We start from the raw sequence: 576716 nt of genomic DNA on the forward strand, positions 1-576716 counted from the left end.
GATTGACAATGAGATGCAGAAAGTGCCATTCCGGAAGTTGAAGTTGAAGTAGGCTCCACATGGATGTTATGTTTCTTCATTGCGGCTTCCAAGGCTTCCATCTTCTTAAAGCATTTAGATTCTAAGTGGCCATCTCGATTACAAAAGTTACAATGTCTATCAGTCTTCTTCCATTTGTTTTTATTGGTCTTATCATTTTGCTGAAATGATCTTTCATTTTGAGGCTGAAATGGTTTAGGACCATTCTTTTGAGGATATGACTTCTTAGGATTCTTTGAATTTGGTTGCTGCTGGGCGGCTAACGCTTTCGTGGAAGAGTTTCCAAGATTAAGAAGACCAAGGTGTAAGAGTTTTTCTTGTTCTCTTATTAAGGAATCACAAAAGGAGTCAAAGGAAGGGGGCTTGTAGTCTTGTCCTTGACAAATGAAAGCTTCTCTTGTAGAATGGAAAGTGGAAACAAATACAGAGTAGGCTGGTCCCAACTTAGTAAGGATGGAATAAATAAGGTTACCATCGTCTTTCTTAACTTTAACACCTTCCAGGAGATATCTAAGGTTCTTGAATTTGGACAAGAAATCTTCAATGCAAGAAAAATTATTAGGATCCAAAGTAAGCAGCTCATTTTCAAGTTGATGGGCTCTAATTTCATTTTTAATCCCAAAAACTTTAGCAAGTTTTTCTAATGCTTCATGAGGAGTCTCAAGTTCCGCAATGTGGAATCTAAGATCAGGAGAAATAGACATCCCTATCAAACCACGTGCTTGATCTTGTCTATTTTCCCATTTTGCCGCCTTGTATTCATCTTTTGGTTTCTTCTCTTGGTCTGTGGCTATTCTGAAGAGACCTTTACTTCTAAGTAAATCTTCGATGTAGGCTACCCATTGGAAGTAGTTAGTGCTGTCAAGAATGACTTGGCATGGGCTTTCCATTTTAAAAAAAAAACTGAAGCTGAAGATGCTGAAAGTAGGTGTTCCAATGGATAGATCTCGAAAAAATAGGCGGTTTTAAAAAAAACGGCTCTGAAAAAGGCTTCCGGATGAAGAAGTTATGGCTTTTTGAAAAATAATTGTTGAAGTAGCCGGCAAAGTGCGCGAATGTGCGGGAATGAAAAAATCCGCCCCCACAAAATGGAGACTTGAACCCAAGACCTCTACTCTCTTAAAATAGCTTTGAACCAATTGATCTATACAAAAAATTTGAGAGAGAGAGAGAGAGAGAGAGAGAGGGGGGGGCCTCGGTTTGCGTGCTTGCCTTGAGAAAGCTCTTTTTCCCTACAAAACACAAAACACAAAACCCACACGAATATGCAAAGAAAAACAAACCTTGCGGCTCGAAGTTAGCTTTAGCCAAAAAACTAGAAATTTAAAAAAAAAAATCTCAAAGTTAGCTTTAGCCGAAAAACTAAATATTTTTCTCAATGTTTCTGATTTTCCGAGATCACACTAAGGTGCAGGGAAAAGAGCATACGCATGAGAAAAATCCTTCCTTTCTGTTTCTGATTTGCCCAGATCGCACAGAGTCGCAGGGCAAAGAGCATATGCAGAAATGAAAGGTATAGATCCGGTTAAAAAAAAAGGCTAAATAAACTGAGACCGAAATAAGCAGAGAGAAAATAACAGTAAACTGCAAAAAAAAACACTGTATACCTCCCGATCTGAAAAATGACGCAGCTAGGGCTACCGGAAACCTTTTCGCGTGAAACGAAAGGGGTTCCTCACTGGAACAGATGCTCCGAACGCAACAGAGCAGTCCTCTCGGCCCGAAAGCAGTCAGAAACAGCAGATCTAGGAAACGACAGTCGCATGCAGTTCTACCGGCTTCAGATTTGGATCACCAACGGACGCGGCCCTCAAATAGCTCTGATACCATGTAGGAATTTACAGGGTAAGTTCCACAGAAAGAATACCAAAAGGACACCGCTCACAACCAGATCTCAAATCAATACACCAGTATTTTTGACGTGGTTAAAACCCTCAGAGTGCAAGGAGGGAAACAGTCCACGGCCTGTCCCAATGTGGGTACTACAGGCAATTTATTAATCAAAGAATGAAAATTTACATAAGCTTCTCTCATGCACGGATTACCCGAACAATGACCCTCCATGCGCTTTAAATAGAACTCATGGACCAATCGGGTGTCAAGCCACGGATCAAGTGTCGGTAATACCGAGGTGAGAGTGAACCGTCGGATCACTACATATCGTGACCGTCGGATTGTAAGTTACAAAATGTACAACGGTAAAGAAACACACTTTACCTAACTCTAACCTAACTCTATACTAGACCAAGTTGAACTTAACTATATCCTATGTGTCGGAATATCCTAACAGAAATGGGGATTGTTCCTCCACCTGATAATAAGGTCATGAATATTTCCAACTTCAGCTTTGATGAGTTGAAGAATAAGATTGTACAGGAAAGACAAAGGCACTTCATAAATTATCTTTACCATCTTTTTTCCATAAACATAGAAAATATGATTGTGTCGAACACCAAAAAAATCCTAGAGTAGTCGCTTCAGCTAATGCAGCTTTTATAGTGGCCACAAAAAAGAACAAAAAATTCCTATTGAAAAAGAATGAATAGTTAGAGAAGGAAGTGGCTACTGAAAAGAAACATATTGATCATCTCATTGCTGAGAATTAGAGAATTTCTTCCATCGGTATTAGCAGAGAGGGATTACAGGCATCCATACTTAAATAACTCAAGTCGTTGGAAGACACAATGAAGTAGTTGTTTGAGGAGATGATCACTCTACATAAGTGATCAGGTGATCATGTCCTAAGTGAAAAAAATTCTCAAATTTTGAATTGCTCAGAATTGGTTGAAACTAGAACAACTAGATAGGCCTCGTTGAAACGATCCTGTAGCCATGAACAACACTCAAATCCAACACCGTATGGAGGAGTTATCGCATTTTGAAAAATGCCCAATAAACTGCAAAATTTGAAAAAAAAAAATTTAAAAAGAATATTCCAAGGAATAGTCCCCAAAATATTCATGGGAATATGTTGTTTAGAGGACCAATTGGAATCTGAAACATGGCCAGCCTGGAGGCCGCCACATAGCCCCAAGTCCGCAGGTTTGTGGTATGGCAAAATTATATGCACTTCGCAGGATTCGACCCCGGGTCGGGTGGCGCCAGCCCACGGGCCCGACCGGCCCGCCTATACATTGGTTTTTAACCAACTATGGGCATAATACATATTTAAAGTTTATTAAAGGTTGGGTTGGGCGCAAAAAGGGGCCAACCCCTAACCATATGACCTGGGCGTGAAAACCACAGGCTAATCCGGCGGATAACGTTAACCCTGACAGTTAAGGGTTAGTACATTGTCACATGTGCGTGGTTACCACCGGTAGTTATGGTCATATGGCGGTCAGTTTGGCAGAGTCCACCAATTCAGGCGTTGTTTCCAAAAATAGCTGCCTAAATGCAGTCTAGCCAAGTTTAGTGGAGTTTTTGTAGGCCAAACTAGAGAAAACCTCTAGAGGTCATAACTTTGCTAGGGAGATCCTTTTGAAACGATTTTTTTTTTTTTTTGGCTATTCTGAGAATTCCAGACCAATGGTATAGGTTTCAGAGCCAACAGAGCTCATCTTCAGGTGTTTTTTCAATGAAGAAGCTTGGAAAGCCATCAGGGCCTAGGGAGTGTTGGAGTTGTATTGGGCTATGGTTAGCCATTGGAGGTGAAACAAAAGTCATTCTTGACTTTTTTCTATGTTCTGAACTCATTTTCACAGCTTATTTTGCTTGTTTAGGCTTTCTTATCACTGTATAACCATTTTGAGCATCTAATAAGAGCAAGGACATGCCCATTTGGGGGCCTTGGACCCGGCAGATGTAGCCCAGGAGGGGTGAACTTCCCTATCAGCTGCTTTGTTATATTATGTGAATTTATCTTGCTGTGTTTTTTAGATTTGATATCCTAAACAGTAAAATGAAATAACACTCCTACACACATAAGACTCGGAAATTTACCAAAAACACTTTGTTTCAATTGCAAGACATCAGTAATAGTTTGCACATATAATTTAATGGAAATGAATACCTTGAACAGCAAAAACATGTAGTTTCATTTTCAAATCAGATGGTATCAGAGCTTAGTTTTGAGTATTAGTTTTGTGCAAAGATATTTTTTACTGTTTTGCAAGTTTTAATGCTTACCAGGCTTAAACGTCAAAGAGGGAAAGGACAATTGGTTAGAGCAGAAGATAATCCTCAACCAAGGAGGGCCAGGGTGTCATTATCTCCACCTTCTAATTCACCCTCAATAGCCTTGGAAGAAGCTTCAAGTATGTATGAAAGGGAAGGAGAAGTTCTTGAAGGCATGGATCCAAGAGAAGAAGAATGGGTATTCAAAAAAGATTTTTTGGACATGACTGAGATGGTAAGAATATTATACCAAGAAAGGAATGATAGGTTGGTTGGAGAAGTGTCTAAACATCAGAAAGAAGGAGAGGGATCTTCAGGAGGAAATAAAGGTGATGATAATTCAAAGAAAGGACATGGAGGAAATGTTGATCCACCATCTCCATCGTCATCCTCTTCCTCTACATCGTCATCCTCTACCTCTGTAAATCAACCTCATAAGCCTAAATCTTCTGGAAAAAGTCCATTTTTAAAGCTAGACATTCAATTTGAATTACCCATGTTTAACGGTGAAGTTAATGCAAAAAAACTTGACAACTGGATAAGACTGTTGGAAGTTTATTTAAGGATTCAGAACTTAGATGATGACGAAACCAAGGTTCAGTTAACCTCATTAAGGATGGAAGGAGCAACATTGGTATGGTGGGAAGCCAAGACCAAGGATGAAATTTGAAAACATGGTAAGCTTACTTTATCATGGGCTGAATTTATTTCCGCAATTAAGAAGAAATTTTATCCTCTTGCTCATTTACAAAAGGCTATAATGAATTGGAAAATTTTTAGACAACTTAAAGGACAAAGTGTTCAAGAATACACTCAAGATTTTAGGAGAAGAGCACTCTTATTAGGGGTAGACTTTCAAATTCAAGACACCTTGCTAAAATATATAGGTGGTTTGCACAACTATCTTAGACATACTATCCTTATGTTCAATCCTACTAGTCTAGACGAACTTTGTGTACAAGCTACGCATTTAGAGGCTAAAGGGAAAAACACTTTTGATGGAAAAGAGGATAGTGATTTTAAAGGTAAAGGAAGAAAAAGAATTGCAAACTCTAGAAAGGAAAATGGGAAATTATTTTGCAAGAACTAGTCAAAAACAAGCCATGATGAAGACCACTATTGGAAGCTTCATCCGAAGCTAAAACCAGAGAAATATAAAACCAAAGACAAAACCAAAGAAAAGGGAAAAACTGAAGCAACTGTTGAATAGGACTTAGGGTTTGAATCAGGTGGTGAGACAAAAAGTATCGCCATGGTATTAAAGAACATAAAGGGGAAAGAGGTTGTACAAGAAAAAAATCCCAGTTCTAGCACATTAAATTGTCACAAACAAACTCAAAATGAAAAGAGGAGGATAGAGATATTTCATGTGAGGATAATCTCAAACCACACAAAGATAGACACACTTTTTGATAGTGGGTCTCAAGCTAATCTCATCTCAGAAGACTTGGTCAAATAGCTGAAACTTGAGACAATTCCACATCCAAAGCCTTATCCACTTGGGTGGATATGCAAGGATGCAAACTTACAAGTCTCAAAGAAGTGCATCTTGCGCTTCACCATAAAAACTCATTATGTTGATTGGGTTGAACTGGATGTAGTACTACTTGACATTACAGGTGTTGTGTTGGGTAGTCCATATTTATTTGACAGAAAGGCAATCTTCCATCGCCATGAGAATAAGTATCACTTGTTTAAGGATGGAAAGAGTACATTGTCAAAGCACATAAGAAGAAGCTAGAATCTTCTATAGTCCATGCAAGGCAATTGAAAAGGCTAGTTAATGCAAGTCAAAATCTGAGTTTTTTGATGGTTAAACAACAAGGTTTTGTACAATTTCCTTTTCATATTATTGCTGATATAAATGATGATATGTTTCAGTCTGATAACAGTTCGCCTTTGAAAGAAGCTGACAAAAGGTTGCACAAGATACCTTTGGTGTCGATCGGTGCAGAGAATGAAGTGTCGGTGCAAAGCGGTGCAAGATTCCATGAGAAGGAAAGGAATGCAAGCAAAGAGGGCACACAGTTCAGCATGGGTCAATGTTGGTTCCAGAATGGCAGATTGGTATGGTGAGAAAACTTGGTCAAGATTCGGCACAAGTACAGGGCTCATTCAGCAAAAAAACGCCATGTGAACAGTTGGCAAGGTGAACTTTATTTTAAGTCTTCTTTGAAGTTTGACCATAGTAGAAACAATATGCTTTCTGCAAAATATAGTTGTTGTTCTCCGAATTTCAGGAATTTGCATCATGACTCAGTCAATCTTAGCAATGTTCGGTCAGTGAATTCAAGGGAAAATTTATCTTTTGATGAGAAGCTCAATTTGATGAATTCGAGAAGATTTCAATTATTCAAGGTTGGAAGAGTGGAGAATCAATCTCCTCGTCTCCATTTTCAGTAATCAGAGAGATTTTTGGGTCCAAAAGCTTCCCATTTTGGAGGTGTGATCAAGTGATCATGTCCTAAGTGAAAAAAATGCCCAAATTTTGAATTGCTCAGAATTGGTTGAAACCAGAACGACCAGATAGGCCTCATTGAAATGATCCTATAGCCATGAACGGAACTCAAATCCGACACCATATGGAGGAGTTATCGCATTTTGAATAATGCCCAATAAACTGCAAAATTTGAATTTAAAAAAATAAATAAATAAATAAAAATATTCCATAGAATATTCACGAGAATATGTTATTTGGAGGACCAATTAGAAACTGACACGTGGCCAGACCGGAGACTTCCACGTGGCCCCAAGTCCACAAGTCTATGGTATGAAAAAATTATATGCACTTCACAAGATTTGATCCTGGGTCGGGTGGCCGCTAGCCCACAGGCCCGACCAGCCCGCCTATTTGTTGGTTGGGTGCAAAAAGGGGCCAAACCCTAACCATATGACCTGGGAGTGAAAACCATAGGCTAAACCTGCAGATAACGTTAACCCGGAGAGTTAAGGGCCAGTACATGGTCACATGCGTGTGGTTACTGCCTATAGTTATGGTCAAATGGTGGTCAGTTTGGTAGAGTCTACCAATTTATGTTGAGATTGAAACAAGATGATGGAGCTTAGTGAAAAGAGTCACCTTCACTAAGTGGGACCACAGGAAAATTATGGCGCAAGTTCTATTTTTGGATCCCAGCATGGATGATCACTGTAGGAGTGACCACAACAGGGATGATCACAGCAGGAGTGACCACAGCAGGGATGATCACAACAAGAGTGACCACAGAAGGGATGATCATAGTAGGAGTGACCACAGCAGGAGTGATCACAGCAGGAGTGATCAAAGTCTATTTTTAGACTGTCTGTCCAAAATAAAAAAAAGTCAAATATTATTGTCTCATAATAATATTTGGACTATAAACTTGATCTTATTCTCTTGGAGCACTTCAGTTTGAGCTACAGATGTGGCCCATGCAGCTGTCAGAAGGAAGTACGCTTTTCCTATGAGTCAGTTGAGTTGTTGCATGCATGACTTCAGTTAGAACTCAATCAGTTGAGTTTGGTGGAGTTGATTGTAGAGTTGATGGAGTTGTGTTCAGTTTGACTTGGTTAAACTAGTTGTAATTAGTCTAACTACAAATAGACTAATGATGAGTTGTTAAACTAACTATTAACTCATAATGCAACAATAGAATACATCAGTTAACTCAGTTGCATGTCAATGCATGTTCAGTTCAACAGGGACAGGTGTTAGAGGATCAGATTGCTATCAGTTGTGACTATAGTTGTGCATGAGGATTTGCACAATCAAGGGATTGAGTATGCCAATGAGTTTGCTCATGTATTTGCCCGGTATTATAGCCTCTGCTCACGTCTAACACAGTGTGAGTGATTCTTTGGAGGTGAAATACGAGTTTGGTAAACCATTCTCATTGATTCTTAAGCAGGTATTGAGCAGTGGAGGCAGGCAAGCAGTGGAATAGATTTGGAGATCAGATCTTAGCTGTATTGTGTGTAACAGGTGGAGCTAGTACTGGATTGCTTGTGATAAGTATTGTACTTTGTAATGTTACATGGTCTCAATCATTAATATACAGATAGTTGGGGATTTTAGCGAGATGCTTTCCCCGGGTTACATACTGTGTTAATGTGTGAATGCTCTTGATGTTTTATTGTTATTGATGCTACTATATTGATGATCAACATAGAGGAGCTTATGTATTGTGTATGTATTCTGCAATAGTACGTGATCAAGATAATCTCTGTTGAATATGTGTTAAATTATTCAAAATTTCTACATGGTATCAGAGCTGTTGATCATCAGATCCACTATTCAAGAAGTGTTTACATTCTATTTCTTCAGGCAAAGTCTGTAATCGAGCCAGGTATCCTCTGGATTCATCCTTCCTTTGGAAGGTGAGGTATCCGGTGAATGCCCATACATTCAATCTCTGTACGAGAAATATTGTGTTTTCACGAATCTTAGATCCGAGGCGGTTGAGTTGGTTGCTGGTGGAATTCGAATTTGTAGCGGTGTTTTTCTTGGTGGCAACGCAACAATGTCTTTCAATGGATTGCGATTGGAGTATGCTCTTGAGGGCAGCTCAATCTATATTGCATGGAAGGACAAGATGGAGGTAGTATTGGATGATAACGGGCTGAAGGAGTTCATAGACACGGATGTCCCAAAGCCTACTGATGCTACTCAAGCTGATGCTTGGCAAAAGAAGACCGCAAAATGTCGAAGGATTCTGTTGGATAGCGTGAAGGATCACATTGTGTCCAGCCTCCATGGAAAGGCTACTCCATATTTGATGTGGAAATCATTAACAGAATTATTCCAAAGCAAGAGCGATCATAGGAAGCTGGCGCTCAAAGATAAACTCAGAAACATCAAATGCGATAAGGGTGACAGTATGCCCAAGTATCTCACGAAGTTCACTCAGTGTCGAGATGAGCTGGGAAGTGTGGGGGTTACTGTCGATGATGAGGACTTGGTGAGCTTGGCTCTCCTTGGTCTTCCGAAGAGTTGGAATTCCTATCAGGACTCTGTCAATGGTCGGGAGAAATTGCCAGGATGGGAAAGACTATGGTCAGATCTTGTGCAGGAGGAGATCAGGCGGAGTACCAGGGACGCATCTTCGTCAAAGGGAGCTGATGAAGAGAATTTCACTTTCACTGCCAAAGAAAAAAAAGGGAAGAGCAAGAAATCTTCTCAATCTGGTGCGAAAGGCAAGAAGCAGGATATGTCCAAGGTGAAGTGTTTTCATTGTCACTAGCACAGACACTATGCCACTAATTTTCCGCAGAAGAAGAAGAACAAGCAGGCTGCTGGATCTTCAGTAGGAGAGGCTCTAGCCTCACAGTTTGACCTTGATTTTTCATCGATCACATGCTTGGTTTCAAGTGTGATGGGATCAGTGTGGTTCTTGGACAGTGGTGCGTCTTTTCACATGATGGGAGATAGAGATTTGTTCTCTGATCTGGAGGACAGAGATCTTGGAGTGCACATCGAGATGGGTGATGATGGTAGATACAGTGCGACCGGTATCGGTACCATTTCCTTTGAGAAGGAGTCTGGTAAACCCTTCGTATTGAAGGAAGTCATGCATGTTCCAGGATTGAAGAAGAATCTTATCTCAGTGGCGATGTTAGAAGACAAGGGGTATGATGTTGTTTTCAGTGAGGGAAAGGCTTTCCTGCGCAGCAAGACAACAGGTGAGACCCAGAAGATAGGGGTTCAAGTGAGGAACCTTTATGAGTTGCATGTAGATGGATGCGTAGCAATGGCAGGCAAGGCAAAAGGATTGGTGAGCCGGGATGATGGCGAGTTGTGGCACAGGAGATTGGGTCACCTTCACCATGGAGCCTTGAAGATACTGCAGCAGATCACTACAGGGCTTCCTAAAGGCACTCTTGCGTAGTCAAATCAGTGCAAGGGGTGTACTTTGGGGAAGTTTGTGAAAGCCACCTTTCACGAGAAGGATAGTCACGCCACGACGATCCTTGAGAGAATTCACACAGACGTGTGTGGACCTTTCTCAGTTGCTTCGACAAAAAACACATGTATTATGTGATTTTTGTTGATGATTTCTCTCGTAAGTGTTGGATCTTCTTCATGCAGAAGAAGAGCGAGACATATTCAAAGTTCTGTGAATTCAAAGCATTGGTCGAGAAGGAGTCGGGGAAGAAGGTGAAGGCTCTTATGAGCGATAATGGTGGTGAATACATCTCGGACGAGTTTAAGGATTTCTTCAAGGCAGAAGGGATTCGTAGAGGACTTGGGCCTCCTTCACTATTTCCTAGGATTGGAAATATGGTAGTGCAGTGGTGGACTGTTTGTTTCTCAGGGCAAGTATGCTCGGGAGATACTGGAGAAGTTCAACATGCATGGCTACAAGCCTATTGATACTCCTCTTCCTAGAGGTTGGAGGAAGGAGGATGCCACTTCAGGAGAAGAAGTGGATGCCACTGTTTATCGACAGTTGGTGGGGTCGCTGATGTATTTGGTTAATATACGACCCGATATATGCTATGCAGTTAACCAGCTTTCACAAGCTATGGTTAAGCCTACCAAGCTCTTCTGGAAGGCGGGCAAGCATGTATTGCACTACTTGAGAGGCACAATGGGATATGGATCTTGGTACAGACAGGAGGATGCAGATTGGGCAGGGAGCTCAAGAGGCCGAGTATATGGCAGCAAGGACATCAGGTACCATCATATCAGAGATTGTGTGTAGCGGAGGATCATGTTGCTTTCATACATTCCAACGGAGGATCAGGATGCTGATATTGTGACGAAGGCTCTCACCAGGAGAAAATTCGAGTACCACCGAGGTAGGATAGGGGTTGTTGATAATCCATATCTTGTTGAGAGGGAGTGTTGAGATTGCAACAAGATGATGGAGCTTAGTGAAAAGAGTCGCCTTCACTAAGTGGGCCCGCAGGCAAATTATGGCGCAAGTTCTATTTTTGGATCCCAGCAGGGATGATCACAGCAGGAGTGACCACAGCAGGCATTATCACAGCAGGAGTGACCACAGCAGGAGTGATCACAGTAGGAGTGACCACAGCAGGAGTGATCATAGCAGGAGTGATCAAAGTCTATTTTTAGACTGGCTATCCAAATTAGAAAAGTCAAATATTATTGTCTCATAATAATATTTGGACTATAAACTTGACCTTATTCTCTTGGAGCACTTCAGTTTGAGCTACAGATGTGGCCCATGCAACTGTCAGAAGGAAGTACGCTTTTCCTATGAGTCAGTTGAGTTGTTGCATGCATGACTTCAGTTAGAACTCAATCAGTTGAGTTTGGTGGAGTTGATTGTAGAGTTGATGGAGTTGTGTTCAGTTTGACTTGGTTAAACTAGTTGTAATTAGTCTAACTACAAATAGACTAATGATGAGTTGTTAAACTAATTATTAACTCATAATGCAACTATAGAATACATCAGTTAACTCAGTTGCATGTCAGTGCATGTTCAGTTCAACAGGGACAGGTGTTAGAGGACCAAATTGCTATCAGTTGTGACTATAGTTGTGCATGAGGATTTGCACAATCAAGGGATTGAGTATGCCAATGAGTTTGTTCATGTATTTGCCCAGTATTATAGCCTCTTCTCACGTCTAACACAGTGTGAGTGATTCTTTGGAGGTGAAATACGAGTTTGGTAAACCATTCTCATTGATTCTTGAGCAGGTATTGAGCAGTGGAGGCAGGCAAGCAGTGGAATAGATTTGGAGATCAGATCTTAGTTGTATTGTGTGTAACAGGTCGAGCTGGTACTGGATTGCTTGTGATAAGCATTATACTTTGTAATGTTACATGGTCTCAATCATTAATATACAGATAGTTGGAGTTTTTAGCGAGATGCTTTCCCCGGGTTACATACTGTGTTAATGTGTGAATGCTCTTGATGTTTTATTGTTATTGATGTTGCTATATTGATGATCAACATAGAGGAGCTTATGTATTGTGTATGTATTCCACAATAGTACATGATCAGGATAATATCTGTTGAATATGTGTTAAATTATTCAAAATTTCTACAATTTAGGCGCAGTTTCCAAAAATATTGGGCCTAAATGTAGTCTAGCCAAGTTTAGTGGAGTTTTTGTTGGCCAAACTGGAGAAAACTTCTAGAGGTCATAACTTTGGCTAGGGAGATCCTTTTGAAACGAATTTTTTATTTTATTTTGGCTATTCTAAGCATTCCAGAGCCAATGGTATAGGTTTCAGAGCCAACAGAGCTCATCTTCAGGTGTTTTTTCAGCAAAGAAGCTTGGAGAGCCATTAGGGCCTGGGGAGTGTTGGAGCTGTATTGGGCTATGGTTAGCCATTGGAGGTGAAAAAAAAGTCATTCTTCACTGTTTTCTATGTTCTAAACTCATTTTCACAGCTTTTTTTTCCTATTTAGACTTTATTATCACTGTATAACCATTTTTAGCATCTAATAAGAGCAAGGACATGCCCATTTGGAGGCCTTGGACCCAGCAGATGTGGCCCAAGAGGGGTGAACTGCCTTATCAGCTATTGTGTTATATTATGTGAATTTATCTTGCTGTGTTTTTTATATTTGATATGCTAAACAGTAAAATTAAATAACACTCCTTCACACATAAGACTCATAAATTTACCAAAAACACTTTGTTTCTTACTTGGTTTCATTATCATTTTTACTTTGAAAACTATTTTTCAGTTCAACTAAGGATTCTTTCTATGCTTTTTATGCACCTAGATCACAAAATAGAAGAAAAGATAGATCAATGACTTAGAAATTAGCCTCTTCGAGGGGGAAGCCTCCTTTACATTACATAAATGAACAATTATTGGATGATACAAATGATAAGACCTCCTTGGTATATATAGGATTCTAAGGGGTCACAATATAATCAGAGCCTACATAACAATAATAATGTAAGGGCACAATAATAAAAATAGTGGGCTTCTATGGTGAACAACAATAACAACATGGGGATACATGGGCACAACAATAACAATAGGGGGCTACATTAACAATAACAATAAGGGGAATACACTAGTATTATAGGGACCTAACATGCCCCTCTCTTTCAAAAAAGGGTTTTCCTCAACGCTTAAGTAGTTATGGATGCTTCTGTATAAAATTTTCATCCTACCATGTGGAATATTCAGAAGATATGTTCTTCCACTTAATGAGATACTCTGAAATTAATCGATTTTGTAGTTGTCAGGTTCTTATTTCTGTGACTACTTCAGGATAAAATATGTTTTTTTCCCTCTTCATCAAGTTCTAGCAACACTGTTTGAACTAGGAGATTGTCACCAATAACCTTGTTTAATCATGAAACATGGAAAATTAGGTGTACTCAGGAAGATACAATAAACTCCAATTTGTATTCCATAGTACCAATGTTTTACAACAAATCTTAAGGACACTATTACTTGGGTGATAATTTATTATCCTTATTAGCTTTCTTGAGGGAAATTTGTTTGTGTGGTTGTAGCCGTAAAAATACCCAGTTGCCTACATCAAAACTTATTTCACTGCGATGTTGATATGCCTGTTGTTTCATTCGATTTTGTGCTAGAGTGAGGTTATCCTTTAAGACTTGGAGAACTTGTTGTTGATGCTCGAGGTGATCTTCCACTACTTGAACCTTAGAATTTTCTCTTAAATGTGATGTGATCGATGGTGGATTATATCCATAAAGTTCCATAAATGGGGTTATTTTTGCTACAATATGGAAGGAAGTGTTATACCACCATTTAGCTAGAGGTAACCACTTGACCCATTGTGTTTTTTTATCAGATACAAAGCAATGAAGATATCCTTCCAAACATTTTTTCACTATCTCAATGTTCCTGTCAGATTGAGGATGATAAGATGAGCTATGATCTAATTGAGTGCTAAAACAAGAAAATAATTTTGTCCAAAAATTTCCACTGAAAATGGGATCTCTGTCACTTAAAATAATCTTTGGGTTTCCATATAGCTTTTGAATTGTTTCCATAAATGCAGTAGCAACTGTATTGGATTTAAAAGGATGAGATAATTCACAAAAGTGTGCATACTTGGTAAGTCTATCAACAACCACCTTGATGGCACTCTTTCCTTCAGACTTCAGTAAACCTATGATAAAATCTATTGAGACCTCCTCCCAACACTGAATTGGAATGGCTAAAGGTTGTAATAGACATGGGGTCTTAATTGTCTCAACTTTATTTTGTTCTCAAACCAAGCATTATGCCACAAACTTCTGAATATCAGATTTAAGGCCATCCCAAAAAAAAATCCTTCTTGAACCTATGGTAAGTTCTTAAAAATCCTAAGTGCCCTCCTAAGTGGGAGGTGTGAAATTCCAAAAGAATCTTTTCCTTGAGTTTGGAATTCTTACAAAGGTATAATCGATCTTTGTACCATAATGAATCGTACCTCTAGCTAAATGTATAAGATGTATTGAGGTCTTGCTACAAATTTTGAATGAGTGTCCATACCTCTTCATCATTCTTCCATTAATCCCTTACTTTTGTTATCCAATCAGGTTGGATAATAGAAATGGCACAAAGCAATGCTTTCACATCCTCATCCTTCTTCAGAGTGCATCTGAAACAACATTTTTCCTCCCTTTTTTGTAGATGATTTCAATGTCATAACCCAACATCTTTGTGACCCATTTTTTATGCTCTTCTGAAGATAATCTTTGTTCCAAAAATTATTTAAGACTATCATGATCTATTTTTACCACAAAATGTATTCCCACTAGGTAAGGTCTCTATTTCTTTAGTATTACCAACATTTCCTTCTCATAAATAGGTTTGTGTAAATACTTTACTTTTATTGGACGACTTTCAAAAGAAATGGGTCTTCCTTCTTGCATTAAAACAACACCAATTCCATTTCCTAAGGCATCACATTCCACAATAATGGTTTTTGTGAAGTTTGGCGTAGCTAAGACAGGTGCTTGGCACATTGCCTCTTTAAGATATTCAAAGGGCTTAGTTTCTTCTGGAGTCAAAGAAAATGCATCTTTCTTCAGTAATGTTGTTAGAGGTGCTGCTATTCTCCCATAATCCTTAACAAACTTGTGATAATACCCTATCAACCCAAGAAATTATCTAATATTCTTTATGGTTGTGGGAATTCTCCATTCCTTAATGGCTTTAATTTTGTTACGGTCTACCTTAACACCCTCATGAGATAAAATATGACCCAAATATTCCACCTCCTATACTTCAAAGAAACATTTGGAGGTTTTTGCATATAATTGTTTCCCCTCCAATAGTTTGAGCACCATGTCAACATATTGAACATGATCCTTCCAAGACTACTTGTAGATTAGAATATCATCAAAAAAGACTAACACAATTTTCTAAGGGTTTGAAAATGGAATTCATCAAACCTTGAAATGTGGAAGGTGAATTAGTAAGTCCAAAAGGCATGACCAAAAATTCATAGTGACCCTCATGGGTTCTTAATGTTGTTTTCGAAATGTCTTCAATCTTCATTCTAATTTGATGATATCCTCAATGAAGATCTAGCTTGGTGAAGTAAATTGCTCCATGTAATTCATCCAACAATTCATCAATGACAGGAATGGGAAATTTATCTTTAATAATGATATTTTTGAGTTCCCTATAATCCAGACACATTTTTCATGATCCATCCTTCTTGTGCAACAATACTACTCGAGCAGAGAAAGAACTTTGAATAGGTTGAATTATACTAGCTTCTAGCATTTCTACAACCATACGTTCAATTTCACTCTTTTGGGAATAGGGATATACGCAAGTTCTGATGTTTGGAGGAACACTTCTTGGAATCAAATGAATAGCATGATCATGATCATGAATAAGTGGATGTCCTTTGGTACTCTCAAGTACCTCGGAATGATTGTCCAAGTCTTTTTGGAGATCTGGAGAAATAGATGATTTCGATGTTTGAACCTCTAGTGAGCATAATTGTGTAATCACTCCTCATTGTTCTTTATTTAGAAGATTTTTAATACCATTAGAGCTTATTATCTTTCTTGGCTTCCCTATGATGCCCCTTAATTCAACTTCCTTTCCTTTCCAAAAAAATTTCAAGAAAATTTATTGAAAATTAAAAGATATTGTCCCCAAATATTGTAACCATTGTAATTCTAGTACAACATCAGCACCACCCACTAGAATGGAAATAATTGGATTATTCAATACATATTCCACCATGGTTAGCTTGATATTAAGGCACTTTCCAGAGAAATTTATAGTTCCTCCATTTGCAACCATCACTTGAAACTCTAGTGCTGGATATAGGATGCAATTCAATTCCTTGGCTATTTTACAATGAATAAAATTATGGTTACTACCCGAATAAATTAGCACTATTACCTTTTTCTTCTTGATATATCCTTCTATATTGAGAGTTTGAGGAGTGGTAATTCCTACCAATGCATTACAATATATGGTCGGATTCATTTCTTATTTCTCTAGGTTTGGTTCTTGGTCTATATCCTCCTCTTTTAATGTTTCTTGTTCCTTTTCTTCCTCCTCTTCACAATCTATGTAGGATAATGTCTTCTCATCGCACTAATGACCTTTAGTGTATTTTTTATCACAATTGTAACAAAGAACTTTTTCTCTTTTTCCTCCAATTGGTGTGGTTTCAACCTTGTAGGTTGTGGAAGGCTAGGAGCAGCAACACTTCCATCTTTATAGTTGTGAGTGGTACACTTCCTTGTTTCCATAATTTTTCTTTCAACTTTTCTTGCCACCCTAAATGCCTTCTCCAATGAATCAAGTTCCCAAAGAAAAACATCATGTTGGATTTTATCCTTTAAATTCAGTATGAATACATCAATCCTATGCTCCTCTGGAATATAGTTACCTTGATATTCATTTTTTGGAAGTCCTCAATGTGCTCCGCCATTGAACCCTTTTGTTTGAGATTTATCAATTGGCTAAAGAAGGTGTTTCTCTTTATATATTCATAATGTGTTATCATTTCCTTTGTAAAAATTGATCAAGTGACAAGTGGTTTCAAAGAAAAAATCCATTAACACCATACAAACTGATTGGGTTCTAAATATAACGATGCAATGTGTACCTTTTGTGTGTGTTGCATGTCATGGAGATCAAAATATTACTCCATATGTAGTATCCATGTTACCAGATCCTTGCCATCAAATTTCCTTATATCGATATTTGCAATGTGGTGGTTCTTAAACCCAACATTGGATTCTTCAAAATCATAATTCATATTCCTTTCATCCTCATCATGATTCTCATGGATTACCTTGTCACCACTTTGAATCCTTTCTTCTAACAACTTTTCCAAACCTTCATTCAACCCTTCTATCTTGACATTCATCATTGTTTCCATGTCTGCTTTTAAACCATCATTCAAAACTCCCATGTCCCTTTTTATAAAGTCTATCTTAATATTCATCATGGCTTCCAATTCATTTTTTGTTAGTTTTTGCAAGAGTGAAATTTTTTGCACTTGGTCTCTTAATTTTGATATATAATGTTGCATTTCTTCCTCTTCTTCATGTGTCATGGAAGATATTTTTGGTTTCTTACTAGGTTTCTCTTTTTTTGTTTTTTTTCGAGGCATCTTGGAGTCAAACAATGATATCTATGCTTCACTATTCCCTTTGAATCACTTCAAATTGATTTTTCAAACAAAAGTTATACAAAATTTTTAAAAAGTACACACATTTTTCTTTATTTTAAGGAGCTCAATATTGAAACTATTATACCTTTGTATTTTTGGATCTCCAAGGTCTTAAATTCCATATCGTGATATCACTTTCAGCCTTATTTCCAACCCCCAACTGATACCGATATTGGATTCTTCAAGAAAGAGTTATGCCCAATCTCCCATGATGACCTGATTATAGACTGGTTCAATAGAGAGAATTTGTACTGAGTGCCACATGTCAATGTTTTGACATTCAGCCTTTGAAAATTAAACATGAAAAACTAAATTCAATGCACTTTCAGTCACTCTTTACAAAATTCAAATTTGATGCTCGGAGAGAAGGTTATGACGATTTTCCCTACGTCACTTGTTTGAGATGGAATTCTGGAGCTTGTAAAAACACTAACTTCCTCGAATCATATCTCTAAAAATATAGTGAACCAAGATCTGAAATTTGTACACAAATTTCATCAATATTTTGACTCCATGTGGTCTCAATTTAAGATTTTGGTGAATTTTATAAAAAAAAAATATTGCGAAAATTACAATATGACCTGTTTGAAGAAGTGAAACCCTAGAACCCAAAGCTCTGACACCAAATGTTATGCAGCCAACTCACAAAATATATGAAAAGATAGATCGAAGACTTATAAATTAGCCTCTTCAAGGGGGAAACCTCCTCTACATTACGTAAATGAAAAATACTTGGATGATACAAATGATAAGACCTCCTTGGTATATAAAGGAGTCTAAGGGGTCACAATATAATCAAAGCCTACATAACAATAATAATGTAAGGGAACAACAATAACAATAGTGGGGTTCTATGGAGAAAAAAAATAACAACATTGTGGATACATGGGCACAACAATAAAAATAGGGGGCTACATTAACACTAATAATAAGGAGAATACACTAGTATTATAGGGACCTAACAATGCTTGTGTGTGTATTTATTAGGATAGTACAATTACTTTTCTTCTAAAGGATCACTCTTTCTTTTTCCATTCGTGAAAGTACTTTATATACATTTCAATTGACGTTTAAAGCTAACTTACTTTCTTATCTCAAAGTTGTGTGCATGCTCTCTTGTATTGTTGATTGCAGCAAATGCTAATATTTAATATCATTCTAATGGTGGTCAAACCAAATTCCTGAATGGAGTTCCTATCCCAAATCATAATCCCAAGGTGTTTTTATAAAAGTTGCAATATTTTTATGGTGTTGGACCCACCAACATTCATGGAATCTCCATGATATGAAGTCCCAACTATACCTCACACTGTTTGGAGTAAGAGTCCCAACTGTGGGTGGTAATGTTATTCCTTGACTACGGAAATGTACAGAGGGAAGTATGATAATTTTGGGTGAGAGAAAGTGTGTGACCCTGCAGAGAGTCAAGTGCAATGCATGAAGGTTCCAACACATGAAGGGAAAAGGAAGTGTGCCCCTTGGAAGCCTGTAATAGTATGCAGCTTGAAAGGAACACATGAGAGAAATGACATCACAAGCTAAGATGCGGAATAGTACACAAGTTAAAGTGATGAATTAATACGACAACACACATTCAACAAGATTCATAGAAATGTAAAAAAATAGTTCATAAGCATAAGCGTAAGTTAAATAACATTCATTGAAAATAAAACAAGAATAGTCCTACTATATTCACAACATATGCATGAAAGCATGTTGGCTCTGATTTTATTATTATAAGTGAAAGTTCCATTCATACATACACCATTGATGACCACTAGCCCCAATAGTGGAACATTACAGTCAAGAACACCTACTCCTCCAAAGAAGTATACTCACTCTACGCTATGGAGAATCCAAGGCTCTTCACAATACTCCCAAGCTCTTCCTAAGCCTAAGCCTAGCCAAAAGCTTGGCTCCCAAAAGCCTCTTACATGAGTTATGAGGTTATATTTATAACAAGATGGGGGTGGCTCTTTAACTCCCCTTTGTGACCTTTGGACTACCCTCATGACTCTTCAAATTCTTTACAAAATGACATATTACATCACATGATGAATCTTCATCTTCCAATATTGGGACTTGGAATTTCACTTACAACATAATTACAAATAATATTGCATTTTACACTTGTACCCATATAAGATAAAATATGGTAGAGACAACTTGACAGCCTAACAAGACATAACGCTATGATGTTGGAGTTTGGGAGAATTCTAGCTCAACAACCTCCACTTGCTACTTCTCAGACACATATTGGTTCCAAGCTTGATACTGTGTGGTGATGTCCCCAAACTGCGTAACGATGTCTTGCTAGAAGTGGAATATAGCCTCCATGCTATACAAGTACACTGTCTTGGAACCTGTGTCCAGTTTTTTCTCAAGCATGAGCAACATTGTTCTGACTTTGACAGGACCAGCGATGAAATTATACATGTTCTTTCTATTCAACTCCAAGTCCTCTTCAACCTCCTGTATACTTGGTTCTTGGATTTGGCTTTGGTGAGGGAACCGAATGATGGGATATGGTGTGTTCTCACCAAGACATCCAGATTACTGAACAATCGTACATATGAGGCTTGAATGCTGCCAATGAATGAGGCAAGTTGCTTGTTGTTTTAAATCAACATTCAAACCTTCTCTTTCTCCATCTCTGCCTGTGGCTTCATTTTCTTCACTAAGTCAAGTGGTCCCCCTTTGTACCGCATTGTCCAATCTTGCACATAGGCAATTGCAGCTTGTATGCTTTTTAGAGTTTTAACAAACTCTTTTCTCTATTGTTGTAAGCCATGCAAACAGACTATTGCTTTATGTACGATGACAAACTCATCATAGAGCTTCCACATGATTTCTCCAAGTTTTGATACTTCAACAAGTATGGATGGTCTCATCTCCTCCAAGTTAACCTGTGCGGAAACTACATTTTTCATTGCTTCTTAGAGTTGTTCTACCTCTTGCATGAAAGCCTGCAAGTTCTGTGCTAGTTTCTCATTCTCGGACATCAAATACTGGACATTTGTGTAACACCATCCTCCCACATCTACCCAATTAATTGACCAACCGGGGTAAACATGTGACGAGAAGTTACTATGATATTATTACACTCTCTATGTGTCTGCCAAGGAAGTGGAATCGATGGAAACACATCATACATACCTTCCACATCAGCAACAGAACTCCCAAGAGCCATCCCAACCACTCAAGTAACTAGCCCTCGACTTTTTAGACCATTAAACCCCAAACTCTCCCGTGATATGGAAAAGCATGCATCCAAGAGGCTCCAGACGCTCCCACAACATGGGTATGCATGCGTCTGGGGACTTTTCTCCTCAAACTTGTGCCTATGACTCTGCAATTTGTGCCAATTTTTTAGGCCCAAAGCCTAGGTCACTATCCAAAACTCAATGGTACCTTCAGAGATGAATTTACACAACAGAACCATGATACATTTTCAAAAACATTGACAAGGACTAGACTGGACCCCTAATAGCCATGATGGTAATTTCGTCAAACATGTGATAAATATGTAATCTATAAGTTTAAACAAAATATATGAGCATAAGGGTCTCATACTTATCTTAGAATCGCTAAGAAGCATTGATGCCTCAACACATTAGCTACAATTTCATATATTACGCCATAGATACTTTGTTCATTCATTTACAAGTAAAAACATGATGAGAGGCATACATAGCCACTGTCATAATACATGTTCATAACAAGCATAATAACAAAAGAAATACCAAGGAAACAACAACCATATCATTCACCTATAAACCAGTATAATACACATGAATTAACAAGGAGAAATAACCTCATATTAATGATGTAAAGGCCAACCAAGTTTGGGATTTCCATGAACCACCTGACCATAGACATGGATAAGCCAAAACTCTCTTCAGCCAATCATCCTTGTGCCATATTCTAAGCATGAATATGGGAGCTCATAAAACACATCAATCAAAACCATCCAAGACTTCCAAAGGCAAAACCACCTCAACCCATCAAATAATGATTCGACGTCACGCTCAAACAACACAAACCATCACCAGATTGGTCTCTACCCAAAACTTCTAGGGCTCCAAAGAGTTTGTTCCAACCGAGGCTCCACGACTAGTACCTCAACCCACAAATGTCTCTGGACTCTAGAGCGTATGTCAAACCAAGGCTCTAGGACTAGTAACTCAATCCACCAAGGACTCCAAAGCATTCATGTTGCACCCTCATCCCACATCTACCCAAGTAACCAACCAATTAGGGTAAATATGTGACAAGAGGCCACTACAATGGGATTCAACGTCCTAGGTGACCTTAAGGTAGTGGAATCGATGGAAACACACCATACAGACCTTCCACATTAGTAACAACACTCCCAGGATCCAAACCAATCACTCAGTAACCAGCCCTTGAGACCAACTAAAGTTTTAGACCATTAAACCCCCATATGCTCCATTGATATGGACAAGCATGCGTCCAATAGGTTCCATACACTCCCACAACATGGGTATGCATGCATTTGAGGACTTTTCCAAGAGGCCACTATAATGGGATTCAACCTCCTAGGTGACCTTAAGGAAGTGGAATCGATGGAAACACACCATACAGACCTTCCACATCAGTAACAGAACTCCCAAGATCCAAACCAATCACTCAGGTAACCAACCCCTGAGACCAACTAAATATTTAGACCATTAAACCCCCATATGCTCCATTGATATGGACAAGCATGCATCCAAGAGGTTCCATACACTCCCACAACATGGGTATGCATGCATCTAAGGACTTTTCTCCTCAAACCTGTGCCTACAACTCCGGTATTTGTGCAGGCCCAGAGCCCAGGTCACTGCCCATATCTCATTAATGCTTTTGGAAATGAATTTACACAACATAACAATGATGCATTTATAAAAACATTGATAAGGTCTAGACTAGACCCCTACCATCCATGATAGGCATTTCGTCAAACATGTGACTAATATGAAATCTAGAGGTTTAAACAACATATCTGAGAATAGGCATATCACACTTATCAAAGAATCACTAAGAAGCATTGTTCCCTTATATCATTAGCTATATTATCATCTATTAGGTCATAGACACATTGTTCATTCATTTACAAATCAAAACATGAGGAGATCCATACATCATAATTGTCATAATACATGCTTATAACCAGCATAATAACAACATAAATACCAAGGATACATCAACCATAAAATCCACATATAAATCAATACATTTACACATAAGATGTCAATGAAAGAACCTCTTATTAATGAATGCATAGGCCAACCTAGGATGGGACTACCACGTTCCACACAACCATAGAATGGCTGAGCTAGTTCTCTCTTCAGTGATTCACCCCCGTGCCATATTCCAAGCATGACTATGGGACTCAAACCAAAAGAACCAACCAGGGCATCCCGAGGATAAACCAACTTACCCTCATTAATATAAACTAGGCTTTACTGTAATCCATCATGGATCACTAGGCTAAAAAATGAACATGTAATAACAAGTTGTACCATGATCTCCACCAAATCACTTGGCAAAATAAAAACATGGATTCCACCATATTTATCCACCTACACCATGAGGAATTTCCCTGTCTCCTAGTCTCTCTGGCTTTATCGCAATCCACATTTGATCACTAGGATCTAAACTGAGATCCACTCTCTATGGTTTACCACATATCCCATCCCAAGATTACTAGGCATGATGGCGAGCACCCACCTCGAGTATTTACCGTATATACCGCCATTCACTAGTCAAGGATTCCTAGGCCCACCGAGGCAACACAAAATCTGGCTTTACTGCAATCCACAATACAGTTCAAGGGTTACTAGGCCATGTTTTCTATTATTCAGAGATCCACCTCACTCAGCTTTGAATCCATCCAACAATCCAACTCAACCAAAACATGAGAACCCCATCACACCATGGCTATCCGAAAATGGTAAGACTAGGCTAAAAACACTGTCACACCTGGAAAAACCCATGCTGTAGCAGCAAAGAACCACATGTTACCATGCATGCCAAATATAGCAAGGAAAACACTCATGAAAATCAGTACTGCCAAGAATCATGTTGTAGCTACTTGATCCTGCTCTTCCTTACTTGCTCTTTCCTTCCTCTTACCTTCTTTGCCTTTCTTGATCCAATGCCAAAGTGCTCCAAGAAAAATCTAAGTGTCCAAGAGTGAGAGAGAGAGAGAATAATGAGAGAGCTCCAAAACTGAACTGACAAAAGGTACCAACTGATCCTCAAAATCCTTTTTATCAATTAGGCCTCTATTTTATTCATTTTCCATTATTTTCCTTCATTTTTCTCCTCACATGCAACCTGTGACCTTTCACCTTCCTTTTCTCCTAATTTCCATTATTTTCGTAAATAAATGTGCCAAAAATGCCATTTTTCCTTTCCAAAGCCTTTGTCATTGCCTTTGTCAATTTCCTTAGCCATAATAAACCAATGAACACCCAAACTAGGATGTTTTTCCCAACATTCATCTTGGAATAAGTGTCCCATCAGCCGCGGTTATTATTTTTTACTTTATTAACTTTTATTAAATGGAATTTTCACCAGGTCATTACAGTTTGTCCAACCAAGGCTCCAGGACTAGTAACTAAACCCTAGTTGTTATAGGGCTCCAGAGCGTTTGTCCAACCAAGGCTCCAAGAAATAGTAACTCAACCCAAGCTAAAGGAAACATGAGAACCAACCAGAAAAATAAATAAATGAACCCACAACACCATGGCTATCCAGGAAAGGGAAAGGCTAGGAAAATCCACTGTCAATCCAGAAAATCCTCCATGCCAATGATAGATCATGACCAATAAACCATATGCATATTCCATGCATGCCGAAACTAGTGAGGAAAACATACATGCAACTCAATACTTGCAAATGAAACTCGCTGTAGTTGTTGATCCCAATGTCCTCTTGTGTTTTCCTGCTCTTCCTTTGCCTTCTTGCTTGAAAAATTAAAGTATGCCACACTTCTCCAAGAGTGCTCCAAGAAAACTCTAATTTTTCAAGAGTATGAGAGAGAGAATAGAGAGATAGCTCCAAAACTAAACTAACAAAAGTCTCTAAACTGGTCCTCATAAGCCTTTTTATTAATGAGGTCTCTATTTTCTTCGTTTTCCATTATTTTCATTCATTTTCCTCCTCACATGCAACCTTTGACCTTTCACCTCCCTTTTCTCCTAATTTCCATTATTTTCATAAATAAATGTGCTAAAAATGCCATTTTTCCTTTCCAAATCCTTTTCCATTTCCTTTGCCAATTTCCTTAGCCATTAATTAATCACCATTCATCCCCATCACTATGCTTTTGCCAAACATTCATCTTGGAATAAGTGTCCCATCAACTGTGGTTATTATTTATCTTTTATTAACTTTTATTACATGGAATTTTCATCAGGTTTGTTATAGAACCCCCCCCTGGGGGAACATCATACTCGATTTTCAACAACACCTACAACCAACAAGGTTGTTGTAAGAAAAACATATGCCCATGGAGTTTTATAACTTAGCTCATTGCAGTATTTACAATGATCATCCTGCTAAGAAGAAAACCAACATGACAACATAACAAGTATAACATCATAATGACATGACACCCATACCATTTATTGGAGCTTTATAACATAGCTCATGGTGGTATTTACATCCATATACATACGTAGATATACCAAACATCACCAAAACATGTACCAAAAAAATATACCATAACATTTGTTCAACCAGTGAATAAGGAAGGATACATAGCCTACATTTGATCTGCCATCTCCCATGCAGCTTCATCAGGCCCAAAGTTCTTCCATTTCACTTTAACCTGCTCAATTTCTCAGTTCCATAGCATGAGCATATTTCTCTGCAAAATACACTATGGTTCCAGCGGGAATTCTCCTTTTGCATCCACCTTCAATATAGACTAGTCAATCACATGATCAACATATTTAACATACTTCTTAAGTAATGACACATGCAAAACATCATGGAATTTCACTGTCGAAGGTAGTGTAAGTGGATAGGATGCTGGACCAATCCTCTTAATAATTTTGAAAGGTCCACAAAACCAGGGTGCCAGCTTGGCACATGATCCAATCTGCAAGGATCTCTTCTTCGATTCGATTCACAAGTACACATGTTCCCCAACCTGGAACTCCATGAACAACCTATTCTAATTTGCATAGCTCTTCTACCTATCTTGTGCTACTTTCAAAGTCTTCTTGATTACTTGCATTTCCCGCTCCATGTTTGCCAGCATGTACAGTCCAATCAACACCCTGTTAACTGGATCACTCCAACTGATGGGAGTACTACAACTCTGCCCATACAATGCCTCAAATGGACTCATCCTCAAGGATTCCTAATACCCATTCTTGTAATTGAACTATACTAGTGGAAGATACGCTTCCCACTTCCATTGTTGATGCATTTCATACATCCTTAACATGTCCTCCAATATCTTGTTGACCCTATCTGTTTGTAGATGATAAGTTTTACTAGAGGCCAACTTTTTGCCCAAACCTACAAATAACTTCTTCCAAAACTTGGAAGTGAACTTTGCATCCCTATTTGACACAATCTTCTTCACTCCATGCAATTTGACCACATCCAGGATGAAGACCTATGCTACATCACTCGCTAAGAATGTAGAATTTACTAGAATGAAGTGTGCTACCTTTGTCAACGTGTCCACTACTACCATGATGGAATAATTTTGTCTCACTATCCTCGGAAAACCTATGATAAATTCCATGGAAATGACCTCCCATTTCCACTCTAGAATCAAAATTGGCTATAGCAGTCCACCTGGATTCTTACACTTTTCCTTCACCTACTGATAATCGAAGTACCTAGCCACAAACTTTGCTACATCTCTCTTGAAATTCGGCTAATAATAGAATTTCTTCACTACTATTAGCGTCTTCTAATATCCTAGGTGACCTAAATATGGTCTCGCACGAAAATCCCTCAAGATCACCTTCTTGAGTTCACTGTTGTCTGGCACATATATCCTGTCTCTAAACCTGACCAATCCATCTACCATGAGATGATAGTCCACATCCTGTGCACCTAAATTTTTACCTATACCTGTACCTATACTTGTACCACTACCTAAACTCTGTTGTAATGTGTGCACAATCTCCATATACTTGACATCCTGTTGACTTGCCTGCAAGATCCTTTCCTGTAAATATGTACCATAGGAGCTCGTAGTTGCTATGTGATTTACATGTATTCGCCTGCTAAGAGCATATGCCATCCTGTTCTCTTTACCTTTGATATACCTAATCTTAAAGTCAAACTCACTGATCGTGGCCAACCATTGAGCCCACCTGCCATTCATATTCAGTTAGTCAAATAGATACTGCAACCCATTTTGATCACTCGTCAATACAAACCTCCTACCCAAAAGATAGTGCCTCCACATATTCAATGTTGCCATGTATAATCGTTGCTAGCTCAAGATCATGTGTTGGATATTTCTTCTCATGCCCATTCATTTTTCATGACTCATAGCACACTACCTATCCTTCCTGCATAAGTACTCCTCTAAGTCCACTCTTGGAAGCATCTATACATACTACAAATTCTTTGTATGGATCTGCGATATTTAACATTGGTTCATGTGTCAACAACTACTTGAGCTACTCAAAATTGGTCGCACACTCCTCATTCCATTCAAAAATATTACCTTTCTTCTGCAATGATGTGATAGGATAAGCAATCTATGAGAAGTTCCTAATGAACCTCTTGTAATAACCTACTAACCCCATGAAATATCTCACCTCATCCACATTCCTTGGACCTTCCCACTCCATGATAGATCTTAGCTTTTCTAGGTCCACTACCATGCCATCCTTGGAAACCACATGTCCCAAGTAGTGTACCTCAGTTTGAAAGAATCTGCACTTGTTGAGATTAGCATAAACTGATGCTCTCTCAACAATCGCAACACTATTTCTAAATGCTCAACATGCTCTCTTTTTTTTAATATACAAATATATCATCAATGAACACAATAACAAACTTGTCCAAATATGGATGCAACACACTATTCATCAAGCACATAAAGGTAGTTGCAGTATTATTTAAAGTAAATGGAACTACAACAAACTCATAATGCCCATACCTAGTCCAGAAAGTTTTCTTGTAGATATCCTCTTCTTTAATGCATACCTAATGATATCCGGATCTCAGATCAATCTTCAAGAACACTGCTTCTCCCTTCAACTGATCAAAAAAATTCATCAATCCTTAGTAATGGGTACCTTTTCTTGATGATCACTTTGTTCAACTTCCTGTAGTCAATGCACAACCTCAGTGTACCATCCTTCTTTTTCATAAACAGTACCGGTGCGCCCCATGGTGATACACTTGGCCTAATGTATCCCTTATCCAAAATTTCCTTTAACTTCAACTTCAACTCTACCAACTTAGGAGTTCTCATCTTGTAAGGTTCCTTTGATGCCGAAGCTTCCCCTGGCACAAACTCAATAGAAAATTCTACTTCCCTGTGAGGTGGAAACTATGAAATATCTGCAGGAAATACATCCTGAAACTACTGTAGAAATGGGTACCTTCTCAAAACATTTTCATCCTCAACTTCCTTACCTTTTACACTAGAAATGTGCACTGCAAATAACACACACCCTTTCTTGCGACTACGCTTGGCCTGCATAGTTTTCACCATTTTCACTGATGTTTCTTTCTTCTTACCCTGCAAGACTCTCTATTCTCCATTGTTATCCAAGCACTCAATAGCATTGTCATAACAATCCACCTTGGTTCTATGAATGTTCAACCAATTCATGCCCAATAACATATTGTATGATCCCAACCATAATACACTCAAATATGTTGAGGTAGGCATACCATTCAAATAAAATGTACAAGTTCTTACCCAATGATGAACTCGCTTCTTTGTACTTGTAGCTAACTGCACTAACCAAGAATTTGCATGTATTTCTTTATTCAAACCACACTTATCCACCAGGTCAGGATTAATATAACTATAATTAGATCTAGGGTCAATCAAAATAGAAACAACTTGATCAAAAATATTACCATCCATCTTAATTATAGATGCCTAATGGCCTACCTATCTATTATCTAGCACTGCATATATCCTGGGAATACTCTACCCAACATCTCCCACTGTTTGTGCCTCCTGAGCACTATAGATTTGTGGTCTACCACCCTATTGTTATGGAAAATCTCTGTTATGATGCTCTCCTCCACAGGTACAACACCCCACAGGCTGTTTTTTTTTCTCCTCGGATCGAATTCCCTATCCTCTGTCAGATGCATTGAACTTCTTAGATGGTGTTGCGTTCTCTTTATTACCTGTACCCTGAGATCTTGCTCGCTTCTTGTCTCATTTTCCTTTTTTCTTTGCATTACCTTTCCAATATATCTTAGTCTCAAATCTGTGCTTTGATTGTTCATAGAAATTATTTAGCTTTCGGATGAACTCCTCCAATGATATAGGCTCATCGAACTCAATCTTGTCTTTGAATGCAATCGATAATCAACTAGTGAATCTTTGAATCTTGGCCTTCTCCTCCTTGAGGTAAGGTACATACCTCAGTAGCTCCAAGAACCTACTAGTGTACTCCTCATCTGTCATCGATCCCATATTTAGCTCATAGAATTCTTTTTCCCTGTCATCAAAGTATCTCTCTGATAGGTACTTCTTCTTGAATAGTCTCTCAAACTCATTCCAAGTCAATTCATCCTCATGAATACCTTTGAAATTCTTCACATCTTCCTACCAAATATTTTCTTTACCTCTGACACTAAATGTAACTATTATGGCTTTCATGTTCTCTGAGTAATCACGCAACCTAAATAGCTTCCTCATACCAAGAAACTATGCCTTTGCATCCTGTGATTTCTTCATCTCTCCATCAAATGTAGGTGACTTTTCTTTCTTAAACTCACCCAACAAATATCCCCTATCACTCCTCCTATAAGGATGATAATGATGCTAATCATAATTCCTGTCAAAACCAAAACTAGAATAGTACCTGTTTCCATCACCTATCCTATAGGGAGTATCCAAGGACCTTCCATCTCTAATCATATCATCTCTATCTGACATATACCCACAAGGAGACCCATTTCCATATGCCCCATTAGTTTTTTCCTCCTACTCATGGATGATCGAAAGGGGTCCTTGTCGCTACAATTCTAACAAATTCTAAAGTATCGTTGCATTTACCTCTGCTTGTTTCTCTTATGCTTGTATGATTATGTCATTGTCTACCTTGAACTCCTTATTTCTACATTTAAGCTTCTCAGTGTGTCTTCCAAATCAGAAGAGTTCCCAACACCACATTGCTCATCTGATCCATAGGGAGAGTCTCAGGAATTGTAGTATACCATCATGCTAAACATCTTTAATATTATTCCTACAAGCTATATCATGTCATATAAACCAAATCACAATAAAAAACGTACGTTAGCATAATTTGGGGAGGATACCTCGTCTGCAAGATCAACAAATCAGAAAAATACATGTATCACATAATCATGACAACATATAGAAATATAACACATAAGCATGTAACCATATAACTAGCATTCTAGCTAGAGTCCAGTCATCACTACATGACCATATATACTACACATACCATGACCTCATGCATGAAAGAAACCACCACATCATTGTACACTTGACCACATGTGAATACTAACGTGCATAAACAATGCATAATCAACCATAATCTCATGATGACACACTCCAAAACAACACCGTCAACTTCCCATGGTGACCTCCCTGCAACCATAACACATACCATACAAATGCAACGAGCACACGGTTTTACAACACAAGAAACACATATGAAACTGACATGAATGCATGACCAACACACATCCCATCCATTCTGATGGGTGAACCATGCTCTGATACCACTTTGTAACACCCTCCTCCTACATCTAACCAAGTAACCAACCAACCTGGGTAAACATGTGACGAGAAGTTACTATGATATGATTTGACTCCCTATGTGTCATCTAAGGAAGTGGAGTTGACAGAAACACACCATACAAACCTTCCACATCAGCAACATAACTCCCAGGAGCCATCCCAACTACTTAGATAACCAATCCTAGGTCCCACTAAGTTTTTAGACCATTAAACCCCTAAATTCTCCCTTGATATGGACAAGCATGCGTCCAGGAGACTCTAGACACTCCCACAACATGGGTATGCATGTGTCTCGGAACTTTTCTCCTCAGACCTATGCCTGTGACTCTAGGATTTGTGCCACTTTTTCAAGCCCATAGCCTAGGTCACTGCCCAAAACTCAATGATACCTTCAACGATGAATTTACATAACATAACCATGATACATTTGCAAAAACATTGACAAGGACTAGACTAGACCCCTATTAGCCATAACTGGCATTTTTTCAAACATGTCACAAATATGTAATCTACAGGTCTAAACAACATACCTGAGCATAGGGGTCTCATACTTAGATTAGAATCACTAAGAACCATTGATGCCTAAACACATTAGCTGCAATTTCATATATTAGGCCATAGATACATTGTTCATTCATTTACAAGTAAAAACATGATGAGAGCCATACATAGCCACTTTCATAATACATGTTCATAACTAGCATAATAACAACAAAATTACCAAGGAAACAATAGCCATATCATCCAAATATAAAAAAGTATAATACTCATGAATTAACAAGGATAAATAACCTCATATTAATGATGTAAAGGCCAACCAGGTTTGGGACATCCACGAACCACCCAACCATAGACATGGTTGAGCCATAGCTCTCTTCAGCTAGTCACCCCTGTGCCATATTCCAAGCATGAATGTGGGATCTCATAAAACACATCAATTAAAACCATCTAGGGCTTCTAGAGGCCAAACCACCTCAACCCATGAAATAGTGATTCCACCTCACGGTCAGACATCAAAAACCATCACCATATTGGTCTCTACCCAAGCCTTCTAGGGCTACAACGGGTTTTTCCAACCAAGGCTCCAGGACTAGTAACTCAACCCACAATTATCTCTGGGATCTAGAATGTTTATTTAACCAAGGCTCCAAGACTAGTAATGCAACCCACCAAGGGCTCTAGATCGTTTTTCCAACCAAGGTGGATCCAGGACTAGTAACTAAACCCCGTCTGTTATAGAGCACTAAAGCATTTGTGATCCGAATTGGATCCATAAAGAACTGTCAAAGAACCATGACTGTATCAGGTTGGGACAAATATCAAAGAATTCAAAACAACAATCAAAAACACCCTGAACCAATGGGAATGGCAGCCAGCATGGAACGACGAGGACCTCGGTCAAAGCACGCTAACCGAGGCCCATGGAGACTACACAGGTGGCCGAATTAGCCCTTGGGAGGCTCGGATCGGGAGACGAAGGTGGACTTTGATGCACGCTTAGTGTTTATCGTGCATCGCTGGGTGAAAAGGCTTAAAATGGGGAAGCCCTGAGCACTCGGTCATGGGGAGAGCCGGAGAACCATAGGGCGAAAAGCGAAAAAGCACTAAAGGACAAGGCGGGACCCGCGCTCCGAAAAACCAGTGGTATTAATCGAGGCGCCCTCAAACGGTAAGCGGTTTTGGATGGAAGCGGAGTGATCCCACTCAGCGATCGATGCATGGCAAGTGGAGGAGAGAGAAAATCACCGCTCATCGCACGCTAACGGTCGAGCAAGTCAACCGCACAAAATGAGCGAACGACATTGGATCTAGGGGATCCAGATCGGACGATTGACATCGCGCCTGATGGAGAAGCGGAATTGATGAGGGAATAAGCCATGATTTAAGCGGATTTGAAGTTCATTTGACCGCCACGGTGGAGGAAGACTCATTCCATGAATGTAACTAAAGAAATGAACCGACGAAGCAAGATGGCACTTTACAGGAGGACATGTGGCCACTCCCTCTGAGCCTGATGATGACGCTGAACAGGGAACTCTAAGCACAACTTCAGAAGGAGATTTGACAGAGGAACTGAATAGACATGGGAACGAATGGGTTTAAAGCCATGAACAGAGACAGAACACATATGGAGACAGAGGGACAGAGAGACTAGAACCCCGAGAGGAGGACGGAACACAGAGAAGAAGACAGTGAAGCAAAAGCAGTAAGAAGACGGAGGGCCAAACTGACCAAAGGCAACATCGAGAACAAGAGAGCTTGAGCGATTCAAGCCATCCCCGAGAGGATCTGTCAGACCAGAGAGGTCAAAGAGCTGGTAGGCAAATGAGTCTGTGCACTCCAGTGACTTTGGAAATCCAAGAACCACCCTGCCAAGCAAATCTGTTTCAGGTGACTCATATTGAGCTCCTGCATTGTAATTCTCTGCTTAAGACACAATAAAATAAGGCCACCACTGAAAGCTGGACCGAAGATGTAGCCCTGGAGAATAGGGTGAACTCCTTATTAATTCCTTGTGTTCTTGTATTTGCTTACTGTATTTCTATGTTGTCTTTCCATTTAAGTGTCTTTGTATTTGCAATCTGATCGATCCGTTGCTTAAATATCATAGACACACATACAAGCACATGAGTCTGTAATACCTTTATTCAATAAATCTTTAACTGAGGTCACTCATAGGGTGATTATCAGATCAAGTGGTATCAGAACTCTAGGCTGTAAGGTTGGACAAGCTTGTGTTGGTTTAGCTGTTGAATGCTCACTAGATCAAAGCTCAAATTAGGAGAAGGAGAGTTGGTGGAAACTAATCCTGAAATTGGGAGAGTCTATCCTCGGAAGATAATGTCAGAAGAAGGTTCTGTAGGGCCAGACCCTTAATTCCTAGAAAGTTTCCTAGCTATAAAGTTTATGGTAGAAGAAATGTATCAAGACTTTAGAAAGCATAAGGATGAAGACTCCTCAGGTTCTAAACAAGATAAAGAAGAAGATGAGTCTCATTTCCATGACCACTCCAAAGGAAAAGGGAAAGAGGAAAGCTTTCTCACACCCCCTAATAGCCATGTGCATAATAAGAAAGCATTTTTTATCAAGCTAGATGTTAAATTTGATTTTCCTATATATGATGGAGAGCTAAATGCTCAAAAGTTGGACAATTGGATTAGACAAATTGATGTGTATTGCAGGGTACAAAACATAGACTCATACAAGAGTAAGATTCAGCTAGAAAGCCTACGCCTAGGAGGCATTGCCTTGGTTTGGTGGGAAGGTAGAACCCAAGCTGATATGAAAAGACATGGTAAGACTATCTCTGTCTGGAGTGAATTTGTTTCTGCAATAAAAAAGCAATTCTATCCATTGGCCTACATGCAACAAGCCATGATGAGTTGGCAAACTCTTCGACAGTTGAAAGGGCAAAGTGTGCAAGGGTATACTCAAGAATTTAGAAAGAGAGCATTGATGTTGGGTATATCATTAGACTCACCAGAGACTCTTTTGAAGTACATTGGTGGTCTACATAGCTACATGAGGCATACCATCCTCATGTTTAATCCCACTAGTATAGATGAGGTATCTGTACAAGCTAATCATCTAGAAGCTAGAGGAAAGAATGGAAATCCAGAAGTTGGGGGACCATCCCAACCCACTACAAGCAAGAGCAAGGAGAAGAGAAAGTAGAAGTGGAAAGCAATGAAGGCTAACACTACACAGAAAAGCAAAGCTTCATGCACTCACTGTAAAAAGGATGGGCATGATGATGAACATTGTTGGATTCTGCATCCAGAGCTGAGACCTAAGAAGTCTAAGGGCAAGAAGAAGAAGACTGCTGCAGCTATTCAGAAAGATTTGGGGTCAGACTCAGGAGATGAAACAACTATTGCAGCCACAGGTATAAAAGGTAAGAATTCTGAAGCATCTACTAGTAATTTTGCTCAATCTATTATTGATGAAGAAAATGAGAGAAAAATGCCATTCCATTTAAGTGTTTGTGTATTTGCGATTTGATCGATCTGTTGCTTAAATAACATAGACACACACACCAACACATGAGTCTGTAATACCTTTATTCAATAAATATTCAACTGAGGTCACTCATAGGGTGATTATCAGATCAATTTGTCCAACCAAGGCTCTAGGAACTAGTAACTCAACCCAAGCTAAAGGAAACATGAGAACGAACCAAAAAAATAAATAAATGAACCCACAACATCATGGTTATCCAGGAAATGGAAAATCTATGCAAATCCATTGTCAATCCAAGAAATCCTCCATGCCAATGACAGATCATGACCAATAAACCACATGCATATGCCATGCATGCCAAAACTAGTGAGGAAAACATACATGAAACTCAGTACCTACACGAAAAACCCGTTGTAATTTCTTATCTCAATGTCCTCTTGTGATTTCCTACTCTTCATTTGCCTTCTTGCTCCAAAACTTGAAGTATGCTACAGTCCTCCAAGAGTGCTCCAAGAAAACTCTAAGTTTCCAATATTATGAGAGAGAGAATAGATAGAGTGCTCCAAAACTGAACTGACAAAAGTCTGTGAACTAATCTTCATAAGACTTTTTATTAATGAGGCCTTTATTTTCTTCATCTTCCATTATTTTCCTTCATTTTCATCTTCACATGAAACCTGTGGCCTTTCACCTCCATTTTCTCCTAATTTCCATTATTTTCATAAATAAATGTGCCAAAAATGCCATTTTTCCTTTCCAAAAACTTTTCCATTTCCTTTGCCAATTTCCTTAGCCATTAATTAATAACCAGTGATCCCCATCACTATAGTTTTTCCCAACATTCATCTTTGAATAAGTGTCCCTACAACCATGGTTATTATTTTTCCTTTATTAACCTTTATTACATGGAATTTTCATCAAGGTTGTTATAATTTGATCGTGTTGCTCCTACATAGGTCAAGTTGGCTTCGACAATGGAATTTGGATGCTTCCTAGTGTCCAAAACTATCACCCTTTCTCTAATGAATGTAGGTGATGTGTGATCATCCGGAAAGTGATTCCTCTGTTCCTGTACAATCCTCCTTTCAAAATCATCGAATGATAAATCATAGACATCCATTACCGGATCATCATCAAGGAGAACAGTATCCCCTTGCTTGCTCGAGGTTGGATCTCTTGTTAGAGGTGGTGGAGACTATAGGATGGCATGTGGTTCTCTTCGCATCAGATGAACATCTTCATTTTGTAGCTCCTTTTCCATCTCCATGTCAGTCACTTTAATCAATTTCTCAAGAGTAAGCTCCTGATCCTGCATATGTTCACCTTCCTACTCAGCTACTGGTTGTTCATGTCCCTACTCTTCAAATTGTATCAGCATTGTTTCCTCTTTCATTATTCCTTTCCTTTGTTCCTATTCGTTCTTCTGATTCTCTTCTCGTTCTTTCCTCCTCAACTCCTATCATTCCTTCAGCTTCTTCTTTATCTCCTGCAACTTCAGTTATGCTTCCTACAACCTCTATTTTTCTCTCTTCCTCTACTATCTCTTTGATCCTTTGATTCCTTGTTTCTCCTGATGCCAATTATTATTTCATAAGAATAGGATATGCTTTTATTTTGTAGCTTTGTTCTCCCTCTAGACTGTCAACAATCTTTTTCTTCCCCTTGTCTTGTATGATATTGTCACCTTCTGTTGTTGTTTCTTCTGGAGTTGTTGTCATCGATGGAGCAGCCTGTGAAGTCCCTACTAAACTGACTGGCTCATTGAGTCTGGAGGCATTGTAGTAGTACCTCCAAGGATCCTCTTTTGGCCAATGAAATTCCCTGCCAATCCACGAAATGTAAAATCTCATATAGTGTTCCTTGCAAATATTGCGGGTGTTATGTCCCAATACTACTAGTGTAACCCCTATTGTTATCAGTGCAACCCCCTTATTATATGTTTGTGCCCATGTAGTCTCCATATGGTTATTATTGTGCCCCATAGAAGCCCACTACTGTTATTGTTGTGCCCTTATATTATTATTGTTATGTTGGCTCTAATTATATTATGACCCCCTTAGAGGGATGGAAAGGGTTCACACACACAACCTGCCTAGCGAAAGGTTAGGTTAATTCGACGATACTTTGCAGCTAACCAAACCCTTAACCTTCCGACATTTTTCGCCTTCCGTCTCCCTGAATCACGGTCAACTGTTCCTAGTGCTCTCAGTGTCGGTTCCCTACCTTAACATGGAGGATAGCATGGAATTCGATGAGGTTGATTATTCCCTGGACCCATTTTCCAGTCAGTCCATCTTTCAAAGCCCTAACCCTAATCCATATAACTCTGTTTCGCCCCAACATTCCATTTCGTTTCCCTCTTGCTCTACTCCGGTAGTCACCCTTCCTAGCCATACCGCTTCCTCTTTACAATTCAGCTCGCTCTCCATTGGTTCCCCTAGCCTTGACTATCCTCCACTCTCACCCGGGACCCTGAACTTGCTCACTACCATCACCCCTCCATCGCCTTCTTTCAATCCATGCCCTTTGGGCATCCAATCGTACTCATCTTGCCCACTGCAGACATCGGTTCAGGCATTTGGAGACCCTCATAGTACCAATCTTCCAAAACCTAGCACACTACCTTCTGGATGCTTTGAAACCCCCATGATTAGGGTTAAATTAGTGCCTCAGCAGCAACAGGAGGTTGGAACATCCACGGATCCATTGCAGGGACATCCATCAGCTCCGCGGACCGGGAAACAAAAGGTAAAGTGTGTGAAAGCCACCTCAAAGGAACTCACAATATCTTTTGGAGAGGACATCCCGATGGGAGAGGTTGTGAACAAGGCCAACACGGTTCTGGTTGGACATGTCCGGGGAAGGGCTTACACTGTGGAGAGATTAACCCTCTGGGTCAAGGAAATTTGGGGCAGTACCCTCAAAGAATTGCCAGAGGTCTAGAATCTACCAAGGGGATGGTTTGTGCTGCATTTTTCCAAAGAGGATTACACAGACCTAGTTCTAGCGAAATACTGGCATATTGAGATGGCGTCGGTCCTCCTTAAACGATGGAGTCCATTGTTCGACCCGAAAAGGGAGAAAATAGGAGCTGGACCCATCTGGGTTCGATTACTAGGTCTCCCTCTTTAGTATTGGTCTAAAGCAGTTTTTGTTAGGATCGGGAATGCGCTTGGCACCTACCTTGACTACGATAAGACCTATGTTCAGACCAAGAATCGAACCTTGGCTCATATCCTGGTGTATTTGGATATGCAAGAGGGCCTGGAGGAGAAAATTACATTAAAGTGGAGGCATTACACTCGAATACAGATTTTGGACTATGAAGGTGTCCCTTTTCGCTGCAGAAGATGCCACAAGGTAGGGCACATCTACAAGGAATGTCCATTGATCATGAAAACATTTGATCCTCCGAGCACACCTTCTATCCATAAAGGCAAAGCAGTAGCTAACCAGGCCAGTACTCTAGTTTCGGCTCACAGAGCACCTGATCAGGTTGGAACCTCCAAGGCTGCGGAAGAAGCACACATGACTCCATCGCCTCGGATGACTCGTGCCCGAGCTACTACTGCCGAGGCCGCAAGAAAAGTAGGTACTCCTCCTTACTCTCTTCCTATCTAATCTGTATAATCTATATCACTTACTTGTTGTGCATTATTAGATACAACATCTCCTATGTTCATTTCTCCCTCCATTCCCTGTGCAATTAAATCATCTCCTCCCACCATTTCCACCACCTCTCCATCTGTTCCTTCCCCCCCATCCTTCCCCCTCCCATCAGCCATGGATTGAGTGGCTTTGTCTCATCCATACAACCTTCGATCTCGATTCATTTTGGAGAACCTTAATCCCACAGGACTAGGTCTCACTTTCCCTAGCCCAGTTATTCAATCATCTCGTGGCCGAAAGTCTAACCTTTCGAAAGCCATCCAGAAGGTCGGGGCAGAAGTAGTCACTGGCAAACAATCCACTCTTGAAGGGGTTCTTAGAGCTATGAACACCCCTGGGAGGGTTCCACCATGAAATGGCTATCTTTCAATTGCAGAGGCATGGCTAGTGCCTCCAAAAAACTAGCCCTGCGTAGGTTATTTGAAGTCGAACCTGTGGATATCATCATGCTGCAAGAAACCCTGGGGAATGTCGATCTCATCAATCGAACCCTAGTATCATTAAAACCCAGTTGGCTATTTTACTCTCTTGATGCTGCGGGTAGATCGGGGGGATTAGCCATTGGATATGACCCGCACACTATAAAAGTTTCAGCATCCTGGGGAGGATTAGGGTTCATTGGTATGGATATATTCTCTGTTGACCTGGGTATGAATATCCGAGTTAAATGTATATGGACCTTGTAAGCGTAGAGAAGAATTCTGGTAGTGTTTCCTTAAACTTGAAATCACTTCATTCAATCATCTGGTCTTTGGGGGTGATCTTAACTTCTCCATAGGATTTGGGGAATCTTGGGGATCCCAAGCACAAGTAGACCCCCTATTTGAATACTTTAGGGATTCACTGGAGCTGCACAACCTCACGGATATCCCTATGATCAAGCCCCAGCCCACTTGGAGAAATCGAAGAATAGGGGATGCAGCACTGGCTAGAAGGCTTGATCGATTTTTGATAAAGGTGCCCATGCTGCAGCAACTCAATAGATATAGGCAATGGGTAGGCACTGGGGGCATATCAGACCACTCCCTATATACTTGGAGATCCTTGGACCTGAATCCAAACCTAAGGCCCCATACAAATTCAATCATGTATGGCTACAAGATCCAGGATACATCAAGATGGTCACAGACTACTGGAAATCTCATCCCATCTCGAGCCACAGATCATTGGCTGAAGGATTCTGCCACAATCTGTCTCAGCTTAAACACCTATCCATCACCTGGGCCAAGGAGAAAAAATTGAGGGATGACCAGACCCTATCTGAGATTGAATCTGAATTGATTGGGCTTATGGATGACAGCAACAAGGGATTTTCATCTGCAAATGAGAAATCACATCTCATTGAGCTTGAGAAAAAGAAGGACAAGATACTGAAGGAAAGAGAAGAATCCTGGAGACTTAAGAGTAGGGAAATATGGCTACAAGTTGGAGATGATAACACAAAGTTTTTTCAGAACTTTGCAAAGGGAAGAAAGGTAGCTAACACAATCTGGAAAATGCCTCTTCCGGATGGAGGTATGGCTGACACCTTCAAAAAGCTATCTCTTTTGGGTACCACACACTTCCAAAATCTATACAAATCTCCTCGAGAGACCAATCTAGCGGATATTATTCAAGTGGCTAGCTATTTCCCTAGATTTGTAGATGATGAGGAGGCAGAAGAACTCAATTCACCAGTATCAACTACTGAACTTGAGGGGACCCTGAAGTGGTTCAAAAAAGATAAAAGCCCTGGACCAGATGGGTGGACTATTGAGTTTTATCTGGCATTCTATGATCTCTTGGGTCAAGACCTGCTCAATGTTGTGGAGGAGTGTAGGACTACAGGCAAATTGTATGATGCCATAAATTCCACTTTCATTGCCCTCATACCCAAGACAGATTCCCCATCATCCTTCAATGACTTCCGCCCCATCTCTCTCTACAATTGTCTCTACAAAATCATCTCTAAGATCATTTCCAATCGAATGAGACCCATACTATCTCATCATATTTCACCTGAACAATTTGCCTTTCTTGAAGACCGACAGATCCATGAAGCCATTGGCACTGCACAAGAGGCTATTCACTCTATTAGATCCAGAAAGCTAAAAGGCATCATTCTAAAGATTGACCTGGAAAAAGCTTTTGACCGTGTTAGCTGGCTATACATCAAAATGCTTCTTATACATCTGGGATTCCCACATCTTTTCACCACCTGGATCATGTCTTGCATTTCATCAGCTTCCTTCAGTGTCCTCATAAATGGCTCTGCTTCACATTTCTTCCATGCTGAAAGGGGACTCAGACAAGGATGTCCACTATCCCCCCTCCTCTTCCTCATTGTCATGGAAGGACTCAGTCGGTTAATAGCACATGAAAAGCGAAGTGGCAGACTTTTCGGTCTGAAAATAAATGATCAATGCTATCTCACACACCTCCTTTTTGTCGATGATGTCCTGATATTTCTGGATGGTAGCATTCGAGACTTGATAGCCTTTGATAAGCTTCTATCCACCTTCTCTAGGGCCACTGGTATGCTGGAAAATCATGGGAAATCTACCATTACACTGGCTCATACATCTATCCAGGAATCCCAATTTGCACAACAGCATTTCCCCTATTGTATTCACCCGCTTGACTATGGATTCAAATATTTGGGCTTCTGGATCAAACCCCTGAGCCAAAAAATTGCAGATTGGATATGGTTGGTCATTAAATTAGAGAAAAGGCTTACAAATTGGTGCCACCACTTCTTGTCCAGAGCTGGAAGACTAGTGCTTATAAAATCAGTCTTGGAGGCTACCCCTGTATTCTGGATGGCTTTAGCATGGATACCCAGAAGTATACTTGCTCACCTCCAACAGATTTGCAGCAGATATCTTTGGAATGGTAATCAGGACAAGAGAACATTTGCCTGGGTTAGTTGGAATAAGATCGCCTTGCCCAAAAAATGGGGAGGATGGGGACTCAAAGATTTAACCCTCTTTGCTCAAGCCCTGGTAGCAAAGATGGGTTGGACTCTCCTCAACAAACAGAATCTCTGGACTTCTGTTACATATCATAAATATATATGGCCTCTCCAAATCATGGATTGGGTAAGGCTGCCACAATGGACAAGGATTGGTATTTCATCGGTCTGGAAAGCACTACTCCACTCTCTCCCACACATCTGCAATCATCTAGCATGGAGGATAAATGATGGCACAAAAGTGCGCATTGGTTTGGACCCCTGGACAGGGGGAGGTGGGCGTTTCCAACTTCCAAGAGAGCTTATCCTCCACTTAAATCAGAGAGACATCAATGTGATTTCTCATATAGCAAATCAGGGAAATACCTCCATTTTCACACAAGCCTGGAAATCTACAATTCAGTTAAATATTCCACCTCACTGGCACCAATTATGGAACAATTACACTACTGCATTGATCGAGTCACATATCCGAATAAAGGAGGGTTCGGATGAAATCATGTGGTGCCTAGCAGAAAACGGATCCTACACACCAAAGGCTGGTTATCTGGGACTGCTACAGAACAAAAAACCAGAGCACATGCATGACTGGTGGCAGGCCATCTGGAAACTCAAATCCCCTCCCCGAACCAAGCTCTTCTTTTGGTGTATCCTCAGCAACAAAGTACCCACTGGGGAATCCCTTACACACAGAGCCATCCACAAACCACACTAGTGTGTTCTATGTAAGCAAGCCTCCGAATCGACTGAGCACCTTTTTCTAAAATGCGAAATGACGATCAATCTTTGGAGATCCGTTGCAGCAGAGATTCATTTTTCTGGAAGTTGGGAAGGGGATAACATCATACAAGCCTAACATTCCTGGCATAGCTCGCACTCAGGATCCAATTTTCTCTGCCTTCCTATGATTATTTTTTGGTCAATATGGTTGGCACGGAACAGATAGATCTTTGATGACTGTGTAATCATATGGTAGTTTATCACTACAAAAATTGTTTCTTCATATCACGAGCTCCCCGGATATATAAAGCCACGTCCTCGTAGACAACTAGCTCCCAAACTCATTGACCATTCCATCCCATGGGCTTTCTTCGATGAAGTTGCACAGCAACATGGGTGTGGGGGTGGCTTTCTACTTTACCTCTCAAAACATCATTATTACAGGGTCAAGCTGGGACTGGGCGAAGGAACAAACAACTTTGCAGAACTTATCACCCTTCGCCATTTATTACATTTCTCTCTTAGCCATGATTGCAGAAACATACATATTTTCGAAGACTCCAAAATTATTATTAATTGGTTCAATAATATCACAATCTGCCATGCACACACACTTAGAAACATTTTGGATGAAGTGAATATTTCAAATCACAATTTAATTCCATCATATGTCATCATATTTATAGGGAGCATAATGATAGCACTGACAGCCTTTCCAAGGAGACCACGCTACTTCCCAAAAGACAGTGGATGATACATGAGCAGAGGGGTACTGCACAATACCAATATTATCATAGGCCATACATAGATCAGGCATATCATCGCGTTGATGGAACCTAAATTTTTGCTGGAAGTTTCTCAGTTATATATTATACTATATATATCATAGTTTATTTATGAGGTCACCCTGCATGGTGTACATATTCTAGATCTCACAATTTTTTAATATACATATTAGACACACTCTGGCTATCACCCTGCGTGGTGATAATGTTTCTTTTTTCAGCCATTGCAGGAATGGTTTTTAATGGTTATTTTGACATAATTGATAGAGACAATTGATGCATATGCTGTCAAGCATCTACTATATGTAATTTTTCAAATCTAATGAAAGATTACGATTTTTCCTTGGGAAAAAAAATATTATGACCCCTTAGACTCCTATATATATAAAGGAGGTCTTGTCATTTGTATCATCCAAGAATTGTTCATTTGTGAAATTTAAAGGAGGTTAACCCCTCGAAGAGGCTGAATTCTAAGGCATTGATCTCTCTTTTCTATCTTTTGTGAGCTGGCTTCATAACATTTGGTATCAGAGCTTTGGATTCTAGGGTTTCGCTGCTCCAAACAGGTCATCGTGGAATTTTCGCTATAACGTTTTCGCTATGCAGTTTCAGAAGCTAAAACAAAAACCCATTTGAGAAGAAATCGGTCTAAACCTTCAATCTGAATTTCAGATCTTGTCTCGCTATATTTTCGGAGATATGATCTGAGGAATTTAGAGTTTTTGCAAGCTCCGAAATTTCATCTCAAACAAGTCATCGTGGAATTTTCGCTATAATTTTTTTCTATGAAGGTTCCATCTCTAAAATTAAAACCCATTTGAGCTTAAATCGTTCCAACACTCAGGTCCAAATTTTAGATCTTTTGTCTCTATATTTTCGGAGATATAATCTGAGGAAGTTAGGGTTTTTGCAAAATCCTGAATTACATTCTAAATAGGTGACCTTGGGAAAATCATCATGACTTTCTCTCTAAGCATCAGATTGAAATTTCATAAGAAGTTACAGAAAGAAGATGGACTTTAGTTTTTTGTGTATATTTTTTAGATCTGAAGGTCAAAACAGTGACATGTGGCACGTCGTACAAGTTCGCTCTACTGAAACATTATATAATCAAGTCATCTTATGAGATTGGGAATAAATCTTTCTTGGAGAATACAATTTTGATCAAATTGGTGACATTGGAAAGAGGACTCAGAGAACTACCACAGGAAGAAATTTCATATCTTGGAGAGCTGCAATTACAAAGATACAACAGATTCAATATCGAGCTCTTACAAAATGAAAAAAGAGGAAGAAATGCAACATGATATATCAAAATTATGAGACCAAGTGCAACAAAATTCACTCTCACAAAAAGTAACAGAAGCTAAGATGGATGGTTTAAAGAAAGGCGTGGAAGATAAAATGGAGGGTTTAGAGAAAGACATGGAAGCTAAGATGAATGTCGTGGAAGCTAAGATGGATGGTTTGGAAGCTAAAATGGAAGGAAAAATGGATGATTTGAAGACAGATTTGACAAAGTTGCTACAAGAAATGTTTACGAATGGAAAAAAGGTAGTATAGGAAACTCATGATGAGAACAAAATAAATGTTAATCATGATTTCATAGACTCTAACGTTGGATTGAAGACCCACCATGTTCTAGAGACCGATATGAGGAAGTTTGATGGCAAGGATCCCAAAACATGGATACTACAAATGGAGCAATTTTTCAACTTCCATAATGTGCAAAACACACAAAAGGTACGTATTGCAACTATATATTTGGAACCAAATCAGTTTGTATGGTATCGATGGATTTGTTCTCATAAAAAAATTTTCACTTGGGAAATTTTTACGGAAGAAATGATAGCACATTATGAGGATACAAAAGGCAACACTTTTTTAGCCAATTGATAAATCTCAAACAAAAGGGTTCAATGATGGATCACATTGAGGACTTCCAAAAATTGAACATAAGGGTAAAAGATATTCCAGAGGAGCATAGGATTGATGTGTTCATAGGGACTTTAAAGGATAACATCCAGCATGAGGTTCGCCTTTGGGAACTTGATTCATTGGAGAAGGCATTCAGTTTGGCAAGAAAAATGGAAAGCAAAATTATGGCAACAAGGAACCCTACCACTCACAACTATGGAAGTGTTGTTTCCCCTAGCCTTCCATAACCTACAAGGTTGAGACCACAACAATTGGAAGAAAAAAGAGAAAAATGGATTTGTTACAGTTGTGATAGAAAATACACTAATGGTCATAAGTGTTCTGAGAAGAAAGTAATTTACATAGATGGTGAAGAGGAGGAAGAAAAGGAACAAGAAACATCAAAAGAAGAGGATATACACCAAGAACAAACCCTAGAGAAAAAGGAAATGAACCTGACCATATCTTGTAATGCATTGGCCGTAATTACCACTCCTCAAACTATCAAGATAGATGGACATATCAAGAAGAAAAATCGAATAGTGTTGATTGATTCGGGCAGTACCCATAATTTTATTCATTGTAAGATAGCCAAGGAATTGAATTGCTTCCTATATCTAGCACCAAAGTGTCAAGTGATGGTTGTAAGTGGAGGAACCATAAATTTCTCTGGAAAGTGCGAGAATACCAAGCTATCCATGGCAAAATATGTATTGAATATCCCAATTCTTTCCATTCCAATGGGTGGTGCTGATGTTGTACTAGGAGTCCAATGGCTACAACCCTTGGGTACAATAGCTTTTAATTTTCAATAACTTTTCATGAAAGTTTCTTCGAAAGGAAAGGAAGTTGAATTAAGGGGTATCACAAGGAAACCAAGAGAGGTAATTGGCTCTAATGGAATCACAAATCTTCTAAAGAAAGAACAAAGAGTCTTAATTACACAATTATGTTCGCTAGAGGTTCCCATATTGAAATCATCTATTTCTCCAGATCTCCAAAAAGTCTTGGACAATCATTCCAAGGTATTTGAGACTCCCAAAGGCCTCCCACCTATTCATGATCATGATCATGCTATTCATTTGATACCAGGAAGAATTCCTCCAAAAATCAGGCCTTACAGGTATCCACATGCCTAAAGGAGTGAAATTGAACGTATGGTTGCAGAAATGCAAGAGGTTGGTATAATTATCCAACCAAATTCAATAAATGAAGCAAGGGATGAATGGAAGAATGACCAAGCAGGGTGGGAACTCATTCAAAAGTTGTAGAAGATCCCAGTTCAAACAATATTTCCAGAACTTGACAAGGAAGGAAAAACCATATTGGAACCTGAAGCAGTCACAGAACCGAGAAATCAAAAGCTACGAAATCAATCAATTTCAGAGTATTTCATCAAGTGGAAGAACTTACCCGCTGAAGATTTCACATGGATGGATGATAACATTATACAGAAGAATATTAAACTACTGAAGCATTGAGGACAACACTTTTTGAGGGAGAGGGGCATGTTATGTCCCTATACTACTAGTGTAATGCCTATTGTTAATAGTGCAACCCCCTTATTATATTATTGTGCCAATGTAGTCTCCATATGTTATTATTGTGCCCCATAGAAGCCCACTATTGTTATTGTTGTGCCCTTATATTATTATTGTTATGTCGGATCTGATTATATTATGGCCCCTTAGACTCCTATATATAGAAAGGAGGGCTTGTCATTTGTATCATCCAATAATTGTTCATGTGTGTAAAGTAAAGGAGGTTGCCCCCCTCAAAGAGGATGAATTCTAAGGCATTGATCTCTCTTTTCTATCTTTTGTGAGATGGTTTCATAACAATGGGGATCATATGAATTAAATTCCTTATTGTCGAATTCAAATTTCACTATCTCCTTAGCCTTGGCATCTGGAACTTTCAAGTTCTTTATCTCATATAATCTAATCTACAAAGAAAGAGTGGGCCATGGTTCTTTCTTCTTCCTGTGCAGCGTTGTTGAAAACCATGTGGCGAGATGGTATGATACCTCTTGCATGATCAGTTTGTTAGTGGCATACCTTGGTAAGACATGTGGAGGCTTCTCTCCACCAAACACTAATGAAGGTGCCACCTGGTGAGGCATACCAATCTGTGATGTCTATTATCGCCTCCATTGATTCTCGTGACATGCAAGGTGGATCTTCTTCAAAGATAATATTGTAATTTGGGATGATGAAGTGGTGAGTTAGTCATGCCATTACTCCCCAATAACTAATTTCTGAAAGAAACTTACAATAGATATGCATGGAATTTTCTTGTGGTGTCCATGTTCAACTCATGCCAAAGAACTTCTATTGCGCACAAATTGCATCCAGTAAGTATGTAAACATATAGAACCTTTCTCGCTTACCCTTGGGAGGATTCTAAGCTTATACTACATGGACCTTCAATTGTTGAGCCAATAGATATGACCAGTTGAATAGCCTCCCATCGTTCACCAATTGGTCCAATAAGACTTCCCACCCTTCAGGAAATATTTTCGTGCTCTCTTGACCATGGATTTTGCAAGCAAAGATAACCAAGAGCTGGTAAGCCTTCTTAAGGGACTTTTTCTTGTACACATGGGTGGGTGTCTGTCAAAACTTTGATGGCTCTTTCACCCAACATTTGACAATGTCTCTTGTGTTCACATAGTTGTGGGTGGCATAAAAGAGTGAGTCCATGCACTCTAATGGCTCGAGAAAGTGATACATTTGATGAAAGTTTTCTAAGCGAAATATGACAAGCTTCTTCTTGTTGGCACTGCTCAATGTCATGGTCTTCTTATCAATGTGTGAGACAATCTAGTTGATGATATCTACACACGAGAAGGTGGGATACCTGCATGAAACCTTTTATAGCCCTGACTACCAGACGCTAATATAAACTTGTCTGTCCTCTAAGTCTCCCTCAAAGTCCTTTTCAAAAGCACCTTTAATATGTTGCCATGTCAGTGATGATCCCTTCTCTATAAACAACTGAGTATCTTCATACACTGAAAAATCAACTAATGTTTTCTCAACTGCTTCCCCAGTACTTCTCTCAGTGATTTCCTTTGAAGCATCTCTCTTAGATGCCATGGTAAAAATGACTACTGGAGAGGTTTTCAACAACTGTTGTGCCTATGGGATAGAAAGGATACTCATGGAAAGAAAATGTTAGTTTTAAGAAAATAAACTTACAAGGAAAGTTCAAGTAGAAAATTGGGCATCAGATGGGGAGGATTTCACAATTTTCTCTAGAAAGAGGTATTGGCTACCTGTGGGAATTGCACACTACGCAGTCCCAGCAACCAAGTTGGAAGCTTAGGGCTTGAAATTGCACAATGCGTAGTTTAGCCTGGTTACAGGCCTGGAAGAGATTGTGCATTATGTAATCTCAGTGGCCAAGAAGACAGACTATCTCCTAGAACTACATAGTGTGCAATTAGATCTAGCTTGGACTATACACTTTGCAATTCTAGAGGACAAGCTTGTGGCTTGAGCCTTAGGATTGCGCAATGCTAGCTAGGAAAAGTGAAACTCAGCTAAGGGAAATCCAGATCTGCCCAAGGGAAGTGTGGAAAATAAGAAAATTTGAGTGTGAATATGAGTGCATATATGACTAAGTAAAAGTGAATCCATGTGAATCAAGTGCAACAATTAATCAAAAGGAAGGAAAATGAAGTAAGTGAGGAGAGTTGTCGCAATGACAACCATTGGTGGAAAAAAAAAATGGAAACTAATGCGACACTTGGGAAAGGAAATCTAAAACTTACAACAACACTTCTACAAGTTAAAACAAGTCAAAACATCAACAACCATGAAGAGAAACAAGTGAAACAATGCTCACAGAATACAAACAACAAAAAGCGACAAAAAAAGTGGCAAAAGACGACAAAAGAAAAACTCACCCGAAAAAGCGATGACGATCACACCGAAGGTTCCTTGATCTCCTCAAGAATGCTAGAGCTCCAATATTGAGTGTGAAAATGAGCTCTAGAATAATTGATTAAATAGATTTGGATAATTTAGGGTTTATGACATGCATGCCTAAAATCAAGGAAAAAGCGACACTTGGCAGAGGATTCTAAAAATAACGCAAGTTCCTCCTTCAGGATACTAAAAATAGATCCTATTTTCTTGGGACGATTTTTTTACTTTTTAATTTTTTTTTGCCTTTCAGGGAAACTTACCATGCACACTACTAGGGTGAAATTATGAAGAACTAAGCAATTTTTTAGCTCAGTGCACTACACAGTTTCTGAGCTCAATGAGGGTTGTGAAATTTCTCAGCTCAGTGTTGGGTTGCCTCCCATGACTATGCAATTTCTGAGCTCAAGGCTCACTAGAAATTAGGACTATGAAATTCCCATCATCAAGGTTGCTTTCCCTTAGGAATTGCATAGTTTTTGGAGGCAAGCCCATAACTGATGTGAGACCAAGGTTAGAGATCATCTTGTGACTTGGAAGAATCATCTAAGTGAACAAACACAAGAAAAAATGAAAATATAAGTCTCAATCGAAGCACGAATACTTGGATCAATGTGAGATGAGCTACAGTGGATAAGAAGGGAGGCTCCAAAATCGAAGCGTAGGAAAAAAATTGGAGGGTCGTTGTAGTCGTTACAACATTGGTGACACATTGGTAGAACTCCAGCTCTCTGTATGGATCTTGTCTCATGCAAAATAGGTCTAACTCTTCTGGAAGTATTGTTCATTTCTTTGATTATCATATTTTCTTCACTTAGCTTGATTTAAATATATAGTCCCTACCATTCTCTTCATTAGAATCACACATACCAAGCCAAGTCAAACTAAGTTGCTTCAATTGGGGATGAGGAGTATATAGATGCATAAGTAATATAGATTGTCATAGTTTTAGTTTCATCTTTGGTGTTGCTCCCCTACCAGTAGGCCTAGACAATAGCTCAATAGAGGCACTTCAAGAACACAAGAATTGTTTTGCTTCCAGAAAGCCTGGAAAGTAACCCAATGGAGCTACTTGCTTCACCTCTCGACGAAAGAAGCCTTTCTCTTCTTTTTCCCTTTATTTAATTTTTTCAATTTTTCAGTTTTTATTTGTTCAAAGTATTGTGCATAGGAACTTATTTATTTCATGGGGTGGAAGAAGTATCCCAACTTATTGAGAGCAGAAGAGGATGTTCCTTTAGAGAAGGATATGTATATATACATCTGACATACTTGTTAAGGTTTTCCCCCTCTCCTTACTCTACTTGACTTAGTTGAAAAATTTTAACTGAAAATGGAAGACCGATTAGAGTAGATGGTACTAGTTAAAAGTGCAAGCATCAAGATTTCACCATGACTCTCTCTGAAAGGAACATATTTCCATCAGGGTATCATCGACTAGCAGAAATGAAATATTCACATAAATAGAGGGAATAGACAGATAACCAAGCGTTGATAGAAGCACAACTTCCTCTTGGAATTGACCTAGCTTGCCTAAAATCCAAACGTGATTTCATGCGGAAACTAACCTACAGCTAATAAGAAAAAAAACAAAGGAAAGAAGCGTGGTAAAGGCAAAACAAAGTAAAGAAAATCAAAGAAACAACAAAATAAAAGAAACACTACTTCTACTCTTAACATAAATGGAGCATAGTCCATTTACGTAAAGTGATACTTTCGATGTAGCCACTGACACACTGGCTAGCCCATGTAGGTGAGGGAAGGGACGTCAAGAAATATATACAAGCATACCAAAAAACAAGAAAGATAAGCCAATACAAACCAAAATGTTCGAAGTTTGAATGAACCTGCAAAAAAAGTAAAAATGAAAAGCACATGAAAGGCACTATGCGCATGTACCATGGTGTTCAAACACGTTGTGATTCAAAGACATACATGCATTTTAAGTCCCTGCTAAACTAAGTGGCTCATTGGTTCTGGAGGAATTGTAGTAGTACCTTCAAGGATCCTCTTCTGACCAATGAAATGCCCTGTCGATCCATGGAAAGTGAACTCTCGTACAGTGGTCCTTGAAAATACTACAGGGATCAAATGGATTAAAGTCCTTAGTATCGAATTCAAATTTCACTATCTCCTTAGCTTCAACAACTGTTACTTTCAAGTTCTTTATCTCATAGAATCCAATCTGCAAAGGAAGAGTGGGTCATGGTGCTTTCTTCTTCCTGTGCAACACTGCTGACAACCCTGTGTTGAGATGGTATGATACTTCTTGCATGGTTAATGTTTTAGTGGCATACCTTGGTAAGACATGTGGAGGCTTCTCTCCACCAAACACTCTAATGAATGTGCTACCTGGTGAGGCATACCAATCTACGATGTCTGTTATTGCCTCCATTTCTTCTTGTGACATGCAAGGTGGATCTTCTTCAAAGATAAGCTTGTAAAGTGGCATGATGAAGTGGTAAGTCAGTTGTGCCATTACTCCCCAATAACTACATTCCGAAAGAAACTTGCAATATATTTTCATGACATTTTCTGGTGGTATCCATGTCCAGTTCATGCCAGGGAACTGTTGTTGTGCACAGACTGCATCCAGTAAATAAGCAAACATATATAACCTTTCTTGCTCACCCTTAGGTGGATTTCAAGCCTATGCTACATGGGCCTTAAAATATAAAGCCAACAAATCTGACCAGTTGAATAACCTCCCATCATTCACTAATTGGTCCAATAAGACTTCCTAGCCTTCACAATGTGCAGTTCAATCTAGTAAGTGGCCTGGGAGAGACTGTGCATTGCGCATTCTCAATGGCCAAGAAGACGTACTAGCTCCTAGAACTGTGCAGTGTGTAGTTGGAGCTATCTTGGACTTTTCACTACGTAATTCTAGAGGCCAAGCTTGTGGCTTGAGCCTTACGATTGCGCAGTGCTAGCTGGGCAAAGTGAAACTCAACCAAGGGAAATCCATATCTACTCAAGGGAAGTGTGGAAAATGAGAAAACTTGAGAGATAGTGTGAAACTGAGTTTATATTTGACTAATTTAAAGTAAATTCATGTGAATCAATTGCAGTAATTAATCAAAAGGAAGGAAAATGAAGTAAGTGAGGAGAGTTGCCGCAACGGTGAACATTGGTATAAAAAATAGGAAAACTAATGCGACACTTGGGAAAGGCAATCTAAAACTTTAAAAAAAAACACTTATACAAGTTAAAACAAGTCAAAACTCCAGCAACCATGAAGAGAAACAAGTGAAACAACACTCAGATAAGCCAAACGACAAAAAGCGATAGAAAAAATAGCAAAAAACTACAAAAGCAAAAATCGCCCGCAAAAGCGACGATGACTGTGGCGAAGGTTCCTTGATCTCCTCAGGAATGCTAGAGCTCCAAGATCAAGCATGAAAATGAGCTCTAGAAGCATCACTTAAATAGATTTGGATAATTTATGGTTTATGATGTGCATGCCTAAAATTAAGGAAAAAGCGACACTTCGTGGAAGTTTCTAAAAATAACGCAAGTGCCTCCTTTGGGATACTAAAAATAGATCCATATTTACTAGGGATGCTTTTTTTTCTTTTTCAAGGAAACTTTCCGTGCACACTATCAGGAAAGATTGCGCAGTTCTAGGGAACTGTGCAACTTTCTGACACAGTGCATTGCGCAGTTTCTGAGCTCAATGAGGGTGGTGCAATTTCTAGGCTTAGTGTTGGGTTGCCTCCCATGATTGTGAGGTTTCTAAGCTCAAGGGTCAGTGGTAATCATGAATATGAAATTCCCATCATCAAGGTTGATTTCCCTCAAGGATTGTGCAGTTTCTAGAGGCAAGCCCAGAACTGTTATGAGACCAAGTTGGGAGATCAGCTTGTAACTTGGAAGAATGAGCTAAGTGAAAAAACACAAGCAAAAAATGAAAAAATAAGTCTCAATCGAAGCATGAATACCTGGATTAGTGTGAGATGAGATGTAGTGGATAAGAAGGGAGGCTCCAAAATCAAAGCATAGGAAAAATTTCAGAGGGTGGTTGTAACCTCTACAACACAATCTTACAATAACCACATAAATCATTCATAACTTTTCTTAATTGATTTTCGATGGTGAAGGTGGAACATCCATTCTTGAGCATACACTTCATTTTCTTAAATATTGGGATTCTTATGAAGTGAATTGTGAAGATGTTTCTTACAGATTATACCCTCACACTTGAAGGTCATGTTAAGCAATGGTGTCACACCTTTCTTGTTGATTATGTTCATTTGTTTTTTTATCTCTTAGAGAAAACCCTGGTTATGGGGAAAAACTCTAAGGTAACCTCTAACCAATCTTTTAATTGAAATCTAACCCATTCAATTCGAAGGGGGGTCCCTTCTATAACTCATTCAAATGTGACTCGTTATGTACCTAAAAAATGAATAGGTATGTTGTAACAAGACTTCAAAATTTTGGTAGGGTTTAATATAATTTCATTGGGCATGGAGACAAATATTTGGCTTAACAAGAAAAGAAACCAAAAATCTCACAGAGGTAGGGTAGTTGAGATACTTTGAGATTTTAATTGATGAGATGGAATGTAGAAGATGAAGGCAATAATATATTTATAAGAGAATTGTAGGGATGAATTCTATAAAACTAAGCCGAAAGATATAGTTGAATGAAAATATAAACAAAGCACAATACTTATGAATTTTGTTCATTCACTCTTATTAGTCATAGAAGATCATACATATGAAAACGTAGAAAAGAAAATAGAAACAAGAGAACACATATCCAAAGTTTCTCAACACAATAATCTATGTTACAAAATCAGAGTTTCTTCACTAAACTTTCAGAAATATACAATGCACAATAAGTCTTCTAATACAAAACCAACCCTTCTTCATTATAAAGACTTTGTCTTTATAGAAAAATTACAAATTGTTCAAGATCCAAAAATAATGGATCTCAAACATTTTCATCTATCCATATCTTAATAAATAAAATAATAAAGGAGATAATATATGGCCCCAAGTCGAATTGATGAGGTGGCTCTCCAACTGATTAGGTGTTTTTTTCTAAAAATAGAACAAATTAATTTTGGCAAATTCCTAAAAACTAGGCTTCAAAGTTACATTTGAAACTCTCAAACTGTGATAGTTGTGAAACCTCTAAAATATTTGTTTGTTAATGGGCCAGTTCCCAACAAAAACCTCTTTGGGTTTTAAAACATTCAACCCTAGTTGTTAGGAAACTTATTTTTAAAACAAGAAAAAACTGAATTGCAAAATCTTGAAAAATAGGTTTCAATGATCCTTTCGAATCTCTCACCATTACACGTGTAAAAACTGAAAGAAGTTTTTGTTAATGGGTCCATTTTCGAAACAATGCTCTTTCATATTTTAAAAATTGGTTTCCATATTTTCAGAAATCGCACCAGAAGTTATTTCCTTTTATAGGAAAAACATAGTAAAAAAGAGTTTTTGGTTGACATCTGCTTAGTCAGTGCTCGTTTGATAGATTATCATTCCTTTGTTGACGTGTGCTCCATCATCACTTTTCTCTAGACATAAAAAAATTGAATTTTTAGATTTAGCACTAATACTCCAGCTATTAGAGTTTAATTGACCATTTTTAAAAATATGAAATGCTACTTTGGTTGTCAATGCATTTTTATTTTCAAAATTTACAATAATGTTGATATTCTATTTGTCAATGCTTTAACATTGTTTTTTACAAATCGACGTTGACGCTGAAACTGTCAATGCTTTAAAACTATTGACTAAAATTATGATAACATGTTTAAACAACTTTTCGACAATCTTCATCAAACCTTTGACAAGTACAACTATCAAAATGTGTATAAACGAATTAATCAACATAGAATGAAGTCTGATGAATCGTTAGAGGATATTGTTGAAGGATTTATTCATAATTATTATGATTTTTCTGAAGAAGATGTGGATTGAGATTTTATGAATGAAAAGTTCCAGCATTTGGTTAAGATCTCTTTGTAACAATTAGAATATGATCCATCTTCAAATCTCATCCCAAATCTAGTTTCCCAAACTCATCTTAGTCATGAGGCATCTTAAATCTCGGAAGAGGAATCTGTATCTTTTGTTCCTTCACTACTTACTTTTACTTTATAGAATAGAGAGATCTCGTGTACTGATGTTGAAGTTAGGAAACCTGAAAATCATATTCTTCATCTCCTCCTCATGATCAAGATCTCAATGAGCACAAGTTAAATCTTGAATCTAATTTGATTGATGATATTGTTGTTGCAAGGGATACCTTTGATCCTCTATCATTTAAACCTTATGACCCTTTGTGTCTTGATTCTCTTTATCAATTTGCTTCACCATCAATTCTATAGAACTATCTTGATTCTTAATTTACTGATTCTAACAGAAGTCAAGTATAGGATGGTTACATTCCATAGATAGAGAGAAAAAGGGTGAAGATACTTTCTATGATGATCAATTATTTTTGCAAAGTGATATCATTGTGTAACATTTTGATTTTGAATCAGAATCAATTGCAATTGAAGACTCCCCATCTAAGTATTTCACTTTTTCTCCACCCTTAACACATTATTCATTATACATGATGTGTTTGATGAATCTATTATATCATCTATTTCTTTGAATTCTTTAGATATTTATCTATATGGTATTGATCACATTTAGGTATGGGATGGTGTTGTTTCATGATTAGAATATGAGACGATGGAATATGATGTTCACAATTTGTTTTATTTCTCATCCTCAATAGATGAGGAGGAAGGAGTGGAAACTTTGAATGTTCAAGGAAGTCCTCAGTTTAATTCATCAAGATATTTTATTCATGAGGAGTTCCATGAGCTAAATGTTGGATCTGATCAACTTGTTGGTGTTTTTTATGTATTCATTGATACATCTAATGATAGTTGCACATATCTACCTATCGATTTTTCTAAGCCACCCAAATTCAATGATCCATCATTAGATAGTTTAGAAACTTCTCAAGGATTCAAGTCGTTTTAGCCTTTGTTGATGGTTATGTTAAGTTCTCATGATCTTAAAAAGGTTTTTGAATGAGATCAGATCAAATTTCTCTTGCAAAATTCTCTTTATAATTTGATGGCACTGATTGAAAATTATTTTCCTTTAGAATTTCAATAATTTTCAATTAACTATCATGATCTAATCATTGAATGGCTTTAATAATCCTAGTTGGCAAGCCTCATTACTAATTATAAGTTTCAACTTTTCTTTATCTTGCTTTCAAGGATTGTATGATTATCAACAAGGTAGGATTGCAGACTGGTTAAAGGAGGAATTTCTCACATATTTTTCTTCCCATATGTCAAACCTTCAATTTCATGTGCATATAGTTCAAGTAAACCTTTTCATTCTTTCACATTCTCTCACGATGGTATTAATTGATCCTACCCTCGTGCTTACAGGCCAGGATCAACTTTTGTGGTTGCACTGGAAATATGACTTTACATATTCTTGACCTTCTATATGTTAGTTTAGGTGTAGCTTTAGTTTTGTTTTCCTTTTTTTCTGTTGTATTTTCTTGCAATTTTATAGCCTTGCATTTTCTTTTATTTTCATTTGAGTTTCCATTTCACAATCTCTTTTCGGGTTTGTACATAAATAATTTTTGTGTGAAAGTCATATCATTTGGCTATGAAGTAATGTGCAAAAATATATAAGAGAGAATTTTGACAACTGATAATGCTTGGTTAGCTTTTACTCCCCTTCTTTGTTTGAGCCTAAATCTCTTTAAGATTCCATGATTCTTAGATGGAAAATGTGACTCATCCCAAACAAAATCCTTAGAAAATATACTATGCTCATACGCATAATGAGATCATCTTTCCTTGAATCGAACTTTCATATTTATTGGTTTTTTACGTGTCAATTCAATCAAGTAGAGAAGGGAAAGGACGAAACTTAAGTGAGCAAATCAATTTCATATCTATATATATATATATATATATATATATATATAGATAGATATATAGAGAGAGAGAGAAGAGAGAGAGAGAGAGAGAGATAAGAGTCCCTGAAAAACAAGGAACAACTTCTCTCGCTTGAAAATAAGTTAAGATCCCTCTTTTGTTCGTGACAATATAAATGCCGATAAAATTCCAATGAAGAATAAAGTAATAAAATACATAAACGATGAAAGAAGAGAAAGGCTTCATGTGCAGAAAGGTGATGCAAGAAACTTCATTAGGGTACTGAAAACGTCTATCGATAGTGGGGCAACATTAGAGATGACACCTAAAACTTTGAACATCTTTAACTCAATTTGAAAACAATTTAAGAATAAGTCACATTGGTGGATTTAGGCTGACGCATTTCGAACCAACCAGTGTGGTTCATCATCAGGACAAGATGAAAAATCAGATCATAGCAGAAAGCTAAATAGGGACTCAAGACATACTAACAGCTAAGGGAAAAAATGGTTAGATAATGGCTATATTTCACTAGATGGGAAAAATGTCGAAATACTAATTTATTTAAAATTACTAATTAATTTATTATTATTAATATTATTTATTTATATATTCAAGTATTTATTTATTCCAAATTATTTTTATAATTGGATCATTATGGGATAATATCTAACTAACCTAACCCCTAAGATAGAAATAATTATAATTTATCTATTTATAACTAAATAAATAATATTAATATCTAACTAACCTAATATTATAATATTATCTAACTAACCTAACCCTAAAAATATAAATAATTATTTATTATTAGTATTAGTATTTATTATATATATATATATATATATATATATATATATATATATATATATATATATATATATATATATATATATATATATATATATATATGAATATTGAGCTTAAATGAAATATGAATGAAATAATTAGTAATAGAAAGGACAGAAATAATTAAATTGGTTGTAATGTGAATAATAAAACATAATTTTAATTTTACTTGATTATTATTATTATTATTATTATGTTTTTTTAGTTTCTATTTATTCAAAAAAAAAAAAAACAAGCAAACAAACCTAAGGGGTGAATTAAGAAAAATAAAAACCGAAGGGAGGAGAAGGAGAAACGAAGGGAAGAAAGCTAAGAGGAAAGTGTCAGAATCCAACAACTACTAATTTTCCACCCGTCCCTATTGAGATTATTAGGTCGCCTTTCAATTTCTATGGCTTCCCTGAATTTACGGTGATGAAAGTGAGGAATTTTTGCAATGACCTTCGCCTCCTCAATGCAAATATGATGATTGGTCTTCTCAACATGCTTTGCTAAGGCCAAAGAACAAGTCCTACCATGCTTGATATCAGCAGCATGCTCCTTAATCCTCTGATTAATGGATCGGCATGTTTCACCAATGTACGATGTTCCACAGGAGCATGGGATGACATAAACTCCTTTCAAATCCTTAGGGTCCACAGGGTCTTTAGCTGATTTTAAGGAACTTCTTAAGGTGTTAAGGGGTCAAAAGGTTGAGGGAACGTTGTGTTTCCTGAGGATTCTAGCAATCCTATCAGTTGTCCCTTGGATGAAGGGGAGGTGAACTCCAGAACTACGATCAATAGGGTCCTTTTTGGCCTTATGACTCTTGCCAGCTTTGAGGAAGGATTTAAGGCCTTGTTTCTTACTGTAACCATTATTGAAAAAAACCTCCAAGAGATGGGATTTCTCTTTAGAATAATGGTTGACATCAGAAACCCTCATAGCACGGGTAGCTAGAGTGCAAGGGAACCCCAATTTTTGAGCATGGAAATGATGGGACTTAGCATAAAGATATTGCTCAGTATGGGTTTTCTTTCAAAATACCTGATGGGAAAATGAGCCATCCTCTTTCATAGAAATGAGGACATATAGGAAAGTAAGGAAATCATTAACTTCTTTCTCCATGGTAAACTTGATGGATTTAGATTGATTATTAAGATGTAGAAAGAAGAGATCTAACTTATCTAGACCATGCTGCCAAATAGAGGAAGTATCGTCTACGAATATTTTCCAAAGCTTAGGTTTAAGAATCGCTGAGGCTAAAGCTTTGGATTCAAAATATTCCATAAAAATATTAGCAACAATAGGGGACAGGGGTGAGCCCATAGCCACACCACATGTCTGTTCATAGAACTCACCTTCGAAACAGAAGAAAGTGGAAGTCAGGAAAATCTCGACTAATCTAGCTGTGTCGGGATCAGTAAGGTGAAAGATGACATCCAAGGCTTCTTTGATGGGGATATTAGTGTACAAGGAGACAACATCAAAGCTTACCAGAATGTCTCCAGGATCAAAATTCATATCCCTTAACTCATTGACAAAAGATGAGGAGTCTTTAACAAATGACTCTATGAGAACAACGAGTGGCTTAAGCTTGGCAGCTAAATATTTCGTTAAAAGGTAGGTTGGCCCACCTATGGTGTTGACGATGGGTCTAAGGGGGACTCCTTCCTTGTGTATTTTCAAAAGTCCATAGATCCTGGGAGTGATGGGGCTACTCTCGATAAGCTTGTGGCTAAAGGAGCTAACCGAGCTACTGGATTTTATAGCTAGAGCCACCGATTTAGAGATATTTTTCAAAGGATTCTTATCGAGTTTTCTGTAGCTACAATTGTTCTCTAGGTGATCCAACATTTTCTTCTGATAATATGCCTTATCAAGGATAATAGCGGCCCCACCCTTGTCAACCTTCAAGACCACAATGTCTTGGTTCTTGTTCAAAGATTTTAGGGCCTCAAATTCCTCCTTGTTGATGTTATGCTTTGGAGGTTTAGCTTTCCTAAGAATAACCGCACAGTCTTTCCTGATAACATCTTTAGTATTATCAGGTAAGCCTTTAATCCCAAATTCAATATCACACATAATGTCATTGACTAGAATTTTCCTAGGGGCAAGGGCAAAGTTTAAACCTCTCTCCAAAAGCTTAAAAACAGGAGGAGGAAAAGAAAAGCTTGAAAGATTAACCTTTTTATGGAAGATTTTGAATCCAAAGCTTTAGCCTCATTGATTCTTAAACCTAATCTTTGGAAAACATTCATAGACAATACTTGCTCTATTTCGCAGCATGGTCTAGATAAGTTAGATCTCTTCTTTCAGCATGTTAATAATCAATCTAACTCCATTAAGTTTACCATGGAGAAAGAAGTTAATGATTGCCTTCATTTCCTAGATGTCCTCATTTCTAAGAAAGAGGATGGCTCATTTTCCCATCAAGTATTTCGGAAGAAAACCCATACCGAGTAGTATCTTCATGTTAGGTCCCATCATTTCCCTGCTCAAAAATTGGGGGTCCTTTGCACTCTAGCTACCCATGCTATGAGGGTTTCTGATGTCAAGCATTATTATAGAGAGAAATCCCATATCTTAGAGGTTTTTTCCAATAATGGTTATAGTAAGAAACAAGGCCTTAAAGCCTTCCTCAAAGCTAGCAAGAGTCATAAGGCCAAGAAAGACCCTATTGATCGTAGTTCTGGAGTTCACCTCCCCTTCATCCAAGGGACAACTAATAGGATTGCTAGAATCCTCAGGAAACACAATGTTCCCTCAACCTTTCGACCCCTTAACACCTTAAGAAGTTCCTTAAAATCAGCTAAAGACCCTGTGGACCCTAAGGATTTGAAAGGAGTTTATGTCATCCCATGCTCCTGTGGAACATCGTACATTGGTGAAACAGGCTGATCCATTAATCAGAGGATTAAGGAACATGTTGTCGATATCAAGCATGGTAGGACCCATTCTTTGGCCTTAGCAGAGCATGCTGAGAAGACCAATCATCATATTTGCATTGAGGAGGCGAAGGTCATTGCGAAAATTCCTCACTTTCATCACCATAAATTCAGGGAAGCCATAGAAATTGAAAGGCGGCCTAATAATCTCAATAGGGACGATGGGTGGAAAATTAGTAGTTGTTGGATTCTGACGCTTTCCTCTTAGCTTTCTTCCCTTCGTTTCTCCTTCTCCTCCCTTTGGTTTTTATTTTTCTTAATTCACCCCTGAGGTTTGTTTGTTTTTTTTATTTTTTTTTATTTTTTATTTTTTTATTTTTTTTAATAAATAGAAACTAAAATAACATAATAATAATAAACAAGTAAAATTAAAATTATATTTGATTATTCACATTACAACCAATTTAATTATTTATGTCCTTTCTATTACTAATTATTTCATTCATATTTCATTTAAGCTCAATATTCATTCATTTTTATTTTTTTATTTTTTATTTTTTATCTTTTTAAATAAATACTAATACTAATAATAATTAATAATTATTTATATTTTTAGGGTTAGGTTAGTTAGATAATATTATAATATTAGGTTATTTAGATATTAATATTATTTATTTAGTTATAAATAGATAAATAGTAATTATTTTTATCTTAGGGGTTAGGTTAGTTAGATATTATCACATAATGATCCAATTATAAAAATAAATTGAAATAAATAAATATATAAATAAATATTAATAATAATAATAAATAAATTAGTATTTCAGCTTTTTTCCCATCCAGTCAAATATAGTCGTTATCTAGCCGTTTTTTCCCTTAGCTGTTAGTAGGTCTTGACTCCCTATTTAACTTTCTGCTATGATCTGATTTTTCATCTTGTCCTGATGATGAACCACACTGGTTGGTTCGAAACGCATCGGCCTAAATCTACCAATGTGATTTCTTCTTAAATTGTTTCCAAATTAAATTATGGATCACAGAAGCTTGAATTCGATTATCTTTAACTCACATAATTTACACACTCCCACTCCCTAATCAAAACCATTGAGGTATGACTACATTTATGAAGGTGTTAAGCCGACAAGAGGAACAAAAGAGACTATATCTATAATCGGGCTAAGTAGGGAATCTATGGTAATCTATGGGATGGGATAATAATTCCCAAAAGCTAAACCGTGTGTGTAAAGTTAGACCCGAGCAGAGAAGTTAGGGTTCTTCTAGTGAATTGCCAAATGTTGTAGCTACTACAACACCCTCCAAATTTTTTCCTATATCTAAATTTTGGAGCCCCTTAATATCATGTGAATTTTTGTTCTAAGTCATTGAGGTCATCCTTGGTATTATATTTCTAAGTGTTCAAGTATTCTTCTAGAAATTTGAAGTGTTGCAACTACTTGCTTTCACATGCCTAGCTCTTGATGCCTTGATAATTGCACCTCTTCCAAGCAGTAATTGCTCACTTCTTTCCACTAAGTAGAGCGCACTCCCTATTGATAGCCAATGTGCACTCTTGGAACACAAGACAACACACCTCTTGTTGATAGTCATTTCATAGTTCTTAGAGACAATGATTGTGCAGTTCTCAGAGACAGTGATTGTGCACTCCTTGCTGGCAGTGACTACACACTCCTTGTTGCTAGTCAATGTGCACCTCTTGTTGATAGTGAAAGTGCACTTTCCTAAGTTAGTGTTATCACAAGTGGCAATTAGCTTATCCTTATCTCCAATTTTTCCTCCATGTGTTGAGCATCCTCACAAACCCTAACCCTAATTTCATTTGTGCTCTTCTTATATAAGGAGTTCAACCTAGAGCTCATTCTCACATTCATCATTTTCTTTGGATATTTGTGCATTCCTTGAGCACTAGGAGCATTCTTGGTTGCAAGTGTGCAACTTTCCCGGTAAGTTTCTCAATTGTCAATTTTTTTTCTTTTTCTTTAGCATGTGTCACTTTTTCTTTCGCATGTGTCATTTTTGCCTGATTTTTCCATTGAAAAATTTGCTTTTTCTTATTTTATCTTCCGCAGATGTCACTTTTCTTTTTCATGTGTCATTTTTAGTGTCTCTTTCCATTACATGACCTTTCACATTCCAGTTAAGATCACTATTGTATATATGAATGCATGCATGGTTTTGTTTGCCTGTTATTTTCTAACACTTAGTCATTTTCAATAATATTTGTGCCTTCATCCCTTCCCCAATGCATTTCTCTCCTCCAAGTAGTAAATTTTCAAACCCTACCTACTACTGATGTGACATGTGCACATCAAAGGACCTATCTCCCTTCATTTTGACATTATGCTCTCCTAGTCAGCAGTTTTGATCTCCTTTCTCGCTATGTTTTCTCACTGCACTAACCTAGCCTTCTATTGCACATTTTGCACTTCTATTCAGCAACATGAAACCCACTTCCAACTGCTAATGCAACCTACGCAAAGGAGAAGCCTCTCTCCCAACAATCGCACATTGGCAGCCTCAAGACCTAAAATTATAACCTTTATCTCTTGATGATCTAACATGCACTCAAACTCAGTCTATCTTCCTTTCCATTACACAAATTTCACTTCCAGTGGCCAGTAAGGTCACCTTGCCTCAAACTTGCATGCTTGTGCTTAGAGCTAGTGCAATATTCTCTCGTAGTAACTGCCTTTTGAATTGATAGAAAATGTGGTATTTTGTTGAACTAATTTTTCTTTTTCCATGAGTGAATTTCCACTTCGAGGTGCTACAAATAAAAATCTTATTAGTTTTTCATCTTCCACCAACATGATGCCCCTAGTCACACGTTAAGGACCAACAAGGGAGGCCAATGAAAGCAGTTTCGAAGGTGTAATGGAGAGTTCTGGACTAAGAGTACCTATTATGTCAAACACAAAGTGCTTCATTGACAATTCCACCACCATCACATGGAAAATCATAAACAATGATTTTATCAAGAAAGAGTTCCCAAAAAAATTGGAGGGTAGATAAGTATACATTAATATCAAGAGGTACAAGTTCCATAGGGTTGCTAGCAGATATCTAGTTTTACCATGTGCAAAAGTTATAGGATGGATATTGCGGCATCTAAACTCCAAGAATATGATTCTCAGCAGTGAAAGTGGGCAAGAGCTCATGGCGTTTTAACCCCATGATATTTACTCTTATTACAAGTTTTCGATTCCTAAGGAGTACTTTAACTCAAGGTTCTACGTAGCTTGGTCTCATTTAAGTACAAATAATTTTCTTAAGACATGGTGACAAGAACCAAGAAATTTCACCAGAAGCCTGAGGGAATCCACAAGACAATATCACTAAGGAAAGTATATCAATACCTCATGGCTATGTGATGAATATTGTATGGGCGTGAGAGAACTGAATTATCTGAAGAAGGATGGATTTATATGCTCAACTTGGTTGTTTCAGAAGGAAAGATATTTAACTAGTCAGATATACTAGCTCAACAACCATAGATAAATGTATCAAAGGAAAAAAGGGTTACACAAAATGAGCACCTAAGTTCTATATGTATGCATACTTTCTTAATGGGAAATGCACCCGACATGAGTTTTCAGGTCTAGAGTAGAAATGGACCTGAAAACAACCTTCTGTCAACATCCATTTCAAGCTACTATCAGAAGTAAGTTATAGAGAAGTATATGACAAGATAGTCAAGTACTTCATTGATGTGCTTTATTAGAAAATCTTTAAAGTTGAGGCACCCTGCATGACTGACAAGGTCAAAGAAGTTGTTACCGAAGTTGCAAATTGGTTTTCTTCTTCTCAAGGCACATATACCAGAATATTCTGATCCTATAAACCTCCACATCTTATGTTGAAGTATGTGAAAGGAAAGGTAGTCATGCAAGATATTGGCTACCAGCTATGCTCAGGATTGTCGTAATTGTTGCAAAAGAAGAAGAAGTCACCTTGGCCCCTTTTCCCTCTACAATTAGGGTCATATGAGCTAAAGAAATTGAAGGCAGTAGAAACAAAGATTTTCGAACTCAACCACCTAATATTAAGAGAGATAAGATTTCATTGATATGACCTTCGAGGTGTATGCAAGGGACGTTGTGCAAAGTTGCATTTCACCTAGCCCTATGTTTCTGACTCTTGGGAAGATGAGGAGAATATTAAGAATTGGTATAACGCTTCTACAGTAGTTAGACCTGGTGATGAGGTAGGACCTTCTCATACAACACATGTACTAGATATTGATTAATAAGGGACCCAAAAGGAAGTGTTCTTTCAGGTTAATGTTGGCCCAAAGAGGAAGTTGAGACATTATCCAGAAAAGGATAGGAGTAGGAAATTCAAAGTTGATCCACATACCAAGAGCACAATTGAAGAAGAAAAGAAAAGGAAGGAATGGGAATAATAAAGGAAAAAGCAGCAGGAAGAAGAGTGCAAGCAGGAGAGGAATGTAAACATAAAGAAGAATAGGAAAACAAGAAGTGGGAAGACATGGAGAAGAATAAGAAATAAGAATTGAAGAAGAGAAAAGAAGCAAAATCTTAGAAGAATATTTGAAGAAGCAAAGGGAAGAAGAGGAGTAGAATAAGTTATTATCAGAGGAAAAAACAAGAGGAAGAGTTTGCAATAAAAATTGAGGAAGACTTGCAGGACCAGAATATAGATGAAGAACAAGAGAGGATGACCAATTGGTAGATATTGAGTTGATCACTTGAAAACCAAGTATCTATCCCACACCTCCTCTAACTGGTGGTCATCCCTTTTAGTGAAATGGGGATTCTTCCTCCACGTGATGATAGGGTCATGGATATTTCCAACTTCACCTTCAATGAGTTGAAGAATAAGATTTTATAGAAAATATGAAGGTACTTTTTGAATGATTCTAACCATCATGTTTCCATCAACATAGAAAAGGTGATTGTGTCAAACACTGGGAAAAATCCTAGAGCAGTCACTTCAGCCAATACAACTTTTGTAGTGGCCAAAAAAAGGAATACAAATTTCCTGATGAAAAGGAATGAACAGTTAGAGAAGGAATTCGCTATAGCAAAGAAACATATTTATCATCTCATTATAGAGAATTAGATAACTCCTTCCACTAGTGATAGCAAAGAGAGATTAAAAAGAACCATACTTAAACAACTCAAGTTGTTGGAAGACACGATGAAGAAATTGTATGAGGAGATGATCTCTATACATAAGGCATTGGTTCCCTTGCATGAAGTACATAAAGGACCGCATGAGAATGTGAAAGTCTTGAAGAAAACCTATGAAGCTATAGATTCCATCAAGGAGTGGGGGGGAAAGTATTTGAATGTACCTACAGTTTTGGTTAGAAAAGGAAGGTGGGATGTTGAAATGGACAAAGCAGAGATAAGGATGTTTATACAAGTCTATGAGAAACTCAGTAATTTTGTGACCAATACTATGTCAGCATATGCATGACTAAACCATGGATTGGATGCTTGGTGAGAATGCAAAAAATACCTTATGTTGATGCATTTGTGGAAGTGAAAAGTACGGACACTATAAGGAAGGAGGTATAAGAGTTCTTGAATAGTATCAAATAGGAGACCACTCAGGATGAGTTAGAGGTGACAAAGGACTTTGTTCTGAAATACGTAGTTGAGCCATCCAAGCTACATATGAAGTTAGTCATGTTGTGGAACAACATTCAAAAAAACTCCAAGACGATATACCAAGATGCAGTAGAGGGAAATCTCAAATCTCAGATATAATCCTAATTTATCGCAAAAGGTTAGATACATAGTAGCAAAATATAAAGCTTGGTACCAACATCTTACTACAAAGCTACATGTCATAGTATCTGAGTTGTAGTTTCCTTAAGCTTGAATTAGATGTGTTTATTTGATGTATGGATATGGTCACATTTTTTTCAAATGTAATTTTGTATTTTGAAAATAATAAGAAAATGTAAAATGTGTGAGTGGAAATCCAAGAGTCACATGAGGAATGTGAAGAGTTATTAGGTAATCCAAAGGTCATAGAGAAGTTCAAGAGTCATTGATCCAAATGGAAAATGGCATCAACCCATGGTATTCATCCACCCATGTTATTCATCCACCCATGGAATTTACCCATAATATTTTAAGTGGCATCCACTCATGGTATTTATCCACCCATGGTACTGTAATTGACATCCACCCATGGTATTCGTTAACCCATGGTATTTTCCCATGGTATTGTGACATCCACCCATGGTATTCATTCACCCATGGAATTGACCCGTGGTATTGTGACATCCACCCATGGTATTCATTCACCCATGGAATTGACCCGTGGTGTTATAACTGAAAAATATTATAAGTAACAAGTCACATTTTGTAAAAGGACAGTTGGTCCGCCACAATGTAGCCTTTATAGTTATTATCGGTTTTAATAAAAAATTTCTTTGTGGTTTTATTTACTACATGATCTAGAATTGATCTAAGACAAACAATAAGGTATTACAGACTCATGTGCATGGATGTGCCTATGTTATTTTATGCAACGGATCGATAAGATTGCGAAATACACAGGTAATGAAGCAGTTAAGGAAAACATAATAGGAAACATATATAAACACAACAAGTTTAATAAGGAGTTCACCCAATACTCCTGGGCTACGTCTCCTGGTCCAGCCTTCAGCGATGGCCTCTCTATTATGTTTTCAAGTAGAATTTTTACAACAGTGAGCTCAATTTGAGTCTCACGCAATGGATATAGATCAGCAAGACTGTACATGGATCCCCCAAGTCTCTGGAGTACATAGAATCTCCTTACTAATTCTCGACCTCTATTGGTCACAGCAGTATGAGCCCAATCTGAGACTCATACATGACAGGCATTACAGAGGAGTGCGCTTGAACCTCTCAAGCCTTCTCTGGAGTGCGTAGACTCTCTGACTCTCTTTGTCTCTATCTTAATCCTGGCCCGATGCTGCCTTTGCTTCTATAGGTCAACTCGGCTTCTTCTCTCTGCTTTCGGCTTACTGCCTACTGCTCTTCGCTTGCCTCTCTCTCTATCAGTTTGTGGCTTTTAAGCCAATTTGCTTCCTAATTGATCATTTCCGCTTCCTGGCTTTCCGCTTCCCCTGCCTCTGTCTATTTGAATCCCTCTGTCCTGCGTAATCATTCACTGTATAACACCTCATAGGGAGGTGGCCACCTATTTCACAACGGATGAGTGTCAGTTCTCTTGGAAATATTTGAAACGACCATTTTTCCGTTAACTCCAAGAATGTCTGCGAAACACGACCTTCTGCCAACGCATCGTCCATATCAAACTTCAAATCCTATGTGACCACGCTTCATAACCTTATCAAATCCAGTCATCCATCGAAACGCATCTCCATCGTTTATCTGGGGGCCCTAGATCCAATGGTCATTGTTCATATCGGGCAACTAAGTAACATGATGTTTATCTGTCTGATGTGAGAGGTTCTCTCTCTCTCTTCCTCGGGACGCGTGGCACTCATTGTATGGCATCGGGCGGAACTCAGTTGAAACCACTTACCGCTCGAAACCCCTCCGATATCCTACCGGTTTTGTGGAATCCCGCTCCGACGGAACCGAAACAAAACCTTCCGCATTTTATAATTATTTAGGGTTTGGGTGCTCAGGGCTTCTCTTCACTGAGCGGTTTTCCCTGCGATATGAATTGCATATCGGAAACTACCTCCGTTGCTTCAATTTGTCCCTACATTTTCTGGTTGGTGTCAATGCACGTTACCATGGTCCGCCGCTCTGCGCACTGGATCGACGGCCCTCGTTGATCCGCACTGATCGCCATTACAACTGTCTGAGGATTCCCTCCGATAGCTTGATATTTATAAGACTTTGAATCTTTGGCATGATTTTTAAAGAGTTCATGAAAACTTAGAGAGTGTTTTAGGATCCATTTGGATCACTACGTATTCTGTCATTTTCTTTCTAGCATTGCAATTCTTCAAATATTGGGGGCCTCTCCCACAAGATCCATTTCAATCTTTTAGACCTTGGGGACCTCCCTCCAAGATCTGGATCAGTGGTATCAAAGCAAGTTACGATTCCATGGGAATGAGGGTTTCATGCATATTTCAATTTCAAATTTTTGCAGCAATATTCAACAAACTTCAGGCATGCGCTACGACCTCCACAGAGCACTTTCTTGGGCCAAGGAGGAAGAATTTTTCTTTTTTAATTTTTTTGCAGGATTTTTTTTTGGCGGTGATTTTTCATATCAAATATGAAACATTTGGTACAATATTTACAAAAACAAATAATAGATCTGGATTCCTTACGAAAAAATACCAAAATTCAAAAAAAAAATCAGCCAAATCGGAGTCTGGATGAGGGAGATATCACTGATTTAAAATTAGCTATGTTGTAGAATTTTTTTTCTGACGACAACTGGTGGACGACGACTCTCCTATCATTTTTTGAAGTTTTTGTGCAGAATTTCAGAAAATGGATCATATATCTGAGCTCCTCTTGAAAAATCACCCAATTTCAAAAACAAAATGGGTCGAATCGGAGTTCAGATGTGGGAGATATCGCTCATTTAAAATCAACTATTTTTTCACAATTTTTATGATGGTGGAAAACAATTGCAGCATGAATCGGAGATTCTAGGGTGTCCAAATAAGGATTTCCAACACATGGGAAGATGAAAAATGGTCCTTCTACTTCCAAAAACATGTTATAATAAATATTCTGAGCTATATTGACTGAGTTATGTCCATTTTAATTATGGAGCAACATTCAGAGTGGGTTCCCGTTGGAGACGTGCCCTCCCACCCCACTTTAGTAGGCACTTGGTTCATATTCATTAGTTCTAGCATAGCAACATTCGACTTGGGTTATTTGGAGACATGCCCTCCCACCCCAGGCTATGTAGGCACTTACTACTTCATCAACGACCAAAATCATGGTTATGGGTCAACTGCACAAAATCCTTGTCATCGAAGTCCATTTGCTAGGCCGCACACTGCTAGTATCACAATTGGTCACAAGCATTACAGGGTATCTCTATCCTCGAACCTTTGTTTGTCATGGTTATGGGTCATCCACAAACCCACACTTCATCGAAGTCCATTTGCTAGGTCGCACACTATCAATATCACAGTTGGTCACAAGCATTACAGGGTATCTCTATCCTTGGATCTTCGTTCATCATGGTTATGGGTCATCCACAAACCCACACTTCATCGAAGTCCATTTGCTAAGCCACACACTGTCATTATCACAGTTGGTCACAAGCATTAGATGGTATCTCTATCCTCGGATCTTAATTCATCATGGTTATGGGTTAACCACATAAAACCCTTCTCTTCGGTGGCTCTTCATATTCAACAAAGGCTTTGCAAGAGGGAACTTCGCAATGGGGACCATTGCTTCTTAAGGAGGGAGGAATGATCCGAATGGAAAATGGCATCAACCCATGGTATTCATCCACCCATGTTATTCATCCACCCATGGAATTTACCTATGGTATTTTAAGTGGCATCCACTCATGGTATTTATCCACCCATGGTATTGTAAGTGACATCCACCCATGGTATTCATTCACCCATGGTATTTTCCCATGGTATTGTGATATCCACCCATGTTATTAATTCACCCATGGAATTGACCCGTGGTATTGTGACATCCATCCACGATATTCATTCGCCCATGGAATTGACCCGTGGTATTGTAACTGAAAAATACTATAAGTAACAAGTCGCATTTTGTAAAAGGACAGTTGGTCTGCCACAATGTAGCCTTTATAGTTATTATCGGTTTTAATAAAAAAATTCTTTGTGGTTTTATTTACTACGTGTTCTGTCATTTTCTTTCTAGCATTGCAATTCTTCAAACCTTGGGGGCCTCCCCCACAAGATCCATTTCAATCTTTTAGATCTTGGGGGGAAGCCCCCAAGATCTAAAAGATTGAAATGGATCTTGTGGGGGATGCCCCCAAGGTCTGAAGAATTGCAATTCTAGAAAGAAAATGACAAAACACGCAGTAAATAAAACCAGAAATAAACTTTAAATAAAACTGATAATAACTATAAAGGCTACATTGTGGCGGACCATCTCTCCTTTTACAAAATGTGACTTGTTACTTATAGTATTTTTCAGTAACAATACCACGGGTCAATTCCATGGGTGAATGAATATCGTGGGTGGATGTCACAATACCATGGGTCAATTCCATGGGTGAATAAATACCATGGGTGGATGTTGTTATTCCCCTATACCAATAGGTGTCATATATCATGATTGACTGTAATATGTTCATACCTTTACTGTTGCAAAGGTTTTCCATATTTGAAAAAAATCAAAAAATTTAAAAAATGTAAAGGAGGTATACCCTAAAAGAAAAATCAAAGGGTGAAAAGAATAAAAAGATGGTCAAAAAATTGAAAGAAAATGAACCCCACCAAAAAGAAAGACCAAGGAAAGTGTGCAAGTCTAAATGCCACTACTTTTTCACTTTGTATAATAAAATATTGTGTGCAACTTGTTACCTAGGCCACAATCCATGGTTACCAAATAGCTTAATCTTGGTTATTCCATGTTTTCAATTTCATGTTTTAGATATAGAGAATAAAGATCTGACCAAACAGTTTAATCTTGACAGATAAGTAGATAGGTAGAGTGAAAAAAGGAGCTCAACATTTTAATCTGAGCCCTTGGATGTAATAAGTGTAGACTTAGATAGGCATTACCATGTAAAAGAAAAAAAGATTTTGATAAGGGTTTGCCAGTCTAAGTTCACCCAAATAAAGAAGTAAAAATGCTAGGTTAAAGTAGGTAGGGTAAGTAGATGATGGATGCAGAATGATATGTGGTGAATGATAACTCTAAATGTGTTAATCTTTTACTTTCATCACAAGGCAAAGGCATGTATTACATTGAAGGCATCTCAAGCCAAAGCAAAGTCAAAATAATTAACCCCCCTACTCATTTCCCTAAAGTTTCACTAATTTCCCCTAAGTGCCAAGGTATTTATCAAATTAGAGGGGCTTAGAGAATTTCTTTGACTTCTGGAGGGACCGGACCCTCGGCCCAATAATTTATGATGCCTAAGTACTTAAAATCAATATTCACCCATTCATAAATCATTCATTCCCTTGATAAGTTTTCCTAAGTAAAATCCTATTTTGCTTAGGAAAATCACAATATTTTCCATAAAAACCCTTTTTTTCACTTTAGCCTAAGTTTAAATACACACACCAAATGTTTTATACTTAGCGCTTTTCCATTTCAAATGTCATATTAACCATTAACTTATTAATATATAAATCCCCTATGTAAATATACACATTCCCGTATTATTTAACTATGTAAAAACCCCGAAACATTATATATCCCACCCCTTTGGTTAAAATATAACCATAATACGTTTTAAATAAGGATTAATTAGTTAATCAGTAGCTAATTAACAGCCCTAACCCCGCGCCACATTAAAAGGGGATTAATCAACCCTCAAGGTTAATTAATAACTTGCCTAACCAATCCTGCCACCCCCGATACAATTAAATAATCGTTAATTATATCGGGCCTGCCTCCATTAAAACCCCATCACTTCACATCCCCGATAACCATCCGATCACCACCTCCCAAATCCAACGACTGTCTTGCATGTTGCACGACCCTTTGCGACCACACGTTAGTGTGTGATCGCAAAGTGTTTTTATGTACAGTGCCTCCCCACGCATCAATCATTCTATGGTATTGCACGGATAAGCCCCAATACTGCCCTCTCACCATAAGTGGTGTGATAGAAACCGCTTACCGCCTCCCACTAAATGACAAAACGTCAATTCCTCCTGCTCACATCATCCATCCAAATCCCGAAACCCACCAAATTCATGACTTTGTATAAGAAAAAAACAAATCATTTTGTCGTTCTATTTCACGAACCTGTACATCCATGCAAATATAACGACGAGGTTGACCAACTCCTCCCAGCCGCCAACCTGCTTCAAAATTTGCAGTCAACACCGCTCAGAGACTCCTTTCGTACCCACTGTACCTGTATACCATTTCCCGTCCCGAAAGCAGGTATTTACCGATTCCATCAAGAAAACCCTGCAAATACTTATCTTCGCCTGCAAATACTTGTTTTTCCCTACAAATTGATTAAAAAGCCAAAATTCACCATAATTCTGTTACTACTTTTGTAATTCAAATCCCCCAGGCCCTTGGTTTCACCAATTTTACAACGAAAACCTCAGTTTCCTTTCTGAAACCACAAGAACTAGAATGGAAACCCCAGTAGCCCTAAACGTTGCTCCCATTATCACCCCTCATCGTGATTTAGACTATCTACCTCTGGCAGACAAGGATTTTCAAATAAAAGACCTAATCACTGATAAAAACCACCTCAAAGTTTTCTTCCAATGCCGAGATAATCACCTGAATGGAAATGATGCCATAGGACTATGGGAATCCAATCTCCCAATGTACTTTCTCCCCTCTATACATGTTTTCCCAGAAATAATCCATCTGTGCCATGCAAGTTATGACCCCAACCGCAGAGCCATAATGTCTCCTAACCAAACAGTCCTATTCACAATAATTGTTGAATCAATCAATGAGATGCTGCAATTTCATCCTAATCAAGCCCTCACCCCCATTTCCCTTGGAAATTTGCTTGAGAAATCAACCAAATTATCCCAAGCTGAGCTCACTCGCCTCTGCCAAACTTTCATAGTAAAAGACCATCAACCTAAAGATCCCCCTCCTTATATGTCAGTTTTCTTCACAGATACAGGCAAAATCATAGTTGATATGATATCTGCAGTCATGGGATTCAACACTAGTCAATATGTAGATGAATTGACCCTAGTATTGATGTCTATTTTTACCCCAAGACAACCTCCTACTATCAAGTATGATTATGCTTCATTTATAGCTGACAAGATCCATGAACAATTCATGAGATTGGAGAATGAGAAGGTTTTCAAGTATTCCACCTTCATATATCACCTCATCCTCTGCCATCAGTCTGATAAATTCCCTTTTTCTGTCAAGAAGCTTGATACAAAGGGTAATCCTAGATCTGTCATCTTTTGGTCTTCCATTTTCCATGAATCTTTTGCTTGCCCTTATTCATATAATGGGTTCAATGACCAGTTTGTCCACCCAGTAACTACCTTGCTGATAGGAAGTCCTCCCCCAAGGATTAATGATGAAATCAAAAGGATCTTACAGCTATCCAAACAGTACAAAGTGGGTGATTGGTATTTATACCAAAATCACACGGAAATCAAGGTATATGGGTGTGAGCTTTCCCCATTCAAGCTACCTAAATATGTTCCAATGAGATTGTTTGCTTTGGAATATTATAGAAAAATGATACATTCAGATTTGATACATTTTACTAAGGCCAAGAAGAAAGCAAAACTCAGAATCAAGGATCATCTAGGCCCATTTGTTTGCAACAATAGGGAAGCATGGAGAGCAGCAGAACAAATCTTAGAAGACTACATGAAATTAAACAAAATTTTTAGTTGGACTCCATATGATCCCCACAATTTCATCTGTGATAGAAGGATGGAAAATAGACTGTCACCATACTTGCATCACAGAATTCCAGAGATTGAACAATTTGCTAATATGGATGAATGGAGGGAAGGAACCCTAGTAGAAATATATAGTGAGCAAGTCAACATAGAAAATGTAATGAAAGATCTTGAAAAAACACTTGACCTAGATTTTTTTGGACAGGTACATTTTGAGACTTCTAAAAAGTCAACATCAGGGATTAGTGCCTCAACAGCCGATACCTCTCAAAGGCACTCACAGTAGACTACTACACCACTTGTAGAAACATCACAATGATAAGAAAAAGAGACCAGCACTCAGGCAACAGAAAAATCAACCATGTCAAAGCAGCCTAAAACTTCTCAGAAGCAGGCTCAAACACAGACCCACCCAACTAAAATCAACATTGGAGAGACCCCAATTTTACAAACTCCACTAAATGAGGAAAGGAACAAAAAGAGAGACAGGGAAGTAGCTACCCCTGCCAGTGGCCCATCAAAATAGCCTGGTGCTAAGAGGCACAGGCTAAATCCTCATTCAGAGGAGGATTTTTTTGAAGAAACTACAGAGAGTTAAAGAAAAGAAGGTGCAGATAGCCAACGTACTTTCCCAGCGGGTGGGACACCTTCTAGCTCACAGAGACATGAACTGGAAAGGCAACAAAGTGTTGAAGTGTCATCCTTCAGGCCTTTAGTAAATGAGAACCTAGATATTAAAAAGAAATTCAAAGAATAAAGGCTAAAAATGAACCATTAAGGGCCCAAGTCTACGATTAGTATTTGAAAATCGCCCCTACAAATCAAACCAGGTTGATGTCAGCCTATGACATCAAAGAAGGCAAGATGCAGATGAGCTTCTTCAAGCCCAAAGTACAGCAGCCTCAGTCAATAGCAGACTACCTCAAAACTGATTTTGAGGTCATGGCCAAGGACATTCACCCCTTAGATCAGATTGAACTACACAAGTAGACAGGGGAAATGGTATATTCAACATTGACTGGTAAAGCTATGATGGCCCAAAGATTAGAAAATTATTTGAATAATACAACTGCTCAATTATAGCTAGAAAGAGCCTCCTCACAGGCTAAAGATAATATAATTAAATCATTGGAGGAGTTGGTTATTGGATTGGGTCATAACCCAAAGGATGTAAAGGCAGCAGAGGCCTTAATAAAGAAGAAAGATGAAGACATAGCTGCCTTGAGAAAGCAGTTAAAGTTGCCACCATCAAGACATCCACAAACTGTAGAAGTTGTTCAAAAGAAATCTGAAGAAGAGCTTATGGACTTAGTCCTCAAGCTTAATGAACAGTTGAAGGAGACTGAGCAAGAATTAGAAAAATCATTGAAAAGCAGGCAGGGAGAGTCGACCTCTCAGCCTCAAAATGTGATACCAATAGTCTCCATTGCAGTCCCTTCAACACTTGGAACAGCTCTGGCACCAAATGTCCCCTTGGTCACAGCAGAGACAGTTACAGGAACAACACCAGCAGGAACTTCAGGTTTGAGTACAGAGGAGTTAATCAGGTCAATGGAGGAGATGAAACTTCAAGTTTCTGAACTCCAAAAGGTAAAAGAAAAATTTGTCACTTTAGAACAGAAATATGATGTTTCCAAGATTAATTTTGCTGAAGAGGTAAGGAAGAATAAAGGCTTGGCACAGCAAGTGAAAACATTAGAGAAAGACCTCACCTTTGAGAAGCCTTAACAAACATTAGGAAGATTCTCTGGACCAACATCACTCAGTCAATAAATGATGTTTGGTCATCCATACAAATTATTTTTGAACAAATTAACATGGTAAAATTGGCTCTTGAAGAAATTGCCAAGACCAAGGTTGAACTAGGAGGCAAGCCTGAGGAAGATGTCAGGCTGATAAATTTTTTAAACAGCAGGACCATGCACTAGCTTGAAGAGCTGAATATTCAGGATAGAACTGGAACTATCCTAGAGATTAAGAAGGTCTTGACCAAAAGAGGTCTAATGCAGAACCTAGAAAGAAAATGCCAAAACATGCAAGAGGACATTGATGATTTTATGAAAACGTTTGGCATTTTACAGAGCAAAGGACTTCCCAGTACTTTAGTTATTAATGATAAATTAATGATGCATGAAGATTATAGTGACAAATTGGTTAAATATGCAAATAACCAGGCCAGTTCATCTACACCCAAGGCACTACCCACAGGTCGAGTTCTCTATGACAGTCTAGAGAACCTTTTCTATGTTGAACATGAATTAAAACATTTGTTTCCAGTTCAGCCTAATTTTTTAAAATATATAGAGGCTGATGAAATATTCAGGAAGCTCCAAAGGACTAGAATACCGAAGGATGATTGGTGGGCTGATATGACAGAAATTTTGTAATTTACCTTGGTAAAAAAGTAAATTTTTTAGTATTTACCATTGTCAATTTTGGTAAAGAAGGTGAATAAGGATCAAACAGGTAAAGAGTATCAGAATAGGTCAAAGAGTATTAGTAAGGAGATGAAAAGCAGAACAACCAGTACAGAATTACAAAGAAGACATGAAGATGCTCAATTATAGGGCCTGCCTCTAGCTCGTTCACAAAAACAGGGACAACAAGCCACGAGTTCACTTTTATCTTCTATCTTCAAGACCATTTGTCTCTACTTTTATGTAACATATAGTTAGCTTTCCTAGATTATATCTCTCTCTGTTATGAGATATTTTATTGTAAATTTTGTATAAATACTCCCTCATTCGGAGTAATGTAGGTGGATTCTTAGAAATTTCTATAGACTTATTATTTTGGAAAAGAAAAGTTGTTGATCAACTCTTGTATGGCTGGTTGGATGAAGAAATAAAGCAAGGGAATTTTTTACAGGATTCATGTGTCAAACATCAGACAAATAAGTATTCTATATCTCATGTGTTATTGTTTTCTGGTTTACTATTTCACTTGTGTTCATATCTGAATATTAAAACGAAAAAGTATATTTCAGAAAGTGCTTAATTGCAATCTATCTTTAAAATCGTTTTTATTCTAAATGTTTTCCTCTAAACTATCATAGGCAAGGAATTCTTAACTGCTCTTTGCTTCTTAGTTTATCATTATGATCATTTAATAAGAAATTCTTAATTTCTTTTTATTAGTGATCATTCATTTTCCCTCCTTTTGAAACTTGTTGAAGGATTCTTAATTGCCCTTCATCCCTTTCAAAGCCATTCCATTCTTTCAAGTTACCATTTGATCCTTGTTTAGCTATCTTGCCCTGTGAAGCCCTCCTTTGTGGAATTATCCAAATCCAGTTTAGCCATCTTCAGTTGACTCCATAGCCCAATGGCCTGAAATACTCTGTTCTACCCATTTGTTCCTAAATTCCACCACCAATCAAAATCAAAACCCCCAAGCTTTCATACCTAGCCTAATACCTTACTAAAAAAAGCTAAATCTTAAAGAGAGAGCCCTCTCTAAGTATAGATTGGCTAGATTCTGTACTTAAAAGTTGGTTTGTGGTTACCTTAGATCCTTTCCTTCTTCCAATAACTTCAGAGGAAAATCTGAGTGATAACAGATGTCACAATACCATGGGTTAATTCCATGGGTAAATGAATAGCATGGGTGGATGTCACAATACCATGGGAAAATACCATGGGTGAATGAATACCATGGGTGGATAATACCATGGGTGGATAAATACCATGAGTGGATGCCACTTACAATACCATGGGTAAATTCCATGGGTGGATGAATACCATGGGTTGCTGCCATTTTCCATTCAGATCAGTGGTATCAGAGAAAGTTATGATTCCATGGGAACGAGGGTTTGATGCATATTTCAGTTTCAAATTTTGCAACAATATTCAACAAACTTCAAGCATGTGCTACGTCCTCCACAGAGCATTTTCTTGGGCCAAGCAGAAGAATTTTTCTTTTTTTCATTTTTTTGCAGGAATGTTTTTGGGCGACGACTTCGCAGATCAGATCTAAAACATTTGGTACAAAATTTACAAAAACAAATACCAAATCTAGATTCCTTGCGAAAAAATACCAAAATTCGAAAAAAAATCAGCCAAATCAGAGTTCAAATGAGGGAGATATCGCTGATTTAAAATCAGCAATGTTGTAGATTTTTTTTTCTGATGACAACTGTTGGACAACGACTCTCCTATAATTTTTTGTAATTTTTATGCAGAATTTCAAAACAATGACTACATATCTGAGTTCCTCTCGAAAAATCACCCAATTTCAAAAAATAAAATGGGTCGAATCGAAGTCCGGATGTGGGAGATATCGTTGATATAAAATCAGCTATTTTTTCATAACTTTTGTGACAGCAGAACAGTTGCAACACGAATCTAAGATTTCAAAGTGTCCGGATAAGGATTTCCAACACATGGGAAGATGCAAAATGATCCTTCTGTTTCCAAAAACATATTATAATAAATATTTTGAGTTATATTGACCGAGTTATGTCCATTTTAATTCTAGCGTGGCATTCGGAGTGGGTTCCCTTTGGAGACATGCCCTCCCACCTCGCTTTAGTAGTCACCTAGTTCACATTCATTAGTTTCATCATAGCAGCATTCGGCTTGGGTTATTTGGAGACATTCCCTCCCACCTCAAGCTATGTAGGCACCTACTACTTCATCAATAACCAACATCACAGTTATGGGTCAACTGCACAAAATCCTTGTCATCGAAATCCATTTGCTAGGCCGCACACTGGTAGCATCATAGCTGGTCACAAGCATTACAGGGTATCTCTATCCTCGGACCTTCGTTTTCATGGTTATGGGTCATCCACAAACCCACACTTCAGCGAATTCCATTTGCTAGGCCGCACACTGTCAGTATCACAGTTGATCACAAGCATTACAGGGTATCTCTATCCTCAGATCTTCGTTCATCATGGTTATGGGTCATCCACAAACCCGCAGTTCATTGAAGTCTATTTGCTAGGCCGCACACTGTCAGTATCATAGTTGGCCATAAGCATTATAGGGTATCTCTATCCTCGGATCTTTATTCATCATGGTTATGGGTTAACCACAATAAACCCTTCTCTTCAGTGGCTCTTCATATTCAACAAAGGCTTCGCAGGAGGGAACTTCACGCAATGGGGACCATTGCTTCTTAAGGAGGGAGGAATGATCTAAATAGAAAATGGCATCCACCCATGCTATTCATCCACCCATGGTATTGTAAGTGACATCCACCCATGGTATTCATTCACCCATGTTATTTTCCCATGGTATTGTGACATCCACCCATGGTATTAATTCACCCATGGAATTGACCCGTGGTATTGTGACATCCACCCATGGTTTAATTCACCCATGGAATTGACCCGTGGTATTGTGACATCCACCCATGGTATTAATTTACCCATGGAATTGACCCATGGTATTGTAACTAAAAAATACTATAAGTAACAAGTCGCATTTTGTAAGAGGACAAGTTTGTCCACCACAATGTAGTCCTTACAGTTATTATCTATTTTAATAAAAAGTTTCTTTGTGGGTTGGTTTATTGGATCAGTCATATGGGAGCTCAAGAGTCATGCAGAAGCTCAAGAGTCATATGGGGCGGTGAAGGGTCACATCACTTTTTATAAATAAAACCTCTTTCCTCAAGCAAAGGGCTTAGACTTTTAAATTCTTAGTCTTGGATTTTCTAGCTTATCATAGGAGAGAAGATCATTCTTTGGAGGAGAAAGTGGTAGCTTCATGTTCCATTATTAGGGCTAGCGTTACATCATTATAATTGTGTATCTTGGAACTTTTTGTTAATATATTGAAGCTCTCAAAGCTGACGCATTTTCATGCATGTATTGTGAATGTTGTAAGACTATTCTTTTAATGTTTACGATGTATGTTTGTATTCATATTCTTACTTGCTTTGATGACCGTTGTTACTTTGCAAACTATTTTGCAAGTTAATTAACTATTCTTTCTATTATCGTGTGAGTCTTTACTAGGATAGTACTATTATTTTTTATTCTAAAGGCTCACTGTTTCTTTTCCCATTCATGAAAGTACTTTATATACATTGAAATTCATTTCACAAAGCTAACTTAGTTACTTATCTCAAAGTTATGTGCATGCTCTCTTGTGTTGTTGATTGTAGCTAAGGCTAATCTTTAAGATCGTTTTAATGCCTGTTGGGTTGAATTCATGGATGGGGATCTTATCTCAAATGGTGTGAGATCTAGTTGGGACTTCATATCAGGAGACCCCTTATTTGTTGACATCTTCCACTGCCATCAACACAACTATTTTCAAAGGTTTAACTGATCATAAAGCTCCAAATGTATCAGCGACATGACAGTCTTGGGTGACACCATGTCATCATTGTTGATGTCATATGTTAATGCATCATGTTGATTGTGTTGTCTACTCCATTTCCTATAGCCTATCACATTGCTCCATGTGTCAATGAATAAGTGGACACATGTTATCCACATCATCTTATCTATCCAATCACAAACTCCCACAAGTCAGTCTTTTATTGGTTATTGATATTTGACTAACTAGTGCACAAGTTTGTTTATCTATATTATTTGATCTATCAGAGATGCACAGTCTTTAACAGTGTTAAAGATCATTCAAGTTCTTCAATCATTTGTTTTCAACATGATTAGTGTACCATGGATGTGCCAAAAGGTGTGCACTTTTAACGTATTGGTATATTGGGTGTCTGCCCCATAGTTTGGGCCTCCAACTAATGTTGAAATTCAAATGGAAATAACTTCTCATATGGGAGGCATTTTTCAAAGCAAGGTATATCATTGGAAAGGTATCAATGATACCTATGAAACCATACAATTTATAAGAACATTTGGACATATAACAACAACAACAAAACATCAAATAACCTCAAGCACCTTTGATAAGATCCTATAAGAATCCTAGTTGTTAAAACTACATCATGGAGAGTCATGTTTCTTCCTTAGGCATCATGAACGATACTACTATTATCTCAAACATTCCCTTTGAAATCAATGAAATCATGTTGTCATCAATGACAACACAATGTGCAACAAGATCAATGAAAGTGAGCATCATATGGGGTTGTGGAAGAATATGTAACCCTCAAACATCCAATCACCTTGACTCTTTTTAAAGAATCCAAGTAGCAGTAGGAGGTAGGCATTGTGGAAAATCAAGAGAAAGTGACCCATTTTATTGAGGATAGAAAAGAAAATTTTAAACATGATCAATGGAAATTGGTAAAGCAAAAGGTTAAGGCAAGTAGGAACCTTTATCCTTGACATAGTTAAGCATTCCCGAAGGTGAATTTCAATTGACCTTGCTAATTACATTGTTTTAACGCCTCCAAGATGTTCATTTTGTTTTATTTTTGCACAACTAGAAATATGAAGAAAAGGCTCTCTCAAATAAGAGCCTACTAAATTTCATTTTAGTTTGTAATCAAGTTGGAAAACATCATAAAATCCATGTACTCTGAATGAGAGACATTCATAAGATTGTTTGCATTTCCATGAGACTATGGAATAGTATTATGTTCCATTCCAATTTTTGTTGTTATTCCTTGTTGAAGTTATGATGGTATAGAATTTTATGATAATGATGATCATAGGCATCTATTGGAAATATTGAATTGCATTTGCTCTGATTTAGAAGATTTCAGGGCCCCGCATTATGGTGTCACTTGACCACTCAAGCACCCATAACAATTAATATAATAAAAAATAATGAATACATACATGACCTATTGCTTCAACAAGTGACGGGTTTGACTCATGAAATGACTGTGAATCTATATTAGTAATCAAATATCCTCATGGGTGAACTGCCAAAATGTTCATAACACCATATCTCATCATCGCATTCCATCAAAATCCTATCTGCAAAGAACATTAGATAAATTTTGAGGTCTAAAATGGGCCTCCTAAGGAATATTATAAATAATAGTGGAAATAATAAAATAATATTAGATTACATCATCAAATTTTAGAGAGAAAGAAGAAAAAACTATTTTTTCAACTTGTATTTTCAACTTATCTCCCTACAATTTTACTCAAATTTTGAGAGAGAGAGAGCACTTGTTGGATCCATAATTTAATTCCTCATCCAAAGAGTACCCATGTTGCATACTTTTGATGGACCCTTCTACATGAAAAGTGAGAAATACATGGAAAAATGTGATTGCAATAACATTTTTCATGTATTTCTCATTTTCCATGTAGCAAGGTCCATTGAAAGTATGCAACTTGGATGAGGAATTAAATTATGCATCCAATGAATTCTCCTACACGAAATTTGAGTAAAATTGTAAGGATATAAGTTGAAAATACGAGTTGAAAAAAAAATACTCTTTTTACTTTTTTACTCCAAAAATGATGAACCATCCCCCATGGTTGACATCATCATCCTAAATCCTATTGGTTCTTATAAAGTTGATTTTGGTTGTAAATTTTTGTTTTGAGGCCCATTTTTTACTTCAGAATTTCTCTAATGTTTGCATCGGAACTGTTAGCTTGATAACAGAGATCAAACTTTATCGATTCCCTTGTACATTTGCTTTTATTAGTACCTCTACTATGTGTTTTGGTTAGGAAATTCATTTATTAGAAATGAAGATAGTTCATTCAGAAATTTTTGGGCCTTTTGGTCACTAAACCTTTTTGATTTCCTTAGAACCATTGTGTGCTTTGGTTGGAAACTATTTTATCTAGCATTGGAAGCTATCCATCTTTTACTTGTTGAATTTGCACTGTAAATGGATGTATTTTTCATTGAAGTTGACACGATTTATTTGTTCTCCTTGAGAATATTCCCAGTATTGATGGATTATTAAAGTTATTTGACACTATAATACACTCTATGTTCATGATACAATCAAAACCAAAAAAATCATTCTCATCGATTTTTGAACCTATTTACAAAATGCACGACACAAGATTGAGTTTTTGTAGCTCAAATTTCGACTCCAACAAGATGAAATACAACAAAATAGTCACCATTTTGAATTGGTCCTTGTTCAAAACAATTCTCCTTATGAGTTTGAGACAATCTATTATAAGAAGCCAAGACTTGATCAAATCAATGAAGCCATTTTAGGAGCAGATTTACATGAAGATACAAAAGTTCAACCTGCACTTCCCAAACCAATCATCGGATCTTGGGAAGAAGTTATTAACAACAAGAACATAACCAATCTTAGATATGAAAAGGATGTGACCTTTCACATTTCAAAATATTCTAAAAGCATCTAGGTTCAAAGTCTTAAGTTCCCTCAAGATTGTTCATCTTCACTTGCTCCACATCCTCTTCCACAACAACTTCAAATTGCCAAATTCGAACATTGTGATAAAGTTGTCCATGTGAAAGATCAATGTTTTGATATTTACCCTTGTCATCATTGTAGAAAACATACTCATCATTGAGACAAATGTTCCAAACACAGGACTCTTGTAAGAGAGAAGATTCACCTTGGATGGATTACTTCTTGGCAATGGTCTTCAACAGCCAAGAAAGATATATTGATCTGTCACAGAGTTCATTCTCAAGTATTTACACATCTCACAATAGATATATCTTTACCTTCTCACCTTGTATCTAATAGGGGGGAATTGATGGTCAGCTACAAGCTCAAAAGATATATCAACAGAGCTTGAGCCATAGCCTAAATTGGAGCTTAGAGTCAAAGTTAGAGTTGTAGCAAGAGACAGATTCATATTCCATGAGGATAATTTAATTGGTGTCCTACCTTAAATCACCACCTATAGAAGAATTTAGCTTCTTCTATGTATCTCATTTGTTTGTGATCATATTCAAACCATCACCAGGGAGCACTTCCACTTCACATAAAACTTTAACTTCTAGACATATTTGAAATTGTTCCATGAACTTCTTCGATCCAAGTTCCAGGGTTTGTGGTCATCCTTTAAGCAACACTAGTAGAAGAATTTTCCTTCAACTACCTCATTTTGTTTATGGTCTTCCTTAAACTACCATTTCACAGAGCACATCTAATCATTGGCTTCCATGCACTTTTATATTTCAGCTCTCTTCTTGGACTCATATACACCCCTTCGGATTAAGATGGGGAATGTTCGAAGCATAATCCTCTTTGGTTATGCAAACTTTGCTTATTCACTTGATAGGAAGGCGAAAAGCCTAAATTGAATGCCAACAGTTATGGGAAGTCCAAGAGACCTCCTGGTAGATAAAAACCAAGGGTCACTAAGAATTGTATTTGTGTATGATGTGTTTAATTGAAATAATCACACAAGTCATCTAAATCTGGTATATTATCCTTTTTTGTGAGTTCAACAAGGGGAAATAGTTTTGGAGGGGAAACAATAAATAAATAAATAAATCTAATCATGTTTTTTAATTATCTCATTACAAGTATCTTCAAAATTCAAGCATAGGCACCCTTTCCTAATTTCTATATCTAATGAATAACCACACTGCATACTTTTAATAGGCCCACAATGCAATAATATATTGAAAACACGTGGAGAAAAGTGTTTTAAAAGAAACACTTTTTTCCATATATTTTCAATATATCTCATTGTGGTCTTTTAAAATCATGAAGTGTAGGTACTCATTTGATGCGGAAACTTGAATTTGAGTAAACATATTAGAAGATAAGTTTAAAATATGATAAAAAAATAGTTTTCTTTTCTTTTCTTTTTCTTTGAAAAATCACAATTTGTAATTTATTATCTTAGCTTAACTATTTATTTTATAACTTTCCTTAAGAAGCCCATTTTAAACCTCAAAACTTCTCTAATGTCTAAGGCCACAACCATACAAGTAGATGCCCATCAAGCACAAAAGGATAATAAATTAACACACAAGTATTATGGTCCTATTAGGTGTTGTAAAGAATTGAAAGCATAGCATACAAATTGAAGTTGCCTCCATTTATACATGTGCATATAATATACCATGTTTCTCGCCTTAAAACGATAATTGATTACAAGATCTTAAGAAAGTGTGGATTTTCACAATTGTTCATTTTATGGATAATTTTTTAATAAAATAGTTTATAAGATTTTTAGTCCATCCAACGTTTCGAGTGGACACTCCACCCATCATCAGGGACCAAAAAGTTGAATGATAACAAATGAATGATAATGAGCCTTTAACGGAAAATAATACCAATTAGAAACTATGGATTTAATAATAAATTAATGAAGGTAGCCATTAAAAAGAGAAGGTCAAGCTCATTAATTTACTTTTCTTTCACACTCCTGCCTTTTTCCAATTTAGTCCATTATATATATATATATATATATATATATATATATATATATATATATATATATATATATATATATCTCTTTTTAATTTATTAATTTTACATTGGTCCATCCTATAATGTCACTATCTTGGTCATTGAACTTCCCCATTTTCTTTATCATTTTAACCTGAGTTTTTCTTATTGATTTCATTTCTTTTAATTAATTAATTTTTATGCTAAATTTCTTATTTTATTGATTATTCATTCTCAATTTAATCATTTGAATTGACCTTCTCTTTTTAGCGACTACCTTCATTAATTTATTATTAAATTCCTAATGGATAATTAATATTCTTCTCTATTAAGGTTTATTAGCACTTGTTTATAATCATTTTGCTTTCTAATCCTTGATGATGGGTGGAGTATCTACCCAAAATGTCAGACAAATTAAAATTCTTCTACTCAATTTCATCCAAAAATTCTCTACAAGATCCTAGTTTAAATTGTTATGCTAGAGATTAATAAGAAGAAAAAAACATACTACAAATTAAAACAATCCTTGAATAATGGATCAAGTAGTCGTGAAATTAAGAAATTATTGAGTACCTCACCAAGTGGAAGAACCTACGAGTAGAAAAAACAATATTGGAAAATGAGTTTTCCATATATAGATATCCAAAACTAATCAAATATTGAGTCTAACACTTGTTTTAAAGAGAGGGGGATGTTAAGCCTTAAATATTCATTTATTAAATTTGTATTGTTATAGTAGAGTTGTCCTTATTGATTGGATAAGCACTTTAATGATCAACTAGACTCTTTAATTGTAAATATACTCATTATCTCCTATATATAGCAAGGACACAGAGTTTTAGAAATCATTTAATCATGTGCACTTGTTATATTATAAAATGAGGTAAACGTGGAGTTACTTCTCTTTCTATTTTTTTGCTATTGTGATTAGGGTGTTTCATGCATAGCACAATGTTTCCTTAAAACAAGACAAAAAAAAAAACTTTATGAATTTATAAGAGATACATCATGCTTCCACTGACATTTAAATATGATTTTACTTTATTATTAGCTATTTCATTCTTTATGGTTTATTAATAACCAACTCGATGACAACTCTCTATAATTCTCATTTTTTTAACATTGTATTTAGTGATTGTTTATACCCACCTTAAAAAAATGCCACCACCGACACATTTTTATGAGGTTTAAATAACAAAAATATGCAACTATGATTTATAGTGTTACAAATAAAAACCTTAGAATTGACCCCAAAATAAAAAGAATTACTATCCATCAAAATTCTTTTTCCAATATTAAAATTATAACTCATTTAAAACCATAACCTTGACCACCAATATTCTTGTTAAATAATACCTCAAAATTGATTGTCAAATCAAAAATTATTAGTACCACCAACTTTATTATTTCAAAATAATGTTATTGTTTAATACATTGACGTACACAACCAATTTCATTACAATCCAAAACCTAATTAACACTTCAATTAAAACATGGTGTTGTCTACACTTTTATTTTATTTTCGTTTTAATTTAAAATTAAAAAATCAAACAAATTTTTTTAATTATATATATATATATTCAAAAATAATATTTTAATTATATATATATTAAAAAATAATATATATATATGGAAGACTAAACATTAGCCTTGGCCAAAAAAAATTAATTATTTTTGTTTGATTTTGTTTCTGATTTATTCTTTTTAATTAATATTATTTATTTTTTTAATGATTTTAATATTTGTTTTTTTAAATAAATGTGTTATTTTTTAAGTCAATTTTTTATTAAGTACCGTTTCTTGCTTCTTCTTTTTTTTAATTTTTGTTTTAATTTATTTATTTTAAATCAATATTGTTTGGTTGAATATTTAACTTCTTTAGGTTTTAAAGGAAATATTTAAAAACCTATTATTATTTTTTTAATTTAAATATATTAAAAAGAAATATTTAAAAACCTATTATTATATTTTTAATTTAAATATATTTCAAAAGTATAGTTTATTTATTATTTTGAATGATTTTTTTTGGGTAATAATTTAAATATTTTATACTATTCCCTAGAAAAATGTTGTAACTTTATACCCAATAAAAGCAAGTGTATTATGACTAACATTTTTTTGTATTTGAGAGTTGATTATTCCATCATTTAAAAATTTGTTATAATATTATATATGATAAAAGAAAGGGTGTTATGAATAGTACATTTTTTTATTCGAGCATTAATTTTAGGATTTTGGTTTTACGAGTATTAAGCATCAATGGCATGAGTCTAAAAGAATATGTAACTTTGATTCAACAAAAATGGTGTGATGCCAATGAGAGCATTAATTTTCGATTCTAGGGTTGATTTTAAGTTTTTTTGTTGCAATAGTACAAATTGTTAATGTCATTCTTTCAAAGGAGTTGTAATTTTTGACCTTGGAAATAAAAATAGTGGTGTTAATCTCACTTTTCGATTTAATGGTTGATTTTGTTTTTGTTAGCAATATTACAAGGTTGTCAAGGTCATGGTTGCAAAAGGTGCTAATTTTAAGCGAGAAAAATAAGTAGTACTAGTAGCACAATTTTTCGATTTTAAGATTGGTTTTGATGTTAATAATACCAAAATATAGAATTGTTGGACACCTAATCCTCTAAGGGTTGGTGTGGAAGCTGAACAGCCAAAAGGAGTCCAAGAGACCACTTGTAATATGAATCCAAGGGTCACACCATGTACTATAAATGTATATCATTTGTTAATAATAAGTGAACTCTCCTATTTATCTTTCCTATTTGTGTTTGCCATGTGTGTGTTTAACATAGTATCAGAGCAAGCAATCTCTTGCCCTGCTCAAGTATGAGCCACTTGTCTATGTGAGCCACTTGTTACATGCCAGTCCTGTACCTCTGCCCATTGTCCTAATATAGAAAAACTAGCATTTTTTCCCTCATACGCAAGGTCTTATATATCTGCTTTGTAACTTCTCTACATTCATATAACTGTTAGTTCTGCAATTTTGGATGTAACGTACATTCGAGCAATCTAAAAATAGAGGCCTGGGTATTTTAAGAGTATGTCAACTCTGCAGAACCTACCTGCCATTCTCAACCTAACGCTCAGCCTATCGCTCTCCCATACAATCAATCCACTGTGGTATACTTTGCCCTTTCCATATGTTATACTTGCACCACACTACGTTTTACATTGGCCACACTCTGCAAACACATTGACTCTAGTTTGGTGAACCCACTATTGTCGGTTCCTCTCCCTTGAGCCTCTCACATCAGTTTACATTGTTTTTGATACGTTGTGGGCATCCCTCTATATCAAGCCTATTTTTTACTAGATTCCAAATTTGGAAGGTGCATGAATGTTGAAATCTTGCCATGATTGTTGTCTATAAATTTTCAGCGAAATCTATGAGAATGTTTCTGCAGAGAATCTAGCAGATTTTGCAGGTTACAAAAAGAATTGAATTGAGTGTTATGGGTTTTGGCATCGGAGCGTTGCGTTGAAGACCATGAAATTGTCGTGGTGTCGCTTTTTGAAGATATTTCAAAATAATTGATATCGTTTGTATCATATTCTGTGTTGAAGAATGAACTCGGAGAGAAGGTGTAGTCGGTTCTCCAGCTCTGTGTCATATGCGATGTGACGGCCTGGCCAGAGTTGGCCTTCAGTTTATGAATGTCCCCGCTGGATATAGTCTGAACGATGATCTTCTCCACAAGTTGTTCAAATCCTGGCGAAATGTTGTGTCCTCAACAAACGAGCATCAAGCCTTGAGTCTCCATATAGAAATATGTAATTAGGTTCTCCAGAGGAAGAATGGGAAGAATTCACTCCATTGCTGCTATTACTATTGACCATTGACATTGGGATAGCGATCCCCAATTTTCTCAAGCAGCCTGAGCCACGGTAGCTTCCATTGTCATTGAGACAGCGATCCTAATTTTCTCAAGCAGCAAACCCAAATATCGGCCTTCCAGCTGATTTGATCCTGTGACCAATATGCTACTTCAGTGAGAAAAAAGAAATTTTGTTCACGTGAGGTATAGTAATTGAAGGCCGACTATGGAGTGACATGAGAAAGGTGATGGCATGATATGCATACACAGCTCCTCGGAGCATACGCTTCTCCCATACGCCCATGGTATGATAGCCCATAGTCCTATCGAAGCTCCCATACGACTACTCTTCGATACTTTGTCCATACTTTAACCAGTAAACCACCAGGAAGCACGAGCTTTGAAACAGAACCCCAATACATAATCCTTTTAACTGCACCATCAATATGAAGTCCAATTGCATCTAAAGTCCCTTTATCATTGACAAGTCTAAACTATCTCTGTATTTTGGATTCCAATATATCATCTGCCAGGAAGTTGATATTGGTAAATCCATCCTGAACAGCAAGATTTCTAACCAATTCCACAGCCGCTTCACTGTAATCCATTCCAGTCAAGTCTGAATATCCTTTCTTTGCAAGTTCATGAAGGAATAGTCCATTCCCAGTTCCAATATCAAGGACACGTTGTATAACGTTGTCTCTACTTCAAACTAGTGGCCTATGTTGGATGTCTGCTTTGATTGAGGGGCTGCCATATGCATTTTCACTTCAGTGCCTAGCGCATGTGCCATTCACATTTCATCCTCAATAAACCAACTAGAGTTTACAAACGTTGGATTGATGGTCTGCGCAGAGATTGTTAGTTTCAATGACAGGAGGAGTATCGGTTTGACAAAATTGGTACATTGGTATGCAAATCAATGTATATGTCGTTCACTGGACCCATGGAACGTGCAGTACTGTAAACTTCTTGCGGTGCAATATATGGTGAAGGTCAAGCTATTGGCTCGGACGCCTGCATGTTTCATTTGGTGAAGCAATGACGATGCCTCCTCAGGAAAGCCATGCCTTGCATAGGTTGCCATCATAAGAGTCCACGAGCACTCATCTCGTTGAAGCATTCGGTTGAAAACTCTACGAGCATCTGCCAGCTTTTCGCACTTAACATACATTTTAACAAGTGCATTATGTAAAAGATTGTCTGCTTTAATTCCGATCTGATTAATGTGAGCGTGTACTATTTTGGCTTTTGGTAAAGCTTTGTCCTGAATGCAAGCCTCCAACAGAGAAAGGTATGTAGAAGAATCCACAGAGTTGTTAGTAACAAGTAAACAGTTCAGGGTTTCATTCAAGCAACCCTGTTTACACAATATTTTGACATCGATCAAAGGCAAACTATTGCCATTAGCATTGTATTAGAGTTTGGAGTGTGTTGAGGTCTTCATTGTTTTACTATTTTTTGAGGTTAAACAAAAAAAAAAATTGGCTCCAATTGGTGCAATATTAGAGTTACTGGACAATCTAATACTCTCTACTATGGATAATATAATCAAAATCAGCAAGGATTTTCTCACCGATATTCATAGTTGTTTACAAGATGTACATGACAAGATTGATTTTTTGCAGCTTGAATCTCAACTGCAGCAGGAAGAATTACAGAGGTATAGTCATCATTCTGAACCTGTTTCTATTCAGAACAAGGAAACAGGCTCCCATAAGCAGCAAGTCAATATTGTTGACATTGATCCAGTTCCCAATAAAGCAGCAAAGTTAGTATGCATATGCAGAAGTTCAGTTTGCACTTCCCAAGCCCATCATCATACCTTGGGAAGAGCTTGTCCACAACACGCACAGACTAGTCTTGGATATGACAAGGACGTGTCCTTTCATATTCCAGATTACTCAAAGCCCATCCAGTTTCAGAGTGCTGGATTACTTCATGACAGTTCACCTTCAATTGTTCCAGATTCTGCCCCTCTTCCACGGTAACAGATTGTTAAATTCCAACACTGTGACCAAGTTGGCCATCTGAAAGATCACTATTTTGATCTTCACCCATGTAAGCACTGTCATAAAACTAGTCATTCTTCAAACAAGTGCTTAAAAAACAAACCTCCTACAAGAACAAAGATTCATCTTGGATGGATCACTTCTTGGCAATGGGCATCAACAACCAAGAAGATTTTCCAGTCACATGTTAAAACTTGTTCTAGAGTATTGAACAATCTTGCAGTTGATTTTTCTCCATCATCTCACCTTGTATCTGACAGGGGGGGAAATGATGGTCATCTACAAGCTTCAAAGCCACATCAAGCGAGCCTAAGCCACAATCTGCCATAACAGATTCAAAGTTGTAGCCAGTGACAAAGATGCCCCTGAGAATGCCTTCAGTTTGTGACACCTCTTCAAAGAATTGGGGACACTTCCTCTAGCAGAATACTTCAGCTTCTTGCTACTTTTGGAAGAGTTCCAGGAATTGCATTAAGCATTCCAGAGTTGTTGGTCATCCTTAAACCATCACAGGTTGAGACTTCCCTTTTCAGGTTGAAGTTCTCCCTTTTATGTGGAGTGAGACCTCCCTTTCATGGTTGAAGGTTTCCCTCTTCAAAACATCAGAAGCACTTCCTCTAGCAGAAGAATTGAGCTTCATGCCAGACTTGGAAGAGTTCTGGGAACTACACTAAGCGTTCCAGTGTTTGTGGTCATCCTTAAGCCACCACCCTTTATACCAACATTTCAAAGAGCACATTCAGCCTAGTACTTCCATGAATTTTTTTCACATTTTGTATTACAGCTCTCTTCTTGGACTCATACATAACCCTTCAGATTAGGGGGTAATGTTGGACACCTAATCCTCTAAGGGTTGGTGTGGAATCTAAATATCCAAAAGGAGTCCAAGAGACCACTTGGAATATGAATCCAAGGGTCACACCATGTACTATAAATGTCTATCATTTGTTAATAATAAGTGAACTCCCCTGTTTATCTTTCCTATTTGTGTTTGCCATGTGTGTGTTTAACAAGAATGACATAACTAAATTTTTCATTTTGAGGTTATGATTGTAAATTTGTATTAAAGGTAGATAGGCATTAACTTTCACAATTATTTAGGAATGATATTTTACTTTATTATTACCTATTTCATTTTCTTTGTAACTTATTGGTAAATTAGTCACTATTTTCAACTAATTTTCTTATATTTTGTGGAAATCAAAGAAACCTTGTGACTATTTTGTAAGTGAAAAGTGTAAATTAAGGAGTTTGAAACACCAAACTTTGTGTTTAATTTGATTGTCCAGTTGTGTGGTGTTTCCTATTCCTTTTATCCATTCCAATAAGCATCCATTTACTAGCATTGTTAAGGATCTATAAACCCATCTATCTAAATGAATATGTCTAGATTTACTCTATATTTCTTATCTTACTTAACATCAAAGGAAAGTCAATTAATGGATATTTTTATTAACTAATTTTCCATTTTGTACTTTCATAAGAAAAAATACAAAATCTCAATTTCATGTTTTGTGTACTTCATCTCCTTATTCTAGTTTGATTTTAGACTAGGTTATGGCTCAAAAAATGCAAATGAACAATTTAGTTTACGACTTAAAAAATGCAAATGAACAATAGACTATTTTATGACTTAAAAAATGTAAATGAACAATATTTATTCTTTCTTCATGATTTTTCTATTCTATAGAACAATTACATGCATATTTTCTATATGTTCCTCTCTTGTTTGGTTTTTTGGTTTATTATGAAAACCAAGTGGAGATTCCACATCCCTAACTTTTTAAGCCTAGTCTTTTAGCTTAAATTCCCTATATTACTAGATTTTTGGCTATAGCCATAGTTATGTTTCTCGTAATCCCTCTAGTTGTCTTCATAGATTTATTTGGTCATTTAAATACCTTTTAGTGTCCATTCCTTACACCTAGATTAAGAATTGCATTACTCATCTATATCACTTTAACCTCTACACCATTAATTTTTGCATTAACACCAACCCTAAGTTTTAAACCTTGATCATTAATCTTAGTAGACACTAATACCTAAAACCAATGCATAGCCCTACCCTACAAATTAAACCTTAGAATAAACCCGCAACACCAAACCTTCACTTTAACCCTTAAACCTTCACACCAAAACTTTCAAGTTAGCCCTTTACCCTAACCCTTAATTTTAGAGGCCTAAACCCATACACCATAAACATTAAGCCTAAATATTTAACCTTTAAATGCATAATAACCACATGATCAAAAATGGAATCTTCTTATAAAAGGGGTTTTTTCACTCTACAAGCTTTATATGAAAGATCTCAAAATAGCATACATTAATGGATTAGAAAGCAACAACTTAATGATATCTAAGTATATTCTTACGCAATGATTGTCGAAAGATAAACAAAGAATGCAAACATTCAATATGTTGTGATACAAATACATAAAAATAACAAAAGTACACATAATGTACAATAATATGAGCATGGGAAAAACTCCAAAAGATAATAGTGGTGAATTACACAATAACTCCTTAAGAAATATGAGACCATACCCCAAATACCCAATTACATTCATAGATCCAAATCATGTGTCTTTAATAAAGACTATATGATCTCTACATACCTATTCACACATTGCACATATGGCTCATTAATTATTGTATTGACCCTATTACATATATATTTAACCCCATAAGTAATCCCCTCAGGGTTATAACACTATATGTAATCAAGAATTATTATTAAAAAATATTGTGATTATGTGGATTGAACTAATGAAAATTTGTTTGTGTTAAATCCATTGTTATGCATATCTTCTAATGGGTTTAGCACACTACTTACCCAAAAAAAAGTGAAGAAATTCTATATGCCCTCCTTGGAGTCATAATATGATATGTAATCAAGTCTATTGATAAATAAATATAGGGAATTTAAGCTATCTTTCTTTCTTCCTTTCTTTCTTTCTTTCTAAGCCTATATATGCTAGCATTAATCCTTAACAATATGTACCCATAAACCCTTGCACCCTAACTCTAAATTATTAAAAATAGTCAGATTGTGAGCCTAAATCCTTAACATTTGTTTTTTATTTTGAAGCCTTAAAATCAATCTTTAGGGTTTAAACCTGCATTCTTAACACATTATTTTAAGCCTTATACCCTTAAACTCAATCCTTAGGTTTTAACCTAAAAATCTAAACCTTCGTCCTTAACACATTATTTTAAGCCTTTATATCCTAAATTTTAACCCAAAACACTTAATTAAAGCTCCAACTTATGAATTTTAGGTCCTTAACCTTAATCCTAAATCTTTAACCTTAACCCTAAATCTTTAACCTTAACTTCAAATTCATAATCAATATCCCTCAACTATTAAACCCAAATATTGAAACTTAACACTAAATAGTTAACCTTGATTATAAATCATTATTCCTTATCCCTCAGCCCTTAGTATTCAACACACAATCATAACCCTCCATCCTCCTCCTCATTCCTTTACCCCTAACCCTTAACTAACCTCAACATTTACCCTGTAACCCCAAATTCTTCATTAATGTTGATCCTAAACTAAAAACCCTAAAGATTCAAGATTGGCTCTTAATTCCAAAACTTGGATCTTAATCCTTCATCTATAAGGTATATAATGCTCCTAAATCACAAATTGAACAATTAGCCCCTACACCTTTTTCTTTTCCTTTTTGATTTGTAGGGATTGATCATGTCCCTTTATTTGAACCAACAACTTGTCCATCTAACCTATTTCACACATTGCTTAACAAAGTGTTATAAGTGAAAATTCCTTGATTGCAATTACTGGAAATTTATCTCCTAACTAAATTGTGATTTATTTGTTATTATGGCAAATATCAATATCACAATTGCAATATTCACCAAAAAAATAAAATATGTTGCAAAAAATAAAATGGAAGCTGAGAAAATAATGCAACACACAATAAAATAGACACCAATATTTTTGGATTGAAAAGTCCCAAGAAAAAGCCTGGAAGGGAAACCAGTGTAGCAGATGAGGGTTTATATTATTATTATGCTTCAGTGAAAATATGCATACAATAATATGGATTCCAAACTGGCAATCCTATAGAAATAATATGGCAAAAATAATATGGATAATAATTCTCGCTCTAGAGACAAATTTGGCCATCCTCTAGCCTACTTGTTCTCTCTCCCTTGAAACAAGGCCTTCCTTGAACTCACATAATTTTCCTCGGAAATTCATATTTCTTGCAATTCGACTCAAACAAAGTCATCTAGCCTCCTTCTTGTGAAAAAATCAACTATTGCAGCAACTGGAAATTATTCTTGTATTGTAAATTAATTAACAATTTATTTACCCATACAAATTCTCTAATGCAATATTCACCAAATTAAATTATGTGGAAGATAAAATGGAACCTACGAAATATGCTAGCACACACACATACAAATTGACACACTTATTTCTAGACAAAAGTGCCAAGAAAAATCCAACTTGGGAAAATCAATGCAACAGTTGAGGGTTTTATTTATTATGCAGTAGTGAGATTATCTAAGTACAATCTAGATGTCAAAAACTATAAATCTTGCAGAGAAAATACTAGCAAAAATTATCTTAGGGAAATTATCCTCACTTGGAGCAATACTGGCACTTGACTTCCCTGAAAAGTTATTCGTCCAACTTGGCCCGTGTAGCCTCTGCGTCACTCTTAAGATTCAAGCCACACGTGCTGCCTAAATCAACTACCAAACTAGTTTTCCTACCTATCGCTGACTAGGAAAATGCTTCTCTGACACTCTGGAAACTCTTCCTAACCTTTGGAACTAACAACGTCTTCCCTCCAGCAAAATCAAACTGTCTTTTAAGGCTTATGAGCTGCCTCTACGCAACCTCCTGAAGAAAATATTGGCCTCTCTACAAAGTACTCACTAGATATGGAAATTCTTCCTCTGGCTTCATTATCCCTGCCCCTCTTTGTCTTTCTTTCCCTTTTGAAGCTCAAACTCTTCGACAACAGCTTCTCTCTGGAAAATTTGAACTCACCAAGGAAATCACTCTCTAGTGTGTATTATCCATCTACCCATCAACTTCTTATAATCTTTTGTTAGACCTCCAATAGCCAAGAAATGATCTAAATCAGTGGCTAAGATTATTTCCCTGTCGATCCATGTGATTTTTTAGATGATCCACACCTTATTTCAATTAATTCTAATTAATTAACCCCTTTTCCTAAATTTAGACTTAGGAAATATTTAAAAATAGGTTAATAATATAATTGAGATGCTTCTAGGTGGAATTTCCATAAACGATTTCTAGGTTATGGAGAACTACTTTGTTTTAGCCTCTCCACAAAGTTTCAGGACTAGTGTTTTCGCTTGTAGAGACAACCCCTTGGTTGAGGATAAGGGTTAATGCCTAAGATATCTTAATCTATCTTGAAGATGAATCAGTGTTGTTCAAGAGATAAATGTAAAATGATTTAAATTTGGTGCAATTACCCTTCTCGGAGGCAAATTCAATATACACATAAACAATATATCATTCCCAAGAGTAAATGTTCAGATCTGGTGGCCTACACATAGAGAATTCATCTTGATTGGCTGTTGCAGTAAAGGTGGAAAGAAGAAATATAAGGAAGAAACCCAGTGTAGAGGGTTGGACACACAGAATCCTTTGCAATAAATCCCAGTTTGAATCATGAAAAGATAAAGGAAATGAAGTGCAGAAATTATGGAGCATGTTTCAAGGCTTTCAACTCAATATCTCACAGGTATTATCTGTATCGCACGTTATCACATAACATAGGTAAATCTGCATTCTCACAGGTATCGCGTGCTACAACATAAGTAAATATGTGATTTAAGAGTGAATCCAACAGCTACAATTACACAATTTCTTAAGAAGAAAAACACACATGAAGTGAAACACACATGTAGAACACATACTACATATCCCAATGCCTGGAATCACTAGAAACCTCTTCACTAATCTTCAAGAATGAAATACATCTCATAGGCCGAAACTTGAAAAAATTGCAAAACAATTACAGCCTCTCGAACAGGAAAATTGAAACCTTACTATTGAATTCCTCTTCCCTTTTATAGGGAGAGAGTCCCAACAAATAGTTACAAAAATATCATGAATGCTACAGTTGTCTAAAATACCTAGTTGTTTGAGCATGTGAATGGCCTAACTGTCATAATAATTACCTAACAGATTTTGCTTCCTTCTTGAAATGAATATTTACAAAACATGAAAAACATGAGATGTCATAATTGACAAAACAAAATATCTCCATTGTTGATTCTTCTTATTTCCTAAGGTAGACTCAAGCTCCATTAACTATGTTCATGGTGGGTTGATAATCTAGCCACACCTCTACTATTTTATTCCTCCCACTGTTACCTACCAATTCACCTATCATTTTCTCCCTCTAACTATTTAAATTGCCTCTTTTATGGAGTTGGCCCTTCTTGTATGGTGTTAACCTTCACCCTTCGAGATTTAAATCCGTGCTAGGGCAGACGTGATTTGGTGTGGTGGCGTTGGAGGTGCTCTGCATTGGCTGATGGATGAAAGGAATCGAACACATGATAGGTGAAATGGGATACCATTGAAACAAATTAGAATTTGAACACTAACGGCAACCAGGCAGTGACAATATATGCGGGGGAAGGATGGTGGCATGGCGTGTGGATAGGAGACACGTGGAGCCATTGAATTAAACAGGAAGTGGAGAAGGTAAGGACCTTGGACCAAAAAAAAACAAGCTCACTCGTTGAATTCATCGTTGTGTTGGCGTATTGATGGCAAGTGTGGTCCATGTTGAAGAATATGTAACTAGGTTCAGTCTTCATATATGTAATTTTGATATTTTTACTTATTCAAGAAAAGAGAAATTATTTTTTGTATTATTTTTCAATGAGTTTCTTGCTCATTGAAAATAGGTTAAGCACATTTTGAAGTGCTTCTAGAGAGTCAAAGTCAAAATGTAATAATTAAAAGACCCTTTGAGGGCATGTTACATCATGTAAGTCATAATACAAGGTCAAGGAAATAACTCCAAGCATGGTCAAATCCTCTCCTAGCTCCAACGAAGTCTACAAGCAAAAAAAATGATGAATAAATGTGAAATATAATGCAACTGTCAAGTCAGCCTAGAAGACAGTCAAGTTGGCCTAATGGACAGACATGTCGGCTTGAGAGAGGAGGGACAGACCTCTATAAATAGAGGTTGTCCACTCCTCATTTGGACACACACACTCAAGCTCTGAAATCCACAAGAAAGGAGGTGACAAAAGGGAAGAAGGACAACCAAGTAAAGGTGGATAAGAAGTATGTTAGGGCAGCGAAGGAACAAGGAAGAACAACAAAGTTAAGGCGTTGCTTTCTATGGTTTCTGCAGCCACACGTGTGAAGAAACTAAGGACAATTTGCGGCCAGATCAACAGGGGTACATTCTTTATGGTTTGGGCTAGCTATTCGGTCAACAAAAGTCTCCCACTCCATCATTGAAGGTAGCCTCACAAGTAAAGGATAAGGCACTAGTTTTAGGGTCATGTTGATGCCTCGAAAATCGTTGTATCAACATTGGGGGATAACCACCCGGTCCGGACCTTAATACATCTCCTTTTCTGTTTGGAATGGTGGCTCCGACTGGGGATAATGGGACCAGTTTCCCAGCAATGAATAAACGGAATGAATGAATGATTGATTGACTAATCTAATGATAGGCGAATAACTTAATTTATTAGCGAAATAAAAAATAATTACTACTAATCTCGGGAACTATTGTACTTTGAGGTGTAGCGCTTGATGATCTATGTTTATTAACAGGCATGTAGATGACTCCATCTAATAAACACGGACATTTACTCATTCAAGGATTACTTTGCTTAAATAGTTAAACAAGGTGATTAACGCAATATTGCTACACTCATCATTTATATCATCAATACATATATGATTAAAAGAAAAGCATTACCATAAACATCCAATAGTGGAGAGAATAAAGAAATGTTGTTAAAACACATATATATATTTGATAATAGCAAAGGCGATCAAATAACAATTCATATAAAAAGAATGGATTCAGACATAGATAATAGTACCATATGAGCTGCGAGTCACTCTCCAACATCAATCGCTATTTGAAATTCTTCCTCTAACGCAGAAATACTTTCAAACAAAGACAGTAGTGCACATTTGCATAAAAGCTTCTTTGCCAAAATCAGAATGATTGGTCCAGTTTTATAAAAGAATATGCCTGAAGTACAGTAGTGCAACTTCAGGTTTTAAGTCAAGTACAAAACTTTACGACCCTTTCCAAAACAATGAAAGGGTCTATAAATACTAAATTAAACTAACTATCTATGAAACTGAAATCCTACTTAATTGGTATCAAATGATCTTGAACATATTCTTCTCAGCAACCTGGCAGTCGGCGGCATGAATCATCAAGTAGGTTGTTTGCCTTTAAACCTGAGCTGACTTATCGCAAGCATCGGCTCCACTTCGGGCGGTCTGTTGAAGCGAGAGTTAAGCTGGGCGGCATAGGTGGCATCCTGAATATCGGGGATAAAATACCTGATTGCATCTGTAAGGCATTTGAGGGCGGCTCTTTGATTGTGTGGTTTTACCAAGAAGAACCAATAGGTATCCCATGTTAAGCTGTTAATTCCAGCAATTAATCTCCCCTTTTCCTCTAGATCTGGATAACATGACTGCTCCAATGTTTTCATCGCTGTCAATTTACCTGGAGTGCATTGGGAAATCATGTTTGACAAGTAGAGAGTATTATTAACCAATTCAACCAAATTACTTGTGGTTGATTTGCATCTTGAAATTGCCCTCTCTGCTTTCATTAACTGGGACTGCCATTCTGTAAACAATATTTCTTTATGTGACTCTAAAATTCTTGGTAAATTTGCCGCTTGTCCCTGATCTGTACCTTGCCAGTGAAGAAATTCAATTAATGTTTCTTCAGCTTGATCCAATTTTGTTCTAGCCTTTTTTGTTTTTTCACTTATTGATGCCGTCAATTCGCATAGTGGTTCCGCCTGGGCGATTTGTTGACATAGAAGCTTGATTTGGGCTATTAATGCCTTATTTACCTGTAATGCTTCTAATTTGAATTCGGTTATTTGTGGGACGCCCTTTGTTTTCTCAAGCTGTGTTGATAGTTGAGAAATTTGCTCATCTTTTGTCTTCAGCATTTGTTCATTTGCTGCCCTCAGTTGTGCCAAGGCTTCAGACAACTCTTTCTGCTTCTGGATTGCGCTGTGATCAATCCTTTGTTTGTCTGCCTACAATTGTTGAGTTAATTGATTATTTATTTGTTGTTGTGTTAACAATTGATGTTCTGCCTGCTCCGCTTTCTGTTGTGCTTCTCTTAGCTGTGCCTGCAATAAAAAGATTTCCTGGTCTTTTGTTTTCAATAAAAGACTCACCTCTGATGATTTGTCTATTGTTGCTGCCAAATAGGCTCCAGCATATTGTGATAGTTTTGTTAGGTCATCAGAGGGGTCAAATTCCTCCTTCCAAACCACATTGCCCGTGACTGTCTGTTCTAGGAAAATGGAAGGTTGATCAGTCCTTCTTCTCTTCCTCTGTCGTTTTACCACAGCTTTGTGCTTTGGGCTATAGAAGACATCCAAGGGAGGAATTTCTTCTATCTGCAAAATAATTTGATCGGAGGGGTCCTTTGGTATTATTTCTACTTCCTTTGAACTGGGTAGGCCGCTGGTTCCACCTGGAACCTGTTGTGAAGTGGTTTCCTGTGTATCTGCTGCTTTCGAAGTTTCGATGTCCTTTGAACATTCCAGACTACTGATAATAGAATCAAATTGCTGCCATTCCTGGAGCAATTTTGGATCAATATGAGTATCCACATTCACTTCTATGTTGCTCTGTTTTTGTTCTTCAGTCTGGGTTTCCTCCTGCGCTTTCTCTTGTTCTTTTGTTGTAACTGGAGGTTCCTTTGAATGTTGTTGTTCAGGCTCGCTTGGTTTTGTTGCTGGGGTTGTTGCTAACAGATCTACAGGCAGATTTTGCAACCTCTGTTCTCTAAGTCTGTTGAATTCAGTTAACCCTTCATCTTTGTATTGCATTATGGCCAGCGATCTAACCTGATACATTGATTCAGCTGAAGAGAACAGGTCGTCAAACTGGTTTTCTACATGATCAAACTTTGTTAATTTGGCATGTTCAAGTGCATTATAGGCGACTTTGTTTGGATCAAATCGCCTACTTGGGAGAGTTGCCAGAGTTAATGATTTGATTTTTGCAGCTTCTTTTTCTGCATGTTTGAAATCATGCAAAGTGTAGACACCACATCTCAGAGGAAAGGAGGGCCAGACCTGCTTCTTATTTTTCTTGAGAGTCTGTGTAACTCCCTCGGCAATGATCTGATAGGCTATCTCCCTTGCCAGCAGTTTGTCAGGTATGTACAAAGGAAGGACATGAGGTTCGGCTTGGCTGCCGAAAATTCTTACATAAGTAAATTTCTCCTCTCCGAACCATCTTCCTATTGATGTTAAATCAATCCCTGCTTGGTAAGAAATTTTGGGAGCAGGTTTATTAAAAATAGAATAATGAATGGGTAACATGAAGCCGTTACAGACTTGGTACAAATGGTGCTTGTAGGAAGTCTTCCACAATTTCTGGTGGTATATGTGAATAGGCGTGGGGTCTTGTGGATTCCACCTCCAGCCGAGTACAGGAAACTTAGAATTAAAACACAGGGTATCTAGAATATAGGCATTGTAGTAGAATGGGGGAATAATCCTTTCTGAGACGGAAGTTTTAGTTCTAAAACTAAGAACTGATTTCGCTAGCTTATCTGACAGTATGGTTGCCCAATCCATTATCTCGCTATTACATGTCACTTCCATCAAGGGAACCATTTCTATAGTGAAATTAGCAGAATCATGCAACCCCCACAATCTACACATCATTATCCCAGCATAACAATAAGGAGAACAAAGAGAATCCACAGAGTACTTACCGAAAGTTTCATGCTTGTGTTTCGTCGGATTTTGCCTCCATTCCTGAATGGGTTCGGATTCAGTTTCGTTCTCATTTCGGAATTTCTCCAGAAATGCCTTGCTGTATTTCTTCTCTGGCTCAGGCAAATGATACATTTTCCTTAAATCATCAGCTTTGATTGAACCGAAGATTCTCCCATCTTTGGTGCAGAAAGTTCTGTCTGTAATTGGGATTTCCTCAATTGCCCACTTTACTACATCCGTATATGGGAGAATTTTCTCCCGAGCCGCTATCCGATGAAGGAAAGAGTCGGCCAAGTCTTTCAAAGTACCATCAGATTTTCTACTGGAACCCGCTGTAGCTTGTACTCCCGTCACCTTTGGTTCTTCGGCTTCGATCAAATTATAGGTACTTTGCCAAGTGGTCTTGGCGAGTCCTAAGCATGTAGTATCAGATATTAATCCCTTCTTTTTATTTGCTGGATCAGCGACGGCTTGTCCTGTGGCTGGTGCAGTGGAAGCGACTGTGGTTTTCTTAGACTTCTTCCCCATTCTGCTTGAACCTATTACTTCGAAAGAATTCTGCACAGTAGTGGAAATAAGCGTAACACAGAGAATTGATAGCGAAAACCAAATACGAATGAGATATATTGATCAATGCCTGATGAGGGATTAACTTTAAAGTGGCCGCGGATACAATCTATGAGAAGATTTTAAGACTTACTATTACATTAAATGGCCATTAAAACATGCCAATCCTTTAAATGCCCATCATATCATTAATCGGCCAAATGATTTGTTTAAGCGTGCCTTGGATGTTTTGGCGGTTGAGCGCAGGTAAATCACTGTTCGAAAGATAAGGCCTTTAATATGAATTAATCGTAATATCCCTCTGCTTTAACGGCTTTTTTGAAGTTTGCGCTTTAGGCTTTATCGCAATCAGGTGTCGGGGAAAAACTTAAATCATTATATTGACACCTTTTGAAATCCCCGATCGCCGATAGCGATATCGCATCGCATCGCATTGGGAGTATGGGCACTTTGAAAAGCATGCATGGTATATCACCGATCGCCGATAGTGATATCGCATCGCATCGGATCGAAAGGCACTTTAAAAGCGTACATGGTATATTGTCGATCGCCAATAGCGATATCGCATCGCATCGGATCGAAATGCACTTTAATTATGGGAACTTATGATTGCCGATGTCCGATAGGCTATTGCACGTTATCGCGTCGGGGCAAACCAATGTTTTTTAAAGTTATGCCTCCTTTGCCATTGTGATATGCGATCTTGCGATCACTTTATCGCAATGATAAAAGATTGATTATTTATATTATAAGACCAAAATTGGTTTGTCAAAGAGGTTTTTTGTAATGTTTCCATTTTGTTTTCGAACATATTTGAATAATACAAAGTTGATACCAATTAAAACTTAAAAGGGACCCATTTCATATGATAGTTTTGTGAATAAAAATGATATGAAATGGGGGGTTGTTGTAGAGCACAACAGGTCATACACAGTGACGTGTGATAATTTGAAGTTGTTCATGTAGCTAGGGTAGTACAAAACTACAATCACACATCCACCCTTGGTTGAGGTTGAAACTAGACCTATAAGGCCTACTACACTAGCGTAGAAGAAAGACCTTCAAGCAAGGAAGAAGGGAACTCCAACAAAGAAGAAAAGGAGGCTACAACAGTCACACACGCGAGGTACAGGAAGGGCTTGACAGCAATTTAGGGCAGCAGCATAAGAGGCATATTTTGGATGAGAAATTGGCTCTACAAGATATCCTAAGGACGGTAAAGAAGGATCTCCTTATAACGAAGAAGAGGAGCCCTAATATTCTAGGGTATCCTAACCTGGAAAACAAAGTGCCGGAAGAAGTACCGGAAGATGTGTCGGAAGTGACAATGCAGAAAGAGAAAGGATTTGACTCATGCTTGGAGGATATCTTAGTCAAGGGTCTAGGGTTCGGCAGTTGTTCAAATAAGAAGCTTCAATAAGAGAAAAATTACAAAGGGTTTCCCTCTCAAGAGTGGAGAGGGTTTGCCCCTGGCAAAGAGCCAAATTCTGTGTTCTTGTTATTTTGTTTTGGTAGCATTTTGATGAAGCACACACATATGCACTAATAAGAAGAATAAGAAGTATGAGCTAACTAAGAAAAAGTAACAAGACTTCACAAATTGTTATCATGTCTCAGAGAATCATCACAGCGCTACTTTGCCCTAGATTCTCTAACAATCCCCCTACTCCAGCAGGGTGAATGAAGAGTGAGGCCAGACCCCCCCAAAATCAATCCTAGTCATTGATAGGCCATACTTGACAGTTGATGTTGACCATTTCGGGGTCTAGCATCAATTTATCCGCTATGCTAATTACCCCCTGCAGTGCTTTCCTAGACCAAGCAAACAGTGCTTTCTGCAAATTGCTCGCCAGTTCCCTGTTTTCACTTAATGTCAGGGTGGACCCCTTTTACTTAAAATTTACCTATTTTCCTCCATACAACTAGTCTCCGCGACCATGACCTAAGTTATTGGGTGCTTAGCCCTTTTGAGCCCTACGAAGGCCTTTTTCTTTTGATAATGGCTTCGCATCGTTGGTCACAACTTCTCCATCAGAACCTGTGCCTGCCACTAAGGTCAGAGCCCCCTTTAACCCAACGCATCCCCTTTATGTCATATTGCTAATTTTCTACACTTCACTCATTGGGATGATGTCATGTTATTCCTCCTCTCTCGGCACTTAACTTTATTCTCGCTTAACCTTCCGTTGGGTTGTTACTATCAAGTGGATTCCACTTGTGGCCAATAGAGTTGCTTTCTGCCACTGACATGCTGGCCACATCTAACCGGAGCTTCGCATAGAAACTTCACCAACCTTGTCACCGAATTTGGCACTACTGCCAACTTTGGCTACACACCAAAGGCTCACCTAAACATATCTCAAGTCTGCAATGCTTTAACTTGTGGTCACTTTGACTGGCTCTATCTCACGAACCAGGAGGCCATTTTCAAACTTCTACACACCATTGGAAAGTTCTTCCATAGCACACTCTGGATGAGTGAGTTCAATGTGGTCTTTGAGCTCATATTATGCCTAAAAAATGGTTTCAAATTATGTTATTCTTTGCACCAATCCTCCTGATCTCTTCTTCAAATTTCCTCTTGAATATGCCTAGGCCTTGCTTTTCTTTTTACTCCCATTTTGTTTTTCTAGAGTTTGAAATCCCTCCTTGCATACAAGAATAAATCTCCTCTGTTATATGAAAGAATAAAAGGGAGGATGAGTAAGGTACGACAACAAGAACACCTTTGATGCTACAAAAAATAACACTTCCTCTTAGCGAGGAAGATGTTCTAGTGTTTCATCGCTGCTACAATACCTTGTCTCTGTATCACCCTCTGTCATGTTGTTGATGTCTGGCTACTACCCACCAACCACTGCACAACTTTGATGCTGCATTTGTGCTTCTGTTGACATTTTTATGTTGTTTCCAACTCTACATTTGCATTGTAACTCCCTCTCATTTGTTGTTGTTGAAACTACAACTACTACAATTGAGAAGCATCCAAAATACAAAATCAATTGTGTCTCATGCTACATTTGTCTCCTCGGTCCTGACTGCTACTAGCCTCTTCACTTTCCACTGGGAATCTACATTGCTACTGACTCTACTAGTGAGCCTCCTGCATTGTTTTCAACACTGCTTTGCACTCCTCAACACCTGACTATAACTAGTATGCAACTATCACTATGGAATCTGACTGCATCACTAACACTGATCCATCCTGCTATTGAATATTGTGGGCCCCCATAGCAAGGTAATGATCCATGCGAAGGACACCTCAATGGATCCTTCCAAAACTCAACAACCTTAGGAGTATATCTACATATCGCCCCACCTCACTCCTCAAGGTATAGCTACAAACATAAAAAATATTCCTCAAGCCTAGACGACGGCTTGTCTATCCCTACAAATGTTTTTTCCTGGTCCTGCTTCTCCTACTTGTCCTTCTTCCTGAGAGAACACTGAGTACTGCAGTGGCCAAACTCGCCACACTTGAAGCACTTGACTTTAGATAGGTCTTTCTTCTTCTTCTTCTCCTCTTGACCCTTTGATGTTAGGGCCACATTCTCCTATTTTTTTTCACCCTTCACACCCTTACTTTTGCTTCCATTGATGTTGCTCTTCAATAGAGCTTGTCTCAACACCTCCTGGTGTAAATTTGACCACATCCTACCGCCTCTAAGCAATGTGTCTCTGCGCAAGATATTTTGGAAAAACACCTACCACTCCTCCGAGACATTGTATAGTGCCAAACGTACAAGCTCTGTTGGTTGAGGTGCCTCCCCAATGGATGCAAGTTGATCTCGAACTCCATCCAAGATCAATTGTTTCGCCTTCGCCATACCTTTCTTGTAATCATTCAGTTAATCTCGGTGCTAGCGTACTGTTACCTCATTTTTCGCATAGGTCTTCAAGCCATATTCATCTAGAAGAAAGGACATCCTAGCCTTCCAGATAACATAGTTGAAGGCTCCCTCCACCCTATCATGATCTTTGAGCCCAATTGTGGCCATCTCTAAATATGGTCGAAAATATCTCTCTTCTTCTGCTTGGTTGTTGAATCTTCCGCACGTACTCCCTTCTAGAGCGAGAAACTCTTCCTACAACTTCTGCCAACTACAACTGGGAAAATTGGATTTCTAGGCTAGAAACCCTCTGAGAGAAATTATATGTGTGTTCTTTCTCTTCCACTTGGCGTTGATTCTACTACTACAAATTGCTACAAAACCCTTATGCGCCCAAACAAGGAATCTGCCTAGCGAAAATATTGGATGGTTGCTCCCTCTTCCTGCTGGAATCATTAAATCTAGCAAGCCGAATCTTTCTGTCAACCTGCACTAAAAAAATAATATGCCCAGCAATTCGAACTGTTTGGCTTAGGCTTTGCGCAGCCCCCATAAAAATCATCCTACTTCTCCCTCTAAACAACAAATTCTTTTGCTTCCGCTTCTGAGCTTCCCATCTAATCAAAGTTGTTCCGATACCATGTGAAAAATTCAACTATTACAACAACTGGAAATTATTCTTCTAATTGTAATTTAATTAACAGTGTATTTGCCCATACAAACAACGAATAATTATTCAGTGCATTTTTCACCAAATTAAATTATGCGAAAGATAAACTGAAATCTGAGAAATATGCTAGCACACACACATAAAAATTGACACACTTATTTTTTGACAAAATTCCCTAGAAACCCCCAACTTGGGAAAACCGATGCAGCAGCTGAGGATTTTATTTATTATGTAGCAGTGAAATTATCTCAATACACTTTGGATGTCAAAAATTGGAAATCCTACAAAGAAAATACTAGTAAAAATTATCTAAGAGAAATTACCCTCACTCCGAGCAATCCTGACACTTGACTGCTCCTGAAAAGCTAGTCGTCCAACTTGGCCTGTGCAGACTCTACGTCACTCTGGAGTTGTCTACCACACATGTTGCTTGAATCGACTACCAATCTAGCTGTTGTGCCTACTGCTGACAAGGACAATGCTTCTCTAACACTTTAGAAACTCTTTCTAGCCTCTAGAACTAAAAACATCTTCCCCTCCAACAAAATTGAACTGTCTTTTGAGGCTTTTACGCTACATCTACGTAGCCTCCTAGAGAAATTATCGGTCTCTCTGCAAAATACTCACTAGACCTAGAAAATCTTCCTCTGGCCTAACAGTCCCTGCTCCGCTTTGTCTCTACTTCCCCTCTGAAGCTCGAACTCTTTCGGCAATAACTACTCTCCGAAAAAATTGTACTCTCCAAGGAAATCAATCTCTAGTGTGTGTTCTCCATCTACCCATCAACTTCTTATAATCTTTTGTTAGACCTCCAACAACCAATATTAGATCTTAATCGATGGATGAGATTAGTTCCCTATCGATCTGTGTGAGTTTCTAGATGATTCGCGCCTTATATCAATTAATTCTGATTAATTAACCCAGTTTCCTAAGTTTAGACTTAGGAAATATTTTAAAATAGGCTAATAATCTAATTGACACACTTCTAGGTGGAATTTCTAGAAACGATTTCTGGGTTATAGAGAACTCTTGTGTTTTAGCCTCTCCATAAAGTTTCGAGACTAGAACACCTTTGATGCTACAAAATCTAACACCTCTATCTTTGGAAATGACTCGCTCTACCTTCCGGGTGATCTCCTGACCTCCAACATCTAAAATGACTCCCTTTCTTCCGCTCACACTGGGGTTTTTGGCTACTCACACTAGCTATTCGGCCTCCCTAGAGAATAATTTCAACCTCCCTCTTCCCACCACTCTGGCACTGGAAAAATGTTGGGAAACTTCTCTGGAATTATCTTTGTTGCTCCCTCAATCATTGATGATCTTCTTCTCTGGTTCAAACTCACTTGTTGAATCTTTGCAACTGGATAGCTCGATATGCCAAGGAACTCGCTCCCTTCTTGTATCAATTGTATATATCTTTATCCCATCGTCATGCTTTGATAATCTCTCGTTGGAGCTTAAATGGCCATGATTAAATCCTCATCAATGGAAAAGATTATCTTAGACTTGATCCCTGTGAGTCTATAAATAATTCTCGATCTTCTTTATTTCATTCTCATTAATTAACCAATTTTCCTAGTTTAAGAAAAATTTAAATGATGAATAATTAATTTAATTAAGCTGTTTCACAAGTTTATCTCATGAAACCTTTTTTGGATTTTGGAGATCTCATGTTCCGTAATCTCTTAGACATAGATTGAGATTAGAACACATGCTTGATGCTACCAAAATCTAACACTCCGTCTTAGCGAGGAAGGTATTCTCTCTCTACTTCTTTGTAGCTGAGCCACACTGTTGGTGTCTGATATTTAAAACAACCTGTCACTATCCACCAAACTACTACACATATTCTGAATCATCTGCTAACCCTGTAGTTAAACCACTTTGCATATACGTTTTTGTTGACACTACATTGTGCCACCCTGCAATGTCACCAACACTACCTGCGCTGACCCACCACCCCCAAAGTCACCAACCCACGGCCGCCAAGGGTCTCGGGCTAGGGCCAGGAGGTAATGTTGATTTGAGGTAGCATCGGATGTGCTCTAGCCATGAAAATTGGTGGACAGGTTAAAGCACATGAGATCTCCAAGACCCGGAAATGGTTTGGGCAGATTCTAACAAGATTAGGAGATATTAAAATAATTAATATTTTTAATGGAGATCCTAAGTCTAAACCTAGGAAAAATAAAATGTTAATGGGTATTAATATAAAACTGGGTTATAAGGGTCCAAAAGTCATGGATCAAGCCAAATCTAATCTTATCCATTGATTAAATATTTAATCTCGGTCATTGGTGGACCAATGAGAAAAGTATTAGAGGAGGCTTGAGGGTCAGTTGGAGAACACACCAGAGTGATCAGTCATTCTATTCTCTAGAGCGAGGTTAGCTAAGAGAGTAAGAATCAATGATCAGCAGTGAGGGGCAGTGAATACATAGCAGAGAAGCAGAGTTGTTACTAGAGAGACAGTGTAGAGCCCGAAGAGGTTGATGCAGAGGCAGCTGGAGGCTACGCAGAAGCAACCAGGAGCTACGCAGAGCCAGGAGAGGCCAGCGTGTGAGACGCAGAGGGTCTAGGGGCTGACGCAGAAGCTAGCACAGCTAACACAGGGCCAAGAGACAGCACTGCGAGGATTTTGTGGGACAGGCTGGGAGCTAGTGAGCCAGATAGGGTGACGCAGTCCCTATTAGAGTGACGCAGAGCAGTAGAAGTTGCAACTGTTGTTGTGCAATCATTCATTCGGTGATTTATCAGCTAGAATATTTGTCTCCAAGGAGAGGTACTACTGCCGAGGGAATTCTCTGTTGGGTGAGTCATTTATGGCACCTTGGTTGTATTCTAAAAACTGCATAATAATAAAACCCTCTGAACAGTTGCACTGATTTTCCCGCATTGGTTTTTTTCGGCGACATTGGTCCAAAAATAATAGTGTCACTTGTGTGCTTGTTTTCTTTCAGTTGATGATCTGTAGATGTTGATACTATACTTGTCTTTATTTTCAATATTTACATGGTAAATAACTTGTTAAGTAATTAAACAAGTAGGAAGAAATAAACCAAATAGTACAGGAAGAATTTCTAACGGGTTAAACTTAGAAATTCCAACATGGTATCAGAGCATGGTTGTAGATCACAGGATAACTGAAGGCATCAGCTAGCAGAGCAATAGAAGCAGATTCAATTGTCCAGAGTGACAGAACTGGTCCGTACAGAAGGCGACAGAGGAAGGAGTGACGCAGAGGGACTGTGTCATCAGTCTAGGCCAGAGAGATGCCAATGCAGAGGCTCAGGGCAGCAGAATAAGGCTCACGCAAAGGCCAGGAGGATTGATGCAGTTGGCTGGGGGAGCTGATTTGCCAGTGTCGGGATTGCACAAAGCCAAGTGGCTCAATCCTTCAGTTGATGGGGCATAGGAGTTTGTGGGTAGTTTTGCAGAGTGAAACTGATGGGGTACTGTGGTCAAAATAGTACCTAACAGGGCAAGACCAAGGTGGAGGGAGTTGCTGCCAAGGCAGATTTCTAGCCAAGGAATCTGGATCAGTGTCAGACGATCGAAGTGGGGCAACGTGACATTGGAAAAAGGATTTCCAAAAGGGAAATTGAGACTCAGAGGGAGTCGAACCGAGAACTTCCAGACGGGAAGTTGAGAGACTCAGCAGGAGTCGAACGACGATCGGAGTGGGGCAACGTGACATTGGCAAAAGGATTTCCAGAAGGGAAATTGAGACTCAGAGGGAGTCGAACCGAGAAATTCCAGACGGGATGTTGAGAGACTCAGCAGGAGTCGAACATAGGACTTCCAGGAGGGAAGTAGAGAGACTCAAAGGAGTCGACAGAAGAGCAGCAAAATGGACGTGAATGTAATGAGAGATCAAGATAGGCTAGACAGGGCGTCCAACTTTGTGGTCTGGAAGGCCAGGATCTTGTCTATTCTAGACAGATATCACATCAAGGAATTATCCTTGAAAACAATAGTGATCCTAGTTGACCCAGTTGAAAATGAGAAGTACGAGGAGGAAATGGCCAAGGCAAAGTGCATCATCCTTGATGGGGTCAAGGATCATGTGGTGTCGCATATTGCCGAAAAGGATAAGACAAATGAGATGTGGGAGGCCCTGAAGAAATTGTATCATCACACTTTCGTGTAGAGGAAGATGTTACTTGATAATCAGTGATGGCCATCCCAGATGCAGAAAGGAGAGTGGATAAATATCTTCCTCAGTCGATTGAAGGAGATACATGACTAGTTGACTTCCATAGGGACCACACCAGATGAGGAGATGTTGATGAGGACCGCACTGAATGCAGTCTTTGAGGGTTGGGAAGTATTTGTCCAGAGCATACTGGGCAGGTCGAAGCTTCCATATTAGGGAGAACTGTGGGAGGCTCTTCGTCAAGAAGAGAACAAACGGCTGACCAAGGCGAGGAGTAGTGGTAAATGGATCAGGATCAAGAAGGAGGAAGAAGAGGTACAACTCTAGTATATGTGGGAAAGCATGAGAAGCAGAAGAAGAAGGACCTCTCCAAGGTCAAGTGCTTCCATTATGGGGAATTGGGTCATTTTGCGAACCAGTGTCCAAGGAAGAACAGCAAGGGAGAGTCTTCCAAGACCAAGGCAGTGCCAGCAAGGGTGGAGAAAGAAGTCGAGGAGAATGACGATTGTGCCATGAGTGTTGATGTGACAATTGAGAAGAAGTGGGGAGACATCGATTTGTAGTCAGACGAACTACAGGAAATGAGGGGCAGGATCCTTGAGGAACCTAACCTCTTGGATTATACCATACTACAGGAGCCCGGAAAAGGAGTAGCAGGAATGGTAGATGTCAGTAGAGACAGATGCAGATGGAGTGGCAGAGAGTTCTACAGTGCAGGAGTCCCCGAACAGTGCGAGGCTAACAAGCTACAACAGTGCGAGAGGAACGGGTGTGTTGCACCAATGCATGATGGAACAAAGAGGTCTACAATGGTGTAAGATGCAAGGAGTTGTCGCAGCAGCGCAGAGGTCTGTAAAGGGAGCACTTGTTAGCGACAGAGGGAACTTCAACATCGGGAGTGTCTCTAGCCTGACAGGGATGTCAAAGTTGGAGGGATCAGTTACTTACTTCTCGGTAATTGAGTTGTAGAGCAACAGTTAGCAGTGGCAATGCTATAGGCAGCATGATGCAGCATGATGAGAGGGGATGTAGTGCTGGGAATATGGACCAGCAACAACATGGATGCAGAGGGAGTTGTCGTACCGATGCAACAGTGGTAGTGATCGCGCCATGAGCAGCAGCGCAGAGGATGTTGGGTGGAGAAGCCTAGCATCAACACAGGGACCAGCGCTGGATAATCAGGGTGATACTCAGTGAGGAGTAGTACTAGAGCATAGTCCTCACTAAGAGGGAGTGTTGATTTTAGGTAGCATCGGATGTGCTCTAGCCATTAAAATTGGTGGAGAGGCTAAAGCGCATGAGATCTCCAAGACCCAGAAATGGTTTGGGAAGATTCTAATCGGTTTGGGAGATATTAAAATAATTAATATTTTTAAGAGAGTTCCTAAATCTAAACTTAGGAAAAATAAAATATTGGTATTAATATAAAACTGGGTTAGAAGGGTCCAAAAGTCATGGATTAAACCAAATCTAATATTATCCGTTGATTAGAGATTTAATCTCGGCCGTTGATGGACCTACGAGAAAACTATATGAAGAGGCTTGAGGGTCAGTTGGAAAACACACCAGAGTGATCAGTCATTCTATTCTCTAGAGTGGGGTTTGCTAAGAGAGATAGAATCAGTGATCAGCAACGAGGGGCAGTGAATACATAGCAGAGAGGCAGAGTTGGTACCAGAGAGACAAAGAAGAGCCCGGAGCAGTTGACGCAAAGGCAATTTGAGGCTACGCCGAGGCAGCTAGGAGCTACGCAGAGCCAGGAGAGGCTAGCATGTGAGATGCAGAGGGTCTAGAGGCTGACGCAGAAGCTCCAGGAGCTAACGCAGAGGCTAGCAGAGTTGACGCAGGGCCAAGAGGTAGCGCTGGGAGGATTTCGTGGGACAAACTGGGAGCTAGTGCGCTGGATAGGGTGACGCAGTCCTTATCAAAGTGACACAGAGCAGTGGAAGCTGCAATTGTTGTTGTGGGATCGTTCATTCAGGGATTTATCAGCCGGAATATCTGTCTCTGAGCAGAGGTACTACTGCCGCGGGCATTCTCTGTTGAGTGAGCCATTTCTGGCACCCTGGTTGTATTCTGAAAACTGCATAATAATAAAATCCTATGAATAGTTGCACTGGTTTTCTCGCATTGGGTTTTTCTAGGGACATTGGTAAAAAAATAACGATGTCACTTGTGTGCTTGTTTCCTTTCAGTTGATGATATATAGATATTGATACTGTACTTGTGTTTATTTTTAGTATTTACATGGTAAATAACTTGTTAAGTAATTAGACAAGTAGGAAGAAATAAACCAGATAGTACAGGGAGAATTTCTAATGGGTTAAACTTAGAAATTCCAGTAGCTACTGTCCTAGCTCGTGGCCCCTTGGGGATAGCATATTTAATCAATTATTTTTTTTATTTTTTATTTTATATATATATATATATATATATATATATATATTGTCAATATTTTTTTTTGTTTAATTTTTTATTCTAATTTTATTTATTTATTTAAATTTTAATGTTTAAAAAAATGGCTTATTTTTTAATTATCCAATTTTCTTTTATTTATTTGTTTTTCATTTTTATTTTTTCTTAAATTTTTAAATTTGTTTCCTTAAATTATTTATTTTTTGAAATCTTGTTTTTTAATTTATTTTTTTATATTTCTTAATTTTTTAAATTTTTTTCTAATTTTTTTTGTTTAAATTTTTATTAGTAAATTTTGTTTTTTTTAAGCGTAAAAAATATGTCATTGATTAAAATAAATAATTAAAGGTTTATAGCGCAATAACCCTTTTCAAAATTCACATGAAAATCACCAACATTTAAAAAAAATATATCCATACTTAATATATTAAAAAATTTAAAATGTCAAAAATAAACCCAAAAAAATAGTTGATGTTTCATCAACGCTTTTCGAAATCAACATGAAAACCACTAACATTTTTATATTCATTAAGAAATAAAGTGTCAAAAATATGCTAAAAAAAAAGGTGTACTCTGAATCAGCACTTTTCAAAATCAGATGATTTTGTTTTACCTCTAAAGAGTGAGAACTTTGGAACTATGGACAGAACTTGTTACCCGTTTGATTGGTAACTATGCTTTGTGCCTCTCTTTGCAACTAGCCAATTCACAATACCTACCTCAGCTTCATCTGCCATTAAGGGAATTTTGCGGTCTAAAATGGGCCTCCGAAGAAAAATGTACAACCAAAATAAACTTTATAAGAACCAATAGGATTCAAGATGATGATGTCAACCATGGGGGTGATTCACCATTTTTTGGAGTAAAAAAAATAAAAAGATTAAAAACTAATAAAATAATAAACCTATTTTTCAACTCTTATTTTCAACTTATCTTCCTATGTTTTTACTCAAATTTCAAGCGGGAGTACTCGTTAGATGGAAAATTTAATTCCTCATCCAAGGTGTACCCATTTTGCATACTTTCGATGGACCTTGCTATATGAAAAATGAGAAATACATGAAAAAAACATTATTGTAATAACATTTTCCATGTATTTCTCATTTTTCGTGTAGTAAGAACCATTGCAAGTATGTAACATGGGTACTTCTTGGATGAAGAATCAATTTTTTCATCCAATGAGTATTTCCGCTCGAAATTTGAGTAAACCCATAGGGAAATAAGTTGAAAATACAAATTGAATAAATAGTTGTTTTCTTTCTTTCCCTATAAAATTTGATGATGTAATCTGATCTTATTTTATTATTTCCACTATTATTTTATAATTTCCTTAGGAGGCTCATTTTAGACCTCAAAATTCCCTAATGTGGAATTGAATTAGCCTCCTTTCCTCCTCTGCAAAACTAGAAACCTCTTTGGCTGGAACTACTCCTACTGCCTGCAACTCGACAATTCACACTACATGTTGTCACTGCAACTAGCTCTACAATTGTCTCACCTATACTGATCGCAACTAGCTCTGCCACTGTCATTTGATTGCAACCTGTTGACACTACACTGCTTCTATGATACTATGGGCTCATGTAGCAAAGGTGATGACCCTGTTGCAACCATTGATCTCACTGATCTCCTTACTGCTTCTTCATTGGACCCGACCCATTGTTGATTTGGGGTAGCATCGGATGTGCTCTAGACATAAAAATTGGTGTAGAGGCTAAAGCACATGAGATCTCCAAGACCTAGAAAGAGTTTGGGCAGATTCTAATCAGATTGGGAGATATTAAAATAATTAATATTTTTAATGGAATTCCTAAGTATAAACTTAGGAAAAATAAAATATTAATGGGTATTAATATAAAACTGGGTTAGAATGTTTCCAAAGTCATGGATCAAGCCAAATCTAATCTTAGCCGCTATTAGAGATCTAATCTCGGTCGTTCAAGGACCAACGAGAAAAGTATAAGATGAGGCTCGAGGGTCAATTAGAGAATACATCAGAGTGATCAGTCATTCATTTTGCTAAGTCATTCATTTTGCTAAAGCGGGGTTGCTAAGCACAGTTGAACAATGATCAGCAGTGAGGGGAAGTGAATATGAGGCATAGAGGCAGGGGCAATACTGGGAGACCAACACAAAAGCAAAGAGAGCGAGAGCAGCGACCAATCCAGGCTACGCAAAGCCCAGCAGAGGCAGTGCAGAGCCCAGAGAGTCTATGTCATCCACGCAGAGGGCAGAGGGAGTGACACAGAGGCTCCCAAAGGTTGTGCGATGCCTCAGAGCGCTGACGTAGAGGGTCCTGGGCTAATGCAGATCAGCAGGAGGCTGACGCAGTGGCCAGAAGGGTGAGCTCTGAGCTTCAGTTGTGTCGGAGAGGGTTTCATGGGACAGGGTTTCTGAATCCCTATTTCTGGATATAGACATATTGCTGCCGTATATTTTTCTCTGTCGGGTGAGCCAGTTTGGCACCCAATTATACTCAAATAGACTGCATAATAATATAACCCTCTGAATAGCTGCACGGATTTTCCCGCATTGGGCTTTTCCGAGGATATTTGTCCAAAAATAAGGGTGTCAATTCTGTGCTTGTTTTCTTTCAATTGATGATTTGTAGATGTTGTGACTGTATTGTGTTTATTTCGGTATTTAATGTATTAAATAACTTGTTTGATTTTTAAACAAGTAGAAAAAAAAACCAGCGGAATTCAGATTAATTTTCTAACTCATAGACTTAGAAAATTCAACATGGTATCAGAGCGTTGTTGCAGATCACAAGATCATTGAAGGCATAAGCTTAGCAAGAGCAGCGGATTCAGTTGTCCCGAGTGACAGAGCTGATCCTTGCAGAAAGTGACAAAGGAAGTAGTGACACAGAGGGACTGCGTCATCAGTCTGGGCCTGAGAGGCGCAGCACAGAGGCTGAGGAAGGCAAAAACAGGCTCATGTAGAACCACGCAGAGGCTAGGTGGGTTGACGCAGTTGGTTGACGGAATTGTTATGCCGGTGTCGTAATTGCGCAAAGCCAAGAAGCTCAATCCTTCAGTTGTTGGGGCATGCGAGGTTGTCGGTAGTTTGCAAAGCAAAGCTGGTGGGGTATTGTGGTCAAAACAATACCTAACAAGGAAAGACAAAGGTGGAGGGAGTTGTTGTCGAGGAGTATTTCTAGCCAAGAAATCTGGATCAGTGTTGCAATTGCATAGACGATCGAAGTGGGGCAACTCGACGTTGACATAAGGATTTCCAGGGGTGAAATCGGGACTCAACAGGAGTCAAACAGAGGACTTCCAAGAGGGAAGTAGAGAGACTCGGAGGAGTCGACAGAGAAGAGCAGCGAGATGGTCGTGAATGGGCTGAGAAATCAGGATAGGCTAGACGAAGCGTAAAACTTTATGGTTTGGAAGGCCAAGATCTTGTCCATTCTAGACAGACATCGCATCAAGGGCTTCGCCTTGAGAATGATGGCTATCCTAGTTGACCGATAGAAAATGATAGGTACAAGGAGGCAATGGCTAAGGCAAAGTGCATCATCCTTGATAGGGTCAAGGATCATGTAGTACCACATATTGTCAAGAAGGAAACGACAAAGGAGATGCGTGACACTTTGAAGACATTGTACCAGCATATTTCCGTGCTGGAGAATCAGCTAAGGGCATACCAGATGCAGAAGGGAGAGCACATAGATGTCTTCCTCGGTTGATTGAAGGAGATCTGTGACTAGTTAACTTCCATAGGGGCCACACCAGATGAGGAATTGATGGTAAGGACCGCACTGAACATAGTCTCAGAGGATTGGGAGGTATTTTCCCAGAGCATACTCGGCAGGACGAGTCTTCGAAATTGGGAAGAACTATGGGCGGCTCTTCTTTAAGAAGAGATCAGACGGCTGACCAAGGCAGGGAGTAGCGGCAAAGGGGTCAGAATTAAGAAGGAGGAAGAAGAGGATGCGACTCTGGCATCTGCAGGAAAGTAGGAGAAGAGGAAGAAGATGGACCTCTCCAAGGTCAAGTGCTTCCATTATGGGGAATTGGGTCATTTTGCGAATTAGTGTCCAAGGAAGAAGAGTGAGGGAGAGTCTTCTGACTTGAAGACAACGCCAGCGAAGGCGTAGAAAGAAGTCTAGGAGGATGATGATTGTGCCATGAGTGCTCATGTGCCACTTGAGAAGAACTGGGGAGACATCGAGCTGTAGTCAGACGGACTACAAGAGATGAACGGAAAGATCCTTGAGGTACCCAACCTTTTGGATTATACCTTGCTACCAGAGCCCCGAAAAGGAGTAGCAGGACTAGCGGATGTGGGTAGAGACGGATGCAGATGAAGCAGCAGAGAGTGCTACAGTGTAGGAGTCCCCAGATAGCGCGAGGCTAGCAGCCTGCAACAGTGCGAGAGGCACCGGAGTGTTGCACTAGTGCAGGATGGCACAGAGAGGTGTGCAATGGTGCTAGATGCAGGGAGTTATTGCAGCAGCGTAGAGGTCAGTAGAGAGAGCACTTGTTAGCGACAAAGGAAGCTTCAGCATCAAAAATGTTTCTAGCCCGACAAGGATGTCAAAAGTTGGGTGGATCAGTTACTCACTTCTCAGTAACTGAGTTGCAGTGCAATAGCAATATGCAGTAGCACTATAGAGCATGATGAGAGGGGGATGCAGTGCAGATGCAATGCTAGGAGTATGGGCCAGCAACAACACGGATGCAGAGGCAGTTGTCGTACGGATGCAACAGTGGCAGTGGTAGAGCCATGGGTAGTAGTATAGGATGCAGCAGTGCAGAAGATGTTGGGCGGGGAGGCCTAGCATCAGCACAGGTACTGGTGGTAGATAATCAGAGTAATGCTCAGTGTGGAGTATTACTAGAGCACGATCCTCGCTAAGAGGGAGTGTTGATTTGGGATAGCATCGAATGTGGTCTAGCCATGAAAATTGGTGGAGAGGCTAAAGCACATGAGATCTCTAAGACCCAGAAAGGGTTTAAGCAAATTCTAATCAGTTTGGGAGATATTAAAATAATTAATATTTTTAATGGAGTTCCTAAGCCTAAACTTAGGAAAAATAAAATATTAATGGGAATTAATATAGAACTAGGTTAGAATGTTCCAACAGTCATGGATCAAGCCAAATCTAATCTTACCCATTGATTAGACATTTAATCTCGACCGTTGAAGAACCAACGAGAAAAGTATAAGAGCAGGCTTGAGGGTCAGTTGGAGAATACACCAGAGCGATTAGTCATTCATTTTGCTAAAGCGAGGTTGCTAAGCAAAGTTGAATCAGTGATCAGCAGCAAGGAGAAGTGAGTACTGGGTAGAGAGGCAGAGACAATACTAGGAGACCAGCACAGAAGTAGAGAGAGCGAGAGCAGCAGCCAGTCCAGGCTACGTAAAGCCCAGCAGAGGCAGTGTAGAGCCTAGGGAGTGCGTCATCCACGCAAAGGGCGGAGGGAGTGACACAGAGGCTCCCAGAGGTTGCACAGTGCCTCAAAGGGCTGACGCAAAGGGTCCTAGGGCTGACGCAGGTCAACAAGAGGCTGACACAGTGGCCAAAAGGGCCAGCGCTGAGCTTCAGTTGTGCCAGAGAGGGTTTCGTGGAACAGGTTTTCTGAATACCTGTTTCCAGATATAGAGGTATTGTTGTCATATATTTTTCTCTGTCAATTGAGTCGGTTAGGCACCCAGATGTACTCAGATAGATTGCATAATAATATAACCCTCTGAACAGCTGCACCGATTTTCCCGCATTGGGTTTTTCCGGGGATATTTGTCCAAAAATAACAGTGTCCCTTGTGTGCTTGTTTTCTTTTAGTTGATGATCTATAGATGTTGTGATTGTATTGTGTTTATTCGGTATTTAATGTATTAAATAACTTGTTCGATTTTTAAACAAGTAGAAGAAATAAACCAACAGAATACAGATTAATTTTCTAACGAATAGACTTAGAAAATTCAACACCCATTCTAGCACACTAGAATCTCATACTCCTAGATCTGGTGCCCCACAATCTCCTTTCAAGCTTAGTCCCTAGCCGAGACCGTTCTTCACTTTCCAACTCACACTAGACAACTCGCACTTCCTTTGACAACTAGAAGTCGATCTGCTGCCTAGATCTGCATTTCGGCTAACTCATACGATCTTTTCTAGAAAGAGTTTCCTCTGCAAAACCAACTCAGCCTCTTCTACAAACTCGCACCCTCTTTCTGCAATTCGCAATGGACCTTGCAACTCGCACTGGATCCGGCAATTCACACTGCTCACTGAGAAATGCTCCTGAAAATTACATCTGGTGAATATGCTACCTACCTCTGTCTCTGAAGCTATTCACACCTCCGCCAATAAATAGATCCAATAGTTGGAAGTGAAATTAATGCTTTATGTCTACAAATTGTGTAATCTAGCTATTCGATCTATTTGCTTTGGCCCTCTTTCTGCATATAAAACGACCTTCTTTAACTTTGAGAATAGAGGAGAAGAAAATGCTGGAAATCTCCTTCCTACGTGTCCTACTTCTACTAATCACTTTCTTAGGAATGCGTATATTTGTTCCTGCTTTCCTCTGGATGTCTTTTTCTAATATTTTCACTGCCTGCTACCTCAACTAGGCAACTCGCTCTACCTTCTTGAAGTCCTCTTCTGAAAATTGCCACACATATTGTTGCTCCTTGAAGCTCACACTAACTGACTAACAAAACTACTACGACCTCCTGCTTCTGGAAATTATGGATTTCCTCCTAGATCTGGATCTAGAAACCCTCTAAGAAATTCTGGAAATTTCCTTTAGTGTTTTTTCTCTTCCTATCCCTGCACAAATCTATAGCTAAAGACTCTTGCTGCAAATTTATTATGTCCATATCTGCTCAAAAAACTAATTGATCTCCTCACCGAAACCCTATATTTACCAAATCCCGCGTGCAAATTCTGTTCCAAAGGCTATTCGAACTTTCCTCCACCTAGATCTGGAAATCAAACCTCACTGCCTCTGTAATTCACACCTTTGGATGGCTTGCACAAATCTGGAGAAATTGTGCCCAAATCTCCCTATGAAGCTGCATAATTTCTCTCCTCTCGCTTTTGAGCCTATGATTTGATCTTCAATGTTACTCTAATACCATGTGAAAATTTTATGATTGCAATTACTAGAAATTTATCTTCTAATTGAATTATAGTTTATTTGTCATTACGACAAGTATTGATAAACTCACAATTGCAATCTTCACCACAAAAATAAATACAATGCGGAAGAAAAAACTGGAAGATAAGAAAACAATGCACATACAATAAAATTGACACCAATATTTTTGGATTGAAAAGTCCCCGGAAAAACCCAAAGGGAAAACCTATGAAGAAGATTAGGGTTTATTTTATTATTATGCAGCAGTAAAAATATGAGCACAATAATTTGGATTCCCAAATGGCAATCCTTTGGAAATAATCTCGCAAAAATAATAGGGAGAAAAAATCCCCCTCGATAGATAATTCAGCCTCTCTAGCCTCTGCCCGTTCTCTCCGGCTACATGGCTTGCCTAGAACTCACACTATTGTCCTGGGAAATTTGTATTGCCTACAAATCGACTCCAACTAAGCCATTCAACCTCCCTCTACCTTTGGAAATGACTCGCTCTGCCTTTCGGGAGATCTCCTGGCCTAAAACAACTGAAATGACTCCCTTTCTGGCACTCACACTGGTGTTTTTGGTTGCTCGCACTGGTTATTCGACTTCTCTGCAGAATAATTTCGACCTCCCTCTTCCTACTTCTCTGGCACTTGAAAATTGTTGGGAACTCCTACAAAATTCTCTTTGTTGCTCCCCCAAACATTGATGCTCTCCTCCTTTGGCTCAAAATCACTTCCTTGTTGAAATCTCTGCAACTAGATAGATCGATCTGCAAAGGAACTCGCTCCCCTCTTGTATCACATGTATCTATCTCCATCCCATCAACTTGCTCTTATAATCTCTTATTGGAGTTTCAACAACCATGATTAAATCATTATCAACGACTGAGATCATCTTAGACTTGATCCATGTGAGTCTCTAAAGCATTCTCGGTCTTCCTTAATTAATTCACATTAATTAACCAATGTTCTTAAGTTAGACTTGTGAAAAAATTAAATAATAGTTGATTTATTTAATTAAAGTGTTTCACAAGCTTATCTTGCAAAACCTTTTCTGGGTTTGGAGATCTTGTGTTCTTTAGTCTCTTAGACAGAGTTCAATACTAAAACACTTGTTTGATGCTACTAGAATCTAACATTATACAATGTACAAGGTTCCCCTTGTAGTTTCAAATTGATAGTAAGGATTTAAAATTACATTTTAATGCAAGCCAATAAAAACAACAACATCCAACCTAACATTACTTATAAGCCAAGCTAACACACACGCCTACACCTTTTCTATGAAAGATTTCATCAAGTTAGCCCTTTAAGATCTTCCCCACATTCTGTGAATGGTGATCAAAGTAAATGTACACCTAACCCTAAGGGACGCAGGTGGATTCAACTTCATGACCACTTTACCCATTACAAGTTTAGCATGCCATGTCAAACCACTTGAGCTAAACCTTAAATATTTTTCCCCCAAGGAAACCTCAAGCAACAACCAAAAGATGCTTCTCCACATTCGTAGATGGCATTCTTAATAAATCCAAGTTTGTGACCACTATACTCGTTGCAAGTTCGACATGTCAAGTCAATCCACTTGAGCTAACCCTTGAAGGATTTTTTTTCCCCAAGGAAACCTCAAGCAACACCAAAAATTTGCTTCCCCACATTCATAGCTCGAATTCTTAGTGAATTTTTTTAACCTTGAGGTAATAATCAAACATGTGGTTGCACCTAGAGTAACTATATTAAACAATCTCATGACCTATGTGCACATATGTCAATCAAAGCCTTCCCCAATGCCATCCAAATTTTAAAAGTCTAATGGGTTAGCTTAATCAATTCTAATACATTGTTTCATGTTGAAGTTCACCAAGAGTTTTCTAGTTATTTTCCAATGGAGTTTTAAATCCGACCGAATACCCATAGGTTGTCAAATGCTATAGCTGGCAGTACTTGAACCCTCCTCCCTCTAGATATTCTAGAGAAGAGGGGAGGGATCCCACAATGTTTTCTTGATATTCCAAAGAATACAGGTGGGATAACACGAGGTATTTTGATATTCCAAAAAACACAGAGGATCCCACAAGGTTTTTCTTTAATATCTTGTTTCAAATTAGGCGAAGTCCCCATGAATTACCAGTTGCTATGGTGGTTGGTTACTAAACCCTCATTCATCTATGTCAGTTTATGCAATTCGAACAAGTGTTCTAGTCTCATATTATGTCTATGAAGCTAACAACCAGTAGATTAATTTTCTCCGATACCCAGAGATAAAAATAAAAAATCAAAACATCTACGGAAAATTACCTTAATTAGAATTAATTGGCCAGTTTATTAATTTTCCTAACTTAAGGAAATAGCTTAGTTAATTGAGATTAATTGAGGTAAATCGATTTTCCTCTAGTGATTTCTAGAAAAGTCATTTGATGGGGTCAAGACGATCTTAGTCATCAACTGAGATTAGATCATTGTCATTGATTGCTCAACAAGATATTATAAGACGAAATCTATGGGCACTTGGAGAACACATAAGAGAGATCATAGACAGATTTGCAATGATAACAACCCATGAGGGCACCAACAGATCGAGATCAACAATGATTGAAGACATAATTGCTAAAATAAATTCTTCATTGTACATTCCAGAGTTTGTAAAAGACTGATTTTATCTATAGAGAGGTTGAGTTTTCCAGTGGTGTGAGTTGCTTTAGAGAGGCAGAGTTGCCGGAGCAAAGAGATATTTGTCAGAGTGAATAGTTTGCAAAAGAGAAGCTGAGGTTGCCATTAAAATTCAAATTTCAATGTAGGCCAAGATTATTTTCCAACAGTGTGAGTTTGTCAAAGATGACTGAGTTGCCAAGGCCGCATGCATGGTTCGATTTAGTGAGCTAGAGGGAGGCCAAATTGAATTAGCAGGGCCAAGTTGTCTCTAAAAAGTCAAAGACTTGCAAAAGTATCAGAAATATTTTTCCAGTGGTTGCTAATTTATGACAAACAATGGTAATTTTCAATTGCAGAATTTTGCTGAAGAATAATAAAAATACTCATATGAAGAACTAGTTTTCCTGACACAGGTTTTTCCAGGGACATTTGTCCAAAAATATTGATGTTCATTTTTTTTGTGTATGCAGTGTTTTCTTAGTTCCTGTGATTTATTTGTTTTCTGTGAAGTTGTAATAGTGTTCTATTCAGTATTTACATCAAAAAAAATTGTAGACAATTAATCAATTGATAAGAAAATAATAACCAATTAACTGCAACAATATTAAAATTTCACAATCTAGATATTCCAAAGGAAAAAAGATCCTGCAATGTTTCTTGCATGCGCGCATATATATATATATATATAACAAACAAAAAGTATCGAAACTCTAATTATTAGTCCCGCCTATCCGTGACTTTATAATCCTTTCTTGTTCGTGACTTTTATAATTGGTTTTTCAATTAAATTTGACCATAAAAAGCCTTCTCGCAAGTTTTGTAATTTTGAGAGAATATATATATATATATATACTCTAGTTCTTAACGGGAAGAAAAGAGATCTTAACGGGAACATGGATCCCCCTTCTTCACGGCGAATCCTTCAATTTGAATTTTTCCACTGCAGAAAATAGATATCCCGTCCGATGATCTCATTATTACATGTGGGGACAGCATTTTCCTTTAAAAAAAAACAAAGGTGTAAACTTGTGCAAAGCAAAGACATAGGAAAACGAGGGACTATTCTGGCTTTACGATTGTTAGATGCCCTACAAGAGGAGACATTGCACATCCTAGCATTTTTGCTTTTCTTCCTATGAAAATGGTCATCGGTTTCCTATTTTTAATACACAGATTTCTTATTGGTTTCCTTCGGTGCTCTGAAAGATTCATGAAGTCCAAAAAAAACTCAGCACAATATTGTCGAGCAAGCGAACAACATAGGAGAAGCAGCCTCGACACCTCCTTATTGAATAATATCCACAAAGTTCATTCTTGGCATGATAAACCCGAGTTTTCTAATATTTTGGCCTTCTTAAATATGGTGAATCTCTCATATGATTGGTAATCTCGTTGCCTCAGTGCTCTAGTTTGTTGAAAGCCTCGTTCAACAATGTACACATTTTTTGTCTTATCACTGAAAATAGAAAAGATGGACTTTCACAGGTCACTTGCAAAACACTTTGTTCTTGATGTTTTAAAATTCTTCTTCCAACATCTCTAAAGTGTATTAATATTGCACTCATAGTTTTAAAAACCAGAACCAGGTTTTGAACTGGAACACCTATCTAACCACGACTCAAACAAGATCGAGCCAAACTTCAACAAACGCATCAACTAATTATTTTTTAACGAAAAAATATTTTTAAGATTTCAAGCCATCATTCCAAAGCATTAGAGACAAAATATGCAAAGTTTAGTCATGTATATGGTGAATATATCAAAATGGCACCAAGTGCAATACATTTTCAACAACAAAATACATGATCGCATGCATAATAGCATCCCTAATACCATCCCTCTTAATATATTGAACGGTGCCTTGATTGTCACAAAATAGACTACTCTCAAATACAAGAAAATTCAGTAATACCATCATCATCCTTCTTCTCAGACGATCCATCAAAATTAGCTATGATGCCACAATCCTGCAAATTTGCAAAGTAAGGAATGAAATCATTAAAATTAACTATGATGCCACAATCCTGCAAATTTGCAAAGTAAGGAATGAAATCATTAACACTTGGAGCAAACTTTCCCTTTCTAAAAGTAAGACCTGTCATCAGATCACACAAAATAATAAAAATTAAAACTAAAAAGTGGAGATGGAGCAAGGTGTAAATGCTTTTGATAACTGTCTATGATATGAATTAGAAATTGCCAACTAGTACAAGTGGCCTCACAACATGAAGCTTCTATACTGATTTCTCCATGTAGACGTGGTTCGCATACCACGGGACTATGGCTTTGTGAAACAAGTGTATTCTAAATTAACCGCCAAACAAAGATCAGAAGCCACAGCTAGTATCTGTCATAGAATATGCATGCAACCATATCTTACAGTTGGGTTTCGATCAGTACAGAGATTGTTGTAAAATATAATGGAAAATCATACAGCTCTGATTGTATCTTTGGAGAAGTTGAGAGTACAATTTTGTACCAGGCCGGTTACGAGTGGAATTGGCCGATTCAGGCCGGTTTGTACTGGTTAGGTACTAAACCAGCAGTGGAATAGGCCAGTTCAGGCCGGTTTGTACCAGTTTGGTACCTAACCGGTACAGACCAGCCGTGTAACCAGGTCAATGGCCAGGGCTATCTGACCAGGAAGTTTGACCGCTTAACAGTTCACACCGGGTCGTTTTTGAAACTATGGTTGCAATGAGTACATGAACTTATTTTCGATATGGCAATGACACACATTGTGACTCACAAAATGGTCTAGACACTAAAATTAAGATTTGTTTTCGAAGGTAAATGGTGTATATATTATAGTCGATTGTGGAATATTGCTATGCAGCAAGAAATACAAGAGATGGAATCGATGACACCACCTGAGATGAGCTGACAGCAACACCAAAAGCAATGGCTCACCCTTTGAGCACAAACATACCAAATTGCATAGCACACCTGTGCCACTGCTGGATGTGTTCTAGAAATTGAATAAACTCACCTCTCACCAATATAATATGACTTTCGAGTCCTTTCTGACAGAGAGAACCAACTAGTCAGCTGTCCAAAAATATTTACACCAAGGAAAAACACATTCAAAATAACAAAAAGAAACAGAGCATAAAGGAGAGATATTCCTCCCTACTTTGGCATTCGAATAAACATATTAAAAATATTTTACCAGGCAATGTCAGAAGAACTTTTGATGCAAAAGCATGCTACATCAGCATCATGTTCATACCGTTAATACATGTCTAAACAATATATCACCTACTTAATGGTTGGAACAGTATACCCATGAACCCCAAAACCATAGAAACTGCAAATCATACTGGTCAGAGAAGAATGACAATTACATTAGTAAAAACTTCAATTGGCCTTACAGATAGGATTATAGACATCTATTATTTAACATGATACAGACAAAAATAACAGGAAAATTGTACATATGATGAGGATCCAAACAAGCAATCGCTGACAACCAAGGTATATCCAACCACTGTTAGATGTTAGACATAATTTTACTATGTCCCTCGAGATTGTATTCATGATCAAAGGAACATGGCAATGTAGCATGACCTCTTAACAGAGTGATTCATCCTCTGCCTCTTCTTCCTCCTGCAGAAGGTTTTCTCGGTTGTCATGGGCCCAGAATCCACGGACATCTATCAGCATGCTAGCCACAGTGCCTCCTTGTTTGCAAGAGAGTAAATCTGCAAGAGTGATTCTCAAGGGGTCACTAGGTTTGACCATATCCCAGATCTCATCCTTGACATCTTCTATACAGAGATCATAATTTCCACCTTCAATCCATTTTTGATGCACATCCCTGCAAGGTACATAACCAAAAGTCAGATAACGCAAAATCCGTAAACCCTGTAAAGTAATTCACATTCCAAAGAAAACCACAATTTTTAATAATGCCAATTCAATTACTGGAAAGAAAGCCACAGGTATTAATAATGCCAATTGCCAAGTCAATTACTCGAAAGGTAACCGCAGGGTTTAATGATGTCAATTGCCAAGTCAATTACTCAAAAGAAAATCAAAATCTGTAAACCCTGTAATGTAATTCACATTCCAAAGAAAACCACAATTTTTAATAATGCCAATTCAATTACTGGAAAGAAAGCCACAGGTATTAATAATGCCAATTGCCAAGTCAATTACTCGAAAGGTAACCGCAGGGTTTAATAATGTCAATTGCCAAGTCAATTACTCAAAAGAAAACCACAGGTTTTAAGAATGTCAAGTCAATTACTCAAAACAAAGCCACACTATTCGAATACTAAAAATTTATAAATCTATGCCAAATAATCATTGTGATAAAACCACATGTAACTTCTACTTGTCAGCATAAAGGTCATATTGCTATGTGGCACGAAACACCTAAACGTTTTGGAGTTTCCAAAACAGCTAAGTTTAGAAACATCACCTCCCAAAAATGAAGCATCGGCCGACACGTCATATATATATATACATATATATAAGTGAATAACATATTATCTTGCAAGGAAAAAAGGAGTAAGCGTTGATTTTTCATGACTTTCTAATCTGATAATTATTTCTAATGATTCTTTAACCAATTCTTCTTGTGTCACATTTATCATTAAGCAACTACACAGAAAATCCATAGAATTCAAAACTGGCCGGTTAGAACTGTAAATCAGTCAAACAGGCCAAAACATTAGGCAGAGGTACCTAACTGGTACGAAAACCAGTTTTTATGTGTGTGGTATAGGGTTTTGGCATTAAACGGTCGGTTTATAACAGAACCAGTCTGTTTTTCCATAAACCAGTTGGTATCGTCATAAACCAGCGGGTTTATGGCTAGCTCAGCCGCAGACCCCACGCGAGTTGTTTTTTTACTTTTCTGAGCGGTTTTGAGGGAAACTAGGGGCTATTTCCCACCAAAAATAGACCCTCCAAGCCTTTAAAAGGGTGCCTCCCCTTTCATTTGCCTCACACATCCCAACCCCAACAATGATGGCAATCAATGGTAATGTTAAATTCTTAAAGTAAAGGTGGCATTTCCTTTATCTTTCATTTTCATCATTTTACTAAATTTTTAACATTATCATGAAATAACTCAAGATGTTTGAGAGTGGTTTCGACCTCATTGGATTTCATATGGAGAAACTAGATTTTTAGATATCACTCAACATCCAGCAAACTTAATGGTTTACAAGATTTCAATATTTAGGGGATTGCAATGTTTCCAATTGATTTTGTCATGCGTGAGGGTATAAGATTGGCTTTTGATCAAGAGCATGAAGCCCTTTAAGTACCTTGATGTTGGTGCCATCAATTGTTGAACTTTGCTGATGTTGGTGGTATTGCTTGTTGAACTCCTCTACCATGGCCTTAACAAAACACTTCACTCAAATGAAAATAATTGGTTAGGCATGCTAAGCTTTTTCTACTTGTTGCACTCAAATTGTCAAAGCTTCGGGGAAGCGGAAATACCAACTTTTTCAACAAGGATCGGATCACATATCAACAGACCATGTGTCATGGTCATCCCATTCTGCAAGTCATATATTGTAAATGATCTTAGTACAACCTAGATAAGCCTATAATTTGATGACGAATTCCATTCTGGGAGGTTTTTAAACCTCACTAATTACCTGTGCTTTTCGACACGGCTAATCAGAAGAGTTTTTTCCCTCCAGCTTAAACCCCCAAAGCTATGGTGAAATCTATTGTCAAAGTATTAGATGGGTCCTAGTGTTTTAGTCGAGTCTAATGTGAAAGTGGTTTGGAAATAATTTAAGCTAATTGGCTAAATTATTTTATTACAAATCACTCGGTTTACTAAATCATATTGTGTCGCAGATGGATTATGTGTCTTGTGGGTCTAAGACAAATGTGTATTTCCTCTTTGAGTCTTGTAAATAAAAAATCATATGTATTAGAGCGTTGGAAAAATAGTTAATCCCCTCATGTGTAAATTAAATAATTTTTCTGGCAAAATAAAATTAAATCCTAAGCCAGACAATTAATTAATTAGAGTAAAGTTAAATTGTCTTACGAAAATAAATTGTCCAAATGGAAAAATTCGTGGATCTTAAAAAAGTCAATTTTTAAAGGTTCTCCACAAAGGGAATATTATATTTTTCAAGAAAATTTGGACCCTTGGACCTTGGTGGTTAAATCAAAGTCAAATTTTTTAGGAAATTAGCTCACAATAATTAATTTTAAGCTAATTAAAATGGAATTAAATGATAAATTCGAAAATTCTTCAAAAATAAAAAATCAAGAGCCAGGATTAAAAGATCTTGAATTGTTTATCAACGGCCAAGATTATTTTGACAAGGAACAAAGAAACTAGCAGTTATTTTTCTATTTGGAGGATTTATCTATAAAAATTAGAAAGTCAATTGAGTCTCTAGTCATCTTTATCTCTGGCTGGAATTGTTGTTGAAGCATTGTGTAAACTATTGCCCCGTTGGGAACTATTTTTTCTTCCATAATAAAATACTTTGGGGTGCAACACAAAGTGTTCTTGTTTTGTTGATCTATGGTATGTATTGACTACGGGATTCCTATGTGGTGCTTTATGATTATTATTTTGAGACAATACATAGTGTTTGCAGGTACTCAATCATTGGTCTCCAAGTTCACAGCCCGTGGGCAAGGATTACTTTGCTTGGATCTCTAGTTTTTATATGATGGATTTAATCTTTGCCTGGGCTATAGTGATCATTAATTTTTCTGAAACATTTTAGCCATTCTTTAAAGTAAAAAAATATTTCTCAAAATCCATTTGAAAACCCATGTATATTTTGTAAATAAAATTGTAAATTTAAATTGTAATTTATTTTGCTAACTTGAGTTGGGGTTTTAGATTTATTTTGTATATACTTGGGTTTTGGATATCTCTATTTTCATTTTTGCATGCTAGATCAAGGAGTTAAGTGGAAGAAAAGCTAGATCTAGGCCCTTGAGGATAAGAGCTAGTTTCTTGGAATTTTGTGCAGGATTTCCAAGGAAAAAAATTTAGAAAATCAAAGAGTTGAAGCATAAAAAAAAAAATTGGAGCAAAGGTTTTAAACTTTTCAGGGTTTCTAGCCTGGTTCTGCCCTCCTAGCCCCAGCGTCTACCTTTCTGCTCTCTGCGTCTTCATTTAGGGCCTCTATAGGCCTTGTCGTGAGGTTTTGAGGCTTCGGCCTCCCTCCTCCTCTTCTCCTCGGCCCTCTTAGGCTAGCCGTTAGCCTCTCCTCCTATTGGCTTCCATCCTCTCGGCCTCCTTCCCTTGTGACTTCCTCTCCTAACCTTCTCAGCCTCCCCTCTTCCATTTAGCCCTCCTCCCTCGGCCCTCCCTCCTCCTCTTCCTTGGCTGTAATCCTCTAAGGGTATGCAACTCCCTTGTAGAGCCTTTAGGCCCTAGGCATTAGGCCTTGGCCTTAGCTCCCTAACCTTTATTGCCCAAACGCTAGCCATACTGGCAAAGCGTTGGCCCTTCATGGCCATTTTCTCCATCCTTGTGCCCTGATCTATCGCCCTAGCACATTTATCCCCTGAAATTTGCTTCCCTTGACCTTGTTTTCCAATTTTTGGCCTCTTTTGCCCAAAAATTGCCCTGAAACCTTAATCTGAAGTTTTAAGGCTAAATACTTGGCAGTTTTGCAGGATTAAAGTCTCAAAATTCATATCTCGCAAGCGGCAAGGTAATCCCAAAGTTTCAACGATTTTCAACAGTGGGATCTTCAAGGCCTTGGGCTTAGGGTTTGACCTCCAAATCCTTATTTTGCTTCAGTTTCATTATGACAATTAAATTATTAATTTCTAAGCCCTAAAATCATATTCTAATTGGTCAAATCGATTAAAATTGCAAAATCTAAGTTTTCACAAGTTTTGGTCACTTGGACATTTCTAATTTGACCTAGATCTAACATTTTAGATTGCTAGGATTTACTGCATAACTGTGAAATTCAAGTCTGAAATATTTCTAAAGCACATACTTGACAAGGACTAAAATTTTTGAATTTTTAGTTCCCAGCAAAAAACTTACTATTTTTAGACATTTGGGACTAAGTTACCGGAAATGCAGATCCTCGTTTTCAAAACAGAAACGGATACCTTCCTTGTCTAAAACGTTGTAAAAACATTTTTGTGTCATTTCAAAATATCGGAAACTTTGGATTTGGAATTGGATACATTTCCAAGAGTTTTTAATTTTTTGGATATGTTTCATAAATCCAGAAACAGATCCACGAAAATCGTGATCAGAGTCCACCCTTGAAAAGTTAAAAAGCGTGAAAATTTGTATAGCCATACCATAAATACATAATAAAAATGAAGAAATCAGATTTGCAAATAAACTCACTATAAAGTTATAAACACAATCTCATAACGTCTCTTCTAAAACTTTAGAAACAACAACACTCCATATATTTATCAAGGACTCTTACTAATCAAAAAAAGATAGATGTTCAAAAATACAAACAGAAGGGCTTGATGAATATCTTCGTAAAGAGATTTATTCGAGCGATTAATTTTCAGTTTGGTTAAGGTTTTGTTAGTTGTCATTGATTTTGCTCTTGATTTCATAAATCCCCCCAATATAACAAATATTCTCTAGCCAGTATTTGCCCTTCATATGGTCAAGAGACCAAGATGACATTGAGAAGATTAAAATGTTCAAATAGGTCTTGACAGAATATCCCAATGATCCCATGGGCCTTTTAATTGCCATGCAAAGAATAGATACCATCTGCCATGCATGACACATTCTTTGAAGGAGTTGGACCCGAAAACACAAAGGTTGTAGCATTTCTGATTACATTACTAATGATGATGATAATATGTTGAATGTTATAATAATCACTAATGATGATGACAATGTTTATACTGAACCGATGATGATGATTTGTTTATGTTGAATTCATGATGATGATTACATACTTTTCGATATAGAATCTAAATTCTAAAAGATGAATGGTAATATGAAGTTCTTATATATATATATATATATATATATATATATATATCGTTTCTCTGTCGTATCATATCCAGATTTTTTGAAAATTTGTCGTATACATATTCGTTCCTGTATCCGTTTTAGTGCAACTTAGATTTGGGGCAGCATATTCAGTATTTTTAGCTTGTTGATCTGTAACTAATTTACTGTTGTAATTAGTTTATTAGTTCTGAAATTTCTAAGTCACATAAAAATTATTTTTTTCAAGTTTGGTGAAAAAATTATATTTTTAGAAGTATTGGGCAACTATTTTTGGATAGATTAATTTGTTGATCTGTGATTAACTCATTAATGTAATAATCATATCAGATCTGAAAATTGTTAAGTCAAACTCACCAAAAGCCCTAAAATTGAAATTTTTAAGTTCTGGTGCATTTTGCTATTTTTTAGCATATCGACCATCTAACATAGGTAGTTTTATCTTGCTGATCTGTCTTTACTTACTGTTGTAATTTCAAAGTCAAATCTGAAATATCGTTGAATACACCATCGTAAAGTACGCTAAAGAAGCTAATTTACATTGTTGGTCAAATTGAAAATTTTATGTTTCAATATATTGAGTGAGTTTCGTCATTTGAAGTAGTTTATGCATTGTTGCTAAACATTGAAAAATCTGAATTTTCTGTAGTATTGCTGATATAAATTGTCATAAATTTGTGATCAGCATCTTGATTGACTATTTTTAGCATTTGGCATCTTGGGTTACTTGGTATCTTGTGAAATATTGTTGAAATTTGCACTTGTATCTGTAAGCAATTTATCTTGTTTAAGATTGCAACTTACTATTGTTAAGTACTCTTAAAAAAATTCTAATTAAGTACTTAAACAACTTAAGAAAATCTTAACTCAAGATAAATCTCACCCATAATCTATTGCATAATCATATTAGATTTAGATTGCATTAATAATTTACCTCCTAGCATAAGCTAGGTTGATAGAGACATAGGACAACCCTTCTTATCTAGCTTGAGGGGCCTCGGCAACTCTTCGGTGGTTAACATGGTGACCTTGCAGTCGTTGGAGCCACAGTCTCTGCAACGCTGGAGGCATCGAGTGATGGAAGCCTAAAAGAAGGTATCGTTAATCAAGCCCTAGCCTGCTTCCTATTAGCCTCCTTCCTACAACGTACCTTGGAGCCCAACTTCAAAATAGTTAAGGGAAGGTTACACTTGGACTAGGCATTTAAGTAAAATTTGCCAAGATCACTATATCTCACATAGGTTCTAGGATTTGTGTATCATATAGGTTAGTCAACCATTCAAGCAACAAGTGTCCATCTGATCATTTGGTTTCAATTTATAAGAAGCAAGAATTTGTGACTCCATTAAGGCACAGGTCTCATAATAGAAAATCTAATCTAATCAATAATCTTGTTTAATTTCAACCAAGTCGCTAGGCCACTCACCCATGTCTCCCAAGTAAGTTGATTCTCAACTTGCTTTCCTTCCCTTCATTCCATAGGGACTACCCCCCATAGCCTATTGTTGGGAGATAGCTAGAACACAATGGGCGGGGATCATAGTGACAACCCCCGTCTTGAGCGTTGTCGCAGTGCCTATACAATCCGAGCGACAACATTTTTTGGCATCGTTGCCGGGGACGAGTTTGTTCAGTGCTGGGGTTTAAAACATTCTATCATCTTGTGATCTTCCATCCTTCATTTGTCCCGCCAATGCCACAACATTTTTGGCGTCATTGTCAGAGACCAATTCATTGGACCTTGGTGTTGACGACATTCTCATTAACCTTTGTAATCCTTTAATCCATTTTCATCTTCTTGAAACTGCATTCACTAATCTCCTTATTTCCTTATTCACTCCTCTATTTGCACTTTAGCACCCGTACATTTGGGTCAATTTCCCGTTTGGGTGGCGACTCCACTGTTTCATCCATTCACAAAGGCTTACATTAGAAAGAATCACGGTAGCTTGTTTAACCCTATTCTCAGAGCTCGATTAAATAAATTACATTCTAGTAAGCATTCATTTTTCTCACACATGAAGCCTTCCCTGATATCCACCTGTTTTTTCTTGACTAACTTTTCAATTTTTTGCCTTCTAGATTTTGGAGACAGATTCATGTTCAAGTGGCGACTCCACTTCTTTCATTTTTTGACAGAATTTCTACTAGAGACTCGCTTCTTTTGTATCTCTTGATTTTCTTGAACAAGGATCTCTCTCTCTAACATCCATTAGCTTCCCTTTCCCCTTGAGCAAGTCATCATGGATGACTTGTCTGTCCCTTTTCGTTGTACTAACACTCAAGGTTATCCTCATGAAGACAAGGATAAACAATTAATAGAGATCATTAAAAGTATGCAAGTTAAGAGGAATAATCAATCTATTCATATGAAAAATTTCATAAAGAAGATACAAGAGAATCAATTACACCATGTTAATGATCAAGAAGCACCATATCGTAGCTATTATGATCACTGTCATGATGAATCCGCTTGTGCCATCGCAAGAAGAGTCCTCGATAGTGGAAAGGCAGGAACTAGTAGCCAAATTAATCATTTTGACAATAGAAAAGAAAATGATAAGCAGGAATGTTGTCGCGGTGCATGTACAATCCGAGCGACAACACTACCAAATTATAAGGTTGAGAAGATGAACTCCACTCAAACCAAAATCATAGGTTAGGCATGCTATACTTTTTCAATTTCTACCATATTATAAGGTTGAGCAATCCAAGTCTAAAGACTTTGAGCTAGATGATCTTTATGTAGCGCTTGTTGATGATCCCATTACTAGTATTGTTGTATCAATGATGAGTTTCATGAGTGATCATCTTCATCACTGATTTGTAGTGTTGATATCTAATTTTTCTTCTACTACTACTACTACTAATAAGGTTGCATAGGTGTCTAAGGAGTCCTTAGATTTTGAGCTAGATGATGTTTATCTAGGTTATGTTGATGATCCCATATCTAGAAGTGGTGATGAGTTTGACCATGATCAAGAGTGATCACGTTGATCATTGATATATAGACTTGTTGTAGGCCAGTGGCCCCATAGCTTGTAGCATTGTTTTGTGACTCTAGAGCCCTCATTAATTATGTGTTTTGTTGTTGATATGTATTGCACTTGATATCATTTTGATATATTCATCTTTACATGGTATATAGATGAGCAAACTTTGTATATTTTGTCTCTATTGATTTGGAATCATGGTTTTATATCTTAAAAAAATATATATCATTTCTTGTATTTTTTTAAAGACTAGTTAATTGAGATCCAACCTTTTCGGTTTTTCCAATTTCGATTCAAAAATCGGTTTGATAGGTGGACCAATCCAGTGATCGGTTCTGATTTTGAATACTATGAAAAAATCACAACAATGAAACAATAATGACAATAGGATCTTGAAGAGACCCAAACATGAGACAAAATTTTACTTTGGGAAAACCCTCTTCTAGGGAAAAGCCCAGCAAGCTTTTCTTAGAGAAATTATCCAATTCAACAGGAGATATTGAAAATAATAGCAAGAAAAGGGTTCCTTGATGTATGCCTTAATCATAGGAGCCAAAACGAGTTTCATCTTTGGCATGCTCGAGCTTATAAAAAAGAGTAGTCCAAGATGAGTTATGAAGAAGTTAACCAATGCGTTGAAATACAAGGTCAAGTTAATTTGTCTTCTAGTGTGAGTTGTATTGGTAATAGGACAAAGAGTTGAGTTAGCCTCCTAAAATTTAGGAAGGACAGGTTAACACTAGCAGTGAGCCTTTGTTAACTTATGAACCACAAGTTCGACTTGCGTAATATAGAAATCACTAATTTTAACCATTTGAATTGCCTTAAAGGAGGAATGAAGGCACACATTTAATCATTGTTTTAGTGAGCACGAGTTGGTGAGACTAAGCAACAGGAAGCACGAGTTTGTGTGTGGAGCTTGCGAGAGAAGGAGAATGAGTCTAGGAGAGGCTTGTGGGAGTTTGAAGGAGGATGAATTCCTTGGGTTAGGAGGCAAGGATCAAGGTACAAGCAAGCATGTTCCAGCTTAGTGTAAGCAGGGAGAACATTCTTGTTCTCTAATGAAACTTTATTGTATTGTAAGATATCCATTGAATATTCCTCTTCAATAATAAAATTCTCTTTAACAATGATCCGAATTGGATCCATGAAGAATTAACAAAGAACCATGACTGTATCAGGTCAGGACAAACTTCAAAGAATTAAGAGCAGCGATCAGAAACACCTCTAAACAGTCGCAGTTAGCATCCATCGTGGAACGACAAGGACCTCGGTCAAAGTGCGCTGACCGACGCCCATGGAGACTGCACAGGAGGCGAAACTAACCCCTGGGAAGCCCGGATTGGGAAAAGGAGGCAGTTTTTGATAACCCCTCGAGAAGGAGAGGCCTCGAGCGCTCAGTCACATGAGAGCCAGGAAAACCGTGGGGAAAAAGGCTAAAGGCAAAGGCGGGACCCGTGCTCCAAAAACCAGCGGTATTTATCGAGGGCAACCTTAAGCGGTAAGCAGATTTGGCGAAAACAGAGCGATTCCACTCAGCCCCCAACGCGTGGCAAGCAGAGGAGAGAGAAAACCGCCGCTCATCCCGCACTAACGGTCGAGCAAGTCAACTGCACGAAATGAGCGAATGGCGTCGGATCTAGGGGATCCAGATCTAACGGCTGAGATCGCGCCCGATGGGAAAGTCAGAATTGACAGGGGATTAAGCCGCGATCTATAAGAATTTGACGTCCGATTTGACTGCCAAGGTGGCGGATGACTCATTCCACGACGTAACCGAAAAACCAAACCGACGAAGCAAGCTGGCGCAGTTGCAGGAGGACAAGTGGCCACTCCCTGTGAGCCTGATGATGACGCCGAGACAGGGAACTCCAAGCGAAGTTGTAGTAGGCGATTCGACAGAGGTGGAAGGGGAATCGAACAACCATGAGATCGAATGGCTTTAAAGCCATGCACAGACAAAGCAGAAGACACCGAACACCGAAAGGAAGACGGAGAAGAAAAGGAAGAAGACAAAGAAAACGAAGAAAAGACAGTGAAGCAAAAAGCAGAAAGAACACAGAGGGTCGAACTAACCAAAGGCAGCGTCGAGCGCCAGAGAGCTTGAGAGATTTAAGCCATCCCTGAGAGGATCTGTCAGGACTGAGCACCACATTGGGCTCCTTCCATTAAAAACCAGAGAGGTCAAAGAGCTAGTAAAGAAAAGACTCTGTGCACTCTAGTGGCTTGGGGCATCCAAGAACCACCCTGCCAAGCAAATTCTGTTTCAGGAGACTCATATTGAGCTCCTTCATTGTAATTCTCTACTTCAAGACACAATAAAAGAAGGCCACCACTGAGAGTTGGACCGGAGATGTAGCCCTGGAGGATAGGGTGAACTCCTTATTAATTTCTTGTGTTCTTGTATTTGCTTACTGTGTTTCTCTGTTGTTTTCCATATTTCCAGTGTCTATGTATTTTGCAATCTGATCGATCCGTTGCCTAAAATAACATAGACACACACCAGCACATGAGTCTGTAATACCTTCAATTAATAATTCTTAACTGAGATCACTCATAGGGTGATTTTCAGATCAAGTGGTATTAGAGCTTTAGGCTGTAAGGTTAGACAAGCTTGTGTTGGTTTAGCTATTGAATGCTCACTAGATCAAAGCTCAAATTAGGAGAAGGAGAGTTGGTCAAAACTAATCCTGAAATTGGGAGAGTCTATCCTTGGAAGACAATGTCAGAGGAAGGTTCTGTGGGGCCAGACCCTCAATTCATAGAAAGTTTCCTAGCTATAAAGTCCATGGTAGAAGAAATGTATAGGGACTTTAGAAAGCATAAGGATGAAGATTCATCAGGTTCTAAACAAGACAAAGAAGAAGATGAGTCTCACTTCCATGACCACTCCAAAGAAAAAGGGAAAGAGGAAAACTTCCTCACACCTCCTAATAGCCCTGTGCATAATAAGAAAGCATCTTTGATTAAGCTAGATGTTAAATTTGATTCGCCTATATATGATGGAAAATTAAATGTTGAAAAGTTGGACAATTGGATTAGACAAATTGAGGTTTATTGCAGAGTACAAAACATCGACTCGGGCAAGAGCAAAATTCAGCTGGCAAGCCTACGCCTAGGAGGCACTGCCTTGGTTTGGAGGGAAGGCAGAACCCACGTTGATAGGAAAAGACATGGTAAGACCATATCTGTCTGGAGTGAATTTGTTTCTACAATCAAAAAGCAGTTCTATCCATTGGCCTACATGCAACAAGCCATGATGAGTTGGCAAACTCTTCGGCAGTTGAAAGGGCAAAGTGTGCAAGAGTACACTCAAGAATTTAGAAAGAGAGCATTGATTCTAGGAATCTTATTAGACTCACCAGAGACTCTTTTGAAGTACATTGGTGGTCTACACAGCGACATGAGGCATACCATTCTCATGTTTAATCCCACTAGTATAGATGAGGTATCTGTACAAGCTACTCATCTAGAAGCTAGAGGAAAGAATGGAAATCCAGAAGTTGGGGGACCAACCCAACCCACTACAAGCAAGAGCAAGGAAAAAAGAAAGCAGAAGTGGAAAGCAAGGAAGGCTAACACTGCACAGAAAAGCAAAGCTTCATGCACTCACTGTAAAAAGGATGGGCATGATGATGAGCATTGTTGGATTCTACATCCAGAGCTAAGACCTAAGAAGTTCAAGGGCAAGAAGAAGAAGATTGTTGCAACTATTCAGAAAGATTTGGGGTCAAACTCGGGAGATGAAACAACCATTGCAGCCACAGGTATAAAAGGTAAGAATTCTAAAGCATCTACTAGTAATTCTGCTCAATCTGTTATTGATGAAGAAAATGAGAGAAAAAGACATGAGCTTTTCCATATTCGAGTTGTTTCCAAATATCAAAAGATTGATACTTTGTTTGTTAGTGGCTCACATGTAAATTTAATTTCTGAAGCAATTGTAAAGAAATTTGGATTAGCAACTACACCTCACAAGAAACCATACCCATTAGGATGGTTGAATGATAAAGCACAACTACAAGTGACTAGACAGTGCAAACTCAAGTTTTCTTTTGGGTCAACATTTGTAGATGAGGTTGAGTTACACATAATTCCTTTGGATATATGTGGAATTGTTTTAGGAAGCCCTTACTTGTACGATAGAAAAGCTATTTTCTATAGAGCTGAGAACAAGTATCTACTTGTTAAAAATGGAATCGAATACTTTGTAAGAGCTCATAAGCTCAAGAATAATTATACTCTCATAAACTGAGGGTAGATGAAAAGAATGATAAATTCATGCAAACAATTCTTACTCATGGTTGTAAAGGAAAAAAACCTGATAAAGCCAATGTATGTGAGGGTTGTAATGCTAAACAGCAAGCTGATATAGAAAAAGTTGTTTCAAAACCTAAAGGTCTGCCACTCAAAAAGGAAATAGTACATGATATTATTTTGCAGCAAGATGCTCCATTGCCTAACATTGGAATATACAGGTTGTCTGCTTTCGAGAATGATGAAATCAAGAAACAGGTGCAGGAGTTGCTCGAGAAGGGGTTCATCAGGCCTAGCACATCACCATGTGGGTCACCAATCGTTTTGGTGAGAAAGAAAGATGGTTCGTGGAGAATGTGCATTGACTACCGAGCACTGAATAAGATAACCATCAAAAATCGTTATCCCCTTCCTCGCGTAGATGATCTTTTAGATCAATTGAAAGAAGTTGTTTAATTCACCAAGCTAGACTTGCACAGTGGATACCATCAGGTCAGAGTTGCAGAACAAGATGCACGGAAGACTGCTTTCAAAACAAAGCAGGGATTGTATGAGTGGCTGGTTATGCCTTTTGGCTTAACTAATGCTCCTGCTACTTTCATGAGATTAATGAACGATGTACTCGGACCTTTTCTTTATGATTTTGTTATTGTGTATCTGGATGACATTCTGATTTTTAGTAAAACGTGGGAAGAACACTTAAAGCATGTTAAACAGACACTATATGTTTTGAAAAGAGAAAAACTTCATGTTAAACTCTCAAAATGTGAATTTGGCAAAACATCTCTAAATTATTTGGTTCATATAGTAGAGGGTGGTGAATTGAAGATAGATCCCTCTAAAGTGGCAGTCATTGTAAACTGGCCTAAACCCAAGTCTATTACAAAAGTCAGAAGCTTCTTAGCAGCAGCACAATATTGGAGGAAGTTCATTTCTAAGTTTTCCTCAATTGTAGCTCCCTTACATGCTTTAACAAGATTGAACAAGGTGTTTCAGTGGGGAGGCAAACATCAGAAAGCCTTCGACACCTTGAAAGAAAATATTAGTACAACACCTGTACTAACACTGTCTGATCTGCAAAGACCATTTGAGATCCAAACATATGCCAGTGACTATGCCATGGGAGCAATGTTGACACAACACAATAAAACCATATGTTATCATTCTGAGACTTTTAATCCTGCAGTAGCTAAGTATCCTACATATGATAAAGAATTGTATGCATTAGTTTAGAGTGTGAAAAAGTGGAAACATTACTTAATGGGAAAAGAGACAGTAATACATACTGATCATCAACCACTTCAATATCTACATTCTCAAACTAAGTTGCAATAATCAAGACATTATAGATGGATGGGTTTCTTACAACAGTTTCATTTAGTCATCAGATATAAAAAGGGCATACATAACAAAGTTGCAGACATGTTATCTAGACCCATTATAAATGCATCTACTATACTTAAGCATAATTCTATGCTACATGAAAACTACATTGAACAATATGCTCAAGATATAGACTTTAAAGATGTATATGCAACTTTGAGTCAAGGCAAAAGAGTAGAAGAATTGAATTATCATGTAAAGGACCAACTCTTATACCATTGTGGGAAACTTTGCATTCCACAAACTAAGAGAGTAAAGATAATTAGAGAAGCACACACTTCTCTGATATCAGGTCACTTTGGGGTAAGAAAAACAGTTGCACAGCTGCAAAGATTTTGTTATTGGCCAAAAATGAATGAGACAGTTTCTAGATATGTAAGAGGGTGTACAGTGTGCTAAAAGCAAGCCCAGCAATAGAAAACTAGGCATGGACCTTCTCACCCTTGGGAAAGTGTTTCCATGGATTTCGTTGTGGGACTACCTAAATCTAGAAAAGGTCATGATTATCTATATGTTGTTGTGGATAGGTTCAGCAAAATGCGTATTTTGATACCTTGTAATAAACAGATTACAGCTGAACAAACTGCAAAACTGTTCTTTGAACATGTATGGGTTCATTTTGGATTACCCACTTCTATTGTATCTGATCGAGACACCCGATTTGTGGGGAAGTTTTGGTCAAGTCTGTGAGCACTGATGGACACCAAACTAAAGAAAAGCACAGCTTTTCATCCACAAACTGATGGCCAGATAGAAGTAGTTAACAGGACAGTGATCCAGTTACTCAGAAGATATTGCAGCAAACATCCTAAGCTTTGGGATGAACACTTGTGTTATGTGCAGCATGCTTACAATAGACCAAAACATTCTTCTACACAGAGATCTCCTTTTGAGCCCTATTTTGGGTTCACACCAAGGTCTCCTTTGATTTTGTCTTTGGTAAAGATACCACAGTTGATGGACACAGTGATGTGGACAAGGCAACTAGGTTCATTGAACAAATCCAGGAGATCCACCAGGCAGTACAGGAACAGCTGGAAAAAAGCCAAGCCAAATACAAGGCTAGGCATGACAAGCATCGGATGGAGCATAGTTTCCAAGTTGGTGACCAGGTTTCGCTGTATATCAACAAGGACAGGATGCAAGGTGAAGGTAAGAAGCTAAAGCCTATCAGGTATGGACCTTTCGAAATACTTGAGAAGATTGGTGAGAATGCTTTTCGCCTTGATCTACTAGCTTACATGCACATCTACTCAGTTGTAAATGCAGATTGCTTGAGATTGTTTGAACCCTCACTGATTGAGGATCCTTAAGAGCAAAGTCAGTTGCCTTCTATTGATGACCTACTACCTGAATATCTTAATGAATTATAGGAAGACAGTGCTGGACAGGAAGGTGAGGACGACGCGCAGGGGAGATGTTGAGTACATTAGGATTGGGCTCAAAGGTTCAAAGCTGAGCAGTGCAAAGTGGATTGAGATTGGACAAGTGAGAAAACAATACCCTCACTTAATCAATGCTTGAAAACCAACTTTTGGTGGTCCAAAAGCTTTTTCAGTGGGAAGGCCGTGATCCGAATTGAATCCATGAAGAATTAATAGAGAACCATGACTATATCAAGTCAGGATAGACTTCAAAGAATTAAGAGCAGTGATCAAAAACACCTCTAAACAGTGGCAGTTAGCAGCAAGCGTGGAACGACGAAGACCTTGGCCAAAGCACGCTGACCAAGGCCCATGGAGACTGTGCAGGAGGCGAAACTAGCCCCTGGGAAGCCCGGATTGGGAAAAAAGGTTAGGCAAAACCCCTCGAGAAGGAGAGGCCTCGAGTGCTCGAGCTGGGAAAACCATGGGGAAAAAGGTTAAAGGAAAAGGCAGGACCCACACTCCAAAAATCGACGGTATTTATCGAGGGCACCCTTGGGCGGTAAGAAAATTTGGCGAAAACGGAGCAATTCCACTCAACGCCCGACACGTGGCAAGTGGAGGAGAGAGAAAATTTCTACTCATCACGTGCTAACAGTCGAGCAAGTCAACCACGCGAAATGAGCGAATGGTGTCGGATTTAGTGGATCTAGATCTAACGACTGAGATCACGCCCAATGGGAAAGCCGGAATTGACAGGGGATTAAGCCGCGATCTATAAGAATTTGACGTCCGATTTGACTGCCAAGGTGGCAGATGACTCATTCCACGACGTAACTAAAAAACCGAACCGACAAAGCAAGCTGGCGCAGTTGCAGGAGGACAAGTGGCCACTCCCTGTGAGCCTGATGATGACGCCGAGACAAGGAACTCCAAGCGAAGTTGTAGCAGGCGATCCGACGAAGGTGGAAGGGGAATCGAACAGCCATGAGATCGAATGGCTTTAAAGCCATGCACAGACAAAGCAGAAGACACCGAACACTAAGAGGAAGACGGAGAAGAAAAGGAAGAAGACAGAGAAAATGAAGAAAAGACAGTGAAGCAAAAAAGCAGAAAGAAGACAGAGGGCCGAGCTGACCAAAGGCAGTGTCGAGCGCCAAAGAGCTTGAGAGATTCAAGCCATCCCTGAGAGGATCTGTCAGGACTGAGCACCACATTGGGCTTCTTCCATTAAAGACCAGAGAGGTCAAAGAGCTGGTAAGGAAAAGAGTCTGTGCACTCTAGTGGCTTGGGGCATCCAAGAACCACCCTACCAAGCAAACTCTATTTCAGGAGACTCATATTGAGCTCCTTCATTGTAATTATTTGCTTCAAGACACAATAAAAGAAGGCCACCAATAAGAGTTGGACCAGAGATGTAGCCTTGGAGGATAGGGTGAACTCCTTATCAATTTCTTGTGTTCTTGTATTTGCTTACTGTGTTTCTCTGTTGTTTTCCATATTTCCAGTGTCTATGTATTTTGCAATCTGATCGATCCGTTGCCTAAAATAACATAGACACACACCAGTGCATGAGTCTGTAATACCTTCAATTAATAATTCTTAACTAAGATCACTCAGAGGGTGATTTTCAGATCAAACAAGCAGAGGGTTTTCCTAGTTGGGTTCCCCTAGACAATTTTGTGTTGTTGAAAAGTGTGAATGTTCTTCTATTTTTGTTCCTTTTCTGCTGCAAAATTTAGTAGAGAAATTTTGCATTCCTATGAGAAGAAATTATATTTCAGATTGCTCATATTAGCTAATCATAATTTTGTGGCTTTTCTATAGATGCAATCTGACCTTTCCAATTAAAATAAAGTCAAACTGACCAAAAACAAGACCCACAAAATCTAGGCAAACTTTTGCTTAGAGATTTCAGTGAACTCTAGTCAATTAGGTCGAATTTCGGCCTCCTGCTCCTCCACAAAAAATTCAGCCAGACACCCAACGAAATGCTCAAAAAAATTCTGACCTTTCTCCACACATGTCAGTGAAACAGAGTCAAAACAAAGATAAGATGCTTGGTCAATGCTTGGGCTAGTCTGGTCAAACTTCGGATTGTTTCTCTCCTTTCTTCTTCGCATAGATGAACAACAAATATGATGCTTGAGTGATCTGAATTTTTCATTTGAGGAGGACGAGTAGCATACATATACTCATCTTATGAGCCCAAATAGGTGTGACAAATACGTTAGCCGACTTGACTTTGTGGAGACAAATAATTTATATTTCAAAAATTTAATTTCCCTCTTTTGAAGCCAACATGAAATACAATTCATATTTATCATTTCTTTTGATTTTTGGAGGGCTAAAATAAATTATGAAAACCGACCACAGCTACAAAAGTCAACACTCCCTCTTAGCTAGGGAGGTATTCATAGTAACTTCTTCAATGATCTCTTGTTGAAAATTTTCTCCATCCCAACAAAAGGTTGAATGAGCTAGTTATGTTGATATATCCATCCACTTCATGTTTTATACCAGAACTATGTGGAAAGCATACTGCATCAACGTCATGCAAAGGAATCTAGTCACCCATTAGACACATCCCCTTTGCAAATGGATCTAGTCACCCAATAGCCAAAGGCCTTCTAGGGTCCCACTCCTCATTCACCATTTATTCAAGTTGTCCCCTAGAACCTGGTTAACACCTATGACCTATGGTGAAACCCTGTTAACACCTATGACCTATGGTGAAACCCTGATCTATTGACATTCCTACATGCCAATTGCATGGTAACATACGTACCCGATGCTATAGGCACTCACTCAACCCACTAGCCAAATAAACCATTCGCAATATGGTCTGGTAACCCCTAACTGAGGGAGCACTCCGATCCTTGATGCTATTTGGGCCATTATCCCTAGCCACATTACATGGCCCCTAGTCAATACCTTTGACCTATCAATATCCTGACCTAGGGAGAATGTCTGCCCCTTAATGCTTAACCAAGGAAAGCATCCTCAAGCACTCCAAGATTGTCCCTGAAGTATACAAACTTCATCCTGGGACAAAGCCTTTGTGAGAATGTCAATATCTTGCTCGTCTGTAGAAATGCATTGGAACCTCACTGCATGGAAAATTTTAGCGGCTAATATTTGCGAGTGGGCTATTTTTCCATGATTTTTCCAAAAAAAGAATTGCCAATTTCCATTTTTTATAAAAATGATTTGACAAATTTTACAATATAAAATTATTTTACCTTAAAAATCGCGAACTTTATATAGAGAGTATGTATAAAATCATTATAAAATTGAATAATTTTACAAATACATCAATAAACATTTTATAGTTTGCATATTAGGGACTAGTGAGATTCGCCAATGTTCTTAAACTACAAGATAATTTTCCATCCTTTTCCCGGTGTCCCAGATGTAGTGGTACCATGATCTCGATGTGCTTTGAGTTGTCAGCACGGTCACCTCCTGCACCTAATCAAACAATCCTAGTGAGAAGCTTTTGAAGCTACATTGCTTCACAACTCGCTAAACTAGCTGAAATATACTCGGCCTCCACAGTCTCAAGTGTGACAGATGTCTGCTTCCTACCCTAGCAGAATCTAAATTGAATCATCATCATGATGTGCTCTTCTTGTCTTCAACACTCTCTACCTAATCTGACTTTGTATATCCTTGCAGTTGTAATTCATCATTTTAGACATGTATCATGTTGGTACCTCAACACATGTTGCGTTGCATGCCTCGGCTCAACCATAAACTGGTCGACTTCCTTCAGTAGATCCATCATCACAACTGCTTTCCGGTCACCCAGACAGTTCTTGTTGTGGTCATCCTAGATGCTCCCCCTACCACTTGGCTTCTTTTGATTGGTAACCATGTGAGTGGCCATGGATTGGTTGTCCATCCTCCAGAATCTCTGAAGGATCATAATAATATGCTTCCCTTGACCAAGGAAGATCTCACCCAACTTCTGCCACACTTCTAGTCCCAAGAAGTAATGCATTAAATCAAGATCCCTCATCTCGAACTCAAATTTCAATTCCCTCTATCACTGAAGCAGAGCTTGACTGCTCCCTCTATCACGAAAGCAAATCCTCCTGCCACTGTTGCTTGTTCTGATACATGAGTCCTTCTGCTCCCATTAGAAACAAGTCATATGATAACAAGATCAACCAAGACTCACCATATATCCATCCATGCCCAAGGTTCATAGAAAGCCTTATTTATTCTACAAACATGAGATTCCCTCTCATGTACCTCAAAACCCTAAGGTAGCTCTATGTACACTTCTTCCTCAATTACTCCATTGAAGAAAGTTGTCTTTACATCCATCTAATGTAATCTCCAATCCATGACAGAAGTAATAGAAATAATAACTCTAATAGAAGTGTACTTGGTAACTGGAGCAAATGTCACTTCATGCTCATTTCCCTCTTTATATGAGATCCCTCTTAAGTCTTGCTTTGTAATTCTCTTTATTGCCATCTATTGCACACTTCATCTTGAAGATCCACTTGGAAGTCACCACTCACTTCTCATTGGCACAATTTCCTTCATCATGGCATCTTTCAAACTTGTTGGCATGCCTACTTCCTAGGAGGTGTTCTGGTCATTAGGCACGATGTTAGTACAATTTCTCCCTCTAAAACACAAATCACTAATCCTGAGAGAATCCTCTTGTCACAAACTTTGCTTTGTTCTCTCAATGCTGCCATCTGCTACTAGAGCCCTGGCATCCTTCGCCATGTACTTGCAACCCTCACTTAAGAGGTCATGGAAGAAACAATTATAACCCAAAAAAAGAAACAAAGACAAGAGGCTAACTTAATAATAAAGTGATAAAGCAATAATCAAGGAAGAAAGATATAAATACTTACCTTTTGAGGATTGTAGGGAATTGTCAACTCCCTCTAGATCCTTGCCTTCTTGCATAAAACATTGAATTCCATCTGCAAACTCATCATCCTCATCCTCATCATTGGCAACTAGGGCCAAGCTCCACATGGGTCATCTTATTTATGACAGCTGATATTTTTCTTGGATTCCTCTCTCCGAGAAGTGTAGGATTGATCTAAAGAACATCTGATTCTGACATGTACAAATGAAGTTATGAATTTATTTTGATTATGGTCAAATTGTCAAGGTCAGACAGCAAACTTATGTAGGCTCAGAAGCCCAATAGTGACATCTATTCATCCTCAACGTTGCATATAAATAGAAGGTGACTTAGCCTCATTTGGACACACTCATCTTCACACTTCTCTCTCCCTCTCTCTCCCCTCATTGATTGGGTCCGGATTTCTGGGCCTCTCTCTCTCCACACATCCAAAATTTCCAGAGGCCAAAATTTCAGGAGACCGAATTTCTGGATAGTTTGACCAAGCATTGACCAGCATGCATTGACCTCCTTTGACTGTGTTTTTATGAGGGTTATCTCTGTTTGAGCATGCCGCATTTCTAGGCACAAAAATCGAGGCTAAACGTTCACTTTGACCAGCGTTGACTGTAGTTAGGGCTAACCGCAGGTTGGTTGTTTGACCAGATTTCGACTGGCCTATTTTTGGGTTGTTTTGAGGGTTGATTCATCTTAATGTTTGGAGGTCGAAGTTGACTGAAGTTGACCAATTAGTTGAGGATCAAATCTGCCCTGTTGACCAGCGTTGACTTTTCTGGTAGGGCTCTTTTGCTGCTATCATAAATTATCAGATTTGTAAATTGTACTATCTCTCTCTGATGAACTATTGAAGACTATAAGAAGAATTGATCAAGGGTTTCCCCACATTGAGGTTTGTCCTTGGCTGGTGCCACATCTGGTGTCCTCTTGTCTTGGCTTGTCTTTTGTTGTTTATGTTTATGTTCTATCTGTGTTTTACTATCCTGTTGATATGATTGCTAAACTGGATATTGATATTGGGCTAATTAAGAAATTGAAGTAAAATTGCTCTAAAGCATAGAAAATGCCATTGTTGCCTAAATTAACATGGTATCAGAGGTGAGGTGAAGACAAAGCCCAAGCAAGAGTGAAAGAACAATCACCAAAGGTAGTTGGACAAGGACAAAAGGTTCAATGGGTTCCTCATCCTACTTCCCAGCTAAAGACAAGCTCCATGATAAATCCGATTATCATGGAGAGAAGATGTCTCTTGATTTGACCTTGGAAGAGAAAGAAGTGATGGACTATGTGCAGGGTAAAATCCCTAAACCTCCTTCAAATGCATCGGCTGCTGCGAAGACCAAGTACAATAGGGCTGAAGTCAAAGCAAAGACGATTATGAGGAATTCCATTGACAAGCATCTGGTGGCCTACATCTTCGAATTTAAGACCTCCAAGGAGATCTACGATAGGTTGGTCAGCATGTTCAAGGTTAGTAATGCTAATCAAATTCTATTTCTCAAGAATAAGTTGAAGGATATTAAGAAAGGCAAGGACGAGGATATTCAATCCTATTTCTTGAGGATAATTGAGATCAAGAATGATCTACTCTCGATTAGAGAAGTCATTCCTGACAGGGAACTTACTCTCACCAACCTTGGAGGACTCACACCTGAGTGGTATGTATTTAGAACCACTGTCCTCAACAATGATCGAATTCCAAGGTTTAAAGAATTGATGTGGAGATGCATTCAAGAAGAAACAAGAATGGTGGAGCAAGAAATGCCTTCTAATAGAAGAAACCCCATTGCATTCTCTGCTCATGCCAAAAGGAGAAATAATGGAAGGTCTAAAGGTCATTTCCATGGAAAGCCTGGATCTTAAAGAGAAAAGAAGGGCAGGTGCTTTGTGTGCAATAAATTTGGCCACTATGCAAGGGAGTGTCCAAATAGAAGTGCCACATCGCATGATGATGATCATAATCATTCCAAGGGCAACTTCAACAACAACAATCAAAGGAATGGCAAGTCCAATGGCAAAGGAAAAAGGAATGTGGGACATCAAGGAAATGGTCGACCCTCCAAGAGATCAAGGAACTCCAGGTATGAAGAATCGAATGTTGTTAAGAATAAGCAAAAAGAGTACTATCTTCTATCGGCCCTCTCCACTGCCTCTCCTCCAGACACTTTGGGAAATTGGATGATTGATAGTGGTGCCTCAAGGCACTTCACCGAATATAAGGAAGCCCTCTCTAATCTGATAGAAAAGGATACAAACTTGGAGATCATCCTTGGAGACGATGCCACCTATTCCGTGAAGGGAGTAGGAAATGTTAGCCTTCTATTGAATCAAGGTAACACTATTCATTTGTAAGAAGTATTATATGTACCTGATCTCAAGAAGAACCTGGTGTCCATTTCAGCCATGGAGGACAAAGGATTCAAGGTGGCATTCATCAATGGAAAGGTACATGTTTGGAAAAGAAATTTTAAAGATGCTTTTACTCTTGGGTTCAGGGTTGACACTTTCTATCAAGTTGGAGGAAGTCCATTGGGAGCCATGTCTTGCGACACATCTCTACAATCTGAACTATGGCACTGGAAGTTCACCCATCTTCATTATAAGGCCCTAATCGATGTGAGACAGATGGTGACAGGTATGATCGAGTTCAAAGTAGAGCATGAAGGTGTATGTCCGGGATGTGTCGAAGGAAAACTTACAAGGGGACCATTCCCCTCAATTGATCCACTCTGACATATCCGGTATGATGCCCGTAAACTCTTTGGGAGGATAATTATATTATCTCACCTTTACGGATGATTATTCTCGCAAGACTTGGATCTACTTCTTGAAGAAGAAGGATGAAGTGTTCACCTAGTTCCGACATTTCAGAGCCTTGATCGAAAATCAATTCGAGAAGAAAAGCAAGATATTGAGGACTGATAATGGGACTGAGTACGAATCTAATGAATTCCAAGATTATTGCAGAGAAGCTGGTATTAAGAGGGAGACTACAACACCATACACCCCCGAGCAGAATGGTGTGGCTGAAAGGAAAAATCGCTCTATTGTAGAAGTTGTTCGTGCCATGCTTCATGATGAAGGCCTTCCGAAGTTCCTATGGGCAGACGCTGCAAATACCGTCGTGTATGTTCAAAACCAATGACCTCATTAGGCATTGGTCTCCAAGACTCCCAAAGAAATGTTCACTGGTAAGAAACCCAATGTCTCTCATTTTAGAATTTTTGGAAGTCCAGTATATTTTCATCTGACGAAAGAGAAAAGAATCAAATTGGGTGCATCTAGGAAGAAAGGAATCTTTGTGGGCTATAGTCAAAATTCCAAGGGATATAGAATTTATTTGGTTGGTCAAAAGGAAGTTGAGATAAGTCATGATGTCACCTTCGATGAAAATATGGCCCTCAAGAAGATCAACAATCTTCTATCCTAAGGAAGGACAAAGAAGCTAACGCATGAAATCAAGGTGCAAAAGAAGACGAAACGATCCCTGATGTTGATGAACCTATGGATCTTACAGATCCTCCTCCTCATGAGCCTTCCTCCTCCAAGAGGAGACCCTCATGGCTTAGAGAGACTCTCGAAGATGCCGAGTGACACATTGCACCAAGGGGGACTTTCCGTGAAAGCGAGAAGCCGAACAGGTATCAAGGATATTTGACCACCATGAGCACTATCATTCAAAATGAGCCTTCATCATTCGAAGAAGCCGTGAAGCATCAATATGGAATGATGTTATGAATGAAGAACACGAGTCAATTATGAAGAATGATGTCTGGGATGTGGTCCATAGACCCCAGGGCAAATCGATTGTCACCTCTAAGTGGCTCTACAAAATCAAGCATGGAGTTGATGGAAGTGGAGACCCTCTCATTCACAAATGTAAGAGGGAATTGGCTTCTGAATTTGAGATGAACGACCTGTTGAAAATAGTGTAACTAGGTTCGGTCATCATAATATCAAATATTGTAATGATGTAATTTTGTATCAAGAAATTTTTATATTTTTGCTTGAGAAATGGGTTTCATGCTCAAGAAGTTTCTTGGTCTAGTTGTGGCTCCGATTGAGAGCCTTAGATGAGTCATGTAAAATGAACACAGTCATGTATCGTTACACATGTAAATGTAATTTATGTAAATTAAAAATCCTTCTAGATCATCAATGGAATACTCCAACATGTACCCACGGATTTGATGCAAAGAAACCGCTTGAAATAAATCTGGAAGCCTCTTATCGCGTCGGCCTAATCAAAGGATCACATTGGCCTAGAGATGAGGAGGCAAGCCTATTTAAAGGTAGCATTGATACCTCTTCATAACACAATGTTGATTTTGGGTAGCATTGGATGTGCTCTACCCACGAAAATTTGTGGAGAGGCTAACGCACATGAGATCTCCAATACCCAGAAATGGTTTGGGCAGATTCTAAATAGTTTGGGAGATATTAAATAATTAATATTTTTAATGGAGTCCCTAAGTCTAAACTTAGGGAAAATAAAATATTAATGTTAATTGATATAAAATTGTGTTAGAAGCGTCCAAAAGTCATGGATCAAGCCAGATTTAATCTTAGCCGTTGATTAGGGACTTAATCTCGGTCGTTGATTTGTCAACGAGAAAAGTATAAGAGGAGGCTTGAGGGTCACTTGGAGGATACACTAAGGGAGACCAGTCAGTTCAATTTATGGAGCAGGGTTTGCTGAGAAATTCGAACTAGTGGTCTAGTGAGCAGTCAGGAGGCAGAAAGTACAGAACAGAGAGAAGGAATCAGCCACTGGAGACCAGTGCTGAGGTAGGAAACGCAAACGCAAGGTATTTCAAGCAAACGCAGAGGCAGCAGGAGATTACGCAGTCACCAGAGGGCTTGCGTGGGTAATGCAGAGAGGCCCATGGCTGACGCAGAGTGTCTAGGAGCCACGAAGAGGTCAGCCAAGCTGGCGCTGGGACTAGGAGAAGTGCTGGAGAATTTTTTCTCTTTGTGGGTAACCCTGTTTGGCACCCTGTTGTATTGAAGAATTGTTGAATGATAAAATCCTCCCTTGTTGCACCAGTTTTCCCACATTGGGCTTTTCTGGGGACTATTGTCCAAAATATCTGTGTCAATGTGTTGATTCTTGTACATGTGTTTGTTTCTGTATGATGGTGTGATATCTGCAGTAGAATTTATTTTAATGTTTATTCAAGGAATTTCATAAATAACTTATTGAAGAATAAGTAGGAAAAGTAAATCAGATGTTGCACTGATAGAATTTTCACAAATTTTTATATTTTTGCTTGAGACATGGGTTTCATGCTCATGAAGTTTCTTGGTCTAGTTGTGGCTCTGATTGAGAACCTTAGATGAGTCATGTAAAATGAAGAGAGTCATGCATCGTTACACGTGTAAATGTAATTGATGTAAATTAAAAATCCTTCTAGATCATCAATGAAAGACTCCAACATGTACCCACGGATTTGATGCAAAGAAATCGCTTGAATTAAATCTGGAAGCCTCTTATCACGTCGGCCTAATCAAAGGATCACGTCGGCCTAGAGATGAGGAGGCAAGCCTATTTAAAGGCAGCGTTGATACCTCCTCACAACACATTCATTCTCATTCGTTCATAAAGGAAAAGCGAAGTGAAAGGGTCGAAGAGAAGGGTAGTTGCAGTCAATGAGGAAGTTTGTTCCCTCATCTGAATTCATCATCAAGCCTGTTCTCACATGCGGCATTCTGATCTAGTCTAGGGCATCACGTTATATGAGTATGTCGTTGGGTTAGAGGTCTGATCCAGCCGCAGTTTGAAGGAGGAAGCCATTGCTGAAGAGATCGAAGTCATTGAAGGGCTAGAAGAGCCCTAACTCTCCTAGTACGTGTGCCTACGTTCTGAAGTGAAAGGTTTTGTTCTCGCTACTCTAGAACAATCACTCCTTTGGCATCACGAAATCTCAGATCAAGCTCAAATCGAAAAGGTTATCATATGTATGATGGGTCTACAAGAAGTGTGAGGGTAAGAGGAGGCTAGATGAGCCTGTCCTAGACCATTTTTGCTCACTGTCATACTCTTGTTGCAAATCTGTTATACTGTCCAAAATTGCAAAAAGAGACAAAGTGTTTGGTTACACGTTTGGAGGTATTGTCATTTGTGTTGAAGAAAATGTAACTAGGTTCGGTCTTCATGATGACATGATCTTTGTAAATGATGTAATAAAGAGAATAAATTATTTTTGTATGCCTTGCTACATGGGTTTCATGAGCAAGAAGTGTCACTAGGTAAAAGACTTCTTCTTGATGTCTTTAGGATTTTATTACTATGTCAAAGAGTCATGTCATGTGTAGAGAAGCTCTCTTAAGAGCCTATGTAAAATGTATTGATGTTAAAGCAACCCTCCAAGACCAAGAAAAATCCTCCAAGAGCAAGCACTACGAAATCTGCAAGCAAAACAAAGAAGAGATCTTAATGTCGGCTCCGAAAATGAATTAAATGCGTAAATGGAAGTCATGTCGGCTCAAGGAAATGACACGTCGGTTCACAAGTATAAGTCGGCTCAAATAGGAGCACACACTACTATAAATACCCACTTAGGGTCAGCGCAAATTACACAAGAGAACTCACAATTTATCTCTGAATTTTTCGGGTGATTAAAGGAGCAGAAGATCCACATTAAGGTGGACAGATCTAGGGTTCAACTGCTTCCTCGGATGGGTATAAGGAGCAGAAGAACCTAGGCTGATCTCATCTCAGCATACCTATGAAGGTGCATACCTCTGTTGGATGGAGCAGTGACCCTAATCTCAGCATACGTATGAATAGAAGGTGTAGATCTCAGATGGATGATCTCGGCATACCTGTTAGGTGCAGTCATGGATAGATCTCGGATGTATGGATTGTCTTTGATGAGGACACAACATTGACATAGGTTCTGAACTAGATCTTTCTCTTGACATACCTGTAGGTATAGTCAAGATGGAACTCGAATGGATAGAGCAGTAGATCTCGGATGGATGAAGGAGAGAAGACTGCGGATCAGGACACAGTTGTAGCATGAAGTCTGGATTAATAATCTCGGTGTATCTATAATCTACTCAAACCCCAGCACAGTGATATACTTGGCTATAGTTTTGATGAGATCAAAGACGCGGTCCTAAATATACTTGGCTACAGTTTTGATGAGACGCAATCCTAATCATTACCATCTCGTTGAAATGAACAATGTAACAATTGATAAGAAGAAACAATCTCGGTGAATAGTAACAACTAGAGTCTTCGTATAAGGAGGATCACAGTGATCCCTCACTTATCCTTACAATCTTGATCATGAAATACACTCTTGGTATATGATCTTAGCTAGAGTATGGTGATGGAGATATGAATCATGATGAATCAATCATCATAGTATTAGTCACAGCAAAGACCTCAATGACTTAATGAAGAAGAAAAATCTCAGCAGTGCAGCAAAGTGATGACTTTAACGATGTAGCAGTCATGTTGACCTCAACAGTGTTCAAGCAAAAGGATTGATGTCTTGGTCTTGGAGAGGCAAAATGTGTCAAGGATCATGGTCTTGGTATTCGTCAATGGAATCTCTGTAAGAAGAATTTTGTGTGGGTTTTCCTCTCCAAGAGGGTTTGAATCCTGTCAAACTCCCTGCCAAAAGAGGAGTTTGACAGGATTCAACATCTCTTCCTCTAGAGATCCCAATCGAAAGGTTCTGGAGTCAAAAGAAACCATGACAGCCAAGAGAATAGAGGGATGAAAACAATGGAGGAAACACCAGGGCACTCTTCCAAGAACTTGGGCAGGAAAAGAGGAAGGAAAAGATAGAATGAGCTATTGAACGAATGTGGGAAACTCATGATTAACTCAGGTAAGATGAAAGATCTCACCAGTTACTCCTTTACAAACCTTTCTTAATGAAGCTCACAACCTGGAACATTAGGGGTCTAGGAAGTAAAAGGAAACAAAGAAATATGAGCAGTAGAATAAAAGAAGAAAAACCAGATATGGTTTTTATTCAGGAAACAAAGTGTTCGATGGACAAGATCTTAGAAATACGTAGTAAATGGTTAATCAAGTATGAGTTTCTAGAGGTTAAGGCAGATAACTCGGTGGGGGGGATTCTTACACTTTGGGATCCCCAGAAACTTGGAATCCTGGATGTTGAAGCGTCCAGGACCTATCTATCACTGGTGATTCAAACTTTAGGTGATAAAGAGATCTACATGATTACAAACGACTATGGTCCTCAAAAACTAGAAGACAAACTCAAGCTTCTCACCTCCCTTGAGGCGCTGAGACAGAGATATCCTGACATGCCCTGGACTCTGGCAAGGGATTTCAATATGATCAAATCTCTTACAGAGAAAAAAGGTGGCACCAGAGTACTAGGTAGAGACTCCTTTACCTTCCAGAACTTCTTAAATAACATGGGACTAGTGGATATTCAAACAATAAATGGCACTTTCCCCTGGAACAATAAGAGGGGAGGGGCTTCTCAAGTTGCCTCTAAACTAGATAGATTCATATTCTCAGAGAACCTCCTTCTCACAAGCCTTGACATGTCAGCTTTAATCCTTCCCTTTTGAGGCTCGGACCATTGGCCTATCCAACTTGAAGCCACTTTTATGGGTACACCGAGGAACAGACCTTTTAGGTTTGAAAATGTCTGGCTTTCTCACCCTAACTTCAACAGCAATATTGACAAATGGTGGATGGAAGATATGCCCGTTCAAGGCACTAAAATGTTCATGCTACAACAAAGACTTAAACATATCAAATCAGACTTAAAGATTGGAACAAAAAAGGGTTTGGTAATATTTTTAAAGCCAAAAGAGAAGTTGAACAGAAACTCCAGGGGATTAATCAGATCATCATCACAGATGGTTTTACCGAGGAAAGGAAAACTCAAGCCAATTCTCTTCAGAAGGAATGGGAAGATAGGTGCATGCAAGAGGACATTTTCTGGAGACAGAAATGTTCAAGGGAAAGAGCTCGTCTCCCACAAAGAAATGGAATCTATCCTAGTTCAACACTTCCTTAGCATTACGGAGGAGCCTCTCCTCGACAGATCATGGTTCATTAACAATTTCACAAAGTACATTCCCAAGCTTGTAACCAGGGAAGACAATCACAATCTTAACATGCCAATGTCTGAAGATGAGGTCAATGAAGTTACCAACGCGATGCAATATGGGAAAGCTCTTGGCTCAGATGGTTTCAATGTGGACTTCTTCGAAGCATGCTGGAAAACAGTCAAACAAGACATCCTTGATGTTGTGGAAGACTCAAGAAGATCCAAAAGGGTTCTGAAGGCTCTCAATGCCTCTTTCATAGCTTTGATTCCAAAGCAGGAAAAAGCTATGACACCAGACAAATTCAGACCCATAGCTTTATGTAATGTGGTGTGCAAAATTATTTCCAAAGTGATCGCTAACAGACTTAAGCACCTTCTTCCAGCTCGTTAACTGGTTATGTGGAAGGAAGACAGATTCTCAATAACATTATACAAACTCACGAGGTGCTACACTCTCTTAAGAACATTAAGCAAGCTGGTATGATCATACAGCGTGACCTAGCGAAATCTTATGATAATCTAAGTTGGTCTTACATCAGGGCAATGCTAAGAGCTTATGGTTTCAACCACAACTGGATTAGATGGGTTATGGCCCTTGTATCCACGGCTAGTTTTTCAATCCTACTTAATGGCTCACCCTCCAGAACCTTTATGCCTTCTAGAGGTCTCAGACAAGGAGATCCGCTCTCCCCCTTCCTCTTTGTGCTCATGATGGAAGGGCTAGGCAGAGCGATCAAAATGGCAAATGCTGAAGGAAGAATCCAGGGACTGAAACTAACCAGAGATGGTGTTGCTTCGACTCATCAACAATTTGTGGATGACACTATGCTATAGGGTATTCCCACGGTCAAGGAAGCCAAAGCTTTCAAACAAATCTTGAACGACTTTGCTATGGCCGCTAGTACAGAGGTAAGCCTTGACAAATCAAAGGTTTTATTTTTTAACACTGACATTTCTATTCAGAGGAACCTCACCAGAATTCTCGAGTTTCAAAGGGATCAGTTACCTTCTAAATACCTTGGAATGCCTCTTACGGACAAACCTCTGAGCAAGGGTGTGTGGGAGCCAGTAATTAACAAACTTCAGGACAAGATCAGGAAATGGACTTGCAGGTCTTTGAATTTGGCAGGGCGTCTTATGCTTACAAAGGTTGTCCTACAGGCCATACCCATTTTCATGTTGTCAGCTCTTCCTGCTCCTAAAGGAGTTATGCAATAGATCAAGAATATTCAAAGAGATTTTCTTTGGGGCAAAGGGGAAGAGAAAAAGAAGTGGGCTTTGGTAGCTTGGGACAAGCTTTGCAAACCTAAGGCCCATGGTGGTTTGGGGCTTCATGACCCTGAAACCCTCAACAGAGTTTCGAGGGCAAAACTTTGGTGGAGGTGGCTTAAGGAATCAGCAATCCCTTGGGCCAAGCTTTGGAAACATAAATATGCAAATAATTGGTAGGAGAGGGATCATATCCGAATGTCTGGGCTTATCAAGGGCTCCCACATTTGGAATCTTGCTTCGGAAAATAGAGCCATTGTCCAGCAGCATAGCTTCTGGGAGATCCGAGCTGGGAACCTGGCAAGATTTTGGGAGGATAACTAGCAGCAGGAACCAAACTTGTTTAGGGAAGAACTAACTGCTCTCAAGAATGACACTGACAACAAAGGTTTATGTATGGTAAGTGACTTCTGGGATCAGGCAAGGAAAAATGGTAAATGGAGAATATGGAAGGATCTGGGCTATAGTGAAGAGAGCCCTTTGAAGGCCCAGGCAGGCTCTCTTGCTTTAGACCTAGAACAGAGGAAGATTTTGGTGTCATCCTCATCTGACCAACTAAGATGGGGAAAAAACACAGAAGGTAACTTTAACCTCAAAGAAGCTAAACAATTGGCCCTAGGGTTTGACTATCAAAACCCTGATAAGGTATGGAAGGACCTTTGGAAGCACCCGCATTGGATGAAAATAAAGTTGTTTATGTTATTGGTTCAATAAAAGAAAATTCTAACTTGGGAAAATCTTCTAAAAAGGGGTTTTGTTGGCCCATCCAAATGCCATCTATGTGGTTTACAAGAGGAGACGATAGAACACTTACTCAACCTTTTCCCATTCACCTCTACCTTGTGGGATTGGGTGGCCTCAGTCTTCAAGCAAACTGATAGGGACAGACTCAGTATCACCAACACTTTGAAGAATTGGAGAAAAGACTTCTTAGGCAATGAAATCATCAACAAAGCTTGGACTTTGGTTCCAGGCTTTATAATCTGGGATGTCTAGAAAGAACGCAATGGCAGGATTTTCAAGAACAAAATTGGCTCAACCCAGAACATTATTGCACAAATATTACAACAGCTCAAAGACACTGTTGGAGCCCTTTTGTGGAGACCTCCTGAGGACCCTACTCTACCCCAGGATGCTTGCATACTGCTGCAGTTGGGTCTCCATTCGCTAGTTCCCCAGAGCATAAACAAGGGTGTGAGCCAGACAACTGCTAGTAAACACTTCTGGCAACTTCCTCTACATGGTTTCTTGAAAATCAATATAGATGGAGCCTCTAAGGGAAACCCAGGGATGGTTGGATTTTGCGGGGTCATCAGAGATGAGCAGGGGCGCATAAACGATATCTTTCATAGTCATTTGGGGACTGCCACTAATCACATGGCGGAGCTCATGGCCTTAGAGCAATGCCTAGAAATACTGATCGAGTCAAATCTATACAACGCCATCACTGAAGCAGACTCTGAATTAGTAATTAATGCGGCCAAGAAGATGTGTAATGGAACGGCACCTGGAAAAGTTTCAAAACATTGGCGAATTTTGAAGGTCTTTCAGCGTATTCATTCCCACCTACAAACCCTGAGAACGGTCAACTTCGTTCATGTGCGAAGAAAAGCCAATATGCTAGTTGATCGTCTAGCTAATGAAGGAGTGCTTTGCAAGGAAAGTTATAGTAAGCATGCTTGGGATTCGACACCCTCGGGGAAATTGCGTGATGATTGTTAAAGACATGCGGCCAAAGACATGGAGCACTTCCAGACCATGAGGAACGAACAAAAAGAAGACTAGTGGAAGCAAGAGAAAGCGGAAGCAAAAGTCAATCATATTCGTTGATCCCACTTAGTATGCTTAAAACAAAGTTAATTACAGGGGAGGGGTACTTGGTAAATAGCGGGCTTGTTGGAAGGTCGCTGACCACAGATTTTGATGCCCTCCGTCATCGAATCGCTATCGAATTGGAAATTGATCGAAGGTTAAGTCTTCAAGAGGACCGGAAGATTTATAGATCAATAGTTTATAATCCTCATCGGATCCGTAAAGAGGGTAAAGATCATGCTAGTTTCCGTTCCGATATCTCGGAGGATCGTCAGATCAACAGGGGCTTGATCGTATGGATATCGGGTTTTAAAAGTGTTCGGAGGTTAAGTCTTAGAACGGACCCGAAGTTTTATTCATTGACAGTTTATTTTCTCTGTCGGCTCCATAAAGCAGGTAAAGGTCGTGCAAGTCTCCGAAGCGATTTCTTTAAGGACCGTTGGATCAATGGGGTCTTATCAAATCGCCATTGGGTTGGTTAATGGGTGGAGGTTTTTGTGTAAGATTTATGTGTAAGGTTTTGGGTTTTGTTGATGGTTTTGTTGATGGTTATTCATCAACGGGTTTGCCCTTGCTGGTCTTTCTAATTGGAAAGACATGTAACATATGTAATCTTTCCTGCGGTTAATTGAAGGCTCCACTCTTACTTGAACAAAAAAAAGATATGACCTTCTTTACCGCATTTTCAGAGAATATATCTTCTAGCATTTCATATCTCTTTGATGTCTTCTCTCCTACTACATAGGTATGAGAGGACCTTTGATGATTTCATAAGAATCCTATGAGTCCCTTGATCCTTTTCCATGCATTCAAACAATGCTTCACTTTTCCATAGATATCAATGACTTCTCTTTCAGGGACTATATCTATCCTCCTTTCTTATGCAAGGAATTTCGATGACCCAACCAATTTATCGATCTCCTTGCAAACACGAAGTCATTTAACCAAACTTGATTATAGAATGAAGGATGCTTACTTGACAAGTGAAGATGAACTCTTCTACTTGATTCACTTTGATGATGGTTGAAGAAGATGTATTAGAGCTTCCTCTTGGATGATCTTTTTTCAAATGAAAAAGCCTTTCTTTAATAGAAAAGGTTGCTCCTTTTGATGAGGATGATCTGTTGCTTCCACGGATGATATTCTGCTAGGGTAAGGAGATGATCCTTGCTTGTTTTTATAACCTTGAAGATGACAATGCCTTCTCGACATCAATATGCTTTGCCTTCTTTTGTCGTGTAGATCAGGATTGCTTCTAGGGTTTTGACTTTCTTCAAGATGATGTGATCTTCATTTTTTAGGTCCTTCGAGCTACCTTGCTTTGTAGACAACTAGATGAGGGTCTTGGTGGCCTTTTGATTATGACTATGGAGACAAAAGCTCTTACCATTGTAGACTACTTTTTCGATCTAGGGTTTAATCGAGGGTTTGATTCTTCAATGTAGATCTTGATCCTTTTTCTTTGATATCCTTCAACTTGCTTTGATGCCCTCCTTGAAAATTGATCCTTGAATGTCTCTTTTTGATGCCCTTCCTTTGACTTTAGCACCTTATCTCTAATACCATGTTGAAGAATCTAGGGCACTTTCTTCTCACAATGATAACTATTTGTGAGGTACTTTTTACTTTTTCTTATTAGCAAAATCTTCACTTCATGTTATTAGAGTTTATTTTCTTACTTCATCAAATAGTTACCAAACAAAAGAGACGAGAACACAAGATGTTGGCTTTCTGCCAAGGCCAAAACCTCTCACTCCTTTAGAGGAAAACCTGCACAAATTCTTCTTATAGAGATTCCAATTGACGAATACCAAGACCCAGACCCTTGACCTAATAGTCACTCCAAGATCAAGACACATTCTCTTGACAGTCCTCTTCAAGATCTTAATCATTGTCTGGATACTGAGATCTGCCTTGACATTGAGATCCTTCATACTTGACACCGAGATCTTCATTTCTACCTTGATACTGAGATCTTCATCGCTGCACCACTACGATCATTACTGTTGCTTCATTGTTGCATCTTGAATCATCGAGATCATGACCTTGTAACTATGTCTCCATCAAGATCATGACTGTATCTATATCGAGACCATGATTACACCTATGTTGAGATCATGACTGCATTTAGAATGTATGTCGAGACAGAGTGTGTTACTATGGAATCACTGAGATCCTATTCATCACACATATGCCGAGATAGAGTGTGCTATTGTGGGATCACTGAGATCCTCCTCATCACAAATATGTCGAGACTTCATCTCTATGGTACCCATCCGAAAAACACAAAGATGCTTGTCTGAATCCTCTCAGATTTGCGAAGTATAGTTACTATAATTACCCATTGAAGTTGCAGAGGTATCCGAGATTGTGTACTGTGGACAAACCTCTGAAGTGACATCCGAAATCCTTCATGTGACTTCCCTTTGAAACATCAAATGAATCTAAGTTCTGCACTACACTTTTGCAAAGACCCTAGCTAGGTATTTATAGTAGTTCAACCCACATATTAAGTTGACATGACAGTGTCAAGAGACGTGTCTATTGATGCAAGCCGACATGATCTATTTCATTCATCTTGTAGACCGACTTCAAGAGGAGATTCATGCTTGTCTTTTGGACGAATATTTAGACATATTTATATACATTAACTTGTGCTCAAGAAGAGCTTCTTCATACATGACATTGACTCTTTGAATTAATAATAAATCCTAAGGCTCTTAATGGGAGCCACTAACAAATAAACCTCTTTCTCATGAAACCCATGTAGCAAGGCATACAAAAATAATTTTATTCCTTTTATTTCATCATTTACAAAGATCATGTCATTATGAAGACCAAAACTAGTTACACTTTCTTCAACACGCTGTAAATACATTGAGTCAATTTATGGTCGAGCCTCATCACATACATTGGATTGCTTGGAAGAATCTCTTGAGATATCCCCAAGACACAATCAATTATGGACAGAGATACACTATCAGAAATTTGAGGTTGCATGGATATACAGATGTTGACTGGGTTGGCTGTGTGATGGATTAAAAGAGCACGTCTGGGTATTGCTTGTCATTAGGGTCTGCTTCAATTTCTTGGATGAGCAGGAAGCAGAAATCGGTTGCTCTAAGCACCGTTGAGGCCGAATACATTGCACCTAGTATGGCCTGTTATGAAGTTGTTTGGTTGAGGAAGCTCCACGTGTTGGATACCACCATGATCTTCTGCAACAACCAGAGTGGGATTTGCCTTACAGAGAATCTCGTGTTCCACGATCGCTCCAAGCACAATGATATCAAGTACCACTTTATCCGATGTATGGTACAGCAAGGAGCAATAAGGCTGCAACACAACAGGACTGATGGAAAGGTTGCAGGCCTCCTCACGAAGCCCTAAGGGAAGGTCAAATTCTTAGCCTTCCAAGAGAGACTTGGAGTCATGGAATGACCCTCCCATGAGGGTCCCACTTGAGTTGGACATTGAACTCTGGGAGCTCCTGGGGACTTGGGATACTTCCTGGAGCTATGAGCGACCATAGGGTGAGTGGTTCACCTTCCCCTATTGCTGCAATATGTACAGGGTGAGTGGTTCACCTTCCCCTATGATACCCCATGATGGTTGACATGTGAGTAGGGTGAGTGGTTCACCTTCCCATATGATTGACATATGCATAGGATGAGTGGTTTGCCTTCTCCTATGGCATATGAGCGAGATGAGTGGTTCACCTTCTCCTGTTGATGCCCCAGCATACATCCTACCCATGTAGTCCGAGACTCACGAGAAATACCTCTCATCTAGCCAATGAGTTGGGAAAATAGGATAGGGACCATAGCACTACTAATGGACGCATCGTGTATTGTTGTACTCCCTATGTCTAGGATGCATGGTGTTCAACCACTTGATCTGGGATCAATTGAGGTTCTACCTCTGGACTGACTTTTTTCAGTGGAGAGTGATAAGGTCTTGTGACTCACTCTCAATCAATTCTTCTTCATTATTACATCATGGTTCAGCAGAACAGAGATGGCACATGACGACAGAATGGCAAGATGGTCGACGATGATGATGGATCAATTCACAGGTGGAATTCTCCCTAGTTGAGAGAGAGGTTTAAAATTGGAAACTAGGGTCAAATTCCACCTTGGGACAACTCTTTTGATGGAGATGATGATTGCATTAGATTCCTCTTTTCGAGAGCACCAAGAGTGATATAAAGATCATCTCATTTGGACAGCAGAAATACGATTTTGAATTTATGCCCACTCATGTACAATTTGTTCAGGTCAACCACATCATCATGTCGGCTCATGAAGCCCAATAGACATGACCCTTCACCCTCGTCGACTTGTATAAATACTAGTGTCCCTCCACCTCATTTGGCATCTTCATCACTCACATTCTCTCTCCTTCTCTCATTGGTTTGTACTACATTGGGCATTCCTCTCTCACACATGTGGATCAAGAAGGTCGAATTTCAAAAGTTGATTGCACGGCCGAAATTACAGAGTTGCCAACAGTTTGACCGGCATTTACCAATGTCTTCTGGGCATCAATTGACTTCGATCTTTTGGGGATAATTTTGTCTGAGCAGGTTGCAACTTTTGGCACCGAAACCATGGTTTTCTCAGCACTTTGGCCGCAAACCAAATTGTAGGTTGACCACAAAAAGTTACAATAGTTTTCTCTCTCCTTTGACCAAGTTTGACTGGATTGTTTGGGCTGAATTTGACCTTCTAATCAAGCTAAGTTTGATTGGCGAAGACTGAGTTGTTTTGAAGTCATTTTGTTGCTACTTTGACCAGCATTGACTTTCTAGTTAATGTTGTCGACTGCTACAGAAAATCACAGATTTTGACAGGGTTGTTCTGACTTGAATTTGGCAATTCAATTTTGACTATTGTACTCTCTCTCTCTCTACTGAACATTTTGATATAATAATAAGAAGAATTGATCAAAGGGCTTTCCTCATATTGGGGTTTTTCCCTGGCACCCACCAAATATGGTGTCCTCTTGTCTTGGCTTGTCCTCTACATATTGTTTCATGTTCTATCTACTTTTACTGTCAATGTGATTGTTAACTAAATTTAACAGATCAATATAAACTTGGTATCACAGTTCAACAATTATGTCATTAGAACTTTGGTAATTTATAGTGGCCTCATCCTTACTTCAGCCAGCAAAATTTCATAGTCAATCATCAGGATATTATGTACATATCGCCACTACTTCTGTGAATCAGAACATGTATCCCATATCATCAAGCTAACAGTCACGATGTTCTTGTATATGAACTAGATTGATTCCCGGTCACATCAGTCTTTAACTTATTCAAGGTGCTACAAAGAATGCGTCCAAAACATTCCATCATATGCATAATATATCACAAGAATAGCTTGAGCTGCCATTAGAATTATTTCTACATACTATTTGTTTACAATTAGAAACATGTGTATTCAGTGTGTCTAATGCTCTTTTGTTGCAAGCCACTCCTTGCACACATATCTCGTAGACAGATACAAACTTTTGAAGGAAACTCTTCTTTTCTAGACTTATTTGACTCTATACACCAATCCAAACTTATCAAACTAGTTACTCAATACTACTAATGTTTCAAGTCCTCTCTTAGAATCATCCAATAGCAAGTTTAATTCCTTTGTCATCTCGGGCTCAAACTGCAACTAGAATATGTCCCTTTTACGATCTAATACATGGAGGCCAGGATTGTGTCATTTTTACTTCAACGGATAACTCTTTTGTTACCAAGAACAAAATAGGTCATATGAAAGAGATTCATATTATGTCATTACCAAAGTATGACACTTGCTACTCAATTTGGTTATGAGGTCCAAACAAGTTTGTCTTGCGGCCCTAAAGAATTTTCTTTGGACTTTATCAATTTGGATTAGCAATCCTTTCACAGAGACCCAACTTCGTTGACTTCTTTTGCCCTTCGAACTGAGGCTTCTTAGCTTCCTGTAATCACCCTTTGAGGCCTCTCACCCTTGCTGATCTTGGACTAAGGCCCTTCAGTCCTTTTGCAACTAGCGTTGAGACCATTTGACCGTAATCTTCAGCCCTAAAAAATCACCTTTAGATACAAACAAGGCTCGGTTCAAAAATACTTGGCATCATTTGTTCTTGGACAAGGATGAGGACTTTGATCCTCCTTACAATTATAACAAGACTCGGATGAGGGTATCCTAAACAGAGTTTGGACTCGTGCATTAGTCCTACTTTGTTCTACACTTAAACACAATCAGATCTTGGGCCTCACAACACAGAAAAACTTTTAGCCTCTTTCAAACAAGTAGCATGGATTTTTTCAAGTCTCTATAATGACTTCTCCTAACCTCGCTCTAATATCATGTTGATTTTTTATGACTTTCTAATCTAACAATTGCTTCTAATGATTCTTTAGCTGATTCTTCTTGTGTCACATTTCTCATTAAGCAATTACGCATAGAAAATCACAACAGTGAAACAATAAGGACTGTAGGATCATGAAGAGAGAGCTAAACACAAGATACCCAGATTTCACCCTGGGAAAACACTCTTCTAAGGAAAAACCCAACAACATTTTCTTAGAGAAATTATCCAATTCAACAAGGGATACAATCTGATCTTTCCAATCAAAATAAAATCAAACAAACCAGCAACAAGACCCAAGTCAAAACTAATCAAACTGTACACAAAATTCAATCAAACTTTTGCTCAGAGATTTCAGTCAACTTTGGCCAACTATGTCAAATTTCGGCCTCTTGCTCCATAAAAAATTTGGTTTGCTACCCAATGAAATGCTTAGGAAAATTTTGGCCTTTCTCCACACATGTGAAGTCAAATAGAGTAAAAATAAAGATAAGATGCATGGGCAATGCTTCGACTAGTCTGGTCAAACTATGCATTGTTTCTCTCTTTTCTTCTTCACATAGATGAACAGAAGATATGATGCTTCAGTGATCCAAATTTTTCATTTGAGGAGGACGAGTAGCATACATATAGTCATCTTATGAGCCTGAAAGGTGTGACAAGTCGGTTGGCCGAATTAACTTTGTGGGGACAAATAATTTAAATTTCAAAAATTTGGTTTCCCTCTTTTGAAGCCGACTTGAAATACAATTCATATTTATCATTTTTTTTTAGGGCTAAAATAAATTATGAAGATCGACCATAGCTACAAAATTCAACAATAAGACCCATAGATGACCATTTAGAAGGAAAACCAAGTCTATATTAACTCTTATGGATGATTACATGATGCAAATCCAAAATTAGCCTTTGTAGATGAGGCTATACATTCAAGATTCCAAAACCAGCCTTTGTACAAGAGGCTATATGTGCTAAAACTGAAATAAACATGAGCTAAAGAGAACCTCAAAGGTTAGCTCAATTGGTCAAGTCCCCTTCGTTTAAGCACCTTGGTTATTGAGAGGTCACGGGTTCAATTCTCTCGACACTCTCAAGGTCAAGCTCTGTGGTTGAACCGGCAAGAAGTGATCCCTTCAAGTGGGCCTGCCAGCTACAAATATTCCATGGATGTAGCGATCACCGATCTCTAAGGTCAATGAACCACATACAAATAAAAAATAAAAAGAGCTAAAGACAAATAAAATTACATATCACTAATCATCATAATCCTCATCCTTGTCATCAAAAATAGAATAAGATACCTGTTCAGCAGAACCACTGTGTGGATTCGTAGAAGAAGCAATTCCACTTCCAATTCCATCACCATTGCCACCAACATCAAGAGCAGCAAGAGAGATCTCGAAGTCTATGCGAAAATTTTGTGATTGTACTTAATTGGATATTATTCTCCTAACTGAGCTAATTTATTTGTCCTCTGTAAATTAATAATACAACAAATAGCGAATAATTCACAATTGCAATCTTCACAACCAAAACGTTGTGAAATATAAAAATTGGAACTGATAAAATATGCACATGAAAAAAAAATATAACACCATTGCTTTTGGACAACTGTCCTTGGAAAAACCCTGAAGAAAAACCAATGCAGCTGATGAGATTTCATTATTATTCAACAATTTGAAAGTACAATCAACTAGATCCCTTTCACTCGAAATCCTCCAACAAATATTGATCTCACTAGAAAAATAATTTGGAGACTATTTGTTTCCCTCTGCTACTCGATCTGGCCCTCTCCCGGTAACTCGCACTCTTCGAGGCTATTCGCAACACCTCTGGGAAATGTGCACAACTGCTCTTCGGAAATTCGTATAGCCCCGAAATCACCTCCTAGCAAGTCGTCTTGCCTTCCTTTGCCTATGGAATCCAATCGCTCTGCCTCCAGAAAATAGATCTCGCCTCTAGTAACTGAAATGTGGTCTCCTTTGGCAATTCGCATTAGGAAATCGAGATACTCACACTACCTGTAGTGCCCTCTTCTGAACATGAATTTGACCTCCTCTTCATGTCTCTTGGGCACTGAAAAATACTAAGGAAATCTCCTTCGGATCTATGCTCCCAAATCTTTGTTGATCTCTTTGTCTCTGATGCTTCCCTAGCTTTAACTACACCCTTGCTGAATACCTGTAACTGAGTAGTCGCATTGCTCAACTCACATTGATTTTATACATTGATGCCTTCTCCAAGCCCCTCAACCTACTTTTCTAATCTCTCGTTGGAGTCTCAACAACCAAGATCACATTTCAACCAATGGCAAAGATCACCTTGACTTCATCAATAGAAATCTCTAGAGCAAATTCAAACTTCCTCAACTAATTCACTTTAATTAACCACTTTTCCTAAGCTAGATTTATTTTAATTCTGGCTAATTAATTTAAATAAGTTGTTTCTAAGTCTTTCCTTGCGAAACATTTTCTGGGTTTTGGAGATCTCGTGTTCCTTAGCCTCTTAGACACCATAGAGACTAGAACACTTGTCTGCTGCCACCCAAAACTAGAAAAACTAACAGTTTGGGCTTTCTACATCCACATCCCACTTTTTATGATGTCCACTTGTATATTCTTCACCCTTATGAGACACAAGGCGTAGGTTTGAATGCACATTTAAAAGGTTCTTTTCCTTCTGCGATCCCAGAGTGCTCCGTCAATGTTATGCAACTAGCTCACGAAATAGAAGAAAAGATAGATCAACAACTTAAAAATTAACTTCTTCGAAGTGGCAACCTCCTTTACATTACATAAATGATCAATCCTGGATGATACAAATGATAAGACCTCCTTGGTATATATGAGAGTATAAAGGGTCACAATATAATCAAACCTACATAACAATAATAATGTAAGGAAACAACAATAACAATAGTGGGCTCCTATGGGGCACAACAATAACAACATGGGGGATACATGGGCACAACAATAACAATAGGGGGTTACACTAACAATAACAATAAGGGGAATACACTAGTATTATAAGGACTTAAGATGCCCCTCTCCTTCAAAAGAGTGTTGTCCTCAACGCTTGAGTAGTTCTGGATGCTTCTGTATAAAATTCTCATCCTCCCATGTGGAATCTTCAACGGGTAAGTTCTTCCACTTAATGAGATACTCAGAAAATAATCGATTTCATAGCTATTGGGTTCTTGTTTTCGTGACTGTTTTAGGATCAAATATGATTTTTCCTTCTTCATTAATTTATAGCAACACTAATTGAACTAGGAGCTTGTCACCGATAACCTTCTTTAAGCATGAAACATGGAAAAATAGGTGTACTCAACAAGATGCAGGAAGCTCCAATTTGTATGCCATTGTATCAATCTTTTGCAACACCTTGTAAAGGCCATAGTAATTGGGAGAAAATTTATTATCCTTCTTAGCTTGCTTGAGGGAAATCTGTTTGTATGCTTGTAGCTGTAAAAATACCCAGTCACCTACATCAAAACTTCTTTCACAGCGATGTTGATATGCCTGTTGTTTCATTTGATTCTGCGCCAAAGTGAGGTTAAATTTGGAGAACTTGTTGTCGATGCTCGATGTGATCTTCCACTACTTGAACCTTAGAATTTTCTGTTAAAGATGATGTAATGGATGGTGGATGATATTCATGAAGTGCCATAAAATGGGTCATTTTTGTTGCAGTAATGAAAGAAGTGTTATACCACCATTGAGCTAGAGGAAACCACTTGATCCATTGTGTTTGTTTATCAAATACAAAGCAATGAAGATATCCTTCCAAACATTTGTTCACTATCTCAGTTTGCCCGTCAGATTAAGGATGATAAGATGAACTATGAGCTAATTGAGTACCAAGACAAGAAAATAATTCCGTCCAAAAATTTCCAATAAAAATGGGATCTCTGTCACTTACAAAAATCTTTGGGTTTCCATGTAGTTTTTGAATTGTTTCCATAATGCAGTAGAAACTGTATTGGCTTTAAAAGGATGAGATAATGCACAAAAGTGTGCATACCTGGTAAGTCTATCAACTACCACCATGATGACACTCTTTCCTTTAGACTTGGGTAAAACCTGTGATAAAATCCATTGAGACCTCCTCCCAACACTGACTTGGAATGGCTAAAGGTTGTAACAGGCTCAAGGTCTTAATTGTCTGGACTCTAAACTTTATTTTGTTGGCATACCAAACATTCTGCCACAAACTTCTAAATATCATATTTAATGCCATCTGCAAAAAATTCCTTCTTGAACTTGTGGTAAGTTTTTAAAAATCCTAAGTGTCCTCCTAAAGGGGAGGTGTGCAATTCCAAAATAATATTTTGCTTGAGTTGGGAATTTTTACAAAGATATAAGTGACCTGTGTACCATAATGAATCATTTCTCCAGCAAAATGTATCAGATTGGATAATAGAAATGGAAAAAAGCAATGCTTCCACATCCTCATCCTTTCTTGAGAGTACCTCTGCAACAACATTTTGCTTCCCTTTTTTGTAGATGATTTCAAAGTTATAACCCAACATCTTTGTGACCCATTTTTGCTACTCCTCTGAATATAATGTTTGTTCCAAAAAGTATTTAAAACTATCATGATCTGTTTTTACCTTGAAGTGTCTTCCCATTAGTTAAGGTCACCATTGCTTTATTGCATGCAGTATTTGTCAACATTTCCTTCTCATAAATAGGTTTGTGTAAATGTTTTCCTTTGATTGGACAACTTTCAAAAGCAATGGGTCTTCCTTCTTGAATTAAAACAACACTGATTCCATTTCTTGAGGCATCATTGGCTCTTTGAGATGTTCAAAGGCCTTAGTTGCTTCTAGAGTCCAAGAAAAAGCATCGTTCTTCAGTAATGTTGTTAGAGGTGCTACTATTCTCCCATAATTCTTAACAAATTGCGATAATACCCTGTCAACCCAAGAAATACTCAAAGATGCTTTATGGTTGTGAGGATTTTCAATTCCTTAATGGCTTTAATTTTGTTAGGGTCTACCTTAACACCCTCATAAGATCCAATATGACCCAAATATTCCACCTCTTGTACTCCAAAGAAACATTTGGAGGTTTTTGCATATAATTGTTTCTCCTCCAATAGTTTGAGCACCTCGTCAACATTTTGAACATGAGTCTTCCAACACTGGTTGTAGATTAGTATATCATCAAAAAATACTAACACAAATTTTCTAAGGGTGGGTTTGCAAATGGAATTCATCAAACCTTGAAATGTGGAAGGTGCATTGGTAAGGCCAAAAGGCATGACCAAAAATTCATAATGACCCTCATGAGTTCTGAATGTCGTTTTTGGAATGTCTTCAGTCTTCATTCTAATTTGATGATGTCATGAACGAAGATCCGACTTAGTGAAGTAAATTTCTCCATGTAATTCGTCCAACAATTCATCAATAACAGGAATAGTTAATTTATATTTAATATTGAGTTTGTTGAGCTCCCTATAATCTAGACACATACGCCATGATCCATCCTTCTTGTGCACCAATATTACTGGAGAAAAGAATGAACTTTGACTAGGTAGAATTATACCAGCCTCTAGCATTTTTGCAACCATAAGTTCAATTTCACTCCTTTTGGCATAGGGATATCTGTACGGTCTGGTGTTTGGAGGAACAATTCCTGGATTCAAATGAATAACATGAGCCTGATCACGAATAGGTGGGAGGCCTTTGGGAGTCTCAAATACCTTAGAATGATTGTCCAAGACTTTTTGGAGATCTGGAGAAATAGATGATTTCGATGTTTGAACCTCTAGTGAGCATAATTGTGCAATTACACCTCATTGTTCTTTCTTCAGAAGTTTTTTCATGCCATTAGAGTTGATTATCTTTCCTAGTTTCCCTGTGATACCCCTTAATTCAACTTCCTTTCCTTCCCAAAAAAAATTCAAGAAAAGTTCTTGAAAATTAAAAGCTATCATCCCCAAAGATTGTAACCATTGGACTCCTAGTACAACATCAGCACCACCCATTGGAATGGAAAGCATTGGACTATTCAATACATATTCCCCCATGGTTAGCTTGATATTATGGCATTCTCCAGAGGAATTTATAGTTCCTCTGTCTCTTACCACCACCTGAAACCCTGGTTCTGGATATAGGAAGCAATTCAATTCCTTGGCTATCTTACAATGAATAAAATTATGGGTTCTACCTGAATCAATCAGAACGATTACCTTTTTCTTCTTCATATATCTTTCTATCTTGAGAGTTTGAGGAGTGTTAATTTTTGTCAATGCATTACAAGATATGGCCAGATTCATTTCTTTTTTCTCTAGGGTTGGTTCTTGGTGTATATCCTCCTCTTCTGATGTTTCTTGTTCCTTTTCTTCCTCCTCTTAACAATCTATGCAGAATAATTTCTTCTCAGCACACTTATGAACTTTACTGTATTTTCTATTACAATTATAACAAAGCCCTTTTGATCATTTTTCTTCTAATTGTTGTGGTGTCAACTGTTGATTTGGGGTAGCATCGGATGTGCTCTAACCACGAAAATTGGTGGAGAAGCTAAGGCACATGAGATCTCCAATACCCAGAAAGGGTTTGGACAGATTCTAAACAATTTGGGAGATATTAAAATAATTAATATTTTTAATGGAGTCCCTAAGTCTAAACTTAGGGAAAATAAAATATTAATGTGTTAGAATGGTCTAAAATTCATGATCAAGTCAGATCTAATCTTAATCGTTGATTAGGGACTTAATCTCGACCGTTGATTTGTAAACGAGAAAAGTATAAGAGGAGGCTTGAGGGTCACTTGGAGAACACACCGAGTTGATCAAGATTTCGACTTTCTGGGGCTGAGTTTGCTGAGGAAGTCGAGAGAGTGATCAAAGTTGCAACTAAGGGGCAATGAATATAGAAGCAGATAGGCAGAGATAGCACCAGGAGGATCAAAACCAAGAGTGACGGACACAAAACCAGCCAGGGGTTCATGCAGACCCAGCCAAGGCTCATGCAGAGACAGCCAGGAGCTACGCAGTGCCTTAGAGGACCAGCATGGGTGATGCAGAGGGCCAGAGGGTTAACGCAGTGCCTCTAGACGCTGACGCAAGCCAAGCCAGAGTGACGTTGGGCAAACACTAGGCCAGAAAGGGTTGACGTTGTTCCTAGAGGCTGACGCTGGGGTTTCGTGTGGCAGATTGGAGTTGTGAAGCTGCCGGAGTGATTATCCGGGGTTTCAGCCAGAACATCTGTCTCTGACTAAGATGTACTACTGTCGAGATTATTCTCTGTTGGGTGAGCCGGTTTTGGCACCAAGATTGTATTCAAAAATGGCATAATAATAAAACCCTCAAATAGTTGCATCAGTTTTCCCGCATTGGGTTTTTCTGGGGATATTGGTCCAAAAACAACAGTGTCACTTGTGTGCTTGTTTTCTTTCCTTCAGTTGATGATCTGTAATGCATTGAGCATGTACTTGTATTTATTTTTCGGTACTTACATGGTAAATAACTTGTTAATTAACAGAACAAGTAGGTAGGAATAAATCAGTAAATTACATGAAGGGTTTCTAACAGGTTAGACTTAGAAATTCCAACACCAACGTTGTAGGTTGTGGAGAAGTAGGAGCAGCAAGACTTTCATCTTTATAGTTGTGAGTGGTAGACTTCCTTGTTGCCATAATTTTTCTTTCAACTTTTCTTTGCCACCTTGAATGCCTTCTTCAATGAATTAGGTTCCCAAAGGCGAACCTCATGTTGGACGTTATCCTTTAAAGTCCCTATGAAGACATCAATCCCATGCTCCTCTGGAATATCAGTTACCCTAATATTTAATTTTTGGAAGTCTTCAATGTGCTCCGCCATTGAACCTTCTTCTTTGAGATTTATCAATTGGCTAAAGAAGGTGTTGCTCTTTGTATCCTCATAATGTGTTATCATTTCCTCCGTAAAGCTTGACCAAGTGAAAAATGGTTTATGACAACAAAGCCATCTATACCATACAAACTGATTGGGTTCTAAACTAAGTTGTAGGAAACCTTAGAGAAAGGTCTGTTTCCGGCCGGAAATGAAACGGAAACTCAAAAACTTGTACCGTACGGCCTGGAAACTCGTTTATGGCCGTACTGGCCCGTTTCTCGAGGAGGAAACGTGGCCAGTACGCCCGAAAACGAGTTTCCAGGCCGCACGGCAGAGTTTCCTCTTCTAACTTGACTTTTTCTTGTATTTCTTTAAACTCTTCGCTTCTAATTTTTTATTGGGCGATGAAAATATCTTTTGGATGCTTCTAGATGCCTCTCAAGTTATAAAAAAGAGGATTTTTTTGAGTGGGGCAGCCTAATGTTCAAGCCTATGGCCCTAGTGTTGATATGCAGTTCATGGCAATGTTAAATTCTTAAAGTAAAAGTGACATTCTCCTATATTTTTCATTTTCATCCTTTTACTTAAATTTTTAACATTACCATGAAATGACTCAGGATGTTTGAGAGTGGTTTCGCCCTCACTGGATTTCATATGGACAAAGTCAAATTTTAGATCTCACTCAAAATCCAGCGGACTTATCTGTTTTTCAAGGTTTCAGGATTGGGGGGATTGCAATGTTTCCATCGGATTTTGTCACATAGTAGGGTATGGAACTTGTATTTAATCAAGATAACCAAGCCCTCTATGCAGGTGAGACTCCCAATAATCAAGAGCACGTAGGGTACTAGGGTATGGAACTTGTATTTAACCAAGAGCACTAAGGTCGTTCCACTATGTAGGAGGAGACTCCCAATCAAGCATGAAACAAGAAATTAGAAATTTCTAGTGGTTGATTTTGGATATTGCTATTTTCATTATGTGATCATTCATGAGTAAACGTGATGCAAATTTAGAGACTTATAGTTTATGCATTGACAATTGACAATATAACCATAATGTAATAAATTAAAATGTATCATACATGCTTTATGATTGCACATATTTCTTAAAAGTCCTAATATATATATATATATATATATATATATATATATATATATATATATATTGCGTTTCCCCGTTTCCAAAATTTGGGGGGTTCACATTTCGTATCCATGCCCGTTTCGGAAACTCGTACCCATTTCCCCATTTCGTGCAACTTAGGTTCTAAATATAAATATGCAATACGTACCTTTTGTGAGGGTCGCACATCATGTAGATCAAAATATTGCTCCATCTATAATATCCATGTTACCAGATCCTTGCCATTAAACTTTCTCATATCGATCTTTGGAATGTGGTAGGTCTTCAACCCAAAGTCAGTGTCTCTAAAATCATGATTAATATTCCTTTTGTTCTCATCATGAGCTTCATGGAATACCTTGTCGCCATTAGGAAGCATTTCTTGTAGCAATTTGGTCAAACCTTCCTTCAAACCTTCTATTTCTGCTTTTAAACCATCCTTCAAGCCTTCCATTTTTTGTTCTAAAGCATCCATGATCCCTTTTAAACCATCCATCTTAACATTCATCATCGCTTCCAATTCATTTTTGGTTACTCTTTGTGAGAGTGAAATTTCTTGCACTGGGTCTCATAATTTTGATATATCATGTTGTATTTCTTCCTCTTTTTCATGCATTATAGAAGAATTTTCTGGTTGCTTTACTAGGTGTGTTCATTTTTTTCTTTCGAGAAATTTTGGAATCAAACAATGATATCTACGCTTCTCTATGCCTTTTGAATCACTTCAAATTGATTTTTCAAACAAACATACAAAATTTCAAAAAATTACACGCATTTTTCTTGTTTTTCCGGAGCTCGATATTGAAATTGTTGTATTTCTGTAATTTCGGATCTCCAAGATCTAAAATTTTGTCTTGTCGTAGCCCTATGAGTCTTCTTTCCAACCCCACAAGTCAAACCAAGATTGGATTCTTCAAAAAAGAGCTATGCCCAATCTCCCAGGTTGACCTAGTTATCGACTAGTACGGAGTGGTGTCACTGTTTTGACCTTCGGCCTCGAAAATGATACGCGAGAAACTAGAGTCTGTGCACTTTCAACAACTTTTTACAAAATTCAAATCCGATTCTCCGAGAGAAAGTTATGACTATTTTCCCTAGCTCACTTGTTTTAGATTGAATTATGGATTCTGCAAAAACCCTAACTTCCTCAAATCATATCTCTGAAAATATAGAGAACCAAGATCTGAAATTCGTACACGAAGTTCACCAATATTTTGCCTCCATGTGGTTGCAAATTCAGCTTCTGAAGCCTCGTAGAAAAAAAAAGTTATAGTGAAAATACCAAAATGGCCTGTTTGAAGAAGCGAAACCCTAGAATCCAAACCTCTGATATCAAATGTTATGCAATCAGCTCACAAAATAAAAGGAAAGATAGATCAACGACTTAAAAATTAGTCTCTTCGAGGGGGCAACCTCCTTTACATTACATAAATGATCAATTCCTGGATGATTCAAATGATAAGACCTCCTTGGTATATATAAGAGTCTAAGGGGTCACAATATAATCAGAACCTACATAACAATAATAATGTAAGGGCACAACAATAAAAATAGTGGGTTTATATGAGGCACAACAATAACAACATGGGGGATACATGGGCACAACAATAGCAATAGGGGGCTACATTAACAATAACAATAGGGGGAATACGCTAGTATTATAGGGACCTAACACCTACCCAGAAGCTTCTAACCATATTGCCAAGAGGTACTTGACTAGTGGGTAGAGTGAGTGCCTTTAGCATCAGGCAAGTGTATTACCATTCAATTGGCATGTAGGAATGGTAATTGCCTAGGGGGTTCACCATTTTTGGTCAAAGGTATTGACCTTGCTCCAATTGACGACTTCTTGAGCTGGTGACATTGCTCTGAGTAACAACTTGTTTAGCATAATGTTGATGCAGGATGCTTTCCACATGCTTCTAGATTAGAACATGAAGTGGATGGATACATTAACATGGCAAGCTCATTCAATCTTTTCTTGGGACGGAGAAATTTTTCAACAAAGTGGACAAAGTTGTGGTCAGTATTCCCAGCTACAAGTAGGCTAAATAAATGGAGGGAAATTCAAATGAAAATTTAAATTTCCAATTGATCAAGTCGGCCCTCCAAAAGGTCAAGTCAACCCACTTAAAGACACATCACTTGGGGGACAACCTATCACTACATATTTCCATTCAATCTCGCCACTTCAAGAGCAATTCAGATCATCTCAAAATGCCTAATCTTCTATTCACACATGCGACGGAGCTGAGGAAAGAGGCCGAGTTTTCTCTGAGGAAGATAAGTTGTTGTGGCAGCCGAATTTATCTTGCATTTGATCAGCATTGACCAGCAGACTAGCTCACACGTGTGGCCACAGAGTTTGACTATTTGATTGAGATTTTGTGGGCAGTTCCTCTGGGTAGTTGACCGAATTTCGGAGGAGCTGTAGGAGGCCAAAATTCAACCCTGTCAACCACAGTTGACCAAATTTCTGAGGCAGCAGCAGGAAGATCAAAATTGGTCTATTTAACCAGGTTTGAATTGTTGGGTTATTGTGTTCATTCATTTTTATAAAAAAAATTGACTGGAAAAATCAGTTTGCCCTTTTGTTGAACTAAACAATTTCTCCTAAGAAAATATTGTTGGGTTTTCCTTAGTCAGGGTTTTCCCAGGGTAAATTTCAGGTGTTATCAGTGGCAGAAAACTGTGCTTGGTTAATTAGCACTCAAAAAAAATCAACATCCAAGATTTGTCACTATGATTGTGTAAGTACAAGTTGCAGTTTATTTTATTGAACACACACACACACACACATATATAATTTCCATCACAAAAAGTTGTTGCTTGAAAATTTTGGTTGAGTTCTAGCCATTTCGTACCCCGTACGTCTTGATTCCCCATTCTGGAAACCCATGCAACATATAAATAATTGATTTTGTTTAATTTTATGAACACGTCGTTCAATTCAAGATTTTCAGTATGGTTTTGCAGTATTAATACAGAAAGTTCTTTTGTCTCGCTTTGCAGTTCGAATTGGATATTTCACATGGTATTTCATTGGGATTATAGAATCTTAACAAGTTTGATAACATATGTGGCCTACCAAAAGAACTTAATTTCTTCTAAAATCCTCTAATACAATAGAAAACCATGAACAGAAAACAGCAGCAAGGAATGAAGTTAATATTTTCTTTACCTAAAAAGGGTATGGATATCTGTTGTTGTGAGGCACCCTCTTCCATCGAGATCAAGGCAACGAAATAGATATGTCAGGCCCTCAGGTGTATCTTTATTTTCCAGAGCCAACACAAAGTCAAGAAAGCTGTCAAAGTCCATTTCTCGACAATTTCCTCCTCCACTTTTACCTCGACGAATATGCTCATCAAAGACTGCAAAAATAGACATGCCTCTATTATCACATTTAGTTTCATGGACAAAAGTCACCATAAAATATATGATATGTTGCAACATCATTTAAGATGGCTTTCAACAACAATTAAGAAAATTTGCAGCAAAAACACAGTTTTTTATTAAACAATTAAAGCACACAGAAGCAGGCCTGAAATGAACATTTACTTTGAACAAAGAAGGAAATCTAATGCAATAGAGCTCCTTTATTGAATTGTGTACCAAAAACACACATCCCTATTTCTTTTGTCTTTAACTGATCATCTTGTATTCTCAACAAAACTCTTAATAATTTATCAAATAACAGGATATACAATTTGTGATCTCCGACGTCTCAATTTTGAAAGCTAACAGCAGCACTCTATCTTAAGATAACAGAAAATATCTAAGTGTATGCTTCTTCCAGCTAATGAAAATCAAAAAACAGATTTCAGTTCAATTCTAGAATAAAATTAAATTTCATAAGCATAGAAATCATAAAACCACTCCTATCGACATCATACTGCCCCTGACATACCAGCTACACAGATAGCTAATCAACAATGTAGTTACTTCCATAAAACCTAGAGTCCCTCAAGCCGTGGTCCAGCAGCAACTTGAAGCATCTGTTGTGACAATGACCCAGATTCAAAACATGGTGGTTATGCTCTTCCCCTGCATAGGGTTTCCCAAATGTGGCCATTGTTCATATTGAATATTATTGGTGTAGCCCTCCAGCCAATTATTGTGTGGCACTAGCAAGGTACCTATAGAAATTATGACACTGGAAGAGGTTCCAAGGAAACTACAGAATGAACAGTCAGCTCATATAGTCTCTCTATGCTTTGTGTTAGTACTCGCTAACCATTAGAAGGAATTCTTGTGCAATCTAGAAGTAAATTGTGAGATTTAAGGACCAAGTAATGCTATCCAAACGTGCTAAATGCTTGCTGTAACATGAAACATCAGACACGTAATCTGCATTAAAGTACTCAAAATAGCAAGGTATAGTGCAGATTTACACCTAAGGATGGAATTCTTCCTTAGGAAACATGTAAATCTGTAATATCAATGCATTTATTTTATGTTGTGGGTGCTTTAGATATTTAAAATTTTGAAAAAAAAAAAAAAGAAAAAAAAATAATTGTATTTGCCAATTTTTTGCCGATTTTTATCGATTTTTTCCCGATTTTCCCGATTTCGGATCCTTGTCGATTTAATCCCGATCGCAATGTTCGCAACACTGGTCTCAACCTATGACATCCTCATGGAAGGTTGCTTCTTCCGTTCTGCCTGATGGTTTGCTCCCTCAGAACTAGAAGCTCTTTCTGTGATCTAGCACGATCCTGGGTGTCCTAACAACCTGTACAATTTCTTCCATTCAAACACCAATCACTCTGTTGATTCTATGCTCGAGCCCTTATACAAGAACCTATCCATCGGAGACTTGTGCAAAAAAAATATGCATGTAGTCCACTCTAACGATCTTCAAGAATTTATCTTATGCCACTAATATGATTGAGCAATTATAAACAAAAAAAATTCAACAGTAAATGTAGCAAAAACAGTAACATCATAAAGATATAGCCATGCACAATAGGGACAACAAATTTTCCCTGGGAAATCCAAACTTGGGAGAAAACCCTGCAACATTTTTTCTAGGAGAAATTATTCTTCAACAAGGTTTACAATTCCAAATTGTCTAGAAATTTGTGCCAAAAATTCAGGTCCAAACTTCAACCAATTCGTCCTCTATCTGCTCCCACGTGTGATTGTTATAGAAGAGACACGTATCATATGAATTGGTCAAATGAATATGTCACATTATTTATATATACAAGTGGCATGGCTATATTTAACCCAAGGGACATGTCCCTTCATCAGCTGGGTCGACTTGTCCATTTTGAGCCTACATAAAGCCCAATAAAAAATTGAATTTTTATTTTTATTTTCATAATTCTTCTAGGTCGACTTAAGAGGCCTCTTGGCATGCGGGAATACCTCCCAATGCTACACAAAAATCAACAATAGGATCACCAAGAAAGATTCAGCATGAAAAAATTAATTTTAGCAAGTGCATGTGATGTATGTGGTATTACCAATTTATCTAAAACTCTTAGTATGCCGCATTTTGCAGCATTCTTCCACTAACATGGATGCCATGGAGCACAAGATTTCTCAGTTGACAAAATTGGATGAGAACAAGACAAAGGCCTTTGACCATCTTTTCAAGAACCAGGAAGCAAATAAGAGGAAAATCTACATGAAAGCTCACAAGTGAGACTTCCAGATTCAAGACTTGGTGTTGTTATGTAACAACAAAAAAGAAAAATCTAGTAATCACACTAGGTTTGAAAGTCTTTGGTTAGGGCTTGTTGACCACTCTGTGTCAACGACCCCATTGTAGTATACCCCTTTTTTCGCAAAAGGGATCTATCGTGTTCGAGTGTTCGTGTCTTTCAGATTTCATCATCAGTCGGCAGTTTTGTAAAGATGTCAACACATTTTGTTGGAATTTCTAAGTCTGACACGTTAGAAACTCTTCATGCAGTTTACTGATTTATTCCTACCTACTTGTTTTGTTAATTAACAAGTTATTTACCATCTAAATACTGGAAATAAATATAAATACATGCTCAACACATTACAGATCATCAACTGAAAGAAATAGAAACAAGCACACAAGTGACACCGCTGTTTTTGGACTAATGTCTCCAGAAAAACACAATGCGGGAAAACCAGTGCAGCTATCTGAGGGTTTGATTTATTAAGCAGTTTCAGAATACAATCTGGGTGCCAAGTCTGGCTCACCAAATAGAGAAAAATATTGGCAATAATACCTCTCTACTTGAAAGCAGATATTCCGCTGAAACCCCGGATAAACACCCTGGCAGCTCCACAGCTCCAATCTGCCCCATGAAACCCCAGTGTCAGCCTCTAGGGACTGCATCAGCCTCTCTCTCGCCCAGCATTAGCCCAGCGTCACTTTGGCTTGGCCTGCGTCAGCCTCTGAAGGCATTGCATCAGCCCTCTGGCCCTCTATGTCACCCACGCTGGCCATTTGAGGCATTGCGCAGCTCCTAGCTGCCTCTACGTGAGCCCTGACTGGCTCTGTATGACCCTTTGGCGACTTTTGCGTCCCTCTCTCCAGCTACTGCATTGATCCTCCCGGTGCTATCTCTGCCCCTGTGCTTCTATATTCACTGCCCCTCAACTGCAAATCTGATCACTCTCTCAACTTTCTCAGCAAACCCAACCCCAGAAAGTCGAAATCTTGATCTCTTGGTGTGTTCTCCAAGTGACCCTCAAGCCTCCTCTTATACTTTTCTCGTTGACAAATCAACGGCCGAGATTAAGTCCCTAATCAACGGCTAAGATTAGATCTGGCTTGATCCATGCCTTTTAAACCATTCTAATACAGTTTTATATTAATTCACATTAATATTTTATTTTCCCTAAGTTTAGACTTACAAACTCCATTAAAAATATTAATTATTTAATATCTCCCAAACTATTTAGAATCTGCCCAAACCCTTTCAAGGTATTGGAGATCTCATGTGCCTTAGCCTCTCCACCAAGTTTCGTGGCTAGAGCACATCCGATGCTAACCCAAATCAACACTCCCTCTTAGCGAGGACTATGCTCTAGCAATACTCCTCACTGAGTATCACCCTGATCATTTGGCATCAGTCCCTGTGTTGATACTAGGCCTACTTCCCATCATCTGCTGCACTGCTACATCTTGTATTGCTGCCCATGGCCCTACCACTGCCACTATTGCATCCGTACTGCAACTCCCTCTGCATCCGTGCTGCATTGTGCTGCCCATAGCACTATCATTGCTAACTGTTGCACTGCAACTCAGCTACTGAGAAGTAAGTAACTGATCTCACAACTCTAACATCTCTGTCAAACTATAAACACTCCTGATGCTGAACCTCCCTCTGTCACTGACAAGTTCTCCCTCTCTAACCTTTGCGTTGCTGCAACAACTCAATGCATCTCGCACCGTTGCACACCTCTCTGTGCCATCTTGCACTGGTGCAACACTCCCATGCTTCTCGCACGGTTGCCTCACGCTGTCCTTGGAATTCTGCACTGTAGCTCCCTTTGTCGCTCTATCCGCATCTGTCTCTACTGACATCTGCCAGTACTGCTACTCTTCTTCAGGGCTCCTGTAGCAAGGTCTAATCCAAGAGGTTGGGTACTTCGAGGATCCTGCCCCTCATCACCTATAGTCCGTCTGACTACAGCTTGATGTCTCCCCACTTCCGCTCAAGTGGTGTGTGTGCACTCATGGCATAGTCATCATTTGTCTCCACTTTCGTCTCTGCCCTTACTGGCGCAGCCTTCATCTCGGAGGCCTCTCCCTTGCTCTTTTCCTTGGACACTGGGTCGCATAATGACCCAGCTCCCCACAATGGAATCATTTGACCTTGGAGAGATCCTTCTTCTTCTGTCTCTCTCCCTCAGATGCTAGGGCAGCATCCTCCTCCTCCTCCTCCTTGATTCTGTTCCCCTTGTCGCTGCTTCCCGCCTTGCTCAGGCTTCTGATCTCTTCTTGGTGAAGAGCAGCCCACATTTTCTCCCAATCTAGAAGGGTTACCCTGCCCAATATGCTCTGGACAAACACCTCCCAGTCTTTTAAGACTGCGTTCAGGGTTGTTCTCACCATCAATTCTGGATCCGGCGTTGCCCTTATGGAAGTCAGTTGATCCCGGATCTCCTTCAATCGACCGAGGAATGGGTCGATCTATTCTCCCTTCTGCATCTGGTATGATCACAGCTGATTTTCTAGTAGCATCTTCCTTTGCACGAAAGTATGCTGATACAACTTGGTCAGGGCCTCCCACATCTCCTGTGTCATGTTCTTCTCAGCAATATGTGGTAATATATGATCCTTGACCCTGTCAAGGATGATACTCTTAGCCCTCGCCATTGCATCCTCGTACCTATCGTTATCAGCCGGATCAACTGGGATAGCTATCGTCCTCAAGGCAAAGTGCTTGACACGATTCCTGTCTAGTACGGATAAGATTCTGGCCTTCCAGACTACGAAGTTTGAGGCTTCGTCCAATCTGTCCTGGTCTCTTACTCTGTGTAGTGCCATTTCGTTGCTCCTCTACTTCCCTCCTGGAAGTTCTCATTATGACTCGCTCTAAGCCTCGATTTCCCTCCTAGAAACCCTTCTGCCAATGTCGAGATGCCCCTCTCCAATCATCTGTGCAACTGCAACATAGATCTGGATTCCTTGACTAGAAATCCACCTTGGCAGCAACTCCCTCTACTTTGACCTTGCCCTGTTAGGTAATGTTCTGACTACAATACCCCACCAGCTCCACTCTGCAACTTACCCACAGCCTCCTAAACCCCAGCAAACTGAAGGTTAGAGCTCCTAGGCTCTGGGCAATCCTGGCACTAACAAATCAGCCTCCTCAGCCAACTGCGTCAGCCCTCCTAGCCTCTGCATCAGCCTACCTTTGCCTCTCTCAGCCTTTGCGCTGCCTCTTCCTAGCTCAATCTTGATGATGCAGGCACTGTGTCACCCCTTCCTTGCTGCTACTCTACTAGGAACACCTTCTGTCACTCGAGACAGCTGTTTTTTGCTACTGCTGCTCTATTCGGCTGATGTCCTCAGTTCTCTTGTGATCTGCAACCACGCTCTGATACCATTTTGGAATTTCTAAGTCTGACATGTCAGAAACCCTTCATGCACTTTACTGATTTATTCCTACCTACTTGTTCCGTTAATTAACAAGTTATTTACAATGTAAATACTAGAAATAAATACAAGTACATGCTTAACACATTATAGATCATCAACTGAAAGAAAGAGAAACAAGCACACGAGTGACACCGTTGTTTTTGGTCTAATGTCCCCAGAAAAACACAATGTGGGAAAACCAGTGCAACTATCTGAGCGTTTGACTTATTAAGCAGTTTCATAATACAATCTGAGTGCCAAATCCAGCTCACCAAACAGAGAAAAATCTCGGCAATAGTACCTCTCTACTAGGAAGCAGATATTATGGCTGAAACCTCGGATAAACAGTCTGGCAGCTCCACAGCTCCAATCTGCCCCACAAAACCCCAGTGTCAGCCTCTAGGGACTGCTTCAGCCTCTCTCTAGCCCAGCGTTAGCCCAGCGTCACTCTGGCTTGGCCTGCGTCAACCTCTGAAGGCATTGCGTCAGCCCTCTGGCCCTTTGCGTCACCCACGTTGGCCCTCTAAGGCACTGCGCAACTCCCGGCTACCTCTGCGTGAGCCCTCACTGGCTCTGCGTGAACCCTTGGCTACTTCTGTGTCCCTCTCTCCGACTACTGCGTTGATCCTCCTGGTGCTATTTCTGCCCTCTACTTCTGTATTCACTGCCCCTCAGCTGCAAATCTAATCACTCTTTCAACTTTCTCAGCAAACCCAGCCCCAAAAAGTCGAAATCTTGATCTCTTGGTGTGTTCTCCAAGTGACCCTCAAGCCTCCTCTTATACTTTTCTCGTTGACAAATCAACGGCCGAGATTAAGTCCCTAATCAACAGCTAAGATTAGATCTGGCTTGATCCATGCCTTTTGGACCATTCTAACACAATTTTATATTAATTCACATTAATATTTTATTTTCCCTAAGTTTAGACTTTCGAACTCCATTAAAAATATTAATTATTTTAATATCACCCAAACTGTTTAGAATCTGCCCAAACCCTTTCTAGGTATTGGAGATCTCATGTGCCTTAGCCTCTCCACCAATTTTCGTGGCTAAAGCACATCCGATGCTACCCCAAATCAACACATTTTTCATATGTATAATGTAAATAATCCTAGTATAACAACGTCTGTATGTAACAGCGTAGGTAAACCTATTGTTTTGTTGACGATTTCCATTCTAGGAGGTTCTTTGTCTCACTAATTCATCTGTCTCTAGACACAAATGATCAGCGAAGTTTTTCCCTCCACCCTCACCCCAAAGCTCATATGGATTTTGTTTTCAAGATCTTAAGCAAGTCCTAGTGTTTTAGATAGACTCTTTGTAAAAATGACTTGGGAATCATTTTAGCTAATTGGCTAAATTATTTTATAACAAGTCACTTGACCTACTAGATTATATTTTGTGTCGCAGAAATGGTTAAATGCAGTGTTGATAATATCGCCGAGATATCGGCGATATTCGTAAATATCGCGATATTTTCGGCCAGACGAAATATCGCCGACCAAATATCGCGATATTTTCCAGTTTTTAAAATCGCGCGAGATTTACGATATTTCGGCGATATATTTGAAAATATCGCGCAATGACCTTAAATATCGCGGGTGACCCTGAAAACAATACGCACCGGCTATATAAATCGATTTTTGGTCTTTTTGAAGTCATTTTGGTTTTTTCTGAGCGTTGGAAGGTTGCTGCCAAGGAGGGTTTGAAGCCAATATTTGCCAATACAGGTACGTATTTTTAAGAAATCTGACTTGCACCATGAAAGAGTAATTCAAATTAATACGCATGAGAAAAAAGTCCGATTTAAGACTGTGTGCCCAACACATTGGCAATGTCACTTATGATGAATAGCATCGTTTTGACTCTTGAGTATGTGCTTCGTGTGGTACTGGTACCCAACGATCCTGCACTAACTGCTTCAAAAAATATTTGAATAAGGTCCTGTTTTTCCTTGTAGGTGATAAATGTTACTCTCCTTCCATTGTATATTCAAATGTAGCAATCTCTGCGTTTCCTTTTCAATATTTTGTTGATTAACTGCTTCAAGGAATTATAACGATGGCTAGGCACCGTTATGTCATTTAAGGAATGCCAATGCGTGCAACTTTGTGAATTGAAATTAAGATTGAAAACTTTACACTTTTACTTGTGTGCCAGTGTGCTATTGATACCACAGTTCTAAGATGTAGATGATTCTAATTTCTGAGAGCCCATTTGGTGATCAACTATTATGGGTTCAGCTGATTCCGTAAATGTTTTGCAATCCTAATAGGGCCCATTACCATATTGGCATATAATATATATGGCAACACATGATAATTATTAATTATAAATTTATAATTACATGGGTCAGAATTCTGTGGGTGTTGTTTTCTTTTTGTTTTTGCACTGGATCATGTATGAGAACATGTTTTCTTAAAGATAACCCAATGTATGTTTTTAAAATTTCTGAATGTTGCATTGGGTGGTTTTGGAATTGGACTCTTGTGATTTATAATTATGCACAGCGTAACAACAGTGGTATAAGTTATAACAGTTATATATTTTTCCCGTGCTTGGCATAATTCTGAAAGAAATTATTCTCATTCCATGCCAATTTGCTATGTGTTTCATGTGCCATTTGGATACCTCACGTTACAACATGTTCATACTCTTTTGTTCAAGAGTATTCAACAGTCAACTTGTATTACACTTCTATTCAACAGTCAAGTTAAAACTGTTTTGTAAAATGATGTGGTTATTTGTAATTTGAAAATTTCGTATTACTTATTAAGTTACTAATTCCAAAAAAAATTTGGTGCTCTAGGTTTCCTTTTGAGTTAGCCCACTACAAAATACAAATATGCCAAAAGCCTTGGACCCATTTTGGGAGTATGGGAGCCCTGATGGTGGGACAAATCGTGCATATCTTACATGCAAATTGTGTGGGGACAAGATGACAGGTGGGATTACACGACTGAAATACCATCTTGCTAGACTCAGTGGACATGATGTTGGGCTTTGTACAGTTTCTAGTCCGGAGCTTATACAAAAAGCTCTTGAGGCAATTGAAGAAAAGGACAGAAAGAAGGAAGAGGCGGAAAGAAACAAAGCTGAACGTGCAGGTAGATCTTTCGGGATATCTTCTCCTGATTTTGGTGTTGAGGGTAGTGGGCCTAGTGGCCCTAGTGGCCCTAGTGGGAGGGGCTCCACAACTGGCACACCATCACATGCTACTGCTAGTGTGAGTGCGAGGTCATCATTTTTTGTTCCACGAACAGGCGTTGGAGCACAACCTGGCATAAAATCGCTTGTTAAAAAAAAGGAGAAGCAAGAAGCAGATAGAGTCATGGGGAGGTGTATTTTTTGGAGCGACTTACCTCTCAGCATCACGAAAACCAATCCATTTTGGCAGCCAATGTGTGATGCTATTGTTGTTGTGGGCCCAGGGTACAAAAGTGCCACATATGAGGAGTTGCGGGGGCCAATTCTTCAAGCAGAAAAACAGGACATCAACTCTAGATTGGCGGAGTTGAAAAAGACATGGGAAGTCACTGGATGCACAGTGATGTCTGATGGTTGGACAGATAGGAAGGGTAGGACCCTTCTAAATTTCTTGGTACATTGTCCTAAAGGTACCATGTTTATTAAATCGTTGGATGCATCAGAACATATCAAAGATGCAGCAACGATATGTGAGTTGTTAGATGGGTTCATTCGGGATATTGGTGTGCAGAATGTGGTGCAAGCCATAACAGACAATGCAGCTAATTATGTGTCTGCCGGCAGAATGCTTATGGAGAGGCATCCCACATTGTTCTGGACTCCATGTGCAGCGCATTGTCTTGATTTGTTGCTTGAGGATATGGGGAAACTCTCCTTCATCAAGGAGGCAGTTGATATGGCTAGGAGCATCCTCAAGTTTATTTATAACCATGCTTTTGTTCTTAGCCTTATGAGGAGGTTCACTAGAAACAAGGAGTTGCGGCGTCCTGCCATCACATGTTTTGCCACAACCTTTATTACTCTTCAGTCTTTGCTTCGATGTCAGTTCGAGTTGAAGCAAATGTTTGTGTCTGATGATTGGCGTAATTGTAGATACAACAGGAGACCTGATGGGATAGCCATTGCAAAAATGGTGTACTCTGAGACATTTTGGCGTGGAGTAGAAGAAGCATGTGCAGTTAGCGAACCTATAGTAAAGGTTCTTAGATTGGTGGATGGAGAGAAACCTGCAATGCCTTATTTGTATGAGGGCATGGATAGGGCCAAGGAGGCCATTCGTTCCTATTATGCAAACAAGGGTTCTGCTGGCCTTGATAGGCAGATCATGTTATGGGATGTGATCGATAGTCGGTGGACAGGGATGCTTCATCGACCCATTCATGCAGCAGCACTCTTCCTCAACCCCGCATTTTCATACAAATGCAACTTTGATTTTGATGGCGAGGTGATGGAAGGACTCCATTCCTGTATTCAGAGGATGGTACCTGATCCTGAGCTTCGTAGCAAAATCAATCGCGAGTTACAGTGTTATCAGGATTGTGTTGGCCTATTTGGCTTTGATGATGCCATTAGGGAAAGGGCCCTCTTCATGCCACGTAAGTGACAAGTCATCACTCATTAGAAATTAGAAATTTGAATTTAATTATGTTTTAACTTTTAAGTTTTTGAATTTTTTATTTCATTATTTTGTTGTAGATATTTGGTGGCGAAGCTATGGTGCAAGGGCACCAAATTTGCAAAAATTGGCTATACGAATCTTGAGTCAAACATGTAGCTCTTCAGGGTGTGAGCGCAATTGGAGTGTATTTGAGAAAATACACGCCAAAAAGCGCAACAGGTATAACTTTGAACTCAAGTCTTCAATTGAGCAATTACACTTATTGTAATTTTTAATTTTTAATTTATGACCTTCAAGTGTCGATAGTCAAGAGTCAAGACTCATTACTTTTTTTGACACTCTTAAAGGTTGGAGTTCGCACGCCTCAACGATTTGGTGTATGTGCATTACAACATCCGACTTCGAGTGAGGCAAATAGAATCAGTGAATCACCAATGGATCCAGATGCCATTTCCTTAGACAATATTGATGTATTGTCTCCGTGGAGGGTGGAGTCTGAGGAGCCCATATTGGAGGAGTCACCTTCATGGTTAAAGCCAGTGGCAGATGATCCATTAGAGCAGGGGCAGCAAGAGGAGGACTCAGAGTCAGAGGAGCAGCAGCACTTAGAGGAGGAGCAGGAGGAGGAGGACACTGCGGGAGCATCAGCATCAACACCATCTGCTATAGATATAGGAGAGCATAGCTCCATGCCTAGCGCTCATTATTTGACACTAGGTGCAGAGGCAGGGTCAGGGCCTTCTACTACTAGGGGCAGGCCTGGCAAACAGCCCATCATGTTTTCCCGTAAAAGGGGGAGAGGGCTATAGATAGATAGCTGCTAGTTTTATTTGTTATGCTACATGTAACTCATGATGATGAGATACTTTTATATATGTGATGTTATTTTGTATTGGTTCTCCACATTTGAGTCCTTGAATGGACAATTATCAGGGATCAGCAGGATTTGGTATCGCCTTTGATATATCATTTCTATTTGACATCATATATATCAGTGTTTTCTTCATATTTATGTGTCAATGTGTTTATTTCATGTTGTTATTGCTTTATATGTTTAAAAATCTGAAAAAAATGAATATATTATGCATTTTTTATGCTTGCCGATATTTTCGCCGATATTGCCGATAAGATATTTTCTGGACCCTCGCCGATATTTTCCCGATACCGATATTATCAACACTGGTTAAATGTTGAGGGTCTATAACGAACGGGTTTCCCCCCTTCATATATTAAAATGTAAAATCTTCATGTAAAAAAAATATTTTAGTGCATGGTCCTTCATATTTAGACACCATGGCTAAATTATTTGAGGGTTGGAAAAATTTATTAATCCCCTCATGTGTCAATTAATTAAATCTTTTGGCAAAAATAAATTAGAGAAATCCTAAGCCAAAAATTTAATTAATTAGAGTCAAATTTAAGTTAATTAATTAAATTTTCTGGCAAAAATAAATTAAAATCTTAAGCCAAAAATTTAATTAATTGTGTCCTAGGAAAAATTAATTCTCCAAATTAAAAAATTCGTGGGTCCCGGAGAAATTAATGTTTGGAGGACCCTAGCCAAAGAAATATTGAAATTTTCAAGAGATTTTGGACCCTTGGGCCTTGGTAGTCAAGTCAAAGTCAATTTTTTGAGGAAATCAACTCAAAAGAATTAATTTTTAGGTTATTAAAATTCAATTAAATGAAAAATTCGAATTTCCTCAAAAAACAAAATAATTTCAACGGAAGAGATTAAAAGATAAAAAAAAATTTAACGGTCGATATTGCTTTGACGGGGATAAAGCCAACTAGTCGTTGGAGAATTAATCAATAAATTAGAGGTCATTTGTCATTTGAAATCATCTAATCTTTTGATCATGTACTAGCTCTTGAAGCTCTTGTAAACTTTTAAGGAATAATACAACACAGTCTTTGGGGTTTTACTTGATGGCAGTATTCCTCTCTGGTATCTTATGGTAACGTGTGTTTAATTTTTTGCTAATCTTATTTATAAGCTGTTGGTTAATAGCTCTTGTAGATCCATTTATTTCACACGTATCTTGTTTAAATTGTTGGGTTTTAACATAGTGTTAAGATTTTTATTTGATTGGCAAGTATCTCCAATCTTTGAATATTTAATCATTATTTTATACCTCTATTAAATTGAGTGCTTATATTTTAAGTGTGCAAAAGTCATCTTTATTCAGAGATTTTGGTTGTTTGGAGAAGTCCTCGGTTGGACCAACGACTCCCAAAACTTAAGATCTGAAGAGCCTTCCGAATTAACACTCCGAGATTATCTAACGAAATATATTTTGTAGGAATTTTCTGGGTTAGTACCTAAAATTTTAAAAATTATTTATCTTCAAAAGTTTGTGCTAAATAGCTAGGTCTGACTAGAAAGAGCCTTAGATCTATAGATCTCGAAGCAAAGTTTGACTCATACTCCTCAAATTTGATAGATTTGTAAATTATTTGTATAGATCTGTGAATTATTTGTAAATGAGCCTTAGATCTATAGATCTCGAAGCAAAGTTTGACTCATACTCCTCAAATTTGATAGATTTGTAAATTATTTGTATAGATCTGTGAATTATTTGTAAAAATGTGTTATTTACTTGTGTAGATCTTAAATTTTGTAACATAATTTTGAATTTTAACACTTGGGTTTTTGGGATTTTCTGTATTTTTGTACTTATTGGGTATTGGGTTTTTCTCTTTTCACTTATGCGAGAATAGACCTAAGAAATAACCCAAGGAGATCTTCAGATATGAGCTAAATCTAGACCGTGGAGGTCAAAATCTAGCCTCAAACTTTTGTTTGCAGGGAAGAAATGATAAGATCTTTCATTAAAGGCTTCAGATCTGAAATTATTTGAGAAAATTTTTGGCTTTTAAGATAGATCTAGGCCCTGGAGGGCAAGATCTAGTTTTCCAAAAATTTTGCAGGGCCAGCCATTGAAGATTTTGCAACAAATCTGATGATCTGAAACAAAATAATTTTTTCAGAACAAGCGTTTCAAGTTTTGGGGCTCCTAAGCCAAGATTTGTTTTATCTTAGCCCAATCGCTAGCGCTATTGCGTCTAGTGCTAGCCCTCATTGGCCATAGATTCCCCTTGCTCCATTTCTGATCTGAATATTTAAATTCTCTCACGCTGATCATCGGTGGTTTCTTGCAAAAGAATTGGTAAAAGTTTTATTTCTAGTATTGAAATTTTTTTGGCAACTTGGGCAAGTGATCTTCAAAGCCTAGGGCCTAAGGGTTTTGATCTCTAAACCCTCTTTTTCTTCACTGTTTGCTACAGCAATCATATATTTTTCTAAGAGTGGTGAAAAACACATCTAAGTAGTTTGAAATTAACTAAAAAAATTGTTAAATACATTAATAAGTCACTTATGTTTGATGGGTATCAAACATTTGACCTAAATCTACATTTTTGGGTGAATGTTATCTCCAAATAATTTCGTTTCTCAAGTCTAAAATATAGCAGTCGCAAAATTTCATGTAGGTTAGCCAAAAATCAGTTCCTAAGTTGCCTAATACATTAAGGAATTAATTTCTTGAGTTGGGCATCCATCATTAAGCCTATTTCATATTTTAATTGTTGACTATAATAAGTATATCAGATCTTATACAATTATGGAAATCACATCATAACAGGCTAAAAAAAATTATAATTCATGTGGGCAAGCTTGGAAAATTTTCAGTAAATTTTTGGCATAAAGATAGCATTGATAACTTATTCTTTACATTGTCATATTGTTGTTATCATAACATTTGTTTGTTGTTGTCCTAAAGTTTTTCTTACTGTTGTCCTAAAAATTTTTTTTTCTGAAAATTAAATGCTCTAACATCTTTGTGAATGTGATTGTCACAAGTTTTCAGAGGACTAATATATTTGTTTGCACCAAGCATTTCTTTGTTGTCATAAATATTTTTCTTTTTTGGTGCTCTTATTGTCTCTAAAAACATAAATGTTGTCATAGATATCATTTCTGAAAAATAGTGTTTTTGTTTCATTTGTAAGGGCAGTTGTTTGCATAGATTACATCAGCAAATTTTAGTTGTTTTTTGGATTTTGGATTTCAAGTCTAAAATATAAGCTCGCTTCCCTAAAGAACATTTAAGTTGGGAATAGTCCATATTTCTCTTTCTAAAGTATTTCTCATGCCTTGACTTGTGAATGGTAATTGCATTGAAATATAATTCTCTTTGAGCTAAGTAGCATTGAAGGTGATTTACTCCATAATTGAATGATGGTTTGAATCTAATTATCATTGGCATTATCTTGGAACCTAGAAGAACCATAATTGTCTAAAGAGAGCGTTGCTAATCTTATTGAAGAATTGTCATTGAAGCATAAATTGGATAAATTCTCTAGTTCTCTTTCTTGACATTAATATCATTATTGGCTTGTGGTTATTAAAAATTCTTGGCATATTAGTGATCTTTCTTTAACAGCAAATATCTTGTGGTCATCTTGGTTATCTTGTGTATCTTATTGGCACTTGAGATATTTGGCACTTTGTCTTGTATAAGATTGTCTCTTTATTTCATTAAGTACAATTGTCATAAAGTTAATCAATACTAAGTACTTGAACCTTAAATGATCTTATCTCAAGACTAGTCACTCATCTCTTTGCTAATCGCATCTTGCATCTCTTTTCAACATAATAACATTTTCCTTAGCAGCAGTTGTCCATTCTATACTTAGTCCTAAATTTCCTAGCAAGATAGTTGACTCCATAAGGCACTGGTATCAATTGTTCAAATTAAATCATTTAAGTCTTTTTAAATCTAAAAAAAGTATCTGGTCACTCAACTGTGTCTCCGGGATTAGTTGGTTCCCAACTGGTCCTTCTTCATTTCATTTCTATAGGGTCTAACCCCCTTAGTCTGTTGTAGGGAGACAACTTAAACAGAGAGTTTGGGGATCAGGGTGACAGCGCCCGATCTGAGCTGTTGTCGCGGTGCCTAGATATTATGTGCAACAACAGGGTTTTACCAAATTGTTCATGTTGCAGGTCACAATTCCTTCTACATTCACCATCTAGACGTTGAGAAGTCACCTTTGCCCATAAATGGGCAACCCCTTAAATTCTTCTACACAAGTATAATCTAAATGCCTTAAGCGACATACCTGAACCTTAGCTAGTTTCAAATTTCGCTTGTGTGATTTCATTTCATTAATTTGAAGTTATTACATGCTTTAGTAGCTAGATGTTATTTTCATCTTTTTACATCAGTATTGCATTTTGTTTTAGTTAGATGTTGTTCATTTTGATTTATTTCCATCTCCATAATGGGATAAGACTTCAAGTCATACTCCCTCTTGCATCTATTTTGTGAGACTATTTCAGTTTACACGTGGAACATTTTGGGGTTCTCACAAGCTCCCAAGTGATGCATGTGTCCTGCAATTGGAGCCAGTTGTTAGCCCTCATTTTAGTAGTTTACATGTGCACTTTTCATTTTTGGCAACACCATTGCAAACCCAAAGAATGTAAGTCAAAAGCCCTCTAACCCAAGTGGCAGCTCTCTGTTATGATATCCTAGGCCAATTATCATTGGCCATGGCCAATCCCTATATATTCCAAGTCCCAAGTCGTTTTCTCCTATATAGGAACGGGGGTCTTTGGATGGATCTTGTTGGGACTCATGGTTTAGAGGAGCCATCAACTTTCTAGAGGTGATAACACATTGTAGGGTTACTCTAGTCCTACCACATATGCACTTGTCATTCCCGCATAGTTGTGTCATTGAGTCTATATGCGTTCTTTGGCCATGACATATTCAGCAAATTCTCAAAATGGCAGTCTCACAGTTTTTTAGCAATTCACGTTTCCCGAGGCAATTACATTTCCCAATGCATGTGGTCTTGGAAGGCAAAAAGTCAACTTAGTCTCATACTGCTCAACAAAAAATGTAATGACATGCCACATTGAAATTTTTCCAATATGTGAAGGCAACAAAAGGAAAACGGCAATCAAAGGTGGTCTTGTAGTACGTGGGATTTCCAGTGGCAAATCAGGGGAAAATTTTGATGAAATGAAAGATCAAACACGTCAAAAAAGATCACAAAATTAGCCAAACAAAAACCAAGTAGCACATTCCTTAATTTCTCAAAGGCATTGGAGATCCTCTTCCCATGCAACGTGATGTCCTCTCTAATTGCTACATGGAGGTCAAGAATAGTAACGGTGGGGTTAAATTAGCCACTTGAGCTAGTGGAACCAGGAAAGGAGTCAAGGATGCAAGAATAATTAGGTGAGTGAGTCAAAGAAGTCAAGGGGATGGGAGAACAACCTGAAGCAACCAAGTCGTAACACCTGCTAGTCATTGAAGTGAAAAAGGGAATGTTGGGAGGTCAAATCACAACATTGGAGGTCAAATGGATAATTTAATTTCTTTTGGATGCAAAAGTATTTGTTGCAAGGTATTATTGGCTTCCAAAGTACCCAATTCAACCACTAAAGTTCCAAATCGAGCTCTTCTCAACCAAATCGAACCTCCTAGTACCAAGCATAGTTTTTAAAACCGTTTTTGAAAACCGGTTACCGGTCAAACCGGCCGGTTAGCAAGGCTGCCGGTCTGAACCGGCCAAAAAACCCGGTTTGACTGGGCCTTTCGCCATTTTTCAGCCCTAACCGGTGAAAACCGGCCGGTTTAGGACAAAACCGGCCGGTTTGTATCAAACCGGCCGGTTTTGTCCTAAACCGGCCGGTTTTAGGCATGCCCACCAAAACATGGAAAAAGGTGGATTTTTTACTGTGGTTTAGGGAAATTTGACTCTGGTTTAGGGGTTTTTGACTGTGGTTGAGGCTGATTTTGATATCGACACCACAGGTTTGGATTTGTCATAGCCTATAGGTTAAGATTTCTCATGTATACTCCTTGTCTTTGCCATATAAAACTCCTCCCAATCCTTAGATGCTTCATTATATTAGACTTTGATGCTTCCATGTCTACTTTAAACTTCAGGAAATTCAGATGCCAAAGATAGCTCAGATCTTGGACAAGTATTATTGTTTCTAGTTGTCATAAAAAACGCCTTAAATCTGTCAATAAGTTAGGTTACAGAATTCCACGTTTTTGTACTTTAGATGTCACTGTCCAAAGAAACTCGGATGTCAGAGTTCTGATTTTTCATAGAGGTGTTATTTTGGATGTTCGCAGGGTAATGTAATTCAAAGAGTTTCTGATGTCCATAGGAACTTTCACATTAACATGTACAGTCATCAGAATTCCAGTGTAACTTCTCCTTAATTTATAGTGAGGAAGTTCGACCTTTATATCTGATATAACATAAGCTTTTTGGTTCTCTTTCAAAGTCTTGGCTCACCTTGCTATAGTACATAGAACTTGCCTTGAAATACAGAGAGAGAAAATGCAAATGCCTTACAGGTCTTGAACAGACTATTTAAACCTTCTTATATTCTTATTCCTTTGGAGCACTCCTTGACCTCAGCACTTTTATGATCTTTGATTTCTCTGAAAATCAGACTTTTTGCTCTGAGTCGGCATCAGAACCAGGATTAGTAGCGACATCAAGGAAAGGCAAAGAAGCAATGGAAGGCACTAGTCGTGCAGGTCGACAAACTCGTGCTTCCATTAGGTCCACTTCTATTATCATTGGTGGCATTGATACTGAGGTTGCAGATCAGGTTGAGGCATCCTCAGACTCTGAACCAGATGATGTCTATGTAGCTCCTGATGATAATCCTATGTCTAGCAGTGGTGATGAACTTGATGATTGATCATGTGTACAGTGTAGACTTGTAGTAGGCCAATGGCCTCATAGCTTGCAGCATTGTTTTTGGACTTTATAGGCCATTTAGAGCCTCATTTCTTATGTATTTTGCTATTTTGTCGATGATATGTATTGTACTCGGTGCCATTTTGATATATTCACCTTTACATGGTATATAAATGAGCAAACTTTGCATATTTTGTCTCTATTGGCTTGGAATCATGGTTTTACATCTTAAAATAGTTTTGTTTCATTAAAAATTAATTATTTAATGTATTTTTGTAAAACCGGTTCGTTTAGACCAAACCAGTCCCGGTTAGACCGGTTCCGGTCGGTAAACCGGTTCATTAGGTGGACCGGTCCGGTCACCGGTTCCGGTTTTAAAAACATTGGTACCAAGTCAAGCCACCAATGAAGTAGTTGGGTCATACAAGTGGAACATTGAGTATCTTTTGACTAAGAATTTTTAGCTTTTTCCTTTCTGGGGTGAAACCAAGCAGAACATTGGACCTCCAACAGTTACTTGAGTCAACTCGAACTCCCGTACTAGGAAAACCATTGTATTAAAAATATTTTGTTGAATTTACTTAGTCTCTGGCCTGTGGACAGCAAGTAGTAATTCTTTTAGAAGAGTGAGGTCCAACTAGCCATTACAAAAGAAAACTACAAATGGTTGGTTTTTATTCTATTTTATCTTTTCTTGGTTAATGTTGCAAAAGGGATCTAATAAGACAATAACATAATTACTATTAGTAAGTATTACACAAAGGAATGGACGGATTCAAAGAGAGGTTAAATAGTCACATGGAGGGAGTAGACAAGGTTCTAGTCTTCTCTATCTCATTTGTTGCAGGTTGAAGTAATTGGAACCGTAGGTTGAACCAACCCTTGTTAATGGTAGCTTTAATCGGGGAGAAGTTTCTCTTCCCGCAGGCGTATAGTTGACCCGAAAATTAGAGGTGCTTCATTAGAGGCCACTTGCAGTTGGATCCAGAAAATTCCAGAAGATCTTAGACATATATGGGGAAAACATAGTCTTTCGACTCCAAACTTACCTCACTGTCCAACTGCATGACTAACTTAAGGGTGAATGTGATTTACAACTAGGCACTAAGAGGTAAAGCTGCAGCTAAGGTAAGCATTTCTTGACAACCACTCTTATTTAAAAAAATGAAAAAAAATTACTCTGTTTAACTTAAATATTTACTAAATATTTACTTTCAGATTCATCTTAATTTTGGCTAGTAACCCTTGCGATTTTTATGCACAAATTTAAAGCTAGTCCAAGGGATCAATATACATATGTTTTGAGCTTCCAAACACCTTTATTTCACTGGTATATTGAGCTCTTTTTTGCAGATTTGTTGGAAGCTACAGACATCCACATTCAGATTTTGCAAAAAATCATGGTACAAGGATTTCTCCATGTAAGTCTCCATCTCAAAACCCTTGTAATTAGTTCTTAGACATATTTTTTCTAGTTAATGTCATTAATTCGAGCTAAATTTAAACATATTCCAGCAATCAAAAGTCATATCTATAAACTAGAAATTATATATGGATTTCTACCAAATGGAATATGATCCCGAAACCTCTATAGCAGAGTTTCCAGCTAGAACCTCATTTTGTCGCAGATTGGAAGCTAAGGTAGGGCCTAAAATCATTTATTGTTGTTGTCCTACCTTCCCCAACCCTAGATTATCAATCTAGACTCCAGAGTGTCTTGTCACTATTGGGTGGCCCTACAATGGGGGATTTGTTGTTTTCTTCTGTGTTTTTCTGCAGATTTTCAGATCTGTAATCATAAAACAATAAGAAAATTTACATGGAAAGCCCTCGTACGAAAGACTTATATCAAGAATAATTTATAGAATTCATAAATATATTAATTTTCACTCGGTGTGCTATTTACATGTGTATTATCTTCAAATTTAAATGAACCATATTTTTGGTCTGTATTTATTTTCCACATAAATTACATTTCCAGATCAGTAAAGCATCAATAATTCACTCCTCTTTTCACCCAAGTCCCGATACAGGGCACCAGTCAATCCTTTGTTGGGCTTAAAGAGTGGGGACTCATGTCAAGGTGACAGTGGGCACTTTTCCTGGGTCTACCATCTTAGTGATTTGCAAGGACCTTGGCAAACCCTCCAAGTTTGTGTGGTAACAGGTCTAACATGTTCAAATTCAGATTGCAGAATTTCAGAGATGTTTACATGATCAATTGGAGCATTAGTACTCCAATAATATTTAGCTGTCATAAATATCTGTATGCCAGTTACATGATATGTTAGTGACATGCAAAAAATATAAACATCTGTGTGTTAGATGGTTAAACCACACCATAACCACTTATGGATATTATACATTGACATAAGATATGGTGTGAAAATGTGTACGAGAGATGTATTGTTATAGCATTATTAATAAATTGGGATTCCATTCTTTACTCTACCATCATGTCTATGAATGTGTGAACTCTAAAATGTTTGCACTATCAATGAATAGTATTCCCTATGTCTAATCAAACCTCATTTCACATGAAATCAATTACATCACTACTACCACAAAGCAGTTTCCGTCTCCTTTTAACCTGAACAGACATTTGACACACAAGTTACAGCAGCAGTAGCATAAAAGAATATGACTAATCAAATATGTGCCATATCCAGCTGAACATAAATAAAACTCGGAATCTGGGTTTATTTATTTATCATTACCACACTATGAAGATGATTCAAGATAAAGCATAATTATTAACTAGTTAATTAAAGCACCTTCATACAATGTCCCACATATCTTGTAATTGATAATGGCAATAGAAGCTTTCATAAAGTTGCAGAGACCTAAAAATTCTGCAGTTAATTCCAAGAGCAACCTTCATCTAAATATCCTGAGATCTATGGACTTCAGCATATAGACAGAATAATATGCGCTTTTGTGATGATGAAAACTTAAAAGGCCAAAACAAGATTTTAGCACCAAGAGAATAGAGTACTTACCTCGTTCAATAAAAATATCTGTAAGGGTTCCATCAGCATACTCGCGAAGCTCTTGCTTGCTCAATGTCCCATTCATGTCTTTATCCAATCCAAGAAACATGTCTTCACAGTCCACACCACCAAAATATTACAACAAAATCACAGATCAGCCCACCATGAGAAAATGAAATTGTTAGTATTCAAGCTGACATCTTTACTTACATAACAATAACTTGATTAATAATTTAAGTGTAAAATCAACCAGCAAAACAGTAAAAACAACAGTTGTTTTCTAAGGAAGTAACAGCTTGACAATTATTCTTTCCTGGCTGCTTTCCAACAACTTCAGAACCATAGGTTTCTATCACACCATCAAACTGTTTCAAAAGCTCAGCTCACCAGGAAAAGATACAAGATTCTTAAAATTCATTCCAAGGAGTCGTCGACATTAAAAAGACAGAATCTCTCTCTTTGATGTTGATACCACCCTGAAATGAACGTAATTTATGTGTATCCACACAAAACGAGTCAAAGCTGTCTTTTGGTTATTCTTTAATATAGAAGTTCTGTCACAGAACAGAACTTGTTTCATATACCCACCCACCCAAAACAAAAACAAAAAAATAAGTCACTATGTTGTTAGAAAACAAATACTACTTGAGAATTCCAGTTGACTTCTTCAAACTCATAAATATGCTTATCTTTCACCACCAGCTCTTAATAGTAGCTATGCCCATTATCAATGGTAAAAAAAGACAAAACTGTTCAAGAAAGAGAATTCAATTTAACTGAACCCCACATACATCGACTATGTTTAATCGTGCATGTTCATCCACGATATCATTGGCTTTAAGATATGAAAAATATCCATTCGTGACCAAGAATACTTTTGACAGCATTTACCTTATGATGCCATTGCACCAATCCATGATTAACTTAACAGGAACTGACTGGCAGAAATGTGCCTACTAAATTAAATTCACCTGCAGTTCCTAAATTATTTATCTTTCTGGTCAAAAAGAGTGAATATCTCACATGAATTTTGACTTTTATAAATTATTCCTCTAGAATTGATATTGACAATAGTGAAAAGCTAACAGCTAGAAACCAGTGGGAAGATTGACAGGAGTCAGATAGATTATTCCTCTAGAGAAAATATCAACGAGCATGAAAAGTTTATAGTTAAAAACAGGTGTGAAGATTGACAACGAAGAAAGCAGTTATATTAATGTCCACAAATGACCAGAATAGGCCACGATTAGCAAGTACAACATGTCATAATGGCAATGCCAAATTATCAATGAAAGCTCTTGGGCACAAGAAAAATACAAACGAAACATAATAACTACAAAAAGTAAAACACCTGAGCTAAACCCTGGAAAAAGAAAGGTGCTAAGTTCTAACCTATAGAACAAAAGAAGCACTAGCCTACACTAGAATGAGAAAATGACCTTTTCTTGCCATTGACAACCAACATGAAGGTATCAATACACTCCCGAAAATGTCATCTAGGAAACAACCTGGACAGAGTGGAACAGGTTGAATAGTCATGGGGACAAATTGGGTGGTTACCTACTGGAGCTCTAGTATCATCCAAGACCAATGAAAGAAACTTAGCAATGACACTTGGCTCCTCCAACAAAGTTGTGAACTGTGCCACCCAAAACGAACTGCTAGAACACATATGTCTAGGTAACCTCACACCAAATCAAGGTCGTCTCCCAGCAATACAATAGAGGCAGCACCATCTCACTCATCTACTGCTCTCTGTCGATGAATAGAGTATCTACTATCTAGAAGGGACTCGTTCCCTCCAATTTCCAATATAGGCTAGAAAAGAGAAGAGATCCTAATGGATATGGGCCTCTAGAAGTCCCACATAACATGCCATCTATGTTCATCTACATTCCAAAGATAGAGACAAACACTTCTAAAATGAGTAACAGAAATATGTAGCAATGGATTCTCTTCAATCTTTGTACAGATAGTGAAATCTTTGTAAGGTTCCAAGGTTATCTTTCTTCTAATCTGAGCCTCCAATGTGTCACTGTTCCGAGATCTGCACTTCTTCAGTTCTTCAATGATAACCCAATCACAGAGGTATGCCCAATCCATAAAATTCTATTCCTCGGCCTCCTTGGTTCACGAGATGTGAACACTTCACCTTTCTGTCTTCCTGTGATGTCCTTGGTTCACAAGATGTGAACAATTCACCTTTCTGTCTCCCTGTGATGTTCTTCACCAAATTGGATGCTAAAATGATGAGTTCAAACCTATATTTATACCATTTTTGACCTTTAATGAAAGGACACGTCCCTTGGAGGTGAAGCTGACTTGTACAAGTAGGCTTAGGTCGGCTAGAATAGAAAATATATTATTTCATCTTAAAAAATCATTTTCTCTCAGTCTAAGAGGAGTTAGAGGATGAGAAAGGGCTCGTTAGAAAGGGGAAAATATTGTCTACAAGTTGGTGAAAGAGACATTTTAAGATGATGTCTCAAATGTTAATAAAAATATTTTTCTTTATGACAATCCTAGAGTTTTAGTCCAGATCTTGGGGTTTAGGATTCTTCATGCATTAAGTCATTGGGACTAGGATATTAGAATTAGAGCAAGGTGTCATGAATCTAGGCATAAGGGTTAGGGCTTCTTCATTAGGGCTCCAAGTGTGACCTTCAACCATCATCCATGCCATCAGTAGGGCATCTTCATCAATGACAATTTTGACCAACAAGGCATGGGACCCTGACATCACAATACTCGACAGTTCAACTAACCTTAAGGATGAGTTGGTTTCGACAGGGGGAGACCATTTCGATCTTCCATTGGATTTTAGTGATTCGTTTTTGGTGTGGAGGGCTTCACCAGCATGGAGCGATAATCGACAGGAGGAGATCGTGGGAAGCTCATGCAGGTGGGGATTCATCCTCACAGGAGTCAGGTTGCATCTCCAGGAGTCCACCCTTGCAGTGCATGAGATGGGTGACTCAATGACGTAGCTACACCAGGAGGCGGTCGAGACTTTATATTATCATGATGCTCTACTTACTAACAGTGTGCAAAGGGCTTCGAGTGCAGGTACCATGTTGGACAATGAGTGGAGCAAGGGGTGCTTCACGTTGGTCAAGATGGCTTGGGACCCTGGAAACGAGGGACTCCTTTATGACAAGATAGTGTTGGAGGCACAGACGACTCAATGGCACATTTGGGACCCCAGTATCATTTGCAGTAGCCATTTGGGTCAGCTAAATGAGAGGGCGCTTCCTTGAGCATTGCGTCTAGGCAAGCATCTTTTGGAAAGGAGGACTGTCATGTCCCCAATTTTGATTTTTCGCATTAAAGATGAATTTGGAAAGAGGAAACATTTCTGGCATTAGGACTTACGAGCAAAAATTTTAAATTCCAGCTTTAGTGGAATGTGGGAACCACAAGAGAGAGAGAAATTTGACCCAAGGAGGGAACTCGCACTCTTGGAGAAGAGAGAAAGAAAAGGAGGTGTGAATTAGGTAGAATGGGGACCACAAGTGAGAGAGGAGGCCAACAAATTATAAATAGAGCTAAAGGGCCTCACTTTTGGATCTTTTGGTCATTTTACAATTCAAACCTTAGTTCTCTTGAGTTGTTTAGCCAAGACAACAGTGTTGCTTAGCACAAGGAATTTCCAAGCAGAAATTCCAACTCTTCCTTTGGTGAACTTCGAGTGTCACCCTAGGAGAGAATTTGGGGAGCTGATTCCGAACCATTGAGGAGCTATTTTACAGGTTTATTTCAGTTGGTGCTTGCTAATCCAAGGGCACAAAAGAGTTTCATGGGGTTGAGAGAAGCTAGCAATCAATGGAGTTTTGGCCAGAGAATTTGCACATATTTATCCTAAGGGAGAACGAGTTCTCCTTGGTGATTTGTAGGGGTGAGAGTGTTGCATTTTAGAGGGTCAAGTTTCTCTATTCCATGGCTTGTGCAAGGGTTTACTGGCAGCTTTTGTGCACTTCCAAAAACTCTAAGTTTGCAGAGCATTCGAGTTGGGATCTGCTTGGTGATTGAGGGGAGAAATTCGTAGGAGTTAGGGAGGATTTCTTGGAGGGAGATTTGGGCATTTTGGTAGCAGTTAAATTCTTGTAGCTTCTCTGGCAGACAAAAAGGAGCAACACGCAGATTTGGGGACACACGTGACTTGTGGATCTAGCCTGAACCCTTTCTAGGTTTTTTGGGTTTGGTGAGAGGAGGCTAGTATTAATTTTTCAGAATCTTCTGAGCACTTCTGAGGGCAGATATCTTAGTTCCATCCAGCAGCGAGCAACAGAAATTGTTGGAGGAGGGCACAATTCACTCTAGAACCATTTCCACCACTTGGGTTCGTGAGATTTTTCTAGGTTATTCTGGGTTCCTTGTGAGGAGGCTCCAGTTAATTTCCCGAAATTTTCTGAGCAATTTAGAGGCCCGAAACACCAGTTCCACTCCAGCAGTAGTAGCAATTTACTGGGTCGTGCAAGCTACTAGTTGGGGCCATTTCCAGCATTTGAGACTACATCCTTCCACTTGGGTTTGGTGTGCTTGCAGTAGCAAGCCCAGGTTCTATGGTCCTCATCCTATTGTACTTGATTTATCCATATGAATTAATAATATGGCTCAGTTTTCTTGGTGTTTTGATGGTGCATGCGTATTTGTGATTTTATTGTTGTAGCTTAGTTCATGTATCAGTTACTTGTTGTAAATTTCAATTTGGAATATTGCAGTCACATCCATGAACTAAGTGGTCAAAATAAGCTCCATGTCCAAGGGAAAATCCAATGGCCTCATGAAGAAAGAGACACTCCCCAAATGTGCTGAGGTATGCCTACAAATATGTACCAAGAGAGAGAGCGCTCCAAGAGTGATGGCGAGTCATCCCATAATCATCCATCATGAATGCGAAGCATCATACCAGATTAATCAAGACCATATTAGTCAGTCATCCCTCATTATAAGCGCTAAATATGATTCTCCATTGACAGCTATATAGAGTAGAAAATAATGTAATGTTTTGACAATAATTGTTATTTTGTTCAAAACATAGATCTTGGAGGTTGCCCCCTTGAAGAGGAAAGTGAACACCCACTCTACTATAGGCAAGTTCGAATTAATGGAAGGTTAGCCTAAGAAATTTCAAGAGGACAAAAATGGGTTGGATGGGAAGACCGAAAGGAAGTTAAAGTAGAAGTTGGATAGGAACCTACATTGAGCCGCACCAATAAGAAACTTCTAACTCAGAACTATTTATCCACTCACAATACTTGTCAAGTTTGCACAACAATAAATCAATAGATAATAACATATGGCATCGTTCTCCTAAGGTGGACACGATTTTGATGGCTTTGAACCCTCATAATGGGCCATCCAGATGGAAGATTACTTTGCCCTCCAACGCATTAATATTGACATAATGAAACCTAGGGTGGGAATCATCTATTTAGTTTGAAAATTGTCTTGAAATGCAGCAACTGGAATTTATTTTTCTAACTGAATAATCATGCAGTTTATTTTGTTACGAAAAAATAATGAATAAATTGTTGAATTTCCATGACCTTGAGTCTAGGTTAGAGTCTTAAAATCACTGACGCTACCAAACCAAGAATCTCAACCATAAACTACTTTGCACAGTGAAAATATAAAGCAGTAAATCACATATGCACAAATATACACACTTTTTAACAAAATTGTACAATATTGTACAATCACCAATCTTCGTTATATTAAACCAAATATGAATAATACAACAGTTTATGGTATACAAGATACAATGACAAACTTCGTTGCAGCTTCGATGTCGTATCTCCTTCTGCCGGTCCTTCGCTCCTGTACTGCTCACTAGTAGTGCCTTAGTCCATCAAGGCCACTACACATCGAGACTCCAAGAGGGCTGCCACCTAACAATGTTGCATGTCACTTCTGTTGCATGTACACGGGCTCATAAATCTGCTCTCTGGGTAGGCCTAATTCCCGAGCTCCAATCTGCCTTCTAGTAGCCTCTTTCATCCATCAAAGAGCTACTCATTAGGTTGCAAAATTCACCCACTCACACACCAACAACATCTTTCTTGTATGCTTCTCTAGGGCTACTTTGGGTAGCCAACACACTGCCCTCTAATCAAATCAATGGTACCCAATTCAATCACTACAGAATCTGCATCGACGAAGACATACGATCACCCAATCTCGCCTCCAAATTGGCTCCCACAGGCTACAATATTAAAATGATCCAAACTGGTCAAGTTCTTTGACCCAACACACATCAAACTTCTGCTCCAAGTCTGTTGTCCTCACACTTCCCTTGACTATCACTGGTTAGGGCATACTTTGCAGGTTGCAACAACCACTAACCGACCCCTGAACAACCCTCAAACAGCCTCCATGAACTGCGACATACCCTTGGAATAACCCTCCTCTACCACGTTGTTGTTGTTGTAGTCTTGCACCAGCCCTTAAACCCTCCTCTACACACCTTGTTGTGGTGCTATGGCCTTCGACCTAGCACACAGCAAGTCTGTTGCTAAGGCCCAGCACTATTAGGTAGCTCGGGTCCCCAAGTGTTTCTCCAAAACAGACTTGTGAGGAGCCTCCTTAACTCGGCCTAGCCTGCAACACTCACGACCTCCACTACAGCAACTTCGATCCTCAAATAACCCTGAAAGAGACCTCAAAACCCACGTTGTTCTGCCTCCTTTTTTGTTGTGGCTAGGGCACAAAAGTATCCCCCTCAACGAGTTCCTCTTTGATGTATATGTGTTACACAAAGTGGATGCTCAAACAACATGTCTTCACCCTTTATTTATATCCAATAAAGGGGCTACACAAATTGATGAAGAGATACATCTATTGGAGGAATTTTACTTCAAGCCTACATGACTTGAAAACTAATAATTACTTGTCAACTTCAAAAATTCATTTCTCCACTTCTACAACTCATAATTCGACGATTCTCGAAGTGTTGGATTCTCCTTTCCACCCTCTATCGTATGATGCCATCACATATAGAAATGTGCTTCTAGAATTGCCCCAAACACGATTGGGTGCAAAACCCCATCCTTGGGTTCCAAGCCCACAAGTGACCCTTCACAAGTGACACTTGTGGGGCTTTATCGTCCAAACCCTGAACCGTAGGGCTTGGGCTACCTCCCAAGCTACACAAATCAACATAAATCACACTACAATTTCTTCACAATTAAAGCATTGCGGAAAATAAATTGGAAACTGAGAAAATAGATGCACACACAATAAAAAATGACATCGTTATTTTGGACAAATGTCCTCGAAAAAACCCAATGTGCAGCAGATGAGCTTTTTATTATTATATGCAGCATTCAAAATTCTGAGTACAATCTAGAAGCCAAACTGGCAATCCTCAACAAAATGACCTGGCCAAAAATTAGCGAGACAATTTTTGTCTCACCTGACACTGATCTCAGCTCTGAAACTGGCTCAAAATGGTTGCTCGAACACCCCTATGTCAACCTCTATGTTGCCTCTACGCAAGCCAATTCATACTGCCTGTGGAGCTACTTTAATGTTGTCGTGAAAAAATTCAGCCCCTGAGAATGACTCGCTTGGCCTTCTGGAATTTTTCCCTGCCTCCAGCCACTGAATCAATCCTCTCTCTAGCTAAATCGAACCCTCCTCTGAAGCTGCCTGCGCAACCTCACTAGGGAAAAGCTTGGCCTCTTGTTGCTGCCTCTCCGGAACTCAAAACTCCTCCAGAATCTCACTGCCTCTGCTTCTCTGGCTCTACTACTTGATCTCTTGCTCGAATTCTCTTCCCAGTTGAATCTCTACTCTCTAGGAAATTTGATTTGCCTATATCATTCACCCACTCTATGTGTCTGGTGTGTCTTCTCCATCCCCAACGTCCTTCTCTTATATTCTCTCGTTGGTGAACCAACGGCCATGATTAGATCTCCATCAACGACTAAGATCATCTCAAACTAAATCTATGTTAGTTTCTATAGCATTCTCACCTTTCTCAATTAATTGTTGTTAATAATCACTTTTCCTAAGTTAAACTTAGGAAATATTTAATTATTGATTAATTAACTTAATTGGGTTATCTCTAGGTATTTTCTCCTGGAACCTTTCTTGGGTTTTGGAGATCGTCTATTTCTTAACCTCTCTGACCAAAGTCGAGATTAGAACACTTGTCCGATGCTACAAAACCTAACACTCCCTCTTAACAAGGAAGGTGTTCTCGCTCCCATAACATCTCCCCTCACACTGTTGATGTTTGACAACTGTGACAACCTATAACTGCCCACCAAACCACTGCACATACTCTGATTCATTTGCCACTCTGTAGTTGAGCCATCTCGCATCTGCTCCGCTACTGACACTGCATTGTACCACCTTGTACTGTTGCCAACTCTACTCTGTGCTACAACTAATCTCATGTTGTTGTTGCAACTACTGTAACTGATTACCCAACTATGAATCACTGTGTCTTTGGACTGGCTCTGCAATTGTCTCCTCAATCTCTAACTGCAACTAGCCCTTGCACTGTCCACTAAGTAATTGTCTGCGCTGCAACTACTCATCGCCCCCCAACATCTGACTAAAACTAGCACTGCAATTGTCCCTCAAGGTTTGACTGCGCCATCCTGAACAATGATCCATCTACTACTGAATATTGTGGGGCCTTGTAGCAAGGGTAATGATCCATGAGAGGAGTAAACTACAACTACTGCTGCTCCTCTATGGACCCTGCACAAATTTCTGCAACTCTGGGAACTAGAGCTCAAGGTCTCCCCACCTCTTTCATCGAGGTATAGTTTCATACAAAGTGAATTCGTCCTCCAATCTGGAAGACAAATTTTCGATCTCTATCGAAGTTTTTGCCTGCTCTTGCTTCTCCTTCTTGTCCTTCTTCCTCTTGTTACACTGAGTATTGTAGTGACCATACTCACCACATCTGAAGCACTTGATTTTCGCAAATCTTTCTTTTTCTTTTCTCCTCCATGTGAACCTTGTCCTTGATTGGGACCTTTCTTTTCCTTCCCCATTGATGCAAGGGCAACATTCTCCTCGTCCTTCACACTCTTTGGTCCTTTGCTACTATTGTCATTGATACCGCTCTCAACCAAAGAAAGCCTCATCTCTTCCTGTCTAAAATCAGCCCATAATCGATCCCAAGCAGGTAGATTATCTCATCCAGTGATACCTTGAAAGAACATTGCCCACTTTGGAGTGAAACCATTTAGAGTTGTACACACAAACTCACTCCCTTGAGGTGCTTCTCCAACTGTTGCAAGCTCGTCTCGAACATTCTGAATTCTGGTGAGATGAGGAGTAACACCTTCACCCTTATGCATCCTAGTGGTCCTCAACTTCTCTTTCAAGAACATCTTTTGGTTCTCGAAAGGATTCTGGAAAAGCATAGCAACTGCATCCCACATTTCTTTGGTTGTATTCTTGGTTGCCAAGTGTGAGACTATATGATCTTGAACTCCAATGAGGATCAACCACTTCGCCTTGGCCATCTCCTTATTGTAGTTCTCTCGCTATTGCGGGTCTGTAGGTATGGATACAACTCTTTCTGAATTTGTTTTCAAACCATGCTCATCTAGCAGGAAAGATATTTTGGCTTTCCAAAAACAATAATTTGAGGCTCCATCTAGCCTATTCTAATCTCGAAGTCCTGTTGAGGCCATTTTTGCAAAACTCAAAACTAGGAAAATAAATAGGAATCTCCTCCTTTTTCCTGCTCGGTTGCTTGCACTGCAACTCACACTCCCTCCTGAAATGCGCAATCTTGCCTACTGCTACTGCCCTCTCCTACTAGAAATCACAGATTTCCTCCTGGAACCGAATCTGGAAACCCTCTGAGAAATTCCTTTGTGTATGCTTTTCTCTACCAACCAGCACTGATCTGCTACTACTATTCAAGCTGCAAACCAACCGCACCCAGATCTGCTCAACGAAATATCTGATTTGCTCACTATAACTACTTCTCGGCAATACCACTACCTGTTTGAACTAACACTAGGTTGTTCAAACTTTTCCTGCACCTACAACTAGAAATTGAACCTTTCTGCCTAGAAATTCGCACTGCTTGGCTAGACCTCTACGCAAATCTCGAAGAATTTCGTTTAGACTCACTCTCAACAGCGAAAATTCTCCCTCTTCGTTATTGAGCTCCTGATCTGATTAAAAATAGCTCAAATACCATGTGAAAATTTCTTTGAAATGCAGCAATTGGAATTTATTCTTCTAACTGATTATTTATGTAGTTTATTTTGTTACGACAAAATAACGAATAAATCACACTGCAATTTCTTCACAATAAAAACATTGCATAAAATAAACTAGAAACTGAGAAAATAGTTGCACATAATAAAAAATGACATTGTTATTTTGGATGAATGTCCCCGGAAAAACCCAATGTGGGAAAACTGGCGCAACAGATCATGGTTTTATTATTGTATGCAGCAGTGAAAATTCTGAATACAATCTCGATGACAAACTGGAAATCCTCAACAAAATGATCTGGCCAATAATTAGGGACACAAATTTTGTCTTAGCTCCGAAACTGGTTCAAACTGGCTACTCAAACAACCATGCGTTAGCCTCTGCAGTGCCTCTATGCAGGCCAATTCATATTGTTTGTGGAGCTACTCTGATGTTGTCATTATGCACAACTCATCCTCTGAGAATGACTACCTTGGCCTTTTGGAATGTTTTTGCTGCCCCAGCGACTGAATCGATCCTCTCTACAACTAAATCAAACACTCTGAAGTTGCCTACGCAGGCCCTGCACAGCCTCACTGGGGAAAAATTCGCCCTCTTGTTGTTGCCTCTCTGGAACTCAAAACTCCTCCAGAATCTTACTGCCTCTGCTACTCAATCTTCGGCTCGAATTCTCTTCCTAGCTGAATCGCTGCTCTCTAGGAAAATCCGATCTTCCTAGATCATTCACTACTCGATGTGTCTGGGTTGCCCTCTCCATTTGCATCGTCCTGCTCTTATAATCACCATGATTAGATCTCCATCAACGACTAAGATCATCTCAAACTCAATCGGAATGGCTTAAAATTCTAATCTTAGGAAATTGTCTATAGTCAATTTGTTAAAGTTATCCATGCGCGTTTTTAGAGAGATACTTGCTATTTGGGGCAGCTTACAAAGTTAAACCAAACAAGCTCAACCATAGATTTTAGGCAGCCTTTGACCAATTAGCCATATGTACAAAGAACTTAACAGAATATTTCAATAAAGAAGGATTCATTAGTGGCCTAAAGGAGGAGATTCAAGCACACGTTAGAATGTATTGTCCTACAACATGGTTAGAAGTAACTGAGAGGGCCCCAAAAGCAAATATGGTGGTCAATTTACAAGAAAAAAAGACAGCATTCACTCATCACACTCATCCTCCCCAAGGTAATGCAACAACCAAAGCCCCTATTCATCCCTTGAAAGTACAAAGGTTGCCTCCAGTAGAAAAGGCAAACTACCAAATACAATTGTCTTCACTAGAGCAACATAAAAGTGTCCCCAATATGTGGGGGTATGATTAGGAGATCATATATAAGAATGATACAGAGAATGTTGTGGTTAAACCATTATATAAGCAATCTGAGGAAGATGGATCACTCCTTGCCTTATCATTACCAACTCTAGGATAGCTCAAGGAAGCTCATATGGAATGCCTAGCGAACAATACTTTAACACAGCTCATCCAATGGATTTAGATAGATCCCAACCAACCTAAAAGTTACACATGAAAACAAGATATGTTGCAATATAAAGGGTGCATTGTTTGGCAAAAAATTCGACCCTAAAACAACAAGTCTTACAAGAGCTACATTCATCACCAACAGAAAGTCACTCTCGCTTTCATAAAACCTATGAAAGAACAAAGCATTCATTCTTCAAGGAAGGCATGAAAGTAGATATCCAAGATTTTGTAGCATCCTGTGATGCTTTCCAAAGAAACAAGGGAAACACTATGAAGATGGCAAGGGCATTGCAACCTCTACCAATCCCAAGACAGATTTGGAAAGATATTTCAATTGATTTTATCCTGGGACTCAAAAAAGTAGGCAAAAAATCAATCATCATGGTGGTGGTTGATCGTCATTCAAAAGTTGCTCATTTTTTTGCCCTAGTTGATCCTTTCACCCCTCCTTTGGTGGCATAGGCCTTCACGAATGAGACCTTTAAGCTACATGGTATGGCCACTTCCATTGCCTCAAATAAAGACCCCACATTCACCAGCGCATTTTTGCAAGAGCTATTTAACCTTCAAGGTACACAACTAAATATGAGTATTACATATCATCCATAAATTGATGGTCAAATAAAAGTGGTTGACAACAGCTTGGAAACCCACATGAGATGCTTTAACTCTGGAAAGCATCATTGGTGGGCAGATGGGCTTCCCCTCATCGAATTGTGGTACAATACCATTTATCATGGTGCTCCCAAAATGACATCATATGAAGTTTATGATCAAAACCCATATCCCTAGAAGTATATGTACCAAGCATATCCAAAGTCCATGTAGAAAATAGAACACTAAACATCAATGTCCTTCTTCTTCAACATTTGTAGTAGAGTTCTCATGATGAACTTCTTCTTCTTCAAATACGGGAACCTCTTCGTCATTAGAATCAATAGGAATATCCTTTGATTTCTTATAAGCTTGATGTTCATCGAATATGACATCCTTGCTTAATTAAATGTGTCTTCCTCCCTTTATGTATATTCTATATGCTTCTGAGGAAAGACTATAACCAACGAATATTCCCTTGATACTTGTCAAGTCCAACTTCTTTCATGTGTCTTTGGAAACATGGATATATGTTGGACTTCCAAAGATTCGAAGATGATCCACACTTGGCTTCTTCCTTGTGAATACTTCTTCGGTGTAGTATTATCAAGACTCTTATGAGGAATTCTATTTTGAATGTACACGGTAGTCATCGCTGCTTCACCCCATAAGAACTTCGGTAGATCTTGATCAAGGCACATAGTTCAAATACCTTCTTCAATTGACCTATTCTTCCTTTCGGCCTATCCATTTTGTTCGAGATAGTAGGGAACAATGATCTCCTTCTTAATACCTGCATCCTTACAATATGCAATCAATTGTTTAGAAGTGTATTCCCCACCATTGTCAAACCTCAGTCTTTATCTTTCTTTTGGTCAGGGTTTCCACTTCAGCCCTAAACTTCTTGAACTTATTGTGAAAATTTCTGAATCTAACACATCAGAAACCCCTACTGCAATATCGGTTTATTATGTCCTACTTGTTCTTTACATTAACAAGTTATTTATATGCATAAATATCGAAATAAACACAATTACAGCCTTCACAAATATACAGATCAATGACTGGAATAAACTGAGACAACACAAGGGACACAGTTCTTTTTGGATAATCGCCCCCGGAAAAACCCAATGTGGGAAAACCGGTGCAGCAGATATGAGGTTTTTATTAGTGTGCAGTTTTTTGAATACAACTAGGGTGCTAGAAATGGCTCACCCTTCAGAGATTTTCCTTGGCAGAAGTACCTTTCTCCGAAGACAGATATTCCGACTGATCAGCAACCAGATGATGATTCCCACAATGACTTCGACTTTTCCTCAGCTAAACAGCGAAAGCTACTCCAAGCTTCTCCCTAGAACTACGTCGCCCTCTATGGCTCTGCGTCTGCCTCTCAGCTCTCACTCTACCCCACGAAAACACCACAACGTAGCTCTTTCTGCCCAGCATCAGCGCTGCTAGCCTCTGCGTCTTCCTATGACAGCTCTGCCTCAGTCTCTCGGCCTCCTGCGTCACCAGTGTTGGCCCTCCAAACCTCTGTGTCAGCTCTAGCTGCCTCTGCGTCAGCGCAAGCTGCCTTTCTCTGTCTCTCTGACACTATCTCTGCCTCTCTGTTATGTATTCTCAGCCTCCTGCCCCTCGCTGCAACAGATCACTAACTTGATTTCTCAGCAAACCCTGCCCCAAAAAATCGAACTGACTGATCAACTTGGTGCATCTCCACTGACCTTCAAGCCTCCTTTCATACTTTTCTTGTTGACGATTCAACGGCCGAGACTAAGTCCGTAATCAATGACTAAGATTGGATTTGGCCTAATCCTCATTATTTAGAACTTTCTCACCCATATTATATTAATACACATTAATATTTTAATTTTCCTAAGTTTAGACTTAGGGTCTCATTAAACATATTAATTATTTTAATATTTCTCCATGCAGGTGGAATTTCCCCAAACGATTTCTGAGTCTTCGAGATCTCATGTGCCTTAGCCTCCCCACCAATTTTCATGGCTAGAGCACATCCGATGCTACCAAAAATCAACACTTGTCGAATACTTCATCTTTAGTTTTGAGTAGGTAGAGCCATGTCTTCCTACAATGGTCATCAATGAATGTTACATAGTAAACATGACCTCCAAGTGATTTATCAAACATGTGCCCACACACATCGGAATGGATGAGATCTAATATTTCTTTAGACCTAGTTTCACTATTATGAAATGGCTTTCTAGCATGCTTCCCGAAAGAGCATCCCTTGCACACACCTTCATGATCTAACTTCATATTAGAAATACCATGAGCCAGTTGACTAATAGTAGGGATCACCCTGTAATGAAGATGACCATTCCTACGATGTCATAGTTCAATGGGACTTATTTCCATGTGAACCAAAGCTTGAGGAGATGTTGTGATAACCGGGTAAAGGCTTCCTTCACGAACTCCAATAACCCTAGCTTTATCAATGCTAGAGCCTTTTCCCCAAACCAATACTTTTCCATCAACAAAAGCAATCATTTCCCCTTTATCTTCTAAACAAGAAATTAAAAGTAAATTCTTTTTCAAACCTAGAACATAGAGAATGTTGTTGAGATGCAGCTTTGATCCATTATCCAGCTTCAATGATGTTGATCAGCAAGCCTCTAACAACATAGCTTTTATTGTCACCCAATTCCATTGCATGAGAGGATTGTTCCTTTGATGGTGTGTGAAGTTGCTTGCTTTCACCTATCATGTGTCTCGATGCTCCACTATCAATGATCCATGCATTGTCATCAGTAAGAGAACCTATAAGGGCAGCCAATAATCCTTGATTTTTGACCTTAATGAACAAGTAGAAGATGCCCTTCTTGATCCAGCTTCCAGCAGCGTTGTAACCCAATCTTATGTCGTTCACCATAGAGGAAGAATCCATGCCAACAAATTGATCTTTGACTTCTCTTGACCTTAGCTCTGATACCATGTTGGAAAATCAATGATATTATATTAGGGTTTGATTCTCCTTTCTTGATAATTACTTATGAGTGTGTTGGCTTCTTTTACTTCTTTATTATCTTATCTTTCATCAAGCAATTACCATATTATATATATATGAAGTTCACCAAACAAGAGACACAAAATATACACACATGCCAAGGCAAAACCCCCGTCAAAGGGAAAACCCAGTCAAGATAATTCTTCCTTTCAATAGTATTCTTTGAGACTCTTTACCTTAGACCAAGACCAGACTTTCCTTCCACACCATGTCAGCGTCCCAGATCTTTGACCTCTTCCAACAACTTCGACTAGGCAACAGCTTTCGGCAACAGCGAAATCTTAGGAGATTTCGATCTCCTAACCCATGCCATGAAATAGAGAGAGGCGCACCAAAAGTTCGATTTTCTTCTTCTCTAAAGACTTCCCCAAACTCGCTTTTCTTTCCACCTCCTGGCAACAGACTTCCCACTTCTCCAACTCTTCTTGAGATATCGAACTTGCTTGAGAATGAATGCTCCAAATGACTTCAACCTCCTTGTATATATAGGCTTCTTGTGGGTCAAATAAGGGTCCTTAGGCCGACATGATGTGGAGGGTACATAATTCATATTTGACTTGATACAAAACCTTTTTACATGATTTGAAAGCCCAAGAAGGGTCTCTTCGAATGTACAATGACTCTATAAACTCAATATTAATCCTAGGAGTCCACAATGGGGACTTTGACTAATGTAATGATGACCCAAGCATGAAACCCATGCTTTAATAAGTCATTGTTACAATAATAAAAATTATTTGCTTTATTCTTTGGACAAGTACATTTCATAATGACTCAAGTACATTACTGATGACCAAACATGGTTACATTTTCTAACATGGTTGTCTCTTCATGATCCTACTACCATTATTGTTTTACTGTTGAGATTTCCTATGTATAATTGCTTAAAGATGAATGAGATATACACTGAATTGGTTAATGAATCAATTGAAATAATTATCAGATTAGGATATCATGAAAAATCAACATGGTATCAAAGGATGGGTGAAAGAGCAGCCTTGAAAAAGTCAGAGTATTTGAAGTTATCCTCTAGGGCTTGTTCTCTCATACAAATTTGAAGATCATCCTAATGAAGAGAAACCCTCGTCCAAATCATTGCTTGTGATTCGAAAGAAGAATGAAGTATCTTTAAGAAGGTCGAGTTCATGAATCTAATAAAATTACAAGGTCCTATTAGCCCTAAATTGATCCTGTAGCAGAACCTTTCGGCCTTGGTTGAGGTATTCTTTGGCAGATCTGAGATCTTTGGTTGTTGGACGAAGTTCATTAAAATCTGTTCTAGTAGACCACAGTCTGTCCCTAAGGCACATTCTCACTGATCTGAAGTTTTTCTCCCAAGGAAGTTGTTGACCTCCTAAGGCCTAATTCGGCCCTATTTAGTGCAGTCTTCAAGTCATTTTCGAAATTCTTGAAGTCATTCTCTGGATTATATCGAACCTCTCTAAAAACCAATGTTCTACCAAGGTTCCGGGACGAGGGGGCGAGGGAGCGAGGGGGCGCGGGAGCGGCCTATGCAAAAGCTCCCTACCATTTTTTAGGAAACGTGGGGGAGCGTCAGGGTCTTAAAAATTTATAAATATAAAATATAATTTATTAATTGAGTCCACTATGACAATTTGGTTTGAATTGAAAAGCTGCAAAGCATGATCATTGATATGAATATCATTTGACATTATCCAAATTTATAATATCATATAAAATAATAAATTTAAAATTCTAATTCAGCTTGGTCAAATTCTAATTTAGATTTTGGTCAGACAGAGGGAGAGCTTCAGCTTGATAAGGTAGCCACTGAATTCTGTGAAAAGGTAAATGAACAGATCAGGAACACTGCATTGGCAGTAGAAGGGGCAACTACAATGGGTTGTCCAGCTGTATTGGATCCAACAGCTAGAAAGTTTGTTATATTATATATAATATAGACAGTACACCATATGTTGAAAGAAGAGTTTTAGTTCCAGGAGAGATGAGAAGATCACATGAAAGAGTTTCTGACAGTTTACTATCAAATGACATTGACTGCAGGATGACCATCTGCGAACCAACTTGGGTGACCAACGATGGCATGGATAATTTTTCTACCTTATTAGAGCAATGCCATGCAGTTCAAACTTCAAACTAGTAGTGTATTTCAGGGGTGAAAATAATTTTCAGACCTGAGAATTCAAGCTGAGCCACTGTGCTCTGTGTAAATTTTGTAACTGTATAAATTCATATATAACGACAGTTCCTGAGATTTCTTGTTGCCCATAGTATTTTGTCATGCTTGCAGTAAACGCATGTTAGTCTATAGTCCACCCAATTATTTCCCACATGACATAGGTGTTGCTTCCATAGTTTGTATGTCAAATGTCATGGAAATTAAAAACACAAACTAAATGTCTCATATTCTTTGCCCGTCACTCCAGTTATCTCCACACTGTAATCCAGCCATCACTTGAGAAAAAAAGGAGAAGTTTTAAAAGGGAAAATTCATGTACGTGCTATATGGTCCAGCAAATTTCCATGATACTGACCCTCTAAAATAACGCTTGTTGAAACCAAAAGACAGCACAAGACGTTATCCCCATACAGAACATGAGTAGCTTTGTACCACTTTAGGTCTATTAAATCATAAACTATAAGCAAGGCCATTTTTTTGGGAGCGCGGGGAAACGTCCCCTCAGGGAAGGGAAACGTTTCCCTGGCACGTCCCCCCGAGTTTCCTCCATTTTGGGAGCGTGGGGAAACGTCCCCTACTCGTCCCCAAGTCCCCGGAGCGCGGGGGAGCGAGGAAACTAGACCCCTAGGGGGGGGGTGAGTCCCCGTGGAACACTGCTAAAAACCTAAAAGCAAGTTGTGATAAAGTTGGGCACCTGAGGTAAAATTTGAAGGTTGTTTGCACAAGGACTGGTTGATGTAGCAAGTTATCTTGGAAGACTGAACAGACATGAGTTTATAGTAAAGAAGGGAGACCAAGAGGCCTCAAACCCTTGACAATACAAAATTGTGATGCCTCCGAAATGGACAAAAGTTGTAAATGATAAATATTTGAAGAGGGACATAGTTCAATTTTTTGTTGACATGATATTTGAAATGGCATACATAAGTTTATAGTGAAGAAGAGGTTGAGTTCCTCATCAGTTTTGCAGACCAAAATTCTCTTGTGAAGGCTAAGTCTTTTTCAAAACTAAAGATTGTCCTTGTAAACGACAAATTGTTGCTATTTCTACAATAGTTTTGAATAGACCAGGCTACCTAGCTTGAAAGGGCCCAGAACAATCATCTCTGTGATCAAATCCTATGGAAAGAATTTGTTATTGACTCAGAAGGAAGTTTAAACCTTGCTCATTATTGAAGCAAGTTCTCTTGTAAGATCCTATGGAAGACATTCGAATACCACAGACCTATTTCCTCCTTAGAAAATCACCTCCCCTTCATGAAGTACTCTTTGGAGAATTGTAACTATGGCTCGATCTGCAATGTTTTTATCCTTATTAATTGGAGGGCATTGTTTCTTCACAGTGCAGAACCAAAATACAAGCCTTGCAAAGGCTATCATTGACCCTAACACATTTGCCTGGACTGATATTGGTAGCTTGTCTGAAATGAAAGATTCTTGATTAATTGATATCACGATAAAAAGGGTTTGAACAGAAGGCAAAATTGCAAGTCCAAGATGAGGGCTCATGTTCAGACTTTGATATATACTTTCAAGAACAAAGTTGAAGTCTGAGACAGAATCAAAAGTGTTGCCTTATATATGCGGAAGTATGAATTCGCTGAAGAAATGTTGCTAGGGTCTTACCTGAACAAAATTGGATAAATTTGCACATGACAAAGGATGTTGAAAAGGACGTCAATAGGATTTGTAAACCCTGAAGTTAGACTCAAAATATTGAAAGTCGATGATTTCACCGAAAGAAGAAACCCTAGCTCAAGGAAGAAAAGGAAAACTTGTTGATAATGAGGACGAGGATGATGAGTTTGCAGATGGATGCAGGAAGGCAAGGATCAAGAGGGAGATTCTCTACAATCCTTAAAAGATAAGTACTTTATATCCTCGATTAGTATTGCTTTGCTATTAGTGAGCCTCTTGTCTTTGTTTCTTTTGTTGGGTTATAATCGTTCTTTCATGGGCCTCTATTACAAGTACATTGTGAAGGTTTCCAAGGCTCGAGCCGCATGTGGAAGTATTGGAAGAATGAAGCAAAATTTGTGGCAAGAGGATTCTCCCGAGAAGAGAGAGGACTATAAGGAGACATTTGCTCCAGTTGTCAGGAAGAAGAAGTGTACAAGGAAAAACCTTTGTACTTTGGGGTACATGACAGCGAATCTCATGTTTCCGGACTAGAGAAAGCTTTGTATGGACCTTGGCCTTGGTATCGATATCTGAGAAACCTTGGTTGATCTTGTTTTTGATGAAAATGGAAGGACTCACTTGTCAAAGGGAGCAACAGTGGCTGGTAGATTTTCTTCCGTGATAGTGGGAGCAATCATGACAAAGGGAGTTGATCTCTAGGATCGAGATGAAGGATCTTGGTTGGATATATTACTTCTTGGGACTAGAAGTGTGGCAGAAGTCAAGTGAGATCTTCCTTGGTCAAAAGGAAGTGTATTATTACGATCCTTCATAGATTTGGGATGATGGATACCAAGTCCAAGGCTGTTCCCATGGTATCCAATCTGATGAAGCTGAGTGCCAAAGGAAGCAGCCCCGATTGTCCTAGTAGAATTTGTTTCAGCATTAGAGGGAGCACCCAATCAGGGTGACCAATAAGTAGTTGTGGCACAACATGTGTTGAGGTACCAACATGGTACAATTGGACAAGAATTGAGAAGTACAGTTGCAGGCATATACAGATTTAGATTGGGCAGAGAGTGTTGAAAACCGGAAGAGCACATCATAATGATGATTCAGTTTAGATTTTGCTTAGGTAGGAAGCATACATCTGTCACACTCAGGATTGCGGAGACAATGTATATTGCAGCTAGTTTGGCGGATTGTGGAAAAAGTGTAAGCTACTCGCAGGATTGTTTGATTAGGTGTAGGAGACAACCGTGATGACAAGTTGAAGCACATCAAGATCATGGTAGCATCACATCTGAGACATGGTAAAAGAGAGAGCAGTGAGGCTCCAATATATTTCTACAAACGAGTAGGATGTTATCATTATCACGACACCTTTGTCCCAGAGTGAAGTCTATATACTTCAAGGAGAAGCTTAGATTAATTGAGAATGCTTCCCTTAGTCAGAGGGAGTGTTAATGTTGTAGCATCAATGGCAAGACATTCTCCCTAGGTCAAGATATTGACAGGTCAAGGTATTGACCAGGGGCCATGTAATGTGGCTAGGGAGAATGGGCCAATGTGCTCCCCAAGTGGGTTGAGTGTGTGCCTTTAGCATCAGGCAAGTGTTTAGCCATTCAATAGCATGTGACGACATGTGGGAATGGTTTCACCATGTGTTAGGGGGTGCTCGATTCCAAGCAATGACTTGGTGGACTTGTGAAACAAGGACTAATCTTGACCCTAGAAAGCCAAAAGGTATTTGGTCAGTGAGACCCCTAAAGGACTTTGGCCAATGGATGACTAGATCCATTTGTAAAGGGGACGTATCTACTAGGTAACTAGATTCCTTTGCAAGATGTTGATGTGGGATGCTTTCCACATGGTTCTGGTATAGAACATGAGGTGGATGGATTCATCAACACAGCTGAGCTCATTCAACTTTTTCTTGGGATCAAAATTTTTTTATTCAATACGAGAACATCCAAGAAAGTCATTATGAATAACTCCCTAGCTAAGAGGGAGTGTTGAATTTTTGTAGCTATGGTCAGTCTTCATATGAAAGAAATGATAAATACAAATGTATACTTCAAGTCGGCTTCAAAAGAAGGAAATTTTGAATTTTGCCTCCAAAATGTAAGGTCAGCTCTAACTACTTAAGTCAGCCCAGCCCAAGGGACATGCCCATTGGGGCACTCTAATCTACTATATATACTCCATTCATCCTCCTCCATTTGCACCAATTCATATCACCATTTGAGGCAAAATAAGAACGAACCTGAGGCAAACCAGAAGGACGAATCCGAGGTGGAATAAGAACGAATCTGAGGTAGACCAAAAGGACGAATTTAAGGCAGAATAAGAGGACGAATCTACGACATGAAAAAGGATGATTCTGAGGAAAATCAATGTTTTTTATGGCTGACAAAAATCTTTAAGCCTTAGGAGGCCGAAATTTCAAGATGTCAAATTTGTCACAGTTTGACCAGGTTTGACCTAGGTTTGGTTACTCGTCAATTTGACTTTATTTTGACTGGAAAGTTCAGATCGTATCTCTTATTCAATTGGATCATTTCTCTATAAAAAGATTGTCGATTTTTCCCTAGAAGAGGGTTTTCCCAAGGTAATATTTTGTGTCTCTTGTGTTTGGTTGTCTCTTCATGATCCTACTATAATTATTGTTCTACTATTGAGACTTCCTATGTATATATGTTTAATGATGAATTTGATATAAGATGAATTGGTTAATGAATCATCGGAAAGTAATTATCAAATTAGGATATCGTGAAAAATCAACATAACCCTCTTACTTAGATATTTCATTAATGTTTGAAGCCACCTTACCTGAAGAAAGCCCATAAAATAGTTAGTTAGTATTCATTCATTGTAAAAAGTGTCCCTTTTATTAATTACTTGGTCAAACCTCCTTATAAATGGCCCATATGATTATCTATAGTTAGCTAAATATAGAATATAATTTTATGTAATGTTTGATCAACAATTCTTTATTCTATTGGGAGCATTGCTCTTGGAGGTTTCCCCTTTGAGGAAGCAAGTGAAAATAGCTCTTTATTTTTTATTATCAAAATCTTTATTAGGGTTTATTTATCTTTTCTCGTGTTCTTGAGTTTTGTTCTATATTTTATGTGAATTACGCTAAGATGTAAAAATAGATGCTCATAAAACAATGAGAAAACATAAATCAATTGTGGACAACCTAGAAGCAACAAGAAACTAATACTCCCTCCTTGCAAGGAGTGTATTTTCCATCAAACCAAGCTTGTCTCTTTGTATCTTGAACTTCCCCTTTGATAAGGGCTTCGCTAAAATATCATCCACTTGTGAACTTGAAATAATGTAACCCAAAGCCATTGCTCTCATCCATGGTTTGTCACTCATGAAATGATAATGGATCATAACATCTTCATATCAATCATGGTACAGTAGAATCTCAAAGGCCTTGACATAGCTTTGATTATCATAGTGAGCTCTAGAATCTCCTCTATCAACTCCACCAATTTGCAGATTGAAATAGCTTCACAACTCAATGAAGAAGTTACCATATACTCTACTTCTACTACACCGAGGCCATTTACTACATGTTTCTTGTTGAACCAAGAAAGTATCCATGTATACAAATTGAACAATGGCCAAAAGCGTTGTTCCATGTGTCTACATCTCATGTCCAATCTAAGCCAAAAAAAACTATGGCATAACAACTCACCATCTCTTGTATACAAGCCATATATATGATAGATAAGATAAGATAATTTTATACCTATCCAGCAAACGTCCACAGATAGCTCAATGAGACTGTTATGTACAATAGTAGCAATACATTGTGAGAGCATAAAGAACCACTCCCATATTCAAAAGAGGGACAAAGAGATATATAAATTAAGATACCAAATTTAACATCCAGAAAACAATGTGTTGATATGAAAATTGCTACAATACAGGAACCACTAAGGGCAATAATCAACACTCCCTAAAAGTATGCCTCAAATCAAGATACAAAGAGAGGAGGAATGTGCCTTAGTGTTAACTAGAGGCACCACTCTCATTTGGCCCAACAACCCCTAAATATATGTATTTCTTGCCACTCAAGCTTGAAGGGAAAAAACCTCATGATTGAAGGTTGTCCCAAAGTACTAGAAGAAGATTCGATCAGTAGAGTGTCTCACTACTTCTAGGGAGCAACCTACTACTGCTATCTAGGTGCAATGTTTAAACTTTAACTATCGAAAGGGGGCACTGTCACAAGATCTGAGTCAACAACTTGGAAATGGTCTCATCAATGGAAGGAAAGAAACCCCCTACGAATTGTCGAATCTGGACTCTACTAGAATGGTGTTGTTGGTCGTTGACCCTTTGTTGTCCTTGTTTGTTTACATACCAAAAAAAATATGTGATCATTCAAGTAGTGACTAGTTGACGGTGTCTCTTGAGCATTAGAGAGCAAATACCTCATAAACAAAGTCAGAATCCTTTGCTCCGAGAACCAAAACAAGATGGACAAAGAGTTTTCACACTCTCTAAAGAGCCAATATAACTATCGTCATATCTCGTAGTAGATAGGGCATCAAAAACCAAAATGCTCCTTCTCGATCTCGTGCAAATGACATACTTGGCATATCCAATCCTCGTGTGGCATCAAATGCTTGACATTGTCTTTAAGCATATGCAAGCCACTTGAAATTTTTAGAATAAAGGAGATATCATTTTTCATTTTAGGGTGATGACCTAGAAACTCTATAAAAACAGTAGCTCCCTAACTTCATGGGGGGATATGGTTGAATTTGGAAGAACTCCCTCCTTGGGAGCTTAATACAACATTCCTTGGATGTGATCAAAGGCTCTGCAACTATCATGCGGGTGAGGCGCACCCCATTCGATTTTCCATTTCGAGGAGCATGACCCAAACACCTTTACTTCCCACCTCTGCCAAATGCTCCCTCCTAAGACCCAACTCTAATCACTAGAATATGCTTCTATCAAGCATAATTGTCTATCATCCATCATTTGGGACGCAACCCTCAAGTCCTAATCCAAGTGGATATTGATGGCCACCCACCTATTCCACTTGGCTCACAGCACAGTTCCCCACCAGTTTCCTATTTTTCAGCATAATTTCCTATTTTGGCAATTTTCTGTTTTTGGAAGTTTCAAATCCTGAACTTTCGAGCCATTTTGAGGCCCTAAACGGCATTTTTTTAGAGGAAATGGGCAAATGTAGGACCGATGTTTGCAGTCAAAAGTTGTTCTCCTCAAATAGACCTTTCTAACGGGCTATCGTGTTCACCAAATAGATAAGTTTTCCAACTTACTATGAAAATTTCTGAACCTACACATCAGAAATCCTACTGCAATCATTGGTTTATCATCTACTACTTGTTTTTACATTCAACAAGTTATTTAATTATTTAAACAGGGATGAAAACACTATTGCAGACTACAGATACATACAAATCATGAACTAAAAATAGAACAAGACAAATGCATAAGGGGCACCGTTATTTTTGGACAACACGTCCCCAGAAAAACCAAATGTGGGAAAATCGGTGCAGCATATAGAGGGTTTGTATTATTAAGCAAGCAGAATCGCAATACAATAGGTTGCCTCTCACACTAACTAACCTTTCAGAGAAAGCTCAGTAGCAAGAAATACATACAAGGGTTTACCTCGTTCTCCAAGTCACAACAGATCCACTGAATGGCTGACTCCAGCAAGCACTGCGAAAATCCCAGCACAATCTGCTCTGTGTGGGCCAGTGTCTTGCTTCTGGGAGATTGCGTCACTTTTCCGTTGGAACGATTTTCTCACAGGAGCTTCGACTTTAGCCCTCCCGACTCAACACATCAAACTCCCAACAAAATCTCAAACTCCCAACGATTATCTCGCATTGCCACTACAAGAACCCTCTTGGCCTGTGTCAGCTTTACGTGAGCCCCTTCTAGGGCGGCGCAGGCCTCTGCATTGCCTCTCTAATGCTATTGTTGCCTCTCTGCCGCGTACTCTTTGGCTCGGAACTCCTTTCTGATCCAAATCTTTGCTTCTGCCCCTCTCATTGCAACTCAGATCATTTAATTCAATTTTCTCAGCAAACCACGCGCTAGAAAAATCGAACTGACTGATCTCTTTGTGTGTATTCTCCAATTGACCCTCAAACCTCCTCTTATACTTTTCCTATTGATGAATCAACAGCCAAGATTAAGTCCCTAATCAACAGCTAAGATTAAAACAGATTTGATCCTCGTCTCTTAGAAGCTTCTCACCCATATTTTTATTAATACCCATTAATATTTTTATTTTCCGAAGTCTAGACTTAGGAACCCCATTAAAAATATTAATTATTTTAATAAAATACAATCCGAGTGGAATTTCGCCAAATGATTTCTAGGTCTTGGAGATCTCATGTGTTCTCTAGTCCCTCTACAAAATTTTGGAGCTAGAGCACATCTGATGCTACCTAAAACCAACACTCCCTCTTAGCGTGGAATGTGCTCTAGTAATACTTCCCAGCAAAAGTATCACATTGATCTACGTCATCAGTCCTCTATGTTGCTGATGCTCGACCTGCTGCCTCTCATCCACAGCATTGCGGCAATTTGTGTTGCTGCGCACGACACTGCCACCGTCACTGCTACATCTGTACTACAGCTCCCTCTCAATATGCTGCATCATGCTACCCATAGCACTGCCACTACTAACTGCTACACTACAACTCGGTTGCTGAGAAGTAAGCAACTAAAACTTCACCCAAAAACTGACATCCTGGTTAGTCTAGATGCTTTGTGATGTTGAAGCTACCTCTACTGCTAATCTGTCTTGACCCTTTGTTGCTACTGCGCTACTGCACACTGCTTTTTGCCTCTCGCACTGCTACAACATCCCCTACGTTGCCTTAGACATTAGCACTTTAGCTCTGCCACTGTCGCTCCATCACACCTCGCTCCAACCGACACCCATCATTTTGCTACTGTCGTTAAGGGCTCCCGTAGCTGTATGTGATCCAAGAGTTTGGGCACCTCAAGGATCCTGCCTCCTGCAGTCCTTTCAAACTACATCTCTAAATCACCCCACCTCCCTCCAGGAGATGTGGCTGCCATCTCTGCTCAAATGAATGTCGAACTAGTTCTCTTCTCCCTCTTTTGTTGCTGCCCCAACAAAACTCAGATCTAGATTTCTTTGGCGCTAGAAATCTTCTAAGAAACAAGCTCCCTCTGAATTTCGATTTCCTTCACAGAAATCCCTCTACCAACCACTGTTGAACCACCCATCTCTGATCTCTCTTTGCTGCTGCTCAGCACTGGATCTAGATTTCTTAGCAAGTAATCTTCTGAGGAGTTGATTCCTTCTACTTTTCTTCTGCCCCACTAGGTATTGCTCTGCACCAACAGAATCAGCACCCCACCAGCAACTCCAGATGAAATTTGCGCTGCACCTCTAGCTACGGCAACCGGAAAAACAAGACTCAATAGTCTCTGTGCTGGCCCAGTAACCATTGCGTTGCAGCAATAGCGTCACCCAATCAGCCTTACACAAGCTCTGCATGAGCCTCCTTTGGTGACTGTATCACCCCTCCTCTGCTCTCTTGGCCAAAAACTACGATGTCTCTTAGGACAGTTGTCTTCACACACAGATTTTCCTATGTCCTTTCATCAATGGCTTCAGTCCTCCTTGATATGCAATTGCTCTGATACCATGTGAAAATTTCAGAATCTACACATCAGAAATCCCACTACAATCATTGGTTTATCATCTCCTACTTGTTTTTACATTCAACAAGTTATTTAATTATTTAAACAGCGATGAAAACACTATTGCAGACTACACATACACAGGAGCTTTGACTTCAGCCCTCTGGGCTCAGAACATCGAACTCCGAGCAAAATCTCAAACTCTCGACAATTATCTCGCACTGCCACTACTTTTCCTAAGTTTAGACTTAGGAACCCCATTAAAAATATTTATTATTTTAATAAAATACAATCCGGGTGGAATTTTACCATACGATTTATGGGTCTTGGAGATCTCATGCGTTCTAGCCCCTCTACAAAATTTTAGAGCTAGAGCACATCCGATGCTACCTAAAATCAACACTTACCCCATCGAGGCCCATAAGACTTTGGCGCTTCATCTCCTAGGGTTAGGGTTTTGGATGTTCAAGGTTTCTTCATGATAAAAAGGCCTTTGAGCCTCATTATAACACAATTCAGGAGGTGAATAGTTGTCACATCTCTTCTTAGAGATAAACTACCATTGCTCGAGCTAGTTTGATTTAATTCTGCATGTAAACAAATTTAGCATTTGCTATTTATTAATTGAAATCCAATATCGTTGTATCTTTGTGTTTTTGTTCAAATTTGTATTTCATTTTGTTCCTTCATAAATCTGTATCAGTGGTATCAGAGTGGCATGCTCTTTCTCTATTTTTTCTATGCATGTCCCCAATGAGGTCGGGATATAAGGAGATGAGACTCATACTACTTGATCCCTTGCAAGATCATCCTCGTCCATCTCGACAGCATCCCATGGTGAAAGAAAAGAAAGATGAGGGAGCAAGAGATCCCATCAACTTGTTGCTCGAAAAAGCCCTCGAGAAATAGAGGAACAAAATGATGGATAACTTGTCGCAAATCCTTCAACAAATACCAATAGGCGATGCATCTTCAACCAACAACCACTTCAAAGGCGTCGCCCCCTTTAAGGTACAAGTTAAATTTGATATTCCTATATTTGAAGGCCAAATAGATGTAGATGCTCTAGATAAATGATTAAATATGTTGGAAGGATATTTTTCGGTGCATGATTTTTCCGATAGAAAAAAGATTACTTTTTCACTGCTTAACGCCACTCCCCACGTTAAGAACTGGTGGGAAACTTACTGTGACCATCAAGAAGTCTACACTATTTTCAGCCACACCCTCTTGGAACTCTTTTAAGGATGTTGTTAAGGAGCAGTATTACCCTGTTGGAAGATACAAAGACAAATATATAAAATGGACCACACTACGACAGGAAACGGACCAGGAAGTTCCACAGTTCACGAATATCTTTCATACCTTGCGCATGAAGTTGGGTATCAGGGACTCTCAGTGACATCTAGTGCTCAAGTATCGTGGATGTCAGCACAAATGCATCCAGACAGAAAAGGAGTTCCTAGACATCTCGCTTGGCGCAGCATACCAATATGTTACCCGAATTGAGGAAAATTTTAAACAAAAGAAGCCAGACTTTTGCTCTACGAATCCAAAGCAGAACAAGGGAACTCTCAAACCGCAAAACAAAGGGAAGAGCCAAGGTGCAGCAGCCCAAGACAACCCATCGAAGCCACAAGCAAAGAATAGTAGTGAGAAGACGAAGAAAGACACGAGAAAAGGGTGAGTTCCACTCATAACACAAATGAGTGTCATGTAAAGCAATCCATGGTAGCCAAGACGAAAGCTTCAGAGTCAAATGCAGGTTCCGACTCTGAACTTGAACCCGACAAGGGGAAATAGATCATTGATGCAGAACTCAGTGCCATTGTTGCTACCACCAAGGTCCAAAATAGTGAGCCCAAAGATATGGAGGAAGCTGAGCATCTCTTCCACTCACAAATGTGGGTGGAGGGGGCTTTGTTGCATTTCATTATCGGTAGCAAGAGTCAAAAGAATCGTATCTCGATAGAGGTCATCAAGTGGTTGGGCCTTGTGAAAATTCCTAGATCTAACAATCTCTAAAATCCTACTGCAACTAGCAAAATCTACTTCACCTAGATCGTAAATTAACAATGTTCCACCAAGACTCGGGGACAGGGAGATGTCGGTGCGGGGAGACGCACAAGGGGGACGTGTGGAAATACCCAAAAATTTTAGGGAAATTTAGGGGGCACAAGGGGACGTAGGGTTATATAATTTTTTTTCTTTTTTATATATATATATATATATATATATATATATATATATTTCAAATTCATATTCAATAATGAAAGCATAAATACAATGATACATACATAATTGAATTAAATAATGAAATACATTGATCCATACTCATCATCCTTACTAATACATACATGATTCATCCATAGAGCACGAGATTCAATAATGAAATACTCTAATCCATATTCATCATTCATTAGTCACCATTCCATAATCTACAATGATTTTAAAATTAAATTCATCGTTCACATTCTAGATTCTAAATTGAATTAAAATTAAATTTCATCATTCATCATTCTAGAATCTAATTAGTACTAGGCAAAACAGACTATAATAGATACTGAAATCTGAAGACTGGAATAGTAAATTGATATAACTCAAACTCAAAAACAGTGGACTGATGTGTCTAAAAGTCATTCTAAAGTACACAGAGGGCTTGGTGCTCTTGATTAAATACTAATTCCATACCCTTGTACATGACAAAATGCAATGGAAACATTGCAATCCATCGAATCCTGAATCCCTGAAAAAATGTTAAGTCTGTTGGATTTTGAGTGAGATCTAAAATTCTACTTCCTCCATATGAAATCCAATGAGGTTGGAACCACTCCCAAACATCCTGAGTCATTTCATGGTAATGTTAAAAATTTAAGTAAAAGAAGAATGTCATGTTTACTTTAAGAATTGAACATTACCATGAATTGCATAGCATTAGTAGGGCAATTTGGTCAAATAGTAGGTTTCCCCTATCATAAATCATTGTTTACAAGCAAATTTAAGGGGAGACACATAGCCCATTTTGAGGGGGGACACCTAGCCGTCCCCCTTTTGGGGACTCGCATCCCCCACACTAGAGAAACGTCCCCCCCACGTCTCCCCATGTCTCCCCAAAAGGGAAACGTTTCCCCAGACGGCCCCCCGTCCCGGGTGCGTGGGGTGTGAGGGGCACGTGCACCCGACCCTGGGGGACGTGTCCTTGTGGAACACTATAAATTACATTACAAACTTATTTCAGATTTCCTCATGAAATATTGAAGTAAATTACTGAAGCAACCTACACCAAATTAAATATGATTCTAAAACATAGAAATTGAGCAAGGAAAATAGAAACACATAGGACACCATTATTTTTGCACAAATGTCCTTAGAAAAACCCAATGCGGGAAAACTGGTCCAACAGCTCTGAGGGTTTTATTATTATGCAGGAGAAAATTTGAGTACAATTCTAGGATGCTCAACTAGCAATCCAATACAGAGAGAATACTGGACAAAAGACTAGTGAAATGATCTCACCCTGTCACTGGGAGAATCAGTGACTGATCCTGCTGAACTGGAGGCTCTGTGTCACCCTCTACGTGGCCTCTGCACAGAACTGCGTCACTCCCGGCAGTTTCTACGTCACCCCTCTTGGGTATTACGCTACCCCTCTTTTGGATCCTCTGCTAGCTGAGAAAATCAATCTTCTGCATCTCGGACTCGCACCCTGGCTTCCGGCAACTGAAACTCGACTTCCCTCAGCAGGAGACTCAACTTCCCCTCAAGGACTGCGTTGCTTCTGCATGGGCCAGCGTTAGCCTTCCTCTGGACGTTTTTTTGTCCTCCCTCTACCATGTACTCTCCGGAAATTCCTTCTTTCGCATTCTCACTGCCCCTCTGCTACAAGAAATCTCTTCAATTGACTTTTCCTCCTGCGAACTTCTCACTTCAGAAAATCGATTTCCTTGATCTCTCCCTGTGTTTTCCAAATGACCCTCAAGCCCCTTCTTATGTCTTCCTATTGGACAACCAACAACCTAGATTCACTCCTAATCAAAGGCTCAGATCATTTTGACTTGATCTTCATCTTTATCTAGAAGATTCACCCACAATTAGATTAATACCCATTAATATTTTAATTTTCCGAAGTTTAGACTTAGGAACCCCATTAAAAATATTAATTATTTTAATATAATGGTCTCTAGGTGGAATTTCCCAAAACGGTTTCTGGGTTCTTTGGAATGCATGTGCCCAAGCCTCCTTGGAAAATTTGAGGCCTAGAGCACATCCGAGGCTACCCCAAATCAACACTCCCTCTTAGCGAGGAATGTGCTCTAGCAATATACGCTGCTACATACTGCTCTAACTCTGAAGCATCGTCCTCTACGTTGCTGATGTCTGACATGTTGTCCACCAACTACTGCATTGTTGTTGCTATTGTATTGTTGCCTTTGACACTGCCATTGCCAATGCTACATCTGTACTACAGCTCCCTCTCAAATGTTGCATCTGTTATGCTACTAGCACTGCCACTGCTAACATTGCATCTGTACTGCAACTCAGTTGCTGAGAGAAGCAACTGAAAACACCCAAGACTGGACAAGTATCCAGTGGATACACCTCGGTGCTAAAACCCTGACTGTTGCTAGTCCCACGTTGTCTTTTGAATCCACCGCATTGCTGAAGCTCTGCATTGTGCCTCCACGCACTGTTGCCTCTCTACTCTGCGTTGTTCACATTCTGGCGCTACTCACTACTGCATCTGTCGAATCAACACTCTGTGGCACCAACTGAAAACTCCTTTATCCCGCTACTAATGATCATGGGCTCTTGTAGCAAGGTGATGATCCAAGAGGTGTGTTCCTCAAGGATCTTTCCCATCTGTTGCTCCATCAAGCTACAGTACTATATCATCCCACCTCCCTCTTGGAGGTATCTCCGCTGTCATTGCGAACTCCTTCTCCTATTCACTCTTTGCGGCTGCAACCTTAGGATCGTGCTTCTCATCCTTGTCCTTTTTCTTCAAAGTACACTAGGATGCATAGTGGCCCATCTCGCCACATCTTAAACACTTCACCTTGGAGATGTCCTTTCGTCTTTGTTGCCCCTATTGTCCCTTTGATGCAAGGGTTGTGTTATTCTCTTCCTCTAGTTTGGGTTTCGACCCATTGTCGTTGTTGCTTCCATCAAGTTTGACCTTGACCAGGTCTCTCCTCAGTTCTGCTTGTTTTAGAGCTACCCACATCTCATCCCAATTAGGCAATGCTGCTCTGCCCAGGATACTCCGGACAAAGACTTGCCATTCATCCGAGACAGAATTTAGGGCCATTCTTGCTTACTCTGAATCCTAAGGTGTATGCCCCACAGTCGACAACTCATCACGGGTCTCCTTCAACTTCGTGAGGAATGGATCCACACATTTTCCCTTCTACATTTGCGCAAATCTCAACTTCTATTCTAAGTACATCTTCCACTGCTTAGAAGATCCCTAATACAATGTGGCCAAGGCATCCCACATCTCCTCAGCAATCCCTCTGCTAGCAATGTGACATACCACGTGATCCTTGACTCCATCCAAGATCATCCTCTTGGCCTTCACCATCTCAGCTATGTACTTCTTCAGCGGATCTACATCCACAGGGACAGCTACCACACTATCAACATACGTCTTAAGGGCATGCTCATCTAGAAGGAAAGACATGCTGGCCTTCCATATGACGTAGTTGGAAGCTTCGTCCAACCTGTCCTGTTCCCTTAAGCCACTGGTTTCCATCTCCTCTGAAAACTGTCGAACAGCTCCCTCTTTCTCTCTACTGCGTAGCTTCTAGGCTGGCTTACGCACTCCCTGATAGAGCTGGTAAGTTTGTTGCTACTCTCCTACTTAGCAAATAAGAAATATTGATTTCCTCGGCAAGAAATCACCGAGGAAGTATTCCCTCACTATGTGATCTGCTTCCTTCCGACGACTTTTCTACCCAGCACTTAGCTTGCAGAAAACTGCGTCCTTCCAGCTTTGCGCTGATGCTCTACATGGTTCCTTCTGCCCTAGCAAATTCTCGATTTGGCAATCTTACCTCTTTGTCAGCTCACTCAAAGAGAGACAACCTCGAAAATATAGCCTCCTAGCTAGAACTGCGCAATCCCTCAAAGGATTCGAACTGCTACTCGCTGCAGCAAGTTGGCCCCTTGCTCAATGCTAGATCTGTTCTTCCTGTTTCACATCAAACACTCTGATACCATGTGAAAATTCCTAGATCTAACAATCTCTAGAATCCTACTGCAACCAATTGAATCTACTTCACATAGATCGTAAATTACATTACAAACTTATTTCAGATTTCTTCATGAAATATTGAATTAAATTACTGAAGTAGCCTACACCAAACAAAATATGATTATGAAACATAGAAACTGAGCAAGGAAAATAGAAACACATAGGACACCGTTAAAACCCAATGCGGGAAATCAATGCAACAGCTCTTAGGGTTTTATTATTATGCAAGAGAAAATCTGAGTACAATTCTAGGATGCTCAACTAGCACTCCAATATAGAGAGAATACTGGTCAAAACATTGGTGAAATGATCTCACCTTGTCACTGGGAGAATCAGTGACTGATCCTACTGAACTGGAGGATCTGCATCACCCTCTACATTGGCCTCTGCGCAAAACTACCTCACTCCCTGCAGTTTCTGCGTCACCCCTCCTAGGCATTACGTTGACCCTCTTCTGGATCCTTTGCTGGCTGAGAAAATCAATCTTCTGCCTCCCGGACTCACACCCCAGCTTTCGACAACTAAAACTCGACTTCCCTCAGCAAGAAACTCGACTTCCCCCCCAAGGACTGCGTTACCTCTGCCTCAACACCGCGTGGGCCAACATCAGCCTTCCTCTAGACGTCTTTCTATCCTCCCTCTACATTGTACTCTACAGAAATTCCTTCTTCCGGATTCTCACTGCCCCTCTTCTGCAAGAAATCTCTTCAATCGACTTTTCCTCCTGAGAACTTCTCAATTCAAAAAATTGATTTCCTTGATCTCTCTGTGTGTTTCCAAATGACCCTCAAGCCCCTTCTTATATCCTCTTGTTGGACAACCAACGGCCTAGATTAACGCCTAATCAAAGGCTTAGATCATTTTGACTTGATCTCCATCTTTATCTAGACGATTCACCCACAATTAGATTAATACCCATTAATATTTTTATTTTCCTAAGTTTAGACATAGGAACCCCATTAAAAATATTAATTATTTTAATATAATCGCCTCTGGGTGGAATTTCCCAAAACGGTTTCTAGGTTCTTTCGAATGCATGTGCCCAAGCCTCCCTGCAAAATTTGAGGCTTAGAGCACATCCGATGCTACCCCAAATCAACAGGCCTGCCGACAACACCACACCCGCAGCCATACACCATCGGGTGGCTCCACCAAGGGCAAGATCTCTACGTCAGCCAACAATGTCACCTGCCCTACAACATCAAGCCTTTCACAGGCGAGGTATTGTGTGATGCTGCCTCCCTTGAAGTTTGTGATGTTTCGTTGGACCAACCATACTTGCGAAAGCATCATGTTTTGTATGAGTCTAAACCTCGTACTATTATTATTACTTTGGGCAAAAAACTGTGTAGGATACCAGAGGTAGCCCCGCCTACTGCTATTACTCTGAGCTTTGCTAAGCAATGCAGTAAGATCATCTCCTAGACTGGTAAATTTGTCTTCCTCTTGATTCAATCTCAAAGTAGGGAGGAGATTGCGGCCATATCCATGGCCTCCACACAGGGATCTTCTGTGCGGCAAAGGCAATTGGATAAGGTCGTGGAAGAGTACAAAGTCATCTTCTCCTCACCCATAGGGTTACCTTTGCACTATCAAGTCAAGCATTCAATTGATTTGACCCCCGGCGCACCTCTACCCAATGGGCCAATCTATCGCTGCTCTCTTCTGGAAAATGAGGAAATCAAGCAATAGATCCATGAGCTGCTACAAAAAGGGCACATCTCACCAAGTTCCTCACTTTGTGGGAGCCCAATTGTACTCATGCAAAAGAAGGATATGACCTGGAGACACTACATTGATTATCAAGGCCTAAACAAAATCACAGTCAAAAACAAGTACCCGATTCCACGGATTGATGACCTTCTTGACCAGCTCAAGGGGGCCAAATACTTCAACAAGATTGATTTGAAGTCTGGCTATCACCAAGTTCCAATAGAACCCACGAATGTGTGGAAGACTACTTTCAAAACCATGGAGGATCTTTTCGAGTGGTTGGCCATGCCCTTCAATTCGACAAATGCCCTCTCAACTTTCATGGGGTTGTAGGGTGACAACTTGTAGCCTTTCACCAACTCGTTTGTGGTTGTATATCTCAATGATATCCTCATATTCAGCAAGAGTTGGGAAGAGCACTTGCAACATATTCGGCAGGTCCTGGACACTCTGCGACAACACAAGCTATGTGCAAACTTGGATAAATGCTCCTTTAGCATGGACAAAGTCCAATATCTAGGTTACGTTATTGATGAGAAAGTTGTGCATATGGATCTAGCTACGATGCAAGTCACTCGAGATTGACCAGCCCTGACAAGTGTCACAGAACTTTGCAACTTCTTGGACCTTGCTAATTTCTACAGTAAATTCGTGCTGGGATTCTCTAATATCAGTTGCACCTTAAGTCAAGTTACCAAGAGTCACAACAGAAGGCATTTAGTGAACTGAAACACCGCCTTTGCTCTGAACCAATCCTCACATTGCCAGACTTGCGACAACCATCTGAGATTGAGACAAATGCTTTCGACTCTGTTATTGGTGCAGTCCTCACTCAGTAAGGGCATTTGGTGGCCTATCATAGTGAGACACTCCCTGATATTATTCAGAGATACCGCACCTATGATAAGGAGATGTATTCCATCGTGCAGGCTTGATGGTAGTGGAAACAATACATTTTGGGGACGGAGACGATCATCCACACAGATCACCGACCGCTTGAATTTTTGCAGACACAGGGAAAGTTACAAAATGATCACCATCAGAAATGGTCCACATATCTGCAACAATTCCATTTGAACATTAAATACGAAAGGGCAACACCAATCACATTGCAAATTGCCTCAGTCGACCCCCAGTTGTGGCACTGACCATTGTTATCAACTCTTGTGGGCAGGAGCCATCTAGATTGCCACAACTATAAAAAATGATCTAGAATTCGCCACCACATACCAGATGATGATGTAGGGCAAGCAAGTTCCAGACTTCCACCTCCAGGATACATTGTTGTGCTACTTGGGACACCTTTGTGTTCCTTCTAGCAAGCGTGCAAGGTTGATTTGGCAAGTGCATTACAGTGGGGTAGCATGGCACTTTGGAGTGGAGAAAACAATGGCGATATTGCAAAAGCACTTTTATTAGCCGAAACTTTGACAAGATGTTTGCAAATATATCAAATCCTACATTGCTTGTGCCATTACCAAACCAACCATTAAGAAGCGAGACATGTACACCCCTCTGCCTAAGCTGAGCCTGCCTTGGGATTCCATCTCCATGGACTATATGTCTGGCCTTCCTTCTACCAAGCATGGTAATGACTATTTGTTTGTGGTTGTTGATAGATTTTCTCAGATAACCAAATTGGCTTCATGTAACAAGAGTATTACAACAGAAGCCTTTGGCAAGCTCTTCTTCGAATGGGTTTGGGTACATTTTCGAATTTCTCATACCATCATATTAGATCGGAATAACATGTTCCTAAGCGCATTCTAGTCGAGCCTTTGGTCATCCACCCGTAGACTGATGGCCAAACAAAGGTTGTCAACAAGATGATCATACACATATTACGTATGTACAACTCTGAGCATCCATGAACATGGGATGAGAGTCTCTCCTATGTTCAACACAGTGACAACATAGCTTCCTATAGCTCAACTGGCCACAGCCCTTTTCAGGTGGGCCTAGGATTTCAACCATTATGTTTCATTGATGTTGCAATGCCCCTTGCAACTACACAAGCAGAATTTGCGCATGTTTAATCTGATGCTAATAAAGCCACCAAGTTTATTGAACGTATTCAGCCAGTAGGCTCATGATATCTTGCATAAAGCCAATACTAAATAAAAATAACGTCATGATCAACATCGGGTGCCACACAAGTCTCAAGTGGCAAACAATGTTTGGTTGCATTTGCAAAAGGAACACCTTGCAGGGGCCCATTGGAAGCTTCTGTTGCTTTTGCTATGGACCTTATACCATCATCAAGCCTATCGGTGGTAACACTTTTGAGATCAGTATCCCCCATTCCTCGACCTACATCCAGTGTTCAATGTCGACCGCCTTCGGCCATACTTCCCACCATAGCTTAACACATCAGAAATTGTAGAGAAACCAACACTGACAAAGCACAACCCAGAGTGCATTAAATAAGCCATGATTGATTAGATCACAGACACCCAAATTAAGAACACCCACCAACAAAAGATCCAACTATATCGGGTTGTCAAAGCAGACCAGCTCCTACACCAAGGCAAGTGGCTCACTAGGGACCAAATTCAACAGAATTTTCCCCACCTCATGAAGGCACTCAACACAATGGAGACCATTGCTTTCAAAGGGGGCAGGACTAATCCAGATGGATATTGGTGGCCACCCACCTATTCCACTTGACTCACAACACAGTTTCCTATCAGTACCTATTTTTCAACACAGTTTCCTAATTTGCCAATTTTCTATTTTTGGCAATTTCCCGGTTATGAACTTCCAAAGTTGTTTTGAGGCCCTAAACGGCATTTTTTGGGGAAACGGGCAAACTAATGTTTGTAGTTGAAAGTTGTTCTCCTCGGATAAACGCTCGTAATGAGCTACCGTGCACACCAAACGGAGATCGTATGCCCAAGTTACAACACTCGGAAGTTGACCTTCCAACTTACCCCATCGGGGCCCATAACCCTTTGGCACTTCATCTCCTAGGGTAAGGGTTTCGGATTTTTACGGTTTATCATTGTTTCTTAATGATAAAAAGGCCCTTGCGCCTCATTGTAACACAGTTCAAGAAGGCGAGTAGCCGTCACATCTCTTCTCAAACATAAGCTTCACCACTCGAGCTAGTTTGCTTTCATCCTACATGTAAACAATTCTAGCTCTTGCTATTTATTAATTAAACTCTAGTTTCACTTTATCTTTATGCTTTTGTTTAAATTTGTATTTCATTTCGTTTCTTCATAAATTCGGAACATCTTCCCTCACTCCACCCGACACATTTCCACCTTCGCAAAAACTAGCTCCTCTTCCATGAAATGTTGGTATGACAATGAATGCAAAGCCCTTAACTGTTAGCCTTGGAACATAATCACCCATGTTCACCCCTCTTACTCCAACATCAAAGCCTCCTACCATCGCCTTCTTCACCACCAGAAACGCCTCCTTGTCTCTAAGTGGAGACAAGGGTTTTGTACTGTTAGGATATTCCGACACATAGGAAATAGTTAAGTATAACTTGGCCTAGTGTAGAGTTAGGTAAAGTGTGTTTCTTTACTATGTACTTTTGTAACTTACAATCCGACGATCACGATATGTGGTGATCTGACAATTCATTCTCTCCTCAATATTACCGACACTTGATCCATGGCTTAACACCCGATTGGTCCATGAAGTCTATTTAAAGAGCATGGAGGGTCATTTGTAAGGTCACTGTTCATGAGAGAAGCTTATGTAAATTTTATTTCTTTTATTAATAAATTCGCTGAAGTGGTTGCATTGGCTCACGCTATGGATTGTTTCCCTCTTTGAGGGTTTTAAGTTTTAACCACGTCAAGAATACTGGTGTATTGATCTGTGATCTGTTTGTGAGCGGTGTTCTATCTGAGGAACTTGCCCTGTAAATTCCTACATGATATCAGAAATATTTGAGGGCCGCATCCATTTGTGATCTAAATCCGAAGCCGGTACAAGTGCATGTGACTATCGTTTCCTAGATCTACCGTTTCTGACTGCTTTTGGACCAAGAGGACTGCTCTATTGTGTTAGGAGCATATGTTCCAGTGAGGAACCCCTTTCGTTTCACGCGAAAAGGTTTCTGGTAGCCCTAACTAGGCCATTTTTAATATCTGGAGGTATACAGTCTTTATTTGTAGTTTTAGTTATTCATCTCTCTGTTTATTTCGATTTATTTAGCTCTCGCTTTTTTTATTATTGGATCTATACCTTTCATTTCTGCGTATGCTCTTGACCTTGCGACTCCGTGCGATCTGGGCAAATCAGAAACAGAAAGGAAGGATTTTTCTCATGCGCATGCTCTTTTCCGTCGTGTCTTAGTGTGATCTCGGAAAATCAGAAACATTGAGTAAAATATTTAGTTTCTGGCGAAAGCTAACTTCAAGCCGTAACGTTTGGTTTTTTTTTGTATGTCCGTTTTGGGTTGTTTGGTTTTTTGTTTTGTAGGGAAAAAGAGTTTCTTCAAGTAAGCATGTACCCCAAAGCTTCAATGACTCAAAAAAAAAAAAAAACCCTCCTCTTTTCCAAAAATTACTAACCTTTTAAACTAGCTCACTTGGTCCAAAGTTAATTTATGAGAATAAAGGTCTTGAGTTCAAGTCTTTCTTTTTGTTGAGTTACTTTTTCAAAAAGCACATGTAACTTATGTTTTAAAGTTACTTTATGTAAAAGTATTCTCACCCATTATAACAAGTGAGTCACTTATAATTCTAAAGTCTCTTTATCTTTTATTTAAATTACAATTTAGTGGGTAGCTCATAAAGTACCATTGTAAAAGTGACTTTCACTTATTTATAAAAGTGGGTCACATAAAATCTTTTTTTTAAAAGTGAGCTAATTAGATTAAGTTTGGAAAGGGGGAGAGGGAGGGGGGGTTTTTTTAAATATAACGTTATCATTCACTTCCGCACATTCACGCACATCGATGGCATCTTCAACAACTTTTCTTCAAAAAGCCATAACTTCTTAATACGGACGTTGTATTCAGAGCCGTTTTTTTTAATCGGCCTAATTTTTCGAGACCTTTCCATTGGAACACATAGTTTCAACATCTACAGCGTCAGTTTCTGTTAAAATGGAAATTCCATGCCAAGTTATTCTTGACAGCACCAACTAGTTCCAATGGTGGTCCTACATTGTGGATTTATTTAGAAGTAAAGGTCTTTATAGAATAGCCTAAGGCCAAAAAACTAAACTTAAAGAGGAAAATAAGGCGACCAAATGGGAAAATAGGCAAGATCAAGTGTGTGGGTTGATAGGGATGTCCATTTCTCTAGACCTTAGATTCCATAACGCAGAACTTGATACCCCTAATGAACCAATGAAACAACTCACTAAAGTTTTTGGAATTAAAAATGAAATTAGAGCCCATCAACTCGAAAATGAGTTGCTTACGTTGAACCCCAATAATTTTTCTTCCATTGAAGATTTTTTGTCCAAGTTCAAGCCCCTTAGACTTATCTTGGAAGGTGTTAAGGTTAAGAAAGAAGATGGTAGCCTTATCTATTCCATTCTTACTAAGTTGGGACCAGCCTACTCTGTGTTTGTTTCCACCTTCCATTCTACTAGACAAGCCTTTATTTCTCAAGGACAAGACTACAAGTCCCTCTCTTTTGATGCCTTTTGTGATTCTTTAATAAGAGAACAAGAAAAACTCTTACATCTTGGTCTTCTTAATCCTGGAAACTCTTCTAAGGAAACCTTAGCCACCCAGCAACAACCAAATTCAAAGAATCCTAGGAAGCAATATCCTAAAAAGAATGGTCCTAAACCAAACAAGGGTCCTAAGCAATTTCAGTCTCAAAATGAAAAATTAATTCAACAAAATGACGAGGCAAATAAAAACAAAGGGAAAAAGACTGATGGACATTGCAACTTTTGTAATCGAGATGGTCACTTAGAATCCAAATGCTTTAAGAAAATGGAAGCCTTGGAAACAACAATGAAGAAACATAACATCCATTTGGAGCACTCTTCAACTTCAACTTCATCTTCAGAAGTAACACTTTCTGCATGTGGTTGTCAACCATCTCGGTCTGGTTATGCACTAAATGTATCTTCTTCTTCTCATTCTCATGAGTGGCTCCTCGATTCTGGAGCTTCTTATCACATGGCCAAAAACAAAGCCATGTTTTCTTCTTTAAATGATTGTAACACCAAAAATATATATGTTGGTGATGATAGATCTCTTAGTGTTGTAGGGACTGGAACTGCTCATCTAGACAATGGTCAATTTAATGATGTATTATGTGTTCCAACCTTATCCTGCAACCTTCTATCTGTATATCAGATAACACATTTAAGTGAAGGTAAAATCGTTGAACTTTCACCTCACGATGTTGTAATTAATGACCTAAGAGATACTAAACAGATTTTAGCTACCGGCATTGTCAATGATTCTACAAGGTTGTATAAGTTTAACAACTTTGAGTCATCAACGCTTCCCTTGATATTTGTTGCTCATAATGATGAAGTGAGCAAACTTTGGCATGAGCGATTTGGTCACTTAAACTATCGCTCCCTTTAAAATCTATGTAAAGAAAATATGGTGACAAGTCTTCCTATCGTATCTTGCAGAGATGGTGTTTGTTCCGGATGTGTACTCGGAAAACATCATCAAAATAGTTTTGAAAAACGTGCCTCTTGGCACGCCTCAACCCCTTTACAGCTTATGCATAGTGATTTATGTGGTCCACTTCCAATTGTTTCATTCTCTGGCTACAAGTATTTCTTAACTTTCATTGATGATTTCTCCAGACGCACTTGGGTATATTTCTTAAAACTCAAGAGTGAAGTATTTAACATGTTCTTGACCTTTAAGGCCTTTGTTGAAAAACAATCTGGACATCAAATTCTTAAGCTAAGATCTGATAATGGCAAGAATATGTTAACAACAAATTCATCAACTTTTGCACTGAGCATGGAATTCAAATGCAACATACTGTTCCATTTAATCCACAACAAAATGGTGTAGCGAAAAGGAAGAACTGCACCTTAAAGGAAATGGCTAATTGTATGCTTCAATCTAAAGGACTTAGTCTTTATTTTTGGGCAGAAATAATTAACTGTGCAAATTACATAGTAAATCGCACTCCTACTAAGGTTATAAAGAATATCACTCCAGAAGAAGCATAGAGCTCAATTAAACCAGATGTCAGTGACTTTCGTGTTTTTGGAAGTGAAGCATGGGCCCATATTCCAGATGAGAAACATAAAGCCTTAGAACCTAATAGTGAAAAAGGTATTTTTTGTTGGATATTCTAAAGATGTCAAAGCATATAGAATTCTTTCACCTAAATCCAAAAATATTATCATTAGAAGAGATGTAAAGTTTGCTAAAAATATATCAGCCTCTAAGCCTAGTTCGGCGGATGCGCCACCTCTCTCTATCCCTTCTACTTCTAAAAATATTTCTTCTTCAGATGATGACAATGACGATGTAAAATCCTCCACCACCTTCTCAGGATCCTCCTTCAGCTCCTCAGCTTCCAAAATGGGTCCACGCTACTCAAGATGCAGCAGGTGCTCTTGCAACCGATCCTACAGACCAGCATCGCACTCGTTCTCAGTTGAAAGAGCCTCTTCTTTACTGGCTCAAGCTCCAGCGAATTATGATCCTGACACCTTTGTAGAAGCTTCAGGCCATCAAGATTGGGACGCAACTATGAATGAAGAATATCATTCATTATTGGCAAATGATACATGGGATCTTGTTCCTCTTCCAAAGGGATGAAAACTTGTTAGATGCAAATGGGTTTACAAAACCAAGTATGGACCAGATGAAAATGTTGATAAACATAAAGCTCGTCTTGTTGCTAAGGGTTTTTTTACAAGTTGAAGGCATTGACTATACCGAAACCTTCTCCCTTGTTGCCAAAATGAACTCTAGCCTCCTTGTTCGTTCCCTTGCTGCCTCTTTCAAATGGGAATTCCATCAAATGGATGTTAAATCTAGCCTTTTTCATCGGGACTTGCATGAAGAAATCTATATGGAACAACCTCCTGGCTTTATACAACCAGACTCCAGCCTTGTATGTCAGCTTAAGAAATCCCTTTATGGTCTCAAGCAAGCCCCTCGGGCTTGGTATGCCAAAATGGATATCTTTCTTTTAGATATTGGCTTTCCTAGGTGTCATTCTGACAATACTGTCTACACCAAGAAAATGGATAAGTCTCTTATCATTCTTGTTCTTTATGTTGATGATCTTATCCTTACTGGTAGTGATCCCAACCTTATAAACCATGTGAAGTCTAGCCTTAAAAAGCAGTTTGAAATGACAGACTTAGGACACTTGCATTATTTTCTTGGTCTTCAAGTCTTGCAGTCCAAGGAAGGTATTTCCCTTTCCTAGTCCAAGTATGCCTGTGATCTTCTACGCCACTTTCACATGGAAGATTGTGAGCCAGCCCCTTCTCCCTTTCAGTCTAGAGCCAAACTTTCAGTCACTTGTACTTCCCCTAAAGTTGATTCTACCTTATACCATCAACTTGTAGGAAAAAATTTGTATCTGACCCATACCTGTCCTAACCTTTCCTTTGTTGTTGACCTTTATTGCTCAATTTATGCAAAACCCACATGAAAGTCATTGGAAAGCAGCTAAAAGAATACTTCGTTAAGTTCGAGGTACAGTTCAATTTGGGATTCATTATAGTGCAGAAGCATCTGCTTTATTGGTTGGTTCACTGATTCCGATTGGGCTAGTGACCCTGATGATTGGAAGTCTACCGCCGGTTATGTCTTCACTCTTGATTCTGGACCTATCACATGGGCTTGCAAGAAACAAAGTGCCATTTCTCTTTCTTCAACAGATGCATAGTATCATGGCGTCGTAGAAGCGAGTTAGGAAGCCTTGTGGCTTCCTCAAATCTTGTCAGAGTTTGGCTTTCAACAGCAGGATCCGACTACACTTTGGTGTGATAATCAAAGTGCCATTCAACTATGCAAAGATCCAGTCCAACAGCGACGCAGCAAACACATTGAACTACACATGCACTTCATCAGAAAGCCCATTCATGACCATGTTCTTGAAGTGCAATATTTTTCAACAGATGATCAAGTTGCAGACATCTTTACAAAGGCTCCCACAGAGGCGAAGTTTCCTAAACTTCGATTTATGGTTGGAGTTCAGGAAGTTGTCACTAAGGGGGGATAGCCTCTAATGTCTCCTTCCTTCTCCTATTGTGTCATATTTGTACATCCTTCAATCCTATCCCAAGTTGTTCTTAAGGGGGGATGTTAGGATATTCCGACACATAGGAAATAGTTAAGTATAACTTGGTCTAGTGTAGAGTTAGGTAAAGTGTGTTTCTTTACTATGTAATTTTGTAACTTACAATCCGACGGTCACGATATGTAGTGATCCGACAGTTCATTCTCTCCTCGGTATTACCGACACTTGATCTGTCACTTAACACCCGATTGGTCCATGATCTCTATTTAAAAAGCATGGAAGGTCATTTCTAAGGTGGCGATTCATGAGAGAAGCTTATGTAAATTTTATTTCTTTTATTAATAAATTGCCTGAAGTGGCCGCGTTGGCACAGGCCGTGGATTGTTTCCCTCTTTGAGGGTTTTAACCACGTCAAGAAAACTGGTGTATTGATCTGTGATCTGTTTGTGGGCAGTGTCCTTCGATGTTCTATCTGAGAAACTTACCTGTAAATTCCTACATGTACCTCCTTTACTCTCTCCCCTAAACATTTTTGTCGTATCATCTTCCCCCAGCACTTCCCCCTCCCACCCGACCTTAACCCCGGATCCATGTTCTCATATATCTCCACTCTATATGACATTAATGAGCAACCCCAGATTCAGGTCACATCTCCCCCACTTCATGCCTCTTGTTTTTAGATAAGGACATTAGAGAAGTCGTTTGGGTGATGAACAGTAGCAAAGCAGCAGAAGAGGATGGTTGCCAAGCAAAGTTCTTTAAACACAGCCTTCACCCTAGTTCCTTACCTGGGTGATCTCTTTAAACATGTGCTTTGTATAGGTTTTCCATCAGCATGGTCATATCACATAATTCACCCAATACACAAATCAGACACTAGCTATGATCCCAATAACTACAGGACGACCATGGTGGACCACACATTCTTGAAGCTCTATGGTACAATTCTCCATTTGAAGCTCTCTAGTTAACATGAGCGACTACATCTCAGAGCTAGAGGACAATTTGTGTTTTGTAGAAATTTGCAGATCTGTAGGCTTGGCTTGTTTCAATGGTTTTGCATTTGGTTTAATGTCCACGGACCTCTAGAGGTTAGACGATTTATAAAACTTTAATGCAAATTTTGTAGAAACATTACAGGACTACTCTACTTGTTTTACTTTTTCAGCTGATAAGAAAATAAAGACACAAACATACACAGATTTTTACACAGTGAATTTGGGTCTAACTTGACCCTGGAAAAACCCCACAATGGGGAAAACCAGTATTAGGAGGATTTTATAAGCTTCTTCTCAGGAAAATTATTAAAGCAAAATTTACAATAAATTGTACATATCTCTCCCATGGAAAGAGTGCCACTGTCAGACCTCCTCCTCCATTTTTGGGCCACAGACTGTCCTCTGTTTAAAATTCTCAGACCTCTTTTCATCCTTTAATGCCTGGAAAATCGAATGTCTCACTAACTGTCCCTTCCTTAAAATACAAGCCTCAGATTTGACTTTGACTTCCTTGTAACTTGAGCTAGTCAAACCTCAAGTTAATTCACAGACTTCCTTGGAATCAGCGCTACCAGGCTTGCAATCATTTCCTTGAATTGCATGGTGCCTGACACTCAACCTCAGTCCCAAAATCCGCATTGCCTACTACAAGAATTGCCTCAAAAATTGTGCAAAGGGTTGACTTGCTGGCAAGAAATGTGTGCAGTTTGTGTGTCTCTTCTCTGCCACAAAAAATCCTTGGTACCTTTTTCTTCAACATGTTTCGACCCGAGAACAAGACTATCGATCACATCCTCACAGTCAAAGCCATCATTGACCAAGCACATCATCACTCTTCAAAAGTTTATTGTTGTTTTGTAGACTTTCAAAAAACTTCTAATTACGTTCCAAGGGAGGCCTTATTCTAGAGACTGAAAGACATTGACATCTTAGAGATCTTAGAGATCTTATTCTCAGCCATCATGCGTCTATACGAACCTCTCTTTTGTCGCTTGCGCACAACAACCGACCATCAAATCTCATCCAGAGTATTATTGGGATTAAAGAAGGTTACCCGTACCCTACAAATTATTTGAAATTTACATTATTGAGTTGAAGCTGTTAGGGTCCCACCCTAACCCCCTTATTTATGTAATGGGATCGAGTCATAGTCAAGAGTCAATAAAGCCCATATTAATAATTGTAAGTGGTTAACCCGCAATTAATGACGGGACCACAGTTAGTTGCAAATGGGCCGTAGTATTAGATAGATGGTATTAATAAAACCCATGGTATTGATCCTTGGTATTGCATGTATGAGTCATATATAAAGGATAGAGACTCCCTGCGAGGAGCATCGTGTCTTATTTTTGTATCGAGCTCTGCTCTATTGGAGGTTGCCCCCTCGAAGAGGCCAATGAACATTGCTTTCTGAATAATAAAATATTTGTTGTTGTCTCTCACTATTCTATGTTTTGGGTATCTTTCTTCGCATATTCTGTATTTGGGTATCTTTTTGCAGGTTAAGAGCATAACAAGTGGTATCAGAGCACTTTCCAGGGCCAGTGGGATCTCCATTTCTTAGCAAAAAAAAAATTTTGGCTAGAGACGTGTTCCGGCGTCTTTAAACCACGGGATCTGTCGTTCAGCGCATAAACCTGCGGATTTGGGGAGGCATGCACGCAGAAAATACAAGAAGTGGTCACGCTTGTTGGACTCCCTTGTAACCCCTGTGGGTACCCCTTTGAGTAGTAGCGCATTAGACAGAACCGCGTACGGGCTGTCTTCCAAGTACCTTCTGGGTATATCGGAAGCCCCTTAGCTCCTCTGCAACCTCGCCATAGATAAACCGTCGGTCGTCTTGCTGCTACAAAACACCGAGAACAGCACTCGAAGAGATTACTCGCCCGTACGATAAGGTAGTCGGGTTGTACAGCTAAGGGTACGGTTGATCCTCCTTGGTTAGAGCCCTGAAACATTGGGCCGAGTACTACTGTCAGACCCTTATGTATATTGCGATCTGTAGCACCTGACACTCCTCGAGACCATAGTTCCCTTTTCTATCTGGGGATCACGCATCATCTCTACCAGATCAACGCGCAAATTTTCGCAGGGGTTCCTATACCTGGGTATAATTTTCACAGGACTTTTGGCAGCATTGACATTTTAGGATTTGGCGACTGCAGTATTCATAAGGAGTAAAACTCCGTTAGGAGTTTTCAGAAAATTCTGAGATCTCCCGGGGCACTTATTTGTGATCTAGCCCATTAGAATCAAGACGACAAGCTGAGCACGGTGGTACGATTCAATTCTTAGTGAAAAAAAAAATTAGGCGGTCCCAATTTTCAAGAACATCAGGTCGGTGCATGGTAGAAACTAGAGCTCAAGCTATGGCCAATGAAAGGATGGACAAACTTGAAGAATCCTTGCAATCCCTCCAAATTCAACTTGACCGACTAAATAGCATGATCCCGAGCATAATCCCGACGGGCAAGGAGGAAGCCCATGAGGAGGCGTATATTGGCAATGGACACAGTGAGGGTGAGTCTAGCCACTCTCTTCACCTCGGGGGCCCCCACCAACAATCCCGTCCGCGACCTCCCAAGTTGGATATGCATAAATTTGATGGTTCTCACCCGGCAGCATGGATAGCACAAATGGAGCAGTATTTCAATCTAAATAACATCTTAGATAATGAGACTGAGCTTATGGTGGGGAGCATGTACTTGGACAATGAAAGGTGGCAATGGTGGGAATGGCATCAACGTTGCAATGGACCTTTTAGGACTTGGAACTCCTTCAAAAAAGCTCTTACAGAACGCTTTGACCAGGAATCTTCTTTTTTGGGTCGTCTTACTAAGCTCCGACAGACTGGCACAGTGGATGAATATATTACAGCCTTTGAAGCCTTAGCCTTCCGCACTAGGGGTCTCTCAGATGTGTTCTACACGGAATGTTTTATCAGCGGTCTTAAAGAAGCCATAAAAGCCCACGTCTCACTGCACCACCCTCCCACATGGACGGAGGCTTGTAAGGTAGCTCGTAACGTGAAACGTGCGTTAGCAGCCCAGTACAGTCGCCCAAATTTCACCGCTAAGGGTCGCCCCCCACAGGCTCACAACACGACTCAAACACTTAAGGTTCAAAAGGTGTCACCTGCAGAAATGGCCGAAAGAAGAAAGCAAGGATTATGTTACTATTGTGATGAAAAATACTCCCCAGGTCATAAATGCAAGGAGCCCAAATTTTTTCAAATTGATGCCACTGATTACAGCTCATCGGAGGAAGATCCACCACTGGAGGAACATGAGGCGGTAGAAGAGGACAACCAAAAGGACAATGTCCCTGACAAACCAGTTATTTTGCTGCATGCTTTGGTAGGGATTTCTTCACCTCAAACTCTCAAAATCAGAGGTTTTATTAAACATCGCCCAGTAGCAGTCTTGATTGATAGTGGAAGTACACATAATTTCATCCATCAAAAAATCGCAGAAGCGGTGCATTGTTTTGTACGAGCAGTTTCTAACTTCCAAGTCCAAATTGCGGATGGGGGCACAATGAAATGTGAAGGCCGCTGTGAAAATGTCAAACTTCAAATGGGGGATTATCAGTTGAAGACCCACATGTTTACCATACACATGGGAGGGTGCGACATTGTCCTCGGTGCTGAATGGCTTCGCACTCTTGGGCCAATCACAATGGATTTCCAGGAGTTATATATGAGTTTTAAGCAGAAAAACTCCACACATACCCTCTGTGGACTACAGGCGGGAGCTCCCTCTATCATCAGCTCGCACAGGATGCAAAAATTGCTAAAAAAGGGCCATCATGGAGTTATAGCTCAATTTAATGCCATCCAGGGAGTCGAAACCAAGTCTCTGCCGATTCATCCTGAGATGCAACAGATTTTAAATAACCATATGCCAGTCTTTGACAAGCCTCATGAGCTTCCACCCTCGAGAGGGGAACATGATCATAGCATCACCTTGGTTCCAGGGGCCCAACCCCCAAATGTGCGCCCATACAGATATCCGTTCACCCAAAAGAATGAAATAGAAAAAATAATCAAGGAACTTTTGGAACAGGTGTCATTCGTCCCAGCATTAGTCCTTATTCATCACCGGTGGTCATGGTGCTCAACAAAGATGGGGAGTGGCGGATGTGTCCAGACTTCATGGCCCTCAATAAGTTGACAGTCAAAGATAAATTTCCCATCCCAGTGGTTGACGATTTGCTGGATGAACTCAATGGGGCTCAATTCTTCACTAAGCTAGATCTTCGCTTGGGCTACCACCAAATTTGCATGAAGGAAGTTGACATTCCAAAGACTGCTTTCAGAACTCATGAAGGCCATTATGAGTTCCTGGTCATGCCATTCAGTCTTTGTAATGCCCCCTCTACTTTTCAGAGCCTTATGAACCACCATCTCAAACCATATCTCAGGAAATTTGTCCTTGTCTTCTTCGATGACATCCTCATCTATAGTTGCACTTGGGCCGCACATCTTTAGCATGTAGATCTACTCTTGCAACTGCTCCGCAAGCATAAATTATTTGTCAAGATGTCCAAGTGTTCGTTTGGCATGGAAGAAGTTGAGTATTTGGGCCACATTGTGGGGCGTGAAGGTGTCAAGGTGGACCCAAAAAAGATCCAGGCAATGCAGGATTGGCCTCAACCTAAGACCTTGAAGAGCTTGAGAGGATTTTTGGGTCTCACAGGCTATTATCGTAAATTTTTCCGCAACTATGGTCGCATAGCGAAGCCCCTCACTCAACTCCTGAAGAAAAATTCATTCTTCTGGAATGAGGACGCACAACAGGCATTTACAGCTCTCAAAAATGCCATGTGTTCCACTCCAGTCTTAGCACTACCTGACTTCACCAAATCTTTTGTCATTGAATGTGATGCTTCGGGTACGGGTATTGGGGCGGTCTTAATGCAGGAAGGGCGACCTTTGGCCTTCACAAGCCAACAACTAAGTGGGAAGAATCTGGGCCAATCTACCTACGAGAAGGAAATGATGGCCATCTTACATGCAGTAGAGACCTGGCGACCTTACTTATTGGGGCGACGTTTCCAAATCCGCACAGACCATCATAGTCTTAAATATTTTTTGGAGCAACGCCTATCCTCCCCACAACAAAATAAATGGCTCGCCAAAATGCTGTGCTATGATTATGAGATCATTTACAAGAAAGGGAAAGACAATAGTGTAGCAGATGCATTATCTCGCCAATTTGAGGAGGAAAGTACTCTGCTAGCAATTTCCCTCCCCATTCCAGAATGGATTGAAGAGGCTCGCAGGGAATGGTTTTCACATCCCGGGCTCTCCCAACTCATTTCTCAATTGCAGGTGGATCCAAATTCCACCAAGGGCCACTCGTGGCAGGATGAGATTCTTCGCTACAAGGACAGAGTCGTAATATCACCAACATCCACCCTCAAAAGTCGCATTTTGGCAAAATTGCACTCATCCCCCATTGCAGGACATTCAGGCTTTCAGAAGATGTATGCTCGCACCAGAAGATCATTTTTTTGGACAGGCATGAAAAAGGACATCCTTACTTTCGTAGCAGAATGTGATGTCTGTCAACGCCACAAAGGGGAGACCGTCAACACACCAGGCACATTACAACCGTTGCCCATCCCGGCATCAATATGGACGGAGGTTTCTATGGATTTCATTACAGGTCTTCCAAAGTCAGGAAACAAGTCAGTCATCATGGTGGTTGTGGACAGACTTTCGAAGTATGCTCATTTCTGCGCCCTACCCCACCCGTTTACACCGACTTTGGTCGCTCAATCTTTCATGGATCAGATCTTCAAATTGCATGGCATGCCCACTTCTATTGTGTCCGATCGCGACCCGATCTTCACCAGTAATTTTTGGCAGGAACTCTTCAGGCTACAAGGCACTCAACTAAAACTCAGTACTTCCTATCATCCGCAAACGGATGGTCAAACTGAAGCCGTCAACAAATGTCTGGAAACCTACCTTAGGTGTTTCACTTCAGAAAAGCAACATCTTTGGGTACAGTGGTTACCTCTGGCTGAATGGTGATATAACACCAACTATCATGCCACCACCAAAATGACTCCCTATGAAGCAGCATATGTCAACTCCCTCCTTCCCCTACTTCTTATATCAAGGGGTGCTCAAAGGTACAAGCAGTGGATCAACTCCTACAACACCGCGCAACCATGCTCGCCCATATTAGAGAGAATCTTCATCAAGCTCAAAACTGCATGAAGCAACAGGTAGACCAGAATCGCTCAGAGCACCAATTTCAAGAAGGGGATCAGGTCTTTTTGAGGCTGCAACCATATAAGCAAACATCACTCAAAGACAAGGGTTGTCAGAAACTATCTCCAAAATTCTACGGACCATATCAAGTACTTCAGCGCATTGGAGAAGTGGCTTACAAGTTGGCTTTGCCACCTACTGCAAAAATCCATCCAGTTTTCCATGTCTCATGCCTCAAGAAAGTGATTGGGAACAATTGCAGAATTCAAACCAGTCTACCTGAATTGGACGAAGAAGGGTCAATCTGGCTCCAACTTGAACAGGTCCTAGACACACGAGACAGGCACCTGCGGGGCTGCATGATTAGGGAAGTCCTCGTCAAGTGGAAAGACACCTCTCCGGAAGATGCAACTTGGGAACCAGCCACTATTCTTCAGTAGTTTCCGCAGCTTCAGCCTTGAGGACAAGGCTAGTCTTAAGGGGGAGGGCATGTTAGGGTCCCACCCTAACCCCCTTATTTATGTAATGGGATCGAGTCATAGTCAAGAGTCAATAAAGCCCATATTAATAATTGTAAGTGGTTAACCCGCAATTAATGACGGGACCACAGTTAGTTGCAAATGGGCCGTAGTATTAGATAGATAGTATTAATAAAACCCATGGTATTGATCCTTGGTATTGCATGTATGAGTCATATATAAAGGATAGAGAGGAGCATCGTGTCTTATTTTTGTATCGAGCTCTACTCTATTGGAGGTTGCCCCATCGAAGAGGCCAGTGAACATTGCTTTCTGAATAATAAAATATTTGTTGTTGTCTCTCACTATTCTATGTGCTGGGTATCTTTCTTCGCATATTCTGTATTTGGGTATCTTTTTGCAGGTTAAGAGCATAGAAGAAGCCCTTTACTAAACACGTCCAGGATGGTGATTGTTTCCTAGATTACTTGTAAATCCTAGAGGAAGAGTTTTTAATGTGTTATCTAGAGAGTACATTCTTTATCCCTAATTATAAACAAGGATTATATGATCCATTAGAGATAACAGAAATTTAAACGCTTATGAACATACATACCTTGTGAATTACCCAGCTCTGATTTTATTAGATTTGTTATACTTGTATATGCATCAATACATACTTGATTTCCTTGAGCTGGTTACAATTTTCAATTCAGGTCCTCAAGACTTCTTTCTCCATAGAACAGATTTCGGATGCGATGACACAGTTTAGTCAAATGCTTCATACTTTGGTTCTATTTGATAACTTATGACAAAAATATCTGTATATACTTCTAGTGACATCCCTGTCTTCATCATTAGTAATGGCATACATTATTCTGTAGTATGGTGTTGTAGATATAGCCCAAGCAATGATTATCCATACACAAACCTTCGGTCCTGTGATGACTCAGTTTATGGTTTGAGTTTTCTTCACTGCAATAAACCGAAATTTTGTCTCTTGTTTTCACTGTCAGTCCACACTTATATGCCAAGAATCTTTCTGCAATTTATAGTGAAGTTACTCCTTTGATGTACTGTGTATTCACCGAAATTCTACAAGCTCATTCTCTGGAATGATCCGACTGTTTTCATTGAGATATCTGAACCTCTTCCTTCTTGGTGTCTTTAATATGCTCACTGAAATCTTAGTTCCATTAGCTCAGAACTGCCCTTCTTCAAACTGCCTTTGACAATGACCATAGCTCTGATTCCATGTTGAGAAATCCAAAGAGAGGCAGTTAAATGATTTCTCTTATCTTGACATTAACTTGTGATGTTTTTCCTTATTATTCTTTCGAGTTATCTTTTCTTATCATCAAGACTAATGCCAATCAACATATAAAAAGGAAAACACAAGGTGAAGGCACACTGCCAGGGCAAAACCCCACTCTAGGGGGAAACCCAGCCAAAATTCTTCCTTCAGCAGATTCAAAATGAGACGACCAAGACCCTCACAACTTAGACTCAAGACTACCTCCATCCATCAAGTCAACCTTGCCATGTCATTCTTCAGTTTTATCATTCTTTGCTCCTGTAGCAGTCATCCTTCTTCACACTTTGGTCCTTGCAATGGCACCGAACTTGTATCTTTAAATAGCAATGAGCACTGAACCATCCTTGCTGTGGTAACACCAAGTTTTCTCACTGAGATAGCACTGAAACCTTATCATTGTGCTTGCACCGAAATTCTATCACTGTACTAGCACTGAAATCATTCACTGTGGTAGCACCGAAATTATTGGCTATGGTAACACCGAAATATCTCCACTGAAATAGCACCAAACCATTCACTGTGACAAATCAACAAATTTTTGTCTTTATTCTCCACTGTAATCTGCATTTGTATCACAGAACGTATACCAAAAATGTCACTGATTTATCTGAACTTGTCTCTGAAATCCGAGCTCCTTCACCGAACCTTTCTTCTGAAATTATATCCGAGCTATATGTCTGAACTGTGGAGCGGTATACTCTCCTATATATAGTTGTTTTCATATTGAAATGAGCCGATGTGAGACTTTGAAGAGCATTGTCTTTGTATTGAGCCGACATGTGTTCTCCTTATGGAAGCTGACTTGATGGAGATTATTTTTGAGGCCGACATCAAGGAGACTTTGATGGAAGAGAATTTCAACATGACAAGATAGACTTTGACTCAATCCTAAAGCCTACAACGGAGGCTTGACCTATGACAATTGGCCCAAGCATTAAAGTGAAACCCATGCTTTAACAAGTCAATTCAATAATAATAAAAATTATTTTTGCTTTTCTTTTGACAAATGTATTACATTTTGACTTCAAGTACAATTATGAAGACCAAACCTAGTTACATTCTTCAACAGGTTGAGATGGACCACCAAATAGACGTTGAAGCATAAACTTCTGGATAGACAGGAATATATATAGAAATATTTTATTAATAATAATAATTTACAGATGATGATTGTTTACACTGGGTTGCCTGGCTTATATACCGCCATGGGCACCCTTTGGGAAAGGGCATGATCTTATGATCGTGCCCTTTCGTCTAATTAATCCTAAAATTAAATAATAAATCTAAAATTAAAGACTAACTAATTTTTTACATAACATTGCCTTCCTCTCGAAAGAATGCTTTGTCCTCAAAGCATAAGTAGCGACGGATGTTGTTGAAGAATGATTCATTCTCCCAAGAAACGTCTTCTTCGGCAACTCCTTCCACTTGATTATATATTCCAAGATGATCAAGGTCCCACACTTTAAAAGGTCTTGGATTAATTTCTCAATTTCCGTTTTTTGGAGATATGGATATCGGTATGGCTTGATGTTGATGGGGTCTGACCCTGCCTTGACTTCTATTGTATGCTCAATTTACTCATGCAGACGGAAGCAGACAGCGGATCCTTGGTGACCCGATGCCCCCACGCACAGGCTGCCTACATCCAGAAAAAAGGACTGCTACGAATCTGTTATTTATAATATATTTTTTTCCACTGCCGTTGGGGAACGCACGTTTATTCAGTCAATTGTTGTGCACAGCGAGATGCAGCTGGACTGAGCGGACTGCCTAAGAACCTAACCGCTCTGCTACCAGATGAAGCATAAACTTCTGGATAGACAGGAATATATATAGAAATATTTTATTAATAATAAGAATTTACAGATGATGAGTGTTTACACTGGGTTGCCTGGCTTATATACCGCCATGGGCACCCTTTGGGAAAGGGCATGATCTTATGATCGTGCCCTTTCGTCTAATTAATCCTAAAATTAAATAATAAATCTAAAATTAAAGACTAACTAATTTTTTACATAACAGACGTTTAGATAGTATACGTCAACTATGTAATCTCTGATAGATTGAGACAAAGGAGCACTTCATTTTTTGTAGCTCCATTTATTATGAGATCCATGGGAGATTTTATTGCTTGTTCAGGGGGGTCCAGACCTTTTCCAGTTTATTCCAGTTCTCAAGCTAGAGATGTTTAGCCTTTTACATGCAAGAGGCCCTCAAAAACTTCATGCCCACACTCCCCGACCTCAACCTAGGCCAGATCCCATTCAACAAATCACCTCCTTCATGATGCTCCCATCAGCTAGAGGAACCAAGAGACATGCTAATGATAGCACCATTTCTAGCTCCAAATTAATGTGGACACGAGCGACCATTCCCCATCCCCAAAGACCTCAGCAATGTCACCGAACCAAATCCCTGTTAATTTTCCTTAACCCCAGCAATTAGCAAATTTATTTCTTAGTAAATTTCCTTCTAACTTAATTAAAAATTTCAGCTTTACCAAAAAACAACATTGTTGGGATTTTAATAGTAAATAAAAAAATCAACGGAGCAAAAATTAGCCAATCTCACACATGCAAACACATAAATTCTACCATTCAAATCTATTGTTCATTACATAATATCTTCAACATACAAGGACTTTCCAACTAGGAAAATAAACTTCCCATTAAGAAAAATACAAGCTACAGCAAACCTAGCAATTTTGCCAACCAAAAAGGTCGCTACTGCACTATCCATATGGTCTCTACAGCACCCAATTCACCTATTGTGTTTGCAAACTCACATGTGTGTGGTACAACCCTGCAACCAAGCTATACAATCGCAAATCTACTATTGTATGACTCTACAAATCTACTGCAAAAATATTAAAGCCTGTATGGCTTGTGACCTACCTTTTATTGGTTGTACGAATGGCTAGAATTTCCAACTGAATTTTCCAGTTACTAGGTTTCTCTCCTTTTGCTATAAATATGTTGTAATCTCTTACTTTGGACTGAATTCCTGAGATGAAAGTACCTTATCACTCTCCCTTTTGAACACTTGGAGTAAATTTCCTTTATCACTCTCTTGCTAAAAAAATACAACACTTTTTGTGTCTTCCTCCTTCACCTAACCTTGCTCTCGTCTGGACAAAATCCACATCCCTAATCTTCAAAGTGATTGACGGTTGAGATTAGATCTCAACTTCACTTAAGATTAATGGTTGAGATTCATCTAATTCACTAATGCAAATACCCCTTCCATTTCGTTAGAATAACTCCAATTACTAGGTTTCTCTCCTTTTGCTATAAATATGTTGTAATCTCTTACTTTGGACTGAATTGCTGAGATGAAAGTACCTTATCACTCTCCCTTGAACACTTGGAGTAAAATTCCTTTATCACTCTCTTGTTAAAAAAATACAACACTTTTTGTGTCTTCCTCCTTCACCTAACCTTGCTCTCATCTGGACAAAATCCACATCCCTAATCTTCAAAGTGATTGACGGTTGAGATTAGATCTCAACTTCACTTAAGATTAATGGTTGAGATTCATCTAATTCACTAATGCAAATACCCCGTCCATTTCGTTAGAATAACTCACTTTTATTATAGAAGGCAATTATTTTAAATTACTCATTTAATAAAAGTAATGTGCTATGGTTAAAGATCCATTGGACGACTTCCAAGCGTCTAGACACTTAGACCTATGCAGAAGTACCTAAATAGAATTATCATCAAAAATCCCTTATCAACAAGCAGATGAGATCAACTAGCGAGTTACAGTGGCTAGGAAATAGTGTAGTAGAGAATCTAGACCTTCCTTGAGGCATCATCCTATCTAAAGCTTTCTTGATTCGACCTCAAATGTTAGAAGAGGTAGATCTAGTGGCCATGACACAGTGCCTAGATCCTTTCCCTCTATACATTTCCACCCATTTCAACCAACCACACTTGGGTTCAAGGGTTTTTGCATGTTTTTGCATAGAGACTTCATGTTTTTACTTCTTGCTATTTAAATGAGACCTTTTAGTACTACTACTTTATGTTGACATCGTTGTACTCAGCAATCTCATTGATCTACTTTCTATTCATTTGTTTGATATTAATATAATTATCTTTTCTTATCTTTCAAAGTTTTATTGCTACTTCCATTTTGCTGGAATGGCTTTTGACATCTGCTCAAGGGATAAAAACTATGTATACTCCTTCCATCTTCATTTCATGTTATCAAAGGAATTTTGTTCATGATTTTATTTCTCTCAATTTATGGATGAATGCACATTAACATAACTCATGATAGTTGTAATCTCCTTGAGCATGGAATGTTGTCCATATATGTAACAAAACCCATATTTTTATTTTTGCAATACATGACAGCAAGAGGATTGCAGTCAAATTATAATTTTCAACCATATTGTACTCTTTCAACCTTCAAGATAGCCTCTCATTTGAGTTGGTTACGACCCCGTTCACCAAATGGACTAGGCATTAATATCTAGTCCTGGCATCCACTTTGTTTTCTGCAACCTATGTTGTTGGTAAACTACTTTCTAAACCACCCTGTCACTTCATTTCCCTAAAATTCCAGCAACCCTAATTAGGGAAGCCTTGCTTGAGCTAGAGAAGAGTCAACTTGAAGAGCAGAAGAAGATTGGCAAGGTGACAAAGGCTAACCTCCTAATTACCCAAATCTATTGCCACGATGTTTGCGGCTTTTACACATTCTGGATGACAGACTTAGTGGTAACAAACATCAATAGAGGAGAAAATAGGTATTGTTACAAAAAAAATCTAGCACCCTAGTGCTAGGTTGCAATAGATCTCTAACAACAATGGGATCCACCACCAATGTCACCTCAGTAGTGAATTCCCCTACCATTTTGTGGGCAGATTTTATCCCCACAAGGGAGGCTTTCCTGGCAAATTTTGGAGATTAAGTAACCCAAGGATTCTTAGACTAAAACCCTCCGAGGATCCTACTATATAGACACACAAAAATAATCTTCAATAATGTATGGCTCCGGGTGAAATGAAGTAGCAAGGTCAAAGAACTAATGACTCATGATAGGCATTGGAGATGCTCAAACAGATTCCCAAACACATGCTACATTAAACTTAACTATTTACGAAAAAAGAATAAAGTGATGGAGAATGGAGGGTCAGTACCTTCGCTCATTAATGAATTTCTAGGCATATGGAGTTAGACAAGAAGTGAGTCAATCATTGAAGACCTAGGATGGACTAGGAAAGAGAAAAGGATAACTTCTTATTCTAAACCTAGCAACCTTCCACACCATGAGACTTTAAGGTCAAGGAATGCTAAAGATAGTTTACTTGATGGATACTCGAAGACAAATTTTGCATATGAAGGAATCAGATTTTATTAAAATGATATAGCATTTATCAAGAAGGCTCAATAAAAACCCCATCCAACAAACATAGCAAAAGGGAAGATAAAGTCACAATAAAATAACACTAATCATCCAAGTATCACTTCATAAATCTAATGAAAATTCATCCATCCAAGACATAGTTGTTGAAATTGTAACTATGGTCGGTCTTCATAAATTTATTTATTATACTTGAGAAAAACAAAATTATTATTATTATTGTTTCTAGCATGTTCTTCATGCTTTTGATTTGGTCAAAAATGTATTTTTGTAAAGAAGAAAATTATTATTTTATTTGTAATTACAAGTGGCTCCACATGTGCTAAGTCAACCCTTCTAGATGGTCAAGTCGGCTTGCCCCCAAATGGCACCCATTCGGACCTTGAAAAGACTATATATAGCAGGATATTCGTCCCCCTTGCGAGAAATTCGAATGACACACATATGTCTGATCTGTTCTCCCATGCGAAGGTAAACAAAGAAGGAATCAAGGGCTAATCAAGAGAAATCCAAAGTTCTTCTATCTATTTATCTCCTCAATTCTGGTCCGGTCCGAGTAGAAATCCGAAGTTCTGAGACTCTGTGGAAGGTCTGAAATAGGCTACTCCTAGTCCAAATTTGAGGCTACTTAAGGAGGTCTGAGATATGTATCCTAGTCCGAGATTATTTCCATTTGAATCTACTTCAAGGTTGAGGGTATCAAGGTCTATGTAGTCAGAGTTTCTTGCTTCTTGGAGGTGATTACTAGGTCAGGTCCTAGAGGTGCCTAATTCGAGAGCTAGAAGAGAAGTCTAAGACTTTTGTTGTGTGATCTGAAGCATATTTGTTGGTCCGAGTTTGATCTACTTTAGCCCTGTGGTTACGGTGAGGATTGAGATCACCTCAGACCTGTCTCTAGTCTTAGATATGAGCCACATAAGGACTGTAATTTGGTTAGAGCCTTTGTGCCTCCCAGGGTTGTGAGGGAACGGCTCCCCCACCCTCGAACCCGCTCTCGGAGCGCACTCCCTTTGGGAGCTACCCCGAGAGTGAAATTTATGCTCCCTGGCCTTTTTTGCAACTTTTTTTTGTAAAAACATTCCAAATGCAATGTTTTTCAAAGAAACAGTAATTTTTTAGTGGGGCAGACTAATGATCAAGCCTCTGGCCATAGTATTGATATGTGATTCATGGTAATGTTAAATTCTTAAAGTAAAAGTGACATACTCCTTAATCTTCATTTTCATCCTTTTACTTACATTTTTAACATTGCCATGAAATGGCTCGGGATGCTTGAGAGAGGTTCCGACCTCATTGGATTTTATATGGAGAAACTAGAATTTTAGATCTCATTCAAAATCCAGTAGACTTATCAGCTAAGTTACCAGGATTCGGATACGGATCCGGATCCAGATACGGATCCGTTGCATTTTTGAAAAGGCAGGATCCGGATACGAGGAGGATACGGCAAGTACAAAAATATATAATAATATTTTTTAAAATTTTAGAAAATACATTTGATGTTTAAAATCAAAACCATTCATGAATCACAACATTAGAACTAAAATTATTAGATAATTTATGAATTTGAACACTGAAATGATGAAATTTAAAAACTAACAAACAAATAAACATATAAATATTAATGCTAACATATTGATATAATTGTTAAAATAAAGTTATTACATAAAATATATTTTTTTAATTTATAAAAATTAAAAAATATTTTGATTTTTAACAACCTAACATAAAGTTATATAAGTTATGATTTATAAAAATAAAAAATTTAAAATAAAATACAAAACATACGGTTTATTAAACATAAATATATTGATTTAAAATAAATAAATTAAAATAACTTTATTATATATATTAACATCCAAATAAACTGTTTAATTAAATCAGAAATATTTATATTATAAACTTATTTAAAAAACATATTGATTTAAAATAAATAAATTAAAATAACTTTATTATACATATCTATTAACCTCAAAATAAACTTTTTAATTAAACCAGAAATCTTTATATTGAAAGGTTGTTAACAAAACTTGAAGCATATTTTTATTGAAATCTTTATCTATATATATATATATATATATATATATACGGGAAGATGGTATTAAAAAACTTCACCCGTAATCTTAATAAAATCTTTATATATATATGCCAGATGGTATTAAAAAGCATATATAATATATATATATCAATCAGATGGTATTAAAAACTATGATACGTAAATAAATTAAAATAACTTTATTATATATATATATATATATGATAGGTAAATAAATTAAAATAACTTTATTATATATATATATCAATCAGATGGTATTAAAAACTATGATACGTAAATAAATTAAAATAACTTTATTATATATATATTAACATCAAAATAAACCAAAAAGCATATATATATATATCAATCAGATGGTATTAAAAACTATGATACGTAAATAAATTAAAATAACTTTATCATATATATATTAACATCAAAATAAACCTTTTAATTAAATCGGAAATCTTATTAAAAAAACAAATTGATTTAAAATAACTTTATTATTCATATATATAAATCAAAGATCTTTATGATTGAAAGTTTATTTAAAATAAATAAACTTTTTAATTAAATCAGAGATCTTTATATTGAAAGGTTATTAAAAAATTGTTGACGCATAATTTTATTGAAATCTATATATATATATATAAAAGCCGGCAGATGGTATTAAAAAACCACGCGTAATTTTATTTAAATCTTTATATATATATATATATATACGCTGGCAGATAGACGCTGGCAGATAGTCATTAACTAAGTCACTAACTGTCCGTACACGGATCCTAGCGTATCCGTATCCGTACCAGTTTCGGATTCGGGGATCCGCGGTTCCACCTCTTGCCTTCAACGGATCCGGTAACGTAGCTTATCAGATTTTCAGGATTTCAGGATTAGGGGGATCGCAATGACTCCATTGGATTTTATCATGTATTAGAATATGGAATTCATATTAATCAAGAGCACCAATCCCTCTATGTACCTTGATGTTAGTGACATTGGTTGTCGAACTCCTCTATCATGACCCTACTAAAAATGTACCCATCACTAAAACAAAATCTTGACTTGACATGCTATGTTTTTTCTATCTTATGCTAATGCTTAGAGGGTGATATTAATAACAAAGATCCCTATACATATCCAGAGGTAATGACAAAGATAACTCTAGATATCAATGCTAAGAGGGTGATATTAATGACAAAGATCCTGATTTTCCAACAAGACTCAAAAATTAGACATTTCTCGTGGCGGCAAGAGGCCCAAGCATTAGCAATAGATAATAGATTTACTTGACTTTTCTAGTTTCTAGTAGTTTCTATAATTGTTGACTCTTTTATATTTATTATGATTTTTTTTTGTAAACAATATATGACAGTTTGAGTTTGAAGTTGGCAATTATAACTCATTGGTAATGAATTATGTATATGATGCTTTGTGAAAGTTGAAAGTTGTTTCATTTCATTTCGGTTTATAACATTTCATTTCACGTTAGGATTTTTATATAATTTTGGTGATCAATAATGATAAGTGTTATGTATTGAATTTTGAAAGCTTGAAACTTTAAGATTGATGAATCGTGAGACTCGATATGTTGTATGTTACTAACTTGTGGACGTGGTTGATGAAGATTATAACTTCTAGATGATTGATGATATATGGTTCAATCTGTGTTCTTATGCTTTTTATATCTAATTCATCATTCTACATGCTTTTGTTGACATATATGCATCAAAATATATATTATATAAAAATTCACTCCCAAACCGGGAGCTTTTGAAAATGTCGCTCCCCGCTCCCAAGTAACCTTGGTGCCTCCACAGATCTATCTAAACCTTAGAGGGAAGAGATCCGAGCTATGTTTTTATGATATGGTGAGAGGATTAGCCTCTCATTGGTGATCTTGTTGAACATTGTGGAGCAGATCTTATCACTTGTGGAAGCCATCTTGTGATCAGTATTATCCATGTCTTGATGTACTGTTGAAGGATCTCTCTAAGGAAAGGTTTGATTGGGTTTTCCCCATTATGGGGTTTTTCCTTGGTCTCTGACCTAAACATTGGTGTCTCTTGTTTTCGTGCACTGCGATCTCTACTTTCTTATCGCTGAAAACGGTTGAATTTCTGATGTATAATTGCTTGATGAAAATTGACTAAGCTAAACTAATGGTAAATAATAACACAAGTAATTATCTATAGATCAGAAATTATTTTTCAACAATATCTTCCCAAAGATAATTGTCTTCACTTGAGATATCCAAAGACAAAATTTACAAGCAAAAAATCGGAGATATTTCGTAATACCATGGGATTTCACCACCAAAACTCCATGAAAATGAGAGGAAGTGCACCTCTGTTTATTATAGAGGAAGGGCTCAACTTCCCTCATAATAAATAACAATTTCCTAAGATAAAATCCGTTAAAATAGCCCAATGAGGGGCAAAAGGCTCTCCCTACGAATTAATTAATCTAAAGTAATACAAAATGGGACTTCCAATGCCACATGTACAAAATCTATTGGTACAAGCCCAAAAAAACGACTCTTCTCCACAAATGAAGGGCAAAAGAGGGTGCTGGTGTAGCATCCAGCCTCCGAAGGACCTTCAGCCACATGACTTCTCCAAAATTCTTCCAAATCTGCTGCCCAAAAGCCTCTAAATTTGGGCACACAGCCCCAAATGGTTTCCAATGTTGGTACAAGGGCTCCCCACCTACCATACATAGCCCCAAAAAATGGGCAATCCACCAAATTAGCTAGTAGTGCCTCCAAAAGTGTCCTCCAAAGTGAGTGGAAAAGCCACCCACAAATGGTACAACATCCACAACAGTTGGTACATGCGGAATCCGAAACTGCCATGTGTCCTCTTACCCATGAACAGACCCCTAGACTCGTTCAAAAGTGGGTGCACAAGCCCACCAATGCACAAAATACAACCAAAATGCGCTTTTCCAAGCAACACTCAATCTTCAAAGCTCTCTAAGGACTGGCTTTCTTCACATAGTGTGGACATATGAAACCTTTAAGTAGTGCTCCCCAAATGTAACTTAAAACAATCTCCACACATTCCTCAAATGTGGGCTTTTTATTGCAGACATGCCCTTAAATCATCGCCCAAAGGTCCTTTAAGGGGTTGCTCTGCAAGATAAAAAGGTCGTCAAGCCCGCTTCTAGGGCAAAGATGGGCTCCTAAGCCTATTTCCTGCTTGAGGAAACACCTCATAATGAGACAGTCCCTTTACAAATTGAATTATAAGTCCAGTTATAGGTTGGGTCAATTCAAAAATACATTAGTTTTAAAGTGCAGGGATAGGTTGGCTCCAAACTTTATTCACCCCGGTGTTCCCATATATAAATATAACCCTTATCACTTTCAATTTTCATCTAACAAAGGGAGGCTCATGCTGTTCTGAAATTCGAGCAAGACTTGCTACACAGCCTTTCTCTTGGTACAATTTCAGATCTGAGGCATGCTACAGGATTTTCCTTCAGAATGCCGAATGGAGCATTCTGCCTACGCTTCTGAAATTTAGATCTTACTGTAGCTAGGTCTGTCCTCCAACTGGCAGTGTTCCATAGTCCTGAAACAATTATCCTCAGTCTTCAAAATATCACTGTGAACTGAAGGGAAGTGATCATCGCTGCTACAAGTCTTCTTTCCCAGAGATGATGGCATGTATACAGGGTACTCAAATTTGAGCACTTCCTTGCACCAGATTAGTGGCTGGTTTGTGTCCTAGGCAGTCTTCATAGTTGCAGGCCTGCAACAATATGACACTCAGATACCTTAGTTGATGTTTTGCTTCTCCAGTCTTAACATTGTGACAAATATTCTCCTTAAAGATGCCAGTTGAAACCTTGCAATGACTGTCAGTAGCTCTGCTGTCATACATGCTGATATTGTATTGCTTTGTGTCATTTTATGAGCTATCCACTTAAACTGAACGTACATATTACAGCGAATCATATTTATGATAGAGATTGCCAGGGGTGTCACCAATTTTTTAATATGGCTTCAAAAAATCCCTTGACAGAACCCAACCAAATGGCTTCATATACTATCAGCAACATTTTCCTCTCAGACGTCATGGCTTGAAAACCATTTTTCTTGCCAACAGCAGTTTCGAGAGCCCCTTATGCTTACCCTACACCTTGGTGGGTAACACATACATTTGACAAATTAAAGCTGAAGTTGTAAAGCAAACACAGAATTCTTCAAAAAGCAAAATTGGATTTGTACAATCAATAAAACACAGTGCAGGCATGAAACAAATATGTTTCATTCCTGAATGGCCTGATGTATTCACAGGTCTCGGATTTGTCAATTTAGCCAAATTAGGAAAAAATGATAGAAAGATCAGATAACCACTTCATTATCTGGAAAGAAGAATTTTTTCATACCACAGATCCTCTGCGCTGTTGTAAGAGAAAACCAGTTCTCACCCTGCTCACTATCAGCAACTTCCTCCTCATTTTCCTATATAAAGCACACAACAAAAACATTGTATTAGATCAAGCAGCATAAACAGTGGGTATACTAAAAAATAATAGACTGAAACATATAATAAATTTGGACACCATCTAGGTCTGATATCCCTTGTTCATTTTGAATTGTTGTATATTCCATCGAAGGTGTAAACTATTTCAATCTTCAAAAAGAAATGCCCAAAGCAATGTGGCAGTGCAGCATATGGAAAAGAAATGACCAAAAACTAGGTCAATGGGACTCGGATGTACACTATGTGATAAAGATCTGTGCTAGTTCACCAGGTTACCCCAACAGCATAAAGTAACATAACAAAAGATAAACGAAAATGTACATCCTATATAGATATTTTCTACATGCCTAGCCCATGAACAGATGCCCAATCCCAGCCGAACAGTTTTTCCATTGCCCAGAACTATGAAACTATCCAAGGAACCCTCATCCTAGATGACAAAAGGGTTATGATGAAAATAGCAATACCAGAATTTAAAGCTTAAGGAATGATTATACTAATCTGCACAAGGAACCCAAAGCAGCTAAGAGGGCTGTGAAAGTTCATCATAATGATGCTCTATCTGCATCGGGATTCGGAACCAAGAGGATAAGAACCCGTGGCTCGTCATATGAAGTTAAAACTAAAAAATACGCAAACAAAAACTAAGCATATATAAACTTCAAATTAACAGGTAACATGAGCGCAATCACACCTGGACAGCTAAGAACCTGGATTCGTCCAAAACCCCTGGCATGTCCTGAATCCCTCGAATCAAACATGATTCGCTGGGACACGTGTCCCTTCAATGTGTTTGACGTGTCCTAGAGGGTGGAATTCGAGGGACACGCGAATCTCAACAGCATGTCCTGCGTGTCCCGATTTCAGAACATGTGTCCCACTGTCCCCTAAAAAAAGTGTGTTGCGCAGCCCATAAAGCCATTTGGGCTCATTTGGTACTCATTCTTGAGTGTGTCTTCTTCTGTGAGTGTGTGGGAGCTTATAGCAAAGGTTTTGGGAGCATTTTGGAGGTGATTCAAGCAACAAGTGCATTTTGCAGTGTTTGGATAGCAATGTTTGGACAACAATGTTGAGTTGGCATTGGCCAACTTGCATCTTAATGAGCCAGTGCTAGAGCCTGTCACTTTTGATGATGGTGACACTGTTGAGGGGTCATCCTCCACACTAGCAGATGCAGAGATGATATTGGATAGAGAGGAGGAGGATGCAACAGAGGAGAGCAGTGGTGACCATGACAGTGATGCTAATTTTGATGATGATGATTGACGACTCATGAGCTACCTATTGCCTTGTACATGTAGTTGTTTTGTATTTGCTATTTCTATTTGCCATTGGCATTGCTACTATCTATGTAACACATTTTGATTTTGATGACTTAATGAGAAAACTGCAGTTTCTTGTCTTTCTCCTATTGGATCATTGATGAATTTGTCACAATTGTATTTGTATGCATAATGTTACTTTGTAAAACTTACAAATTTTAAATTTACAATGTAAAATCTAGATCTATGTCTGAATTTGTATCGTGAATGAGAATTTGTGTAAGAAATATCTAATTTCTAATATATATATATATAATGTGTCCTACGTGTCCAGTTCCGAGGGGTCAACGTGCTTGTTTCAGACACTCGAATTTTCATGTCCTGCGTGTCCCGTGTCCTCGTGTCAGGTGACTTAGCTGGACAACTTTTCATTGCCCATGATCATTAAAGTGCCCAGGGAACCCTCACCCTAAATGACAGAATGCTTATAATGAAAATATCAATACCATAATTTAAGGCTTAAAGAAAGAGTATACTTATGTCCACTTGTAACCAAAAGCAGCTAACAGTAACGTGAAAGTAGATCATAATGATGCTCCCTCAACATAGGAACTAACAAGATAGGAGATAATGGCTCATCTTAACAACCTAAAGCTAAAAAATAAACAAACATTGACTGAGTACATCATAAAGTAACAACTCACATAGATGAGTAAGTCCAAAAGGAACCAGCCCAAGTGCAAAGGCCTTGAAGAAACAATGGCTGCCTAATAAAATGCAAAGAAAAAGAAAACCAAAACCCTAAATGGATATATCAATAAAAACTAAGAAGCACCATGATGAATATTCGGTGTCTTATATAGATAATTATGGTACACACACCTTTACACAACAATGATGGAGATAGCAAATATAAAAACAGGCTTTACTACTAACAATGCAACAACACATATCTCGTACACATTGTATCACCATAGTTGGCATATTGATAGTACGTGGGTAACCATCCAACCTCTATGAATCTATTTAACATTAAATTGGCCACAAGTCACCAACACAAAGTGACAAAAATATTAAGGTCTCCTCTGATGACACCTAATATAAATGTTATTCCCCTTCTTACCATAAAATAAGACTTTTTATTTTCACTGCCCTTGAAACAAAAAATCAAAATTTAAGAACTCAAAAATTTACAAAAACCAACCATGTGAAGACCACATATGGATCAACTCACATCCACCATGTCAATTAGATATCCAGTTCTGGTGCCTGCTGATTTTCCACAAGAGCCACGTGAGCACATGACATATCTTCAATGCAACAACAATTGCATTTCCCCAAAACCCATTATCAACACTGTTAGATTGCCATCACACAAATATTAATGTTCATGGAAAAATTTTCCATAGTTAACATATTAATAATACATGGCTGTTATAGCATCTTTTACCACTCCTGTAGATCAGATGCTGTGTTATGAATATAATTATGTAAAAGTAATAAATACAGATAATAAATAATAAACATAATAATATGTAAATAAGTAATAATTAGATAAACAAAGAGGTATGTCTAAGGAGACATGACTGTTCATAAAGGGTACTTACCTGGCTATATATACAGGACCCTCACTCTCAATTGTATCATCATTCTCACTCATACATTTTAATATATATTCTTGTATCTCAATGGAGATCTTTATATTCCAATTCTTTTGGAGTATTTAACTTGAAGAACGAACTTTGTTCGTTCCATGCTCTTATACGGCCTAGGCAGATCCCTTTCCCCTTGCAGACCTGTCCTTACTTCAAGAAAGTGTTTTTCAAAATCCATACACAACACGGCCCATTATTAAAGTGCGTGCGTACATACGCGGTTCCTATGAACTATACCCACGTACACATTTTTAAAGACTTGAAAAAGTATATAAAAATCTATTTTTTGGGCCGGGTTTACGGGTTTTACCGAAAGGCCACCTACAAGAGCCTGTGGCCCAACCAAATTCAAAAATACATTAGTTTTAAAGTGCAGGGATTTTTGGTTTGTTGGATTCGGAAATTTTCACATGGTATCAAAGCAATTGTAGATCAAGGAGGACTGAAGCCATCTGCGAAAGGACAGAGGAAAATCCGTGTGAAGGCAATTTTCCCGAGAGACAGTGCAGTTTCTGGCCAAGAGACCAGAGGAGGGGTGACGCAGTCACCAAGGGAGGCTCACGAAGAGCTTGCATCAGCCTGAGTGGGTGACGTTGTTGCTGCAGAGGGCAGCGCAGTGGTCACTGGGCTAGTGCAGAGACTGTTGAGTCTCGTTTTTCCGGTTGTCGTGGCTTGAGGTGCAGTGTAGATTTCGTTTGGAGTTGTTGGTGGGGTGTTGATTCTGTTGGTGCAAAACAGTACCTAGTGGGGCAAAAGCAAAGTAGAGGGAATTAGTTGCTCAGAAGATTTCTTGCTAAGAAATCTAGATCCACTACTGAGTAGCAGCAAAGAGAGATCAGAGGGGTGGTTCGACAGTTGTTGGTAGAAGGATTTTTGTGAAGGAAATCGAAATTCAAAGGGAGCTTGTTCCTTAGATGATTTCTGGTGCCAAAGAAATCCAAATCCGAGTTTTGTTGGAGCAGCAGCGAAAGAGGGAGAAGATAACCAATTCGACATTCATTTGAGCATAGATGGCAGTTAACAGAGTGAGGGATCAGGACAGGTTGGATGAAGCATCTAACTTCATCGTCTGGAAGGCCAGGATCCTGGCAGTTTTGGATAAAAATCGCATCAAGGATTATGCCTTGAGGATGATTGTTGTTCCAGTTGATGTTGATCCTCTCAAGAAGTACGAGGAGGCTCAGGCAAAAGCGAAGTGCATGATCTTGGATGAGGTCAAAGATCATGTGATCACACATATTGTTGAGAAGGACACGACAAGGGAAATGTGGGAGGCCTTCACCACATTGTACAAGGTAACTTCCGATCAGCGGAAGAGCTTGCTTGAGAGTCAGCTGAGACAATTTCGGATACAGAAGGGAGAAGAAATTGATCCCTTCCTTCTCAGGTTGCAAAAGATCCATCATCAGCTAAATTTCGTAGGGGCTACACCAGACCTGAATTTATGATCAGGACTGCCCTAAATGCATTCAATAAATATTGGGAAACCTTTGTCCAAAGTATCTTGGGCAGAGATTCTCTTCCCAATTGGGAGGAGATGTGGGCAGCTCTTCGACAGGAAGAGATCAAACGGTTGACCAAGGCGGGAAGCTGCAGCAAAGGGATCAGAATCAAGAAGGAGGAAGAGGAGGATGCGGCTCTTGCATCAGCAGGACAGCTAGGGCAGTAGAAATGAAAGAAGAAGGACATATCCAAAGTCAGGTGCTTCAGATGTGGAGAAATGGGTCATTTCGCCACGTAATGCCCTCGGAAGAAGAGAAGTCTGACTCAAAGGTTGCTCCAGCGCAAGCTGACAAGGAGGACGATGATGATTGCGCCATGAGTGCTCATGCACCTATAGAGAAGACGTGGGGTGATATTGAGTTGTAGTCGGGAGGACTACACACAAGGAAGGATCCTTGAGGTGCCCAAACTCTTGGATCACATACGGCTACGGGAGCCCTTAATGAGAGTAACAGAATGACGGGAGTCGGTGCGAGGGATGATGGAGCAACAGTGTTAGACCTAGAGTGCCAAAGTCTGAAGCAACGTAGTGGAATGTTGCAGCAGTGTGGGAGGCACAGAGCAGATAAAATAACAGCGCAGTAGCATCAGAGGGTTAGCACAGATTAGCAGCAGAGGTAGCTTCAACGTCAAGGGACATCCAGACTGACCAACACATCAGCTTTTGGGTAGCTCTTTAGTTGCTTACTTCTCAGCAACTAAGTTGCAGTGCAGCAATTAGCAGTGGTAGTGTTATGGGTAGCATGATGCAGCATATCAAGAGGGAGTTGCAGTACAAATGCAGTAGTGACAGTGGGAGTGTCATGGGCAATAGTACAGATTGCAGCAGCGTAGTGGATGAAGGGTAGCAGGCCGAACATTAGCAGCACAGAGGACCGATGTCGTGGATCAGTGTGATACTTTTGTTGGGAAGTATTGCTAGAGCACATTCCTCGGTAAGAGGGAGTGTTGATTTTTGGGTAGCATTGGATGTGCTCTAGCTCCAAAATTTTGTGGAGGGATTAGAAAACATGAGATCTCCAAGACCCAGAAATCCTTTGGAGAAATTCCACCTAAATTGTATTTTATTAAAATAATTAATATTTTTAATGGGGTTCCTAAGTCTAAACTTAGGAAAATTAAAATATTAATGGGTATTAATAAAAATATGGGTGAGAAGCTTCTAAGAGACGAGGATTGAGTCTATTTAATCTTAGCCATTGATTAGAGATTAGATCACGGTCGTTGATCTCTCAACACAAAAAGTATAAAGGAAGGCTTGGGGTCAGTTGGTGAACACACACAGTGAGAGTAACACTTGAGCTAAATCAAAATTTTGGGGTGGGGCTTGCTGAGAATTTCAGAGTGAGCTTCTAGTGCAGAGAGGGGCGGTTCGGCAGAGGGACTTCCATCCAAGGCCGAGAATACATAGCAGAGAGGCAACATAGCACCAAGGAGAGACAGCGCAGCTCCAGGAAAGGTGACGCAGAGGCTGGAGGGCTGATGCAATCACTTAAAGGCAACACTGGGGTTTCTATGAGGCAGACCGGGCAGCAATTCAGCAAATCAATTTCTGAGCTGGGAAGGCTCACTAGGAGGGTGACGCAGCTCCTAGAGGAGGTGACACGGTTCCAACGCAGAGTTGGGAGCAGCCATCGCTGCACAGTACTGGGGACAACGCAGTCACTTGTGGTGTTTGTTCATCTAGTTGTTGGATTCACCAAAATATCTGTCTCCAGATAGAGGTACTTCTGTCGAGTTTATTCTCTGTTGGGTGAGCCAGATTTCACACCCTAGTTGTATTTAGAAATCTACTTAATAATAAGGCCCTCATATCTGTTGCACCGATTTTCCCACATTGGGTTTTTCCGGGGGACGTTTACTACAAAAATAAGTGTGTCCTTTGTGTGGTTGTCTCATTTATTTTTCAGTACTTGATCTTTATATTGGTGTAGGCCGCAGTGTATTTGCATTAATATTTTTTGAATAATTCTGAAAATAACTTGAACCATGGGCAACAATATAGGATACAGCATTGCAAACGATGGTGGGCAGCAGGCTTAGCATCAGCACAGGGACCGATGCCAGATGATCAGAGTAATACTCAGTGAGGACTATTACTAGAGCACAGTCCTCACTGAGAGGGAGTGCTGATTTGTGGTAGCATCGGATGTTCTCTAGCCACGAAATTTGGTGGAGAATTTGGGGCACATGAGATCTCCAATACCCAGAAAGGGTTTGGGCAAATTCTAAACAATTCAATAGATATTAAAATAATTAATATGTTTAATAGAGTCCCTAAGTCTAAACTTCGGGAAATTAAAATATTAATGTGGATTAATATAAAACTGTGTTAGAATGGTCCAAAAGACATGGATCAAGCCAGATCTAATCTTAGCCGTTGATTAGGGACTTAATCTCGGTCGTTGATATGTCAATGAGAAAAGTATAAGAGGAGGCTTGATCAGTCATTCTATTCTCTAGAGCGGGGTTTGCTAAGAGAGATAGAATCAGTGATCAGTTGCAGCAAGGGGTAGTGAGTACGAGGCGGAGAGGGAGGGACAGTGCCAAGAGACCAACGGAGAAGCACAGAGCCGTAGAGCCAGAGGGAGCCACGCAGAGGCAACAGAGACTGCGCAGAGCTAGAAGGGCCTGCGTCATCCACGCAGAGGTTGCAGGAGTGACGCAGAGAGCCAGAGAGGCTGCGCAGAGCCTCAGTAGGCTGACGCAGAGGGTTTTAGGTTGACGCAGAGACCAGCAGGGCTGACGCTGGGCTTCAGATTGTGTTGGAGAGGGATTTCTTGGAGAAGGCTTTCCAAAAACCTGCTTCCGAAGAGAGGTATTGCTGTCAGATTTTTATCTCTGTCGGGTTAGCCAGTTTGGCAGCCAATGTACTCAAAAAAGAGTTGCTTAACAATAAAACCCTCAGGTAGCTGCACCGGTTTTCTCGCATCGGGTTTTTCGGGGGACATTGGTCCAAAAATAACGGTGTCATTTTGTGTGCTTGTTTCTGTTTCCTTCAATTGATGATCTGTAATACGTTGAGCATGCACTAGTGTTTATTTTCAGTATTTACATTGTAAATAACTTGTTAAGTAACAGCACAAGTAGGTAGGAATAAATCAGTAAAGTGCATGGAGGGTTTCTAACTGGTAGACTTAGAAACTTCAATAAAGGGGCAACTCATTATAGCACCAGAATTCAAAATGTTTGAGACGCGCCTACCGCAGTGGGAGAAGCACCTCAAGAGAGTGAGCTAGTGCATCCAACTCTCAATGGTTTCACCCCGGAGTGAGCTACCGTTGTACAAGGTATCACTGGACGAGATAATCTACCAGGTTGGGATCGATTATGGGTTGATTTCACACAGGAGGAGATGACGCTTGCTCTAGTTGAGAGCAATATTAGTGGCAGCTATAGAAAAGGACCGAAGGGTGTGAAGGAAGAGTAGAATGTAGCCCTTGTATCAAACGAGAAGGCAAAGAAAGTTCCCAATTAGGGACAAGGCTCACAGGGAGGAGAAAAGAAGAAGGATTTATTGAAGATCAAGTGCTTCAGATGTGGTGAGTTTGGTCACTACAATACCCAGTGTCTGAAGAGGAAGAAGGACAAGAAGGAGAAGTAGGTGCAGGAAGCAGCCTAGGCAGAGATCGACAATTTGTTCTCCAGATTGGAGGACGAATTCACTCTGTATGCAACTATACCTCCAGGAGAGAGGTGGGTAGACATTGAGCTCTAGACCCCAGAGTTGTAGAGATTTGGGCATGGTCCATAGAGAAGCAACAACAATTGCAGTTTACTGCTCATATGGATCATTACCCTTGCTACAGGGGCCCACAGATTTAGTTGTTGGAGGGTCAGTGTTCAAGATGGCGCAGTCAAATCCTGCGGGACAGTGGCAGAACTAGTTGCAATCTGATGCTGAGGGGCATAGCGCAGTGGCAGTGCAGACAGTTACATAGTGGACAGTGCAGAGACTAGTTGCGGTCAGAGACTCGGGAGACAATTGTAGTACAGGGATAGTTGATCTAAAGGATTCTGTTCTCAACTGCAGTAGTTGCAGAACTAGCAGCAACATAAGATGGGTAGCAGCGCAGAGCAAAGTTGGCAGCGGTACAGGTGGTACAGTGTAGTGTCAGCAACAGCACAGATTCAGGATGATTCAACTACAGAGTGGCAAATGAATCAGAGTGTGCGCAGTAGTTGGTGGGCAGTGGCAAATTGTCCTAGATGTCAAACATCAATAGCGTATGGATGGATGTTATGAGACAGAGAGAACACCTTCCTCGCTAAGAGGGAGTGTTAGTTTTGGTAGCATCAAACAGGTGTTATAGTCTCGACTTGTGTCAGAGAGGCTAGAGAACACAAGATATCCAAAACCCAAATAAGGTTCAGGAGAAAATACCTACAGATGGCTCAATTAAGTTAACTGATCAATAATTAAATATTTCCTGTCTAAATTAGGAAAAGTGATTAATTAACAGTAATTAATTGACAAGGGTGAGAATTCCCTAGATACTCACACGGATCAAGCTTGAGATGATCTCAGTTGTTGATGAGGATCGAATCATGACCATTGGTTCACCAACAAGAGATTATAAGAGCAACTTGATCTCTAGATGGAGAATACACTTGAGAGGTCGAGTTCCTTGGCAAAGATCAAGCAAGGGAGAGAAGTTTGAGCCAAAAGAGATGTCGAGATGGAGAGGGACCAGAGAGAGATTCCGGAGGAGTTTACAGTTTCAGAGAGTTAGTAGCAGGAGGGCCAAGTTTTCCTCTGTAAGGATGTGTAGGGACTATGCAGACAGCTTCAGAGGAGTTCGATTTAGCTTAAGACAGGGTTGATTCAGTTGCTGGAGGCCAAGAGAAATTCCAAAAGGCCAAGCGAGTCATTCTCGGAGGCTGAGTTGGGCAAAACAACAGCATCAAAGCAACTTCCAGGCAGTGCGAGTTTGGCCTGCACAAAGGCAACGCAGAGGTTGACACAAGGGCAGTTCGAGTAGCCTATTTGTGCCAGATTTGGAGTTGGATCAGTGTCGAGTGAGACAAACACTGTCTCACTAATTTTTGGCCAGATTATCTTGCAGAGTATTGCCAGTTTGGCACCCAGATTCTACTCAGAAATTTCACTATTGCATAATAGCTATGTTGCATGAGTTTCTGGAATGTGGGAACGTTGGGAACTTGGGTACGGGTTTCCGGAATGACTACAGGTTTCCCCAAAATTTACAAGAAACGGCTAATCGGGAGAGGTAATTTATATAATAATCAAAATTAATATTGATTCAAAATACTCAAATATTAAAATCAATTTAAATATATAAATAATAAATATATAGTCTCTCTTATATATAAATATATTCTCTTGGTGTCTCTCTCCCTGAGTCTCTCCCTTTTATATATATAAAATGTCAAGTTCATTATCAGTTCTCTCCCTAAGTCTCTCCCTTTTATATATATAAAATGTCAAGTTCATTATCAATTTTCTGACATGTTTCTCTAGTTATTCTTACGAGAAAAAACAACTCTAATGTTTAAGCATTGACTGCCACATACAATATGCACACACTCATTATTAGTTCTCTGACATGTTTCTCTAGTTATTCTTCCAAGAAAAAACAACTCTAATGTTTAAGCATTGACTGCCACATACAATATACACACACAATATTCTGTGATATATATACATAAACAACAAAAGAAATACTAATAAGCTTGACATCCCAGATATCGCCCTTACATTGAGGTGCCACACACTTCCTTAACCCATCAAGAGATTGCTCCAGTTTCTCAATTAAGGATATCGGTGTTAAAGATGTCTTTGGCCTTTCTTCCTGCGAAAGTTTCAACATAGGCTCATGTTTTGTGGGAAGTTCAACATATTTCTCTACAGGCTTTCTATTCCCCAACCCTAGGGAACGTCGAAACTCCAAAAAAACAGTCTTCAAAGCTCCCAAAACTTTCCCAAGCTCACATTGAAGCTCCCGTTGAAAAGGTAACATTCCCATACAGTTCCAAAGCTCTCAGGAGCGCGGGAACAATTAGAACGGGTTTCCCACCTCTCGGGAGAGATTCCCGTGTAACAGAGCATAATAATAATAAAACCCTCATCTGTTCCACAGGTTTGTTGAGTATTTTGTCATTGATGTCAAGCAATAGGTGCAACAGTAATAGTAAGTGCGGGATGAGATGCAGTTGCAGCAGTAGATGCAGATGATGGTGTTGCAGAAACCCTAATTTCCAAATGAAACCCTAGTTTTAGGGTTTCAGCTTCTTGAAGACACCCCAAAATGATTGGAGTTTTTGACAAAGCAGTTCAATAAATTTGTCTTGGAAACCTCTGCCATCAAGTTCTCGTCATGCTAAATTTTTTGATGTGTGGACCATCTCATGGGTCTTCACTATTTGTGAGATATGCCCAGTCAAAGTTGCAAGTCCCAACATTGGTCCAAAAACCCCAAACGGTTGTAGAAATGGCATCATAACATTGGCATGATAGTTGATTAATTGATGTGGCAGTTTCATTGATGTGGCATCACATCATTCATAATAATGTGGCACCATAGTATATGCTGGATGATGTGTTCCAAAGTGTGATGACATGGCAGTCCTAATGATGTGGTAAATTCTATTTTCACGCCAAGCGTGATGACATGGCACCATAGTATTGGATCAGAAAAGGACGTATTATTGCAGATGTGCCATTGAATAATTGATTATCCTAGCAGATTGATAATATGGCATCTATTATTGTGTAAGGCCATAATAATAATACAACTAAGGGTTTTAAATTTAAATTTAAAATTCAAATTTTGAAGGGAGCATTTTGGTTCCAGTAATTTGAATTAAAAATCAAATTCATGTCGGCTGGTCGTTTCTAGTTATTCATCAAAACTATATAAAGACATACAGATTACACCTTTTGAATATGATTATTCTTGAGATCAAGCTCTGAAACATTTCAGTCCCTGTGGAGACAATGTTCGGGAATTATTTCTTGTTTGCATTTTAGGGTTGGAGTTTCATTTGGGATTTGGTTTCTGGCCTTGTCATTGCAGGTCGCATACAACAAGCAGCAGGCCAACGAGAAAATTATTGGGCTACTTAGTCCACTGAAGTCACATCCTGTTTCTTGGTTCTAGCCCAACCTTGTCTCAATTCGACCTGTTCTCTTGAAGATCAACTTCAGCAGCCATATGAAATCTGTGCAAGTGATATTATTTTCTATAGCAGTGATGTAGTCCTGAACTAGAGTTATCAAACAATTTGGTGCAGATTTGTAAGGGCTTAATTTGAGCAGCAATACTTGTCGAATCTGAACAAGACGTATGATTCTAACCTCTGCAATTTGTCTCTGAGATTTCGGCCCTTTAGGGCATCAAATTGTGAGCAAAGGATTGTTTCAGGACCAACAAAGGAGCACAGACAAAGGAAGTTTATTAAGGATCAAATTTGTGTTTCAATGCTCATATTGCATCCCACTGGCCAGCGAAGTCTATTCTCTCCATCACAAGTCTACAAGGTCTCTCGATTAATAAAACCTCTAACACTTGCTCAGATCTGTGAAAGTTAAGGGCATCCAAATTCGTGGCTAATAATATATTCTCAGCCCTGTGATCCTGTTGACAAAGTTCAGAATTATATCTCTGCTTTGGGACATATATCCATTAGACCAGCAAAGATTGGCAGACCTTCGAAAAGTGCAAGGTTATGTGAAGCAGATTTTGAGGAGATACACATACCTACTCCAGCGTTGGTCAAACAAGTGAAGCCGACCTCATACCAAAACAATTCAGTGACCGCCTCTTAAAATGATCCTACAGCTCACAGTGGTTAACATGGCATATTAACATTTGAATTTATAACCTATTCTGAAGGCTTTGATTTGAGAAAAAATATGGTGTCAAATCTGAAGAAAGATAAGCTCCATTGTAATAGCAGAGATTCTTGAAATCAAGTGGAAGAATATTGGATCTTCTGGACTAACATACCAGCAGTTAATAATGACCTTGATGGCTGAAGTGCAACCTCAACAACCTTGATAACGCACTATTGACTGTAACAGTACCTTGAAGATTTGCTTGACAATTTTATTCAACAGAACTTCATGAGTAGCATTACTGCGGTGTGAGCAGAGGTAGTGTATTTCGTGGCATTCTCTTCAGTTGACAAAAGTTTAACATCTGTAAAGCAGTTTCAAGGGCCTTAACAGAAGTACTTATGTTAAGCAGAGTGGTAATACTTAGACAGACTTTGAAGCTCTGGACACTGCATAGCTGGGCCCATCATTTTTGTCCAAAACTAGTTATCCTTTAGGGTTTCACAGTACATGCGTTTTGAAGCACACAATGAAAGACAAATGATTGTGACTATGGGCTTTGATATATTGAAGCATGGTACTCCAACACATCGTTACAGCACAAGATTGACCAGAGTTGTTGCTGATTAATGTCATGAGGTGCAAAAATTTTATTACGGTTTGATTAAGGTTCTGAGAGTGGCATTTGATCATCTTCATAATGCACATGTTGATACAGCATTCCAAGGAAGCAGTTGTGTGCTAATGATAAACAAATAAGACTAGATGGTTGACATTGTGTTGAGCAATAAAAAGAAGTTTTATTTTAGGCAATGGCTAGTAGCAAACATCTCAGGTCCATAAACTTCAGTACAAGCAATAAGCAGTCATTGTGGAAGCAGCACAAGTCTAGGGCTTCATCATTATATCTCCTTTGTTGCAGTAAAGCCAAGGTTTCACACTTGCAGATTCTTCATGAATCTTTGTAACATTTAGGGCTTCATCAAGCAGTACAGTGGATTAGTTTTGGTCTTGAGCAATGAAGTTGCAGCAGAATTAGCTTGTGGAACAGCAATAGGAGTGGCAAGAATAGCAGACAGGCAGTTTGGACAATAATGGCTTAAGCAACAATTGCAGACAGAGAGAGTACCAACAGTGGAAGTAGTAAATGCAGCAGACAGTAAGTACAAGCACTGAGTGCAGCAGACAATGAGTGCAGGAAAAGCAGCAATGGAAGCAGTGGTGGTTGCAGTGGACAACAGTAGTAGTATGTGAACTGATTGATTGTAAAGGAGACTGAAGACTCCTGCAGACTTAGTCTGCATATCTTCAGACTTGGGGAGGCTTGCACTTCCAGGTTTACCTGGTAAATGTTGTATGTACATCATACATAACTGAGCTTATTGTTGAGCCAAATCTTGTGTACTTTTACTTGATGTGATGTTTTATGTTCTCATTAACGCTCTGAATGTTGAATGAACTAACCAATTGTGAAAAGGAATGAAATACTGATTCACCCCCCTCTCAATATTTCCAACAATTGGTATCAGATAGGGTCCTTATTAAAGGCTTAGCTGCTTGAAGGCAGATCCGTAACATTCAAAAAAGTTGGCAGTTGAAGATAAGATGGTTATTGATTTGGAAGATGTTAATTCCCTCAAAGACAAGCTTCGAGCAGTGACACTGGACAGGGATAGAACCACGAGAATGTACCACAGTATTTACAGAGAACATGAATACCTGAAGGCTGAAAAGACGAAGTATTACGATAGTTGGAGATTTGCCTTAGTTGATATCATGCGGCTTGAAGCTCAAATTAAAAATCTACAAACATTAGAAAAGGATCAGGAACTTGATGAAGCAAAGAAGGAAGTGGAGCATCTCAAAAGCATGTTGGAAGAGGCAAACAAGAAAGAAAGCACACTGACAAGCCAACTCAAGGAAAAGGAAAAAGAAAAGCCAAATAAATGGAACAAGCAAGATAAAGGGAAGTAGATCACCTCTTTGAAAAGGGAACTTGAAGAAGCCAAAAGGACTGAGGATGTCTTAAGAAGTCAGATGAAGCAGAAGGAAGAAGATTGCATAAACCATGAGCAGGAAATTGTCATCTTAAGAGCAAAAGTTGACAAGCTAAATCAAAAATTGAGGAGTTCACGAGTCTTGGATGACATTATCTATTGCTAGATCACCACTTATCAAGACAGGTCTTGGATATGTTGGTGAGTCCTCATGCTCCAATGAAGACCAGGCATATGTCAAAGAAGAGAATCCTCATCTAAATGATGAAGAGCAGCCACATGAAGAGAAACCTCATCCCAAAGATGAAGAGCAGCCACATGTCAAGGAAGAAAAGAAGTCTTATGAAAGGAAGCCTCATGCCAAAAATGGAGAGAAGCCCAAAGTCAAAGTGCTGCAAAAATCAACCAACACCAAAAGCTAGAAGACCAATGCCTCAAGAAATCTGGATGATAAATTCAAGACACCAACTCATAATAGAACATTCAGAAATGGAGAACAGTAAAGATATTCTCAACGGCAAGACACCTTCAGCAGATCCTCACCTTATACACCCAGGTATACAGGCACATTTTATGGTTATTGTTATACATGTTCTAACTATGGACACAGAGCTGCAAATTGCAGGAGATATAGCAGGAGTATTGATAGAAGGTTTTATCAAAGCCCTAGAAGCAGATTTTCTGAAAGACAAGACAGAGTCCCTTACACCTATGACAGCAGAAGTAACAACAACTTTGTTCCATTATTGAGGTCAGACGTAGAGTGTTACTTCTGCCATAATCTTGGCCACTTCGCCCAAGATTGCAGAAGTGGTTTGAAGTAGACCCTACAAAACCAGAAGAAAGGAGTGGAGAATGTTATCTATGTGATAATGTTGGCCATTTTGCTCGAGATTATAGAAGTGGCCTAACTTGGACTTCGCAGAATCGGGAAAGAGCAACATTCACCAAGCAGGAAGACAAGACCACCAGGGTCTGGCAGAGAAAACATGCCTCAAACTAACTTCTCACACAATTGGAAGGCATATTGTCAAGGCGAGCCCATGATGCAGCAGGAAAGCATGTTGACAAGCAGAGACTATGTGATGATGCAACAAAAGACCACACTGTCAGGGGGAGCTACATCATAGGTCCACGGGAAACACGCAGATTGTCAAGGGGAGTTACCCTTTGCCATTGATATCAAAGGGGCAAAGAAACTTCAAAGAATCAATGGAAAGAGAGATGCCGGATACAACATGCCTTGTCTTGCTATGTGCGTTGACATCAATGACAAAGGGGGAGATTGTTGAGTATGATGTCATTGATGTCAAGCAACAGGTGCAGCAAGTGCAGGATGAGACGCAGTTGCAGCAGCAGATGCGGCTGATGGTGTTGCAAAAACCCTAATTGCCAGATGAAACCCTAGCTTTAGGGTTTGGGTTCCTTGAACACACCCCGAAATAATTGGAGTTGTTGACAAAGAAGTTCAATGAATCTGCCTTGGAAACCACTGCCATCAAATTCTCCTCGTCATGTTGATTTCGTTGATGTGTTGATTGTCTCATGGGTCCTCACCGTTTGTGAGATATGCCCAGTCAAAGTTGCAAGTCCCAACTTTGGTCCAAAGACCCCTAAGGGTTGTTGACGTGGCATCGTAACATTGGCATGATAGTTGATTAATTAATGTGGCGATTTCATTAATGTGGCATCACATCATTCATTATAATGTGGAACCATAGTATAAGTTGGATGACGTGTTCCAAAGTGTGATGACATGGTGTTGAAGAATGTAACTAGTGTCAGTCTTCATAATTGTACTTTTCAAAAGAAAAGTTATTATTAATGAAAATTACTTATTGAAGCATGGGTTTCACACTTGGGTCAATGTTTTCTAGGTCAAAGCCTCCATGGTTTTGTCTTAAGTTATTAGAGTCATTGTCATTTTTATTAGACCCTTCTTGTGCTTTTGTATGATGTAAAAATAATTATTTTTGAGTCAAAAGGGTTATTTGTCACCTCCACACCAAGTCGGCACTGTCACCATGAAGTCGGCCTACAGGGCAATTCGACCCACCAGAAAGGCTATATGTAGAGAGGCAAGTTGACCTATTTGGAGCATTCACTCAACAAGTTCGATCTTCAAGGAAAAGAGGCAGAAAAGATAGCGAAGAAGCTGGAGAAAGACATAATTTGTTGGGTAGACCTAATTCGAGTTTATGCGCTATCTATCTCTCACACTGAAGTTTTTGGGTAGTTGTTGGGGCTGAAATTATGTGTCTACTGCAGGTCCGAAATTTTTTTGTTAGGGGTCGAAGTTCTGTTGTTGGGGGGCTAAAATTTTGGATTGAAATTGTTGCTAGAGAGTTGTTACTTGGAGACTTTCATAGGAATCATCTATTGAAGGAAAGGGCTGAATTGGTGGTTGGAGGAGGTCTCTGTCTAGGTCTAAGAGGTCTTGAGGAGTCTCATCTTGATTTGAATCTACTAAAGGAAGAGTTTGACTGGGATTTCCCCTTATAGGGGCTTTTCCCTAACTAAGTACCTACATCTTTGTCTCTTGTTCTTGTGGTCTTCATATACATACAATTTGCTAATTGCTTGATGAAAGATAAACTAATAAAGAAGTAAAAGAAGCCAACATAATTCACAAGTAATTATCAAAAAAGAGGAATTAAACCCTAATTCCTATAAGCATTGATTTCTCAACATGGTTTCGGAGCGAAGGTGAAGAAAAAGGCATCTTGAAGATCTACTGAAGAAAAGGGGATCAAAGTCAACATGGTTTCAGAGCGAACGTGAAGAAAAAGGCAGCTTGAAGATCTACTGAAGAAAAGGGAATCAAAGGAAGATTATTAAGGAAAGGAATTATATAGAGAAAGGCTTACTATTTATAGGAAATATGACAAACTCAATGAAGGGAGAAAACAAACTAGAAGGAGCCTCCAACTACAGGGCATGGAAAAAGAAGATAGATCTTATCCTCGAAAAGCACAAAGTTTTGAATCTTGTTCAAGGAAAAGTCAAGAAACCTACAGATGAAGTAGAGAAAGAGAAGTTCAGAGAAACCGAAATCCTGCCCATGAACCTAATAGTGGATGGAGTAAAGGGAAACATAATTCCATACATATCCAACATAGATTCCGCTCAAGAAATGCATGAGGCTCTCTCCAAATTATTCACCATCAAGAACATTGGTCAAATAGCAAGCCTCAAGAATGAACTAAGGAAAATAAAGATGATAAGAAACGATACTGTATCATTATATTTTGAAAGGATATCTAGAATAAGAGATGAACTCCAACGAATAGATGAAGTTATATCAGCAAAAAAAAAGATCGTAATTGTTTCTTTTCTAGGACTACCAAAATTTTGGAGTGCTTTTGCATCAGGGATAAGCAGTTGGAAGGATACTCCAACATTCAAACAAATGTGGAATGCATGCAGTGAAGAAGAAGCTCGAATATCATTAGTAAACAACAAGGAGGATGAAGAAAAAACACCTTTAATGTGTATTCTTCTCGTCACAAAAAGAAGGGAACCGTCAAGAAGTTCAAAGGACCAAAGAAGAAAGATGACCTATCCAAGGTTGAATGTTACAACTGTCATAAGATGGGTCATTACAAAAATCAATATCCTGAGAATCCAAGAAATAATAAGAGAGATATGGAACAGGAAAATATTATCGATGAAGCTCCACCTAAGAAGAACAAGACTGAAGAATCGGAAGTCAAGGACTTATATTACTAAGTCCTTTCTCACATATCCCTTCTAGTCTTATATTCTAAGCTTTGTGTTGTTTTCCTTTATGTTTTGATTTCTAGAATTTGTAGGTCTAACATGTCTTGTTAGAACATTTTTTGAATTATTTTGATAAGTTGTAGGTGTCCTTCAGAAAGATTGAATTAAGAGGGAGCCTCCATCATTTTACCAAAAGATAAGCATTTTGTTCTTTCTTTTCATCTTTTCATGTTTGGTTTCCTTCTCACATCAAGATTTTTCTATATCGTATGCTAATAACCTTTTCTTTATATATTTTCCTTGGTAGCAAAGATTGCATAATACACAAAGAGTATGGAGGAGATTTTCAAAGGATAGACTTGAAGCATGGAAGAAGTTTTGTTGCAAAAGAAGCCCTTCAAGAATTGATGTCCTACAAGGTTTGTTAAGGAAAAACTCAAGGTATGTCTTAGATTATAAGCTTTGTTATAAAGTTTTCTTCATGTAAAAGGTACAATCATTCTTCTTTTGAAATTTTCTTTACATTACTGACATCATTATGTCTAGGGTTTCGAATCTTAAAGATTCTTGTTACGCTGATTAATCATTAGATTAAATTTTCCCTCGTCATACTATCATTTTGACCATTCTCGTGAAACCCTAACCTTTAGGCTTCGCTATAAAACCCTAGCCTCGTGATGCTAAGGGTATGTCAATAATGTTGAAACCCTAGTCCTCTTAGGATTGTTGATAAAGTCTAGAAATCCTATTCTTTTGATGTTTAGGGTTTTGGTATTGTTATGATAGAAACCCTAGTTCTTTAGGGTTTGTTGTTAATGTCTAAGCTATGTATTGAAACCCTAGATATTTTAGGATTTGGTGAATTAGGATTTATGAACAAAACTCCCGTAATATTTATAGTAAGATCCTAGGAATGAAACCCTAGGTGTATATTAGTTTGTATGATTGAAACCCTAGCATGGAGAAAATTGTTGTATATCTAACTCTGATGTATTGATGTTTGTATTGAGGAGAAATGCTAGTGCATGAAATCCTACATATGTATATACAAGTATGCTAACCTATATGCTGATATTAATGTTTTAGTTTGTGAATGCTAGGGTTTACAACAAAGCCCTAATAGAGATTGATATTTTAGGATATCATGATATTGATTTCATTTAGTTTTGATGATAAAATCTAGGTAGAGTATGTCATGTAATTCTAAATGCATATTGTCGAAACCTTAGATGTATAGTACTATGATTGAATTGTTATTTGATTGAATTGCTTGTATCTAAGGCTTTGTCTCAAAGATGTAGTCTAGGGTTCATGAAAAAACCCTAGCAAGAAGTTGAAGTCTAGTATGTAAAAAGATGTGTCTATTGTTGATTATGAACCTAACTAGGTTTAGGTGTTTGATGTTTAAAGTCTAAATGCTTCCATTATAGTAGAATGATTTTGATTTAGTTAACTTAATGCTTTTCTATTTTTGTATTTGGTTGTACTTGCTATTAAAGTTTTGCAGGTATATAATCTTCAAAATGATGAAGATGTTCGTATGATATTAATAAGCATGATGAAGTTATATGAATGATGATGATCAAGATGACCTTGATGTCGTAAGAAGGAATGAAGCCATGAAAGGTTCTTCGATGTTATAGAAGAAGGAAGTGATTGATCTCCCTAAGTTGAGAGGGAGCCTGGATAGAAGAAAGATATATCTCCCCAGTTGAGAGGAAGGGCATATTATGATAGTGAATACCTTGAAGTAAAAGTACTACAGATGAATGTTCGTGATTCATGAACTTGCAATCAAAAGACTTGAGAAGTATTGAGGTTGTATTTGGTGTTGTTGAACAAGTCAAAAGCTTCTGACAAGATGTATTCGGATAATTTGATGATGATATAAGCAGCGTCTGAATAATTAAGGACCCAAACGAATAATTAAGGACCCAAAGGTTTGTCTTTACTTATATATATCTATATATATATTAAAGTCTATTATTGATTGGGGTTTGTACAGGTAAATCTCTCCATAAGAAGATTGAACACTTTGGAAGCATGCTTGGACAAATGGATATATTTGAGTTAGTTAATAGGGAGAGACGAAGCATCTAATGGCAAGATTCTTGCGAGGACATCTAGCCAGCCTATGTGTTGATATCTAGATCCTGAACTAGGGAGGGTAGCGTTCATCATGGAGCTTTGACCTTCGATACGCACCTACATCCTTGGGTTGGTGGTAGAGCTTTTAAGCCTAATAATACCTAGAGTGGCTAAAGCTTGAGTCCACCTTAGTCCCACCCGATTAGAATACCCTGGTCAGGTATCTAATCTATAGCACTGAGTGTGCTAGAACTCTTTGTAGTTCATTTCATTTTGTGATCTCCCATGTACTCTTATATGTAATTATGAATACCTCCCTAGTTAAGAGGGTGTGTTGAAGAATGTAACTAGTGTTGGTCTTCATAATTGTACTTGTCAAAAGAAAATGACTTATTAAAGAATGGGTTTCATGCTTGGGTCAATGTTTTCTAGGTCAAAGCCTCCATTGAAAGCTTCTAGGTTTTGCCTTAAGTCATTAGAGTCATTTTCATTTTTATTGGACCCTTCTTGAGCTTTTGTATCATGTAAAAAGAATTATTTTTTAGTCAAAAGGGTTATTTGTCACCTCCACACCAAGTCAGCCCTATCCCCATGAAGTCGGCCTACATAAGGGCAATTCGACCCAGCAGAAAGGCTAATATATAGAGAGGCAGTTTGACCTATTTGGAGCATTCACTCAACAAGTTCAATCTTAGAGGAAGAAAGGCAGAAAAGAGAGCAAAGACGCTGGAGAAAGACAAAATCTGTTGGGAAGACCTAATTCGAGTTTATGGGCTATCTATCTCTTAAACCTGAGAAGTTTTTGGCCATATGTTGGGGCCGAAATTTTGGATTGAAGTTGTTGTTGGAGAGATGTTACTTGGAGAGTTTGACAGGAATCATCTATTGAAGGGAAGTGTTGACTCGGTGGTTGGAGGAGGTTTGTGTCTAAGTCTAAGAGATCTTGAAGAGTCTCATCTTGATTTGAGTCTACTAAAGGAAGAGTTTGACTAGGTTTTCCCTTATACGGGTTTTGCCCTGGATGAGCGCCTACATCTTGTGTATCTTGTTCTTGTGGTCTTCATATACAAATCAATTTGGTAATTGTTTGATGAAAGATAAACTAATAAAGAAGTAAAAGAAGCCAACATAATTCACAAGTAATTATCAAGAAAAGAGGAATCAAACCCTAATTCCTATAAGCATTGATTTCTCAACACATGGCAGTCCTAATGATGTGTTAAATTCTATTTTGACACCAAGAATGATGACATGGCAACATAGTATTGGATCCAAAAAGGACATATTATAGCATATGTGACAATGAATAATTGATGGTCCTAGCAGATTGATGACATGGCATCCATTATTGTGGAAGGCCATACTAATAATACAACTAAGGGTCTAGAATTTAAATTTAAAATTCAAATTTTGGAGTGAGCATTTTGGCTCCAATAATTTGACTCTAATAATCAAATTCATGTCAGCTGGCCGTTTCTAGTTATTCATCAAAATAAAGACATACAGATTACACCTTTTGAATGTGATTATTCTTGAGATCAAGCTCTCAAACATTTCGCTCCTTGAGAAGACTGTTTGGGAATTATTTATTGTTGGCAATTTTGGGTTGGAGTTTCGTTTGGGATTTGGTTTCTGTGCTTGTCATTGCAGGTCACATATAACAAGGAGCAGGCCAACGAGAAAATTATTGGGCTACATAGTCCACTGAAGTCACATCCTGTTTCTCTGTTATAGCAGAGGTAGTGTATTTCGTGGCATTCTCTTCAGTCGACAAATGTTTAACATCTGTAAAGCAGTTTCAAGGGCCTTGACAGAAGTACTTATCCTAAGAAGAGTGGTAATACTTAGACAGCCTTTGGAGCTCTGGACAATGCATAGTTGGGCCCATCATTTCTATCCAGAACTGGTTGTCCTTTAGGGTTTCACAGTACATGGGTTATGAAGCACAGAATGAAAGACAAATGATTGTGACTATGAGCTTGATACACTGAAGCATGATACTCCAGCACATCGTTACAGAGGCATGATTGACCAGAGCTGTTGTTGATTAGTGTCATGAGGTACAGAAATTTTATTAGGGTTTGATTAGGGTTCTAACAGTGGCATTTGATCATCTTCATAATGCACATGTTGGTACAGCATTCTGACGAAGCAGTTGCGTGCTAGTGATAAACAAATAAGATCTTAGGCAGTGGCTAACAGCAGACATCTCAGGTCCATAAACTTCAGTACAAGCACTAAGCAGTCATTGTGGAAGCAGCAGAAGTCTAGCAGTAGGGCTTCATCATTATATCTCCTTTGCTGCAGTGACGCCAGGGTTTCACACTTGCAGATTCTTTGTTGATCTTTGTATCATTCAGGGCTTCATCATTATATACTCTTGCAGCAGTACAGTGGATTAGTTTTCGGCTTGAGCACTGAAGATGCAGCAGAATGGCAGCAGAATTAGCTTGTGGAACAGCAATAGGAGTGGCAGGAATAGCAGACAGGCAGTGTGGACAATAATGGCTTAAGCAACAGTTGCAGAAAGAGAGAGTACCAGCAATGGAAACAGTGAGTGCAGCAAAAGCAGCAATGGAAGAAGTGGTTGTTGCAGTGGACAACAGTAGTAGTATGTGAACTGATCGATTGTAAAGGATACAGAAGACCTGCAAACTTAGTCTTCATATCTTCAGACTTGGGGAGACTTGTACTTCCTTCCAGGTTTACCTGGTAAATGTTGTATGTACATCATACATAACTAAGCTTATTGTTGAGCCAAATCTTGTGTTCTTTTACTTGATGTGATGTTTTACGTTCTCATTAATGCTCTTAATGTTGAATGAACTAACCAATTGTGAAAAGAAATGAAATATTGATTCACCCCCTCTCAGTATTTCCAACGCGGTTTTCCCACATTGGGGTTTTCCGGGGACATTTGTCCAAAAATAACAGTGTCATTTTCATTGTGCGTGTGCTCTATTTTTCTCAGTTCCAGTTTTTATTTTCCGTAGCATTTTTGTTGTGAAGAAATTGCAGTGTAATTTATTCGTTATTTTTCCGTAACAAAATAAACTGCATAATTTAATCAGTTAGAAGAATAAATTCCAGTTGCAGCCTTTCAAGGAAATTTTCACACGTTGTTCTACCATTGTGTGCGCATTGCCTAACACAAAAGAACTACCAAAAGCTGAGCTGAAAATAATCCATGCTAATCAGGCATGACGACTAGATATTAATAAGAAAAACAAACTATTACAAAACAATTCAGTGTCTTATCAGTTGCTAGAACTTAAACATTAGTTCACTAGTGCAGCAACTATTTGACAATCCTATATATTGCAATTTCTGTAGTACATTTTTAATCTTAAGTTTTATAAAGTTTGCAGTTGAGACCGTTTAAATGCACAACAGATCCTAGAAAACGTGTCAGAAAGGCTTTATCAAAGAAATTTTCACCTATTAAACTAGAAGCACGTTGTACCCCTTCAACCCTGCCTTAAATCCCCTAACCCTAAAAAGGTAAACACTTAATCACATTCACATAATGGGTGGTACAAGAATCACCTGGTGTAGCTCCATTAGTTCTGCAAGACAATTACTCAACAAAACCTTCTTTATGCACAGCTTCCCTATAAATATTCAAACATACTTTAACAATGTTAGGAGTCTATTCCAACAAAATCAAATATTCAGAAACTATAGGCCACAAATGCTAACAGAACAAGCATTCTGCATATAAGCATTAATATTGTCGGAAAGAAATCATTAAATAAACAAGAACCAACAACTGCAGAGAAATAATAAGCCCAAAATTTTAATTCAACAATTCCAGTAATTCAAAAAGTTTATACAGTAAATAAGACATTTGTTTATAATCTGACTGATTCATTTGTAAATATTTGCCTCCTATAATGGCACAATTCCTTGCTCAACGAAGATAAACAATTAAAGTGAAAGGAAATATTGATTCCAAAAGTGGACAGAGACATCTACCAACACAATTAAATCAAGAATTTTTTAAGAAATAAAAATGCACACAACAGTTAAAGAGACGTTTAAGAAATAAATCAAACTTGAAAAAATATTATTAACCAACAAAATGGCACAAGTATATAACAAATATTTTAATACCCAACCTAAAGTGAATAGGGAATATCTTAAAGTCAAGATCAAGAATAAGCAAGTCACAAAAATACCTCGTCATCATCCTAATCACAAAAGTAACATTGACTAGCTAACTTACCCACATTGACATTACTCGGAACAAATCTTGATTTACATTCCGAAAGCAAACTTGAGTAGGTCAGTAAGTTGAAATCAAAGTAGTAGTAATTTAGGATGGAATGAGCCCTTAATAATGCGAAAAAAATTGTTTAAAGCTTCGAGGATCTTATCATCATGTTTCATCAACCCAGGAAAGCATGAAGAATATCTCATCAAGTGGAGACATTACAAGCTGAAACGCAATTCCAACAACAACTACTCTCTAGCCATGCTTTGATAGCAAAGCATATTAAAAGGGAGGACTTGTATATACAAGCTTATCACTAGTGGTTGGAAAAGGAATTAGAATGGGCCTAACAGGTGTTTTCTTTGTAAGCTGCCCCTCAGACAACTAATGGCAAAAACATAAATGCAAAAATGAGACCTTGCTGAAGTGCTTTGAAAAATGGGTATAATAATAAATCTGAGGCTGCAGATAGAGCCCCACTATGTCTTTTTAAATTGGGTTTCTGGCTTTCCAGAAACAATAGATTATAATGGTCAATCAGATATTAGACATAGGCATTAACAAAATCACTTCAACTTTTAAGTTATTTTATGCTTATATGCTTTATTTTACTTTAGTGTGTGTGTATCTCAGTCTATCCTACATTCATAAAGTGGACTGACTTGACCAGATTGTAACCCTTTATAAGAAAATCTTTGACTTTCTCATTATGAATGCAATCTTGCTTTCTTTATGTGTTCGTGTTATCATTATGTGGTATCAAAGCCCAACATTCTCGAAGCCATATCAAGAGTTTCAGGCCTTTCAGAGAGAAGGTGTGTGATTTCAACAATCTGGTTGCCACAGTTTGTATGAGCTTAAAGACGTTGCAACTACTGCCAGCAGAGATGGATCAAGGGATCACCAGCAAAAGAGTTCTGGATCATTAGAATCTAGGAGATAGATTTTCGGTTTTATAAGCTAAACTTATAAAAAATGTACATGCTTTGCAGTGACACATGGCTATTACTACAATTTAAAGCCAGTATCGAGGTGTTCTTACTACAGAGTTGCAGATTCACTGAGGGAAGAATAGGTATTTTCAGCATTTTTCCTCTATTTCAATGCCGATTTTTGCATTTGTGACTTGTACCAATGGCCAATATACCCAATATCAAGCTCGAAAGCAGAAAAATCTTTCATGGCAAGAACTAATATATGTGAAAGCAACATATGTCCACCATATTTGAGTACATGTGTTTGGCTGCTGTTGTCCTAGGTAGCAATACCCGACCACAACTTACGGGTAGAGACCAAGACATGATTAATGAGCGAGAGAGAAAAGCAATAATGCTGCTTAAGTTGTCTACGATAGATGAAATGTTCCCTGAGGTCCCAACAAGGAAGACTTACACAGAGATTTGGAAGCATTGGAAAGAGATGCTTGAGACTTCATTCAAGAGAAAAACATACTTCCTAAAGAATATGTTGTTCTCAATCACGATGGGTAAGAGTGCATCATTGTAGAAGCACTTACTCAAGAGTCAAGATAAAGAATATTAAGGAATACTTGTCTACCATTTGTGAGAGAATGCGGGAAGATGACATGATGGTAATCAGACTAAAAAGCTTAACACACGCTTATGAGCACTTTATCGAGACCATGAACATCACCACTACGAATGTTGACCTGAAGTTTAATGAGCTATGCAATACTCTTACAGCAGGACAGTTGAAAGAAACAGTTTAATATCACTAGTGAGATGGGGTTCAGGACAGGCTTTGTAGCCAATCTCAAGGGCAAAGGCAAATGGGAAAAAAAGAAAGGTCATTGTAGCGATGAAGATGCAACCAAAAGTTTGAAGAACATCACATATCACTATTGTGGCAAGGTGGCCCATATTAAGAAACATGCTTCTGTTTCAGCGACGGGTAAATGTTTCTTTGTATCATGCAACTTAGATTCATGGCCAAGTGGCCAACAGATCAGCTCAAGTCGTGCTTAGTACATTTATTTAGGAGCAAACTCAACGTTGCACGAAGCGGGGATGAAACGGGGACGTTTTTTGTAAGCGGGGAAGCAGAAGCGTCATTTTCCAAAAATCTAGGAAGCGATTCAAAACAAACATCCCAAATACCAAATTAGTTCTAGAAGACATGAAAACATGCATATTTTTACATAAATCAAGATAGATATGGCATCCATGATTCTATTGTACATCAATGATTAATTATTCGAGCATCAACCATCTATATTCTTGCAATTACAAACATACATCAAATTTTTAAGCATATTATAAAACAAAAAACATTTAAGCATATTATGAAACATAAAACATAAAGCATATTATCTAGCAAGTGACCAACTGTCAACATTAGTCATGTCCAGAATTCGAATAATAGTGTTTACAAAATAGGCCAAGTGGCCACCACCAAGACAAAAAGGTTCAAATTCACAACAAGCCTACAAGCCTAATGATTAATCTATGACAAAAGTAGTAAATTGTGAATATATCTACTAATCTCTCCTTCCACCACGAAGAGTACGTGGCGGTGGGCCTCCATGTGGTGGCAATGAAGAAGATGGAGATGGTGCATGTGGACGTTGTGGGAGTAGGACTGAAACTGATGAAGACGAAGCCCCTGTTGTTGGTGTTGAACCATGGAACCTGGGAACCAAGGGACCAGACAGGGGTGGCATCTCAACTTGATCATCATCATCCTGGAATCACACAAAAAATTCATACCAAGAATTAAAAACAAGAATTAGAGAAATGCTTTATAAGCAAAATTGACACATTTGAATTCAATGGACATACCACTTATTGATTGAATTTTGAAATTCATACCACAATGGACATACCTAGATAAGAGCATCCTCTAATTGCTCTAAACGCAACACTCCATCCTCCAAATTGGGCTCCTCTGGATTCTTGTCCCAAACCTTAAGGTCTTTATTAGTCTTTGCATCATCACAGTAATGGGACAACAATCACAAGATGTAATGAACATAATCGAAGCTCTCTGCCTGGTCTAAACTCAAACTGTTCCTTTTAACACTGTGGATGAAAGAATAAGAGCTCCAACACCTCTCTGTAGAAGAAGTGTTTACCACCTGCGATAGCTCCTGCTTGGTGCATTTTCCACCACTCGAGAAGAAAAACTCTCTCGATCTCTAATTGCATGCATGCTCCCAAACGGACCAGTGCTAAACATATAGTTGCTCAACTGTTTCCATACCATGGCATCCTCGTCCTCATCAGGGAATAATTTACCCAATGCAATCATATATAACCCCTGGATCTAGGTGTGGTTTTCTCCTGCCCTCCCCCCCTCTCAGGTGTTGGTGTTGAAAGCCATGATGGATGATAGTATTTAGGTGTCAAAACATATGCTAATGCATGCAATGGAACATTTAGCATTTCACATCAGTTTTCCACCTTTGCACAAATATAATTGTACAAGGTGATATCTCTAGACTCAACAATGTCTTTAACCTGCCCCAAAATGCTATCCATTTGCTCATACACCTCCCCAATTATTGGTCGATCTAAATCTGGAAATTTGATCATGTAATAAATTGGTTTGGTGATTTGCAAAACATATTTAACCTGTGACCAAAACAAAATGTCATAGAAGTGCCATAGAAGTAGTTTACCCTTGTATGCCCTGTGATAAATTTAATGAGTTGCTTCCCTTTCCTGTAAAGCTCATTAATCCACCCACATTCTCTATGCTTCACAATATCATGCATCAAAAGGTTCAATGTGTGCACCAAGCACCCAGACCAAAAGATGTGTGGATGAGTACGCTTAATAACTTTTCTTGTTGCCTTACAATTCGCTGCATTATCTGTGATCACCTGAACCACATTATTCGGACCGATATCTCTAATTGATTGTGTTGACCATTACTGGTCAACTACCCATGCAGTGCATCCCGTTTTTCTTGACAGAAAGAAGCAGCACCTGATCAGCATGTCCGTGCCATCCTGCCACCATCAGCAGCTTGATCATTTTTGTTGTAAACCCAGTCTACATGTATAAGTTGTAAATAATCTAAGCAGATCAGAGTCATGAATGTAATTTGCCTAGGTGGACCTAACTTTCTGATGATAATCTACATCCCGGAAGGTTTTTCGTCTCACCGATCCACGGATCGGCAGAGTTTTCCTTCAAACCTGACCCCAAAGCCGGGATGGATTTCGTCATCAGAACTTTAGGAGAGTCTTATATGTTAATCTGCTAGATTATAGTTGTGTCGCAGAACTGGGTGTTCTATGAGGGTCTGTATTAAGTGGGTTCATCCCTTTGAGATGTAAATTGTAAAAATCATGATGAAATGTGTCTTGAGGGTTGAAAATGTTGTAAATCCCCTCATGAGTCCTAGGTCCTAGGTCCTAGGTGATGTTCCCAACGGCTTAGTTTGATGATCCATCTTAAAATGAATTAAAAATTAAAAAAATGAATAAAAATAATAAAATAATAAAAAATAATAAAAAATTAAAAAATGAAGCAAAAACCCTAACTAATAAAATAATAATATTTTAAGTTAATAAATCGACGGATGAGATCAAGAGATGTCTTGATCCTCATCAACGGTCGAGATCAGTTCTACATGGATCACCCAAAACTAGCCGTTGGGATCATTTCCTTTATATAGGGTCTTAGGGGGTCATTTTAGATATCTGATCTGTGAGTCAGTACTGAAAAGCTCTCTTGTAATCTGATTTTCTGATTAATAAAAAGACTTTGGGGTTCAAAACTGGCTGGTGTTACTCTCCGAAATTGCTGTGAGATGATTGTTTTTTCTGCATATTTCAGTTTTCAGCAGTTAATAATAGCTGTATTTCAGAGTATTGTGAGTACAGGTATCTTGCTCACGTGCTAGGGTTTGAATGTTGAGGGTTTCTGGAATAATGGCAGGTATCTCCATTATTCCTTGAAATCCTGCAGCATTTCTTGCCCTCTTTACTGATGTTTGCTTGAAGTGTGCAGGAGATCTTTAGGTAAAAGCAGTGTTTTTAAAACCAGAACCGGTGACCAGACCGGTCCACCTAATGAACCGATTTACCGACCGGAACCGGTCTAACCGGGACTGGTTTGGTCTAAACGAACCGGTTTTAAAAAAATACATTAAATAATTAATTTTTAATGAAACAAAACTATTTTTAAGATGTAAAACCATGATTCCAAGCCAATAGAGACAAAATATGCAAAGTTTGCTCATTTATATACCATGCAAAGGTGATTATATCAAAATGGCACCGAGTGCAATACATATCATCGACAAGTCCATCACCAACAAGAAACAGTTCTGTCTCCAGCTATGGAAGATCAACAGACAAAATCACAAAGTAATCCAGCAAATATTACAACAACAAAAGTTGTTGGGATACTTCCGACCAAAGAAAATGAACAGATAGCATACCTGGCAGAACAAATAAATAAACAGCAAAAAGAAACCAGTAGAGCTCTAGCTAGTGATGTGACTACAGAGGGAACTGTTCTACAAATTGATGCAGCAACAGAGGATAAAGGTATGGGATATGAAAACAGTAACAAGAGAAATGTGGAAAAAACAGAAAGCACAGTTGATGATAAGCAACAGTTGACCTTGTCTCCTGCTTTGGAAGAGCAACATAAAAAAATGCAGTCAGCTCCATTTATCAATGAAGTAAAAGATGGAGAGATGCTTCATACAAGGAACAATGCCTGGGAAGCAGACCCAACAATTACTTCAGGTGAACTGCACAAAGTCCTGGATCCAATAGCAACTGATGCAACAAAAGAGGTAGATGTTACAGCATTAAATACAGCAGCACAGGGGCAATGCATGGATATTCAAAGTATTAAGATCAGGAAAGCAGAAGAGACAGCAAGTATATATGATGAAAAAAAGCAGGACCCTCTAGAAGACAAGGGTAAAGACCCATATCCAGCACCACCTGCCAGTGCAGTAACATCAAACGCTAATATTCCAATGATGGATAGAACAAATGCCACACTCCAAACAGGAGAACATCACAAACTATCATGTACAACTACAACAATAAAAAAAGACATTCAGGCTGACAATGTTGCAGCAGAGGCTGTACTAGATGTGGAAATTGAATGCAAGGATATTAAAGTTGACCAGAATAATAAAAATATAGATGTTGATGAGCAACTAAATGTGTCATCTCCATCATTGAAAGAGAAATATGAGGAATCCGACATAGCTCAACCTACTATTTTAGCACTAGCAGTCATTAAGACTTTTAATGCAAAGGATGATACAGTGGAATTAAAACAAATAAGACTACAGGAAGAACTTCATAAAGAATTCAATAGGACTTCTGTCATTGATGCAACAGCGGAGGCTACTAATGAAGAAAGAGGGGATGCAAAAGTTGTTGAACTTGAAAGCAGTGGTGTTCAAGAGCTAAAAGAGCCAGAGAGCAGAAGCATTGATGGGATGCTTCCAACAGTTAGCATGCAGACAACAGAGCTGACAATAACAATAGATGAAAAGAACAAAGAATCCAGTAGTTCTCCAGATGCGAATGTGGAAACAGAGGAAGATCCTTTACTCATTAATATAGCAAGAGAGACTAAAGGCTCAGAACATGGAAGGAATAATGGGGAAAATGCAGAAAGGACACAAAGCACAAGTGCTGAGCAACAATCAAACTTGTCTCCGGCTTTAGAAGAGCAACATGAAGAGTCACAGAGTCTGTGCCTAAAACCGGCCGGTTTAGGACTAAACCGGCCGGTTTTTACCGGTTAGGTCAAAAAATCGGGCAAGTGATGGGTTAAACCGGGTTTTTAGGCCGGTTCCGACCGGCCAGCTAGCTAACCGGCCGGTTTGACCGGTTACCGGTTTTTCAAAACGGTTTTTAAAACTATGGGTAAAAGGTACAGGTGGGCGTTTGGGGAAGTTCTAGGCTGAACCAGCCGACTCCCTCAGGCTTTTCTTTGCAGAGCCCAGCTGATTTTGGCCCTGGGTTAATCATTTAAAGTTTCTTTCCTGTTTTACATTGAGAGATTTTCTTTCTGTTCACAGTGAAGTTCAAAATTTCTGATATTCTGAAAGTATTCCTGCTCTTATTTGCTGAATCTGGCTGTTAAGGGGCCACAATTTGTACAGTAATCAGCTAATCTAGGGTTTCGAAAATTTTGCTTAGGGTTACAAATTTTTCATTAGGGTTTCAGTTTTGGTTTCATGTACACATTTTTCTTGTATCGATTTTCTATTTCGATTTGCAGGGTTTCTGAGAAATTTCAAGGGTTCATCAAAGCTGTTTTTACTGTTCAATTTTTTTTTTTTTTCTCTTTTGCAGAAAGAGACTCTTGAAATCGCTTTCGAAATACGCCTGGGCTTTCATTGGGAAACAAAATCTTGAATTTGCATCTGTGCATATGGCTTGAAGGCGTCAGAGGGCAGACGATTTGGATGAAACACGTTTTTTAAACACGCTGGCCATCAACCTGTACACCCATTTCTTTTCCAAAATTTTCGACTCTCTGTGCATCCCTTCAGTTCTCAGCATCCACGCGGTTTTATGTTCACCATCTTCGGATTTTTCTGCGATCAAGGCATCTGGCATCTAGGCATCATGTGCGTTTAACGCGAATGTAAAAACGCTGCAGCTCCAAGATCATAAAGAAGGCCGAGCATCCCACGGGTTTGGGCCACCGGCTCAGGTTAATATTCACGTGAGTTTATTCTTCAGACGCCTGCAAAATCGATTGCCGCCCAGCTGCCGTCTGCTATCAAAAAAATGTCCAAGTAATCTGCGGCTCAGACCTCAGGTAAGTATAAACTCGCTTCATTATTTGCTATCGACCGTGTTCAAAATCTGCTGGCGTAGGGTTTTCACGTTTTAGTCACAGGTAAATCGAATGTCGAATGTTTGCTGTATGATACATGCATATTCAAATAAACTTTGATCGTATTTTTTTTTAGAGTTTTAGCTAGTTTCGTTTTTCTTTAACTTAGCATAATTTTGTGTAAATAAAATGAAAAGAGTTTTGTAATGTTACGTTTCCATTTTTTTATTTTAGATTTAATTTAATTTTAATTTTAGGTTTAGAAATTAGCTTTTTATTTACGATTTATTTTTGTTTAATTTAGTTTAGTTTTAAAGTAGATTTTAATTAGATATTAAATTTATATTTAGTTTAGTTTTCTTTTATATTTAAAATAGATTTTTAGATTTGAATTAGATTTTTATTTTTATTTTTTAAATTAGATTTTAATTTAGATTTTTGATTTAGTTTTAAAAAGCAAATAAATAAAAAAAATAAAAAAAAGGCTTTTTTGTATAATTAGTGTTTTAATTTTTAGTTTGAGTAGATTTTAAGTTTAAAAGTTTTGTAAATTTTAGATTTTTAGGTTTTCTTTTTATTTTTATAATATTAAAAAATTAAAAATTGAAAAAGATTTTTTTTGAAAATATTAAATTTTTTGAAAAATCATTTTTTCCAGATTTCAGTTGCGTTCACGTTATATCTTTATTGCTGAGATCTAAGGTTTTTCAGGCCGAGATGCGAAATTGATATTTGGTTAAGGGTTTATGATTCTCGTGGTGATTAAAAGCATTCATCTTTTCAAATTTTCAGTTGCCGGGTATCATTTTGGTCATGTGATTTAGCTGATTGCTGTTCATGGTCCATGCTTCTATATCATTTAAAAAGTAATCATCTAAACATTAACTCCACAAGGCACTGGTCTGCTAAGTTAATCAAATCATCGCGTGCTTTTTTTACATCGTATCTCGTGTCTCCCAACCAACTGGCCGACAGTTGGTCACATCATCTCACAGGGTCTACCCCCCTTAGCCGCGGGAGACAGGCTCAAACGGAGGGATCGGGGATCAGAGTGACAGCCCCCGGTCCGAGCGTTGTCGTGCCAATTTGCGCGACAACAGATTGCAATAGATCTGCAATGTTTTGGGAACTTGCACTAATGGAGGAGTCATGACATGTAATAAATATTGCACCACTAGCAGAAACACCAAGAACATTTATCAAATGTTGGTTTCTAATATTTGTCCACCCATCTGATACAATGGATACCCCACAATCCACCCACTTATTTGTAAAATGTGTCAAAGCTCTTTGAACCATTGCTCTTTCTCTTTCTAATAACATTGTTCTAGCTTTCTTATAGTTGGGGGACTTGTACCCTTTTGGGGCTTCATTGATGGCCTTTAATATTTCATGCCAACAGGGAGAGTGAAGCACATTGAATGGTACACCACAAGCACAAAGAAATTGAAATATCTTTCCATCCACATCATCCCTCCCAGCAACATTTAGGAAATACCCTATTGTTCTTTTACCTCCAGAGCTTGCAGAAGTACCATGAGGAGATGAGCTATCAAATCTAGAGGTTGCACTTGATTCAGACTGAGTTTTTTGTTTCTTCTTTTTTGTTGTGCAACGTCCTCTATTTGGATGTATTTTCTTCTTTGTTCAGCTGAAATGTTTGGGCAAATTTGTATCCCCACAGCACCCTTTTTATCATCGTTATCCATCACCCCACAAAGATGCCTCTTCACATGGGTATATGAACCACTAAATGGTTTTCCTCCCTGACAACCATGAGAGCACAAAAATTTGTAGCTTCCACCACCTTTTCCCCCTTCAACTTTGGTCACATAGTTCCACAAGGGTGTCAATGCAGCTTTCCCCAATAGTGTTTCAGTGTTCCCTTCAGGTTCATCCCCTTCCTCATCATCATACATTGGGTCACTCATATGGGGACCACTATCCTCTTGCTGTTCTTCCCTTCTATTCCTACTCCCCCTTGCCATCATTAAAACCAAAAGTGGAATGATACATAGAAGCCAAAAGAACACCAGCTTGGAATATGAATATAGGTGGTGGACAACCTACAATTAAATGAGCATGAAGAAAGAATGGGAAAGCGCAGGAGAGGGAGGAGAAAAATACAAAAAACAATGACAAAAAATGAGGGAGTTTGGGGTTTGCACTTACCTCTTTAGCTCTTGTAGATGGAAGTCGGTCGGTTGCCCATAGAACCAGTCGCGATCCATACGGATCCAGCCCTGAAACGTCATGTTTCGTATGGGTGATCCACCAGCCAAAACACGTTTCGGAAATTGCGAACGTTGGATCAGGTCGGACGGTTCCCGCGGGGCAGGAACCGTCTTTTCCGGCCCAATCCGTGTTTTGAAATTTCTGAAACGAGTTTCGATCGGCAGATCACCCATGGATCCGTACGAATCATGTTTCGGGGTTTTGAGCTAGGGGGCGTTTCCAATCCGCGTTTTGAAATTTCTGAAACGCTTTTCGACCAACAGATCACCCACGGATCTGTACGAATCATGTTTCGGGGTTTTGAGCTAGGGGGGCGTTTCGTGCAACACTACAAACTACATTGCTTCTTGCTCCAATGATTCAGTGATCGTTGATGGTAGGGAATAGCACACAAGAGTTGGTGAAAGGAATGTGGAGACTTCCTTTGGAAGGAAAAAGCTGATTTTCCTTAGTGTACTATGCACAAGGCATGGAGCTTAATCTACTCTTAATTAGTCATATTATGACACACTGCCCCAGACAGATGTCAACTTTAGCAATCAAAGATGCCACATATTTGACAAGGAGTCCAAGAAAACAATTTCTCTTGGTGTGGAGGATCATGTATTTAGATTGGTTGACACTGGACAACTCATGGAGCATGCATTTGCAACCAAGAGTGCCTCAGACATCAATACACTTTTGCATCAACTATCCATGCATCTTGACTTGATGTAGCTCTCTCAATTAGCTCGAGGGAATTTTGTAGATGAACTTCCCGACATGGAGCAATGCATTGACAATGTATATGATGCTTGCTACATAGGGAAGCAACACCAAGCACCATTTTTTATGAACAAAAATATTTGGAGAGTACAAAGAGTCCTTTAGTTGGTCCATGCAAATATTAGAGGACCATTGAACACAGTATCAATCACTAGTGCCAAATATTTCCTAACCTTTGTCGGTGACAATAGTAGAAAAATGTAGGAATACTTCCTGAAATTGAAATTTCAAGTGTTTAACGAAGTTCAAAAGAATCGGGGTGTTCAAAAGAATTCCATAACTTTTGTGCTAAACATGGAATCAAAAGACAATTCACTACACCGCTTACCAACCAAACATCAGATGAATAATATCATCCAAGAGGACATCTACAAGAAATATGTAGCTTGTCATTTCAATATTTATGACAATGTCAAAGGTAGATAAGATAAGATAATTGTTTTATCTTAGCTTACCAACCAAACAAGAGACGAATAAAATCATCCAAGAGAATATCTACAGGACATATGTATAGATCACTTGGCTAAATCCAGAGGGTGAGTTACATACAAAGATAACTTTCTATGATGAACACTTCATCCCATTTGATGCACACCTTTTAGATCCCCTTGGGACAATTCATAGTTGGCTTTCATAGACTGTTGATTGAGACTGGCCACCAGATTAATCAATCAGATAGGAACTACCAATTGTCCAATCTTCGAGAAATTGAGACTAAGCAGCATTTCATCTTTTGTTGCCCCATTTATTAAGAGATCTACGGGAGCTTTCATTGCCTATTTGGGAGGATCCATACCCTCTCCAGTTTCTTCCAATATTCAGACAACAAATGCCTAGTCATTTACATGCATGAGGCCCTCAAACTTCATACCAACACTCTCTATGCTCCTCAACTAGATCTTGTTCAACAAATTAAGCCCTCCTTTCATATACTCCCATCAGCCAAGGGCACCAAGAGACAGACTGATAGTAACATTGCCTCGAACTCCAAATCAGCCCAGACCTGCGAGACCATTCCCCTTCCCCAGAGACCTCAAAGACATCATCAAACAAGATTTCTTACCAACAGGTAGCCAAGGTCACCAAGAGACAAGTAGTGGGTCACTAATTCACTTGGCTAAATCCTTAGGGTGAGTTACATACAAAGATGGCTTTCTATGCTGAACACTTCATCCCATTTGATGTACACCTTTTGGAGCCCCTTGGGACAATTCATAGTTGGCTTTCCTAAACTGTTGATTGAGACTGACCACCAGATTAACCAATCAGATAGGGACTGCCAATTTTCCAATTTTCAAGAAATTGAGACCGAGCAGCCTTTCATCTTTTGTTGCCCCATTTATTATGAGATCTATGGGAGCTTTCATTGCCTATTTGGGAGGATCCATACCCTCTCCAGTTTCTTCCAATACTTGGACAACAAATGTCTAGTCATTTACATGCATGAGGACCTCAGACTTTATACCAACTCTCTATGCTCCCCTCAACTAGATCTTGTTCAACAAATTAAGCCCTCCCTTCATATACTCCCATCAGCCAAGGGCACCAAGAGAGACCAAATCAACAGTAACATTGCCTCGAACTCTGAATCAGTATAGACCCGAGAGACCATTCCCCTTCCCCAGAGACCTCAGCAACATCACCAACCCAGATTTCTTACCAACAGGTAGCCAAGGTCACCAAGAGACAACTAGTAGGTCACTAATTCCCGACAACAGTGCAGCAGAGGGTCTAGATCTTCCCCCAACTCTCCCCCACTGCAGTACTGCCCCATTTTGAGTTTTCCACACTCGACCTCGAGGGTTAGGAAAGATAGATCTAGATCTAGATCTTTTTTGCAGCCACAAAAAATTGGAGTTAAGGATTTTCCATGTTTCAACATATAGACATTAAGTTTTTACTTTATTTCTTGTTCCCTATATAGCAGACCTTTTCGTAATCCTGCTTGTACCAACATTGCTACCCATCTATATACAAGTTAACCCTAGCAAAAAATTTTCCTCCTATGTTGCATCTTGCCAGCCAACAACCCTACCACAATCCAAAGATAGCCAATTTCATATGCTTATCGTCCATACTCAGTGAATGCATCCATTGATCTAGTTTGTGCTCATCCGATGAAGTTGGGTCATCTACTGTGAGCAATGTTGTAAAAGCTGGAACATGTGACCGGACCGGTCCACCTAATGAACTGGGTTTCAAACCGGAACCGATTGAACTGTGGCTGGTCAGGTCTAAACGAACCAGTTTAAAAAATATACATTAAATAATTAATTTTAATGAAAAAAACTATTTTTAAGATTTAAAACCATGATTCCAAGCCAATAGAAACAAAATATGCAAGGTTTGCTCATCTATATACCATGCAAAGGTGAATATATCAAAATAGCATCGAGTGCAATACATATCCGCAACAAAATACAAAATCAATGAGGCTCTAAATGGCCTCTAGAGCCCGAAAACAATGCTCTAAGCTATGGGGTCACTGAACTACTACAAGTCTACATATCAGTGATCAACAACATGATCACTCATCATCATGATCAAACTCATCACCACTACTAGACAAGAGATCATCAACATGAGCTACATAAATAATATGGCTCCGAGTTTGAGTACACTTAAAACTCCTCTACAAATTTAGTAGTAGTAGCAAAAATAGACATCAAAACTACAAATCACTGATCAACATGGTCACTCATCAGTGAAATCATTGATTCAACGCTACTAGAAATACATAAACATCATCAACAAGAGATACATAAACATCATCTAGCTCAAAGTCTTCAGACTTGGATTGCTCAACCTTATAACATGATAGAAATTGAAAAGGTTTAACATGCCTAACCAATGATTTTGGTTTGAGTGAAGGGTTCATCTCCTCAACCTTATAATGTGGTAGAAAAAAATTAGCATGCCTAACTAGTTGTTTTCCTCTGAATGAAGGGTGCATTCTTGTTAAGGCCATGGTAGAGGAGTTCAACAATCAATACCACCAACATCAACAAAGTTTAACAATCAATGCCACCACAATCAAGGTTCTTAAAGGGCTTCATTCTCTTGATCAAATGCCAATCTCATACCCTCACGCATGATAGAATCAAATGGAAACATTGCAAACCCCCAAACCATGAAATCCTTCAAACCATTAAGTTTGCTGAATTTTTAGTGAAATCTAAAATTCTAGTTTCTCCATATGAAATCCAATGAGATCGAAACCACTCTCAAACATCCTGATTCATTTCATGGTAATGTTAAAAGTTTAAGTAAAAGGATGAAAATGAAAATTAAAGGAAATGTCACTTTTACCATTAATTGCCAACATTGTTAGGGTTGAGATGTGTCAGGAAAATTAGAGGGTAGGCATGTTTTTCTTGGAGGGACTATTTTTGGAGGAAAACAACCCCAAATTTCCCTCAAAACAGCTTCAAATCTCACAAAAATGCTTTCTATGGGGTTTATAGTTGCCCTCGCAATAAACCGGCCGGTTAGGACCAGTTTGTCCACTTTTCTGGCGAAATGGAGGGTCAAACCGGGTTTTTCTGCTGGTTTGACCTGGTGGGCTAGCTAACTGGCCGGTTTGACCAGTTAACAGTTCAGACCGACTAGTCTTTAAAACACTAACTGTGCGGTTCTTTAACCATTTGTGTATTCAAGTGCTTTCATTTAATGTTTCAAACATTCTAGTATGGATCATAGGTTGAAATTGGATTATAGATTGAGATTGGTAGTGTACTTGTTCCCTTACTTCACCTTGGTGATTATCATGTATCCCTAGTCCATAGTGACCTTCCCTAAGGTCTTTCTTTCTGTCTGGGAGGGGCACATATACAAGCTTTCAAAATGGTAACTCCATTATATCCATACTTAACACTTGTCATCATTCCCCATTATTCTTGGTCCTATCTTTTGATTGGTTGTTGTCAATTGCTCCTACTAGTTCCTTATTGACCTTCTCCTATGAGAAGAAGGGGTTGAATATACCCAAGGTTGATGAAGTTATAAGAAAAGAAAGAGCATGAGCCAAATGTCAAAATGCAAAAGAATGGCAAGAGATGTAAAGCAAGCAAAAGCTAATTTTAGCTTGAGCTTTACCCCCTCTTATATAGCCACTCATCCCCATGAGTATCCATGCATACCACACCTATCAAAGTAAAAAGAATTCTCTTTGAACATCTCAACCCCAATGAAGCGATAAAATGTCCATCATTAAAGAGGGATTATGTGATCATTATCACCTAATAAATCCTTTAAGCTTGTTAAGCAATCTATAACACAGTGAGAAAGAAAAAGACGAATGTGAGGGCTTGGAAAAACAAAGGTGAGGGAAGGTAACTCCGGCAACTAAGCGCTCCCTCTACAAAGGCGCTCATGGACAATGGTTTGCATAACCTAGTATAAGACTAAGATGTCTTTCATGAAGAAAACCCCAAGCCATAACACCTATTACCTGCACGTATCATTTGAAAGGGTTTGCCTAGGAACTGTTCCACCCCATTGGGTTGGAATCACCTAATAAGATCATATGATAACCCTCCCATACCTAAGTGAGGCAACTTGTACACAATCATAAGCTAGTTGGACATTCGAAGATGATCCTTGTGTGGAGTACTTTGATGGCTTTGGCATTGAATGTGGTCCACATAGACACTTTTATGGTTCTTGTACCCAAGATGTTGATCTCACTTGATTACTTGAGGATGTGCTACATGATTCATACAGTTGCGTACAAGATCCCTTGAGGGATAAGTGATGCTTCTCCAGCACATTGTAGGGCATCTTCAGCCCCATGCCATGAAGACATAGGACACCTGATGGAGGACGTTAGAGCCTTATGGGGGAATGTTGGTTTTGGTAATGGTTATGACACTAAGCTTTGGTGCCAAGAAGTTGACTTGAGTGATGGTGCAGCAATGAGATGACTGGACATGCCTTGGCTAGTATTGTACCATGTTTATGGGCATTACACTTCTCTTGTTGGTGACTGATGTGAAAATTTCTGAATCTAACACATTAGAAATCCCTACTGCTATTTCTGGTTTATTATCTCCTACTTGTTCTTTACATTAACAACTTATTTAATCATATAAACATTGAAATAAACACAATAGCAACCTTCACAAATATACAGATCAGCAACTGAAATAAACTGAGACACACAAGGTACACCGTTATTTTTGAAAAATCGTCCCTGAAAAAACCTAATGCGGGAAAATTGGTGCAGCAGATATGAGGGTTTTATTATTATCCAGATTCCTGAATACAACTAGGGTGCCAGAAATGGCTCACCCTTTAGAGATTTTCCTTGGCAGAAGTACCTTGCTCCAGAGACAAATATTCCGGCTAATTCAGCGACCGAATGATTGGCCCCACAATGACTTCGACTGTTCCGTAGCTGGACAGCGAAAGCTGCTCCAAGCCAACATTCAGAACGTGTGTCACCCTCCAAGGACTGTGTCACCCTCTACAGCTCTGTGTCTGCCTCTCTCTGTGTCACCCTCCACAGCGCAGCTCCTTCAGCCCAGCGTCAGCTCTGCTAGCCTCTGTGTCTGCCTGCGTCAGCTTCTCGGCCTCCTGCATCCTCTGTGATGGCCCTCTAAGCCTCTGCATCAGCTCTGGTTGGCTTTGCGCTGTCTCTCCAACACTTTCTTTACCTCTCTACTATGTATTCTTGGCCTCCTGCCGAATTGCCCCTCGTCGCAATAGATCACTTGTTCGATTTCCTCAGCAAACCTCGCCCCAGAAAATCGAACTGACTGATCAACTTGGTGTATCTCCAACTGACCCTCAAGCCTCCTCTTACACTTTTCTTGTTGACGATTCAATGGCCGAGATTAAGTCCCTGATCAAAGGCTAAGATTAGATCCCGCTTGATCTTCGTTATTTAGAACTTTCTCACCCATATTATATTAATACACATTAATATTTTAATTTTTCTAAGTTTAGACTTAGGAACCCCATAAAAATTTTAATTATTTTAATATCTCTTCATCCAAGTGTAATTTCTCCAAACAATTTCTGGGTCTTGGAGATCTCCTGTGCCTTAGCCTCTCCACCAATTTTCATGGCTAAAGCACATTCGATGCTATCAAAAATCAACACTCCCTCTTAGCGAGGAATGTGCTCTAGTAATGCTTCACCATAGAAACATCACACTGATCCTCCACATCGGTACCTGTGTTGATGCTTGCCCTGCTGCCTCACACCCTCTGCACTGTTGCCCGTGACACTACCACTGTCACTGCTACATCTATTCTGCAGCTCCCTCTCAACATGCTACATCATGCTGCCCATAACACTGCCACTGCTAACTGTTACCGAGAAGTAAGTAACTGACTTCACCCAAACACTAACATCCCCGTCAATCTGGAAGCCTCGTGATGTTGAAGCTACCTCAGCTGCTATCCTGTGCTCCCTCTACTGCCACAACGCTGCTGCAAACACCTTTGCTCCTCTCACACTGCTGCAACCTCCAGTGCGCTCCTATAGACTTATGCACTCTAGCACTGCCTTGTCGCTCCATCACACCTTGCTCCACCCGACACCTGTCATCATACTATTGCCATTAAGGGCTCCCGTAGCTGTATGTGATCCAAGAGTTTGAGCACCTCAAGGATCCTGCCCCTAGCCTGTAGTCCTCCTGACTACAACTCGATGTCTCCCCACCCCTTCTCTAGAGGCGCATGAGCACTCATGGCATAATTGTCATCAGTCTCGACATCCTTCTCCGCCTTAGCTGGAGCTTCCTTTGAATTGGCAGCTTCTCCCTTGCCTTTCTTCCTAGGGCACTAAGATGCATAATGTCCCAGCTCCCCACAATTGAAACACTTGACCTTTCTTCCTCTTCCATTGTTGTCCCAGAGATGCTAAAGCCGCATCCTCCTCTTTCTTGACTCGAATTCCCTTACCGCTACTCCCCACCTTGGTTAACCTCCTGATCTCTTCATGTCAAAGAGTTACCCACATCTCCTCCCAACTAGGGAGAGTCGCTCTACCCAAGATGCTTTGGACAAATGTCTCCCAGTCCTCGGAGACTGCATTCAGAGCAGTCCTGACCATAAACTCAGGATACGGTGTACACCCTACGGAAGTAAGCTGGTCGCAAATTCCTTGCAACCAAAGGAGGAAGTGATCTATCTCCTCTCCTTTCTACATCTGATATGACCTCAGTTGATTCTCCAATAGCATCTTCCGCTGCACGAAAGAGCCCTGGTATAAGGTGGTCAAGGCCTCCCACGTCTCCCTTGTTGTGTTCTTCTCAGTAATGTGCAGTATGACATGATCTTTGACCTCGTCTAGGATCATGCATTTTGCCTTCGCCTCGACCTCCTCATACTTCTCATTAGCATTCGAGTCAACTACGACAGCTAGAGTTTTCAACGCATAGTCCTTGATGCGATGTTTATCCAGGATTGCCAAGATCCTAGCCTTCCAGATGACAAAATTCGAAGCCCCGTCCAATCTTTCCTGATCCCTCAATCCGTTCACTGCCATCTCTGCTCCTCTTCTAGACTCCCTCTGAGTCTCGACTTCCCTCCAGGAAATTGGCCAACTGTCGAATCACTCCTCTCCAATTCCCCTTTGTTGTTGCAACTCGGATCTGGATCTCTTGGCTAGAAATCCGTCGAGGTAATGCTTCCCTCTACCTCGGTTCCGTCTCCTTAGACATTGTTCTGCTCAGACAGAAACAACTTCCCACCAACGTCTCAAATTACAATCTACACTGTAACGACCTATTTATAAAAATTATATTAATCATATTAATAAAATAATTAAAATATAACTAATGATAAAGTATTTTAATGTAAGTTTAACCTTTATATAAAATCAGAAAAAGGAATGTTAATTAAAAAATCAATATATTTTTAAAAAGAAATATACATGACACGACATGGGAAGGGTGTCATGAGGAAATGAAGCGGTGGGTGCTGGAGGAAGGACGGCCAGCGCTAAGAATCAGTTTATAAACCAGAAGGAAGAATTTAACGGGGGGAAAGAAACGAACGGAAGAACCGAAGGAGGAAAAGGATCATAAACTGAAATTATCGACAAGAAGGAAGCACGGATTGTTCTGAGGTTCTGGGCACAGGGGAACAGTCTGCCTCAACTATGAAGCTTACTGGATTGAGCAAAGAGGTTCTGCTCAGTTTGGCTGGGTAGTTTCGGTCTTTTGGTAACGCAGCAGGAGCAAGAGCAAGAGTCACGACAGAGCAGACAAGTTGGTACTCAATAGAAGAATAGATAATTTGTATTAAAATTTTATATTTGTTAGACCTTGTTAAACTCTGAATTTACAGTTCTTACATGCACAGTTCCCTTAGCCCCAACAACTGAAGAATATGAACCCTTCTGGCTCTGCGCAATCACAGAGAGAGTTGGATCAGCTCCTCCTGGCCTCAGCGCCAATCCTTCCTAGCTGAGAAAGATGACCGGGCACTGCGTAGGTCTGATTTGCCTCCTTTTGTCTCTGCGGTGGCCCTTACCTTGATTTGAAATGTAGACGCAAGCTCTGCGTGAGACTCTGCGTCACCCTCTAAGCATTGCGTCACTTCTTCCCTTGCCACTTCAGCTCTAGAACAGCGTTGTCTCTCGAGACAGCTGCTTCTGCTACAAATTTTCAAATTTCTTCTGTTGGTATCTTCAGTCCTCCTGTGATCTGCAACCTCGCTCTTATACCATGTGAAATATTCTGAATCTAACACATCATAAATCCTTATTGCTATTTCTGGTTTATTATCTCCTACTTATTCTTTACATTAACTTCTTATTTAAACATATAAACATTGAAATAAACACAATAGCAACCTTCACAAATATACAGATCAGCCACTGAAATAAACTGAGACAACACAAGGGACACCGTTATTTTTGGACAATCGTCCCCGGAAAAACCCAATGTGGTAAAACCGATGCAGCAGATATGAGGGTTTTATTATTATACAGATTTCTGAATACAACTAGGGTGCCAAAAATGGCTCACCCTTCAGAGATTTTCCTTGGCAGAAGTACCTTGCTCTGGAGACAAATATTCCGGCTAATTCAGCAACCGGATGATTGGCCCCACAATGACATCGACTGTTCCTTAGTTGGACAGCGAAAGCTGCTCAAAGCTAACTTTCGGATCTGCGTCACCCTCTACAGCTATGCATCTACCTCTCAACGCTCAGTCTGCTCCACAGAAACACCACAGCGCAGTTCCTTCAGCCCAGCGTCAACTCTGCTAGCCACTGTGTCTGCCTCCGTCAGCTTCAGTCTCCTGCGTCCTCTGTGCTAGCCCTCTAAGCCTCTGCGTCAACTCTGGCTGCCTCTACGTCAACCCACGTCGTCTCTGCGTTGTCTCTCCGGAACTTTCTCTGCCTCTCTACTATGTATTCTCGGCCTCCTGCCAAACTACCCCTCGCTGCATGTTAGGTCCCTATAATACTAGTGATTCCCCCATTACTATTGTCATTGTAGCCCTTATTGTCCCCATATTATTATTATTGTGCCCCATAGAAGCCCACTATTGTTATTGTTGTGCCCTTATATTATTATTGTTATGTCGGCTTTGATTATATTGTCACCCCTTAGACTCCTATATATAAAAAGGAAGTTTTGTCATTTGTGTAATGTAAAAGAAGTTGACCCCTCGAAGACGCTGATTTTAAAGGTGTTGATCTATCTTTTCTTCTATTTTATGCGCTGGTTGCATAACATTTGGTATCATAGCTTTGGATTATAGGGTTTCGCTGCTCCAAACAGGTCATCATGGCATTTGCGGTATAAAAAAATTCTGCGACGTTTCAGAAGCTAAAAAAACCATTTGAGCCGAAATCTCTATGAATCTCGAGTCTAAATTTCAAATCTTCTCTCGCTATATTTTCGAAGATATGATCCAAGGAAGTTAGAGTTTTTGCAGGATCCCGAATTATATCTCAAACAGGTGACCTGGGGAAAACCATCATAACTTTCTTTCTGAGCATTAGATTGAAATTTCGTAAGAATTTAAAGAAAGAGGACGGCCTGTAGTTTTTTGTGTACCGGTTTCAGGTCCTAAGGTCGAATCAGCAACACGTGACACTTCATACAAGTTCGTTCTACTGAACCAGTGTATAATCAGGCCATCGTGGGAAATTTGGCATAACTCTTCCTTGGAGAATCGAATCGTGATCAGACTTGCGGGGTTAGAAAGCGGACTCAGAGGGTTACCGCATGAAGAAATTTCAGACCTTGGAGATCCAAAATTACAGAGATACATCAGATTCAATATCGAGCTCCTACAAAGTGAAAAAAGGTTTGTAGTTTTTTTCTAATTTTTGCATAATCTTGGTTTGAAAAATTAATTTGAAGGAATTCAAAGGGCATAGTGAAGCATTATTATCGGTAATTGATGCCCCGAAAAACAAAATGGAAACACCTAGTAAGCAACCTGAAATCTCTAGCATGACTCATGAAGAAGAGGAAGAAATGCAACATGATATATCAAAATTACGAGACCAAGTGCAACAAATTTCACTCTTGAAAAAAAGTAACAGAAGCTAAGATAAATGGTATGAAAGACAACATTGAAGATTGGAAGAAAGACATGGAAGGTTGGAAGGAAGGTTTGACAAAGTTTTTACGAAAAAGGCTTCCTAATGGTGAAAAGGTAGTAGAAGAAACTCATAATGAGAACAAAAAAATGTTAATCATGATTCGAAGAATGACAACATTCAAGATTTGAAGAAAGACATGGAAGATTTGAAGGAATGTTTGACAAAGTTGCTACAAGAAAGGCTTCCTAATAGCGAAAAGGTAGTTGAGGAAACTCATGATGAAAACAAAAGAAATGTTAATGATGATTTCATAGACTCTAACATTACAACAAAGACCCACCACGTTCCAAAGATCGATATGAGGAAAGTTTGATGGCAAGGATCCAGTAACATGGATACTACAGATGGAACAATATTTTGATCTCCATAATGTGCAAAACACACAAAAGGTATGCATTGCAACTTTATATTTGGAACCAAATCAGTTTGTATGGTATCGATGGCTTTGCTCTCGTAAACAAATTGTCACTTGAGCAATTTTTACAAAAGAAATGATATCACATTATGAGGATACCAAAAGCAACACCTTTTTTAGCCAATTGATAAATCTCAAACAAAAGGGTTCAATGACGGAGCACATTGAGGACTTCCAAAAATTGAATATAAGGGTAAAAGATATTCTAAAGCATAGGATTGATGTGTTCATGGGGACTTTAAAGGATAACATCCAACATGGGGTTCGCCTTTGGGAACTCGATTCATTAGAGAAGACATTCAGCTTGACAAGAAAAATGGAAAGCAAAATTATGGTAACAAGGAAGCCTACCACTCACAACTATAAAGATGGAAGTGTTGTTGCTCCTAGCCTTCCACAACCTATGAAGTTGACACCACAACAATTGGAGGATAAAAAGAGCAAAAAGGCTTTGTTACAGTTGTGATAGCAAATACACTAAAGGTCATAAGTTTGCTGCGAAGAAATTATCTTATATAGATTGTGAAGAGGAGGAAGAAAAGGAATAGGAAACGTTAAAAGAACAGGATATACACCAGCAACAAACCCTAGAGAAAGAAGAAATGAATCTGACCATATCTTGTAATGCATTGGTAGGAATTACCACTCCTTAAAATATCAAGATAGAAGGACATATCAAGAAGAAAAAGGTAATAGTGTTTATTGATTCAGGCAATACCCATAATTTTATTCATTGTAAGATAGCCGAGGAATTGAATTGCTTTCTACATCCAGCACCAGAGTGTCAAGTGATGGTTGCAAGTGGAGGAACCATAAACTGCTCTGGAAAGTGTCATAATATCAAGCTATCCATGGAAAAATATGTATTGAATAGCCGAATGCTTTCCATTCCAATGGGTGGTGTTGATGTTGTACTAGGGGTCCAATGGCTACAATCCTTGGGTACAATAGCTTTTAATTTTCAAGAACTTTTTATGAAATTTTCTTCTGAAGGAAAGGAAGTTGAATTAAGGGGTATCGCAGGGAAAACGGGAAATATAATCAACTCTAACAATATGACAAAGCTTCTAAAGAAAGAACAATGAGGCGTAATTGCACAATTATGTTCGCTAGAAGTTCCCACATTGAAATCATCTATTTCTCCAGATCTCCAAATAGCCTTGGACAATCATTCCAAGGTATTTGGGACTCCCAAAGGCCTCTCACCTATTCGTGATCATGATCATGCTATTCATTTGATTCCAGCAATTCCAGGTTTCAGGACTTTCCCGGGAAACTCCAGACTCGTTGGTTGGGACCATACGAAATCCAGAGGGTACATGACAATGGTACCCTTACTCTAATCACTATTGACGGTTCTGGATATGCCTTCAAGGAAAATGGCCACCGAGTTCGTCTTTATCGCAAACCACTCACTCAGGAGTCCTTCTGCCAGCAGCTACGCCAAGACTCTGATATGGAAATTTTGGGGGAGGGAGAAAAATCTTCCTCACCTGAGATTCATTAAGTAATTTATCTCTTTTCCCAGTTTGTACATAATTTCTTTCGTTTTTGTACATATTTTTGAATCAAATGCTCTACCGTTACTTTTCGAACCAGCAGCAATGTTATTATTTTTGTTGTTCCTTTTCTCAAAGGGACAGCATTTTTCATTCTGCTGTTCCTTTTTCAAAAGAACAGCACCTGTTGGATCGACCGTCATTTTGCTTTAAACTTGTTCTTTTTCTTTATTTTTGCTTTCTGCTGTTCCTTTTCCAAAGGAACAACATTTTCGATTTTTGCTTTTTGTTGTTCCTTTTCCAAAGGAACGGCACTGGCGTGTCTTGCTGTTCCTTTTCCAAAGGAACAACACTTTTGCTTTTTGTTGTTCCTTTTCCAAAAGGAACGACATTTGTGTGCCTTGCTGTTCCTTTTCCAAAGGAACAGCATTTTCGATTTTTGTTGTTCCTTTTCCAAAGAAACGGCACTTGGATGTCTTGCTATTCCTTTTCCAAAGGAACAGCATTTTCAATTTTTGTTGTTCATTTTCCAAAGGAACGGCATTTGTGTGTTTTGCTGTTCCTTTGGAAAAGGAACAGCATTTTCGATTTTTGTTGTTCATTTTCCAAAGGAACGGCATTTTTGTGTTTTGTTGTTCCTTTTTCTAAAAGGAACACCACTTGTATTCTTTTGCTCTTCCTCCTTGAAGCAGCAACATCCTCGTATTCCTTTTACTTGTTCCCCTTGTTGTTTTAAATTAAGGATGCTTACTATTCTTGTTCTTTCAAGTCTTTTGGAATACAGCTATGCACTTATGCAATGGATACAAAATCACAACACACTGAAATCAGGTGAATTATAAAATCGTTATTTTTATAAGAAATTGCTCTGAATTGGTAAAAGGACAGAGGAAAGGACACACTTACCCATTATCTTTTGCTATCATTGCTTCACTAACTCTGCTCTGATTGGTTATCTTTATCATGTTAGTTCCTTTTAAATCCTCTTTGATTATTATTCAGGAATAAGAGCAAAGGGTTTATATCTCCCTATTGAGATGTTAAGACTTCTTCCACCATTCCCACTCTCAAGGAGTGTTGAACCACCCTTTGTGTATAAATGGGATAGTACTTTATAAAAAAGAAAAAAAGAAGAGAAAAAATAGCAAACTGACTTGTTTATATAAAGTTGTCAAATGCAGGATAGGGGGTCTCATCAAGAGCCAACGTACCATGTTTATGAGGACGAAAGCGAAGTGGCATTCCCACTATGGCCACCACACCAGGGATATGGTCCAAAAGGTATATCAAATAAAGAATCCTTGGAACAGGAGGTCTCATCATGAGCCGGCCTGCCCACCTTTCACTCCTTCCTCGTGAATGGCATTATGGCTAACTGGTCACCAAGCCAGCATAATGGCCTACATTTTGACATCACACAGCACTTCCTAAGCATACACAAAGGATCATGGTTCCATGGGTGAAATAAACAACTCTGCCAAGGTTATGGACACTTGTCGGCAGCAGAGCACTGTTAATGGTATTGAAGTCACATTATTTACACCAATAGGTAGTTATTACCACCCTTCTGTTTCTTATGCCTTAGTAATCAATCACATAAGACGAATGCATATTATTTTCCGAACCATACAACGCATGTAAATCTATTATCACCAATCATGGCAGAGCAGTTGACAATGACCGCATGAGACTCGGAATGTACGGCAGATGTCCTATCCTCCCAGCCTCGCATCATATCACAGCAGTCTCTTACGTATTAAGCAATCCAACTTGACGCCTCGATTTCGGTAATACGGTAATATGCTACCTGTGTAAACATGGCATATTGCCATACATTGTTCCTTTATGACTCTGCTTCAGAACAGACTGGCACGCCGCTCCTTTATTTGACGGTCGGGACGGCCTATCACATTGCGGGGGGGAGGTTAACCTCATCATTCCTTGGATGACGTGTCAGACCGCTATTCGGGAAACTGCGTACTTGGGAATAGCACGGCTCAACGGTATACTATTTTTTATTTTTTGCATGACTTGCTGTTCCTAAGCCATTTCCATTGTATATCCTACAGCATTAGATTTTGAGCGATTCTCGCGTCCGTCAGCCTCTCTGTGTTTCTAACAGCGTGAACAGCTGCCGTTCCATTGTCAAAATTCTGAGATTTCACAGCAAAACCATAAACATGGGAGGGAGATCGATTCGGAGAGAACCGTTGGTGTTAACAGTCGATCAGGTGCTGCCCCTTTTTGCCAAGAAAAGGGGGTGCTGCATGGGTAGTTGACCGGTAGAGGTCAACATCTGGCTCTACTTGGGGGCACATTGCTGCTTGCAGGAATGTGAGAATCCAGAATCTGCATCCATACAACACAAAAATAAGTAGCGTCCATCCAAAAATCAGCATATACATTAAGCACAGGAAAGAAAAAAGCTCTTCATTTATTAACTATCTAAAGCAGAAATGAAAATGCGAAAAAACAAAGAGTAGGGTTAGAAATACGATACAAAAGATGCCCCATGGCATCAGATGTGTTCAATAAAGTGCATACTGAGCATTTGCCTGCTTTCAGGCAAATCTGTTGGCTGCTTGTCGGATGTGCCATGTCCAATTTTGCATATGGTAGGACTTTTTCCTATCCAAAAATCAAGCTACTCGCGGCCGTCTGATGAGTCAAATCTTCTTCTTATTTTCTTTCTCTTGCGTTTTTTCTTTCTGGCAAGTCGAATTACTGATGACCTGGAACTTTCTGTTTCGAAACTATCAGATGAAATGTGTAAGATATGCATGCTAAGTCTTTTTGTGTCTTGCATCTGATTTTTATCGTTTTTAAGCTTATCTGGATCACCTTCAATTAACCACCTAATGACCTCCTCATAATAAGATGGAACTTGTTGCGGCAAATGAGAAGGCTCCTGGTTTCTCTTATCATCTGACCATTGTTGAATCTTTTGAACTTGTATTCTAATGGCATCCATCTGACTAGAGCATTCATCCCTTATAGTACTGATTTGTATGGCATGGTGTTCTTGCATGTGTTTTATTACTTTATCATTCTTTTCCTTTATGTCCATCAAGCAATGTTGCATGAAATTTATTTCTTCTTTATGATTCGCTTGCATGTCAACCAACTGATTGTTATGATTGAACGTCATAGAGTCAATTTCCCTATCATGATCAGCGTTCATGGTCACCATATTTTCCTCTAAGACTGACATCTTGCTTTGCATGCTTCTAATTTTTGTTTCATATTTAATTTTCATGGCCTCAATTTCCTTAGCAAGCTGATTTTGTGTGACCTCCAACTCCCTATTACGTTTTTCCAGGTGGGTGCATAAAGTTTTAACATCATTGATAAGACTAGTTTGATTGCTTTCCATATTTCTTACCAGCATCATTAGATCTTGTATAATTTGCTTTTGTTCTTCCCTTTCACTATTATTTGTCCCTGATTTTTCACTAGCATGAACTTGGTCTGCGATAATTCCGGTGGATGACACATTCTGATCTTGAAAACTTTCTTCAACAACTGGATTTTTTATGAGATTACTTTCTTTCTTTTGCACAATTTTAGAGGTAGAAGGCAAGCTGTTTGGACTATCATATCTATCTTTAAAAGCATTGAGAATGTCTTGTAAAGAAGTGAAAAAATCATTAGGAAAATTATTAAACCAATTCAAGGCATCACCCTCTAAAGAATGGACAAATAGACGCATCTTGAAATCTTCATGATTATATTGAGGAAATCTACAATATAAGATCATTACACAAGTAAACATGTTTAAATGCTTTCCAACAGCGACCGAATCACCACCCGAGAACTTAAATAATTTAGAAATGGCCTCTTTCGGAAGATCATGGAGATTATCAGTAAAATGACATGGTTTAAATAAATAATCCATGATGAACAATAAGGGAGCAAATGGATGATAGAAAGAGATTTCTGCTCAAGAAAATTAAGAGATTAAAGAAGTGGAGTCGCCACTTGAACAATGAATCTGATTCTAGGATCCAAAAAGTAATCAACAAACAGATATGCGGGAGGCTTCTCGTCAAGGAAAAAATAAGAAAATGGAGTCGCCACCCAAACAAGAAACACACCGAATAGATACTGATGATGTGACGAAAAAATAAGGCAATGAAAGATCCAAATGATAACCCCACAAGTCGAATCTGCCAGCTCAAATGAGAGATGAGAAAGATGAGAAGATGAATGTCGATGAAACTCCAGGAACAGAAAAACTCTGTCCCCGGCAACGGCGCCAAAAAATGTTGGCGTTGTCGGGCCAGATGAAAATATAAAAATGAGAAGGAAGATTGTCGTTGAAACGCCGAGAAAACAATTTCCCCGACAACGGCGCCAAAAAATGTTGTCGCACAGATTGACACGACAACGCTCAGACCGGGGGCTGTCACTCTGATCCCCGATCCCTCCGTTTAAGCCTGTCTCCCGCGGCTAAGGGGGGTAGTCCCTGTGAGATGATGAGGCCAACTGTCGACCAGTTGGTTGAGAGACACGAGACACGATATGAAAAGCACTAGATGGATTTGATTAATTTAGCAGACCAGTGCCTTAAAAGATGATTACTTGTTAAATGATATAAAAATATGGACCATGAACAGCAATCATTTATCATTAAAAGCAAGATATATGTTAAAACCACAAAGCCTTGTAATGACCAAACCTCAACAATGATATCCAAATTTTGATCAATGCTTTAAACAACAGCGAAATTAAGAATTATTAACCAGATATCAATTTCGTATCTCGACTTGAAAATTTAGATCTCAGCATGAAAGATAATAATTCTCGAAAAATAACTGGATCTGACAAAGAAAAAATTCCACAAAATTTTTCGAATTTTTTTTTTTTTATAAAACAAAATAAAATTTAAAACTAAAAATATCTAAAAAAAAATTATTTTTTTTTTATTTTTTTTTTAAATTTATAAAACTTTATTAAAACTAAATCTTAAAATCTAATTCTAACTAAAATCTAAAACATTAAAATCTAGAAATAAAACTAATCTAACAAAGCCTAAATCTTTTTTTTTTATTTTATACTATAAAAATCTAAAAAAGGAAAAATCTAAAACTAAAATCTAACATAACTCTAAACTCTAGATAAATCTAACATAAATCTAAAATCTAAATAAATCTAAACTCAAACTAAGACTATGACAACATATGATATTAAATTAAAAATGAAACTTGAATCAAACGCTACCACTAATGTCAAACAAGAAAAATATATATCGTGACTACCCAAAGCTAGGATTACGAAAGACTGAACTACATCAAAACTCATCAAAACAAAAACGCAAAACGTAACTGGGCATGAATATTACATGGAAACCCTAGCCGAATAGGAAAAATACCACAGGCAGAGAAACTTCACGATTAATGGCGCATTGACAGATTTCGGGCTCAGAAAAACACGAATTTCTAGCGGTGATTGAAAATTTGGAAACGCTTAGAGTTTACCTGCGGATGCTGCTTCGAAATGCTTCGATTGGGACTAGCTTTCTCACCTGGCGTATCCAAAACGAAATCTTAACTGCATATCCATAAATTTTAAGCAATTTGTTGAATGCTCGGTGTATACAGGATGGCGGCGGCATGTATAAAAATGTTTGCAGGTATCTCGTCTGCGTGAGTGAGGAATGCATATCAACAAGATTTTGTTGAAGCCCTTTACTTGTCTGAATTGGCACGTTCCAGCCAAGAAATTTGACGGCGGCTAAGGATCTTTTAGGGCCATGAAAAATTTTCCAGCGGCTTCTACACACTTAACTTACAATTTCAATACCTTCTTCGTAAAAAATGATTTACTGCCGTCACACAGAAACGATGGTTTTAACCAATGAAACACGTTGTCATTTACGCATCCACAACAGATCAAAATATTGCAGTCACGTTGAGACTCTTTGTGTGCAGGCAGAGAAAGGCTCCAGACGCCCTCATGCTAAGTCAGAAACCGGAGTATTGGCGTGTGATAATCATTTTAAGCTGCTGGTCAAGAAATGAGAAACTGCCCCAGAAGTAAACCGGTATCTGCAATTGCAAAAAAGACAAAACCCTAAACCTTAATGAAAACTGCATAAAGCAAAAAAATTTGAAACCCTAGAACAGCTAATTTAATTTACAGATTTGGCCCCTTAATAGCCAGATTCAGCAATGAGCACAGGAATATTTTAAAGAAATAAAGATTTCAGATTTTCACTGTGAAGAACTTCAGAAAATCTCTCATGCAAATTAGAAAAATAAACCGAATGATAGACCCAGGATCAAATCCAACTGAGCTCAGCAAAAAATGCTTGCGGGAGTTGGTTGGTTCAGCCGAGAACTTCCCCTAACGCCCACAATCTTCCTTCAGAAAATGTTTTCTGCACAGCGCAAAACAATCATCAGTAAAGAGGGCAAAAATGCTGCTAGATCTCAAAAAGTAATGGAGATACCTGCCATTACTTCAGAAACCCTAACAACACTCAAACCCTAGCAAGTGAACAAGATACCTGTGCTCACAATACTCTACAATTAGCTATTATTAATGGCTGAAAATAAAATATGCAGAAAATTAAACAATCTCACAGCATTTCAAGAGAGTAACACCAGCAGGATATGGACCCCAAAGTCTTCTTTTATTAACCAAAAACAGATTTACAAGAGAGCTTCTTCAGTATCAGACTCACAGATCCCATCCATTGATCTGAAAATGACCCTTAGCACCCTACTTAAAGGAAATGATCCCAACGGCTAGTTCGAGTGATCCATGTCGAAATGATCTCGACCGTCGATGAAGATCAAGACATCTCTTAATCTCATCCGTTGAATTATTAAAAAATAATATTTTGCATGCATTCACTTAAAATATTATTATTTTATTAGTTAGGGTTTTTTGCTCTATTTTTTAATTTTTTTATTATTTTTTCATTTTCTAAATTTTTATTTGTTTTATTATTTTATTATTATTATTTTATTATTTATTTTTTTATTTTTTTAATTCATTTTAAAATGGATCATCGAACTAAGCCTTCGGAAACATCACCTAGGACCTAGGACTTAGGACTCATGAGGGGATTTACAACATTTTTCGACCCTCAAGACACATTTCATGATGAATTTTACAATTTACATCTCAAGGGGACAAGCCCACTTAATACAGACCCTCACAAATCACCCAGTTCTGCGACACAACTATAATCTAGCAGATTAACACACTAGGATTCTCCTAAAGTTCTAATGACAAAATGCATCCCGGCTTTGGGGTCAGGTTTGAAGGAAAACTCTGCCGATCATGGATCGGTGAGACGAAAAACCTTCCGGGACGTAGATTACCATTAGAAAGTTAGGTCCACCTAGGCAATTTTACATACACGACTCATATCTGCTAAGATTATTTACAATTAATACATGCAGAGTGGGTTTACAATCAAAATGATGAAACTGTTGATGACTACAGGATGGCACGGACACGTCGATCAGGTGCTGCCCCTTTTTGCCAAGAAAAGGGGGTGTACTGCATGGGTAGTTGACCGGTAGAGGTCAACAGGTAGAAACAGCAGAGAAGTACGACAAACACCGAGGGACGTAGAGGAGTTTGTTGGAGCTCCCAGAACCGATAAAAGGCAGCATAGACAACTTGACAGATACCATGCATTGGTAGCTCAGGTTGAAGAACCCTCTAGCTTTCAGGAAGTTGTTCAACACCAAGTATGGGTGGATGCCATGGTAGAAGAATACAACTCTATCATGACGAATGATGTCTAGGAAGTAGTACCTAGACCAAAAGATAGATTAGTTGTAGGATGACGATGGATCTACAAGATCAAGTATGTTGCAGATGTCAGCATAGAGAAGTACAAGGCAAGGTTTGTGGCAAAGGGGTATGGTCAGAAAGAAGTAATAGACTATGAAGAGACCTTTGCCCCAGTTGCTCGATACACCTCTATCAGATCTGTTATATCCCTAGCAGCTCAAATGGGATGGGAGATTCACCAGATGGATGTCAAGACAGCATTCTTGAACGGGGTGATCAAAGAGGTGGTGCATATAGAACAACCTGAAGGCTTCGAAACTCATGAGAAGAGAACTCATGTTTGCAAATTAAAGAAAGCCATGTATGGGCTCAAGCAGGCACCCAGAGCATGGTATGGTCGGATTGATAGTTACTTACAGCAGTTGGGATTTGTCAAGAGTGATGTTGATCCCAATCTCTACTATTTTATGGTAGAGAATGAGGCACTTATTCTGGTATTATATGTAGATGACATGTTCCTAACTGGGTCATCTAGGCTCATACAGGATTGCAAGAAGAATCTTGAAGTTGAATTCGACATGAAGAACATGGGGTTGATGCATTATTTTCTAGGGTTGGAAGTTTGGCAGAAGAATGGGGAGATCTTCCTTGGACAAGGAAGATATGCTATAGAAATTCTGAAGAGATTCAGAATGCAAGATTGTCAACCCATGGCTACTCCCATGATCACCAACTGGAAGAAAATAGATGCATCAAGAGACAAGGAAGTAGACCCCACCTTGTACAAGCAGCTCATTGGGTCGCTCATGTATCTGATCGACACTAGGCTGGACATTTGATTTCCTGTCAACACTCTTAGTCAATTCATGGTAGAACCAAAAAGGGTGCATTGGGCAGCAGCTAGGCACATTCTTAGGTATGTGCGCGTAACAGTCAGATATGGGTTGAAATACTCCCTGTTGTCGCACAGAATGTCCAGACAGCGCGACAACGCTCAGACCGGGGGCTGTCAAAAAAAATCCTAACAAAACTAAAATCCTAATAAAATTAAAATCTAATCTAAACTTAAATCTAAATTAAATATAACCTAAAGACTAACCCCTTTTAATTTTTTTTATTTTTAAAATTTTGATTTGAAAAGTTAAAATTAAGCTAAACTAAGATCAAACCAAAAAACTAAAATCCTTTTTTATGATTTTTTATCTTTTAAATTCTAAATTTAAAAAAAAATCAAAATAGAAGAACTAAAATCTAAATGAAGTTAAAATTTATTCTAAACTAAGATCCTAAAAAATAAAAAAGGAACTTTTTTATTAAAACCTTTTATGAAATTTTTTATTTTTATATTTTTTTATATGAGATTTTTTTATTTATTAAAAAATAAAACAAAACTAAACTTGAAACTAACACCTAATCTAAAAAAAAATGAGAATCGATTTATATCTAAAACTTAGAACCTAACTAATTAAAATCTAATCTAATTGAAACGTCAGTGAACTGAAACGAAACTATATAACAAAAAATATGCTATGCTAACTTACATTAACCATGAAATCAAACCGCAGCACACAGAAAAAATTAAAATTGAGCTTTGTATGCGTGACTGGTGTGTGCAAGTTCGAAGAAAGGTTGACGACAGTGTGTGGAGGTTGCAACGTTGGCTGCGTGAAAGCGAATGTGGCAGCGAGAAAGGATGAGCAGCGCTGGCAAGGGATAGTGTGGAGAGGGTGTTTTGGCTGCGTGGATAGTTTGAACGGAAGAAAGTCACGCAGATGGGCAGCGATGATGGATTCCACAGACAGGGAATGACCTCGAGCGAGAGGAGTTTGAATAGTGGTGTAGGAGAACGCTGAGGCTGCCAGAATGCATGATTTTTTTTTACGGTGAATGATGTGTGGGGGTGAGGCAGCAAGAGAAATTGGAGGAAACAACGTGCAGTGGAATGAAATGAAAGCTAGTAGAAGCACATGAATGAAGCCGCTCGATGGATGGCGTGATACAGCTGCGTGGAAGGGAGCTGCAACGATGTTGGTGAGGATGAGAGTTGCGGGCAGATGAGGAATGGTCAACGAATGGACAGAGGACTACAACAAAGATGACAAGGGTATGAGTAATGCAAGTTTGGCAACAATCGAGGAGGAAGGGGATTTATGCAGAGGGAAAACACGTCGAGGGTTTGTTGCAAGCCCAGGGCAGTGCATACCATAAAAAAAATTCGAAAAAAAATCCTGCGCAAATGAAACCCCAGACAGCAAACAAATGGCTTGGCAAACCTCGAATTTCTTCAGAAACCTTTTCCAGAAACTTAATTTAGAATTTTTTAAATCAGCTGCTTCAGATTGTCAAATGAAAAACCCCTAAAATTTTCCAGATCTTGAAAATACCCCTGCAAGAGCCGATTCTGAGGCCAGATCTTGCCCTCCAGGGCCTAGATCTGGCTTCGGACAAAATGCTTTCTTCCAACCTGCAACCTGCAATAACAAAACCGAACACCCAGAAATAAAATGTGCAAAAAACAAAACTAAAAAACCTAAAACTAGCTAAATAATTACAGTAATTACAAACTGAAGGCTCTAAGCAGCCAGATTAATCGTTATAACTTATGCCACATAAATATTTTCAAAATTTTAAATTTAATATGAGGTGCTTCAGAAAACCCTTCATGCATCCGCAGCAGAAATTCTAACCATAAGCCCGGGATCAAAACTGGTTGGGCTCTTCAGAAAATGCAATCCGGACGCCCGTAATCTCAAAAGAAGGATTTCTTGCACAGCTTAATTCAACCATTAACAAAGAGGGAGAAAACGATACTAAAATCCAGATCTAATGGAGATACCTGCCATCATATTCAGAAATTTAACTACCATTCAAACCCTAGCGACCAAACAAGATACCTGTGTTTAAAATCACTCTTCATCAAGCTATCATCAATGGCTGAAAATAAATTTATGCACAAAAATAAAACATCTTACAGCATTTCCAGAAGAGTAACACCAACAAGATTTCAACCCCAAAGTCTTTCTTTATTGCACAAAAAAAATTGACTACAAGAGAGCTTTCTTTAGCACCAGACTCACAGATCCCCTGACACCCTATTTAAAAGAAAATTTCCCAATGGCTAGTTCGAGTGATCCATGTCAAACTGATCTTGGTCGTAGATGAAGATCAAAATCTCTTTTAATTTCATCCGTCGAAATTTTAAATGCATTTCAATATATTAAAAAATTAAAATTTTGCATTTATTTCCTCAAAACTTTGACTTATTATTATTTTATTGTATTTTTAAAAAAAATATATATTTATTTTTTATTTTATTTTATTTTATTTTCTTAATTTTTAATTAATTTTTAATTTTTTAATTTTATTATTTTTTATTATTTTTTTATTATTTTTATTGGACCCTCGAACCTAGCCTTTGGGAAAAAACACCTAGAACCTAGGACTTATGAGGGGATAAAACATTTTCTAACCCTCAAGACACTTTACAACATGACATTTACAACTTTACATCTCAAAGGGGAAAACCCATTTGACATAGACCACCCAACTCTGCGACGCAAATATAATCTAGCAGATCAAGCAATTTGTAATAACCTAACCAAATAGTTAGGATTATTTCCAAATTACTTTTACATACACTCGACCTAGCATACTAGGATTCCCCTAAGATTCTAATGACAAAATCATTTCCAACTTTGGGGTTAAGCTGAAAGAAAACTCTGCCGATCATGGATCGGTGAGACAAAAAACCTTCTGCAACGTAGATCATCACTAGAAGATTAAGTTTACCTAGGCAAATACATACATGACACGGATCTGCTAAGATTATTTACAATTTACACATGCAGACTAGGTTTACAACATAACATGATCAAGCTGATGATGACAGTCGAATGGCACGGACATATCGATCAAGCACTATCCCTTTTGTGAAAAAGGGGGTGTACTGCTATGGGTAGTTGACACGTAGTGGTCAACCCTCCCAAGGGGAGGACATCAGATTGAATGGGTTCACAGATGCAAATTGGGCAGGTAGTTCAGTAGATTGAAAAAGTAACTCGGGGTACAACTTCAGTGTTGGATCAGGGATGATATCTTGGTGCAGCAGGAAGCAAAAATCGGTAGCTCTAAGGTCAACAGAAGCATAATATATGGCAGCCATCACAGTGACGTGTGAAGCTATATGGCTCAGAAAATTGCTTGTGAGCTTGTTCAGAAAAAGGATTGAGACGACCAGGGTTTACTGTGATAATCAGAGTTGTATCAAATTCTCTGAGAATCCTGTATTTCATGATCGGTCGAAACCTAAGTCACAGGACACGTCCTCCAAGGTCCCGCGTCCCGTATTTTACGTGCCGGACATGAAAACGGCCCTAAAACATGTCGAAAACGTTTTTCATCGTGTCCTGTAAAATGTAAAACGTATTCGTCGGTTTTCGTCGTGTCCTACATCTGGAAAACGCGTATTCCATTGATAGAAAACGTTGCCTGCATAAGCTACAACTTTTTTTGAAAGAAACAAATAATTTTTTAGTGGGGCAGCTTAATGATCAAGTCTAAGCCCTAGTATTGATATGCTATTAATGGTAATGTTAAATTCTTAAAGTAAAAGTGACATTCTCCTTAATCTTCATTTTCATCCTTTTACTTAAATTTTTAACATTACCATGAAATGACTCAGGATGTTTGAGAGTGGTTCCGGCCTCATTGGATTTCATATGGAGAAAGTAGAATTTTAGATTTCATTCAAAATGCAGCAGACTTATCAGTTTTTCAGGATTGGGAGATTGTAATGTTTCCAAGTGACACCACCTGCCCAGGCTACCCCTGCCACCAATAGAGGACGTGGTCTACCTCCTATAGCTCCTACTTCTAGTTCTTCAGCTTCTAGAGCATAGCAAACTCCACTGCCAACCCCACCAGCAGCAGCATCTACATCTAGAGGGAAAGGAAAAGCTGTGGCATTTTCTCGGAAGAGGGGCAGAGGAAATCAATAGGATTAGACTTTAGTTATTTTCTTATGTGCTTGTAAGCTGTACATGAACAATGAACATTGAATATTCAAGAATCAAGACCAAGCATATCACATTATAATTTCTAAATAGTAAATTTTGATTCTATTTATTTTTTTAAAGTGAACTATGAACTTTGAGAAGTAATTATATTTTAATTTGATTAGATAAGCTGCAACCTGCAATTTAATATGGATAAAAAACTATATTTTGGTATATATATATATATAAAACGTGTCCCCCGTGTCCTGTTTCCAGGTCGTTGTGTTTTGTATTGAATACTCGTATTTACGTGTCCTCCGTGTCTCGTGTCCTCGTGTCATGTGACTTAGCTTAGACAATATTGATGTATTGTCTCCGCGGAGGGTGGAGTCTGAGGAGCCCCTCTTGTTGGAGTCACCTTCATGGTTAGAGCCAGTGGCAGATGATCCATTAGAGCAGGGGCAGCAAGAGGAGGACTCGGAGTCAAAGGAGCAACAACACTCAGAGGAGGAGGAAGAGGACACTGCAGGAGCATCAACATCAACACCATCTGCTATAGATATTTCGGTATATATATATATATTAAATATATATAAAACGTGTCCCCCGCGTCCTGTTTCCAAGTCGCTGCGTTTCGTATTGAATACTCGTATTTACGTGTCCTCCGTGTCTCGTGTTCTCGTGTCATGTGACGTAGGTCGAAACACATAGATATCCGATGTCACTTTATCAGAGACTGTGTTCAACGTGGGGTAGTACAGCTACAGTATGTCCCCACAAGAGAGAAGGTAGTCGATATACTTACAAAGGCTCTGAGAAGAGCTAAGATCACTCAATTCAGAGAGAAGATAGGTATGGTAGAAAAAAAAATTCAGTAGCAGCAGTGGTTTGTAGTGCAGGGACAGTTGGCAATGGCAGTGGCAGTGCCACCAGCAGCACAGATGTAGAAATTCAGAGGGAGTTGCAATACAGATGCAGTGTTGACAGTGGCAGGGTCAGCAGCAATACAGATGCAGCGTTTGCGCAGAGGTTGGTGGTCAGGGTGACAGACATCAACAGTGTAGAGGGAGATGTTACAAAACAAAGTGACACTTTAGCAGGTTGCATTGCTAGAGCACATTCCTCGCTAAGAGGTAGTGTTGATTTTTGGTAGCATCGTATGTGCTCTAAGTCTCAAAATTTGCAGGGAGGCTTAAACACATGCATTCTCCAATACCCAGAAATCGTTTTGGGAAATTCCACGCAGAGACAATTTTATTAAAATAATTAATTAATTTTAATGGGACCCTAGTTTAAACTTGGGAAATTAAAATAATTAATGGGTATTAATCTAAACTGTGGGTGAAACTTCTAGAAGAAGGCAGAGATCAAGTCAATATGATCCTAGCCATTGATTAGAATCTAATCTGGGTCGTTGATTGATCAACAAGAAGAGGCTTGGCGGGCACTTGGAGAACACACCAGAAGCAGATACTCAGTTACCCGAGTACAATTGATTTTCTCATTGGTCGAAGTTCTGCAAGAGAAAATCGAATCCAAGAGAAAATCGAATCAGAGGGAGAGTTGTAGGTGAGAAAGGAAGAGAGGGTATCAGCATCTTTCGAGAGTGCAAGGCAGCAAAACACAGAGCAAGAACAGGGTGACGCAGAAAGAGGCAGCGCAGAAGCAGATTGACATAGAGCCTGTGTGGGCAGCTAGACGCTAGGCCAGTGAGAGAAGGTTGACACAGAGGGACGCAGAAGAATTCCGGGGAAAAGGAGTACTTCACCTGGATCAGAAATTTTTCAAGAAGCGTCTATAAAATTTCTCACTCCTGTTTAGCTGGTTGTAATTTGTACATGAGAATTTGCTGAAGAATAATAAAGAAACCCTCATTTGCTGCAATGGTTTTCCCACATTGGGCTTTTCTAAGGACGATTGTCCAAAAATAACTGTGTCATCGTGATTGTATTTGTGCTAGTATTTTTCTTCAGTAGTTTTTTAATTGAAAAAGTTGCAATGGAATATATTTCGATATTTGTTGTAAGAAAACTGTGAATAACTTATTTCTGAGATAATAAGTAGAAGAAGTAATATTGATCACTGTAGTAGGATTTCTATTTAGGAATTTTCACATTGCTCGCGTGCTATATTAAATGTCTCGGCCATCTTTAGCATTTTATAGTATTATTTTTCTTTTGTTTCTTGCTTGCAGCCATGATATGCTTTTAACGTTCTTTTAGCTGCATCAACCTCCGGGGCAACATTTTCTAGGCCCGACCCAGACATGTGGACAAGGGGAAGGGGTGTGCCAGTGCCTTGTGGACCCAATTGTTATGTGGACCAAGAGAAGGAAAATGATGAAAAATGTGAGTGGAGTGAAAAATGTGGAACGAAAAATGGGACCACACCAGCAAAATCAAAGTTTCCCAAGTAGTGCCTTTCCTAAATCCATAGGTCAATAAGAGAGATCCCATGGGACTAAGATTGAGGATTAACCCCCCATTTAAGGTGATGGAACAAATCTATGGTTAAAGCCCTTCCTTCTGTCACCCCATGATCCATGCCCAAGATGCCCAAGGAAAAACAAGCACAAGCACTCGATTACACAATGAAAAACATGTCTTTTGGGTTGGATTGCCCACCTTCAAACATATGCTCTCGACAAATGGGAGAGTGGACATAAGACCAATGCAAGGAGCGGGGGCCAAATGGCACAATGCATTGGCAACACTAGTGGTTGTCAGGGGTTGTTGGCTGCTAGCTTGAAGAGAGATCTAGGAGAAAAATTTCTCCTATGGGGTCACCTACATTTGGTCAGTAACAGGGCCACGATTACATTTGCCCATGCTCCTATTTCAATACGCAAGCATATACTTTGGGCACTATCGATCTTACTATTTCAATCTTTTTGTTTGATTATTTGCTTGCAAGTCATATGAGTTATATGTTGTTGGTTTTGTCCTTTTGGCAATCAAATAAACTCCTAGAATAATTTGTTCATTTTGTTATAGCTTACTTAGCCTTAGTTTATTTTTTAGGGACTACCCCCCTTGGCTTCGCTATAAGTTAGCCTATACGAAGGAGTCAAGATAGAGTGACAGTAAACTCAGCTCAAGACTCACCCCCAAGGCCACACCCAGTGGATTAAAGATTTCTTCCACATGACCTGAGGTGTGGATTAGGTGGTGACAACAGGAATAGACCAACCATGTCATTATCAAGGTTGATACGACAAATCACCTCTTTAGACAATAACTATGTGGATAGTGTTGAAAAGTGTAACTAGGTTCAGTCTTCATAATGACATGTAAATATGATTTTATGTAATAAGATGTAAATAAGAAAAATAAAATTATTTTATTGACTTGCTTCATGGGTTTCATGAGCAAGAGATTTTGTTTTTGAGTCAAGACTCACATTGAGAGTTTTTAGGATTTATTTGTCATCTAGTCATAAAATGTTAGTCATTGTCATGTAATGAAGTCATGTTACACTTTGTAAAAGGTCAGTCTTGTCTATGTAAAGTATCCTCCAAGAACTTGTGATCTATCTTCAAGTCGGCCTACAACAATGAAGGTACTCTCTAGAAGAAGTCGGCCTAACCTCCAGCAGTCATGTCGGCCTAAAGGGCATGGTATGAGGTGTATATATAAGCACACTTGCCTCCATTTGAAGCAAGCAACTTGACTTGAATTCAGTGAAGAAAAAGTGCGAAGAAAAGAGGAAGCAGAAGTGCGAAGAAGAGGAAAAAGAAGCGCAAAGAAAGGGCAGCGAAAGACATTCTTCTGGGGCAGCGAAGGAGGAGGTTTTTTCTGGGCAGCAAAGAGGAGGTTTCTTCTGGGGCAGCAAAGGAGAAGTTACTTCTAGGGCAGAGAAGGAAGGATTCTTCTAGGAGACTGAGATATAGATCTAGAGACCGAGATTCTCTAGAGGAAGCCAGTGATATCATAGGGACCGAGATTCTCTAGACGAAGTCAGTGATATCATAGAGACCGAGTTTCTCTAAAGGAAGTCAAGAAAAGGCAGTGTGAAGGATAGAGACCGAGTTTCTCTAGAAGGAGCCGAGGAGAGCAGTTCAAGATCAAGAAGAAAGGCGAAGAAGGGAAGAGGCAGAGCATCAAGGTTAGTGACAAGGTTCTTGGGAGGATACTAGAGTCAAGGGTCTGTGTCATGGTCTTGGTACTTATCAATTGAAGATCTAGAAGAATAATTTTGATCAGGTTTTCCTCTCAAGAGGTGAGAGGTTTTGGCCCTGGCTGAGAAGCCTAGATATTGTGTCACTTGTCTTTTATTGTGCATATTGGTAATTGTCTTGATGAAGAGAACACAATAATAACATAACAAAGAAAAGATTATAAGCTAAGAAGTAAAAGTGTATCACAAGCAATTATCAAGCAGAGAAATCTTGTAACACTGAATGCCCTAGATTTCTCAACAGATAGGATGTCTCTATACATTCTCTTCAGATGATTCTTCCAGTATCCGGCCAGTATAGAAAAAAATTAACAACATTTGAGAGGATATTTATTGGGAGTGTGTTCAAATTATATGGAACACCACTCCTACAGCCCTATGTGCATAGAATGTCTCTATACATTCTCTTCAGATGATTCTGCCATTGTCCTGCCTATATAGAAAGGAATAAATAAGGACATTTGAGAATATATTTATTGGGAGTATGTTCACATTATGTGGAACCCTCGACATTTGAGAAGATATTTATTAGGAGCATGTTCACACTATATGGAAAACTCCTCCTACAGCCCTGAACCTTGAAGTATGTTTCCACAAGTACAATGCAGTGACTTGTAAAGAAATAATAAAAGAGGACTTCCAAATCACAGTTTTTGCAAATGTATACAGACCTGTTCTACATGAGAAAGAATATATCTCTCCATATCTTGTATTTTATGTGTTTGTTACTATTGCAGCTAGGAGAAAAATCCTCACCTCGTCGATAGGGATCACAAAAGAAAAAGAACTTGTGGGCTGCAATACGGCAATACATTTGCAAAAATGCTGAAGGCATGTCCCGAAGCTGTGCCAAATTTGGAATGAGTCCTCTTATGTAGGCTTCCATTTCCTGTGAATAAAGAAACCACTTAATTTTAAAGAAAAAAGGAAATTAAAATAACTAATGCTGAAAAGTCTTTGTAACTCATGCAGTAGCCAACTAATGAGTAGATTTAGAAATCATTAACGTAAAAGAATATATGATTCGCATTAAAGGAATCAGGAAAATGAGGGAATACGATGGGGTAGTTCAATATTAAATAGTTTGAGGAGCATACATGCTTAGAATATTAAATGTCTAAGAACCTCACTACAGTACCAAATTTATGATATCATTCCCCATGAGGAGCAAAATTTGATTCTAGCAAATCAATAACCTTACATGTGCTTGCAAGAAACCATCTCCATCTTCATCAAGTTCACTCATGTCTATGCGTGCTTGGGTCAACGAAACCTGCATAAGCAAATTGAAATCTCATGGAGAGAAATTATATCTATTTCCACAAATGAAAAAACAAAAACAAAAAAAATCACCAGTAAGATAAACAACTACATTATCATTAAGATCATGATAGTGAGCATACAGCATCTACCACTTTGCAACTAAAAAACAAAACAGAACCATCTAAAACACATTAGCTAAAGGATATAAATAAGACGATAAAAAGCAACAGATGACGTTGGAACATTCTGATCATATAAAACATTTTTCTCATTTACAAAGATAAGAAAATGGGATACATTATAAATATATTAACAACAGGGTGCTACTTTTAATGGGGATGGTTCCCTTTTCAATCGAAGAAACTACATGGTTCTCAGTTAAAAACAAATAATGTAACGAACTAGTCACAGTGGACATCAATATTACCCTTCCTTGGTATTTAATACATTTTCCCAATTATGGCACAAACTTTATCGTATGCTGATATTTAAAATATATTTCTCGATTTTGATGTTACAACTTATTTACAAGGAAAATTATGAAAATACATACTGAACACCTACCATTAAGATAAAATGACAATAAATTTTTCTGCCAAGATCATCCTTCAGAATTAACTAAGACAAACATTTTTATTTAAGGCATTTAATAAGCAAAAAAAATGCTCCGTTCGGCCACAGGCCAACTTCCAATAGTCATCAATGTGAATTTGAGGCTAAGGCAAGCATTGGTATCACAAGTTAAAACACAAACTATATTCTGAAATAATGTTTTCTGTACAGTGTAAATCATTTTTAAATTTTTCTTTACAATTACAAGAAAAAGGAATACAGGAGAAATATGATGAGATAAAATAACGAAGAAATCCAGTAATGAACTAGCTATGAAAGAAGCCACTGTTATTCTACAATACCATTCAGTTTATACTCATGGCTGCAATACACTATCATTTATTAGAACTTATCTTCAAAAGATTTTTCTTCCTTTTCTATGTCTGTGGAAAATTACAACAATACATACCGTTCGCATAACATAAAGATAAAATGGTAGGATAGCTATCCTGCCAGATTCATCCTTCTCAAATTTCATAAAGTTTGATGGACAGAAAAAGCGTTTGCATTTCGGACCAATTTGCTCTGCACAAATAGATGCTATCTGGCAAAAATCTTCATAGTTCATCTGTATACAAAACAATTTAGGGGAAAAAATACTATTAGCATTAACCTATATAAATACCACAAGTATACAGATTAGCATACATACTAGATGAAAACTCGCCACTAACTTGCATACAAAGTTACAAACATAGGCAACATTTGCTCCATAGTTTTTCAAAAGACACGAGAAAGAAAGGAATAAATTGGCTAATCAACATATGAATTGTATGTAAGGAACAATGAGGTTAGGAAATCCATGATCTCAATCAGAAGAGGAAAATTTATTTGTTGAAGGAATAGGTAGAGGAGGCACGTGGGGCATTATGATGATTGGAATGAACAGCAGCAGTCACTTCTGGGAAGGCTTAAATCAAGAAGGCTTCTTTTATACATATATTATCCATTTAAACCTAAGGAAAGGAAAGCTTTGGAGCCAAAGATATATTGCAAGGGGTGAGAACTGAGAACAATGTGTCCCCAAGGATCGAGAACAGGAAATCGGAAACACCAGGCAATGAGTTGACAGATATAAGAACAAATAAAGTCTAGTAAAGGCAGTAAGGTCGTGGTAGGCTTCTTAGCAAAACATAGAAACATCAGAAAACGGTTTCTGGAAAGAGGAAGAAAATCTCCAAATAAAACATCTTCTATATAAAATGAAAATTTTCAAGATCATAATTCCATTTAGGCTTAAAGCCATATTCATAAACTTTACTTCTATCAAGTATTTGCATTATAGTGAAAAGGGTAGCACTCTATGATGTTATGGGTCCTAATGATAAATAAAATGATATTAAATATATGATTTTTAAGAGGCTCAATACTCCTAATGTTTGTTAATGACCCATGTCAGTTATAACTAGAAGTTGGTTATATGAATGGTTTAAAAACTTATTACATCGTATATAAAAGAAATCCCTGTTGATATATTCAATGAATCCTTGATTGATTGAATAAGTCTCCCTATAACTGCTTTTCTCTCATGGTTTTGCATCCCTAGATACCAATATGATATCCAAGCAATATCCAAGTCTCTAAAACTAAGAAGATTAGTGATCGAAGACATATAGTATGTCTCAAATGAACCTAAAGTGGCAGATAGTTAGCATTCATGGTTATTTTGAAAAAAAGGGCACCATATATTTTAAATGTTTCTAGAGTTCAATCTTTACAAAATAATAATGAAAGAAATTGAAATAGTCTGACACCCTAAAGAAGAACACTAAGGAAACTCAAATCAATGGCAGGCAAGTAGAAAATGAACCAAAAATATATGCACTAAAATGAAAGATGAACAAAACCAATGTAGATGTGTAATACAGAGATAACCTCGACGCCGACTACAAGCAGAAAAAAGTACCTGCAATTTAGAAGTTAAAATGTATCCATTTATAGAGATAAGATAAGATAATTTTATTAATGTCCAATGAATGACCACAAAGATAGGTCAATGGGACTGAAGGATACATCCAGTACGAGTACAATATTGGAGTGCAAACACGACTCCTAGAAACCACCAAAGCTAAATGTAGGATAAATGAAATAAAGAAGAAATACAACAATAGGGCAGCCTCATAAATATGTATATAACTAGATCAAAGGTCCCAATGATGTAGAAAACTTAGTGAATAAGTCCAAGGCTGGAGGTCGATGATGTCAAGGATTCCTAAGTCTAATATAGCTGACAATGAGGGGGGGGTAGGACCGAGAAAACGTTTAACTGCCATTTCTATGGATTTCTCTAACATGGTTTCAGAGCTATGCTCATGGTCAAAGGCAGTTTGAAAAACCACTTATACATCTTTGAAGTATTCTCAGTGATGTCACAGTGATAATTTCGGTACACTTCGGTGAGATATGCGGGGATCAGAAAGAAGATTCATAGAAATACAATGACAAGATCTCAGAAGTACGGTGTTAGTTCAGTGAGACAGTTCAGAGAATGGCTGATCAAGCTCGATGCAATATCAGTTATATAAGTTCAGTAAATCCTCAGAAAACAAGTAGAAAGGTCGATATAGCTCAGAAAGGAGTTTCGGTAAAATCAAGTGACTACAAAGGAGTAAAATTTCAGATCAACTTCAAATGATAAATTTGTGTGATCTCAGTGTGAAGTCACAGACATAAAGGAGAAGTATGTGATCCAAACTTTCTAAGTTGCTGCATAATAAGGCCCTGAGATATATTCGAGTCTGCATAGAAAGAATCAAAGGCAAAAGGCACTGTCACTCAACGAGGAACCAACACAAATATGAAGAAGACAAGAATCCATCCCAGAAAGATGACAATATGACGTGTTATGAGGTCTAAATTCAATTAGCAAGAATAAGTTGTTTATGACAGCACAAGAAGTAGTCTATATGATGTCTTGTAGCAGCTATTTTCTTGCAAGACTTCTCTACAAAACTCAACAGTTTGAGAGCAACTTCTAACTCAAGTAAGTATTGTGATTTCTATGTTTTAATCATCTAACAATGTGTTTACAGTTTCCAAGGAGAGCATCAAGTCCCATGAAACATTGATCTATCAATGAAAGAAGTTCAAGGTATGTAAACTAGAGGTACGAGGTATATCTAATCTTAGATGGCCCATATAATTCTAGTCTAGGTAAAAGAACATACAAGAACCTTAATCTTTATCTTTTGGAATTACAAGGTAATCTAGATGTCAAACAAAATAGAATAACTTGATTCCATCCTCCATTGCTACATAGAAAATCTAGATTAAGAAATTAAATCATGTTCTCGGTATCACACGTTTTTCTTGGAAGTATTTATTTCAGGTATAAAAGATCGTGACTTAAAGCGAACACCTCAAGAAATTCTTACAAGGTTTGTCTAGAAATATCTCCAAGTATGTCTATACACCTTATAAAATTACCTCAATATAAAATGTATGTTCATCTTATTTTTTGAAATTTTGGGGTGTTGCTGAAAGAAGGAAAGCTGGATCCGTTGAAGAATATGTTGCTGCATGTGAAGTAGGAAAGGAAAGTGTATGATTGAGGAATCTTCTGTGAAAGATTCGTTTGATAGTCCTACTAAATTAAGAAGCAACATTTAGAACGACCCTAGAGGTTTCTATTTGTTTGTGAACATGTGAAAATATATTATTGATTGGAGTTATGTTTGCACAAGTAAATCTCTTGAAGGTTTTAATAGCATGTTGTTTACCGATCAGTTTGATCGGGAGATATTTGTTGTCCTTGATCTGCTAGATCAAGGAGTGTTGAGGCTTTGTGAGTGAAGCATGAGGACATATGGCTGGCACTTTGTGCTGATGTCTAGGTCCCGAAGTTGGAAAGGTGGCGTTGGTCATTGAGGTCTGACACGCACCTGGATCTTTGGGTTGATGGTTAGCAAGTAAGCCTGATGGCACCTAGAGAGGCTAAAAGCTTGAATCCATCTTCGTCCCACCCGGATAGGTTGCCTTGGCCAGGAATCTAGTCTGTGGCATTGTGGTGCCTAAATTGTTGATAGACTAATAGATAGATTGCCTTGGTCGGGAATCCAGTCCATGGCATTACAGTGCCTAAACTTCTTCGCAGATGATGTGTTTTGAGATCGTCCATATACCTCCTTCATTATATGTAAATATAAATACCTCCCTAGTTAAGAGGGAGTGTTGAACAATGTAACTAGGTTCGGTCTTCATAATTGTACTTGAAGTCAAAATGTAATACACTTGTCAAAAGAAAAGCAAAAAGAATTTTACTATTATTGAAATTGACATATTAAAGCATGGGTTTCATGCTTAGGTCATTTGTCTTAGGTCAAGCCTCCATTGTAGGCTTTAGGTTATTGTCAAATTCAATTTGTTTATTGGTCAAAGACTCCTCCATTAAAGTCTCCTTGATCATCAACAAGTCAGCCTCCTCAAAGTCTCCTTCAAGTCGGCCTAAAAGTAATAGTCATCAAATGAACTCATGTCGGCATACAACCAAGACGCATCTCTTTATAATATCATGTTGGCTCATTTATGATGGACGAATAACTGTAAATACAAGCCTAGAAGCTCGCATTCCACAACGAACAGTAGCTCAGATTTCGAAGAAAGTTTCCGTAATCTCTGTGGAGAATTTCGGTGATCTCGGGACAAAAGTTTGAAAAAGGCATTTCAGAGTTTTAGTGGCATTACAGGGATGAGTTTAGATGATTTCGGTATAACGACAGTTCGAGTGATGCTACCACAGTTCAGTGCTCTCATAGTTTGCTATAATGCTCCCATAGTTCGGTAGTATGCTCCCATAGATCGGTGTTACTTCAATTCGGTGTTATCACAGTGAGGTCTCTATGTAACGACAGTGTTCAAATCTCAGTGATGAAGTCTCGATGTAACAAAATGACAAGAAATCGGAGTTAACACAGTGACATGACGTAGGCCCAAATCTAAAGTGTAAGGGTCTTGGTTGTCTCATCTTGAATCTACTAAATGAAGAATTTTGACTGGGTTTTCCCCTAGAGTGGGGTTTTGCCCTGGCAACGTGCCTACATCTTGTGTTCTCTTCTAGTTTGTTGTTTGGCATTAATCTTGATGATAAGAGAAGATAACTCGAAAGAACAAATAATAATAATAACATCACAAGATAATTTTCATAATAAGACAAAAACATTTAACTGCCATTTTTATGGATTTCTCTAACATTGGAGTCCTATAGATCAAATGAGGAGTATGGTTGCATGATCTTGGGGGGTGCAAGAGCGAGGGATACTCCTAGCATCTTAGGCCAAAGGAAAGAAGCTCTGGATAAGCCTTTGCTTCCTTTGCTAGGGCTAGTGAAGGACTCATTTTGGGGGGCACCCTGTTTGAGAACCGTTTGGAACTAATCCCCTTGACGTTGTTGTACCTCAAGAGACAGTTCCTGGTTGTGGGGGAACCAGTGCCCGAGACATTTGAGATTAATTAAAAACAATTAAATTCAATGGTTGGAATTACAGGCCATGGGAGCTTGCAAGCAAAGCTTCTAGTTCTGAAACCCTAGCCTTCCAAAACAGAATGGCCAGAGAGGCTATGAGAGTTGCAGGGTGGAGGTGTAACGCAGAAAATGGAAGAGATAGAGTTTTGGCATAAGCAATTAAGAATATGTGCTTTAACCGTGTAGAAAGAATAATGTAAGACTACGGAAAATTGAATGCGATTCCTGGATGTGGAGCACCCATTAAGGGCTTCAAGATTAATTTTAATGAGTACAATTACGTAAATTCATCAAAAACTAAACCAAAGCACCAGCTGCATCTTACACTGTCCAAGAGAGGAAAATACATAAATTTGAATGTTCAAACTCAAGAGAAAAACAACCACTGCAACTTCCCAACGCTGGAATAAACTTGTAATTTCATCCTCAGAATTCAAAGAGGATATTTTGTTTACATTGCCAGTCATGGATGATTGTGGCCTTCTGTACCCCTATCAAAAATAACTCTCAAACTTTTATTCTTTCCCTTACTCTAGTTGTCTTGTAATTAATTATAAAACTAACTCATAGAAAGTTAAGTAACTGTTTATTTTCATTGACAATAGCTCTTGTTCTTAAATACACGAGAACTTGTTTTGGGATGCTTTTATAAATTTAATATTATATATATATATATAATTAATTTATATCTCTCATATGTCATCAATATAAGAAATCCCTCCGTTTAACATGATTCCGTACATTACAATCCAAAAATATATATGAGTTCTAAACCATTTAGAATGAGATTTGGAGTGTAATAAAATATGTGTGAGTCCCATCAAACTACAGTCACATAGTACGTTTGTACTGAGTTGGAAGCGTGCAGTACTAGATAATGGTTTTGGAAACCCACTTTCCGCGCCCCGGGACCACCACTGGCAGTTTCTTAAAAAGACAGGAGTGCTACTATAATGAATTACAACCATTGATATGTTCGAAAACCAGTTTGAGGAAACTACTTATGGGACCACACTTTGACTTAACCTTCGAGTATTTTATGTCGTCGAGATTTGGTTAATTCAAACAAAAAAATATGTGATCCATTGATCTCTTTTCCTTTCATGTATGCTCTGTTTGACCGAAGAAGCAGAAATATCAATTGTCTTGAAAGCCTTGGCAGTGACATCAGATCGCTACTAATGAAGCAACATAAAATCCATTGATGTATCATCCACATCTTTCACTGACAAATCCCTTACCCAGCTGATATTTTGATTAGTTCAGTATCCTGCAATTTAGCAAAGTGTAGCAGGGATCTGACTAATTAAAGAGCTTGGGTTTTACTTTAATATTCTTGAATTAATTAAGAACTTTTAATTCATCCCTACACATAATCTATATGATTATTTTGTGTTGTCACAATGCCCATGGTATAATATTTGTCTGAACGGCGAAGGCCATAAGAAGAATATATGCAAATGAAGGAAATCCAAACATTATTCCTTTTGGTTGAAGACATGTTTTAATCCCTATTTTGCTTCTTTCCCCTATTACTGATAACAAATATAAGTATGAAATTTACGCTAGGCAGCCTTTGAAAAGCCTATATCACCAACCTTATAAACCAGTCAATGAGACTAAAACCTTTTTCATGCAAATATTCCATGCTAAATGTAGCATCCATCACTAAAATCAATCTTTTGGGTCCTAATATTAATGAAATTCTCATTATAGAAATTGAATTCCAATAGAATGAGTCAACCCCAGTTTGCAAGACGATTTTGCAAAAAATGGTCTTGGAAGAACTAGCAAAATATATGAAACCGCTCCTAGTTTTCGGAAATTGTCATTGTTGAAGTCAATACGAGCCCTTTTGCAAAAAAACCCAAATCACGGATTTTTGAAACGTTGCTTTGTTTTCCCGTAATAAGCAGTCGGAATCCACCTCCTGGGGCCACCTGCGAAAATCAATTTGCACAGTGATTGATTTCTTCAGTTCGTTGGCTTTTGTATGTTTATACCATTACTGAATGCAAAATCCCTGTCAGTGTTTCTGGGAAATTTTATCTGCTCGTCAAGTCCCAACCTATACAAACCCTGGGCAACAATAACATTATTAGATTTCTCACCAAGCCTATGGACTGTGCGCAAGAACTTCATTCGAATCATTTGGAGTTTCTACCATGTATTTTCATTTTTGTCCACTGGAATCCTCTTGGACAGGCTACCTTCCATTGATGCAGATAGCAGAGGTGCATCATGCTTGTTTTCCTGGGAGTGTTGCAAAGAATCAAAAGCAGGCTCCAAAGGCATCACAGAAAATTCCAAGCTTGCAGGACATGATGAGATAGATATCCTTGGACTGTCAAAGGATCTGTTTTCGGAGGTGTTAAGAGCATCTAGGTCATTAAGAAGTGGATCTTTACTTGAAAAGTCCTATTTAGAACAACTTCCAACACTGCATGTTGATCTTGTAAAGGGAATTGACATAGAGCCCATCTTCAAACCATATCAGAAGAACCTTTTTGCAACAAAATATGCTGCTAGCAAACAAACAGATTACCCTCGCTATCTAACCTTTCTGGTCAAGCACATTTTTGAGCTCTCAATAGGTAATTTATCGGAGCCGAAATGACCTATCCACTGAATCCTAACCGCCCAGATGCACATATAAAACTTAGGGACGTTTTCAGCAACCTAAAGTCCAAATTTGCAAAAATTTTGCAACCCAACAGTACTCTTAGTCTTCGATTAGTCAATTTGATGACGCCCATATGCAGTTATCGCAAAATGGTCACCACCTAGTTATGAATGGTTACCATTAAACACCTCAAATAAAGTCCCATGTTTCATAATGTCATCATCCAAAAATGAAACTCTAAGATGAAATTAACCACTCTATTAGTATCTGCATTTACCTTTCCCTGGATCAAGAAAGGTCAATTGAATTTATAAACTCAGAATTGTCGATTCCATGCTACTTTAGATTCCTTGTTCAATCAATATTTTCATCATCAAATTGTTTCATAAAAGCTTTCAATTCAAAAGTTCTCAAACAGAACAGAGAGCATATTCACATTAACAGTTAAAATCTGTGCAATTTTCCACACCTTCCAAATGCAATTTCAAGCTCAAGATGGTCCAATTATCAATGCTAAGGTGCCCTTTATCAAAGATCCTTTCTGAGCAATCAAGAACAATGTCATATTATGAGAATATTCCAACAATTTATTTATTTCCTCTGAACTGTAGTCATGCAACTCTTCCACTGCAGCATAAAGATAAAGCATACTATCAAAATCCTGCATTGACGCTTCCTTGCTAACTCGCACGCTATTGTTCATGGTCCAAATCCAAGAGGCAAAAATAAGCTACAACATCTGGCTCCAGCTAGGGACAGTGCTTTGATAGCAAAGTGCTGAGAACTTGTAGATCAGTGGCCTTAGTTGGGCATGGAGTCAGACCAAAATGGAAATTGATCCCATTCCAAAATCTCTGAAAATTTCAAACTCTCTGAAACCTCTATCTTAGAGGATCTTTATTCTTGACAATGTTCCACAAAGACTCTGGGACGGGGAGACGCACAAGGGGGACATGTGGGAGCACCCTCAAATTTTAGGGAAATTTAGGGGGGACGGGGAGACGTCGGGGTATATAATTTTATATATATATATATATATATATATATTTCAAATTCATATTCAATAATGAAAGCATAAATACAATGATACATACATAATTGAATTAAGTAATGAAATACATTGATCCATACTCATCATCCTTACTAATACATAAATGATTCATCCGTAGACCACGAGATTCAATAATGAAATACTCTGATACATATTCATCATTCATTATTCACCATTCTAGAATCTACATTGATTTAAAAATTAAATTCATCATTCATCATTCTAGATTCTAAATTGATTTAAAATTAAAATTCATCATTCATCATTCTAGAATCTAATTAGTACTAAGCAAAATAGACTATAATAGATACTGAAATCTAAAGACTGGAATAGTATTTTGATATAACTAAACTCAAAAACAGTGGAGTGATGAGTCGAAAAGTCACTCTAAAGTACATAGAGGGCTTGGTGCTTTTAATTAAATACTAATTCCATACCCTTGTACATGACAAAATGCAATGGGAACATTGCAATCCATCGAATCCAGAATTCCTGAAAAACTGTTAAGTCTGCTGGATTTTGAGTGAGATCTAAAATTCTACTTTCTGCATATGAAATCCAAAAAGGTTGGAACCACTCTCAAACATCCTGAGTCATTTCATGGTAATGTTAAAAATTTAAGTAAAAGGATGAAAATGAAAGATAAAGGAGAATGTCACTTTTACTTTAAGAATTTAACATTACCATGAATTGCATAGCATTAGTAGGGCAATATGATCAAATACTAGGTTTCCCATGTCATAAATCATTGTTTACAAGAAAATTTAAGGGGGACGCGTAGCCCATTTTGAGGGGGAGTCACGTCCCCCACACTGGGGAAACGTCCCCCCTTGCGTCTCCCCACGTCTCCCCAAAAGGGGGACGTGGGGAAACGTTTCCCCAGACGTCCCCCCGTCCCGGGTGCGTGGGGTGTGACGGGTGCACGCACTCGACCCTAGGGGACGCGTCTCTGTGGAACACTGGTTCTTGAACTGAAAATGTTAAACTAGAAATATTGCAGCTTCAAAATAAAATGCTCACTAGTTGAGCTTATTTATGTACAGCTTGTATTATATACATGGCTGGAGTCCTTCAAGCGAAATCCACCTTCCAATGGCACCAGGCCAGCATTTGAGTACTGGACCTTGTGACTCCATATTGTTTGGATTCAAAAACTAAAGCTGGAAAGGACCATAAAAGATTTTTAGACAAAAATTTTAGCACATACCCCAAAAATGATACTTGTTGCCGACCAAAGAAAAATGACATATAGTCAACTACTGGATCTTCAAAGGATTTTTTTATTTGCAATGTCCTTTACACAAACTCGGCTTTCGAGGTTTGAAAGTGAGGAACTTGATTGTCGTTCTCTGCTGACAACCTTTTAGGCTGAAAAGAAAAATCTAAATTTTGTTCCCCGTGATGTTGATGTTTTTCATGCAATGCCAGCTCTTGACAAAAATCTTTGTCCTCCTGCAATAACACTTGAGAACCTGCACTAGATTCTCCTTTATTCTCATAATGATTATAATTATCTACTAGGCCTTCAAAGTGTTGTTCAGTTTTTGCAAGGAGTTGTTGATTTAAATTCTCGGAATACTTGAATTCTTGCCTTTCAACAATATGGAAATCCTCTACCCACTTTTTAAAACCCTTCCTTACCTCCAAACCTGCATTTTCTTGCACATCATTTCCATTGTTTTCTTGACAGACCCTCTTGTCTTCAACAATAATTTTTCTTTCAATATGATAAGAAAAATTTCCACAAGCCCATAAATTATCTTCAATTTCCTATGCATAAAGAAACATCAGCTCCAGAGTGCAAGGCTTTCTCTCCTTGAGATAAAAAGCGAAGTCAATAGGATAAGCCTTTAAATAGTACACCATGGCAGCAGCTTCAAGGGGTCGAATTTCTTTTGGCATACTGAAATAAATCTTTTGAAACCTCCTATTAAACTCAGTGACTGATTCATGGCTCTGCCTCTGGATAGTATATAATTCCAAAAGGTGTTTTTCATATGACTTGTGCTCGCCCCAATATCTAAGAAAGATATTTTGAAAACCTTGCCACGAATTAATTGAACTTGCTTCTAAATGTTGGAACCACTGCTACACTTCCCGCTTTAACGAATGACAAAACAACCTCAAAGCCACATCTTCATAAATAATTTGAAATTTGTCCAGAAAATACTCAAAGTTTAAGACATGTTGTTCAGTTGTAACATCATCATTCTCTCCAGAGAAATTTGGCAAAAATTTGAAGCCTTTTGAAGGATATTGATGAAGAATTGTGGGCAGCTTCAGGGGTTTAAAGATTTCCCTGGTTTTGAGTTGAAAAGTAGAGGGTTGATTGTGAGGCAAAGTGGTGGTTGCCAAAGATGATGAATCAACTTCTTTATATTTAGACTGTGGGTGATTGTCTTCAAGAATTATAATGCAACAATCATTTCTCTTGTCAGATTCAAGTGATAAAGATGTCCCAAGATCAATGATACAGGAAGAAAAGAAGTCTTCTTTTTCCAACTTGTCCTGATGATGAACCACACTAGTTGGTTCGAAACGCGTCGACAAATGTATGTCTACATGTGATTTACGCCGAAGTTATTCTTTCAAATATTATGGATCACAGAAGCCTCAATTCAACTAAGAATGTGCTTGATGAGTCTTATAATCTTTTGAGAATAAGAGGCAACAAATATCTTTGTAATGTGTAGGGGCAAACAGAAAAAAGAGATGATAAGAAAACATAGAGATTCTTTGAAAAACCTCAAAGTTTGATACCTGGTTTTTCCTGTTGCTTCCTCATTTTCTTGTCAGCGAGATTTCTTCTCCAGTGAAGTTTTTTACCAGTGGAGTCGCCAGGTGAATAATAAACAGCAAACCTTTGTATCTAAATCTTGTTCACCATCATGAAATAGATCTTTAATACACAGGGAAAAATAACTTTGTGTCTTTGTTCCCCGACAAAGGTGCCAAAAAATGTTGTACCTCATGAGACAGTTCCTGGTTGTGGGGGAACCAATGCCCGAAACATTTTGAGATTAATTAAAAACAATTAAATTCAATGGTTAGAAGTACATGCCATGAGGGTTTGCAAACAAAGCTTCTAATTCTGAAACCCTAGCCTTCCAAAGAAGAATGGCCAGAGAGGCTATGAGAGTTCCAAGGTGGAGGTGTAAAGCAGAAAATGGAAGAGACATAGTTTTGGCATAAGCAATTAAGAATCTGTGCTTTAACTCTGTAGAAAGAATAATGTAAGACTAAGGAAAAGCGAATGAGATTCCTGGATGTGAAGCGCCCATTGAGGGCTTCAAGGTTAATTTTAATGAGTACAATTAAGTAAATTCATCAAAAACTAAACCAAAGCACTAGCTGCATCTTACATTGTCCAAGAGAGGAAAATACATAAATTTGAATGCTGAAACTCAAGAGAAAAACAATCACTGCAACCTCCCAATGCTGGAATCAACCTGCAATTTCATCTTAAGATTTCAAAGATAATGTTTTGTTTACATTGCTAGTCATGGATGACTATGGCCTTCCAAACCCCTATAAAAAATAACTCTCAAACTTTTATTCTTTCCCTTACTCTAACTATCCCGTAATTAATTATAAAATTAACTCATAGAAAGTTATGTAACTGTCTATTTTCATTGACAATAGCTCTTGTTCTTAAATACACGAGAGCTTGTTTTGGAATGCATTTATAAATTTAATATTACATATATAATATTAATTTATATCTCTCATATGTCATCAATATAAGAAATCCCTCCATTTAACATGATTCTGTACATTACAATCCGAAAATATATATGAGTTCTAAACCATTTAGAATGAGATTTGGAGTGTAATAAAATGTGTGAGTCCCATCAAACTACAGTCACATAGTACGTTTGTACTGAGGTGGAAGCGTGCAGTACTAGATAATGGTTTTGGAAACCTACTTTCGGCTCCACGAGAGCACCCCTGGCAATTTCTGGAAAGGAGAGGAGTGCAACCGTAATGAATTGCAACCATTGATATGTTCGATAAGAAGTTTGAAGAAATTGCTTACGGGACCACACTTTGACTTAACCTTCGAATATTTTATGTCGTCGGGATTTGGTTGATTCAAAAAAAAATTATGTGAACCATTGATCTCTTTTCCTTTCCCGTATGCTTTGTTTGACTGAAGAAGCAGAAATATCAATTGTCTTGAAAGCCTTGGCAGTGACATCAGATCACCGCGAATGAAACAACATAAAAGCCATTTATGTATCATCCACATCTTTCACTGACAAATCTCTTGCCCAACCGATATTTTGATTAGTTCAATATCCTGCAATTTCGCTCTCCTCATTTTAGCAAAGCAGGGATCCGACTAATTAAATAGCTTGGGTTCTACTTGAATATCGTTGAATTAATAAAGAACTTTTAATTCATCCCTACACATAATCTGTATGATTATTTTGTGCTGTCACAATGCCCATGGTATAATATTTGTCTGAACGATGGAGGCCATAAGAAGAATATATGCAAATGAAGGAAATCTAAACATTATTCCATTTGGTTGAACACATGTTTTAATCCCTATTTTGCTTCTTTCTCCTATTACTGATAACGAATATAAGTATGAACTTTACGTTGGGCAGCCTCTGACAAGCCTATATCACCAATCTTACAAATCAGTCGATGAGACTACAACCTTTTTCATGCAAATATTCCATGCTAAATGCAACATCCATCACTAAAATCAATCTTTTGCGTCCCGATGTTAATGAAATTCTCATTATAGAAATCGAATTCCAATAGAATGAGTCAACCCCAGTTTGCAAGACATTTTTGCAAAAAATGGTCTTGGAAGAACTAGCGAAATATATGAAACCACTCCCAGTTATCAAGAAATTGTCAGAGTTGAAGTCAACACGGGCCCTTCTGCAAAAAACCCACATCGCAGATTTTTGAAACATTGTTTTGTTTGCGCCAATGTTTTTAAAACCCGAACCAGTGACCAGACCGGTCCACCTAATGAACCAGTTTACTAACCGAAACCGGTCTAACTGGGACTATTTTGTTCTAAACGAACCGGTTTTAGAAAAATACATTAAATAATTAATTTTTAATGAAAAAAACTATTTTTAAGATTTAAAACCATGACTCCAAGCCAATAGAGACAAAATATGCAAAGATTGCTCATTTATATACCATGTAAAGGTGAATATATCAAAATGGCACCGAGTGCAATACATATCATCGACAAAATACATAAGCAATGAGGCTCTAAATGGCCTCTAGAGTGCAAAAACAAAGCCTACAAACTACGGGGCCAGTGGCCTACTACAAGACTCAAGTCTACATATATGATAATAGTGATCAACATTATCACTTGAAACTTCTCATGAGTCATCATGATCAAACTCAGTTGGTTGAGTCTCAACTCCCAAACACTGCAGTCACAAACTTCTCTATTGGATCAGTGACTTGAGTCTCAAACTTTTGAAGGTATTCTGCCCTAATATGCCCGATTATTTCATTTGGTGCTCCACATGGCTTTACATGGTATCCTATCCCAGCCAAGTGTTGCTTGAACCTGTTAATACCACCTCCTTCAATGGATTTCTGGCAATATTTGCAGATCATTTTGCCATCAATCATATCACAATGAGCCCATGCAGTATCTCTGGCGTTTGGAAGCATGATGACTACTACTTAGCTTAAACTATGTTGTTCCACTACTCCAGCAAAAACTCAACACTCTCCAAGCTCCCAAGCAAACTCACAAACACTCCAAATGAGATGTGTGAGACAAATGAGAGGGAGAAGGGCCTCTTAAAGGCTTGGAGAGGATGTTTTTGGAGGGAAAGGACCCTTACTTTCCCTCCAAAAACCCTAAACCACCTTGGATAAGCTGTTGTGTGGGTCCTTCGAGAGCATGGCAGGTAACCGGTCGGTTTAGAGCGGAACCGACAGGTTTGACCACAAACCGGCCGGTTAGGACCGGTTAGGGCCCATTTCTCGCCATCCAGCCTCCTAAACTGGGTTTTTGCTCCGGTTCCAACCGGTGGGCCTGCTATCCGGCCGGTTAGACCGGTAACCACTTATCTAAGCCAGTTTTTAAAACTATGGTTGGCCCGCAATAAGCAGTCGAAATTCACCTCCTGGGGATACCTGCGAAAATCAATTTGCACAGTGATTGATTTCTTCAGTTCGTTGGCTTTTGTATGCTTCTGCCATTACTGAATGCAAAATCCCTGTCAGTGTTTCTAGGAAATTTTATCTGCTCGTCAAGTCCCAACCTATACAAAACCTGGGCAACAATAGCATTATTAGTTTTCTCACCAAGCCTGTGGACTGTGTGAAAGAAATTCATTCGAACCATTTGGAGTTTCTACCATGTATTTTCATTTTTGTCCACTGGGCTGCTCTTGGACAGGCTACCTTCCATTCATGCAGATAGCAGAGGTGCATCATGCTTGTTTTCCTGGGAGTGTTGCAAAGAATCAGAAGCAGGCCCAAAGGCATCACAGAAGATTCCAGGTTTGCAGGACGCGATGAGATACATATCCCTGGACTGTCAAAGGATCTGTTGTCGGAGGTGTTAAGACTCGAGCATCCAGGTCATTAAGAAGTGGATCTTTACTTGAAAAGTCCTCTTCAGAACAACTTCCAACACTGCATGTTGATCTTGTAAAGGGAATTGACATAGAGCCCATCTTCAAACCACAGCAGAAGAACCTTTTTGCAACAAAATATGCTGCTAGCAATCAAACAGAGTACTCTCACTATCTAACCTTTCTGGTCAAGCACATTTTTGAGCTCCCAATAGGTAATTTATCGGAGCCGAAATGACCTATCCACTGAATCCTAACCGCCCAGATGCACATATAAAACTTAGGGACGTTTTAAGCAACCGAAAGTCCTAATTTGCAAAATTTTGCAACCCAACAGTACTCTTTAGTCTTTGATCAGTCAATTTGATGACACCCATATGCAGTTATGGCAGAATCGTCACCAGCGAATTATGAATGGTTACCATTAAACACCTCAAATAAAGTCCCATGTTTCATAATGCCATAATCCAAAAATGAAACTCTAAGATGAAATTAACCATTCTATTAGTATCTGCATTTACCTTTCCCTGGATCAAGAAAGGTCAGTTGAATTTATAAACTCAGAATTGCCTATTCCATGCTACTTTAGAGTCCTTATTCAATCAATATTTTCACCATCAAATTGTATCATAAAAGCTTTCAATTCAGAAGTTCTCAAACACAACAGAGAGCATATTCACATTAAAAGTTAAAATCTGTGCAATTTTCCACACCTTCCAAATGCAATTTCAAGCTCAAGATGGTCCAATTCTCAATGCTAAGGTGCCCTTTACTGGACAGAATTCATGGGGTGGGATACATTTCATTTGTGCCAGGTTTGGGAAGGAATTCACTCATATCTTCCGGAGGAGAATTGCAGGGCCATCCTACAACTAGTAGAGCAGGGATTTGTGACATATTCAACAGTTGTAGATTGTGGGGGATACAGGACCATTAAAGGAGGGTGTAGCACCAAATTTGGGTAATTCCGGGAGATCGGAATTAGCCTGAATCCTTTTTGGATTTTGCTGGACTAGTCTCAAGGAGCGTGCTCTTAATTTTGCAGAATTTTTGGAGGGGTTTTGGGCCCTCAAATCTCAGTTCACCTACAGAAGCAGTGCAGAATTTTCTAGGTTGAATGCACAGCTTGGAGGAGTCATTTTGAGTGGAGATTTCCAGCCATTCTCACCTGGGTATTTGCTTGCTTATTGTAGCAAGCCCAGGTGCACACTTTCCATCTCTCGTTGTACTCAGATTTCACAATTATCAATAAAATGGCTCAGGATTACTGTTGCTGCCCTCTGGAGTTTTAATTTGTCTCTGCATGTGTTATTTTCATAAATTTCATGGTTATGCTTATGCTGTAGCTAGTACTTGTTTGGTATTTCACTCTAAATTTCAATTAGGAATATTACAAAAACAAAACTGGAACAAACACTTTTGAATATCATTTCCACGCAGATGAAGAGAGATAACCTCACTCTATTGCATACCAAACCCACCTGACACAGGCATAAAACCAACTCAATACACTAAGTTGAATGGATACAACATACTTGAGTCGGATGGAAGAATAAAGAAAACAGAGCTGAATTGATGATGGCAGCATAGACGTCAATCAGACCCATACCAAACAGAGACAGATAACTTACACCAAATGAAAAATCCAACAAAAGGTGCCCTAAAAATATTATAAATATACAAAGAAATTTAGCCCTAGAGATAACTTGCATTTTCTGGAGCCTCTTGTCATTAACACAAAGCGCATAAATACACATTTCAGCGGGTTGTCTTTTATGAAAAAAGAAAGCCCCTCTAGAAAAGTTTAATAGACATTACTTTCATAAATGGAAGATGAAAACGTTGTTACACTTAATGTACAAAGACCCTTATGAGAAAAATAGTGGGACATGGCCCAAACCCACTCAAGCAAACAAAATTATAAAATGGCATAATAGTGATGGCAAAGAAAAATCAATTATAGCACTAGTTGTATCTGATTCTAACTTGCAACATCTTGACTTAGGAAAATCATCCAAAGAAATTTGGGATGAAATGAATGGGTTATTTGGATCAAAGGAATTTAATGACAAGATTTACTTAAATCAAAAGTTCTTTAGGTTCAAATGACTGATGGGGAGATTGTCTCAATAAAAGGACTAAGAGCCATAATAAAACAATTAGTGAAAGTATGTGTAAATGTCAAAGAAGCAAAGGCAGTCCTCTTAAAATAGTTTGCCTCCAAATTATAGCAATGTGGCATTCATATTTTGTCAATTTCCTTAACAATCATTCGAGAATATTATATCTTCTCTGGTGTTCAAACAAAAGTGATTAAGTGAACAGGGATATCCTCAAGAAAATCCCCTTCTCGCTAAAAGTGAAAACAAGCAAGATTACTGTAGGAAACGGAGCCACAAACCTTAGAATTGTAAAGTTAAATCTACTCATCTTCAAAAAGGAAAAGTTAGCCACCAAGGTTCAAATCTCATAAAAGTGGTTGGATTTCCCCCAACAAGGGTGGTCGTGAAGCCAGTAGCACCACCATGCTCATTAATACAGTCCGGTAGCCACGTGCTCCTCCAAAAAAAAACCACAAAGTCCCACTGTTGGATGATGATTGTAGGTTTCCGAGACTAAGGAGTCAAAAATTCCTCTAGAAGCATGGTCAATCCTTGAAACGAAAAGTTAAAGATAAGAAACAGAAAGAAGGGGCTAGGTCATTGTTGAAAACACTACTAACGAGAAGGTTGACGATGATATTACAAAAGGAAGATAATTTCATATTTAGAGCAGTTGATAAAATAGTACTCTGCTTTGAATTTGGGTCAAATCAGAAAAGTTTCTAGTTTCGAGGAAATTCTATATTTAGCAAATTTCTATTTTAAGTAGGCCGTCAAAATATCAAGATATTTATGTTTTCAGAGACCCGAGAAGGAGATTGGTCCAAGGTTAGAATTTCAACTTACTCCAAAACTGGCATATTGGGTCTATAGCGAGGAAACTATATTTTTGGCAGTGCTTTCTTATCTTCAAAAAGGCACTTGAAGGTGAGGTAATAGTCAACAAATTTCATCTTCTCAAACTTCCTAACCTTGACATGAATCACTTGGGACGATACTAGTCAATGGCTTTCTTACCTCCAAAAGGCACCTGAAGGTAAGGTAATAGTCAACAAATTTCGTCTTTGCAATGTTTGGTAACTGCGACTTAGTGATTGCGGAAAATGTTGTAGGCCATGCAATTTAACCAAGAATGAGAATAATATTTCAGTCAAATCAGAAAAGTTTCTGGTTTCGATAAAATTCTATTTTCAGTCAATGGTCAAACAAGCAAGATAATTATGTTAGAATTTCAACTTACTCCAAAACTGTGACATATTGGGTCTATAGCAAGCAAACTATATTTTTGGTAGTGTTTTTCGGGACCCATTATGGCAAATAGTATCAATATTAAATTTCAATCCATTCTATGGACTACTATCCTTCAAGGACAGAATCATTTTCACGGCAGCTATTTTTAGAAGTTGTTGGCTAGAGTGGTGTTTGAATGCCATTCCACTGCTACTCTCACTGAGAGATCGAGCACTAGAGTTGAGAAGCTTCCTCATGGTGTCATGGGTTGTGAACTATTATCTTTACTCATGGAGAGGAGGTTCCACTATCTAGCTTCACTCGGATGACTTCTTGGGAGATGCAGCCTAATGGTATCCTGGGCATAAGCAGATGACTTCAAGAGGGTATTCTTGAAGGTTTCCATAATTAAACATACCAATGTTATTAGAAGCAAACTAGTCATCAAACCAGTCAAGCCCCCAAACCGGGAACCAATCTGGAACCGAGAAAAAACTAGATCACCACGATCTGACTGTGGGAGGAAACTCCCAGTAGACCACCACAATCTTCTCAGAAATTAGACATTTCTCGTGATGGCAAGAGGCCCAAGCACTAGCAATAGATAATAGATTTACTTGTCATTTCTAGTTTCTAGTAGTTTATATAACTAGTGACTCTTTCATAATTATTATGATATTTTTTGTAAACAATATATGACAATTTAAGTTTGAAGTTTGAAGTTGACAATTATAACTCATTGGTAATGAGTTATGAATATGATGCTTCATGAAAGTTGAATGTTGAAACATTTCATTTCATGTTAGATATTCTTTGTTATAGTTTGGCTACTTGGTAATGGTAATGGTTACAAGTGCGAGACTACAAGTTACAACTTTAGTGATCAATGATGATAATATTATATATTGAATTTTGAAAGCTTGAAACTTCGAGATTGATGAATCATGAGACTCGATATGTTGTATGTTACTAACTTGTGAATGTGATTGATGAAGATTATAACTTCTAGATGATTGATGTTATATGGGTCAATCCATGTTTTTTGTGCTTTTTATATCTAATTCATCATTCTACATGCTTTTGTTGACATATATGCATCAAAATATATAAAAATATATATTAAATAAAAAATCGCTCCCGAACCGGGAGCTTTTGAAAATGTCGCTTCTCGCTACCACCCCCAAGTAACCTTGCTTTAGAGTGTTATTTTTCCATACAAACCTAGCACCCGGCACTTAATTCCTATCAGATTGCAAATCTACCAATTAATTGCACAGATAGGTTCTTAATTAAATTCAATGGAAGAAAAAAATACCAATCTCAATCACAATGTCACAACAGATTATGCCCAATCAAATAAATTCATCATTAAATTGATTCAAAACCTGCTTGGGCTCGCGTCTTGGGATAACGACCCAATTGAGGGAATACATGTACAACATTGGATCTTATCCAACTAATTAAGCCCTCCTTGGTTGATTTGCATCTCCTTGCTACCCACTTCCTCGAACCCAACACACTTAATATCACACTCCTCACCGAGATGCCTCTCTCATATATGATGTGTCTCTCCCTTCTCCTTACACTTGCTTATATAACTTTACATTGAGCTAAATCCCTAACCCTAATCTCTAAAGTGACTAACGGCCAAGATTAGATCTTGTCTCACTTGAGATCAAAGGCTAAGTTTAAAACATGATAATTGAAGTAAATACTTTACTTTTTCTAATTTTCCTTTAGCTCAATAAGCCAATATAATAATTATGTATTTTTTCTAAGTTACAAAGCAACTTGCTCACACTAGAGCAAGTGTCAAAGGAGACTTTGTTGAGAAATCTAAGGGCAACTAGATTAGGTGATTTCTCTTACTTTGATACTTAACTTGAAAGTTGATTAGCTTCTTCTTTCACTTGATTATTATTAGTATTATCTTCATCAAACAACTACCAAACCATAAAGAACAATAAGACAAGAGGACACAAGATATAGGCAATCAGTCAAGGCCAAAACCTCTCTAACTGAGAGGAAAAACCTCAAGATTTCTTCTCTTCTTATAGACCTTAAATTGACGAATTCCAAGATCTATGACCCTTGACCAAGACCCCTCCAAGACCAAGTCAAACATTTCATTGATGAGTGTTCCTTTCAGCAACTTTGTCCTCAGTAACTTCTGCAACTTCGATCCCAACAGATTCTTCTGCAACTTCGACCTCCCAACAGATTCTTCTGCAACTTTGACCTAGCAGTTTCTTCTAGAACTTCGACCCAGCAATTTCTTCTGAAACTTCAGCCCAGCACTTCGACTTGCCCAACAACACTTCAACTTGCCTAGTAACTATAGAAACCCTAACACAAGATTGAGAGAGAGGCCCAAAAACTTTGATCTTACTATCTTTGTTTTCGTCCTTTTCGAGCTTCTATCTTGAGGAGATCAAACTTGCTTGAGAGTATATCCAAATGAGCTCAAGTTCCTTCTTATATATAGGCTTTTTGAGGAGTGCGAATTGCTATCTTTAGGCCGACTTGTCCCTTCATGTAGGCCGACTTGAACTTTGCATCATGACAAGGCCTTGGAGGGTCTTTTGACTCAAATAAAATCTTTTTACAATATTGAACATGCCCAAATGGGTCTTTCATACATAACAAAGACTCACTTGACTTGTAGACTCAATGACAAGCCTTAGAAGCTCTCAATGGGAGCTTGACTTATAAAATAAATTTTCTTGAGCATCAAACCCATGCCTCAAGAATAACAATAATTAATTTATTTTTTCTCATTACATCAAATACCTAAAAACATGATTACATATGTCATTATGAAGACCGAACCTAATTACATATTTCAACAAACTTTGGGCGAATTTTGCATGCCTAGACACTTAAGCTTGTGCAAAAGTACCTACCCAAACTACAAACATCAACACTCCCTCTTAGCATTTGAGGTACTTTTGTCGTCAGGAACTGACTTCGATCTTAAAGCAACATCTGTTGCCATGGCTACTCCCTCTAAACTAGAAACCTTTCCTACCACCTGGTGTGGAAACATCCTGGAAGTCCTACTCCCCTTGGCCTGGTTCCTAGAAACCTCTTGCTCTTGAACATCCTGTAAGGTCATCTCATACCAAGAGACCTTATAGGAATTTGCAGACTGATCCTCCCACCTAAACCTGAAGGTTGACTCCCTCTAAGTTGCTCAATCTTCAGAGCTTCCCGCTCCTAGTTCTCTGCCACTGCTCTACTTCTTAACATTGCTCAAATAGGTTGGCCCTTTAGCCTACACAGGTTGCTCTCTCTAACTCCAATGACATGTCCCTCATCAAATCTAGATCCCCTATATCTAATCAGTACCTTCCCATCCTGCAATGTTACACAAAACCCCTTCTTCTCTATCATAGAGACTGAGAACAAATTGCACTTGACTTAGGGCACCCAATGCATGTCCTTCACTTTCAACATGCCCCATCACTTGAGCTGGAATATCATTGTTCCAAACCCTCCACTGCATGTTTGGAATCACCACCAAACTGCACATGCAACACTAAGTTCCACTCGATCAAGTTGTCAAACAACTCTCGCACTTCTCCTTATGGCCGCAATGTTAAGTCCCTCTAGCACCAACAAAAAACCTATTGGTTTATAGATCTACAAAGATCTTGTCAGGTCAGGGTAACTCCAGAATGAGCGAAGGAAAGAACTGATAATTTTATTCATTAGTTAACATATTATTTATATACATACATATGATGGATCAGTTCATCTTCTAGATGACTGTCCAGTTCACCCATCCGTTTCGGATTAGGTGTCAACATTCCCCCCCCTTAATCTGAAGGGATGTTGGTGAGTCCAAGCATCATTCTGAATCTTTCAAGCTTTTCTCTTCCAAGCGCTTTGGTGAAGATGTCTGCAATTTGCTCGTTTGTGGAACAATGACAAAGATGGATTGTTTTGGCCTCAAAATGATGTCGGATCAAATGATATTTAGTATTGATGTGCTTAGTACGATCATGGAACTTTGGGTTCTTGGCCAACTTTATTGCAGATGTGTTATCAATCATGAGTGGAGTTGATTGTATTTGTTTTACCTCCAAATCTTCAATAATTTTCCTGAGCCACACAATTTCTTTCGTTGCTTCAGCTGCTGCCACATATTCTGCTTCTGTTGTGGAATCTGCTGGTACTGATTGTTTGCGTGATCTCCAGGAGACAGCTCCTGATCCAAGACTCATAGCATATCCTGAAGTAGATACCCCAGTTTCTTTGTCTCCATCGAAGTCTGAATCAGAGTATCCAATCAAGTTGAAGTCGTCCACCTGTGTATACTTGATTCCAAGGTCTTGAGTTCCCTTCAAGTACCTTAGAACTCTTTTTGCAGCAGACCAATGTCCCTCACAAGGCTTTTGCATAAACCTGGAGAGGATTCCAACAGCAAATGAAATGTCTGGTCTGGTAGTAGTGAGGTAGATGAGACTTCCTACAAGCTGTCTATACTTTGTTGCATCCTCAAATTCCTTTCCTTCAATAGATGTGAGCTTCAAGTTTTGTTCCATTGGAGTAGAAAGGGGATTGCACTCTGTCATGCCAAATCTGTTTAACAAATCTCCAATGTATTTCTTTTGAGAAAGAAATATGGACTTTGGATGTTGGGTTACTTCAATGCCAAGATAGTAATGAACATAGCCCAAATCAGTCATTTCAAAAAAATTTCCTAATTCTTTCTTTATGGATGCAATATAGCTTTCATTGTTCCCTGTCATTAAAAGATCATCTACATATACCACAAGATATACAACTGTTTTGCCAACTTTCTTGACAAATAAAGTTGCATCATCAAGATCAAAATGATTGAAGTTGAGTTTCAGAAGATGCCCAGTTAGTTTTTCATACCAGGCTCGTGGTGCTTGTTTGAGGCCATACAAGGACTTCACAAGTTTGCATACTTTATGTTCATGTCCTTTCACAGCAAATCCTTCAGGCTGGGACAAAAAAACATTCTCTTTTAGATCTCCATTCAAGAATGCAGTTTTTACATCCATTTGATGGACTTTCCAACTGTTCTGAGCAGCTAGTGCAAAGAGTGTCCGGATGGTGGCCCATTTTGCTGTGGGGGCAAAAGTTTCCTCATAATCGACCCCTTCCTTCTGTGCAAAACCTTTTGCCACAAGCCTAGCTTTGTGCTTGTCAAGTGAGCCATCAACTTTGTACTTGTTCTTGTAGACCCACTTGCAGCCAATTGGTTTAGTTCCAAATGGAGGATCAACCAGCTTCCAAGTGCCATTCTTTATGAGGGCATCATACTCCTTCTGCATCGCTTCTTTCCATTCATCATGAGAAGCAGCTTCTTTGAAGGAAGTTGGTTCAAAATCTGTAGACAAGTTCAATTCACAATCATAAGTAACATCCATATCAACAGGTGAATTAGAGTTATCTACATCACCTCCATCTTGTCCGTTTGTATTTCTGGTTCCTGTTTTTCCAATTTCATCAGGATGAACACTTTCAAGTGTCTTTGTCAGCCATTTTGGGGGACCTTTCTGAGATGGTCCAGGCTGCTCTGTTGATTGAGTTGGGTCTGAATCAAGATTGAGTCTCCCAATTCTATCAATTACATCACTTAAAGCATCATCCGTTGTTGGAGTGTCATGCAGGGGAGATTGTTCTTCAGAAGGAGATTCCACATGTTGATCTAGTATAGGAATCCCCCCTTCAAGATGTGGAATCTGATTATCAAACTCTTGGAATGATTTCGGTTTTGTGAATCTATCCAAGCGATCAAGTTGCCGCTCAACAACACTGTCAGATTTGGATGATTCAAGAAAAATGACATCTCTAGATAAAACAAACTTTTTATTTACTTCATCATAGAGGCGGTATGCTTTAGATGTGTTTGAATACCCCAGGAAGATACACTTACGACTTCTAGCACCAAGTTTGTTTCTATGTACCTTTGGTATTAAAGCATAACAGGTGGAACCAAAGATCCTGAGATGTTTTACTGAAGGAACATGTCCATACCATAATTCATAAGGAGTCTTGTTTCTTATAGCACTAGATGGACATCTATTCTTTATATATGCAGCACATAGAACAGCATCAGCCCAAAACATTGTCTTTACATTTTTGAAGAAAAGCATGGATCGTACCATATTCAAAATTGTTCTGATCATTCTTTCAGCTACACCATTCTGTTGAGGATTATAAGGCACAGTTGTTTGATGTTTAATGCCATGTTGGCGAAGATAGTGTTCAAATTCATTTGATGTATATTCTTTTCCATTATCAGTGCGAATAGACCCAATATGAGATTGTGCATCATTTTCAATCCACTTATGAAAATTCTTGAATGTTTGAAAAGCATCAGATTTGTTCTTCAATAAATAAACCCAACACATTCTGGTGTAATCATCAATAAATGTCATGATATACTTATTTCCATTTGCAGAAGAAACAGGCATTGGACCACATAAATCTGAATGAATGAGTTCAAGTTTCCTATGTGCTCTTGAATGTGAGTCATGAAAAGACTGTTTGCTATGCTTTCCTAGAATGCAAGCATCACATTGCTTATGTTTTCTAGGAATTGTAGGCAAACCAGCAACACCATTTTTCTTTAATAAGCGAAGACTGTCATAGTTTAAATGTCCAAATCTAGCATGCCATAATAAACTTGATGGAAGTGTACCTTCTTCATGATGAGAAATATATGAAAAATGTTGTGCATGAGCAGAGGTTCCTTGCAGTTTAAGAAGTCTTTCTTCTTCTATACCCCTCATGACAAGTGAATGGTCAGATGTCTTTCTTACCTCAAGCTTTCCATCAAACATATGAATGGAGTGACCTTGCTGGCGGATGTGGACCAGGGACAGCAAGTTTCTCTTGAGCTGTGGGAGATATAGAACATGATCCAGAAGAAAGTCTGGAAGACCAGGCAGTTTAAGCCTGATTGTGCCAAGCCCTGATGGCTTGATTTTTGACTGATCTGCAAAGTACACTGCTCCATCAACATTATCAGTGAAATCTTCAAAAAAATCTTTCCTATGAGTCATATGACAGGTTGCTCCTGAATCAAGCAACCAGTCATTTTTCGAAGAAGTGAAGCATTAAACAGATCTTCATTTACTCCAATGTTACATTGTGCCTCAATATAGTGAGCGGATTCAGGTGCTTTACCTTTGTCTGTGTCATCAGTTTTACCTTTCTGTTGATTTCTTCTCTGCTCAATCTTTTCCCATGGTAGCTTGCATGTAGAAGCATCATGAGATCCATTTCGTTTGCAGCGAATGCAATGTAAGTCTGCCTTTTCTTCTTGAGGGTGTCTGCCCCCCCTGCCTCTGAAATATCTTCTTCTTTCTCTTGAATGCATACTGTAACAAAATATCTCTGCTGATAAAAAAACTTTCCTTACGTTACAGCCTTCAAATCCCTCTAATGTTTGCTAGAAGCATCAGCATTGAAATGATAACTTTTCAATGCAGCATTATCATTCAAAAAGAAAACTGTGTAATAAATTGCGTAATATCAAACACTTTGATTGATATATATAAATTCTTTGAAGAACAACGCAATATTCAGAATGATAAATACACCCTTTTGAAAACTGCTTACATAAGCCTTTTGAAAACTGCTTACAATACAATACTCAAAACTGCCAGCACAACATTATACGATCTCAACACTATACCAAAACTGCTATCATATCATCACATAAACTGCGTAATCATATAAACTGCATACGGAGGTTTAACATCTCGTGCCAGGTTTGAGAATAAACAAAACAAAGATTATATCAATATAACTTTGTCAGCACCTTGCTCTTAAAAGTTCATCTTGATACCAATTTGCTGAGTTTGACAATAAACAAACCAGAGATTATTGAATAGAACTTTGGTAGATCTGAAAAAATTTATCAGTGTCGACAGTCCATTTTGATATCAATTTGTTGAGTTTGACAATAAACAGAACAGAGACTATTGAATAGAACTTAGTTAGATCTCAAAAGCTTTATGGTGTTGTCCAGGTTCGAACTGGAGACCAAACCAGAGACTATTGTGATCCCGATGGCTTCGGCAGGTTGCAAAGCAATTTTCTGAGTCGCCCAATAACTTCATAAAAACAACGTATAAAGACCAATCGTTTTGAAAACCATGGAATACATGACCGGCTTTTATGCAAAGCTGCAATTAAAGCACATTGTTTCTGTGTAAAGCACATTGATCAGCTACCGAAGAGACGTGGAACGAGAGACATGCTTACTGTGAATATCGACTCAGAACACAACTGATACTCCTCTCGACTCAGAACACAACTGATACTCCTCTCGACTCAGAACACAACTGAACACAACTTATACTACTCTCGGGAGAAATGCAAATGCTATAACTTCGACAAACGCAGGAAATTTTCCACCGTGGATATATATCACAAAATACCATACCATTCAAACACATGTAGCAGTTCAAATGCACCAGGTCACGATACCAGAAACGCATCAACGCTTCAAGCTTCAGAGGAACGCATCCACGCTTCAGGCTTCATATCTTCAACACATCAACGCTTCAGGCTTCAGAGGAACGCATCCACGCTTCAGGCTTCATATCTTCAACGCATCAACGCTTCAGGCTTCATATCTTCTCCAGATGGGCCACATGCCTCCATGCGCTGGCTGTTCCTGGAGCGTAAAGATTGCAGTTGTAACGCCAAGAGATGGCAAGCGTTAGCTGAACGATCCAGAGAAAAGCGTAAAGAATTCGATAAAACAACTAAAGTCTCCACTGATAAAAGAGCTTCTACTGAACTAATTCAGAGCAAAATAACTGTTAGGGACATCATTCACTATCTGAAGAGGGAGCCACAGATGGCGAGATCGACATTGATATATCGCTTATATGAGAGACATAAAAACGGATGGGTGAACTTGCAGTTTGGGCGAGAGATGAAAAGCGACGAGAGTCAATGTATAACCGATACATTCAAATATTCAAGCGCAGAGAGGGGCAGCGTTAGGTATTCCTTGCTGGCGGTATGTCAGGTATTCCTGCGCGGAGAGGGGCAGCGATACATTCAAATATTCATGCGCAGAGAGGGACAGTATCAGGTATTCCTGGGCGGAGGCACCAAAAACGCACATTCAGCAGGGCAGAGAGCGCAGTGTCAGGACAGAGGGCGCAGAGGCAGGAGTTACAGCTATTTTAGGGACTGGGACCTGAGCTCTGATACCATGTCAGGTCAGGGTAACTCCAGAATGAGCGGAGGAAAGAACTGATAATTTTATTCATTAGCTAACATATTATTTATATACATACATATGATGGATCAGTTCATCTTCTAGATGACTGTCCCGTTCACCCATCCGTTTCAGATTAGGTGTCAACAGATCTTTCTCATGGATTTGTCTCGGTCTTTTAAGACATCCACTAAAAATTTATCCACTGCCAAACCCTCGACTGGTATAGTCTCCATCTTTCCCTCTAAGTGTTGACCTCTGCCAATCTTGTTGGCAAGCTCTGATAGCATTGTCCTTCATACCATGCTCTCTGCCACAACCGGCTTGCTCTGCTAAAATTTCTTTGCACCCTAGGCTTGGTCTATGACTTAACTAAGCACACAAAAACACTAGCAATGCCCAAAAATAAAAAAATTTGCACAGCAGAATATAAAAACAATGAGATCAATAGCAATACACAGTATTTATTAGCCCAAATCACACTTTTCATTAGTCCTTTAATAAGAAAACCTTAGGGCTCCCATACCAAGGATCATAGCCCTTTACAAACCTTGATATGATGCTAATATACACAATTTGTCCTTTGACTGAAACCCTAGGGCTGAAGCCTAGTCCATCAAGTCCCCATCTGCCCAAACACAAAATACAATCAACAAGTACTTGACTTACTTGGGTTGTTCCTTTAGCCCTCACACTTCAGTGCACTCGTTGTACCTTGTTGTAGCCCACTTCCTTCTGTTGTTACAGACTTCTTCTACACCATGGTCTGCTCCTTTAGAGTTTAGACCATAGTCAACGTCGTTGCCCACTTGGCAGACTCCTTGCCTTGCTATCCAACCCTTGGCCCCCACACACAAACCTTTGTCTAGCCTTTGTCCAGACCATGGCTACTTCTATCCTACCCTCAGCAAACCTTAATCGTAGCCCTTACGGTCTCAGCCCTGCTGTAGCAACCTCTGATCAACCTCAGTCCTCCTACAGGCAGCCTTGATCACTGCGATCAGCACATTTAGCACTTACCTACCCTCTTTTTGCTTGTCTACTCACCCTTGGCCTTACATAGGTCTTCTAACACTCTGTCCATCCAGTGGCTCCTCACACTAGCCCTCAATTGCCCTCAGTCTGCTATTATATACTTCATCCAGCTCTGTCCACCCTGCAGCCCTACTCCTAGGGCTCAAGCACCATGCCACTAACCCTTATTAACTTTGTGGTTGCCCTTGAAACCACAGAACAAGCCTGCAGTTGACCTTTCTAGGCCTTAAACCTGCCTCGACCTTATTCTATCTACCACAAACTACCCTCTCTTATTTCTTGTCACGGTTCCACACCCCCAAACCAGTCATAGATTGCTTCATACAAACCTCAGCACACTCTTGCTTGGAAAACCCTCAGCTCGACCTCTTGGACAAACTCCTCACTTGCTCCTGCGGCTCTTTCTCTAAGGCTATGGCTTCTCTTAGGGCAGATCTCTTGCTCACAAGATGAGGCCTTCCACCTGTGTGTCTAGGCCTCTCCTTTGGCCTCTTATTTATATCTCTTCTGTGAGTGTGTTGGGGGTCTTCTTTTTCCTTCAAGTAACCCTCACTTAACCACTCAACAACAAATTCGAATATAATATTAATTATATTGGGTACCAAGCCCACAACAATGGGTCCAAAACACCAACACTTGGGTATCTTGCCCACAACCCTCCTTTTTGCGGGATTTCTCCACTCAGAAATACCTTTTGAAGTACCCTAATTTCAACATGTGTTTGGCACGGTAGATCCCCTGCCCAACAACTTCTTGTTGGCCATTGCATCTTGCAACTACTCAATCATGCCCTATGCAGAATTCTATCCATGGTGTGATCCCTCATTCTCTCTCTGCCTTTGCGGCACCACCTGCACCACCTCGTCAATCCTTTTGTGACTAGCTCATCCATAGCCTAAATCCTACACCTATGTGCCCAGTTGCTTTCTCCTACAGTGCGTGGCCCTAGTGCTTTATGGTGGCTCCTCGCACACACACCCCATCAACCATTTGCTATCCTTCTGCAATTTGTGGCTTGTCAGCCACTAAGGGTCATTGCTTGACCCCACGTGATCCCAGCTACCACAGTGTGGCTTGTAACCTTCTGCTACCCCAAGCACTCGAACCTGTCAGCGCTAACAAGAGCCTTGCCTATACGATCTGTTGAGCCAGCAGGTCGGGAGCTCACCTTCGGCTCTGGTGGTTGTTTACACAAATTGTCATCCGACCAGCCTGTCTTAACACCAAGCCACTGCCTTCACCTCATGGCTTGAGTTGGTTGTTGCTAACAGTTGTGGGTGGAGGCGCCCAGATGCATATATGTTCTTCTTATATTGTTATTTGCATCCATATATACCCTACTCCCATTTATAATTACAATGTGATTAACTTTCATTTTTAAAAACGTGTTTTGCCTAAGGGAAGTTATCAAGTGTTGCATTGTCTCGTGCTTAAGTTCACTCTCTCTATGATTATGCACCCATTGGCAGATTTCTCTTGAAGTTTTGCTATGCCCAAGTGTTGGTTTATGTTTTTTTTTTACCACAAACTTTGGGTTTGTGTTGGTTTGGTTCAATTCTCTCACTATTTCTCATGGCTCTCAACATGGTACCGATGTGGATGTGAATCTCACTTACTCAATTTAGTAATTGATCTAAAGGTTTTGGTTAGTGGCATTGCTTAAGGCTTCTTTGCAGCTATAGAACTAGGTTTTCTAAATCATTTGCTTTTCTTGGGTTTCCTAGGGTTTAAACCCAATCATCTCTTTTTCAAGGTATTGTAGGTCCTTCACGGCCAAGGCTCCCTTACTTCCTTTATTATGCAACAAAGGCCGTGTATTGTTAATATTTGCTAAAAGACATTTGTACCTCTCTCTCTTGTGCCTATCAAGGCAAACTTCTAAAGACTCTACAAAGGCTTCTTCTTTAAGTTGTTGAAAATCGTAGACTTGTCTTGCAGTGCAGATTTGACCATGCACTCTACATGTTGGTCCTCCACTTGACACGAATGGATTACTAACTCTAGAGATATCAACCATATGCCAAATAAGTGGGTCAAAGAGGACAAAAATGATGGTTTTAAAGTGGTTTCCTTAGGCTATTGTGATACAATGCATGTTTCACAACATCTTGAATTGATCCATAGTGACATTTGTAGGCCTATGATCACTTGTTTGCTTGAGGGAGCTATGTAATTCCTCACCTTTTTTATCTAGTTGCTACTCACAATTCACCAAGATATTTTTCACTACTTGTTTAAAATGATTTGAATATAGATTATTCTCGCCATGTTTCAGTGCATGTGTTTCCGTCCCATTATTATGTTAATCCTACAAGTGTTTCCTCAAACACTCCTGTTGTCACATGGCAAATAGAGGTTCATGACAAGACCTTACCAATGAGTTGTTTGAATCCCATCCTACAAAAATATATTCTTCTATACTTATGGCCACGGCCACTTTCACCAACTTATGGAATCGTATTGTGTGGACGATTTGGCATTCAGGAAGGATGATCTGCAACATCAACCTTACATGGCCCATGTTCACCATTAAGGGGTGATGTGAATCTTGTGATGTGATATCTTCTCTTCATGGCCCCGCGTCCAGATCAGGGGGGATGTTGAAAAAAGGGGTGTAATCTTCACCAACAGCCAATCTTATGTTGAATTGGATATTTATAAACCCACTCCCAATTGTATTTTGGTGATGACCTTATATTGACATGGAATTATACACCCATCTCATTTGTATTTTGGCCACATCCAACTTATATTGAGTTGGGCATTTATACACCCACTCTCATTTGCATTTCCGCCACAAACTAACCTTATATAGAGTTGGGTATTTCTACACCCACTCTCATTTGCATTTCGGCCATGGTTGTGATTATACTAAGTTGGGCATTTATACACCCGATCTCATTTGTATTCATCATTTTTCTTTGTGGTCCCTTGTTCAGCTTAAAGGGAGGGTGTTGAAAATGGTGTAAGATTCACTTTCGGCCATTGTGGGCTTTAGATTGTAATCATTATTATATTTCAAAGTTTGGCTAAGGTGAACCTTTACACATAGGCTCGTGACCCCTCTTGGGGTACGTGTCCTACCTCTTGACTTTTGTATATATACACAACCCTCATCTGTAATTTATGAATGATGTGATTATCTTTCATTCTTAATGAAGTGTTTTGCCTAAGGGATTATTTCCCTCTCTAGCACACATGTTCTTGGGTTCGCAATCTCTCTAAGGTTGTGCACCTCTTGGCTGATTACTATTCAGGTATTAGGCTGCTCTAATGCTGATTTATGTTTCTCTTTATTGTAGAATTTGGATTTGTGTTGGTTCTGTTCAATTCTCTTGCAACTTCTCTTGAATGTTAACACTAATAACAATGCATTCAGAACATTTGTTCATAGGTACATAGCAATAGTAGCTATAACCATCCCAATGTAAACTAAATCTCTGGGCCTTTATTAAATTGTTAGAAGTTTATGATGAAGTCTTTTGCAAATATACATGTTGACCACTACGTGTCAACTACCCATAGCAGTACACCCTTTTTTTCCGCAAAAAGGATAGCTCTTGATCAACGTGTCCGTGTTGTTCGACTATCATCATCAGCCTAATCATGTTATATTGTAAACTCGGTCTGCATGTGTAAATTGTAAATAATCTTAGCAGATCCATGTCATCTATGTAATTGCCTAGGTAAACCTAATTTTCTGGTGATGATCTACATTCTGGAAGGTTTTTTGTGTCACCGATCCATGATCGGCAGAGTTTTCCTTCAACCTTACCCCAAAGTCGGAATGGATTTTGTCATTAGAGTCTTAGGAGAGTCCTAGTGTGTTAGATCGAGTCTATGTAAAAGTGATTTGGGAATAATCCTAACTATTTGGTTAGGTTATTTTATTACAATTTGTTTGATTTGCTAGATTATGCTTGTGTCGCAAAACTGGGTAGTCTATGAGGGTCTATATCAAATGGTTTTCCCCCTTGAGATGTAAAAATGTAAAAATCATGATGTAAAATGTCTTGAGGGTTAGAAAAATAATTTATCCCCTCATAAGTCCTAGGTCCCAGGTAATTTTAAATTTTCCAAAGGCTAAGTTCGAGGGTCTTATTGACCCTGCCACCTACACCTACCTACAAGTCAGTGAGAAAAGCCTTCAACCCCACAGGGTGTGGTTGGTGGCAGGGAACTCAGAGAAGGGGCTGTCACACTAATCCCAACTCTCTCTGTTTGAGCTATCTCCTAGGTTAGCTAAGGGGGGTGGTCCCTAACGAAAAGTTTAGTTAAAAGATGTGAGTTTCTAGGAGAGTGTTATAGTAAAAATGGATTATTTTTAAGGATTTATGGGCAAATATGAAGTGAGCAACTTGAAATAACAATGCCAATAATTAATATGATTAAAAACCATAAAACCAGTGCCTTATAAGGAATTTGCTCAACAATTTAAAGATATATTTGCTCAAAGTAAAATGCAATGCTCTCAAAAGAGAAAACAAAGTAACCCTGAAATGTAAATAAGAATTGTTAGCACAAGATATGTAAGATACAAAATGCTTTTGAGATAATCAACTTTATAAATCAAAACATGTGAAACATATCTTGCCAAAACCCAAAAATTAGTAATTAACTTGGAAATGTAAAAGAAAGGAAGTGCTAAACCAAGACATCAATATGCAATTAGGCTTGAAACATGAAAAGAAAACATTTGTTTGAAATAATTACAATACTTGCTTTTGGAATAGACTTTGCATATGAAAACTCAAACCATCAAGAGACAAGTAAAGTAAATGTAATGTAAAGTGCTCTTGGTTAATTTTATTAATTAGCTCTACAACAAGATTACAATTTAACTCTTCAATCCTCAGACCTCACCCTCGCCCAATGATATAGATCTCACAGTGAGGAGTCAATAGAGGAGTAGAGGATCCCTAAGATGCCTACTTCAACCAACTTATGTTGGAAGTAAAATTTTAATGAAGCTTGGGGCTTTCCTACACTAAAATGCCTAGATGATTTAATGCAAATTGTGTTAATTTCCCAAATTAAAATAATGATACATGCAAATGCTTCAAAGAGATTGATTTCCAATGCTTGAAAATGAAACAGTGTTCAACATAAGTTGCAATTATATAACTTCAATTGGAGGAATAAAATTAGCTTACAAGTGTTGCATGTGTTTCATTAATGAATTAAAATGATACAAGCAATTTGCTTGAAAGTAAAATTTGTTTCAAATAGACAATAACAATAAATTGCTCCAATATTCAAGATAACAATGTACCATAAAATTGAAGCATGTATTCAAGTGCTCATGAAACAATTTATCAAGTTAAATGGAAACGAATCAAAGTTTGTTAAGAATATAAAATGCTTGCATGTAAAAGATGAATTGCCCAAAGTGAAGTGTAAGCTTGTAGCTCCAAGCAACAATGATGCAAAGCTCAAATGAAATTATAACAAACTTTAACTTAATGAAATGTGATAGTGAGGTTGTGTTAATTCCCAATTAAACTTTGCATTTAAGTGAATGAAGTATGAAAGCTTAAACCATGCAAATGTCAATCCACCCAAGAGAAGCCTCCCTCTAAATGGGGAGATAGGATACCATGGGAGAAATCCCAAGCTCCCACAAGCAAGTTAGATCTTTTATTAATATTACAATGAGAAGAGGGCCCTTCAAAGTTCTCAACTATACTTCAAGGAGAGTCATCGCAGTAATTGCTTGAAACTTGGACACTAGAACTCCTTTCTTGAGAAAGTAGTGACAAGATCTCACAAAACTTATGCAAAGAAAACAAGGTGTGAGTTTCCTCCAAATGCCCACGGATTAAAGAGGAAAATGGGCAGCCCTCTAGTGAACTTGACTTGGCCAAAATAAGCCTCAAAAGGGCTCACGACATCCTTGGAAATCGAACCCCCAACACTTGCCAAAGGTCTTGCAAACACTTGTTAGATGTTGCAAGAAGTTGCTCTTCAAAATCTGCCACAGAAGAGTTAGCAAACAATCCAAACAATTGGCTGCAAAATAAGTTAAGTATTAATGGAAAAATCAACAAAATAAAATGTATATGTACAATTATAATTTACAAAAGGCTAAGCTAAAGAGTGAGAGTAAACTCTCGTCTTTGCTTAGCCATCTTCAAGCCCTTAGATAGCAAATGAAAGAAATGAATTACAATGTTTTTTTTAAAGAGATTTAAATTTAGAAGCTCTCGACTTGTGTACAAGCTATGTGCCGAAATCCCTGCAAAACCACTTTGTAAGATAAGACTATGAAGATTCAAAGAACAAATGAGAGATCATTTAAGAATGTATCAAGAGTGGGTTGGTATCTCCAAAGACTTACCCTCATGCTTGATTTTGTATTCCCAACAAAATGTTCCCTCGACAAAACTTCAATCAAGAATTAGTTCCATATAGATTTAGGAATAAACAATGATAAGAAACTCTAAAGATTTATTTAAAACCAGCTAGAACGTTCTATACCTAGAGCATACTTCTAAATCAAATGTCAATGCAAGATAGCTCTACATTAACAAATTTACAAGAGCATATAGAAGCAAATTAGATCAAAGCATGAGTAAAAGGAATTATACCAATGCTCAACAATTCATCACACTCGAAAAGGAAGAACACCTCATGAATGAAACCCCAAAGTCTTTATTGATATTTCTGAAAGTGTACAAGGCAACAGCGCTTCCACAAGCACAATAGCTAGTAACAATATTATACAATGTGAGAGCCCATGGCTCTATTATATAGAGAGTTGGGAGCAAATCCCAATGAAGAATGACAACAACAAATGGCATTGGGTGACAATCCCAAAGAGATTCGAATTTGTTGAATGGAGCTCCAATGCCAAGTGTAAAAATCGAATTCTGGCAAGTGGATGTCATTTTCTTTTTCCCTTATGTGCCAAATTCGAATTTTATGGTGGAATGACAAATGTATATGGGTGGTAACCCATGTGGGGACAATTTCCCACAAAAATCTCCACCAAATATTCTCCAAAATCCTCCCAAATGTGCATTAACTTCACAAATTCGAATTTCCAAGCAGCTTTTTCGTTTAATGCCAAAAATTCAATTTTATTTGAGCACATGTCCTTTCCTTGATTTTAGGAGTCCACATCACCTTGGGACTTCACTTTAACTCCCCATAATTTTCCACCTCATTTCCACAACATTTAGCATGTGTGGATATTTATTTTTCTCCATTTATTTAATTTATGGCTTAATTAATTGCCAGATTTCCCATTAAACTTAGGAAAAATGGGTTTTGAGGGTCCAAAACACATTATTAACCCTTCAAAGTGTGTCATAGTAGAAAGTTGAGGGTGAGAGGTGTAATTTTGATTACTCATACCCCATACAACTTCTCTAGACTACACTTATTACAATTTAAATACAATTTTATTTGCAATTTTTGACTTGCGAGAAATCTAAAAAATTAAAAAATGACTACCTAGACCTAACCAAATTCTACGAAATTTTTTGAGTGATCTAGTATGGTAATATACATCAACTCTAGACACTAAGATATGTCAGGGGCTCAACCTTCAAACTGTCACCCCGGCTTTGGGGTAAAACGTGAAGGAAAAAACTTAAAAAATTATCCGCCTCTGAAAAAAAGGATAATTAACTAGATAAAAAAAACACTCCAAGGTGTATTCGTTTGCTTATCGAGTCCCAACATCCTAGGTCTGTTACAGACTCAAAACTCATCATTACTAGTATCACTTATTACAATTCCTCGTAGGGTGTGGAATCTGGGTACAAGAAAAATGATGAGAAGATAGAAGTAGAGTTAAAAAACTCTGTTGACTGACGATATCTAATGGTACAAGTGTCCTCTGAATCATCCTTGGGCATGGAGTCTTCATATAATCATCAGGTGCTACTCCAGGTCAACGAGTCCTTTAAAAAGTTAAATTTTAAAAGGTCCAGGGACTAAGGTTAATTGATTATTTTGCTAAAATTTTATGCCCATGGTCCCTAAGATTAAGTCAAAGTCAAAATTTTAAAACAATTAATTCAAAATTTTAATTTTTGAATTAATTAAAATGCATTTAATTGATAATTTCGAATTTCCTCAATAATTTAAAATTTCGACGGAAGAGATTAAAAGAAATTTTGATCCTCATCAATGGTTGAGATCACCTTGACAAGGATTACTCGAACTAGCCGTTGGGAAATTTATCTTTAAATAGGGGGTCAGTTGTCATTTAAGATCATCCGATCTTTTGATCGTGTGCTAAGTGAAAGCTTGTTAAATTGGCAACTAGGGCCAAACTTCATGTGGGTCATCTTATTCATGGCTGATAATATTTTTATTAGATTCCTCTCGTTGAGAGGTGTAGGATTGATATAAGGATCATCTGATTCCGATAAGTATTCATGGAGATATGAATTTATTTTGATTATGGAATTATTATTAAGTTGACCTACAACTCATGTAGGCTCAGAAGCCCAACAGTCGCATCTATTCAAACACCAACATTGTGTATAAATACAGGAGAAATTTTCCTCATTTGGACTCACTCATCTCATCACATCTCTCTCTCTCTACTGCGCAGAAAAGAGTCTCTTCTCTACTGCGCAGAAAAGAGTCTCTCCCTCACACGTGAAGCCGAAAGCTGTTGAAACTGAAGCTGCAACTGCAGAAGTAAAGTTTGACCTGCGTGGACCAAAAGATCTCCTCATCTAAACTGTGTTGTAGGTTCATCTGAACCTCCTCTGAAAGCCGCAATTTTTGGTGGTGGAATCAAGTCAATCCGACGGACAGTTTGCAAAGATTGACTGCCCTAGTTTGAAGAAAGTTGTTGAAACTGACGCTGCAAGTGCAGAAGTGAAGTTTGATCTGCGTGGACCAGAAGATCTCATCATCTGAACTGCGTTGTAGGTTCATCTGAACCTCCTCTAGAAGCCGCAACTTTTGGTAGTGGAATCAAGCCGATCCGATGGTTGGTTTGTGAGATATCGTGTGCCCTAGTTTGATGATGAAGCTGTTAATGTTGATGCTGCTGATCTAGGGTTTGCTACTGTTGATATAAATCAGATTTATTGTATTATTTCTCTCTGCTGAATTATTGAAGATAAAAGAAGATTTGATCAAAGGGTTTCCCCACACATTGTGGGGTTTGTCCCTGGCTAGCCGTCACATCTTGTGTCTCTTGTCTTGGCTTGTTTTCTGTCGATCGTTTAATGTTCTATCTGCACTTTCCTTTATGTACATGTGATTGCTAATCTGTGGAATATAATAAGAAAAGAAGTAAACTGTTATAAGCATAGAACATACCATATCTTAACATGGTATAAGAGCTGAGGTGAAGACAAAGCCCAAGCAAGAGCAACAGCGATCACTGAAGAGAAGATAGGCAAGGCTATCCTAGAAGAACAAGGAGTGTTGGACCATGTAAGAGGCAATATTATTGAGCCTCCATCAAATGCATTCGTTGCTGCCAGGAACAAATGGAAAAATGGAGAAGTCAAAACAAAGAAGATCATCCGGGACTCTATCGACAAGCACTTGGTGGCCTAAATCTCTGACCTGAACACCTCCAAGGAAATCTACGATAGACTGGTGAGTTTATTTAACGTTAATGATGCAAATCAAGTTTTGTTTCTTAGAAATAAGCTGAAGGAAATTAAGAAGGGTAAAGATGAGTGCATGCAAGCATATTTCTTTAGAATCGTCGAGATCAGGGACAATCTCCTATCTATTGGGAAGACTATTACTGATAGGGAAATGGCACTCACGACTCTTGGAGGATTACCATCTGAATGGTACAAGACTACTCTTCAGAACAATAATGTAATTCCTGGTTTCGAGGAATTAATGGCTAGATGCATTCAAGAAGAAACAAGGGTAGAAGAGCAAGAAATGCCCATGCCTAAAGGTCCTCCTGCTGCCTTTTCTTCTCATGCTACGAAAAGAAATAATTCTGGGACTAAATCAAAGGAAAGGCTGGACCTAAGGGTGGAAGAAAAGGACAATGTTACATCTGCGATAAATCAGGTCACTATGCAAGGGAGTGCCCTGATAGAAAGGACTCAAAATGGGACGATGATCAAAATCCCTCTGATGGCAATCAAAGGAATGACAAATTCAATAGCAAAGGTAAGAGGAGAGCTGGGAATCAAGGAAGAGGTAACCATTCAAGAAGGCTAGAAATTCCAGGATGTATTAAATACACCTGACCTCAAGAACCTAGTGTCCATCTCGGCAATGGAAGACAAAGGCTACAAGGTAACCTTCAACGATGGCAAGGTACACATATGGAAAGATAATGTTAAAGATGCCTTTACTCTTGGGTTTCGTGTTGATTCATTATATCAAGTCGATGGAAGTCCGCTAGGTGTCATGTTTTATGACACATCTCTTCAGCCCAAACTTTGGCATCGGAGGTTTGCCCACTTTCATTATAAAGCTCTTCTCGGTGTAAGACAAATGGTGACAGGGATGCCCGAATTCCGAGTAGAGAAAGAAGGTGTATGTCCAGGATGTGCCGAAGGAAAGCTCAAAAGGGGACCATTCACCTCAAGCCAAAGCAAGACCTCCGATATATTACAGTTGGTTCACTCAGGCATATCTGAGGCTGGCATTAAGAGGGAGACTACTACACCACATACTCCTGACCAGAATGGTGTGGCAGAAAGGAAGCACTGTATGATTGTGGAAGCTGTCTCTATGGGTAGATGATGTAACAATGCCTAATGTGGAGGAACCCATGGATCCTATCTATCCACCTGAGCCTTCCTCTTCAAAGAAGAGGCCTTCATGGCTTAGGGGTATACTTGATGATGCTGAAGGACATGCTGCACCCCAAGGAACCTTCCGTGAAAGCAAGAAACCTAACACGTATCAAGGATACCTGACCATCATGAGCAAGATCATACAAAATGAGCCTTCATCATTCTCAGATGCCGTCAAGCATCAAGTATGGAAGGATGCTATGACCATTATGGAGAATGATGTCTGGGAAGTAGTTCCCAGACCCCAGGACAAGACAATTGTTACTTCAAAATGGCTTTACAAGATAAAGTTGCAGCAAATGGAAGTACGGAATAGTATAAGGCTTGTTTTGTTGCTCGTGGTTTCTCCCAGAAGGAAGGTATAGACTATGATGTGATATTTGCACCTGTTGCCAGATATACGACCATCCGCTTGATCATAGCCCTTGTGGCTTCACAAGGATGGAACCTACATCAGATGGATGTCAAGACTGCATTCTTGCACAGTTCGATCAAAGAAAAGGTCTACGTGGAGCAACCCGAAGGATTTGAGATTTATGATCGAAAATCTCATGTATGCAAGTTGAAGAAGGCTCTCTGTGGACTGAAGTAAGCACCCCGAGCATGGTATGAGAGGATCGATAGCTACTTGATGAAGCTGGGATTCACTAGGAGTGAAGCCGATCCTAACCTTTACTTTAAGGTTGAAGATGGCAAGCCTCTCATATTGTTGTTGTATGTGGATGACCTCTTTCTAACAGGTGCAGGCCCTCTCATTCACAAATGTAAGAGGGAGTTGGCTTCTGAATTTGAAATGAAAGACCAAAGACTTAAAGTGTGGCAGAAGCCAGGGGAAATTTTCCTATCTCAAGGAAAATATGTGGTAAAGATATTGGAAAGATTCGGTATGATGGACTGCAAGCCTGTGACTACCTCGAGGATCTTAACTTTTAGAAGTTATATGGTAGTGATGTCGGACCAGATTTGGGAAATGCCTCTGAGTTTCAAAAACTCATTTGCGTTGATGTTCTTGGTGAACCTCCGTCCGAACATATGTTTTGCAGTTAGCATTGTGAGCTCATATTTGGTTGAGCCTCACTAGATTGGTGCCAAGAATCTTCTGAGATGTCTTCAGGACACAATCTCTCATGGATTGAGATACACTACCGAAAATATGAAACTGCATGATTATTTGAATGTTGATTAGGCAGGTAGTGTGGAGGATCACTGAAGCAATTTTTAGTGTTGTTTCTCTTTGGATTCCGCTTCGACATAATGGATGAGCAGGAAGCAGAAGTCAGTTTCCAAAAGCACCGCCGAGACCGGATACATATCTACGAGTATGATCTCGTATGAAGCTGCCTGGCTGGAAAGCTCTTCAGTGAGCTGTTTGAACACATACTACTGTGATTCTCTGTAACAACCAGAGGTGGGATTCGATTATTGAGGAATCCCATATTCATCGATTGCTCCAGCGGATAAACATCATCTGAGATATGGTAAGTCAATGAGCAAGGAGGCTCCATCGCATTAAGATGATGTACAGGTCGATACACCTTGTCAAAGCCCCGAGGAAAGATCTAATCTGTGATTTTCCCAAACGACTTGGAGTCGTCAAGAAACCCTTGTACAAGGGTCCTGCATGTTGCATACATTGAGCTCTGGGAGCTCTGAGGGCTTGCGGTTCTTACTGGAGCAACATACGACCACAGGGTGACTCACCCTCCCCTGGTGGTGCGCACTAGAATAAGATGATTCGCTCTCTTGTGGGACAAGATGATTCGCTCTCTTGTGGAACAGGATGATTCGCTCTCCTGTGTAGCAGGATGTTTAGTTCTCCTGTGAGGCCCGGATTGATGTGTTCTCCATGGCGATTGTAGCAGGATTGATGTGTTCTCCTGTGAGGCCTGGATTGATGTGTTCTCCATGGTGATTGTAGCAGGATTGATGTGTTCTCCTGTGAGGCCTGGATTGATGTGTTCTCCATGGCGATTGTAGCAGGATTGATGTGTTCTCTTGTGATTGATGTGTTCTCCTGTGAGGCCTGGATTGATGTGTTCTCCATGGCGATTGTAGCAGGATTGATGTGTTCTCCTATGAGGACAGGATTGATTAGTTCTCCTGTCGAGGCATCCTACCCATGCAGTCTGGGACTCATGGGAAGTACCTCTCATCTGATCAATGAGCAAGGAAATGAAGTTAGGGACCATAGTAGTACCGATGGACACATCGTTGTATCTACCGTACTCCCTACGCTAGGATGACCTCCATTGATCTAGGATCAGTGATACTGGTCTGGCACCAGTGGTAGGAGTTGTACCATACTATGACGCTGACTTCGGGTTGGTTGAGACTAGTCTGGGACCAGTGGTATATACTCTGAGACTGAATTTGTGTCAACGCAGTACTGCTCTGGGACCAGTGAGAGTGGTACATACTATGACGCTGACTCTGAGTCGATTGAGACTGGTCTGGGACCAGTGGTACACTCTTTGAGACTGCGATACTGGTCTGGGACCAGTGGTAGGAGTGGTACCTACTATAAAGCTGACTTCGGGTCGGTTGAGACTGGTCTGGGACCAGTGGTACGCACTCCGAGACTGACTTTGAGTCAGTGGAGGATGATACTGGTCTGGGACTAGTGGAGTTGTACTCACTATGACGCTGACTTCGAGTTGGTTGAGACTAGTCTGGGACCAGTGGTACATACTCTGAGACTGACTTTGAGTCAGTATGATACATCCTCGATCATTTCTTCTTCTTCATAATTCGGAAAAAAGCAGAGCAAAACAAAACAATGCAAGAGCAGAGCAAAACAATATAGATCAGTACAAGGCAGAACAAGACAAAGCAAAACAGGCAGAATAGAGTAGAGCAGGGCAAGGGTCAGTTTGTACAGGGCAGTGCATTTGATGGATGAATAGTAGCGACCAACAGACAGATTGCAGATGAAGTTCTCCCTAGTTGAGAGGGAGTGTTAAATTGGAAACTAGGGCCAAACTTCATGTGGGTCATCTTATTCATGGCTGATAATATTTTTATTAGATTCCTCTCGTCGAGAGGTGTAGGATTGATATAAAGATCATCCGATTCCAATACGTATTCATGGAGATATGAATTATTTTGATTATGGAATTATTATAAAGCCGACCTAAAACTCATGTAGGCTCAGAAGCCCAACAGTCGCATTTGTTCGAACACCAACGTTGTGTATAAATATAGGAGGAATTTTCCTCATTTGGACTCACTCATCTCATCACATCTCTCTCTCTACTGCGCAGAAAAGAGTCTCTTCTCTACTGCGCAGAAAAGGGTCTCTCCCTCACACATGTGAAGCCGGAAGCTGTTGAAACTAAAGCTGCAACTACAGAAGTAAAGTTTGACCTGCATGGACCAAAAGATCTCCTCATCTGAACTGCGTTGTAGGTTCATCTGAACCTCCTCTGAAAGCCGCAACCTCTGGTGGTGGAATCAAGTCAATCCGACGGACGGTTTGCAAGATATCGACTGCCCTAGTTTGAATGAAGCTGTTGAAACTGAAGTTGCAACTGCAAAAGTGAAGTTTGACCTACGTGGACCAAAAGATCTCCTCATCTAAACTGTGTTGTAGGTTCATCTAAACCTCCTCTAGAAGCCGCAACTTTTGGTGGTGGAATCAAGTCGATCCGACGGTCGATTTGTGAGATATCGTGTGCCCTAGTTTGATGATGAAGCCGCTAATGCTGATGTTGTTGATCTAGGGTTTGCTACTGCTGATATAAATCAGATTTATTGTATTATTTCTCTCTGTTGAATTATTGAAGATAAAAGAAGATTTGATCAAAGGGTTTCCCCACACATTGTGGGGTTTGTCCCTAGCTAGCCGCCACATCTTGTGTCTCTTGTCTTGGCTTGTTTTCTGTCGATCGTTTAATGTTCTATCTGCACTTTACTTTATGTACATGTGATTGCTAATCTGTGGAATATAATAAGAAAAGAAGTAAACTGTGATAAGCATAGAACATACCATATCTTAACAAAGCTCTCTTGTAATCGTTTTTCATGGAGCAATAAAGAAAGACTTTGGGTTTAACTTCTGTTGGTGTTACTCTTCATGGAAATGCTATAAGATGTATTATTTTCATGCATATATTTCTTTTTGGCCATTGATATAGCTTTCTGAAGAGCGATTTGAGTACAAGTATCTTGCTCAGTCGCTGGAGTTTGAATGGTGGTAATTTAAGTTTTGAATGTAATAGCAGGTATCTCTATTAAATCTGAATTTTATTATCGTTTTATCGCTCTATGTTGACGGCTGAATCGAGTTTTGCAAGAGAATCCTTGATTATCAGATCATCGGGCGTTCCGGGAAGTTCTCAGTTGAACCAGCCAACTCCCGATCCGCGTTTTCTAAAGAGCCCAGTTTGATTTTGATCCCGGGCTTATCATAAGATATTTTTATGGGTGATGCATGAAGGGTTTCAAGTTTAGTACCTCCTCTAAAAATCCAAACAAGAATAAAATTTTTGTGCTAAATCGTTAGATCTGGCTGTTGAGAGCTACAAATCATCAGATCTGGGAGCAGAGTCGGACTCACACTCCCAGATCTGATAGAACTGCCATTTCTGTATATAGATCTGTAATTTTCTTCAGTTTTCTGACTTTGGTTTTCAGGGTTTAGTGTTTTTTGGTTCATTGTGTATATCATTCGAGTGTTTCTGGTTGTATTGCAACTGCAAAGTTGAAGCTGAAAGCTGTGCAGAGTCCAGATCTAGGCCCTAGAGGGTAAGATCTGGATCTCTGGAGGTCCATCAACATCAATTTTTTTTACAAGGAATTAATTTAGTTTTTCAAATCTAAAATGTCAGTGTAAGGGTTTCAAGGTCAAATCTGAAGTAGAGCGAGCGAAAAAATTTATTAATATTTCTGGAAAATATTTAGAGGTTCTGAGCAAGAAAATCTCGATTTTGTGTTCATCCTCGAGGTCTTTCAAGCAGATTATTTTCGAAATCGTTTTGGGATTGTTTTTGCTGCCTGGTTGTGGGGTTCACTGTGCATTTCGAAAAAAAATTAAGGCCCCAGCCCTGCTTTCTCTTCGAATCCGAGTTGCTAGCTGCCTCTTCAAACCTGCAAAAGGAGAATAGAGACCCCTCTCAAATCCCTTTAACGCTGCCCCTTGATGTACCTGTGTTTTCTTCCATCTGCGTTGCCATACATCGTGCTGCTCATCAAAACCTTCCTTGTTGCTCCACGCGCAGTCCTCTTCCCACCATCGCACCATCTCTGCGCTTTCCATCGTCCGCTACCCTTGGTTTTCATTCCCGTGAGCTCTTCTCCTTTCCCCTTAACCGTATATGCGGCCCCAATCCGTTGCCTTATTCTCCTTATATGCAACTCCTCATCCCCTGCGTCCATCTTCCTTTAGCTCTCCACGCTGCCATTCAAACCCTCTGCTTCACGCAGCTATCTGCTGCTCCATCACGCAGCTCCATCCCTTTCTTCCTTCCACGCAGTACACTGCTCGCTCCAGCTCCCTCGGTCTCCTCTCCGTCCAAACCTGCGTTAAAAAAAAAAGCCTTCTCCCCTTGCTGCTACGTATCTACCCTCGACGTCTCCTCACGCTGTTGCCATCGTGCTGACTCGCACCTACACACTGATAAACAAAGCATTTGATCTTCAGTTCCTTTTTTTTATTTTTCATATATTTCGTTTGGCATGGTTAGGTATTAGGTTGCTTTTTTTTAATTCGATTCATTTTTTAATTTTGGGCTTTGGCGAGTTTTAGAATTCGATTTTCTCTCTTTTCTTTCTTTTCTTTTTTTTCTTTTTTTTTTAAACTTATGATTTTGATTATGTTATTTAAATTCAAATAAAAATCTAAAGACATAAAAAAAGGGGTTCCATTTTGGTTTAGTTTGTCTCATTTTTTTTATTTTATTTTTATTTTGTTTTATTTTGATTTAAAATCCAAAAATATAAAAAGGGTAGATTTCATGTTTTGATTTACTTTGCATTAAAACAAAACAAAAACAAAAACAAAAAACTTTAAAAAATCCTAAAAAATTTAAAATTTTCAAAATATAAAAATAAAAATGAAAAAACTTTCAAAAATCCTAAACATTTAAAAAATTCTAAAAATTTTAAAAATTTAAATTTGTGATTAAGGATTTAAATTAAGGGGTTTTTCACTTAAACATTAAGAAAATTTAAATGTGGCCTATGGCTCATTAAAATTTCGATTTTTGACCCGTTGATTAATTCCTTGGTGTCTCTGATGTTAAACGCTAAATCTTAAATTCTCATGATTCTTCTATAGTCTAGTGCGATAAATGTTAAAAGAAAATCAATTGAATCTAGATCTTGGTCATTAACGATAATCATTTTAAATCTAGAATCTTTTGCATGTGACAGTGTTGGGCGTTTTCGTAGATTATTTATAATTGTCACATTTTGAAAATCATTCTAGATAGCTTGTTTTATGGATGGTTAATTCAGATATCGAAGGCACTGGTCTAAAATTATTTCTATCTTGTGGTCGTGTCTTGTTTACTTTGGCGTTTAACCTATCAATTTGATTTAATCATTTAAATTCATCAAGTTATACATCATTAAAATCTTCTAGAGTCTGTTTTTCAGAGGCTATCCTCACCTATTCACCTAGGGACTACCCCCCTTGACTTACCTAGGAGAGAGTCTAAACAGAGTGAGTAAGGATCAAGAGTGACAGCCCTTACTCTGAGCGTTGTCGCGCTGCCTAGACACTCTGTGCGACAACAATGCCACAAATTAATCTCTCTCTATGTGTGTGTCAGTGAGAATGATTTAATGGATGCGGATAATGCTACATATTTCCTTCATTCAATAATGAGTTTAATTATCTCGTGAACGGTGTCTATCAAATTAGTTTTCTCTAAGCAATTCCTTATCCATCTCTCTTGCTCTGATTAATGGATGTGTGTATACTAAATATTTCCTTCTTTCAACAATGAATATAATTTGAATGGTGTCTATCAATATAGTTTTGTCTAAGTGATTTCTTATCCATATCTCTTGCACTGATGTCACTTACTGTGCAAGAGCCCTCAGGAGCATGCAACGTTGCAAATTTCAAATCAAAAATGCTTCTTCACTAGAGAACCTGTATATGCTAGAATTTTTGTTACTAGTGCATGTTACTATGACAATGCTACCTATGCTGTGGGATACAAAAGTGATTCCAATGGTTTAATGTCAGGAATAAATATTAAGCGAACTAAGCAACTTACTGTAAGCAGCCTGTTCTATCAGCAAGCAGATCACAAATGTAAAGAGAACACAAAAAAGCATCCATTCAATTCAAACTTACATATTAATCACATGATCTCTATTCTACTAAACAATTTAGTATTTCTTTGAAAAGCAGAGAAGCAACAAGACACTTAAACCTTTTCAGCACCAGTTGAATCATCAATGACACAATTTTCCCGTAAGCAAACCCACATGTTGTCCAGATCATCTGCATTTAGCAGCAAATCTGATTGTTTCTGCAAACATGACATAAAAATACCATTGTATAAAATAAATTATGTTCACCTGCACCTTCTCTTACCAAGCATTTAAATGCGGCTTGCTACAATCACAGTATTTATTTAAAAAAAATTAGAGCATTGCTTAAAACACACGTCCATTCAGAGCCATTTTGTGATGTGCATCTAGCATATATGCATTGTTCACTGACCCCTTTTATTTCAAAGAAGACCATCAAAAGCACTATCCAAATTTTTTTTATCTTATCATTTACGCCTTGAATAGAAATTTCACTATTTAGGAAAGTCCTGAGTATGCCAATAATTCTTATAAATGGAAATTCAGTAATTTTTGAGGAAAAGTTAATGAAAATAAATAGGCATTACCTTCAAAAATCTGTACTTTGCCAATCTTTGAACCCTGGAAGAAATAGAACCTTCAGAAGGCTTCTGCATGTTGGAAAAATAAGATATCATCACCAGGTAACTTTCCAACTTAGTAATTAATACGATTACAACTTTCAGGTAATGACTCGATAACCTCCAAGTTAGGCACCAGTGCAACAGAATCTTAGTCTTTCATTGGGGAGATTGGCCGCTCCTTCAAGATGATTTGTCAACAATGTCTATGACGGAAACCAACTAGTAAAGGCCTTGACAATCAAAAGCTAACCAGTTTTTGTCTCTCAGACAAGCAAGAAGCCAAACAGGGTTTTATTGGATTAAAAATAAGACTGATAAAGGATGGTCTAATACTGATCAACACAAGTACATAACAATTATAACCACCAGTGAACTGCACAAGTATACAGAAATCTATAGTGCCTGCCTGTCTGTAGAAGCTTGGAATTGTCCCAGCAGTGGATGTCTTTTGTTGTCGCTCTTTGAATAGTTCAAGAAGAATCCTCCTTGTTTCGAGCTCTAGCAAAATCCAAGCAAACTTCAATCCAGAGTCAGATGCAGCTAATTAAATATAACAATTAGGATCTATAAAACTATAACCATTAAAATCATGTTAGCATCCTGAAGACTTTTGCATTCAATATAAGTTGAATCGAATAAAAAGAGTCCAAATGATTGTAGAAAACTAATATTAACACTAAAAACAAAGAAGCATGAATAATATAACCATTTCCCTTTGATTATTCCCCAGTATCCAGGAAAAATCTCTCCCATCTATGAAAGCACTCAGAGTTCCACATTTTAAAGACAACTCAGGATTGGACTGTAACAGCATGATTGTAACAGGACTGTACAAGAAGAGGATCATAAAAGAACAAGGAGTTAACAGAAAAATGCAAAAGTGCACAGCTGCCAGATTGCACAGGAGAACGACATAACAACCCACCTCCTAACCATTGGCGTATAAACAAGATGATAACACACCCATGCTATACCACACTGTACATTTCGCAATAAAGTATCTGACAGCTGTAAGGTTCTAGATGGAAACTATTTACAGTGTAAAGCATGTCAATGCTCAGAAATACACTGTTCCCTCAGAAATATTGTTAGGATTTCCTTTTAATGCCGCTTACCCCATGTGGGGAGAGAGTTATTATACTACAATTATTGGCATCTATCTCTAAATGGTGCTGTTACACCTCATATCATATGATGTTCATCACTATTTTCATCACAATGATGGAGATTGACAGCTGGTATCTTGGAGCATTGGGCCAACTTTGTAACAGAACCAACTCCCTAGGCATCCTTAGGCAGATGTGGTCTTGAAAATTTTTCGATTTAATACTTGCTCAGAAGCCAATTATGAGTTTATGATCACATTCTGTTCTTCAAGACCTTTCCAAAGACGGTAATATTGTTAAATTCTGAGTCTGGGGTACAAAGATATGGCCCTCTAAATAATCCCAGTGTTTCATATCTCCCTATCACCTCGCCACATCAACCACCAAATGGTGTTTACATGTCAACAAGCATGGCACTGTTCTACCTGGCACACAAATGATGCCTTTTCACACACCCCTACATACTTGTCTTTGCCATATCACTTCCCTAGAAACTCTCATTAAGCAATAAGGACTCATCTCATGTCACCATCCCCCAATCTTCAGAATCGTCACACAAATCCTTCCACCTATCACCCATTTGGATACCCTATCGTATCTTTCAATGCTTTTGGCCCTTGCGATAAGGGTTTCTTCTCTCTCTATAACATCCCCTTATCATGCTATTCGAAATTTTTACCCCAATGGTGTATGCTCAAGGGATTTGTTTGTATGCATATCACATCAAACAAGAGTTTCATACGTATCACATCTATGGAAAACAAATTCAAATCATTGAGTGATGCCACATGTCACGGCTTTGTATCTGTTGTAACTTGTATCACATCCATATAATCATTCATTGTGCGATAACATTGCCCGGTGGCTCATAGCTCTGTTTTGCATCAAACCTAAGTTCATGTGCTATGCATATCGCAACATCAACGTAAAACATATCACATTTTTTTTTACTAGTGGAATTGACAATTGGGGAGGTCTCAAACTCGCGTGACATGGGGTCGATTCCATTTGCTACCACTAGTTGCACCACGCCTACCCCTAACATGGACACTAGTTAATCAAGGGGATCGAACCAAGGACCTCATTATATGTTACATAACATGTTTACAAGCTTTGCCAAGTGAGCTACCCCCTAGGATTGCAATACATATCACGTTACCAAGCATTTTGCCATGCAATATTCTTCTCTAGAATTCTACTTCGTATATCTCTTTGGGGGATCTCTCCAATTTTTGGATCCATGCGATACAAAGCTTCCTAAAATCTTATCACACCTCTCAACATTTTTTGTGTGTGGTAAACAAACCTTCACCCAGTCTCTCGTCTCACGCATCCATAAATTTTGTGGGTACAATGTATGTCACACCACATAAATTTTTCCTCAACACAATGTCTAATATCTCAACACTACGTGTCCCTTCACAAGTTTCAGTGATGACATGTTGATCTTTGGCGTTTGCAAACTTCATTGCATCAGACAGACCCATTGTTCATTATACCAATTCATCAATTAACAAGGTCTATAGGTAAAATTGTAGGTGTCTCATGTTACTACACAAATTGTATGTTAAAATGATAAAAGCTCAAAGCCACACTGTACAATCCAAATGGAACCTGTGAAGGTCACCCACTGTCACCTCAGCAACCCACCTTTGGACTTTAGGCAACTCTCCTCTAGCTCAATGGGGACTTCCTTAAAAAATCATTAGGGCTAAGCAATAAGGAACAAGGTATTATAACAAACAACCCCAGCGATTGAGCTAACTTAGGGAGAGAAGAAAGAATAATGATTGAGGAATATGAAGATCAATGCTTATATCAAACATGGCTATAGAGTCAACAAGGGATCAAATGATAAGGCAAGGTTAAGAAGAGTACCCTTCTTTTGTCAATTACCTGATAAATCAAAACCCCACTAGAGAGGATTCCTCTCGTGGATTGCCCTCAACCCAAGGATCAACTATGGCATGAATCAAACCAAGATTTTGCTAAGTTGGGGGTCTGCCTAGAAAAGAGGCTTAACACTTGTCTCACACCAGCAAACAGTTAATGAAGACATGTGCCTTTAACATCCCCTTCCATGTGACAGTGTTGCCCCTCAATGGATCGATCTCACTAAGCCTTGTGTCAGCTCTGCATAACTGTAATTTTATCCTTGTAATATTGTAGCAATAACTAAGAAAGAATAACTCTCTTTGTTAACAAATTCGTCATATAGATAAGCCCTTAACAACAAAATACCCAAAAAGTGTTGACGTTCGTAGGTTAGGCAAGTACTTTTCCACAGGCCTAAGTGACTAAGCATGCAAAAGTCGCCCACAAGATCTCACTAGCATACTTGCTCTGGGTTGAGCAAGTTGCTTTGCAACTTCGAAAAAATATATAATTATTATGTTGGCTCATTAGGCAAAAGTAAACTTAGGAAAAGTAAAGTAATTTACTATACTGCTTTTGTTTTAATCTTAACCATTGATTTCAAGTGAGGAGAGATCTAATCTCGGTCGTCAACCATTTTTAAGATTAAGGTTAGGGATTTAGCTCAATGTAAAGTTATAAAAGCAAGGCTAGGGAGAGGGAGAAGACACACCACAGCGACAAAAGACTTAGAGAGGGGCCTCTCAGTGACAGGGTGAAGGAGGACTTTCACATCTATGTGGCAAGTTCGAGGAAGGGGCTAGCAAGGAAACCCAAATCATCCAAGGAGGGCTTGATCAACTGCATCAAATCCTGTTGTTGTACATATAATTTCCTCAGTTGGGCCATTATCTTAGGACAGGAGCTCAAGTAGGTTCTAAATCATTGTTAATGATGAACTGATTTGATTGGGCATAATCAGGTTTTGTTATCTAATGAGATTGGTTGTTATATTGTTACTCCCGTTGAATGTTAAGAACTTAGTCGTTCCTTTATTCAGTAGATCTGTAATATGTTAGGCCAATAAAGTGTCGAGTTCAAAGAAAAATTAACATGGTATCAAAGCCTAATCTCTTAAAACCAAACTGAGAATAACAGGCGCCAGATTCGTATAGGATTGTCAGGGCTAGATTCGGTGATGATCGTACGAGATAGAAAAAAAAATAAGGAGGGGGCCAAAATCAGCCATATGAATCATATAGAGGCCCAAGCATAAAAAATTTAGAGATTTAAAAAAAAACGGAAAGTACAGGGCCGATTTTTTAAAGTTTCAGAAAAAAGGCGACGTGGGGGGGCAATGTGGCCAACAGGTCTAACAGCCCACCCAGCCACCAGAGAACCAACCAGTCACTATGCATGTGAAACTAGCTACAGGCTGCTAATTGGGGCACATCGTACAGCAAGTCGTAGGGTCTAAGTCAACGCACATGAGCACACAGAACTGGCCGCCACTCGAAGGACGTACGCAGTAAGGGTGACGCCGAGATAGTGATGGAGAAAAGACATGCACAACTACTAAAAACACATCAGCAAGGGCAAAGTGCAAAGGTGTCCAAACAAGCGGCTCAGGAGGCAATAGTTGCAGCACAGTGTGACTGGGCCACTGGCACAAAATTGTAAGCACAGTCAGTTCAGCAGTAGAGACATCAAGTTTCCAAGTGCACGCAAGGGTGTTAGTAGAGAAAGCAGTCGACAAGCATCATGGCATTCAAAATAAGAGGATTGCTTCACAATCCCCTGCACTATGAAGCTCTCCATATCCTAAGGCTGAAAAATGAGGAAGCAAATCAATTAGAGAACCAAGATTCCAAACTAGGAAAAGGAGATTTAATAATAAAACAACACCTAGCAGAATTACATGATCACTTAGGAACGATTTGGGTGATCAGGCTACACTCCCAATCCGATCAAAAAAACTCTGACTCCAAACAGAACTGTTGTTGCACAAACTAGCAAGCCTAGTAAATAGGCTAAAGCTAGAGGGCACAACAACACCCTGGGACAAAAGCCCACTTTCACCACAACCTATGTCCCCTTCTCTTCTCAAATTTTCACCGAAAGGAGGAGTCCCAGTATCCCTCACTTGTGATTAATGTGTCTAAAACGGGGTTCAGAGTGAGGCAAGGATGACTCATTCAATGGAAAGGTTCAATTAAAGTGTGATCTTGGGAGAAGCTAGTAAGACTTTCCATGAAAAACCCCTTGAGAGAAATACTATACAAGACCTCGAGTTGATATATTTGACGAGGTAAGAGTTCATCCAAGGTCAATATAGTCGAGAGAAAAAGTTTTGAAAGATATACAACTAAAATACAAACCTTCAAGAAATCCCTAAGTTGAAGGGCAGCTTCAAGGGTTCCCACTTGGTGTGATAGCTAGGGCATCAGTTTTCTTGAGATTCCACTGTTGAAATTTAATCAAAATCTGTAGATGCCTAGTGGAGACACTATAGAAGAGCTCTATCCAATTGGAATTCAAAACGCATTCCTACAGAAAATTTCGCACCAAGCCCTAGAGAGGATTCCTTAGCCTTAAAGGGACAAGAAAAAGAAAGAGAAAAAGGTGAAGAAAGAATGATTTTTCAAGTAGAATGTGATAACCAAGGATCCCAAACCTAGTGCTTGCCTTTTGGGGAATGGAGTCAAGATTCACCTAGGTATGGCAATTCGCTCTTCAAGGAGGCCACTATTCCTAGTAGAGGCAGCTACTCTAGACATTTATACTTCGATGAGAATTGTTGTGAAATTTCAAGGATGCAAATGCAATATATCCCCTAGGAACATTCATTCATTCATTGCCTAATGAGTAACATATGCAAAATTTCCAATAGTTTTCAATGCTTCCAACAATTCACATTTATTAGGGCACATTGATCACCATAATAAAAGATTGCATGCATTAGACATTCATTAAATCAGAAATATAGCATCAAATAGTACTTACAAGACAAAGAAGAATACATCCATCCACAAAATTGCCAAAGAGAAGCTCCAAGAATGATAGTGAAATTATCCAAACATCATAGTTCATCAATAACATCTAATTTCGTCCTCCTATTGCAGGTCTAAATTCTCTAAGAGAGAGACCGAAGATCCAAAGTGTGATCATTTGAGAGAATGAGGCTCTCTCTTATTTATACATGTCATATGAGTTCAAAAAGAAAAGAAGAATCCCTTCCAATGCCTAAAATGCTAAGTAACCCACCCATTGTTACAAGTCCACCACGATAGCTCAGAAAGTAAGTCAAAATAGCCTTCTTAAGCCCATGCTAGGCTAACGTGGAGGCCTAGAAGGGCAGCGTTGAGGCCTCATGTGCTAAAGATGAGAGTGAGGGCCTCAAAATGATGAATAAGAGGGGGATGCCCTCTAAATGCTGCAAAGCATCTCCAAACCCCAATTTGGGCTCTATGGACTCCAAATGGGTCTCATGGGTCTCCAAATGTCTCAAGATCAAGTCTATGCTCCATTAATGAGGGCTAGAAGGTGACATGTGCCCTCCCATGTCTCCCCAGAAGAGACAAAACATCCTTTGGGCCTTGGATCAGCTGCCAAGTGTCAGGTGCAATGTGTAGTCGGCTAGTCAACGTGTTCCAAGTGCATCATCGTCTCTGTATAACTGGGGCACGAACAAGCAATGTGGTCGTGTTGAAGAAGCCCATGGTGTGGCAATTAATGCTCTACATGGCTAGAGGCCCATAGTTCTCAGTACTCACCCTATAAGTGCCATTATGACCCTTTGGAGGGCTTGGACCCCATAGGGAGACCAAGTCCAAGATGAAGACCCACCTGCAATCTTGTAGAAGATCTAATGCGTCTCCTCACCTTCCAATTCAATTAATCATTAGTAGTAAATAAGCTTGCTAATCAAGGGCAGAAGTGGGCACTTCATAGTGGCATGCCCTTCCAAATGGGCTTTAAACATGTACTAATGTTTCCTTCCTTGACAAGAGAGGTTAATAGAGAACCCTATTAGGTGGTTCCTACCTCTAAGGGAATGACAAGTCCATGGTACATCCATCAAATGGTAGGTGTCATATGAAATAATGATGTGATGGAGTAGGGACAAAAAGGGAGGCTCCAAGCCACATGCCATGGTACCAGGGTAGTTATGATGAAGCAGGCCCACACATTGGGTGTATAAATGTAGGAGGGAGCAATCGTGTTACATGAGCTACCCCGACCTTTGTTTTTCCACTCTTCTTCATATGTCTTTTGCCTTTTATTGATTTTTCGTCATTTCACTGCTCAGGGCTCGTGGTTATGAGGGCATGATGTGTAAACTATAACAATGAATACCCCTTGAAGGTGGGGCAATTCATCACCCACCAGGGGTTGGACAATCATGGGTTCCTTAATGATGCAAGGAGCACTCATAGGGGCCTTGGAAACTAGGAGATGGCCATAATGATAAGGAGTAGAGCTCATGTTTGGTTTCTGCCCACGCACTAAATTTCATTGTCTCGACCATCTTTTGCAGTGTGGGGTACATTTCTTGTTATATGTGGCCATATTATGCTTTTATCTTTCTTTTTTAGTTGCATCAACCTCTGAGGCATCATTCCAGGCCCAACCCAAGGTATGAACAAGGGGAAAGGAAGGTTAACACCTTGTGGACCCAGATGGGTAAAAAGTGAAAAGGGTTGGTATTGAGCGAAGGGGAGTGAGATATATGGTATCGAGAAATGGGTCCATGCAACCAAAATCAAGGTTTCCCATGTAGTGACACTCCTAAAGCTAGTAGCCAATAAAGGAGATCCCATGGGACTAGGATACAAGATTAACCCACAAGTTGAGGTAAGGGAACAAGAGTACAGTCCATACCCATTATTTCCGCCAAATCCCCCCACTGTTAGTTTTTGTAGCATTGGATGTGTTCTAGCCTTGAAATATTGTGGAGAGGCTAGAATGCATGAGATCTCCAAAACCTAGAAATCGTTATTGGAAATTCTGCCTAAAATGACTTAATTGGACTATTACTCAATTTTTAAATATTTCCTAAGTCTAAACTTAGGGAATATGACTAATTAATCATAATTAATTAAGTCAAGGTGTGAATGTTCTAGAAACTCACACGGATTGACTTCAAATTAATCCTAGCCATCGATTAAGTCTCAAAAGAGGTCTATACGAAGTCAATGGGGCTTGGAGAAATCACTTGAGCAGTTCAATTTCATGAGCAGATTGATTTCCAAAGTAACAACAGTCAGTTGCCAGAGTGACAGTCAGTGAGATCGACACAGTGAAAGAGGGGCAGGGACAGTGAAACCGGAGGAAGGATTCCAGTTCCGGTGAGTGCATTTGCAGAGTGGCAAGTGAGCCATAATGAGGCTGACGCAGAGCAGCGCAATAGCCTCTAGAGGAAATTTTGAATTTGTTGGGGAATAGCAGAGTTTCAGTGCCAGAAGCTCAGCAGAGGTTCCAACGGCCAAGAGAGACATTTTCCCAGACAGCAGTAGACTAGACGGCTTGAGGAGAAGCTGGTTCGAGTTGAGTGCAGAAGTGACAGTCAGTTTAGACGACTCAATTTGAGGCAAGGTCAGAGCCCGGATTTGCCTGTGGAGTGAAGAAATTTCTCACTAGATTTTTCTTACCAGTTTTTCTCTATAGGATTGCTAGTTTCAGCATCCAGTTGCACTCAGATTATTTCACTACTGCATAATAATAAAACCCACAGCTGTTGAACCGGTTTTCCCAAGTTGGGTCGTTGTGGTTTTCCCAAGTTGGGTCGTTGTGGTTTTCCTAGCCAAAATCAAAATTTCATTAGTGAAAGAGACCACCTAAAGAACTCAGAAATATAACAAAAGTCAAAATGCCTCAGAATCTTCAGTCACTTATATCAGAAATGCAACTTAGAAATTGCGAAATGTTTTGATGTGATGCATTATTCTCAAGGAGAAGTCTTTTGACTAGGTCATAGATCTAGTTTGATCAAAGTATAGTTTCTTGTTGTTATTAAAGAAGGGGTCATCTTGCAAATCGTTTTGGTTTATAATATAACCAAGTCATGAAGAAGACAAGCTACATCTGAGGACAATCAATGGACCGAATATCTGAAGATCTCGCCAACTAGAAGCTGAACCACAAAGTTGAAGCATAATCACAATATGATGATTGAAGTTGAATATGAGATCTGGAAAAGAAGGCATATAGTCTAAAGCTTGACACTCAAATCCCATATGCTGTGATATGTTTTGTGAAGAAGTCACATATCAAAATTATCATTCAACGCAAGACCAACACTGAAAAGTGAAGTGTAAGTTAACAATTGTGTGCATACTTGAAGATGTTGCATCAGAGGCAAGGCATTGAAGAAAGGTACCAAGAAGGTAATTGGTTCAATCAAAACCACAAAGTTTGATTGCATTGCAACGTATGTGCTCTCTCAAAAACTTGGTTCATTTAAGAATTAAAAGTGTATTCATCTCAAGTCAAGCAATTTGGGACCAGATTGTGCTATAGTTTGGGAATGCAAAACTATATAGTTGATATCACAGATCCTTGTGAAGATCTCCAACAATATTCACTAAAGACCTTGTGTAAATGAATAAATTTGCATCTATGCCAAGAGTACTTGGCATTCTAAAGACGAGCTGAATTAGAGTCTTGTATGGACCTATGTAAAAGATGCATGTAGTACTTAAAATTTCTTTCTATGCCAAAGGAAATTGTTTGACAATGTTGAAGAAAAAAAGCCCTTATGCCGAGATACTTGTGCTCCTATTATTGAAGAGGCTGAGCTCCTCCTTAAGACCGAAGTCATTTGCAGAACTTGTTAGGCTCTGATGAAAAGCTCGAAATCAAAGTGTCACCTTCGTATGAAGATACCTCGTCGGAAGGTCTCTGGGAGATTGAAACATTATGATATTTTAACATTTGCATATAAACAAAAATCAAACGCTGAAAATTCTAGGGTTTGGAAGATTATAAGTATTGATTGGATATCTAGGGTTAGTAAACCCTAGCAAACCAAAAGGGCTTGGATAAAAAACCTAGGATTTATGGGAAAACCCTAGTATCAAACATTTTCTCTAAAAGAAGAAACCCTAGCTCCTGCAAGAGATGAATAATATGATGATGATGATGTGGATGAAGTTGATTTGCAAGTTGTATGTAAGAAGGCTAAGATCAAGATGGAGTTGACATGTTCTCAAAGATAAGTATTTTATATCTTCTTGTTATTACTATTATTGTTGTTTCTATTAGTCTCTTGTCTTTCTATATCTTGCTTGGTTGTGATTGTTCTCTCATGCCCTCCCATTAAGGATTGCAGATACATGATGAGTGTTGTCGGTGGAAAGAATGGAAGAACAAGAAAAGATAGTGACAAGAAGACTCGTGTTGAGCTCTGGACTCAAAGAGAGCAGACTTGAACTATGCCGCAAACGAAGTCAGTTGTGACTTCCAAGATGAAGATGGCTAGAAGTACCAAGCAAAGGATTACCTCAGTAAGAGGGAGAAGAATATGAAAGCAAGCTCCTCATGCATGGTACTCTCGAATTGATGGCTATTTGGTTCTACAAAGAGCGATGTTGATCCATTGTTGTGTGAAAATTCCTAAGCCGAAATACCTACTGCAGCAACAGATGATATTTCTCGTATTTGTTAAATTCCTTTAAACAAATTACTTGCAATTTCCTACGGCAAATATCGAAATACATAGACTGCAGCCTTCATTGAATTAAAGATAATGCGGAAACAAGAAATTGAGCATGAAAGAAAATACAACACAATAACACCATTATTTTTGGACAAATGTCCCCAGAAAAAACCCAATTCGAGAAAACCGGTGCAGCAAATCTGAGGGTTTTATTATTATGTAATAGTAATTCTAAGTACAATTCCTTGGATGCTCAACTAGCCATCCGATAAAGAGAGAAACTGGACAAAACAAATAGTGAGATGCTCTCACCCTGTCACTGGAAGAATCTAAATCTGATCACGCAGGACTGGAGCCTCTGCGTCCCCTCTGTGTGGTCTCTGCGCAAAACTGCGTAAGCCTCACGCAGCCTCTGTGTCACCCCTATTGGGAATCACACTACTCCTTCAGACCCTCTGTTGGTTGGAAATTTTGAATTTTTGCCTTCCGGTCTCACATCTCGGCTCCTGGGTTCTAAAACTCGATTTCCCCAACAGGGATTCGATCTCCCTCTAAGTCTTGCACTGCCACTGTGTGGGCTAGCGTCTGCCTCTCTCTAGACGTCGTTCTGCCCTCTCTGCCTTGTACTCTTCGGCTCAGGAAAACTTCCTTCTTCTAGATACTATCTCTACCCCTGATTGCAAAAGATCACTTTCGAAAATCTCTCCGGCTGCTACTCTACTTCAAAAAATCGAAATTTTGATCTTCCCTCTGTGCGTTTTCCAAATGACCCTCAAGCCTCCTTAAATAATCTTCTTGTTGACATTCAACAGCCCAGATTAGAAGCTAATCAATGGCTAAGATCATTTTTGCTTGATCGTCATCTTCTTCTAGAAGTTACACCCATAGTTAGATTAATACCCATTAATTATTTTAATTTCCTAAGTTTAGACTTAGGGGTCCCATTAAAAATAATTAATTATTTTAATAAAACCGTCTCTGGGTGGAATTTTCCAAAACGCTTTCTGGGTTCTTTGGAATACATGTGCCCAAGCCTCCCTGCAAAATTTGATACTTAGAGCACATCCGATGATACCAGAAATCAACACTCCCTCTTAGTGAGGAATGTGTTCTAACAATGTCTCCCACTAAAGCATCACCCTGACTTCATAACATCATCCTCTGCACTGCTGATGTCTGACACGTTGTCCACCAACTACTACATTGTTGTTGCAACTGTACTGTTGCTGACATTGCCACTGTCAACATTGCATCCATACTATGGCTCCCTCTGAATTTCTGCATCCGTGTTGTTGCTGGCACTGCCACTGCCAACTACCCCTACACTGCAAACTGTTGCAGCTACTGCATCAACAACGGAAAAACATCCCAAATTACTAAACAAGTGTTCAACATAGATGCATCTCGATGCTGAAGATTTGACTATTGCTAATCCCACGTTGTCCCTCTAAAGCCACTGCAACTCTACACTACGTTGCTCAAACTTGAAGTTCTAGCCACTACATCTATTGCTCCCACACTCCTCTGCACCAACTGACATTGATCCATCCTGCTACTTCTGATCTGGGCTCCCGTGGCAAGGAATTGATCCGAGAGGTGGGCTCCTCAGAAATCCTGCCCATATGTAACTCTTTTGAACTACAACTCTAAATCAGCCCACCTCCCTCCTGGAGGTATCTCGGCTGTCATGGCAAACTCCTCCTCAATCTTCGCGAGTGCAACATTCAGATCGTGCTTCTCATCTTTATCCTTCTTCTTGAGAGGACACTGTGTTGCGTAGTGACCCATTTCACCACACTTGAACCATTTGATCTTCGTGACATCCTTCTTCCGCCTTCGCTGCTCCTGCTGCCCCTTGGATGCAAGGGTTGCATTCTCTTTCTCCTCCTTGGGCTTCAACCCAATGTTGTTACTTCCGTCAAGATTACACTTGACTAGATCTCTCCTCAACTCTTCCTGCTTGTGAGCTGCCCACATACTATCCCAATCTGGCAAAACTGCCCTGCCCATTTTGATCTACCAAAGACTTGCCACTCTTCTGAGGATGAGTTTCGGGCCAGTCTCACCATCTCGAAACCTTGAGGTGTAGACCCCACAGCGGCTAACTCGTCTTGGGTCCCCTGAAGCTTCATGAGAAACGGATCAATGTGCTCCCCCTTTTTCATCTATACAGATCTCAATTTCGGCTCTAAGTACATCTTTTGCAGCTCGGAAGATCCTTGATACAACTTTGCCAACGCATCCCACATCTCCTTAGCAGTCCCTCTACTAGCGATGTGACAGACTACATGATCCTTTACTCCATCCAGGATCATCCTCTTGGCCATTGCTATTTCCCCCTTGTACTTCTTCAATTGATCTAGATCCGCGAGCTCAGCCACCACGCTGTCTACATAGACCCTGAGAAAATGCTCATCCAGAAGGCACGACATACTTGCCTTCCAGATCACATAGTTGGATGCCCCATCCAACCTGTCCTGATCTCTCAGTCCACTGGCTACCATCTCTGCCACGAAAATGTCAAACTACTCCTCTTTTTCTCTTGTTGTTGTTGCTCAAGCAATAAGAAAACAAAGTTCTTGGCGAGAAGTCTACTAAGGAAAAAATCCCTCTCTGTGCTTCTCCTCTCTCTTCTGACAATTTTCTACCCAGCAAACTACCTGCAAAAAAACTGCATCCGACCAGCTCTTTCCTCACATTGAGGCTCTATGTTGCTCCCTCTGGCACGGCAAAATTTCGATCTGGAAGCCCTTCCTCTCTGTTAACTCACTCAGAGAGAGACATTCCTCGAAAATTCAGCCCTCCTGGCTTGGACTACACAAACCCTCTGGGGATTCGAACCGTTGCCTCCTATAGTTATTCGACCTCCTTCTCTGCTCAACATCGGGTTCTTTGGCACTGCTCTTCTTGTTCCACCTGCAGCTCTGATACCATGTGAAAATTCCTAAGTCGGAATCCCTACTACAGCAACTAATGATATTTCTCCTATTTGTTAAATTCATTTAAACAAATTACTTGCAGTTTCCTGCGACAAATATCGAAATACATACACTGCAACCTTCACTTAATTAAATATAATGCAGAAACAAGAAACTGAGCATAAAAGAAAATACAACACAATAACACCATTATTTTTGGACAAATATCCCCAAAAAAACCCAATGCAGGAAAACTAGCGCAGCAGATCTGAGGGTTTTATTATTATTCAGTAGTAATTCTGAGTACAATTCCTTGGATGCTCAACTAGCCATCCGATACAAAGAGAAATTGGACAAAACAAATAGTGAAATGCTCTCACCCTGTCACTGGAAGAACCCAAGTCTGATCACGTTGGACTGGAACCTCTACATCCCCTTTGTGTGGCCTCTGTGCAAAACTATGTAAGCCTAACGCAGTCTTTGCGTCACCCCTGCTGGGAATCACGCTACTCCTTCTGACCCTCTATTGGCTGCAAATTCCGAATTTCTACCTCTCGGTCTCACACCCCTGCTGGCTGGAAATTCCGAATTTCTGCCTCCCAATCTCACACCCCGGCTCCTGGCTTTTGAAACTCAATTTCCTCAGCACGAATTCAATCTCCCTCTAAGACCTGCGCTACCACTACGTCAGCTCTGCGTGGGCTGGCATCTACCTCTCTTTGGACGTCGTTCTGCCCTCTATGCCTTGTACTCTCTGGCCCAGGAAAACTTCCTTCTTTTGGATACTATCTTTGCCCCACTGCAAAAGATCACTTTCGAAAATCTCTCTCGCAGTTGCTCTGCTTCATAAAATCAAACTTCTGATCTCCCCTCGGTGTGTTTTCCAAATGACCCTCAAGCCTCCTTAAATAAGCTTCTCGTTAACATTTAACAGCCCAAATTACAAGCTAATCAATGGCTAAGACCGTTTCTGCTTAATCCTTGTCTTCTTCTAGAAGTTACATCCACAGTTAGATTAATACCCATTAATTATTTTAATAAAACTGTCTTTGGCTAGAATTTCCCAAAACTCTTTCTGGGTTCTTTGGAATACATGTGCCCAAGCCTCCCTGCAAAATTTGAGACTTAGAGCACATTCGATGCTACCTGAAATCAACATGTTGAGGATGAGCCTGTGACTTTGATGATCTATTTCTGACTGGGTGAGGACCTCTTTGTCCAATGCAAGTGGGAGTTGATTGAAGGATCTTGGTGAAATCATTGTTGAGATCCTTCAAAATTTGGCATGATGGACTGAGGGTCCATGGACACCTCCACGATGACAAATTTGAAGAAACTGCAAGAATTTGATTCCAGTCCTTCGATGTCTCGTCAACTCACTGGCTCTTGAACTATCTGAAACCTGATATTTGCTATGCTCTGGCATGAGCATTGGATTGCAACGAAACATATATTGAGATATTTACTTGGCACCATTGATTATGGATTGAATGGTGAATTGCAGTTGCATGGATTTTTGATTGGGCTAGATGCACTAAAGAGCACTTCTGGATGTTGTTTTAGCCCGGATATCATGGATAAGTATGATGCAGACCTCTGTTGCATTTAGCACAGGCTCAAGCTAAGTATACATCTGATTGTTTACCCTGTTGTGAAGTAGTTTGCCTTCGAAAGTTTGATGGTTTGTTCGATTAGGTGTTGGAATCAACCATGATATATTGTGACAATCAAAGTTGTGTGAAGCTTTTTGAGAATTTGTTTTTTTTATGACAAGTTGAAGCACATTGAGATCAAATATCACTATATTTGGGATGTTGTCCAAAAATGAGTTGTGAGGCTCGAATACATTTATATAGATAAGCAGGTTGCTGATGTTTCGACAAAACCACTATCCCAGATGAAGTTTGTTTGCTTCTGTGAAAAACTTGTAGTTGATAATTCCTCTTGGAGAGTGAGTGCAGTTATTGTATAGCATCATGAATCTTCCTTGGGCTTGGCTAAGAAACCATGGTTTATGGTTGGGAAGATTGTTCTAGTTACTCCCTTAGGTCATTGAGTTTGATCACGAAACCTTGTGATTGGGGAGGTTGGTTAAGAGGCTTGGAGTGATCCCTTAGATCATTGAGTATGACCAAGAGACCGGTAGGTTTGGTTGGGGACACTAATTTTGAGTACTCTACCTTGGGTCATTGCATTTGACTAAGAGACCATGTGGTTGGGGAGATTGGTTCTTTTGACATCAAGATCAGGATTCCTCCCTTAGGTCATGGAGTTGACTGAGAGACTATATAGTCAGGGAGTTTGATATTGAAATAGGGATTCCTCCCTTAGGTCATTGAGCTTAACCAAGAGACCTTTGCGTATGGTCAGAGAGATGGGCCCTGTGTACTCTCTTAGGTCATTAGGTTTGACCGAGAGACCATTGGTATGGTCAGAGAGTTTGATCCTAATTACTCTCTTGGGTCATCATGCTTGATTACAAAACCATTACATATGGTTGGAGAGTTTGGCCTCATGAACGATATTGATTGATCCCATGGTCAGTTGGGTTCTAACCTTGATGCCATTGGTTTTGGCTTGTGGGATGAGCTTGATGCTATCAACCTTTCCTTATGATGAGACTTGTACATCGAATTTTATAATCTATCCCTTTTGTCATTACTAAGAGACTAGTGGATTGGTCGGGGAGATTGATCTTAAGAGAGAATGAAAAGTACCTCCCTAACTAAGCGGGAGTGTTGAAAAATGGCAGCTTTGGTCGGTATTTTCATCAATAAAATCAAAGAAGAAAAATTTGAATTTATATTTTTGGTTTATATCCCCACTAGTGTCAAGTCAGCCCTCATATACCTCATGTCGACTTAGTTTAAGTGGCACCCTTTCACATGGCTTGGAGGCTATATAAATAGACCACTCGCATTTCTCATTTTGATACACAACACACTACATATCTCTGATCTGCCCTTGCTCAAAGAAGACTTGGAAGGTCGAGTAGAAGATGAAGATACATATCTCTAATCTACCCTCTCAAAGAAGACTTGGAAAGCCAAGTAGAAGATGAAGATACATATCTCTGATCTGAGCTCACTCAAGAAGACCTGGAAGGTCGAGCAGAAGATGAAGTTACATATCTCTGATCTGCCCCCGCTCAAGGAAACTTGGAAGGCCGAATAGAAGACTAAGTTGAAAGCATACATTTTTTGTGGTTTTGTAGCTCATTCCTATGGAAAAAAATGCAGAGCTCTCAGGCACATTGTTCTATTATATATGCGAAGCTCTAAGGCATGTCATCTCTGTGATATACATGAAGGTCTGAGGCTCATCATCTTTGCAACATGTGCGAAGGTCTGATGATCTTTGTGATTTTAGTTGATTTAGTTGCAAACCTTCTATGAGGATGGATTTGTGACATTTTGTTTTGGCATATTGGAGGGTTGGCTTGACACTTGTTGTAGTATACCTAGGGGGGATAGTATGGGGTACAAACGAAAATACCCAAGGGAATAATGTAACAATGGGATGGGCCATAGTTAATAAATAAAGTGGTTAACCCTCATCATGTAAGGGACCACAAGTAGTTAACAATAATGTAATAAGCCCATTGTATTTGATATATGGTATTGAAAGGACCATGGTAATGAGCCATAGTATTGTATGTATGAGGCCTATATAGAGGCTAGAGACTCCCCATGGAGAGAGGTCAATGATTATTGTATTGTCAAGCATATGCCTTGTGGAATGTTCTCCTTCCTTAAGGAGTGATTGTATGGTGTTACCCTACCTCAAGGGTTTGATATTAATAAAGAGAAGTTTATCTATTTATCTCTTGTTAAGTCTGGGCATATTTGTATTCTCATATATTTATGGATCAGATCTATTACAAGTGGCATCAGAGCTACTACAAGTGGTATCAAAGCACTTTCTTGGGCAAGCGAAGAGATTTTTTTTATATTTGCAGGAACTTTTTGGGGTGGCGAGTTTGCAGATCAGATCTGAAACTTCCCGTGCAAAATTTGCAGAAACAAATTGCAAATCTGATTCTTTGCAAAAAATACCCAATTTCAACCAAAAAAATCGGCCGAATCGGAGTCCAGATGAGGGAGATATCACTGATTTTAAAAATCAGTTGTGTTGCAGAAATTTTTTGACGAAAATTCGTGGACGGCGGATCTCCAGTTAATTTTTGTCGTTTTTGTGGGGAATTTTGAGAAACTAATTGCAAATCTGAGATCCTCTTGAAAAATTACCCAATTTCAACAAAAAAAATCGGTTGAATCAGAGTTCGGATGAGGGAGATATCGTTGATTTAAAATCAGCGTTTTTTTCATAAATTTTTGTGATGGCGAAACAGTTGCAGCGCAAATCTGAAATTTCAGTGCCTAGATCGGGACTTCTATCACATGAGAAGATGCAAAATGGTCGTTCCATTCCGAAAACGAGTCCTAATAAGGACTCTGAGCAATATTGACCGAACTATGGCCATTTTAAATTTTCGTCAAGTAAGTGATTTTTTCAAAACCCTCTTCGTGGCTTCTAACAAAATGTCTTTTACAGAAAAAATGATAGTCCTACTATTGAAAAATTCATAAGGAAAAAAGTTCACATATGGGAAAAATTGAAAAGGTTTCGTATAGATTGGTTTGCAAGATGACGCTGCCATATGGTGGAGATCACTTAACAGCAAGAAGTTGTACAAACTTTTAGATGAAGAATTTGAAAAATTCATTTTAGACAAATGGTCTCATGCTGGAAAACAAGATAATGAGAAACATATGGACTTATTTTCTACTGGTATCTCCTTATTACAGGTTCATGGATATATTCAGAAAGAGAAGACCATTGTGTCTATAAATCTTAGTTGCAAGCAAAATATTATAAATGTTAATTTGCAAAAGAATTGCAAGTTCCAGCAAAACACATGGAAAACACAGGTTGATAATGAGAATGTTCAAGTTTATAAAGATTTGAAGATTTCTATGGATAAGTATGTATTGCATTCTGATATTTATGTTTCAGATATGGCTAATGTGGATGTTGTTTTGGGATACCCTTGGATGGAATCTGTTGGTACTATCAATATTAATGTGCAAAAGAAATTCCTGAAGCTCTAGCATAAAAAGAAGAAAATCACATTATAGGATTTTTCCATCAATAAACAGGTAGAGTCCAAGAAGGCTGAAGCAGAAAATGTTACAGGTACTGATACATCAGATAAGGAATCCATGATTGCAGTAATATTGGAAGATAAGCAACAACTGCAGGCATCACAACATGTACCAGATACCAATCAGGTTTCATTAGGTGGTGAATTAAATAAAGATACACCGTTGGTTAAAACTTCAGCATATCACCACCCACATCACCCCGCAAGAAAACAACCAACACGATGGCAACAAATTAGCCACAAGGACAACAAAACCCGCATCACCTATAAAGAGGGGCATCGATCCACCCACAACACATCAACACAGAAGAGCCACTAGGGTCAACGTCCCTCTCAAGCAAGCGAGGCACTAGTTAGATCGAGATTTCACCTTTCTCTTGGTTGGCTAGATGCATGTGCATGGTACCAATGGATTACTCTTTTGAGTAGATCTTATTATTTGTGTTCTTTTTATATTTCGGGGAATAAAAATGTTTAAGGGGAGTGGAATGTAGTATATCCAGGGGGGACAGTATGGGGTACAGATGGAGGTACCCAGGGGAATAATGTAATAATGGGATGGGCCATAGTTAATAAATAAAATGGTTAACCCACATCATGTAAGGGACCACAAGTAGTTAGCAATAATGTAATAAGCCTATTGTATTAGATATATGGTATTGAGAGAACCATGGTAATGACCCATAGTATTGTATGTATGAGGCCTATATAGAGGCTAGAGACTCTCCATTGAGAGAGGTCAAGGATTATTGTATTGTCAAGTATATGGCTTGTGTAGTGTTCTCCTTCCTTAAGGAGTGATTGTATGGTGTTACCCTACCTCAAGGGTTTGATATTAATAAAGAGAAGTTTATCTGAAGTTTATCTATTTATCTCTTGTTATTTCTGGGTCAGATCTATTACAAGTGGTATCAGAGCACTTTCTTGGGCAAGCGGAGAGATGTTTTTTTTTGTAGGAATTTTTTGGGGCGGCGAGTTTCCAAATCAGATCTGAAACTTCTAGTGAAAAATTTGCAGAAACAAATTGCAGATCTTGATTCTTTGCGAAAAAATACCCAATTTCAAAAAAATATCGGCTAAATCAGAGTCCGGATGAGGGAGATATCGCTGATTTAAAAAATCCGTTGTGTTGCAGAAATTTTTTGACAAAAATTCGTGGACGGCAGATCTCCAGTTAATTTTTGTCGTTTTTGTGGGGAATTTTGAGAAACTAATTTCAAATCTGAGATCCTCTTGTAAAATTACCCAATTTCAAAAAAAAATCGTTTGAATCGGAGTCTGAATGAGAGAGATATCGTTGATTTCAAATCAGCGTTTTTTTCAGAAATTTTTGTGACGGCGAGACAATTGCAGCGCAAATCTGAAATTCCAGTGCCTAGATCGGGATTTCTATCACATGGGAAAATGCATAATGGTCGTTCCATTTTCGAAAACATGTCATAATAAGGATTCTGAGCAATATTTACCAAGCTATGGCTATTTTAAATTTTCTCCAAGTAAGTGATTTTTTCAAAACCCTCTTCGTGGCTTCTAGCAAGATGTCTTTTACAAAAAAAAATGATGGCCCTACTATTGAAGAAATCATAAGGAAAAAAATTCACATATGGGAAAAATTGAAAAAAATTCGTATGGCTTGGTTTGCAAGATGAGGTTGCCATATGGTGGAGATCACTTGACAACAAGAAGTTGTACAAACTTTTAGATGAAGAATTTGAAAAAATCCTTTTAGACAAATGGTCTCACGCTAGAAAACAAGATAATGAGAAACATATGAGATTATTTTCTACTAATATCTCTTTATTACAGGTTCACGAATATATTCAGAAGGAGAAGATCATTGTGTCTATAAATCCTAGTTGCAAGTAAATTCTTATAAATGTTAATTTGGCAAAACAATTGTGAGTCCCAGCAAAACACATGGAAAACACACAGGTTAATAACGAGGATGTTCAATTTTATAAAGATTTGAAGATTTCTATGGATAAGTATGTATTGCACTCTGATTTTTATGCTTCAGATATGGCTAATGTGGATGTTGTTTTGGGATACCCTTGGATGGAATCTGTTGATACTATCAATATTAATATGCAGAAGAAATTCCTGAAGCTCTGGTATAAAAAGAAGAAAATTACATTACAGAATAATTCCATCAATAAACAGATAGAGTCCAAGGTATATTTGTATGAGAATACAAATATACCCAGAAATAACAAGAGATAAATAGATAAATTTCTCCTTATTAATATCACACCCTTGAGGTAGGGTAACACCATACAATCACTCATTAAGGAAGGAGAACACTCCACAAGCCATATGCTTGACAATACAATAATCCTTAACCTCGCTCCATGGAAAGTCTCTAGCCTCTATATAGGCCTCATACATACAATACCATGGGTCATTACCATGGTTCTCTCAATACCATATATCTAATACAATGGACTTATTACATTATTGTTAACTACTTGTGGTCCCTTAAATGATGCGGGTTAACCATTTTATTTATTAACTATAGCCCATCTCATTATTACATTATTCCCTTGGGTACCTCCCTCTGTACCCCATACTACCCCCCTAAGTATACTACACTTGTGGGAGGTCACCTTGCTAGGTAGTTTTTGTTTATGTCTTGATGTACAATTTGATGAATTGAACTCTCTCTCATAAGAAAGGATTACTAGGTTTTCCCCCTTGTGGGGTTTTGTCCCAAGAAATTTTGATGTCTCTTGATTTATTGTCTCACAGTGATCTTTACTGCTTTACTAATCTCAATGGTTGAAATTTTCGAGTATGATTGCTTAATGATTGGAATGCTCTAAAGAAGTCAAATTGTATCATTGGAACTAGTTATCAATTTGAAAATTGTTCTAGTCTACCTAGCTAATAGGAAATCAACATAAGATAAACTCAAGTAGCAATCAAATATATAGAAAAGCTTCCAATGTTTAACATATCGAATTTAATGCAGAATTTAACAACAATATCATTCCAATTTATCATAAGAATCCATCAAATGCAGCTATAAATGAAAATCCATCATAAATCAACACAATCAACATATTTGACACAGATTTTTCCCTATAAACCTAATCGAGAAAATTGACTTCAAATGAATGGTCAGTTTTTGTTTCAACAATTTTTTATTACAATGAATCTCATGCCTCTAGTGCATCCTCCTCCCTTGACCACCAAAAGCAAAATCCCTTTGAGAATCAAGTTACAAGACTAAGGGAAGGCTAAGAGACCAACCTTCATTTCTCAGCCATATCTTTGTTCCTCTACTATTATAATTTTTCTTTATCATTTATTTCTTTTTGCACTCATTTAAAAAAAAATTGGCTTGCAATGTCTTTTTCTTCTTCATTTAACCCGCATTAATTTTTGAATTGCACTTGTAGGTATTAACGCTTTCAATCATTTATTTTGTTCAGACCCAGTTTTGAGTCGATGTGGAAGACCCTAATGATCCTATCAATGAGCTAGTATGTGTAGAGGGTGGTTTCAGGAATTATGTTATCATGGCAAAAACCATATCCCTGAACATACAGGATGCTCCCACTAAAGAAAATAAGGCTATTTGAAAAATGCATTTTGATGGAGCTCAATCCATGACACGTGCAAGAGCAGGGATAGTGAGACCACTTATTTTCTCTTATAGGTTTGAATTTGATTGCACAGACAACACTATAGAATATGAGGCACTGCTATTAAGTTTTGATTTGGCAAGAGAAATGAAAATAAAGGTGTTGAAGGTCATTGATTCCAATCTGGTGGTAAGGCAAGTCAAAACCCAAATCGTTATAATCAATAATATATTGAAGTACAAACATATCATATGGTACTCAATGGAATTATTTGATGCATTCTCTCTAGTGGTTGTTGCAGGGGAAGAAAATATTCATGCCAATGCATTAGCTATAGCAACAGCGACCTTTTAACCAAGCAAGGTATTAATTGGAAGTCATCATAATATGGAAGTGGTTTTCAAACCATTTGTGTCAGATAATTTTGAGCACTACCAAGTTTTTCATTATGAACCTATTGCAAGAGTTCTCCTAGTATTAGATCAACTAGCAAGGTGAGGATAGCGATGAACCTAAAGTCATGAAATGGAAAGAAAACAAGTATCCTAATGGTCTTATCCCTTTGGAAAAGATATTCGACCAACATGACATGTATAAACAATCAAACAAAACCATAAATCCTAAAGATAGCATAGAAATAAACCTTGGCGCGGAAGCAAAGCCCAAAGATCATCTAGCTTGACAAGGATTATTCCACCAAAGAAAGAAAGGAGATTGAAACCCTCATCCAATGATACAAGGATGTATTTACCTAGACATATGATGATCTTGAGGTTTATAAGGGGGATATAATTTAATAATGTTCCACCAAGTCTCCGGGACAGGGAGACGCGGGTGCGGGGAGACGCACAAAGGCGACGTGTGGGAGAACCCTAAAATTTTAAGGAAATTTAGGGGAGACGGGGAGACGTCGAGGTATATATAATATAATTTTTAATTATATATATTATAAATTTATATATATGTATATAATTTTGAAATTTTCATGTTCATATTCATTGTTCAATAATGCTAATTCATCAAGATTCAATAATAAAATTCAATATGAAATTCAAATATTCAAATACAATGTACATTGATCCATATCAATTATCATTCATCAATCATCATTCTATAATTTACATTGAAAACCAAAATAATAACTGAAACTAGCATATATTCCAAACAATTGTTTCTATATGATTAAATCAAAAAGTTATAAATAAATTAACTTCTAATATATCTGACCAACCTCTGCTATTTCGCTTTGGTTTTCACTAAAATAATGACGATAGATGAACCACATACCTGTAATCTTACAATGCTCTTAATTTGTTCACGGTCTAGAGGTTGGAAAACAATATACTCATCAATGTGATTCATGAACTCAGGGCGGAATGTCGTTTGAGCCACTTTCATAACCCTGTTCTTCATTCTCTCATACAGTTCCTCTTTTGAGCCAGGTTCATCATCAAGCCTACTTAGAATGTACTGAGAACCAATGTTTGAAGTCATAATAATGACAGTGTTGGTGAAGCTTACAGTTCGACCCTGAGAATCAGTGACCCTTCCGTCATCTAAAATCTGAAGTAGAATATTGAAGGCATCTGTATGTGCCTTCTCAATTTCATCAAACAGAATCACTGCATAAGGCCTTCTACGTATAGACTCAGTCAACTGTCCCCCTTCTTCATAACCCACATACCCGGGTGGTGCTCCAATCAGCCTTGAAACTGCATGCTTCTCCATGTATTCACTCATGTCAATCCTCACTAGAGCTTCATCAGTATTAAATAAATAGGATGCAAGAGCCTTAGCTAATTCTATTTTGCCAACACCTGTTGGGCAACGACTCCTAAGTGCTAACAGCAAGCCGCTGCGTGGAGAAGAGTGAGGATGCGCTGAAGCTCTCGTGGGCGCAGTGAGAGCAGATGGAAGAAAAAAATGCGTTGAGGTAAGAGCATAATGAATGGTGGCAGAATGAAAACTTGAAAAGTGGAGTTAACCTTAACTTGTTCATGTAATTTTTTATTTGTAATTGTTAATTTAATTTATTTTTATTTTTTATGTTTTTTTAATAAATTAATTTTCATTTTAATTTTTTTTTTTTTGGTTTATAAAGGGTAATTAGACAAAAATGAAGGGGGGACGCCCAAAAGAACCCCATTTTCGGGGGGACGCCCAAAAGAACCCCATTTTTGGGGGGACGCCCAGAAGTACCCCTTTCGGGGAGTCGAGTCTCCCACATTGGGGAAACGCACCCCCTTGCATCTCCCCGAGTCTCCCCAAAAGGGGGACGTGGGGAAACGCACCCCCGAGAGTCTCCCCGTCCCGGGTGCGTGGGGTGCGAGGGGTGCGCGCACCCCACCTTGGGGGACGCGTCCCCGTGGAACACTGTAATTTAATGAACCATCCCTTCGAAGGAAGGAGCACAACCCTTCAAGAAAAAGCATAGGCATGCGAACCTAAAATTGGCATAATCATCCAAAAAGAGATACAGAAGATGTTGGATGCTAAGATCATTGCTCCAACAAGGCATTCATCTTTTGGGTTGCTAACTTGGTACTTAATAGGAAGAAAATTGGAGAAATCAAAATATGTGTTGACATAAGACACTTGAATCAAGTATCACTTAAGGACAACTATCCACTACCTAATATGGAGCACTTGACACAAAAAATAACCAAATCAAGTACAATGTCAATGTTCGATGGTTTTTCAAGCTAGAACCAAGTAACAATGAAAGAGGAAAACATGAGACAACTTTCACTACACCAGAGGAATATTTGAATATCTTTGGATTCCCTTTAGCTTACTCAATGTTGGATCTACATTTCAAAGAGTTGTAAATTTTGCATTCAAGGGTATCCTGGAAAAGATCATCAAGATTTATCGATATAATCTAACTATTTTGAATTTTCTATAAAGAAAACAAAATGCATGTTCACCATCTCAAGCAAATTTTTGATAGATGTCAAAAATATGGAATATCATTGAATCCCAAAAAAGAATATATTTGGAGCGAAAAAAGGCAAATTACTCAACATATTGTGTCTAAGGAGGGCATTAAAATTCATCCAAACAAGATTCAATGAATTTGATAAGTTCCCCTACATGCAAGTAAGCATGCAGTACAATCATTCTTAGGTCGAACCAATTTCATCAAGAGGTTCAGACCTAAATTTGTTCACATCACAAAGCCCATTTCAAAAATGTTGAAGAGAGACGGTGATTTTAAATGGAACAATGAGAGAAAGAGAGCATTCCAGTAAATTAAGGAAGCAATTGCAGCATCATGAGTATTGGTAAAGGACTAATTATTCTAAAGATTTCCAAATTTTCTCTTTTGCTTCAAAAGATACAAATGTTGGAGTTCTCTTACAAAAAAAAATGAAAAGAACTCAAATCAAACTATAGCATTCACAACCATCGAAATTCACCATCATGGAAAAGCAGGCTTTTGCTCTAGTTCAAGCATTGAAGCATTTTAGAGGATATATTGAGTATTCCAAGATAGTTTCTTTTGTTCCACGCCCAACAATGAAAGACATATATTATCACAATAACACTATTTGGGCCTCGAACGAAAATGGATATACAAAATAGAGAAATATAACCTAGCAATCAAACCAACCAAATTAGTGAAGGCCCAAGGACTTTGTAGGATGTTGATAGAGTTAAATGAAAAGACCTTGACCATTTAAATTTTAAGAAAAAAAATCAAGAAATGGCCTTCGCAATTCTTAAAGATTTGCAATAAAGGTTATCATACAAAGTCTTATCTCCAAGTTTTGAGTTGTTTATCTTCCAAGGATTGATGGACTTGTAGGAGTAACACTTTGCAACAACGATCTGATATATGGTGCCACTAACAAGTTTACACAGCACGTTGGACTCAACCTATCCTAGGATGTGATGTCTTCAATGCCTTCAACATCGAAGGCATTCCTTAATTTCCAAGGATTGGTTGCTTTACAATGGATACCTTGGTTGTGATGTAAGTCATACCTCCCGCTTATTAGAGTTGGTTCATAGTAACTTCAACCTACATATGACTACTTGTTTGTGAAGGGAGTGCCTCCTTACTTACGGTGATACAATGTCCACTCACGAGTCCACAAGATCAATCCCATTGTGCCTTATTGATGACTCTAACGATTATTCTCAATGTCTTATAGTGGATCTTGCTATACCACACTATGAATTGGTCTTTATTGGATTCAATGCACTACAATCATGTTCAAGGTCAGAGACAACTTGATCTACTTTGTGTATATTTAGTCAATCGGGATGCTTCAGTGAATCCTTCTTAAAGACCTTTCGTAGAGGCAACCTTTGCCAAGTGTTGCGCATAGGACCAACCCTATTTCAAAATGGATATCTATAAACCTATTTACCATTATATTGAGATGGGTATTCATAAACCCTCTTTCCATTATATTGGAGTGGGTATCCATAAACTTGCTCACTCAAGTAAAGTGGAACATATTCAATTGTATTTCAACATGCCAACTCTCACATATATTTCAACCACCCTCACTCACCTTTGTATCTTGGCCACAACCACCCTTTGTGTAGGGTTGGATATATAGAAACACACACTCATCCTATAGTTGAGCTTCTTTCCAAGTTGCACTCTCTCAAGTGTAACAGTGTTAGCTATTCACACACCCACACCCTTGCATTTGAGCTTTTCCAATTGTGATTGAACTCTCTTAAATGTATGGGGTTGGGTTTTCATACTCTCATTTTAGCTATGACTAACCTTAATAGAGTTTGGATACTTCCACTTCTTCTCTTTTACAAGATACCTCTGGCACTTCTTCATCAAATGGGCAAATCCAATGACAACATTCTTCCAATAGATGTGCAGTATGGTTGGGATATGCCTTCCAACACTCCTCCATAGGATGAACTTGTCAATGACAAAACTACCCAACAAATTAGTACTTCAATGGTAACATTGTTTCAACAAATGAGCAATTTGATGATGACAAGACTTTCATGGGATGAGCAACTCAAAGCTAATTCTTTTAACTTCTATATAGGATGTTCCTTCCTACAATTATTTATCGGATGAATGGTTTAGTATCATCTCATCTTAGGTCGGGAGCAATTTGGTGGTACCATTATTTAAACAAATGCTTAAGTCCACATTTCTATTGAGTTGGGTAATTACAAATCCATCGTTAAGTTTACGTATGTTCTATGCTTAGAGCAATTTATTTCAATTTTCACATTTAGCTCAATATCTTTTCCAGATTAGCAATCACATCAGCGTTAAAGTAAACTGCAGATAGAGCATAAACATAAATCACAGAAGACAAGCCAAGACAAGAGGATACAAGATGTGGCGCTAGCCAGGGACAAACCCCAATGTGGGGAAACCCTTGATCAATTCTTCTTATGTGTTCTTCAATAGTTCAACAGAGAGAGAGATACTACATTTACAACAGAAGTCAACACTACGACTTTCTAGATAAGAGAACAGATCATCTCTACATGAGATCAGTGGAAGACATGTTGCTTCAACTGATTCTCCAAGGTGACTCCTTCACCTATCATTGTGCTACATCTCGTCCACATGCTACACCTCACCGTGCTACACCATGCTGCACTCATCATCACAGTGCTGGACCCACTGTTTTACAAACCGGCCGTTTCGAAACCGACTCGGCCGAGTCGAACCATTTCAATAGCCTGAGGACTGACCCGGCCAAGTAACCGGTCTGGTTGACCGAGTCACACATGACTCGGCCGAGTCATCCAATGACTCGGCCGAGTCATGTGTGACTCGGTCAACCCGGCCGGGTCCGATATGACTCGGCCGAGTCACAAGGGGACGGCTGGGCAGCGTAAAAACATAAAAAAAAAATCATTTTTTTGGTATTTTTTCAAATGTTTAATGCAGTTTATGGATTCCAAAGTGTTATAGTAATTTGCTAAATGTTTTTGGGGTCCATTTCCCCCTCCCAAACCCTATTTAAGACACCCAAATGTTCTCATTCACTCACAGCAGTCTTATGCACTTGAGTGAGAGTCTTCTTTGAGAATTAGTGAGCAGTTCTTGAGCTTGTTTTGGAGCAGCAGTGAGGAGTCTTGGAGGAGCACTGTAGCTGGAGTGAGGAGCTTCTTGGGCAGCCATTTGGAGCAGCATTGAGGAGCTGATTCTTGGAGCAAGCTTGAGGAGGCAGTTTGTGCCTGGAGGTATTTTTTTCCACCTCTATAAATCTGTTTTTGCTTAGTAAATTTTAGGTGCATATCAAGAAAGCTTAGAGAGTGTTTTTTGTCAAATAAATGAACATAGAATCAATTTTTATTTTTTTTTCATTTTCAGATTGTTTTCCTAGTCAAAAAATGGCACCTAGAGCAAAAGATCCTGCTTGGGCATATGTTGAAATGGTTGATAGTCAAATGCATTGCAAATTTTGCCATAGGAAAATTAAGGAAGGTCCTGGGGGCATTAATAGGCTGAAACAACACTTGGCAGGGATTAGAGGCCAAATTACCCCATGTACCTCACCAGAAATTGGGGAGATTAGAAAGAATTTGTTGGCCAGCTTTGAGAAATTTAAAGAAGATAAGGCTAGGCAAAAAGAGATACAGGCTGAAATTGGGAGGAAGAGGGAGATACAAAAAATGATGGCTACCAACCCCCACTATGATTTTGAGGGTTCTTCCTCTATCCCTCAAACTGAGGCATCCAACCTTTTCCGTTATGTTCCTCCCTCTTTTGGTTCTGTTCAAGATAAGGGAAAGGGTAGAATGTCAATGAAAAAGGGTGATGTGACTATCAAAAGTTATTTCACTCCCTCCTCTCCATCAGATGCACATGGTCCTGAAGTTAGTAAAGGTCAAATTCAGCCCACTTTAGATGACCATTGGAAGAAAGAATTGAGGGAGACTGCTTGTGAGTACATAGCTAGATGGTGGTATGATGCTGATATCCCCTTTAATGCTGCTCGTTCACCATATTATGAGCCTATGTTTGATGCCATACATGCTGCTGGAAAAGGCTTCAAAGGCCCTACTATGCATGAGCTAAGGGGGTTTCGTTTGCAGAAAGAAATTCAATCCATTAATGAGTATTTGCAAGAGTTCAGGGACTCATGGGCAAGAACAGGGTGTACCATCATGTCAGATGGATGGACTGATCAAAAAAACCGTACCATCATAAACTTTCTTGTCTTCTGCCCACAGGGAACCATGTTTTTAAAATCAGTTGATGCATCTGATAAGGTAAAAGATGGCCACTTGTTGTTTCAGCTATTGGATCAGGTTGTTCAGGAGGTGGGGGTGGCTAATGTTGTTCAAATCATCACAGATAATGCCTCTAACTATGTTCTTGCTGGTAAACTGTTAGAGGAAAAACACAAGACCATCTTTTGGACCCCATGCGCTGCACATTGCATAGACCTCATGCTTGAGGATATTGGAAAATTAGATTGGGTCAAAAACATTGTAGATCATGCCAAAAGCATAACAAAATTTATCTACAATCATACACTGGTTTTGAGTCTCATGAGGAAACACACTGGAGGCAAGGATATTATTAGGCCTGCCATCACTAGATTTGCTACACATTTTTTTACATTGCAATCTATGCTTTCCCAACATAGAAACTTGCAAAAGATGTTTTCCAGTGATGAAAGGAATCAAAGCAATTGGTCTAACAAACCAGAAGGCAAAGAATTGAAAAGGAAAGTCCATGAAGAAACTTTTTGGAGAAAGGCAGCAGAGATTGTGAAGCTTGCTGAGCCACTAGTTAAGGTGTTGCCGTTGGTGGATGGGGAAAGGTTGGCTATGGGCTTCATTTATGAGGCTATGGATCAAACAAAGGAGCAAATAAAGACAGCATACAAGGATAGAGTGGCAAAGTATGGGCCCATTTGGGCAATCATTGATGAAAGATGGAACAATCAACTCCATCGCCCTATACATGCAGCTGGGTATTTTTTGAACCCACGGTATGATTATAAAGCTAAGGAGTCAAGAGCTTTGAGGGGGGAGGTCAGAGATGGACTGGTTGATTGCATTGAACGCATGATCCCATCGAAGTCTAATCAGCTGGAGATACATCGACAGGTCACATCCTTCAGCGATGCAACAGGTACCTTTGGGAAGAACCTAGCAAAGATTGCAAGAGAAGCAGATGAGCCAGGTAAACAAAAATTTCAATTTTCAATTTCTTAATGGTTTTACTTTTTTTATTAAAGTTTGTTAAATCATTTATAATTTGAAAGTTAGATATAATTTGTAATTTTGTTGAGCTTCAACCTTCATCTAACTCATAATTCATTACACTCCTATGTTTTTTGCAGCACAATGGTGGGAGGCCTTTGGTGGCCAGTGCCCTGAATTGCAAAGGTTTGCAATTCGTATTTTGAGTCAAACTTGCAGTGCATCTGGGTGTGAGCGCAATTGGTCTATCTTTGAGAGGATTCACACAAAGAAGAGAAACCGTTTGGATCAAAAACGGTTGAATGATCTAGTTTTTGTCCAATACAACCTTCGGCTCAGATGAAACCAATTGTTGAACAAAAGACCTGATTCGGATCCCATTGTGTTGGAAGACATTGATCCAACATCAGATTGGGTAGTGGAGAGTCATCCACCAGATTTTGATCCTGATGAGGATCTTGATGTAGATATAGATATGGAGACATCAGTTGAACTTGAACATGTTGTTCAACTTCAGCCTGTTCAGTTGAATGCAGATCCCAATCCACCAGCCTCAGTCTCACAGCCAGCAAGGACTCCAGTTGTAGGTGCTTCCTCTGCTCAGCCACGACAGAAGCGCAGCCGCATATCTACTCTATCTCAGTGTGCATCTGCTGCACAGCCTGCTAGTGGTACTGGCACCACTTCTACAGTTGCAGTTGGAGACGATGATGATGAGGAGGATCCATGGGGCCCCTTGTCTGACTCTGATGATGATGATCCAGAGATTGGTCGAGATGATCTTGGCTCCTCTGGCAGTAGCTACTAGCCAGTGGCCCAGTAGTACTAGTATTGCAGTCTGGTCACCATCACAGTTTACTTTTGTTGTAGAGGCCATTTCTAGCCTCCTTGGTTATTTGTATTTTATTTTGAGTCTTTGATCATGTATGACAGTTGACTATGTATTGCCATTGGGTACCATTTTGATATAGTGGATTGGTTCATGAGCCTACTTTGATCATATGTTGTCTTCCATCTATATTATAATGCTGTGTGTTTGGAAACATGAATGAAAATCTTTAAAATTATGTTTAAAATATTTAAAATTATGTTTTTTAATAAAAAAATAAATATTTAATGTATTTTTTACAACGACCGAGTCATTGAAATCGAGCCGGCCGAGTCATTACCGTTTCGGAGTCGGAGTCGGAGTCGATCCTCGGCCGAGTCGGAGTCGGAGTCGGAGTTTTAAAACATTGGCTGGACCTAATGACCATGCTATGCACTTCATGTTGTTGCTCCTGTCACTGTGCTGCTCCAATCACTAAGTTGCTCTCATCATGGATCTGCACCCAATGCTGCACTCATCATCACTGCATCCAATATGCTGCATCTCACTGCTATCTTTAATACCATGTTGCATCCAACTGCTGCATCTAACCATGCTGTCTAACACGCTGACCACACAAGTAGTCACATCAACCTTCAGTCCTTATCCTTGTGCAACCCTTAACACAATATGTTGTTGGCTATGGCTTGCGGCCTAGTCAAGCAGCAAGGTTGTCATACAGTACCCAGCTATTACCCTTAAAGAACAATGTCTACCAATCTGCCTTAGTGCTGCACAATCATGCTCAGAACAGATCTCAAATGTGTCACCCTGTCATCTACAGCAATGTGACTTAGATCTGACTTTCCTTGCAGCTTCTAAGGGTTCCTTCCTTACAAATTTATGGACCTCTTAAACTTCATCCTTTGGCTGATAAGGTCCTCTCCAATTACAACCAAGGTGACCTCCTTGAGGGCTGAGACTAGGGCAGTATTGGCCTTACTTGGACAATGGTTTGTAGCACAAATGACAGTTGCTAGAGACCCTTTATTTCGATGGTTGTAACCTTCACCTTTCACTGCGGCTAGGGCAGATAGATGCCTCTTTGAAATTGCGGATTAGACTGAGGGTTTGGACAGTGAATGAGGAACCTTTTAGGCAGCGTATGGTGGCTCTCTTTGACTGCTAGAGATCTCCTAGAACTGCAGCCAAGTCTTTCCATTATCAGCTGCTCGATTAAGGTTATAGTCCTCCCAATAGGACTACGGTTAGGGCTTGCATTTACAGCAGTCAGGGCACATAAAAACCCTCTTTATACTGTGTTCTAGAACAGTTTGTTAGGGCATCATTTAGGCTTATTCTTGTCGTGTAGGAAGGTCACGTTTATGGCAGCGTAGAACCTTTCTTAGAGGGTTGTCCTCCATGACAGCATAAAGCTTCTACCATACCATCGTTAAGGCTCCTTGCACTGCGTTATGAGACCTTCCTCCTTGACTGCGTGAGCCTTCTTCTTGCTGTGTATTAGACTTCTCCATCAGGGCAGCGTAGAGCCTTGTCCATGACAGCTTCTAGGGCATCTATTAGGGCAACGTATCACCTTGGGCACTCCTTCTAGATCTCCTCTTCATCAAACCCAAAACAAAATGAAGAGAGATCACAAGAGTGAGTGTGTGAAATGACTTGAAGGCCACCTCTATTAATACTAAAACATTGAGCACAGGTGGGTTTATTTGGTTGATGACCAACCTTGACAAATTGTCCCATAACACTAATAAATTCATATCTCCATGAATACTTGTTGGAATAGAATGATCTTTAGATCAATCCTACACCTCTCGATGAGAGGGATCCAAAAAAAAATATCAGCTACCATTAATAAGATGACCCACATGGAGTTTGGCCCTAGTTGACAATTTTAACATCCACTCTCTTTTCTTCTAGCTACAACTAACACTACATTGAATTGGGTATGCCTGCTCACTTTTGTACCTTCTCTCTCTTGGATTTATGCCTCTTTACTGCACTTCTTTATTGCGGACAAATTAGTATTATATTTCCCATGATGATGAGAATTTTAATGATCACATTTGTTTAAGAGTTAGGGATTCTATGTTGATGATGGTTGGGTATACAATTACCCACCCATCGTTATATTTAAGCTAGATAATCACAAACCCACTCTCTTGTATATGTCAACTATGATTGTCTTTTTGTTGAGTTGGGTATACCCACTCATTCATTTGTACTTCATCATCTTTCCCGATGACCCCATCCTCAAATTGAGGGGGGTGTTGAAACTTGAAATGATGGTTTGTGATTTGTACTCGTGGTTACTTGTTTGGTTAAGAGCCCTCATTATTGTAATACTAGGTTATAGTTTAATAGCCAACCCAGCCAATACTATTTTATTATATCATGGGTGGTTATGTGCACACATAAACCCCTCCTACCTCATGAGTTGTGTCTCATTTGTATAGCAAATATTCATTTAGTAGTAGATTCTTTAGCCTACAAGAACCTATGTCTTGTGGTCCGTGTTCTCTATTTCATGGGTTCAATCTCTTCTTTTTATGTGTTTATGGCTTATGTTGATTCAAGATTTGTTGGTTGGCTCCATTTGATCCTTGTTTATCTCTTGTGATCTCAACAAACTCTGACTAGTTCCAGTTTCCAATTTCAACATAGATCTCACCTCGACACTCAACAGAGGTTTTCTCCCACAATCAATGCTTCACCTACACCATCTATTCAACTCTCCACTTTGAGACACCAATTTGTCATCACCAAGTTCTTTCTACCAACCTTAATGTTAGGAGATTCTTTGTGAATTGTTCCCAAATTTCTCCTAGGGTTCCACAATTTGTCCGTCTGAACTCCCCCTTGAGGACATTGTCAAACAATGCAACAATTCCTTACAGGTGGCCAACAATTAACCAAGAACAAGTTCATTATGCTCCCCGTCTACTTCTAAAGTAGGTAGGAGGTCCCACTCATTCCCGACAAGTTCATTTTGTTCCCCCTCTCCTTCTAAAGAAGGTAGGGGTTCTCACTCGTCCATGACAAGTTCATTATGTCCCCCCTCTACCTTTAAAGTGGGTAGGGGGTCTCCCTTGTCCCCTCAGATTTTGTTATGATGCATGGCCTTTTATCTCCATTTTAACTTCTTGTATCTAGGGACGTTTTTGACAATAGGTTGGATTCTTTTGATTTATGCATTGCCTTTAGCTTTTGGGGATGTTACTATCGATTTTACTTTTGAGTCCGTTTGACGTATCTGTTTGGTGATTTGAAAACATCAATGTCTTATCCTCTCTTGATTATTATGTTATTGCATGACAATCAAAGCTTTGGTTCAATGGTGAGATCAACAAAATTACAAGCCATCCACCAAGGTTTCATTCCTATTATGGTTTTCCGTACTTAAAAGGCATGAGATCAAAAAAGATCCCTAGCCGACTTTTAGCACAACCAAATCTAAATACCCTCAAACCTTGCTCACAAGTCAACATAAGGCCATATTTTGTGATGCAACCATTTAAGGCATGTTTCTTAAACCTTCAAAAGAAGCACTACCACATCTAATTGCAACAATCATTCAATTTAGCTTTATATTTCCATTGATAGAAGCTTTTCTCTATATTTGAATCAATCATGTAATTCATCTAACTTTGATAATAGGATTCCAGAGAGAATAAAACGTGAGTTTCATCTTTCAAATTCTCCATCCATAATTTTGGCTAGATTAATCCCTATGAAAAACTCTTTTATGGTTTGATTCTAAATCACCTTATCAAGGTGCAATTCACAATGTTATGTTTGTTGAAGCTAGTAGTAGCTTCAGAAGGTCTTCTACATAAGCTTGGTGTCTTGGCATGTAGGAGATTATTTATTGCCTCTTTACGGATTTATCTCTTCTTTCCTAAGTCTAACTTAGGAAACGTTATTGTGGACTATTAAGTCATTTTCTAAGGATAAATAATAAAATTATTTAAGTGACTTGGAAATAATTTGAACCATTGATCTCTTAGATCTTCTAGAAGGGATATTATGGTTAGGGATTCGGGTTAATGAAAATTAAAAATGAAAGCATGAGGGAGAGGTGAAGATACAGACAAAGAAGAGAGGCAGCTACAACATTTATGGGAAAGCGATTTTCACGAGAAGGAGAGAGCAAATTCTTTGGAGATGGAAAGAGAATACAGGGATAATTTCGAGTGTTTCCTGTTGAAAATAATAGCTAGAAAGGGTTCCTTGATTTGTGCCTTAATCAAAGGAACCACAACGAGTTTCTCCTTGAGCATGCATGAGTTCCTATGAGTTAGGAGCTAATTCCTAAAAAGTAGGACAAGTTCCTAAAATTTAGGGCAAACTCCTAAAAGTTAGGAGTGCAAGAAGCAATCGACTAGAGCGAATTAGTGGAAGGCCAAGTTTATTGTCCTCTAGTGCAAGTTAGTTTGGGTAAAGGACGAGTTGATTGAGTCAAGCTCCTAAATTATAGGAATAAAGAGTTAACACAACCAGTGAGCTTTTGTTAACTAGTCAATCAACAGTTTGACTTTCCTCATCTAGAACTTGTCAGTAATAGCCTAATCAAAGTGTTTATAAGGAGGACCGAAGGCACAATTTGATTATTGTCTTGTGAGCACGAGTTGGTGAGAAAAGATAATAGTGCTCACAGGTTTGTTAGAAGGTTGAACAAGGTTGTGCATGGAGCTTGTGAGATGAAGAGTGTGCAAGAGAATCTTGAGCACAGATTGGAAGAGGGCAACCTAATCAACATTCTTACAAGGGTTTGATACTTAGGATAAGCAGGGAGAAGGGTATATTCTCCAAGTGAAACAGTTGTATTTGTAAGAGGTCAATTGTTCAATTTCTATCAATAAGCAAGCAGAGGGTTTCCAAGTTGTGTTCCTTATAAAAATTATGTTTCTTGAAATGTTTGAATTGTATTTATTTATGTTCCTATTTCAGTACAAATTTGAAGTAGAGACATTTTGTGTTTTAGTGAAAAGAAACTAGTTTTCAGTTTTCAAATTGTTCACTATAGTAGATCAGAATTTCGTGGAAAATCTACATTTCCAAGAGGTCGATTTGTTGGAGATTAGAGGGGTCGAATTATTGAAGCAAGAAAGGAGGCGCAATTGTTGGGGAGGCCTATTTGTGAGTGCGCAGAGGTTGAGCAAGGGCAAAGCGCGGGGTTGGTTTACTAGTGAAAGGTGGGTCAATTTTACCCAGGCTGAATTCCTTTAGTAGCTAGTTTCCAGTTGGCTGAATTTCCTTAGGCCAAATTATTCCAATGGGGCAGAGTTGGCTGAATTTCCTTAGACCAAATTATTCCAATGGGGCAGAGTTGCAGGTTCCAGACACTATATTTTTCTTTGTAAATTCCCTATGGGTCAAAACCCTAATAGTCTAGATTAATAGACGTAGGAGAATTGTTGTGGGTGTTTATCTATTGTAATGTGTGATTGATCTCTCTGTTTCATTTCCGCTGCATATTTAATTTTCTAGAGTCAAACTACCAGTGATTTTATTTTTCAACAATTCAAAATTTACTTGTTAAAATAAATAAGTTGTTGGGAATAAAAAAAATTGTTGTGAGAAAATAAATTTGGGTTGGTATTAAGAGATTTAACATGGTATCAGAGCACTAGAAAAAATTTGAAGAGAGATCCAAGATCACTAAGGTTTGCAAGTGAATTTCTTCTTTTTACAACAGTAGAACTATTTTTTAATTTTGCAATTGGGGTTTTGTGGCCAAAGTCGATTTATGAGATTGCATCATTGAGTAGTTTGTGATATGAAGACATGTTGGATGGGGTTGTTAACTTTAGTTCCTTGAAGGAATGGATAACCATAGCTTTAAAAATAAATCGTTTATGGAATCTTGTGAACACAGATAACCAAGCAATTGAGCACAATCAAAAGGATGTGAAAGCAATGGGTATAATTTTGGATGTTGTGAGAGATCACATAATTCCTCACATATCAGGGAAGGACACAACATGTTAGATGTGGGTAGCCCTAACTGGTCTTTATCATAGTATAAACGAAAACAAGAAGATGGTACTACTGAAAAATTAAACAGCATCAAGATGAAAAAGTCTAAGACTCTAACATCTTACCTCACAAGGATCCAGCAAGCTCGTGATGAGCTTTCAACTATTGGGGAGGCTATGAATGATTAATAGATTAGAAGCGTAGCTCTGAAAGGATACACCAAGCATTGGAAGACCTTTGTGGATGGAACCCTACCTAGGAAACAACTTCTCGATTGGAACTAATTGTGGGATGATTTCATCTAGAAGGAGATCTGTGAGAATTCATTAACCGGCGAACAACGAAGGAGTGGTGAGGAGAAAGAAGAGCTTGTTCTTGTTGCATAAGCAAAAAAGGGCAAAGGGAAGGCCAAGCGAAACCAAAGTGGAGGTGGATCTTCACAAGGTAAAAAGGAGAAGGACGTGAGCAAAGTCAAGTGCTTTGCATGTCACAAGCTCAATCATTTTTCCAATCAGTCTCCGAACAGGAAGAAGGGCAAGGGAAAGACAACCACTGCACAAATGGACAAGTTCGCTGAAAATTTCAAGAAGAACTTCGCCCTAGTGTTATGCCTTTCTGGAAATGTCACAAGAGATGTTTGGTTCGTGGACAGGGGAGCATCTCATCACATGATAGGATCTTGAGACATTTTCACCAGCATGGCCAAAGAGCCCAAAGATATACATGTAGAGCTTGGTGATAACACCAAGTATGCAGTAGAGGCCAGTGGTAGCATTGAGTTTCAAATGGACTCAAAAGGTACCATGGAGGTGAATGAAGTGTTGCTTGTACCAGGTTTAGAGAAGAATCTCCTATCAATTTCAGCCATAGAGGACAAAGGACTAGAAATCAACTTCATGGTAGGTAAAGTGGTTGTTGGGTCGAAAGGAGCTAATCCCAGCAAGAAGCAAGTAATTGGGAGAAGGGAGAAGAATCTCTATCTGTTGAGAGGGCAGTCGGTGAAGGTTATGAATGATTAATAGATTAGAAAAGTGGCTCTGAAAGGATGCACCAAGCATTGGAAGACCTTTGTGGATGGAATCCTAGCTAGGAAACAACTTCCTGATTAGGATCGATTGTGGGATGATTTCATCTAGAAGAAGATCTCTGAGAATTCATTAACCGGCAAACAACGAAGGAGTGGTAAGGAGAAAGAAGAGCTTGTTCTAGTTGCATAAGCAAAAAAGGGCAAAGGGAAGGCCAAGCAAAACCAAAGTGGAGGTGGATCTTCACAGGGTAAAAAGGAGAAGGACGTGAGCGAAGTCAAGTGCTTTGCATGTCACAAGTTCAATCATTTTTCTAATCAGTCTCCGAACAGGAAGAAGGGCAAGGGAAAGACAACCACTGCACACATGGACAAGTTCGTTGAAAAGTTCAAGAAGAACTTCGCCTTAGTGTTATGCCTTTCTAGAAATGTCACAAGAGATGTTTGGTTCGTGGACAGCGGAGCATCTCATCACATAATAGGATCTTGAGACATTTTCACCAACATGGCCAAAGAGCCCAAAGATATACATGTAGAGCTTGGTGATAACACCAAGTATGCAGTAGAGGCCAGTGGTAGCATTGAGTTTCAACTGGACTCAGAAGCTACCATGGAGGTGAATGAAGTGTTGCTTGTACCAGGTTTAGAGAAGAATCTCCTATCAATTTCAGCCATAGAGGATAAAGGACTAGAAGTCAACTTCATGGTAGGTAAAGTGGTTGTTGGGTCGAACGGAGCTAATCCCAGCAAGAAGCAAGTAATTGGGAGAAGGGAGAAGAATCTCTATCTATTGAGAGGGCAGTCGGTGAAGGCTATGAATGATTAATAGATTAGAAAAGTGGCTCTGAAAGGATGCACCAAGCATTGGAAGACCTTTGTGGATGGAATCCTAGCTAGGAAACAACTTCCTGATTGGGATCGATTGTGGGATGATTTCATCTAGAAGAAGATCTTTGAGAATTCATTAACCGGCGAACAACGAAGGAGTGGTGAGGAGAAAGAAGAGCTTGTTCTTGTTGCATAAGCAAAAAAGGGCAAAGGGAAGGCCAAGCAAAACCAAAGTGGAGGTGGATCTTCACAGGGTAAAAAGGAGAAGGACGTGAGCGAAGTCAAGTGCTTTGCATGTCACAAGTTCAATCATTTTTCCAATCAGTCTCCGAACAGGAAGAAGGGCAAGGGAAAGACAACCACTGCACACATGGACAAGTTCGCAGAAAAGTTCAAGAAGAACTTTGCCTTAGTGTTATGCCTTTCTGGAAATGTCACAAGAGATGTTTGGTTCGTGGACAGTGGAGCACCTCATCACATGATAGGATCTTGAGACATTTTCACCAGCATGGCCAAAGAGCCCAAAGATATACATGTAGAGCTTCGTGATAACACCAAGTATGCAGTAGAGGCCAATGGTAGCATTGAGTTTCAGATGGACTCAGAAGGTACCATGGAGGTGAATGAAATGTTGCGTGTACCAGGTTTAGAGAAGAATCTCCTATCAATTTCAGCCATAGAGGACAAAGGACTAGAAGTCAACTTCATGGTAGGTAAAGTGGTTGTTGGGTCGAACGGAGCTAATCCCAGCAAGAAATAAGTAATTGGGAGAAGGGAGAAGAATCTCTATCTGTTGAGAGGGCTGTCGGTGAAGGCTCTCATACATGAGAGTGATAGTCAATGCAAGAGTTGGCATAGGAGGATGGGGCACCTACACTACAGGGCTCTTCCCTTGTTACAGAGAATGGTCACATGTTTCCTGGACATAAGGGTGGAGCAAGGAGTGTGCAAAGGGTGTGTGCTTGGCAAGCAGAGGTCGTGTTTCTTCACAGCAAGACCGTGTCTAAGGGAGTGTTATACTTGATGCACTCAGCCATTTGTGGTCCTATGTATGTGGAGTCGATCAAAAGGTCTTTATACTTTGCGACATTCATAGATGATTTTCCTAGGAAGAATTGGGTCTACTTCCGGTGTTAATTTTCTTTGAAACTCTACAACTACTTAGATGAATTACTAAAAACAAGGCAATTGAAAACTGAACCAAATTTACTTTCACCAAGATAAAGAGTTTCATAACAATTTATAAGCAGCGAAAAAACACCAAAGATGAAAACACATGCACACAAATTGACATACTTGATTTACCAAGGAAACCCAAAAGGTAAAACCTACTTTTTTGTTGTGGTATTTTATTGATTTTTCTTGAGCAATTGGATCTATTACAATTCACGTTGCTTTCTGCAACCAACAATCTATCTCTAAGAACACAATTGTTCTCCTGTTGAGTAGCCTTGACTTGCCTTGAGAATCCCTAATCCTTGTTCCTCTTTCTTTGTACACTGGAGCCCCTATTTCCTTGCACACTTCCTGTTATTTCCTAGAGCAATTTGTGGAAATTTCTAAGTATTACCCGTTAGAAAAAAACTTATATTCTCTGGTTTATTTTGCCTACTTGTTTAATTACTAACAAGTTATTTAACCATATAAATACTAAAATAAACACAATACAATCTCAACCATCTACAGATCAACCACTAAAAGAAATGAACAAACACACAAGAGACACTGTTATTTTTGGACAATCGTCCCCGGAAAAACCCAACTTGGGAAAACCAATGCAGCAATTCTGAGGGTTTTATTATTAAGCAGCTTTTCTTGAGTACATTGGGTGCCAAATTGGCTCACCTGATAGAGATAAAAAATCTAGCAGTAATACCTCTCTTCGGAAGCAGATATTCTGGAAGTCCACCCCACAAAACCCTCTCCAACACAATCTGAAACGTTGTGTCAACCCTCTTGGCCTCTACGTCAGCCCTTTGAGGCTTTGTGCAGTCTCTCTAGCCCTCTGCGTCACTTCTGCAACCTCTACGTGGGTCATGCAGGCCCTTCTGGCCTCTGCGCAGTCACTGCCAGCCTCTGCGTGGCTCCTTCTAGCTCTGTCTGCCTCTCTGTCTCTGTGTTGGTCTTCCGACACTATCTCTGCCTCTCTTCCTCATACTCACTGCCCCTCACTGCAACTCTGATCACTGGTTCAATTTCTCTTAGCGAACCCCGCTCTAGAAAATCGAACTGATTGATCACTATGTTGTATCTCCAACTGACCCTCAAGCCTCCTCTTATTCTTTTTCTGTTGAGTCTTCAATGGCCGAGATTACATCTCTAATCAACAGCTAAGATTAAATTTGGCTTGATCCATGTCCTTTAGAACCTTCTAACCCAATTTTACATTAATACCCATTAATATTTTTATTTTCCTAAGTTTAGCCTTAGGAACCCATTAAAAATATTAATTATTTTAACGTCTCCTTCACCGAGCAGAATTTCCGCGAACCATTTCTGGGTCTTGGAGATCTCATGTCCTTTAGTCTCTCCACCAATTTTCATGGCTAGAGCGCATCCGATGCTACCCCAAATCAACACTCCCTCTTAGCGAGGAATGTGCTCTTGTAAATTTGTAATACTCCACCACTAAGCATCACCCTGATCATCCGACATCGGTACCTGTGCTAATGCTTGGCCTTCCTGCCCAACATCCTCTGCATTACTGCATCCTGTATTGCTACCCATGGCTCTGCCACTGCCACTGCTACATCTGTATGACAACTCCTCTGCCTCTGTGTTGTTGCTGGTCCTTTCTCCCAACATTGCATCTGCACTGCAGCCCTCTCTCATCATAATATATTGTGCTGCCCATAGCACTACTATTGTTATTGCTGCACTACAACTCAATTACTGAGACGATGGTAACTAATCTACCCAACTACTGACATCCTTGTCAGGCTAGAAAGCCCTCCTGATGTTGAAGCTCCCTCTGTCGCTATTTCGTGCTCCCTTTGCTATCTTTGCGTTGCTGCAACAACTTTGTGCCTCTTGCACTGTTGCAAGCCTCTTTGTGCCTTCCTGCACTGTTGCAACCTCCTTTGTGCCTCTCGCACTACTACAATCCCCACTATGTTGTTACAGATCCCTGCACTCTAGCACTCTTTGCCGCTTCACCCGCATCCATTTACACTGACATCCGCCATCCTCCTACTGTCACTTCGGGGCTCCCGTAGCTGGATATGATCCAAGAGTTTGGTTACCTCAAGGATCCTGCCCCTCATTGCCTGTAGTCTTCCTAACTACAACTCGATGTCTCCCCACCTCTTCTCTAAAGGTACATGAGCGCTCATGGCACAATCGTCGTCATCCCCTACCTCGTTCTCCACCTTCATTGGTGCTGCCTTGGAGTCAGACGCCTGTCCCTTATTCTTCCTCCTAGGACACTGGGTTGCATAATGGCCCAGCTCCCCACAATTGAAGCACTTAATCTTGGAGAGGTCATTTTTCTTCCTCTTCCCTTGCTGCCCCACAGATGCCAGAGATGCATCCTCTTCCTCCTCTTTCTTGACCCGAGGTCCTTTGCTGCTACTTCCCATCTTGGTCAGTCATCTGATCTCTTCTTGGCGAAGAGCTGCCCACAATTCTTCCCATCCTGGAAGATTCGCTCTGCCCAAAATGCTTTGGACGAACGTCTCCCACTCCTCGGAAACTGCGTTCAGGGCAATCCTCACCATTAACTCTTGATCTGGTGTGGCCCCTATGGAATTCAGTTGGTCCCAAATCTCCTGCAACCTGTTGAGGAAGTGATCTATCTACTCCCCCTTCTGCATCTGATACAACGCAACTGATTCTCCAGTAGCATCTTCCTCTGCATAGAAGTGCCCTGATACAATGTCTTCAAGGTATCCCACATTTCCTTTGCCGTCTCCTTCTCGGCAATATGCTGGACCACATGATCCTTGACCCCATCAAGGATTATGTATTTCGCCTTGGCCATCGTATCCTCATACTTTTCATTATCAGTTGGGTCGACTGGGATAGCCACGGTTCTCAATGTGAAGGCCCTGATGCGATGTCTATCCAAAACAGGCAGGATCTTGGCCTTCCAAATGACAAAGTTGGACGCCCCGTCCAGCCTGTCCTTATCCAATCCGTTCATGGCCATCTTTGCTCTTCTTTTCGACTCCTCTGAGTCTCCACTTCCCTCTTGGAAGTTCTCTACTAAACTCCCTTTGAGTCTCGATTTCCCTCCTAGAAATCCTCCTGCCAACAATCGAATCGCACCTCTCCGATCTCCTATGCTCTTGCAACACTGATCTGGATTTCTTGGCCAGAAATCCACCTAGGTAGCGACACCCTCTACCTTGGTTTTGTCCCGTTAGGTATTGTTCTGCCTCGACAGCAACAGCACCCCACCAGCTTCACTCTCTGCAATCTACCCATAGCTTCCTATGCCCCAGCAACTAAAGAACTGAGCCTCTAGGCTCTGCGCAATCCCGGCAAGGCTAATTTGCTCCCCTGGCCAACTGCGTCAACCCTCCTGGTCTCTGCGTGGCTCTTCGTGAGCCTCTTCTGCCTTCCTCTGCCTCTGCGCTGGCCTCTCTCTAGCTCGAACTGATGACACAGGCCCTCTGCGTCAACCCTTCTCTGTTGCTTTCTGCCTAGGAACAGCTTCTGTCACTCAGGACAATTGTTTTTGCTACAAATTCTCTGATTCAGCTGGCGCCTTCAGCTCTCATGTGATCTGCAACCCTCTGATACCATGTTGAAATTTCTAAGTATTACCCGTTAGAAATTTTTCTGTATTCTCTGGTTTATTTCGCCTACTTGTTTAATTACTAGCAAGTTATTTAACATATAAATACTGAAATAAACACAATACAGTCTCAACCATCTACAGATCAACAACTGAAAGAAATGAACAAACACAAGGGACACCATTATTTTTGGACAATCGTCCCTAGAAAAACCCAACTTGGGAAAACCGGTGCAGCAGTTCTGAGGGTTTTATTATTAAGCAACTTTTCTTGAGTACATTGGGTACCAAACTGGCTCACCCGACAGAGATAAAAAAATCTGGCAGTAATACCTCTCTTCGGAAGCAGATATTTTCAAAGTCTGCCCCACGAGACCCTCTCTAGCACGCACAATCTAAAGCACTGCGACAACCCTCCTAGCCTCTGCGCCAGCCTGAAACCCTCTGCGTCGGCCCTCTGAGGCTCTACGCAGCCTCTCTGGCCCTCTGCATCACTTCTGCAGCCTCTGCGCCCCTTCTAGCCTCTACACAGTCACTGCCAGCCTCTACATGGCTCCCTCTAGCTCTGCATTTGCCTCTGTGCTGGCCTTCCGGCACTATCTCTGCCTCTCTTCCTCATACTCACTGCCCCTCGCTGCAACTTTGATCAATGGTTCGATTTCTCTTAACAAACCTCGCTCTAGAAAATCCAACTGACTGATCACTCTAGTGTATCTCCAACTAACCCTCGAGCTTCCTCTTATGCTTTTTATGTTGAGTCTTCAATGACCGATATTACATCTCTAATCAACGGCTAAGATTAGATTTGGCTTGATCCATGTCCTTTAGAACCTTCTAACCCAGTTTTATATTAACCCATTAATATTTTTATTTTCCTAAGTTTAGACTTAGTAACCCATTAAAAATATTAATTATTTTAATATCTCCTTCACCGAGCAAAATTTCCCCAAACCATTTCTGGGTCTTGGAGATCTCATGTGCTTTAGGCTCTCCACCAATTTTCATGGCTAGAGTACATCTGATGCTACCCCAAATCAACACAATTCACCTCCTAAATTTGTGCGCACTTGCTCCTCAAGAATACGCACTCCACACATAAAGAATTGATCTCACAAACTTGTCAATTATGTGCCTTTGTCCTCCTATTTACAGATAGAATTTGGGCATGCAAGAAGGCCTAGCTCAATTTAGAAGTTCAAGTTGTGATCGCGAGTTAACTGAGATTTTACTCGTTCTCTCTCCAATCAACATTGGAGTCTTAACTCGTTTTAACTGAACTTGTAATTGCCACCTTGTCCTTTAGTCAAATTGAAGAAGACTCCAACTAACTAAAGCTCCAACACTACACATGCAATCTTGATGGCTATTCCAGTAAAATGGAAATAAACTCACCGTAATTGAAGTCTACCTCATGAACTCGTACCCATGCTAGAGAAAGACAAATTTGTGGTCTTCACTGGCTAAGGCACAAGCCATAAGACCTACCATCGCTACATTTTCGACATCCTAAAGACCAAGAGTGTGGTCTTCGATCGATTCCAAGAGTTCAAAGCTCTTGTGGAGAGTTAGACCCAAAAGAAGATTAAGGTGTTGAGATCCAACAATGGGGACGAGTATACCTCCAATGAGTTCCAAGATTTTTTGCAAGGATCAAGAAGGAGCTCAAGCTACCTTACACGTTGGAGAATCTAGTAGGGCAGCTATTTAAACAATTCTCCTTATCCTTAATAATTACTTGTGAACTATAGTTAGTTTCTTCTTTTTCTTTATTAAATTATCTTCATTAAATAATTATCAAGAGCATAACCCATAAAGAACATAAAAGACAAAGGACACAACATATATGCTCCAAGCCATGGCAAAACCCCTCCAAGGGGAAAAACTCAAAAGAGTCTATTCTCTTCTTATAGAATCTGATCAAATGAGAAAAGCAAGACCCAAAGACTAAAGTCGAACCTCCTCCAAGCACCAAGTCAACCCTCCAATAAGTCCTCCTTCAATGAGTCAAAGTCAACTTATGTCAAGCCTTTCCATTCTGCTTCAAACTAGGAATTCGGCTCCTGCATTAGAATCTCAGCCTTCTGCAACAAACTTTCAGCCCCCTGCAACAAACCTGCAACATTGGCCTCCTTGTAATTCTGAAATTTCACATGTGTGAGCTTTTCTAGGGCAAATTTCTCTCTCTTAGGACTTTGCTTTCTTTCTCCCTTAATCTTGACTTCTTTCTTCGTCTTTCTTGCTTATTTTGCTCCTTTTTCAAGAGATCGAACTGCAAAAGTGTGTCCAAGATGAATCGAACTTGCTTCTTTATATAGCCTTCTCATGAGGTCGAATAGGCCTCTTCTAGGCCAACTTGTGCTTGGTGACCTTTTTTACTTTCTAGACCCAAAAATAGATCATTTTTCATGTTACAACTTGCCCAAATGGGTCTTATACAATTGATATTAACTCTCTTGACACGTGACAATTATCTTATGACATGACAAAACCCTAGAAGCATTAAGAACATGCTTAACCTAGTTGACTAATCAAAAGAAACATGAAATCCGTGCCTGAAAATAATAATTTTTCTTTCTTCTTTTGTTTGTTACATAACATATGCATAATGATATGAGTACAATGACAATTACGAAAACCGAAACTAGTTACATTTTCCAACATTACAACCTTCAGCACAATGGGGTTACCAAGAGGAAAAACAAGACCATAATGGAGGCAGTGAGGGCAAAGATTTATGACCAAGAATTACCCATGTTTTTGTGGGTGGAAGCCTGCAATATAGTTGTTTATGTGCAGAATAGGAGTCCTCACAGGATATTAGAGGACGTGACCCCTGAGGACATGTTTAGAAGAGAGAAACCAGATGTGAGCACCATTTGTGCATCTTTAGTAGTCCAATGTATGTCCACATTCCCACAAAGAAGAGGACAAAGTAGGAGCCCCAATCAGAGAAGGGGATATTTGTTGGTTACAGTCAGGTCTCAAATGCCTATAGAATCTACAGACGGAGGAAGGTGATAGTCAGTGGGGATGTCAGATTCAAGGAGGGTAGGACCATTAGGAGATCTCATGAGAGAGAGCCAGCGAGGGTAGAAAATCAGGATTGAGAGGCTCCTAAGGTTGAACAAGGACTAGCAACTCTAGCGACAAAGACGCAACATGTAGATTGTTGATTTCTATAGCATCAGACATGCTCTAACCTCGAGATTTTGCAAAGAGGCTAAGACACATGCATTCTCCAATACCCAGAGATCGTTTCAGAAAATTCCACCTAGAGATGGTTTAATTAAAATAATTAACTTTTTTAAATGGTTCCCTAAGTCTAAACTTAGGAAATCTAGTTAATTAAAGGGTATTAATTAAATCAGGTGTGAATCATCTAGAAGAAGACGAGGATCAACTCTCAATTAATCTTAGCCCTTGATTATGTTTTAATCTTGGTGACGCGGAGCTGATCTTTCGCTAGGACGTAGATATTTTGCAGCAATTGCTAGCAGAATAGCGTCAAAGGGAGAGAAGAGCACATACTGAGGGAATTTCTTCCTCATAGGACTTCTACCCAAGAAGTTCAAATTTTCCAAGTAGAGAAGCAGTAGTTGTGTGCGGGATTTCTCACTCCAAAAGGGAATGCAAATCGCTGGGCAACAATTGCGCAGAGGAGAAGAGGCAACAGTTCGACTTTCTCAGGAGAAATGGCATCAGTTGGGTTGAGAGATCAAGATCAGTTGAACAGAGCCTCCAACTATGTGATCTGGAAGGCTAGGATCTCCTGCCTTTTAGATGAGCATGATCTCAAAAATTATTTCAATAGTGTGGTAATCATACCCGCCAATGCAAATCCACTCAAGAAGTATAAGGCTGAGATGGCAAAGTTTAAGAGGATCAATCTCGACGGGGTTCGAGATCATGTAGTATCCCATATAGCCAGCAAGGATACTGCCTGACAGATGTGGGAAGCCTTAGCTACGCCATACGAAGGATCTTCCGAGCAGCGGAAGATGTACTTAGAGGAGAAACTGAGATGCACAAGGATGCTAAAAAGGGAGTGAGTAGACCCCTTCCTTACGAGGCTTCAGGATGTCCGAGACTAGCGTGCTTCAGTAGGGACAGCGCCCTAGCCCTCAGAGTTTGTACGATTAGCACTGAATAGTGTTTCAGAAGACTGGCAAATTTTCGTCCAGAGCATCCTGGGCAGAGAAAAATTGCCAGCTTGGGAACGCGTGTGGGCTAATCTGCAATAGCAAGAGATGAGGCGTGATCTGGTGAAGGCCACAATCAATGGAAGTAGCAACAGTGGGACGAAAGCAGTGAATGAAGAGGAGGACATGGCCCTTGCGTCAAAGGGGCAGCAAGAGCAGCACAAAAGAAAGAAGGATATTTCAAAGATCAAGTGCTTCAGGTGTCGTGAGCTCGGCCACTGCAACACTCAGTGTCCTCTCAGAAAGAAGGACAAAGAGAAGAAGCAGGATCAATAAGATGCATCCGCTGAGATCGATAGGTTGTCCTCCAAATTGGAGGAAGAGTTTATCATGATTGCCGAGATGCCTCTAAGGGTGAGGTGGGGCAATCTGGAATTATAGCACCAGAGAGCTACAGGATGGGCAGGATCCTTGAGGAGTCCACCTCTTGGATCAAGACCTTACTACGGGAGCCCATTGTCAGCAATCACAAGATGGACTAGTGTCAATTGGTGCAGATAGGTGCCAGAGTGACAAATGCAGTAACTAGTAGCGGTCAGATTATGAGGAGCGCAGAGCAGAGTTGGCAACAGTGCAGTTGGCATAGAGCAAAGTCAGCAGCAGCGCAGAGGCTTCAGTGACAGCGCGAAGACTAACAGCAGTCAGATCTCGGACGACGGATGCATCATACTGAACACGGTTGGTTCAATTTTTTGGATGCTTTTCCATTGCAGATGTTGCAGTTGCAGCAACAACAAATGGAGAGAGGATTGCAATGCAGATGCAATAGTTGACAGCAGTTCAGTGGGGTCAGCAGCAGCACAAATGTAGCTCATATCAGAGTTGCGCAATAGTTGGTGGGCGGTAGATCCAGACATCAGCAACGTAGTAGGAGATGGTGCAAAGACAGAGTGATGCTTCGGCAGGTTGTAGCACTAGAGCACATTCCTCGCTTCGAGATTTTGCAAAGAGGCTAAGACACATGCATTCTCCAATACCCAAAAATCGTTTGGGAAAATTCCACCTAGAGATGGTTTAATTAAAATAATTAACTTTTTTAAATGGTTCCCTAAGTCTAAACTTAGGAAATCTAGTTAATGAAAGGGTATTAATTAAATCAGGTGTGAATCTTCTAGAAGAAGACTAAGGATCAACTCCTAGTTAATCTTAGCCCTTGATTATGTTTTAATCCTGGTCATTGGAGCTCCAACAAGAGATTATAAGGAATTCAATGGGCACTTGGAGAACACATCGAATGAGAGATCAAAGATCAAATTTCTCGAGAGTAGCAACGTTGAGTTGTCGGAGTGAGATCAAGTGATCTTCTTGCAATGAAGGGCAAGGATAGTAGTCCGGAGGACAGATTTGTAGATCCAAAGAGTGCAAGGCATAGAAAGCATAGAGAAGTTTAGTGAGGCAGTGTAGTGCCACGCAAAGGCAGTGCAGAGCTTCAGTGGGAGTTTGAAATCTAGCTAGGAGAGTCGAGATCTAGTGCTAGAAGTCGGGGTGTGAGACCGGAGGTCCAGAAGGTCGAATTTCCAGACAGCGGGAGATCAACAGAGGAGGTGACGCAGAGCCCAGCCAGCGTGACGCAGAACTACGTAGGATTGATGCAAAAACTGCACAGAGGCAGCGTGGGGCCAGCCAGCCAGCCCCTGATCACTGTCAGATCTCCCGAATCAGTGTGAGATATTTCTCACTAACTCTTTGCCAACATTTCTCTATATCGGATAGCTAGTTTGGGCATCCAACGATTTGTACTCAAATTTTCTACTGCATAATAATTAAAACCCTCAACTACTGTACCAATTTTCCCACATTGGGTTTTTCCAGGGACATTGTCCAAAAACAATTATGTTGATGTGTGTTTATTTCTCTCCAGTGCAGTATTTAGTTTCCACAGTATTTATTTTGTGTAGGCTGCAATGTATGTATTTCAATATTTGTCGTTGAAAACTGCAAGAAATAGGAGAAATATTATCAGTTTGTTGCAGTAGGAATCAAGTAACCGACTTTTCACATAGATTAGGAGGAGAATCGAGATGTTCCTTAGAGCTCTATCAGGAGGAAGCTGAGATGGGCCAAGCAGACCCGAAGGGATGTTGAGGAGCATGTGGTGGCTCCTAGCAGTGCTTTTAAGAAAAGCAAACCACCATTGAGATTTTCTAATTACATGGCCTTGATGAGAAGCATCAACGATTTTGAGTCTTCTACATTTGAGGAGGCTGTAGATGATCAGATCTGGAGGGATGCCATGGTGTTGTTTAGCTCCATCATGAAGAATGATGTATGGGACATAGTTCCAAGGCCAAAGGGAAAATTTGTGGTCACTTCTTGATGGATCTTTAACATCAAACATGCAGTTGATGGCAGTGTCAAGAATTACAAAGCAAGGTTCATGGCAAGACTTAAGAGGGTTCTCCCAGCAGAAGGGAGTGGATTACGAGGAGACATTCACACCTGTCACCAAATATGCATCCATTAGAGCAGTCATGTCAATTGCTTCAGAGATGTGGTGGAGGATACATCAGATGAATGTGAAGATTGCATTCCTCAACGAGATGATGGAGGAGGAGGTGTATATTGAGCAACCTCAAGGCTTTGAGGTGCATGGGAAGGAATCTAATGTGTCCAAGTTGAAGAAGGCCCTTTATGGGTTGAAGCAAGCTCCACATGCATGGTACACGAGAATAGATGGATATCTTCTTGGTTTGGGCTTCACCAAGAGTGAGCAGACCCCAACCTATATTATGTATTCGTCGAGGGTGAACCACTCATCTTGCTACTTTAGGTGGACAATCTCTTCCTTATTCCACCACCATCTAGGGGCAAGGCTCTTTACCCATGATTCGGTGGCTACTTATTTTAATGCAATTCCGCCTAAGACACATCAAGAAATCTACGAGCTAGATATCATAACAGGAGAGGAAAGGAAGTCCCTTTCGGACTCTGAGTTGTTAGAGAATATGTTAGTTTGGGTACAAGACCCTGGGCACACCAAGGGTAGGCGAAAAATAGTATTTAAACTAAGTACCTCTTCATTGGCAAATGAAGACTTTGTTGGGCTTGGTACAGAGGGACAAACAAGTGGAAATACAACATCTTTGCGTTTATGGAAGATGTTAAGAGGATGTCGAGGAATCAGAGGTTGTCTTGATAGAATTGATGCTCGTTTGGCACATGTGGACAGCCATATAGCCTGTGGCTCTAATGGCGGGGACCTGATGGATTCTACAAGCTCCAACGCAAGGGCTCCAAAGAATATTTCATCTTCAAATGATGATCAGTAAACATGGGTGGTGGGTGGGTAGTCAGGGGCTTATTTGATGCCTCTAGTTTTGTTCTCTTTAGGTTTGTTGTTGGCTTCTTTGTCTTCGAATAACAGCGACATAGTTTGGTCACGACCTAGTGTTTTTGTGGGTGCTTTTGACACTTTTTTGGACTTTAGTATTCCTATTTTGTTATAGCTAATGGTGGTATTCCAATTACATTGTTTGTGGAAGGATGTGTTTTTCCCAGGCCGGCTCTGTTGGGTTCTCGTCATAATTGCCGAATGTCATCGAAGCAGTGCTTGGAGGGTCGCGGCCTAGCAATCCCGCAGGGCCTAGCGGCACTCCATGCGAGATGCAATCATTAGTTCGTATGGTTTTCTAGGTTCTGCGCAAGAAACAAAGTTAGTTGTCCCTCCATGGATATTTGCATTTCTATCGGTTTCAAGTATGTATGGGGAGGTAGCCAAGCCATATCTGGCCTTGACTCTCGTGTATTTTCTGAAGTGTATTTGTTTTGGTTGAGGGACAGAGAAAATTCACTGAGAGCAGTCGCACCCGTTGTGCGCACTCAAATATCCATGTAAATCAGTTTCTTTGAGTAATGTAAAGGTTTTATGTTATAACAAAAACAAAAAATACAATTCAAAATTTATTTGGTAAAATAAATAAATTGTTGGTAATAAAAAAATGTTATGAGAAAATAAATTTGGGCTTGTATTAAGAGATTTAACAATGTTAGGAGAATTTTTCAGTACCTTTCATGTTTTCTAAAGTACTTGGAACTCACTAGCTCTCTAGAAGGGCATAAGCCACTTCTTTGTTTGGATGTTGACCGTGCTTTGAGACCGACTCAGTCTATAGATAATAGGACCTCTTATCCACGAAACAAATTGAAAACGAGAATAAATATAATCAGAATTAATCAAGTAATTATATCTTAACCACAAGTTGAGTCTTGGCTTATATTTGGTTGATTAACATAATATGTTAGGAAAACTCTTCGATGACTTTTCTGTTTTACAGATTGCTGGGGACTCGCTAATATTTCTAAAAGGACATATGTCCATTTGAGAGAGCTTTGAGATAGAATCAAATACCCACGTTCTAGAGCAAATCCACACCTTGCCTTTAGGAAAACAAAAGCAGGTTCTAGGTTCCAATCATCCACATTACCGTTACTGCATAACTGATTTTGGTTCTCTAAAATTTTTGAAAATTAATTGATTAAAGTATTGGAAGGTATCATTGATTTTCATCACTGCCTGCACGGTGAAAGGGATTACTTGCCAGGGGATAATAATTTAAGCTCTTTGTGTTCTTTGCGTAGAAATTTGCTCCATTTGACGATTAATGAGAAACCATCTGTACATAAGCATTCAAAATGATAAACAAATTGGCAGCTACGGCAGCCTTCACTAGCACTAGAAAATTTAAAACACGTTAAAAAATCAAACTGAGGAATACTGGGGTGTACCCCCGCGCCCCCCTGTATCATTAGAACAGTACTGCCACAACGTAGTCTAGATTGCATTTTGGCACCCTCTCACATGTCCTGTCAATGATTGGACCACAGAAGCCATCACTGTGTGGGCCGGCAGGTGCACAAGCAAAGGGAGCCGAGGCAGAGTTGACCCCATGGCCAGCATGATAAAGCTCCCAGGTATCTAGATGACAGGAAGCCTTGCATTCCCCTAGCCATTTCTGAGGTGGCCGAGAGAGAGGAGGAGCAAAACAATGGTGCAATTGGATGGGAGCCATTAGTTGCTGATGAGTCATCTCAGACAACAGGTTGGCCCAACGACGACCCAGACCCTGCTGCAGCAGGCGGGCGTGCTTGAATCATGGCAGTGCACCCCCGGATCAAACATTTATGACAGTTATTTGATTATCTAATACTTGGCGGACTGCCAAATTTTTTATGGGCTTGCTAGAGTTGGTAGGGAATTTCATTTACCTAATTTTCCTCTCAACTTTTTGCAATTTTGATTTCAAAATTATATATCATATCTCAATATGCCTCTTTTTATGACAGTGCAGCAGGGCCACTTATTTCTGCCAATGTTTATTTCTTAAATGCTAATTGTATGTAGTGTTAGCATTATTGTGAATCATATTAAAACCGATATAAGTCCCGTATCGTACACACACAACTTCAAAATTTCTTCTGGGTATGACTTTTCCAGACAATTGAAACAAAATTTCAGTTCCCTCAAACAAAAAAATCTCAACAATTCAAATGTACTAACCCATAAGAGCCTAATCCAGCGCCAGATCCAATGTGAAGGTTACGGGCCCATGGCATAGAAGAAGCTTGAGACATTTTCTTTGAGAGACCCTCGTGGCCCTCGCCATCACTGGATCCGCTGTACATCTTTACTTGCACTTGTTATAACCTGTTTAATGCAATAGCATTATTGTAGAAAATTCACTGCACACCAGTGACAATAAGAAGACTTCATTAATCGCAGCCTGAGCTTCGGCGTCGAAATGCGGTCTAAATATGACGTAATGGAGCTCAAATTCAAATATTAATTTGGCACTTTCCGAAACCCTGACCATTTTTCCTAGATTTGCGCTAAAGGGCAAGGGAATGGATTCTTACCCTTGTATTTGGACTGGCGGGCGAAAATGGAGAGAGTAATGGACCTGTAGATATGATTTAAAGGGCGTGAAGAACATAGGCGGATCCACGCCCTGATCCTCAAATTCAAAGCCTCGTCAGTTATATTTTCATACGCTACGGCCTCAGTATTTCTTCAGACAACACTACTGGCCTTTCCTCCTACGTTGTTTTATTGTATGTTTTGTTTTATGCTGTGTTTGGAAATTGCTTATAATGCACTTTTATATTACTCAGGCTTTGTTTGTAAGTTAAGGGCGAAGTTGATATTCCTTCAACGAGGGTCAACTATCCGCGACGCGGGTACCGTATATTTAGCATTTTGAAAGAATGGGCGCAGTGATAGCATTTTTAAAAGGAAATATAAGCACTGGGTCTGAACTTCAAGATTTAATTATTTAAATTTGATTGTACACCTCTTATTTTATTTTACAAAGATTCTCTAATTGGTTATTTTCAAACTTTAAGGTTATTTTATATTTTTGAGTTAATTAAAAAATATAGGTAATTATAATTAGTATAGATTTATTTTAATTTTAAATTTAAATTTATTAAATAAAAATATATATATATATATATTTTAAAATTTTAAATTAATTAAAAAATATTATAATATTATAAAAATAGAATTTTAGGAAATTTATTATTTTTATAATTTGGAAGGAAAAAATTTAGTAATTATTTTATCTATGTCTATACAAGTAAGTATATTGGAATTATATAATATTAAAATTATATACGAAAATTTCAAAAATAGTTTTAAAATTCATTAATTGATATTTTTTATTTTTATTTTTAAAACTAAGGAATATAATATTTGTGCAAGATTAAAGTTGTTTATGAAGGTGGTCAACATGGAATGGAAGTGGTTTTTGGTAATGATATTATTGTCTTGTGATGGTTTAACTAAAAACACTAAGTTTATGTGCTTTTGAAAATTGATCCGTTGCCCATAAAACATAAACTTGATTGCTATTTTTTTTTTATGAAACCTTCAAGTTTTTAATTTCAGATAAGTTTGGTATCAAAGCATGGTTGTTTTGAAGGTTTGACTGTGTTTGCAATTGTTTTCTTGATGTTTACAAGGTTAAAGTTGAAAAGAGGAGGAGTGCTCTAAGAGCCAAACCCTCAAATTGGCTCAAGGACGTCACAAACTCCTAAAACTACACCAATCATGGCATATGAAGAATGACATGAGATGATGTCTGAGGATGAGAGAGATTTCAGAAAGGCTTTCTATGACATGTCTGAAATGGTCAAAGTTTTGTATGAAGAGAGGGTAAGAAAGTTTCAAGGAGAGAAGTCAAATCAACAAAAAGGTAATGTTGGTGATGTGAGTAAGCCTCCACCACCACCTCCTCCTTCACTTCCATTTTCACCTCCATCCTCACCTCCTTCTTCACCCCCTTCAACACCTACACATAATCCTCCTAGGTCTCCAAAAGGATATGCTAAGTCTCCTTTTCTTAAGATTGATGTCAAGTTTGAATTGCCTATGTATAGTGGAGAAGTAAATGCTAAAAAGTTGGATAATTGGGTTCATCAAATTGAAGTCTATTGCAGGATTCAAAGGATTAAGGATAATGTGACCAAGATCTAGCTTGCTTCTTTTCGTTTGGAAAGTGCAACTCTCATCTCGTGGAAGGCCAAAACTGAAGAAGATTTGAAGAAAAGTGGTAAAATTATCTCTTCTTAGAATGATTTTGTAGTTGCATTAAGAAGGCAATTTTATCCATTATCTTATATGCAAAAAACAATTATGGATTGGCAAAATTTTAGACAAGATAAAGGTCAGAGTGTTCAAAGTTACACACAAGTATTTATAAGATGAGCTTTAATCATGGGTGTTGATTTATCTTCACAAGACACTCTCCTTAAATACATATGTGGATTACATAGTTATTTGAGACATACAATTCTTATATTTAATCCCACCAATCTAGATGAAGTATGTGTTCAGGCAACTCATTTATAAGCAAGAGGGAATAATGTTCCTCAAGAGACTAGCAAGAAGCCATTCAAATCTGGAGACAAAGGAAAGGGGAAGTTTAAAGGCAAAGGAAAAAAGAATGTTGCAGTCAAGAAAGAGGGAAAGAAAATTACTTGTAAACATTGCTCTAAAGAAGGCCATGATGAAGACCATTGTTGGAAACTACATCTAGAAATGAGACCAAAGAAGTTCTAAAACAAGGGGAAGTAAAATACCGCTGCAACAACTCAACAAGATCTAGGGTCTGATTCAGGTGATGAAACAAAATTTTTAGTTTTTAACCCTGTACAAAAATTACCCGCAAACAAATTCTTAAATCACAGAAAATATACAATGGTGAGAAACACAAAACAAATACACAACGATTTTCCCTTGGATCCAAAAAAAGGGGACTACCAAATTGACTTTTCATTATATTCCTTTGAATGTTACAATACATATATATACATGTTGAAGCATCCATAAACCCCAATCCATTAACCCTCGATTAGAACATAACTGTAGTTCCCTTGACCAGATCTACAAAATACCATGGGAAGAAGACCATCATGCCAAAAATCATGTGTGAAATCCATGCACAAAACCATAGGTAGGTCCACCCAACTAATATAGGGTCTAATTTTTTTTTCGTGGGGCACTGCCCTGGACTTCGTGGGGCTAGTTGTGGAAAGAATATAACACACACCCAACATTCTCCTACTTGTTGTTTTATTTTCCACACATGGGGTCACAACAGAGCTTAGTCATAGGTCCATCCCTGCAACGCCCATTGTTTCTCTACACCAAGAAAATTTCTCAGTACTCGTAGACTTTGTCAATGCATTTGCAGTATTCTTCAAAGTGTCCACCTTTACCAGCAACACCTTTTTGTCCTCAACCATATCTCTCACAAAGTGATACTGAACATCAATGCGCTTTGTCTTTGAATAATAAGCAGGGTTCTTTTCCAAGAAAATTGCACTTTTCCTATCACAATCTATCCTTATAGCTCGTTTTACTAACCCCATACTTGAACACAATCTCTGCAACCAAACTGCTTCCTTGCTTGCATGAGTGGCTGTCATGTATTCTGCCTTTGTAGTTGAAAGTGCCACTACAGATTGTCTCTTTCTTATCCAATTGACCGCACTTCCAAATAGGTTAAACACATACCCACTTGTAGATCTTCTATGATCCAGATCTCTAGCCCAGTCTGCATCAACAAAGCCATGGATGTCCAAAACTGATCAGGAGCTCGGGACCAAGTGTCGTAAAATTCTTGAAAATGAAAGTGCTTAGAACTGGTTCAAACTTGAACGACTAGATAGAGCTCATCCTCCTGATTCCGGTGCCGCAAACGGTTCGAAAAACGGTCGCCGTATGAGAAAGTTATGCTAAAAAGAAAAATTGCCCAATAACATTGAAATTTTGAATTTTTTCAAAAAAATTCAAAATAGAATATTCTTTGGAATATTCTGTTCTGGGAAACAAATGGCAGGCTACCATGTGGCAGGCCCGGAAGCCGCCACGTGGCCAAGGTGACATCAGCAATTTGGGCGCATGTTTAAAATTTTGGTCGAATTGTGGTTTGAACCCACGACTTCATACATACAATTGCAAAGCCTTACCAACGCACCACGACTCAAGGTCTTGATATGAGGGCGGATTTACAATATTTAAATGTTGTATTTGGTTTGGGTGGAAACCCAAGGGGGCCAGCCCCTTTACATGGAACCTTGGCCCAAAAAACCGTGGGCTTAAGTCCTTAAACTGCGCGGCTTATTTTAACGGTCCCCGCTTATGGATGTTACATGTGTCCTCAGGCCCGAAGACCAGGCGCCAACCCAAACCGCCAGCGCCAAACATCAACGGTCACCGCGTTTTATGGTTAACGTGGTCACATTTCATAGTTCGGCGGGGTTTGCATTAAACCAAACGAACAGTTAACCAAAGTCCTGGCGTGAAACCCGAGGTAAAACCGCCGACAATCACTCCCGTTCACATGCGCGGGTAACACAACAGTTAAGGCGCAGTTATGACTGGCGGAGAAAATGGCGGAGAGCGCCAAATTTGGGCAGGCCCGCCATATTTGGTGGCCCTAACTGGCCCCAACTACAGTTAGCTGGAGTGATTCTAGGCCAAACTAGAAGAAATCTTCAATGAGCCATAACTTTGGCTAGGAAAGTCCTTTTTGGACAATTTTTTTTGTTGATTTTGGGTCTCTTTGACCTTCTGAAGCCATGGGCGTAGGTTTCACAGCCATCTGAGGTCATTACAGGTGTTTTTGCTTCGTGGAAGTTCCAGGAGCCATGAGGGCCATATCAGTTTGGGAGCTGCATTGGGATGTGTGCAGCCATTGAATGTGGAATGAAGGTCATTCATGAAGGATTTCAGTGTTCTGAATCCATTTCTACAACTTGTTTTTCCTGTTGAGGCATTCTTCTCACTGTTTAGCTTCAGGGAAGCTTTCAGGGCCACCAGGGCCATTTCAGTGATTGAGTTGTGCTGGGCTAGGTTCATCTGTTTGAGGTGAAACAAAAGCCTATTTCTGCTGTAAGGAACCTTCTGAATCCAATGAAGGTGTTTTCAGAAGCATTTGGAGACTTCTAAAGGCTGAGATGCTGAAGAGAAGTTTCAGGCAGCCCAGAGCCATCCATGGGAGAAGGCCTAGATTGGGGATGCAGTGCTCATTTTGAGCAAATGAACAGTCATTTGTTTATGTCAGATATGTGCTAGAGACAGTAGCAAAGGTTTTAGAGATATTTGAAGCATTCTGAAGGTGTTTGTGGCATTAAGAAGCTCAGGGAAGCTCAGTGCACCTATTGAAGGAATCAAGTCCAAGGGAGCCTAGATATGCCTGCACAAAGAGGACAGCCATGACAGGGATGTATATGGTTTTTCTAAACCCATAGGTTCAGTCAGTAACCTTTTGGAGTTGAGTGTGGAACTTGTAAAAGAATTCAAGCCATAATCCCAAAGAACCAAGTCTAGTTGACTAGAGCTCACAGGAGACGTAGCCCATGAGATTTGGGAGAACTCCTTATTAAATTTGCTGTTATATGTGATGTTTATTTGCTGCCTTATATGTCTGATATATATGTTTAACATCAGCTGAAACAAATCAAGTTAAAACACATAAACAAAAGAAAAAACATACACCTCTTTCAAGCTAAAATTCCGCATAATGTCAAGTTCAAGCAAGGTCTTGTTTTTAATTGAATTTGAGTGTTTACTTTTTATTTCTTTAGGCAGAGTCTATAGAGGGCTAGGTAGCTTTTGGATCTCATCCTCTCTTTAGAGGCGACATATCCAGTAAATGCCCCTACAGTCAATCTCTGTATTAGAAATAAGAAGTGCACATATTTGCAGATTTAAACTTGGAGTATTTGTGCACTCATTTACATAAATGAAAATGGATACCTTGCACCCTTAAACAAGTACATTCCATTTTCAGATCAAAAACTCTGTCCAACCTTGGTAGCATAAACCATAATCACTAGTGCCATGCCAATACCAGAAAACTCGCTTCACTGCTGTCCAATGCTCCTTTCCTGGTTTTGACATAAACCTGCTCAATACCCCCGCTGCATGTGCAATGTCTGGTCTAGTATAGACCATTGCATACATCAGGCTACCGACTACACTTGTGTATGGAACACGGGAGATGTCCTCTTCCTCTTCTTGTGTTTTGGGACACTATTCAGCAGATAACTTTACACCTACAGGAATAAGAACCTTTATTGGTTTACTATCCTGCATATTAAACCTTTGTAGTATTGTCTCGACATACTTACTCTGGTTTAACCAGAACTTCCTCTTTACCCGATCTCATTTAATTTCCATGCCCAAAATATAGTTTGCAACACCAATATATTTCATGTCGAATTTGGAGATCAATTGGGTCTTCAAATCCTGGATAATTTCTTTGTCGTTTCCAATCAGCAACATATCATCCACATACAAGACCAAATAAATAACACGGTCACCAATTAATTTAAAATACACACAGTGATCTGCTTTGCTTCTGGTGAAGCCAAGTCCGCGTATAAATTTATCAAAATTTTGATACCACATCCTTGGTGACTATTTTAACCCATACAGAGACATTTTAACTTGCATACCAGTTCTTTCTTACCCTTCACCGCAAAACCTTCAAGTTGCTTCATGTAGATCCCTTCTTTTAGTTCCACGTGATAAATGTTGTCTTCACATCCATCTGTTCTACCTAAAAATTAAAAGCAACAACAAAAAATAAAAGTAACATAATAGAAGCTACCTTGGCAACAAGAGAAAAAATATCACCAAAATCAATTCTCGACACCTGGGAATAACCTTTTTCTACCAACCGAGCTTTGTATTTCTCCACCTTGCCTTCTGCATTCATATTCTTCTTAAGCACCCATTTGCTTCCAATGTGTTTCCTTCCAACCGATAACTCCACCAAATCCCAAACCTCATTTTTGTGCAAAGATGCCACTTCATCAACCATGGCCTCTTTCAAGAGTTTTCCATCCTTTGAATCTATGGCTTCCTGGACAGTTTTGGGATCATCATCAGTAATAGATAAAGAAAAATTTGAATAGAAATCAATTGGACTATACCTTTCTCGCTGCCTTCTTTCTTGAACTGATCTTCTCACAGTTGGAGTTTGTGGCTCTTCATCTTCTTATTCCTCTTCTGCTGTAGACTCTGATTCTTCCTCCTTTAGCTAAAACTCTATCTTCTTAGGTTCCTTTGGTAGGACTTCATGTTTAATAACATCTTTCACCTCTCTAAACACCACATCACGGATGTACACAACCTTCCTCGTTTCTAGGTTTCAAAGCTTATAACCTTTTAAACCATCCTTATACCCAATATAAAGATGCACCTTTCAAATTTACTATCCAACTTGGTTGTTTTCTCCTTTGGAACATGTACATATGCATCACAATCAAATACCCTCAGATGTGAAAGAGAGGGTTTCTGACTAGTCCATACATGTTGTGGAGTCTTATCCTCCAACGCTGATGAAGGTGATCTATTGACCATGTAACATGCAGTATCCACCACTGCTGCCCAGAATTCCTATCCTAACCCGACACCACTGAGCATGCTTCTTGCATTTTCCATCAAAGTCCTGTTCATTCTTTCTGCAACTCCATTTTTTTGAGGTGTGTATGGAGTAGTCTTTTGCCGTGCTATACCACACTTCTTACAAAACTCTTCAAAATCCTTCTTGCAAAACTCTGCACCATTATATGTCCTCAACACCTTTATCTTCTTCTCTGTCTGGTTTTCCACCAGAGCCTTAAATTCTTTAAACCTATCAAAGACTTCAGATTTATTCCTGAGGAAATATATGCATGTATTCCTTGAGAAGTCATCTATAAATGATACATAGTACACAAACTTCCCAGTGATGGAATCGAAATAGGTCCAAACACATCACTGTGCACTAGCTCTAATATCCCTTTCACCCTCTTAGCACCAGAGGGAAAACTCACCCAATTCTGCTTCCCATATACACAATTTTCACAAAAATTGAAATCGAGAGAGAAGTTAGACATACCTTCTACCATACCATTACCATGAATTATTCGAAGGCCCTTCTCTCCAATATGTCCAAACCTTTGATGCCATAACATGGCCTTTTCTCCATATACCTCTAGATTTTCTGCTCCACTTTCAGGAACCACAGAATTGTTGCACCCATTAATAACATTGCCACCCTTAAGCTTTTACAGAGTTCCAATCCGAACTCCCCGCATCAATACCAGCGCTCCCTGAACCATCTTGCAGGAATCTTTCTCGAACATTGTTTTTACACTTACATCATCCATCTTGCTTGCATAAATTAGATTTATGGCCAATGTAGGAATATTTACAACACCCATAAGTGTTCTAATCCTTCCACCTTTCAAATTCAACTTAAATTTTCCATGACTGATGATTCTAGCCTTCCTTTCATCCCCTAAGAAGACATCACCACCATCATATTTCTCATACTCATAGAACCACTCCCTGTGGGGAGTGAAGTGAAAGGATGCACCTAAGTCAATCAACCATGCCTCATGATCCACATGTGTACTTGAAGAAGAAGCTGAGTACACATCCCCACCTTCCTTTGAGGTGGTTTTTTCCTATGTAGAAGGAGGATCATCATATCCCTTTCCTTTCTAGGGAGATTTAGACCTACAACCCTTTTTGAAGTGCCCTTCCTTTCCACATTTCCAGCACACCTTTACAGGTTTTCCTGGAGATTTAGATCTCCCTCTAGATTTAGATCTCCCACTCAAGGACTTATTTTTGTTTCTTTTTCGAGACCGTCCTCATACAGACAAGGCATCACTATTTTGGCCCCCCATATTTTTCCGTCTCATCTCCTCCAAAAACAAGGATGAGACTATTTCATCAAACTTCAAGGTAGTTGTATTGCTACCAATTGTAGCAACCAGACTATCCCACGAATCTGGTAGAGAACACCATCAAACTGATGCACTTATCTTCATCTAAAATTTTAATATCAACAGATAAAAACTAGCTTACCATTGTATTGAAGGCATTCATATGCTCTGTCACTGAGTTTCCATCCTTCATCCTTAGGTTGTACAACTTTTTTTGTAGGAACAGTTTATTCACCACAGACTTAGATTGGTACAAACTGCTTAACTTGTCCCACAAAACCTTCGCCGAAGTTTCCCCTGATACATTCAACAATACTAAATCTGAGATACACAACTATATTGTGCTCTTTGCTTTCTGATCCAACTTCTTCGAGTCTTCATTGGACATTTCTGTATGTTTAGTACCTATATCTATTGCAATCCACTGATCTTTATCCACCAACAGATGCTCCATCTTGAGTTTCCACAACTCAAAACTTTGCCCATTAAATTTATTGATCTCTATCTTTCCACTGCTCGCCATCTTCTTTCACCGCAATAATCAATCCCGCAGATCTCCCACTGAACAAGGTCTACCACAGGCCCCGGCAAAACCCTTCAGGAGCAAAGGCGTCCCCTTGAAGCCAAAACAACTTTGATAGCAAATGTAGGTTTTAACCCTGTATAGAAATTACCTACAAACGAATTCTTAAAACATAGAAAATATACAATGGTGAGAAACACAAAACAAATACATAAAGATTTTCCCATGGATCTCAAAAGCGAGACTACCAGATTGATTTTTCATTATATTCCTTTAAATGTTACAATACATATATATACATGTCGAAGCATCCATTAACCCTGGATTAGAGCATAATCATAGTTCCCTTTTTCCGGATCTACAAAATACCATGGGTAGAAAACCACCGTGCCCAAAACCATGTGCGAAATCCATGCGCAAAACCATAGGTTGGTACCCTCCCGCTACGCCCAGTGTAACGAAGGGGGGGATGGTCGCCCCCCTTCTAATTCCCTAGCTTCGTACATGGGGCTAGTCGTGGAAAGAATATAACACACACAAAACAAAAATCATATCCATGGGATTAAAAGGTAAAACTTCTATTGCAAGTACAAGTTCTTCTAGTAAGCCTATGGAGTCTCAAAATGGTAAAGAAGGAAGTGAGCTTTTTCATATCAGGATCATTAAAAAATATAAAAAGGTTGATATCTTGTTTGATAGTGGATCCCAAGGCAATTTAATTTCTGACACTATTATCAAGAAACTAAATTTAGAGACCATACCTCATACTAAACCTTACCCTTTGGGATGGGTACGTGATGATTCCAAATTGCAAGTGACAAGAAAGTGTAAAATAAAATTCTCCATCACTGCAAACTTTATAGATGAGGTAGAGCTTGATGTTGTACCACTTGACAAATGCGGGATTGTTTTAGGGAGTCCATACTTGTATAACCAAAAACCCATATTCTATCGTCATGAGAACAAATATCATATTTTTAAAGATGGATTTGAGTATATTGTTAGAGTACATCGCAAGAAAATGAACTTGTGTCTTGTAAGTGCTAGTCATATGAAAAGGCTTCTTAAAGTTAGTAAGAATTTTGTGTTGTTGATGATCAAACCTAAAGATACTATTGAATCTAAAGATTTTCAAGGATGTGATTCAAAACTCAAGCATGATTTGGTTGAAGTTGTTAACACTTATGACAAGATGTTTCAGGAATCTAAATAATTTCCTCCTAAAAAGGGAATCCAACATGAGATTCAATTGCAAATGGATGCACCTCTTGCAAACATTAGAATGTACAAAATGTTAGTTTTGGAGAATGAAAAAATCAAGAAGCAAATTCAAGAGCTGCTTGACAAAGGGGTTATCAAGTCTAGCACATCTCCTTATGGGTGTCCTATCATCTTGGTTCAAAGGAAGGATGATACATGGTGCATGTGTGTGGATTTTAGAGCTTTGAACAAAATCAAGGTAACGAATCACTATCATCTTCCTTGTATTGATGATTTTCTCGATTAGTTAAAAGATGTTGTATATTTCACTAAGTTAGAATTGAGAAGTGGTTATCACCAAATAAGGATTGCTGAAGGTCGTATTTGGAAGACTGCTTTCAAGACAAAACAAGGTTGGTTTTGTATGGTTGGTTATGTCGTTTGGGCTTTGAAACACACCTGCAACGTTCATGAGAGTTATGAATGATGCGTTGGGACCATTCCTTGATGATTTTGTCATAGTCTACTTAGATAATATTCTGATTTTCAGTGAGACTCGTGAAAAGCATGTCAAGCATGTGAAACAAGTTTTAGATGTCTTATTTTAAGATGTCTAAGTATGAAATTGAGAAAACCTCTTTGGTTTATTTGGGCCATATTGTAGGAGGGGGTGAATTGAAGATTGATCCCTCAAAAGTTGAAGTTATAGTCAATTTGCCTAAACCCAACAATGTAACAAAATTTAGGAGCTTTTTGGGAGAAACTCAATATTGGAGAAAATTTATAGCTAACTTCTCATGCAATACAACACCATTACATGCTTTGACAAGTGTGAAACAAGTCTTTCAGTGGGTAGGAAAGCAACATAAATCCTTTGATACATTGAAAGAGAAAATCAATACAACACCAGTTCTTGCACTTCCAGATATTAAGTAGCCATTTGAAATTCAAATCGATGCAATTGATTATGCCATGGGAGCAATTTAGATGCAACATGTTAAGATTGTTTGTTATCATTCTGAAAGCTTTACCAACACAGTAATTAACTGTCCAACTTATGATAAAAAATTGTATGCTTTGGTACAAAATGTGAAGAAATGGAAGCACTATTTTATGGGGAAATAAATGATTATTCATACTTACTCAACCTTTGCAATATTTACAATCACAAACAAAGCTACAACAATCTAGAAATTTTAGGTGGATGGGATTCCTAAAGCAATTTCATTTGGTAATCAGGTACAAGAAAGGTATATACAACAAAGTTGTTGATATGTTATCAAGGCCTATTGTTAATGCATCTATCATTCTTAAGCATAACCCAATCATGCATGAAAGTTATATTGAACAATATGCTCAAGATGACGATTTTAAAGACGTGTATGCAATTTTGTTTCAAGGGAATAATCATGTTGAAGAGTTGGATTATCATGTTCATAAAAAGTTGTTGTATCATCTTGGCAAGTTATGTGTTCCATAAGGTGAAAGAGTCAATGTCATAAGGGAAGCCCACACTTCTCTTATTGTTGGTCACTTTGGTGTAGGCAAAACAGTTGCAAAAATTCATAGGTATTGTTATTGACCTCACATGAATGAAAGTGTTTCAAGATATGTAAGAGGATGTTCCATGTGTGCTACTAGCAAGCCTAGCAATAGGAAATTGGGTTTGTACACTCCAATTCCTATTCCTTCTCGTCCTTGGGAAATTATTTCTATGGATTTTGTAGGAGGACTACCAATGTCAAAGAAAGGTCATGATTATATTTATGTTGTTGTGGATCATTTCAGAAAAATGTGTGTGTTAATACCATATAAGAAACAGGTTACAATTGAATAGAATGCAAAGATGTTATTCCAGAATGTATGGGTTCACTTTGGGTTGCCCACTTCTATTATTTCTAATCGAGATTCTCGATTTGTTGGGAATTTTTTGTCAAGCTTATGGGAACTCATGTGCACCAAGTTTAAGAAGAGAACAACACTTCATCCACAAACCGATGGCCAGATAGAAGTGGTAAACTGAACAATCATACATCTCCTTCGTGGACGTTGTGGTAAGCATCCTAAAATTTGGGATGAGCATTTGTATTACACCCAACATGCCTACAATCATGCCAAGAATTCATCTACACAAGTATCTCTATTTGAAGCTTGTTTGGGTTATTTGCCAAAGTCTCCTTTGGATTTCATCTTTGGTAAAGATATTACAGTAGATGGACATAATGATGTGAACAAAGCCAAGAATTTCATTGAACAAATTCAGCTAGTGCATCAAAGAGTACAAGAGCCACTTAAAGCAAGGCAAAGTACAAATCAAGGCATGCCAAGCATCAAGTTGATCATGATTTCCAAGTGGGAGATCAAGTTTGGTTGTATATCAGTAAGGAAAGACTTCAAGGTGAAGGTAAAAATCTCAAGCCAATCAGATATGGTCCTTTCAAAATTTTGGAGAAAATTGGTAACAATGCTTTCCAATTAGATTTGCCACCTTATATGCAAATTTATTCTGTTGTGAATGTAGAAAATTTGAGATTGTATGAGCCTCCAATGATTGATGATCATGAAGAGAATGTTTAGATTCCATTCATTGAATATTTTTCTCCTGAATATTTAGATGAGTTGCAGGAAGATATAATTCTTGACAAGAGAATCAAGACTTCACATAGAGGTAATGTGGAGTATCTTCGAGTGGGGATCAAAGGTACTAATCCAATAAGAAAGGATTATTGAGATCGAGAAAGTGAGGGAGTTGTACCCTCATTTACTTGCTGAATAAAAATAGACTTTTGGTGGTCCAAAAGCTTCTAGTGGGGAGGAATGATCTAGGGGATAAAAAACATGCTAAAAAATTAAAGTGCTTAAAATCACTCGAAACTAGTGCCAAATCATAGTGTTCATCATTTTGATTCCAAATCCACTTGAATCGCCTCAATCCGACGTCGTATGCAGCATTTATCATGTTCTAAGGTATTTGGCAAATAGTTAAAAGTTGACTTGCAGGGTTGATTGGGCTGTTGACTGGGTAGGCCGTATGATGACATCATCAACTGACTATGTAGGGTACAGTGTCAGACGGGCCAATCCTGTGATGACACATGGCAGGGTCATACAAGCTGAGTTGGCAGTTTGTGATGGGTTGTTGTGTTAAAAATGGAAACAAGAAAATCCTGATTTAATTTTCCCTTCAATTAAATTAGGAGAAAATTGTAATTCCACATCACAAGACAACGGGAATAAGTTAACTAAATTAATTTCAGTTAGTTGTCTCAATTAATTTGATTTGAGGGCCTAACTTGAGTCATGTAGAGTGGTTCCTAAATTTTAGGAGGCTAGATTGAGTTTAATTTGAGTTGTAATAGTTTAATTCAGTTAAACATAGTCAATGTAAGTTAAACTAGTTCCAGCTGTTGGAGGAACTAGTAGGAGGTCTAGCAGTGGGGTGAAACTTCATGTGTTCAATCAGTTGACTGATAAATCAACCATAATTAACTCATGCATGCATGAAATTCCAGTTACCCAGTTGAGATTGGAGTTCAAGGGCAGTGTACTATCAATTTTATAATTTTCCGAGTTGTACAGGTGGTGCAAGCAGTTAGATAAGGGCCTATAGGCATTGCACAATTCAAGATGGGGATTTCCCTAATTAATAGGGGGTTAATTCCTTGAGAAACAACATAAGGAAATAGGAGCTTGGTAGGCAACAAAATTGGCTAAGTATTGGTCAGATTCAGCTTGTGAAGCAGTGAGATAGATTTTACTAGTGCAGAGTTTGCTCACGCTTGAAAAAGCATTGTAAATCTTCTCTATTTTTATGATCTAATGAAATATACATATAGGAAGGGGTTTTGAGTAGAAAGCATTCCCCTTAGATAATATATGAGCATATGTGATTGAATCTTGTCTCATGTTTTGTGATTTCTCAATCGGTTAATTGTTTCCGCTGATGAGTAGAGTAGATTCAAGCCTTTTTTTTTAGCATATTACATAAGAAGTTTTAATCTACAAGGAATTTCTACATGGTATCAGACCAAGAATCACAATAGAAGAGAAGAATTTTAGTTTGTCTTTGTAGGTAAATCTAATTTGTAGGATCATTTTTCAAAGCCAGTAGGATGTCATTCTATAGATTGAGACTCGAGTATGCCATTGAGGGTAGCTCAAATTATATTGCTTGGAAGGACAAGATGGAGGCAGTGTTGGAAGATAACGAGCTGAAGGAATTCATAGAAAATGATATTCCTAAGCCTCCAACAATTGATGCTCAAGATCTGGTAGAGTGGAAGAAATGTGTGGCAAAGGTGAGGAGGATCATACTAGAAGGAGTTTGATTATCCAAGGGATCAGTTTAGTGCTCAGAATTAAAAGTGCTCAAACATGCTTGAAACCTATATGATTAGATATACCTCGAAGATTGGAATCCAACGGAATTCATTTCACTCAAAACCGATATCGTATGCTCCCAATATCGTGTTTTGATCGATTTGGCAAACAACCAAAATTTTTAAGTTTTGGGTTGCAGGTACACCTAGTCAGCAATCCGTACGCTTACTAGGAATTTGAATGGGCAGGTGATTATGTTTATGAGGACTTATTGCTTGATGACACTTGTCTTGTTCTTATTGGTTGTGTTTGGTGTGATTTCATTGGTTGAGTGTTGGACCAATGAGGGAGAGCCATGTGGGCCAATCGATGATTACCATGTGGCCTCTTTTTATTTGGCAGAATTTGGTTTATGGCTAGATCGTGCCTCCATGGTATTCAAACTTGTGACCTCCACTGAACAACAACAGGTTCGCACCACTGCACACGCTATATTGGTTCTTAACCTATATGGTTAGAATCCCCATATAAACTTTACAAAGCGCATAGTTGGGGGAGGAGATTGGGCAAAGCCCTAGCCCCTCGCCACCCCAACATCCACGGGACCGCAAGCGGAGGGGCCAAGGGGCTAGGCCTTAACCCAGCCCACGGCCACAACCCACAACATCAAACACCAATGGAGCCAACGTTAAGATTGAAGGTGGAAGTTTGTAGGGTGCTAGCCCTGGGGTCACATGACCCCATATACGACCATGGGCGCAACAATGTGGAGGGGGGCCAGCGCCAAGGCCAAATGGAGGGCCACATAACCGGAAGCATGGAAAAACCAAAGTGTGTGGAGTTAGGCCCTAGAATATCGCCCCCCTATGCGGTTATGCACCAATGTGACCAAGTTTTTTGGAACTGGGGGCTTAATGGCCGAATTAACGGTCCTACAATTTCGCCCATCGGGCAAGATTATAGGCCAAATTTGTGTGTCGTTCTTGGTTTCAGGTGCTTAGGCTAGATTTGGGTCGAATTATGGGATGACTAGCCATATAATTTGGGAAAAACTTGCAACATGCATAACTTTCTCAAATTTTGGCCAAATGAGGTGCAGAAAGAACCCAGATGGGGGTTTTTGACAGTGATGGATCCATTGGAGACATCAATTTTTCTTCTTGGGCATTGAAAAGCCATGTAAACACACTTTTTAGCACTTAATGAAAGAGGCCCTACATTGGAAGCTGGACTAGGAGATGTCGCCCAAGAGAGGGGTGAACTCCTTTATCGTGTTTTGTGTTATGTTTCAAATATGGTTATTTGTCTCTGTTAGGCTGTAGAATTTGGTTAAAGATCACTTGTTTGTGTGTTTATTAACTTCATCCATTACCAAAAACACATATAAAATTTTACTTGTAATTGGTATATCACTTTCAGTTTTCAAATACAAATCATTTTGGTATCAGAGCATCGGGTTATTGTGAAGGTTTGATTTGTTTGCAAGTGTTTTTCTAATGCTTACAAGGTTGAAGCTTAAAATAGGAGAAGGAGAACTTGTGGATCCAAGATCTCAAATTGTTTCAAGGAGAACAAACACACCTCAAGCTTTAATAGTCATGGCACATGAAGAATGTCCTAAAGGCATATTTGAAGATGAAAAAACTTTCAAAAAAGCATTCTTTGAGATGTCTGACTCATGGTAAAGGTTTTTATAAAGAGATAAATGCAAGGCTGTACAGAGAGAGCTCAAAACCTCCAAAAGGATATGGAGGAAAAGGAGACAAGCCTCCAAAAGGGAATGGAGGGAATGGTGACAAACCACCACCTTCACCTCCATCATCCTCATCCTCATCTTCTACTTCTACCCTTTCAAAAACACCTCCAAGTTCCCCAAAGGGACATGGTATTACTCCTTTGCTAAAGCTTGATATTAAGTTTGAATTTCCTATGTACAATGGAGAGGTACATGTTGAGAAATTAGATAATTGGATTCATCGGATTGAAGTGTATTGTAGGATACAAAGAATCAAGGATGATGAGACCAAAATTCAGCTTGCTTCTCTTAGATTGGAAGGTGCAACACTTATTTGGTGGGAATCCAAAACTCAAGAGGACATGAAGAAACATGGTAAGGTTTTATCCTCTTGGAATGGTTTTTCTGTTGCAATAAGAAGGCAATTTTATCCATTAGCATACATGCAAAATCTATTATGGATTGGAAAAAGTTTAGGCAAGTTAAGGGGCAAAATGTGCAATATTATACTCAAAAATTTAGGAAAAGAGGTTTGATTTTGGGTATAGATTTTTCCTCTCAAGATACTTTGCTCAAATACATTGGAGGATTACATATTTACTTGAGACGTACCATTCTCATGTTTAACCCTACAAAACTAGATGAAGTTTGTGTACAGGTAACTCATTTAGAGGCAAGAGGGAAAAATGTTTTTGAAGAAACTAGTGAGTCATTCAAGTATGGAGAAAAAGGAAAAGGGAACTTTAAAGGAAAGGATAAGAAAAATGTTGTAGTCAAGAAAGAAGGAGAAAATATCACATGTAAAAATTGTTCTAACGAAGGCCCAAAATGTATTCATTGGAAACTTCATCTTGAAATGAGACTGAAAATGTTTAATAACAAGGAGAAAGAAAAGATTGTTGTAACTACACAACAAGATTTAGGTTATAATTCCAGGGATGAAACAAAGATCACAACCATGGGTTTGAAAGGTAAGGACATTGCAAGTACTAGTTCTTCAAATTGTCTCAATGATACTCAATATGAAAAAACAAGAATATAGCTTTTCCACATTAGAGTCATTTCAAAACATACCAAGATAGATACATTGTTTGATAGTGGTTCACAAGAAAATCTTATCTCATAAGACATTGTCAAGAAGTTGAATTTAGAAACCATTCCTCATCCTAAACCTTATCCTTTAGGTTGGGTATGTGAGAATGCAAAATTGCAGGTGACAAAGAAATGCATACTTAGATTTGCAATCACTGCAAACTTTCTTGATGAGGTTGAACTTGATGTAGTTCCGCTTGATATATGTGGTATTGTTTTGGGAAGTCCATATATTTATGATAGGAGAGATATTTTTCATCACCATGAGAAAAAATATCATTTGTTCAAGAATGGGATTGAGTACATTGTTAGAGCGCATAACAAGAAATTGAGTTTATCTCTTGTGAATGCTAGACAAATGAAGAGGATTGTTAATGCTAGTCAAAATTTTGCATTGTTAATGTTCAAGCACAAAGATGTTGAGGAACCTAAAGCCTTTCAAGGATATGAATCAAGTTTGAAATATGATTTCATTGAGGTTTCTAATTCATGTGATAAGATGTTTCAGGAGTCTAAAAAGTTTCCTCCTAAAAGAGGTAAACAAAATGAAGTGCAATTGCGGTAGGATGCTTCATTGTTGAGCATTGGTATGAAAAAGAAGCCAATGTTAAATCATGCAAAGGTCAAAATGAAAATGTAAAGACTATTTGACAAAGGGGACATTGGTTCTAAAATATCTTCTTGTGGTTTTCATAATGTTGTGGCTTTGAAGAAAGATGGTGCATGGCGATGGCGATCACATTTGGTAAAGAGTCGAGCCAAGTGCAAGGCTAGACATGCTAAGCATCGTTATGGAAAAAATGTTCAAGGTGAAGTGAATTTGAAATTGAATAAGTTTCCTTTGATTGAAGACTGAGGAGGGAATTTTCAGATTCCTTCAAGGGTGGTTTTATTTTATGAAAATCTTGGGAAATTGTAGCAAGATGTCATCTTTAACAAGAAGACAAGGACTCTAAAATCAGGGAAAGAGATGTACATTCATGAAAATATCAAAGTGACAAGTCGAAGCAAAGCTAAGTGGATTAAGACTGGAAGGGTGAGGGAATTGTACCCTCATCTAATTGTTGACTGAAAATGAGCTTTTGGAGGTCCAAAATCTTCTAATGGAGACAAGTGATCCAAGGGATCAATTTAGTGCACGAAATTCAAAGTGCTAAAAAATACTCGAAACCTGTATGGTTGCATAGATCTCGACAATCTGAATCCAACGCAACTTGTTTCATTCAAAACCTATATCGTATGCTCCCGATATCATGTTTTGATCGATTTGGCAAACATCTAAAATTTTTAAGTTTCTTGTTGCAGGTACACCCAGTCAGTAGTCCGTAAATTGACTGTGCATTTGATTGGGCAGGTGATTGTGTTTATGAGGAACTATGGTTAGATGACACTTGTCTCATTTTTATTGGTTGTGTTTGGTGTGATTTCATTGGTTGAGTGCTAGACCAATGAGGGAGAGCCACATGGGCCAATTGGTGGCTACCACGTGGCCTCCTTTTATTTGGTAAAAATTGGTTTGTGGCAAGATCGGGCCTCCATGGGATTCGAACTTGTGACCTCCATTAAACAACAATAGACCCACACCATTGCACCACTATATTGGTTCTTAACCTATATGGTTAGAACCCCCATTTAAACTTTACAAAGTGCATAGTTGGGTGAGGGGGTCAGAATAAGCCTTAGCCCCTAGCCACCCTAGCACCCACAAGAACATAGGCGGAGGGGCCAAGGGGCTAGGACTTATCCCAGCCCATGGCCACAACCTGAAACACCAAACACTGACAGAGCTAGTGTTAAGACCGAAGGCGAAAAATTGGAGGGGGCCAGCCCCAAGGTCACATGATCCCATCTATGACCATGGATGGAGCAATGCGGAGGGGGCCAACTCCAAGGCCACATGGCGGGCCATAGAACCGTGAGCACGAAAAACCAAATGATGTAGAGTTAGGCCCTAGAATCTCGACCCCCTTGGCGGTTATATGCGCCAACGTGACCAAGTTTTTTGGAACTCAGGGCTTAATGGCTAAATTAACAGTCCTACAATTTCGCCCGTCAGGTGGGATTGTAGGCCAGATTTGCTTGCCGGTTTTGGGAGCTCAAGCTAGATTTCAGTCGAATTGTGGGATGAGAAGCCATAGAATTTGGGAAAAACTTGTAACAGACATAACTTTCTTAAATTTTGGCCAAATGAGGTGCAGAAAAAACCCAAGATGGAGGGTTTTTGACAGTTTTGGATCCATTGGAGACATCAGTTTTGATGTTTGGGCTTTGTAAAGCCATGTAAACACACTTTTGATCACTTAATGAAAGAGGCATTGCATTGGAAGCTAGACCAGGAGATGTAGCCTAGAAGAGGGGTGAACTCCTTTATCATGTTTTGTGTTATGTGTTTAAGATATTGTTATTTGTGTCTATTTGGCTGTAAAATTTGGTTAAAAATCACTTGTTTATGTGTTTAGTAACTTGATCTATTACCCAAACACATATAAAATTTTACTTGCAATTTGTATACTACCTTTAGTTTTCAAATAAAGATCATTCAAGATCATATTGTCTCAAATCCCTATGGGAAGGATACCCCATATGCAATGTGGTAAGCCTTGATAGACTTGTTTCAGAACAGCAGTGACCACATGAAGTTAGCATTGAAGGACAAGCCTAAGAAGATCAAGATGGAGAAGGGTGACATAATACCACAATACCTGAGTAGGTTCACCTAATGTCAGGATGAACTCGGGAGTGTTGGTATTATAGTTGTTGAAGATGATTTGGTAAGCCTAGCACTTCTAGATGTTCCCAAGAGTTGGCACAGCTACCAGGATTCGATAAATGGGAGGGAGAAGCTACCAAATTGGGAGTGATTATGGTCCGACTTGGTGCAAGAAGAGATAAGGGGGAACACCATAGATGGAACCTCATCTAAGCATGATGATGAGGAGAATTGTGCCTTGGCTAGAAATGCAAAGAAAGGGAAGGGGAATAAATCCCAATCCAAAGGAGATTCTGGTCAGGTGGGCAAGAAGAAATACTTGTCGAAGATAAAATGTTTTCACTATCATGAGCTGAGACACTATGCCACGATGTGTCTGCACAAGAAAGCTGATAATAATCCCTTAGGAGGAGCATCATGTTAAGCTCTAGCTTCACAATTTGAGCTGGATTTCAGAACTCATTTCATGCATGGTGACATCAATGATGGGTAGTGTGTGGTATCTGGATAATGGAGCCTCATTCCATATGATGGGAAACAAATAATTTTTCAGTGACATGGAGGAGAAGGACCTATAGATGCACATCGAGATGGGAGATGATGGAAAGTATAGTGCAACCAATATCAGTATAATTAGTTTTAAGAGAGAGTCTGATTCTTCTCTCACATTAGATGTCATGTATGTTTTAGGTTTGAAGAAAAATTTAGTTTCAATTGCTATGTTTGAAGGTCATGGCTACGATGTGAGCAAAGGAAATGCTTTCCTTAGACATATTTCCACTTGACAAGTGAAGTGGATCGGGGTTCGGGTGAAGAACCTCTACAAATTGTATGTAGAAGACTATGTTGCCTTGAGCACGAAAGCAGAGAAGATGCAGAGCCGAGACATCGGTGAATTATGGCATAAGAGACTTGGCCATTTTCACCATGGAGCTTTGAAGATCATGCAACAGATTTCTATAGGACATCCCAAGGGTGAACTAGAGCAGCGAGATACATGCAAAGGGTGTACACTGGGAAAGTACACAAAAGCAACCTTTCATGATAAGGACATTAGAGCACAATCAATCCTTGAAAAAGATCACTCAGATGTTTGTGGACCTTTCTCAATAGCCTCCATGACCAAGCACATATATTATGTGATATTTGTAGATTATTTCTCACGTAAGTGATGGATTTTATTCATGCAAAAGAAAGACTAGACATTCCCTAAATTTTCTGAATTTAAAGCACTTGTTGAGAAACACATTGGTGGGAAAGTGCACGCTATCATAAACGATAATGATGGTGAATATGTGTCAAATGAGTTCAAGAACTTCTGTGTATCAGAAAGCATTCAATGAGAGTTAATAACACCCCATAACCTACAACAGAATGGGGTGGCTAAGAGGAAGAACAAAAGTATTGTGGGAGTTGCACATGCGATGTTACATGATTAGGGCCTACCATTACACGTGTGGGTTGAAGCATTCAACACAACTGTATATGTGCAGAATAGGAGTCCTCATCAGATTCTCAGGATGAGTACATTGGAAGAGGCTATTTTTAGGGAAGAAACCAGATGTGTCACACTTCATGATCTTTGTTTCATCAATTTACTGTAATGTTACCAAGGATTCAAGGAAAAATTTAGAGCCGACATCTGAGTTGGGCATATTTTTGGGGCACATTGATACACCTCACAATTATCGGGTGTATCTCCCATATCACAAGATGATAGTTGTTTGTAGAGATGTGAATTTCGATGAAGAGAAGGGCATGTGATGTTCCCTAGAGAGGGAGCTTCAGTTGCATGAAGATGAAGAGCATTTGGTTCTAAAGGAATAACCTCATGATGATGAGGAGAAACCACACACAGAGGAGAAGAGAGTGGAAGCATCCACTCATGCAAAGACATCCAAGATGGAAGGAAGCACACTAGGGAAGCTGACAGGTTATTGCATGATGCTAGAGAGAATGTGGGAGTACCCACATCACAACGCATGCAGAGGAGGTCACAAGATTGGTACACTTGGTATATGTCAATGATGAGTGGGCTAGTTGAGACAAAACCATACTCATTCAAGGAAGCAATGCATAAGCCAGTATGGGTTGATTCCATGGTAGAGGAATATGATTCCATAGTCAGAAACAGTGTTAGGGAAATTGTCCCAAGACCAAAGAACAAGTCAATGGTACGTTCTAGGTGGATCTACAAGGTGAAGCAAGCAACATCTGAAAGCATAGAGAAACACAAGGCCATATTTGTGGCCAAGGGGTTCTCTCAGGTGGAGGGAATTGATTACGTGGAGACCTTTTCTCCAGTATCAAGGTACTCTTCTGTTAGATCAATTCTAGCACTTGCAGCATAGATGGGATGGAAGATACATCAGATGGATTTGAAGACAATGTTCCTTAATGGAGTGATTGAGGGAGAGGTGTACATGGAGCAGTCAGAAGGATTTGAGACCTTCGATAGAGAGTCACATGTGTGCAGACTCAAGCGAGCATTGTATGGATTGAAATAAGTGTTGGGAATACTAAGAGGGGGTGAATCAATATTCCTTTTACAATTGTTACTTTACTAGTTATGATAACTTAGATAAAAAAATGAACAATAACAAGATAAATGATTTTATTAATAAGAAATTAGCGAGGACTCCAATCCTCTTTACGACAGATTAGTAGCTCCAAATTGTACACCAATTTTTTCTAGGGCTCCAACCTTAAGGACACCAATCCAAAAACCAAATCAATAAATAAGAATTGTAGGGTTCCAACCCTAGCTAAAGACACCAATCTTCAATCCACCAAGCTCCAATATGTACATTTCCAAGCACCAACTTGGTCTTCTTGAGGACTCTAAACCTCTAGGGCACCAACCCTATCAACTAGTTCAAGCTCCAACTTGATCTTCTCGAGGAAAAATATCCTTTAGGGCACCAACCGTATCAATCTACTTCAACTCTTCAATGTAGGTTAAATGACTCTTCAAGGCTTCCAATGTCTTTTGCAACAAGCGCTGATAGTATTCTTCATCAGAGCTCTCAAAGTACATTAGCTCATCAATTACAACTTTGTCAATCTCAAAATATGTCTCCACAACTCTTCATGTCACCCAAACAACTTTATTCAAGATCACATCATGAAGAATTCAATCATACATCACTATGTCAACTAATGTCTTCAATAATATCTTCACGATCTGCTTTCACAAGTGTTCTTCAAACTGTTCAAAAGGCTTTTACACAAATCCCACAAGACTACTCTTCAAGTTGGTTGATAAATCAGCCTCAAATGATGCTTCAACAAGGGGTTTTAGTATTATCTTCAAAAGTGCTCCAAATCCTACAAAATCACTTCCAGGTCTCCTTCAAAGATTATTCAAGTTCTACAATAGGTCTTCAAGATATGCAACAGGTCTTCCAAGGAATTATCCAATGATTGCTCCTAGCAAAGTAAATAAATCCAAGCTTAATCAGTTCCAAAGTCCTAAGACTATTGCTTCAATATTCTGCTTTGTCCAGATATCATGAATTCTTCCAACATTCCAAGTTCAATACTTTTGAGGATGATGCTTGTAACAGGTCCTAGATCCTTTCCACAATTCCGAACTAAAAATTGTTTCCAAACTGAGGTATAGTACAATACTCACGGGTAGAAGAAGATATCTCTTAGGTATGAAAGAAGAATTACCACAACTCTAAAAATATATTCTTCACAAATCCCCACTTGTGTTTCAGTAAGTCTGCAATATATTATCAATATTGTGCCTTCAAGATCTAAAATTTAAGTCTTCCAAAGACTGCCTCAATTGTGTTCAATGGGTTCTCTAGTAAGACCAAAAAAAGGTGCTCTAGGAAATGTCTTCACATCTCAGATCCAAGCCTTCAAGGTGTCAACCCTCAAAATTTCAACAGGTCCAAGTCTCCATAGTTCAGGTCCGGGATTTACCAAGAATGATAGGTTTGAGCTCCTATGTCACAAGTTCTTAGATTCAAAAATATTTTTTGCTTCATAGGTCAAGTCCTTTTATCACAGTGTTGGGTTATTTCCTTTCCACAAAGATGAGAAATAGGTTTGCAATCAACCATAGAATCGAATTGCTTGTTCCAAGTTTGAAATGTTGCAAAGGATCATCACAAATCTAAAATATTGTAGAGGATTATCACAAGTCTGAGTAAATCACAGGAGGAGGGCCATAGTCTGCAATAGGGACATGTCTGAAGTGGCTGAAATTTTCCTCAGGAGAAAGGTCGAAATACCACAGGGCTGAGTACTATAGAAGGCCAAAATTTCTCCTTTCTTCCTTAATTCTTTACCAAATTTGTTCACTAAATTTCTGAACTGAGCTTTTATACTTATTTGAATGCACCTAGGTTCATATATATAGTTGTTTGCCAAAACGAAGGGAAACGTCTTTTGAAGAGGCATGTCAAGCCTACATAAGTCGGCTTATAGAAAATATATTATTTTTGACATAAGAAAATAAATTCTCCTCAATGATAAGGTTTTGGAGTGTGAGTAGATGCTCATTAGAAAGGCCTTGAAAATTCTTTTAGCTAGTGGAGGAGGCATTTCAAGGTATTGATTCTATTGTCTATAATAAATGATTGTTTTGTGACAGTCTTTATAATTTATTGATAGTTCTTAGGATTTCATAGCAAGGTCTTCTAAAAGTCACCTTCTTATGATTAGGGCATCATCATTTATGGACATAGGGTTAGAGTAGATTTCAATAAGGCTACATGTTAAGACATTAGGATCAGGGTATAGATGATTAGGGTATAGGATGTGGATAAGATTTTAGGGTGTATTTATTTGGAACAAGCCTAGGGTATCATCATTATGGTATTAAGGTTAGGGTTTCTTCATCATCGGGAAATAGGGTATAAAGATTAATCTATAATGGATAAGGAAAGGGTTCCTTCACATATCCCATTCTTGAAACCATCCATTAGAATTAGGGCTTCATTAATGCATATACGTAGAGCATATTAGGACTCGCTTCAACTAGAGCATCTTTTATGCACCTAGGGTTCATGCATCATGCTTCAACAATCATATTGAAATCAATGACAAATTTCAACAATCTCCCCCTTTGTCATTGATGGAAATATTCTCACCCTTTCAATGTAGGTTAAATAGTTCTTCAAGGCTTCCAATGTCTTCTGCAACAAGCCCTGATAGTCTTCTTCAACAATGCTCTCAAAGTACCTTATCTCATCAATGAGTCTCCACAACTCTTCATGTCACCCAAACAACTTTCTTCAAGAGCACATCATGAAGACTTCATTCATACATCACTAGGTACCCTAATGTCTTCAAGAACATCTTCACAATATACTTTTACAAGTGTTCTTCAAATTGTTCAAAGGGATTTTACACAAATCCGAAAATACTATTGTTCAAGTTGCTTCATAAATCAGCCCCAAATGATGCTTCAACAAGGGATTTCAATATTATCTTCAAAATTGCTCCAAAATCTTACAAAATCACTTTTAGGTCTCCTTCAAAGATTCTTCAAGTTCTACAATAAGTCTTCAAGATCTGTAGAAGGTCTTCCAAGGAATTCTCCAATGATTTCTCCCAACAAACCAAAAAAATCCAAGCTCAATTAGTTCCAAAGTCCTAAGACTATTGCTTTAGTATTTTTCTCTGTCCAGATATCATGAATTTTTCCAACATTCTAAGTTCATGACTTTTGAGGATGATGCGTGTAATAAGTCCTAGATCCTTTCCGCAATTCCAAACAAAAAAATGTTTCCAAGCTGAGGTATAAAAAAATAAATTCTCCTTAATGATAAGGTTTTGGAGAGCGAGTAGATGCTCATTAGAAAGGTCTCGAAGTCATTTTTTAGCTGGTGGAGGAGGCATTTCAAGGTATTGATTCTATTCTCTAGAATAAATTTTTCTTTTGTGTCAGACTTCAAAATTTATTGATAGTTCTTAGGATTTCATAACAAGGTCTTCTAAAAGGAACCTTCTTATGATTAGGGAATCATCATTTATGGACATAGAGTTAGAGTAGAATTCAATAAGGCTAAATGCTAGGACATTAGGATTAGAGTATAGATGATTAGGGCATAGGATGTGGATAAGATTTTAGGGTGTATTTATTTGGAACAAAGCTAGGGTATCATCATTATGGTATTAAGGTTAGGGTTTCTTCATTATCTAGAAATAGGGTATAAAGATTAATCTATAAGGGCTAAGGAAACGATTCCTTCACATATCCCATTCTTGACACCATCCATTAGAATTAGGGCCTCATTAATGCATATACGTAGAGCATATCAGGACTCGCTTCAACTAGGGAATCTTTTATGCACCTAGGGTTCATGCACCATGCTTCAAAAATCATATTGACATCAATGACAACTTTCAACAATCTCCCCCTTTGTCATTGGTGGCAATATTCTTGCCCTTTCAACATTTTCTCCCCCTTTGAAATCAATGGAAAATGGGGTATCCCGACAATGCCTTCTTCCATCAAGTGCTTCCCTTATCATGCTTCTTCTTGTTATGCTGCTCACCTTGTCATCCTGCTTCCCTTCTTTTGGAAATATGGTACAAGAGATATCTTTGCGTTTCTTCCTGATAAACCAGCTCCCCATGCCTGCATAAAATCCTCTTGCTCTTATTTTTGCTTATGGAACCAAATACAATAAAGTTTACTTCCTTGTGATCAAGTGAAAGGCATTACAATGGTCCAAGAGATGTGTAGTGGGGACAAAGGATCATGTTCTTTAATGGACTTTCTCCCCCTTAAAATATAAATGGTCTCATTTTTGGCAAAATATCATCATCAAAACTTGAAATATCATATTTATCAAAGATGTACTGATTAGATCAACAACATGAATTGATGTTTTGAGTATTCGAGACACATTCCATGTGATCTCGTTGTGCTTCAACTTGCTTCCTTCTCCAAACTTGTTTAACCTTCTTTTCATGCTTGGTTGTCACGTTTTTAGCTTGTTTAGGAGCCATATTCAAGATACAATCATGAGGCATATGACCAATATTATGGAATTTGTAGCATTCAATTTTGTACATAAATGAGGAGGCATAATTTCTACCTTTAAAGTTGCTTCTAGGAGCTGATGAGGACCATTATATTTTTCCTCATTGTATGCCCTACAATCCTTTGACATGTGCCCAAAATTTGTACAAGAGTAGTAATAACCAAAAAATATATTTTGATACCTAGAGGATGGAGCTTGCCTTAATTAACTTCTAAAGTCTTTCTGCCTTGAGATTCTTGGATGATATCCATTTCATTTTGCATCCTTGACACCTTATGCATACCTTCTTGGAGTAGAGTTTCCGTTAAGATTATCTTGATTAATATTCTTGCTTTTTCTGGATTTGGGGTTATAAACGTCTCTTTCAAGCTTCTCCACATCCTTGTTTTTTGATGCATTAGGGTTTGCATCATTTTTTCTTGAGGGTTCACCTGTTTGCATCATTTTTTCTTGAGGGTTCACCTGCATAACGAAGACCCGATTTATCAAGGGGGGATCTTTGATGACTTAGGATGTAATCTAGGGTTTGAGATCTCTTTAGACTCTTATCCAACACGTCAACTTCTTTCCTTAGGGTGAAAATTTCTTCCTTCATCTTCTCACATTCTTCATCCTTATTTTCTGGTTGTTTCTCCATTTATTCCTTCATCTTTGTTGCTTCACATGTTTGGGCCTTGAGAGAGGTAACATTTGATTTTAATTTGAAGATTTCTTCATCTTTTTCTTCAAGTTGGTATGTCATGGAATTTCTTTCTACTTGTCCTTCTAGGAGGGCCAAAACTTCCATCACCTTTTCAACTCCTTTTGCTTGTTTCTTTACTTCTTCCAATTGATATTTAAGGGAGGAGACCTCTTCCATGTATTGATAAATTTTTTCTTCAAGTTTGTTCAAGTATTCATGTTTTTGTTTAAGATGGCTTGAAAAACTATCTTCCCTTTTACTTGCTTTATCTAACTGATTTGTCATGGATATGACTTCTTCATGATGCCTTTTCTTGTTTTAATGAAATTCCTCCTTAAGCTTGGTGAGCTCCTTATCTCTTTCTTGTACTTGAAGCTTGAAGAGGTCAACTTCCTTCCTTGTCTTTTCAAGGTCATAGTCACCATCTTGTGCTTTCTTCTTGAGCTCGTCATTTTATTTTTTCAAACAACTTATTTCTTCTAGGGCATCTACAAGCTTTGAGTTGAGATCTAGTTCAATTTCGATTTCAGGAATTTCTTCATCATCATCTTCCTTTATACAATTGGTCCCTTCATTTTTTCTTTGGTTCATCTAGATGCTTTTTGTCATCATATTTTGGATTATAGGTTATGACCAATAATCCTTTAGAGTGAATGTTTTGAATGTTTTCCCAAATCTCTTTGATGATGAACATTTCTCCACCTTGAACTTTATAGGATTTGGTAGGCCGCTCAAGATAGCTTTAATAGATATTGCATTATATTCCTTGGAGTATTCTTCTACCATTGTGTTTCCGGTAACCATTGATTCCTAGAATTCAAAAACTTGAGCCATTAATAAATTCTTCATTCTTTCCCTCCATATTTCAAAGTTTCCATTGAACAACAAAGCTTTCTCAATTTGATTATCCATTGAGGAGGTGACACCATCAAGGGTTTGCAAGCCTTCTTCCTTTACTTTGCCATTTGTCTTCTAAGGATCTATTGTCAAGTTGTTAGGCTGTGAGCGAAGGTACTGGCTCTGATACCAATTGTTGGGACTCATGATTGCCATTAGACCAAAATCCGTAGGTGTTAGTCAATGATCGCGTCACCAGAGATAAGGATCCACGAGAGGTGGTTAGTCAATATCACGAAACACATGGGGAGTGTTGGTTTATCCAATGTCCAACAACAAGCACCCTGTGCTTGGTACACCAGGATCAACAACTATTTCACCAAGTTGGGCTTCACCAAAAGTGAAGCAGATGCAAACCATTACCATATTGTGGTTGAAGGTGATGAGAAGCTGGTCAAATCTTGCAAAGAGGATCCTGCAAGAGAATTCAAGATGAAGGACCTCGGGCTCATGAATTATTTCCCTGTTATGGAAGTATTGCAAGGAGATGGGGAATTGTTTGTCTCTCAGGGAAAGTATGCCAACGACATGCTGAAGAAGTTCCACATGGAGAGTAGCAAACCCATGGAGACTCCTCTAGCAGGGAATTGGAGGAAGGAACATGTTACTTCAGGTGAAGTAGTGGAGGCTACTATTTACAAGCAGCTTGTGGTTCACTTATGTATTTGGGGAACACACAACCAGACATGTGTTATGCAGTTAAGCAACTTAGTCAAGTAATGGTTAAGTCAAACAAACTATATTGGAAGGTAGCTAAACATGTGTTGAGATACCTCAGAGGCACCACTCAGTTTGGTCTTTCGTACATGCAGACAGAGGGAGTGAAGTTGCAAGGCTTCACAAATGTAAATTGGGCGAGTAGTTTGTCAGACAGGAAGAGCACATAAGGATGCATCTTTCGTATTGGGTCAACAACAGTTTCTTGGTGCAGCAGGAAGCAAAGATTAGTTGCATTGAGTTTAGGAGAAGCAAAGTACATGGTTGCTAGTCAAGTAGCTTATGAAGCTATGTGGATGAGGAAGATTCTTGTTGGGTTATTTGGTCAGATGATGAATCCAATTGTGAATTACTGTGGCAAACATAGTTGTATCAAACTCTCTAAAAATCCAATTTTTCATGATCGATCCAAGCATATCGACATCCGGTATCACCATCTACGAGATTATGTGCAAAGGAGAATCATATTGTTGGAGTACATTCCTACAAAGGAACATGATGCAGATATTTTGACAAAGGCATTGTCAAGATGCAAATTTGAGTTCCATAGAGGCGAGATCAGGGTAGCATATAATATCTTTCTTGTTGAGAGGGAGTGTTGAAAATGGCAATAAGAAAATCATGATTTAATTTTCCCTTGAATTAAATTAGGAGAAAATTGTAATTCCACATCACAAGACAATGACAATAAGTTAACTAAGTTAATTTCACTTAGTTGGCTTAGTTAATTTGAGTTGAGGGCCTAACTTGAGTCGTGTAGAGTGGTTCCTAAATTTTAGGAGCCTAGGTTGGGCTTAATTTGAGTTGTAATAGTTTAATTTAGTCAGAAACTGAGTTAATGCCAGTTAAACTAGTTCCAAATGATGGAGGAACTAGTAGGAGGTCTAGCAATGGGGTGTAGCTTCATGTGTTCAACCAATGACTAATAAATTAACCATAATTAACTCATGCATGCATGAATTTTGAGTTACTCATTTGAGATTGGAGTTCAAGGGCGGTGTACTATTAGTTGTATAATTTTCCGAGTTGTATGGGTGGTGCATGCAGTCAGGGATTGCACAATTCAGGATGGGGCATTAGGGGAATTTTGAGGTCTAAAATGGGCCTCCAAAGAAAAATCAAATAAAATTTATAAGAACCAATAGGATTCAAGATGATGATGTCAACCATGGGGGATGATTCACCATTTTTGGAGTAAAAAAGTAAAAATATTAAAAAATAATAAAACTACTTTTTTCAACTCATATTTTAAACTTATCTCCCTAAGGTTTTACTCAAATTTCAAGCGAGAGTACTCATTGAATGCAAAATTTAATTCATCATCTAAGAAGTACCCATGTTGCATACTTTCAATGGACCCTGCTACATGAAAAATGAGAAATACATGAAAAAACGTGATTGCAATCACATTTTTCATGTATTTCTCATTTTTCATGTAGAAGGGTCCATCGAAAGTATGCAACATGTGTACTCCTTGGATGGGGAATCAAATTCTGCATCCAACGAGTGTTTCCGCTCGAAATTTGAGTACACCCATAAGGAGATAAGTTGAAAATACGAGTTGAAAAACTAGTTTTTTATTTTTTCCCTCTAAAATTTGATGATGTAATCTAATATTTTTTTTTGGGTAGGTAAGCACCCAAGTGGGATTTGAACCAATGACCTATCGCAAGGAGTGCCTTAACAGTGCACCCATTCACCGTCAATCCAAAGCCCCGTGGGCTAATCTAATCTTATTTTATTATTTCCACTATTATTTTATAATTTTCTTTAGAGGCCCATTTTAGAACTCAAAATTCCCATAATGATTTCCCTAATAAATAGGGGGCTAATTCCTTGAGAAACAACATAAGGGAATAGGAGCTTGGCAGGCAGCAAAATTGGCTAGAGTCAGTTTGTGAAGTAGTGAGATAGATTGTACTAGTGGAGAGGTTGCTCAGGCTTGAGCAAGCATTATAAATCTTTTCTATTTTTCTAATCTAATGCAATATACATATAGGAAGGGGTTTTGAGCAGCAAGATTTCCCCTTAGATAAATATATGAGCATATGTGGTTGAATCTTGTCTCATGTTTTGTGATTTCTTGATCGATTAATTGTTTCCGCTAATGAGTAGAGTAGATTTAAGTCTTTTCTTTTAGCTTGTTATATAAGAAGTTGGAATCTACAAGGAATTTCTACATGTTGGTTGTTGAAGTGGCCCAATTACGAGGCGTCACGTGGCCCAATGAGAGGATGCCACATGGCCCTCTGTTATTGGCCAAAAACAAATAAACAGGGCCAAAAGGGCCGCAGCGGGGTTCGACCCCTAGACCTCCTATAGAGAAATACCATGGTTTACTGCTATGCCATGCCATGCCATGCCAATGGTTCTTAACAAGTTGAACACCCCAGTTACATTTGAAGTAATGTTGTTGGCGTGTTGGGGGAAGGGGGGTGGGGCACTTGGCCCCAGCCCCAGGTGACATGGAACAATGTGATCGAGAATGTGGCGGAGTGGGGCAGGGTGGGTGGTTAGCCCTGGCCCCGAGCCATATGGAGAAGCCACGATGAGCGCATAACCAACGGCAAAGGACCACAATCGCCCGCCCCCGGCCATATTAAAAGCTACATGACCATGAGCAGTGGAGCGGGCCTAAGTCGATGGGGATGAGCAATTAGCTCAGCCCCCAACCATATGTGGCCATGTAACCGCCCTCAGTGACTAATAAATCAATGCTTAAGGCCTATTTGGCGTGCTTAAAAAAGCGACATTTTGGCACCTTTATCGGCGGGATTCAAGCCGAAAACACGTGAATTTGTCGCTTCACCAAGATGCCAAAGGTAGGAAGTGTGGCCTAGTTAGCCAATTTTGTCAATTTACAGGATAGATAGTAGATAAATGGAGATTGAGGCTTGGCTTGGTCATTTTTCATTATTTTTTAGCCCAAGAAGAGCCTACACAGGGGTTTTTGGGTGTTCTAGACATAATGGCAGCATTACTTTTATGATTTGAGCTATGTAAAATGATGTAATTTCATATTTGAGCATAATCTAAAGGCCCAACATTGGAAGATGGACCCAATGCCGTAGCCCAGCAGGGGTGAACTCTGTCATCAAATTGTTGTTTGTGTGATGTTGCATATGGTATATTTTTATCTGTTTTATTTCTCCAAAACTTAACTAAAAACACTAAGTTTGTGTGCTTTTGCAAACTGATCCATTGCCCACAAGACATAAACTTGCTTGTAAACTTTTTTTTTATGAAACCTTAAATTTTTTAATTTTAGATCATTGTGACATCCCTTGCGGCTTAATTCCCCTTGTAAAATTTTTCCTTTTAGCTATGTAATTATAAATTAAAATGGTTGAGAGAAGGACACAAATTTTGTTGCTTGAGGAAGTGATTTGTTTTAAATATCAGCCATGGGATCAATGAGTGGTTTTTAATGAGATGATTATGTATTAATGCAACTACAAAATAAGGATGTTCCCATGTTCTCTTTGGGCAATAGTTACAAGGAAAGAAAGGACAAAATTAAATGAGCAAGTATGGGATGCGCTTTCGAGGATGGTTGGTTTGCATAAAACACTAAGATAAGGATAGAACCATCATGGCCGAGAAGGGGATAGGATACTACTTCATGCAATCAAAGGACGAGGGGAGACATTCAGTTACCATGACCATGAGGAAGGGGAAGTTGGGAGGCTCTTGTTGAAGAAAATAGAGGGAGGTCGAGAGGCTCTTGTTGAAGAAAAGACAGGGAGGGCGAGAGGTTCTTGTTGAAGAATAATAGAGGAGACTAAGAGGCTCTTTTGGAGACAAGCAAAGGATGTCCAGAGGCTCTTACTGAAAAGAGGAAAGGAAGTCGAGAGGCTTCTGTGGGAAAAGATGACCATTCAAGAGTCATACACAGAGGCAGAGAAAGGTAATAGTAAAAAGATAGGGAGATCATGAGGCTTCTTGATGGTTAAGCATAGTTTCTAAGAGGGAAGAGAAGATATCAGGATTCAGATAATTTAGGGAGAAGGGAAGCTCAAGAGATAGTCTAGTGAGGAACCCAAAGGGATTGTTGGTTGATAATCACCAAGCAGTGGTTCTGCCTTACAGGGCTGATAAATCCACTAGAGACTGCGCAGGTTGATAAATTCTGATAGGTGGATGCACACAGGGTCAGTGGGTTGATAGCACTAGATGGTAGCTCCATGGGATTGGGCTGAGAACACAGGTGGAAGTTCCACTGAGTTGTTGGAGAGTGCACTCTTATTCCTTCAAAGGTAACTCAACTGATAAAACCTCCTTGCCATTTATTTTATCTCTCTCTCCACATATGAATTGAGACTCTTTGTGTCCAAATCCACAAAGAAGTTGGGATTTTAATTAACAAGTCCCTTTGCATAAAATAATGTGTTCCCTACCTTGTGTGCAATTTTTGAATAGTTGGTAGGTGAAGGTAGTGAGGGCTTGAGACACCATGTTCCAGCTGATGATATTGGTTTAATTCCCTGAGTGGATGATGGTTGTATGCGAGTGAAGCGGTTCACTATGTTTACTTGATTTTTGATAGATGGCGGGTGGAGGTGAGGCAACCTCAAAACACCCTATTTCAATGATAATATCGGATTAAAAATCCTCTGAAAGTACCTCAAGCTCAGTAATTTGGCTTGGGGGTGACAACTGCAAGAAAGACTTGGTTGCAGCTTGTCTATGGTTGGGTGGAGAGTTGAAGTCCCAATATCAGTTTCCAGACCTGCCAACTTAAGGTAAGTGTTCCTTATGCCTTATGTGCTAGTAAATGATATATGGATTTTTATGGTGCATTTTAAATGCCTTTTGAATATTATGATCGATGTGTTGGTTCAATGCCTACATTAATGTTGAGGAATGTTAATTCCTACATGAATGTATGGATGCTTATTACTTGATTATGCACTTAATAATAATGGCTTATCAATGCTGGGAAAGGGAGTTTCTTATATGATTGGAAAATGTTGATTTCTTGCATGGTTTTGGAATGGTTGTATTCCTTGTATTATTATAACATAAATTCTACTTTAATGGCATGTATGCATATGAGAATTTTCTATTTCCTGAGTATGAGATATTGTCTAAGTTGTCTGAGTGTCGGGAGATGGGTAAATCTCTATAATATTTCTTGTCTTGTTGCATTTTTGAAGGAATAGTTCAATTCCTATGTTTACTCTAAGCTCAAATTTAATATAATTATCTTGGCATGAAGGATGGGAAATCCTTGCTCTTAAAATTCTCTATGTGTTTTAATGATTTGTATAACTATCATGTATATTTGGATGGTTTTTATTTATAAGCTCAAGAGGGATACTAAGTGTAATGTATAAACATGCACATATGTTGAAAGCTTAGGAGGGATCAAATCTAAGAGATTTGTGACCATATGTATGTAAGAATATGGAGTAGAATTGGGGTTAGTCTTTAAGGATTTAAGGGTTGTGTGTGAGCATCGTGACCAAGCACCGAGGGTGGAAAAACCCCCCAACCCATATACACAAATATATGTGCCACGGGGCTTGGAAATTCAGGGCCCAAAGGAGTATAGAGGCCTAAGCCTTATAAGCCATATGGTAGGGAGCCATGATCGAGGGCGAAAAGGTTGGATATACCAAAGCCATTGAATGTCGTGAAATTATAGAGCCATCCACGTGTCCCAGAGGAATTATCTTGAAAAATTTGAAGGGAGACTAAGGTGTTCTCACTGGGATTTAATCCCTGGAGTGAGGTGGCAATAATGGGGCCCACCTGCACAAGCGTAAGGGAGCGCAAACATGTGAAAAGTTAGAGTGGATTTGAGGTGACAAGTAGCTAGGTGGGCTTCCATGTAACCCCGAAAAATTGAAAGCCTCGCAAAAGAGAATGGGTCAAGATGACGTAGTGTGGTGGAGCTTGGATGTGTTGTGTTAACTAATGGAATTAGGACATGTGGAGGAGGGACCACCAAGGGTCCATGTAACCCTATAAGGCATTGTTTGATAGTTTCAATGGGGGACTGCATAAGGTTCCACCGAGACTTTATTCCTAGGGTGACACAACCATAGAGGGGACCATACCAATGTACCTTGTTTATATTTCATATATGTTATAGGTTGATGTTACGAACCATGGTCAGGGATAATGTGGCACCTAATAGGAGCGGGTCAAAAACTACTACGTGGAGGTGATGTGGCATCTAATTGGGTAGCCATGTGGTAGGTTGAATGATGTGGCATTAGTTGAGAGGCCAAACTTTAGTCAACCATATTTTTTGATCTTGGACTCAGATTGAGACAAATTTTATATCGTTGGGAAGGTCTCGATGAGACAAATGAAACAATATCATCCATTTTAAGTTTTGAGAAAGTAAAAAATGATCAAAAAATTTAGACCTCATTTCCACAGTAGGACATTACAGATTGGGTCATCATAGTAAATTCCCCCTTCTACCCTTGGTGGGAGCTAGGGATAGTAGGGGGTATGTTATAGTATCCTTTTTAATATGACCAACTCTAATGTTTAATTTATAAATTTCCTCAATGTATTACCCTGCTGACATAGATTTTTGTTTATGATTCTGCAATCACTTGAAAAAATTTAATTGGTAATATTTAGACATGAACTTACCTTTGAATTTAGCCACCATTCTATCCCAACTTTTGATATTGGACTTGCCTTTCCTCTTTCCATCTACCTGCAATTCATACCACCATAGGGATGCATGACCTTTCAATCCTTTCACTACATATTTCACTTTTTTTTCTTCATCGACATCTTCATAATCAAAATAATTATCCATGGCATTAATCCAATCCATCAATTAATCAACATTTAAATTACCTTCATAGATAGGTACCTCCATATTTGGTTTGTCACTCATCTTAACTATCATCTTCAACATTTTCTCCTCTGTTGATTCTTCACCTTCCTATTCACTAGAATATTCTTCTTCTACCTCTCTATCATTTCCTATGTCAGATCCTCTTTTCTAGGCAGTCTCCATTGTATCTAACCTTGTATGAATGTGCCCATCTCTACTTGCAATGTTACATTCACTACTTGTAAGGATACATTCACTACAAGCATTCCTTGACCTTTTCCTTGAGCTAATTTCTCTTTCTTCCATATCTGATCACTCCTTGCTCTGATAACAAACTAATGCTTAAACAGATAATCTACCAATGTTTCCTCCTGTTATTTTCAAAGTGCTGCTCTGGTTTTCTTTTCTTGAGAGATATGCTATCTCCCCCTCCTCCTGATGTGGTATTTGTGTATTGACACCCACAACTGCGCTCCAAAACTAATTTCGGTTAGCACCCATTTTTTTTAACTAATAGAAAAACACAAAGCTCTTGGTGCAAACCCCAAAGTCTATGGTACAATCTAGAATCTGAGATCTGATTGGGTTTATTATGGCTCATAGTTCGGAAATATAGAGATCTGAATACCCTTTAGAAATTCAATTTGAAGATCCAAAGGATTCTTATACTCACGATCTGTAATATACCTGGGGGGGATAATATGGGGTACAAAGGGAGGTACCCAAGGGAATAATGTAATAATGGGATGGGCCATAGTAATAAATAAGGTGGTTAACCCGTATCATGTAAGGGACCACAAGTATTTAGTAATAATGTAATGGGTCCATGGTATTAGATAGATGGTATTGAGGGAACCATGGTAATGACACATGGTATTGTATGTATGAGGCCTATATAGAGGCTAGAGACTCCACATGGAGAGATAACTGTAGATAACACCAGAAATAACAAGATCTGAATATATAGAAATGATTCTTTATTGATCAAAACCCTTACGGTAGGGAAACACCATACATTCACTCCTTAAGGAAGGAGAACACTCCAAAAGCCATATGCCTGTTCATACAATAATTCCTTGACATCTCTCCATGTGGAGTCTCTAGCCCCTATATAGGCCTCATACATACAATACCATGGGTCATTACCATGGTTCCCTCAATACCATCTATCTAATACCATGGGCCCATTACATTATTACTAACTACTTGTGGTCCCTTACATGATACGGGTTAACCACCTTATTTATTACTATGGCCCATCCCATTATTACATGATTCCCTTGGGTACCTCCCTTTGTACCCCATATTACCCCCCCTAGGTATATTACACGATCATTATTGATCCATATACATTTTCCAACCCAGATATCTACTTTGATATGAATATTCTCTCTAACTTGTGACCCAATTATTTCTTTCAACCTAGATATCTCTTCCAATATGGATTATCTACTTTGATTTGGAATTTGGGATCTCATTTAAACTTGTAGTTGGCCTACTGCTTACAACCTGAATATCCAAAGGTTGGATTTAAACATTGGGTAAATAATTTGGATGGACAACGATCCATAATAGACACTTTCATGTTTCTATCAACTTATGAACCAAAAGGAAAAGGTCCATATTTGTTAAAAGTTTACATTATAAGAAATTTAGGCCCAGTTCAGTCTAAAATTGTTGAACTACGTTGTAACTAGATGGTGTTCTGTGAACTCTAAAAATGAGAACCAAAATTAGTTTCCCAACTATTCAACTTGCAATTTTGATCCTTCTTGCAACCAATGACGAAAAGAAATCTTGTTCTACACTCACCATGATATGAAATTACAACCATACAAAGAATAAACACACTATTGCATTGATTCAAATTGAAGGGAAATATCACAGATTTAGAGTCTGAGTACAATCTTCCTTAGGTCATATTCAAACTATTCACTCTAATTCTTAAACTTGCATACTTCTCCTCTCTAGTCTCTCTAACTTTCTTCAATTAAAAAATCTCTTGCATAGAGCTCTCATACCCAACTCAACAAATTCAATCTATTTTACTAGATTATATAACAATTTTCTAATTTGGCTAAGGTTATCACTTTTCGTAGCAACTAAATAACACTCATCCCATCCTCTCTAGCAATATAGATTCCTTATAGATTTACAACAACGAAAATATTAATATCTAATAAAATTAAGAAAACCAACTTCTTTTAGTAGGTGGATTGACCTAAGAAGGCCAAAAATGTGTTTGGTTGGTAGATATTCCTACATCAATGTCAATGCTTAATTAAAAGTCTATGAAACCACAAATGTTATGCACTACTGAAAGTAGCTCTTTGAAAGAGTAAAAAATAATATTAAATACTTTAAGTTTGAATAAACATATTCTTAAAGAAACCTACAAAATTCTTGATACTTAAATCTAACTTGAATGCATTTGTCTCTAATGGACTGAGATGGGACTCATGTGGACCAATTATTGATGTATAGTAACGTAGAAGATTTTTATTTTTATTTTATTATTATTATTATTATTTTTTTTTTATATAAAGAAGCATCAGATTTACAAATGTAAAACACGATTCACAAAACACAATTCACAAAGTTGGATTATCTAAAACTAAGGAGAAGCAAAAGGGATTTGCTTTAGATAAATGAGTGAACACTCACAAAATTGTAGAAGGAAAACCAGTGGAATGAATCCTCTCTATCTTGCAGCGTCAGATTATTGGAGTATATATTGGCATCGTATATATGTTAATATAATCGTAGGGAAATTATTGAGGATTGATAGTTTCGTTTAAATATTTCTGAAACCATTTTTCAGTGTACTCCTTCATTGGTGGGATGATTACGTCTTGCTTCACCCTTAGTGTAAAGATGTCTGTTTTCATTTCCTTTGGATATAACCAAAATTGCTCATAGACCGCAAAAAAATATTCATATTCATTAACAAATGTAACAAACCATTTTTTAGTTATTCTCCTAAAAATTGTATTAATTTTTCAAACTCATTTCCCCCTGATGTTTCAATAACTTTCAAATATTCTCGTAATATATATTTTAGAACTAGCATGGAGTCTTTAAACATTTTAAGTCCTTTAATATCATCCAAAATTTAATAGCTTTGAAGAAATCATTACTACTTTGGTCATTAATTCTTATGCATTCAGATAGAGCATCTTGTAACATATTCACCTAGCATGTCAATCTACCTTAATTTGTTTTATTCGCTTCCCTATTAGAAGCCCTTGTTGATTCTTATGGAAGTTTCTAAGAGTAGCAATCTTGGCAATGAATGTCTTTAAAAAAAAAGAAAAAAGAAAAAGAAAAAAATCCTTTGAGAAATATTTCTTAAATATAAACAACTTTCCCATGTTTCTTCAATAATACCCAATCCCTTATTAATATTATGTGACATAAGTTCTAATACCATTACTAACTTTGTTTGCATTTTTAAATTTATTAGGTGTGCCAAGTGTAGTTGATGGTGTAGGTTTTGGGACTTCACTAACCAAAGGGGGCATAAAGAGAGGTTTGGGACTGAGAGCTTATTAAAACTCTCTGATCTTTCTCTTTACTCTCATGTTCTCAATCTCTTACTCTATGAAAAAATGAGTAAGAACATCCCTTATAGTCATGTACACTTTAAGAAGTCAAGCAGGTATAACTCTTGATACGTCCACCTTCAACTCCGATTTTTGTGACTTTCTTATTTTTAATATGCACATTTTTAATTTGTAATTTCTTACTAGCTCTATAATATTCAATATTGTGCATTATGAGTGTAGAATACCTAGTTCCCCCAATGGTTTACAGAGGTTATGGGGTACCCAAAATTTTCTTTTTCCTTTTAATAGCTTGACAATAAGCTTTGATACCATTTTACCTCTTTGTCATATACCCCTATTAAATTTATCTTAACCACACTTGCAAAATCTCATTTTCATTTCTCATACATTTTTTCAAACACTTTATATATAAAGCTTTATTCAAATACTTTGTATACAATCAATTGAGTAGTATTTTTCTTGTATACATTTTGTCAAACATTTTGTATCAAATCAAATCAGAAACATTGCTCTAATTCCACTTATAACATACTAATTGAAACATATCACTCAAGCATGCAACTTTTGATTTTTGTCTTTGAGGTACTTTATCATATAGTTTGCATGCAAATTGTAATAAAACACATTTCTTCAAATTATGTGCATGCAAATAGGCATATATTAGCTACAAAAGGACAATCCCCATCCCCAAAAAAACATTTCCATTGGGGCATTTCATCAAACAATTTGTACGCAATGAATCATTAAACCATTTAGGTATGTCTTCAAACACTTTGCATGAAAACTAATATGGCAAATTATTTGCATGCAAATAGGCATATATGAGCTAAAAATATGCTACCATACAGCAATACTATCCCTATCCACGAAATAACATTTTCATTGCGGCATTTATTTAAACAATTTGTATGCAATGAATCACTAAACCATTTAAGCATTTCTTCAAACACTTTGCATCCAAACTAATATAGCAAATTATTTGCGTGCAAATAGGAATATATCAGCTATAAAAATACTACCATGCAACAATATTATCCCCATCCACAAAATAAAATTTTCATTGCGGTATTTCGTCAAACAGTTTGTATGCAATGAATTATTAAACCATCTAGGAATTTCTTCAAATACTTTGCATGCAAACTAATATAGAAAGTTCTTCAGGGAATATATTCTAAATTATAATAGTCCAAGTTCTAAAAACTGAACCAGATGATCAATGACATTTCTCCTCACTATAGTTCAAGTTTCAACCTTTGGAACCTCCAAGATGAAAATTTATAGCAAAAATGCTAACATAACAAGTTTGAAGCACGATTTTAGGATCATTCAGGAAGCTTGACTTCTTCTCGTCATATCACCTAGAATATTGTGACCCAAGATCTGAAAGTTGGACACGATGATCAATAGGATTTTCCCCCACTATGGTCTAAGTATCAGCTTCTAAAACCTCCCAGAATAAAAGTTATAGCATAAATTCCAACGTGACTTATTTGATGCACAATTTTAGGAGCATTAATGAATCTCGACTTCCTATGGTCATATTTCCTAAAATATCATGACCCAATATTCCAAAGTTGGACTAGATGACCAAAAGTATTTCCCTCACTATGGTTTGAATTTCAGCTTCTAGAACCTTCTAGAAGAAAAGCTATAACAGAAATGCCAACACGACCAGTTTGATGCACAATTTTTAGGAGCATTCAGGAAGCTCAACTTCCTCTTGTCATATCTCCTAAAATGTTGCGACACAAGACCTAAAAGTTGGAACAAATGATCAACAAGATTTTCTCTCACTATGGTCCAAGTTTTAGCTTCTGGAACCTCCTAGAAGAAAATCAATAACATAAATTCCAACATGATCTATTTAAAGATACATTTAGGAACCCCATCATCCTATGATCATATTTCCTAAAATTTCGTGACCCAAGATCTGAAAATTGGACCAGAGGTGATCCAAGTGGATATTGGTGGCCACCCACCTATTCCACTTGGACCCCCAACATTGTCTCTTTCAACTTTTCAATTTCCTTAATTGTAGCACATTTTACTATTTTTGGCAGTTTTTCGGGTCCTAAACTTTGGAGCCGTTTTGATGCCCTAAACGACGTTTTTTGGGGAAAATGGAGAGATTAAAAATGTCCCAAACTAGATTTCGAGTTTGTTTTTGGCCTTCTCTTTGAGATATTTGAAATGAGGTATTATGATAGCCAAATGGATATCGTATGCCAAAGTTACGACCACGGGAAGTTGATGTACCAATTTACCCAAACGGGGCCCATAGTTTTGGATATTCATCTCCTAGAGTTATTTTTTTGGATGTTTATGGTTTTCCATTATTTCTCAATAATAAATAGGCCTTTGAGCCTCATTGTAACTCAGTTTAGAGGCATGTAGCCGCCACATATCCTTGCCTAAAAACCCAATTATGTCCTCGAACTTCTTTTATTCAACCAAAATCCAACCCCCCTATTATTGTTTGAATGCCTTTTGATCTATTTTCTTGCATGTATCTTCATATTCCTCATGGAACATTCTTCCAGATCTTTCTTGTTAGCTACACATTTGATTAAGCAGTGGTGCCAGCTAACACCACTCAGGTTATTCTTCCTTTTCCCCCTCAAATCATGGATATGTGGTCCCTCTCTTTAGGCCATTAAAATAAATTTATAATCAGATCATAATTACATCATAAAAATCAGGGGGAGTATACGAGGGGTTTTACAAACCCCACTCCCTTAAGGGGAACACCATCCTTGATGTTCTTAACAAAAAAAATACAAAAACAAAATTGACCTTTATAAATAATTCTTACATCTACTTATTGAGCAAATAAAAGATGGTTATAGCAACCTTATTTGCTCAACCATATCCCAAGTGGCTCCATCATGTCCAAAGTACCTCTACTACACCTTGACATGCTCAATTACTTGATTTTGGAGCTCGATCTGCCTCCAATTTCTAGCGATACCATCCATTGTGTTCATTCCTCCTTATGGAAACAATTTCAACTCATTGATTTCTGGGACACACCAAATGCAATCATGATCCCAATGGGTATGCACATGATTCTATGAAAACCAATTCACCTTTCGTGTTCCGATATCTCCTTCTCTGCTTCATCTGTCCCTTGGACGATCTATTTCTTCTTCCATGCAATCACTCACATTCTAAGTTCAAGCATACCCTTCTTTGATTCCTTAGTCCCTCAGGCGATCCATCCCTTTGCAAGGCTTCCTTGCAGAAGAAGAATTCTCTTAGCCAAGACATCCCTCTACCTTGATTTAATAACACAACACATGTGTCATGACATACTCCATGGCGATCAATGCATATCACAAGGTTCTAGTGTCACCACAATGGCCTAGTTTTTTGAAGTATTCAACTCCATTATGCTACTGCACACTTTCATGGCATTAAGTTGATGTTGTTTACCTTACAATCAACCTCATATACATGTGTTGGGTAGTTCACTGACTCTCCTACAACATAAACACATATGTCATGAGAGGTAATCATAAAGTCTTAAATCAATTTAGAACATAACATAATCATATTAAAACATAACTAAAGTCATTACGAATCAAAACTTTAAACCAAATTAAAGCATATTGTTTAACAAAAATTCTTTTAACTGATCATTAATACTTAACTCTATAACTTATTATTTACTTCTGCACTAAGTGGTTTATCAGCTGAAGCAAGCACTTAGAGTTGTGTGTGCTCCACACAATTTTTAGTCAACTCCATCTCACTGAGTGTTTCTCAGCCCCAAGGCAAGCACTAAGTCGTGGTCACACCAATCCATGCAATATTTTCGCACAAATCTCAACAAATTCCTCATGCTCACCTCCGAGTGAGCATCGACATATTTCTTCTCCCACCATCTATTCACCTTTACAGGCTTAGGAAACCCCCATTCCGGGAAGCCTCCCTCGCGAAAGGATTTCCTGTATGGTTCCTCATCAGCCGCTCACCCTTTCGAGCCCAACAAACCCCCATTTAAAACAATCTACCTGTCGAAGGGCTTTTATGCACAAGCCCCCTGTCGATCTATCACCCTTCTGGGCCCAGGAAACCCCAATTTCGAGTAGTCCACCTATCCAAGGTATTTCCTGAGTGGGGTAGTCATTTGAGTCTTACAACATAGTATCCATCTGTCATGCTCTAATGACATGTGCATGGAGTCTTAAGGTCAAGTCACAATCCCTTGAACTATTCATGGAGTCTTAAGGTCAAGTCACAGTCTGGCATGCTCCCTTGAACTATTCATGGAGTCTTATAGTTAAGATCTTGGTTATGAATTGCTCCCATGAGTTAAAAAAAGTGCCACAAGCCGCAATGCCTTCCTGACAATATGATTCCTGAGCTCCCAACTCCATCATGCCACCTGTGTCACAACATTTAATTTATTTCATCATTAAAATGTTAATGAAATAGAGCACATTCATAGTATTAAGGTTAGAAAACCTCTTGGCATCCATGCAAAGCATGCATTAATTTGCAAACAAAAGTTTCCAAACTCAACCAAAGGAATTCTCACCTAATTCCTTTCCTTTTAATTTTTACCTTGCTGCCATCAGTTGATATTTATGTTGTTGTAGTATTCAACAATTTATTTTATTCAAAATGTCCTCATTTAGGTTTTTCATAAGCTACCAGTTTTAAGCCTGTGTCCTTTTCCATTCATGCTCACCGCAATTTCTAGGGGCATAAATATAACATAAATATCAATAATGGGCCATTCTTTCCCACTTACCCAATGGTGTTCCACGCAACCTGGAATACATTAAATAACCTTGTTGCATTACCTAATTGTGGAAAATACAAACTCTGCTTCCATTCTATTCACACAATAATCATATTTTTAGAGATTGACCACTTACTGTGCTACTATGATGGTTTTTGACTAATGACTTGTCAAGACACATAGTGCTACTATGATGGTTTTTGACTAATGACTTGTGCCATTTCCATGGTTGTTACATTGTTGCCCATTTTATTCCAAGTGGACTCAACCATGCCCATCTTAGTTGTTATATCATCTTCTTCTACTCTTTGAATGGCATAATCTTATGCATAGGTTTTAACCAAGATATTTTGGTTTGGTTCTAGTTTAGCTCTTCTACAGAGCTCCTCTTTTTTTCTTTCCTCAAACTCAACAACCACCAAGACCAAAACACAAATACATGAACAAAGAAGAAGCAAGGAAAAAAAAAAAAACTCACAATAACAACATAAACATGGCCATGCTTAAGGTTTCATAAGAAATTCCCCTTCTTGTTCATGATGGACTTGGTCCATGCTATATTATACCATATTGTTGTTGATGGTTTTACTTCTTGCTGCAATTAAGTCTTCTTATGTGTTGTCACACAGACCCAATTGTTAGTTATATCAACATAAATAAATCAACCTTTACCTTTCCATGCTAATACCAAGCATGTTGATCTACAACTGTTCCACATCTATAATTCATGTCAGTCACATGTTCCAAGAATCAAGAATACATATCAACATGTTTATAACCATGTTATCACAAGATTGGAAATCAACCTTTTACCAAGACTAGCATCATCAAATTTTGAAATAAACCATTTACCAAGGTTAGTAGCCATGATATAGTCTAGGATTAACACATAGTCATCAACCATAGTGCTACAACTAGCACCCACTTTAACTCATGTGCGTATTAGTTGTCTCAACACACATTGTATTAATAAAATTGTCTTAAAACATAATCATGCATTTATGCAATCTCATAAGCTCATACTCATATCATGCACCTAATCAATCATTCCATCAATACTTTAAGTGTGCATAAATATCAAGAATCATAATCAATAATTTTTAGAACAATCATCCAGAGAAGACCACTTATTGGTAGAAAACATCATATTAATGTACTCACCACATTGTCACAACATACATATCAATAGAAATAGGTATCACATTTGTCAGGCTCTCATCAACACCTTATTTTCCATTGCCTCGGTTCCTCAAGGTTACATGCAACACTTTCATTGGCATCCCAATTGTGTTGTCAACCTGCTCCTGGTTACATGTTTATCATTAACCACTATTAGTCATTTGAATCATGTTATGACAATATACTACTTAGAGTCTTTATGCCTACACATCTATTACTATATGTAGCTAGCATACCTTAACTTATCTATCATACCATTATTTAATATCCATCTAATGGACATGCATCTCTAAACTATTTCATCTCTTGCATTTTATCATGCCTATGCTATTATTCATCAACTTATGACAACTTCTCAAAACATCTAAGACCAATGTAAACTAGCAATAAATAATTTAAGAGATTCACCCTCATAATTTTGATTGCATCATTCAGTCATGAACTTTTGCAATCCTATTGGGCTGCTCTAGGGAATCTAGTTAGAATTTTGCATGTTTATCTTGCTGCATCAACTCAAATCAATCTTTAAGTAACATCAATGTATTCATATATACAACAAACTAATCTCACATAACCACATATGCATGTACTAAATAATCACCAACAAAATTTAACAGACAACAAACACTTGCACCCAATAAACAATCATTCTTTAAATAACACAGGGTTCCAAATTTTTAATCTCCAATGGTCTACTGTAGAAACTTTACCCTTCATTTCATCTGTCATAGAGCCCATTGAGTCCAAGTGTTGAACCGAGAAGTTTTGATACCACTTTGTAACATACCTAGTTCCCTCATTGACTTATAGAGGTTACAAGGTACCTAAAATTTTATTTTTCCTTTTACTAGCTTAACAATAAGTTCTGATACCATTTTGTCACATATCCCTATTAAATAAATCCTAACCACACTTGCAAAAACTCGATTTTCATCTCTCATACATTTTTTCAAACACTTTACATATAAACCTTTCATCAAATACTTTTTATACAACCAATTGAGTAGTATTTTATTGTATACATCAAACATTTTGTATGAAATAAAATCAGAAATATTGCTCTAATTCCACTTGCAACATACTATCTAAAAAGTACCACTCAATCATGCAAATTTTGATTTTTTTTTCTTTGAGGTATTTAATCAAATTAGCTTGCATGCAAATTGTAATAAAACACCTTTAACACATTTATTCAAACACTTTGCATGCAAATAGGCATATATCAATTATAACAATACTATCACACAACGATACTATGTACGTCCACAAAACAATATTTTCATTGGGGTTTTTCATCAAACAATGTATATACAATGAACCATTAAACCATTTAGGGATTTCTTCAAACACTTTGCATGCAGACAATTATAACAAATTATTCAGGGAATATCTCCTAAATTATAGCAATCCAAGTTCTAAAAAATGAACCAAATGATTAGTGGGAATTCCTCTCACTGTGGTTCAAGTTTCAACCTCTGCAACCTCCCATATGAAAGGTTATAACAACAGTGCTAACATGACCCATTTGAAGCATGGTTTTAGGGGAATTCATGAACCTCGAATTCCTCTCGTAATATCTCCTAAAATATCACAATGTAAAATTTGAAAGTTATACCAGATGATCAATGGGCTTTCCCCACTATGGTCGAATATTCAGCTTCTGGAACCCCCAACAAGAAAAGTTATAGTGTAAATTCCAACATGACCTATTTGAAGCGCAATTTTAGGAGAACTTAGGAAGCTTGAATTCCTCTAGTCATATCTCATAAAATATCATGACCCAAGATTTGAAACTTGGACCAGATGATCTACGAGATTTCCCTTCACTATGTTCCAAGTTTCAGCTTATGGAACCTCCCAAAAGAAATCTATAGAAAAAATGACAACTTGACCTATTTGATGCACGATTTTAGAAGCATTCAGAAATATCATCTTCCTATGGTCATATCTCCTAAGATATCGTGACCCAAGATGTAAAAGTTGGACTAGATAATAAGTGGGATTTCCCCTCATTGTGGTCCAAGTTTTAGCTTTTGGAATCTTCCATAAGAAAAAGTTATAGCAAAAATTCCAACATGACCTATTTAAAGATGTATTTAGGAAGCCCATCTTCATCTAACCATATTTCCTAAAATTTCATGACCCAAGATCTGAAAACTGGACCAGAGGATTAATAAGATTTCCCCTCACCATGATGGAGGTTTCAGCTTCTAGAACCTCCCATAAGAAACGTTATAGTAGAAAAGTGAGCAATTGCAATCGCAGAGCCCTGCATGTCCACATGCAACATATTAAATTGCACATAAAATTCAAGACATCTTTCTTATAGCCTTAATGGTAGAGTTTCAATATTATCCATAAAATAGTTAAGGCAACTTTCATATTGATTCCATGCAAAATTATCATTGAGCTATACATCAATTCAATAAAGAAATAATCATCATATTAACAACTCATAGTTAATAACACTTTTGAAATGTAACAATGGCTAAAATTGAAAGTGGGAATTCGATTTTCCACTTAACAATAAGCTAGTTGTAGCCTACGTTTCTTGCAGTGATCGCCCCTGAGCAAGATCCACAATCCAGGGGATTTTTCAAGGAAGCTCAGCTGGAAATCATGCTCACAAGTTTGGCTCCTTTTCCAAAAATCCAATTTTGTCCTCGAACTTCTTTTCTTCAACAAAAATAGAAGCCTCCTCTTGTTGTTTGAATGCCTTTTTATCCTTTTTCTTTTGTGTCCCTTCATGTTCCTCATGGAACTTTATTCCATATCTTTCTTGCTAGCTACACACTTTATTAAGCAGTGGTGCTAGCTAACACCAGTCCGGTTCTTCTTCCTTTTCCCCCTCAAATTATGGATTTGTGGTCCACTCTTTAGGCTATTAAAATTTTTTTATAATCGTTTATAGTTGAAAGTAAATTTACATTACAAAAATCAGAGGGAGTATACCAGGGGTGTTACAATGAGAGATCACTCTTTAAAAATGGTTGGATCCTCAACAACTAGTTCTATTATCTTTTAACTTTAAGCTAAGCTTAGTGCTACCCAGTTTAGGACTATAACACTGTCCACTCCATGTCAGTGGGTCCTTCTATTTGTGATCCTTTCTTATTGAAACTTTTATTTTTTGATGAAGAGACAATATGAGATTTTACCAAGCTATGATGAGAGAGTGGCTCTTCACTATCAACTCAACCACCATTCATTACTTTCTCCATGGTTTATAGTTGTTTCTTATCTTTTATGACCCATGGAGAAGCTCTGATAGGTTTGTGGGATTGATGAGGATTGTACATTCATAGGGTTATTCCCTCTTTGCTTGGTATTTATCTTCCTTTATGAATTGGCGCTAATTTTCAGTGACTAAATCATCATTATGTACAATTGGTTTATTTTCCTTTTCTCTTGAAGTTTTTGTTTCATTGTCTCCACTTCCTCCCATAATTTTTGGTGAATAGGTTGTTGTATCTTTTGCCAGACGTTTTGAAAATAAGCCCTCATGATAAAATCCTTGGGCAGGTTCAACCTCTTTCAAGTTAAAACATTTTAATCCTTCACACAATTATGCCAAATGTGAAAAATTCTTCATTGTAGCCTCTCTAATTTTAAATGGTAGTGAGATTAATTGCTTCTTCCTTTTCCTATAATATAAGATTGGCAAGGAACAATATTTCCTACATACTTCTGTAACAAAATAATTACGAGATATAAAAACAAGTAATAGTCATTTGTCTTGATAACCATAAATTCTTATGTATATGTGATTGTCTCATGCTACATACACTCTTTTTCATTCTAGGAACTCCTATGCTTTTGAAGTTATCGTTTGTGGTTCATGTATAGTGAATATGTGTATAAATTCTTTAACAAATTGGTCCTCGGTAAGGCAAAAGTGAAATGATGTCTTATATCTCCACAAAACAGGATAACAAATTTGCACTAGCTCCACTTCAAGATTCATGTTGCTTTTTGGGGGTAGGTACTTGAACAAGTTGCAATAAAATGTTGACATCACTAAATAGGTCGTCATGGAGAATATTTGAGTTCTATAATAATTTTATGATTAGTGGAAGGAAGCCTCACTAGAGATTTCCTTCCAACCAGATGAAAACAATATCCTTTCTAAAAGGAAAATGCAAGATGTATAAGATTGAATCGGTACACGAGATGTTGATTCACGTCCCATAATGCGGGTGAATAACCAAAAGAAATATATGTATGGCTTTGTTAGCAATGAATATTAATAGAAGTGAGGTTGGTCGGAATATGCACAAAATGGATCATGACGTTGATTTCTCCACTCTAAGAGTGAAGAAAAGGATCAACTTCATGTAACTTGAGTTTCTTGTTTGGGTCTGACAACTTGGGAATCCTTTTGAAATCTTTGGAAGTCAACAGGATTGGGCTCTTTCCCTTTAAAGAAACTCTGATAGTCTTGGTCTTGGGGTCGAACTAGTGGGAAAACCAACAAACAATTTCCTTAAAATCAAATGCTTATGGAACACATCCAGCATTAGAGAGGCCTATAATCCAAATTTTCTATTATCCTTATCCTCAGGTGTTAAGTTCAAATACCATTGATAGGCTATAAACCAATGGAAATTATTGTTTTTTTGTATGAGTGAATTAGTTGTATCCCCACAAAAAGATTCCTTGCTTTTACTTACCATATTACTTTATTCTTTTAACGCATGATATGTGTGACACGTCAAGTGAGGTTTTACAGAGCTTTTAGTTGTTTAATGCTAATTTTACAAGTAGAATTTAGTAATACATACCTTTATCAAGTACATTCTTCATCATGACATGCAAGAGTAATAATAAGAGGTTAATAACCTATGGCATGCCTTTAAATATTGTACCGGTGGATTTGATTCACATATCACAATATCAACACCTTTCAACCTTGAAGATCAAACTTAATGAACTTTCAATTACCCTTGAAAGGAGCAAACGACTATGATTTTTGCTAAGTATAGCTCATAAGTGGAGAAGGCACATTAATAAAGTATATGGTATGCATTGTGTGGAAGCTTTATGTGTGTGGAGAAATAGAAGGGAAGAGGAATGGGATGTGCAAAGAGTTGGATAGGCAAGGTGTTCCAAACACTTGTGAAATGACTAAGTATATGAGTAGTGCAAGATGTCCTATGTGCGGAGCAAAAAATGTGTGGAGTGCGAGGTTATTACTTGAGGTGAAAATTTCTACACATAAATTTTAACAATATGACTAAGTATGAGATTTAATAAAAGAAAAGGAAAGTGTTGTTAGGATCATGAAACACCAAGAAGTGGTGGTGTCTAAATACATTGTTGCTAGGATCCCACTGGTCACCAGAACCAATTTACATAGATTCTTTCCCCCTTTAAATAGGTTATATTCCACGTGAATACCATGGGTTCTCATAAACCTCGAGCTTGAAAACTGTAAGTAACTTGACCAAGTCAATTTTACTTGAACTACCCTAACGAGTCTAAGGGATAAATGACGATGAGATGAAAATGGATCAACATATCTAAAATTTTTGTAATTTTAAGTTTGAAAAAAATATTGATATTAATAACTCCACTTTTATAATTTAGAAATTGATTTTACATCTTAGTTGCAAAGGCATCAGTGATCAAAGCCATGATTCCAAAAGAGTTGTAATCCTTCCCCCAAAACGAAAAAGGCACTATTGGAAGCATCATTTTCCAATTTGGAAGTTAATTTTAAAATTTTGGTTAAAACAATACTTATTGTTAAGTTCATGGTTTTAAAGAAGTGATAAATTATATTATTGTTGAACAGTATGGAATAACTCACATAGATATACATTTATACATTGGATCAAATCGAACATTGATATCCACCACCAAAATCTATTATCAATGCAACATTAATATTAACATTCCATTTTAGTAGTTGGATTTCAACGTCTTTGCATCTATTACCAGCTTAGATCCATCTTAACTCCAAAGATATCTCTAGTTTCAAACCTCTTTTCGAGTGCAAAATGTTTCCACCTTGAAAGATTCAATCCCTCCTAACATATGATAGATCTACATTTAAGATAGATTTTTGTTAGTTTTGTATAAATTATTTATATTTATATAAATTTCACATCTCTATATAAAAACATTCTTATTTTTATATAAAAACATTCTTATTTTTAGTTTATTAAAACCATCATAATATCTCTAGTTACATAAATATGGGTATGGCATTATTTTAACATGTTTATATATGTGTGTGTGTGTGTTGGTAAAATCTTTTTGAAGGCCCAAAATGGTTGGTTTGTGGACTAAAAAGTATTTATCTTTTTGCGGAACATGGATGTTGTTAATTGTTAAGTACTAATGTAAATTATGTTTTATTTTGAGGTAATCAAGGAAATTGATATATTTTCTGAAGGCAATAGTCACTAGAATGTTTCAGTATAAATACATTTAATTTTTATTTTTAAAATGAAAATTATATATATATATATATATAGAGAGAGAGAGAGAGAGAGAGAGAAAAAAAGTATAATATAAGTATTAAGTTTTTATATGGTTATTAACTAAATTTGAACATGAAGTTTTGAAATATCATAATTACTTATATGAATCATCATTATTTAAATTTCCTTTAATTTCATATGTATATTAAGATTTTTTTTTTTTTTTTTTTTTTAAATTAACCATTTGTAATTTTTTTTGATAAAAAGCAAAATTGGAATATAGCAAATTGAATTAAGCTAATTTATTATTTTTATTACTACTTTTATAACTTAGAATTTTATTTTTCTGAATACAAAAGAAAAATTGTGTAATATAAGTATTAAGTCTTTATATGGTTATTAACTAAATTTAAACATTAAGTTTTCAAATATCATTATTACTAATACTAATCATCATTATTTAAATTTCTTTTAATTTAACATACATATTATGATTTTTTCAAAGAAATCTTTTGTAATTTTATTGATAAAAACAAAATTACAATATAACAAATGGAATTAAGCCGATTTATTATTTCTACTATTACTTTTAAAATTTATTATTTTTATTACTTTTTTTATTTCAACTAACATTATGTTTTATTATCATTATTTGATCTAATGCTTCACTACAACATATCTATCATAATATGTTATGTGAATGGAAACAATATATATATATATATATATATATATATATATATATATATATATATATATATATATATATATAATGCTCCATTACAACATCTCCCCATTTTACATAGTAAAGTCCCTCTGAGTGTAATCAACAACTTTAATCTTAATCTTAATAACCAACCTAGTACTTGGATTTGAATGTCTTCCCAAATACTTGAAAGGTTTTTTTAAACATTATGTTCTCATATAGGAAACACTTCGTACTCATTACTAAACATGTTTGTAGTAGTGAATACCATATTGATTGTTAGTGATTCATTGATAATAAGCTTTAGTTTGGAAGGCCTAATGTTTATTCAAGTCTGAACTTACGGGCATTTGGTAGGTTCCACCTCGCCATTATGCAACCTCCATCACATTGGGTTATCTTGATTTGATCGAGTCTTCTGTAGATATCGTTGCATGCCAACCATCATTGTTCTCCTAATTAAAAGTAGAAATATTTCAAAAGATTTTGATTCTACACATTAAAAAAATGAATCTATTAAGTAATCTTATAACTATATTTCATTCATGTTCCCCATACACCTTAGTTTTAGACTTCAGCAATGACCATATTACTTGATTGTAAAAGATAAATAGACCTCGACTTGTCCGATCGCCAAATACAAGGGCAAAGTGAATTTAATAAACAAAAGTAATTACGTCGCAAGGTGTTTCCTCTGAGAAGAACTTCTATCTTTCTCACTCGTCATCATTATGTGCCTTTGGATTATATGTTAGAGGATCAGAAGATGTTCAATTGTTAGATCATCACAGGTGAAGGTAGTTAGAAGGAAATATCTCAAGATCTTGATGAGCTACCAAGCATAGCTTTTTTGCTCTAAAGCTTTTGACAAATGTAGGCATGTGGCCTATTTTTGTTTTCTTTATAAAAGTTTGCAACTTCTTCTGGTGCCTACATTTTTCAGAGAAAAAATTACAGTAGATTTTCATGGAAAATGGGCAGGGTTCTACCATTTCTTGGACGAATGGAAAGTCGATGCTATTTAAGCAGAAGATTTTTTTTCTTCAAAAAGTTAGGTTTTTATAGGATTTTTTCCCCTAGTTTTAATGTATTATTGGTTGTCTTTATTGAACAATAAACATGTTGGAGGCACAAGCAGTGTTTTCTCTTATTTGTTGCAAATTTGTTTCTTGAAATTCAAATGTGTTGTCTTTTTTTGTTGAAAATGGCATACTTATACTATTTTTTAAAAAGAAGGCAAAATGTGCAATTAATTTTGTTGAATGTAGCATATTGTGGTCCATCTACAACAAAACTAGCATCCAAATGAAATTGCAATGGTGAAATAGCCTTAAATAATTTATTTGGATTCTCAAACAGGGATATGCTTCATAAAAAGTTTTAATGTTGGGATAGCCTTGCAACTAAGATATGTTATGGATTTTTAACTTATTTTGGCATTGAACTTCAAAATTTAAGATTTTCCAATACATTTTTGCGTTGAATAGGTTTCCTCAAGGATTTTCTTGAACAAATTGATCTCCTCAACAAAAAATTGTTTCAAATTTGGGCTAAAATGGCTTATGCACATGCTTCTTCTTTCAAAGAATTAGACAGTTTAGCGAAATTTCCCTTTAACTGAATTTTAGCACGATAGCTTCTCAGACACTGTAAACTCAAATTCCACTGCCGTATTGATTGAAAGAAAATAGGAAGTACAGATTGAAATTTCACTGATATATAAACATAAAAAATTATAATCACTTAGATGGGTTAGTGCCAGGATTTCATATAAACAAAAGAGAAATATAAAATATTGTGATAACCAAGTTGAGCAATAAAGGCAATCGACTATGTGTAGAGAATTGTCATTTATCTGTTGTACTTTTATGTTTTCAAATAAAAATAATATGCATGAGTTGTCATATATATATATATATATATATATATATGAACCGTTAACATTGTCGTGGGACAATTTTTTTTTCACTGAGTCGCGCGCTCCCATGAACTCCCCTGGTCCGCCCGAGGGCCTCAGCCGCCTTGCATCCAGAACAACCCACAACGGCCTCCTGTTGAGTCCATGGAGCCACCGGAGGATGGAGATCCTCCTCCAAGAAATCAGTTTGAGCAAGAAGAAAATGCAGATGCCTTTGCATCCTTGATCTCAGCCATTGGCCCTCCAAAAACCAGACCATCGATATCCAAGTTTGTGAAGAAACTCAAAGATATCCCAGAGATCTCTCTCCCTCCATCTGTCCCTCGTCAGGCGACGCTGTCTCTAGCAGAAAGGGGATTGGTTGGCTAGTTTACAGGACTATGGCCATCCCCTCATTCGGTTCAGAAATGGGTTGAAAGGAACTGGACCTCTTCAATAAGTGGAAAAATCTCCATAAGATTTTGTTGAAAAGGGTATTACACCTTTCACTTTGAAACAAAGGAATATCGAGACTTAATCTTCAGAAACAACCCATACTTCATGGACATGTGCGAGCTATACCTAAACATATGGACTCCTAACTTCGATCCTAAAATGGATGTTCCCAGCGCTGTGCTGGTATGGGTAAGACTTCCTCACCTTCCTCTCCATTGCTAGGGAGATGAATCTGTCAAGGCCATTGGGAATGTGTTGGTACCATTCCATTACCATCTTTTTCTTCTAAAAACACCATCATTTGTCTACCTTTTTCTCCATAGATCCCGTGAAATTGATTAATTAATAGCATTATAGTTGTTAGTTTGCATTAAAGTTAATTTATGAGTTTTTATGTTAGAAATTAGGAATTTTCAATAAAAAGGTTACAGGAAGTCATAACATCCTGTACATGGTTTATCATCTGACACGTGGCATGACAGGCAAGCCAAAGCAAAGGATAGGAACGAAAACTAGAATGTACAAGCATGGTGAAAAATCGATTCTACAACAAATCGAAAGCTCCTAGTTATGCGGTCCACGCTGGTCAAACCTCAGTGTTTTGGTTACAAAGGCAGTAAAAGCCATAGTTTCCCAAACCGGTTTCGTTTTGTTTTCTTTTTGGAAATCGGTTTAGATTAGAAATGACCAAAAATCGTTCCTTTGTAAAAGCGGAAACAACTACTCAATGAATGTACATTCGATCCCGATGGGGACAGGCAGATAAAGGCTGTGTATTATTTTTGTTAACGTGACAGTTACGATTATTATCTCTGTACATCGTTTGAGAACAGAACTTTCGTATGTAATTGCAATCTACAGTACTTGAATACAATCACGATTTTACTCCAGCAGTGTTTATGCGTTAGATCTCTCGTTGCTTGAGTTTACTTCAGTGTACCATTGAAACGTGGACGGGCCCTGCGTGGATTGGTATACTGTTATTTTCATTTCCTTAGTAGTTTTTGAATTTGAATAGAACGCATAGTGTTTAATGTTATTTTCATGCTTATGATTTTGTCGATTTGATTTGAAATTCTCACAAATGGTATTTATGGTGATAGCTTGAAGATTTCATCATTAAGATCATTGAACCATATCTTGTAAGAGATTTGATCTATCGTTATATTTTGAAGCATCTCCATAGATTCTGTTTTTCATGCATTTAAATTTTAATGTGATTTTGATTGCTTTTGATTTTCCATGAATGCACAAGTGTTAACTAGACAGAGCTTTTGTGCATAGCATCCTTGTAAGGGGATTAAAATCTCAGTCTAGTAATACGCTGCATCTTTAGGACAGTTAGATAAGTTAGGTGATCTGACTGTTAAGGTGAGAGGAAACATATCTTAACCTTCTGTAAAGAAGTACTGCAACCTATCACAACAAACACTTAGTTAGGAATCCTTTATGTCTATAGACTGTAGACGCATGCCTCGAAGTTTACTGACCTTGGTTGATAATAAATCTAGTCTAATCTAGCACCCTAGATTGGCCACTACATTTTGGCGCCGTTTCCGGGGAGGCGTAGTTAGAGGGTTTCGAAAAAAAGTTAAAAAAAAAACTAAAAAAAAAAATAAAAAAAATAAAAAAATAAATAAAAAATAAAAAATTTAAATAACAAAAACAAGCAAAAACATAGATTTAGAATTCATGTTTACTTATGCCTAGATCTAGAGATAATAAAGGTAGATTCATAAAAACCCCCCGTCCAAAAACTAACCTACCATCAGGAGTAGACCCTTTAGGAAATGTTGAACACACAACATCAGCGGAGGAAGTAACCATACAAAAGTTAGAGGATAAACAAAAATCAGGGCAAAGAATCGCACTAATCGAGAGGCAAATTCTATTAGCACACAAATCACAGAAGAAACATTCCCCTTAATCCTATATAAAAGGAGAAAGTAGCACAGTAACTCAACAATCTTTCCTTGAACTTCTCTTTGAAACAAGTGACACTGAACAAGAAATTAAATCAACAGAGGAACCTATCAAAATGGCTGAAGAAGGACATGGATCAGAAAGAGGACCACCAAATCAAGGTCAAGAGGAAGAGTCAACTTTTAAATTTCCTATCCAAGAACCAGAGGAGGATGATGAAATAAAAATGAAAAACATACCCCCATCCATGCTACCAAACTTTTATGGCATGGCTTCAGAAGACCCAGATTCATTCTTGTTCGAGTTTGACATTGTATGTCGAACATATGGTTACACAGATGATGCCCATAGGCTTAGACTCTTCCCAGCAACATTAAAAGCATCAACATTAAGATGGTTCATGGGTCTTGGTGAAGATGCGATAACTGATTGGGATGGCATGAGAAGAATATTCCTAAAGAAATACCAACCTTATTGTAGATCGAAATATTCCAAAGATGATATCTTTAGGATGAACCAACAAGAGGATGAAAATTTAAAGGAGTACTTAGAGTGGTTTGTTTACAATTTACAAAAATCAAAACACAGAACCATGCCTCTTGATCTGATTCGAACAATATTTTTGAAAGGCATTCGAGAGGAATACTTAGATGATCTTAATTTGATGGACAAAGGTGATATTTCCACTTTACCTTTTGAAGAAATTGTTGAGTTATGTGAAAAGTATTCTAGGAGCAAAGCCAAAATTGGAAAAGGAACCATATCATCCAAAGCCACAAAATCTGCCTCAGCAAGTGTCACAAGGGCTGAAATAGGGAACCTGTTAGAGGAATTCAAAACAGATCTATTAAGCACCTTAGGAACTCAAATTGACACTCTAAAAGCTAAGAAGAGACAAGAAGAGGAAGATCAAATGATGGTTATCTTTTGCCCAAAATGACGGAAGAAACATGCCTTAAAAGACTGCCCATTAGAAAACATTCAAGTTTGTGCCTTTTGTATTGAAAATCATGATATATTTCATTGCTCTAAAGTCAAGGTTTTGCAGAATTGTAATGTGGCAGCGAACACAGATATGGAAAATGTGTATTACATGGGCGCAAAGAGACCATGGCAGCCAAAACCAACACCTCAAGGTATGTTCCCAAACCAGAATTTGCAATTTCCTGTACATGATCAGATGTATGCTAAGAATTCGTGGAATGTACCCATGCCATGGCAGCACCAAAATTACCCACAACAACAATGGAGACCATCTCAACAATACTCTCAACAATATCATTCCTATCCTCAACCATACCAACCATATTCGCAACCATATCAACAATATCATCAGCCATACCCACTCAACAAGCATTGCCTGCTCCTCCACCAATAAATCCACCACAATTACAACTTCCTTCTAACTCACAACCTCCCAAACCTACTCAAATCCCTGCTTAACCTGTACCAAATCCAAATAACAGAGCAGAGAGACCAGCCTACAATGTAGATGAGGGAACCTCATATCCCACATTACCCTTGCAAAATATCAATTTGAGGTCTGGTAAGGTACTTCACAAGGAATCTCCAACAGCTAATAAACAAGAAGAAAACGAAGAAAATGAAAATGAAATTTCAATTCAAAGAAAACAAAATGATGATATCAAAAATAAACAAATGCAACCGTTGCATCCACCACATTTTCCAGACCGATTGGTCCAAACAAAAATTCCCATGTCTATACCACAGTTTGATGTTTTAGATGAGCTAAAGAATGCCTATATAAAAATTCCACTACTACAAGCCATAAAAGACATTCCCATATATACTAAAGCCATCAAAGAATTGTGCCTTGAAAAGCCTACTAGGAAAAGAGTTGATCTACAAACCATTCATGTTATTGGACATTTAGCTGGCCTTATGACAAACACCATCTCAATGGAAAAGTATGTTGATCCTGGTATTCCCAGAGTCACTACAATCATTAACAATATACATATTCCAAACACCTTAATTGATCTTGGGGCCGCAATAAATGTCATGACTCTTGAAACCATGAAAACACTCCAGCTCACAAATTTGCAACACACAACAATTGTTCTAGAACTCGTTGATAGGTCTAAAGTGATTCCTGAAGGGATTTTGGAGGACATAATTGTTTCACTAGACTCTTGGGAGTATCCAATGGACTTTTTAGTTCTTCAACCAAAATCCAATTTAGGAGGACACCCTATCATTCTTGGTAGACCATGGTTAGCAACTGCTGATGCATTCATAGGATGTCGATCGGGTAATATGATTATTTCATGAGGAACTGAATGAAAACAACTCACTCTTTACCCATCAGCATAATCACCAGCAATAGCACACAATTTATGGCTTGACGATAAATACAATGACAGAGAAGAAGTTCAATATGTTTTTAGCATCAACCAAATCTATGATTTTCAAGACCATAATAATGATGATTTGGTAGAGTTGTTCCTTTCTCAGCCTGATGTTTCCGAAGATTTGAGAAATGACCAATACCATGCTGCAGATGAACTTTTGCCATAAAATTTTCAAGAAACATGTACCATTCAATATTTGCAAACAACATTTCAAGACATTTTTCCCATTCAATCTATCACAAACACACAGAGCAAGACCATAGAGATTAGTTCAGGAAAAACTTTGAATATTGGCACTCACCTAAACTCATCTCAGGAGGAAAAATTGATTCAATTATTGAGAAAATACCAGAAAGCATTTGCTTGGGACTACACCGATATGCACGGGATTCACCCTGAAACATGCACTCACCATATTTATACCGATAGTAATATCAAACCAATGAGGCAACCGCAGAGACGAATGAACCCCATGCTCCAGGATATTGTTAGAGAGGAATTACAAAAACTGTTGAAAGTCAATTTTATCTATCCTATCTCTGACAGTCAATGGGTATCCCCATTGGTAGTAGTGCCCAAGAAAAATGGTAAGTGGCGGATTTGTGTTGATTACCAACAATTGAACAAAGCAACGCTCAAAGATTATTTCCCACTACCATTTATTGACCAAGTACTAGACACATTAGCTGGGAAATCATCATTCTCTTTTCTTGATGGTTTCAGTGGCTACAACCAGATCAGGATAGCCTTAGAGGACCAGGACAAAACCACTTTTACTTGTCCCTGGGCACTTATGCTTATAATGTTTTGCCATTTGGACTTTGCAATGCTCCAGCTACATTTCAGAGAGCTGTATTAGCTATTTTTGCTGATTTAGTTCATGATTGTGTTGAAGTTTACATGGATGATTTTTCAGTGTATGGTGATTCATTTGAGCATGCATTAGAGAATCTTGAGAAAGTTTTGAAGAGATGTATTGAAGCTCATCTATCCCTGAGCAATGAAAAGTGTTTTATAATGTTAAATGAGGGGATAGTATTAGGCCACTATATTTCTTTTCAAGGCATTAAAGTTGATCCATCGAAAATCCAGATCATTGTCAATTTGCCAATTCCGAAGACTCAAAAAGAGGTAAGTAGTTTCCTTGGGCATGCAAGCTATTACAGAAGGTTTATTGAACATTTTAGTAAAATAGCTTCACCTCTGTTTAAACTTCTAGCAAAAGATACACCTTTCAACTGGAATGAGAATTGTCAGCAAGCATTTGAAACACTCAAAGAAAAGTTGTCAACCACACCAATCTTAAAAGGACCTAACTGGAACCTACCATTTCACATCTTTACAGATGCATCTGATACTACAGTAGGTGCCTCATTAGGCCAAAAAGGGGAGTCTTGTCATTATGCCATCTATTTCATTAGCAAAAATCTAACACCTGCAAAATTAAACTACACAGTGACAGAAAAAGAAATGCTTGCCATCATACATGCTGTGAATAAATTCCGACATTATATAATTGGTTATGAGGTTTTTGTACATACTGACCATTCTGCCATTAAGCATGTAATGAATAAACCAGTAACTAGTGGCAGAGTTACCATATGGTTATTATTGTTACAGGAATTTAACATCACAGTGTTAGATAGACTAGGTAAGGAGAATCAGGTGGCAGATTTTCTTTCTAGACTGCAAAATCAAAGTGAGGTTGTTCCGGTTGAAGATTCTTTTCCAGATGAAAATCTATTTGCAATTTCAATATTGAATCCTTGGTATGCTGACTTGGCCAATTATTTGTCCACAGGAAGAACACCTCCATACTTTACTCCAAAGGAAAAGAAGAGGCTATTCAAACAAAGTGCTTGATACTCATGGATTAATGGCGATTTATTTTACACTGGTTATGATATGATTATTAGACGATGTGTAAGAAATGATGAGATAATTGATATTTTAAAATCTTGCCATGATGAACCGTGTGGTGGGCATTTTGTAGCTAAACGAATAGCATTCAAGATTCTTAGTCTTGGATACTACTGGCCATCTATTTTTAAGGATTCCAAGAAGTACGTGAAGAGTTGTGATAGCTGTCAAAGAATGGGTAGGCCAACAACTACAGATGAGATGCCACTTCAGCCTCAAGTACACCTAGAGCCATTTGAAAAATGGGCTCTAGATTTCATAGGACCCATTAATCCAACTTCCAATGGTAAGAAGTACATCTTAGTATGTACTGATTACGTAACAAAATGGGCTGAAGCTAAAGCACTAGTTCGAGCAACTGAAAAAACAGTGGTAAATTTCCTTTTTGAAGAGAATTTTTTAAGGTATGGAGTACCAAGAGAGATAGTGACTGATCAAGGTACTCAGTTTACTTCAAAGTTAGTTAAGGACATCATAGAAAAATATCAAATCAAGCACAGAAGAAGTACACCTTACCATCCACAGGCCAATGGCTAGGTGGAATCCACAAATAAAACTTTGGAAGCAATTATCACTAAGACTGTGGCAATGAACAGAAAGAATTGGGAAGAGAAGCTCAAAGATGCACTCTGGGCTTATAGAATAACGTGGAAGAATACTACATGATTTACACCATATCAGTTGGTGTATGGAAAAGAGGTAATGCTTCCTATTGAGTTTCAAATACATACTTTTAAGATGGCTGCAGATGTGGGAATTGATCTTAATGAAGCACAACAAGAAAGAATTCAGCAGTTGAACCAGCTGGATGAAATGAGGCAGCAAGTAGAGGAGACAACACTCCTCATGCAAAAACAAAGGAAGCAGTGGCATGATGCACATATCAAGAAGAAGCAGTTCAAACAAGGAGACTGGGCTTTACTCTTTGATTCTAAATTCAGAGAACATAAAGCCAAATTTACCACACATTGGATGGGCCCATACGAAATTGTTCAAGTTTATGACAATGGATTAGTCAAGCTCATTACCATTGATGGAGAAGGCCACCCCTTTACTGTCAATGGCCATCGCTTGAAACTTTACAATAGGCCCATCAGCAAGCAAAATTTTCTTCAAACTGTATCTCAACAAAGAGAGGTTGAGATATTGCAGCCTTCAGCTATAGTATCTCTGCCTTAGTTCATTTCATTTCAATTTAGAAATTCAAAAGAAATTAAATATAATAATAATAATAATAATAATAATAATAATAATAATAATGGGTTAGATGTGAAAACCAGACTCTGGCACACTCTAACCCAGAATTCTTACTTGAAAACCAATTCTTTGGCTGGTAAGAATTCCTTTTCTTTTTGTTTCCTGTTTGATTCATCGATTGAATAATGACTTGAGGACAAGTCAAAGCTTTAGTGAGGGAGAATCATCAGCATTTTGTTCTTATCTCGTCTCCTCATTGTAAATGCTTAAAGAGTTTGCTTCAGCACTTCATATTTCAATAAACAAGTTGTTTTTTTCTTTGTTCTAATCAGAGGGACCTGTTTAAAAGCACTATGCAGTGGGACCTGTTCTGTTCAGAAGACCATGTTACCAGTATCAACATTAGAGGGACATGTTTAGCAAACATAAAAGGGATCTATTAGAGACTGATATCTCAAGCTATTTCAGCAAAGCTTCAACAAAGTTTCAACATAGATTCAAAGGTTGCTTGTCACCGAGGCTCCATCAAACACCAAAGATCAAGGAACCTGCACATATATAGTTCTTTTCCAGATTTCAAACAAGCTGCACACATATTCTCCAGATCTCAGAGGGACGTGTTGCATCCAAATTTATCTCAGAGGGACCTGTTATGGACAACAAAGTTTAGTCATATCTGAACAAGAAAGACTAGTCCTATCTATGCATGCCAACTCAACTCTTGATCAACCAATAAAGTGTAATGTATTATTGCAATTTTTATTTTTAACATTTAAATTCTAGATTACTTTAGTGTTAAATGTGATGACTATGACTGCTTATGATAGCAATTTCAAAAACACCCACATATACATCACCCTCGTCATATTCCTAATTCCTATCATTTTCCAATACTCTAGCCTATCCCCATACTCCTCCTCCTATGATTTTTAAATCCTCTATTATACCACCCTCCCAGCCTTGTTATTAACCCCTTATCGGCCATCAAACTTTACTATTGGTTCAACATCTCCTTATTCGACCAAATACTAATGAGCAAGGGACAGGTGGTGAACTATTACAAAGCCAAATGTTACACGGTTTCATTAATTGTTTTTTTTTGAATTGGCTGAGTTATAACATGATTGTTCGACCAAGTCGACTCATGCAAACAACTATCCATTGTTATACTCCAGTACTCCATACATGCTTGCGGCGTTCTCATGATAATATTCATACAACCCAGTACAGTCACTCCTCTGTCATAGAAATATCAGTACGCTTTGTTATCATTATAGCGAAATGGGCCAAGTCGGTTGTTAAAATTCTATTTCATTTTCAGTTGTAAAAAAAGGGCGTTCCACACTAAGCAATTCAAGTACTGTGATTTTAAAAACGAAGGTCGAGAACAGCAAGTGCTACGAAAGGAAAGCACAGTAACCGGGCTCACAAGTTTCCACCTCCGCCATAATTCAAGGACAGTCACCCGGTCACTGCTTAAGCCATTGAAGGAGCTGATCTCGAAGAACAGAGGGCGCCACCAGGTCAATTGTGTAGGGCGAAAAGCAGAGGTAACACACCAAAATACCCTTGTTAAATTAGTAAGCATAAACGAAGAGGGTTAGAGCAGGGGTTTCTTTATCAAAATGACTAATAGGGTAGAGCCAAGCACATTTGACAGTTCTCAGTACCACGATGACTGCATTGCAATTTTAAAAGAAAAACAATGGCTACCCTTCTTGGAGAAGTTTAATGGGAGCAATGAAGAAGTAACTAAACATTTTGCCATTACATTTAACAAGGAGAAGGCATTGATAGGCAATTTCTCATTCAGAATCTCAGAAGACACCATAGCACAATCCTTGGGGATTAGCCCGGAAGGAGAAAAATACTCCAAAACAAAACAATTCAAAGAAAAATCATGGACCCAATTCATGTCCAGGTCGAGGGTTTCATCTGTTAACTGGAAGAAGGGTGTCCCTAGGAGCTGGCTGATGCATCCATGGGACGAAATGGTGTATATCATCCAAAAATTTGTTACGTGTGAGGGTCGCTACAACATAGTCTTTTTATACCATATCAAACTCCTGTTACATCTAAAAGGATAGTGCACCATTAGTTTACCATATTTCCTCTTGCAGAGCTTGACCAAGATGTCAAAAACTATCCAAAAGAGAAAGGGTAATGAAGACAAAAGCTTATATCATTTTGGGTTAATTAAAATCATCATTGAATTTAAATTACAGAGAAGGGGAAAAACGTGGAAGGAATTTCTAGCTACCAATCAAATCAAAGATGAAGAGGATGAGCAAGAACAACAAGAGCACTCAGGATTTATGCATGACATTGATGAAGAGATTCCTGTGTGCAAATCAAGCAATGTCCCTCCACCCATTAGTAGTGTGAGGACGAGAAAAATGAGACAAGAGGATGCCCAGAAAACGGAGCAAGATAAATTTTTTACTACATATACAAGAAGATCCAGGAGAGCACAAAAGACCCAGCCACAAGAAGACCAACCAGAATCCAATGCACATGCATCGATGGACATCGAGAGCAGTGCTCACTCACAACCTGGGCCAGAAGTTGAAATGGAGATTGAAAGCAACAATAGGCAAGGAAAAGAGTCACCACCTGCAATTAAAAAAGGAGGCTGGAAAAGCAAATTGAAAAGTTAAAAGAAGAACTGATGGAGGCCAACATGCTAGAGAAAGTCATCAAGAAAGAGAATGAAATGCTAAGAGCACAGAGTAAAGAGACTCAACAGAAAAATGAGAAGTTGAGGGAGCTAATCAAGGAACTCGAGGCTGAACAAACTGACATTTGCAAGTGGGAAACCAAATGGTATACCCAAAAGAAAGCCCTCAAGGAGAAATACAAGAGTTTGAAACATGAGCTCCACATTCAGAAAGATGCCCAAGCTAAGAAGAACATAGATGCGTTGTTGAAAGCAGCAGAGGTACAGGCAGGGACAAAGTTTAGAGGCAACACATCAGGATTAGCATGAGGACATGCTAATTCATTAAGCTTGGGGGAGATGTTGGTACCATTCCATTACCATCTTTTTCTTCTAAAAACACCATCATTTGTCTACCTTTTCCTCCATAGATCCCTTATATTCCTTGAAATTGATTAATTAATAGCATTATAGTTGTTAGTTTGCATTAAAGTTAATTTATGAGTTTTTATGTTAGAAATTAGGAATTTTCAATAAAAAGGTTACAGGAAGTCATAACATCCTGTAAATGGTTTATCATCTGACACGTGGCATGACAGGCAAGCCAAAGCAAAGGATAGGAACGAAAACTGGAATGTACAAGCATGGTGAAAATTGATTCTACAGCAAATCAAAAGCTCCTAGTTATGCGGTCCACGCTGGTCAAACCTCAGCATTTTGGTTACAAAGGCAGTAAAAGCCATAGTTTCCCAAACCGGTTTCGTTTTGTTTTCTTTTTGGAAATCGGTTTAGATTAGAAATGACCAAAAATCATTCCTTTGTAAAAGCGGAAACAGTTGCTCAATGAATGTACATTCGATCCCGATGGGGACAGGCAGATAAAGAGTGTATTATTTTTGTTAACGCGACAGTTACGATTATTATCTCTGTACATCGTTTGAGAACAGAAATTTTGTATGTAATTTCAATCTACAGTACTTGAATACAGTCACGGTTTTATTCCAGCAGTGTTTATGCGTTAGATCTCTCGTTGCTTGAGTTTACTTCAGTGTACCATTGAAACGTGGACGAGCCCTACGTGGATTGGTATACTGTTATTTTCATTTCCTTAGTAGTTTTTGAATTTGAATAGAACGCATAATGTTTAATGTTATTTTCATGCTTATGATTTTGTTGATTTGATTTGAAATTCTCACAAATGGTATTTATGGTGATAGCTTGAAGATTTCTTCGTTAAGATCATTGAACCATATCTTGTAAGAGATTTGATCTATCGTTATATTTTGAAGCATCTCCATAGACTCTGTTTTTCATGCATTTAAATTTTAATGTGCTTTTGATTGCTTTTGATTTTCCATGAATGCACAAGTGTTAACTAGACAGAGCTTTTGTGCATAGCATCCTTGTAAGGGGATTAAAATCTCAGTCTAGTAATACGCTGCATCTTTAGGACAGTTAGATAAGTTAGGTGATCTGACTGTTAAGGTGAGAGGAAACATATCTTAACCTTCTGTAAAGAAGTACTGCAACCTATCACAACAAACACTTAGTTAGGAATCATTTATGTCTATAGACTGTAGACGCATGCCTCGAAGTTTACTGACCCTGGTTGATAATAAATCTAGTCTAATCTAGCACCCTAGATTGGCCACTACATAATGTTGTGGGGAAATATATTGATAGATGCAAACCAAAAGAGAACATGCATGCATGTGCGAGGATTTGTGCTGAAGTGGACCTAGGGAAAGGCCTTTCGGAAGCAGTAAATATCAAAGTAGATCAATGGACGCACATACAACAACTGGACTATGAGAAGATACCATTCAAATGCAAGGTATGTCATGAATACGATCATTTTTCAAATAGATGTCCAAAAAAACAAGAAAGTGAAAACCTAGAAGAGTTTGAAGCAAAATGGGAACAAGTTAAAAAGAAAAAAGTGGCAAACAAACAACCCCTCTCCCCATCAATCCATCCACAGGTTCCCCCGGATCCTTATCCATCATCCCCCACCTCCCCCCCTCATCTCTCCCCTTCCCATATCCTCACCCCCTCAATCCCTATTACCCATCACAACCCCCCTCAGTGGATAGAATTCTGACAAGAAACCAATCTAAGGAATCTTTCCAAATCTTAGATCACCAAAATAAAGCATGAAGAAAATCTAACAAAGAGCTTAGAGGAGACAACAAAAGAGATGGCTTTAGGAACGCAGCAGCCCATGGATTCCTTTTTTGGGAAAAGCTTCGGGAACAATGAGAAAAACCAAAATCATCAAAGAGGGAAAGGTCCCTCAACCCACCAACCAAATAAATAATGATTGTGGTCTCTTGAATTTCCGTGGTTTGGGGACACCTTTTAAAGTAAATGCAGCAACATATATTTTAGTAAAGGAAAACCCAGATATCCTTATGCTTCAAGAGACCAAAACTAGTTGCCACGACTCATAAAAAAATGATCAAAAATATAAAAAAAAAAATATGAAGGAACAACTCAACAAGCCATAGGGGCCTCAAGGGGAATTTGTACATTATGGAGGAAAGGAAAATGGGATCTGCTACAACAAAAAAAGGAACAACATTGGATTAGAACATATCTAAAAGAGACAACCACCAATAAGCAATTTTTGCATCGTCAACATATACGCTCCTAATCACTTAAGGGAAAAAGAACAATGCTGGAATACGGTTCAAGAGACCTTAATGAAACTCATAACATAAAGCTCTCCACTCAAGCATGCTAAAAAAAGAAAAGGGAATCATCATAAAATTGGATATGGCCAATTCTTTTGACCGGGTAAGTCTTCCCTACCTCATTACTGCCTTAAATAAATTTGGCTTTTCAAGTGAAATCATTGAGGTAATCAGTGCCTGCATTATGGGACCTTGGATAGCCCTATTGATAAACGTAAGACCGAGAAAGTTCTTTCAAATTTCTATAGGGTTGAGGCAAGGATGCCCTCTTTCACCTTTATTATATATAATAATGGCCGACTCGTTAAGTAGAGCTTTGGAAAAGAGAAGGAGAGAAAGAACTATAACTGGGTTGCACATCTTTCATGGAGTTAGAAGCATAAATCACTCCTTGTTTGCTAATGACACTTTGTTGTTTGGCGGAGCTTCATGCATAATTGCCCAAAGATTTAAAAAAATCCTTGATAACTTTATGGAGGTCTCGGGTGGTCTCTTAAACAATGCAAAATGTAGAATATATGGTTGGAACACTACCTCTCGCACCATGCAAAGAATATCTCAGATTCTTGAGATTCCCATACAGGCAAACTATAACCATTTCTTTTACCTTGAACTTCCCATATCTAAAGAAAATATTAAGGTTGAGTTGTGGAGCACACAAACTGGAAAGATGAAGGAAAAAATCCAAAGTTGGGGAATGATGTGGCTGAACATTGCAGGCATGGTGACTCTAATTAAAGCCATGCTCACTACGTTACCAATTTACCAATATGTCACTATTCTGGCTCCGGCCAGTATTCACAAACAAATGGAATTAATAATCATAGGTTTTCTATGGCAGGGAGGGAAAAAGGAGACCAAAAAATTCAGCTTGGTAAAATGGGATCAAGTACTTTTTCCCTACGAGAAGGGAGGCTTATATATAAGGTTGCCTGGATTGATGAACGCTGCCCTAGGGGCTAAAATTATATGGATAATGATAACTGGTGGAAACAAACTTTGGCTTTGAAGTATATGAACCATCAAAGAACTCACTTTCTGGTTGAAAGTGTCCCAATAATGCCAGGCACGCAAGTATGGAAGCTAGTTAAAAAAATGATACCTACTATCAGCAAGTACACTTTGAAGATGCCTGACAATGGTAAAAGTATCAAGGTATGGGAAGACAAAATCATGGGGAAGGAACCTTTAACATCCCTTCCAGGTTGCCAAGAGATAAAATATTTGATGCAAGCCAAGGGGATAACCTCCCTGCATTCTATCTCTCGTTGGGAAAACAAAAATTGGCAAGATTGGCATATTCCAAATCTCCCTCCAAATTTAAAAAACCAATGGGATCTCTCAGTGCATCACCTCAAAGGATCAACCCCAACAAACATGGAGGATGAAGATACAATCATATGGGACCCTAGTGGAGGTGCTTACTCAGTCAAGTCCGATATAACGCTCTCCAAGCTCAACAAAATGAACAAGATTAGGTACCATGGAAATCCATATGGAAAACAGAAAGTATCCCTAAAAGTTGGACCCTACTAAAAGGAAAAATTCTTACTGCTGAAAACCTTAAAAGAAAGGGATTCTCAGGCCCGCCAAGGTTTTCAATGTGCCTAAATAAAGAAGAATCCATTCAACACCTTTTCCTGGATTGCCCATTTACTAGAGAGTGTTGGAAGCAACTTTCTAGTCCCCTGGAAATGGAAATCAACTTCTCCAAAACCTTTAATGACTTCTTTACTGAATGGAAAAAAAAATATCCTTACGCAACGAAGAATAAGCAAACCATTAAAAGGTTTTGGGAAAGTCTCACGCCTTTTCTATGTTGGCAGATATGGCTCTCAAGAAACAAAAGCATTTTCAAAGACCAAGTCCCAAAGATTGGAAGGGTTTTGTCAAAAACTTGGGGACTCACCTCAGATTTTTTAAACATGAAAGGACTAAAAGAAATAGACAGTAGTCTTCTCCAGCAAGAAGAAAGGAATTGGATCAGTAGGGAAACCATAAGAAGTAACTGGAATATTAGTCTTAATGACAGACCTCCAATCCAGAACTGGAAAATAAGATTAAATAAGGAAGAATTAATAACAAGGAAAGGAAATTTGAATAGGCATTGTCTCTTTTTCGACGGGGCCTCCAAAAATAATCCAGGTAGAGCAGGTGCAGGAGGGATCCTCCTCAAGCTAGACGGGAAAAATCATGTCACTTATGAGTGGGGGTTGGGGGAAACCTCCAACAACGAGGCATATGCATATAGACTGCTAATGGGAACCAATATCCTAAAAAAAAGGGAAATCAGAGATCCATTAATAATGGGAGACTCAACAATTATAATCAAAGCCATGGTCAACAGAAGAAATCCTCCAAACGCTTTCATGCATCGAATCTTTAAAAGAATAAGGCAAAATTTGGCAGGCCTAGGAAATGTCACATTCAAAAATATACTGCAGGAAAACAACAGTACAACGGACCACTATGAAAATATGGCAGTGTCCAGGCCCGAAGGGGAAACAAGAGAGGATGTGGAGGTGTATCACACATCTATTCCTTAGTGCTATTAACCCTGTAAGAAAATCATGACAAAAATATCATATCCCTATGAGAATATGTGGTTCAAAACAAAGCAGATATGCAACATCATTACATATATCTGCAAGGATATACTCTCAATTGACATAACATGGAGGTCCCGTGACTCCACACGAACCTCTCTGCGCACAATCTACCACTGCAACAACTCGAAGATTGACATTTTACATCCAATCACATTCCTACAGGTATGCATCATCTCTAAGTGGTATGACCCTTCCTTCGCACTCCTCCCTCCTTTATATCTCGAGCTTCCCTATTCTATTTTCACACACAGTCTGCTCTTCGCTCATCCCACTGAACATTTCTCCCAACGAGCTCCATGCTTCTCTAGTTCTATCTCCCATCATTGCAGTATGGGCTCCATTCTTATTCGCTTTCTTGCTACCGATCAGTGTGATCCCATTCCATCTTCAAGCACGTTGTCTGCTAATCGATCCCATTCTCTTGCCCTCAATACTTTAGTGAGATTATCTCCTTTGCTCTATTTTCGTCTTAGCTGTTTGTGCATCTCTACACTCGCCTTTGGCATCCTCATTTCCCCCTCCTTCATCGATGATTGTGCCGCTAAGATTATTCTTCTCTACTCCTTGTTTCGGTCCAAACCAACAAGTTGTTGCTTGTCCAAAGGGAAGGTAAAACAATGTTTCTACAGCAAGAAGGGTCATTGGTGTCAATCTAACAAGGGCAGGGGAACATTAGAAGGGAATTTTTAACGCAGAGTTAACAGGAAGCATCAACACAACACAGAGGATCAAGTTGTATTTCACAAGAAAGTAGAAGATTGCTCAAAAATGGATTTAAATCCAGTTGATCAAGCCTCTCAAAACGAGAAATTTGCCACTTGCAAAGCCAATAAATTTATGATCAGCAAGATAAAACAGACAATTCAAGATCTGAGGTTTCAAATGAGGGCTGAGAACTGTGATCTGAAGAGACAATTGGAGAGTCAGAAGGTAGAAATAGAATCCCTCAACAACAAATGCACTCACCTTGAGGAGACAATCAACTACCTCAAAAACATTACACTGAATCAGGAGGGAGAAAACTCAAACTACCAGAGCAGCAAACAGAGATCTCAACAAGATCAATCAATGAACAAATATTAAATTGTCTTTAAGTGTTTTAGAATTCTGATAGTCATTAATAACTATGTTACGTATATTTTATTGTTCTCCCAACTTGTAAGGCAGTATGCCAGAAATGTAATAGGAATCTCTAGAATTTTTGGAATCAGGTCTAAAGGTTTCCGGGACTGCGTTCCCAACCTTCTATCCTTCTGCATGACTCCATCCAACATAAAATGTAATAGGAGCTTGCTCCTCTTTCCTTTTTGGAAAATATAAAACCATAACCAATCTTGTAAAAAAAAACAATGTCGTGGGATAGTGAATATAAGTTCACTCAGACTTAACTTGCTCTCAACAATGAGTGCTCAAAAAATTGAATATGGTTTGAATGATTGGTGGAGTTTCTTGTTAACCATGATTTTTCGCCCTGGACCAAAAATTGACGTCTAAATAATTATGATTAATATTGAAATTTGATAAGGAAAATGTTTGTAAGTAAACATTTTGTATGTTAAATACAATTACATTTTTTATAACAAAACAATACACTTGAAAGAAAAGCCTATTTATCAAATAACTTTACATTATTAAATTTTTTATTTTTAATGAGTTGTTTCTAAAATTCCAATTTTGATTATCTTTTATCATCTTAAATATGCAATTAGAAACAAGTTAATTTTTAATGTCAAATCAACTAATATAAACCTAGTGTGAGATAAAATAGATCTTTGAAAAGAGTACTTGAAATTGTCATTACAATTGTATGTTATGTTGTTAGTGATGTTATTTTGTGCAAATAAATCATAGAGGAAAAATATATACTTGCGGGGTGATATTGTGATATATTTAAACTATTCGCTATATTTATATTAATAGATTGTCATATTTTAGAATTGAATTGAAAATTTGAGTTTATATATATATATATATATATATATATTAAACTTGTGAAATGACTATCAACTCTAAATGTTTTAGACATGTTAAATTATATATAAATATATGAAGAGATATATAATGTATGAGAAATGGTTGTTTTATAAATAAATATTGGTAAGTGTCATATTGAATTTTGTAATTTATATAACTCTAATAGTTAACTTTTAGAGTGAAATATAAAGTATATTATAATGAAAAATGTAATTGATTAAGTTTGTATCACAAATATGAAGACAAATTCTTCTTTTGAATTTTGTTTTTATGATAAGTTTTCCTATTACTTAAATAAAAAAATAATAATATGAAGACCATGTTACACTATGATTGGGTGCGAGTTTGTGTTCTTAGTTAATTTTGAATTTGCATTCGTTAAACCTAGTATGCTTTGTGTCAAGCTAGTGTAGGTAGTGTGGTGAGGATGCCTTCTTCCCACCTTGGTTTGAATTTGAATCTCAAATCTCATGCTATGACATGCCTATACCATTATATACCTTAACTTCTTAGAATAGCAGGTAGATGTTGTTCATGGACTTAACTTATACTAGATTGATGCAATAAACCACCTAAAAAAAACCTTTATGCCTTAAGAAGTATATCTCTTTTGGTTATAGACTTTGTGGGAGTCAAATCCTAATTCTTACACAGATTTTTGGCCCAGATCTCCACCCTTCACCTTGCTTTTGCACCTCGTATGCCTTAAGAAGAGGAAGTATATTGCTTTTGGTTACATACAGAGTGGGAGTCTTGCCTTTCTTGTTCTCCATTGTTGTCCCTAAAGGTCCCATTCCTCTCATTCCCACTATTGTCGAAGTGACATCCCTGCCTTCCTCCAAGCAGTCAGTTTACAGTACCATTGTTCATGGTTGTACCAAAAGATTAGTTAAGGTTTCAGGAACATGAGCATTGCATATGAAACTTTGACATACTTTTGAAAGAACCATGTCAGTTTACAAAAACCTTGCCCTTAACTCTTCAATTGTGCAGTGAATAAACCTTGAAAGCTATGATCAAACCCATGCCAAACATAAAAACAGGTATTTAGAGTGACTATAAAAAACAATTAACAAACTCTAAAAACCTTGAATTTTCAGTAGATAGATAGAAAATAAAATAAATATACAATTATTTTCAAAATTAAACAGAACAAAATATAGTTATAACCGAAAAAGGAAAATCGAAACAAACTCTACAAATATGTAGTTTTAAGATATTTTAAGCTTGCAAATAAATAATTATATGTGAAACAATGTATTTATAAAATTTTAAATTTAGAATTTAAGTATGGAATTTTAAATTTCAAAATTAAGTTTATAATAATATGGATGGAAAGTTAAATATAGGACATTAGAATATAGACTATAAAAATATTGAAATCATATATAAGTAAATGGTAAATGGGTAAACCTCATTTTTAGTTAAGGTGAAAATTGTATTTATTGTTTAAAAATAAATGAATATGATTCTTAATTTTTCTTACTGTAAACTAGAGAGTAATAGTTGAGGCTTATATATATAAAATATCAGAAAAAACACAAAATCAGAAAATCAAGATGCCTAGTCTCGGTAACAAGGTCAACCCCAGATGATCATATGGTTCCTAAACTACAAAACCATATTTATATGATCAATTTTGAATAAAAGAATAAGTCAAGTAGAAGAAAAGGTTGAGGTCTAAGGAGATGGTTTGGGAGAAGGAAGCATTGACTACAAAAAATATCAAGTAGGAAAAATGCAAATATATATTGGCACTTTAGGAGCTCTAGTACTTGTAAGAATTTTGGAGGGACAATTTAACTTGTCATAGGTTCTTAGGATGCAATGTTGTCCTTTTGCTTTGTATGTTAGACTAAGAAGATATGGTTTTTATGGGCATGCACCAGTTTTTTGCATTAAGTGACAGATAAAACAATAATTTTTTAAAAGGGCGCAGAATTAATGTCTTGTTTCATATTGGGGGGCTTATATTTTGTTCTAATGAACCAAATGAATTCTTTATATCTAAAAACTATGACACATTCATTTCTAAGGTATTTCAACATCACCAAAAACAATCTTGTCAAAGAGTACCCAAGTTGGAGGATGGAAAACCCCCCTTGACATCTCTACTAGTGCCTAATTTGTCATCTTGAGACACTGTGTTCCTCTTCCTCCTAAACCCTATATGCTACCATTGTCACCCATGCTAGTTGTTTTAAAATATTAAATGATAGTATTTGTTGAAGCCATTGAACAAAAGATAAAACAAAACATCAGATTCCTAGATTGAGTTAAGGGGTATTAATGAGCCAAGCCTTGGATGAACTATTTACTCATTTAAGTATATTATCAAGACTTTTTCACTACAAAATTTAGAGGTCGCCATTCCATTCAGCATGAAACTTATGCCTTATCTACATTGATTTACATAGGTTACTATAGTACATCAGCGCTAGGAGAACTTAATGCTATTGATATGAGCATGTTTGTGTTTGCATTGATTTATTGAACTTATTTCATTTGCAACAAAAGAGGAATAGGTGGGACATAATAAAAAAAATAGGAAATGAATAATCCTCCAAGTTGTCACTTTAAGTTCTTGAAGATTGAGTGCCATTTGAAAATGAGCAGCGTTGGAATGACCAATGTTAGGCATCAGGTTACCATCCAAGGTGAATTCAGTTTTTAGGGCTTATGATTAGAGAAGAGGTTTGTTGCAAGAAATGTTTGTTGGTGAAACGAAGGTGGATTGGCTCAAGAAGCTCAATTAAACAATTTCCCAATTAGGTGCTCAATTAAATAGTTGCCCAATTAGTCAAGAGTTAGTAGCGATAACAACTTTCTCTTCAACAACTCATTGTGCCTTTACTTTGTGGAGATTCTACGAATGAAAGAAATAAGAATGTCTCTAGCTTCAAACCTTAGAACCACCATAGGATGTATCAAAAGCCACAATATTTTTCTCCTATGTTGACCTAGAATTTTCAATGGGTTTCCTACATTTCATCAAGCTAAAAAAGAAACTCCAAAACTATAAACATCTGAATTTAATGTCAATTGAGCACTCAAGGCAACTTTGGTGCATAATACCCATAAGTTTCAATTGTGTGGGTGTAAATATGGTCTTTTCTCCAACCAACCCATGTAAAGTACATAATAGTGATAACAAATTGCTCTTCAATAGCAACTCATTGTGCCTTTTTTCTGAAGAGATTCTACAAATAAAAGAAATAAGAATGTCTCCAGCGTCAAACCTTAGAACCACAGTAGGTTGTATCAAAAGCCACAAGTTTTTTCTCCTCTATTGACCTAGAATTGTCAACGGATTTCCTACCTTTGATCAAGCTAAAAAAAAAACTCCAAAACTATAAACATCAGATTTTCATGTCAATTGAGCACTCAAGGAAAATTTGGTGCACAATTCCCACAGGTTTCAATTGTGTGGGTGGAAAGATGAGTCTTTCCTCCAACCAGCCCAAGAAATAGTACATAAAACACATAGATGTTTCTATCGACCTCAACAAAGCTTATGGAGACATTTGTATTTGCAAAGTCAGAGTTAAGAAAGGGATTAGGAATACAAGCTTATTTTAGCGCATTCCAATGCTGGCCACATCAAAATTTTAGTCCAAATTGGATTCTCATGTACTCAATTCATCGACAATCTGTTTGGAGCAATCTTGACAATTAATAAGAACAAAATATGAGGAGAACATTGTCATTTCCTCCACCAATTTCAAACCAAAGTGATAACCCGTGATCCTCATTAGGGTTTGGGTAGAGGTATAGTTTGCTTCAAATGTTCGAGTAGAGGTATAGAGACAGAGGTATAGTTTGCTTCAAATGACAGAAATTATGTGTAGAGAGTGCAAATCTCATGGAGTTCCAAGTACCGTATGTTCATACAATGATTTAGTTTTGTTCTGTTGTGTGTGGAGAGCATTGAAAGAGCCTAGATAACATTCATAGATTGTGCATATGACAAAGCGATGGATAGAGGATTGTTGAGCTAACTTGTTTGCTTTACAAGGGCAGATCCAATGTATATATACTAATGTATATCGATATTGTTTATACAGTGTTTGCATGTATGTTGCGACATAGTGAATGAATTTAAGGGTTGATTAATCTGCTACAAAAGTCTATGATGCCTCTATATGCATTTAAATTGTAATTGTTGAGGGCTTTCACTGCTTATGTTTGGCATAGCCGACTTACGAAAATCTCGATATTTGACGCAGGACCATCTCTTACAGCTAGGTGACCCTTCACAATATGAAGGATTTTCATGTCAAGACAGGGGTTAGGAAAGTTGAATAGATAAGCAAGACTGAGATCATGAGGAGTTAGAATAAAGCGTGTCATAAGTGTTGATTGTGGGATCTCCCACATCAAATCAGTGGTCTAAGGTCAAACAAAAGTATCAATGTAAGTTTATATCTTTTGAACTTATGATTTTGAAGTCTTGCTTTATTTTCACTCTTGGATCTATTCCTGAAGATGAACCACAGAGGTTGGTTCAAAATGCCGATTCCAACAAACATGAATGTGATGACTCCGGAAGATAACACTACACAGAACACAAATCGCAGAAGCCTCAAATCATTGATTATCTTAACCATCTCAACTTTCTAAACTTTTGGTTCATTCTTATCACTTAACTGATTACTTTTATTTCAAGCAACAAGGCAACTGATATGTATTCTACAACATCTTGATGCTAGATATGGCATTGCTTTTGTTTCTCCAACACTGATTCTATATCTACAAGTGATACCAGTGAGGTTAGGGCCAATCTTTTCACAAGGCCAGCAAATATTAAAACTAATTGTTTCACAAAACATCTAATTCACAAATGCCCACTTCTAGGATCCCTTTTAAGATCCATCCTTATGGTTTCTCTTGAAAGTAAAGAAAACTCCTTTTCTCCTTTTGAGATTTCATCTTGTACATGGTTTCAATAATATAGATGTTCATTTTTATTTAATAATAATATTATAAGTAATAGTTAATGTTTAATTTTTGACAAGTTGACATGCTTTATTTGCCTTTCAGGTGAGAACAAGGCAGATAAAGCTCTCCAAAATTTTGTCAATTGAATCTAACTTAGGTGGTTAAGTGATGTCATTGTGAGATCCCCAGTTTAACTTCTAAAATATAGTAAGTTTGTTGTTTCCTTAAGTGAATATACTATGTATACTATCTATGCTGACATAAGGCTATGAAAAACCAATTTCTTTATCCAAACAATTCTCCAAACCTAAAATTTATTTTTAAATCAAATATTTCATATTTATATTTCAAATATTCAAATAAATCGCATAACATATCACATCTTCTTTCATGAATGCTACTCTTCCCTATGCTACCAGCTTATGGCGTTTCCTTTGCAACATGTGGTGCAATTTCTAGTTATTATCAACCCTGCAATGTTGGTAGTTTTGATGACCATCAATGCCATAAGGGATATATGTAATTTTACGAAACAATGTTTTACTTGAATAATATCTAGAAGAAACAATAAGCAGGTCAACCACGTGTTATAACCCAATAAACTGATATTAAACCAAAATCTCCATAATAAATTGTTTTGACACAACAATTCAAAATCTCCATAATCATCTTATATTTATTTTATCCCAGAATCTATCGAAAACTAAAGTGGATGAAATCTCTCAATGTGAAATTGTTGAGCTACAAATCTTTACTCGAGTTTTATACTCTAAAAATGGTTGGCACCTCGAAAGATTTAATTCCTTTCAATACATGATAAAACTAGAGTTATGATAAATCTATAATTATAATATAAACAAGTGCTACATAGTAGCTAATCCCTGCAACTTAGTTTAAATATAGGTAATACATTTAACATAATGGAAAACTTGTAGTGCAAGTTTGATTTGATAATGTATTAAAGGCACCTAAGTTGGTTTTCACCATAGGTGGTTTCCAAGGTATAACCCTATTGTGATTGTCTATTGCGTCATTCTAATGATGTTGATTCCCTGCATGATGTGATATTTACATTATCAATTATGTGATATCTAATTGTCATTTAACATTGAATAGTGAACTCGGATATGTATTTTTACACAAAGTTACTTAGGGATGCATGATGTGATATTTACATTATCAATTATGTGATATCTAATTGTCATTTAACATTGAATAGTGAACTCGGATATGTATTTTTACACAAAGTTACTTAGGGATGTTAAAAGTGGTATAACATCTATAATACCAAATAGAAAACAAATTTATATGTATTTTTTATTTTTAGATTTTTTTTTTGTGTGTTAGAAAAAGAATATCAAAATGTTAGAGAAAAGGTTAATATGTAATAAAGCATATATATAAGCATTCGAAATAAAATTTAATTTTTTTACTTATCTCATATAAAAAAATTATATGTCCGAACAAAGGGAAGAAAGCCTAATTTGTATGCATATGGTTCAAAAATGCATTAATTCAACTCAACTTTTATTAATAAATATATTATCATATAAAATAAAACTTTAAATAAATTTATCGTTTTTATAAATAAGTATGTTATTATTCATGTTTATTTTTCCAAATTTATTATTATGTAATGATAGAGTAGAAATTTATATGTAGATTATTCATGTTGGAATTTGGTTATATTGACATGATAAAATATAGAAAGTGATAAGGAAAATATATAATATTTGGATTCAGAAAAAAGTGTGGTTTCAAAACTTATATTTATCTCATATAATAATGTTAAAACTTAATTTTAATTATAAAGGGAAAACAATTCACTTATACAGTTGATATGGGAACATAATTTATATTTTTTTCATACAATTTTTTTATATATAGGTTTGGAAACTTATTTTTTTAGAATGTTATAGTAAATAAAGAGAAAAAACAAGATCACATATGCAAAGAAATGTTGGAATTTAGTTTTTTACTAAATTAACATTAGTATTATTATACCATGTTTTCATAAAATTAAAATAAAATTAAACTAATTATATAATTATTAATTATATAACCACCTCTACACACAAGATAAGACTGTAACTCATCAAGTTGAAGATAACTAAATTAAATTATTGTTCAAAAATAATAAATTTCAATATACAATGTTAAATTATAGAAAATTTGCAATTTTTTTTTGTCAAACCCAAATTAATATGGGCTTGGCCAAAAAATAAAATGCAGATAATAAAATAAATAAAATGTAAAATAAAAACACACTTATAATATCATGTCTCTATGTCAATATTAGTTTGAATATATGTTGATATAAATATGGAACACTTAAATGACATATTGGTTTGAATATATGTTGATATAGATATGAAACCTTCAAGGTAAAATTGGAATTTTACTATAAACTGAATTAAGAATAACTTAGCTTTGTGAAGGATTCCTTCATGCTTAAAACTGCTATTCAACACTGACATATCCATCCATAAGTGCATATTAAGTTTTGAGTATTTCATTTCAAGTTTTGAGAATTTCATATCCCCATGTTGGGTTAGTTTATAACATTTATTCTACATATCCCCATGTTGGGTTAGTTTATAACATTTATTCTACAACTCAGTGTGTCTGTCCGTCCATGAGTTGACATGTGCTCTTTTAAAATAAAAATAAATCTATTCTAAATAAAAAACAATATTTGCTATAAATAAAAAAAATAATATCCCCTATAATAATAAAAAATTGAATATGTTGTAAATTAATTATAAGTAAAAAAAATGTTTGAGTAACATCTTTAAACCTTATACTTTTCAAAAATATTTCAATAAGAAATTTAAATAAAGTATTTGAAAATCTATGTTAACTAATTTATGTCAATATCTCTTATTGAAATATATATATGTTGCATATAAAAAAATATTCAATATAAGTTATTAATAAAATATTTTAATATGAATTAATATTGTCATATACTTAAAAAATATTTTAATAAAAAAATATTTTAATTTGCGCTGATAAAATGTCTCTATGTACATGTTATGTAAAATATTTTAATGTCAATTATGTATATATCATGAAAAAAAGATTTAAACATTTATTTGGTGCTATATAAACTTTGTATAGCATTCAAAAATACGATTTAAATACTAAAAAAGTACACATTGCATTTTGCACTTAAAAAAAATGTACTTGAAGAAATTTGATCCTTCCCAACTCATGTTACATCCATACTTAAGATAAATATCTGCTGGTTTGATGTATGGGCTCTTTCACTCTAATGTTTCTAATTGTTCCAAACTGTTCCCATTTCGCTTCCTATACATATTAGATGAATTGTCTTTTAGTTCTAGCTTGGAGATTATCTCTACTCACGGGTTCCTAGACTGATCCCCATCTGCTGCAAGAGTTAAAAGAGAAACCGCCACGGACCTTTAGGAACCATCGTTTGCATGGATGCAAGAGTTAAAGAGAAACCGCCACGGACCTTTTGGAACCATTGTTTGCATGGAGTCACAACATAGAGGATGCTCAGGTGGAGGCCGATTACTTTCATCCCATTCGAAAGCGGCCTTGCACGGGCAGAGATGATGACAATGTCAAATAATTCTTCACTATGCTGTAATGAATCTCGGTAATTCATGTGTGTAATATGTCATGGAGCTGACTTGCATGTGATTATTCAAAGTGTACTTGAACCAACTTGGCATTCACACAATTCTTCACTATGCTGTAATGAATCTCGGTAATTCATGTGTGTAATATGTCATGGAGCTGACTTGCATGTGATTATTCAAAGTGTACTTGAACCAACTTGGCATTCACACAATTCTTCACTATGCTGTAATGAATCTCGGTAATTCATGTGTGTAATATGTCATGGAGCTGACTTGCATGTGATTATTCAAAGTGTACTTGAACCAACTTGGCATTCACACAATGAACACAATATTTATAGTAGGGAAACCCGAGTAGCGAGGAAAAACCTGCTACAAAGGAAGAGATGCTATTATCTCATTGATTGAAAGCTTGAAACATTCGTTTCCTCACCTCCTTCTAAACCACTTATTATTCGAAAGCTACCATGAGAATAGTGATTTAACCTATCTCTTTCTTCCCTATTTATAAGTGATAGGGTAGTTGACATAGTCAACTTCGATTATTCCCTTTCTTGGAATGTTTAATATAATCAAAAGCTATGTAATTTACAAGAGAAGGGGTTTATACCCAACAACATAGGTGACTTGACAAAAAATGGTATGAAACGTGTATCAATTTATAAAACATTAAAGAGTCGTTGGTCTCAAACGTAAAAGGATTCCAGTGTAAACACCTCAGTCTGTCATGGCGATAGAAGTCACTGAAAAAAAACTATTAATATCCTTAATATGATGTCCAATTGCCTATAGAATGCCATTGGGGCTCAATTTTCAAATTGGATCTTGAAAATAAACCCTTCCTTTCTAACCAGTGCTCAAACCTTGATTTTCGGGAAGGTTCCTAAGAGTTAAAACATAAATCGTTAAATCGCTTCCTTTTAAATGAGCTCTAATTTGCACCCACCACCATATTAGGAACCAAAGATGCTTTAGTATGTTCCTTTACATATCTATTAAACGATAAAATTTCTTTTGAATTTGAATATAAAAGAACTGAGACTTATGTCTAAGAGATGTTGAATTTTCAAATTGGATCTTGAAAATAAACACTTGCTTTCTAACCAGTGCTCAAAACATACCTTGATTTTCGAGATGGCTCCTAAGAGTTAAAACATAAATTGTTGAATCGCTTCCTTTTAAATGAGCTCTAATTTGCACCCACCACCATATTAGGAAGCAAAGATGCTTTAGCGTGTTCCTTTACATATCTATTAAACGATAAAATTTCTTTTGAATTTGAATATAAAAGAACTGAGACTTATGTCTAAGAGATGTTCAACCCAAGAAACAAATTCTTAAAAGGATATCGTTATTATTTAATTGATTAAATCCAAATTAAATTTTCCTCATTCAATTTTGATTTGGGGGTGGTATTTGGGGGTAAGAGGTCCGGTTGACTATGGGCATTAGACAGACTAACAAACGAACAAACTACACAAGCATATGCAAGCACACACGCATACAGATTGAACTTCCAGAGAGCTTAGAGGGGTTTCGCTTATTTGCAAAATCAACAACAAAATGACTATCCAGGGAAACATGTATTCCCGTAAAGGGCCATCCCCCAAGACAGGCTCAAAAAACAATCTACTAGCCATTTGTTCAAAGACTGCCCAACATGGTTTAACCTTTCAAAAAATTCTACGCTAAATGGAAGACTTCCTTCCCATGACAGAGGGCAATATTATAATTAAAAGAACTGTCGATAACTCTCTTTTCTACTAATATTATTTAAGCGTTCCCCTACTGGTACTCAAAAAAATTAAGACAAATCCTATGTCATTTTTATGTCATTACAACTAAATTGTAAAAATCTCTCTTGCTCATATCAAGGGTGTTGTATGGTCCAATTAAGCCAGATTTCAGATTATGCCCACACAATATCCTTGCATGAAGTGCTAAATATAGTAATGACGGACAAAAGGAAATCGACTGATGTTAGAGAAAGAGCAAAACCAAAAATAACTACTAGACACCTAACTCAAAGAGTTGTTAGGAAGAAGCACAAATTCGAGTGTAAGAGGATTTGAATCATTTCAGAATAGTGTATTTTCATCAAACATGTTAATAAAAAGAGAGCTTCATCGATGACCTAAGCAAAAGAGCTTAGATAGATACATGACAGACGATTCATCAATTACAGACAAGCCTGTGATTTTATCAAATAATATCCGTGGAAGCTCGACAATCATGAAACTTTCTTTGATATTTGTCTTCCACTGACGGCCCCAAATTGGCTCCAAAAATAATAACCACAAACTAGTAAAAACAACCATTATTCAAGCATGCCAACAAAGCTATGGAATTGAGCTTATGCTAATCAGGGACTATGCCACAACACCATTACTGGCACTGGTTCACGTAAGAGCTGTCTTGACTCTCAACAAGTGATCAAACCACAGGTCCCCATAGAAATATTCGCCAGGTTGTTCTTTTGTACATGACCTCTCAGTAGATGCACATACCAAAGGGACCAGATAGTTTGTTCCTCATGATAGGTGCACATTGAATGCCATAATCTATCTACGATCTGCACTTTTACTCAGAGGTCTTTGATACTCTACTATAGAATCATATGCACTCATTGTGAATGGAGATTCTGCAAAGCACCTGTATTAATTTTTTTCTCATTAGTGTAAGCAGCTTGAAACAACAAAGACGATCATAAAATCCCAGTAACAAACACAGATGCCTCAAATGCACAAGTTATACCATCGTGCATCAAGTTTGTACTTCCCAAAATGAGGTGCACACTTATACCTCAGTTCATGCCAGAAAGCATTTGCCTTGTCACTTAAAAATGGCTCCAACTGTTGCATAAACTCATCTTCATTGCTTGAGGGGATCAAATTCCGCATCCCTTCTTGTTTCCTGAGTCTGGAGAACCAAAGAGAAAGCACAAGGTGAACAAGGACTGTCAGATCTTGGTCCCCAAGGATGGCCTCCAGTTCCCGACGAATCCAAGGTTCCAATCGGCGTTCTATTCTAGCCCTTTCATTCAATTCATCTGTATTGTTCTGGATGGGATAACAATAATTAGCGTGAATCTTCTACGTTTTCCACAGAAAACCTCTAACCTAAAAGTTTATTGACAGGAACTGAACATTGCATCAAGCAATTCTAGAAAAATATACTGTCAATTCTAAGAGAATTTGCACAATCTCATAATTTGATTTACGAACTAATGATAAAAGAAGAGACTGTATGACCTGCTTCATATTAGTTCTATTTTGAAGACGAGGTGGAATAGCTCTTAGGCCCTTTCTGTATATGCTGCAAAAAGATAGCAAGCAGATTATCAAGGCAAAGTAATAATCATCTTAACAGATAATAACGTACGTAGGCAAAGGGCCAACAGATTGAAACTAAGTGTGCACAGAATTTAGTTTTTTATCACTGCACTAAATGCAATCAACTTCTTAGAAAACAAAATAATGTTCTTGAAATAAGACTACCAACAGATGGTCCACGGGGTCTTGGATAGACAGTGATCGGGTGTGCTGTTAAGGCACTCCTAGATGTTAAGTCACCGGTTCAATTCCCCGCCCTATTCGGGTGTTATTCTTGGACATGACCATGATGTAGCCTCACAGTTGCTGAACTTACAAAACAAAACAAAAAAAATACCAACAGATGATTTATGCCCATCTATTTATTAATCCGGAAATAAAATCATGCAATATTCCATCCTGGAATAATTTAATTAAAACCGTTAGTATGTTTGCTGGACCATGGATAACCTCACTGACTGAACTGACAATTTTTTAGTTTTCTTAGGCCTGGCAGAAGCTCTAAAAGTTGGAACTAAGATCGCAGAAAATTATCCACAAAGCACCAAAGAATAGAATGGGGTTATGTAACAAAGTGTTGAATGCCTCCCTTGCACACCATTGTTTTCTCCTACAGGCATATTTAAGCCTAGCAATGCACCTTTATTTCCAGCTTCTTAATACAGTCCAGCAAACCTTAGGAGAAGAAATGTTATCTGAAATAGCAAAACAGCAAAGGGCTAGAAAGGGACCAGATTCTGAAAATTTGGATAATGGGATTAAATGATAGAAAAGGGTTTCATTAAAAATATTTCAAGGAACACAGAAGGAAGAGCAAGGGGTAAGAAATCAGCGAAGCATGCAAGAGTTAAAACAAACTACAAAATAAGCGAGAAGGGGATGGGGATATTAATGTCATCACGGTTCTCTTAATCAATGGACTGGTAACAACTTATAAGAACTATTTCCACAACCATCTTTCCAGCTACCAGCCAACAATTCTATGCAACATGGGTCCCATCTAACGAATGTGATTTTCCTATCTTCTCTGGTTGTAAATTGAACGTAAGTACCACGACATTATTTCCTTCATGATGTGACTGGAACCTCAACAGGTATTTTCATCCAGCCATAACCGTTCACAGACATAGCAGCACAAATTTTCATAAACAAACTATGAGTTCATGAAAATTACATTCGTAAATTCAACCTCAACAAAGGCATCTTAAACTGAGATTGCAAAGTTGATAATTACAACCTTGAAGTCATTGTCTTACTTCTCAAAGCAAGAAACCCCCCCAACACACATCTTGAGGAGGCATTGCAGGAGTTTCAGAGAAGCTGAAAGTCAGTTAAGAGGATGGGGAACATCCAAGAGTGCTACATATATTTCTTATCATTAACTTCCATTATTATACCTCAGCACTGACTGCAAACTGAGATACAAATATCAGGGTAGAATTACATCAACTGCTCAAATTCAATGAGAAGACTAGAGCACTCATAAGTCCAACAGCTCCATTTGCTGATTCTGGTCAATTTTCTCACTTAGTCTTTGTTAGTGCTACTAGGACTGAAATCAGATCCGAATAAGCTAAAACAATAGTTTTCTTAGAATCTCTAATCCAAAGAAGACCTCTAGCCAGTGGCTGAAACTTACCTGTTCTCACTAGATCCTAAGAAAAGAGGTACAGAACTATCACTGTTCTCAAAAATGCACTTACATCTCATTTTTTTAATTTAAATAAAGGGAAGGAATGCTGAGGATGAAGGCTTAAACTTTAAAATACCAAATGATTTGAATCCCTAACAGGGCAGCTCTCCAATGAATGTTACCTTGTAACAGTGAATGAATTTGTTGCTCAATTTCATGCCACCACTTTCTAGCTACCTGGCAGTCATGCATAATTTTTTTAGAAGTTCCAGCTTACTACAAACAGGAAATTGATCATCTGCAAAGCCACCTTTGATTAAACATGCTTTTGTTAACAAACCCTAGTAGATAATTAGCCAAGCAAAACCCCATAAGATTATAGGAGATGTGAAAGGCTAAACACTATGTCTCTGAGTCTCAACCCAGCCATTTTCAGGGTTTAAATAAGTCCATCTTGCATTCAGTGAGCTACCTGGCAGTCCTGCATAATTGTTTTAGAAGTACCAGCTTACTACAAACAGGAAATTGATCATCTAAAAAGCCACCTTTAGTTAAACATGCTTTTGTTAACAAAACCTAGTAGATAATTAGCCAAGCAAAATCCCGCAGATTATAGGAGATGTGAAAGGTTAAACTCTATGTCTCTCAACCCAGCCATTTTCAGGGTTTAAATAAGTCCATCTTGCATTCAGTGTAGGGGAAAGGGCTGCCTTACTATGCAGCAGCATATACAGTCTTTTAGATTCATACACTTGGATTAGATTAATCAAAGGCCAACACCAATCTCTCCAAATCGGCCCCTGGATCTGATTGTTGATTTTATAAATCTCTTCAAAGGGAAAGACCTATTGTAGTTCACAAATAGTTTATCTGTCTGAATCAAGAACAGATTATTGGTGAACCAGTGCACTCCACTTGGTCCAAGACCTGGCATCTGAATCCCAAGTTCCTTACACAGAAACATACACTTTATACCTAATCTCAAGGCTTGAAATTGAGGGATTTCAGCAGAACAACTATCCTTAATATTCCAGCTCCAGATAGAACGAAAGGTAAGCCCCACCCACATCCGCTACAAGAAAAAATCCAGTCCAAGCATCTAGCCACATAACTTCAAGCGATACAAATGCTCTTAACGATGAAGGATCACCAAAATCTAAACAAATGACCAAGGCAATAACGCTACAAATATTGAATCGGCCATGAACCGTTAGTGTGTGGCATCTGCACAGGCCTAAATCTTAACACTATGTGCCAAGGGACCATAACATCCAAGCATCACACCACCATTTGGCCGTGGAGGCTTTAACCTGGTAAGCAACATCAATATGACCCAAACCACTCTCGTCCTTGGGTAAGATACATACATGCCAGGGGACCAAGGAAGGCCCTTTTCTCCAACATATTATGTCTCCTGTTGCCTTCCGAACATACTCAATTTGGAAGGCTGGAAAAGATACTCACTTTAAAATTGTTGAAGAGAGTTATCAGTTGTCTTTAAAATTTATACACGTCAATGTCAACAGAGCAGTGCAGAATTAGGTCTTGTCATTTTCAACATTGCTTCTACAGCACAGTTTTCATATTTTATTTTTATCAAAGTATCTTGAAATAATCCCTCTGCAGTTCTGTAACGTAGTTAATGTAAGTTAGCTATTAACTTCATGATGTTCCCCCAGCTGGTTGTTTTTCCAAGGTGTATCAGTGGTTCTCTTTTTAAGTGCTTCCTTTAAACTCATTAGAAGCATTACAACCAGCCAAAGACACCAGGATCTACAAGCAACCCACTTGCTCTTCTGTTTGGCTAAGCTGATGTGACAGGATGTACCGTTTCATCACAAGCACTTCTGTTTGGCTAAGCTGACGTGACAGGATGTACCATTTCATCAAAGTCACCTGGAACTTGCACCTGACCCCAACTGCTTAGCTGCGTCCCTGGGGGAAATTTACTCTTCAAGGAGACATTTCCAGAAACATATGATTTTAACTTTTCATAGTTTGACCTTCAAGCAATTCTTTATCATTGCCCAATATTGTGGGGAGTCGAATACTGATATTCCTAATTGGCACCCATTTTATGCTACCCTTTGCCTGTTGTCAACCTAAAGACTGCAACTGTTCTTTTGATATAAAATCTTCTAGGTTGCACTGCTGAACGTAATGGATAAATTTCTGCTGGTAGGGCAGTGCAGCATTCCTTAGGCAATGAAAATACCAGCATTCATAAGTAAAATTTTGACGGAATTGTGGCAAGTTAAATGGAAGAAATATAATACCGTATAAATTGCAGTGGTATGGATGTATTTTGATGTTGAACTGACAAAGCTGAGGGCTAAAATGTAACTCGTCCCTGTCTTTCTAATACAAACACCTTACAGGTAGATGAAAGAGGGCTAATATCTAGCTCATGCCTGTCTTTTTAAAAGAAACACACCATTTCAGGGGGGTCTATCAGCTGGGATGTGTTGCTCTCGCGATTTACAGGTAGATGAGAGAAGCGGCAGACACCAAAACGCTGGGATTAAAACATAAACCAGTTGAGGTTAACTCTCACCAGTTATTAGGAACCCACATCCTCACCAGTTTACACCGTCGAGTGCTATCCTTCATCTAATTGGCTACATCTATTCTTCAGAAGAAAAAAAGGCTAACTACTTGGTTGCATTGTTGAATATAACGCATCAATTTCTGCAGGTTGACCGACCTAGGCATTGATCATAGAATGCCAGCATTCATCAGAACAATATTGTCCCATCGTGGCTTGGGATGTGCACACTAGACGCTCATAATTTTTTTTATCAACGTGGTCTGCTAATGATTTTATTCGTAGCAGTCTTGGTGACTTGCAGCACTCTCCAAATCCCAAGGCTCCATCAGAGCTGTTCTGTGGAAGTGTGAGTGGTAAAAGCCCATTAGTCTGCAGTGTCCCTGTGTCCCTCGAAAATAGGCTAGGTGTTACCGATTATCGACTGAAGCGTTCTGAATAACTGAAAATTTGAGCAATACATTATACTACCAAACACTTAGTTAGTGGCTATCAAATATCAGAATGGCCAAAATTGGAGCCATAAATTGTCATCATTATCTCTGTTTTGTTAAGGCGTCGATTCTGCAAAATTCTTCATAATGGATTGCAAAATACCTGGCTCGCCATGTCAGGGCCTTTTCGGCAGCACCCGCCTCTTCAAGCCTGCGTTTCTCTGCAGCCGAAACAAATCTGGAATGCCCAAAAAAACGTCGCCGTGGCAGTGGCCTCGTGCGCCTCTGATTGTCCAAAATCCGGCCTCTCGCATACTGCAATGATCTGTTTCAAGCAATGGAAAATCCAGAAACATCAAACCCTAAATAAATAAGGAAAAAACACAGTTAGGGCATCTGCATCTTCAATAAATCGACGAGATTCAAGCAGACAACCCGAGAATGACAGATTAAACCCCAAAAGCTACCTCTGAGAATCCATTTCCCTCTGACCATTTCCGTTAACAGACGGCTCGGGTGCCTCTGCCAAGGGCAACAGACGCTTTTCCCTGTAACTTCCGGGTCCCTGTATGTCGTAAAACCAGCCGTCAAATTCCCGTTTGCACAGCGGGCATTTGCGCTGCATTGAGCTCCATCTCTGAATGCATTTTGCACAGAATTGATGCATACACAGTCTCAGGGCGACCAGTTGGGTTTGGTGGATGTCATTGCTCAGGCATATCGGGCAGGACGATAGTGGGTTGTGGGGTATTTTGGGGGGTTTGGATGAGGACTCCGTATTGACGTCGTCGTCGGAGAATTTGCGCTTGGATTGGTGCGTTGAGCGAGATTCGGAATGTGCGGAGGTCGACGAAGGTTGTGAGGGATAGAGCATCCAGACCTTTAGTGTGGGCATCCATACGAATTTCTGAGATGAGGTTAGGCCTGGTTCCATTGCCTTCATCGAGGGCAGTAAAGGATTGGATTTCATATAACCGGTCTTCGAACTTCTCACTGTAGGGAGACTATTAAACACACTTGAATTTGGAATGTTTCATAGTCGATCGCCGAGTCACCCACTATGAACGGTGGGATGCGGAGAACTGGTAAACATTCGGGGCCTTGTTTCGACTTTTCTTTATTGGCATTTGGTGATTAAATTTTGTTAAATTTGAGGACGACTTTTGTCAGATTTGTAGATTGTATCTGCTTGGATTGATTTGATAGCTCTCCGAAGCCATGAAATTCGTCGAATTGTAGCTTTCATCGGGGCAAATTGTTTTGAAAGCTATGTAAACTCTCGTCGGACCTGCAGTTCGTTATCTACAGCGCCGACACGAGTATTGTCAAAAATTCACCAAATTTGCTCTCGTCGGACCTGCAGTTCGTTATCTACAGCGCCGACACGAGTATTGTCAAAAATTCACCAAATTTGAATCAGGGCCAGTTTGCTATTCGACACAAAACAAGGCTAAGAATAGAAGATCTCCCAGTTTTATAGTTTGATTTAACACGTAAAAATCAATCAACTTATATTGTTTATATGGCACCATTAGTTCTTTGTTTTTTGACTATTGCAATTCAATTTTGTTTATTGTTGTTTTTGGCTTTTTGCAATTCAATTTTTTTATTATTCAAATTGATGATGAGTTTGATGATGAGTTAGCCCAACCTTCCAACAATCCCCTCGCTGAAAAGACAATGCCAAGAAATAGATGCCAATTGATGTTATATCCTCTTAGGATTTTTTGCACTTTGTGATTTTTAGTAGGCTTGCTAGGACACTCATGGTTTTCTTCGACAACATTAAGTTCACTAAGTTCTCCAATTTGGGCAAAAGCTCCTTGACCCCTGAAATGAAATTATCCCAAGCAAGTTTAAATGCTTACTCTAATCAATTGAGCATTCCAAATACTTATTTCCATAACAATCTCTACTAGCAATGGCACTCTCTTCACTTCAAGCATGTTAATGGTTCCAGACCAATCCACAAGAAAAGGGTAATGAGTGTTGTTCTAAAACCAATGGAACTCCACCAACTACACATTTCCTTGGATTTCTTTAAGAAACATTGTTGAAAAATCCTAATGGCATAGACTTATCCCTCTTAACCAAACTCACACTTGAGCCTTCATTTTGATCTCCTTCCTAAATCCACCAAAAACATATTTAATTTCAAAGAAAACTTGTGATGGGGAGATCATCACATCTTCAGACTCGTTTGATGCTTTCTAAATGGCCCAACCAACCAACAATGCCTCAAATTCTTCAAGACTTTTGTTCTCCTACTAGCATTTGAAATTATATTTTAAGAGTTCACCTCTCTATCTAAATGGCCCAACCAACCAACAATGCCTCAAATTCTTCAAGACTTTTGTTCTCCTACTAGCATTTGAAATTGTCTTTTAAGAGTTCACCTCTCCAAGAGGCAATGCCGCCAGTGACAGTGATTGCAACATCCCACACCTCAATCAAGAAATCACAACCACTCAACATATGAAACACTTTCTCTAAAGCTTCAACACAATGGGCACTAGCCAAGACCCTCAAAGGAATATTTCTCAAAGTTATCTTAAGTAATGACTTTATTTGAGAGCACCATCCAAAAAGACAATGTGCACTTTAAAGGAGCTCTTATCCTTTGAACCTTCCTTCACCACCATGGAGATTTCTAATTATGCCTATAGAAAACATTGCCTCATAACCAAGTTTGATCATGCAAAAACTACCAAAGGGATTCCTTGCCTATACTAGTTTGTCTTCCTCCTCCCTCAAGCATATGGTGTTGGTGATTAGCTTATGAGCAAACTTTGTGCGCTACTTAGCTTCTAAGTTCTATAGACCCAAAGCTTTTGATGTAATGCCACCTCCCACATTTACCCACCTTCACTCGCATGTCGGGGTAAAAATGAGCGTGGGGCTACTATGACATGACTCAACCTCCTAAGTACAGTTAAGGAAGTGGAATCGACAAACCATAACTTTATTGACCTTCCTTAGGAGCTACAGGACCCGCAGGAGCCAAATAACCACTCCAGGTGCCATAACCCTAAGTTAACTTTCCTTTTTAGTGATATGGACTCCCATTCGCTTGCATAACAAACTATAAACCTCCAATCACATGGATGACCCTGCCTCCCGACGACTGCAGTCCAGAATTCCCAGTTCTGTGCATTAACCCCAAAATCTGAGCCACTTTTTCATGGCTAAAATCCAAATCTCTCCCCGAAACTTGATAGAAATTCCCAGAATGATAAATGACACTAAAACAAAGTCATTAACACAAAACTTAGACAAGAACTTGACCTAACTAGGCCTAACCATGACAGACATTTCGTCAAACACATGGCAAACATGAAATCTACAGGTCATGAATGCATATATGAACATAGAGATCTGAAACTTATATGAGAATCATCGAGAAGGTCTAATGCCCTCTCACAATAGTTGTCAAAACATTTATTAGGTCACGGATTCAATAACCATTCATTTACCAATCAAAACATGATAAGAGCTATAACTAGAATCTGTCATAAAACCATGCTTATAACCAGCATATAACCAGAATAATAACAATGGTAAAACAACCATCAAAGCCACATCATAACAAGTACATTTACTGATAAAATACAAGAGGAAATTAACTCTTATTAACATATGCAAAATCTAACCAAGCCAGGGACTTCCATGTACCACCCTACCATAGATTGCGCTGGACCAAATCTTTCTTTCAGCCAATCACCCCTGTGCCATATTCCAAGCATGAATGTGGGATCTCATGGGATAAACCAATACATAAAAAACTAAGAGAATCTGGAGGTTAACCCACCTCCACCCTCACACTACAGTGATCTCACCTAAACCGGTCCCGAGATCACAAAACCAAACTAAGCTTGGATGCTTCAGAATTCCTTCACCATCCCTTGAGAAATTTTCCTGTCTCCACCCACCTGTTGAGGGGAAGCCAGAGAAAACCATCTCCACCCCCAACCCTTGGCATTTTCCTGAGACCACCTCACCCGGATCCAAAACCTTCCGGCAGTCCAAGGCTCAACCAAGAATGAATCCCATCACACCGTGGCTATCCGAAAATGGAAAGGCAACATTGAAACCACTGTCACACCCAACAAAGCCCATGTCAATGACAACAAGAGAACCAAATACACACATACATGTACCATGCATGCCAAAACTAGCTAGGAAATCACACTCGCCACCTGTTACTTGCAAGTATTCCTGTTGAAGCCACTTGATCCAACTCTTCCTTGCTTGTCCTTATCCTTCCTTTGCTTTCCTTGTCCTTCCTCTACTTGATTGCTTGCTTTATCATCTTGGTGCTCTTCTCTCTCACACACTAACTCCAAAGCCAAACTGACAAAAGTCCCCAAACTGATGCTCTGATGCCTTTTTATTATTGATGCCTCAAATTTCTTCATTTTCCTCTATTTTCCTTCAATTTTCTTCTCACATGCAACCTATGACCTTTCATCTCCCCTTTCTCCTATGTTCCTTTATTTTTATAGATAAAATTCCAATTAATGTCTCTTTTCATTTTCAATGCCCTTGCAAATGCCTTTGCTAATTTCCCTTAGCCATAATAAACAAGTGATGTCCACTAAGATGTTTTGCCCAACATTCAGGTTGGAATATATGTCCCATGATCTTGGTCTTATTTTGCCTTGATTAACTTTATTGCATGAACTTTTTTAATCTTGGGATGTTACAAATCCCTCCCCCTAGGGGAACACCATCCTCGGTGTTTTATGACACCTACAACCAGCAAAACCACTAAAAACCAAAATACACTACCCATGGAGCTTTATAACTTAGCTTGATGCAGTATTTACAATATCAACCTGCTGAAAAACAAACCAACATGACAAAGATGAAAACGTGGCAACCATACCATTTATTAGAGATTTATAACACAACTCATTGCGTTATTTACAACAGAAACCATACTGAAATATGTACATACACCAAAAATTCATTTGCCTCCACCGCAAATAATGAAGGATACATTGCCCACATCTGATCAACCATGTCCCATGTAGTTACATTGGGCCCAAAGTGCTTCCACTGCACTTTAACTTGCTCGATTGCTCTGTTCCGGAGCATGAGTCGTTTACACTGCAATATGCACTAAGGTTCCGACTGGAGTTATCCTTCTGGCTCCACTTGCAATGCAGACCAATCAATTACATAATCAACATCTTTCACATATCTTTTAAGCAATGAGACATGGAAAACATCATGGACATTCACTATCAGATGCAGTGCAAGTTTGTAGGCCATTGTCGAATCCTCTTAAGGATCTTGAAAGGCCCGCAATACCAAGGTGCCAACTTGGCACATGACCCAATCCTCAAGGAGCTCTTCTTGGGCTTGAGGCGCAAGTACACATGCTCCCCAACCTGAAACTCCTTAAATGCCCTGTGCTGATCTGCATAACTTTTATGTTTATCCTGTGTTGCCTTTAGATTTTGTTTAATAACCTGCATTTCTTGTTCCATCTCTACCAACATGTATGGTCCTATCAACACCTTGTTCATTGGATCACTCCAGCTGATGGGAGTATTACAACTCCACCCATAAATTTCCTCAAACAGACTCATCGTCAGCGAATCCTTATAACCATTTCTGTACGCAAACTCCACCAGTGGAAGATACTCCTCCCACCTCCTCAGTTGATGCATGGCATACATCCTCAGCATATCCTGCAGTATCATGTTGACCCTCTCTATCTTTCCATCTATCTGCGGATGATAATTTGTATTGAAGGCCATATTTGTACCCAAACTTACAAACAACTCCTTCCAAAACCTAGAAGTGAACTTGGCATCTCTATCTGATACAATCCTCTTAGGAATTCCATGCAATCTAACTATTTCCCTGATGAAGACCTATGCTAACTCACTAGCTAAGTAAGTAGACTTCACTGGAATGAAGTAAGCTACCTTGCTCAACCTATCAACCACAACCATGATGGAATCATGCCGCTTCGATGTCCTAGGCAAACCTGTAATGAAATCCATGGAAATGACCTCCCATTTCCACTATGGAATCATAATAGGTTGTAACAAACCAGTTGGGTGCTTACACTTATCTTTCACCTATTGATAGTTCAATCATCTAGCAACAAACTCTGCCACTTCCTTCTTCAAATCTAGCCAATAGTAGAGCTTCTTCACAGTTGTCCACGTCTTCTGATATCCCAAGTGACCTAAATATGGCTTGAGATGAAACTCCCTCAAGATAAGCTTCTTGATTTCACTATCATTCGGCACATAGATCTTGTCCCTAAATCTCATTAAGCCATCTACTACGAGGTGATACTCCACATCTTGTTCACATATACCTTGTTGTAACCTGTGCTTAAGTTGGTGATACTTATCATCCTGTTGTCTTGCCTGTAAGATTTGATCTTGTAAATCTATCCCATAAGAGCTCACAACTGCAAAATGGTTTACCTGCACTCTCATACTCAGAGCATTTGCAACCCTATTCTCCTTTCCTTTAATGTATATGATCTCAAATTCAAGCTAATTGAGGGTAGCCAACCATCTAGCTTGCCTGGCATTCATATTAGGTTGGTCAAATAGATACCTCAGTCCACTGTGATCACTCATCAAAATAAACCTCTTGCCAAGAAGATAATGCCTCCACATCTTCAAGGCATGAATAATAGTTGTCAACTCAATATCATGTGTCACATAGTTTTTCTCGTGCTCATTCCTTGACTGGTAGCATACCACATGTCCCTCTTGCATCAAGACTCCACCAAGTCCTCTCTTACAAGCATATGTACACACCATGAATTCTTTATTCGAATATGCAATCTTTAAAACTAGAGCATTTGTAAGCAACTGTTTCAACTGCTCAAAACTAGTTGCACATTCCTTTGTCCATTCAAATTTCTTTCTTTTTATCTGTAACGATGTAATAGGATAGGAAATCTGTGAGAAGTTCTTGATGAACCTCCTATAATAACCTACTAACCCCATGAATGATCTGGTCTCATCCACATTTTTAGGAGCTGCCCATTCCATGATAGATTTTATCTTTTTCGGATCCACTGTTATGCCTTCCTTGGAGACAACATGTCCCAAGTAATGTACCTTTGTCTGAAAGAAGTTGCACTTACTATGCTTGCCATACAACTGATGCTCTCTTAGCAATCTCAATATTATTGCTAAGTGTTCTGCATGTTATTCCTCATTCTTAGAATATATCAATATATCATCAATGAATACAATCACAAACTTGTTCAGATAAGGACTCAACACACTATTCATCAAACACATGAAAATAGTTGGAGCATTAGTCAAACCAAAATGAACCACAACAAACTTGTAACAACCCTAGTCAAAATTCCATGTAATAAAGTTAATAAAGGCAAAATATAACCGAGGTCATGGGACACGTATTCCAAGCTGAGTGTTGGGAAAAACATCTTAGTGTGGGTTTTCATTTGGTTTATTATGGCTAAGGAAATTGGCAAAGGTAATGACAAAGGCTTTGAAAAGACAAAATGACATTAATTGGCATTTTATTTAAATAATGGAAATTAGGAGAAAAGGAAGGTGAAAGGTCACATGTTGCATGTGAGGAGGAAAATGAAGGAAAATAATGGAAAATTGAAGAAAATAGAAGCCAAATTAATAAAAAGCCTTATGAGGATCAATTGGTACCTTTTTGTCAGTTCAATTGTGGAGCTCTCTCTCTCATACTCTTGGACACTTAGAGCATTCTTGGAGCATTCTGGCATTGGATCAAAGAAATCAAATGAAGGACAAAGGCAAAGGGAAGCAAAGATCAAGTAAGGAATAGTAGGATCAAGCAACTATAGTGGGATTAATTGCAAGTTTTAATTTGCATGTGTGATTTCCTTACTAGATGTGGCATGTATGGTACATGCATGTGTGTTTTTTGTTCCCTTGTTGTCATTGACGTGGGTTTTGTCAAGTGTGACAATGTTCTTCAGCCTTGCCTTGCCATTTCCATATAGCTATGGTGTGATGGAGTTCTCCTGTTTTGGTTGAGTTGGATTGTAAGATGGATTCGAATCTTAGTGGGGTGGTCTCACGATTATTCACAAGGCCTAGGAATTCCGAGGTGGGATACATAGTAAATCCTAGTTGTGAACGCCTTGATTGAGCCTAGGAATCCCTTGACCGGTGAATGGCGGGATACATGATAAATCTCAATGGTGAATACCCGTTATTGGGCCTAGGAATACATTAACCGGTAATGGCGGGATACACGGTAAAGCTCAGAGGGTGGTGACCTCGCAGGCCTAGGAACCCCTTGACCGGTAATGGCGGGATAGATGGTAAAGTCGAGAGGTTGAGACAAGAAAATTCCTCATGGTTTAGGTGGAGAGATACAGAGGCAACCATGCTTGTTTAGGGCCTAGTGATCCAGTGGGGATTATTGTAAAGTCTGGTTCTATTAATGAGGGTTGAGGTGGTTTGGCATCGGGAAGCCCTAGTTGGTTTTGTTGTAAGTCCCACATTCATGCTTGGAATATGGCACGAGCATGATTGATTGAAAGAAAGATTTGGTTCAGCCCAATCTATGGTCGGGTGGTTCGTGGAAGTCCCAAACCTGGTTGGCTTATGCATTCATTAATAAGAACTCATTCTCCTTGGTAATTCATGTGTAAATGTACAGGTTCATATGTGATTCTTACGGTTGTTATATCCTTGTTATTTTTGTTGGTTATATGCTAGTTATGAGTATGTGTTATGGCAAACTTGATGTATGGCTCTCATCATGTTTTTATTAGAAAATTAATGTATGACAATAATAGGTAATAATGCAGCTATTGTGATAAGGAAACAATGATTCTTTACGAATCTCAGATAAGTACGAGACCCCTATGCTCAAATATGTTGTTATGACCTGTAGATTGCATATTTGTGACATGTTTGATGAAATTTTTGTCATGGCTAGTAGGGGTCATCAAGTACTTGTACAAATGATTGCATTAATATCCTTTATCCATTGTTATTTATCATTTCTAAAAGTTTCATGAAGTTATGGGCAGTGGCCTGAGTCCTGACCCTGAAAATGTGGCATAGAATCTGGGGTCGTTGGCTCAGAACTAGCTGAAAAGGTCCACAGTCGTTGACATGCCTTGTTGTGGAAGCAACTAGAAGGCCTCAGTCACATGCATGGATTGTCATGGGAATAGTTGGGGGTCCATATTAGTGAAATGTCAAGTTGTCTCAGGGGTTGGTCACCTGGAAGGGTTGGTTGGCTCCTGAAGGTTTTATAACATGTGTGGAAGGTCAGATTGGTTTGGTTTTGTCGGTTCCACTTCCTTAACTATACATGGGGAGTTGAATCACATTATAGTAGCCTATCGTCACATGTTTACCCCAACAGACTAGTTAACTTGGGTAAATGTGGGAGGAGGGTGTTACAGAGTGGTATCATAGCATGGTTCGCCCCTTGGACTCTATGGCCAGGTGTGCGTTGGACATGCATACATATCAATTGCATATGTGTTCTTCATGCTTGTGATCTATGTACTTGTTGTGCATGCATGGTGGTGGTCATGGTTGCAGTGGTGTCGCCATGTGAAAGTGGGTGGTGTGTTGTTGGATGTGGTCGACATGAGTGTATGTTGGTTATGCATGTCAGTGCTTATATATTGTCATGCATACATTGATATGGTTGTAGTTGTCATGTATGAGGTCATGGTATGTGGTTGATATGATCGAGCATTGTTAATTGGATAGTGGTTAAATTGATGTTATGTGTTGATGTGATTATGATTACACATGTATCGTGCTAATCTAGTTGATCTTGCAGATGAGATATCCTACCCTAAACTATAGTGAGGTATGTTGATTATGTTATGTTTTGGTTTTAGTTGACGTGGTGTACTTGTAGGAAAGAGATCAAAGATGACTAGCGAGATGGTAGACTACAGTTCACGAGACTCTCCCTATGGATCAGAGAAGCAGCATGGTGTTGGGCACTTTTATAATATAGCGAACACATTAAGAAACTTGAAGGCATAAATAAGAAGTTGCAAGGCAGATAATGACATAATCATGTAGGCATAGGAGAAACAAGTAGAAGTTAATACATTCATCCTTTAGAGTTTGTTAGAATTGCAGAGATAGGGACCACTTCAAATCATCCATGGGCAAGAGGACAGGGCTAATGGGGCATATGGCAGTACGTCTCATGGTGGGCATAGGTTGGATATGGATGACACGATCAAAGATGGTAGACTCTTGGATACTCCGAATAGGAGAGGCGATGGGCACATATTCTATTCTAGTTATGGTTTTGATAGGCACTATGATTGTCATCGTTATCATCTGTATAGGAGGAGTGACATGGAATATTTTCCAGATGAGTTCAAGAAAGAGAAGCCACCTAACTTTGATGGACATTTGAATAAGTAGGAGGATGCAGAGGCACGGTTACTTGGGGTGAAGAAATTCTTTAAGTTTCATGAATACAAAGATAATATGAAGGCCATAATAAATATCTTCAACCTCAAAAGGAAAGCAGACATCTGGTAGGAAGATGTGAAGTGTGTGAGAGACATCAGGACAAAAGAGTTGAGTTGGCATGAATTCAAGAGACTTTTTAGGAAAAAGTACTTATCAGAGAGGTACTATGACAAAAAATCCAAGGATTTTTATGAACTAAACATGGGATCGATGACAGATGAGGAGTATACAACTAAGTTTCTAGAGTTATTGAGGTATGTATTGTATCTTAAAGATGAGAAGGTCAAAGTTCAAAGATTTGTTAATGGATTTCCATTAGCATTTAGAGATCGGATTGAGTATGATGAGCCTTGATTGCTTGAGGAAGTTATTGGGAAATTGAAGCACTATTATGAGCAGTCAAAGCGTAAGACAAAATCTCAGCAAGGTTGGAAAGGGAAAGACAAAGCTAAAGGTAAATGGCAGCTGAAAAGAACAAGGCCTCAGAATGCAGGTGAGAAAGAAAATGTTGCACCTAATAAGAAGTTCAACATAGTTAGACAGGGACATGGGTCACATCCTGGAGGGCAACAAAATAGAGGTGATGGTATGGGACCGTTGCAGTGTTGGATATGTGGAAAGGAGCATCTCAAGAGAGAATGTCTTTAGTATCAAGGTGGTAGGCCTCAGATCTACAGTGCACAAGAGGCACAAACAATAGGGGATGTTGGGTAGAGCATTCCACAGATTTATGTAGCGTTAGATAATAAGCGGACAAATCACCAGGAAACTATTATCGAGATGGACGATAAGCTTTGTGATCAAGTTGTTTCCATTTTGATTGACCCTAGATCTAATTATAGTTATGTTAGTCCTGACTTGGGGGATACGTGTGGTTTTAAAAAGAAGTGCATGCAGAATCCTAGTTAGTGCAGTTTGCTATAGGTACAAAGAAGAGAGTGTATCATTGGGTAAGAGCTTGTGCATTCAAGTTGAATGGTATGCCTACCTTAGCACATTTGACTATATTATCATTGGGATCATACAGTATGCTTTTGGGTATGGATTGGTTGTATCTTCATATGACCAAAGTGGATTGTTATGATAAGGCCATTGAGTGATTGGATGGCAATGGAGAATAGAGGATCTTGCAGGGTAAGAAGAAGGCAACATCAGTTATAATGGTGACAACTATGCACGCAAAGCGCAGTCACGGAAAAGGGTGTCAGTTATTTGCAATACATATTTCCAGTGATAAAGGTAAGGATGTTGAGGATGCAGAGGTACTAAGCAGGTACCTGATCTTACAGTAGTTTCGGGATGTGTTTCCAACAGATATTTCAGAGTTTCCACCTCACAGGGAAGTGGACTTTTCCATTGAGTTGGTACCAAGGGAAACACCAGCATCAAAGGCGCCATACAGGATGAGCACTCCAAAGTTAGTAAAGTTGAAGTAATTGCTTGAAAAATGATACATTAGGCCAAGTGTATCACCGTGGGGTGCACCGGTATTGTTGGTGAAGAATAAGGATGGTATTCTCAAGCTATGCATTGATTACAGGCAATTGAACAAGGTGACCATCAAGAACAGGTATTCGTTGTCGATGATCGATGATTTGTTTGATCAGTTGAAGGGAGCAACAATGTTCTCGAAGATTGATTTGAGATCAGAATATCATCAGGTACACATCAAGGAAGAGGGCATATACAAGACAACTTTTTGGACCAGGTATGGGCATTATGAGTTTGTTTTAGTTCCATTTGGTTTGACTAATGCTCTGGCTACTTTTGTGTGCTTGATGAATAATGTATTGTGTCCTTATCTGGACAAGTTTGTTATTGTATTCATTGATGACATCTTGATATATTCGAAAAATGAGGAAGAGCATGTCGAGCACTTAGTAGCAGTGTTGAGATTATTGAGAGAGCATGAGTTGTATGTCAAGCTTAGCAAATGTAGTTTCTTTTAGATGGAGGTACATTACTTGGGACACATTGTTTCCAAGGAAGGCATAGTAGTGGATCCATAGAAGATAAGGGCTATTATGGAATCGAAAACTCCTAGAAATGTGGATGAAGTAAGATCACTTATGGGGCTAATAGGTTATTATAGGAGGTTCATTAGGAACTTCGCTCGCATTGCATATCCTATTGCATCACTACGGAGGCAAGGTAAGAAATTTGAATGGACAGAGGAATGTGCAACAAGTTTTGAGAAGTTAAAGTAGTTGTTGACAAATGCTCAAGTGTTAAAGATTGCAGATCCAAACAAAGAGTTTTTGGTATGTACAGATGCTTGCAAGGGAGGACTTGATGGAGTCCTTATGTAGGAAGGATAGGTAGTGTGCTATAAGTCACAGAAATTGAACAAGCACAAGCAGAATTATCTCACACATGATCTTGAGTTAGCAACGATCATACATGCATTGAAGATGTGGAGGAACTATCTTCTTAGCAAGAGGTTCATATTGATGGGAAATCATAATGGATTGAGATACTTGTTTGACCAACTGAATCTTAATGTTAGACAAGCTATATGGTTGGCCAAAATTAGTGAGTTTGACTTTGAGATCCGGTATATCAAGGGTAAGGAGAACAAGGCTGCAGATGCTCTTAGCAGGAGATTACAAGTGAGTCATATAGCAATTATGAGTTCTTATGGGGTAGACTTACCTGATCGGATCTTACAGGCAAGACAACAAGATGGTAGGTACATGGAGCTTATGCACAGGTTGCAGCAGGGTACAGGTGATCAAGATGTGGACTATCGTTTTATAGCAAATGGTTTGGTCAAATTTAGGGACAAGATCTATGTGTTGAATGACAATGAGCTCAAGAAGATTATCTTGCGAGAGTTTCATGCAAAACCATATTCAGGTCACCAAGGATACCAAAATATATTGACATCAATGAAGAAGTTTTATCACTGGTCAAATCTGAAGAAGGACATGGTAGAGTTTGTGGTTAAATGTTTGGACTGTCAGCAGGTGAAAGAATAATGTAGGCATCCAAGTGGAATACTACAGCCGATTTTGATTCCAAAATGGAAGTGGGAGGTCATTTCCATGGATTTCATCATAGGTTTGTCGAGGACATCTAGACAACATGATTCCATCATGGTTGTGGTAGACAAGTTTACAAAGGTAGCGCACTTCATTCTAGTGAAATATATGTATTCAGCAAGTGACGTGGCACAAGTAGTCATCAGAGGTGTAGTGAGGCTGCATGGTGTTCCAAGGAAGATTGTGTCATGCAGGGATGCTAAGTTCACTTCCAAGTTTTGGAAGGAGTTGTTTGCAGGTTTGGGGACAAAATTGGCCTTCAGCACAACTTATCATCCACAAACAGATGGACAAATAGAGAGGGTCAACAAGATATTGGAGTACATGTTGAGGATGTATATGATGCATCAACAAAGCATATGGGAGGAGTACCTTCCATTGGTTGACTTTTCTTATAACAATGGGTATCAAGAGTCACTGAGGATGAGTCCGTTTGAAGCACTATATGGGTGGAGTTTAACACCCCCATCAGTTGGAGTGATCCAGTGAACAGGGTGTTGATAGGACCAGATATGTTGGAAAAGATGGAACAAGAAATGAAGTTTATCAAGAAGAATCTAAAGGAAACACAGGACAGACATAAAAGCTATGCAGATCGGAACATGTTGTTTAAGGAGTTTCAGGTTGGAGAACAGGTGTACTTGTGCATCAATTCGAAGAAGAGCTCCTTGATGATTGGATCATGTTCCAAGTTGGCACCTCAGTTTTGTGGACCTTTCAAGATTCTTGAAATGATTGGACCAATATCTTATCGACTTGCACTACCTCTAACATTGAAAGTCCATGATGTTTTCCATGTGTCATTTCTTAAGAAGTATGTTAAAGATGTTGATCATGTGATTTACTGGTATGTATTACAGGTGGAACCAAATGGAGAATTCCAGCTGGAACCTCAGTGTATCTTCTAGATAAAGATGCTCATGCTCTAGAACTGAGAAATCGAGTAGGTTAAAGTGCAATGGAAGCACTTTGGGTCTAATGAAGCTACATGGGAAATGGATGATAATATGTGAGCTATGTATCCTTCTCTATTCACTGGTTGAGTGAATGTTTTTGGCATATGTTTTGGTGTGATGTTTTCTTATATGTACATATGTATATGGATGTAAATGTTGCAATTAGTTGTATTATTAATCTCCAATAAGTAGTATGGGTGTCATGTCATTATGTTTTTCATGTTGTTATGTTGTCATGTTGGTTTACTTCTCAATAGGTTGATCATTGTAAATACTGCAATGAGCTAAGTCATAAAGCTCCATGGGTAGTATGTTTTGTTTCTCAACAGTCTTGTTGGTTGTGTTAGCACCTTGTAATTACCTCTAAGTTGAAAAAAGGATCACAGGGGTAACCACATGCCACTTGCAGAATTGGAACCTAGCCCTTCCAACTCCAGAGAGGGCTCTCTCTATAGGATTTTTCAGTCAATTAGATAACTGAGTGTTTCAGATTTTAGGCTAGTTCTTAAGGACAAAGAGAAATGAATTTGTTTTAAAGGTTTGATGGTAGGTGTGAGACGAAATCCATTGGGCATGGAGTCACTCTTAGCTAATGTTTTCAACGAATAAATGGGATAATGAAGATCTCTTGCAACAAGAGCAAGATAGGCAGTCTTATAGTGTTCAAAGAAAAAATTGTTGTAGGAGGGCGAGTAGAGGAATAGTGAACTTAACAACACCTAAAGCACCTCACCAGGGGTGAATTTCAGATGTTTACTGAGGAATAAACATTAAAATGCTTAGTAAGCCATGATAAAGCCCCTTAACAGTGAATTCTGAAATCAACTTCTAAACATGAATTAAGACATTCATGAATGGAAATAACATAAGGTAATGAAAAAAATAAGAAATCACATCACCATAGAGGACTGACACTTGAATTCCTGCAACAAGTCACTTCGTCCTTCTTTCATTCACTGAATTTTTTATAAAAGGTACAAAACACAAGTATTTTCTCTCACACTCTGACCAACCATCTGTTTTTCATCTTCATACATCATTAAATGCCAAGAGGAATTCGAAATTACCACTCAAGGTCGTTGAATTCGCTATACAAGAGTAAAACAGTGTCGATACAATGTCTTTGTAAAAAAGCAAAAACATACCATATAAAAGCTATCATAATTATAAAAACATCGTTGTTTTAAAGCTTACAAAAACTTAGAATCAACATGTCCATACTTATCAATTAAATTACCTTATCTATGCTTATCCACACCTATCTAATCACTAACATACTTCTAGAAGGTCCTGAAATACCAAAATGCAAAAATAAGCCTGCGTGATGTAGCTGCACAACAGGGTGAAATAGGTCTTCAATCTTGACATAGTTGCAAATCATCTTGTACAAAACTGAGCTAATGGGTATGCTTGAAATGGTGTTGTGTTGGTATAAAATCTCTGAGATATCCCCTTTAACTTTTGCCAACCTCCTAATTGATTGCTCACCATTTGTGCAACACTTGTGTAACAGAATTCAAATTTTGAATTTGTTTGACATTTCCCACTCCAACAAAGACATTGTAGTACCCAGCCATCCATCACATTCACCTTATCGCACCTAACATACTTCCAACCTACTGAAATTCAAATTTACAAATTGAATTTCAAAAAATTTCAAAATTATGCCAGTAAGAAATTATGGAAATTGGGTCTCCAAGTGACTCCTGTAATTCCCAAACCGTAACACCTATGCACAAAATAAGAGAGGTATTTTTTATTCCTATGATAGAAAAAAAAAAACCTATTTTATTTTTGAAATATTCACTTCTTTCCGTTAGAAAAACGTGTCGAAAAACAATGGCTGAAACAAGGGGAAAATGCATATTTTTTTTAAATAGGCCTCCAAGAGAATTTCATATTTCCAAAACCATAATACCTGTGAAAAAACGGAAGGATGCTTTTGTTATCTGGCCCATTCTTGGAAAAAACGTCTTTCATTTTTTTGAAATTTATTTTCCATTCAATCATAAACCTCTTTTGAACATGATGACAAAAACAGTCAATTTCGGAGGAAATTGCATAGTAGAGTGTAGCAGACCTCCATGGTTGATATGGTTGCAGATGGTTATGTGCAAGGTTGAGTGTGTAGATGTGCTTGATATGGCCTGGTGATGATTTAGAACCCTTTGAGTGCTTCCCTCCATGCTTACAGACCTCCATAATGGTTGTTCTCAGTTTTCGCAGTGGTTGCGCAGCGAATGTGTGGCTTGGAGTTTGCGAGGCAACCTTCTTCCACCTGAACAACACTTCCCTTTGACCTTTCTGCAACCTTCCTTCAATCCTATGTTATGCTTTCGGCCTTCTACTCTACAACCTATCGAAACCTCTCAGAGCGCTGGCTGCAAATGGAGAAAGAATGAGGGAAACACCTAAAAAAATAAATTGAAATTTTGCGCCTCCCTATGTCTTGTTTTGTCATGAAGGTGAACTTAGAGTAAACATGAATTATTAATTTAGTGGTGTAATGGCATGATGATGAGATGTGAATTGAGGGGTGAAATGATAATAAATGATGAATGAAGGGAGTACATAAAGGTGAATTATGAATTGTGAATGGTGACTAAAACTTGTACTTTAGACTCTTTCAAATTTAATTTTGTACTTAAAGACCCCTTTATGACATGGAAAAATTTGCAGTGACCTTAGACAATGACCCCTTAGACTATGAAATCGTTGTTTCATAGGATAAATTGACGTACAAACCCCCAAAATGAATAGAAAGAGGCAAAGACGCTTTGATCCCTAGACCCTAGGACCTTAACATTGGCTCCAATGGGTATGTCGACCTCCTAGTGAGGTGCTAAGAAGACTGCAGACCAGTAGCCTAACCATTGTGCAATGGAGTCAAACACAAAAAGACTAAAACTCAACTGACTGGCTAATTAGGAAGATAGAAACTTTAAAGGAAATAAGAAATTTGATAGCACATCACCAAAGTCTTAGGGCCTTCTCCTTGGGCTTCAAACGTTGATGATAGTTGTCCACACGTGCAAATATAAACAATAATACCAAACTTCTGAAAGAAATTGTTGGAAGCTGGCACACTGCTGAAAAAGATGCTCAAACCATTGAGCTTATTCATACTTCTATCAACACTCATTATTGAATAACTTGCTCACTCAAGAGATATGAAATTTCTAATGAACCCAAGCAAGGAGATGGTCATTCATTGAAATTTTTCTCACACACTCTATACGCAGACAAAAATATGTAAATGTTGGCAACTTAAAATGAAACCTGAGTCCAAAACCTGTGCTGAAGAACAAAATGAACTCCACCTTTTCTGATGCTTCCAACAGACTAACCAAAGGATCTTGAAAAACATGAAGGATTTCCTCTTGTTGATCAACAAAAGGAGAAAAATAAACATCATTCCTAACTGTTGATTGTTCTTGTTCTATGTCATCAGTTTCAAGACCACTCTCAAAATAAATGGAAGCATTTTGTTTATCACCCTCATTATTAATAGCAAGGAGAGACTTTGTATATTCTTGAACAGATTGAAAAAGGAAAGCCACATCATATACATCAACAACATTAAAATTTAACCCTTCATGTGATTCTGTTTGAAGTGTGTCATATACCAGGTTGTTGCTTTCTTGCAGCTCTATGATATGTGATGTTTGAGTGTCTAAAGTTTCTACACTTGCTGCTTTAGAAAATTGATTTAGACCAATTTTTTCTTGAATGAAAGATTCAGGAAATGAACAATTTGAAGAGACATATGGATGACTATCCTCATACCTTTGATCACAAAAAGATTGACAAGACTACTACAAATGTTCATCAAACTCAGAGGATGAAACATGATTGTCATATGTAAGCATTGATTCTTCATTATAACTGAGCTAATTGTTCTCTTGTTCTTTTGAAATGTTTAAAGGCCACTGAATGTCATCAACAAGTTCAGGAGAAAGAATGTCGTTGAAATGAAGATTTATTTCATTTTCAGCTAAGGGAGAAATAACTACTTGCTGAGAATTTTCTTGAGTGTCATGGAAGCCAACTTCTACATCTTCTTCTTGGTTAAAAGGGTTCACATGAAAGGCCTTTATAATCTCATCATCCATAAACTAATCATATTCATAAAAAATTTCCAAATGCTTAATAAACTTTTCAAAATGTGTACAACAGTATTTGACCAACAACAAGGAAGGATGACATTCTTTATACCTCTCATAAAATACAACATGAAAATCTCTAAGAGAATACAAGCAACCATTTGGAAAGCTTTCATACCAATATCTCGCTTTTTCCTCCAAGGTAGCCATGAAAATCTTCATCAGACAGTCTTCATGAAATTGAACCTTAAGTCTACACACATGCATGTGAAATTTGACCAAATGAAGAGCAACATCATCTCCTACATGATATTTGAATTTTGGCAAATAAGTTTGTCAATCTACATGAGGCATGCGGTTTGGAAAACCTGGAATGTGATCTCGTTTTAAAGGAGCATACCTTACAGATATAGAACTCATCTTGAGGTAGCAGAGTCGCTAGGTGAATATTTCAGCCTTCATATGTCTGATTGTTATCCACCATCAACAAATAGATCTGAAAATTTGATAATCTTTCCTGGAGAAGATAAAACCTTTCATTCCCCGACAACGACGCCACTATGTTAGCACCCTGTAATTACTTCTAGGCCAAAAAAAGGATCACAGGGGTAACCACAAACCACTTGCGGAATTGGAACCTAGCCCTTCCAACTCCAGAGAGGGCTCTCTATAGGCTTTTTCATTCAATTAGATAACTGAGTGTTTTAGATTTTAGGCTAGTTTTTAACGACAAAGAGAAATGAATTTGTTTTAAAGGTTTAATGGTAGGTGTGAGACGAAATCCACTGGGCATGGAGTCACTCTCATCTAACATTTTCAGTGAATAAATGGGATAATGAAGATCACTTACAACAGGAGCAAGATAGGCAGCCTTATAGTGTTCAAAGAAAAAATTGTTGTAGGAGGGCGAGCAAAGGAATAGTAACTTAACAACACCTAAAGCACCTCACCAGGTGTGAATTTGATATGTTTATTGAGGAATAAGCATTAAAATGCTTAGAAAGCCATGAAAAAGCACCTTAAAAGTAAATTCTGAAATCAACTTCTAAACATGAAGTAAGACATTCATGAATAGAAATAACATAAGGTAATGAACAAAATAAGAAATCACATCACCGTAGAGGACTGATGCTTGAATTCTTGCAACAAGTCACTTCGTCCTTCTTTCATTCAATGATTTTTTTATAAAATGTACAGAACACAAGTATTTTCTCTCACATTCTTACCAATCAGCCCTTTTTCATCTTCATACATCATTAAATAACAAGAGGAATTCGAAATTACCACTCAAGGTGGTCAAATTCACTGCACAGTAGTAAAATAGGCTCGATACAATGTATTTGTAGAAAAGAAGAAACCTACAATATAGAAGCTATCATAATTTTAGAAACATCATTGTTTTAAAGCTTACAAAAAATCAGAAACAACATGTCCAAACTTATCAATTAAATTATCTTATCTATGCTTATCTACACTTATCTGATCACTAACATACTTTTAGAAGGTCTCGAAATACCAAAATACAAAAACAAACCTGACTGGTATAGTTGCGCAGCAGGGTGAAATAGGCCTTCAAGCTTGACACAGTTGCAAATCATCTTGGACAAAATTGAGCTAATGGGTATGCTTGAAAATGGTGTGAAATGGTGTTGCATTGGTGTAGAACCTCTGAGATATCCCCTTTAACCTTTGTCGACCTCTCAACTGACTACTCACCATTTGCGCAACAGAATTCAAATTCTGAATTTGTTTGACATTTCCCACTCCAACAAAAACATTTTAGTACCCATACATCCATAACATTCACCTTATAGCACCCAACATAATTCCAACCTATCGAAATTCAAATTTACAAATCGAATTTCAAAAAATTTCAGAATTTTGTCAGCAAGAAATTATGGAAAATGGGTCTCCAAGGGACACTTGTAATTCCCAAAACTTAACACCTATGCATAAACTGAGATAAGTTTTGTTATTTGGCCTATTATCAACAAAAATATCTTTTATTTTTGAAAGATTCACTTCCTGTTGTTAGAAAAACGTGCCTAAAAACAATGATTGAAACAGGAGGAAAATGCAGAATTTTATTTTTTGAAAAATACGCCTCCAAGAGCGTTTCATATCTCTAAAAAAATAACACATATGCATAAACGGAAGGATTCTTTTCTTATTTGGCCTTTATTGGAAAAAACCTCTTTCAGTTTTTCAAAATTCATTTCCATTCGGTCATAAACCTCTTTTGAAAATGATGACCAAAACAGTGAATTTCGAAGGAAATTGCGTAGTAGACCTCGATGGTTGATATGGTTGCAGATGGTTCTGTGAAAGGCTGAATGTGTAGATGTGCTTGAGATGAAATGATGATGATGTAGCACCCTTTGAGTGCTTTCCTCCATGCTTGTAGACCTCCATAATGGTTGTTCTCAGTTTGCGCAGCAACTGTGTGGATTGGAGTTTGTGCATCAACCTTCTTCCACTTGAAAACACTTCCCTTCAACATTTTTGTAACCTTCCTTTGACCCTATGCTATGATTTCAGCCTTTTTCTCTGCAATCTATCACAATATCTCATAGTGCGGGCTGCAAATGGAGAGAGAATGAGGGAAACATCTAAAAAATTTGAAATTTTGTGCCTCCCTATGTCTTGTTTTGTCATGAAGGTGAACTCAGAGTAAACATGAATTATGAATTTAGGGTGTGTAATGGCATGATGATAAGATGTGAATTGAGGGGTGAAACGATGATAAATGGTGAATGAAGGGAGTACATAAAGGTGAATTATGAATTTTGAATGGTGAACACCACTAACAGACCCATAAAACTTGGAATTTAGACTCTTTCAAATTTAATTTTGTACTTAGAGACCCCTTTATGACATGGAAAAAATTGCATTGACCTTAGAAAATGACCCCTTAGACTATGACATAAGTGTTTCATAGCCTAAACTGACATACAAACCCCCAAAATGAATAGAAAGAGGCAAAGACACTTTGATCCCTAGACCCTAGGACCCTAACAGGTTGTACGTGTCATTGAACACTAAGGACGGTGTTCCCCCGGGGGTGGGTTCTGTGACAACCCTGGTCAAAATTCCATGTAATAAAGTTAATAAACGCAAAATAATAACCAATGTCATCGGACACATATTCCAAGCTAAGTGTTGGGCAAAACATCCTAGTGTGGGTGTTCATTTGGTTTATTATGGCTAAAGAAATTGGCAAAGGCAATGACAAAGGCTTTGAAAAGGAAAAATGACATTGATTGGCATTTTATCTATGAAAATAATGGAAATTAGGAGAAAAGGAAGGTAAAAGGTCACGGGTTGCATGTGAGAAGGAAAACGAAGGAAAATAATAGAAAATTTAAGAAAATAGAGGCCACATTAATAAAAAGGCTTTTTAGGATTAGTTGGTACCTTTTTGTTAGTTCAGTTTTGGAGCTCTCTCTCTCTCTCTAGTCTCTCTCTCATACTCTTGGACACTTAGAGCATTCTAGCATTGGATCAAAGAAAGCAAATGAAGTACAATGAAGGCAAAGGGAAGCAAAGATCAAGCAAGAAAGAGTAGGATCAAGAAACTACAATAGGATTAATCGCAGGTATCAATTTTCATGTGTGACTTCCTTACTACATGTGGCATGCATGGTACATGCATGTGTGTTTTTGGTTCTCTTATTGTCTTTGGTATGGGTTTTGCCAGGTGTGACACTGTTCTCCAATATTGCCTTACAATTTCTGGATAGCCATGGTGAGATGGAGTTCTCTTGTTTTCCGTTGAGCTAGATTTTTAGATGGATTCAAAGTTGAGTGGGGTGGTCTCAGGATTATTCACAAGGCCTAGGAATCCTGACATGGGATACATGATAATGCCTGGTGTTGAGCACTTGGATTGAGATTAGCAATCCCTTATTCGATGAATGGAGGGATACACGGTAAATATCAGTGGTGAATACCCTTGATTGGGCCTAGGAATCACTTGATCGGTAATGGTAGTTTACATGGTAAATCCCAGAGGGTGGTGACCTCGTTGGTATAGGAATCCCTTAGCCGGTAATGGTGGGATACACGGTAAAGCCGATAGGTTGAGACAGACAAATTCCTCATGGTTTAGGTGGAGAGAATTGGAGGAATCCATGCTTTTTTAGGGCCTAGTGATCTTGTGGGGATTGTGGTAAAGCCTCGTTATATTGATGAGGGTTGAGGTTGTTTGGCCTTGGGAAGCCCTGGTTGGTTTTGTTGTAAGTCCCAGATTCATGCTTGGAATATGGCAGGGGTGATTTGCTTAAAAAAATATTTGGTTCAGCCTAATCTATGGTCAGGTGGTTCATGGAAGTCCCAAACTTGGTGGGCTTATGCATTCAATAATAAGAACTCCTTCTCCTTGGTAATTCATGTGTAAATGTATTGGTTCATATGTGATCCTTATAGTTGTTATTTATGTTGATTATATGTTGGTTATGAGTATGTTTTATGACAAACTTGATGTATGGCTCTCATCATGTTTTGATTAGAACATGAATGTACAATGAATGTATGACCTAATAGATGATAATGTAGTCATTTTGATAAGTCAACAATGTTTCTTTGCGAATCTTAGATACACATGAGACCCCTATGCTCAGATCTATTGTTATGACCAGTAGGGGTCAGATCAAGTACTTGTACAAATGATTGCATTAGTAGCCTTATTCCATTGTTATTTATTATTTCTAAAAGTTTCACAAAGTTATGGGTAGTGGCCTAAGTCCGTGCCCTTAAAAAGTGGCATATAATCGAGGGTCGATGGCTCAAAACTAGCTGAAAAATGGGAGCGATTGGAAGGCCTCAGTCGCATGCATGGCTTGTCATGGGAGTGGATGGGGGTTCAAATCAGTGAAATGTGAAGTTGTCTCAGGGGTTGGTTACTTAGAAGGGTTGATTGGTTCCTGAAGGTTTTGTAGCATGTGTGGAAGGTCATATTGGTTCCACTTCCTTAACTATACTTGGGTATTTGAATCACATCATAGTAGCCTCTCATCACATTTTTACCCTACCGAATGGGTTAACTTAGGTAAATGTGGGAGGACGGTGTTACAAAACTCATAATGCATGTACCTAGTCTTGAAAGCAATCTTGTAAATGTCCTCTTCTTTGATGCACACAAGATGGTATCATGATCTCAAGTCAATCTTTAAGAACATTGTTGCTCCCTTAAACTAGTCAAACAAGTCAATGATCCTTGGCAATTGATACCTATTCTTGATCATCACCTTGTTCAACTGCATGTAATCAATGCATAACCTAAGAGTACCATCCTTCTTCTTCACGAACAATAATGGTGCACCTCAAGGTGATGCACTTGGCCTAATGTATCCCTTGTCAAGTGTTTCCTTCAACTGCAAATTCAATTCCACTAACTCTAGAGTTCTCATCCTGTAAGGTCCCTTTGATGTTGGTGTTGCTCATGATACCAACTCAATAAAAAATTCCACTTCCCTATGAGGTGATAACTCTAAAATCTCTGCTGAGAATACATCCTAAAACTATTGCAAGTTAGGGTACCTCTTGAGGACTTCAACATCCTCAACATCCTTACCCTTGTCACTTGAAATATGGACAGAAAATAGTACACATCCATTCCTACAATTGCGCTTGTCCTGCATAACTATAACCATCCTCGCCGATATAGGCTTCTTCTTTCCTTTCAAGATTCTATTTCCCCATTATCATCTAGACACTCAATAGCCCTTTCATAGCAATCTACTTTGGTCTTGTGGAGGTACAACCAATCCATACCCAAAAGCATACTATGTGATCCCAATTGAAACACGTTTATATGTGCCGATGTAGGCATACCATTAAGCTCAAATGCACAAGCTCTTGCCCAATTGCGAACTCTATTCTTAGTACCTGTGGCCAACTGCACCAACCAAGACTTTTCATGCAATTCTTTTCTAAAACCACACTTATCCACTAGGTCAATATTAAAATGACTATAATTGGATCCAGGGTCAATCAAAATAGAAAAAACTCGATTCCAGAGTTTACCTTCCATCTCATTAAATGGATGCCTGGTGATCTACTTGCTTGTTATCCACAGCCGCATAAATCTGAGTAATGTTATGGCCAACATCCCCAACTGTCTGCATATCCTGAACATCGTAGATTTGAGGCCTGCCACCCTAGTACAATGAACAATCCTTCTTGCGATGATATTTTCCATGAATCCATCACTGCAACGGTCCCCTACCATCACCTCTATTCTACTACTCCCTAGGTTGAGACCCATGTCCCTTTTCAACTGCATTAAACTTCTTGTAAGGATCAACATTTTCTTTCTCACCTACATCTTGATGTCTTCCCCACTTCAATGGCCACTTCCCTTTAACTTTCTCATTCCCCTTCAAATCACGCTTAGGCTCAAATTTATGCTTTGATTACTCATAACAATGCTTTAGTTTCCTGATGGCTTCCTCCAATGACCGAGGCTCACCAAACTCAATCCGGTCTTTTTAAGTTGTTGGAAACCCGTTGATGAACCTTTGAATCTTTTCTTTCTCATCCTTGAGGTAAGGAACATACCTAACAACTCCAGGGAACCTGCTAGTATACTCATCATCTATCATATAACCCATCTTCAGCTCATAAAACTCCTTAGCTTTGTCATCATAATACCTTTCAAATAGGTGCTTCTTCTTGAAGAGTCCCTCAAATGCATCCCAAATCAACTCCTCTTCTCGAATGCCTCTGACATTTTTCACATCTTTCCACCAGATAAATGCTTCCCCTTTAAGATTGAAGGTAACTATTTTGGCTTTCATGTTCTCTGAATAGTATGCAATCTGAATAATTTCTTCATCCCAAGCAACCATGCCTATGCATCTTCAAACTTCTTCATCTCTCCATCAAATGTAGGAGACTTGAATTTCTTGAACTCCTCAGGCAAGTACTCACTCCTCCTATAAGGATGATGGCGATGATGATGGTGATGTTGTCTCCTGGACTAAGAACTAGAATGAAACCCATACATACCAATCCTCCTATCAAGTGTATCCAATGATCTGCCACCTCTGACTGTGTACTCTCTATCCAACTTATATTCTGACTGAGACCTGCTACCATATGCCCCATTAGTCTTCTCTTCTTATTCTTAGCTAATCCTCAGTTGTCCTTGTCTCTGCAAACCTGACAAACTCTGAATGATGACCTCATTGACCTCTACCTACTTTTCCTAAGCCCCTGTAAGTCTTTCCTAAGCCTCAACCAACTGTCATTGTCTTCCTTGCAACTTCTGATCTTTGCCCACAAACTCCTCAATGTCTATGATATACAAGGAAAATACTCATCTCCTTGCTTCCCAACTGATCTATAGGGAGAGTCACAAGAATTGTAGTCCAACATTTTTCTCTTCATCTTTGATTCCTTGCAAAAACGACCAAAATTATTCCTTGCCTAGACTAGTTTTTCTTCCTCCTCCCTAAAGCATAAGGTGTTGGTGATTACCTTATGATCAAACTTTGTGAACTACCTAGCTTTTAAGTTCTATAGACCCAAAACTTTTGACTTCAACCAACCACCAATATGCCTCATCATTAACATTTTCTAAAGTAGTTCATACATAGAGAGGGGAAAACTCTTAGGCATTACAACTCATCCCTGTGCATCTCTCATCCCTATTTATTGAAACCAAGGAGATCTGTCCTACACAATTACTGATCTTATAAAATATGTTGATGGTTTATTGATTAGAGGGGTTTAGCTAAACAAATAGTTCATTAATCCATTCTCTTAATAGATGATCACTTCAGGAGCTTATAGGAATAAATTGAGACATAATGATTGATAACTGGAAAGACTTAAAGGATAACACAAACTATGTAAAACCAAATTCAGAATCCTCTGCTTTGTATTAAGGTTCCAGAAAGACTGTGTACATCAAGTGTCTAGAAAAACTTCCTTCAAAGGTGGCTTCCAGGTTTAAAGTAGAATTAATAGTCAAGACTTAACAAGCAATGGACAATGAATCTTGAACTTCGAACCCATAACATCTCGAGAAGAGAGTTATTTATACAATAATGAAACTAAAAAATATCCTAAAATTGATAAAGATTTATTCTAGGAAAGGAAAGATCTCCATGCAAGAAGATAGGGGTAGCTATTGAACTGCTTCTTGCTGTCCCTTTTATTGAGGTTATGTTGGATTTTTTGTTTGATATTTTGCCCTTTAAGCTGCTAGATTGTTTAAATCCTTTGCGCTGGTTGACTCCTTCATTTGATCTTTAATCTGATACTCTTTAAACTTTGTAAATATCCTTTGACCCTGCTTGGTAGCCTTCACTGTGTTCTTTTTACCTTTACTATGCATTCAGGTTTTCACTGTGTTTTTCAACGGTAAACCCTTCTAGATTTTATGTCACATGGTAAAGCAATTTGATATGATCTTTGTATTTGTCTTCCAACTGTACACACGCTTTTTCCTTTGTAAGCCTGGAACATGAGTCTTTACCTGCAAAACACAGAAATTGTTAAGAAAAACATAGTAGACATAAGGTCTTCAATGGCTTTACTGAGCTTGAAAGGACATTGGAAGGAGTCCAGAGCGTATCGGAAGGCAAAATGATGGTTTTATTGGTCGCAGAGGCTTATGGAGGCTTCGGTGTGTAAAACAAGAAAAAACAGAGCAAAATGGTGATTTAGGCATTTAAACGAAAAAACGGTCTACTTTTTCAAATATGGCGCAAAGTGAACAATAGATATTCTGTCGTTATGCGGGAGGCAGTTTTGGTTTTCATCGCACCACTTATAAGGCATGGGCGGTTTTAGGAAGGGTTCACCCGATATGGTTTAAATCCTGACACGTAACAAAGGAGGACGGTGGAATACCGCTTTTCGGGTGGGTAACGCCTGTACAGAGAGTCAACCCGAAATCACTGAAGGCCATTATATTTGAATGCCTTAGATCAGACGGTGGTGGAGCAAAAAAGCAGTACGGAGGGGCTCAGCGATCAATTATGGCAGCAATGGGTTTATTATGGGTTAAAACTGAGATTTAGCGGTTAAATGGAGGTTAAGGTTAATTCTTCGTTAAAATCATAAAAACGATTTAACAAAGAAAACCTTCGCAAAACAGATATGGCAGACTTGAAATAATATGAATGCGGGTGGATATTGATATCGGGTCCATGCTAATCACATATCGCAATCGCAGTTTAGCAAAGGAAAGGCCCATCGCAAAGGAATGTTATAAGGGCTGGACACGATATAGAAATAAAACATGAATAATATTGCGTCGGGTCTAGGTTCCCATCGCAATCGGAGATCGCGATGGCGGAGGGTTATTGCTTTAGCCGGGACTTGCAATGAGGGGCAGATGCGATATAGCAATGAATTGTGATATATATCTGTGTCGGGTCCGGGTCCATCGCAATCGCATATTGCAATGCAGGGAGAGTGCATGCATGTCGAAAGGCTTGCGATCCGCCGATGCGATGTTTGATTATATATATATAGTTTTATAATAAAACTAAAGGTTTTGGGGTATTTTAATAAAGGGGGTTAATATATACGGGAAAGGGACCTTTTAGGGGTTTAATACTATAGTTAGTGTTACTATGAAAATATGAGCGGAAAAAGGGAAATATATGTGAAAAGGGGAAATATAGGCGAAAAAGGGAAATATAGGTGGAAAAGGAAAATACACTAAGTATAATGCTTTTATGAGTTATTTACTTTTCGCATATATACATCAATACTTAGGCTAAACCCTTTTTGGTGGGCTTTTCGGGTAAAAAGGGATTTTACATGGTAAAAGGTATTTTACATGGTAAAAAGGGATTTTACATGGGGTTTTCACTTTTCTTAGGTAAAAAGGAATTTAACCTTAGGAAGAGTGGTTTTTTGTGGAAAATGAATGAATATGAATTGTAATTAGTAAATATAGGGACGAATGGGGATGATGGAAGTTAATTAATTGATCTTGTAGACCTTCATTTGCTTTGTGTAATTGCCTCATGGAAATAGAAACATATGGTAAAACATGATAAATGTACATTTGTCCAATCAATAATCAAACTTTTGCAACCTTTCTCTACTTACCCTTTACTTATCCTATCATTTTTTCTTCACTTAATGGGTGCATTTAAGCTAGCAAACCCTTTTCCTTTCTTTTTATTTTACAAAAGCAAACTATCTAAATCTGCCCTTATAACATCCAAGGGCTCAAATTACGCTGATGAGCACCTTATTATTCTCTACCTAACTATTGATCTGCCAAGATTAAACAGTTTGGCCAGATCTTTATTCTCTAACTATAACATCAAATTTAAAGCATGAAGCAGTCAATATTAAACTATTTGATTGTCATGGGTTGTGGCATTTATGACAAGCCACACACAACCATTATTTTGTAGAAAAATAGTAATGATATTTAGACTTGCTCACTTTCAAAGTTTATTTGTTTTGTTTTCTTTCTAACCTAAAATTTTCTTTTTGTCTTGATTTTTTAGGACATCTAAACTAAAATTTTCTTTGATATGGACATCATCATCCAGATATTTTCTTTTAAAAACATTTTATTCACTATGTCCATATCCTAACTTAACATTTTTTTCAAATATTATATCTTATCAAAACCAAAAAATGCTACAACATTGGCTCCAACTGGGGACTGCTTTCTCCTGTAGAATACAGAGAACCGGCAGATCCATGTGCCTTCTCCTCGGGCTATGGAGTCCTTGCTGTAAGAAAAATCACACTGACATATTGAAAAGAAAACTGAGGTATTTACAATGAAATCTAGTTAAACTTCTTAGTACTGAATGTAATGTTTGAGAAACCTTCCATTTACAAGATAAGTGGAATATAGCCCCTCAAGATTCTGCAGCACAAAAGTTTTGTTACCCTTCATTTCAGCAATTGCTAAAGGTCCAAACCATAGATTGTCAAATTTTCCATGCTTTCCTTTCTCTTCTCTCCTGCCATCCCATCTTAGAACAAGATCACCTTCCTTAAAGTCCCTTTCCCTGGCTCTTCTGTCAAACAGGGTCTTCATCTTATTCTGATATTTCATCAATTTGTATTTAACTTCATCTCTATTTTCATTGAGTTCAATAATCTAATTTATCCTTCTTGAAAAATCATCAGGTTCATCTGTTGAATCCTGCAGGAATTTTAAAACAGGGAAGGCCAAATTGGTAGGGAAGATTGCATCTTTCCCATAGACTAATTGAAATGGAGATTTTTCAGTTGATATCTTTGGAGTAATTCTGTTTGCCCATACTGCATAAATCAAATGTGAATCCCAGCTCTTCTTATGAACAGCTAGAGTCCTTTTTATTACTTTTACCAGGCTTTTGTTGGATGACTCTGCAAGGCCATTACCTTGAGGGTAGTATGGAGTTGAATGATGTAACATAATCGGATATTTTTGGCAAAAGTCAATCATTTTAACGCTAGAAAAGTTGTTGCATTATCAGTGATAATTTGAGTTGGGCAACCAAATCTAGATAAGATATTCTCCTCAATAAACTTAATTACTACTGAATCAATAACATTTCTGACTGGAATTGCTTCCGCCCATTTAGTAAAGTAGTCTGTTGCAGTGAGGATCAATCTATGTTGATTACTTGAAGTGGGGTGAATCTCTCCAACAAAATCTAATCCCCATTGAGAAAAAGGAGTTGGAACTATTGATGGAATGAGTGGAAGAGATGCTAATTTTTGTTTATCAGCAAACATTTGACAAGGAACACAACCTTTGACTTTTGCCCCTACTTGTAAGAACAATGTGGGCCAATAAAATTCTCCCCTCAGAATATTGTATGCTATTTCCCTCCAAGCATAATGTCCCCCACAAAATCCTGTATGAAACTGATCATTGATTCCTTCAGTTTCTGATTCTGTTAAACATAATAACAAAATATTCAGTGGATCTTTCCAGTATAAATTTGCATTTATAATTTTGTACTTGACTGATTTTAAATTAAGGGTTTTACACTGGGTTTTGGAGAATGATGCTGGACACTCAAAATGGATCAAGAAATTTTACAATATCTTGATACCAATTTGACAACAAGAATTTTTCATCAATGTGTATAGGATTGATCTAATCTGAAGGTAGAGGTTCTCGTGGATTCTCCCCTTTAGGATGAAGGGAAGGTTCTTGTGGATTCTCCCCTTCTGCAACGACAGAAGGTTCTTGTGTATTCTTCCCTTGTATTTCTAAAACAGAATTGATTCCAAGTACTTTGTAGTTGGATTCAGCTAGAAGCTTGGCTAATCCTTGACCTTTTAATAGCTTGGTAGTCTTGATAGCTAGATCAAACTTCAGAATCTAAGTGATCCATCTACCTCTTTTCCCATCAGTGTTTGGTTGGGTTAGGACAATTTTCATAGCACTATTAGGGACATAAGCAGTAATAGGTGAATGTAAAACATACATCCTGAATGACTTCAGGGCTTGAATGAAGGCATAGGCTTGCTTCTCAATGATGTCATACTTAAGCTCAACATCTCTCATAACCTTGCTAAAAAAGGCTATGGGTTGGTCATGGGAATCTTCATTTTTCTGTAATAGAATGGCAGCGAGGGTTGTTTCAGAGGCAAAATAGAAAATACTAAATGGCTTAGTATAATCAGGGCTGGCTAAGGTGGGAGCTTCAGAGATAGCCCCTTTTATTTATTCAAATGTATGCCTAGAAGAGGGAGTCCATTTGACTTCATGGTCCTTTCAGAGCATGTCAGTTATAACTTTTACAATTTCTGCATAATTTGGAATAAACCTCCTTAGAAAATTAATCTTGCCTAGAAAAGCTTGAATCTCCTTCTTGTTTCTAGGTAAGGTCAATATTTCACTGGCAGATACTCATTTGGGATCAATTAATACTCCCTCCTTTGAAATAATTTGGCCCAATAGTTTTCCTTCTTTAACAGGAAACAAGGACTTCTTAGGGTTCAATGATATTCCAAATTTTCTACACCTGTCAAAAACCTTATCAAGTGCTTTAGATGTTTCTGATCAGATTTAGAAAAAACAGTTATGTCATCAAGATAAATAACCACATATTTATTTACCTGACCCATAAAAGCTATGTCCATAACTCTTGGAAACGTTGCTCCAACATTGGTTAAGCCAAATGGCATCCTAGCGTACATGAATGTACCCCAAGGTGTAGTAAGTCTGTCTTCTCTCTGTCTACTGTATCAACATTCACCTGATTGTAACTTGAAAAACCATCAAGCATAGAAAGTCTTTGTGCTCCTGAAACCATTTGAAGTAACTGATCCATTTTGGGCAAAGGATAATTATCTTTTAATGATTCCTTGTTCAAATTTCTAAAATCCACACAGAGTCTTATTTCTCCATTTTTCTTTCTAACAGGAACTAGATTTGCAACCCAATTAGAATATCTAAGAGGGAGGATGATCTGAGCATCTAGCATTTTCTTAATCTCCCTTTCTACAGTTGGTAGAAGGGTTGGATTTATCCTTCTAAGTTTCTGTTGATAAGGTTTTGCTTCTGGCTTCAAAGGAATCTTATGTTGTATTAATGAAGTATCATAGGTCTTTAGATCAGCATAAGTCCAAGCAAAAACATCCTTATAATTTTGCAGTAACTTAAGATATTTAGCTTTGATCTCAGGATCTAGAGATACACATATTTTGATGTTTTTGATATCTTCATTAGTTCCAATGTTAATCTCTTCTATGTCATCTTCTGAAGAAATGGACTGAGGGTTTCAGAGGACATCATTTTGATCAAACAATCTTTCTAAAGGAATGAGTCCTTTTAGAATAAAATTATTTGATCATTGAATAATGTCATGATTAGAAATTTGGGTTTTAAAATCTGAAGTATAATTTCCATCTGCATTTTCATTTATTTCAGTTCTATCTTCATCAATTTGTAGAAATGAAAAATCATCTATTACCTGCAGAAATGATTTCAACTGTTCATCATCTTCAAATATTTGCCAATGTTTCAGATTATCTAGGATAGATGGCCTGTATTTGACTTGTATCTGATAGAGTACATCAGTATGATCAGGGATTTTAAAAGAACTGGCAGAGACAGCTAAGGCATCTGCATGAATGTTCTGATCTCTGGGAATATGAGTCAAATTAAAAGCATCAAAGAAGTTTTCAACTGAATCCCATACTTCATTTCGGTAAGACCTAAGTCTAGGATGCTTGGTTTAGCAAGCATTTCTTACTTGCTTAACAATAAGTTTTGAATCAGTGAAAACACTTAAGTTTTTTACTTTTAAGCTTTTGGCTAATTGCAATCCTAAAAGGAAAGATTCATATTTAACAACGTTATTGGTAACTTCAAAATCTATTTTACATGATTGGGTTATATTTTCTTTTTCAGGTGAAATAAAACTACTCCAGCTCCTGCCCCATCTTTTGTGCAAGAGCCATCAAAGAACAGTTTCCAAATATCAGTTTGGTTTGGTTCTGGACTTTCAACTACTTCTTCAATTTTGACTTGAGTTTTATGTTGGTTTGAAGTGAGTTGAAAACAACCAAAGTCTTGATCTATTGCATAAATTGGATGGTTCCTTGGATGGTCAGTCTTACAAACAGTATGTATAAATCTTACCTGTCTATGTAATCTTAATTGCTCTCCTCTATAAAGGGAAATAGTAGCATATGACATATCCATCTGTAGAGTTCCCCCTAATTTGGCACAACAAGACTTAGAAAGGAGCATTCCAAACTTGAGAGGGATATCTATGACAACTATATCAAGTACTACACTTTTCACTCAAATTTGGGCAAGGGTAACCACCAGATCCTTGATTAATCCCAAATAGGGCACCTTTTTAGAATCAAAGGTGTATAGGTCATGGTAGGATCTAGTTATGTCGAGTTTCAAGTGATCCATGATAGATTTTGGCATAAGGTTGTGTGATACTCCTGAATCAAGCATACAATTATACAACATGGAATCATTTGTTTTAAGAGTTACATAGAAAGGAGGCACTATCTCATTTATCATGTCTGAACTAGGGCCAAAAACTACTGTTGGTTTTTCATCTTGCAGACTTATGACATCACCTTCAGCATCAACCAAGGTATTTTGTATCCATTTTGTGACTTGGCTTTTGTAACCAGGGTTTTTAGAAAGTTCTGACAGTGGAATTGGGATCTTAACCCTCTCTAATTCTTTTTCAACATTAAATGCAGTCAAAATGTTTTTACCAGTTTGGGTAGTATCAATTGACTGATCTAAGGGCTGAATAAGAGTTATTTAAGCTTCAGCAGTTTTGGTACGTGGTTCAATTATTGGAGTTTCCTTTGGAGGTCTCCCAGGACCAGGCCTAGGCCTAAGATCATACCTCTTGTTTAATTCTACAATAAAAAATTTAGAGAAAGCATGATATTTAGTGACTTGTGAAGATTCCTGATCTTCTTGAACCTGATTTTGTTGTGAGAGAGGAAAGATGGTTATTTGATTGGAAGAAGAATCCACACTATTAATATCTTCAGTAATTGTCATAGTATTATCATCAGGCTGTTGGTCATCTATCAATAGAGGAGTAGGAACTTGTTGATCATTGCTAGGTCTCTGAAGAATTTGTAGTGGTGGATTTATTTTATACTTACCTTGATTTTGATTTTGGGGTCTAGTAACTGTTTGTTGTATTGTTTTAGGTTGGGTCTCAATCTTTGAAATCCTATTTGATAGGTTTCTAAGAAGAGATGTTATTTAATCTATTTTTGAGTCTTCTGATTTAGTCTTAGAGGAACTAGAGGCTTCTTGAACAGATTTGAGTTTTCTTTGGGCCTTTTCTTCCTTAAGTTTTAAAGAAGTTGAGGCTACCCTATTTGCTTCTACTTATATAGCGTTTGTTTGCATATCTTCAAGATTTCTTGAAGTTCTCTCTCGTAGCATAACAACAAATTCATCATCAAAAGCTTTAGAAAATATAGACTTAGCTGCTGCTACAGGGGGCTTACAATCAGCAGGCATTTTGTGATAGAGTTTATTGAATCTTTTGATAAAATCTGATACTGGTTCACCGAAGTTCCTTTTAAGCTCTTCAAATTCTGTGAGGAAGTAAAGAGGATCCTTTTTCACACCCCATTGATTTTTAAATATGGTTGTAAGCTCACAAAATTTCTAATGGAAGCTATTGGTAACTGCCTAAACCAAATCCTCACATTTCCTTCATGTGGCTGTACAACCAATCTCATATAAACGTTTTCTTGTTCAATATTCATGTTGTCTGCAAAGTCTAGGAAAGCTTGAAGATGGTCCTCATATGAGGGACCAGTTTCTCCATTGTACTTGGGAAGGTATTTTAAGTATACAACTAAGAATGCATCAAGGTTATTAGGTAAGACTAAGGCAGCATATCTAGCCTGTACAATAGGTCGGAAAGCCATGACAGCAGGTGGTGTATGAGGTGCTTGAGGTATATGAGGTTATCCAGGTGGAGTATGAGGTGTTTGTGTGGATGTAGAGGATGAAGAAGAAGTAGAGGAAGAAGATGGTAATTCAGGGGTTGGTGAACTAGTTGGAGGTGAAGGAGGAGGAGTTCTCCTGAAAGACTTCAAAGGAGTCTTAAGAACTAGCTTTGGGACCTGTAAAGGAATACCTTTGTTTCAAAGAGAGGATTGGTATATATAGAGAAGGTTTCCTCAGATTGTTTAGAAGAAGAAGCTTTAGCTCGGTCAAAAATGGAAGGAAATGGATAGGTGGTAGGGGATATGAAATCTGTGGGTTTACATTCTGGAAGATCAACACTCAAATCAAATTCAGTTTTAGGTGATCCTGGTGGTAATATGGGTATTGTATGAGATTCTAATGAATGAATAAGGTAGGCTGAATTAAAATCAACTCCTCTATTTAGAAGTTCAACAACCCTAGGTGATAAATGGGAGTAATTCGGATCAGATGGGATATTACTATAGGGGTCAAATGATTCTAATTCTTCAAACTGTATGACTGAAGAGGAAGAAGAAGATGGATGGTGTCCCCTTTTAGAACTGGCTTTTCTTAGAAGCCTTTCAGGATCTAACAGAGGACTAACTATGTCAGCTTTTGAACAAGATCTGGTATGTTTAAAAGGTGCCAGCTTGGGAGTGTGGAGTCACCTAGGTGAATGATTTTAACCTTTCTAAACCTTCAATCACCTTAAAGGAAAAGAATGAATGAATATCGTTGTCCCAAGGCAAACTTAAATGAAATTCGAATCCCCGGCAACGACGCCATTCTGATGTTGTACCTCTGAGATAGTAGTAGGTCAGCTACCAAATCCAGAGCATCTAAAATAATTGTTTTGGGGTTTTTGGTTTTAGTTTTTGGAAGACCAATGAATGAAGACAAATGGAGAATTGAAGTAATTAATCCTTTGGGTTATATTAATATCTCAGAAAAGGGCTGCTATAAAGCTTTACACAGTGATATATGTCAAAATAGTGGTGAGAAGAAGACATAAAATAATATGATTATCACAGTTTCCAGACTGTAAAACAAAACAATCATAAGTGTGAAAACCTTCTAAACTACATTCCAAAGGTTCAAGGCAGTATACTTAAGCTTACACAAGATGTTGATGATTTATTGATTAGAGGGGATTAGCTAAACAGACAATTCATTAATCCATTCTCTTAATAGATGATCACTTCAGGAGCTTATAGGAATAAATTGAGGCACAATCATTCCTACCTAGATCTCTCTATAAGTCATAAGTATATGAATAAAAACATAATGATTGATAACTAGAAAGAATTACCGGATAACACAAACTATGTAAAACCAAATTCAGAATCCTCTGCTTTGTATTAAGGTTCCAGAAAGACTGTGTACATCAAGTATTTAGAAAAACTTCCTTCAAAGGTGGCTTCCAGGTTCAAAGTAGAATTAACAGTCAAGACTTAACAAGCAATGGACAATGAATCTTGAACTTCGAACCCATAACATCTCGAGAAGAGAGTTATTTATACAATAATGAAACTAAAAAAATCCTAAAATTGATTAATATTTACTCTAGGAAAGGAAAGATCTCCATGCAAGAAGATAGGGGCATTTATTGAACTGCTTCTTGTTGTCCCTTTTATTGAGGTTGTGTTAGCTTTGTTGTTTGATATTTTGCCCTTTAAGCTGCTAGATTATTTGAATCCTTTGCGCTGGTTGACTCCTTCATTTGATCTTTCATCTGATACTCTTTAAACTCTGTAAATATCCTTTGACCTGCTTGGTAGCCTTCATTATGTTCTTTTTACCTTCACTGTGCATTTCAAGTTTTACTGTGTTTTTCAACAGTAATTCCCTCTAGATTGTATGTCACATGGTAAAGTAATTTGATATGATCTTTGTATTTGTCTTCCAACTGTACGCAGGCTTTTTCCTTTGTAAGCCTGGAACAGGAGTCTTTACTTGCAAAACCCAGAAACTGTTAAGAAAAACATAGGTGACAGAAGGTCTTCAATGGCTTTACTGAGCTTGAAAGGACATTGGAAGGAGTCCAGAGCATATCGAAGGCAAAATGATGGTTTTATTGGTCGTAGAGGCTTATGGAGGCTTCGCTGGGTAAAACAGGCAAAAACAGAGCAAAATGGTGATATAGGCGTTTAAACGGAAAAACGGTCTACTTTTTGAAATATGGCGCAAAGTAAACAATAGCTATTTTGTCGTTATGCGGGAGGTGGTTTTGGTTTTCATCGCACCACTTATAAGGCGTGGGCAGTTTTAGGAAGGGTTCACCCGATATGGTTTAAAGCCTGACATGTAGCAAAGGAGGACGGTGGAATACCGCTTTTTGGGTGGGTAACACCCATACAGAGAGTCAACCTGAAATTGCTGAGGGCCGTTGGATTTGAATGCCTTAGATCGAACGGTGGTGGAGCGAAAAAGCAATACGGAGGGGCTCAACATCAATTATGGCAGTAATGGGTTTATTATTGGTTAAAACTGAGATTTAGCAGTTAAATGGAGGTTAAGGTTAATTCTTCATTAAAATCATAAAAATGATTTAACAAAGAAAACCTTCGCAAAACAGATATGACGAACTTGAAATAATATGAATGTGGGTGGATAATGATATCGGGTCCGGGCTAATCGCATATCGCAATCATAGTTTAGCAAAGGAAAGGCCCATCGCAAAGGAATGCGATAAGGGTCGGACACGATATAGAAATAAAACATGAATAATATTGCGTCGGGTCCGAGTTCCCATCGCAATCGGAGATCACAATGGCGGAGGATTATTGCTTTAGCTGGGACTTGCGATGAGGGGCAGATGTGATATAGCAATGAATTGTGATATATATCTGTGTCGGGTCCAGGTCCATCACAATCGCATATCGCAATGCAGGGAGAGTGCATGCATGTTGAAAGGTTTGTGATCCGCCGATGCGATGTTTGATTAAATATATAGTTTTATAATAAAACTAAAGGTTTTGGGGTATTTTAATAAAGGGAGTTAATATATACAAGAAAGGGATCTTTTAGGGGTTTAATACTATAGTTAGCGTTAATATGAAAATATGAGTGGAAAAGGGGAAATATACGCGAAAAGGGGAAATATAGGCGGAAAAGGGAAATATAGGTGGAAAAGGAAAATACACTAAGTATAATGCTTTTATGAGTTATTTACTTTTCGCATATATACATCAATACTTAGGCTAAACCCCTTTTTGTGGGTTTTTCAGGTAAAAAGGGATTTTACATGGGGTTTTCACTTTTCTTAGGTAAAAAGAAATTTAACCTTAGGAAAAGGGGTTTTTTGTGGAAAATGAATACGAATTGTATGAAGGTGGGAAGGGGAAATTAGTAAATATAGGGATGAATGGGGATGATGGAAGTTAATTAATTGATCTTGTAGACCTTCATTTGCTTTGTGTAATTGCCTCATGGAAATAGAAACATATGGTAAAACATGATAAATGTACATTTGTCCAATCAATAAACAAACTTCTGCAACCTTTCTCTACTTATCCTTTGCTTATCCTATCATTTTTTCTTCACTTAATGGGTGCATTTAAGCTAGCAAACCCTTTTCCTTTCCTTTTATTTTACAAAAGCAAATTATCTAAATCTACCCTTATAACCTCTAAGGGCTCAGATTAAACTGATGAGCACCTTATTATTCTCTACCTAACTACTGATCTGCCAAGATTAAACAGTTTGGCCAGATCTTTATTTTCTAACTATAACATCAAATTTAAAGCATGAAGCAGTCAATATTAAACTATTTGACTGTCATGGGTTGTGGGATTTATGACAAGCTGCACACAACCATTATTTTGCAGAAAAATAGTAGTGCCATTTAGACTTGCTCACTTTCAAAGTTTATTTGTTTTCTTTTCTTTCTAACCTAACATTTTTTTTTTGTCTTGATTTTTTAGGACATCTAACCTAACATTTTCTTTGGTATGGACATCATCATCTAGATATTTTCTTTTAAAGACATTTTATTCACTATTGTTATGTCCATATCCTAACTTAACATTTTTTTCAAATATTCTATCTTATCAAAACCAAAAAATGCTACAACAGTATACATCATGGGTGAATGGCTCCATGTGCACCATAGTTCCTAAAGTTGTGATATTTGATGTGAGGGGCCTTGAAAGCATGTCGGCCAACTTGTTTGTGATGCACTTATTATACTTGATCACTAAATGAAATCATTGTAGAAACCCTATCCACTTGTAATGTCTAGTCTAGTGTAGCTTACTCTAGGCCTGCAGGTACTGTAATTTCTAGTGATCTATGTGGATTATTGTCTCCTTTCCCATTAGATAATGTTTCCACTTCTTCATAACTTGCACCAAGACATAAATCTCCTTGTTATAAGTAGGGTAGTTAAGAACTACACCATGAAATACTTCAAAATGGTAGCATATAGGTTTTCCTCCTTGCATCAAGACTACTCCCATGGCATACCAACTATCATTTATCTCCACTTCAATGGGTTGTTTCAAGTTTGGTAATGCCAAAATTAGTGCTTGAATGATGTCATTTTGTAGCTCCTCAAAGTCCCTTTGTTGAGTATTTCCCCACTAAAAATGCTTGTGACTTATTGTTATGGCATGGAGTGGCCTTGCAACCACTAAAAACGAGGCTATGAATTCCTCAAGTACTATGATGCCCTAACAAAACTCTTAACCTCGTAAACTTTAGTAGGCACCAACCATTTCATGATGGCCTCCATCTTAGTAGAATCTATTTTTAGTTCACCTCCACCTATCACATACCCCATATACACTAAAGATTGTTGTGCAAACTCACACTTCTTGAGATTTCTTAGCAACTGAAATTTCTTTAATGTATCCAACACTTACATCAAATGTGGGATGTGCTCCTCCCATGTAGCATTACATACCATTATATAATCCAAATAGACAGTAACACATGAATTTATAAAATGGAATATTATATCATTCATTAACCTCGTAAATATAGTTGGTGAATTGCATAGGCTAAAGGGCATGACTAACCACTCATACAAACCTTCCCTGGTTTTGAAGGTGGTCTTCTAGGTATCTTCCTCTCTGAATCAAACATGGTGATATCCAGACTTTAATTCCATCTCAGTGAAGTATTTTTCTTGTTGCAACATATCCAGTTGATCATATATTATAACTAAGGGGTACATGTTCTTGAGTGTAATTTGGTTCAACGCCCTGTAATCCATACACATTCACGAAGGCCCATCCTTCTTTGGAAAAATGATGATGGATGACCCACATGGTGATGTACTTGGTCTAAAGACACCATGTTCAAGTAGTTGTTGCAATTGTTTCATCACCTCACTTATTTCAATAAAAAATTTCCTATACAACCCAATGTTTGGCGATGGGGAGTCTGGAAATAGTTTGATCTCGTGCTCCACTTCCCTCTTAGGTGGTAGCCCTTTAGGCTCTTGGAACACATCCTTTTATGCTTGTAACAACACTTCCAGTTGTTGATCGTGTTCCCTAGTACCTTCCTTTAGGGATGCCTTCACTCTCACTAACTCTTATGCAAAATTATTTTCTCTTAAAAATAGTAAAACATATTTCTTGCTAGAGCTTATCAGTTTCTTAGCTTGGTTGGCACTTACCAACGAGATTTTTGAATTTCCTTTATGCACATTGATAGTGAACGATTTTTTATATTTAATGAGGTGGCACTGATTTGCCCTTTGCATGAATATTGCATCTTGCATGTACATATAGACACTTCCAAACACCAACCCACATACATCAAGGGGGACTACATCTGGTTCTACTTCATTAATAAAATAAACATTGATATCAAATCTAATTTTGTATTGTTTTTTTAGCTTTATTTTTGCATCCTTATATACCCATCCAATTGGATGTGGGCTTGGATGATCACGAACTTCCAATCCCAATTTGATGACCATCTCTATTGAAATGATATTTTCATATGATCTTAATGCAAGAGCATGTGACTTAGAGGGAAAATCTTCAAACTCATTCCAAAAATCCAAAAAAATCTACAGGCAAAGGAGTGGGGTGCTTTAGCCAGCAATTTCCATGCTTTTCTAGTTTAAGATAGGGATAGAATTAAGAATAAAATCATTTTGTAATAATCGCTTATGGATAAGTGATAATAAGTTTTATGCATGATTGCTTTAAAGCGCTCTATGTAAAGGGCATGCTTTTGTATGGGATAAGGACCGAGAGGGCTTATCTATTGTTTATAAAATGAAATAATGGGACGCTCTGAGTTAGAGAGAGCTCAGAAGCACTATCATCTGGGAAAAAAAGACCCTCTCTGTGCATCTAATGTTATGGTTCTCTATTAACTGTAATTTGTATTTGTATCTGGTTACGATTCTTACCTTCTGAATGTTGCTAATGGTGATTCGGATAAGTTTTTCCTCTTAACATTGGTTTTAAGCTTGTTAACATGTTTTCCCTTACATCGACACATCTATTTCCTCTTACACGCATTGTTAAGCTTCCAAGCAGAAAAATCTGTTTTACACAGAGAATTCATGAAAATACTTAGCCGCAACAGAGTTCTGGACTTGAAATATTATTGAAACTAGTTCATACTCGTATCGGGTCCGAACCATTCTCGCATCGCAAGAACCACAAGTGGAGTGGAATGGAACTTTGGAACCGCCGAAGTCCGAAACTCCGATAGCCTGGACCCGAAACATTATAGAAGAGAGTGGAAAGGTTATCGGGTCAACGATAATTATCGCATCGCCAGATCGAAACGGAAGGAGCCTAGAATTGGAGTGTTAGAATTGCTGATAGCGATTTCTGATAGTCCACATATTATCGCATCGAGGTTGTCAGAGCGTTGTGTTATTGCTCCGTTCCATGTGGAATTGCCGACAACGATTATAGATCGCAGATAGTGTTAATTGCGTTCAAACGCATAGTTTGAAATTTAAAGCGCCGATAATTATTTCTTTAGAATTAACAATATAGTGATAATAAGGAATCGATAGTGCATTTCTGTTCCTTTGGGAGCGAAAGCCCTCTGCCTGTGTGTATATCATTTTTAACACATTTCCTTTGTGTTAAAGCAACGATAGTATATCACTATAATTCCTATGGGATTATAGTTCCGATAAAGGAAAAACAGGCCTGTGATATGTTTTGCGCCGATAACGAAGGTTGGAGTGTATTAGAGGAAAACTCATGAAGCTGTCAATAGATGATTGATACACCTGTTGAAGCAGAAAGAGAAATTCAGCCAGAAATTGAAGAAATTATATCAGGTCTCAGCCGCTTTCCATATCGCCTGCACCCCGGCCACCATTAGTGGTATCAGAGGCACCAGCTGACATTGAATTGAATCTCAGAAGCAGGAGAAGGAAAATTAATATGGCTTTCAGATTTGGAAGAGGACGAGGACGTGGTGGAAGAGGATGGCCTGTTACAAACACTGAAGTAATGGAAGCTGTGCAACAGATGCAAGCTAGATTGGATGCATTAACAATAGACATAAATATAGATGATGGAGATGTTTGTGAACCTAAGGTTGAAGCTATAGAGGAGGAAGCTGTAGCAGTTACCCTTGAGATGAGATTCTTCCAGTCAGTGTTGAGATCCACAACTAGGCCAAAGACCGAGGTTCCAATATATGAAGGAGGACTGAATCTAGAAGAATTGATAGACTGGATTAATGGCATGGATAAATTCTTCGACTATGAAGAAACAGAAGTTGAGAAGAAAGTTAAGTTTTCCATCACCAAGTTAAAAGGCCATGCAACGCTTTGGTGGGATGGTGTGTAGGTAGAAAGAAAGAGACTTGGCAAGCAACCTATCAAGAATTGGAGCAGGATGGTAGAAAAGCTAAGAGGTAAGTTTCTACCAAGTAATTATCAACAAACTTTGTTTAGATAGATGCAGAATCTTAGACAGAGGTCTTTGATAGTAAAAGAATACATAGAGGAATTCTAAAAGGCAAGCATAAGAGCTAGAGAAGCCCAGGATACATATGAGAAGGTGGCTAGATATATGAATGGCCTTAGGATGGACATTCAAGATGAGATAAGTTTACCGTATCCTAAAACAATAGAGGAAGCTTAACAGATAGCATTGAAAGTTGAAGAAAAACTCATGAGGAAGCAGTCTGCCAGAAGGAGAGGTACCTTCCGAGGAAGGGGAAGTCAAGGTGGTAGAGGAAGATCTACAACACCTAAAGATGGAGCTAGCAGCATCTCAACCCAGCATGCACCCACAAGAGGTGATGCAAAAGTCAAAGGGAGTTTTTCTAGAGGAAGAGGAGGCAGAGGAAGAGGAAGAGAAGTAAGATGTTACAGATGTAACAAACTGAGACACGGAGCCTTTGAGTGCCCAGAGAAAGCAGAAGAAAATCAGAGGAATGCTATTGTTGCCCAAGCTGAGGGGGAGCAACAACAACAGTGACAAAAGAAGAAAATACACAAGAGAGAGGATAATCTTTGGTAGTTAATAAAGTTTTGCTCAAGCCAGCAAAGGAGATAGTTGAACCATCACAAAGAAAGACTTTATTCAGAACAGTGTGTAAATTTCAAGGGAAATGTTGTCAAATGATCATTGATAGTGGAAGCATTAATAATTTAGCCTCTACAGAAGTGGTGGAGAAATTGAAGCTAAAGACAATGAAACATCCAACACCTTACAAGTTGTCATGGTTACAAAAGGGACATCAACTGTTAGTGAATGAACAACGTGAAGTGGAATTTCAGGTGGGCAAGTATAAAGATAAAATTGTATGTGATGTGTGTCACATATTGCTTGGAAGACCTTGGCAATATGACAGAGGAGCCATGCATGATGAGAAAATAAACACCTACAAATTTGGAAAGGATGGTGTCAATCATACGTTGTTGCCTCTGCAAGAAGAAGATGTACCAGGAAAGCAGACTGATCCAAAAACTCTATTATTAGGAGGAAAGGAATACTTGAAGAAAATTGAAGAGAATGAGGTAAATTTTGCTGTAATTTGCAAGCCCAAGGTAATAATGACTTCTACTAAATTTTCTGATTTGCCCATTGAAGTTCAAGAAATGTTGGAGAAATATTGTGATATTATTGTTGATGATTTGCCAAATGAGTTGCCACCCATTCGAAGAATTAGCCATCATATAGCTTTGATTCCTTGAGCAAGTCTACCTAACAAAGCAACTTACATAATGACTCCTATAGAAAATGAAGAGGTTAGGAAGCAGGTGCAAGAATTGCTTGACAAAGGGCTGATTAGAGAAAGCTTGAGTCCTTGTGTAGTGCCAATAGTGTTGAGTCCAAAGAAATATGGAGGCTGGAGAATGTGTACAGATTCAAGAGCCATCAATAAAATCACAATCAGGTATAGATTTCCTTTGCCTAGAATTGAAGATTTAATGGATTGCTTGAGTGGAGAAAAGTATTTTTCAAAACTAGATCTTAAAAGTGGGTATCATCAGATAAGGATAAGAGAAGGGGATGAGTAGAAAACCGCTTTTAAGACAAATGAGAGATTGTATGAGTGGAGAGTAATTCCTTTTGGGTTTTCAAATGCACCAAGTACGTTTATGAGACTCATGAATGAAGTTTTTAAAGATTTCATTGGTAAATTTTTAATAGTATATATGGACGATATATTAGTTTACAGCAGGTCTAAGGAGGAGCACGCGAGACATCTGAATTATGTCTTACAAAGGCTACAACAGGAGAAATTATTGTTGAATTTGAAGAAGTGTTCATTCATGAAAGAAGAGCTAGTGTACTTGGATTTTGTTATTTTTGTTGGGCTGAAGATGGATCCAGAGAAGATCAAGGCAATCATGGAGTGGCCTTCACCTAAAAGTGTTTTTGAGGTAAGAAGTTTTAATGGTCTTGCTAGCTTTTATAGAAAATTCATCAAGAATTTTAGTAAGATTAATGCACCTATTATTGAGACCATAAAGAAGGACAAACAACCATTTAGATGAACTGCTGAAGGAGAAAATAAATAAATAAATAATAAATATATATATATATATATAAAATAAATAAATAAATAAATAAATAAAAAACATTTAGATGAACTGCTGAAGCAGAAAATAAATAATAAATATATATATATATATATATATATATATATATATATATATATAAAATTCCGCTGTTAAAGAAGAAAATCACTTAAAAGCCTATTTTGGTTTTACCTAATTTTAGTAAGCCTTTCCAAGTGAAGTGTGATGCCAACGGAGAAGCAATTGAAGGTGTTTTAAGTCAGGAAGATAGACCTATAGCCTACTTTAGTGAAAAGATAAATGATTCCAAAAAAAAGTATTCTTCTTATGATAAGGATTTCTATGTAGTTTGTTATCACTTAAGAATACTAATGCCAAAATTTCTCAATTTAGTTTGATGCATTACACAGGGATTCATACAATTGCAGACAGCAACACAGTGGCAATGGTTATTATCAACCCAAGCAACCCATGCGGCACTACTTTTACCCATGATCATTTGGCTAAGATTGCAGAGACAGCTAAAAGTAATTACTCTTGGGAGCATATCAAAGAAAAGGATGGTTCCTGATTGGCACAACAGATATTCCTGATTGGTGTTTTGTGGAGGCATATGGAAAGAATGGGAAAAATGTTCACACTGAAGCACCTTCAATAGAAAATACCGCCCTTGACTGCATTCTGCCTTGTGTAGATGTGGAAACAGCTGAAAAATCTTTAAATCAGAGCAAAATAGTGAACATTTAGTAGACCTTATGAGGAGGATGTTGTCTTCATTGCCAATGATTGGCATACATCTCTTCTTCCTTGTTACTTGAAGATTCTTTCACAAATGCCAAGGTTACATATTGCATACATACCTTGAAGAATGGGGTATATATATATATATATTCAGTTTGAAAAGCTTCAAGGCACATGAAAAGAGACATTTGAAGATAGCAAAAGGCTCAAAATGAAAAATTTTGGTTCAAAGCTGTGTTTTTGTAATTACACAGCAGTTTCGTAGCGTGCTACGAAACTGCTGTAAGTGATGCCTAATGATCAGCAGTTTCGTAGCGCGCTACGAAACTGCTGTAGGAGCATATTATGAATTAGTGGACCAATTTTGAGAGACAAATGGAAATATTTTCAAAGGGGAATCTTTGCAAAAGATCAATTACAAAGTGTCAACATTCAGCAAGGGCAAAACAAATAGAAGGAGGACATTTTTGTTGAATTCTAAGCTACATGTTATAAAAGTGGAAATTGTTTCATAGCTAGATGATGCTTCAGGCAGCATTAAAGGAGCTATTTGTCTTAATTCAAGTGTGGGATCAGATTTCATGGTTGATTTAATGCATTTCATATGATTAAAGAGACAACATGGTCAGCAGAAGGATTCGAAGAGGAGCATAAGAATGAAACTCTAAAAAGGAGGAGTTTTGTTTCCCTGTTTTTACTAGTCAACTTCTAGAAGCGTTTCTGAGCATTTGAAAGCTTATCTCTAAAATGTGAAAGAGGTTTTCATTCATAAGATACTGAAATACAAAAACCTCTTCCACTTTCTTCAAATCCATTATGATTTGAGAGAAATGAATGATCAAACTTGCGCTACGAAACTGCTGTAGGTGCAAGTTTTTCACAGGCATATTTCTCTGTTTGACACCTGTTTTTCAAAGAAATATTCTGGACGGTAGGAAAGGTGTTTCAAAAAACCAAGAGAGGTTTTTGTTAAGCATGTATTGGTTCACAAAAGCCTCCTTCAGTTTTTCCAAATACATTGTTTATGAGAAGTTATGAGCTCTGTCCCAAGACCTATTTTTCAGCCAGAACAGAGCAAGGGACAGTTTCCTAGTTTCTAGGAACAATAAAAGGATGAGTCATCAAGGGCCAACTGGAAGGTTATGGGCTTCATCAAATTCGACTTCATGGAGTTTTATGTGTCAAAAGGAGTGTTTAATGCTTAGATAAGGTTTTTGTAATCATGATAAGGAGTTACACTCCTAGTTGTATTAGGTCTTTACGACTGCTAGTTAGGTGTCATTTGCATTTAATAGTTAGTTTTGAGTGTCATTAGGTGTCAGGTCAGGTAGAATTTGAATTTTCCTCATCCTAGAAGAGGAATCTAAGTTGTGTAAAGAGCTCTATATATAGCAGAAGAGCTGATGTACAAGGGGTTGGAAAATTTTATGGAAAAGCTTGTATTTGGCCTATGTAAGACTCATTTTCAGTAATACATGCTTGACTTTACTTCTCAGGATTCATGAAGGATTTTTTATGTTCAGAATATGTGATGTTGTCCTTTTCTTAATTCTTACAGTGGTATGGATGTATAATCACTCAGAATTCACTGAATGTGCTCTGACTTCCTGTATACATTTATAAACTGTGTGGTCCCATATGAGTTTATGTTCTGAATGTTTAAATGCTGAATGCCCTGACTTCCATGTAGGGTTGATTTCATTGTTATATTTAGGTGTTGTTGACTCCATAAGCCCAATGGATAGTTTTGTTTAATGTGTTTCCACCATTCATATTTTTCACAGTTGTTCTATAAGAGTTAGCCATCTTATCTTTAATCAAAATCATTAATCCATCAAGAGAGAGCCCTCTCAGGTTGAGGAGGCTAAGCCTCAGCCTAAAGTAGGTTGAAATAGTTACTTAGAGTCAACCTGACCAACAACCTATCAGGATCTGATTTTGAGATAACATTTTGGTGCGTCTGCCGGGAGCCTGAAGTCTATTCATTCCCGAAATTAAGAGGTTGAACTTCTGAAGGTAGCAGGAGCTCAGACATCTATCTGAGGCTGCAAAACTACCTTGGCGACTCCACACATCCAATAATAAATTGGAAGGTGACTCCACTGCTAGAAGATCAGTAGCTTGATGAAGTTTCAAGATGAATTCCATTGCAAGAATGAATGCCAGGTATGCTCCTATGAATCGGTCTCATATCCCTGGTTTTCCAAATCCTATGCCAAAGGTTGATTGGTTAGAGGATCTTCTGATATTCAAAGATGAAAAGAAAGACAATGCTGCTCTTCATTTGGTTAGGTTTCATATGCATGTACGCAATCTTAAGGTTCACTTTCCTGAGGATTGTCTCATGAGGATGTTTATGACCACTTTAGAAGGAAAAGCATGGTCTTGGTATAAAAGTTTGGAAAATGGTTCATTATATTCTCTTGCTGATTTCCATGATGTGCTCTATGACATGTATAAAGAGTGTCATCCCTCCTTATTGTTGGTCAAAGATTGTTGTAAACATTCTACGAGTTTTATTCAATATTTGGAGGATTGTTATGATGATGATGAATTTATGGATGAAGAAATTTTAGAGGCTCTTCATAACAATGCATTTCAACACCAAGAAGAAAGTATAACATCTCATGAAACGTAGCATGAAGATCAGCAGGGGTTTACTTGTGAAAACCATGTTTCATCCTTTGATATGAATGAAAAGATGCAGCAGATTTGTCATTCTTTTGATCATAAAGAATATGAAATTGATTGCAAACACCAAGAAGAAATACTGGAAGAAATTTTTTATAATCCTCAGGCAGAAGAAAAGGTTGTTCATTTTTGTGATTCCTTGCAGCAGCTTACATCAAAGAATGATCACAATAGTGAGGAAAATTACATTGTCTATGGGAATCATGCAGAAAGGCAGTTGGATAGCACATCAAAGGAATTTTGTGTGGCTAAGGATCAGTTGTCTAAAGAGATAGAATGTTATGATGATTATCAAAATAACCATGTTTTCTTTGACCCTATAAATGAATACATGGCAAAGTTTTGCACATCAGTGTTTCAATTTCATTTGCATTATGAAGATCATATACATTATAGGTTGATTTGGTCATCGCACTACCATGGTTATTTTGAGGTTGAATGCAGTCAAGAGCCTCCAATATCAGAGAGGACAATTGATTGGCTTTATTGGAAATATCATGTTGCTTGAGCTACAAGTGGAGCTTGCAGCTGATAGGGTAGGTAGGTAGGAAAATGCAAATAAGCTCAAGGTTGACTGAGCATTTTTTTCAGTAGTGGTAGATTTCTTTCTCTCACAATGATCATCAAGTTTAAGCCCGAGGTGAAGGCCCAAGAAGTTGGAAAGGAATGCTCGTCAAGCAAATCTATGTTTTTCATAAAATGGACAAAGCACTGGACCTACGAGTTCTTAGTGTACTACAGGAGCACACTATCCCAAGTGGAGCCACTGTTATCACTTAAGAATACTAATGCCAAAATTTCTCAATTTAGTTTGATGCATTACACAGGGATTCATACAATTGCAGACAACAACACAGTGGCAATGGTTATTATCAATCCAAGCAACCCATGCGGCACTACTTTTACCCATGATCATTTAGCTAAGATTGCAGAGACAGCTAAAAGTAATTACTCTTGGGAGCATATCAAAGAAAAGGATGGTTCCTGATTGGCACAACAGATATTCCTGATTGGTGTTTTGTGGAGGCATATGGAAAGAATGGGAAAAATGTTCACACTGAAGCACCTTCAATAGAAAATACCGCCCTTGACCGCATTCTGCCTTGTGTAGATGTGGCAACAGTTGAACAATCTTTAAATCAGAGCAAAATAGTGAACATTTAGTAGACCTTATGAGGAGGATGTTGTCTTCATTGCCAATGATTGGCATACATCTCTTCTTCCTTGTTACTTGAAGATTCTTTCACAAATGCCATGGTTACATATTGCATACATACCTTGAAGAATGGGGTCTATATATATATATATATATATATATATATATATATCAGTTTGAAAAGCTTCAAGGCACATGAAAAGAGACATTTGAAGATAGAAAAAGGCTCAAAATGAAAAATTTTGGTTCAAAGCTGTGTTTTTGTAATTACACAGCAGTTTCGTAGCGTGCTACGAAACTGCTGTAAGTGATGCCTAATGATCGGCAGTTTCGTAGCGCGCTACGAAACTGCTGTAGGAGCATATTATGAATTAGTGGACCAATTTTGAGAGACAAAGGGAAATATTTTCAAAGGGGAATCTCTGCAAAAGATCAATTACAAAGTGTCAACATTCAGCAAGGGCAAAACAAGTAGAAGGAGGACATTTTTGTTGAATTCTAAGCTACATGTTATAAAAGTGGAAATTGTTTCATAGCTAGATGATGCTTCAGGCAGCATTAAAGGAGCTATTTGTCTTAATTCAAGTGTGGGATCAGATTTTGTGGTTGATTTAATGCATTTCATATGATTAAAGAGACAACATGGTCAGCAGAAGGATTCGAAGAGGAGCATAAGAATGAAACTCTAAAAAGGAGGAGTTTTGTTTCCCTGTTTTTACTAGTCAACTTCTAGAAGCGTTTCTGAGCATTTGAAAACTTATCTCTAAAATGTGAAAGAGGCTTTCATTCATAAGATACTGAAATACAAAAACCTCTTCCACTTTCTTCAAATCCATTATTATTTGAGAGAAATGAATGATCAAACTTGCGCTACGAAACTGCTGTAGGTGCAAGTTTTTCACAAGCATATTTCTCTGTTTGACACCTGTTTTTCAAAGAAATATTCTGGACGGTAGGAAAGGTGTTTCAAAAAACCAAGAGAGGTTTTTGTTAAGCATGTATTGGTTCACAAAAGCCTCCTTCAGGTTTTCCAAATACATTGTTTATGAGAAGTTATGAGCTCTGTCCCAAGACCTATTTTTCAGCCAAAACAGAGCAAGGGACAGTTTCCTAGTTTCTAGGAACAACAAAAGGATGAGTCATCAAGGGCCAACTGGAAGGTTATGAGCTTCATCAAATTCGACTTCATGGAGTTTTATGTGTCAAAAGGAGTGTTTAATGCTTAGATAAGGTTGTTGTAATCATGATAAGGAGTTACACTCCTAGTTGTATTAGGTCTCTACGACTGCTAGTTAGGTGTCATTTGCATTTAATAGTTAGTTTTGAGTGTCATTAGGTGTCAGGTCAGGTAGAATTCGAATTTTCCTCATCCTAGAAGAGGAATCTAAGTTGTGTAAAGAGCTCTATATATAACAGAAGAGCTGATGTACAAGGGGTTGGAAAATTTTATGGAAAAGCTTGTATTTGGCCTATGTAAGACTCATTTTCAGTAATACATGCTTGACTTTACTTCTCAGGATTCATGAAGGATTTTTTATGTTCAGAATATGTGATGTTGTCCTTTTCTTAATTCTTACAGTGGTATGGATGTATAATCACTCAGAATTCACTGAATGTGCTCTGACTTCCTGTATACATTTATAAACTGTGTGGTCCCATATGAGTTTATGTTCTGAATGTTTAAATGCTGAATGCCCTGACTTCCATGTAGGGTTGAGTTCATTGTTATATTGAGGTGTTGTTGAATCCATAAGCCCAATGGATAGTTTTGTTTAATGTGTTTCCACCATTCATATTTTTCACAGTTGTTCTATAAGAGTTAGCCATCTTATCTTTAATCAAAATCATTAATCCATCAAGAGAGAGCCCTCTCAGGTTGAGGAGGCTAAGCCTTAGCCTAAAGTAGGTTGAAATAGTTACTTAGAGTCAACCTGACCAACAGCCTATCAGGATCTGATTTTGAGATAACATTTTGGTTCGTCTGCCGGGAGCCTGAAGTCTATTCATTCCCGAAATTAAGAGGTTGAACTTCTGAAGGTAGCAGGAGCTCAGACATCTATCTGAGGCTGCAAAACTACCTTGGCGACTCCACACATCGAATAAGAAATTGGAAGGTGACTCCACTGCTAGAAGATCAGTAGCTTGATGAAGTTTCAAGATGAATTCCATTGCAAGAATGAATGCCAGGTATGCTCCTATGAATCGGTCTCATATCCTTGGTTTTCCAAATCCTATGCCAAAGGTTGATTGGTTAGAGGATCTTCCGATATTCAAAGATGAAAAGAAAGACAATGCTGCTCTTCATTTGGTTAGGTTTCATATGCATGTACGCAATCTTAAGGTTCACTTTCCTGAGGATTGTCTCATGAGGATGTTTATGACCACTTTAGAAGGAAAAGCATGGTCTTGGTTTAAAAGTTTGGAAAATGGTTCATTATATTCTCTTGCTGATTTCCATGATGTGTTCTATGACATGTATAAAGAGTGTCATCCCTCCTTATTGTTGGTCAAAGATTGTTGTAAACATTCTACGAGTTTTATTCAATATTTGGAGGATTGTTATGATGATGATGAATTTATGGATGAAGAAATTTTAGAGGCTCTTCATAACAATGCATTTCAACACCAAGAAGAAAGTATAACATCTCATGAAACGCAGCATGAAGATCAGCAGGGGTTTACTTGTGAAAACCATGTTTCATCCTTTGATATGAATGAAAAGATGCAGCAGATTTGTCATTCTTTTGATCATAAAGAATATGAAATTGATTGCAAACACCAAGAAGAAATACTGGAAGAAATTTTTTATAATCCTCAGGCAGAAGAAAAGGTTGTTCATTTTTGTGATTCCTTGCAGCAACTTACATCAAAGAATGATCACAATAGTGAGGAAAATTACATTGTCTATGGGAATCATGCAGAAAGGCAGTTGGATAGCACATCAAAGAAATTTTGTGTGGCTAAGGATCAGTTGTCTAAAGAGATAGAATGTTATGATGATTATCAAAATAACCATGTTTTCTTTGACCCTATAAATGAATACATGGCAAAGTTTTGCACATCAGTATTTCAATTTCATTTGCATTATGAAGATCATATACATTATAGGTTGATTGGTCATCTCAATACCATGGTTATTTTGAGGTTGAATGCAGTCAAGAGCCTCCAATATCATAGAGGACAATTGATTGGCTTTATTGGAAATATCATGTTGCTTGAGCTACAAGTGGAGCTTGCAGCTGATAGGGTAGGTAGGTAGGAAAATGCAAATAAGCTCAAGGTTGACTGAGCATTTTTTTCAGTAGTGGTAGATTTCTTTCTCTCACAATGATCATCAAGTTTAAGCCCGAGGTGAAGGCCCAAGAAGTTGGAAAGGAATGCTCGTCAAGCAAATCTATGTTTTTCATAAAATGGACAAAGCACTGGACCTACGAGTTCTTAGTGTACTACAGGAGCACACTATCCCAAGTGGAGCCACTGTTATCACTTAAGAATACTAATGCCAAAATTTCTCAATTTAGTTTGATGCATTACACAGGGATTCATACAATTGCAGACAGCAACACAGTGGCAATGGTTATTATCAATCCAAGCAACCCATGCGGCACTACTTTTACCCATGATCATTTGGCTAAGATTGCAGAGACAGCTAAAAGTAATTACTCTTGGGAGCATATCAAAGAAAAGGATGGTTCCTGATTGGCACAACAGATATTCCTGATTGGTGTTTTGTGGAGGCATATGGAAAGAATGGGAAAAATGTTCACACCGAAGCACCTTCAATAGAAAATACCGCCCTTGACCGCATTTTGCCTTGTGTAGATGTGGCAACAGCTGAACAATCTTTAAATCAGAGCAAAATAGTGAACATTTAGTAGACCTTATGAGGAGGATGTTGTCTTCATTGCCAATGATTGGCATACATCTCTTCTTCCTTGTTACTTGAAGATTCTTTCACAAATGCCATGGTTACATATTGCATACATACCTTGAAGAATGGGGTCTATATATATATATATATATATATATATATATATATATATATATATATATATATATATTCAGTTTGAAAAGCTTCAAGGCACATGAAAAGAGACATTTGAAGATAGCAAAAGGCTCAAAATGAAAAATTTTGGTTCAAAGCTGTGTTTTTGTAATTACACAACAGTTTCGTAGCGTGCTACGAAACTGCTGTAGGAGCATATTATGAATTAGTGGACCAATTTTGAGAGACAAAGGGAAATATTTTCAAAGGGGAATGTCTGCAAAAGATCAATTACAAAGTGTCAACATTCAACAAGGGCAAAACAAGTAGAAGGAGGACATTTTTGTTGAATTCTAAGCTACATGTTATAAAAGTGGAAATTGTTTCATAGCTAGATGATGCTTCAGGCAGCATTAAAGGAGCTATTTGTCTTAATTCAAGTGTGGGATCAGATTTCATGGTTGATTTAATGCATTTCATATGAGTAAAGAGACAACATGGTCAGCAGAAGGATTCGAAGAGGAGCATAAGAATGAAACTCTAAAAAGGAGGAGTTTTGTTTCCCTGTTTTTACTAGTCAACTTCTAGAAGCGTTTATGAGCATTTGAAAGCTTATCTCTAAAATGTGAAAGAGGTTTTCATTCATAAGATACTGAAATACAAAAATATATTCCACTTTCTTCAAATCCATTATGATTTGAGAGAAATGAATGATCAAACTTGCGCTACGAAACTGCTGTAGGTGCAAGTTTTTCACAGGCATATTTCTCTGTTTGACACCTGTTTTTCAAAGAAATATTTTGGACGGTAGGAAAGGTGTTTCAAAAAACCAAGAGAGGTTTTTGTTAAGAATTTATTGGTTCACAAAAGCCTCCTTCAGTTTTTCCAAATACATTGTTTATGAGAAGTTATGAGCTCTGTCCCAAGACCTATTTTTCAGCCAGAACAGAGCAAGGGACAGTTTCCTAGTTTCTAGGAACAACAAAAGGATGAGTCATCAAGGGCCAACTGGAAGGTTATGGGCTTCATCAAATTCGACTTCATGGAGTTTTATGTGTCAAAAGGAGTGTTTAATGCTTAGATAAGGTTGTTGTAATCATGATAAGGAGTTACACTCCTAGTTGTATTAGGTCTCTACGACTGCTAGTTAGGTGTCATTTGCATTTAATAGTTAGTTTTGAGTGTCATTAGGTGTCAGGTCAGGTAGAATTCGAATTTTCCTCATCCTAGAAGAGGAATCTAAGTTGTGTAAAGAGCTCTATATATAGCAGAAGAGCTGATGTACAAGGGGTTGGAAAATTTTATGGAAAAGCTTGTATTTGGCCTATGTAAGACTCATTTTCAGTAATACATGCTTGACTTTACTTCTCAGGATTCATGAAGGATTTTTTATGTTCAGAATATGTGATGTTGTCCTTTTCTTAATTCTTACAGTGGTATGGATGTATAATCACTCAGAATTCACTGAATGTGCTCTGACTTCCTGTATACATTTATAAACTGTGTGGTCCCATATGAGTTTATGTTCTGAATGTTTAAATGCTGAATGCCCTGACTTCCATGTAGGGTTGAGTTCATTGTTATATTGAGGTGTTGTTGACTCCATAAGCCCAATGGATAGTTTTGTTTAATGTGTTTCCACCATTCATATTTTTCACAGTTGTTCTATAAGAGTTAGCCATATTATCTTTAATCAAAATCATTAATCCATCAAGAGAGAGCCCTCTCAGGTTGAGGAGGCTAAGCCTCAGCCTAAAGTAGGTTGAAATAGTTACTTAGAGTCAACCTGACCAGCAGCCTATCAGGATCTGATTTTGAGATAACATAGTTGTGCAGTCATTAAAAAAATGGAGGCATTATCTAATGTCAAAAGAATTTATTCTTTACTTAGATAACCATGCACTACAATATATTATGCAGCAGCCAAAGCTTAGTCAGGAACATGCTAAATGGGTAGAGTATCTTCAAGGTTTCCATTTTCTTTTGAAGCATATAAATGGCCAATCAAACAAAGTTGCGGATGCCTTAAGTAGGAGGAATGTATTATTTCAAGAGAGTCAAATCCAAGTGTTGGGTTTTGATGTTATTAAAGAATTGTTTGAAACAAATCCAACTTTTAAAGAGGCATTTGAAGCTTGTAAAAATCCTGTTTTGATGGATAGGAGTAAATGGTTGGATTTCTTCTTACAAGATGGACTGTTGTTTAAAAAAAATCAGTTGTGCATACCAAACTATTCTATGAGGGAGAACTTAATCAAATAAAAACATAGTGGAGGACTTGCAGGATATTTTGGCATAGAGAAGACTTTTGAGTAGTTGAACATATTTTATTTCTACCCAAAAATGAAATCTGAAGTGGAGAAGTATGTGAAAATTTGCAAAGTTTGTCAACATGCAAAGGGAAGGAGCCAAAACATAGGTTTGTATATTCCATTACAAATTCCAGATAGGCCTTGGAATATGGTAAGTATGGATTTTGTTTTGGTC

The 576716-nt window shown here is 38.3% G+C and overlaps 3 protein-coding genes across 3 annotated transcripts; all 3 read right to left on the bottom strand.

Moving 5' to 3' along the window:
• Positions 1 to 126334: 126334 nt before the first annotated feature.
• FASS (tonneau 2 (TON2)) lies at positions 126335 to 432107 on the bottom strand. Its single transcript, XM_089402758.1, has 13 exons — positions 431854 to 432107; positions 431494 to 431679; positions 378367 to 378477; positions 377925 to 377987; positions 377457 to 377555; positions 330445 to 330603; positions 329362 to 329433; positions 328917 to 329049; positions 287294 to 287358; positions 263627 to 263702; positions 198930 to 199031; positions 177690 to 177882; positions 126335 to 127047 (listed from the first exon to the last, which is right to left on the bottom strand). The coding sequence occupies exons 2-13, from the start codon at positions 431620 to 431622 to the stop codon at positions 126801 to 126803; spliced, it is 1449 nt and encodes a 482-aa protein (XP_089258884.1). The 5' UTR covers positions 431623 to 431679; positions 431854 to 432107; the 3' UTR covers positions 126335 to 126800.
• LOC149200525 (chaperone protein ClpB3, chloroplastic-like) lies at positions 378752 to 402389 on the bottom strand. Its single transcript, XM_089403662.1, has 4 exons — positions 402385 to 402389; positions 401531 to 402209; positions 378924 to 378989; positions 378752 to 378787 (listed from the first exon to the last, which is right to left on the bottom strand). The coding sequence occupies exons 1-4, from the start codon at positions 402387 to 402389 to the stop codon at positions 378752 to 378754; spliced, it is 786 nt and encodes a 261-aa protein (XP_089259788.1).
• An 82727-nt stretch (positions 432108 to 514834) lies between the features above and the next one.
• On the bottom strand, positions 514835 to 522177 carry LOC149200526 (uncharacterized). The gene is made up of 5 exons (XM_089402759.1): positions 521195 to 522177; positions 520891 to 521052; positions 516035 to 516098; positions 515586 to 515842; positions 514835 to 515435 (listed from the first exon to the last, which is right to left on the bottom strand). Exons 1-5 carry the CDS (start codon positions 521695 to 521697, stop codon positions 515345 to 515347), a joined length of 1077 nt encoding a protein of 358 aa, XP_089258885.1. The 5' UTR covers positions 521698 to 522177; the 3' UTR covers positions 514835 to 515344.
• Positions 522178 to 576716: the final 54539 nt, after the last annotated feature.

Source organism: Pinus tabuliformis, chromosome 2_1 (genome assembly GCF_031772625.1).
Source record: "Pinus tabuliformis cultivar Carrire ecotype Pingquan chromosome 2_1, CPIR1, whole genome shotgun sequence".
Taxonomy (NCBI): domain Eukaryota; kingdom Viridiplantae; phylum Streptophyta; class Pinopsida; order Pinales; family Pinaceae; genus Pinus; species Pinus tabuliformis.

What these genes read in the sequence shown, in the direction of transcription:
- LOC149200525 (XM_089403662.1), bottom strand. An exon ending in AGAGCATTGTAAGATTACAG is followed by an intron (nt 378,990 to 401,530) that starts GTATGTGGTTCA and finishes CACTGTAAATAG; the next exon opens with TTTCCATCTAGAACCTTACA. An exon ending in TACAGTGTGGTATAGCATGG is followed by an intron (nt 378,788 to 378,923) that starts GTGTGTTATCAT and finishes CTTCTTGTACAG; the next exon opens with TCCTGTTACAATCATGCTGT.
- FASS (XM_089402758.1), bottom strand. Translation starts at nt 431,622, where the DNA reads ATGTACAGCGGATCCAGTGATGGCGAGGGCCACGAGGGTCTCTCAAAG. An exon ending in ATGGTTTCTTGCAAGCACAT is followed by an intron (nt 329,050 to 329,361) that starts GTAAGGTTATTG and finishes CTTTATTCACAG; the next exon opens with GAAATGGAAGCCTACATAAG. An exon ending in GATATCCATACCCTTTTTAG is followed by an intron (nt 127,048 to 177,689) that starts GTAAAGAAAATA and finishes TGTACCTTGCAG; the next exon opens with GGATGTGCATCAAAAATGGA.
- LOC149200526 (XM_089402759.1), bottom strand. Translation starts at nt 521,697, where the DNA reads ATGAAATCCAATCCTTTACTGCCCTCGATGAAGGCAATGGAACCAGGC. An exon ending in ATAGAACTAATATGAAGCAG is followed by an intron (nt 515,843 to 516,034) that starts GTCATACAGTCT and finishes TATCCCATCCAG; the next exon opens with AACAATACAGATGAATTGAA. An exon ending in GCTTTCTGGCATGAACTGAG is followed by an intron (nt 515,436 to 515,585) that starts GTATAAGTGTGC and finishes AAATTAATACAG; the next exon opens with GTGCTTTGCAGAATCTCCAT.